This window comes from Phalacrocorax aristotelis, chromosome 11 (assembly GCF_949628215.1).
Source record: "Phalacrocorax aristotelis chromosome 11, bGulAri2.1, whole genome shotgun sequence".
Taxonomy (NCBI): Eukaryota; Metazoa; Chordata; class Aves; order Suliformes; family Phalacrocoracidae; genus Phalacrocorax; species Phalacrocorax aristotelis.
In genome coordinates this window covers 15905754-16393340 of record NC_134286.1, presented here as the reverse complement: position 1 = coordinate 16393340, position 487587 = coordinate 15905754, and the positions used below count along the sequence as shown (strand labels likewise).

The window sequence follows — 487587 nt, the reverse complement described above, 5'->3', positions numbered from 1 at the left end:
CTGCAAGGAGAGGGTTCCGCGTGCTCTCTGTGCAACGCACTGGGACACGCTTTCCTCGGGCAGGCTCATCTGTGGGCAACTGAAAAGAAAAAAAATTCTGCAGGGGTCCCAGTGAGCGGCATTCGGACTAATGCAAGTTTTGTGGGAGACCTATATTTTAAGCTTTACCCTGGGAAATGAGGTGGACATCCTGGCTGTGATTACAGGAGTGAGAGGCAGTTTTTCCAGCTTGCCTGTCTGCTCAGGAATCCTTTGGGAAGGAAGCTGTTTGGTCTCATTTTGGATATCCTGTGAAACTGAACTAGCACGGCTGCCAGGAACTGAAAAAAGTTATTTAATTTTTAAAGAGCTGAAAACTACTGTATGTGCTACTGAGTATTGTACAAGAAATGACTGTTTTGGTTTCTCTGTCTGGATTTCCCATATTCCCAGTCTACCCAAGGTGGTAACCCCGTCTCTCAATCCTAATGCAGCAGCCTCTGCAAAGTGCAAATCTGAAGAGAGATTTGGGTTTAAATATTACTTTCTGGCCCAGCCTTAATGTGTTTGGAATGAAGTGGAATTTTCTTTAGTTCAAATGGGAGAAAGCAAGAGAAATATTCAGAGCCTGATCCAACAATCCATTGAAAACAAAGACATCTTACTGTGATTTGCAAGCACTGCAGGGATGGGTCACAGAAATAGTGAAGTTATGAAGTGGATTGGGTTGGAGGAGGGTTTGGTGGTTCATCTCTTTTAACTAAATTGGAATGTAAGTAGCTGGGTGTCCGTGGCCTGAAACTTAAATCTTTCCCCTGCAACCCAAAGAATCTTTGCAGCAGCTGTGCTAAGTCGTACTGGTATTGTCCAAAGTGTGACCTGACGGAAGTCTTCTCTGCTTCTCTGTGTTCATCACATAGCACTCTTGGCATTGTGTGCCTGCCACCAAGCCAGCATGGAGCTGTACCCGGGCTGTATACAATCCTACCCAGTTTTAAATGTGTAATCGTGATCCTGACAGTCTAGCAAAGCCACCCGCAGTACTAAGCTACGCTGTAATTGGAAACGGAAGGGGACAACTTTAAAGTTAGTGGCTGGCCTAATAAATCAAGATTATTTTTTTTTGTACTCCAGGACTTCATAAAAACCATTAGTAACAATAAATCACTTCCAGAATGATGCTGTAAATGGTAATGAATTCAAGTGGCAGCCAAGAGACCCTACTCGTGGATGAATGTTGGGCTTAGTACCATGCTGGCCATTGCCGCCCATGGACTCTCCTGTAATCAGCATTTAACAGCTGGTAATCTTCTGGTTCTGGTACAACCAAATCAGGACAAAATGGTTTCTGAAGGCATTAGGCAAAAAGATCAGCCTTCCTTTTCGAGCCAGCTTCTGGATGTGGAGGGTGAAGTCTGTAGTTAGAAGCAGATTTCATGGGCTTTTGTGTCACTTGGCTGCCTCTCGGCTAAAGGCTGTGCCCTAAAGAACGAGAGAGATGTCTAAGATCTCTAGTTTTATGAAGAAAACAAAACTTATGGGGAATTTTGTAAAGGATTCTTATTCTGGGAGAAAGGTGCTGATGTCTAAGCATTACAGTCTGCATCAATTTGATCAGGCACCTCTGGCACTGGCAGAATGCTGTTTCCTTACAGAAGGTAAGAAAACTTCTAGCAAAATAAATCTCTTGGGAAATCTTTTGGTGCTAAGGAAAGCTGGTCTTTACAGCGATCCTGTGTGACTCTGGAGCAAGTGCTGGGGAGCCGTTGCCGAGAGGAGTCCTGGGGAAGGCCAGCACGCTGGGGCTGGGCTTTGGCGCTCTGCGGTGAAGCTGGGAGCGGGGGAGCCAAAAAGCTCGAAGCGGGGGTTTCACCTCCTACCTCTATAGCAGAGAGCCTAACTTGAGCTTTGGGGTTTCTGAGCTCCTCGTAGAGCTGGGATTTGGATCATCCTGAAAATGCTGGGAGTATATACAGAGGGTCGGCTCTGGAGCCACGGATGTGGCATGAGCTGCTGAGCCTGGCTGTTCCCCAGCCATGGAAGCGGCAGGGGTGTTGATTCCCTGAGCAGCATCAGGGGGTTTATTTCAAGGAGAAGGACCTTTGTGTCTGACTTTTTCTGAATGATAATTTCTCTGAATTTACAGTTCTGAAAAGAGTCAGTTTATCCAATTCAGACTGAAACCACATTTTAAGAAGCTGTTTATTTCCTGCAGACTGGAAATCCTGTTCTCTTATGAGTTATCTTTTGGGTTTTTTGTCTCTGCCAGCTTCACACCTGTAGCTGAGACCCCAGCGTAAAAATAAGCTAAAGGAAATAAGCTAGCATGTCAATTTGAGCCTCAATTTTAAACACTCTCTTCCTTCGCCGAGTGTCACATCTGGCAGGGGTAGTTCCTATTAGTAGTACTGTTATGGACCCATATCTGCGTTTGGGAGGGTGGGATGCAGACAGAGCTCAGAATTCGCCCATGCTTCTGGGGTACAATGGCATTTCCTTTGCTGAAACAAAGGAAGTTCTTCTCCCTTCGTGCTTGTACTTCCCTTTTAATACAAAACATCCTTTGCGTGCGCATAGACATTTGAGATGTTTTTATGTTCAGGTCTGTGGTTGCTGAATTTGACTGCAGGAGCTTGACTACGGCTGTTGGAGAGGAAAGCTGCACTCATAGCATTCAGTTGTCTCTTGTGTTTGTTGCATTTTGGGTTATGTTTTGGTTTGGTTTTGTTGTTGTTGGGTTTTTAAAATTTATTCTTAAGGGAACCTGCTCACTTTTTATTATTGTTAAGGTGAATGTGGGTTTCTAGTTTATTAACAGTCAGGTTGCACTAAGGCATTGAATTTCCTGATCCCTGGGAGTTATTCTGCTACGTAGCTTCGTGCAGAGCAGCAAGGGGTGACAGCCCACTTGCAAGTCAGCTGTAGCACAGCCGCCCTGTCTGTGTCGTGCTTTGGGGAGGGCTGGAGCAGGGGCAGGGCTCGAGGCCACGGGGGACACTTGGAGCGCAGTTTCTGTTTCGGCAGAACCAGCCGTCAGGGTGGTGGCAAAGAACTCTGGGCTTGTAAATCTGGCTCTGCTCTGAAAAGTACCCTTGTCCTGGTGGCATTTTCACCCTCAACAGATCTGCTGTGAATATCAGTGACAAAACCAGGTGTTGCTTCTGTTTGACATGCAGGGCCTTCATGGGGAAAAGATGCGCTGCCTTCTTCAGCAGCAAGGGAAGAAACGCTTACGAAGCTCTGCCCGCAACGGTGCAAGTGGGACTGGAGCATCCACAGAAACTGCCAGCAGCAGGGTTCAGTGGAGGGAAGACAGTGAAAGGTGGTCATAAAAGCATGTAGCAAAGAGATACTGAGAGATGCCTGCAGAAATACTACGAGCCATCTCATCCTTCTAAAACCAGATTTCGTATCATTTTTGGGTAAAGCTTTCTGTCACATGGAAATTAATGCTCAGGTTGGAGCACTCACCAGAGGCGAGCAAGGCAGGTAGAATTAATTTTGGCAAAGAATCTAAGGGATGGAGCAAGAGAGAGGGCGTTTGGTAGACAACAGCCGGGAGTTTCACACCAGTTCTCACCAGGGAAGCAGGAAGGAAGTGGAAAGTGGCAGGAGACAAAGGACAGCCCCGAAGGTTAGAGGAGAGATAAAGAGGGATTGTGAGAAATAACACAAGCAAAAAGGCTAATGATGGATTTATGTAAGGCAGGAAGGCTATAATGGGGAGCAAAACTGTGGCTTAGCTTTGTCAAAGGTGACGTGAGGGCCAGCATTTTCCAACTGTTGCCCAGGGGAGAGCGGGGAGCTGGGCTGGGCACAGAGAGGGGCTTGGGCTGGGCCATCACCATGTGCAGATTTCTGCCCGTCACACGTAGCTGCGTTGGGTACGTTTAGTTCTTCAACAAATTTACTCCTTAATGCAGCAATGGGCCTCAAAACCTCTTGGCAGCGCATCACTATGTTGGCCTACAGACGGACGGAGACCAAATAGCCAGGGTCGCTTTAGTTAATGTGCCCAGGGTGGGCTGTTTTGAAAGAATACTTTGAAGTTGAATGATGCATCAGCATTTCTTTCAAGGAAATTGCCAAATGCTTTTATTACAACACTGCCACGCCGCTGCTGGCATTGTGTCTGCCGTGGTGTGCTAATAGGCACCAAAGATGCTTTGACCACTTTGACTTGATTTCACGGCTGTGACTGTGAAAATACTGATTCAGAATTTCATCCCCTTTGCTTGCTTTCTGTGAGGGGACAATGTCCTGTCCCTGCGCACCGCTGAGGAATAGTTAAGGATGTTATCTCAGTAATGTGCATTTCCACTGGTTTTTCCGGGTTTTTTTTTTGGTTTTTTTTTTGTGGTGTTTTTTTTTGTCTTTAAGTGCGAGGCCCAAAAATATCCCCAAGTCCTTCCACCCCAGCACAATAGAGTTATACACTATGTTCTTTCTGCGGTCATAATTACAGGGTGAAAGAATCTGCAATGGGCAGCAGCGTTTATAGCAATGTGCCGCCTTCCGAAGCACGCCGCAGCGCTTCGGGACGGGCTGGCCAAGGGGGTTGCCATCCCGCTCCGCACCGTGACGGACTCACCCCTGCCGGTCGCCCCCTGTTGCGTACGGGACCGTGGGGTTGGGTTGAGCTGAGATCGTTGCCATCACCTCAGTATTTGCAGCACTTCTCGCCTCAGGGAGAGGGTCTAGAAGTGTTTGTGTGTATTCCTTTTTTTTTTTTTTTTCTTAAGTAGTTTGTTGGGGGTTTTGAGGTTTGGGTTGGTTTCTTGGTTTTTCTTTTATTATTACTTTTTTTTTTATGGCTGCTGTGATGTCCTTCAGCCCTGTGGCAGAGCCCACGTGCCCTGGGCCGGGTGGGAGCGCGGGGACCCGCAGGTTCTCCCACCGCCTGCCTCCTGCCGCCCCCTCAGCCCCGGCTGCAATTCCCGGCCGAGGGTTCGGGCAAGGGGACCCGATCCTCGCGTGGCCCCGCCGCCAGCTCCGGCACGGGAAGGGGGGGGGGGGGGAGGGACGGGACACACGAAGGACACGACACGGACACGCGAGCGCGTGCACGCGCTGGTGTAGCCGGGAGCGAGCGTAGGGTGAGGGGTGTTGGGGGGGGCAGAGCTTTGCAAATCCCGCCGCGCGTGGGGGGGGGTGGGTGGGGAAGCGCGCGTGGGGGCCGCCCCCGGCGGCGGCAGGTGGCCCCGACCCCCGCCGGCACGTCACGTCACTTCCTCGCAAACTTTTTCCCGAGGAACCCGCTGCGTGAAAGTTGCCGGTGGCGGCGGCGGCCCGGCCCCGGGGGCTGCCTCCGCGCCCGCCGAGCGGGGAGGGCTTTCCGGGCGGGCCGGGCCGGGCATGCCCGCCCTCCTGCGCTCGCCGGGGCACGGCCGGGCCGCCGCGGGCCGCCCGCGGGACCGTTAGCTCGGGGCGGCCGCGGTCCTGCGCGGCGTGGGGCGGTGCGGGGCGGCGGAGCGCAGCGCCATGGCCCGGGACTGCGCCGCCCGCAGCCTGGACGGCATCGACCTGGCGGCGCTGCGGGTAAGGAGGGGCGGCGGGGAGCGCGTCCCGCGTGGGGGATGGGGGGGGGGGGCACCCGGTGAGGCATCCACAGACGCACACCCCGGGCTTGGGGCCGCTCCTCGCCCCCGCAGCCTCCCCGCTGGGGTCTGCAAAGGCTTCACCCGGGTTTAATTTTTCTTCCCCCTTATCCCACTCTGCCGCGCGTGGGGAGCGGCGCCGGCGCCGCAGGGCGCCGTGGGACACCCGCGCCGCTGACACCGGCCGCGTCCCGCCGGCGTGGCCCGGGAGAGCGGGGCGGTGCCCGCGGGGCTCGGGCTCGGCCGGTGCGTCGGGCGCGGGGGGCCGTGGGGCGGCTCCGCGCAGGCTCCGGAGGTCGCGGTCCCCTCGCTGGCGAGACCGTCCCACGGGAGCGCGGCTCTGCCCTGCCGCGGGTGTCTCGCCGGGGAGGTTCGCTCCCCTCCCAAGATCACGGATGATTCCCACTGACATTCGCGGGGTGATGTGAATGCTGTGAGCTGTGGAGAGAAGAGAGAATTTAGGATGTTCTGGAAGAAAATATGGGTGTGGGTGTGTGCGTGTTGGCTTTTGTGGTTTTTTGTTGCGGTTTGGGCTTTTTTTTTTTATCCCCAAAGCTAAAAAAAGTCAGCATTCACCTAGTTTACTGCAAATTTTTATCATCATGCTCTTGTGTTTTTAGGTTTTTAACATAATCTAAACTTTGGCCACATTAAAAGCCTCACTGTTCGTGCTTCACACCCACAGTTAACAGGGCTGCGTGTGTTGCCCCTTAGTTCTACTTGGCTGTTTCACATAGAAGCTGACCATCTATCGACCCAGTCCAACCAAGGCAGGTTTCTTTCTGGGGCACTCTCGACTGGAGAAGGGGGAAGAGTTTAATTGCGGCAAAAAGCAGTCAGCCCCAGACGGTGAAACCAAAGCAAGCTACTCTAAAAATATCAGAGAGAAAAAAAAAAAAAAAGGAGGGCTGGGAGAAGCCTTTGCAATAATCACATGGCGAGGAGGGTGTTCCAGGCCAGAGGCAGAGAGAAGGAAGGCAGGAGAGACAGCGAAGTTTGTGAAGATGGCACAAGGCTGTTGGTGAGGCAAGCAGAAGTTTGACCTGGTTCTGCTCAGGGGTGTAAGACAAAATAATGGAGGCTCTTCTTCAGTGCCTTAGCAGATGAAGCTTATCTTCTTAAATAAATGATAAGAAACCAGTGTAAGTTTGAAAGAGAGTAGTGCTGCAAACCAGACAATGGGCTTTGTGGCAAAACCATCCAGTGCAGAAACCTCCCAGGGGCTGTAAGCATGGCAAGTTTCGGCCTTGACAGGGGAAGGGATGAATGTGTCCTTTCAGAGGAAACCTTTTCAGCACGTCAGGCGCCGTAGTTTGGGGTTTGTGCTTACCGGGAAATGAAAGGCGTGTGAGGCTGGGCTCTAGAAATTAGGTAAAGATGGGGGCTTTACCTTTGCCTCCTGTCAGGTGTTCCCAGGCCAGTGGGAACTGCCTGGTGCTGCACTCCTGCCAACCTCGTGGCGGTCAGGGTGGCCAGCGGGGAGGCACAGTAGTGATTGGGGTCATCTTCAAACTGCACGAGCTGGCCTTCCTCCCCTCTGAATGGGTGCTCGCCAAGGCTTTCCTCTTTTCCTGGAAAGAGGTGGTTTGGGCTGTAGTTTCTAAATGTTGTGGGAGCATCTTGTTGGGGTGCTTCTGCCCTGGGTTCATCGGGGCAGTTACATGCTGAAGAAGCTTCTGATCTCTGCATTACGTGCTGAGGTGCAGAGAACTTGAGCTTCAGACACCTGTATCTTGTTTAGCTGCAGAGACTGAGAGAAGCGTGTTTCAGCTGGGCTCTTGCCGTGTGCGTTGTTTTTCATTCTGCCTTGCAGAGGAGATGGATGTGGCCTGGGTGCCTCTGGGTCAGCAGCCTTGCTCTTGCCTTTTGAGTACTCTGCAGATGACTTGCAGAAAAGCAAGAAGGCCACCATATGGTACAGTGCATTACAGTAATTAACCTTAAAGTGATGAATGTTCAGGCCAGGATTTTGGCATCTGTCAAAGTGAACCTAGAAATTTGGCAGGGGCTGGCTGGTGAAGGGTTAGATGGACCACGGGGCTTAAATGGTAGCTGAGGGGAAGTGCTACATCAACGATGATACCTAACTCCAAGAAAATTGAGAAATTGGCCCATCATGAAGAATGCCAGCGAATGATGCAGTGCTGATGTCCAAGCAAACAAGGGCAATCCAAGGACCAAAGTCAGAGCCCAGATTAATATCCTTTATGACTCTTAACAAGGCTCGGTTCACTATGGTGTCCTGATTAGAAGAAGAGAGATGGCCAAGTAGTTTGGCTGCACTGAGCTGGGGAGGCTTGAGACGTTAATGCTCAATTGTCTAGCAAGGACAGGGTAGGATTTTTGCTATATTAAAGTTAATGCTAACATTTATTTAGATTCTTGTTTGGGTTTTTCCTAGAGTGTCTGAAACCTTTAGAAGCAAGCTATTAGGGTGCTAAATCAGAATGAAATTGATTAGAGGGAGAGAAGCTGATTTTGAGGCACATTAAACTGTTCTATGTGTGTAATAAATAAGCTTGGAGAAGAAGAGCGAGGACAGAGCACACATTTAAGTGAGAGGGACAGCTGGAAACTCTGAGTGGAAAATGCAGTTAAGGTTCCTCTAGGTTTCCACGCGCTCTAGACACCTCTGAATTCAGCAGCGCTACTTTCTGCAGGAGAGGTGGGGAAATGGAGTGCTGCTCGTGTCTCCTGCGGAGTACAGTAGGTGTTGTGCATGGAGACCCTTGTCTGGAAGAGTTCCCCAGAGAGTCGCCGTGTGTTTTACTGCACAGACTGCGTGGAGCCCAAGGCACAGCTCTCCGGGAAGGTTGCGCGTGAGGCAGAGGTTTGTAGCACCCACGTGTTCCTTTAGCAGTGGCGATGGATTGTTGGTGACTTCAGCTCTGCTGAAGCAGTGTGTATGGTTCGTATCCAGGACTATGGAAATGAAAAATGAAGAAATGAGAAGGAAGCAAAGTGCTTTGCTTGCAACATTGGCATCTTTGTATTCTTATGCCTGTGCTTAGCTCCATACACGAGTGGTCCCATTAATTTCCTTTTGTGTGAGGGCTTTTGGAATTGGGGTTGAAGTCTAGAAGGCCATGCCTTGACTACCTTGTCTTAAAAATAAGAGACAGAAAAGAAATGACATAGGCTGGCCTGTGCATAGGTCAAAAGTAAGTGATTTGATGGGGTTTATACATTGTTAATCAGGTTTTTGTTAAAAAAAAAAAAGAAAAAAAAAGTCTTGAGGTTGACAATCCAGAAAGTGTAAGATTAAAACTCCATTAACTTAAAGGCAGAGCTAAATTAACTCATTAGTGCTTTCAGTTGTGGAATTCTGTGCTGTGTTGCTCTGACAGTGAAAACTATTGCCATTTATCATGACAGTTGTGCCAGTAAAGGCAGAATGTGATCAGAAAAAAGCCTGTATGTTTCCAATGGGATTTTTGCCTAAGTAAACGTTTCCATATCAGATGTGCAGAAAGCATTATTTATGTTAAAAGACTAACATACGAGTGGAGATGTAGCTTTATACCTTAAAAAAAAGGATGTTTTGCAACCAGGGTCATAGAAATTGTACTTCTGAGATAATATTTTTCTGTATCGCATCCCTCAGCAGTACCAATAGACATCACTTGATGTGACAGATTGCTGAAACAGATGTGGTAAAACTGACACATGGTGTTAATAATATTTTATATAAATCTCTCAATGATATCATCCCAAGAAATGAGCTGACTGATAAATGGCTCAGCCAGAAACCAAGAAACTGGTCTCCTGAGTTCTTAATATTTTTTATATAGATCTCTCAAGTGAGTTTTAACTGAAGCAACAGATTTCTTAACATGCTCAGTCATGCAGGAGCGAACATTTACTTGCCCATGCCCTGCCACAAGATGGTCTTCCCATATCTGAAAGGCTGCAGCATCTCGTTACTGGAGGAGGACATCTGCAGCGGTTGCTTTTAGAGCAACTGTTGCTAAACCAGTAGGATGAAAGTTGGCTGATGCGGTATGGTACGCCGATCACCTGACACAGGAATCTTTTGTGTAAATTAACAGCAGTCTAGTTTGTGTTCAGAGCCAAGACATTGACTGGTACATCAGTCAAATTCACCTCTTTACGTCTGCAGAACAGGACAATTGAGCATTCTCAGCCTACCTGTAGTGTTAAGATTGCCTGGGATGACACATTTCCCTTTTGTAAGGTAATTGGGCTCAGGTGCTTTGTATAGTATTTTTCAATTCTATTATTTAGGTCCTTTCCTTTGTTACGTTGCTAGTGCTAAGTGTTTCATAGCAGAAAACGGCAACCTAGCCTCTAGGCTAGCTCAGTGTTTTAAGGCTTAGGAAGCCTGGAGTTTATTCCTTGTTCTACTGCTGAACTGAATCTGTTGAACTGAATCTCTTGTATTCTTCGCATCTCCATTTATTTGTTGTATCTGCCATGTTGCCATGCATGAATCTCTACCGAGTTGTTTTATGTATAGAGTTTTGAGCAACTTGACTGAAAACTTTAAAATTAATGTATTTCTTATACTGTTACTTGGCTATTTCCCCTTTAGCGTGCAATACAGATCATGAGGAGGCATGCCACAGACGTTTTCATTTTGATTTTGTACAGTTATGCTCCATTATAAAGTGGTTGCTTTGCTGCAAATAATGTTGTTATTTCTTCTGTTTTTTGCAGGACCCTGCGGGAATATTTGAACTGGTGCAGGTTGTTGGAAATGGGACATATGGACAAGTCTATAAGGTTTGGTTGCATCTTTAATCTATGATGCTGTTCTTCATAAAGCTGTTTTTCCTAAAGCAGAAATGAGCACCATTTAAGAAGGTGGATGATATTGTTCCAGTAATAGCCTGTTTTATCTTGCTGTCTTTTCTGTGCAATGCAAACTGGTGTCACCTGAAACTCTGTACCCCTTCCTTCTGCCCTGTTTTCACGTTTCTTTGCTGCCACAGGTCAGGTAAGTGTGTTGGCTTTCATACTGACTTCCCTCTGCCCTGTTTTTCTGTCCTGTGATTATTTTCTCTTCTTCAAAACTATTTAATAGGTGACTGGCTCAAATTAGCATCAATGGTGGCTAAATTTGGCCTGGCTTGAGTGACTCTTCAAGACGGAGGTGTCAATCCTGCTCTGCAGGCAGACCATGAAGTTTTTATTCCCATTATTACTTTTGTCGCTGTGATATCAAAGCAGAACTACTAGTCAGGAAACCACAGCAATTAAATGTTGTCTGCCATAACAAGCTGTGCACGCAATGCAGTGCACACCTATATTTAGTTAATAGAACTAGCCTAGAAAAGTGCTCTTTCACTGTGAAGCCTTTCCTCAGAATGATCTAAGAAGAGAAAATAGACATGATAAAATAGGGAACAGAGTCTGCGTTGTTCCAATTTGGAGAAAGAAGACAGAGGAAGGAAAAGGCCGTGCTGCTGAACCTTGGAGGTACACCAGAAGGGTAACGGCACTGGAGGAAGCTGTCTGGTCATGCTTCTCCCTCAGATCCCACTGCTGATGAGCTTCTGCATGACACATCTTTTTATCAGTGCAGGCTCTTTCTGCATTGATCCCCTGTTGCAGGAGGAATGCAGAAGTGGGCCCCCCATGTAGAAATGCAGGAGGACTGTTTGTTCTCTGAATCTGGTGCATTGAATGTGTGTTATGTTTCAGTGTCCATTCTCTGGCAGATCTCCTGTGATCACATTTTGGTTACCCTTTGAAGCTATAGATACTCTCTCAAAGATTCTGGAAAATCCTCTACAGAAGCAGTTCTGGGAAGTTCCTGCTTTCCCATACTACATTCTTTTAATTTATTTGTGTCAGAAGCAGGATCTTTCTCATATAACTCACTTGCTGTGACTAAGTGTGTTGTTTCTGAGATTGTCATTCAGATACTGAGGTCAGTACTACTAAATGAAAAATAGAGGCTCAGGGGTTCACATGGACAGATGAGAAACCGGGAGACATTCACGGGTGCTGTCAGTGTAATCACAGAGTTTTCTACCTGTAAAAAGATCCTAAAGCTCCCAAATGGCATCTGAAATAGTTGCCTTTCTTTTCATGCCTGGGTTTATTTTATATTGGGAGAGAAAAAATTTCAGTCTAGTCATCTTTTAAGGATGTTGAGAGTGAATCAGCTGCTTAATCATGGCAGAAACAGGAAGGAGCGACATAGTTTGCTTCTCTGCTGCAAAAGAAAATGTTTTGAGCTATCCTGTGGTTCACTAGAATGTTAGTTGCCAGAACGTGTAAGAAATACTAACAATGACCATTAAAAAGTGTACCCAAAGGCTGCTCTCCTCTGAGCACGCAAGAGACCATGGTCTGATAGCTCTGGATAATGGGCAATTCGAATCTCAGCTCATGCTGCACTTGGAGTAGCTGCAGCATCTAAGCAAGCACTGAGAGATGGGGTTTTTCAAGGCTGAGGGGAAGATTTGTTCGCACGCATCACACGATGGAGAGATGATGGACTGGGTGTAACCCTGGCTCTGGGCAAGCACACCCATAACAAAGGCTTTGTTCATATAAATACATGTGACTGCTGAACGTAGGGAGTTTTGCTGAGCCGTGGAGCTGAAGAAGATAGATGATGACAGCTGAGGTGGACAGATACAAAGTGTGTGTGCTCCAAACTGGCAGTCAGTTTGGTGTCTGTTGTGAACAGTTTTCACATAGCCCAAAGCTCCAGTGTGTTTGGTTCTACCTCTGCAGGAGATGCTGGGCACCAGCTGAATGCACTCAGGTGGTACCTCCCTCGTGCTGGCCTCGCAACCAGAGCATGTGTCTATTTTCTCTGAGGGAGGGCAGCTGCAATGAAAACAACTGCTTCTGAAGTGACCATAAAAAGTTAGGCTGTGGTATTCACTGTTCTTTCTCACTGCTGTGTAATATGTCCTTCGATCTATATAATGCTAGGACTGATGGAGTGAATTAGGGAATGCTGGAATGATTGTGCAGTTTGTCTAGTATAGGCTTGTGATCATAAATATTTAAGTTATAAAGTAATCTCAGTTATCCATATAACGTACTCATGCCATTAGAGCATGTTTTTATTCTCCAGAGGTGTCAGAATCTTCCATACATTCAGAAATAGATACACAGTAGTTTGCACATAATCAAAGCAAAGCTTATTTCAGGCTGAATAAACTATGTCCAAGATTACTAAATTGCTTGGTTGGCTGTGAAGATGATTCATAAGGCTATATGTTTTAATATATGCAGCTCCATAAAAATGAAAATAAAATTTAGAGGATTCATCATTAGATTTGGAAAACAATGTTTAACAGATTTATTGATGGAGAGTATTGTTCATACTGAATTATTGCAGACCAGTTCCAGTTCAGTGTCTATTTAAATGAAATGGAAGGGGTATAAATTGTACCCATGATAATGCTAGAGCTGTCTAGAAATGTTATAAAGTTGGGATTTGCATATAACAACTGACTAAAAGCTAGCAGATTTTTTTGACAACTTATGAAGTAGTGGGACATAAATATGTCAGTACTGGCAACTTCAGGCTTTTGGAAAATATGAATTAGATATTAAAAAATCAGATGGTACCGAGAAGTCATGAGACTTAGGCTTCATTATCTCTTGAAGCGACAGATGAGTTTTTCAGCTAATTGCTGGCTTCCGGGAGCTGAAATCTGAAGAACAGTACCACGTAAGAGGCGATTCTCAATAATGCCATGGAAGGTGGTAGCAGAGAGTCTTCCCCGAAGGCAGTTGGAAGCAGTGCATTTGCTGGTGGTTGCAGAAGTATGAGTGTTTACTCTTTTGTGCCTTTGTTTCCTGAACTTTGAAGTGCTGCAGGTCAGACTGTGTCCACTCCATGCACCATCTCCATCAAGTGCATATGGGACAGAGCAGTTTCTGAACTTCACATGCACTGCTTTTTGCAAGGGCTGCCCACCTTCCTGGGAACCCTCAAGTCCAGGGACATAAAGATTGTCCGGGGGGGTGGGGTTGCTCTCCAAAGTATGAGGGCCAGCAATTTTGGGTTTATATAGAGCTGCTGATCAGTAAGGACCTTCAGGCAGGGCAGAGCACTGTTTTTGCATTGCCTAACTGTTGGTGGCATCTGGGAGGAAGCAAGATTGCTGAAGGTGTCACCCACAAGTTCTTGGGTTTTGCTTCCACCCTGGGCTGCAGCCGTGGTGCCTTGGAACCCCCCTTTACAGGCTGCCTGGGGAAGCTTGAATCAGTGTGGTTTGGGATTGCAGAAAATGATCCAGGAGACTTATAAATACCATCTTTTTTTAATTTGCTAGTGGTTGCTATGCTATGGTCACGCGGTGTGCTGTTAGAGGTGGTACCTTTGAAAGCGTTGCGAAGCCAACGTCTGTGGCTATGTGGGTTGCTCTTAGTGAGATTGAGGCTGTATCTTGCAATGTAGGTATGGCTGTCGAGACCTGACAGTGTTGTGATTTGAATAATCCTTTGCCTGCTCCTGTTACCTCCAGAAGTTTAATTATATGGATGCCTTGCTTTCCTTCCACAGTTGGGCTCTATTGCTATGAAGAGCTGGAGAGTGATCGTGTGTCGCCCTTGATGTAGCACAGTTGTATCTGGGCGTGTGCGCGTGCGTTTAGTAATAACTAAAGTGTGAGTTTGGTGGGGTGAAATATTTTTTTGCAGAGACTTCAGCAGTTAGTTTCATATTATTTGATGAGTGGTGAGTCTTCAGTAGGAGCCTGCTAATGCATATTCTATCTTTTAATTTTCAGTGCAGGGTCATTTTTCTAATAGGTGAAAGGAAAAGGAAAGGGAGAGATGGGGCAATGGAAGCGGGTGCCATTTTTGAAGTGTTTGGGTCAGACAATTGCGCTTGAGCTCTGGGAGAGACTGTAGGACTCTCAGTTTATAGCTGCTTTGGTTTTTTAGCTATCAGGATGAAGAGGAATTGCTTCTAATCCTACTCATTCAGCTGTGCTCTGAGAGTCTTCATCCTCTAAAAAAGTTTTCATAGGCCAAATGAGGTCATCAGCGGCATCTCTGCAACCTGCTTGTTTTCTCATGTCAAGAGGCACCTGACCAGGGCTTTTGACTTCCTTTGTCTTAATAATGAGGGTTAGCCCCCTCCTGAGGTCGGCATTTTTGAGTGGCCTAGGGAGTGAGAGGTCAGTGTCTTTGGCGAGTTCCAGGGATTGATGTTTTCTGGAGTATGATCTTGCAGGCTGATGATAAACCATGACACATTTGCCAGCTGCTGTGTGTGCAGAATGGTCATACCTTTAATGGAGTCTAAAGGCACGAGGAACGGAAGAGCTCTGGTTTGGGACTGTGAGCATCAAAAGGGAAGAAGTGGCTTTCTGGTAATGCACCTGGTGAAGACAAAGCGGTGCTGCTGCTGAGGCTTAGCAGAGCGTGGAAGCAACCCTGCCTTCCTGTAGTGGCTCTGCACAGCTAATATTTTTATTTCTGTGTAGTAACGTAAGACTCTGGGTACAAAAAGGAAACACGTCTGAGTAAGGGAGTGTTTGGGGTTTTTTTGGGGGGGTTGTGCGGGTTTTGTTTTTTGTTTTATGATACTGCTGCTTCTTGGCACTGAATCATGCTTCATTTTTTGACGTGAGTTATGAGTTACTCCACTGTTGATGTACAGTGGCAGGAGCCTAGTGAAGCATAAATATGACTTTTCAGTTTATCTTAAAAAATTTGAAAGTCTGCTAAGTTCTTCATAATTAATTTCATTGAATGGATGGCTGCAGTAATTGAGACCAAGTAGGGAGGAGCAGGGAGACCCAACATGGTTTTGGGGTTTTGTGTTTTTTTTTTTTTTGAGACTTGTTACTGTGTGGAAAGAATCACAAGACCATGCAAAGTTATGAAGTGTTAAAATCTGTGGACTGTATTGAAACCCTTAATTGATGGTAGCACCTCAGGCAGTTACTGGAACATTAAATGTAAGAAACATTACAGTTATGTTCAGTGTAATCCAAAAGGTGAACTTCTGGAAGGTAAGCTGAAAAATTCAAAACCATCCCTCCTGGGTGTGGGTCAGAAGTGGCCACCTTCTGAAGAATGTGTCTTGGGGCTGAAAGACAATTTCAGAGTCTCCAGACTGTCGCAGAGACAGTAAATATGTTGTGTGGTCTTGGGGTATTTTGTTATCATTCGTGGTCAGTTACAGTCCTCAAGCCAATCGTAGCCTTCAAGGCACTGAGATTTTGATGAGTCAAGTGGGGAAATCAGTTGTTCTTTATGGAAATGACAAAAACCTATTTTCTGTTTCACTAGCAGTTGGTAGAAGTGCTTGCTTGTCTATTCATTTTCTTTATTTGGGTTTTTGGTAGCATAGCTGATTATCTTGTCTACATGAAAAACTAGTTAATTATTGTAGGCAGCAGTGTATAAAGAAGTATTGCTGCAGTGTACTGGATGGAGTCAACAACTCATTGCGTAGATCTTTGCTTCAATGGTGCAAACAAATAATGGAGATTGTCTGCTAATCCTGGCAACAGGGATCTCTTTCAGGAATAAGTCTGAGCTTAATATATGCTACTGCCATTGTAATAAGATCTGAAATGCTGTGGTGCTTATGAATGGCTTGCCTTGAAAGCTTAATGTATATGGCTGTAATATCATTGATACACTGGAAAGGCATGGTTTGGTGTTTCAGTATTTAGCTTCTTCGTGCCTTTGATTTTTTTAATAACACCTGTGAAGTCCACGTACTACTAGATGAGTTTCTTCCTCTTCTTTCAGTTGCCTGCAGCTCCTAAATACACTTTTATACATGCCTGCATGTTTCTCTTAAGATTCCACACCATCGTATCAGTCCTTTTCCTCCCTCATCAGAAAGGATGTGGAGGTGCAATGCATCTTTGCAGCAACGAGGGCAAACCGTGCCTTGGGCTGCATCAGCAAGAGCGTAGCAAGCAAATCAGGGGATGTGATTGCTTCCCCCTGCTCTTGCTAGGCCACACTTGGAATAGTGTGTCCCCTCTCTGCTCCCCCAGTTCCAGAGACATTGGGAAACTGGAGCGGATCCAGCAGAGGGCCACCAAAACATTTAGAGGGTTGGAGAACTTTATGCATGAAGAAGAAAAGGCTGAAGGAATTGGATTTTTTCAGCCTAGGAAAGAGAAGGCTGAGGGCAATGTAGTCACAGTCTTCAGGTGCTTCAACGATGGATTGTACAGAAGATGGAAGTACAGGGATGCACAGGACAAGAGGAACCAGGTGCAGGTTGCTCAGGTGAAATTCCATCTGTATGTAAGAAAAAAATTCTTCACCATGAGAACAAGTCAACATTGGAATAGGTTTCCCAGGGTGCTGGTGGAGTCACCCTGGCTGGAAATGTCCAACGCTGTTTGACATTGTCTTGGATAACCTAACTTAAGGCTCTGCTGTCAACAGAAGGTGGGACCATATATTCCCAGAGGTCTTTTCCAATCTTGATTTGCGTACAGGACTTTCCCTGAGTACAGGACGTGTGGATCTCAGTGGATAGAACATACCTACTATCAATCCAGCCTACTAGATTGTCAGTGACTGACTTGGAGAATACAAAAAAAAAAAGTAGGGGAATGACTTATTTTAAACATATATATATATAAAAAATTAGTACTGTATTGTGTATATTTAGTTGTCAGAGCCAGGAGCATTTTATCGATAGTGTGTGTGTGGTTTTTTGTTTGGTGGGTTTTTTCTTTTTTTGTGGGGGTGTGTGTGGTTTTTTATCTTGGCTTCCCTGCTCATTTGCATGGCAATGCCAAACTATATTCAGCACTGGAATTTAAAATAACGGATCATACATGCGAAACTAATTAGCAAATTGTGAAGTCCTGGTTCTAGTTAGTGAATATTTCAGAGGAATTCAATTAAGATTCTTAAGTGTCAGACTAGCTTATCAAAAATAGAAGAGTAAGGATGTGAAAAAAACTCTCAGCTGTGGAGTGCTTGTATACAATAAAGGCTCTTCGACTGAGCAGAGCAATGTACAATAACTAGATGTGCCATATCAACCATTAGAGAATAGTAAAATCCTTGAAAATAATTTGTTGGCAGGCCTGCTGCTCCCAGCTCCTCCATGTTTTGGACCTGAATGTCCATATGGGAGAGGGCAATGCATTTTCATCCCAAATGTGGCATTTTGAGCTCATGTTGCATAACACTTCAGATATTGGCACTGGGACATACTATTCTGAAGGTAAGAGAACGTGCTAAAAATGCACTGGTGATAATATGAGCGCGGTAGGAAATAGTTCAAGATCTTTAATTCCCGGCTCAAGCACTTTGCTACACTTCAAGCACCTCACTAGTGACGTCGATTTCAATGCTCTGAGTGCTCTGCAGCTCCCAGAATCGTGCCTACAAGGAGATATGCATCAGAGTGACCAGCGTTTTGCACGCCTGAGTTTTGCAATACCTGACATGCTGAGAATTATTTAATTGTGTGTGTTATCTCTTCTTCAAAATAGGTCAGTGGGTTTGGGGGAAAACTTGTGAGAAATTGTTGATTTGCAGTCCAGAAAACCTCCCAGACATGTAATGAGCTATTGGAGTCAATGAACAAATACCGGGGTATTACTTAATTTTAAACTGCAAAAGATTTTGCATGTTGTTTCTAGATGTTTGAGATGACTCCTGTTGCAGGTTAGCTTTAGTGACTGTACCTTTTTGTGAATGAATCGCAGAACTTCAGTGCCTTGCAAGCACACATCACCTTTTCTCCATGTCTGTGCTGCTTTCTTGCACCTCCAAGTGGATGGTACTTTCCAGGTCTGCTTTAATGACCTGAAGGATGCGTGTGCGGTTTTTGAAAGTCCCTCTTTTGTACTGCTGGACTATAGTTAGTAGAGCATAATAAAAGGAATGTATGAGTTGGTTTCTTAAAAATATTGATAGTCTGCCTGTCTTTTTTTATTATTACTATTGTTATGTGTATTTCATGGACTTATCCAGCATTTGTTGTTTTTTTTTTTTTCAGAAGAATGTGTTTGAATTTGCTTACGCATGAGGGACCCACATTTTTATACAATCATCCGTAATAGTGCTTTATAGTTTGCTCTTCAAGTATTCAACAAGTCCATTACATTAGGCCAAACAGTTAAGTCCTGCAGGATGAGATCTTGGGGACCAAAAGATAGTTTCTGGGATATGTTTGGGAAATCGAAATTGTGATCCTGTTCTGAAGGAGGCTTTTTACTTATGTGTTGAGTGGGATCTCCAGTGATCCTGCAGCAGTAGTGCTTTGCAGGTGTTGCTGGAAAATCCAGCAGCAGAAACGTCAGCCCACAAAGAGGCAAATTCTCCTGCCGAGGTCTGTAATGGATCGATATTTTCCATGGGTTGAGCATAGTGCAGCACTTCCAGCATGCACAGACCAGTGGTTGTGCGCAGTGGGACCGCTGCAAAGCTGTTCCCTTTAGCTCCTGTTTCATGTGAACTCTGAAATCTCCTGCTAGGGTGTCTGTTGCATTGGCACCGTGACCATGAGCTTGCGCCTCGCTGAGCTCTGTCCGATCTCTGATTTCCCCGCTTTCACTTTTTTCTATCTTCCCCAGTACCTGATCAGTCTCTGGTGGGTTTTTCTCCTCTGAGTAGAATGGATGTTGGTTTGCTTGAACTGCAGAATGCATCTATAGTTCATTTTGCCCTCAGTTAAATATCTTCACTAGAGAGGTGAGCTTGCATTAACTCCTCCTGGTCAGTGTGATTTGTGTGAGAGTAGGCACATGATGAAATAACACTCTAAGAAGCAACTGTATTAGCAGCTGCTGAGTTGTAGCTGTAGAGATGGGACTTTTGCCCTGTGAAGGCCATCCGGCAGCTAAAAGCACTACCATGCTTGTGCAGGTAAGGTTTCATATGTGCTCAGTACTTGAGCTTAGGGCACTGCTTGGGATAGGACTGGAGTGAACCTGTGGCAGTAGCAAGGCCTTTGTTGTGTTGCTTTTCTGGAGCAAGCAGAAGTAAATAGCATTAAAGAATTGTTTCTGTTTGTTATTCAGGTGAAGTCGTGGGCCTGATAATTTGCTGTCGTGAAAACCACGTGCTGATTTATATCTGTGTAAAGGTTGCACAGAAGTCTGCCAAGTCAGGCAGCGAGACTTTTAGCTCTGGGGATGGGAAGTGCTGAAACATGAGGGATGTTCCCACAGCTTTACCCTGGCATGGTCGGCTGCTGTGGATGATTGCCGCAGCTCCTCTTCCACGCTCTCTGAATCACCCTACAAATAACAGAGGCCAGCACTGTGCAGACCACCGGCTAAGTGAGGTGCAGGGCACAGGGCGAGAGGGGTGGTTAGGACAACCAGCCAACAGAGCTGGCAGCACAACTGGCGCCGCTAACAGCATGGTCTTTGTGCTTGCTGCTGGGAAGAGCTCCTCCAGGGAGCACATCTTGTGATGCCTCCCAGTGCCACGCAGGTTCACGAAGGGCTCTGTGACCATGCTCCTGTGAGTTTCTTGGGGGCATTGCAGTCCCGGTGCTCTGGAGGAAAACACCATTTGGCCCAGCCGTGATCCTCCTGCTGCCTTGAAAGCCAGGCACGGCTGGGTCTGGTGGTAGCACAGCTATTCGGACTGCAGCTGCCTGCTTGGACAGCAGCAAAATCTGGTGGGACAATTGTTGATCCCGCCCTCCCAAGGCATTTGTGGGGAAATCTGGGGTCAAACAGCTTGCTCGGCCAGTAGGCACAGGTGCGGGTCAGCCCCTTGTCCTGACATAATGAAATTTCCAGTAAGTAATTTTAAATTGTTATGTCCAATTTCAGTTGTAAAATCCATAAATGTGATTAAAATTGTGCTTCTCCTGTCTGGTATTCAGCTGTTCTCAGGCTGCTGGCCAGCAGTAGTTTTCCTGGCCTGTGCAGATCTGTGAATATGGATCTTGGGAATAAAAATAAAGAAGAAACTATTTTTCAGCTGTTTGTAGGATGCTTTTATTTTTTAAAGCCCTTGTGTGTTATAAGCCTGCCCTTGTAACCTACTGACTTAGTGGGATTCCTGAAAGCTTTTTACGATTTGCTTTAGAAGCACCTCTTCAAAGTTCATTTCTTCCCCATCCCCTTCTTTTTGCCTATGAAAATATAAAACTTCAGTAACTTCTGAGATCTTAGGGAGTGAACAATCTGGGAGACATACTTTGTAGCAAACTGTGGTCTTTTCAGTGCCCTGCGCAAGTAACACTGTTAGCCAATACGTAATAGCTAGCGTGTGATCTGTGGCAGTGCTTTTTAGGTGCTCCCATGGTGTAAGAAGTGTACTTTTTCATAAAGGTAAGAGAGGGGTTGATGTGGGCAGCTGCGGTTCAGATCTAGCTTTACGTTCTGCCTCTCATCGTTGCTTGAAAACACATGAATTTCCTGGAAGGGTAGCTCTCCCTATGACTGTTGCTATTAAAATGGAGGCAGTCCTTGTTTTTCTAAAGCATCTTGGGACTCTGGTTAAGAGGAATTAGTGTACTTACGGAGGTGATTTGTGAGAATTGGTTAGCAGCCACTTACTGAGCAACATGCTGTTTGAAAACAGTTTCACCCAAATCAAAACATGTTGAGTTCAACAGAAATGTTAGTGGGAGAATGTTAAGAAATGAGTTGACTTTTGTTTTCTAACTTTGTTTCAGAAACGTCAAAACATTGCATTTCATTTGCTTCATTTGAACATACGTTTTAATTTAGCAGGATGTTTAATATTTCATAGATTGTCATTAGTACTGCATGCCCGGGAAAAAGGTACCATCATACTGAAATAATTTGCCATTGCCAAGTAAGCATGCAAATATTAATGTGACTTCTTCTGACTTTCCATTCCGTGAGGAATGTTTGCAACTAAAAGCGAGACCGGTTGGCAAAATACTGACATTTTGTTGAGGTTTACTGAATACTGGAATTGACTAAATTCTATGTCCTGACTCTACAGTTGTGCAGTTGCTACATTTGATATGAGCACCTTTGATGCTCTTTTTCCTTCTATTTCTATTGTTAAAAGTGGAGACATTTTGGCATAAGAGAAGCGTGTGGTGGCCTTCTGAAAATATTTATTTTACTGAACTTGAGGAATTTTCTTTCTTCTTTATTATGCTACATTTTAGCATGGATTTTTCCTAGTGTTGAAAAATAACAAGACTAACCAATTTACTGATTCTTTCTGCTGTACTAGATTTGTCTACTCTTGTTTCACTCTTGGCTTTAAACCTATGAACAATTATACTAAAATATGCAACAAAACCAACATAAAATAAATATGCATATGGCTTAGATAATGGACTCTCAAATGTATTATTTACACAGATTGCCCATGATGTTCTCTTGTTATATGGAAAAAGGGAAGAGCCAGGAAAAAAATGTTTTTACTTTAATATTTGCTTTTTCTAGTCTAACATGAAATATTTATGGTAACAGACTTCTTGCAAACATTCTGCCTCCAGAAGCCAAGTTATAGCAGCAGATATCCAATTGCCTTTTATTAATATCAGATGGTACAGTTAGGTATTGTGGACCAGCGTATCCCTGCTGCTCTGAAAATCAAATTGCTGTGGTGAAGTCTTCCAGTTTTTCATCAGTTGCTCACAGTGGGAGCTGGTCCTGTGTGTGCATTCACCCTGCAGAAGAGGACAGGCAGTACCTATACATGATTCGGGCGCGCCAGACCATTCCTCCTGTGGGATTCCTTTTTGATGAAGGGTGATTTATTTCCAGACATTAGAATATGTTTTGTTGTCTCTCCCAGTGGAAGTTTGCCAGATTTTGCTGGGATTTTGCAGGCAGGCAAATTAACACTTGAGGCTCAGGGTATGCCCAGTGAACCCAGCAGTTGCGAAGCCCGGGATGGTTTGGACATCGTGGAGGTGGTACGTGCCAGTGCACGTGCTGCACTCAGGGTACATTGGGCTTTTTGTGCATGTGCAGATCAGCCTAAGTAGGTCTGACGTTTCCCACATGTAGTGAGCTGCCAGCTCACATGCTGTAGAGTAGGTGTGCACACGCATAGGGCATAGCAGATTGCAGAATGCCCAACTGGGACGGTTTCCTTGGCAGAAAAAGAGGTTGCATCTGGAGAAGCTACGTGTATTGTAGCCTGTTCTCCATAAATATGCCTGAAAAATGGAGAAGGGATGAAAGAAGAAAGAGTTGCACCAACTTTCCTTTCTTTTGGACACTTGAAAGATTTCAGTCAGAAATGTTTTGAATGGAGGAAGTAGCAAAACAAAGGCTGGAAACTCAGGTCTCTGATCCCCCAGGCTGGAGAATAAAGGTTAGAGAGGATTCAGGATTCACCCTTTCCTATGTTCCTCTCTTCCTTTCTTTGCATCGCATTAGTTTCTAGGTACCCGCTTGGTGGAAGACTTTGCCTGGCCTGTATCCTTGGCTTGCATGTTGGAGTTAGAGTATTTTCATGTTGGCACAGGAATCTGTACCTACCGACGTGCATGAGTGATCAGGTTTGTGCATATGTTTGCAAAGCACCTACTGCGTTCATGAGGCTGTTCAAATGGTCGCAACAAATTCCTGGTTAGGTTGTATAATGCCATTTGGCTTCTTGCTCCCCCCAAATACACAGTTCTCTGACCAGGAATCAAAGAAAATGGCCTTATCGGCCTGGGCGATGCTCGGAGCCTGTGTGGCGCTGTCATGCACGTGGGTTTCAGATGTCATAGTGAGTAGATTAAAGACAACTTGGCTTTCTGAGCTTTTGTGGTTGCTGTATCCTGCATTGTTTACATTACAGAGTTCTGGGAGACCTCTCCCTTTTTATGTTATTAATATTAAAATAGAGTAATTCTTTATATTACAGAGATGGGCTTCTAGTCCAGCTCTGACAGGCCCGACTGTGGGTCTCCAGGCAGCTCTGCTGCCCTCGCGACAGAGGCAGTGCTGAGCCTTCCCATGGGAGCTGGACCGGGACTGGATGGGGGTTGTAGGTGCCGGTGGAGCTCGGGATGGAGATGACACTGTGCTATATAAACTGTGATTATTAACAGAGGGCCTGGCTGGTTAAATCCTGTTGTGTGTAAACACTGCCTGAACATCCAGAGGGGTTGTTCCCTCAGCTTATGGGAGCATATGCCAACAGTGGGTTTCCCTTCCTTTATTGCCAAGCAAGTAGCATGAACGTCGTTATACAGTGCCCTGTTATCTCAGCTGTTCACTGTTGATAGTCATTGCGTGATACGAAAAGTCCCTGGAGATTGCATGATGCATTTCCATTCCCAGGGATCCCCTTATAAAATTGGGAGCATGATCAGAAAGAGAGACTGGGAAGCTGTTGCTTCTGCATTTTTCCCCACCCTGGGGCAGGCTGCTGACTGTGCACTTCTCTAGGTGTGTTTCCAGGAGTTGTGATCTGATAAGCCACGTCTGGCTTCTGTTCTGACTGCTGAGGAGGAGATCCATGTTTTGCATCAGCACTGGCTGAAGGAACCTTTATTAGCAAGCAGTGTCTGAAATGCATGAGACGACACAGAGGGCTTTACCTCTGGATTTAGTTTTTTTTCCTACCTGTATTGTGTTTGCCATATTCACGTCCGCCATCGGTGTAGCCATTCTCTTCTGCGGGTGTGCTTCTGAGGTGTAGCATTTCTAACCGGCGCGCTCTGGGCTGGGTTGCGGGGATGCTGGTGTCGTTGCGTAACGGGGTGTGTGCCTGGAGCTGGTGATGAAGCAGAACAGCAGCTCTCTTGAGGTTTGGCAGAAAATAGCTTCTTATATTATTTTTCTTGACTTTTTTTTTTTCCTTGGCAAAAACAAAAGGAAGTTTTAGCAGGTAGAAGGTTGTTGCCTTGCCACAGAAACATGTTCTCGCCTATGACTGCTGTGAGGGCAGAATCACTAGCTGGACCCGCCCCTGGCTGTGGCTAACGTTTGCTGTCCCAGTTAGCGATAAAACCCCTTTTTCATTCGATCATGAGATATATGAATATTAAGCGTACACCATTAGCTTTTTAATTGGTGTTAATTGCTGACTTTCCTAAACCAAACTCTTTTAAAAAGAAGAAAAAGCTGGTAACAGAAATTAATGGTGAGTTATTTGGAAATGCCCATTTATGTCCCTCTTCTTCTGTTAAAGCTACTGTGAAACTGCATAGACAGGGATGGAGTTATGCAAAAGATGAGCACTTTGGGAAATGATGTCCAGTGTGGCTGAATCAATGAAAAAGAAATGCCAAACAAAACCGATGCAGGCCAGTGAGGGTGTCCACACCTAAGAAAACTGAGCTGGAAATACATTTCTAATTAAACTGGGTCAAACCATGTGTGCAAACCAGGTCTTCAAAAATAATTATTTGGAACCTTTTTATTTTCCAGTCCTTTGCACATGATGTCATTTGTTTTATCTATTCAAAATGGATATAAAATGCTAACAGTGGCATGCTAGTGCTTTATGCTCACCTTGCACTCATTTGATTACAGAGTAAATGGCAAATAAGAGTCATTGTTGGGGAGCCAATCCCTAAAGATGGCTCGGTAGCTCAGTGACTCATTTCAGAACCCTTTTTTGTTAGGTATTTGGTTTTCTGTAACCCTTCTATTATTGAATATAGTTGTTTTCTTGAGTAAACATGTCAAAAATACACATTTTCTGTAAGCCTCGGTGGTGCAAACATGAAAACACTTTTGCAATGTTATTACTAAGACTAGAGGCAAGTAGCATACAAGCACTGATGAGAGATGAGTTTATATATCAAGGTAAATTATGAAGTTGTTTAAACTTCCTGGCTTTTGAGGAAAAACTAAATAGTAAAACTAACAAAACGCAGTTGCTTGCAAATTTGTCCTTTCTTATCCTGTCTTCCACCTCTGACCTCAGCAGTCCCAAATCCTGCGAGTCCTTTAGGATCTCTGCGAGCACGTACACCCGTGGCCCCCGCTCGCTCCGTAGGCACCCCCTGCAATCCGGCGCTTCAGCAGCTGCCGCCTGTGGCTATCGGCTGCCCTTTGGGCAAGAAGCAGCCTGTGCTACGGCTGGCTGCAGATCGCTACGTGCTGCCTGGCTGGCCAGCTGGCAGGCGGCGGCGGGTGGGAAACCGCAGAGCCCACTCGGGAGCCCTCCTCTCTGGAGGAAGGGAGTTTGTCTCCAATTTTCACAAAGCATGCGGGAATTGAATCATCTCTGAGACTTCTATCTGTCTGTCAGTTCTGGTTGAAAAGGGCTGACAGGTTAAAACACGGTTGGGTGCAAGGGCAGCACAATCATGTACGCCTTGTTTTCTTAAGAAACCTGGCTAAGCTTCTGCCTTTGATAGTGGAGGAAAGCTTGCAATTCCCTGTAACCCCATGTCCCTCCCTGAACCTAAAGGTTCAGAAACTACAAGGCAATACAAAGCACTTGGGAGGTAGGTTTTCTGGTATGGTGTTTTCATATGCTCTTTGGTTACTGTTTTTATTTTAAGACGCTTTTGTTGTAAATAGAGACCTAGTTATTTAAATTTCTGTTATTTAAATATGTGCATTGGCAATGCCGTGGAGTTTTAGCTGACCCTGCGAAATTTTTCTCCGATGCGTATTACCAGATTTATCCAAAGGAGCAATGAGCTGTTGGTGGTGTATTTTGGCATCTGGATGTGGATGACAGAATAAGCAAAGAAGCTGCAAAAGGAAGTTATTTTGAAACTTGTGGATGGTTAAAGTTTTAGAGTAAATTTTAAAGTGAATACAATTAGAAGATGTTAAAACAGAGATGCAAGTTTTTAAAGCTTTCAATTATGTGTGTAAAACAGATACTTGCTACTCCACATTTCTCCAGCAAGTTTCTACCATTAGCTGGCTGCCTTGTGGAACGTTTAGGTTGTTTTGCTGGTTTGTTTTGGTTTTTTGCGCTTGACAGCCGCTTTGTGATGCGAAGCAGCTGGTTGGAGCGGCTATTGCCATTACTAGGTAAAGGAAGCAGATAGAGTTCAGAGCTTGGAAGATGAGAACTGGGTTTGAGACTGAATCACGAGGGGTTCTGGTGCAGCTTCATTGACACCTAAGGTTTCGTGGGCTGGGCCAGTGGATTTCAGTTTTATGGTTTTGAATATTTACGTTTGTGTGCATGTGCATGCACTTTTTTTCATGGTACCTTGGGCCCCATTGTATTTGGTGTTGTGCAAGTTTACAGAGATGCTGTTGTTGCCTGGGAAAGGTTCCCATGATGTACCAACTGACCAACCGTGAAGGAGAGGAATCCAGTCAAATCTATATGGCTGTGAATGTAAATATATCTGTAATGAATCAGAATAGCAAGTGTTCTCGGTTTCCATCTGGCCTCCATCTGCAGCTTTATGAAGAGACTTATTTCCAATAGGCAGTGAGCTTTGGGTAGTAGTAGTGCAGCTGGTTGTCGGATACTTTTACACCAATGGACACCCTGCAGTAATGGCATAGGTTAATTTCTTCCGTCAGCTCTGGCTCAAACCTGTGATGGGATCAGTGTGAACACACCTTCTCCAACAGAGAAAGCATTGAATACGCTCACTTTTTCAGTGGAAAACTTGGTGCAAAGTGGGATTTGTATTGTTTGAGAAACTTGAGCTTTTACAGGGCAAATTCAGATCCAATAAATTCAACAGCAGAAATTCCTGTGGACATCAGTGGAGCCAGAATTGCATGCAAGAACCCAAGCGTTAGGAGGAACCATCAGTAGCTGTTGGTGGGAAGTCCTGCGGGGAACTGCTCGGAATCGTGGCCAGCAGTGCATCGGGGCAGGGGGCAAATGCATAGTTCACTCTGTAGTGCACTGCTTCATCTTACACTGTACGGCATGAACTTGGGTTGTTTAAACAAGGCAAGGCAGAGAGATGAGGGTTTCAAAATCTGGTAAAGCCCTTCAGTGGTTAATTGCAGGAAACTCTTGGTCCCATTTGTGACCAATTCTTCCAACGGTTAGCTGCTGCTTTTGCTTCGTACGTGCTGGTAATTATGCTAGCCTACGTTGCCTAAGGCTCTGTGGTTCTTCAGCTGTAATGTGTTTAGCCATTTTATTGAAATTATTCTGCAGGGGTGTTTTTTTTTTTCTTAAGAGTTCACTGTTCATTTCTCTCTCTGCTGCGATTGACTTCAATCCCTGCAAGTAGTACAGAAAATTGGAAGACAGAGCATTGAACAGTAAGTGCTTGTAGCTGTTCAGGAACTATTACTGCACACCTGACCTGTAGTTTGCTGGAGAGGAGAACCTTTGCCAGCCAGGCTTCTGCTGTACAAAGCTGATTCGATCAGTTTAGGAAAAAAAAAAAATAGCACCAAGGCTCATCTTGAATTCAGAATTTTTTTCTTTAGGAAAGTGAACTTGGAAGCACGGCTCTGCCTAAATTGAATTAGAAAAGCAAGGTATACTTTACTTTTAATAATAATTAGAAGGGTAGTCTGGTTTCATTTTGGAGACCAACTTAATACTGAAAGCCTTTCCAAATGTTTAAGTAATTTTCCCTTGAGTTTTGTGGACCATCTGGCCAGTAGGATTTTGGAAGGAAATGGGAATTGACTGCTGCTGCGAGATCGGTGCCATGTAGTTCATCTCTTACAGAGCTCATTCAGAAATCTGGAGACTGATATATTTTCTCACAGACTAATTGTGTCCATTAACTCCCTTTTTATTTTTGGTGAGGATGCGTCAAATAGAGCCAAATGAAAAGGCACTGAGAGTAGATGCTCTTTTTTTCCCTCAGTTAAATGCTCTGTGAAGACCTATTATGTGTGTGAAAACGATGACCTTTCCCTAGGCAAACCTCAGATCTTCTGAACTTGACAGCAGTACTCAGTAGAGTTTTTGACTTCAGGTCTCACCTCTTCGGGTGAAGAGAGTTGTAGGGAGGTTATTTGCCATGAAGTGCTGAAGGAAAGGCTCAGAGACCCCAAGGAAAACCCATTTAATGGCAGTTGTTAGTATTGGGCTGTCCTGTGTGGTGCCACATGTACTGTCTCACACAGTTATCAGCAGAGAGGTGCATACCCGCATGGTACTGCAATCTGTGTGAGAAAAACACCAGCAGAACTGGAATGAAAAAGTAAATCACATTTAAGGTGTTTGTAGCTCTCACCGTCTAGGGTGGAATTTGCAGTCCAAGCTGTGTACCCTGCCTTAAAGCCTTTTTAAAAAAACCCAGCTACACAATTTTAACCCATGCAGAACCTTGTCCATGTTCTTCATTATATGCAAGAGAAAATTCAACTACATTACACTTACTGTTCACAAGAATGCTGAAGGATTTTTAAAAGTTCAGTGATAAAATTGCTGAGAGCTTAATGTGCTCATGAAGTTACGTTGATGTGGGACAGAAACCTAATAAAGCCTTTCCTTATTAGCATGTACCTGGGAAGGCTGTATTACTTAAAAAGTTAAAACATGGCTGTCATAACCTGAGGTTTGTAATTGCTGTGTGCAGCCTGACCTTCAGAGCTTCATAGTGATGGTGAGCCAAAAAACCCTTCCTATGAGGGATTCCTGCTCCCAAAGTCTGGCCACCCATCAGCTGACCTCGTACAGTCCAGCCCTGACTTCCTTTCAGCAGGATGGGGGCTGGCAGGACACATTTAACTGCTTGTGACTTCATCCAGCAGAGATGTGCTGTGTATAGATTTTTCTCTAGCACCCTGTACTTCTGTAAACAGATGTACATAAGTCAGGCAGTGAAAATTCACTGGGGTGGAGGGGTTTGTACCTCTCCCTAGACTTAGCTTCTTGATGGCCCCTGGTCTGCTGAGTGAGACCCTTCCAAAGGCTGAGGCTTTTTCCTAAACTGTTTATTTTTCTGGATGAATAGACTTTCAGCGCGGTGGACCTTTTTTGTCATAAATCACTGTTGGGCTCCCCAGGTGCTGAGCGGGACTGGCCCCGTGCCAAGGCTGTTGCAACCCTCCTGCTCACAGCAAGAGCAGCCACGGGGGCTGCAAACGCCCCGCGTCCCTAGCACCCCTCATCCCCACCGTGCTGCATCCCCGCCACCCCACGCTGGGCAGCCGGGGTCCCTGCTGCTACTGGCTGCCTGCAGACCCGCCAGCCCAGGCACGCCCAAGGCACGGCACCCACTGGAAGAAGAGAACTGCCTGTGTCTGCGAAGCCTCCGCGCCGCTGGCAGGGGTAGCAAGCTGTGATGGGATGTCAGAGGCTGGAAGCCCAGCAGCGTATTTCGACAGACGTGTAGAGGCGTGACAAATGCCAAAGCCCAGGATGAACGGCAAGGCTGTTGAAACTGTTATTTGTGCAAATACTGAAATTTAGACTCAGAGAAATCAGGATTTATTCACAATAAATAGTGTGAGGAAAAGGGGATAACTGCACTGCCTGCTTTTCAGACCTCTCCTCCCATTCACTGTGCTGCTGTCTGAGTTGCTCCTTGACCCACGTATGGCCCCAAAACATCGCTTTTCTTTCCCTGCTGGTAGCAGCTCCCATGCAGGCCACTTGGCAAAGCGCATGCTTTGCTTTGGGTGCGTGATGAGAAGCCATGGGAGTTCAGGGACCTTGCAGTTATCTCTGAAGTGAAGCACCTGGATAACATTCCGAACAGAGGACAGCTAGAGCTTCAGTGTGTTTGTCTTCCCCTTAGACCCTCCTGAAGTATCTCCAGATACAAACCAGGTTGGGTGAGATCCAACTCTGTCACAGTCAATGGGAGTTTGGTCCTTCACCAGGAGCAGCTACGCCTTTGGTAACCCCTTGTATTGCCAGCCAGTGTCGACCCTGAGCATGGCAGCAGTGGCAGTCCAAAGTTAGCTTTCCAAGCTGCCTGCTGCGCTGTGTGCTGCAGCTCTCAATTTTCTGCTGTTACCCACCAAGGGCCACTGTGATTTTACCTGCCCCAGGAGGAATGCTCCTGCTCTTCCTTCTTGCACATTGTTCAGAAACTTCAAATAGCGGTAGGATATCTAAAGCATCATGTCTGCATGTTAGCTGAATAAGGAGAAGCTGCAGGAATGGGTACTTTCCAGATTCCTCCAAATGAGTTTGGAGCTGCAGAAGGTTATATGGGATGTTCTCCTGCAGACACCACCCATTTCAAATAAGTAGAGGACAAACCTCCTTTCTTCGTAGTATGACTTGCATGGTATTTTCAAAAGCGCGTAGTGCTCTGCTTGATCTTGCTAATCACAACGTGAATGACCTCTTTGGGAGCGGATTTCAAAAATCCCAAAAGAGCAATCTCTAGTCCAGTTGTATACAAATGCGCAGGAGCCCCGAGTGGTTCGTGTTTTGCATAGGGGTGGTAATCTGAACAACTGACCATACTGATATTGCAAAAATGTAGGTATTCAAATACGTGTTTGCGAAAGGGCTTGACTTTGTTCCTTTGTTTCATTTTCTTTTCCCACTGGTTTGCAGTCAGAGACAGACAAACATTAAGCAAAGCAAACAATCTGCGTTTCCACTTGTACAATGGGAGGAAATAGGAACTGAAAGGAAAAAAAAAATCTGGACAGAAAAGCTGCTTCTGGTGCCTCTTGGGTTTTACAGTTCACGAGGGCTGCGGTACAGACACTTGCAGTAGGGATGAAAAACTGTCATTTTCCTCCAGAGATCAAGGTTGTTTGATCCCGTACCATTGAAATGACCCCTATTCATCCCTCCCTTCTAGCCAGCATGGACTTGGGTAGAATTTTATGTGATTGATAGAAGTTATATGTTCTAATCTCTTTTCTTGGCTGATGTGTTGCTATTTTAGTGTAGGGGAAGTCGTCCTATACCATGGCCAACTTAGTTGTCTTCTACAGTGTTATGAGTTACAGTGATATTTTTGTTTGTTTGTTTAAGCATGTGACACGAATAGGGGCCCTGAGAGAAATTCCTGATTTTTTTTTAATGTCTTACCCCTGAGATGTCTAAAACTTAATTTTAAAAAACTTTATAAAACTAATATTTTCACTTTGAGCGAGGGCAAAATACTTACCCACTTCTGAGATGAGGTGGAGAGAGAGAAGCGATGGGAGGGATAGAGTGACCTGTTCTGCACAGAAATAGGGCAGTGGTGTTTGTGAGGAAAGGAGCTTGGTCTTCACTGAATATTCAAGTCATTTTTGCTATATAAATTTGCTAACCATTACAAAATTATCCTTTTTTGTTTGGAATGCAGTGTAACATTTTTATTTTTTTGAACAATTTTTCAGTTCTCTATACATAGCATATATCTCTAATTTCTTCATTACTGTAAGATGCTTTGTCTTAGAGTGCACTGAGTGTTATTAATGAACTTTTGTTCTTTATATATTTACGTGCAGACACTACTGTTAATATTTTACAACCCAAGTTGCATGCTAAGTAGCGTTCAACTTCATAGTGTGGTCTATACTGAACATTGTAAATCTTAGCTAACAGAACATATCTAATCGTAAAGTGGGAGTTAGCACATAGGGAAAAAAAAAAGAACCATAAACTTTGAAGAGCATGTCTTGATTATTTACAGTGTGTTAATATTTATGTTGTTCACTGCCACGACCAGCTGTGGGCAAGGGTGATCATATTTTGTAGTGTTTAGGTGACACATTGTCTTCCCTGGTAGGAAGATACCTATGGTCAGTTCTGAAAGCAACGCTAAGTCTAACTCAGTCAAGCAGTCCCTTTACAACCTAAGGGACTGACTGGCGGTGTCCGATGTTGGATAGTCTGAGAGCAACGGAGGACCTTTATGTTGCTGAAGCCGTAATCTCAGGAGCTCATTCTGATGCTACAGTCTGCTGCGTGCTCTTCCTCTCGATAGCACAGAATCAGTGGCAGAGAATGCTGTCCAGTGGCCGTTGTAAGAGGGTGTTTACGGAGCCTAGGGAAGGGGAAATGCAACATGTGGCTATGCTGGCCAGGTGGTCTTGAGTGAGACCTAGGGCTGTTTGGAAATTGGGTGCCAGATGTGGGGGTGAAAGTGCAAATGTGTTGCATCCACATGGTCAGCATTTAGGCAATGCAGCTGGGTTGTGGTTTTACAGAAGTCCCTGCATCCTGCACTGCTGGCACGAAAGCAGTCACTGACAAGGGAAGGAGGGCGTGCTCCAGCTGGGAGATGGAGCTGAGGGCTACCGTAGAGGTGACCTGGAACAAGGCCCAGGCTTCCAAATCTCAAGATCTCCCAGTATCTCAAAGAAGAGGTGCTCTAGGGGGATGCAATTCTTTGATTTAGAGCCCCAAAATACAACAGACATCCCGAGATGTTGTGACAGAAGTGCCATCAAAACTTTATAATGTCGATCAAAGCAGGCTATTGGCAGTCTGAGTTGCATGACTGAAAGGCTGAAGCTGTAATCAAAATTATAGCCACACTCCCACCTGGCTGGTGTCCTGGATGGGGGGTTTAGGAAAAAAAAAAAAAGACTTTCTGAAACTAGTAATTATCTGACCTGTTGTGGTGGGTTGGGGGTTTTGTGTTTTGTTGTGTTTATTTTTTTAAAACTAGCAGAATTGGTGTGGATTATATGTCATAGTTTACAATGAAATGGATAATTTCTGAAATCCAGTGCTAATATTCAGTTCATGACTGACCTGAGCTCTGCCTCAGACCATTAGCTAACAAAACAAGCTGTGAGCTTCCAAACGCTTAATAACTTCTTCCTTGGAATTTATTCCTGTCCCATTGCAAGTTTTGCGTTACTGCTGCATTTTTGGCTGAAGAGCCCCAAGCGTGACTACAGTGGGTCATCTCACGTGGTACCAGTTGCTGAGACAAGGATTACAGACCGGTCTTCCTCATAGAGCTCTCCTGTAAACTGGCTTCTCAGGTGACACTTGCCAGCACCAAAAGGCTACAGCCCCAGATGTGCAAACCCTGTCCACTGGTTTGCGTTAGTCAAGCTGCCAAGGGTCAGCAGGACGTCCGCTGTGAGGAGCCATATGCTGTAAAACAGCGGCTGTGTCTAAACTGCAGTGCAAGAGCAGCCTATCTGAGGTTTTATGTTCTCGGGGTCTTCCTCCCTGCCATGCTAACCCACCGGCGTGCTCTGGGGAACACACCGTGGCTGCATGGGAGGCTGCCCTTGCCCGCCTGCAGCGTGAGCAGGCAAAGCTGGTGTTGCCAGGCTGGTTCTGGGGCTGGTGATAGCAAATGTTGCTCATCTTTTCTGAAGAACTGGGTCTAAATGGGAAAGCCCTGTGTAGGTGGAAGGGGAAACAGAAGGATCATGACTTTGTTAAGGTTACGTGGCATAGGACATAGGATTTCCTGGATCCCTATGCAGAGCATTGTTCATTTGATGCATAGTCTCTTAGAGGCTTTCCTTGTGTTACCAGGATAGAAAGGGTAGAGAGGAGAGGGGCAAAAGGGTGGGGTTCCATCCTTCAGGGCACAGAAGGCTGAGCTGGCAGTCTACCAGCAACCACAAGGCCACACACTGATTTACCCAAGATGGGCTCAAAATTTGAAAATCATAAGTGGCTTTTGAACAGGAAACCTGCTTGCTGAAGCTCACTTTCAGTAAGAGCTTGCAGTGAATCAGCTGTACCTTCACCCCACTCCCGAAGGGTGGGTGGCTGCAACCTGCATCAGTTATCCTGTAATAAATGCTTCTGGGTGAGAAAGTCCTCTGGGCTCCGAAGTCCTCCACCTCCAACAGCCAGATCTTGCTTTCAAATACAAACCTTCAATAACCAGAGAAGGTCCCAAGAGTTAAGTCTGTGGTATCTGCCAGCTTTCTGGGTCACACTGGCAGGCAGTGCTGTGAGGGGTCACCTGGGGGTTCCGCAGCCTTGCGCAGATGATGTGAACTGTTTGTGCCAGCGCACAGCCGAAGCACAGCTGCGCGTGTGCGTGCCTGATGGCAGAGCGTGTTCGATGTGAAATTGCCCTCCGTGTGGGCACAAAGGTGCAAACTGGCAAGCATCTGAGGCGTCTGGGAGGTATCCCTGCACATACGCACCTCACAGCCTTGCCAAAAATGCTGCTTTTTAAGGGAGAGAAAAGTGAGGCTGTGCTTCTGGTTGCAGACAGCACAAGGACACAGATGGGGACTTTTGCACAGTCAAAACCACCAGCTTCGTGCTGCCTTGGTATCATGCAGCAGGCATCCCCTGCCCTTCACGTGTGCTTTTTCCTGCTGCGGTTAAATGGGGACAGCTACATCAGACTCAAACACGTGGACATTAATGAGCACCTGTTGCCAAAAAGGAAGCGAGTGATGGGACTGCCCTGGGCCGCCTTGGCATGGTGTGCAGCACTGGAACAGGGCGGCTGGGTTGTATCATCTGGACGTGCAATTGTCCACTTCAAATCTGTTGGATCACAAGTGGGGAGAGAAGCTGATGGGAGCTGTTTGCCACCCCTAGGAAGAGGGGGCTGTGCAGGATTTGGGAGGGAAACTGTGAAACCAAGCTCTCAGTAAGGCTGTGGGTCACATGCAATGTCAGGTGTGTGTCACTGGGGTCTTGGGTCTCTGGCTGAAATCGTGGCCCAAGCCAGGGACTGCGCCAAATTTTTATTTGGACCTAACAGGAAAAGGTGCTACACGTGACTGAATGTGTCTTTTTGTAAATATACTTAATTTATGTAAAGCCCCTTTATCAGCTAATAGCTTGCCCACTAATGCTGATACTCGTTTGATGTAAATAGAAAAGTACACGTCTTGACCCTAGTAGAGGGCGTAGATAAGCGGTTCCTTTATCTAACTGAGCTAAAAAGATAAATATATATCCAATAGAAATAACACTGAGCAATCTGTCCTATTCCACCTATGTGTCCCTGCAGAAATAATGCATGGTTGGAACTCATCAGAACCAGATCTTTGGCATTAAGCATCTTCCACAGATGTGGCTGCGATGAGCAGTATGCAGATTTGAAAAATGTGAATGCTGGCTCTGGCTTTGCTGACAGTTACTGTAGTGACTAACTGGCAACTGCAGCAGACTTTATGCAGAAATATTGTCTGGAGGAGACAAGGAATTTAGCTGGACTCAGTGCCAATGGGAGAATTTCTTCCAGGTTGGATACTTCATCAAAATGTAGGCAAGAACTTCAATTTTAGAAAGTCATTGAGCTTTGGAATTGTTCATGTCTAAGCTCTGTATGAGCTTGATAGCGTTTAATGCTAAATTCTTGGATGGGAATATGGATGACTTGCATTCGCCAGAGTTGAAACCTGCTCTCAAATTGAGCATTTGGGCAAAAGATGAAACCTTTTATTAGGGAAATGGGCCCACAGACCATTCCTGCCCTCTGTCTAGTTTCTGAGGAAATATGCAATGGAGGATCTTCAGTTACAACAGGCTGATTCCCTTTAATGATCTGGAGAGGATGGGCAGTGGCGGATTGCACTGAGGGCTGGGAGGGCAGTGCCTCTTGTTCCTCCCCTTGTTTTGGATTAAATGAGAAAGGATACACTTCTGTGTGTCTCGTCATTGGAAGTAAATGCATCTGTTGATCTCATTTGGTTGGGAAACATTTAAAACAGCCAGTTACTCCTAGGAGCAAAAAATCAAAACATCACCTTTCTCAAAACAGTTCAAACATGCTCAAGCCTGTGGCTTCAGCAAAAGCAGCAATGTGTGAGTTCCCATGAACTCTGACTAACCTCTGAGATTTATTGATAAACGAAAAAATAAGGGGCCAGGCCCTGAAACCTTTCCTGACTTAGGCACTAGTCTCAGTAAGTTAACAAGAAGCCCAGCGCTGGGTTCAGGACATTTACTGCTTTTGTAGATGTCAAGGAAAAATGAACTCGAAACACTTTGAAAAACCAGTGTAAAGGAGAGAAACCTGTGACTTTTGTTCTGACTGCCAGCACAGTCACAGTCTGTGCATTAAAGCAAGCGTAATGCGGAGCACGTTACCCTGCTCGGAGAACCTGCACAGTCACTGATGGTGCTTCTCCATATGAACACACATGTTCTCTGAAACCATCAGCCCTTCTAGCGTGGAGTCTTGCAAATAGCACACTCACTTTTTTTGGGTGGTGGTGCCAAGTTCCATAGGGTGCCAGTGTGCAGCCGCTGCTTACGGGGACTGCTGGTGTTCGGGTGGGCTGTGGGTGGCTTTGCTTCTGCCCCCTTTTTTTCATAGCTAACTGAGTAGATAGTGAAGCTGTGGGGAGGAGAAGGAGTAAAATTTAGAATGTCTCCAGTGTTCTCTGCTTGTTTTGTCTCCACTGACTGAACCTTTTCCATTGGCAGTATTTAAAGGAAAGGTTTTATTTGCATGTGTTGGGATGATGTCAGCGGTAAGGAGAAATGATGGTGCATGCTGTGTAATTTTGCCACGTTGTTTGTTGCATACATTAGCAGGTGCAGAGACTTCCGAGATGTATTGCTCTGTGATAACGACGAATCCTTTACTATGGGAAAATGTAAAACTGTGTAATCAAAAATAAATCTGCCAAGATAGCAGTAAAATTAGTACCTCATGATGAAAATGTTTTTATATAGCTGTAGATACATATTTAGCTAAACTTTCCAAGATACTTTTTAAAATACATACTTTTAAACTAATACATCCCCTTTAGATAGTTGATGAAAGGCAGATATAAATATATAGCTATGTTCACACCTTTTCATGAAGTTAACCTGCAGCCCTCTGCATTACCCTGTACAAACTTGTGGTGGTGGTGGGAGATGAGGTTCTCCAGCTTAATACAACCAAGAAACATGGAAGACCCTTTTCAAAAGGTGTGATAACAGTTGTTGACAATAAATGGTTGTGAGTTGAGGATTAGAGCAAACCAACAGGAAATGAGTTTTTACTGCTCCTTTCAGCCTCTTGAGAGGGGTTTGGATTCTCTAGTGGATTGAACCACTTCCTATTTTCTTCCAGGGTAAACAGGTCTAAGAAAAGGTAAGGGTGTGAAATGCATGTAGCAGAATTTAACTCCATGTGAAGCCTGTGTTACCCAGTGAGAGAGTATTTATCGCAGGTGAGCCTGTGCAGGGGGATGGTTGGATGTGAGCCTACGTATTTCCCTCCAGCTAGTAGCAACTTTGCACGGTGTGAGGAAGATAGGGCACTGAGACAAGCACGAGCCATGATCCTGCCCTCTCTGCACAGACTAAGCTCCTCTTGTCCAGCAGTCAGCCCAGTTGCAGGCATGGGAGCTTTTAGGAATGCGGGAGCAGGATCAATTTGTGCTTTTCAGTTAACGGGGACATGTTTGTTGTGCAAAGGTGAATCATGACCCACAAAACAAAAGAGCTCGCTGTTTTCTTTCCCACAAAGGCTAATTTTTCCAAACCTTTCTGGGGGGATTTAGTATTCTCATTTGGAACGGCAGAAGTGAGTGAGAGCAGTAGGTTTGCATCCAGTGGAAATAACTGTGGCTGCAAAATAACAGATGTCAGTTATACAGAGGGAGGTTTTGACCAGGTATCATGCTTTGAAATCAAAACTGAATGCCAAGCCTTTCTCCCTTCCTTATTCTTATGAAGATTCAGTAGCAAGTGCAGTGCTAGCCTAGTATCAATTGATTTATTTTTTCAGTAAAGAAGCTCCTCTCCATGACTTACTGTAATTATGAAAATCGGTGTTAGTTCTTGATGTCATCCCTTGCAGCATGTACGGCAGCCCAGGAGAGCCTTGTTGTTTGGATGGGTTAGTTGCCTGCTGTATGGGGTGGCTGGAGACGTGGAATTATCAGTGTACTTGACTCCAGACAAACTCTGGAGTTAAATTAGGGTGCCAGCGTGTCTAGCATGACTGTACTTTGTGGAAGGTCCTCTCTCGCTATATTGCCAAGACATTCAATGCCTGGAAACATTTGCAAACAATGGCCTCCAACAAAGGAGCTGTTGCTGTGTGGAGGAAGTTTGTTAACTGGGATTGACGTCAGCTGGGATGGATGCTGACCAAACACCGGCATCTGTTGGGCTAGCACTCATCGCTGCCCATCTGCACGCAGCCACGGTGGTGTGTGCGCTGTGGGCCGGGTGAGGGTGTGCCCTGTTTGTCGTCTTCCCGAGGTCTGGGATAGTATATAAATCCTATCATTCTAGTTTATGAGAAAAAGCTTTGCAATCCCGGGAGTGCTTCCACAGAAAGAGGACACTTACACAAAAACTCAGCAGGATTTAGTTTTCTGTAAAAGAAAACATGACTGTGACATATCGACTGAGAACGAGGAATCATTTTTCTTTGATGCAAAATTGCTTAGGCTTAGAAATAACACTTATATACAATTTTGTGCAGATAGGACATGGGTTTTAAAATTATATCAACCTAGCTTTTAATTTTGCAGGTGTAAATTGCACCTGCAAATCATTTTGTCTGCAAACTACAGTATTTTATATTTGATTTCCTGATTTCCTATGGCTGGCTTAACTGATGTCAGTTGGTTATTTTGATATACAGCTTTGCAGGCACTACTATTTCGGGAACAAAATTGCAGTTTTGAAGCTTCAAACCCACTTCCGAACATTTGATGGAAGTAAGGAGTAAGGATGTGTAGCCAATCCACTCTTCGTACAAATCTTTTGATACCATCCTCCAGTATGAGATTGGTGTTGGTTATCATGGCAAAACATTACATCTACAGCATCTGTTGAGCAACTTGATCTAACCAAGCCAAAAAACTGTGCAACTTACAGCAAGTTTCCTGGTTGTGTTTCTAATATACATTCTTGTGAACCACATTTTGTCAGTCTCAGAATCAAGTTTGCTCTTTTAATAGCTTTATTCCCTATTACCTCCCTTTTCCTAGCTTTGTTTTAAAAAACTAGCCACTTACCTAGTGTAAAATTACCAGTTATCTGTTGCTTAGTAATGATTGTGGGGTGTGGGCATTTCACTAGTGAAGCGTGTATACTTATGTGGACACACATGCTGTCAAAGCCCTGGGAGAGTTCCTCCCCGCTACCATAGATTACCTTTTAAATACAAAGCTTCCACATGCTTTTTTGGGGGTAGCTGAGATATAGTTAACTCAGCTGCAATAAGAATTTTTAAAACCAAGCATTTCACAGTAAAAGTCCTTTTTTTTAAAAAAAAAAAAACAAACCCCAAAACAAACGAACAAACAAGAAGGTACATACAGCTTTAGTTTCTTGGCAGCTCCGTACAGATTGCCAGATTGATATACTGAAACCCAGAGTTTTCTCTTACCCTGGGGTGAGCCAGAACATGTGGGGTGGGGAGGTGGGGACAGGGCCAGCTACCCAGCGCCTTGCTTCCCCAGTGCGCGCCAGCCCTGGATTGCAGGGCGAGAAGGTTTTTCTGGTTAGGTCACCCGGGGCCTGTGCTGAGATTTCCCACAAGAGGGGACTTGGGGGCGGTAACGCTTGGAGAACAGGAGTTGGATGGAGACCCATAAACTCATGCCACGTTGTACTCTGACAGCAGAGGTCTCCCAGCATTGCTGCTTGCTTTGTGCTAAAGGGGGAAATTCAACCCTGCAAAGGCAACTCGGGGAACTTCAGGTCATGGTAAGGGCGTGGGTCTGATAACAAATCACCAGACTTCACCTTGGTAGTTTTGTATCGCTGAAAGGGTGTTGATACATGATTGAAAGCGAGTACTCAAGCCTAGTTGTTATACGCCTAATTTGTTACTGTACACATAGTTTGCCTTCATGTTATACTTACAGTCTTTTGTTGTCTTAACAGGGTCGCCATGTTAAGACTGGGCAGCTAGCAGCAATCAAAGTGATGAATGTTACCGAGGTGAGTGCAGAACCAAAAATAAAAAAGTTGTTTTCAAGGTGCAAGGGAAAATAAACAGTCAGATTATGAGAATAACTTAACTTATGAATAACTTAAAAAGGCGATCCAGAAGTATAAATTATGGTTCCTGAGCACTGGCTTGTATTTTATAAAGAACTGAGAGGTGTTAATACAGTTAATTACAGTTAATACAGTTGGACCTGACCAATGGTGACAAAACAATACAGGAACGCATTGCCGTGTGTTTTGATGGTCTATAATAACAAAGAGGAGAGCCCTCTTCCTGCTTATTTCTAGTTGATTATTTGTTTCAAGAGATAGCAAGTAAAAGATTTCCTGTAGCTCTGCACTGCCCCTGCTGTGTTTCATCACAGTCTTCTCCCCTCTCATGCCAACCAGTCCTCAGAGTAGCTATCCTGACAGCCAGCGAGCAGGAACATGTTAGAAATGCCAACGTAGCACTTTTTCATTGTTGTTTGACAGATGAGAGAAGGAGACGGTTCAATTGGCACTGTCCCTGCTCACATTTATAGTGTTAGTGCTGGAAAAGGGTGTCGAAAAAGTTGCTAAGTATTATTTTTGTGTCTCCTTTTAAGAGCGCAGCCAGTAGTGAAGCAGGCTGCCTCCTTGAGACCGTGTTAGCCTGAGCCCCAGAACGGCTGGGGAGACTCCCTGCTTTCTCTTCTCGTTTACTGGGAGGATGTGGTTTGATAGGATGCACCTAGTCTTACTGAAGACCAGCTCCCCATTCTGTCACTCTGGCAGCGTAGATGTGGAGTACAAAACTCCAAAATCACAAGCTAGAGTCCTCTTGTGATATTGCGGAAGGGCTATTGCCTGAACTAAAAAACAGGGCCAAGTCCTCTGGGCCAAGCCTGCCAGTGGTACATCTATGCGTGGTGCTTTGGGCAAGCACAAGCAAGCCTCGTCTGCATCTTCATACGTCTTTTGATTGTGTTGGACGACAGCAGAACAAGTTGGTGTCTGCATGGGCCTTGTCACGTAGAGCAGGCCCAGGACAGTTCTCTCTGCTGATGGTGTAGGAACCCAGCCCTGAGCAGCAAGTGGTCTGATTTGCACATTGGTTTCTTGAACTTAGATGCTACTGTAATGCTTTTACAAAGCATGTCTAAGGGCTAGTTTGGCTATGACTGCTACCTTGTAAAATATGCGTGTGTAGTTGAATTGCCAGTTTCGCTTTTCTGTGTGCGCAGGGGAGGGTGTGTTTTTTAAATAAGTGCTACACTACATTGGTGAGATTTTTGCTTTTAGCTCTATAGGTACGTACATCATCAGGTGCTTTGCCTTTAAATATTGGCAGTCACCCTGAGGCTGCAGGATTTTGGAAGGGAGAGGGAGTAGGGTTTGGGTTGCAGACAGACTCCTGAGATAAGAGCACCTCCGTGCTTTGACAGAGAAGCTGACAGGACAAATCCTGGCAAGAACTCAGAAGTGATCCCGAGCTGCTGTATGGACTGCTTTTATGCTTTGCTGGGTTAGTCAACTGTGTGTGAGGGCTGGCCAGAGATGTCACTTTGGGCCATCATGTTAACACCAGTGACAGTCCCTTCCTTGATGAAACAATTGAAGCAAAAACTGCAGGAAGGGAACCTTGGAAAGATTTCCTTCCGTCTGCTATACATAACATGGTCTCCTTTGTATGTAAGCAACAAACTGTAGCATCCAGTAATGCCTGGAAACAAAATTTAAATGGAGGACAACCTTGTGGTCCAGCTTCAGGAATTCACATTGATAGACTTGCATGATTCTGGGAACAAAGGCTGTTTAGGTCTGATTTGCTGCTTCCTTGCAGGCTACAGAGCCAGTGTCATACTAGGGAACCTGTTCCATTGCTTGAGGGGCAATGATAACAGATCATGCTGTTTTCATGTTGAGTCACTTAATGCGAAAGCAGTCATGACAGTTTGACAGTTGACTAGTAGTGAGCATGTTGGTGCAGCCACCTGGAGGGGTTTTCCCTGGTCCTCTTCCCCAGTAAACCCTGAACAAATCTAGTTCAGCTGTACTTGAGTGTTTCTGCTTTCTGACCATGGTGCAGAGTGAGTGCAAGGCTTTCTGTTATTATTTCCACTCTCTTAACGTGGGGTTGGCTGTGTTCCCGCTGCTAGGGCAGAGGCTGGCAGACCTGGATGCAGTCCTCTGCTTTATCACTGGTTTCCTCCAGGCCCTCGGCAGTGCCTCTGTGAGATGTTGGGAGACCGCTGCAGGAGTGATTCAGGCGGCTGCTGCCAGTAGCTGCCGGTTCCTCCGGCAGCTGTCTCTTCTGCTCTGGGGTTGTCCTCCCCTCAGCCACCACATCTTGCAGCTCGGTGTGTTACGGTAAACCCCGATTGCTTTCAGCACAGCGGGCTGTGGACAGCTGTGTCAGCGGCAGGGTGGGGTTGGCAGCTGCGGTCCTGAGCTGTTGAGACACCTTCGTGCAAATTCCCAGAGTGCTTGGGGTAAGCCACGTGGCTGCTAGAAATGGGGTTGCTGCTGGCCTCCTGAGCGGATCTGTCTGGCCAGGGACCGTGCTGCTGGTCTCCTGTAGTGCAGTGTAGATGAGGTGGTTGAAGCCAATGCATTCCTGCTCTGCAGTTGCAGTAGGTAGGAGCATGCGTGCGGCTGAGGCTGATGCTGTACATGTCCAGGGCATCTCTGAGGCTCAGTTCTCCCATGAAATAGCAATAGATTTTCTCTGCTTCATACAATATGGTTACTGCAGCCTCTCACAGCAGTAGTGGGTCCTAACTGTGATGTAGAAATCCTTTCAATCTTCAGAATTTCAGGGTCATAAATTCAGAGCCTGTCAAGGATTCTGTATTTCTCTTGCATTGTTAGCCTGCTCAAGTTTAAGTTATTTTCTGATCCTTTGGTCTTGAAAAGCTAGCTCAAGGCATTAAATAAAGTTTTTAAAATATTGAAATCCTCATCTCTGATGTCCTATGTATAAATTGCACCTGGGAGCAACATCTCACATGGAGTTTGGCTTGTGAGAAATGGAAGCTGTCAAGGTAAACCTGCTTGAGTGAGGCAGGAGGCTCCTAGTCCCTGTGGCCATTTTCATCTTTGGGTGGTTATATGATCTGATTAGTGCTGCACAGGGAACAGTTCTTAGGGAGTGAAAATTTCACCTGGTAGAAGACAGGAAGGTTAAGAAAAAATCAAGACAAATGCAGCCTTTTTCTCTTCTTCTCTTTGCCCGTCGCCACAAAACATGGAGAAGAGCTGAATGCCTGGGTTGGCCTTGTGATTTGTGTACCTACTTAGAGGACTCCCTGGTTCAAGCCTCCAGTGATCTCTCTCATTCAAAGTGGGGAGCTCTCTCTCATTCCAGTGGCTGAGTTTGACAGAGCCCCGTGCCAGTGTAGGGTGGTGGTGGTTTGGTCACTAACCTGCTTAGGAACAGGTCAGTGTTGTCTGACTTGGGAGAGGATAGGATCGAACAAGGACATCTCGTATCCTAGGGGTCTGAGCTACTTCCTTGCTACTTGGATATTCTGCAGTGGGCTTTGCTACCCCAGCATCATGTTTTTGTCCCTAGAAAATCCAGCCTAAGAAGTAATTCATCTAATGCTTTATCATAACCAGTACATTTCTTCTAAAAGATTCTGTTTCACCAAATCTGTGGTTTTTTCCTCCAGCAAGAAATCATTTCATCAGAAATTCCCTGACCAGCTCCAGCTGTGATTGCCCCAGCTCTAAGATCTGGGGCACCCCAAGAGCTGAGCAAATCTGCCCTTTGCAGTCATGAGCTGCAGCCCCGGGCTTGTTTCTTAAGAGCGGTAGCAGGATGCTGTGGTCACTGCGGGATCCTCTGGACATCTGTCAGGAAGTGCCTCTGTGTCATGTTACGGGGGGAGCGGGGGGAGCCCTTTGAAATGGTTGACGGGGAGCTGATGGCAACGTGCACTCATGCGCCTCTTCACACAGGCTCTGCTTCCTGTTATCTGATGGTGCCAAACAAGCAGAGTCCTTGCAAAGAGATTGGATTCTTGCTGATTTTCTCTTCAGCGATTGGTACAGATGATCAAAGAGCTCTTGTGCAGCAGGTCATTCTCTGTCTGTCATTGCTTTCAGTCTTTCCAGATAGCAAAATAACATTTAAATGAGAAACTTGTCATTAGAACTGCCCCAATACTAAGGGGTCTCTTGGTGGAGTACTTATCAGCTGATGATCTTGTTTCCATTTGAGGTCAGAGGCGTGTGCTTTCTAGTTCTTTGCTTCCTAATGTCATTGCAGACAGGCCCACGCCTTCAAAAATAGCCTTTGATCATGAACCTGTCATCTTTATGCATGCAGCCATCTGTGCCCAGAAACGCATTGGTTTGTGAAAGCAAACCACTTTTTGCACCTGCACATCTGCGAGCTTGTTTCTTTTTCTTAAGCAGCATGATTTATGAGCAGGTTTCTAGACCCCTGGGAGATGTGGCTGATGGTAACACTGACAAGAGGGGTGGTGGAAAGTGGGAATCCTGAGTATGTGCATGCACTGGGAAGTTGAGGGTGCTTTTGTCCCCAGTCACACTGCTTGAAGGATGTATGTACCACTGAGACTTAGCAAGTCCAGGTTCAGTTCCTGGCTGGGCCTCAGACATGGCCTGTGGGACAGAATCACTCACATTTACCCTTCTGCCTTGGTTACTCCATGTGAAATAGAGTAATTTTTCCAAAACTCATTCCAACACTGGGAAGACAGTACTTTGTCTGTGAAATGCCCACCTGCTGTCTTTTAGTTGACAAACTGACTGATATTTGAAGTCACATCTCTCTTTGGAGGATGCAAGAGTTAGGCTCAGAGGGTTTCTGCTCAGCAGTGGTGGGGCTCAACAGGGAAGCCCACTGTCCGGTCTAAGCAGTGTCTTCCCAAGACACTCATTCTGCACCTGAACAGCGTACAGCAGTGTGCAAGGAGAGGTAATTGCCTCCATGGGCAAGGGAAGAAGAGGCAGGTGCAGGGAGGGAGCAGGTTCCAGCCTTCTGGGTAAATAGATGAGGACATGAGATAAAGCAGGAATTGGATCATCTTGCTGGTAATGGGAAAGGAGTGTTACACATGTGCAGCATGGCTCTTGCCAGTGGGTGTGGAAGAGCCTACCTGGTATTCCAGCTGTGTTCACAAACAGGCACATGCTTATCTCTGTTTTAAAAACGTGGAGGTGTGATTGCAGAGGAATAGAAAGTCGCTGGATGAGAGCTGTGCCAGCATGGTTCCAACATCCAGTAAATTAATTGGGCAAAGGAAGAGGAGCTGAAAAAGAGGCAATAGTTCTGAGGAAGTGGTTGAGACCAGCCAGCTCCCCGAGGGGAACGTTGTGAAAGCTGCAAGCTGGTGCTGAGGGCACAGCAGGGAAGCTTTTCAGGGCAAAGTTCGTGCAGATGGTCAGAGTTAAAAAACCCCAAAACCTTAAGTTCTGAAGAGATCTTAAGTAATTTGGGGAAGACCTTTACTAATGTTGCCTCTCCATATGTTTGGTTGCCCTAGCAGAAGGAGTGGGCAGGATGCAGGAGGGACAGCAGGGGGAGGAAGGGAGTCCTCCCTGTTTGTCCCACTTTCTGCCTTTCTTCCCTAAAGATCCATTACCAGAAAGTCCTATCAGTGACAGGACCCTCGTGGTCAGGTCTAGGATGGTGGTTCCCATCTTTTATTCTCTGACTCCTCACCTGCCTGTTTCCACCCTTTCACGTGCACTATTTGGAGTCCCAAAGGGAGCAGAGCCTTGTTTCCCCTCCCAGAAAGCATCAGCACAAGCTCTCAGATCCCTTTGATTGTGCCCTGGCCACGTGCAGAGAGATATAAGACATTGCTCATGGAGGATTTCCTGCATGCCTTCTGGGAGTTGGCTCTGATTTCTCTTGGAGACTCCAGATGCTGCACCGGGCTCCTCTTTACCCTTGCTAATTAAGTCATACAGCAGTCCAGGGCTGTATCAAGCTGAGGATTAAGTTTCCCGCTTTCTCCTTAATTGCAAACAAAAGATAAAAGAAATATCTAGTGTAACGCGTGCAGGTTGAGAGCCTGCCTTCTACAAAAGGGCTGTTCTGAAACCTGATATGGCTCATTTTGCTTCAAGTGGAGTTATTTTATGTTTCCTGTTTCCTAAAGCTTAAGGCATTTAGGCTTTGGTCTGGTAACATATCTCCTGTGGATTGATGTTATTGGGGAAAACTTACTGGTCCCTTCTCTTCTCTTGGGAATGATTTTTGTCTGGTTGGGTTTAATAAGACGCATGCATATGCATATGCTTGAGGGAATTTGGCTTCAACCTGTCAGGCTTTGATGTTTTGCTACAGGTAGAAAGAACAATGCAGCTGGTTTTGTAAGCAGTCAGTCGTAATGGTCAAAGGAATGCTTCGATGGCAACGCTTACTGGAAAATAGGGGGAACATGCAGAAAAACGTTCTGTGGGGCTGAACTGTTCTTGCTGCCACCTTTTTTTTCCCCTTCAGCTAGTAAGTGCTGACTGGGATGTTTTGCAGCAAGGTAAATTAATTTTCAGCTTTGTCATACTCCTTTTAACTGATGCAAGGATACCTTGCAGCACCACTTGTTTTCTATGAAAGCAAATGAGACAGCAAAATCTACATGCCTTTCACTGGGTATTGCACACCGTTTCTCTTGGTGGCAGCGTAGCAAGCAGGCTAGGTCTGAGAGGACCTCTTCAGATCAGACAGTTCTCTCTGAAAAAGGGCATTTATGTCTACTGTAATTATTAAAACTTGCATTTCCATTAGTTGTCTTAACGTGCACAGTGCTGCGCTGGGCAGAAGAAAACTTCTGCCCTGAAGAGACTGAAACAAAGACAGTGGGAAAACAGAGCTAGCTAGTGAGTGGAAGGAGATGCCTGGGGGCGTGCTAGCCCCCAGCGTGCCAGACACTTAACTGATGGCATGGTGTTAGGAAGGGGGAAAAAACTCCACGGTCCCGGTGGGGTAGCCTCACAACTGGAAGGAAGGAGCAGATCCTCACCCTGCACTGGCTCTGGAGTTTGATTTGTGGCGAGTTGCCTCCTCCTTGGCTTTGATTTCCTCTCAGCAAGACCCTCCACAGGACTGGGAAGACAAATTGGCTGATGTGTGCTCTAAGTGCTTTTCCAAGTATTTAAGTAATGGAGTGTTAGGAATATTTTTATTTTTGTTTGAATCTGGTTAATTTCGCCAAGACTAAATTACTGCATACAGAAACTGCAAATGGGGGAGTAATAGGTCCTGTCTAAGCCCCCTGAGGAGACGATATGATATTGTTACACCCAAATCAGGGCATTTTTGATTCTTTAGGTCAAACCGTAGCGATTCATTGTTCTAGGCTGATGGATCAGGACAATTCAGTCATCGGTTTAAGAGCCTGTCCTTCAGTTGCAGTCTCATAATCACAGGATACCTCAGGTTGGAGGGAGCCTCAGGAGGTCTCTGGTCCAACCTCCTGCTCAAAGCAGGGTCAGCCATGGGATCAAACCAGGTTGCTCAGGGCTGGTTCCAGCTGGGTGTGGAAAGTCTCCAAAGACCGAGGTTGCCCGGCAGCCCTGGAGCTCAGTGATCTCTGGTCACCTAAGGAGCCTTCTGTTCTCTTTTGCTACAGAATGAAGAGGAAGAAATCAAGCTGGAGATAAATATGCTAAAAAAGTACTCCCATCACCGGAATATTGCTACATATTATGGTGCATTTGTAAAGAAAAGTCCTGCAGGCCAAGATGATCAGCTCTGGGTAAGTGTTTAGTGTCACTTCTGTTCATCAGATTTACAGCTCCTTTCTTTAGAGCTACGGTATGCCTGACTTGGACTCTGTCTCAGTGAAACTCTGAAGTCATTGTTCTGGAGAATAACATATAAAAGAGAAAAATTGTTCCTCCCTACATGTCTTCCATCCTCTGTGATTTCCTTTGAGGATGGGTATAAAGTATGTTATGATGCTTGTGACTTGTGCTGTCATTCTGATTTGTTGTTCAAGCTTTTTTTTTTCCAATCTAAACATTTCTGTAATTTTTTTTAATAACAGAAGTGAAAGAGAGCTTGTTCTCTTCCCTTCTTCTCTCGTTGCTTTCCTCTCCTTTTGTCATTTGGAAAAATAAAAAAGGCAACAGAGGAATTGGCAATAAAACAACAAAGGAAAATGAATCCTCCAATTTTTTTGGCTGCAAGATTTTTGAAGCTCTGCAGCAAAATGAGACATTTCGAATTTTTTCAAAATTCCCATGTTTTTCCATGCTATTAGCACTTGTTTTTCTGATTTTGTAGTTTCTTAAAAACAAAAAAAAGGTACCCATACACTGCAGTAGGAGAGGAGCACTGCTGAGGTTTTTTTCTGAGGTTTTTTATTTATTCAGCAATGTGTGTGATTCAGGAAATAAGAGTTTATATCACTTGGCATCCAGGAAGAGCGCATGTAGTTTGCCACACCTTGACTGTGGTGGAGTGGGTGTTTGCACATGGTACCTCTGTGGCGCCCTGTCAGTGCTGTGGTAAAGGTGTATTGTGTTTGTCTTCCTGCAGCTGGTGATGGAGTACTGCGGTGCGGGCTCTGTCACTGACCTCGTGAAGAAGACGAAAGGGAACTGTTTCAAGGAAGATTGGATTGCGTACATCTGCAGAGAGGTTCTCAGGGTGAGTCCTGCCAACAGAGCTTTGTTGCTCATTTGCAACAAAAAGGCCTTTCCAAGCCTTTGGTCACTAACACAGGTCACTAATGAGCTACAAGGATGTTCGTTTGAAGGTTTTGACCCACGGGGCTCACGGGCTGTGGTCCTTGATTTCAGAAGAGCCCAAAGAGCCAGCATGGTGGCTGCTTGACATCACATATTACTGCAGTTAATCCCTTTTTTTTTTGCATGAAGAGCAGAAAATTCCTGTTTCCTATGGCAAATAGCCATCTTCTGAGAGTCCAGATTCTGAGCATTTAGAAAAGTAAATAAATTTTGTTCTTAGTAAGTCTGTGCTTCACATCAGGAGATCTTACTGCTCATTGCTCTTCATGCTGTGTAAGATCTTTCTGTTCATAATTCCTTTACCTGCACACACTCAGGGGCCTCTTTTCCGCACTATTAGAAGCAATGTTGACTAACCGGCATTCCAGAATCTTAAAGCTGGCCCTGCTGGGGCGATATTCCCCAAGACAGTTCTTGGGGCTATATTTAATTCTATGCAGGCTTAGGGCTTTTTTTTAAAATCTTTTTTCTTCTTCCTGGAAAGTACAGAGGATGAAACAATTCCCAAGGGTAATCTAGTGAACTAGCCTGGGGGGAAAAAAAAAATGTTGGAACCTGTCATTCTAAATTCAAAACCCATTACAGAGTTACTGATCCGTCCTCCTTGTAACGGAGTTTTACTGCTTTTCTAAATAATGGTAAGAAAAATGTGTATTCTGGGAGCTGGAATTTAAATGGCATGCCAAAGTAATGCTTGAATAGGGGTAAATCTTTGCTTCTGGAGCAGAGAAGTTGAGAAGTGTGCTCAGTAGAGAACATTGGCCATATTACAAGGATTTGGCATTAGGCTGCAGATTGTAATAACTACAGCTGGATAGTGTGGGGAGAGCTCTTCTGCAAAAAAAAATCTCAATGGTCTGCTCAAGTTGCCCTTCAGTTGTGTGGCTGTAATATCTCTATTCGAAAAATTTATGTTAAAAATCTGTTTTACGCTCATGCAACTGAAAACAATAGCATCATGCTGGTGTAAAACAAGAGATTGGATTTAATCATGCTTCTTTCAAAACAGAATGACCAAGTTGGACGTGGGTTTACTATGTTTCCTTCTGGAAAATGTAGAAGCTGGGTGGAAGCTCTATTTGAAGTCATTAATATTACAGAGTCTTTGAGTGAAGCATCCCCTGGCTTACTATAATGTTTTAGTTCAGTGTGTCCCTTCATGTCTATGCTCGTTTAACGACAGACAGTTCTGGAATGAAGGAGGAGGCAGGATATTGCAAATATTAGCTGAATGAAAACAACATTTGCTGCATTCAAAAAGAGGTCTGACGTGGTATTTTGAACTTTCTGTGGTCCACTTACCATTGGGTATGGTTTTGCTGAATGCAGAATTTAAGCCACTGTGGCCCGCCAGCTGCTGTCACTGGTCCTCATACAGAGCATTCTGCATCACTCTCTCCCTCTCCTGTTCGCTTTTAACACATAGTATAAGGGGGTATCCCTTGATTGGGAGGCAGAAGTTTAAAATATTGCTACCTCGTTCTCTTCACCCTTGACTTCAGAGACGCTCCACTACTGTCAGGCCTGTGGGTAAAGACGACAATCAAACTTGCAGTTGTTGTCCTCTCTCCTCCCTGAAACTGGGGTCTTCATGTTGCTAGTAACATCTAAAGGACTTTCCCTATGAATAAAGTCTGAGAAGGGTAAAAGTGTAAAAAGGCATCAATGCCACGCTCATGATAATGATAGGAAGAAAGAATAAGGGAAGTCTGGTTTTCTTTTAGGGCTTGGCACATCTTCATGCTCACCATGTTATCCATCGAGATATTAAAGGACAGAATGTCCTTCTCACAGAAAATGCAGAAGTAAAACTGGGTAAGTTTCCTTAAACGTGTGCTAGAAACCTGTGCATAAGAAGTGAAGATTTCCATCTTGTCTCAAAGGTAACCTTCAGTAACCTAAGAGCCACAAATATGTCAAGTAGCATTGATGCTTGTGTTTATAAGGTGTCTGACATGTAGAAAGAGCTGAAAACGTGACATGTTCTGCAAGGATGTCACTCACAGCCTGTGGGGAGTACAACTACTGGGCAGTTAAACACAGAACCTGTCTAGAAAGTCACAGCACCATCAGGCCTTCACAGCAGATCCTGGCGTGCGAAGACTTCCAACATAAAAAAGTTGGGGGAATAAATTATGCTAATCCATTTCTGTAAGGGAAGTGGTATTAGAGATTTTAATAAAAATGAGAATAGGTGAAATTACTCGTGCGTCGGGGCTGCCACTGAATGGTAGCTCTTGCCAATAGTCATCTGTCATAAATGCCGGAGAGTTTACTAATTTCCTTTTCTAGCTGTGACATATCAGTGTTGACAACTTCTGACTTCCTAAGACTAAACTCAAGTACGTATCTCCCTTGAGGAGGGGACATCTTTCATGTTTTGGGAAGACATCACAAAGAATGCATGGCAATGATTTAAAGGAGCAGTCTCAAGGAGAGCAATTCTCGTATTTGGGATGATCTTCGTGCTCCCTCTCTCTTTAACCGAAAGAATTCACTGTAGAGTTGGAGAACAAAAATAATAAACATGGCCTGTGGATGTGGGGTAGGATGTTTGGCTGGAGCAAGTAAAATTAAGTACTTTAAATCTCATTATGGTTTAACCTTATGTCGAAATCCTTGTTTCACTGAAGTCAAAGGGAGTTCTGCTGTTGTATTAATTGAAGGCAGGATTTTGCTTGTAGTCTCTAAAAGGTATGTACTAGTTTTCAATTATTCCCTCTTAAAACTGGCAAGATGGGGAATTTGTGTGTGTTTACGGTCTTGTATAGTTACTCTTCCCACCATTCTTCGCATGGTTGACAAGAAAGTTAAACCTTTCTAACTCAGGGTAAAATTAAAACAGATTTACTAAGTATAACAATTAAAAAAAAAAAAAAAGTTGTTTCCAGAGAGATTTAGCTCATGTGTCTTACAGTAAAAAAGCTAGAAACCCAAGAGGTCCTTAGTCCAGTTCTGTTCCACTTCAGCATAACTTCCCATCAGAAGCACAGAGCACATGACGATCCCAAAGGTCAGGTCCAACTTATTGTTGGAGAAGGTTTGCAGAACAGGCACATTAAATTTTAGTAGCACAAAGGATTGTAGTTTGCAGATGATCTGCAGTGAGGTAACATAAGTGAGAAAATGTGTTCCCCGATGGTAACCATAGGGCTGTCTCCTTTCAGTCCTTTCTTTTCCCTGATATTTTGTCTTCTCTGTAAACAGCACTCAAGTCTATGCCCAGTGGATCCAATTAGTTTATCTTAGAGGTTTGTTCAAAGAAAAATACAATCACATAATTATTGGTTGTGTGGGCCCTTCTCCATATCTGAGCAAAACCATTTTGCTATGCAATCCTGACGAAAGTAACACCCTTCTCAGCACAAAGAGCACCACAACATTCTGTCATTATAATGAGTCTAAGATCAGAATAAACTGGTATACTTTCCAGCTTGTTCTAAGGTAGTGTTTGAATGTAGGGAAGGAGTTATTCCAAACACCTCAAAATGAAGTGATGTGATAGTTCTTTCCAGCTTTCACGAATGGCCATACTGGATACATCCAAATTCGCCTTGTCTGTGGATACTATTTTTTCTTTTCAGATACTAGTTAAAGACCTCAAGTCCTACTCAATGTAGTGTTTAGATTAAGCATAGATTATTCTGTAATGTCTTCCTAGAGCAATTCCTGTGCTGTAACCTGCCAGATTTAGCATGCTGTTTATTTGATCCAAAAGGCAGTTAAATTTCAACTATTGGACAAGATGTACTGGAGGAACTCAGATTTGATATGCATTGTAGCCCAAAGGTTTGGTATTCTAAACAGTATGAATGTAACCAAGCAAGCACTCTGCCACGTGGATACAACACCTCATTAATTTCTTTACCTCTGCTTGGCTTTTCAGTGGATTTTGGTGTAAGCGCTCAACTGGATAGGACTATTGGGAGAAGAAACACATTTATTGGCACACCGTATTGGATGGCGCCTGAGGTCATTGCTTGTGAGGAGAACCCAGATTCTACATACGATTACAGAGTAAGCATTACAACTCTGCATAAGGTAGCAGAACGTGCAGGTTATTGTTGAAATCCTGCTCAAATACTGCATTTGAAAAGTTCAAACTTCCCTCCTTTTGAACAGTGATACTGTTGGAACTGTACTAATAAGAAGTATTTGTAATATGTGGGTGGTGGCTTTTTAAGAATGGAGTTTCATTATGAATATTTTTTTGTGAATTGTTAATACATGAAATACACTTTCATGAACTTCTATGCAAAAAAAAAAACCCTGATATATGGGTATTGCAGGTCAGGATAGAAAAGAAAGGAAGAGGTAAATTTGGAAGGAATACTTGAAGTAGTGTAATACTAATATGACATGTTACTGCTCTCCTCTGTGATAGGGCTGTTCTACTCTGTACTTAGCTGCTTAACCTGAGTTAATTGGCAAAAATTAGTATCACTTCACTCAGTTATGAGCATATGACTGCAAGAGGTTTCCCATCCCGTAATGATTTCTGGTCATTTGCAGGGTGGCTGAAGTGAGAAGGCCCATTGCTTCTTGTCCCATCACTGGCCATCACTTAGAAGTGTGGCTTGGTCTTCTTTACTCCCCTCTCATCAGGAGTTTTTATGCATGTATGAGATCCCTCTGAGCCTTCCGTTCTCCAGGCCGAACACTTCCATCTCTCTCAGCCCAGAGCCTGGCAACTCCAACCCCTTAAACATCTTTGTGGCCCTGCACTGCACCCACTCCGATATGTCCATGACTTCCTTGTGCTGGGGAGCCCAAGAACAGCTATCCAGCACTTTTTCTGGTTCTCGTCCTAACTCTTATAATATGCTGATGCTGTTCCACAGAGACTTATGAAGTTTATTCTTTGTCCTCTGGCCTGTTTCCAGTGGTGTTGTCACTTATAATGCAGGATGTTTTCCAGGGATGGCTTTCTGAGCAGCCATCTTCTGAGTGACCCTCCGGTCGCTCTCTTGTTCAGATGCTCTCTTGGTTGTCACTTTGCACCTCTCATTCTGATTGTGGCTTCAGAAATATTTCTTATCAGAACCTGTTATTGCTTCCATTTTCTAGTGATTCGGAGGCTGTGATTCTCCCTTGCTGAGACCTTCTGCGCTGCTCTGGCAGAGTGAGGTCACTTTGTGTGAGTGTCAGTCACGACCAAAGAATGTTCTTGGATTTTATTTTTCATACCATGGAAATCTTCTACTGAAACCTCAAGAAATTAATCTCTTGTCTTCATTCCCTGCTCCCAGTTTCTTTCCTTTTCAGGATGTGTACTTTTCAGTAGATATAAGCATAGGAACATACACTCCTAATTCTTGAGGTTTCTTTGCCTTCAGTAATAATCACAGTTCATCTGCGCGCATTTATCTCTGCTTCTGAATAGATTCTGCAGATGGTAGTTTAAAACGGATCAGTGGAGGGTTTTGGAAGCAGTTATGCAGGCAGGGCTATGAGTCAGAAGGTGGCATGGGGCCGGTCTTTTCTACAGAGATTTATAGCTGATATGATGAGCAAAGTAGCAGGAAGTCACTTTGTAACTTCTTGCTGATCCAGCTATGATTTAAAAAAAGAGAGAAAGATTATAACAAATTAGTAAAAATATCTACGTACACTGACCTGTAGAAACACTGCTGTTATCCTCCCTTTCACCTGTGTGCCTCTCACACTTTGAAACTCCAAACAAAAACTCTTTGTAGCCTGCTTGTTTCTCCCATTGTCCCCAAAACCTGCAGTACTACCCCTTGAAGACTTTTCTAATTTTCAGTCATTTGCTTAATAACAAGTCAGGATCGTGAATCTATTAAATTCCCACCAGTTTTGTTGTAAAATCCCTCCACGATCTGTGATGCAAACTGGTTTTCAGCTTGTGTAAGGCAGTTCAGGGCAGCTGGACTGAGAAGGCTGAGCTGATAAAGCCAGATTTAGTTCAAGTGCCAGGCTGCGTATGAGCTCCTGTTCAAGTAATGGTATATTGCTTCTAATCTTTGAGGGTTTGTCTTCTGCCGCTCCCTTTTTTTAAAGAATAGTTTTAGAGAAGCCCTGCAAGTTGGTTTGGTCACGTGCCTCTAATTTGGCTACATTTAGACATGAAAATAGTAAGATAATGCACATGATTAATCAGGTGGAAACCTGCGAAATTTTTGCAGTCGCTGGTAGTATTTCCGATTTACCTTCCATGATCAAAACCTGGCCCTTAGCATCCAGCTGAGCTGATAAAGGGAACTCCAGTGGAAGTTAACTGAGCTGAACATATACTGAGGCGTAAATCTGCCTGTGTGACACGCTCTCCTTTCATGTGCCCAAAAACATGTGACTGGAGACTTTGTAGGCAGAAAAAGTCAGACCCCAAGGCCTGACTATAATTCCTGTTCCATCAGCACAGAAATTCAGCAACGACCGCTCTGAAATAAGCGTTAAGACCAAGAGTGTTTTTGGCCAGGAGCCGGGGGGTGAGGCACTGCTGTGTCTCACTGCCTCATGAGAACAGATTAAAAGATTTAAAACATATGTTTAAACGGTGCCTGCTATATTCTGGCTCTTGTTTTCTGAATGCAGAAGGTCTGCATTTTGGGGCTGGCTGCTTAAATGATGAATCAGCTGTTCAGAGTTGTATGGGAAATGGGAAGCTCCTGGCTGTTAGTACATTTCCTAAAAGCTCAGTAGGGAATGGGAGGGAGCAGAATGTATGGCACTCCAACTGAAATGACCTGATCCAGGAGAAATCTAGGGAAACTGTAAAAACAAAACCCCCCCCCCCCCCAAACCAAAAACCCAAAAGAAAACAAAACCAGACAAAACAAAGCTTGAATGCTGCAAGTTGCAATGTGCAATGTTTCTTTTCCTGCAGAGTGACCTGTGGTCTCTGGGAATCACTGCTATTGAAATGGCCGAAGGAGCTCCTCGTAAGTGATTTGGTATAAAAGTGAAGGTGTCTATGCTTTGTGAAGATGTAATGTGTCAAAATAACTCATGCTTGGCTAATGTGCAGATGTACAGAATTCTGGTTCTGGCTATATCTTTAAAAATAATCTATGAATTTTCCTTATTTGGGCTCTTCTGCCTTCCTCTTCCTTTTAGACCCTTTAAGTCTATATTTTGATTCCTTGCTTTCATTTCCTAGGGAAACTAAAATTTTTTCTTCGAACTCTTGCTAGCATCACTTGTTGATCACTGCCTGAGGGTACAGCTAAGCAGAAGTGATTTACACCTTAGCGGAAAAAATTGACAAAGGTGGCTTTGGGTTTAGGTCACTGCAAAAATATGACTGTGGGAGAAGCTAGGCCTAAAGGTTAGATTTTTACTCTGGGACTGACTTGATTCTCACAGGTTTTGGGAAGGATACTGTATTTGCTCACATAATGGCTTCAGTCCATGACCACATTCTCAACGTGACAGCAGATTGCTGTAGCTTTACAGCCTGCCCTCGCCTGCCAGCTGTCCCCCTTCCTCATCCCGTTAGCCTCTCGCAGCCGTTGGGCAGAGATCCATGGCTGCAGCGTGGCTGCAAAGACCTTGTGCATTTTTGTTTCCACGGAGGACTGGTTGCTTTGCGCCAGTGCCCGCGAAGCAGATGTGAAGTGATGGAGTATCTGGTCACTGCTGAGAGCTCAGGAGATGAAATAAATTATACTCTGGCCTGAGCTTGAGAGTTTGTAGGCTGTGTTTTTAAAAGAAACACACTTGGCTGTTCTCCCATCAGGGTTCGTTTTCAGCAGTGCTCCGGAGCCAGCTGGAGTTCAGGAGCACTTTCAGACACTGTGCTTCAGCCTAGCTGAAGCTTAGTCCTGAGACATGAGTCCCTGGGGAGTCTTCTTTGTGAGAGACTTTGTAGCTTTGCATGCTAATTCCCTGTGCCACTTGTATTTCATGTTTTCACTAGTTTTGGCAGGGAAATGCTATGGGTTCTGTTCTGTTGTATTGTGTTTTATTTACTGTAGCACAACAGTGTCTGGGACCCAGAGCTAGAAAGCAGACTTATTCTATCCCCCATCGCCACTGTGTCACATGCTATTGAAAATACAAACGAAAAATTCAAACCCAGAACCCAGATGTGAGAAACGACGGCAGGTGGATGCAGGCAGAGGAATTAATAGAAGACAGTGAAGGCTTTACCAGACCACAGCCTTCTCACTTTTACTAGTTCTGTAATGCTGTAAGTCCATTCCTATTAAGAGAGTCACTGCTGAACACCTATATATCATAAGAAATCAGCCTCCGCAAAGTTCTTATCAGTTGTCATTCAGTAGCTCTGTTTTGTGAAGGAAGACCTCTGACACTCGATATTTCTCATGACCAATGGAGCACACTCATAATTCCATACAAAATGCCTGTGATAGATGAGATGTGATGGTATTTACCTTCTGCGGCGTTCTTTGTAGCTTCAACTTTCCACAACAGTAACGCTAAAGAGAAGTACATTGGCTGGAGAGAAACCAGTGTCTGAATGCATGAGTAGAATCTGTTGCAGATTGTCTAATAATGGGGCTCACACTCCTGAAACACAGAATAGATGAAATGTGTGCTTAGTTATTACGCTCTGCGCCAGTTACACAGTTCATGAGCTCTCCGCTTCGCATCAGGTTTCCTTCATCCTGCATTTTCTCTTATGCCATGAACGATGTAGCTAAGTTTGTTTAAAATTTAGCTTATCATTTATCTGAACCACAAGCCAGACATAATAACCTAGATAAGTATTTCAGTCCCAACTTTCTGTTATTTATGCGAAAACACCCTTTGGTGTATTAGAAAGGTGAGCTTTTTTTAATGTCCTTCTGAAGCCTTACATTAAAAAATACGGAGAAAGTTGTACTTGTCCCTGCCATGCAGCCTTTCTTTCAAATCTCTTTTAACTGGCAATAACAGCATATTGTCATGAAAGGTTTCTGTGTGCTCAGAGACTTTATTTCTTGGCTGCAGTATGAATTTTGTTGACTAACAGTGCGGTTCTGCGGCGGATGCTGTGCTGCTGGAAGTGGAGTGTTTGTGAAGGACTGCTCCTCTCTGTCGGGAGAACCAGGCTCCTGGCCCGGCTGTGTCAGCGTGGTTAGGCTGTGGGAGGGACACGGCGGGGACATGCACCCTTCAATAGCTTGTGGTTTCCTTTGCAGCCCTGTGTGACATGCACCCCATGAGAGCGCTCTTCCTCATCCCACGGAACCCGCCCCCAAAGTTGAAATCCAGAAAATGGTAAAAAGATGTGTAAAAACTGTATTTTTGCATTTGGCTTAGGAGAATTCTGAGCTCTCTTGTCTGGAGACAATGGTCTTGTTAAATCCTACAGTGATCTGTGAAGTCTTTCCTAGGATGTTTCTAGTGCTGCGTTAAGCCACAGGTGCAGATGTAGTTTACCTTTGAGAAGCAACACCTTTCTTTTCAACTCTGCCTGAACTGCGGCAGTCATTGCAGTTGCAAAAGTTCGGCACGGGTGGCTGAAATTGTGGGGCAGGCAAGGCTTAGATGGGCTAGTTGGGGTCAGTGCTTTGTCAGAAGGCTGCATGGACATTGTGGGGCTAATGGAAATCACTGTGGATTACAGAGACTTAGTGTGTCTTTTAAATGAAGTGTATAAAGAAAATCTTTACCATATCAAAAAGGTCAGGGCATTTTTGTAAAAGTTGCGTTGGCCAGATTGTGGTTTTTTGATCCAGATGTAAATTCAGGGTAACTCCACTTGGAGGGCGGTTGAGGTGGAGTTCCCCATCCTTCGGCCTCAGCACTGTGCTGGTCTCAGGCGGCACACCAGTGGCAAGACTCAAATTGTCTCGTGCAGTTCCAGCGCAAAAGGAAACCTTGCAAAGCTAGTGCTTTCCATCACTTGGGGGTAGCGCTTGGTGCACAAGGTGAAAAGGTTTATTGTTTTCCTCCACTTTTCTGTCTTTTTCAGGTCAAAGAAATTCCTAAACTTTGTCGAAAGCTGCCTTGTAAAAAATTATTTGCATCGTCCGTCCACTGAAACCTTGCTTAAGCATTCTTTCATCCGAGACATGCAGAATGAACGGCAAGTGCGCATCATGCTGAAAGACCACCTGGACAGGACCAGGAAGAAAAAAGGAGAAAAGGGTAACATGGCAAAGACAAAATAAAAGGCACTGCAGAGAGTAGGTCCTCTTCCAATTTTGGCAGCAGCTTACAAGGCGGATGCAACTGAAATACTAGAACAGGAAAACTGAGAAAGTGTTGTCCCTGATAGCAGTGGGGCCATTTTGAAGATCTCTGCCAAAGCCCAGGTCCTTAATGGTGGGTTTAAGTCTTTGGAGCCTCACTGACGCTGATTGACTGTAAGCAACCCTAATGCTAACGTGAGCGAGGAGTTCAAGTCTAGGACCCTAATTTCTTGAGTATCTAAGTAGTACTCAACAAGTGTTTCCTGATCTCTTAGTTAAACTCTCTGTCCCCAGTCCATTTAATTTACCTGTTGCATCTCCATGTAATTTTAGCTTGTGAGTTCTTTGGGGGCAGAAGCGTTTTGCAGTGGAGTGCACAAAAGAGACCTCAGGAAGGCCTCCAAGCTCCAGCAAAACACGAAAGGGGATAATGAATCATCTACTTACAGGGTGGCTGAAGAAAAAGAGAGAATCTGAGTTTTTTCCAAATGCCAGACTTACTCTTCAGAGCAAAAGCTGGAAGAGGCAGTGCTGGAGCGAGGATGATACTTGTATAAATGCCTGTGCGCAGCAGACTAAGGGCTGTGCAAAGTGGAGAGAGAGCCATAGCCTGTTGCCCACCAATTTTTCCCTGCCCCCTCTCTCCTCTTCCTTTTCCGTATATTTTATACTGGCAGGGGCACTGTGCAGATCAGTGACTATGAGGGCAAACTCGGAAAGCACTATACAGTCGGAAAGTGACTTATAAACTCCAGGTACTGATATGACAACAGGGATATTTGTGCCTAAAATGAAACTGCTGTTGCAACGTAGATTTACTGACTCCAATAGTAGTTGCAAATTCTGCCGCTTCTTTTCAGCTATGAATCTCAAAGCACATTCAAATGGAAAGATAGCAAGTAAGAGTTTCTCACAAATGCCCTTGGGCAGGGTCAGGAAGCGTAATGATAACAATCGCTTCTTGATAGATAGTTATATTTTTGCCTGAGAATTGTTATTTTTAATCAAAGCTCCCCTGAAAGGGAGTGAAATTGTCAGACTATACAGTTCAAGACAGGGACTTAAAAAAAAAATTAAGACCCACTTTAGCATCCCATATAGCCAGCAATGCAGAGTAGGGCCAGTTTGAAATTATCCCTTAAAGCTGCCTTTGTGTAAGTCTTGCAGAGAACTTTAAAAGCGTGGATCAGCTTCTTCTGAACCTCTGTGCTAAAACTAGCATCAATTTATTATCCCTGTTTCTTTTTTTTAATTAATTACTTTAATACAAAAGGAAACCTGGATTTACTGAACGCCTCAGCTTAGACATACAACAGGTATACAAGAGCAGAGAAGGGCAGTACAAGTCTTTTATGTCCTATCTAAATTTCTTTCTGAAGAACTGCTGGTGTTGTTATGGGGGTTGGATTTCTCTGTGGGTTTAGCCTAATTTATTTCAGATTATGGAAGTAGGTTAGTTTTGCAAAACCAATACAGTCAGTCAAGGGAAAAGGTGGGAGTGTGTAAAGGGGCTGCCCTGAAATATTATCTGAACTAGATTTTGAATTATATATGTGGATATCTTACCCCCCCCTCAGCCTCCCAGTGCGACCTGTGGCTTTTAAATTCCTGCTAAACTACATGTAGTTCAGGTTCAGTGCTCAGAAACAAAGTTCAAGATCGTATCTTAAATAACAGCATCCTCCACTGGGGTTTGTTTATTCTCTTTTTTAGAAGAAACGGACTATGATTACAGTGGAAGTGAGGAGGAAGATGATGAGCTGAATGAAGATGAAGGAGAACCAAGGTTAATTTTATTACTGGAATGGGAAATTCAACTGCCCCATCTGTTCTCATTGAAGGCAGCCCTCCTCAGCCAGAATGGCTTTCTTAACTTGCACTGAATCCCTTATCTCCTGTATCCCCTCTGGCAGCTTTAGTTGTTTTGTAGCTATCAAATATAGTGGCTGAGTATAAGATGTCTGTAATAAGCTGCTTCTTAGTTCCCCTGCAAGAGGGAGGGAACTCTCAAATGAAGGACCTAATAATCAGCTTCAGGCTGTTTTGTAGCACAGTAAGTGTGGATGCGTAGTCAACATGCTGGAGATTATCAGAACATCTTAATTTGCTAACACAGGACAGCAAGCAGTTCCCAGTGCACCTTGTGTTCTGTCTTTAATGTTACGTTTAGTCATGCAGAAACCTCCCCTCTGTTTCAGCTCCATAGTTAATCTACCGGGGGAGTCTACTCTCCGCCGTGAATTTCTGAGGCTGCAGCAGGAGAACAAAAACCGTTCTGACCCTCATCGCCAGCAGCAGCAGCTGAAGGACCAGGAAAAATACAAGAAGCAGCTGCTGACAGAGCGGCAGAAACGGATCGAGCAGCAGAAGGAGCAGAGGAGGCGGCTGGAGGATGTAGGGACTGGCTTGTATTGTTGTTCCATGTCTCATCACAAATAAAAAATGTGCCTGTAGAGAGTAGGCTTTGAAAGGCAAGAAGGCTGTGTTAAATTGTCAGCACGACCTAGATTGTAGTCTTTAGCCTTGGGAGAACTGTTGTCACTTTTGAACACAAGGATTTTAAATTATTTTAAATGGGCTCTGTCGGTTTCCTGCTGACAACCTGCCCTGAGCTTTGGGAGCAGAAGAGGAAGGGCATTTTGCTTGAGTTTGTTTGGCGGTGCAAGCCCAGGCAGATGGGATGAGAGATCCTGATTTCTTTCTCATGTGCATTGCCCAGCTCAGAGTCTGTCTGTCCGATCCAGGGTCCTGGCCCTGCTTCTGTTTAAGATGTTACAAGATAGCTTCTGCCTTTTCAGCTGTCTGACACACCATGGTGTTGGAGGCATTGCTAGATAACCAACATGCCTCTTCTCACGAGCATCTGATGAAATTCAAGCATTGTGCAAACACTCCGGAGCTGGCATTTGTGAAGCACAGTGCTGCTCCAGCAAAACGGGGGGGCTCTGGAAAAACCCTTCCGTCTCAAAATGACAGGAAGACATTTGTCATTAGATTAGCTGCCAGCCATCACAGAGATCTCACATGCCTGCTTAAATGAATGGCAAATCTGCCCTCGGCTGCCAAAAGGGCAAAGGTTTCACTTCAAGTCTGGCAGTCGTCGTGGTGGAGCTTGTGGCTGTCTGCTTTTGCTGTGCAGTGTATCAGGTATCCCCTATCGGTGACAGCATAGCAGGAAACAGGCCTTGTGATTAATGAACACTGGCATAAGTAATTGGTGGGTACAGAAGTAAAGTAAAATGTGCGATGTTATTCCCTGGCTCTCTTCCAGCATCAGAGGCGAGAGCAGGAGCTACAAAGGCAGCAGGAGTGTGAGCAGAGGTGGCCAGAGGCTAAGGCCATTCAGAGGAAAGAGGAGAGGTGTAAAGAAGACAAAAGGGCTGTGGAAGATGAACGGTTCATAGTAGAAGGACAGAAGAAATCAGAAAAGAAGCAGGTAAGAAAAGTGTTTACTGACAGCAATTCACAGCTCCCTGTTCCTGTAGCTGATGTCTTTCTCGGTTCCGAGGGTGTTCGCATCCTCTGAGTCACAGAACAGAGGGGGACTTTTTAAATGCATTTACTGCCTCTTGTTTTCAGATTCAGCCTTCTTTTGAGTTAACTTATGTGTTACTTATCGTCCTCCTTACCCTACTGCCTCTCCCACATCTGTCCCTGCCATTTCTCTGTGCTGAAATGGTTTTCAGTCACTTCAATCTGATTTAAAATGTCTTTACCCTGAAAACTTCCAGAAACAGCTCAACTTAAGCTTAAATCTCCAGTCTCCAGTTTCTGTTCAGGTTGTAGTCAGGACTGTTTATTTTTCACAAACAAAAACAGAGCAGAGGCTAATTTTAATGCTGAAGTCTCATTGACAAGTCTGGCACCTCGGCGACAATGTTTTTCTAATGTTTCAGCAACAGACTGATTTGTAATCAAACAGAAGCACGGGGTGTTTGATTAAAGCCCTCTGGTTTTAGGGAAAGTACAAAGGAAGAAATAGGATTTTCTGTTGTGCTGTCTCAAAAGCCAAACAGAGTGTTTGGGGTCACTTTATGCTTCCTGTTGCTCAGGGTTGTGGCTTTTCTGTCAGCCCTGCTGGAATTGTGCTCGCTTTGTTCTCTAAAAAGGCAGTATTTCCAGTGGTCAACTTGGTTGGTCCTCCAAGGCATTCTTCTCTCTGATGTTCATCACTCTTTGTTTTCAGAAGGTGGAAGATGTGCAGCATAACAGGAAGGTGCCTCGAACTCTCCCCAAAGATCAGACACAGCTGCTGTCTCTCCAGCATGACCACAAGCAGAAGAAGAAGGAGCCTTCTAAGAGTTCCCATTCAGCAGTGCATCCTCCATCAAGCAGCACAAGCAAAGAGGTACCACCTCAGCCAATGTAGCATTTTGGTGCTTTCCAGTTTATGATGCGGTGGTAATGCTGCAGCAGAGAACAGGCTGATCTTTAAACCTAAATCTGGAGCTCGACCTGTGTCTTACTACACACTTATGCTACACTAGCGTTTGGTTTCCAATAATGTAGAGGGTAAGGGAAAGGAGAGGTTGCTCTGTCACTTCTACTTGTGTTCAGAGAAGGGTTTGACTGGTGAATGGGGAAAAAAGGTCCTTCTGGTCAACCAGGTGTCTTTCGCTTGTCTTCCAAAGAGTAATGAATTAAGGTAGTATCATCAAGGCTTAACAGATGTCTTTGTCTGATTATAGGGTTCATAAAATTGACCCAGACACAGAATGGTGTCATGCCTCCCAAGCACAGATCTCTGTGCCCCAGTGTCAGGCTGTAATGCCTTTTCTTGTTGTCTCCCAGGATTTTAGGTAGGTAAGAGTCGATGGATCAGGGGTAGCCACACGTAGTCCTTGATAAAGACTGTAACCCATGTCACTCTCTTGCTAACCCTGAAAGTATTTCTGCCCACCAACTCATTCTGTTTACTGTTATCATATTGTGAAAAGCTATGGGTCCATTTCACGTATGTTATCTCATCATTCCTAGCACACTTATTTTCCTTTATGTTATAATCCCAACTTGTGAGCCCAGTTCTACAGCTGGTGTGATTTGTTGTGTTACTAAAGCCTGGGTTGATGTCAAAAATCTCAGCAGCTCACAGGTGCCTCCTCGGGTGGCTGTGTGTAAGTAGTGGATGTGATGGTCTCTGCATTCACGGCAAAGTATCTTCCCAAAATACCCAGGCAAAGGCGTGAGGAGAGCTCATGCACATGTATGTGGGAGGAATGCAGAGCACTGCTTCTTAACATCTTGCTGCAGTCTTTGAGCAAGTGCCCTCTTTGTCACCTCTGTGTGAGCGTGCATGTGTGCATGGATGCTGCAGCTGGTTCCCTTGGCTGCAATTTTCTATATTGATAAACAGTTAAAAGAAACTGCTAGGATTGTTGAAATGAAGAATTCTGGTAACTGAAGAGAGTCTGCAAACAGCTAAGCAGCCATTGTGAAATCAGAAAAACAAAAGATTGCTTCTGGTTAGGGTAGCAGTTTGTAAAAACGGGAGAATAATTCTGTTTGAAGTACAACTTAAGTGTCAAAGAACCAAATGCCCTAGCTTCAGAGGCTTTATTGCATTGACTGGTTAAACAAATCATTACTGAAATTTGAATGAACTCCTATTGAAATCAGTATTTGTTTGATGGTGGAGGGCTGGGTCTTATTTCAGCTGGGGAGTAAATTGGGTGTGGACAGAGGAGTAAGCTGCTTTTGCTAAATACACAACATCAAAGTCAATAGAAATGCTTTGCCTTTGCTAGGCTTTCGGTGGGTGGGGAGAAAATGCAACTCAGTTGAGTTAATTTAACTTTCTTTTCTACTTCATTGTAGTTAGAAGTCAAAAGAACTGCAAAATGTCAGCTTAAATACTCATCTGTGGTTTTGGCATGTGTTTTGTAAATGACCCCTTTGTAGCAGAGTGAAACGTATTACGGAATTTAGCGTGCAGTCATTTAACTTTTAATTTAGTGGTGAAATAAAATACCACTAGTTGCAGATAAAGTGCTGCCTGCCCTTTAGGTTCACAGCGCAAGGCTCTTGTTGTTACGGCTACCATAATATACTCTAGTTTTAAGGGCAAATGATTTTACAATATTACTTACTTAGTCTCAGAACATCTTGGAAGTCACAGATCCTTCCACTAAAATCATAATTAGTGGTACACGGGTGCATTTTTTTGGTTGACGTTTGAGACTTCATAATTATGTCAGCAGTCATAATTGTTCACAACAACTTAAAAATGCTTTAAAGTTTTGACTGTGTTTAACAGTGATAACTCAGTGAATTTGTTCTTGTTGGCATTGATCTCTCCCGGTTTACCAGGCAAAGAGATGATAGCTTCTGTGTTGGGAGAGCTCTACACAGGGATAGAAATAGCCGGCTCAGGAGCGAGTTTGCTCGCATACTTTTTAGGGCTCATTGGCATTTGCAGGACCTGTTACTGATACACAAAAACTCTCCGGAATTATCATTGCATTGAGGCATTAAGAACAAACAAACTGAAACCCCCCTAAAGCCCTCCAAAGCTTCACGTTCCACGTTTGGGGCCACAGAACCCTTTCTTGGGAGTTCCTAATCTTCGCCATTGCGCTGCTCCTGTCGTAGGCAGGTCAGGGCAGGTTTCCCCTGCTGTGTGCAGATGTGGGCTCACTCTGTGTTGTGTCTGGTCCCGCCAGCACTGGAGCTAATGAGCTGAGAGGCAAGGACTCCAAGCTCAGGCTTGATGCTGCACTAGTTCAGTGCCTGGATAGGGGCTGCTGGCATCAGTTCTGGGAGACAAGAGTGTTGGCTGCATGAGTTTTCACCTGGATCATAATATATTGCATGCAAGCACCCTTTGGGCACTGAGGTAGTAGGTAAATTATCATACCTAGTTTAGTGAAACCACTCTAATTTTTATATTTTCTTTCTTGCTTATGGTAAGATTTGCCTTTCGTTATTAGGAGTTGCAAGTAATGAAAATCTGGCCTCAAGAGTAATGTAACGATGGAGTTCACTGGGGCTAGAATTTCATGGTATTTGGTTGTGGTTGCTTGTTTTAATGTTTCTTTTGTGGAGGTTTTTTTGGTGTTCTTTTTTTCCCTAGTCAAGATCTATGAGACTAAGTGGAATCATTTTCCATCTCCTCAGCAGTTTCCTGGGCTGTGTTAAGAATATGCTTACCTTCCTGATGTAGGCACAAACATCCAGATATAGTGAGAGATGCCATTAAGAATGCCCACCCAGGCACAGATAACGGAGTGTATTTATGGCATTAAACTCTAGTTTAGTGTGTACAGCTGTTTCTAGGCTCCTGAACTGGAGGATATGCTAAAGATCTAACCTAGAGAATGGGAATTAGTCATGTTGAATGAAACTTGAAAGAGCAGTGGGGTCAAAACCCTAGGATAAAGATTTTTATAATGAGCAATTTTCTCAGGAATAAAAGGACCTTTATTCTTTCTAGATCGTGTTGCTTAGTCTGTTCCATAGTGCAAGTAACATACCAAAAGATAGTCTTAAAAGCGTTTTAAAGTAGAAAGCAACATGCAGCAATGTCAACGTTGTAGAAGGGGGTAATAAATGCACAGCAAAACAGGCTGCATGTTGTCAAAGATAAGTAAATACAGACAGATGATTCCTCCCAGCGAAAATCCCAGCCTGCAGCGAACGGGATGGCCTGGAATACAGCAGACGGCAACTCAGGCCCTTTTCCTTGTTGCGGTTGGGAAACTTGATGGAAAAGGAAGGGTTGCAAATGGAGAGGCAATACTGGTTCGTATTGTGCCAGGGCTGACCTCTCCCTGATGGGGAGGCCCATCAGAGTCAATGCACACCGTGCTGCTGTTGGAGAACATCCAGGCTGCGAAGCCTGAGGCTCAGTGTGCAACATGCTGCTGCTTTTCTCCTTCTCAGGCCAAGGACCAAAAAAAGAAAAGTGACAGCATCCAGCCTTCCCTCCAGTGGCCAGCGGTGCTGGGGCACGAAGCCACGCCACACACCAGGATGGGATCTGGCAGCAGTTCCAGCCCTTGCACCCCCGCGCCACAGAGAGCCGTGTTAGTACAGGTATGGTACTGCTGCCCCAGATGGGGAGGAGAAAGCATGGGTAGCTCCTAAGCAGAACAGTGCGTTGGAAACCTGATTCCCTTCGCTCCTGGCACAAAGGACTGAGGCCTGTGCAAACTGGCTCAGAGGTTTTTCGTGCCACCACACACTGCTAAGTACTATGTGGAATTATACTTAGGCACTGCAGATCAGGGTTAGATAACAGTTATTTTTATATACTTGATGCCAGATCGCTGATTCCGTGATATTACTCTTAGATTTTTCACTGAAAACCTGAATGGCTGTGCTGTTGCAGTCCCTGGATGATGTATTATTTATATGGTGCCATAAGTATATGTGGCACTTTACAGAACAAGTCCAAAGCCAGAATTTTTGTCCCTGAAGACCATATAAACAAGCAAGATTGTTAGTGATCTTATCAAATAATCTAGAAGTATATGGAAATGCAATAAGGACAGATGCAGAGGCAGATTTTGCCTGTGGATAGAGCTCAGAAGGTCTGTGACTTGAAAAATTTCAGTATTAGTTTTAGAAGCAGTACCTAAACAGTACCGGTACCGTGAAAGCACTCTGTTAAAGTTCTGCATTGGAACCCTTCTCGCAAAACATCTCAGTTCCTGCTGTACCTACCAGTCTGGGGAGAGGTGATTCAGGGGTCTCACAGTGTGCCCAAAATCTCATCTTCCTTTCAACATCCTACTCTTTCATAGTATATGAAATAAGGAGTTTAGACTGCAGTTACATTTTTTTCCTCCACTCTGTTTTGAAGGGACTGTAAGCATCTGTGAGCAGAAGAAAAATAAGACAGCAAGTTGAAATGGAATAAACTACTGGAAGTGTGAACACGGACCATTTAAGCTGGAAATCTCCACTTGCTTTGAAAACATGCAGTGGCAGGAATAATCTTACTGCCTTTACAGTTCCCCACAACACTTCCTTTGTGCATCCATTCATCCCCCCACAAGGATATAGTCATAGCACTTGTTTTATTCTTGGCAGCTCTCAGTTTGTGCTGGACTCATGGATGGATGGATATACAACTTTCGATCCATCTCTCCAGTTGCTCTGTGGAATTTAGCTGGTGCCACTCTGCTGTGGGTCCCACTCAGATCAGGCTTAGATATTGTTGGTGTCCTACTGTGGCATGTTGTGGCCTCTTCCTTGTGCATTGGATCTGGGAGTTAAAGGAGTAAGATCAGACTGCAGAGGAGGAGGAGTTGTTAGTTTCAGCTCAGCTGCTTTCAGAGTATGTTGTGCTGCCTCACTGCAAAGCCCTAGCAGCTGGGTGAGCCTGTGTACTTCTCTGAGGCTACCTCTGATTATGGGTTATTACTATGAGGTTAGGTTGTATTATTCCAAGCTTTTCTTAAGCTCGTTGCTGGCTACTGAAATCTTGCTTGGCATGCATGAGCTTCTGGCGAACATCCTGCATGGAAGATTGTAGAATCACAGAATGGCTTGGGTTGGAAGGGACCTTCCAACCCCCCTGAAGTGAGCAGGGACATCTTCAACTAGATCAGGTTGCTCAGAGCCCCGTCCAACCTGACCTGGAATGTTTCCAGCAATGGGGCATCTACCACCTCTCTGGGGAGCCCGGGCCAGTGTTTCACCTCACTGTAAAAAAGTTCTTCCTTATATCTAGTCTGAATCTACCCTCTTTTAGTTTAAAACCATTACCCCTTGTCCTGTTGCTACAGGCCCTACTAAAAAGTTTGACCCCATCTTTCTTAATAAGCCCCTTTTTACGGACTGAAAGGCCGCAATAAGGTCTCCCTGCAGCCCTCCCTTCTCCAGGCTAAACAACCCCAACTCTCTCAGCCTGTCCTCAGAGGAGGAGCTGCTCCATCCCTTGGATCATTTTTGTGACCCCCTCTGGACCCGCTCCAACAGGTCCATGTCCTTGTTGTGCTGAGGGCTCCAGAGCTGGAAGCAGCCCTGCAGGTGGGGTCTCACCAGAGCAGAGCAGAGGGGCAGAATCCCCTCCCTCGACCTGCTGGCCATGCTGCTGGGGATGCAGCCCAGGATACAGTTGGATTTCTGGACTGCGAGTGCACATTGTCAGCTCATGTCCAGCTTTTCATCCACCAGTACCCCAAGTCCTTCTCCACAGGACTGCTCTCAATCCCTTCATGCCCCAGCCTGTGTTGGTACCGGGGGTTGCCCCGACCCAGGTGCAGGACCCTGCACCTGAGCTTGTCCACGTCCCTCTGGATGGCATCCCATCCCTCAGGCATGTCAGCTGCACCACTCAGCTTGGTGTCATCTGCAAACTTGCTGAGGGTGCACTCAATCCCACTGTCTATGTCATTGATGAAGATATTAAACAGTACTGGTCCCAGTACAGACCCCTCACTTGTCACTGATCTCCATCTGGATATTGAGCCATCAACCAATACCCTCTGGGTGCAACCATCCAGCCAATTTGTCATCCACCGAACAGTCCACCCATCAAATCCATATCTATCCAATTTAGAGAGAAAGATGTTGTGGAGGACCATGTCCAGATAGATGACATCCATAGCTCTTCCCTTGTCCACTGATGTAGTCACTCCATTACAGAAGGCCACTAGGAAGAGCTGGAAGTTTGCTTTCCTAAAATCCAGGCTCCTGACTTTACTCTTTGCCTGACCCATATCCCTCAGGACTACGAACTCCACCAGTGCATGATCACTGCAGCCCATGCTGCCTCCAACCTTGACATCACCGATTAGCTTGCTTATGTTGGTGACCAACAGGTCCAATATCATATTCCTTCTGGTTGGGCTATTACTTGGCTTAAGAAGTTATCCTCCATGCATTCCAGGAGTCTCCTGGATTGCCTACAGCTCACGTGCTACTTTTCTAGCAGATGTCGGGGTGGTTGAAGTCCCCCAGCAGGATATGGATAGTGCCTTATAAAGAAAGATATGGAATTGCCTTAAAATCCATGCCCTCGTTAGCGGCTCCCTATACTGGCCGTGCCAAGCTCAGCATGTCCTGAGTCGGCCCTCTTCATAGCACCATTCTTCTGTTCTGCCTTTTTCTCAGGCTGTGCTTCACAGAGCACTCCGTAGCTCCTCCTTCCCCAAGAGCCAGGGTCCTCGCCAATCAGGCTCTCTGGCTCAGCTGTCCCCTATCCTTCTGCTTTTCTTCTCCGTGGAGCGAGTCTGTGGGAGGCAGGTAATAGCTGGCTGTTAGCATCTTTAAATCAAAGCTTCCCAGTGCCTTTTCTGTTCATGTTGCTGTTTGGTGATGGAATAATCACCATAGACAGCTGTTGGGTGAGGAAAGTCCCTGTTTCACCTGATAGCTCTTACCTGGGAAAATATTTGTGTATCTTCTCACATCCTTTTTTCCAGGGCCTGTTTGTCGTTTCAAGTCACGAGTATTTTAACCGGCTGAGTTGATGGCCTGGCTTGTAGCATCAAATCACTGGAGAGCTGTTGCAAGGTCTACAAGAAGGACATTTGTATCTTAGCCTTGGGCAGGGGGTGGCAGCTTCCTTGAGGCAAATATTTCAGCCCTGCAATAGAAGTGGGAGAGTCCACAGTTTATTGCAGGGCATTTGGGATTCTGCAGGAGCACAGTGGCTGTATAGAGGATAGTCCTGCCCTGTTAAAATGGTACTCCTGGCATGAAAGGAGCTATGTTCCAGGCTGGCAGTGTCACCTCGGACAAGTCACTTCATTCCTTTGCCCTGTCGGTGCTTCTCTGTTTGGTAGTACCTCTCCCAGCTGCTGAGGGGAGTGGTGAGGACTGAAGCGGTATTTACCAACCTCTTTCACATTCCATGATGGAAACTACACTATAAAAATTTTATGCTGTTTAAAGCGATGGTGTTACTTAAGCATAATAGCAGTAAGTGATACACAGTTGTTACCGTGTGATTTCACTCTCTGCTGGTAGCTGCCCTGTTCCCCACTCGCCAGTCACTGCTTCAGGTGATTAGAGGCTATGTGGACAGGGAGAAGCCAATCTGCACTCTTTACCTGCTGTGTTAGCATGGAGACCAGATGAACTTCAGTGGGTAATTTATAAATCCTCTGAAGGGTTGTGTTTCCTTTTGCTGGTTGGCAGCAGCTGTTGATGCTAATAGCGGCATGTTTGGATAAGCTGCCTGCATTAACTGTATGAAGCGTTAAGGCAACATGAGTGATGGGCCAGTTAGACACCTGGAGATTAAAAGACTCACAGCAATATACTTGTGAAGTTTGATACGTGGGTGCCTTGTTGATTTAAAATAAAAGTGAACTGAGGAATTAAAATGCAAGCTGAATTCATCACAGATGTCTATGCTGAAGAACTTCCAGCCAGGTTTGTCAGAGAGGGATCATCTGTCATCACTGCTCTGCTCAGACAAAAATGACTTCTTATTTTAAACTGTCATATTCTGTGAGATTTTTTGGCACATCCTGGTTGCCCAAATCTCTCTCAAAATTATTTCTCTAGAAATCTTAACACAGCCCCTGAGGTGCAGGGAGCATGATTTCTCAGTGTCTTGTGTCCTATCTGTCTGGAAAGGGAAGCGTGAGATATTACCAGATCAGAGTGTACCATTTCCACCTGTTTTGTTCCTGGTTTGTCTGCTGCAGTGCCACAGCACACCTAGCGCTCTGGTTGTGATGATGTGGGATGAGCCATTCTGGGACCCCCGCAGAATTTCACAGAGACTTCTTGAACGAAGCCACTGAGTCTGTTTCTCTGCCCAGCGTCTCCTGCTGCCTGACTAGCAGAGGAATTTAGCTCACATCTGAAATGAACTTGTGTTTTTTAATTGGCTCTGTGCTTTTCCTGTAGGATTTGCTAGCTAGATCTCCTCTATTGTCTGGAGGAATGTGGCTGAAACAGAACAAGAAAGCTAATAATATTAGAAGAACTAGCTGTGCATTAGGTCATGGATTGACCCAGTATCCCGGAGCAGATCTGCTCAGAAGTTTAAGAAAATCCTTCTACTTATGCCGTTTTGTAACGACAGTTGCGCTTATCTACCCCCTGTATGCAGATTCAGTTCAAATTCGTAACTTAGGCTTCCTCCGAAAAGCAGTGCGGCCTGACTTTTTAAAAATTCTTGCTCCTAAATCTTCTTAAACTAACTCTAGTAATCAGTCTTTTGTACCCTATCACCTTATGTTATAATTTCAGGAAGCAGAGAGTTCTTTTCCTGAGCTCTGTTAGGTGTGCCTTTCTGGTTTGAAGACAAGGAGTAGGTAACACTTGGTCTACCAGTGCTTTCCATGCATGAGAGGAGCTGCTGTTCTTTCAAATATTCTTTAAATTAAAACAATTTAAGACTCAAGTCTGAGTAGTTTAAAATCATTGTTAGGTGGTTGGTTTTTTTTAAATTTGGCCCCAATACAAATTATTTTGTCTCTAAAACTTAAGGGAAATATCAAACTATGACTTGGGGGATTATGTGAGACATTTTTGGCTTGCTGTGGAATTGCAAGGTCTTGTAGGTCCTATGGAAATCATCCCAAAAGCAGGCGTCACTTCTTGGCTTTACAAGGAACCGGTGTACTGGTCTCTCTCTTCCTAAGGAAAGTGTGTAGGTACCGTCTGCAGAGTTTGGATTCATCCAGTCACTTATGTCATGACTCAGCATAGCTCACCCGTGCTCTTAAGCACAAATAATTTGCTGATAGTCTGCAGGACTCAAAAGCTGGAATTTAGGAAGAAATGTAAGTATCTTGTTGAAAAAGTTGCAAGGAAAAAAAAATCTTCCTATATTCTGATAATAATACACTTGCTATAAAACCTATTCCTGTACCCACGCTGAATCATTCCAGGGGAACACTTTGCTGTTGAAATAATTCTGGTTAACTAAAAACTACTATTAGTGACAATCATGTTAGACAAAAAAATAATTTTGACAAAATGAAAGGACATGGATTATGAGTTGTTGTAACTGCTGAAAAAGCTATTTTTCTCTAAAGGGAATCAACAGAGCATATTGTCCCAAAAAGACAGAAAAAGCACCTGAATATTTAACTAGGTGAACTTCTCAGGACTGTTTTTCAACAGTTGACTTTGCCATGCTGGTCAGGGAGGTTGTGGTGAGTTGTTTGAATGGATGATTGGCATTTTTAACTATCTTTAGATTTACTACACGTCAATATTTAAGTGATTTTTGAACGTTGTTCCCATGGAATAATTAGTCTTGTAGAATTATAGGGAGTTTACGATCATACCATATTATTGAAAAGCTGTGTGCAGTTCTCAGTAACTGTGTTTTACTTTTTAAGACTGGAGAACTGGAGAATTTTATACACTTGGGCTGAAAAATCAATAAAATATTCATCTGAGTCATTCTTTGGGGAAACTGAGCTGCAGCTGCCTCTGATCTGAGTTGCAGTAACTCAGGACACAACAGTTTGAACTTTGACACAGGCAAAAATTGCCGGCCTCTTTCTTAGGCCTGCAAGTGGTGGGGATGTTGGCCTTGCTGTGCGTTTGAGGAAGAGGTGTGTTAGTGTGCCAGGGCACGGGCTCCCTCCCGATGCGGGAAGGACACCGGCCTGTGGTGTTCCTGCCAGCTGCGGGTGTATCTGGAGAGCCCCGGTGTTGCTTTGCATGGGAGGTCTGACAAGATAAAGCAGAAAGTGATATAGCTTCAGGCATTTCTCTAATATTTTTTTTCTATTTCTGTAACATCAGATTGGTTCAAGCATAGCAATCCCTCAAGATGGGCCCCACTCACACACTGTTTCTGTGTGTTCTGTCCCAGTCTCGTGTCCAAGAGGATCTCACATTTCAGGGAGGATCAGTGCCTTCGGTTGATATTTTTACATCTCTGCCTTTCTTCCCCTTTGGAAGATGCTGGTGTAATAGATCATTAGCATGTAGAAATTAAGGAACCTTACCTTCTTTTAGAATTTTTTTTTCTTTCTTCCTTTAAATACAGAAAGAATCAGAGGACCAAATTTTGAGTATCATAACTTGAGTTTTACACTGCTTGTTTGTTGTTCTCTTGGAATGAAGACTTTGTAAGGAAGTGATTTGATTTCTTCCCCTCCCTCTGCCCATGGCCATGATTAGGGCATTTGCTATCCTAATGTTCTAATTTGATACCCTAATTTGCAATGGGAGCACCTGGACGTGACTACCCATGAGGTGTAGTCTGAGTATAGTTTCTTATTTCTTTCTTACTGCATCCTCAAGTTTGATTTTTTTTTTCTTCTTTCAAGTAATTGAAATTCTGTTACAGAGGAGGGCCAGGGCACCCTCATAATCACTGGAGAGTTGAAAGTGCTTCCAGCTGGTGGTTTGTCTCCATTGACTCTAGGTTGGTGGTGGGCTTGCAAAGACTAGTTTGGAAGTCAATGTCTAACTTAGGGGAGGTGGGTTCCCCCAGGGATCATACTACCTAAATTCTGAAATGGAAGTGTTGCTCAGGTTTGAATGAAATATACTTACTCAACAGTAATTCCTGCATCATCCAGTTAACTAGCTTGCTGTGCATCACCAATGACCTGTTAGCTTCTCCCTAGATTTAAGAAGGGGAGATATATGTACAACATAGATGTATTTACTATTTCTGTTTATTGTACCTTTCACCTTGCAATATTTGTGCCTAATGTGCTAATATGCTGGAAGGGAATAACTTCACAGGGAATAAGATGAGTAGGGCTGTATCCAAATACAATCCTGCTTGTACGTTTACTAAAAATTTGATCTCCCAAACAGAACCATTGATATCTGTTGAGGTTGGGACCTGTTATAGAGGCAGGGAAGTACAATTCAACATGTATTTCATTTGTTTCAAGTGTGAAAATTTCCGGGCTAGTAAGGATGTGTACCACAGCAGTTCACTGTCAGATATGGTGACGGCACCACTCAGTCCTGTGCAGGATGATGTATTCTGGAGCATGAGTCCAAACGAAGAACCAGCCCCAAAGGTACGTGAAACTCAGGGTGTTTGGCACTGTTGGTGGTTAATAACACTCCACTCAGTTCCCCTGCACTGTGTAGTACCCATCCTCCGGGCTTCATGAAACCCAGTGGAAAATCTCATTGCTTGTACATTAACTGGGTCTCAGTAATCCAGAAAGAAGGTACGAATTTATAAGCAGGTTAGTGCTCTGAGTTTGTGCATATGTATGTAATATCTGCGGGATCAGTGAATGCCGATACACTGCTTTTATTAGACCAACAATTTGTAGCTGCCCTTTCTGTGAAAAATCTGGCTCGTTGCAGAAAAGCTCATTAGTTTGTGTACTTCAGGTGATGATGTATTTCTCTTTTAGAGAATTTCTCAGAACAAGTACAAGAATATTTGTGTGGGGATGTGTATGTATGTGCACGCGCGTGTATGTATTTGTTTTATTACTTTGCAGGTGGTGGTGGCGGGGTGTCTCTTCCCCCAGCCCTTTGGTAGCAACATAAGGTAATCCACCACCTAGGGAAAGCTGCATTAAGTGACTGCAGATGCTTTTCCCTGTCTGCTTTAAATATTGACCAAAAATAATGCTGACTCTAGGGAAAGGTGCAAACCACTTGCAGTCTGCACCCTGGTAGATTGCACAGGCTTGGAGCAAATTGGAAGCACGTGCTGCTGACTTGCAGCTTCCAGTACTGATATCATGGAAGGCCTCTCCACAGGTCCCACTGAAGTGTTATTCATTTATGTTGGCTAGTCTTATCTTTTGCATTGATACAGGGTAAGCATTAGGTTTATTAACTGAGTCTAAAATACCAGTAGCAACCTTAAAACATTTGATTAAATCCTTAAGGTTCCAGAAAGGACAACCTCTAAATTTTACAGCAGGGATCAGCCTGGCCATCAGAGGTGCCTTTCAAGGTAAGGTTTTAAGTGTTTTATGTTTATACTAATGCTGATTTATTGTCACTAGGAAAACTAAAGCCAATTTATTAAAAACAAAGCCATAACCTCAGTAACACCAACACTGACATGGGTTCATATCTCATTTAATAGCAGTTACAATTATTTTGTCTTTTGAGTCAGTTTGTCCACAAAAATAACTAACCAAACTTCCTGATCTTAAATGTGAAGGAAGTGTCTGAGCCAGCTTCCTTTTAATGATTGACATAAGCGATTTAAAGAGAAACAAGCCTCCTCCTTTTCACGCAAGCTAGTTCTGTCTTCTGGTGGAAAGCAGTATTTTTAATACATAAGCGCTGTTCCATCTGCAATGAGTTGTTTCATGTGGTTCAGCCCGTGTGGCATGCCCGAGTGGGTTGCATGCAAGCTGTGTGTCCATTTCCCAGTTAACGGGCAGCATGTTGTGAAGTCATTTAACTTCTTGTGATTTGGTGACGCTTTACTTCCCCGCCACATTGGAGTGGGTGGCTGCTGGAGGTGCAGGTTCCTTGAGATCCAAGCCTATTGGCACGGATGATGGCAGGTGGGAGTGGTGCTGGTCAGGGCTGCCTGGATGCTCTTGCAGATGCTCTACGTCAGCACCGGCTCCATTGGTTTCCAAGGGGAGTTAGATGCCCGGATACTTTGGCGAGCGAGGGTCTGGCCCTAACTCCCTGTATAGGCACTTATAGTTGTAGCTTGTGAAGCTTGTGCCTGTAGCTTTGTTTTGCCTGGTAGTAGCTTGAACAGGCAAATACGCTGTCTGTAGGTGTATCTTGACTGTTTTGGCAGTCTGCCCTTAAGGCTAGTGTACTTTTTTCATATCCCAGGAGAAAAGACCAAGGATGCAGAGAGCTCAGCGATAAAGGGTATCCCCCACAGGATGACTAATCAGGGACCATAATGCTGTGGGAAATGAGAGTTGGAGAGATTTGGAAGGGAAGTAGATTTAGCTGACATAACAAAATAATGTGCAGCACTTCTGATGAGCCAGAGTCAGAAACATCATCTGAAATAACTTTTGAGTGAAGTCAAGCCCTAACTGCTCTCTACTGAGGAATTATAGGAGGCAAAGTGGAAAAGAAACAGGTAAGTAAACCACAGTGTTACAAGTGAGTGGCCCCTGTGCCTGGTTTTCTGGGTGAGCTGCTGTTTTACTTCACAAGTTTGTTTCACTGTCCAAAGGAACTGTGTTCCTTTCTCCGTTGATAAGTGGGTGATGATATATCTCCTGGGAGGGTACTGGAGCAGGTTTCATTATTTGTAAAAGCCATGAGATTTTGGAATCAGGAGTGACACAGATCTGAAGAGGCCAAGGGAGAAGTACATATAGTAGGATATTTTGTAATATCAGGGAATCTCCGTAGTCTCCCAGAATGACTGCCCAGAGGAAGCTGTCCCCTCCATGTTCTTCTGTCACTACTAGGTGGCCCTGCTTGGAGCAGCAATGAATATGAAGTTTGTGTTTATCAGTATTACATCATGCAGTAACAGCAAGGAACTCAATTCAGTGGCCTAGGAGGTCTGTTCCAGTCTGTGTTCCTGTATACAAGATAGTCTGGTCTGCTTTTTGTCTTTCTATTTAGTAACACTCATCAGTCATCCCCTGGGGGACATGCTCTGAAGTTAAACAGCAGCAGCAGCGCTCCTGGCAGCAAGCAGTGGGAGATGGGATCTCATCAGAGCAGCCAGTCCACCTCAGGTGATTCCTAAGTCAAAGATTCATCAGTCAAAATGTGCAAAATTCCTGTCACATGAAACGAGCTTCTGCAGTGTGTCAAGTGCTGCATTGCAAATGGGATGGGTTTTGTTCAGTGATGTCTTCTAATGATAGGCTTTTGAAAGCCCTCTGGATTTTATGGTTCCATGCTCCTAAAATATAAACACTTCCTCTTTTGAGTGAAAAAGTGACGTGAACATATATCTGTATAGAAAATTTGAATTGCTTCAATTAAGAATTGAAAAAAATAACTTCTGTTACACTTACTGACACCATTGAAACTCAGCAGAGCCATTACAGACGTGCAGATGTAATTCAATACTAATGTGCACCCATTGGCATTTTTTTGCATAACCGTATGCTGCTTTTTTGCATTGCCTAGTGATAAGACGATACAGATGAGCAGTTGCTGTACACTAATATTTCTGCACTCTAATAATGTACTGGCTGAAGGAAGCGTAAGACTGTGCAGCCCCTTATGAAACATTCCTCCAATATTCTTTTATTTGCAGAAAGGTAGTGGAACTGAAAAAAAAAAAAGGCAAAAGAAGTTAAAAGGTAGAGATAGCCTCATCCACTTTAAGCAAAGTGCAACTTTGTAAGCTATCTTGGTTTCGCTGGTAGCGGTGTAGGAACGCAGCGGGCTTGCTCATGGTTGTGCAGGTTTTTTTGCAGTGCAGACTCTGGTTCCTGAGGAGGCATGACCTGAGATTCTGGCAGATGGGGACATGGAACAGAAGTGGACAGCTTTATTCCTCTATTATTCCTAAGGGCAATTTCTGCGGGTCAACTGTAGGGCAATTTCTTGTGTAGCTTCTTTCAAAGCAGTGGTGTGTTACAATGCTTTGCATCCAGGTTAGCTGCTAAAGATGGGGACGTGGGGAATCACACCCAATGCAAAGCAGGGTGGATGCTAAAATTGTTCTGAAACCACACCAATGAGCTGTTGAGGTCATTTATTTTTAAACTGAGGCTCACGTTGTTAATTTGCAAGCCCTTGATAAATTAAGAACAAATTGCTTATTTATTACACTTACACAATCAAGCCAGTTTTGCTTTCACTAACTGCACACAATAGGAAGCTTTGCTTCAAGAGAAATCCAAAGCACGCTTTAAACTGCTTGGGTTTTGTTTCTTTTTGCTCTTATGTCATTTTATGTTTGAATAACAGCATAGAGATGAACAATGTGCAACAGCCCAGCTCAACTTTGCAAGGTCTGCGTGATGTGTAACTCCTGTGCTATTTTGGCATGGGGAAATGAAAACCTCACCAGCAATGGAAAGAATAGAAAACCACCCTTGTGGTTTAAACTGTCTCCTTGGGTTCTTAAGTGTCATTAAATTACAGCTAGTCCTGGCATATGGTGTTCCAGAAAGAGTTTGTTGCTTTCTCAAACCCACAGGGATAATGAATTGGGCAGGAAAGGGCTATAAATACTTTGAAGCTAATACTTCTGCTGAGTTGCTTTGGTACTCATTGACCAATAAGGAATTTTGAATCTTAAAAGCTTTGCAAAATGCATGAATATATGAAGCCGTTGTGATAAAGCTATCTAAATTACCAAATAGAAATCCTGATTTGTGTGAGCTTGAATTCCCCTCACTTAACTTGCAAGGGGTCCTGTTGGTAGCAGTGGGATAATAATGGGAGAAATTGCTGAACGAGATAGACATTGAGCTGGCTACTGTGTCCCAGTGGTGGGGTGAGGGCACATCTGCTTTCCCTCCCTTCACTTGCATCAGGAATTATGTACAGAAGACAGCATCTCTCCAAGGCTGCTTTTGCTTTTCCCAGGTAGCTTTGTGGGCAGTGGGGGCATTGAAAGGGAAGATTCACTTATTTACTTGCAAGCATCCCTCCTAACAAGGTATCAGCACATGGACACGGACTCCAGCTCCTCCAGTCCTGTTTGCTTGGGTATTCAATAGCCGTGCAAGCGTGGTGGCAAGTGTAGGTCTCCAAGCCGCCTGGGAGGGAAGCAGAGTGCCACAGCTTCCTTGCTGACCTTGGGCTGAGTGTCATGAGGTGCCACCCGCCACTGAGTTGGCCCGCGGCAGAGGCCAGTTCTCTCCGCAAAAATGTGGTCTGTTATTACCTACTTCCCCACAGTGTGGAGTGGAAGTGGGAGCTGAGAAGTGATGCTCCATGTGCCCCAAGGGAAGTAGGAACTGGAAGATGGTTCTCCTTGTGCTGCCGTGGGAAGTGGTGAATCCTCTTCTGCTTTTAGCTTGACCCCCTGCTCATGAGTGAAGTTTAGTGCAGCTGTTTGCCCCCAGCCCAGTTGGGTTTAGAGAATCAGATCCTTCAGACTGTTTTTGTGCAACAGTTTTATGAAGGCCACATTTTGGGACCGTGACTTTTGCTTGTGAAAATGTGCATCAGGGGCCTAGGCTCTTGTTCCCTCTCCCTGACCTCTGTCTGCAGTCACAGGATTATAGTTGGGGGGTACCTTCAGTGCTGGAATATATCCAGCAGTTGCTGATATGATGAGCTGTCTCTCCTCAAGATGAGGATCAGAGGAAAGGATTAGCATGCCCTCATCCTTTTCCCTTGCAAGCTGCCTTCCAGTCCATGGATCTGTTGCTGGTGTGTAGTGGGAGTGTGCTGCCAAGGTTTTGGTCTGCTTGTCTCACTCTTGCAGCATTAAACTGCACCAGTATCTATTTATATACCTAATATTGTGGCATCCAGAACCACTGGGAAATGAGCGAAAAGATTTCCCTTTGCAACAAAGAGAAAAAAGAAGTTTGTCAGCAGAGGCTGGTGTCTGCTTTGAGTGGTAACTAAATGTGCTTGACTTTACTGGTCCCTTCTCTCACTCTGCTGCCCGTGCATTTAAAAAGGAAAATTTTCTTTTTGTTTTCAGGGAATCCAGGACCGGCCAAGGCAGAGAACCCTTTGTCCCAGAACCACTTGCAGCTGCATAAGAAGTCTGGCCTAGATGGGAAACTTTTTCAGATTGCAGTAGGTTCTTTTAAATCTGCTTATATTTTTTATTTGTTCATACTTTTCACTAAGGCATGTCTATGCAGACAGCTCCACTGTTGGTGCTTGAGTTTGCTAGCTAATGAGTCCATCTGAGAGGCCGTGTGGGGCTGGCTCAAGCTTACTGCCGCATTAATGTATCTCATCAGCTTTCGGCCCAGGTCTGACTTGTGTCCAGCTCAGGTTGTCAGCAGAGAGTTCAGTTTTCCTGAACCTGCCTGATGATAAATCTTTAGAAAGGAAGGGTATGTCTTTAATATTTCAAGAAGTCATCGATCACTTGTCATGCAACCCAGAAGTCCAGAATACGCGCTACCAGGCTGTGACACACTCAAGACTGTCCTGGCTCTCCGTTTGCTGACATGCTGCTGATGGAAAGGGTGATTGCTGCTCCTGTGTCTTATTTACTGAGGCATTTCTTTTCCTTAGTGGTGTTTTGGGGGGGGAGGAGAGGGATGCCTGTCAGGCAACTGGAGCTCACGGTGCCCTGTGCAGGAGCTCGTATGTGGGATGCTTGGCATTTTAAAACTTCTCAGGCAGGCCTGGGTGGCTCCAGGGGTTGCAGAGCAGGGCAGCAGGGGACATCCGCAGTTTGCCGGAGTCCCCAGCCCCCCGCGGCTTGTCAGGGACCAGAGGTTCGAAGAAAACTCTGCATTTAGGCCGTGGCCAATAATGTGGGAGGCCCGTATACAAGTTCCCGTAGGACTGGGATGTCCGACTGCCCTGTGGGTGTGAGCCATGGCTGTGTTGGTCTTGCCTTTCCAGCCCGAAGGTGCTTCGTACCCAGCCTGCACAGGCAGAGCCTGAGCTCAGGCACGGCCCCGCAAGCCTCAGGGTACTCCAGGGCTGGAAGGAAACTCAAGCCGGTGTAATCCTTTCGCCCTGGTGCAGAGCACTGCTGCTCTTATGCGAAAAAGGAAGTACTTCTGTGCTCCAGCAAAGTGCGAAGATTGACTCATAAACGTTTGAGATTCAAAATAATGTACTGACTAAAGTTAGTCGCCTTTCACTTTTAGGAAAATCAGGTGTTTTGGCTTAGGTCACTTTCCTGTGTGAAATACCCACTGGTGATGGACCAACAAAAGCATCAACTTCCTAATAAAACTTTTTTGGTGTGGAATTGACAATAACTGTATTTGCTGGGACAGTAAAATACTGCACATGCTGTTTAGCCCATGAGAGAAAAAAAAAAAATCAACTGAGTTTTCTTTACTCAGAGTCCAGGCTCCTTTGCCAGGGGAAAGGACAGCGCCAACTCATTATTAAAAGCAGCAGACTATTCCTCATCAAGCGATGAAGTCAGCAGCAGTGATGAAGATGATATGAACCACACAAGGTTGGCTTGATTTTTTAAAAAAATTATCATTATTTTCTTCCTTTGTATTACACACTTCTAAATATCTGGAAAAAGTTGGCATGCATAAATGCTAGCTTCCCTCTGAAGGTACTCTTAGTCATTTATGTCGGTTGTAATTAAGCAATTTAATCGCACTATAATGAAATCCCAGGGGTGAATGTTTGCTCCATCAGATGTATGCAGTGTAATAAGCTTTGATGACTTGCTGCCCTGGGACAATGAGGAAATGTCTCGTTTTAACTGAATATCAATAGGTAGTGCTTTTATAGAGATTACTTCACATTGATCTATGTTTAAATGGGATTTTTGAAAATAAAAAGGAGAGGGAAAGAAAACTGTACATGTTCATGCAAAATACAGGTTATGGTGGCAAAAAAGGCAAACACGACCCTTGTATTCAGATAGTCTGATCATTCGGGCAGAAATAATTACCACTGAAAAGCTGATTCCTTCACCAGGGCTGTTTATAAATCGGGGATAGTGTAAGCAGGATTTGGTTTTGTAAAATTTGCCCTATTTTTAATATTATTGTTTTGCATGACTGCAGTGGTTGCCAGATGATGCTGTGGCTTGTACCAAACTGATCTGACCTGAACTGTTTCTCTCTAGCTTTCCAGTTTCTCTTGTTGATTTTGGGACTGACATCTTGTGGTGTTTTACCTGTCGTGCAAAATGTGTATTCTGCTGAGAAATAATGGAGTGTGGATGCTAGTCCAAGTGAAAGAGAGCCAGGCGATCAGTTGGCCAGCCCTGCTGTTCAGAACAGCAAACAGAATTATTTTTTTGGTATTGATGAATGAAACTTCTAATTTGCTTGCAAAGAGACTTCAGCTTAATTCAAGTTCTAGGATTTACTTTGAAGTGCATGACAGGGCTACAGAGCTCTCTGGGATGGGGCTCTTGCTCTTCTGCCATAATTGCACATGCAGTTTTGTCAATCTTCAGGAAGAGATGCACAGATTTGTAGCACTGTTGGCAAACTATTTCGTTGGCCTGGTACCAGTCCTTTCCCTGTGCTGCTCTGAAGAAGGTAGAGTTTTTGCATCTGCATATGCTCCTGATTTGCATTTCTGAAGTTCATTTTCAGATTAACTGAGGGATGAGGAGGGAGAATGTTAAAAATCTTGTAGCTTATTCAGTGCACCTGAAACACCTGTCTTTTTACTGTAATGCCTTTCTTTTCTTACTGCTTCTCTTCCAAACGACCTTATTCTGATCTGTAAAAAGTTTTATTCGCTCTAGGTCATAGAATTCATCCTAGAGCTCAGAAAGTCTCTACATAAAAATACAGATTTGCCCTGTAGAAATTACTTTGCTGTGTAAGTGTTAGATTGCTGTGATATTTGCATGTGGTAACCATTTGAAGGAGTGGTATCACTGCCTTTGGAAATCTGCATGTGTTATTTGCATCTCCTCTGTGTGTGAGATCCACCGGCCCCTAGAGAAGTGGAATGAGCAAGATGATCCCTGTCAGGTTTGCCTTCCTGTGCACACAGCCACTGCAAGAACTCCTGTAAAATCAAAAGTATAATCTTGTCTATTAACAAAGTCCCTTCACCTCAACTGAACATCATTTATATTAAGAGATAGATACTCTGGGAAATACCTCCTGATTACTACCAAGTAAATAGCAAAAAAGACAGTGATCAAAGTGAAGGGAGCTGCCAGCATTGAAACTTTGCATATTCTGGATAAAGTGAAGGTTTTGCTTTTTCTTGCTGCCTAAAGCACGTGAATGCAGGACATGAAGCCCCTTGCAGTCCGTAGGAGTATTTCTGTGCGGGCTTTGGCTGAGACACCTTGGGCCAAGTCTTTGTTGGCTGTTGAAAACAGTCTGTGTTTTCTTGTTCTTGCCTGGGCTGTGGAACAGCTTTTGATGTCCACGCTCCAGCTTTCATGGAGGTGCCCAATAGGACTATACCTGGGTTATGCATATATGCAAGAGAAAGAGCTTCGTGTTCTCTTGGACGAACCCTGTTAACCACCCTGAGAAGGCTCATTTCTGAGGAAGCCAGTACTAAGGGCAGCTGTCTTTCACCAGTAAAACAACTTCTGCTCTTGTTTTTCTTTTCAGTGAGATGAGCCAGAATTCTTCCTCATGCACATCGAGTTTTTGTTTTAGGGATGTCAGCGTATGTGATCGAGCATCTTACCTGCTTGTATAGGCTTTCTATTCTATTGATGCTAATTTCTCCTGCTTTTCTGAGAGTGCTTCCTCCAATGCCTGCAGCATTCACAATCCCCCTAATACACTGAGTTTCCTGGGACTCATTTTGTGTAGTTCAGTTTCCTCTCCCTGCTCTTTGTATGCTGTTCCCTACCAAAATTTGAACAAGGTGGATGCAGGTGTGTGCTTGGCTAGGAATGACTTTCTCCCCCTAATAAGCAGGAGGTTGACATCATTTAAGATCAGCTGCTACTTGCTTTCCTGGTAAGAACAGGTCCTCACGCTCACCATTGTTCCTATTCCATATCTTGCCATTCCTTCTAAGTTTAGTATGCAAATATTTATCCCTCCCATAGAAGGGGGGGACAGACACACATGACTCAAAACCAAAAAATAAACAACAACAAAAAAAAAAACTCAAAAACTTGTGCTCCTTCACAGTCATCTTAAGTCAGTAGCTCTCTCACCAAACCTTATTTGTTATTGCAGTAGGCAACGTTTTAAAAAAAAAAATCAAACCAACCCTTTACACTGCCCCAGCCATTGTGGTGTTGCTTTTCACATCAGCATCCTGAATCCAGTTGGTTTTATAATTACTGGAAAGGAGGCAGAAACATAGTAGGCTTACAGTAATAAAAATAAATGAATATAAATAAATTACAGGAATAAATCAGTAATGTGGCGTGGAAATGCACAGAATTGGGGCCAGAGCCTTGCTGACAGAAGTGTGAGGCAGTTCCACTTGGGTGAAAAAGTTTAAAATGCAAAGATACCGCTGGTTGTGTAGGAAGCAATAGCACGCTGGGGTGTGTCACAGCAGATGCTTGCCTTGCTCTTACTGTTTCTTTAGGTATCTGCTTTTGGTCACTGTTGAAGACAGGATACTGGGCTAGGTGGGCTTTTGGCTCCAGCCAGTCCAGCAGCTCCTACATTCTCTTGTCTCTATGTGCACTGGGCAACATTTTCTTTGTTTCTTTGTACGTAAGGTGAGGATGTCCATGTTTCAGGGACTGATTCACAGTATGAAATTCCAGTGGAACAAGCCACAAATGTTGTTCCACAAATGTCCCAGCAGGCACTGGCAGAGAGGTCCCCGATACCAGCATGTAGGGGAGCAGGGGCTCTCCCTTGCACGTGCACCTGATGTTCTTTCTCTGGAGAGCAGGGTGGTCACAACTGTACCTTGGAGTGTAGTGTACAAGGGAAGACGGGAGAAGTTTTGAAGTAGGCGCTTCTGAAATGGCAGTTTGAAGGACCAGCTCTTGCTTGCCTGAGCTATGCAGTGTCTGAAAAATGATGGGTGAAATGCAGGGAGATGAAGGGATGCTCTCCATCGAGCTTCCTGCCGCGCGTGAGTGGTCTTTAGGCTCAAGTCCATTCAGGCACATCCACACACTAATCAGCTTGCTTTTGTACAAGAACCTTTAAGTGTAACTAGTGAATGTTAATTATGCTCACTTTTGAACATGTATACGTGGGGGTGTTTGCTTTTTGGGCTCTTGTTTTTTTTTTTCCTCCTGAAGTAGTTCTGTTCATTAATTGAAGTTTGTTACCAGGCAACTGCTAAGCAGCAGAGTGGCAGATTTCTCAAGGACAAGAGTACCAGATGGAATTGAACTGAAACCCCAAAGCACTGTCGCAGAACAGAAGGTAATTTGGCCGTTTGTAAGGGGGTGGGTACAGCGGGGGGCGTCAGATCGTTAATGTGCATGATAAACGCTGTATCCATTTCTTCTCGGCAGCATTTTCACTCTGAAGTCCTGCTCTATCATTGCAAATTATAGCTATAAGCCTTGAAAAAAACTGTGTAGTTTCAGGTTTTGTGCTTCCTATAAAAATGCTTACAATTAGGTATGAAATTGCGCTTCTTTGTCCTTGTTACTGACCTGATAGTAGTTTCTGACGGCAACATATTTCTTGAAGGCACTGGGCAGGTTGCAGAAAGCAATACTGTTGATTATTGTTGGTGTGCATTGTTGCTATTTTTAGAAATCTTGACCTTTTTTATTCCAATTTAAAGAGAACTACCTCCTACTATTTAAAATATTACCAGAAGAGGGGAAAACCACTTCATCTTTCCCTACTGGCTTAGCAAAAATACACGTCTTCTCGTATGTCGTGTTGTGGTTCCTCCCCAGCTGTAGTTTCTAGTAGAGACTTCGAGTCATGTGGATTTTCCCCTGTGATAAATATTAGTGCAGAAAAGACGAAGGCAGACAAAGCAGAACAATGTTCTTTGTGGTTGAAAACAACAAAAAAATTGCAATAATAAGACTTGCACTCAGCATCAGAGCACTTCTCACATATTACTGAGTGTACTCTCATTTCACAGATAGGGAAAATAAATTGCTGTGAAACTGGTGTTTTTCCCAGAGCTGCTAGCATGAGCTGTGGCAGGGCTAGGAAGAAAAAGGAGTTTTCCTTACCTCTGGTGTGATTTCTAAGCTTCAGACCAGAGTGGCATCCTTCCTGACTGGGGAGGGAGTCCTTCTTTGCCTTCCTCCCACCACCCTCAAGGAGAAATGACCCTGCTTCAGACAGGGAATTATAAATGGGGCAAACCCAGTATTTTTCTGTGGCAAAACCAGCCCGGTGCTTTCCCTTTCCCTTTGATAACCTGGCGTTGGAATTAGGCTGCTTGAGGAAAAGGAGAAGAATGGGGTCTTTGAGGCTCAGACTGAGGATGAAGGAGGATGGAAAAGAGTGGAGGTCATATTTTCTGGTGGGTTTGGGGAGGGCAGTGCGGGAGGGAGAACAGACAGACGACTGCCACCTCTCCTCACAAATCTCTCTGATGCCTTCCAGTCTTCTCCCTCCTTCTCCCGGAGAATTGTATCCATTCTTCCCACCTCTGTTTCACCAACCACAGCCATCATGAGTCACCACAACTTATTCCAACGTCCCTTTCCCTGGCCCAGCAGCATGAACTGGTTTGAAGTGGTTAGGGTATACCGAACTACCCAAATGATTCAAAAGGGGGTTTGGTTCAGTTCAACTGAGTCTGATTCAAAACTGAACAAAAAAGCCCTATACTGGCTTGATTCCCTGATCTCAAATACTGACGTGTGTGTTTTGGTTTGTTTTGGATTTCTAGTCAGTTACTTGGCTTTTAAAAGGCAAATGTCTTTTATTTAGAGTTATCTACTCTTTTTTTCTCCATATTTTGGCCAGTGCTCAGAAAAGCTGATCTGATTTCAGTAGGTTGTTTATCAAAGTCAGTACAATGTACAGACTTGCCTTGAATCCAACACACCAGAAGCTGCTTGAGTTTGGTGGTGCTTTTTGCTTCTGTGTAATTCAGGAGGCATTTTCTAGCATAGCACTTTGCTCCTGTCACCCTCTACGTTCCTGTGTCGATGGTGTTCAGGTACACTGACCGATCACGGCTAGAGGTAGACCATTCTGCAGTGCCCTCCTCATCTGGGACACCACTTGCTTTAGACATCCCATTTTTCTTCCTCTCAAAGCTTCTAGCCATGTATCCCAGAAACCGACCTCCGACTCCGGGTTTTGTGCTGTTGGGGAGAGAGCTGGTGTCACGCCTCACCCCTTACATAGTTTACAAGTATTTCGTGAAGCTGGTGGGATCCTGTAAGGAGGTCTGCAGTACCAAACATCATTGTACTGGAAATGCTGATACTGGATCCTACTGAATGCCATCATTCTAGAATAAGGTTTTCTAATTTAGTAAATGGAAAGTAGCAATGAAATGAATGGTAAGGGGCTTTGAAATAAATGCAGGTCCAGAACCAAGAAGTACCTGCTTCTGACTGTGGTAGGTAGAGGTCAGATCTGTAATGTCAGGACAAGTCATTTGATTCTGTCTCAAATGTCTCTGAGGATGAAGTTGCTTCTTTACCTGTGGTTGAGGTACTGTTGATGAGGAACATTTGTGGAGCACTTCAGGAGTGGAAACCAGTGTTGGTCTCAGGTGTTTGCCACACACTTTTTGTATTTAAGTTTTTATTTTAAATTTCCATAGCAATTGTCTTTACATGATGCATCATGCAGAGTACACCTCCCCATATGCTCATTATTTATTGTCCTAATTAACAAGAGTTGCATAGTGCATTGGAAGAACGCTAAATGTGGAGTTTAACTGTATGTTCTCACGTACAGGATCAGATTTTAGGGAAACAAATTTCTAGCACCCAAGAAGGCCTCTGGGGAATAAACAACCAGAACTATCTCCTGCCAGATCTCCTCCAGCAAAGCCAAATCTCAGACTCCTCTGTGAACCTGCCAAAAGTGCCACTGACTAGCCAAGAACCTCAGAACAAACCTCTGAATAAGGTAAGAGATAAATTACTGATTGAATGAATTGTACCATCATATTCCTCCAGCCCTTAGGAGCCTGAGATTGAGAGCCTTTTAACTTTTATCTACCTGCCTCTTTTTATGATGAGATTTTTCACCACATCCCTTCTTTTCTTTAAGAGTTTTATCTAGAGAAATCTTGAGGTCCCCAAAAGATTATATTGCTCCACTTGTTTGCCCCCATCTCTCTTTCTGCTCCCTTTTCTTTCCTTCCTTTTTTCCCCTCCCCTTTTACACAAGCTAGAAGGTCTTGTACCCTCTGCTCCTTTATCCGTCATGTCAGCGATGCAGGACTCTTGTTGGCCTCTGCTCATTGTCCCCGGCCTTCCGACATCCAAGTGTCAGGTGGGAGTGCACGGGGGCCGGGGCAGCGTGTCTCAGCAGCCCCAAAGGGACCCCAACACTGTGAGCATAGGGGTCTCCTGGGGAGAAGTGTGTCACTGGAGGCAGATAACAGCTCTGACAGGGGTCACCTCCTAAACTGCTTTGCTTGAGGCAACAGCATCCCTCTGGCTGCAAAGAGATTTGAGCAATGCCCCAGATGGGACAGCAGGGCGTGATGGGCGTGCTCTTCCTCTGGGGATTGGTTATTTCAGTGCAGTGCCTGGCTAAGCATCCCGACACGGCCCCCTGCTCGGGCCTTCTCTTCTGTCGCTGAGTTTGTACCGTGTATGTACTGCTTTGAGACTGTTCGTCATGTCTAACTATGCCACATGCACACTTCTTTCTCAGAGGCACTGCGTTGCTCTGTGCTGTCTGCTCCCCTAGCATCGTCTCCCTGAAGCAGCTCTTGTTTTTTCATTGTAGACCCCAAGCACTGAAAGCACACCTTCAAAGAGCAGTACGTCGTCTACAACATCATTTACTTCATTCATAGATCCTAGACTTCTGCCAATCACCCCTCCCACCAGTCCAGTAGGACCTTCCTGTAGTTCTCGTGAGTATGCTTTACCCTTCTCATAAAATGCCACTCCTGGTTTCTTCTTTTTTGGGGGGAGCAGGGAGAGCCTGTTGCTTGAAAATGGAAACTGTCAGTAACATCTCCAGAAACTGAAACTCCATGTTGCTATGAATTTCCATTGTACTGCTTCTGCCCTTCTTCCAGATGTGGCTTGCTCTACCCTGCTGCTGTGTTACCACAGTGCTTACTCAGGAATGCCTGAGAAATTTTCCAGATGTACGGTTTATTTTTTTCTCTGGCTATGTAATGTTCCTGAGGTGTTTTCACACCCCTCTGGGTTTCTTTCATTCTGCCATAAACAGGTCAAATGTGAGATGTAGCCAAACACTCACATTTTTCATGACTGCACATGTCTTTCATTCTAGCACCTAGTGCAAAACCTGAGCCTGTCAGGAGAGAAAATGCAAGGAAGGGCTCCGTTGTCAATGTCAACCCAACGAATATCCGCCCACAGAGTGACAGTCCAGAAATTCGTAAATACAAGAAGAAATTCAACTCGGAGGTCCTTTGTGCTGCTTTGTGGGGTAAGCTCAGAAGTACTTGGGCATGTGTATGGAGGGAAGGCAGCAGCAGGAGAGGCTGGCAGTATATGCCAGGCAGGTTTCACACTTGTATCACAGCTCTCCTGTCAGAATGTCCTGGAGTGGATCACTGAGCAGATACCTGCGCCACTCGTGTGACGCTTCCTGGTGGAAGATGGCAAACAGACGACTTAGGGTTGCAAAGGATTTTGTGCATCAGAATGAGAAAACGTTTTGATCTGGCACCACGTTGAAACTGCTCGTTGGAAGAGCCAAAAGTTACAAATGTTTTAGTAACTTACGCAGCTCCCGATGCTTACTCTTGTCTTAGCTGCATACGAGTACAGGTGATCGCACTAAGCCCTGACCCAGTGGAAATAATCCAAACCTGAAGCCTTTTGTAGTCACGAGTGTTAGGTATTCCAACAATCTGAAGCGGGTCAGGCATCAGTCTTTCCAAAAGCTTGGCTTCCTTAGGTGCTGCTGTCAGTGCTAACTCAGAACCTCGCTAGATCACCCTTTTTACAGGGTCAGCTTCACATGGTGTAAAACAAAGGTGAGTGTAGTCAGGCCAGTCTTCAAGGACTGTAGACCATGTCCCAGTCTCACTCTAGCTAAGCTTTTGAGTTGTCACAGTCTTTCTACTTCAGAATAGATGGATTCTGTGGGACTCACCCAGCCTTTTACTCCTCCTCCACTTTTTGAGTCTGGAATGGAAAATGAAGTATATTAAACGTTATCCAAAGGAAATGTAGATTTCCAGTTTACAGCTTCACAGATTTTTGTTTAATGTATGTTTGGAGGAGTCCAAGATTTTAAATTAAGAACAGAGCTGTGTGGCAAGGTCTGTAATTAAATGTGCGTTGAGGCTGAAGAGCACCAGGTACTCGTCAGAGCATTGCCGGTAGAGGAGGTTGCTTGTTACAGCAGGATACCTCATGTCATTTCTTTAGAACCTACTGATTAGGAAGCGTAGCTGTCATGCCAGCTGAACACAGTTTTTGACATCCTCTGATGTCAGCAATGCACTGGAGCCTTCGCTTCCCTGGGAGTAGTTGGATTTCAGGTGGATTCACTCCTTTACTTCAGCATTTGAATGCATTCTTGCAAAACGCAGACCATTTTCAAACAAACACTCCACTTCCTCGTAACAGAAGCCCTTCTTCCCACAAGTTTGTCCTTGCTGTGATTTGAGCTGTGTATGGGGAAATAGGGATTTTTTTTTTTTTTTTAATTTAGTAGAGACCCTTAGATGATTTAGTTAGACCTCCTGTGTTGCCAGTGGAGTGGTGCTGGACTGGGACTTTTGCAGTGCTCACAGACACTTTCCAAGGTCACCTGAGAAGTTCAAGTTTGCAAAACATTTTCCTTTTTGTTTAAATCAACATTGACTTCAGCAGAACTGCTCATCCTTCAAGTTACGTGGGTGTGTAAGTGTTCTGCTGGGTTAAAAACTGTAATGGTGAGGTCCTTTTTTTTCTATTCATTTTTCTGGGAGGTCATCCACAGAGCAACAGAGATATTATCAGGTACCATTAGGTGAGACTAAGTAAGAATCAGTTCTCAAAACAACGAACACTCAGCGGCTTCTGAATCTCTGGTGATTTATGCAGTATTTTTTCCCCGTGTATCAACAGGAGTAAATTTACTGGTGGGAACAGAGAATGGGTTGTGGCTGCTGGACAGAAGTGGGCAAGGAAGAGTTTATTCGCTGATTACAAGGAGACGATTCCAGCAAATGGATGTTCTGGAAGGACTCAATGTGCTAATTACTATATCAGGTTAGTTCAGTGTCTAAAAGTATCTGACCTGCATTGGGGTTGGAAGCAATTAAAAAGAATTAGGTTATAAACTAGGTTGAGGAATTTCCTCTTAAAGAAAATCACAGGACAGTTATTCTTGTTAATAGGAAAACTCTCTTGAATTTTTAAACATTTACATTCTCATTTCAGAGAGGCTTTGGGATATTTCATTACCTGGTTAATGTGTAAAATGGTTTGCAGGAAGTATGAAGTGTTTCATAGCCTTAAAATATTACAGTTGTCAGTCTGTTCGCTTGTTCCTGTGATGGGTGAGCCACTACCTAAGTGCATTTCTATTAAAATATCATTAAATAACCCCGTTCTGTGTTCAACAAGATGCACGAGCAGTAACATGAGAGTAATCTATACTGTGAAAGCATCAGTAACGTTAAATGGAGTAGCGTTTTCAACCTCTGCTGACGTTTGTCAGCAAACGTTTGGACTCTGCCCTGCAAGGTGCTGAGGCCCGATTCCCCATGGATGAGTGACCTCAAAGGATGCTTAGTACATAACAACGTGAAAGATGTAGGTCCAGCAAGTAACGGCAGCTCCTTGTGGTAGCTTGCCATGGTAGGTGATGGTGAGAGCTGTTTGTCCCTTATTGCCAGGTCCAGTTTCTTACGTGACGCAGTCCTTCCCTTTTAGACTAACCTGTGATCCCAGACTGTTGTTGGCCATATGTACTTACGAACTAAAGCAACAGAAAGACTGAGGTGAAAGATGACAAAGTAATTCTCACCTGGAAAGGCATTCAAAAGAGAATAGCTACTTGTAATGAAGATTAGCAGTTGATTAGCACTAAATGAGCCACTTATTCAAAATGGCCATTGTAGGCCATACCTGTGTTCCTGCCTTCGCATCAAAGAGTAAATGCCAGATAGTGTGATTATTTCTGATAATACATGCGTCTATAGAGACCTGTTCTTTGGCCTTAGGGAAGAATTTTCGTTGGGTGTGAAAATCTTGCATGAAGCTTGAGACAGAAGGTAAGTGCGCGTGTGCCAAATGCCGTAGGATTGCCCATGTTCCAGTTCCCTCCTGCGTGTCACCATCACACAGGGCTTTTCTTTTGTGCTGCTGAACTCTTCTCTCACCTTGATGAGGCCCAAAGACCCGCTGTACTCAAGGTCGCAAAACTCTGGCTTTTTGGAAGTGTGGGAGAGTTTGTATTTCAGTGAGTTGGAGTGATGTCTTTTTTTCCCCCCCCATCCCCAAATCCTAGGGAAGAAGAATAAGTTGAGGGTATATTACTTATCATGGCTGAGAAACAAAATTTTGCGCAATGATCCAGAAGTGGAGAAGCGGCAAGGCTGGGTGTCTGTGGGTGACCTGGAAGGCTGCGTACACTACAAAGTCGGTAAGGACTTTTGTTTATTCCTTGAAGAGCTGCTTAATCATCCTTTTGCATCTCGTGACACCAGCATTTTTCTTCAGCTCTGTTTCAGGACTGTATTAAGCTTGAATATCTCAGAGTTCTTTCAAACCTCCTTGTTTTACATGGCAGATGCTTTGCTCCCTGTCATTGCAGGTAGCATCTCTTCTTGCAGCGGTTACCACGTGATGTTATGGGTATTGCCTGTGATGGCTGGAAGAAGGGAGTGCCAGCCTTGCTCTGTTGCTCAGTCAGTGATTTAAAGCTCTGTAGTTACATAAGGTTTTAATTAGACTGATGTTTTCCATCTCCACGCTCTTCAGCTCTTCTCCTGGCCCTGAGTAACTGCTGAGAAACTGGACTAGTGGAGTGCTAGTAAATAATATTTGTAGGATGTCGTCCATAGCTGGATCAGATTGGATGTGCTGCAGCTCCTCCCTGTCTCTAGATCGTAAAAGACGTAAATATACCTTTGTTTAAACTTAGACACTGGAAATGCTACCATAGCAGTTGATAAACCATCTTGCTTTTATCTGGCTTTCAGGCAGTTCATTCTTGAAGATGAGCATCAGTATTGTGATAGTTTCTGTCATTTAACTGCGTGAGGGGGTGTGATGTATAGCACAAGTTTTGCTGTGGTGAAAGATGCAACATGAAAGTGGCACTTTTTTCAAAGTCAAATAGAGGAATGATACAGAGGAGAGCAGGAGGCGGCTGGCGCTCATAAATACCTTGCTTGCATTATTTTTGCTGTTTTATCTCATGGTTTTAAATGTGGCAAGGGTTAAATCCCAGAAAGAATGTGAAACAGATGTGGGTTGTTACTTTCTTTGTGATTATAGCTAAGCACCCACATATTCCACTTCAGTTGCTCATCTTTGGGTTTGGTGTGGTGGTGTTTCTTTTTTAAAAATAATTATCCTAAAATTAGGCAAACATTTGGTAGGAGCTTCTGTGTTTACATATGACAATCCACTCTTATGTCTTTGACAAAACAGCTGCTGGTTTTTTTTTCTCTTGGTGAATCTTGTATCTTGACCTTTGATTTTTACAGCCATTTGTCCAGGCAGAAGAGGAAACGGATGTGCTGTTCTGCATTTTGGTGGAGTTTGGGGTTTTTTTTTTTTCTTCATTTTATCTCACTGTGTGAGATTTTCCCGACCAGTGCCCGTCCCTATCCGCTCTTAAAGCCTCTGCTATATGTTTGGTCAGTGCAAACTGCTCCGTTTGTAAGCAGCAAGGGCCGATCAAGCCCTCCTCCCACAGAAAAGAAACCTTGCTTCAGCAGTGTAACTCCTGCATCTTTTAAAAATCCCTGCCAAGCAGACGCTGAATATAAAATGAAGGGTGAATGCATTGGGATGCAATACCATAGCCTTCTGTTTCCAAAGCACATGCTTGTCTCTGGCAGAGTGAAAACACAACGTGCAAAGAAGCCTGAATTTTCAGTGCTTGATTCTTCATTTATTCTTGATGGGCCCAACAGGACCTTATCAACTTAGACAAATTGCTTGTCTTTGAAATGCTTACTCATCTCAGAAACACGGGATTCCTTTGCCCACACTAGCACCTGGGGGTTTAACCCCACACAGGAACAGTGAAATGAAAATTCATCCTGCAGAGCGTAACTGAGTTGTTCAGCTGACAACCACCATTCCTCCAAAAGCACTTATTCACAACCAGCAACATTGCTGTGTGTTCACACTTAAAGCAGGCTGGCTTAGCTGCAGGGTCAAGACCTTTTTCCTGACTAATAAGATATGTATATTTTTTTTTAATAGATATATGAAAAGCAATATATAAATGTTGTTTACAGTCATCTAGCTTTACTGAGAATAAATGAACTATAGGGTTTCAGTCAAGGTATTGTCAATGGTGATACCAAACACTATGTCCAGAATCCATTAGTCTCCCTTGCTGGATAACATCTACCTCTACAACTAGTCCGTTGAAATTATTTAATGTGATGAGATGGTCTTTGACTTAAGTGTCTATTTGGTACCTAAGGAATTGTTCTTCTTGTATTACAGTAAAATATGAGAGAATCAAATTCCTTGTAATTGCTTTGAAAAACTCAGTGGAGGTTTATGCTTGGGCTCCAAAGCCTTATCACAAATTCATGGCTTTTAAGGTAAGTGAAACTTCGCTTTGGTTCAGATGGATCACTGTCTCTCGCTGCCTCTCATCTATGATTTGCTTTTGGTTTTTGTTGCTTTGTATAATGTTTATTTCTAGTTAAAGATAAAATGAGTATTCTTTTAAAGAAAGTGTAGCTCACTTGACATAGATTGGAGCTGGCAGGCATAAAACTGTCACAGTCCTGATTCTACTAGATGTGAATATCTTGTTTCAGTGCTGAGCCAACATTTGCGGAACAACATCTGTAGCTTGTGAACATTTGAGTTCACAAAGTTGATGCTGATTTCCCTCAAAAGAGGAGACAATTGAACATGAACGGTACTCAGCCTAATTTTTGCCCAGTCTGCTTCTAGAATCTGGAGTTTTTTCAAAACACAAGTGAATTGTCCGGCTCTCCTTGCAGCCCAGTGGATGGTGGATACTTAGCTCCTTAAATGTAACACACTATTTAACAAAAATAGCTGTCTAACTTTTGAGTTTTGAAAATTCTTAAGATCATATATGTAGATCTGTAAGCCAACAGCTTTATTGTGCTATATACGGTATTTCTCTTCTTCCAGTCCTTTACCTCGCTCCATCACAAACCACTGTCAGTTGACCTGACCGTTGAAAATGGACAAAGATTAAAAGTCATATATGGCTCAGTAGTCGGCTTTCACGCTATTGATGTGGATTCTGGATCTGTGTATGACCTGTACCTTCCAACGCACGTAAGACACTCCAAAAAATTATGTTAATGCCTCCGTTCTTTGGGCTGTATAATGTTGATGATCAGGTTAAGAGTTGTGCTGTATTTCAAAACATAATTATTGTGTGCCAGCTAATAGAAAACCACTTTTCACATACTTTTGTAACACTGAAGTTCTGTTAAAAGGCTTTTATCACGTTTAGAATATCAATTTTAATGGTTTAATGTCAGAAAGCCTGTTGTATGGACAGTACTATTTTTAACTGATGATGATTCTGGAAGTTTAGGACTACTTAAGCAATCAAAGACACAATAATATCTACATGAATTTAGGTGACTTTTACAATCTGCCACTGTGCTTTTCAATCTTACTAACAAGATTATCACTGAAATTTGGCTTGGATTACCAAGATTCTTGCAATATATTTTAATCTTGATCTGCTGCAAGCACGTTACTCTTGCACCGATAAGTACCTGGAGCTAGAGGAGCCAGGTATACATGTGCACCCATAAATAATCCTAATTTCTTCACCATGGAGTAAAGTTGCATTTGTTTCACGTGATTACAGATCCAGGATCTGTGTGCAAAATGTGAGTTCCTTTCAGTCATGACTTTGCAGAAACCCAACTTGCAGTCTAAATGAATTTGCTGATCTTTTTAACATTCAGATGCCTGTGAAATCAGTCCTTAAATTCAAAGGAATTTTTACATTTTCCTCAGGATTTTCTCATTAGATTGTCAAGAAGTTGGCATGAAGATGTTGATTTCAGGTTGATGTGTACCTATTGCATTGTGCATCTGTTCATTGAGGTGATGGTGATCACTAAGTTCCTGCTTGAACTCCGGTAACAGCAAAGTAATTCCCCTGCAGAAGTGAATGACTGGCATGGGGCTCTCCGACAGGAAGTCTATGTGCTATGGTTTTAATCTTTTTGTTTGTCTGCTTATTTTTTAGCTGTTCTAGACAGTTCTTTTCAAAGCTGTGAGTCCCAAATGCCAGAGAAACCTGGGGGCTTAGGTCCGGAAAACTAGCAGGTTCCCGTGCTCCACTCTGATGGGAGGCTCCTGGCAAGGAAACCTCTGTGCGCACTTGAAAACCTCCCTAAAGTCAACAGAGCTCCACAGGGGCAGAGGGTCAGCTCATCTGGGTGCCACGGCCGCCTCCTGTCCCAAGGCAATGTGTCCCAAAGTTACGCTCAGGAGGTCCAAAGAAATCTCGTCCCAGGTCTGCCTGTTGCAGCCTGTGCCTTGAACCCTTTTATTTTTTAACTTCTTTTTCCCCACGCTCAGCCCCATGTTTTCAAACCCACACCTCCCGTGCAAGCCACTTGATCACTCTGCCACCCTGACAAGCGGCAGCCTTCAAATTGTCAGACCTGTGTTTCTGATGGACGCGATGTTTGAGGATGGCTGCTTACAAACTTCTCTTAATTAAAGTAACTTTTCTAGCTGCTCAGAACAAACTGTCGAATCACCTGCTACAGCTTGTGCTGGTTTTCTCTGTTGGGTTTTTTTTAAGGGACTTAATATTTGGGTTTTTTAGAGGGTTTATTTAATCTGACAATGAGTAGCTTTGTTAACCATGCAACTATGAAAAAATTCACATCAGCGTATAAATCTAAGCGTGGTGCCTGTGTACCATCCCTGGAAGCTGGTTGCTAAGCAAGGTGAATAATGACCTCTCAAAAAGATCATTAGCATAATTGCCCAAGATGAGAAAGGCAAAGAAAAAAGTGAACCTTCGTAGAGGCTTTAGTTTTCCAACGGGCTGGAAATATAATTATGTACCTGATGTGAGAGATTTCCCAGGTGACTGTCCTGAATATGTGGGGCACCTTTAAGACTGACTCCATTTGGGTGTGTGCTCTTCAACCAAAAGTTAGCATGGGCTAAAAATATATTTTCCCTTTAGAGTCTTAGACCTGGAATAGATCTGCTGCTACGGTGGCTCTGTCGGTTTCAGTATTTTATTATTTTAAAGAGCATCTGCTAGAATTGGATAATTCTCTCAAGGAGCTTTGTGGTGGCAACAGACCAGACTTTAACAGGCTGACTTTAGATACTCTTGCTTTCTGGTAGCTTCTTTTCCTGGTTCCCCACCTCTTTCTTCATCTCTTACCTGCTTCGATCGCTCATGCGAGTACCAAGGCAACGCATTAAAATTGCTCTGCGACTCTGGATACCCGTTCTAGTGTTACGGATAGTTGTTGCGGAGGCACGGAGTCAAGTGGTTGGCCTGGGTGTATTCAGTTTGGCAAGTACAGCTTCAGTGCTTCTTTTACTGTTCATTGTGCCTTTACGGTGTGCATAAATGTATGTGCTTGAAAAAAAAAAAAAGATCTGTGTGTCGCTGGCTTGTGAAAATGGTGTAGCAACTCCAGTCATACGCTTCTATAAAAATATTAATTGTAGTGGTTTCATTTACTATTTAACACCCTGTTTTGAGTAGCGCTTTAAACAAGGAAATGCTTTGTTACTGTTTTTTTTAAGGCTGTCCTTTTTTTTTTCTTTCAAAAACGCTTTTATAAAACCCTACCTTCACGGTTGTGTACTTAGACTTTATCACTTGGGACATGTTGGCTTCTGGGAGAGATTCTAGTGCATTGAACAGCTGTTAAAATAATTTGTGTGAGTGAAATGCACTGTTCCTGTGGTGTGCAGAAAATGTACGCGGAACAGCATTTAAATGGGGAATATTTTTTAGTGAAGGATGTGGGAAGGGAAGGACAGAGAGTGGCTTTTATTTGAAAGGTCCAGGTAACTTTTCAACTTGTCGTAAATATTGTTAAATTTACAGGTTTTAGCTTGTGAGTGGGGACAGGGAAATATCATGGAAAGTGAAAGCACTGATTTCCTGGAACGTGGAAGCTTTTGTCCTTCCTCCATCTTCTGAAATAATTGTGAATTCAAATTTATTTCACCTTTCTTCTGTTTATATAATGCAAATGTTTTGTGAGTGAGAAAGTAAATATTATTGTGTCTCAGTGGCTCAATGGCTTCTTGAAAGCAATTAATAGTGGTAAATATTAAGTGAAATATTGAACGTTGATTTGTTTGCAAACCTACTGTCATACTCAAAGGGGGGAGGAGGGGAGAAAGCCTGTTTCAGGGGCTACCTAGCAAACTATACAGCCTTTCTGCAAACAGGCGTTTCTTTCACTTTCCATGAGCCAGTTCTCTTTATTGCTCTGCCAAGTGAGTTAGATCAATGTAGTCTTTAAAATTGCTGTCCATATTCTGATATAAATCTTAGTAAAATATGATTCTAGATCCAGGGGACTATTCGCCCACATGCCATTATCATCCTCCCGAATACCAGCGGAATGGAGCTCTTACTCGCCTATGAAGATGAAGGCATCTACATTGATATATACGGGCATTTCACAAAGGAGACTGTTTTACAGTGGGGAGAAATGCCAGCATCTGTAGGTATGTATGAAAAATGGCACTTTATTAAATATAAGATTCTGCTGCATGAAGCCTGACTTCTTTATGAGGTCTGTATCCATATGAAAGTGGTTTTACAGCACATAAAACAACTTCTGAGCAAACCAGATGTGTAAAGAGTAAACAGATTTATGTATGTTTGTGTTAAGACAGCCCATGATTGCAATAGGGTCTTCACGTTTGGACCATGGAGTTTGTATTCTTGGCACACTGTTTGTTGCATCATACCTGGACTATACAGCCAAGCTTCACTGAGGAGGCAGCTTACCACCAGTTGTCACAGAGAATGACGGAATTACAGAGGGCAGAAAAGGTGCTAGTTTCCTGCTTTGATTGTTCATAGCCTGTAGCATTTTATGTAAAAAAATCACAACTGTGGGGAGGTCAGTTGCTGAAGAGGTCTGTAAACGCTGTCAAATGGCCTCTTAATTTTATCACCTTAAATTCACAGTGCTGCCAGCCCAGTGTACTCCTAATAGATTCTCAATCTCCCCATGCTTGCAGTTGGCTTTGTAGGAAGAGATTCTGATCATATCGTAGCCAGAACAGCTGTTTGTTTCACCTTTCCCAAAGGGTTTGGAGTTAACAGTGTGGGGAAAACCAAGAACAACACAGTCAGATTTTTGGTTTTATTATTTGTTGCCTTTTCTGTCTCACTCCTGTTCTTCTGCATCTTACAACAAACATACCGACAAACAAAAAAAGCCCAAGACATTTAGATTGTACAAAGGCATGTTATTAGCTTGGCAGAAAGTGGATGCCACAGTGAAAAACCAAGGACGTTCACCTTTCTCTTTCCACTTCTAGCTGGGTAGTTTTAAGTCCATTAAAATCAGTAGAATAACACACTTGAGTAAATGCCAGGCTTAACATTTGTAGAGGGTGTTTAACAGTACTGAGGGCAAGAAGCCCACCTCTGGAGCACAAATCATTACAAGACAACTTATTTTAGCACTGTTTCAATAAAATTCAGCAACAAAACTGCTTTTGTTTCAAAAAACAGGTATGAGGTTATAAGGTAACTATGTAGTGTTTCCTGCCCTTCGCTGAATAGCCCTATCTCCAATTTTCAGCCCATATTCAGAGCTACAGGGCATAATTAAAATGTATCAATTCCCTATTTTTCATAGGAATATCTAATTGTCTTTGATATGTTGAAATTTTACATCCCCTCTAAATTAATGCTAGAAACACCATAAGAAATAATAATCAAAAAGCAATTACTCAGCCAGGGTAAGAGGAGTTCTAATGAGAAATATTGAACATAATTGGAAGCTGTACTGACGAGTGCTATCTGAAGGAGACAGAAGCTTTCAAGAAGCCTTTTGTTATGGGATGTGCTTCCTTAGGCCTTACTAAAAGTAGCAAGCTTACTTAACATGAACATTTTCTTCAAACTGTAATGTCTTACCTATCTTGTAGTGTACATGTATGATACATGATTTTCATAAATATTTAAACTCTCCTTTGTTTTCCCACATGTACTTCATTGGTTAGAACTCCTTTTTCCTGCCTTGGGAAGAAACAGTTTTAAAATCAGATCCATTTATGTGTGTCCTGCAGAGATTAACCCTAATCTCATGTTCAATACTTTTTAAACCGTGGATGTTATTTGTAACTGTTACAGGCTTTTCTAGTTGTATTATTCTCACTGTGTGCTATGTCCTAAAGAGTCACTGTTACTAGATAGTGTGTTTCAAAGACAGATGATATATAAGGAACAAAGAGCTTTCTTACATCCTGCTTTAGAGAAGGGGATGTTACAGGAAGGGTCACATCGATCTATGACTTCTGCTTGGAAGTTTGCAGTTTGTGTCACTGGGCACCGATTGCTCTCAAAGCTTTTTCACTTAATCTAGATAGAGTTCACAGGAATGCCTCAGAAGTGGACCAGAGAGAGCTTAAGTCTTTCTTCCTAATGTTGCTGGAAGCACTGAATCATCAAACCCACAGATATGAGAGATAGGTTTGTAAAGCATTCTTGTGGCCTGGAAATTACACTGCCTTGACTTCAGTAAAAATTTCCTTGTGCATACCCAGCTGGCACTGAAGTGAACAAAGCCTCACCACTTTGGACCAGCTGAACGTATGATCTTTTCTGCCAGTTAATTACTCTAATTTAAAACATCCTTTGGTACACCTCCGGCTAGGCATTATATTCCCAATTTCTCAAGGTTCATTACATCATAATAGAAGGAATGACATTTGGACACTCGCCTTTCCACGTGCTCGTGCAGCTATTTCTCCTGTTTTTCAGCACCCCACTATGATAATCACTTGCATGGAAAGCTATCAGTATGAAATTGCCTAACAGTCTTTTTACAGTATTTTAGGGCAGTTAAATAGGATGAGGATGGAGAAGATGCTTCTGAGGGTGGCATTCTGTCTGGTGAATTTTACTATAGAGAAGTTAGGAGTCTTGTCTGTGTGAATAGTTTAGATTTGCTCTGTAGTCAGTCTAGAGAACTGGGCACCACCAGACGGGAAGGTGGTGCCCAGCCAGGGACAGGTACAGTGAAACACCCTTCTGAGGAAGCAGAGGGTGAGTTAGATTGTATGTTTTGTATGGTAAGGTTAGGAGAGCTGAGTAAACAGCCAGCTCTTCGTAGAACTTCTCCCAGTGCTCAGAAAGCAAGACTGTAGGTTTTCTCTGGAAGGAAAGGTATCTGTCTCTTCTGTTGTCTCCACTACCATGGATTCCACAGCTGACAGGAGGGAGTCTCCAAACTGGCCCTCTCAGTTGTCATTTGAAAGTTTTCCAATATGTTAGCCTGAGCACCCTTGCCTTGCTGCTGCTGCTGCTGCAGCACTTCCAGTATCTCAGTTATGGATTTCTTTGGAACAGGAATTGTCAATCTTTGTGGTACAAGATTAATTTGACTTCTGATTGGAATCACATTTCCACTAAAAACAAATTAACCCAACCTGTAACTCAACACACAACTCAAACTTTAAACAAAGAGCTCTGTTAACTATTAGTTTAATAATTGTTTCCCACTGGCTCCTATTAATTTTCTTGATCCTTTGAAATTCTTGGGTCCAGACAAAACCATTAACTCTCATGAGAGAAGTGTGAATAACTGTGTTATTTGCATGGCCAGACTTTGGGGGAACTTGAAAAATTCATAAGAGATCCCGTTTTCCTGGAATTTCCAGACCCATTTCAGACCTCCTGAAGTGTGTATGAGCTTATCTCAAAATTTTCACCCTGTGTTTCAGAGGTAGAAGGGTCTTGTGTTTACCTTGTGGTGCTCTCTAGTCATCCTTTTCTCATTTCTTGATTTCTTTAAGCAATTATTTTGAAAGAAAACTTTTGTGGTTGGAGAAAATATCTTGACTACAAAAAAAATAGTTTGTATTATAATTGATGGATTTAGGGCAGGGAACCTAAATATAGCTTACTCTCACAGTCTTTTAGTTGGGACCTCTGTGACCAATCTGTTAACCAGAAATTGGAAAGGAAACTCAAATCCCATGGGAAATTAAAATTGTAGAAGTTATCTATGTTTAATCTGAAAGATATTTCGCACATGTAGTGCTAAATACAAACATAGCTGTAATACTTTCTTTCTATAAAACAGGATTAAAAAAGGGTTTAAGAAACATCAAGTTAATAAGATTTGGGAGCACTTTTGCCCTTTTGCGTGAGGAATGAATCATTTGCCGTACGTACTCTTGGAGGGTTAGCACAAAACTGGATATTCCCAGAGTGAGGAACCAATAAAGCCCTTATTTCCTTTGCTCTTTTTAGAAGCAAAAAGGATGTTATGTAGAGAAACAGACAGCATCACCAAAAGGTGGTTAAATTACTGCCTCAGTGCTCTGTCAACATACTCACTAGTTTTTCAAACGGTTGCTGTCCGGCTCATGCACAGAAAATGCCTGCTCGTATCTGAATGATTCCTGTTGGTCAGATCTCCTGTGTACTTTTTCTCCAGGAAACAGCAAAAAGCATTGGAACAAGCAAACTGTCACCCCAGACACACGTCTGGGTTGGGTGGTCAGTTCTACTGGAATAATTACAAAGGCGTGAGCAACAACTGGAATCAGAGCAGCTTTGGAACAGAGATGCCTTGAAACATACCTGTTCAGGAAAAAAAGAAAAGATTTAGTCAATCACGTATTCCTAGCTTGCTTGGGACGGTTAGGGAAGTATATGGGTGAGCCTTTTGTCCAGTGCAATCTAACCAAAACATACAGCAGAAAAACACTTGCCTTCCATGGCCAGTTTCTTAACTTGTCCATTTGTGACTTTATTCAGCCTTAGGATTTTTTTCCTTCCTGATTTTTGACTCTCTAGCCTTTTATTTAGTAGAAGTTCTCCACAGCTGTGACTGGAGGAAGAAAAATATACCCACTTCTATCCAGGTAACACAAATAACAGCAGTAAAACTCTTTAACAGAATTGTGTAAGTTACCGACTCCTTCATCAGTTTTCCTACCCAAAACTTTTTAACTTTGGGGGCAGTAAGTTTTAAAGCATGGGCAGCAGACAGAAGTACATGCAAGTAGCTAATCAGCCCCTAACCAGTGATCAGCAGCAGCAGCACTAGAGAGCTTGAGGCTGGATTTCAGTTGGAACAAGCTTTGCTACATCACAGGACGCTGTTGGTATCTCTGTGGGTTATTTCCATTCCCAATCCTCAACATGTACGCCTCCCTTCCCTTTGTCTAAAGATAAATGAATAAACACATGTTCCCCAAAGAGTGGGGAACCAATAAAAGTTGTGATTTCATAGAGCATACTGGGTTTGACTGAAGGGCCAAAGAAGGGTTTAAGTGTACTCAGTTTTAAGATCAATATGGTCTCTGATAGCTGGTATGTTTTACTGTCAACAAAGTTATCACTGGATATTCTCTTCCTAATGTTCGTGCCCAGCTGCATACCTGCCTGAAGCAATTTTCTCAAACATGCATACAAAAGCAAGAGTCAGTAGCTTTTTTGCATTGAATTTCACCCATGCACATGTCTCCAGAAAGGAATTCAGTAAAGCAGCATACCATCTCTTTTACCTTAAGAAATGGATTTTGATATCATGACTCAGGCACACAGAAGTGGGTTGGACTCTTCTAATTTCTGTTCAGTTTGTTCATTTTGTAATTCTTGGTTTATCTGAAATCAGTTGCCTGGGGAATTTTTGGAGTCTCCATCACTAGAGGTCTTTAAGGTCAGGTTAGACAAACAGCTGTCAGAAGTGATACTGATGTAGCACAGAGATGTGGATGGAAGAGAAGGTGCATTAAGGTCCTTTCCTGCCCTATTTCTGTAACACTAATCAGTAAAGCCTGATTTTATGATATTTTGCTAAAAACTGGCCTGATTCTGCTCTTACGCAGAGGTCAGATGGGAATAACTGCTTAGGGCAGTGAGCCAAATTCAGTACACGAGGTCAGAAAAGGGATTTTTGAAGGGAAGGGTTTAAAAAAGAGAAGAAGGGTTAAGAAGGGAAATGAGATTGCAGCAGTGCCTGCGTTCTGTGGCACCAAGTGCAGTTGGCTCGTTCAGACTGTGAGTATGCTACTGGTGTGAGACTGAGATCATTAGCTCATGTCAGTGGCACTTCATAGAAGTTAATGGATCCAATATGGCTCAGTAATTTCTTTCACCTTTCCCACCTCCCTCAGCTATTTCCCCTTGAAGCAGTCACTTCCCTGAATGGGGGCTCCACTCAACTTGATGTTAACGCACAGTGTAAACAGGAAATACCAAGTCCTACCCCAAGTTTAGAGCATTGCTAATGCTTTCATGATGTTAAGAAACTGATTTTGAGCTCACTTTGCTATTCTAATTTTATGGCATACATTCTTTGGTGTCCGGGGAGTAATTCTGGTGTAAATGGTGTAACAAGAGCCACAGCTCATGCACAGCTGTAGGTCTTTTAAGATATGTGGTAATCTGGGTGAAGCAGGGGAGCTTCAGGTAACTCCGAATAACTTTGTTCCAACACCTTAAGCAATATTGGCACGCCATCAGCCTGAGCCAGTATATGCCTTTTCTGCTGAGCTGCTGTCCAAAGGACCGGAGTGGCTGTCTAACTCTAGGGTTGCTAGAAACCAGTACAACTTTGCACTGGGTGTAATATAAACACCTTTATATGTTGCCAGCTGGAAGCAGAGGGTATTTTTGTCTAAAGCTTGTTGAGGTGGAAAGTGGACTCAAAATAACTATTCCTAAGTTGTTCATGGAATAGGAGCTTTTGTTCCTGAATAAGACAACTTTATTCTCAGTATTTAATCTGCTCTCAATTCATTTCACATGAAACACCTGTAACTGCTCCCACATGGAGGATTATCAAGACACAGTACTGACTTTTGAATTCACAGCCTGCTATCCTCCAAGTTAATTTCCAAGTATGGATAAATCCTTAAAACTGGACAAGCTCATAAATAGTATAATGGAGCCTTTTTGGTGGCAGGTTATTCCACAGGTGCAACCTGAGAAAGAGTGTTTTGATTCTGCTACAAGATTGAGTTTTTGTGCTACTTGTACTTCAACTAAAATTTGCCATTGTCAGCTGACAAGTTCTCAGTATATTGGCCCACCAGCCAGCATCAGTGCCTAAACTTGGTATATCTGTCTGATTACGTTCTTATTGTCATACTGCTTGGAGATCAGGGCTCTTCTGAACACAGCAGTAGCGGTCCAGTCATCCAGGGCTTTCTATCCCAGATGACCTAGAGATTGCAACAGAGCCTAATTAAGCTGTTACTGAGAGCTACAAGGATGCTATCACATTGAAATCAGCCAAAGGCATGGGTACAGCTGATACAGACACAGCATATTGACAACCTGAGTGCAGATTTCATGTGGTGGAAATGATAAGGAGACTTATTAGTGGATTAGGTCTTTGTTGCTGGACCTTTATGGCCTATACTTAACGGCATAGCCACAGAATGCTTTCATGCTGTTTATATATACGCACCTGTCTCGCTGTCCCATGCCCCCAGAACCATAGTGTGCCTCTGTCTCTGTTGTGTTTAAAAGTGAAGTCTGAAAAGGTTAACATGGCATCAGTTGTTACAAAAAATAGCAAATTTCTGAGTATTGTATGATTTTTGTCTTCTTCACCTTATGTGTGGTCTGGGCCTACCTTTTTAGATACTAACTGCACATTGCACGGGTGCTGCCCTGGTGCTCGTCATGCTGCTGCTGCAGTAATTCAGAAACGTTAATGACAGTCTTCCTCACAGCCTACAGCAGTGGTGCCCTGTTGTACAGCCTAGGAACTGAAGCATAAAGAAAAGATTCAAAAATGTATTTATTTCAGGTGTTTGCTTTTTAGAAAATACCCCTCTCCCGCTACTCTTCTCCCACATATCCTCAGTTGCTCACTGCTGTTTTGCTTTTCAAACAGGATGGTTTCTTCCCCTTTCCACAAGGCTGGGATACTGGGAAAGAATTTTCTTGCTCTCAGCTCTAGTGACAGGGAAGCCTTCAGTGTGCAGAAAGAATAACTGAAAGTATACTAAACAGATTTAGGGGAAATTTGTAGGCTTTGAGGGAACTAAAATTGCAATGTTGCAGCCAAACCACACACGTTTCCAAGGAGGTATAATTTTCATACACTTGTTCTGACAAGAATTATAAAGCAAGGATTCCAAGTTGATATTAAATCAACAGCTACTAGAAGGATCTACAGTCACTCAGGCATATTGCCTTTATTTTGTACTGTCCTTCGTAGGATCACGGGCTGCTGCTTCCTATATCAGTGTGTTCTGAATGTTTAATTTTTAGACAAAAATCTAAATCAACATGGAAGGTTTTAAGGAGCAGACATCGCTCGTGCTAATAATGTAGGGCAGGCAAGCGCTGTCTACTGAAGCTAAAAACCAGACAAATGCACACCTTCCCTCTACCTCATTTCAGAGCACCAGAATTCTCACACTAATGAAATAACAGTTCAAAGTTGAGCAAGAACAACAATTTCTGAGCACTGGCTATCAATAGAGCATAACTAATGTGTTTTTACCTTGGAGGCCCATACATGCACTAATCGGGGGCGTTCATTGAAACTGTGCCTAATTTGAAACCTGTGGTGGCAGCTCCTTCATTGCTATTCCAATTTCTCATCTAATGGCCAGATTTAAAGGGAGTAACAGAGTCAGCTTCCACAGTGCTGGAGATATTCTTTTGGTTTTGGAGATATTGCATGTAACCAGCGATGGGAAGAAAATAGCTAAGGGCACCAAATTAATCATGCCATAGTCTCAGATTCAAAAGTATTTAGGTTTCAGACTAAGCTGAACTCCATAGTAAATACAAACCCAACTTCCTAATGGGGTATAGAGAAGAGAGTCAAGACTTTCTCAGACATGTACAGTGAAAGGATGAGAGGCAAAATGGGCACGAGTTGCACCAAGAGAAGTTCCAACTAGGTATTAAGAAGAAATTTTTAACCTCGGAAGCAGTGAGGCATTGCAGCAGGGGCTCAGTGAGGTTGTGAAACATCCATCAAAACATGTCTGGGCAAGGCCCTGAGTAACTCTGTCTAATTTGGCGCTGCCCTGGGGACCGGGGTTAAACAAGATGCCCTTCAGAGGTTTCCTCCAACCTTTTGTGATTCTAAAAGGTACAACAGTAGCATTCTTAAGATTTATGCCTAGAGTCCAAAATAAGTTTGAGAGGATAAACTGAAATTTAGTTACTGTTCCCAAGGCTTTTTGTGTAAACTTAAAATACAAATAATTCAGAATACATTGTTATCAAGGAGAAATGTTTCAAATCCATACTGACATAAATGAGACAAGAATCAGTCTTTCAGCTGTTAAATAGCATCAAATTTTTTTTTTTTTCAGCTTACCTTCAATCTAATCAGGTCATGGGCTGGGGAGAGAAGGCGATTGAACTGCGCTCTGTGGAAACAGGAAATTTGGAAGGAGTATTTATGCACAAGAAAGCACAGAAGCTAAAATTTCTATGTGAAAGAAATGACAAGGTACAGAGATTATTACAGTGTGGTGATTTAACAAAAATAAGTAATAGTTGACTATGACACTAACACCATTTAATTTTTGTAACTTTGTTTTTACATTGGTTATTTCTTACCTGAGTAAAACTGCCCCATTCAAAGCAAATGTAGTCACTGACCCCACAAACCCCCACAGATCACTATGGATATTCTGCACTTTCACACCACCCTACCTCGGCCAGCTCTGTTAAAACTTCTATTCCACCCAGCCTTAACTGCTATCAGAGGTGGTAACAAATGCAAACATTGCTAACTGGCCAGACTCCAGCACAACAGGTGGGGTGGGGAGGGCTAGTGAGCCAGTCCCGACAATGCCTGACTACAGAACTGCCTCTCCTGGTCTCCTGAAATTACAGGCAATTCAGAGCAGCCATCATGGGGAAAAAAATCCCCAACGCTCTAATATTTGAGATAGTGCAGGCACTAGAGGATGGATAACCAAGTATGACTTCTTGCATATAGCAGTTCTTGATAAATGTTCTGTGAAACCTCCTTAGTCCCACTGACTTAGAAAACTGGGGCCCCAAAACTGCTTAGATTAATTATTTTAAAATGTCCTCTTGTGTCTTTCCAAATAGGAAAAGAAATATGCCAAAAAATATATCCCAATTGTACCACAAGCACAGTTTCACTTTAAAATTGATTTCTGATATAGCTATCTCCTTCTATTTGGGACTGTGGCATTCTCTCAGATTTCCTGTATGGGTAAAAATATTCTCATAAATGTAAACTGACAGTAGCATATCTTTTTTTTTTTTTTTTCCTCTTTTTTCCTTTTCCCTTTCAAGGTGTTCTTTGCATCTGTACAGTCAGGCGGCAGCAGTCAAATATACTTTATGACTCTTGGTCAAAATGTACTATTCAACTGGTAAATCACATCAAAATGAAGGATGCTTCAAAATTCCCTGTAGGTAGCAGTGTACAATTCTCTGAGGTAATATACATAAATTTGCACTTTTAACCTACAAAAATGTTGTCGTCATTAACAAAATTCATACTCCTTCAGTTTGGAAAGAATTCAATTTTCCTTTTGAAGTACTGCAAACGTGTTTAGTTTGTCTTCTAAAATATGTTGCAAACCAAGATTGTACTCACAGTGTTAGGAGAGAAGAACTTTAATGAAGAATGTAGCCAATATAAGAAGCTCCTGTACTCCAAAAAGTGTATGGTTTCATTTTCACAGATGATGTAAAGTTGTTATCTTGAACTGAAGACTCTTTCTTTTTCGGAGAGCAGCATCTGTAGGTAGAAATAAAAACCCCAGACAAGTTGGGTGACAAACCGGAACCTACCTGAGTTTGAACGGGGGTTGGCTCTTTTTGCATTTTAAGCAAGCTGTTCCTGGTTCACCTGTATCACTTGTCCAAGACTTAAAATCGGTGAAAGAGCAACTGTTCATGATGCAGCCTAATGCAGATTGGAACACTTGAGGGATCGTCTCCTGTGCTAGGCAGGCAGGTGCATTTCACTGCAGAGTTGTAAAAGCAGCTACTTTTAGACATGTGCCCCATCTGGTAGGGGACAGACTCTTGGGGCTGGATGCCTGAGCCCACAGACACAGTTACTGTAGAATGTATTTGTAAAAATAGTTTAAATAGTAGTTTGTCAAAATCATATTTGCATAAAGCATTATGGATCTGAACTCGTAACTTTTATTCAGACACGGGACTCACGCTCATATGAGTGGATTTAAAGGCACTACCCATGTATATAAGGGCACAGGATCAGGCACCTTCTTTTCTTCCCTTCTTGCTCTTTCAGCATCAAGTCTTCAAGTATTTGTGTGTAAATATAATCTTTTCACAACGGATGTTAAGATTAACAAATGTATTCTTAATATAGTTATGAAAATGTCCAAAGAGTTAATCTGTTATAAATAGAAAATATAATTAATTTCAGGTGCTTTCTATGCTAATTACATCTAAATAAAGCTGCATCCACTAGTGTTATTGGTGCCAGTGTTTCTGCATAAACTCTGTTCTCAGGGGCTTGTAACTTGGCCATAAAACTATACAGATATAATATATATACACTATATATAATCATATACTATGATTAAATTGTAGGGTTTAACGCAATCCTCATTTAGCTGATTTTTGGATGTGTTTTGAAAATGTAAAGCATCAAACGTAGTACAAAAAAGCTCATTCTAGACATGACACAGTATGGATGACGCTGTAGGCAAGTGAAGTTGCTACTTACAGCGTTTGAAAATAGATTTTTTTTTTTTTTTTTTTTTTACTTGAAATATGTGATACTGAAAGGTGCAGGGAAAGTGTGTTGGAATATCTGGTCGTCTACCTCAAGGCTGATGATTCAAAGTTGACTAAGAAGGGGACAAATCAAGTTGTTAAAACTGGTAGCTGTTTTGTGCAGTATGTCAGGTTAAGTTAGTGTTAGCAGTCATGCTGTGACTGACAGGTGCTCAGACTGCAACCATCAGCTCCAGAACTGGTGTCCTTGTATATATCAGCAGAGAATTAAACTAGGGGCTAATCACCCTCCTACCCCCTTCCCCGTGCTGGCACCTCAGCTGCTGCAGGCAGATCAGAGATGCCCACGCTCTTGCTGTCGATGTTCTTTGGCTGTGTGGAGGACTGACCTTTCCAAAGCCATTAACCTAGCACTTTCACAAGCACTAACTTATCTCAAAATGTATGTTTTGTTGTGGGTTTTTTTTGTTGTTTTGTTTTTTAAGTATTTTCCTTTTAATTTACAGAAAAATAAGCCTAAGGCCATACTAAAAAATGTCTGCAGTTAAAATATTCAAAGTGGTCCTTAATATATGCAAGTAATCAGCTTGTGTGCAGACTTAAAATCTGTATGGTATACTGTGCTGGGGCAGAGCTGTGTGAAAACAGGAGGTCTCTGTCTATTTGGAGCAACGTTCCTACCTGTTGCCAGTGCTAGGACTGGGGCAAATGAGCAAAATGTGGCTTGGCTCCCTACACTACCGAACAGTGGGCTTGTTTTGTTCAACTTTCACAAAAAAAAAAAAAAAAAAACCCACCAAAAAAAAAAAAAAAACCAAAACAAAACCAAAAAAAACCCCAAAACAAACCAACCCAAACCTGTAACAGAAACAGACAAAAGACAATTACAGGAAAAAAAAATCTGCAGACAATCAGAAATACAATTTACTGGCTTTTGACTTAAAGTCTAAGAGACTGTGAAGAAAGAACAGCTTTCATTTTGTACCTGGTAGGTGTGCAAACCTTGCTTGCCAAACTGCTCGTGCTATAAGCAATCAGTGATCCAGGCTGCCCTATAGTATTTTTTAAAGCGTGCTCATCTCTGCAGCCTCGGCATTACATGGGATGCATGTGAATTTATTCCCTTTCCCATTTTGGTGTCAACAAGTCAGAGGCAGACTCTTCCCCTGATGCTAGGCACTAGTTAAAAAGAATTCAGCAGAGAACAGTGGGAATTAAAAACAAACCTTATCAACAGATTAAAGAAGCAAATGTGATCAAACTTGTTTAATATTATTCTAACAGAAAAGTGTGACAGTAAGTTGACACGCTGCAAAGATGTTATCTCCATACCAAGAGGGAGGGGAAAAAAGCAACTTCAAGAGAGGGAATGTGCACTGTTGCATTGAGATTTTAATTTTTCATTCTGTTTCCTTCTATTAGCTCTCTTTTATTTCCAGCTGCGATTCAAGGCAGAGGGTTGGATTTTCATCTGACACTTGGCATGTAAAACCGTTGGAATTATTTGGGTTACATCCATGTGTAAATGTGGCCCTTAGAAGTGAATGCTTTTAAAAGATTTAAGTGATATTGCAAATAGGAATAGCAACTGGATGCAACAAGGACAACACTGTGTCATTTTTCTCTTTATCAAGAGAAAATCAGAATGGTTGAAGATGAGAAAGAGACTAGGGATGTTGAGAAGGCTAACAGAAGAGAGTGGAAGTGACTGAAGAGGAGGGAAAAGCTGAAGCAAATAAATACGAGTAGTCAAAGGGGAGGGAGTAGATGTCTGGAATAGTGTATTGCTGTAGGAGGAATAAAAAAAGAGATGTTTAGGAAAAGAAAGTAATCAAAGAAATTGAAAGGTATCTGGAATGACGGGGACCTGTGAGGGCATGAGAGAGTCTTCTGAACAACAGTTCAGCTCAAAGCAAAAGTTCAAAGGCTGGAAGAAAAAAAAATTCCATAGATCCAAGTTTTTCCTGACATAAATGTAACTATGCAAAATGTGTATCAGATTTGTAGTTTCATGTTGTGAGGTGTTTCTCTAGCTGTACCCTTTCATTAACTTTTAAAACCAAGGAGTGAACTGCTTAACAATGTGGATTTTGTAGTGATGTCACTTTGATGTGAACAAATGCTATTGGGCCAGAACGTTAAGGATCCATGTCCATAATCCTTTGGTACATGCAGTATCCTAATGGCAGGTGGTGCTCCTAATGTTGTATTTGCCAAACAAGATTGTGCCAATACTGCGGCAAGCTAGTATTGTATGTGCCTGCTTTCATTTTAGGAACGGTGAACTCTCTTTTGCAGCCTGAACCTTGAAATGACTTTAAAAGCTGGGAACAATGCAAGCTATGTACTGTACATTCTGTATTGTTCCCTAATGTTGGAATTTTACAGCTGAAACGGTAATAAAAAATACTCTGAAAGTCAAAACTAGTATTGTGCTTGTAAAATTCTGTTATATTGGCATACGCTCTTGTAAAAGCTTTGTTATTGTTTTCCAAATCACAGAATGGTGCGGGTTGGAAGGGGCCTCTGGAGATCATCACAACCCTGTGAGCTCTGCCCTTCAGCTAGTTCGCAATCTACCTCACTGCCCACCCATCTAATGCCATCATCATAAATCCAGTCAGTATCCCTAGGGGAACATCTACATCTGCCTATAGAGACAAAATGAATATATTTCCTTGCAGTGGATAAAGATGTTGAGGTGGCAGTGTGGGAGTTCAGCCTAGGCAGAGTGTGGGTAAGGGGGCCAGGCAGCACTGTGCTGTGCCTGCTGCTAACGAGCTTCCCAAGTGAATTGCTGAGCTTCTGCCTTTCTCTTTACAGAAATACCCAGTGGGATGAGGGCAGTGGAACTAGAGTGAAATGAGAGCTTGCAGTCATTCACACTGCAAGAGCTGGCTTTTATGCACAGGTATTGGCCTGAATGACAGGTTCTCATACTTTTTCTCAGGTATGCTCATGCAGTCTTTTTTGCCACATATAAAATTTATTGCTACACATAACAGGAGGTGTGATAGCACACTGTAGCTGTACCACTTACAAGTAAGAATTAGAAAATTTGCTGTTTATGCCAGTGTTGGGAGTTGGAAAGGGTGAGAGCATGAGGCAAGATTTCTCTTAATTTTTTTTTTAAATGAAGACTATCTCTCAATGTTACATCTCTTCTAAGCTAGCAGAGCATCTTGTTTCCAGCATTTCATGTATGGCGTGGGATCTGTATTTTAAGTTTAACGATATCATGGTTGCTTGGGTAGATAGTTTAGCTTTGCCAGTCATTATTGTTCTTTCCATCAAAAGTTATTTCTAAGCTTCAGTAATTCAGAACACCTGGATTATACCACCCCAATCACTTCAAATAAGTTTCACTCCCCAGCAAAAGAGGAAATATATCAGGCTTGAGTTCTAGTACAATTCTGTCTGTTAGACAGGACAGTTTCTCTCCTTTTTATTTCCTTACATCCTTTAAAAGCATGAATAATTGTAGTAACCAGAGAAGAGCAGGAGTTCTGGCTTCCTGCTTCACCTATGATTCAGGTCTGCGCCGATGTCTCTGCTATAAAAAAGTACAGTGAGTCATCAACGCCTTATTAGTGGATTGGGAGATGTCCTTAATCTTGATAAATTCTTTCTACAACAAATGAGAAGTATTGTTTTCTAGAACCAGCATGAAAAATTTTGTACCCAGCCCTATATATGTGAAAAGAGCTGCAGGTGAGGACCCAAGGGTTTTACTCTTTTGACGTGATCCTTTATTGTTTTCTGATTGTAGATGTGTGTTACCTTGCCAAAGGTTAGTAACATGTACAGTGAGAAGTGATCTTCTGAAGCGCCTGCTTTTCCCCTTGCTTCTAATATTATGTCAGATTTTTCAGAGCAGGCTACAGTTTCCATCTTCTGTATCAACTATTACCAGTTCATTCCCACCCACCCCCAACTTTAACCATCATGGTTCTGCAGTTTCCAGGAAAAACACTAGGGACAGTATTTATCTTGTCTGTTTTTTTACAAAGAGACAGAAACAAACTTCTCCCATCACAAAACAAACAAACAAACAAAACCCAAAACAACCCAAAACCAAAAAGATAAGCAGACTGGTAGGCTCTTCCATAAAAAAGAAAAGTTTCAGGCAGCAGAACATGAGAAACAGTGAATAAACTGGTCATTGCACCTTTTACTGTTCCTGTGAAAAGAGAAGTTGATTTGTCATCCCCATTAAGACTTCTCAGTTTTGGGCTGAATTAAAAAATGAATGTTCACATATGCTCAATATAACCTCTCACAAAGCCTGTCTCCCAGACTCGTAGCGGGCACGTTGCCCCAGCCTGAATGGCCGGGTCATAAAAAGACATTTTTCTGCAGTTGCAGTTCTGGGCTCGGGCCCAATAGCCCAGCCAAAAACCAGCACTGAAGGTAGTGTGGGAAAGGAAGCTACAGTTGTTGAAATTGGAACAAGTAATACCTGCTAGAAGTCTGCAGGCAAAGTAGAACTGGACAAAAAGCCCAGAGATGAGAGCAAATAAAGGCAATTCTAAGTCTAACCTGCAATTACTAGGTTTGGGGGTTGATTTACCATGTCTAGGCTCCTACTAAAACATTATTTGTATTTTTAGCTGATACATATACTAAGCTCGATCCCTGTGGCAGGTGCTGTTAAGGAATGTCAGAGGAAGCGTTACATGGGCTAGTAACTAAAATCTTCCAGCCCACCCCTTGCTCACTGGCCCTGACTGACATGCAGGTAGGCAGCATGCCCATGTAGTCAGGGGTGTGCCAGCAATCAAGAGCAGTCATCTCATCCTCCCCTTAGTAGAGGAATATTCTGTGGCAAATACTGACTAAACAAAAAGCAAACTGGGCCCAACTATGGCACTTATTTGTGTGACTATCATGCAAAATTCAACTTACAACAAAATAAAATTAGTCTTGCTCATGATCCTCTGCTGCTTTCCTATCCTGAGTTGTTCAATTAAAACACTATTAGGCTGCAAATTGCTAGAAACTGAACACACCTGGAGACACAGGAGCATCCATCCATACACTAATTCATCTGATACTGATACGGCTTCCAGCACACAAGCAAGTCACAGAAGAGGTGCACATGGGACTCTGGAACAACTTTTTCTGACATACAGGTTTCAACATACAAGACCAGGCTTTAACTTGCCCTTTCATAAGGCAGCAGCCATGATCAAGCTAATACATGACTGACTTCGTCCCCTCCTCCTCCTTCATGCACACACTTCGTTCCAGCCCAATACACTTCTAAGTCTGCATCTTTTTTGTGTTGTGCATTCTCTGAGGTGCTGCACAAAATCAGCCTATCAGTACTAAAAAGGCAATAGTGAGACGGCCACTAGATTTTATCCAACATAATAAAAAAAGCAACCATTTCTTTAGACTCTGCAAGGTAGCAAAAAAAAGCTAGGAAGGGGAGACGTGAATTAGCAGGCACTGATAAGGAACATGCAGAATTCCTCTCTCCCTGCCAGACACCTGGCTCACCTTAAGGACCCCTCAAAATTACTGTGACTTGACAGTAGAATTGCCCTGATGAAGTTGTATTATCCATGTTGCACCTAAAGCTGTAGATAAAAGTTTGTATCTCACCACCACAAAACACACTTTTGTAAACAAAACAATGCCAGTGCAAAGTGAAAAGCATTTGGGGCTTTCTCTCATAATAGGAAAAACTAAAGTATCTTCTTTATTTTACAACTATTTGCCAAACCATAGAGCTAGGCAGTAAGGTACAGCTACACACACGCATGCACACACAATGCAAGTTACATAATATACCAAATCAACTGTAAGCAGCTCTGTGTTATCTATTGCTATTGGAGCTCAAATGAAATGGCATTTTAATTTTAGCTTTGTTTTACATTTAAAAGTAGGGTTTTTTCATGGCACCAAATCACTCTGGAATGAAATTGCTTCTCCAAAGACCATCATAAAAGTTAGCTTACAAGTTCAGTTCCATGTTTAGACAGCTATATTTAAGTTAAATGAAACATGAGCAAACCTGCAACCTATATAAAAAGGCTTCTATAGGTTCCAAAACCTGTGCAGTAAATCAAGGTTCCACATAATAAAAGTGTAAGAGATCTTCCTGCTGATAGCCCACCACTTTCTTGAACTGCTTTTCAAAGTGCATGGAGCTGATTAAAGGGCAAAAGGAGGTCTGCTGGGCAATCACCTCAACTGTTATTTTAGCATTATTTAAGCACTTCCTGATATTTTCTAGGTTGATTTAACAAAAGCAACTAGGAGATAATGGTGAAATGTATTAGAAAGCCTTTGCCGTTTTTGTCCTCAAAACACTGTGTGGCAAGCAACTGTGCTTAACAGTAAGCTTTATGGTTTTGCACAATAGCTGTTTTTCTTTTAAATCTCCAGCATCACCTTTTACTCTTTTGTGCCTTTTATTTCTCTAACATATATTAAATGTAATGTTTAACAGAATGTAATAACATCCCCCTATGCAGCACAGCCCATTCCTCACCAGCATTGCTGTAGAGGCTAACTGCTGTTTTTCTTAAGGTGCTTGTAGAGAAAAACTGAGATACTTGGCTACTAATTATGTCTGAAAATTTGAGACTAGGTATTGATTTACCCAAGGTTGACACTGGTACAGCTCAGTGCATTTAGCTATAGGGGTATGAAAAATCATATTGTCTTCAGAGAGCTTCTTACGTGCCCTGATGGAACCACTCAACATAACACACTGAGCTCAGTTTTCGTGATTCCGATACAGCCATCTGCTGATGGCTTATCAGCAGTCCATACTGATTCTCCAGGTGTTTCTGAACTTCCCATTTTTGATACAATCACATCCATCCCACTGGTAAGGTACAGCAGGGAAACCACATCCACAGGAATTCACAGGCACAACCAGTCATTAAAACGTGCTGTCGACGTGTGGTCAGCAAGAGGTTCTACCCTGTTCCAGTTTCGAAACTGGTATGTTAGCCAGACCTCTGCTGGTGAGAAAGAAGGTAACAGGAGCAAGCTCCTAAGAAAGGGAACTATCTTGTATCTGAAACTGCAATGCATACAAATTTATCCAAAATTATAAAGTATTAACTCCATTATCAGTCCATTATCACTCCTCAAGAGCTACAGCTTGTTTTCACGACCGAAACCATCGTGACTTACAAGAATAAAAAAATTCTGGCAACAGATGTACATGTAACAATTTCCTTTGCTATAAATAAAATACTTCTCCAAGTCATATCACGAGCACAGACAGAAGCAGAGAGAAGCTGGGAACAGTCCTCAGATTTCTTCACTGTACCTACGAATCCACTTAACAGCTGAAAAAAGTCTACGCCACAGCTCCCTGTGTAAGGCTTGTGTGTGACGTGAAGCCACATCCTGTGCAATCTCAGCAAAAAGGTATTTGGGCCGCATTCATCTTTTGAATTGTAAATGCTGTTTTATCAGTCTACACAACAGATCATGTGTTTACTGGGAGAAAAAAAAAAGATGCCACACTGAAGTTTTACTCAGTACCTTGGCTTCAATATAAACGAAGAATGACTGAGGAGTTTTAAATTTTCTAAGGAGTGCACTGTTACATAAAATCCATAAACTCATAGCATTCCTAGGGCAGTCTAAAGGCCAGAAAAGGCTTGGATTTAAGGCCCTTGTGTAGTTTTTCAATCTGTTTTAAATGATTCCAGCAACAAGTTTTCCAATTTCCCTAAGGCAAATGCTCCACAGTGGCAAAGGCAGCAGACTAAGACTACAATCATTCCCAAGCCGTGAGCTTGGCAAACTGCTTCTGGCCCAGCGGGTGAAGCAGCTGTGCCTAAGCAACAGCCCCACTTTGGTCTTCTGCATTTCCAAAGGCTATCTGGACCAGTGACACTATAAATACTGGAAACTGCTTTTCTTCCTGCCCTTTTATCTTTATCCCTCTCTCCTCACTCTGTCCTGCTGCTTCATAGCCCAGTGTTTCCCCCGACAGAAAAAAACCCCATATATTAGCAAGTGCTAATGAAGTATTAAATACAAAGTTCTTAATCCTCAGAAGTTTCATTAATATCATGAGAGATCATGGTATCATAAAGACAAATAGGATGAGCTTGACAGCAGCAGTGGGATGAGAAGTAAGAAAATAAGGCTGCGTGCTTAGGGACCACTAGTAAGAATTTCCCCATATAGGTGGAAGCTCAAATATTGCTGTTGGAAACAACAAAGGAGAAACACCCAGGAGATTTTTCCAATGGCAGGATAATTAGGATTACTGACACACTACAACTATGAAAAAGGTAAATACAACTTTAGAGCTGGTGCAACATGCCTCCAACTGCAATTCCTAGGAATGCATTCATAGAGTCATAGAATCATTAAGGTTGGAAAAGACCTCTAGGATCATCAAGTCCAACTGCCAACCCAACACCCCCAGGCCTCCTAAACCATGTCCTGAAGTGCCACGTCTACGTATATTTTGAACACCTCCAGGGAGGGTGACTCCCCCACCTCTCTGGGCAGCCTGTTCCGATGCCTGACCACTCTTTCAGTAAAAAAATATTTTCCCCAATATCCAATCTAAACCTCCTGGAGCATCTTCAGGCCATTTCCTCTTGTCCCATTGTTAGTAACCTGGGAGAAGAGACCAACACCCACCTCACTACAGCCTCCTTTCAGGTAGTTGCAGAGAGCGATAAGGTCTCCCCTCAGCCTCCTCTTCTCCAGACTAAACAACCCCAGCTCCCTCAGCTGCTCCCCATCAGCCTTGCTCTCCAGACCCTCCACCAGCTTCGTTGCCCTTCTCTGGACACGCTCCAGCACCTCAAATGTCCTTCTTGTACTGAGGGGCCCAAGACTGAACCCAGCATTCGAGGTGCGGCCTCACCAGGGCCGAGCACAGGGGCACCATCCCTGCCCTGCTCCTGCTGCCCACACTATTCCCGACACAAGCCACGATGCTCCACGCCGACGTGGAAGGGATCATGAGTAGATCAGAACGGAATCAGGAGCAGGTGCAGCAAAGAGTCCCTCACGGGGGGAGAGAATAAAGCGCCTCCGCGTCGTTCGGAAGGCGGGCAGTGCCGGGGGCTCCCCGCGGGGAGGTCGGCCCCGGGGTGGACGTACCGACGGCCCTCCCGCGCCCGTTCCTCCCAGCCGAGCAGCGGCAGCCTACGGGAGGGACGCGCCCGGGGACGCCCCGAAGGGGGGCGGGTGCCCCAAACCTTTCAGAAACCCCTGCTATTTATGGCCGGCGGCCGCTCCTCCCACCACCCCCCCGCTTCCTCCCCGGCGCTCCCGCCGCGCCCGCTGTCCCCGCCGCCTCCGCCGCCTTCCTGTCACCGGCTTCCCGCCACCGGTCGTTGTCCCCCCCACCCGCCCCCCCGCAACGGTCCGCCGGCTCCACCCCTCCCCCTCCGCGACCGTTGGGAGCTTTGAATGGGACGCCGAGCGCGCGCGCGCAGCAGCCCCGCCCCCCCGCGCGCCATGGCGGCACCCTGGCTCAGCCCGTGACAGCAGCAGGAGGCCGAGGCCGCCGTCTCCCGCCGCCCTCCCCCTCCCCAGCAGCGGCCCCGGTTTTCGCCCTCGGCGGCGCGGCGTGGTGGGAGGGGCCGCCAGCGAGCTGTCATGCAGGACCCTACCCCGGAACGCGGCGGTAGCGCCTGCCCCGCCGAGGAGAGGCGGGGGGCGGCGGGGCCGGCGGCGAGCGGCGGTGCCTCCTGGCTCCAGAGGGTCTTTGAGGAAGTGCGGGGCTCCTCCCAGCTGAGCGTGGCCCCGGCGGAGCCGCCCGCCGTCACGGTGGTGGCGGTGGAGCGGTACCTGGCCGAGGCGCCGCCGCCGCCCGCCGCCGCTCCGCAGTACTGGTACGACGTGACGCTGGCGGACGGCGCCTGCCAGGAGCGCTGCTACCTGGCGCCGCGCCTCAACGGCCTGGTGCAGCGCGCGCACCTGCGGGCCGGCGCGCGCCTGCGCCTCACCCGCTGCTCCTACCTGTACGACGAGAAACGCCTCAACTACGGCTTCCTCTGCCTGGAGGAGCTGGAGCGGGTCGGGGGCGCCGGGAGCCCCGTCGAGCCGCCCCGCCGCCGCCCGCCGCCCCTCCGCGGCGGGGTGAAGAAGCACTACCTGCCTCTGTGGAACAACGAGGATCCCTACGGTGACATGTGGGTGGCGGACAAGCCCCAGGCGCAGGTGGACGTCGACGGTAAGCGGAGAAGGAGGCGGCTGTAGAGGAAAGGGGATGTAGGTGGAAGCCGGCCTCATGCAGCCGGAGCGCCCTGGGGAGGCCCGCGCTACCGAAGCCGCCCCAAGGCGCCCGCGAAGGGGACGAGGTGCGGTCACTTCACCTCGCCTGAGCAGCGGGGCCGAGCGCCCTGGTCAGAAACGACCCTCCGGTTGTGTTGGGTGCCATTGCAAACGCGCTGTTGCCTATCGCAGTTTGCGCCTTCGTGTCGCTTCGAGAGGGTTTTTTGGGCTTTACGAAAGGTTGACTGAAAATAAGGAGCTGTGGTGCTTGTAGCCAGTCTTCTGAGGTGTCAAAAGCATACGTTCCAGTAGCGGCCTGTTGGCTAGTCCGTGGGACTGGGAGCTGGCACCTGGAAGCTGCTGCCTAAAACACAGCTAGTGCTGGCATGCTTGGGCCAGTCCGCGAAGCCTGGTGAGGAGGGAGGAATGAGCAGGACTTGAGCAGGAGCCCTGTGGGATGACACCTGTGTCTTTTGTAGGAGCTCTTCTGTCCGTCTGACAACACTTCTGTGTCATTCTACATGTGTCATCGCTCTCTTTTTCAATTAGAAAAGGAAACCAAAACAAAACTATACTGTGTGTAGACAGCTCAGAACGGGATTTCATGGTGAATAGTATCATCAATTAAGCCTTTTTAAATGTGAGAAACATTTAAGAAAATGCATGTGATGTCTTGGTCTGTCCACTTCTGAAAACTTAAACGTTCAATCATGAATGCTATTTTTTGGTCTTTTTTTTTTTTTTTTTCCCCCCCCTTAGTCTCCAAGCTGACTTCTCTTGGTCAGCTGGAAATGACCTGGAGAAGCAGAGTTCACTTCCATCCACTTCTTGTGAGAGTCCTGCATAAATCTAGACTAAGGTACTACGGGAAACCAGACAAAAAACTGGATATGCCTTATCAGGTAAAGAGGGATAAATACATAGGTTAACACTTGAACAAATAGCTGTAGGATATTTGGAAATCATTATTCCCATATAGTAGACACATAAAGTTAAGATTTACGTTGTAGCTGCTTTATATTCAAAATGCTACCTTTACAAAAATGCTAAGCCCTTTCGAGCAGGAGATGGTGAATCTAGTGATCATATGTACAAACTTTGGTGGATGTCATTCTGTAACTATAGTTCAGCTGAGCTTTTTGTGGAGGGAAAAAAAACATTTGGAGTTTTTTAATAGCTTAACAGCCTGAATGTTTCTGGTCTCTGTGCTCTCACCTGGTGACTTCCAGATAGGTTGTTTTACTGTAAAAGTCTTAGTGATTTTCCTAATATGTCTTATTCATGGTATTTTTGTCTAGAGCTTCTTGGAAGTGGAGACAGGAGGTGTGGTGTTTTGGTCCCAGCCAGCAGCTAAGCACTCACCAGTTGGTCATTTGCTCTCCACTGCCCTCTCCAGAGGGGTGGGGGAGAGAATTGCAAAAGCAAAAGTGAGGGAAAACCCATGGGTTGAGATGATGACAGTTTTAATACAGTGAAGGGGTGGTGGGGAAAGGCAAACTAGTGATGCAAAGGCTCACCACCTCTCACCAGCAGACCAGTGCCCAGCCAGTCTCTGAACAGTAGGTACTTTGGGAAGACTAGCAGCCCATTTTGTATCTGAGCATGATGTTACGTGGCATGGGATATCCCCTTGGTCCGTTCAGGTCAGCTGTCTCAACTGTGTCCCCTCCCAGCCTCTTGTCCATCCCTAGCTTACTGGCTGGGGTGGTAGAGCGAGGAACAGGGAAAACCCTGACACTGTGCAAGCACTGTTCAGCAACAGCTAAAACATCGGTGTGCTATCAGTACTATTTTAGTCACAGATCTAAAACAGGGTACCATGCAGGCTGGTACAGAGTAAATAACCTCTATCCCAGCCAGACCCTGTACAGGAGGGCAACACTTTACAAAGAGCACCAATAACTCATAGGAATTCTTCTATGGGGAGAGAGGCGTGAAACTTCTTAATGAAAGGGGCTGTTGTGGGCTCTTATTCCAGGTTTCTGTTCCCTTTGCACATGAAGATAAATGAGGGTCTTTTTATTGGAGGTGCTTCTCAGTAGACAGTCTAGATGGTACTCCTCACTTTCATGGCAGTTCATCAGTCACATTTCCTGGTATTAGTTGTAGAATTAACACCCAGAGCTGAAGAAGTTAGGAGACAGATTTTACATGCTTTTTGCTTTATGCGTTCCTTCTTTAGATGGTGTTATGTATTGGGTATTGTTATTAGATAAAATCTGCTGGGATAACAAAAAAATCTTTTTTGTTTACTTTTGAGGAGGTACACTTCATGACTGATTAGGGATGTTAGAACGAACTAACAAGTGTTGACGTATAATTTCTGTATTGAACTTGGAATAAGGAAAACGTTTTTAGAAGCAGCAATGGGGAAAAACACATAAGGTGTTAAATATGTTCAAGAAAGAGTTTTAATGTTTCTTCAAGTGTAGAGTTCAATACAAGTTTTGGAACTGTGTTTTTCTGTATCTATTTGTAATCAGCAGAGAAATTGTTCATGGGTCAAGTAGCCGATGCATTATCCAAAATAAATACCAGAGTGATGATAAATAAAGATGAATGTATTTTGTCTTTTTTTTTCTTTAGGCTTACTTTGAAGTTGCTGATGGTTCAGGCATGATGTCAATGGTTTTGTGGAATTCATTATGTCCTGAATGGTATAACAGTATGAAGGTTGGCACGGTACTTCTTCTTGAGCAGTATGCTATCAAAACCAGTTACCCGTTTAAAACACAGCCAACCCCAGGGGATTCACAGATGAAGAGATTTGCTACAATTGGTTAAGTATTGCAGAAACCTGTTTTGATTCAATGAAATATAGCTGTAAAAAGGTAGCTCTTCAAAGAAATTAAATAGAAAGTGATCCATTGCTGAGACAAATTGATAAGGTATTTATCCTTAAATATTAGCTTTGAAAGGTGGATTACCATCCAAGTACTTACTGTTTCCTGTTTATATTAGGATCATGTCTACAGAGTTTATTGCCACAATTAGTTAAAACCTTTATTTAAGAAAAAAATAAATAAAAATCTAATCCCTGATTTAAGTATTGGGATCATAAAGACGGGCCTCTGGTACTGAATTTTAATCTGAATCTACTTTCTGATTAATAATACAGGTATCGTTTGTGCACTGCTTATGCCTTCTTCCATGTCATTGAAGCACACGGTCGCCTAATCTGACTTTAGATTTTAGTGTATCTGGTCAAGGCCCAAAGTATCTGCAAAGCTCCACTGAATAAAATGTTGCATTGATGACTGCTGCCTGTGCTGCAAGAGCAGCACCGTGGGAGGGCATATATGAAGATATTCCTTGGCTATAAAAGTATTTTCTTACTTGCAGCTGTTCGGTGTGACAGATATTCAAAGAAGCTATGCTACAGAAATACAAAGGCTGCAACGTAACAGTAATAGCCCTTCCAAACTGGATTTGATTTTTTTTTTTTCTCTCTCCTACTTTGCAGAATATTAATTCTTTCCCCTCTTATGCTTTTATACTCAGAACAAAAGGACAGCCAACATTCAGAAAATTCAAATAACCTTGAAACAAGCAAATATGTGTGTTAGTGAAGGATGATGTATGTATAATTTATCAACAGTGACAGTTTCCTAATGGGGTTGCTACAGTGCACAAAAATAAACAATATTTTCACTGCTATAAGCAGTGTATTCTTTGCCCTAAAACCAGATCATAATGTCTGAGGTGTTTGTGGTGAGTTGGCAAGAGGGAGAAGCATGTAGCCAGGAATGGAAGCTTGTGAGGGAAGCTGATGATGATTACAAGCCAGCCCTGAAAGCAATTATAATTGCCACTAAAACTTTCTATGGGAGAAGGACAGAACAAAATATGCCATCTGAGGTAACTTTCTCTGTGGGCAAATATCACTTCATTTTAATGACCTCATTCACACTGCACTACTGATTTCTGCAAGCATTATTGGGGTAGAAATGTTAATGAAGAAATCAAAATGGAAAACAAGGCCAGTGGGCTGTAAATGGTAGTAGATGTGTAAGGGAAGAATTAAAAGTCAGTCTATAGTAAAGTGCCATAGTGTATTTGCAGACTGCAGCTAAACTTCAGAAATTGCTGATCTTCAGTTCATATCAATGTGTGTACAATATCTTATTTCTTTTCTCAGCACAGAGCTCAGAATTTTGTCTTCATATGAACTTACAAAGCACATAATACCATGCACTGATGGATCTTATGCCCATATATCCTGTAGGAAGAGAGTCTAAAGAGAACAGAATAACCAGAAAAATTTCTAGATCAGTTATGAAATCGATTTTATGCAACTTCTGGTGCATGGTTTTGTTTGGTTTTGGGTTTTTTTTGTTCAGATGAAGTGAAATTTAATGCCTTGCTAATCACTCTGTCAACATAAATTTTTCTGTATACGCCCAATATGGGGCAATATTTCAATGTTTTTTTAAGCATGCACAATGAGTGCTCCAGAAGTTCTTCAGCTAGCTAGTTAAAGCAATCAGTTACACTGAATTGCTTAAGTAACAATTACTTTTTTCATCATCTATTTCCATTTTGTAACTCCATCAAATCCCAACTTCCCAGCGTTCCCTTACAGCCATCTGTAAATGTTGTAAAACATATCTGAAGGGTTAGCAAGGCCACAAGGGAAAGGGCTGTCCAAATTAAAAGTTCTTGCAAGACAGAATGCTTCTGGCATATTCCTAGATTTCTGCGAAGCGAGTTCTGCATTGCTTGCTTCTGTCTGCAGCTGCAGCATTGTATGGCATGCTGACAGGTGCTGTTTCAGGACCTAAAACCTTTGGAGCTTAGTACCACACCTTGAACTCCATTGCTAGGCAATGTGTGCATTTCACAGATCTCTGAATTTACGGGATACTGATGAAAACTGCTGTTTCGAATAGCCTGGACAGACCTTAGCTTCTGAATCACCCTAGGGTATAGTCCTGAGTTGAGTACATGACTTTCATCTAATCTCAAAGTGACAAAACAACTGGTAAATGGTTTTGATGTACGGGAAAGTTTTGTTCTCAGGAATTTTGCCTGAGATGCTGTCCTAAAACACGATATGCAAAACCATGATTGTCCTCCAAATACATTTCTAGAAAGCAGCACCCAAAAGAAAATTCTTCAGTAGAGGGTCTGATTTCAAGTACACCACCTTCCTAATGTTGCACCACTAGGGTGAGGGGCTGGACATAATTATATAAATGATGGTATAATTATTTATACCTCTTTAGTTACTTTTCTGGATGCATTATTTGAATAACCCCTTACCCAAACCCAAGCATCTTGTAGAAACTTCATCAGAATCTGTATTTTACCAGCAAGATTTGTCTTGTTATGAGAAAGACAATAGAGTACCACCTTGTGTATTTGAGATGCTGAAGCCATTCCTTCTGTACTTTTTATCTGGTTGCAAACCCCCTGCCTTCCCCAAATGCTCCACCTTGTTTGTTATTCAGCATCTAAATTTTCCAGGTGCTATAGAATAGACGTGAGAAGACCACCTGTTTTCCTCCACGACCATGGTGTACTTTTATCATATTAAGTACTACCTGAACTGGTATCAGATGTGGAAGTTCTCATCTGATAGTTCTGTTTTCTGTTCTACTCCAGTATGTGCAAGTCAGTTTTAGATCCTAGTGACATTCAAGAATGAAGCTAATGTAAAAAGTACTTCATACCTAATCAGTATTGTAGTATTAGTTTCTGTTGCTGGTTTTTAAAATAACTGTCTGGATCAGACTAATTGGCACATGTAGGAAATGGGAAAGTTTAACATTGCTTGGATTATAAAATTGCATTGTTGAATGCTTTACCTGAATTCGTTACATTATTTTGCCGAAAACATAAAGTCAGAGGAATTGATTAATAATTTCACAAGCAGTGAGACAAAGTTGGAACACTTTATTTACAAAACTTTACCTTTTTTTTTTTGTGTAGTTGGTTTTTTAAAGTTGTTTTTTTTTTAATTTGTATTTATACCTTAAATGTGACTTTTTTTTATTTTTCCCTTGTCAGAAATCAGCCTTAATGTTCGAGACCCTCCTACTAAAATAAGTATTATTCCAGAAGAAACAGTTAAGCCAGAGTGGGGATTACCTGAAGTTAAATATCGGTTTATCACAAGGTAAAATAGAATTTTGTTGGTTGTCAACCTGGAACTCAAATTTCACTACATTACACTGAATGTCAATTGGAAATGTATTTTGAAAAGTTTCTGAGAAAAACTTTATGTTTTGTTGTTAACAAATACCCACATTTTTGTTCTGGTTTGGTTTTAGGTCAGAACTGGATGGCTTGCCAAACAATCATTCCTGTGATGTTATTGGTCTTGTGACATTTGTAGGAAGGGCTGAACGAGCACGGAAGAGAGGTTTTTCTCTAAATATGACTTTCAGAATTTACCAGACACTTTTTAACTTTCTGAATAAATGTTTATACATTTTTCTTAACATTTGTTTATTTAGAACACGGTGAAGACTTCTGGCTCTATCGTTGGGCACATGCCATTGATGGGACCTCGGACCAACCATTCATACTGGAATTGTTTGCAACTTCTCAGCCAGATGTGTTCGAGCATATTCACCCAAGTATTCATCTCTTTATAATACTTTTCATAATTATTTATCGTGTTTTTCTAGTTGGTTGCTAATTTCAAATTCTGAGTATAATTGCTACTGAATAAAAAATTGCTATGGTTTATCTCCTCAAACAGAAAATAGCTGATCAGGAATTAAAATAATTTTAAAAAAAAAAATAGTTTAAGCATTTGAAACCCTTATCATACTGCAGTCTGCCAGTTAGTCTAAACAAATAGATGGGCAGCTGGGCCTGGGGCTTGTTTGATCTCATTAATTTCAACAGAAACTTAAGTGAAGCACCTAGGACAACGTCTCTTGCACCAAAGGCAAACAAAGAGGCAGCTGGTCAAATCTATTACTTCTTTTGTCCTGTAAATAAGCTGGTTTTTGGGTTTGGGTTTTTTTTTATAGACAGGAATAATTTAAGAGGACTGGAGGAAGGGAGAAGTGAAAGTGGAAAAGCTTCATTTCTTTGAATAAATATTTTTTGGCCAAACAGCGATCATCACCCAGCTGTGCTAGTTATTGCATGTGAGCTAAGAATGATAAACTTCAAACTGGAGAATCCTTAATTAAGAATTTTAAGAGCTTTAAATATTTCTTCTTGCTGCTTTTCTCTTCTCCAAGCACTCATCCTTCCATTAACACTGGTTGGTGTCACATGCATTTTTTTCTGTCATATGATGCAGGACCAGCTGTATAACCCAGTTACGATTACAGCTGCATCAATCTTGAGTGTTCTGGGGAAATGGCAAAGAATGACATTCCAGTGTTTAACTGAGATATTAACAAAAGAGTGACTTTGTACTCTATTTAGAAATTTTGCAGTGGCATGTCATGATTTTTTGTGCTTTCCACGATTTTATGCTTTTTATCCTTAAGAAACACAGCCATCTAATAGCCATGTTTTTACTCTTTCATTCATTGATATCCTACCTGATGAAGTATCTCATGTTTTAGTCCTAATATGTATGCTGAGATTCCCATGCACAGTTATTAAATTGAAAATTTAATTACATCTCCATATTGTAATTTATAATGGAGGCTCAGTATGTGCTGAAGCATTTGTAGGGCCAAGAACTAAAATGTCTTGTTTAGAGCACTTAATAAAATTAATTTAGTGTGCATCAGTCTTGACATTCTAAAATCAATGAATTATCAGGAAAAAAACTGAAGATCTTTTTTTCCCCTCTAGTGACATATTTGGTGTGTACACAGATGAGAGTGGTACGGGACCTCACTGAGAATCCTTCCAGCACAACTTACCTTACAACTTCAAATGAAAGTCAAATATTCATTACAGGTAATTTAAACTAGTTTCAGTTTTATCTAGTTCTCATTTGATTTCTTTGGCAAGGGTTTTTTCATTTTACAGCAAAATAATCAGTGCGTAGTATTAGTTCCCCTGTCAGAAATGACTTTGAATTAATAATGAAACACAGTTGCATTCTTGTGAGATGTTAATGGGTGTATCTTATGAAAAGTTTCTAAGTATTATTAGGTTAAGTCATATGTTTACTAATTTTTTCAGACTGTTTTAATCTATTGATAGTGTAGCAATGCAGATTACCACTTCCTTAAAAATGTTAAAAATAACTTGCAGCTCTTCTGGCTTACAGATTTCATTCTTACAAAAAAAAAGGAGGGGGGAGGTATAGTTGTCCTAAATTTACCTTAGCTAATATTTTTCACCAAATATTTGGAGAGCTATTATGTTTCATCTTTCCCAATGTGCAGGGTCTTATGCAGATGATGTGGTGTGGGAAGGGATGTGGTGCTGGGCTGCGCTGAAGGAGCAATCCTTCTAGATAGTCTTGTTTGAATACTCCCATCCGCAGTTACGGTATTCTTTATGGCCCTGTGATACTGTACACTGTATACCACCAGGCAGCACCAGGCACAGCTGTTCAGTGTATTTGCTCCTGAATCAGGAGGCAGACTATAGCAGTGTCGCATGCGAGTGATGTAGTGGCCAAACTGCAAGGGAGTATAAGATGCAATAGGTGTCTCTTTCCTGTGTTTATCTAGCTCATTTCTTCAGTGTTCCTAACATATCAGTCACCCGGTCTGAATCTTTCCACTGACAAGTAGGAATAGAGAAAAATATGTGCTGAAAGGTACCTGAACATGGTCAGTTCGATCCACATGGTCTTTCCTGACAAGCTGGGTAGGGTGTTTTGTGCTTAACTGGACTAGCAAAGCAAGCTAGTCTTTTTATTAATAGGTTTCTAATGATTTAATTTACTTCTAAATAAAGGGTTTGAGAGGTTGTTTTTTTCCCTTTGGTTTCTTTCAGTATGTTTTGTGCTTAATTTTCTATTCAAATACTTAAGCTTCCCTCCGCCCCGCTTTAGTTCATTTTATATCTGTCTATCTGTCTGGGTCCTAAATGAGAACTACAGCTGGAGATTGCAGACCATTGGATAAGATCCGTTTCAGTTCACAGCTTAGACATAGACCTGGTTGGAATACAATTTATTTGATAAAGCTGGTATTTAGTACATATCTTGGTTTTAAACCAGCCAACAGTGAATACATACCTGGCCAATTACCTGTCAGTAGCAATCTTTGCTGAACCCTATGAAGATGGTTTATTTGCTCTTTCCTGCTAATAAAACCATTTCTGATCATTTTATTGTTTTGTATGCTCCTGTGAGAAAGTATTCTAGTAGCAGTCCTGCTAGTTGTTTTACTTCTTTCTGTTACTTAACATCTGTTAAATTTCAGTGTCAAATGCAGTGTTAGGCAAGGAATTCAATATACTAATTTCATAAAACACTGTTGACTAGAGGAAAGATGTTTTTTGTATTCTCTAGCCCAGTTTTTCTTAATTCTTTTTTTCTATGTAGTGTTCAGGATAGTTTCAAGATGAGAACGGATGACAGTAACCTGCTTTGGTTTTGATACCTGGTTATTTTTGTTTTAAAAGGGTGGCACAAGGGCCAACCATACACCAAGGACACCAAAGTGAAAAACTTCATTCAGTGGACTAAAACACAAAATGAAGCCGATCAAATGAAGAAAACTGTCATTGGTGGCTATTATCCTTTTCCACGACCTCCAGATAACTTTTTGAAATATTGTAAAAACAATAAAGGTATCATACCATCAAATATCTTCAAGATTTACAGCCTTTTTCAGTTCAGTCTTTCTCCTAGCATTTCAAGCATCAGTTAAAAAGCAACACGGATACTGTTAGTGATTATGCGAGTTTGTAATGCCATTTAAGAAAAACTCCCTTTCATGACTGAATGTATGTAGGCCAAGTCCTCATCTTACAGAATGTATCGTGGCACCATGAGCTGCAGGAGAACTGTAGCAGCTCACACGCGCTACATATTGGTCAGAAGTTTTACTCTGAATATTCTGGTAAATCAGAATTAAAGACAGTTTATACCGAAGAATGCAGTGAATTAGAAATTTCACCTGAAACAGAAGTTGTGATATCTGATGGTGCAGATGCTTGTGAGCTGAAGAGGTCTACTGTTTAAATTTTTTTTCCATGTGACATAAACACCAAAAAGATGTAAAATTCTTCAAAAGTGTAATTTTAAATCAATTTAATATTTAGTAACAAATTATCTTTTCTTTCAAGTCCTGTGGTCAGACATTTTGGTATTGTCTTTCTTTAAAACTTGCTTATGGAAATTTCTGTTTTGCAGTTGAATCAGTTTTGAAAGCCATAGGTGAAACGGGGAAAGAGATTGAAGACTTGCACTACAGAGAACACAAGCGCATCGCTGTTCAGGGAATAATTAGTGCCATAAGATACATCAGCTGTAGCGATGCGGCTGAAGAAGCCTCAGGAGTGGAACTTGTTCAGGTACAGTGTTTGAGAATTAATGCTATAGCACTTAAGCAACTATGATTGTAATTAGAAGGGAGAATTTTGCACTTGAGTTCAGAACCTAGTTATGTCGTTTCTCAGTTAACTTCATTTGCTGTTTTGAGAGCCAAATTTTTGAAAGTCATAATTTAGAACATTTTCAAAAGCAATGATTTAGTGCTTTTCTGAAAGTGTTATGACAGTCCTCTGTGAAACTACATAACTGTTTAGAAGTTACTAGTTTGACTGACTGTATAACCTAATGTAAATTAGAATGTGGGAGAGGCAACTACTACAACATACTCACTGTCACTTTCTAGGCAAAATTTATCTTATTCATATGATTAGAAGATAATTTCTGCTACATGTAACATGACTTCCAGAAGGTAGGATAAATTGTTCTGTTCCTTTAAAAGTTACTTCAAAACTTGCAGGTTTTTGAGTTGGAAGCGGTAGCTTTAAGTGCTTTGAAACTCTTAAACAATTAAACTGTTGTTGCAGAAAGATACTGCTCAGTCTCCTGAAAGTTCTGCTATGTCCAGTGAAGACTGTGTTCACAAGGGAAAAAACACCAGCCTTCAAAATAAAAAAGTTAAGTCTTTTCTGGGGCCACATTGCACTCCTGGGGAACAGCATCAGCACCAAGCTCTACCGTCAAAAAAGAGGTCAGTCAAGAGAAAGATACGTGCAGATCAGATACAGATGCAGAACAGTAACCTCTCTTCATAAATATGTAGTGGATCTTCTAAAAAGTATTATGGAAATCAGTTTAGAGCCGAGGCCATAGAAAATACATAAGAAAGCTTTAAAAGCATATATAATTTCATCTTTGAAAGGTAGTTAGGTACTTTTCCTAGCATCAGATGATGACAGTTATACTGTTCAGGATTGAAGGATTGATTAAAGCATGTGTCTGGTATGCAATGCTCTCTTCTGATTAATATTTATGCTACTTCGTTTTTAATCTCATAGATGTGAAATAAAAGTAGTTAATACCCAAACCGTATATAGTCTAGTGATATAGCCGTGGAACAAGCAACGGTTACAGCGGTGTGAGGAAATAAGATTTCTTCAGCGAAAATGCAGAATCAGGATCTGGTATACCTGTTCCGTAATTTCAAACATACCTTATTTTTTCCTTTCTGGTTAATGGAATGTACTGCATGTAGCCAGAACTTGCCTTCAGAAAAGCGAATAGATGGTAATCTTGTGCCAACCTGAAGACTCAGAACAACTATGGCTCTGCTTCTGATGGGATTTCGTGAAATTGTATTGCATGTAGTCAGACATAGACACAGGGTATCACTCTGATACAAGGAAACGGAATAAGACAAAATAACTTGTCTGATACAACTGTATTAGGTTCAAGAGTAATCTTGTATAAGATTGCCCTTTCGCAATGTTTGTGCAAAATCTAATGTACCCATATGTAATATTAAAAGCTTGGTGTATACAGTGACAGATTTAATGTTGCAAAAATCTACCCAGTTGCGTCCTCTTTGTTTTGTTGTTGCTGTTGTGTAGTAGATTTCTCATGCTGTAAAGGGTGTATTTTTCCTCTCAACTTTTCACATCCAAAAGTCGTAATGTGGGGAGAGGGTGGGTATTTAGAATATTTTGACGGAAATGAGATTAAATATAATTAGGATTGAATGAAAACTTAAGACTAAGAAAACCCTGGTGAATAGAAGTTCTGTCTTGGCAGTGTTACAGCAGACTTATTAGTGGATTTCCATTCATTAAGGAAAATTCCTACGTTTGAGTGTTTTAGGTTTGTTCCACCTGAAAGAAAAACCATGCATGTTCTTTGCTTTGTGTATTTCCATTTAACAAAATAATGGTGAATTTTCTACTTTAAGGGGAAGTGCATCTGTTATTCCTTACCCCTATTTCACACGGTCTGCAAGAAGAAAATTTGGGTGAGTCATGTGAAGTTTCTTATGTTAAATAATTGCAGTGATGAAACGATGATATTTGAAGTGAAACTTTTAGAGGTCAAGAATCTGTATGGAAGTGAAATGAAAGAATAGATCAGGGTAAAGTTTAATATTTTCTATTCGCTTCCTTTGTGTTGATTCTAGTTGAAATATATTGGATTATTTTATTCTGAAAATGTAATTTTGAGTGTGTTACTAAAACGTATTTTTGTATTGTTACTAGTGCTACTTGGGGAATATATAGTAACAGGTCCATCACGGTAAGCGAAGTAATATATGTAGTCTTTGTTTTAGAGAGATGACAGTTTAAGTAGGAAAGTCAAAGGTAGGAGGGGGAGGGATGCTTGATTAGCAGAGTGAACAATGTAATAGCGTTAATGGATTTGCTAGTGGTGGTTGAGCTATGCATCATCCTTGGTGCTACATAGCAAGTATAGTTCTCCCTGAGAACCGCTTGGCTCCTTCCACTACCTAACACTCAGTCTTTACTGAACTCAGGCTGCATCCAGAGTAGGATTTTTTAAAAAAATCCAGGTAGGAGTTTCAAATCCAAGTCTGGAACCTCATACAATAACTACAAATGGGAAATTATTAAGAAAACTGAGTGAATGTTGTTATTTGCTAGTTTGGGGTAAAAAGCTACTTTCCTTCATGCATTTTGTTTAAGGGCCATGAATCCTTGTCACTTGTTCCAAACACAGCTCGGTAACTTGGCTATTTGAACTCTTTTGTCTCAGTAACTTCAGATATTTGGTATTTTCGGCAGCGGTGATTTGGGCTTGTCTCTTGAGTATGTATGCCCCTCAGTTGCCACCTTAGTTTACTTTTAGCACCTCTTCCTTCCCTGCTAAAACAAAGAATCATGGTACTAAGGATACAGCAACAGTAGTAACGGTGGAGTTGATCATAAGTTGTTGGCCATTCTGCCAGTATTACTGCCCTACAAGCATGCCTGTTTTCTTGAAAAACATTTATTGGAAGCTAATTTGCAAAACCTTTTTCAGTGGGATAAATGAGGCTCTCCTGAGGCCACATGTCTCTTTTTCCCTCTGGTCCTCTTGGTAGGTACTGCATTTTCTAGGGAAAATGGTTGCCTGGTTTTGCAGCTCATTAAGAGCATGACACGTGGCTTTAGGGTTGCATATCTGCAGGTGGTGCAGGAGCTTGTAGGGACTTGTGGCACAAATCCATAGGAGAATCAGGAGGTTTTTTGGAATATGAGGAATCCTGTTTTCTTTCGCTTACTGAGAAATGTTCCATTTCTTCTCGGGGGTGGAGGGTGGGAAGAATGTTTTCTCCCCATTTCTTAAAAATGAAGCAAAAAGTTAAGGCATGTTTACTTTGTTCTCTGCTTTTCTCAATCTGCTACTCTCCTCGCTACCTGTGTGTCCACTCTATGCCATTAGTGCTAGAACCCCAACTAAAGGAGGAGAAAGTCTGTGTTGGATTATGGAAAGCTGTTTCACTCTATATAATTAAAAGGTAACTTGTGTATTTCTGTAATTAACTATGAAGTTGTGCTGAATTCTCCCAACTGGAGAAGAAGAGAGCGTTAGCCTGACATACCTTAAAATTGCATTGTTTTTTTGTTCTGTTGCTTAGAAGTAGCAGAATGACAGCTCTCATTGAAATATTTTAGTACATTGATGAAATAATAACAGTAGAGATACATTTTGAAGTACATATTCTTAGATTATTTTGTGTCAAGTATTTTGTGCAGTTTTTCAGCATGTAGTTGCATTTTTTAAGGTTTTCTTGTTTTTGAACAGCAAAAGTTTATTTTAAGGTTCATTATTGCCAGCCTCAGTTCCTACGCTTCTGAGGTAACTTATTTATCTAATTACTAAGGGTTTCAGAAAGAACAAGGTAAGAGGAAACTGGTTAATTTAATGTTATTGTTGATCTGTATATCCTTGCTAGTAGAGACATTCAACATAAATGTACTTTTAAGCATTTAATATACCCCAAGTAGTTTAATTGCTAGTTTGTTGTGAATGGGGGAAGATCAGGAATTTCAGAAAGGCTTATTTTTATGTGGAAGTGAAAAGAAAAACCCATGGTGTTTTTCTTAGCATTTTCATCTTCAGAAGTTTAGCACTGCATGGAGTTGCTGCTACGCTACGTGCTCACACTCTACGCTGCTTGAAAGTAACTTGTTTGTATACTTCTATCCTTGCAGTTTCAGTTCTAAATGTTTGTATCACTCAGATGCTTTCCTCCTTTTTCCTTTCCCTCTGATGAGATCTAAGGGATGGGGATTCTACAATATGGGGAAATTCAGCTTGAGGTTTGCATGACTGAAAGTTTCCCAGAATCTGATGTTTCCTTCAGACCCCTTTTTCACATAAATCAGATTTTTTCAGGGAGAAATTGGTAGGAATCAACAATCCATTTGTATAGGCTTGTCAAATTTTTGTGGAAGGCTCTTTGGTTTCTCTGTTACGTGCTGTGGTAGATGGGTATACCATAATGGTGTCATGACAGTTAAGTTCATTTCAAACCAGTCTATAAAATAAGGCTTTTACCAGTTGTCTCAGTGAGTGGGGTGTTTTGTTTTGTTGTTTTGAGGCACTTTAATCCCTTGCATCATTTGAGCATTGCTACAAGTTGTAACTATTTCTTCCTTAGTTTTTTTCATCCCATATAGTCCCAGTGCTTAGGAAATAGGTGTGAAGCACAAGACATGCTTATTTTCTCAGTATTTTCTTTAAGTATTCACCTGCCATCTATTTTGATTAATGTTATTTTTGTTGACAATATTTTAAAGTAAAAAGACTGAAAAGGTGAATACCAGTGCATCTGGAAATACTGAATAAAGGCTTTTTTGCAAGTGGACATCTGTGAAAAGGGGAGTCTGCAGAATGCAGGCTGGGAATAGCAGATTTGGCATGGCACAAGTTCTCATAAAGCTGGCATGGGCAAAATAGGAATGCGGGTGTTTTGGTGTACAACAGCCACAGCACACTGTAGTAAACAGAAGGATTTGGGTTATATCGGGTGGCTTGCAGACATACTGGCTGGCAAAGTAGTAGATAAACTGTGTGTATGCACAAGTAGGTTTCCCTTAGGAACCTAGCTCAAGTTACGCTCGTACACACATCCAGCACAAAGCAGTCCTATAGGAATAACATGTCAGGCAGGTAGGAGAAATCATCCCAGCTATAGATCTGTGAAAGAAGTTGGGAAAAATTGTAACAAGTTATTTTCATATTTTTCAGAGGCTCTGCTAGCTCTAAATCAGAGCTTACTCACCTCCAAAACTAGACAATTTTAAAAGGAAAAGAAACTATTTCCATAATATCAACTTGTCAGCAGTATGACTTGGTTTAATCCTCTGCTTTAATGAAGAGGGAAGTTGGCATGTATCTAAGCTGACACAATGATTTCTGAGCAAGCCTTTCCTAACGTTGTGCTAGATTTTCATGTGTCTTGTTGAGAAGTCTGAGTCTCGAAAGTATGAATTAGTTTTGTGGGCATTAATTTTTAATTAGACTACTTTTGTTAATACTTTTGAAAACGTCTTCTAATGCTTGAAAAATGTATTAGTATAGCTGGTATGCGAATGTTTAATTTATTTTTATGTATACACAATAATTACTTTCCGTGATGGTTCTTGTAAAAGGAATTAATTCTTCATAAGATACTATTTTCATGGAAACATGCTTTTATCTAGAAATAATACCATAGGAAACACAATGTAATTACTGAATTATCATTTTTAGAAAGAGACAAACTTTCCTGCTACCTTTCATCAGAAAACATAAAAATACCACTGCATAAACTTAGATCTGACATCTTCCATGTATCTTTCTGTGGTTGCCCTGGGCCTCAAAATTTGAAGAATACTTTGGACTACAAAGTCACATAGAAACACATACAAATTTTCATTTAACAATATTTTCAACACAACTCTGCTCAGAAGCTTGGGTGGATGGTGGGAAGCAAGTAGGTCCAAGCTGTTTTAAAGTTCTCTTTGTGGCAGCTTTTTTTGTTTACAACAATTAGGGGGCTGAAACCTCAATTGCACAGTTTGTGCTGCTTAAGTGAAGACTCTTTTGTTGTTGGACATCACAAGAAGGGCACTCCAGTACTTAGCCCACACCATGGTGATAGTGCATTGCATAAAATGTACTTTCATTCTCAAAAACCACAATGTATTTCCTGTTATCTTTTCACTAGATTTCAGATATTTTCTGTTTGTTATGAAACATTGACATGACATTTTCAAGACATGTCCTAGTATGAAATGGGAAAAATTGAAAAAGAAACTGTAGATCCTTATGATTGAAATACATACGAGTGTCCCACTAAACAGCAGGATTGTCTTTTGATTCCTTTTTCACTCTCTATATATTGTCCCTGTGTATTTGTAGTTACAATATTTTATTGGTGACTGCTTTGGTAGTCTGCAATTTTAATGGTACCTTAACAGAGTGTTGCCTATGTCTCTGCTGCTTTTGATGCAAGATAATCAAGATAGTCTTTTTCCTAAGTTTATTCAGACATGATGGTGAGTTTATAATAAGAGGAATGGAGCAAAGAAGAAAGGAATAAATGGGCCTAAGAGCTTATTTTACCATGTTGTGGCTGCAAAGTATATGTTACATTTTTCTCCTGCTTATTATCCTAGGTAATTCATTAGAGATTGTTAGAGAATATTTGCTTACCATTAATTCAAAATTTTGTGGTTAAAAATGAAAGCATGACAAAAATCTAGTTTGCTTGATTGAAATTACTGTTAAAACAGGGTAGTATGTCCAAAGGAAAATAAATATTTGGAATTTATCATTTTGGATTCTGGAGTGATGATGCGGCTCCATTCATTTTTTGTTTTTGAATGCTGAAGGGTGCTGGTATGAAAGGGCAGCACACGCTGTGCAACCGTTTTTTAGAATGAAGTAATAAACCTGTTGGCCACCTGTGATGTTCAGCTTTTACTGTCGCACATGCTGTTTCCAGTAGGTGCCCAGTAGAGGGCAACAAACACTGATTTTTGAGTGTGAAATACTTTCCAATCTACTTCATAACGCAAAGAAACGCAGCAGTTCTTGTCCTAAGCTCTTCAACACTGAGTGTAGTGGGTCTCATTATGCCAAGTTGCTATATTACATGTCTTGTGATATGAAACTAGGTACTAGTGCTCACTCATTCAAGCTTGTATCATTTATCACTAGAAATGATCACCTGAGCTCTTGCTGCATAGTGTTTGAAGTTAAATAGGTTTTAAGTGTATATACACTATAAAACTTTCTTTTTATAGCTTGGATGAATTTCAACATGAAGAGTTTGTGCAAGACAAAATCAGACAAGCTGTATCAGACAGTTTACAGGACTGCACAGGTATGTTGCAAATAGTTGTTACATTAACCTTAGGAGCTTTTAGCCTACTTCTCTTCAGGTCCAAAACAGGCAGCCAAGATATCTTTATAACCCTTGTGGGTCAAGACAGCTCTTCTGTACCTCTGGCTGCATCAACCTCTCAGGAGCCACTGTAGCAACGTATTGTTAATGTCATTCTGCTCAGTCGTGTCCCTGACGTGTTCTGAAGGGTGGCTGTGAGGACAGTGTTGGGCCGTTTCCCAGTACGGGGCATAAATTCTCGGTGTTGCTTTATACAGCTGTTAAGTTAGTTTTGCACCTCAGAAGCACTTAGTAGCATAAGACCTCACATTTTCTGTTGGCAGTTTTCTTGCTATAGTGATCTGCATGTGATAAAATCGTCCCCTCGGGGAAGGTATCCCCAACACTATCTCAGCACCTAATTAAAAAAACCAAATACATGATGTGGGAGGAAATGGATGAAACATTCAAGCCAGTAACAAGAATGGTGTTTGGTTTAGGGATTTTTCTAAGTTAATGTTAATAATTTTTTCTTTCTTTGTCTGCAATTGAAAAATAAATTTGTGTTCCATGCACTTATGTTGTGGTTTAAGCGGGCAGTTTCTTGATATCTCTGTTTGGATGAAGGAAGGAGTCTAATTTGACTGTTGCCATTATGTGCAGCTTGGCCTGTTTTTGATTTCATGCAAATATTTTGACGTTTTCCTCTTTTCAAAGCTGACTGAATATACTGAGTCATGTAATTTTATCTAAAAGTTTGTCTGCTACTAGTATCTGTCCCAACATTAATATCTGCCAATTTACTTCTATGGGTCGCTATATTATGTATAACGTTGTCCATCATTTTATTTTTGCAAGGCAGCAGTTCATCTTAATGTAGTAATGACCTTGATAGGTTTTCTTTGTAGCCTATTGGTGACGATGTTCTCCGTTGTGCTGCTTTAAAGCAATAGAAATTGCATTGAATTTTCCCAAATGTTTAATGCATTAAGAGGCTGAAACTGAGGAAGCTTTCAAATTGGAGAAAAATTTGTACAGGGAACTGTTTAAGGTGAAGTTTTATTCCAGAGGAAGAGCAACCACTGTGTAGAGATCTGTTCTTCAAAAGTAGGAGAACCATATCCATGAGCAAGTTTGATAATTAATTACTTTATTAGTTGTTAGTCTTTGGAGAAATTTCTTGTTGCTTTTTAAAATGAGAAATAAGATTGAGTGTTCTCACCTGAAATTATTTCTGGTAACTGTAGTGTTTATTGTGCTGTTACTGTTACTCGCTCTAGAATTGTTGCGATATCGTGTAGATCTCATAAAATGAATGCATGTAGGTGGTTTCAGTGAGTTGGTTGTCAAAAAAAAAAAAAAAAAGTGAAGATGTACAGTGAAATACATGCCTCATCTTTTAACTGTAGTAAAGAAATCTTGCATTAGATACTTATGTTTTTATTTAGATATTTATATCTAAAATATAGATATGTTTAGATCCAGATAATGCAGATATATTTAGATACTCTCAAATTAAAATGTCATTTACACTGGTACTTCATCACTGCATGTGAAACCCTATTTAACTTCAGTTGGATGGTATTTTGGGTGTAGTCCAAAATAAATGAACAAATCTTTCATTTAATGTAAGTATGCAATAATTACATTAATATGTTAGTAAATGTAGCTACTAAACATATGCACATATTTTTTCTCACATTATGTCAGCCCTACTGGCAATATTGTTAGTCTTATGTAAAATACTAATTGTTTAGCTGATGCTAGTTTTATCTAAATAATAGCATGTTTATATTTTGCTTAACAAGCTTACTAATTATGGTGTATGTATCAAAGTGAACACTTTTCTATGTTGTGTTCCTTCAGATTTTGAAGATGATTTTTTTTTTTTTCAGTATTCTGAGATTGTATATCGATTACTTACCTAGCGTATACTTACTTTTCCATTTACTGATATGCAGGTCATAGGTACCATATAAAATGGAAGAGTGTTACTCTAAGCTTCATAGTATTGTTGCCATGGTCCCAGGCAGAGCTTTGGGGTTTTTTTTTAATACCAGCAAAGGGAACTGCCCTTAGCTGCCTTTAGAAACTATTTATGGGAACTTGATATTTCCCGCCCCTCCCTTTATAACTTTATGTATTAGTGGTGCTGACACTTCTGTCTCTTAGCAGCTCCATGTCGTAGCAGCCTGCATCAAAGTAACACTTTTTGAATAGTCATTGGGTAGATGTATAAAAAGAGCTGATAGAAATATCCAAAACAAAATAAATCATTAAGGAGTGTTTTTTAAATGTTGAAGTATCTCCGGGCGGGCAGTGTTGCGATGAGGTTCACTCACTGGAATTTCATTTACTCCAGGTGCTGTTTTTTGCAAGAGGTACAAAGGAGGAGTAAAAGATTGCAGACTCTGCTGTAAGAAACGTGAAATATAACTGTAAAGCAGAAATGCACTGACTCAGATTCACTAACAAAAGTGTTTGCAAGAAAGAAATTTTATAGTAACGGCGCAGGCTGGTGACGAAATTAACTTCTAATTCTTACAAGAAAAAATTCTGGTGTATACTGTATTATACAGTAGATTAAAAAAAATCCTTCAGTTCACTGAACTCTAAATAGGGTTCATCTCAGTTGCTTTTTGTGGGCAACCACGTGTTTAAATGTTCACGATAGCCATTTTTATATTTTTGATTGGTTTAAAGAAAGGTGTCTTTGCTGCCAAGAGGCTCCTGTAGCTAGAGGAGTTCAAACGTTTGCATTATTTTTCTTCTAAAGTGTGGTCAGATTGTTAAAGGTTTTAGCATCTTATTGCTTAAAAAACCAGTGGTGTCTGCTTCTGCTGTGCTGTCCTAACTACACGTCTGCTTATGCTAAGTTAGTAATGAGCGTACAAGTAGGACACACAAATTACAGCACCAATGATATATTGAGGGGGGGAAAGTAAAGTCATGATTGAAGTTTTAGAAAGAGAAAGGGATTTTTTTAATCCCATTACTTATATTCTGAAACTTTTTTGTACTTTATTTGCCTAATGTATAGTATTGCCTTCATGTGTGTAGAGAATACTGTAATTCTCCAAGTAAAATGGTGAGAAAAATGTTTCTTCATGTAGCAGCTTTCATGTGCCCCTTTACCTTATATGATGAATTCCAGTTCTGTGAGAAAAATACTGCAGACTGCTTTATGCAATCCAGAGCATGCTTTCCATTTCAGTATTAATGTCAATTTTCTTTAACTTTTTTTTGTTGTCTAATTCAGTGCAGCAAGACGCTTATTTCCCTTGTTGAATGTTCTTGCCTATGTTGTGTCAAGTTTGTCTGTGTAGATTCTGGTTTCTTCATTTTTTTTTAACATCCCGATACTCCATCGTAGCAATTATGACACTAAAAAGAAGTAAAGTAAAAAAAAAATGTTCACAGAGAAATGTTTGGGTGGATAATGTACTCAGTTCAGAAGACTACTTGATGAGAAGTTGTTTCACAGGAGATGGAGGAGATACAAGGCTATACTGGGAATATTTTGAAATGAGCTTTTAGATAAACTCAAAAGGTGGGGTTAAAACTTGCCTTCAAAATTGGAAGCGATGGTTATATAAGCTTTTACCATTAACAGTCCTCAAATCACATGTGACAGGAAGGACGAATGGAGCTATCATTGACAATATAGCAAGAAATTTTAAACGTAGTGTAGTCTTCAATGTAAGCATATCATTATTGTGCAAGGGATGGAGAAGTTTACCTTCACTTGTACCAATTTAAACTTGTTTTCATGATTTCTGGCTGTTCTTTAAACAAGTTACATGCTCTCCAAAACCAAACCATGATGAAGCTCTTCATGTGGTGAAATAAGTCTTTTCACTATAAGTCTAGTGTCTAAGGTTATCAGTTTACTCACATTTCAACCCTTGTTTAATTCATTGTGTTGTATGTTTTGACCATTCTGCCATGTCTTCCTAGTTGACAGGTTCTAAAGAAAATATTTCTCATCTGGCAGAGAAGTGATACAATTCTATTAGCACATAAGCAACTAAGTATTTTCTGTGTTTATAATAGACCGAGAAGGAACGAGTGACAGACCTGAAACTGAAGAGACTGGAAGAACTTGTGATTCATGGCAGAGTGACCTATGGGCACAAGTGAAAGACAAGTTAATGAAATATTTGCATCACAGCACAATTTTCCCAGAAAGCATCCCGCGTAAATTTGATTATGTGCACAAAGACTTACTTATGCAACAGTACAACCTTCATGCAGCGGTGCACCAGCCAAAAGAAACCAGAGCAGATAAAAATATCAATGAGTTCAAAAGTGCGAGTGGCCTTGGGTATTACGAAGTGACAGTTCTGGGTAAGTATTTGGTAGCTCGCCTTCTAAAAAAGGTTAAGCAAGGGCAGTATAAGATCTCTTTGCTGTATTAACTTGAGAATGACTTGAAGGTTCATCAGAAACTGAATGGATTTCTCTAAATGAGTCATTTAATTCTAAGTATTTCTTGAAGTTTAAAAAAATAATTGACGTGTTAGATTTTTGTTAATCATGATTTAGGATAATTTTTTACTGGAAAGCCATAATTCTCAAAAAATACCAATAAATGAGATTATTTAATATCTTATTTCTAGTATCATATTTCATATAATTGCAATTTTGTGATGGGTTTATGTGTATCATTTGAAGAATGTGTGTAGTCCTTAAGCTATTGATTATTACAATTAGAGGTAGGTCCTGTTCCCTAGTTCAGCCAGTCTGACATAATGAAGTAAACTATTCAATTGCACTTGATTGTCAGCTGACTTTCCTGCTGGAGAGGTATTAAACAGAAGCCAGTTGGTGTTCTTAAAGGGAAAAGGACAACTATAAATGCTTCTTTTGAGATTTATTCTCCTTGAGTTGTTTTTTGAGTACAGCTGCTCCTAAAGTGCCTTTCTTCCATGCCAGAAAATTAAGGGCTGTATTTCAGCCATGCTCATAAACTACTCTGCTGCTTCTGGTTAGCACAAAGTGTCAGTTGATTGGTCTTTATTTGTTAAAATATAAACATGCAAGATGATGTGTATCTGTTAGCATTCCTGTGGGATATTAATCTGTTTGATTTTGGTTTCCCATTAAAAGGAGAAGGAAATTGCCTAGCTTAACGATGCTCATGTTAAGTTCCTATAATTTAAAAGTTTCCATTATTTGTTAAGGGACATTTGCAGAGAAGGTGTTTGAATATTTATGGTCGTTAGAATCCTGGGACTTACAATATGATATTCAGGGCGAAAGTAGCACAAATACTGCACCGCATACTGCATAGGTACTCTGGTTGTAAAATTAATTTCTCTGCCCTTGTAGCAGCGATAAAGTTAAAAAGGGGCATGAAATGGCTTCCAATGTTGGTTTAATATTTTCTGAGCTGACAACATTGTTAGCCTAAATCATAGTATGTTATAACGTCATATCAATTTGAATGTATGTATAAATAGATATACAGATATATAGAGATATGTCTTTTTAGATGTCAGTTATTAATAATGGACAAAGAGCAAGTAAATGAAAAATCAGTGCTCAGCCTGCAATAGTTTGGTTTTTAAAAGAAAGAAGAAATGGCGTATGAATTTGCTAATAGGCTGAAGTTTTCTGCTAACTTAAATTTTTTTTCAACAGGTATAAATCACGATGTAGCAATAGATGTTGCATTTCTTCCACTGTTTTGTCCTGAAGACCCCCACTTATTTCAGCTAGAAGACATTCAAAATGACACATTATTGTCTTGTATGAGTTGCATCTCTGCATGTCAGCAGGCGGCCACTAACAATGGGAGGCTTCGTGACATGTTTCCGCTTTCAAGTGAGACTGGCTTTCACTGACGTTACTCATTTATCGTTCTTGTTTTATCTTTCAATGCAAGAGTTCATCCTCTATGGAAATCTCTGTTGTAGGTCAGACGTTGTTCACCTCTTCAGTGAAAGATGTGTGAATTCTGTGCAACCACATTCAGTAAATAGTCGTGATACTGAACTTTCAAGGCAGATTTTACTGGAGCTGTTCTCATACTCTGAAGATAGTATTTTAATATCCAAGCCACAAACTCCTAAGTGACCTAGATAGTATTCACAGTTATTTGTTGATGCAGAATTACACTGACATAGAAGTCAGCACGTGTGCCTGAGCATGTGAATATTTGGCTTGATCTGCTTTGCAGTAAGAGTGGAATCAATCCATTTCACTGATGTCACTTTGAACAGCCTCTTCAACGCAACCTGCAGCACCCATAAACTGGGGTGTTTGCTATTGAATTATTTTCCTTCAGATTATGCTTTGAATTCCTGGCACCTCACAACAACTATGGTGAACACTGTTGTTGTGTATCTCACTGCAAAGTACTAAAGCATTGTGTCTTCCTGCATGTTTATATAGACAGATCTGACTTTATTTAAATACATCTTTACTTCTACTTGAATAATACTATGAAATCTGAGAATCACTAGTGATTAAGTAATGCTTAATGCTTATTTCAGCTTTTCCATATCTAAATTCTGGTGCTGTCATTTCTAATGATTGAATTTACCAATAAAAATAAAAATCCCAGCAGGCCAGCACTCTGTTAAAATAATTAGAGTGAGTTTTTTTTCACTGAAAGAAGGTTGAACATATCCACATTACTGCATGGAAAACAATGTCAATTCAGTATACCTTTTCACTATATGTATATTAAAACACCTTTTCTTAACTTCTAGATGAAATTATAAAAGCAGCAATGGATCTAGACGGCAAACATGTTGTCTGCATCTTGGACATCTGTCACTTGGGTGATGATAAGGTGGAAGTGTTTCTGAGCAAAATCTACAAGACAGTGGAGCCTGGTGTGCTGGATCCAGTGTAATTTAATAATTTATTTTCCAAATTTATATTCTTCAAAAGGAGGGAAATAAAATTGCTGTAACTTGAATACACCCTCTACACATTGCACTTTCCTAGAAGTAGCAGACACAAACATAAAGTTATGATTCTTAGAGCAATTGTAATGGTCATCCAAGTAACCGAGAAGGACGATTGTTGTCCTTATTTTTCGGCAGTCTTGAAAAAGATTACACAATGTCTTGCTCACTTATGTTCAAGAAGGATGAATAGGCAATGCAGTGAGCTTATATTTTGGTAGGATACTGAGGAGTATGACTGTCATCTCTCTCTCTCTCTGCCTGCGCACATACATACACAGGAAATGTATGTATCAGGGTGAGAACTGAGAAGAGAGGCAGACTTTCCCAATGTTAAAGGCAATGTTTTCAAAAGAGTTAACTGGCTGGGATATAAATTTAGGATGGAAATTAGAAAAATGTTTAGGATTAGAGCTCTGATATGTTCTATAGTGATCTTTAAGTGGGAGGTGATAGGGGCAGCCTAACTGCTCCTTAGGCTTGAGGCTTAGCTGTGTTTGTGAAAGGGATTAAATACCACAGTGCCTTTAGCACCTGGGACTGGACTCAGTGATCCAAGAAGCCACTTTCAGTTCTTTTTACCTGAGCAAGGTCAACTGCTCTGTTGTTATGTCTGCTTTTGTATATATGGCATTGGGTAGTGAGTGTAGCATCCAAAGAGTTTTAATGTATTTAATTTATTAATTAAAAAATAATGAAATATTTTAAAAAAGAAACTTTGGTAGTTGAACTTGCTTCTAGCTTTGCAAAAGAACTGTCTTTAAGGAATGCTTAGCATGGCAGGATACACAGTTTGTCACACCATTAGGTTTTTTCCTGTTGATCTTCACTGTCCTCTTTTTAGTGTTCTGAGTACATGAAGGAGCTCAGCAGCTGCGAGAAGCTGCTACCTCCACGAGAGCAAGAGGCTGTGTAAAATTCTGCCACCTTTTTGCCTATATACTAAGTAGCAGTTGGCTCCTGCTGAGTTCAGGATCAAGTCCCACTTTTTCATCCCATGTCAGACAGCCTCAGATCATTTATACAACTGGATCCTTAGGAAATTTTTCTCAAGCAGGAGCTAGAACACATTGTCACCTTGTCCATGTGAAATGCTGGTCTCAGTTCAATTCTTCGAGAAGAAGTGATTGAATTATGGAAGCTTGCCAATTGAATTGTACCATTATTGACCAAAGCCCACAGAGTTAATTTATAGGGACAGAATTATTCTTTTGTGGAAAACTTCTAGGCACGTTTTAGCAGCCTGTTGGTAACTGGGGAGTCTCTCTTTCAACTAGTAGCTCATTCGTCTGCCCAAGAGACAGTGGACTTTGTCTTCAAGTACTTAAATTCTGTACCCAAACTTCCGTCGATGGTAACTGAAGGAGAAACTGTCTTTATTAGAGTTCATAGGCAACTTCAGATAAAAAGCCTTAACATTCTAAAGAAATTGATGAAATTATTCTGTCTCCCTAGTATGGTTTGCAGTTTTAAAATGTACTAATGAGGAAAGTTTAACTTAAATTGCACACAGACTGAAACTTAATTAAATGTGACTATGTATTTTATGTTTATATTTTGTATGCATCATAGAGTATTAGTTCTAGAGCAATGTTTGTCAACCCATGCCTTTCAGAGTACATTGTAACCTTGCCGCAGAAGGCAAAATGAAAACATACCAGCCAGAGAAGAGCTTGCAATACGTTATTTGTGTAATTTTGTTGCTTATGGGTATGTGAAGATTAGAGGCCATTGCTCTAGAGTGAGAAAGATAAGCACCAGCACTTCGTGTACCAAACTGAGCCATGCTGACTGTGTCAGCCAGTATTTTTTATTTAGATATACTTCAGATCGAAGTCTAATTTTAATGAAACCCTTATTTCTAGAAGCAATTTTTAAAGTTAATTATCTTTGTATGAAAGGACTGATGTGGCTGACAGTGTTGCAGAGCCACTCTATTCAGTTGTTTTCAGCCACTTCGTCCACCCCGTGCAACAGAAATGCAGCACAGACTGTTTGCTGCATTGCACTGCTTAGTACACTTTAAACATGTAGCATTAATCATTTCATCCTCCATGTTGGGACTTCCTAACTCTAAAAGACATTTCAAAATGGCGTCGAATGTAAGACTTTATATAATTTTATTTTAGAGAAGTGTTGTTTGAAATTTTTAATGGGGAAAGCGGGGAAGGAGAGATGTTTGCTTCTGCAGAACGAAGTGCCAACTCTAGAAGCACAAGCTTTCTGTGTGTAGCTAGAGAACATTCAATGCCCATAGTAGACTTGGAATTTCAATACTCTGGGTCATTCTGTAGAGGCACTTACGCCATCCCTGTAAGTTATGCTGAACTTAATATGACAACTTCAGTTTCTGAAGTGTTGCAGTGTTAATATACGGTTCCACCACCGTCCCCCTCCTCCCTGCCAAACCAGCACTGTAGGGCTGGTCGTCTCTGCAAAGAAACTACTTACTGTTTTATTTCACTTGGTGTTTATTGACACAAGTATAAAACCAATGTATTTTTGATCCTGAGTCTGTCAAAACATGTTAATTTTGCCATGTTAAACCAAGGTATAGAGTCTTTACTCCGGCAAAATGTCATAGGAATTGTCTTTCTGCTGTGTATTGCCACTGCCGAGGGTGAAATACTGTCAGAGCACATTCCCTAACCGAAGAACTGTACTCTAAATTCTTGCATTTGCATGTTTCTTGTATTTCCAGCATTAATTTCAAAGAAAGGCAGAAGAAGCTAAACTCTATGTAGCTAGCGGTACATCTGAGGATATAAAACTTGCTAAGTGAGAGATCTTAGTGGCAAGATCAGTTTTGAATTCATGTGAGGTAGAAAACTGGAGAAAGCAAATAAATGAATTGATACATGTAAATGTCTTGGATTATTTCTTTCAATTTCTTTCCATTTCCTTTTCACTTCTGAAAGCTATTTCAGTTTTCCAAGAGTCTTCTCTGCAGTCATGTTTACTCTTTTAAAGAATCTTTACAGGAGAACTAGGTCAAGCTTCTGACAAAATACATGCCACCAATGCCGCTTCCCTTGGCCTTCAGCACTGTGTGCAGCAAGGCTTTTGCAGAAAAACAGGGAAAAGGTCTTGATGACTTTACAATTTGTCCTTTATTTTCATTGTGGACTACAGACTTCTGACATTAGTAAGGTTTTCATTTTTCTGTTCTAATATAAGAAAACAAGAGTTGATAGTGGTTGTTACGGAATACAACACTGACTGAGTTCAGAGAAAGACTCTATGGACCCTACATCCAGAAATGGACAGTTGCGTGACAGTCATTCAGACATCTCAGCGTGAATCTTGAAAGTGAGCCAGAGCGTGAAAATGGGCTGAAAGAGGCTGTTTGCTTCTGTGATCAGTTCAGGTGATTCTCCATCTCTTGCTCTGGTATAAATCAATGTTGAAATCAGTTCATTAGAAACACCAGAACAAGCTGGACCTGACAGAGTATGTGACCGAAAGAATCCAGAAGGAGAAATGTGGGGAATGACTTGGTTATCTTAGTCTGTAAGATGAGCACATTTTTTTCAATGTCTCCCTCCCTCCGCTTTTGACCTTTTAACACGGTCATTATATCACAGACTGCGCTGTGACGTGAGAAGCCTGAGCTTACATCACTGAATGAAGGATGACCTGCTCCTCTGAAGTGACATTCAGGTTGAAATAGGAGCAGGGGGCTCGAGCAATCTCTTGGGAAGCATAATCAGAGCTAGAATTGCTGCAGTAGCGGGAGAGAAGGAGGGGGAGAACGATGCTTTGTGAAAAAGGAGCAGAGAGTTCGGGCCGAGGGTTGCTTGCAGGGCCCCCAGTCTGCATCTCTGCCTCACAAGAGGCAGGCGTGTCCTGCCCCGGCCCCCGCGCCAGAGAGCTCACTTGACACATCAGGGGCGTACCCGAGTGGTGTCAGGTTCCTGCTGGAACTGAAATTTCAAACTCCTCAGCAAGCGCTGAGCGAACAACAACCACTGGCCGAAAATACCTGTAGGCACCTACATTTTGCGCTTATACGAATAAGCGATGGGGCGAGTGGGGGGTATGTTCAGGTGTTTCTGTCTCCTGGTGGTTGTTAGTATTTTATTCAAGGCTACGGAGGCATTTGCTGTTAGAGCCTCCCTAAGTTTATTCTATTTCAACAGCACTAGCAACAGATCTGTGTCTGAGAAGTGCGAATGTGGCCTTTATGGATTAAATTCTCCCCTGCTGAGTGTTCAGGGCACTGTGGGCATTCCTAAACCTGCTAACCTTCAAGCCTGCGATGGAGACACCTGGTTCACGGTCACAAAGCCGCCATGGATAGCACTGATCGAAAGAGGCAATTGCAGTTTTGCTGAAAAAATTAAGGTGGCGGCCAGAAGGGGTGCAGCAGCAGCTGTGATCTACAACGCGCCCGAAGCGGGCAATGGCACCGTCCTGATGTCCCATCTGGGTGAGTAGCGTTGCGTGAAGCGCTGAAACCTGGTCATTTCTCTGAAGTTTGGTCCAGAGCAGCACAGCACGGCACTAAGGAAGCAGTTGTGTTTGTGGGTGTTGGTTGCTTTAATCAAGAAATTCAATGGGGGAAAGACTGTATTATGCAATTTGAGTCTTGACTTCAGGGCTTAGTTATAAGCGGTCTGCTGTTACGTTCTGAGCTTGGTACAGTGTAGCCAAACCAGTGAGTCTCTGAGGTTAGTACCATTTTTGACTTGTACAGCACACAAATTACTTTAGACAGTGATGTAGAGAAACCCATAGTGTCTGCTTTGAAGTCACTAGTCTATTTTTTGAGGTTAGAGGACACAAATGAACCTGCAAGTGCCTGCAGCACAGGTATATGCCTTGCAGACTGCAAGCTAGATCTCGCTTATTCCCCCCTGCCCCGCCCCGCAAATTGTTCTCATACTTTCTGAATAATGGCTGATCTCATCCTGTTCTGGGATTTACTAATTCCTTAATGAAAGGTTAGACAAAATGATTGTAATCACCCACTCTGGCCGTAATAGCTATGGATCTGTCATTAGGGAAGAACTGAAAAGCTAACTGTGATACCGTATCGCTTGGCTTTTATGTCTGTGCGTGTCCCTCCAGGTCAACCTGTCTAATCAGCATTTTAGTACACAGCACACGTACGCATAGCTATTCCGTGAAATGTAGCTGGTGGAGCTGCGCTAGGAATCCTTGGGCTTAAGTCTTGCTTCTCTGATTTTCTGAGCAAACTGAGCGATTTTTAATCCAGGGATGAGCCAGCGTTTTACTGATCGCATCCCCATGCGATCAGCCCCTCAGGAAGTTTCTAGCCGTGGCACCCGCCCCTGGGCACGTTGGAGGAGTCAGCCCACACCAGCTGTTGAGCAGGCTGGCTCAGAGCCTCAGTGATCCGCCCGCAGGCGCATCACAGGTGCTTTACAAACCTACTATCGCGTGAGGCTCAGGTCCCCCCTTCAAAAAAAGCATCCTCAACAGGGTATTGCACAACACTAAAAAAAAAGTGCTGTACGACAATGAAAGTGCGGTGGCTTGTTGCACTATGCAGACAGCTTGGTATCTCCTGATATCGTGACAGGGCTACTGTCTGCAAATGGAGCTTAAATGTTTTACTGGAAATGTGTAGCCAGTAAACCAAAGCTTTTGTTCTACCTCCAGAGAAAATGGTTTAGACTTCAGTGGCTGGCATGTCAAGCTTCAGATTAACTTGTCTTTTTTATTTGGTTTTGGAGTGTGCTGGCTCATTCTAACGTTGGATGAATAAAGAAAGAATTGTACTGGCTTTATTTAGTGCAGAATCAGTGCCAGCTGTGTTTCTTGTGAGGGTGGTGGCCCCAGCTGGCCCAAGGTGTGAGCGTGGCAGGAGCAGGGCGGCCTGTGCCCCGGTGGTCAGCGGAGGACAATGGGATGGAACCTTGTTTAGACACGCTGGGTAACAGCGATGTCACAAACCCGACAGACCAGACTCCAGAGATTACATAATTATTTAGGATGAGCTCTGAAAGCAGAGCCTAATTTTTCAGATTTTTTTTTTCAAACCTAAACAGATTTTTTTTTTAATCTTGAAAGCAACAGCTATATCACCTAAGAGTGGATTTCTTGAGACTTGAAGGCCCATCTTTCTTAATTTAATTCATTTAGTTTTCTCAAAGGCAAATTGTTGTTTTTATAGGTCTATTTCCTATAGTTGTCCTATACGACTAAAGTGGTTATTACAATCTATTTGGTGGCAAAGAGGGTTTATAAATCAGTGCAGTAGTCACATGTGTTAAACACAGTGAGGGCAGTGAGATGAGCGCTTCATCTAACCAGTATAAGAGAAGCATCTTCTCTCTGTTTCCCTCAGTGCAAAGTGTGGAGCCGTACAGTGTTTAGGTAAGACAGAAAGGCCTGGGAGAGGGGTGGTCTTTGCAGCACAGCACTTAGAGCAAGACACTACTTGGAAATGCTTCACTGTTTTGCAGTAGAGCTGTTCACAGGGCTGGGGAAGGAAATCTCTGGTTTGGCTGGAATCTGCCAATGGTGGCATCGCCCAGAGAGGCCTGAGGAGACCCTGCCATTTGGGTAGGGGACCTTTGGAGAGGAGGCGCCCTCTTGGCAGAGCAGCGAGAGAAAAACTTGCCCTGCTGCTGCTGCCAGCGATCTGCAAGCTCCTGGTTAAACAAGGAGTGGCAGCCTCCAGGGCTATTGGCCGGCCCTTGGTTGGGGCCAGCCCTGGCATCTTCAGCCATCCCTCTGTATTGCTCTGCTGCAGTTCAGGGCTGTAGGAATCCCATCACCTTGGTTATTTATTAGGCCCTGGGGCCTTGGCTGCAGTTTCCCGCCATCCTTCCCCCTTCCTGCTGACTTTAACATAAAATCAATAGAGCTTTCCAGCCAACCTTGTTTTCTGTTACAACAGTACAATATGTATGCATTTGCCACTGTAAAACACCCGCTCAGCCTTACAGCAATGAAATAATCTGTTCTGGACAAAGTCCAGGTGTGCAGGAGACGTTGGTAATTTAAAGGTGCTGGGAAGGAACAAAGGAAAAAACTCCCCTCTTGGGGACTCCTTCCTTATCCTGCACCGCAGTTCCTTTTGTCTGTCATTAGTTTTACCTGTTACTGGGTATGGGTTTGTTGTTACACACACACGTAAGATAAAACTGATAGATACATCAATAGCTTTTTACAATGGAAAATTTTAGAGGTCAAGGTATCAGTAACAACTTCCCCATTCCTCTCGGATTACAAAAATCATTGGTGGGAAATCTTCCACACGAAAGATTTTCTGCAGGTGTTTGTGTCTTATTTACATGAAGTTAGATTGATCCAATGGTACAGACACTCAGATTTTGCTAGAAGAAAACTGTCTCTTTTTAGTAGTTCCAGCACTTACTAGATTTTCTTTGGAAAGGAAATAGAATAAACATCTGTAACAACATTTTTCCAGCACCGCTCCTTGAAACTTATAAGGAAATTGAAGGACAGTCAAATTTAAACAAGGTATTTTGGGGCTCCTTTTTTTAATAGCAGATACCAGACCCCAGAGGGAGGCTGGGTAACGGCTCCGCAAGTCACGAAGCAGCTGGTCGGGGCCAGGCTGTGTAAGCAGTGCTGGCACGGGCCGGCAGAGGGCTGTATCCTCTTGTCACTGTGGCTTTTCTCTTTTTTCCCCATTTGTTAACAGGAAAAATTAGGAGACTGATGATAGGACTATAAAAACAAAATGAAACACTGCCATTGCAAAACAACATTGCTGCCGTTTGGATACTAGTCCAACATAGCAGCTAAGCTAAACCATCAAGTGTGGTCTGAAAGGTTTTATCCAAGGGATTTACTAAGACCCAGTGAAAGAGAACTGTCTTGCTGGTTAAAGCCTCCAAGACCCATGAAGACCAGCGCCCTGGCAGCACTGTTGTACAACAGGAGCAAGCAGATATCCCAGTTTGTCTGGACAATAGAAATAATGGACAGTCCTGGCAGTAATAGAAAAAAAAAGTTGTGGATTTGCATTTCCTTGCAACTTGTTTCCAGGACATTCTGTAGCCTCAAAGTCTAACTTTTGTTATCTCAGAAGTATTTTGAGATATGATCTTATTAGCTGTTGGTGCAACACCTATTATAAACTTGTGGGCTAAATGCCTGACAATGGAATTTGGTCTTATCTTTTGTTTTGAAGGCTGGTATAAAATCTTGCTCAGGTTCCCCAGCTTAACTCTCCAAAGTGTGATTGCTTATTCGATCTTCGGAGTCATTTTGGGTTTACAACATATTTTGAGTTATCTCCTCTATTTACTAAAGAAAAAGCCAGGGTCTCTCTCCTAGCTTTGAACAGCTTGTGGGACCCGCACGTGAAAACAAATTAACCTCTATGCAAAGCAGATGCCCTGAACTTCCCTTTTCATTTATTCCCTGTGAAGTAAGTGGCTCTGCTAACAGCCGCCCAGATGCCTCCATGAAGTCAATGTTCTCATAGCTTAGACTAAATTCCTCCATTTATTGTCTAAGTGGCTTCACGTCTTTGATGCAGTGAGAGGTGGGAGGGCAGCGGCAGGAAGGGTGAAACACACAGCCCATCACCAGTGGGAGCCGGCGCTGCAAGGAGAGGCTGGGAGACCTGGGGCAGGTCTGTCTGGAGAGGGCTTCAGTGGTTCTCATCCGTGTGTACAAATTCCTGATGGGGCCAAGGAGGGTAAACAAGATGGAGCCAGACTCCTCTCCATGGTGCCCGGTGAAAAAAACAGAGGCTTTGGGCACAAACAAGAAATTACATAAGAAAAAACTTCTTTGCTCTGAGGGTGGCAGTTTACCCAGAGAGGTTGTGCGGTCTCCATGTTTGGAGATGCTCAAAACCCAGCCGGACACTGTCTGCATCTGCCCTGCTCCGAGCCAGGCTGGACTGTCCGAGCTCCAGAGCAGACAGCCTTTTCCTTCCAGAAAGGCTCTCGAGCAGCCATAAAACCCCCTGCGGACTGTGCTCACCTCTGCAGAGCACAGGCTGCCAGAGGCCTGCCGTCAGGTCTGGGATTCTGCAGAGGCTCCAGAACACGGAGCCAGCAAAGCCCAGGACCTCACCATGCTGGCATGTTTGTTTAGCTTCCAAGGTAATCAATGTGACGATTACTGGGTTTATTGCAGGTGACTACATACTGTGACCCACTTGTTCATCCATAAACTTGGTGACAAACGTATACAGGGAGCCCAGATTCTGTTTCTGTGGAAAACCAGCAGAAGGCTTGTCCTGGGATCACATGAAAGAAAGATGGAAAACATCATGTCATGAAATTGCAGGTGTCTCTGATGGGAGGAAGAGCATATGCGAACTTTGGTCGGCGTATGAGCATCCGCCCCTTTTGTACCTCCCTTCTCTGCTGACAGTGTTTTACCCATATTCTCTGGGGCAGCAGAGGGCACAAGCAGCACCGTAGCAACAATTGGTCCCAGTGTGCCAGAAATATGGAGAAACAATGTTTGCTTCCCTGGCACCGGGGGACTCTTGCGCACATCTGCCTAGCCGAGGCAAAGCGTTCAGTGGCAGCGCACGGGGCGATCTGACGCACACTTTTTTCCACTTCCAGTGAGCAGAGAGCTGTGGACTGGAGTTTCCTAGTTGTGTTAGAGCCAAACAAGCTCCCAGATTCCTAGTGAAACTTAGCTGGAACTGGCAGCCTCCATGTGTCCTCTGCATCGAGTCACAGGGATCACCTCAGATTCTCCTGGAAGCTCCTAAGCCCCACAGGCAGGAGGTGCAGAGGTTTCCAGCCTCTGCGCTGCCTCCAGCCTGAGCCTGTCCTCTTTGCAAAGTGGCAAAGGACCACAAGCTCCATTCTCATACCTCAATTTTTTTTCAGCTAGCTTAAAAATTCAGGATGCTGTAGCCCACACTGTTGCCTGCTGGAGGAACTCGCCTGCCCAAGCCCCTTCTGTTGCTGGTCATGGACATGAGCTGGTTTTGGATAAGGAAATGCAACATCTGTTGTCTTTAACTTGTGATTCAGGGTAACGTTTGTTCATGGATTTTTTTTTGTCCCATGACTTTCAGTCCTGGGTTTCATTTTAGGGTGCTCTTTTTGATTGTTTTTTCCACTTTTGTAAGTGCTTCTCCTTTCCACTTTGTTGTTCAGTGGAGATGGCCCAGAGACAGTTCAGATCTATACGCAGCGCTTGGAGGGTTCAGTGCCGCTCCTGTGAGGCTTTGTTCTCGTGTCCTTGTGAGCTTTTCTCCAAGGACAGGGATCCAGAGCTGGGTGCTTGAATAAGAAACAAATGCAGTTTTGGAGGACAGAAATGTACAGGTCTCTCATCAGCAGGACACCCTGAGCCATCTGGCTTGACATTAAAAGGCAACATATAGCATATGCTTTTTTTTAATCTTGAAAAAAGCTGTTTAAATATTTACTCAAATAAGATAAAGCGCCAGATAATGATAGGGTCCATCCCTGTAGAAGGCAGTGACAGCGTTCCCAGGATTTCACTTTGTTTATCTGGAAGTTGTGCCCTACTTTCTGAACCCTAAGCCACCCACAGTAGTCATGGGGAAAAAAAAAAGAAAAGCAAAATTATACAGTATAAGTTTTTAAATAACAAAAATCTTTTAAGGTTAAAAAAAATCAGATCTGTGCCGGAAATGCCTTCATGCTGTAGCTATTTTAGATGTAATTCTGCTTCTGATTTTTGGGGCAGCCCATGAATGCTGCTTACCCTATCATTTTCACACCTGTGTTTAACATGGGCTCCGGTGCTTTTAATTTCAGAAACTTTTAGAAAGCTTTCGCAAATGTAGCAAAAGTAAGCTGTGCGGCTTGTTAATATGTTGTACTATGTGTCACAGCACCTACAATGTCTGGCCTCTTTCCCCAAAACATGCTTTCTCCAAACTATAATATCTCAGTTTTTAATGTAAAGGAAGGAAAAAAAAAAACCAAACCCAACCAGCAAAATACCCTGTCAGCCCTCCTCAGGCTTCCTGGTAGCAGTGACTGTTTTTAACTGCTACTCAATACACACCTTTTCTGTTGTGAATTACAGGTAACTGAGCTGGAAGCCATCAGACAAACCATATTTTCAAACACGAGAAAAGGATACACTTCAGTAAGGCTGCAGCTCTGTTTATTAATTATCATTCTGGAAGAAGATTTAATGAATGAGAGCCCAGAAAGTTCTCAATGTGAGATGTGCAGCTTAAAATAGTATAACTGGCGTGCTGGTTTTAAAACATATTGTTTTAACTCTGCTGCAGTGTCCCTCTGCGCTCCGACACTGTCCCAGCCTCCTCGCGCGGCTCCTCTCGGTGGTGCTGGCCTGCAGGAGCCGCTAGCCGTGCTGGGGTGCACCGCGACCGCTGGCCTCTTGCACGTGGCTTCCGTGCCAAGCCAAGCAAGGCTGGTGTCTTCCAGCATTTACTCGGAAGGACCGACCACCATCAGCACAAGCTGCCGCTTTTTTGCCTCAATACAAACTCCCGGCTTCCTTTGCTTTGCTAGCCCATGAAATTCCTCAATCACGGCGAACAAGCTTTCCGTTTGTGCCTGCCCTTTGCTTGCTCGGTTGTTTTCAAGCGTGTGGAAACACTGCCTGAGCAAGGAGTCAGAAACGCGCTACCAAAATAATGCCATGGCAGCGAAATGTCCGTAATTACACTTAGAGCAATTCTGTTTCTCGTTATCGCTCTCTGCGCTGCACGGTGAGAAGGTCAAGTTGAGGTTCCGTGTTCATTTTGGGGAGATTACTGTGTTGCGGACTTTTTGCCACCAGGGGATAGCCTGGACAGCGTGCGCATTTCCCAACAGTTGCCGGAGAGCAGTGAGGTTCGTTACTACCACCCAAAGCCAGGCTGGAGCCGTCGAGGAGCCGTGCCCCAACAGAGAGCAGCCTCGCCGCCCTGCAGGTCGGCTCCCCGGCAGCCTGCCTGCCGCAGAAATGCCTGTGCACCTGCAGCTGCACCAGCTGCACCCATCCCGGCGCTTTCTTATAATCATGTTGCACACTGTGATGCATGGAAGCGTAAGAGACGGCAGCTAAGCCTTAAACTCCAACTCCCCAGAACTATAGGAAGTTTTGTATCCCAAGGAGGTGCCAATCTTTGTCTTTGGTCCAGTTTTGTCTCAGTGGAAATGCCAGAGCTAAACATCCCTAAAGCTTTGGAGGCACTTGCAGCTGGGCGGTTTGGCTGCTGTCCATTGCATAAAGTTTGTTGATGTATTTTCAGATAAGTTTTTCCCTGCACCTACATGCAACAGGTTTCAAAACAAAACTACGTCACACTGATTGCTTACAGATATACTTCTTATTATAGCTAGAGATGCTACTGTAGAAATAAGTTCTCAGAGGTGGAGTGAGAAAATGAGAGGTTTGTTTAGATTAGGACAAAAGGGTTCACTTAGTAAGCTTTGTGTGCTTAGCAATATTGATCTTTAGTGAATCGCTTCATCTGCTCTCCATTACCCGCTCTGCATGCTGCTATTTCAGCAGCAAAACCAAATGCCGATCACCCTGTGCTACTGAGCAACAAAACCCGTAGCTGCTGTGCTGGCAGGGATGGACGCAGGTGGAGCGGGCTGGTCTCGAAGCCCCAGTCCTCAGGTAGTCATTCAAACCCACATTTGACTGCGTAACACCGTTGTCCTGCATTTAGCAGAGGTACAAGTGAAGGAAAATGTGCACCACAGACTGGCACCAAGTTACCGGTTATCAGCCGTACGGATTCAGAATCAGCCAAAATTAAAAACTAAGCCGTGCCAACTCGTATCAGAAAGGGTTTAACTCTGTGTTAACACTAATTTTGCTGGTGATTGCATAGGCAGCAGCTGATCTTGTGCCATGGAATCACTGCACTGGAATAATCCCTTCTAAATGATGGGCTCCCATCCAGAGACCCAGCCTGCACGCAGTGAGACGGGGCCCTTCGGGGGTGTGTTTGTGCAGCTCCCGGCGCTGGGGGCAATCCCTGCAGAGCAGCTGACGGGAGCCTCTCAATCCGCAGAGCGCTCTGTGGAGAAGAGGAGCTCAAAGTGTCCTTGTTTCTCCTGTTACCTTCCTTTCTTGCCCCCAACTCCCTGGTGGGGCTCTGCAGCGTGTCATGCTCATGCTTGCAGTGGTTCTGCGAGCGCCCCGACCATGCAGCCCGACATGGGGCAACCTTGCAAAAACATGCCTGTGCCGGAGCGAGGGACTTCTACGTGCAGACTGGCTGCCCAAAGAGTAACTGCAGAGCCCTGGAGAAACGTGACATTTCATTGCGAATTCCATAGATCAAATAATAATTAACTATGCAAACACAACTAATACATAAATAGAAAAGGACGGTTTTGGTTCAAGTGGAAGTTTTATAGCGTTTGTCTAGTGACACAGAGAACAACGGCCAGCGAGTTAACACGGCTAACCTAGTACTCCAGAAACTGATTTCAGGCAGGACCGATACCGTGTGTTGCTTGAGTGTTCAGCAAATATTAACTCACCGGCGCAAAGCGGGCTGGCAGGTGCTGGTGCTGGGGTGCTGCAGGGTGCTTCAGGGGGTTCCTGCCGCGACCGCTGATGCTGTGCCCGCTGCGGGCACTGGGGCAGACTGGGGGGGGGGGGGGCAGCCCGGAGGAGTGTCACCCCCTGTGCTGGAAGGTGATGGCGGGGGGTGATCCGCCCTTCCCGGGGCGATCCGGAGGGTCACCCATCACCCCAGAGAGGGGATGGCAGGAGGAGCCATGACTTCTGCGAGGTGACCGGGTAGGCGACCCACGCATCGTCCCCGGGAAGCGACCCGGGGGGGGAGACCCACTGCCCTGGGAGGCGATCGGGGGCGGGGGACCCCCCGCTACAGCCACCCCCCTCGCCGTCGGGGCTGCAGCGCTCGGTGCCCCCCCCATCCCGCGGGGTCCCCGCTCCGGCGCCGTTTGCGGGGGGAGGTTGCGGCGGGGCCGGGGCCTCCCCACAGGGGAAGGGGGGGGGGCGTGCCGTGCCGCGGCGGGGGCGGCCCCGCTCCTCCCCCGTGGGCGGTGGCGGCGGCGGCGATTTTAGGCGGCGACGGCAGCGGGGCCGAGCCGAGCCGGGATGTCGTTGGGGACCGCGCTGTTGGCGCTGGCCGCCCTGCTCTGCGCCGCCCCGCCGCCGGGTCCCCGGGGCGGCGGGGGCGTGGGGGCGGCGGCGGCGATGTGGAGCGCCTGGCTGAACGTGTCGTGGGAGGACGGCGCGGACCGCAACCGGAGCGGCTGGGAGGCGAGCGAGAGCGGCCTGTTTGGGCAGGACTCGCCGCTGCAGGCGGCCGCGGGGGTGCTGGTGCTGCCCGACGGCAGCGACTCCTTCAACGCCTGCAGCGCCCGCACCAACTTCAGCGGGGCCCCCCCGCCGGGCCCCGGCCCCGGCAGCTCCCCGGGCTGGCTCGCCCTCATCCAGCGCGGCGGCGGCTGCTCCTTCGCCGACAAGATCCGCCTGGCCGCAGAGCGCGGCGCCGCCGCCGCCGTTATCTACAACTACCGCGGCACCGGCAACGACGTGCTGCCCATGTCCCACCACGGTGAGCCCCGGCTGGTGGGGGGAGGGGGGCCCCGGGCGGGGGGGGTGTCCCTGCTCTCTCCGCCGGGGCCGCGGGAACAGGGCCCGCCGCGGGGTTAGCCCCCCCCCGCCCCGCTGGTTCCCCCTCGCTGAGCGTCCCCAGCTGTGGTGCTCGGGAACTGGTGGAATTTCTTTCTGACTCTCCTACACGAAAAGAGTTTCTGCCCGGACTAGCCGGGCCTGTTCAAGGCGCTGTGAATTTTTTTCTCTGATTAATGAGTAACGCTGTCTGATAGCTGAGGCTGCTATTGCGGGCTGAGGGCGAGCAGGCGGCTGCCTGAGCTTTCTGGCCTGGCTGGGCTGGGTGCAGGTGTGTGTGGGGCGAAGGTGAGAAGAGCGTCCTCGGGTTTGTTTGGGTTTCTAGTGTGATCAGGAAGCCGCCCAGAGTTGATGGATGCTGGGTTTTTTGAAGCCTGTGAAGTCTGCGGAGCAGATCTGGGCCCCAAAATAGGCTGGGTTTCCATACTCACAGACAGTTTTTCCCCACGTCCTGCGTACGAACCAGCTCAGAAACGGGCAGAATATGAGACTTTTCCACAGGTAACTTTTCACCAGCAAAATGCCACTTCTAACACAAGCGGCTGGAGCCCTTTAAAGGTTGTTTCTGTTTTGCAGAGGCTGGTGACAGAGTCCCTCTTCTCTCACTACAGAAAGCCTCCTATTTGCCAGCAGTAGTTTGGTTTGGGTTTTTTTTTCTCCCCCAAACTTTCAAATGAAGAATGAGACTTGGCTGTATTTCAGGCTACTGTTTCCCGAGAAGCAGCCCTGGGCTGAAAGCTGCGTAACTGCCCGCTGGTCAGAGCAGGAGCAGGTGCCCTGTCTGTGGTGGGACAGGGCTTTGGTGGCTCTGCCCAGCTGTTGGGTTGATGAGCACGTGCCTTGCGGCCTGTTGGTATTCTGTTAAGTGGCACTGCTTTGGGAAGCCGCGTCTTCCAGAGAGAAATACAACAGTGAAAATGAATAGTGAATCTTAAAGCTTTGACTGGTTCAAAAAAATAATTATATCCTTGCAGCACCCCTCTGACAAGGGTGATGAGGATTTTTGTCTGTCAGTGGTGGAGGTGGGTGTTCAGGTGAGACAAGGAAACAGTAGCTGCCTCTGGAGGTTCATTGAATGCAACCTTAATGAGCTGTGTGATGGTCTGTACTCCGCTTTAAGAATTTAAAACATACAATCTGAATGGGCTCTGGCCTTTCTGAGGCAGAGGTTTCTTGTGTAATCAGATCATCTGCTGAAAAATGCTTGCCAGATCTGGCTATCGCTGGGCAAGTTCCTCCTGCTGAACTGACAGTAGCATCCCTGCCCTGAGCCCTGTTCGCTGCATGCCTGCCTAACCCTGCAGCTCTCAGAGGAGCTTCTCGGGCACTGCTGACTTGGGTAGGTCCCTGCTGAACCTGTTCTTGAGAGGAAGGCATATGTGCTCCTGCCCCCTCCTCTACCCTGGCCACTGGGACACCTACAGCATCTTAATCTTGCTGGCAGCTGCCTCTAGAAATAAGCCATCTGCTCTGAGAGGAGCTCCCTCCTCTGCCAGGCTGCCTCTAATCTTTCTGCTGAGGGATTTATGTCAGAGCGGCTCTAGCTGTCCTGCTTATCCTGCATGATGGGTTATGGGCTCGAGGGCATGTTGAAACTTCCCAGCTGAACTGCAGACAAATGGGACAGCGACTTCTCAGAGAAGACAGCTTCTGTCAAACCGCTTATTTCATCTCCGTGACATTTCCTTGCCATGTCCTAGCACAATTACTGGGCTAAGCTGGTTGCTGCTCTTGCTTTTATTCCATGTCCTTGTTTTAGTTCCTCACTTTCTCTCCTGTTCCACCCTTCCTTTTGTTTCTCTCTGAGATGCAGTGCTGTAGACTGAGCTCAAACTTGAGGTAGGAGCTGGTTGGATTGCCCTTTGCTGAACTGTGCTTTGTGTGAACTGTGATGGGTCTCCTCTTCTGGCCTCCAGTGGTGGCACTGGATGCTCTTAACTGTTCTGGAGACAGTAGTGAATGTAGCCCCGCTCTCTAAAGAACGTTCTGTTGTGCAACCACAACTCCTGCTGTGGCTGTAACGGCCATAGCTGTGCTAACGGTGACTTCACAATCTGGGTTTCCTAATTGGCTTCATTTCTGCTGTAACTGGGCCATCATTTGCCATCAAGTGAAACCAAACAAGGCTGAGCACTTCCTCCAAGCTGAGGCAGTTGGAATTGGGAGGAGGTGGCTTTGCTGGGGTGAGGGGGAGGTAAGCCTTAGGGCTTTCTCATCTCAGAGGTGCCTGGGGTAGCACCTCCTACCTGCCCTGCAGTGGTGCCCAGGGCTCCTCTCACAGGAGCAGGGCATGGGAGCCCTCATCCGCCTGGCAGAGAAGGACAATCCCTGTGGGTGGGCTTTGATAAAACATATGGCACAACATGCTTTTCTTTGCAGAACTTTGGTAGCAAGAGAACACAGGTGTATTTAGAAGTACTGTGTGCCTTTTCCTGGGGCTGTCAAGCTTGGCTTCTGAAGCAGCTTTCTTGTTTAGAGACTTAACTGTACCTGTACTTGACAGCAGTGTTTGTCCTGGTGATCCTGCTTCCAGAGACTACTTTTCTTAGAATCATCATGTTTAGTTGGATGAATTCTTTATTGCTTATATCAGTGCTCTGTGCAGAAACTTTCTGGTGTGCCAACTTGTAACAAAAACAAACCCCCAAAAAACAACCACCAGAAACAAAACTACCCTGGCAATAAAACCAACAGAATGTGATAAATAGCCAAATCAGATATGATAAAATCCTGCCTAATCCTCCCTAACACACAGAATGATAAGGATTTAATGGAGCCCAAAGCAGTATTTACTTTGTACTTCTATAAGCACAAAACCATATCAGGTAGCAAACTTGAGTTTCAGTTGTGTTCCTTTTAAGAAGATGGTACCGCTCTGTGGCAGGCTGAGCAGGGTTTCAAAGTACAGTTCTGTGTGCTTATAATTGTACCTCTCTGTAATCTATATTGACCTTCTGAAACAGACATTTGATTGGAGAAAAACAGCAGCATGTGGGGAAAAAGTGCATGACAAGAGTTGGTTTGTTTTAAAGGTGGACCTTGACTTAAGATAGAACCAGGCTGGAAGGTGGCTTTGGCGTCAGGGTATGGTGGTAACCATGGAAAGTGTTCTTTGGTATTAAGTATTTCCCTGCAGCTGATAAAGAAGGATTCTTTGCAGGTCAGAAAGCTACTGTGATAATTTTCTTTGGTTTCCCTCTTGTCGTGTAACCTAGCCTTGAGAAACACATCACCTGATCTGCAGAGGGCTTATTCTGGGGGAACACAGCTAAATAATTCTGGCTAAAAGAGTAACGGCGTGTCTCAGGCTAACAAGATCTGGTCCAAGTGTAAACTTGCATCAGTGGGTGAAAGGGGAAGGAAAGGTTAAATATGTAGTACTGCCACTTAACTTGTTCTGCAGGAATTTCACTGAGGTGAAGGCTAATCCCCATATGCTTAGAGGAAGTAGTATATGGCAAAAGTGTGTAATTGTGCTCTGCTCCAGCTTTGTGTGAGGCGTGATCTTTAGAAACAAGCTAAAAACTTCGCTAGGATATTAAAAGACTGATGTGACCTGTAAAACTCTTCCCGTTGAAGACTGAGATAGAATAGTAATCCCAAGGCAGGCTGTGCTGATGCTTTGTAAATGTTATATAAACAAATAGCGCGCCTCGCCTCTGCAGTGAGTGAAGACTTGCCCTGAGCACACTCGAGGTGAGGAATGAAGATGCAAGGTCTAATTAGTGACACTTGCTCTCCCATGTTCCCTGGCCACATAAGGTGTGAGCCTCTGCAGATTGTTTAGCCCTTCCTATCAGCAGCTCCTTATTGAGATGGAACATGATCCGCTGTGCCTGGATTATACTAGCAGTCTGTAGTGCCTGGAGTTTGTACCTCTTTGGGAATAGCTGTTTGATGTGCGTGTGCTGCAACTTTGTCTTTATGTGCTCAGTTCAGTTCTCCTGGTTGCCTGGTTTAGAGTAAATTAATGTCACAGCTGTAGTGGCATTCAGGTAACTGACCATGGTACATGGAGTCTGGATGCTGACCCAGATCTCCCACCTGCAGGGTATGGTGGGGGGGAGCAACAGTGCGTTGGGGTTGCCCACACCACAGCTGTCTGTGAGCAAGCATGAGAGGCACTGAGAAGCAGGATAGACTAATTGATGTTACTGGCAACTTCTGATCCCTGCCCTTGCACTTTCTGGTCTAATTTAGGTACCTCTGTGCCATGGAAAACTGCAGGGTAGGCACCAATCCACAAATAGCGTGGAACAGCTCTGTGCAGTGCCCTTGCTCTTTGGGTTTACTGGGCTGCTGAAATGTGGAAGGATGAATTAAAATCCTAAGTGACAGCTGTGGTGGAAGAGGCTTCATTGTGTGGGACATACGGCCCTAAAACAATGATGGTGCTTGTTTGCCTCCAGTCTTGAATGTGCCAGTGAGCGAACAGCAGCCCTACTCAGCACTGTTTCCTGCTGTATCATATGTGACCTGCTGTCTTTCTGCAGACAGATGCCTTCTGGCTTACACCATGCTGACTTGCGTTATTTTATCATTAGCTTTCTCAAATTTACTTGTTTCCAGTAAGCACTTAACCGCTACCAGTATTTGAGAGCAAGGGATATTAGCTGTGAGCTCAATCTCATTTGAAGAGGGCAAGCAATGTATTTACTAAATCAAAACGGCTGAAAGCTGTTGAGTAAATTCACTGAAGAATTTTCATGAGGGAATGTTGATCACTGTTTCTCCAGAGAGTTTTAGATGCTGTTTGCAAGATTGAAAGATGATACTTTATACTTGCAAGTGCCACTGACTAAACAGCATGTGAAGAGAGCTGTCTTACAGAGCTCATTCATCTTGGTGCCCTTAAGTGTACTGTCTTGGCTGCTGTTTTAAAGGATGATTTCATGTTCTAAATGTTCTAAGATTTAGGGCCAGGCAGCACTTACATAAGCCTAAAGGCCCAGGGGGGAAAGGAGGGGGAAAAAAAGACTGATAATTGTTGGATTCACTTGGCAAATAATAACTTTTAAGACTATTTAAACTAAATAGTGCAGGTTGGTTTCCACCTCTAGTATTCCCTGGGGACCCATGGAAACTCCTGTCATGTAAAACTACATTTGGTCTTGATGTGCTCCTTTAGACACTCAGCCTGCTTTTTCAAAGCTTCCCCACACTTCCTAGTGTAGAAATCTTCCTTATCCACACAGTAACTGTTGGGTGACTGATCTGGAAGCCAACCTCACCGAAAAGCCTCCCTAGACAAACACGGGCGGTAGTTCCCAAGCAGTGTAGTCCTATTAATAAATGTAGTGTTGGTGAGGAGCACGTGGTGGTATGTGTTCCCCGGCAAAGACTGTGGTGGGCATGAATTCTTCAAAATAGGTGTCACTTTTGCACAACACAACCACCAGTTAGCACAGGGAATTTTGCTGCTTCCCTCTCTTTTGTCCTCAGCATGGTGAGGATCTTCTAAGGCTCGCTGTCGTCTTTAAATTTCTCTGTAATGCTCCTTCTTCCCTCTCCCTTTTTCTTTATTTTTTCCTTTAATTTTCTTTTTAAAGCTCTGGCTATTGCTTCCTGTTCCTGAGTACTCCTGCCAGTTTTTGCTACTTTTTCAAGTGTCTTGCTGTTGAATGTTTACCTCTGTAGTTTGAAAGACCTGTATGTTGAGGAGGAAGAGATCAGGCCTAGTGCCAGCTGCCAAGTAAAGCAAGCTGAAAGTAGGTTTCATCAAATTTAGTTGGTAGTGTGAGCAAGAAGACAGTTCAACCAAAAAGTTGGGATCATAAGGGACTGTTGCTTTAAATAACTGCAAAGTAGCCTGGAAGTGAGCAATTCTTTTATCTTGGTGCCAGGTAATGTTTGGGGTGGAGAGCATGCAGAGTGGGAGAAGAGGGAGGGACAAGCCTACCTACATGTCAGCTTTTCCAGGCTTAAATTGCTCCTGGAAGTTCAGTCACCCTCCCTTCTTGCAAAGGGGAGAGCTTATCGCAGGGCAATAAAGGCATGAGAATGACGTTTCCTCTGACAGTGTCTGTGATGGAGAATGAGCGCTGGGATAGGTGCTGCTCGGTCAGACTCTGTTCCTGATAAGGCTTGCCCTTGTGCACGTGGACAAGAGCAATTGTTACTTTTTTTTTTTGGTCAGCATTGTGCCATTGATGAGAGCAGAGCTAGCGTGCAGGCATCTGGTTTCATAGTACTTCTCTGACGCTGGGTATAGCCCTTGGGTCTGTAGCATGGTGCTGAGACACAATGGCTTTTGTGTGCAGCACTGGCTTTCATCTGCGGTGAATTACATCATGTCCGTAATAACTGGCTCAGGCTGTGTACACTGTTAGTTTATTTTCCATTCTACTGTAACAGATAACAGTAAACTTAAACTTGTGCCAAGCTGTTTGATAACCACCAGAAATCCTGTTTCTTACTATTTCAATACAGTGAGATAAAGTATATTCAAGATGTTGTGTCTTTCATTTTTGAACCTGAAAGATAGTGTAGTAAATATTATTCTTACATGCCTGAAGAGCCAGGTGTACTAATCTGGTAAGAAATCGTTGGAGAGTCAACTGACAGTGTCTTTCATGTCAGAGTACAGGAGCTGGCTTGATCTCCTGATGCCTTTTGCTGATGTTGGCAGTCGGAGGGATGCCAGGCAAATAGTCCTAGCTCCTCTGACTAAGGCTGAAGGCACAGCTAGTGCTGGTTGTCTGTGCTGCAAGCACCACATCATGTAGGTAACAGCAAAGATCCAGCCACCATCTGACCAAGGCCAGGGTTTGTATTTCATCTCTGTAAAGAGTCTTCAGATAGTGATTCTGCTGTGGTTAAGGAGAACCTATCGTTTCCTTCAGAATTCAAACTCTGAAGACTCTGAAGTATGCTTTTTGCTCTTCTTGTATGTGAAGCAATCAAAATAAAAAGTAATTTCTTCCATTTTGCATCTTCTGAGCATGTCAGCTGGGGCTTTCTATAGCTGCGGAAAGGGTGTGTGATGGGTTACTGCTGAGGTATTTTGAACAGTTCTTGTGTGACTGCATTATCTGAAGACTTCTCTGCAAGATCATGCAAGCTCTTTAAAAATAAAATTCTTCATCCTGTAGTAGTTCTCTGGCAGAACTTGCTCAGCTGTAGCAGAATGCCTGCAGCCTTTAATCTGTTAATGCGTCCTTCATTTCTCAGTCCTTTTAAAGCATTCAAAGAAAACAGTTCCTTGTTGTCTGCTGAATTGGTGTTTAATTCCTTCATAAAACAAAAAGGATATCATTTAAAAAAAAAAAAACAGATAAATTATGAATTTTATTCTGACTCATTCTGCCATGGTGATATTAAACAACTTCCAATCAGCTAGCCATGGCTAGACTGTCAGAAAACCCCTTCTACTCAGGGAAAGATAATGTTTAACTTTCAGATAGAATTACTGTACTGTTTCCTTTCCTTCCCTTCCCACTCCAGTGACTTCTGTGAAACTGTTTCTCTTTGATATTAAAAAACCAGTTGAATACTAAGGAAAATTTAGTGTTAGTTGGATAATAGGTTAAAATATATGGTGAAGTCACCAAGGTGAAGAGCTCCAGAGTGGAGGATCGTGCCAGGGGACCATTCTTAAAGTAGCAAAAGCACAGGGAGAGAGAGGCTACCCCAGCCCTCCCCAGGGCGGGGAGGCGTGAGCTCCTGGCGAGTGGCAGCTCTGACTTGGCATGGGCCTGGACACGGGTGACGGTGGCCAAAGCCCCTCGCATGCAGGAGCAGCCCCCAGGGAGCGTGAGGAGCAGGGTGTACCAACAGGGCGTGGTGCGGCTGTTCGCATGGCAGCTTGGCGGTTCGTGCAGGCAGGGCACAGTCCCCCTTCCTGGCTCTAAAGGGTGACTCAGCTAGTGGCCGTCGCGCTCCAGGACTTGCCCAAAAGCCATTGCCAGAAGGAATGTGATGACCCAGACAGAGCCCCACACAACCATGCAGCTGCCCAGGCCTCCAGCTGCAAGGGGTGCCTGAGCGTATGGGAGGGCAGCAGGGACAGCAGCTGCAGTGTGTCCAGGGGAATGATGTACTCAGCCTGGTGGCAGAGCTGAGGGGAGGGAGTGGAAAGGTTAAGGAGCATCAGGAAGTGTGAGAGGGAGATAAATTGGTGGAGCTGTACCCTGCCATCCCTGGGCCAAGGTGGCGGATGGAGGCTCCACAAGGAAAAAAGGGGCCCCTACCCTCTTGCCACTGAACAGAAGGAGGGGACCTAAGCGATGGGGGGAATGGAAACAGGTCCCTGCTTGAGGAGATGGGTGAATCCCCTCTGGGCCTCCCTCACCTTCCCAGCTGCCCTTACACAACTGATACGGGGCTCTGGAACTTGAGGGCCAGGCAAATGAGGATGTAGGTGAAGGTCCATCCAGGGGGGTGCCTAGGGAGGGTCAGTCAGCCCCACGCATTATCACCGCCTCTGTTAAGAAGAAAAGGATGGTAACTGTTGTAGGTGATTCCCTTCTGAGGGGGACAGAGGACCTAATATGCCAACCAGACCCACCCTACAGGGAAGCCTGCTGCCTCCCTGGGGCCCGGGGCAGACATGTCACTAGGAAACTCCTTGGTCTGGTGCAGACCTCTGATTACTGCCTGCTGGTGGTTGTGCAGGTGGGCAGCGATAAGGTTGCAGAGGGAAGCCCAAAAGCGATCAAAAGGGACTTTGGGACACTGGGGTGATGGGTTGAAGGATCAGGAGCACAGGCAGTGTTTTGCCTCAGTCCTTTCAGTGGCTGGGAAGAATAATACTGAAAGGAACAGGAAAACTCACCTGATTAACACATGGCTCAGAGGCTGGTGTCACTGGATTTTGATCATGGGGAGGTTTATATGGCACCAGGCATGCTGGCAGCAGATTGAGTTCAGCTGTCTCAAAGGGGGAAAAGGATTCTTGCTCATGTGTTGGTGGGGCTCATCAAGAGGGCTTTAAACTAGGTTCACAGAGGGGGAAGGGGATATAGCCAGGCCTGCTAGAGAGGAGCCTAGGGGTGCCATACCAAGGCTGGGTGTGAAATGGACAGCCCAACTCAAGTGCATCTGTGCCAATGCAGACAGCATGGGCAACAAATACAAGGACCTGGAAGCCATTGTGCAGCGGGATAGCTATGACTTAGCCGCCATCACAGAGACATGGTGGGATGACTCTTACGACTAGAGTGCTGCAATGGATGGCTATAAGCTCTTCAGAAGAGATGGGCAAGGAAGGTGAGGCAGTGGGGTGGCTCTGTATGTTAAGGGAGTGTTTGATTGCATAGAGCTCAGTGATTGTGATGATAAGGTTGAGTGCTTATAGGTAAGGATGAGGGGAAAGGCCAACAAGGCAGATATCCTGCTGGGGGTCTATTATAGACCACCCAACCACGATGAAGAGGTAGGTGAAGCATTCTACAAGCAGCTGGCAGAACTCTCACAATCGGTTGCCCTTGTACTTGTGGGGGACTTCAATTTACCAGATGTCTGCTGGAAATACAACATAGCAGAGAGGAAACAGTCCAGGAGGTTCCTGGAGTGTGTGGAAGATAGCATCCTGACGCAGCTGATAAGTGAGCCTACCAGGGGAAGTGCCTCGCTTGACCTCCTGTTCACAAACAGAGAAGGACTGGTGGGAGATGTGGCGGTTGGAGGCCATCTTGGGCTTAGCGACCATGAAATTAGAGTTCTCAATTCTTGGTGAAGTAAGGAGGCGGGTCAGCAAAACCACTGTCATGGACTGCCGAAGGGCACACTTTGGCCTGTTCAGGGCACTGGTTGGGAGAGTCCTTTGGGAGGCAGTCCTGAAGGGCAAAGGGGTCCAGGAAGGCTGGGCGTTCTTCAAGAAGGAAGTCTTGAAGGTGCAGGAGCAGGCTGTCCCTGTGTGGTATAAAATGAACCAGCGGGGAAGACAACTGGCCTAGGTGAACAGGGAGCTTTTGCTGAGACTCAGGGAAAAAAAGGAGAGTTTAACACTTCTGGAAGAGGCCTGCAACTCAAGGACAGTACAGGGATCTCGTTAGGTCTTGCAGAGAGAATCTGGTGATTTTGGTGACAGGCAAAAGCCCAGATAGAGCTCAATCTGGCCACTATTGTAAGGGCTAACAAATTTTTTTTACAAATATGTTAACAAAAAGTGAGCCAAGGAGAATATCCTCTATTGGATGCAGAGGGGAACAATGCCACTGAGGATGAGGAGAGGCCTGAGGTACTTAACGCCGTCTTTGCCTCAGACTTTAACAGGCAGACCAGTTATCCCCAGGGTATTCAGCTCCCTGAGCTGGAAGGCAGGGATGGATCACAGAATAAACCCCCCATACCCAGGAGGAAGCAGTTTACAACCTGCTGTGACACCTGGACGCTCACAAGTCTGTGGGGCCGGATGGGATCCACCTGAGAGTACTGAGGGAGCCAGTGGAGGAGCTCGCCAAGCCACTCTCCATCATTTATGAGCAGCCCTGGTTAACACAGGAGGTCCCAGATGACCGGAGGCTTGCTGATGTGATGCCCATCTACAAGAACGGCCGGAAGGAGGATCTGGGGAACTACAGGCCTGTCAGCTTGACCTCGGTACCAGGGAAGATTATGGAGTGGTTCATCCTTAGTGAGCTCACCAGGCAAGGGCAGGACAACCAGGGGATCAGGCTCAGCCAGCATGGCTTCATGAAAGGCAGGTCCTGCTTGACCAACCTGATCTCCTTCTATGACCAGGTGACCTGCCTAGTGGGATGAGGGAAAGGCTGTGGATGTTGTCTACCTGCACTTTAGCAAAGCCTTTGACACTGGCTCCCACAGCATCCTCTTAGACAAGTTGGAGGTCTATGGCTTAGACAGGTGTACACTTTGGGCAAAAAAAATGGCTGGATGACTGAGCCCAGAGAGCTGTGGTGAATGTAGCTAAATCCAGTTGGTGGCCGGTCATGAGAAGTGTTCACTGGGGCTCAGTTTTGGGGCCCATCTTGTTTAATATAATCTATATAATATATAGATGTTTAATATAATCAATAATCTACATGAGGAGACTTAGTGCACCCTCAGATAAGTTTGCAGATGACACCAGGTTGGGTGGGAGTGTTGATCTCCATGAGGGTAGGAAGGCTCTACAGATGGATCTGGACAGGCTGGATTGATGGGCTGAGGCCAATTGTATGAGGTTAACAAGGCCAAGTGCCGGGTCCTGCACTTGGGTCACAACAACCCCATGCAATGCTACAGGCTTGGGGAAGAGCGGCTGGAAAGCTGCATGGTGGAGAAGGCCCTGGGGGTGTTGGTTGACAGCTGTCTGAACATGAGGCAGCAGCATGCCCAGGTGGCCAAGGAGGCCAACAGCATCCTGGCTTGTATCAGGAATAGCATGACCAGCAGGAGCAGGGCAGGGATCGTGCCCCCATGCTCGGCCCTGGTGAGGCTGCACCTCAAATCATGTGTTGAGTTTTGGGCCCCTCAGTACAAGAAGGACATTGAGGTGCTGGAGCGTGTCCAGAGAAGGGCAACAAAGCTGGTGGAGGGTCTGGAGAGCAGGTCTGATGAGGAGCAGCTGAGGGAGCTGGGGTTGTTTAGTCTGGAGAAGAGGAGGCTGAGGGGAGACCTTACCGCTCTCTACAACTACCTCAAAGGAGGCTGTAGTGAGGTGGGTGTTGGTATCTTGTCCCAAGTCACTAGTGATAGTACAAGAGGAAATGGCCTGAAGATGCTCCAGGAGGTTTAGATTGGATACTGGGAAACTTTTTTTTACTGAAAGAGTGGTCGGGCATTGGAACAGGCTGCCCAGAGAGGTGGTGGAGTCACCCTCCCTGGAGGTTTTCAAAATATACGTAGACGTGGCACTTCAGGACATGGTTTAGGAGGCCTGGGGGTGTTGGGTTGGCAGTTGGACTTGATGATCCTAGAGGTCTTTTCCAACCTTAATGATTCTATGACTCTCTTCTGTGATTCTACATTGTTGAAATGGATTGCTGATGCCACTAAGACCAAAGACTGTTTATGGGTATGCCTGAGTGAAGTGTTTGGTAAGCCACGGGGTGTGCTGTGCTGGCTCTCGGGGAGAGAAAGCTGCGGCTGTGCCATGGCAGATGTGTGGGTTGCACAAGGCACTGTCTGTACAAAGTGAAATAATACTGGCAAAACTCTGGGTGCTTAATTTCACCCTGATTAATGATGATGCAGAGCTTTGGACATCAGAAGGGGGGGGGAATTATGGGATCTGAAATGTTAGAGCACATGTGTTGCATGCTAGCTTTTTCCTTGTTCTGAAATAACTTGCCTACTTATCATGTTTAATACCTTCTTTCTTAAAAATGCCTATAAAACTATTGACGACTTCAAGTGTTTTCACCTATGTTGTATCTGGGTCCGCTCCCAAAGGGGAAAGGGTCCCATCGTGGTGTTTTACTGTCTGTTCTTGGTAAAGGTGATAGAGACATCAGAGGAGTTTGGATTTTGCTATCTGAGGAAATAAAGATCTATAGAACTTTCCCCAGGTTACACTGAGGCCTTTAAGCTGAAATAAAAGGGTCTTTCATGACTTAAGTGAAGCTGAATTTGGTTGGTTTGAATCAAGTTTCAACAATGCAAGACAGTTCCAATGCCTGAATGAGCTGAGAAACCAATTTTAAGTGAGGCTGGAGGAGCTGACTTAGAGCTGGAGTTCCTGAGTTGGCTTCCATGACATGCAAAGCTGTCAAACAGCTGGGAGTTAATTATTCACTTTGCTATGGCCTCACAGGAGTTGGAAAAACATACACAGCATTTGTCAGTGTTGCCTCAGAGTATTGCGCAGAGAAAACGTTAAACATTTCTCTTAGACTGAATTAATGGACTCTCTGGTGTTAGGTGGGGTATCAAAGCCAGTGGTAGAGGAAGGGAAAGTGTGCAGAGATGGCAGGTTTCATAACTGAATTTTTTACTTAAGTTTTGAAGGCACATTTTCTGTCAGGTGCTGGGCTGCACCAGAGAAGAGCATACAGCTGGAAAGCTGGTGTTGTGTTTAGGGGTCTGAGCCAGTTCGGTTTTCTTGGTTTTGAAACTCAAGTGGTGAATAAGAAACATGGTATTACAATAAAGATTCCTTAAAATCAAACACTGAAAAACGTTTCCTTAAAACTAAACTTGTTTTCTGGCAGTTAATTAGCTGGGGAACTGAAATGTGGCCTTCATAACTTGAGGGGGTTTTGCTATCCCAACAGATTTAAATTACTGGAGGTGTTCTCTGTCCTCCCCTTTCCAGCTTGTGCTTCAGTTTTATTAAACGCACAATGCAAAAGCTACGTTAAGCTTAAGATAGGGGCAAAGTTTTTTGGTTGTTGTTGTTGGTTTGTGTGTTTTGTTGTTTTTTTTCTAAGATTTGGAAGAAAAGGCAAAGATCTGAAAGTGCAACAGCTTCAAACTGGTTGGAGCTCTGAGGAAGAGCAGCATGCACAAAGAGGACCCTTTTGTCCTCTGGAGTCAGCTGCTGTGTGTGGAGTGGTTTCAACTTGTAGGAACCTGCACTGGTGTCCAGGAAGCAGAATTTACCTTGAAAAACACACTGCTATAGCAACACCCTGCTCCCCTCAGGGGAAGATTTGCTTACCAAAGCTGTCTTGGAAGGGATAGTTGCTGAGAAAGCAGCAATGGGTGAAGCTTAGGCAGTGCCCTATTCTTGTTCTGATGTTCTCATGCAGTGAGTAGCTCAGCTGCAAGGCTGGAGATGCAGGACACTAGGGATAAATTGTAATTATGGTTAAGGTAGCATTTAAGTTTCATCCCAGGTGAAATCTGCCTGTTATGTTTACACATATAGCTAGCAGCTGTGCTCTTGGAGGGCTGATGGGCCCTGCTTGTGCTCCCCTGTAGTACAGGCTTCAAATCAAGACCACGAGCAACCTCGGTGTCACCCTTGCAGAGTCTCTTGTGGGCAGAACCTTCCTGTAAGTCTGCACGCTGTGGCTGTAGTCTCTGGGCTTTTAAGTCTTACTCTGCTGTATTTACTCCACCTGGAGCGCTAGTATAGTTCCCCTCCAATGTTTTATTTTCTCCTTCTCTATTATAGAAAGGCTTTAATAGTAGTGAGTTTTGGGGGCTGGGGAGGAAGCCTTCAGTCATGTAGCCTCTAATTACTGCAAAACCTGGTGCATTCCTTAATCTCTGAATCTCCTTGACACTTTGAACTCCAGACCACCTGGAAGCTGTACTGTAACTACCTGAAAGGTTGGACAACTTCAACAGGTCCCAAAAGAGGAGTGGGAAAGGAGTGCTCATTACTGGATATTAATAATCAGTATCTAAGGAAAACCAGCTCCCTTTTTATTAAAAAAAAATAATCCCTGTTACACCTAGAGAAACCTGATCATAGTGTTTCTGGAAGTTGTAATTGTACTTATAATATGCCTGGGAAGGAAGTAGTTCCTCTAAGCTGCTAAGGCTTCTCATTCCTTCACTTGCATGGGGGAAGAAGGACAAAAATTAGGCAAGTCTGAAAATCCCACCTCCTGTGGGAATCAGCTTGCAGCTTTGTTCACCCTGGACACGCTGTGACAGCTCTTCCAAGCTGCTTCTGTGAGGAGGGGGTTTATGATGATAGCTCTGTGAGATGTGGAGACCTCGGAGGCATCAACGCTGTGCTCCAGCATGGATCTGCAATGCAAGTGTTGCCTTGATGTATGCCATGGAGTCCCACCACACTTAGCAATGGCACACAGGGGCCTACTCCTCTGGCACATAGTCATATGTGATGGCTCAGAATGCTACAGTTCTGCTTATCCTGTACACCGTGTACACTTAATCTAAATCAGATAAGCAATGCTTTGGCATACCTTGTTTTTGAAGCAGGGGATTTGGTTGGCCTCAAGATCTAATCCTTGCCTAGATGTGCTTTAATGCATGAACAGATTGTGGGTTTTAGCTAAAAATGACTGCTTTGAAGGCACTGATTAGATTACATTGCAGTCTGCGAAATATTGTGGGGTGACAGTTCTCCAGGACCCACAACTTGCTTGGTTCAAAATAGACTTATCTGTAGCACACAAAGAGTAGCACTGGATTACAGTAATCCCCTTCATGAATGTGAAAAAGCAGGTGTTTACTGTGCAAAAGTTAATAGTCCCAGTTCTGTGAACCTCTTGCACATCGCGTTTCTCTGCTGGATTGCCAAACCTGTAACTTCATGTTTACAGGGAAGAGACGTGTAATGGCAGCACAAGTGAAGTTTTTGCAGGGCAGACTTTAATATAGGTATTTATATGGGTATGCATAGATGCAGCTCTATTCTGCATCTAAGTAAACCTGATACAGGAAGGTAAAACTTTAATCCCAGTCATGCACTCTCTCTGTGTGCCAACTGTGCTTGTGTCCCAGCTCTTCCTCCAGCCCAACAAACCATTGTAGTTCTTGTGCTTAGTCTGTGCCAACCTGTAGCTGCAAAACAGCGTCCTTCAGATTTTGACCGGTGTGCTGCCCTATGATTTGGGAGGTACCTTCTGCAAAACTCCACATCTACAGAGGCAGATTGTATTTGTCTAGACTGGAATAACTTTCCCTGTCCAATTTCACAGGAGATGAGAGAGGGGCTGGCAAATGTTTAAACAGGTCTTGCTTCTGTTTAGTAATGAGCCTATTATTAACTAAACAGGCAGCAGCTTAATCTCACCTTCTAATGTCCCTTAAAAACTGTTACAGGAAGCTTTACCTGAACCACAAAAGCTGATGCCTGGGCAAGGAACTTGGGTGTCTGTGAGTCTTTTGCCATGTACAACTAACTGACTTTCTTCCTGCTTTTCTGGAGTTTGGGGTGGGGGGAAGCTGACAGTTCAGGGCAGCTGCTATGCTTGAGACACCTCTGCAGATGTGCACTCAAATAGCTCATTTCCATTAAGATGCCCAAACACTGTCAAGAGCCCCTGTCTAGTTTGGTGGTTTCCATGCCACAGTAATATGTTTCAGTACCTGTCATGATGGGACTCATCTAGCAGCTCAGGGAGTGTTGGGTGGGGGTGATTCTAGCTGATTCTAGTCCAGAAGCACAGCAGTAGTCCTAAACATGGATTCTGGACTTCTGTCTTAACTTCAGGCTAATAAGACATCATTGAATCTCTTGGCAGGTGAAGGAGGCCTTGTTTCCTGCCAGGTTTCACCTGGTGAATGGTAGGTGATGCCCCCATGACAGGCCCCATGTGATGGTGCCAGAGCCTTGTTTAGTCCCTGTCCAAAAGGACATCCTGAAGTGACTAAACTCCTGTGCTAGTGATGGCCAGAAATTAGGGTGGTTTCTGGATTCTTTTCCCCTGTTGGCACAAGGCATTTAGTTAAATTCATGTGATGTCAAGTTAGCTCACCTGTACTTGCCTTTAGAAATTAATTGTTGGTCCTAAGAGCTTGCATTACAAAATACTGAAGATGGATGCTGATGTATGTCAGTGGCAGTTTGCTCCAAGGCTGGGGTGGGGTTGGGGGGTGGGGGGAAACAGTGCAGATTGCTGATGGAAATAACAGCGCTCTCACTTGTGTTCCAGTGTCAAAGCCACCAGCTGACCACTTGTGTGTTTATCTAAAGCAGAGCTGAAACTGTGAGAGAAATCTCTGGGGGGAAAAGTGTCAGGATAAACAATCTGTCATCTAATGACATCCTGGTGAACTGATTAGCCTGAAACTTAAATGGAACATTTTTTTCTTTAAGGGTAAAACTTGTTCACAGCTGGTGTCTTAGTAGCTGAAGTGGTTTTGCAGGCTGATGGTGACATTTCATTAACAGGAATCCCTACACTATGTCTCGCATTGCGCATAACCACAAGCTATATTTGACTAGTGAGACATGCAGAAGGCGAATAAGGCAGAATGAGCTTTTTTGCTTTTTTTGGCAGGCTTTTTATTTTCTTGTTGTCACAGCCTGTTCTTCCACATTTTCTTCCATGTTTATGAAAGTCTCGGCTTCTGACTTGACCCACGCTTAATTCTTTACTTGGTCCTAACACCTGATTCCAGCTCATTTTATAACTGAGGTATAAGCCCCAGTTCATCAGAAACAACAGTAGTTGCAGTGTGGCTGACTTCCCCACACCTTCTCTGTGTGATGTTCTTCTCATTACAGGAGGTTTCTGAATAAAAGATGAGTTTAGTCACACTGAGCAGAGTTGCTAGACATCATGCTTGGCCATCTTGGATCAAAGGCATTACTTGCACAAGCTGGAAAACTAATAAGCGCTTTCTCAAATGAGAGCCTTTGCGGTTTAACACCAATTCTAGGGTTTTTGATAGCTGAATGTTTGGTAAGGTTTCTTTTAATGGAGGGGAAAAAAAAATGGTCTTCCTGTTAAAAAGTGTTTGGCTGGGAGGTTAGCTAAAAATAGCACTTCTGTAATAGCCTTTTATTCCTTCATCATGCAATATCAATATTAATGTTGTGCAGCTGATGTTTCAATGCAGTGAGATTCCTGACTGGCTAGTCGTCTTTTGTATTTAGTTTAGAGGCCAGTGACAATTTACTCATCTCCCTCTCTCCTTTTTTTTTTTTTTCTTTTCCCCTCCTAAATGCCTCTATGTTTTATTGGGACTGCCTGACGTTCCTGCAAACAGTATCAAGTGTCCTCAAGCACTTGCTTGTCACCAAAATGAAAGCAGCTTTGTTCTGGTCTGTATTTGGTGACCAGAGTTGCTTGAAGTGTCATCTTACCATAAAACCATTGATTCCTCTGATGACTTGTCATGATGTGCAACTGAGTAAACAAAATCTGTTGTTAAAATCTGGATGGAGGGTGCCATCTGCCACCAACTGTTTAAAAGCCAAGCACACTTCAATATTTGCTTCCCTCTGAATTTGCATTAGAAACCCACAACAACATTTATAGTTCAACCGAATTTCACTCAAATGTTTCTTGATTGCTTCTGAAAATACAGAAGTAAAGGCTGATCTATGGCTTTGCTCAGTGTCTGGGGAAGTACTCAGCAGTACTGTCAATTAAGAAAAGAGGTGTTAAGAAGTAGCAGCAGAGCAGGGAGGGAGTCAGATCCCTTACAGGAAGGGTCCCTAAGCCACCTGCTGTGTACCTGGCATCCCTGAGCTCCTGGAGATACCGCAATCCTTAGTGACCTCACTCTGTATAGGATTTGTTTTTAACTTCATGTAGTTCAAAGGCATGTTAAAACATAAATTGCCAAAGTGTTGAGTCTAAAATAACGACAATGTGTGTCCTATATAGGAGTGAGGAGTGCGATGGAGAGGAGCGAAATCTAAATGTGGTTCACTTATGTAGCTCATAAGTAATCAGACATACCTTTCAGCTGAACAAGCACATGGAGATGACACTCTAGCAGCTCATGTTGAATCTGCAAATGCTAGTTAGAAATTCAGTCTGTTCTTTAGCACTTGAGTCGGAACATCTAAAACAATGATTTATATCACACCTGAGAACTGAGCATGGATTCCCCTTTCCTTTGCAGGTGCTGAAAGCATCGTTGCAATTATGATTAGCAACCTGAAAGGCATGGAGATCTTACACCGGATTGAGAGTGGCATGAAAGTGTCTATGGTTATTGAAGTGGGGAAAAAGCATGGTCCTTGGATGAATCAGTACTCCATCTTCTTCATCTCAGTCTCATTTTTCATTGTCACGGCAGCAACCATGGGCTACTTTATTTTTTATTCTGCTCGGAGACTCAGGATCACAAGGGCTCAGTCCAAGAATCAGGTGAGTTTGTGCATGCCCTTGGTTTTTTGTTTTGCTATATATATACACACACACACCCCTGAGCCTCCATGCTGTGGATCTTGTGGGCAAAATACTGGCTGGGAACCAAAATTACTGAATTTGTTCATTCCACAGGAAGGAGTGTGATCCTCAAAATGCTAAGAGATACCTTGAAACAGCTTTAAAACTTTCCAAAGAAACTGCAGAAGTAAACTGTCTGGAAAAAGCAAATGATCATGTTTAGCTAACTTTGTCACAAATTTTACTCCCTGAGCTGCAGTGCAGGTGTAACGCTGATGTATTGGAGGCGGTGAGAGCTAAACTGCTTATAGCTGACCCTCACACTTCCCACGTAGTACTGTCTATGTGCTAGCTGTGATGTGAGACATGACTGCAAATGTGTCTGCAAAATGGTGCATGCCTCTGGCCAGCTCTCTATAGACCACCAGTTGGGAAACTGCTGCTCACTGGAAGCTGCTTTCTGACTGAAAGCCTTCTGAGAATTGCAGTGAGAGGCTCAATTACAAGTTGGAAAAAACAGCAGTGTTAAAATGTGTTCTTTTTAAACCCCAGGCAGGGAGTTGCTCGAGAGTTAAGTTTCCAAGTAACTCTTTTCTCTGCAACAATCTGATGAGCTGATAGGACTAGTACTTACAGCTTTGTCTTCAGTGTGATCAGACCTGCTTTATACCTGCTACTTCAGGGCTTAAGCAAAAGCCTTAGAAGTGAGAAAGTCCTGGTATCCCATCTGTCAAAGGTGATGGGCAGGAACAGGATCTTGCAAAGGAGACCATTGGTATTTGCAGTGCTTCTTGCAGGAGCTCCCTGAACTCTGAAAGAGGTGGTGGTACAGAGCTCTCTCCTACAGATAGCAATAACACGAGCATCTTTTCTCTATCTGGGTTCAGAGTATGTGAATTATCTCTGGGTCAGTGGTTAGATAGTTAAAGAAGTGCCATTGCAGAAGACCTGCCCTACTGAGCTTCCCGGCTGCCTTGAAGATTTTGGGCCCCTTGAGCAAGGTCCTTCTGAAATAAGCTGATGAAGCCAGAAGTTGGACACAGGTGTTGAAATTCAGGCCAGTTTCAAGCTTCTGTAACATTTTAAGGCTGGCTTCTTTAAAACGTTAACATGAACCATTGTTGTTCTTGGCAGGCAGAAAGACTAGCTAGGGTGTCTGACAGCAATGTTCCCAGAGTTGAATGCTGGGTTCTCTCTAGTAATCAGAGTCTAGTGAAACCTAACTCAATCCAGTTTGTGTTCTGAAATCCTGTTGTTTAAGTGTAATCTTGTGGACGATGGCCAGCTGGCCATATCCGTACTGGGACTAGAGAGCTAACAGTGAGCTGAAACTGTATTTGTGCCTCACCTAAGCTGTATCTGCCTTAGCTTCTGGACTAGACCTCCTCTAAGTGCTTTGTTTCAGCCCATTTGCATGTTCTGTTGTTATGCCACACCTGGAAGTGGTGTGAGGACACAATAAGGGAATAGTTTGAAAGAACAGTATTGTAAGTTGTCAACTGCCTGTGAGATGTAGCACTGCCACTCCTGGATGTCCTCTGGAGTCTCTGTAGTAGCGATCATGAGGGATGACATGGAGCTCTGTAACTTGATGCTGACGTCTGTGGACAGAGATGCACACTGTCTCCTGCCAATGAATTCTCTTTCATTCCCTGCCATCTACCCTAGTATGAGAACTCTGTTCAATACTAAACAAACCTGGGCAGGAAAAACTGGGTGCCCTAGAAGCTGGTCTCCAAAAGACACTGTTTATCAAATCACATGAAAATTTTCCTTCCTTTGAAGGTATTTAACAGAGCAGTTGTGGCAGTCCAGCTCTATTCTGAGCTATCAGGCTTTCCACAAGCTACAAATGTTATTAATGCTTCAGTGGTAGACAGTACTGGGAAAATCCAGTCTGCTTAGCTAGCACCTTCACAGACTGTTTGTATCTTGGGCTCTGTGTGCATGAGGACTTTACTGTAGACTGAAGAAATAACATTGATAAATGACATGCCAGTTCTGTGTGGTTTCAGCTGAACTGAAATTAAGGAGCCTTAAAAAGTGCTTTATAAAGTATAAGACTAGAAGAAAGTTTCTCTGCTACTGGGGGTAAAAATGTACAGTTTCATAAAAGTGAAACTCAAGACAATCAAGAATTGTTTTCAATTGCTTTTATACCCTGGTATCAAAAACTGACCTCACAATGATTAGATAAGCAAAGAATAACAAGGAAGTTCTTGTTAGTGAAAGTGGACTATAAAAGGTGATGCTACAGTGTTCCCTGTTAGCTAGCTGAGTGGCTTTTCAGTGTACAGCTAAAGTTTGAGACTTGCAAGTGCTTTGGCTCCATGAAATACTGAATATTAGTCAAACAACTTACCAGCTTGCATGCTACATGAGGAGCTTTCCTCACATCGTTCAGCCCTTTGGAAACTTGGATTGCCTGGACATCAGTCTGGTGTTTGGTGGAGTAAAGGAGTGCGTTTGGTGTCCTTTATTGCATGGATGTCGAAGGGTTATACATTCTTTTGGGGGGGTGTCTTTAGGAAACAGTCCAGTGTGTTGATAGTTAAGTATTACTAATCTTCCCTCTTTTACAGTGAACTGCTGTTCTGAATGCATCCCTTTACCCAGTGTTACTACTTTTCAAAGTATCTGTCTGCTTTTTTACTTTCCCTGTGGGATTATATTGCTATTGTGAGGAGTCTTTTAAAGTGTCAGTCTACCGCTTGAACAAAAACAAACACTTTTGAATTGCTCTGAGTGCTATGATGAGCAATTGTGATATGTGATAATGATGCTATTCAGGTACATGAACATAAAAAAGACAAGCTGAAGATTTGGCTTGTTCTTGTGGACTGAGCCACAGCCCCAGGAGAGCCCTTGCCCTGGACTGAAAAGGGTGATGAAGATTGAGTCCCACTTGCTTACTAAGGGGTAGAACGGAAAGAGGGGAGACCATTTTCTAGATGCTTTCTCTTCTACAAAGGCTTCTTGAAAACAAGAGCCTGGCTAGATACGTGTTTCATTTGTGCATGGGACTAGTAGTAACCCCTGCTTGAACTGGATGGCTTCCAGGTATTATTATATTGGCAAGATGTTCTTCCTTTTCTTTTGGCTTGAGAAATATCTTCAGACTTCAGTGCTTTCTGAGGCAATCTCTTGTTTTATAGACAGTCAGGCTGTTGAGTACCTTTAACTTTGCTGTTTGCCAGTACAGTTTCTGCACTTGGTATGACTGCTTGCTTCTTCTGGTGAAGGCCCTTTTTCTGGATGGTTTGATCACATAACCCAGGTTTTAAACATGTTCTCCTCCACAGACTTTTCCTGAAGGCAGCAGCTGTCTCTCACTCAGCTTGAGCAGGAATTGCATACAAGTCTGTAATGTAAAACTGTGCAAAGGGTTTCTCTAAAAAGTTGAGTGACTATTGAGAAGAGCCCGTCATGTTGTCTTGTGGTCCAAGCGAAAACATAAGTTTAGTAGAACATCTGTCCTAACTGTGAATTAAAATAGAGTAGCTTTTTCCTCATGAGCCAGCTAGCTAAACTGTTTACAAGCTGCTAGTTTTTATCTGAATGCATATTTTCTTCTGGGCTTGAAATTGAAGTCCTGACCTCTGTGATCTCTTACTGCATCGTGAGGCCTGTGAGCAAGAAGGTGGAAAAACAAGGTAAGTGTGGTAGGTGGCTTGTGACCTTTCTAGTCAGTGGAGAACTGGCAAATTCAGTTCCTCAGCATCTTAACCTTTCTTAATAATGCAAAAGAGCCAGTGATGTTATCTGTGGCTTGGTTTCTAATTTAAGCTCAAGTCTTCACCACTGTTGATTTCATAAAGATTAGATGTTGCAGCTGAGAAATTACCTAATTAATGGCTTTGGAGGAGGTGAGTTGCTCAACTTGCCACGAAAACAGTTTTGAATTGTGGAAAGTAGCTACCTGTGGGGAAGAACTTCCTTAGCTTACAGGGGAAAAGCCGGAGTTCCTAACAGCCATATAGCTTGCCAGTCTGCATTGCCATGACCGTGCTCGCAGGGTGCCAGGAAGGCATCCATAGAGAGAAAGGGTTGGAGATTGGCAGCATTGGACTAGGGAGAACTGAGGAGCTGGGACCTGACCTGTTTTGTAGTATCCTGATTCTTTTTTTTTTCTTGCCTCAACTTAGCTATTTTTTCTAGACTTGCTGGCTTGCGGCTTTTAGACTTTTAACATTATTAACATTTAATGTTTTGCTTGAAAAACTTGGCTTCACAAAATGCTTTGACATTCCAAGCTCGAGTATCCTGGATCTCCTGGTAGGCTATTCAGTAAAAAGCTTCCGCTTGCAACTTTTCTCCATCCCCCCGGAGGGGTGTTCTGCTGTACTTATCAAAAATCAATGTTAAAGGTGACTTTGCCATTGGTGCATTTAATGAAGAGCAATTAAACTTGTGCCCAGGCAAAACTTAAAATACTGTTTCAGTAAATTATTAACAATACAGCCAGTTGGGTCCTGTCTGATATGCTTGGCCTGACATTAGGTGTGTAGATTAGATACTGTGTGAGGGAGTATATTCCTAGAAAGTTTAGTTTTCAATTAATACTAAGTAGTGGTGACAGATAGTTCTGGCTACATATGAGAAATGCTACTTTTGCTGCATTTCTGCTCTGTTGATGTTACCACATTTGCTGCTAAAACTTTGGGGGGCCTCAGTGTTTCCCGAGATGAGTATGTGGCTGCTTCTTTGTGGCTTCAGTCTGAAACATTGACAAGGGGAACATCATTCTAAAGTTAGCCTTAAGTGACATACAGAAACATATTGATATCTTCAGCAGAAGAACTTTACAAGCTTCAAAGAAAACTTGACTAGTTCTTGTTCCTAAAAAGTATACCTGAAAGCTTGTTTGCATCCTTTACCTTTGGATTGTATGTGTCTCTTTGGCTGTTAATAGCTATCAACTATTAAATTCATAAGTGTGCACTTTGCTATATCTTAGGACCCCAAAACTATGCTGCCATACAAATAGGTCATTTTGCACCAAAACTGTTTGACAGGGTTCCAGAGGACCACATAAAATCAACTTGTTTGCTATTAACTGCTTCAGCACTGGGAGTCTTATGCAGACTTGAATTACCAAGTCTCACTGAGTTTGTTAGGTGTCAGCAGCAGCCCTCAACCCACTTGTTCCTTCTGTACGTGTGCCACCAGCAACGCACCTTCATCCCAGGAAAGGTTCTTGTAACTGAGCTAAAATGTATAAGGGGAAGTAATGGTGGGAAGCTAACAGCACAGGGTTAGTGAGTGTCCTGAGCAGCTGAATTGGGAAGAGGATTTTTGCTTAGCTGCAAAACTTGACTCTAGTTTGTCCCCAAGGTAAGTGCTGTGTTGGGACAGCACTGCCAGAGCTGCCTGATATTGCCTCAGGACATAAGTGCCCTGGGAATGGAGAGGACAGTCATTCTTTGTGCTAGTGGAACAGCACCAACCTGCAGCCTTTAAACAGAGATGTTGGCTTCTGTGCTAGTTAAACGCTTTGCAGTGACAGCCTGACAGCAACAGTTGCCAGGCAAGCTGGGCTTCTGCTGTGTGCTCATCTCTGCCCTGCTATCCTGGGAGCAGCAAGCAAATTATTTCACGAAGGGGAATGCTTCCTCCTCTTCTTTCATTAAAGCTGCCCTGTAATCCACCTGGGGCTGGTCATTTGATTTGTGTCACAGGGAGGGGGAGCAATAGCTCTGAGTCCCCCTTTTTTCTTTTTTTTTTATTTTGTTTTGATTCCTTTGTGCATGCTACTTTGAACCAATATTGAGATAAAACTGCATTCCCCCACTTGACAGGAGCAGTCAGTGCTAGGAGGCTCCTGAGCCGTTTGCACATGCTGTAAAGCAGTTGTGGCAGAGGACTGGTTCAGGGTGTGTTGGTGGTAGCTGAGCTGACTGGTAAAGAATCTCACCTTTCATCAGGATGTGAGTTTCTGGCAGGAAGTTGTCATAAAGTGAATAGTTAAAACTATGGACTGTTGGATTCAACGTTCCATGTTAGTCTTCTGCACCAAGTCAATTTGAAGGCTTCTGTTTGTTTTGGCTAGGTCTAATCTGATCAAGGTATTATCTTACATATTCTCAAAGAAACTCTTTAAGTTCCTGTGCTTTGTGAAAAGGTTAGGTAAAAACAAAGCATATGCAAATGTCTTGTCTGGATGTAATCCAGAGTCAATAACCACATCAGTATGTCCCGAAACTGTTGTCTCTAAATAGCATGGTCATGCTTACTTGCCTTGTTTTGGTAACATCTGGGTTATAAAACTGATGCCTGCGTGCAGTAGGCACCTTGGTAGGTATTAGTAACTACCACTTAAGAGAAAAATGACTGTGACTAACCAGGACGGCTTTCTGTTACAGCGACAACTGAAGGCCAGGGCTAAGAAGGCCATTGAACAGTTACAGCTGCGCACCCTGAAGCAAGGGGACAAGGTATGACTGATCCTATAATTCCCTGAGCGTTATGGCACACCCTTCGCACAGAACCCTGAGAGTGGTCCTTAGTACTGGAGTGGGGCTGCAGAAGTCTCTCTGAGCCTGTAACTGTCTGTTGCAGGGATGGTTCATCTTTCAGACCAAGCCCTTCTCTGGGGTGCAAGACTTTCCAATTTGCACATTCTCATAAATCAGATTATTTTTTTAGCTGCTGGCTTGTAGTCTTGATGAGGTGAGAGGTCCTAATTTGCTGGCATAGATGCTTAAAGGTAAACTAGTATATCTAATCATCTGCCCTGGCTGCTATTTTTGTAACTAAAACTGGAGGTAGCAGTTTCTAAACCTCTACAGTAGTGCCTCAAATAAACCAGTGATGGTTTGCAACTGGACTTCTAAACCATGGGATTAAACTTCTAATGCTTCTGTTAAAGTGTCAGTTTGACTGAGTAATCCACACAATGTGTTTTATATAAAAGATTATGTACTGGAGCTATCCTAGATTACTTTACCTTAGATGCCTTTGTCTGCAGGAAATCTGTCTGTAGTTCAAAGGAAGCTTGTAAAAGTCTGTTAACACTGTAAATTCATTTCACTGCTTTAGGAAACTGGTCCTGATGGAGATAGCTGTGTTGTGTGCATTGAGCCGTACAAGCCAAACGAAGTAGTGCGTGTTCTGACTTGCAAGTAAGTTGTCTTCCAAACTGCCCCTTAATCCACAATCTGGAAGCATGCCTCTTACTGGTTGTTCCTTCTGCTGTGTTAACAAAGCTGATCAAATTTTAATGAAGCCATTACACAGCAAGAATTCTCGAGTCTCTGTGAAACAATGCTTTTAACAACAGGAACTGTGTAAATACACATTCATAGTGTGCCCCAACGGCTTGTGTTCATAACTTCCCCTGTTGACAGATACAACTTGGCAAATGACAGTACCTCTAGCGGGGATGCCGGTGCTTTTTAAAGACTTCCTCCTTTGCTGGTGTATAAGAATGTTACCTCTAAATTGCAGATAACTGGCAAAACTATGCCCATTTCTTGTTACTCAGTGTACTGATTACTGGTTGGCTGATAGGAGACTGGACTTCTCATTACTTCACTATAAACCCTGCTAATCTTCATATGAACTTGCCAAAAAAAAAAAAGCATGATTTACTCGGTTGAGGGGAGTAACTTCTGAACGTATTCTTTGTATGCAAATTTGCTGCATTATGCTTTGCTCTGAGACTATTTTCACATACATTTGTGATGTTGCATTCCTCTTTGGCCCAAGTGTAGCTCTAAGAGGCACTAGCTTAAGATGACTGCGTGTACTTGATAATCTTCACCAGTGGTGATCTCTGCCAGTATGAACAATATTAAACTCTCTCTCACATGAGTTAAACTGATGTTTACTGCGAGAACATACTTGATGTTGGAGGTTGACCTCAGTGTTGCACTGAGACCCTACTTGCTGAAAGCATTTAACTATATCCATGAAAGAAACAAGCCATCAAATGCTGCTGTGAGTCACATCAGTGGTAGCTAAGTATCTGGGATGTGTGTATTTGCAGAAGGCATTCTTGTCCAGATAGTTAAACTGAAGGCATTTATAGTAGCAGAGGTACACAAGACCAGTATTAAGTCCAAGGACTTAAAATAGTCATGCATCAAGGAAGTTTCAGGTTGTGCTCTAGACATTATGTTGGTGCAGCTGGAAGGCGGTGCTGGTTACGTGGACTGAATTGGAGAATCCTGGTGTCATACTGGGGCATAGAATACTGAGCACTAGATGCAGTGATCTCTGCACTTGTTTCATAATAGAGTTCTGATTAATATTGAGCAGTGCCTGTCTGCCTTGCTATTTCTATTCAGGCTGAGGGAACAGGCAGATTACACGATTTCAAGTCATCCTCCTAAAACTGTGGCCTAATTCAGACCCATTGTGGAACTGTCTTCATAGAAGCACACATTTGCATCTGTAATGGCTGAAATATTTACTTTCTTGAGTACACAGCCTGCCAGATATCCCCTTGGAATACACAGTGACTGCATAGACAAAGTAAATGTGTGGGAGTATAGTTTATCTTTAGGGCACAACTCCATGAGTTTATCTTTCTATGTAGTTTTAACAGAAACAAGTGCTGTTTAGTCCTCTGCATCTGCGTGACAGAAGTTAACCTTAAAGCTAAGGTTGAGAGGTCAATATTTGTATTAATTATCAGCTGGGTATGTATTGTACGCAGGTTGGTTTGGTTTTTTCTAAAAGCTTAAGGCTGATGTAGCAAAGATGATAATGCTGAGTTCTAGAAAGTTGTATAAAGATACTAATGAACATAAGCCAGCTGCAGGTTGAAAGATTGACTATCCATAACTTTTAACTGAAACTTGTGGCAAAATAAGGTAATCCATTCTAGAATGAATAAATTCTCAGTGTTCCTAAATAAGCCTTCATGGCTGTCACATAAACAGTTTTCCAGGTGTGAAGCCTAACTATTGGTTATCTTCTTCCACCAGCCATCTCTTCCACAAGAACTGTATTGACCCCTGGCTTCTGGAACACAGGACATGCCCGATGTGCAAATGTAACATACTCAAAGCTTTGGGTTTTGAGGTAAGCCAGTAGTCTGTCTTAGTCCCAGGTGCCGTTATCAGTATTACACTAGTGTAGTAATCACACATTGGGTTATTTCATGCTACCTCTAGAGTGCAGGTGATAAGCACAGGCGTAGCCATGTCGGTGGTGAGATGCTGCAGGGCTAATTGCTGTGTCTCCTTTAGCAAAGCCTGCAGCTGACCTGATCTGACTTGGTGTCATCTAAAGCCTTGGGCAGGATGTCAACCAAAACTGATTGTAATGCGTGACTGAAGAATTGCTCTTAGCTCTTGCACTTGCAGCTAAGGGTGTTTCTCAAAGCTTTAGGCAGACTTTGACAACTCATACTGTCCCCGAAACCAGCCTCTATTCAGTTACTAAGTACCCAGTGTTCTTGAAAAGTGACTGTGTTAGCATGAATGGCTTTCCTGGAGCCACATGACTTCCTAGGATACATAAAGAATTCCTGATGTGTTCTGCAACTGCTCATAGTGGCAGGTGTCAGGGGAAGATGCTGTTGCCAATGCCTGACACTGCCTGGACCAGCTAAAATGTATACCAGAGTTTGCCTGGGGGGAGGGAGATCTGCACTGAGTAGAAGGAAGAATCTGTTTTCCTGGTACTGGGCAGTACCAGGGAAGAGCTGGCCAAAGAATGCAGAAGCTGCATCTGAACTTCCTGCTCAGTTAGGCAGTAACTGCTTTTCACCTATGATGCTGGAGGTTAACAGCAGCTTTTTTTAATGTCAATTTTTTTTTCTTGGTAAAAGTTCACTAGTGCCTGCAAGGACTGGAGTCTAGTGTCCTGGAAAGATGCAGCCTCCTACAAACCATTTCCTCTTTTTTTAAATGAAGGTGGATACAGAAGAAGGGGTCGAGTCTGTGCAAGCCGCAGTATCCAGTGGGACACCAAATGTCTCTACAGTTAATGAAGAGGATAATCGTAGTGAAACAGCATCATCTGGATATGCTTCTGTACAAGGAGGAGACGAATCTGTTCTGGAGGAACATGCACAATCAGAAAGTATGTCTGCTGTTTCATCTGTCTTTCTAGATTGCATTGCACTTTGTTGCTTATGCTGTGAATTATGGGGGTTTGCCTTAACGTCTCACAGCACCTGAATACCTTGTTTTTCAGGGTAAATTTAATCTTCCCTTTTGTTTTGGTATTTGGCTCTGATACTTGGTCTTTGTGTTCAAACGAAACACAACTTCAATGTGAATTAAATTGAAGTCTATGAAAAGAGTAGTTGAAAATCAGAGGCTTACTACATAAAGGCCAAAATGATTTTTCTGATGTCCCTCATCTTGCTGTCTCTTTGGAGATTTCATTTGGATGGATGAGTATCTGCCACCAAATCTGTCTGCATTAAGTAGTTAATTACTTACAGAGAACTTTTGGGAGTCAGTCCTCCTCTAGCTTAGATGATGCAAAACAGAAATGACAAATACTTCAATTGAATTTCAGACTTTGCCAGGGCTGAGTCATCCTTGAACACTCTCAGAATTTTAATTCAAAAAGATAATCAGCTTTTCCAAATACCTTATATTTTTGAACAAGAGTAGACTAATTGAAAATGTCTTTTTAGTGCTCAACTTTGCCACACATGCTGAGTGTTCCCGTTGATTTTTAAAAATTGAAAGGTTCCAGGTAAACAAACAAAAGTAACTGTCCCCTGGATTGTGGAATGGCCTTGGGAAGAAGACTAAGTGGGGAAGTGTTTAGAGGTGAAAGGGATGCTCTGGCTGTGTCTGCTTAGATTTCTTGGGGGAAGCCTAGCTGTTAGGAAAGTGTGGGATTTGCTGCCTGCCACTTGTCGACCATGACGCTCCAGTGAGTGACATGTATGGGAGTGCCCTGTTTGGCCACTCCAGTAGAGCAAGAGGACACTTGCTATAAGCTAAACAGCAGAAGTTGGAGTTGCATCTCTATAAGCAACTGAAGTGATGCTAGATTAGTTATATGGCTCAGGCCCTCATGTATTTTCATTTTGAGTGGCAAGGACGCACACTAAAGTCAGCCTAACAAGGTTAGTCTGCAGGGAGAAGGCCTTCCTCTCAGAATGAGCCTATGTCCCACAGTTTATCCTGAACCTAGTCTCTGGAGGTTTCTCCTGATGCCTGTCTGCAGCAGCCCTAAAGTTATGAGAATTGCCATTTGCCTTGTAGTTGGATTTTGAAGCCTCACTGCCTTCTGCCGCTTGAGCACACAACCTAGGCTTGCTCAGCACTAGTAAGAAGCGAACTCCAGAGCTGAGTGGATACCTCTAGAAACAACAGGTAGCATCAAGAATGGGCTTGCAAACTAACGAGTGGTAGTTGGAGCATGGCCTTGGATTTCCCACTCTGCAAGAAAAGTGCTGGAAAAAGACTACTGCAGTGGGCTTGTGGAAATAAAGCAAGCATGGTTTGCTTTAAAGTAAAGCTTGCCTATGACACTTCTTAATGTCTCCTCTCGGTTTTGTTCTGGACAGATGATGACATGCATCTTGTATACAATGAATCCCAACCCTCAGCTGTGAATGTCCTTCCACACGTTGACAACCCAAGTTTTGAGGCAGACGAAGCGCAAGTTCACGAAGTCAGGTCATAAGAATGTGCCCAGCAACATGGAGTAAGCGTACAGCCATCGTGTGTGTACCAAACATTGCAAGACTGTAGCAGAAAAATATTGCCTTGGCAATGCTGAGATCAAAGACTTGTTCAAATCATAATTGTATGGTTTGCCATTCTTAAAACTGCATCTTCCATGTGGAATTTAGTTTTAGCACTCTTCAGATAAAGCTGTCTTAAATAAAAGCATCAATTCTAACACTATACCAGAAGTTCCATCTTCAGCAAAGCTTCTCTTCAGTGTTTGAACCATTTAAATACGGAGAAGATTCTTTGTTGTAGTTCTCTTTACTGGGAATTGTTTTGACTTGGGTTTTCTTGTTTATTGTTTTAATTCAAGTGGATTTTCATTGTAAACACAGATTATGATCTGGTCTAAAACTTCTTTACCAGACAGAGTTTAGTTTAAAGAAAGACTGTATTGAATATTTCAGTGCACTAATTTGATAGGAGAAAGTACAAACTAATGCCTGTCAAACTGGAGTTTGCCCGCAGTGTCTTTGGTTCTCTAGTAAACTGATTTATTCTCTACCTCTCAACTCCAACCTGCCAACCACACATTCCTAAAGGGGAGAAAGAGAGCTTCAAGTTGACAGGCCAAATCTGACTTGCACAATACTGTAAAGGGAACAATTGCATGAGCTTTTCAAAACTGTTAATAATTAGACAGTCTGAAATATCCTCCATGATTTTTGGAGTTATAACCATCTCTAGCACCAGCAATACGTATGCCAGGGTCCTGGCTTTGTGAGAGTCTGTGGTGACTTCAGGAAGACTGAACTAAAGATGACAAGATAGATTCTTCGTGTTTTGTTCAGAAAATGACCCAGCCTCTGAAAAATGTTGGGACTATAGCTGTGCATTGTCTTGCCTGTGTGCTAAACCTGCAGGGAGAGTTGATGTCCTGTAAACAGAACAGATGACTGGAGAAGTTGTCTGCCGTCTGTGTGGAGTTGAACTGGGGTCGAGGAGGAACACTGGGTGCCTCCACAGGAAGGGTAGGGCCTTGTCCAGCGAAGGTAACTACAGACATCTTACAGATGCACTTTATTTTGTTTTTATCTCTGTATCTATAGCTTGTTTCTAATGTTAGCAGAGCTTTGTCTTAAAGCCCACAATAAAGTCCTATTGAATCTGGAGGGGAAAAGCGATGCATTTTCTTATCTATAGTACAATTAAAATTGTTGTAAATATTTCATGATTTGTATTGAATTTGAATATGAAAATGTAAATAAAACTATATTTTCATGACCCTGACTTGACATTAAATGTTGATTACCAGCTCTTACTTGGAAACAGATGCTGAATCTGCCTCATTCAGTTTTGGGAGGCCAAGAAGCCAGCAGTACTCGCTCAAACTAATACGAATAAGGAATGCTAATTATGTGCAGGGTGCAATTGTTACATGGATTGAAATTGCATTGAGGCTTAAGCCTAGTAGCTGTACTCTGTATAAAAGAAAAAACCAAGCACCTTCGGGTGTGCTCACTGAGCTGCTTGATATACCTCTGAACTGTTCTTCTAGGCATGTTTGGCACAAAGCGGTCTTACGTGAACTCTTCAGATCAGACAGGTTGCATCTCACTTCCCTCTGTCAGGTTGCTCGCCATCCCTCCCTTACTCAAAAGCTTATGCCTGCTTTGTAAGTCAAAGCATTTTTAGAAACAATTAAATGCCCTTTGTTATCTACTAAACTATTAGATGTAGTAAAAAAGTTGCTCCCCAGGCCTATTTGGTAGGAGTGAGGCTTGTGCTTCTTAGCTCAGTTCCAAGTCTAGTCTAGGAAGCATTGGTTGGTTATGGGCTCCAGTTGCAAAGCTGAGTCTAATCAGACTTCACTCTGAAGCTGTAATTTGCTGTGATCACCTTTCTAGTCTACATCTAAAATCAGAGCAGAGAAAGGAACAGCCAAGCATGTAAATAGACAATCCCTGAACTCTGCCATGAAGCCATCTGCCTGTCTTCTGTGTTTAACAGGAACAAGACTTGACCTTCAGGAAAAAGGGGGGATTCAGATCAATTCAATCCCTTGAAAGGTGCTTTGGCTTTTTTTTTTTTGTTGTTGTTCCAATCTATACAGTTGGGTTGCTTTGTTTGTAGGATCCAAGCCTTTCGATTTACTGCCTTAAGAGCAACAAACCTGCCTTTCTTCTAGTACTGCTATTTCTAAGGGTAAGGTGGGTGCGCAGCATTTTCTCAAGGAATGCACTAGTGGAGTGCTGCAGGATGCAGGAGTTTATGTCAGTGAACTCGGTGCTGTAGGATCAGATGATGTGTATGTGTTCTGTCACAATGTGGACATGGCTGGTGCTCAAGGCACTTACACTAATTTTAAGGAAGATTTTTAAGGTTCTTGTATCAAATGTGAAGTACTGCTAAAGGAATAAATGCAACATTTGTACCTGTACCAGTATTTGAGCTACTGTTAGGCAGAAGAATTTAATGCTCCTCTGGTTTTGCAGCTTAACCTGCGAGTCTGCCATGTTCTTGTGTGTGCAGATTTATTTGTAAGTATTAGCTATGCAAGGGTTTCTGTTTAAAAATGAAAGTGTGCAAAGTTCACAGACAGAGTCTTTGATACTGAACTCGGGTCTGTTGCTGTCTGACTGTGAAAAAACCATTTTCTTATTTCACTGAACTCTGCAGAAGTTTCTCCCTTTTGAGAACATTGCTACAGTTCTACGTGCTTAAAAGAAAATTCAAAGCTCTGGTCTCACTTTGTATTTTCAAGTTTCCATGGATAGCAGCTCTCTTTAGCTCACCCTGCTTAGATCACTGTGCAGCAGATTTTTCTTTTTTTCTGGTGATTCTGCGGGCTGGAATGGCTTTGTGGTGTGGTGTGTATGTGCGCTATGACACGACAGGCTCTTGCCTCTAAGCAAGAGGCAAACTGGAATGTGCCTGGGGATGGGGTTGTTCCTGAAATGCAGTGTAAGCTTGCTGTTAGTTTGCAATAGTTTTGGATTTTACTCTATTTATGCTAATGTTTGCATGTAAGATGCTGGAGATTCTGTGCCCACAAGTGGTAACAGTTGCTAAAATGCATGCCTCTTGACTCTTAATATTCCCATTGACTCTCACAGACATGTCAATTATTCTGCGCCCAAAGAGAGACCACAACAGGTCCCAGCATCGTCTCCAAGTGTTTACTCACTGCTGTCATTTCTCTCTCCCCCAGGAAAGCTCTGATCTAGGCACTTCACTCAAAAGCTTGCATGCTCTCGAAGGGGGACTGGGAAACACTTTTTTTATCCCTGCAGGAGAGGAAGCCTTGTCACCTGGTGCTGGATCACTGTGCTTTCTTGTAAACCAGGCCTTTCAGCAGCGGGGTTTTGTTTGAAATCCCAAATCAAAAGAACACAATTTTCTCATATTGAGGAAAATCTTTGGGTATCCCTATAGAAATGTAATTATAGCTGAGACTTTTGCTTGCAAAAACCAGGACTTTTGATGAGGGGCTGTAAATATAAAAGCAGTTTGAATCAAAAGGGCAGTTGGATTCTTCCCATAAAATGGAGAGACTTAGTCCATCTCAGTCTTTAGATGGAAAGGTCTGCACTTGTCAAACGACCTGACAGTCAGACAGAATAAATATACACATTTATCTTGGCTGTGTGATTTAATGTAACTCAATTCCGTGTTTAACATACACCAGCGCAGCAGGTAGCCCTGCCTTTTCAGCCAGGTTTAGACTGGTGCTTTTCCTGTGGAGATATGAACAGAGTTCCACTCCCGCAGGGGTGTAATGGCTGGTCTTTTGGAATAGATGAAAGAAAATCTACTGGTTTTGACGATTTACTTTTGGTTCTAGGGGAAACCTTGAAACCAAATTGCAATATTCACCCACCGTGAATTAACAACTATGTAATTCTCTGCTCTGTTCAACTGTTGGTTATACAGAGTGAAGCCAACATTTATTTATATAGTTATTTATCTGTTCATCTAATCTTGGCTATGGTTAGTCGAGGGAAGTAATTTAACATTTCTAGGAGGTCTTTAATAGGGTGAAAGAAAAATTCTGCAGCGCTAAAGGGATCTCTGTTGCTGTAGAATGCATTGATCAGGCTGTAGGATGATAGTGCACTGATTAAGAAAGAATTTCAGTGCCTGTAAATAAATTCCTCCAGGCTGACAGAGGAGCGCTCTGCATCTTAACAGTATTTGGTTAAGAATCCAGTGCCCAAGGGAACTGGAAAAAAGAAAGATGTTCAAGACCTTGTACCAAGGGAGAGGAAAACAAAAGAGACATTTTCCAAGCAGCAGCATTTTACTGTTAAATTTTTATCCAATTAACAAAGTTTGAATCTTACTTAAGAAAGCAACGCATGTCCTAACATGTCCAGTGTGTGTGAGATGCAGAAAGCCAAGCTCTGGATTGGAAATGGCAAGGGCATCTCTCCTTACAATTAGCATCGGAATTAGAAGACCTGTGTTAGATCCTTAATAGGTATTTCCCATCCAAGGGCTTGGCTAATTGGGGGAAATTAAATGGTAAGCACTCTCTCTGGGAATGCTTAGAGAAGCGGCATCCATGCAGGAATCACTCTATCAGTTCAGCTGGTAAATCTCCAGGAACCCACTAACATCTGTTACTCGCAGTCATGTCAAGTGGGGGATGGAAGAAACTGCCTCACGAGGAGCGATGTGCTAGTGTGTCTAGTTGTTTGCCTTGTCTCATTAATGTTTTATCTGTGTTAGCGCGTGCTGGCTAATGACTTTTAATTCATTCTTCCTTTCTAGAAAAGGTAGAGCACCAGAAACTTGTTGCTTCCTACTCCATTATGAAAACAGGTAAAAACAACACTAGTGTTAGTTAAGTCTGTATTTAGTCCCAAAGGTAAAACTTTTTAATACTACAGCTTCTCTTGGTGTGGTGCAGTGAGTGATTAGAAGAAAAGGAAAAGGAAAAAGTCTCATATCAGTGCAATTCACCCAGTTTTGAAGCCTTCCAGTGAGTTAAATGTGATTGCATGCTCGGTTCTTTCACGCTGGTGCCTTTGGGTAGACAGTTCCTTACACAGCTGGAACTGGACGGGCATTGCCAAACATCTTCCTGTGAGTGCTTGGCAAAATCTCGCTGTGCCTCTGTTTGCAAATAGACCAGTGCTGGCAGAAGCATTTTTGGTAGTGAAGTACATTTGGGACTCGGAAAGGATGAAAAGAAGACAGGATAAAGCAATAGTGCCATGTTTGCAACCTAGTGTTAGCGCATGATGTGCATAATTACTTTTTTTTTTTTAGAAAGATCTCAAAGTAGAGGCTGAGTCTAAACAACTCTCTGCTGAATTTTTTGTATGGTACACAATCAATAAAGCATTATTCTTGAAAAATCTTAGCTCAATTATGCAGGAAAGAGTGTGCTAAGGGAAGGATTTGACAGGACAGCAAACTGGAGAGAAGCTCCTGGGAAATGGGAACGTCCTGCTAGCTTCATTTGTACCGAATGACAGATTGTGTCAGGACCGGGAGTGAATCGTGCATGGAGGTGGGAAAAGACAGTAACTCTGAGAAGTCCCCAGCACCAACAACCTGGAGCAGAGGAGGCAGTAGGGCTTCCTCTCCTGGAAGGTTTTTGTTTGTGTTTTCGGTCAGCACCAGAAGATACCATTTAGGAAGCAAAGCGCTCTCAAGTGGGAGGCATCAAGGAGAGATTTGGAGCTCCTTGGGATGTAGTGAAGAGATTGGAGAAGAAACAGCAAGAGAAGGGGCCTCAATAATGGGTGGATTGAGTGGTTGGGTGGCTGTGATCATGACTTTGTGGGGAGCTGGGAGTTAAGCTCTGCTGACCAGTGCTCATGGAAAGCAATTCCCGAGGTCGTCCCACAGCCTTGGGAAACCCTCGGCTGCCATGTAGCGCAATAGTTCCAGCACCTGATTTTTTTTGAAACCTGGCTGTGAGAGAACTGCTCTTTAAATCAGGAGACAGCAACAGAAGACAGTAATAAGAGCAGATACTCAAGTGCAGTCCCTACGAGTATGAAAGCCGCTGTCTTGTTCCTTAACAGGCTAGATTAATTTATTCTAGCACAGAACAGCTGGTGAAGTCAGTCTGCAAATAATCTGAAGAGCTAGTCACTGAGGACAAATGCTGAAGCTCTTGCAGACAAAGCATGAAAATACTGAGACCATGAGTCGAGCAAGTTGAAGCAACTAAAATATCTGTTCCAAATTAGCGCTGAATCGCGTTGGGTGATAGAAGCAATGAGGCAGATTGTCTTTTTGTAACGTGAAATGTAAACAGGCAACGCTGACCATATGTCTGCTTCTGCAGCTGGCGGGGCTGCCTCTCCGCTCCCGGCGTGGCCTGCGACCCGGGAGGGGACACACACACGGGCGCTGGGACTGGGGGGCTGCAGTCGGCGGAGGCGGCGGTCACGGCTCCCTTCCTTGTGTGGCAGGTTTCTCGTGTGCTGTTTTGCTGCGCCCCAGCCTCCTGCTGCAGCCTCCGGCTCCGGGCCGCCAGGAAAACACATGTAAAAGCCAACCCAAGCCTCTGGTGACGTCCTTCTGTCTTCTGGGCTGAAAATGGAAAAACATTTGGCCAAAATTGAAAATGGGACTTCTCTCGTTAGCAGAGAGGACAAAAAAAGTCCCCGAGCCACTTTCTGAAGGGGTTTTAGGGGCACCTGGAGGCCCGCCGGGGGGTCCCGGCCTGCCGCGGCCCCGCCTGACAGGAGCGAGGCTGGGGCCGGGAGTCAGCGCCTCGCCCCGCGCCGGTGGGACAGAGGGAGTCTCCTCGCGCGGGGCGAGCCCCAGGGCGCTGAACCCGCACGTTCCCTTCCCGCTGCAGCCGCCCCTGGGGGCCGGGCAGGCCGCGGCCTCATAGCGCGGGAGGCGGGCGGGCGCGCAAGGCCCGACGGGAGATGTAGTCCTGAGGCAGCGGCGCTGGGCGGCCAGCTGGCCGCGACGACTACAGTTCCCAGCATGCCTCAGGCCCCCCCGCCCCCACCCCGCCCCGCCGGCGGCGCTTGGCAGCGGGGCTGTGTACGTGGGAGCGGGAGGCCCGGCGGCGCGGCGGGTATGGGCGGCGGCGGGGAGGAGGAGTGAGGGGGCTGCCGCGATGTGGCTGAAGCCTGAGGAGGTGCTGCTGAAAAATGCCCTCAAGCTGTGGGTGCAGGAGCGCTCCAACCAGTACTTCGTGCTGCAGAGGCGGCGGGGCTACGGCGAGGAGGGCGGAGGCGGGCTGGCAGGTACGGCCCCCCCCCCCCCCTCCCCGGGGGGCCGGGGCAGGGTGTCCCCGCGGTTCGGCCGCCTCAGGGCGGGTCCCTCAGGGGCCGGGGGAAGTGCTGGAGGGTGTAGTATGGCCCTTTGGCTGTCCTGGGACCCCCTGCTTCAGAGGGGCAGGGAGGAGGGGGGGCCTGGGGGAGCTTTGGAGCCATTGACCTTCATGGGGTTTCTCATGTGGTTCTCTTTCCTCCTTACCCCCCTCCTTTTCCCTTGCACGAGGCAGGCGTTTCAGACGGCATCCATCCCACCGGGAAGAGGCGGGTTTGCCGAAGTTTCCGGCAGGCTCGGTGTGGGAAGGGGCCCGCAGGCACTCGGGCAGCAGGGCACCCGCGTGCGGGGATGTGCCCGCTGGCAGGGCCGGGGGCTGCTCGGGGCCAGCTGCCGGCGTTCGTAGGGCTGAGGTCGGCGTAGGCCAGCACTTGGTACTCGCTGGACAGCCTTTTGCTCCGGCGGACACCCTGCCAGAGTCAGATTTGCAGCTTGTTGGAAGAGGAGACGTCAGAAGAAGCGAACGATGTGTCTTGCTTTGGCAAGATGCTCATTTCCAAATCCGTTTTCTTGCATGCAGCTGCGGCTGCTTGACATAAGCTCCTGCTTAGGGATTTCTGATCACTTATTTTAAAAACAAGGGTGTGATTTCTTGGAGCTTGTCAGGAGGGGTGGCTCAGGAAAGTAACAGGGCATTGACCATCATATAATAAACTTTATTTCATGAGAACTTTAAGGTATGGAGCCGAGTTTCAATTTTTAATCCTTGCCTGTTTATATCCTTACATGCTGCAGGGACCCCGGTTACCACTGAGACCTCTGTTGTGGTGGTAGCTGTTCAGACTAGAACTGACTCCTTCATAGTCTGGTGGTGTCTGTCATTGACACTGTCAAGGAGAAATGCTTGCGTGGGATATGGGTGGGTCCAGAGGAGGGCCACAACAATGATCCGACAGCTAGAGCACCTCTCCTACGAGGACAGGCTGAGAGAGTTGGGGTTGTTCATCCTGGAGAAGGTAAGGCTCCAGAGGGACCTTATTGTGGCCTTTCAGTGCTTAAAGGGGGACTATAGGAAGGATGGGGGCAACCTCTTTAGCAAGGCCTGTTGTGACAGGATGAGGGGTAATGGTTTTAAACTAAAGGAGGGTAGATTTAGACTGGATATAAGGAAAAATATTTTTACGATGAGGGTGGTGAAACCCTGGCACAGGCAGGTTGTAGAGGCCCCATCCCTGGAAATGTTCATGGTCAGGTTGGATTGGGCTCTGAGCAACCTGATCTAGTTGAAGGTGTCCCTGCTCACCCCGGGGGGGTTGGACTAGATGGCCTCTGAAGGTCCTTTCTGACCCAAAACATTCTGTGATTCCATTATATGGTTCTTGGGTGTTTTGCATGAATTGCATTTCTCTGGGTTTTCTAGGCTCTCTCTAATTGTGTCGTCACAAAGCGTAATTGTCTTGTTGAAACATCTATTCATTCTACTGGACAAAAACACAAAGTCCAAACTTTTGGCTGATGAATTTCAGATATAGAAATAGCGCTCTCGGAGGTGGGGCACTCTTCATTGGCATCTGAGCCACTTGCAGGGCATGAGGAAAGTGTAAAAAGAAAGCATCACAAAATCCCACATTCTCTTGTAGGGATACCATAGTTTTATAGGTAGATAGATAACGTTAGGCTTCGGCTTAGAACCAAGGGTGTTATTTTGCAACCTTAGAAATCTTGTCGTCATCAGGCTAGGTGGGCCTTTCTCTACCCTGGTATCTTTTGAAACCAAGGAAGCTAAGCTGGTGTGAAGGTTGTCTTTCTGCGTGACAAAATTCATTTAAGAACTGTGACTAAAGCGAAACAATAAGAACTAGAATTAGGTGTTCATGTGAAAATATCCTCATAGGCTTACGGTTGGACAGACAGCGGGGGCCTCTGAGTGCCCTTTGGTTTTTGTTGAAGGTGAGGCTTCTATCACTAGTTTTATGTCCTTGATGTCATTTGACAGCATGGAAAAACACTTGAATGGGATAGTTCCTGTAGAATGCTTTTTTTTATGTGGCATTGCACATTTTATTTCTGTAGCTTTTCTCATAATGTTGGATTCATACAGATTTCATCTGTGCAAGTGATGCTTTTCACTGGACAGAAACAAAAAGAGTGAGATCTTATTGATTTAAAATTGTGATTAAGAAAGATTACAAGAAAATTGGAAAAAATGCAGTTACATTTGTGCTTGCAGGTATAAGCTGGCATAATTTGCGTGACTTAGATTTTATATTGCTATGTGTCACTCGAGAAAGTTAGCGCTTACTGTAGTAAAAAATGGTGAACAGCTATTGTCTTACGAGGTCATCACAAATGTACCAAGTAAAATCTTGTTCTCCTGAACATAATTTTTCTGCTGGTGAGACAAGGCTACCGGTGATTGGCAGCACTGGGGGCCTGGGGAGTTGCAAGTGAGAGGAGCAGGCAGCAGTGCAAGACTAAGCCGTGAGGGACGAGAAGGGCAGTGCCTCAAGACAGGAGTGGGAAGAAAGATGAACAGTGCTATGGGATTGGAATAGCAGTAGTGGGGACTAGCTGAGGAGGCAGTAGCAAAGGATTCCCAAGAATATAGGAGTACACTTGGTGAGACAGGCTTTAAGGAGGGGAGATGTGAGTTGTGAGGACACAGCCAATAGCTAGAGAAGGTACAGACCAAGGAGGAAAAAAAAGACAGGTGACGGCAGAGACACTTACCTGAAAGGAAGGGTGGGAATTCTGCGTGCGGCCCTAGGTCTAGGAAGAAGGCTGCAGTTGGATTTGTTTGTGTGACCTTTCTGGACTGACTGTTAGAGCAGGACCAATCTGTAGTCTGTAGATGATATAGTGAGCTCTTAAAGCTTGTGTCCACATGCAGCGTAGTTCCAAGTTGACTAGTGTGGATATAAATGGACAGAAATATCTAGTGCTGGTTTTGCTTAGCCTTGGACCTCTTCCTGCAGGTATTTGCCTGCTTACCTTTACATTTCATTTTCTTTTGTTTCTTAGGCCTCACCTAAAGACATAGATGCTGTAACCTGTTTGACTGGTTCTAAATCTGATTGTTCAGCATGCAATAGACTGTCCCAAAGTATGTCTGGCCATGCAACTGTGTGACCACTGGTTGTTCTGTCTTCTGCAGAGCTGCAGTGGGAGAGCTACGCAGGTTTCCAAGACTGTATTGTTAAGGGCGTAGTTAGGCTGAAGCACAGTTAGGATGACACAAAACCTGTGTTGTGAATGCGTGTGCCATAACCAAGGTCTAGTGAGATAAAGCATGTTGGCGACAAAGATGTTGCGTTGGTTATAGTTTAGACAGGACCTTAATTAAGAGATGGGTATTCCAGGAGTAGTTATATGAGTGAGTGTTTGGTGTCATAAAATACCAGTCTATCACTGAAATGTCAGAAAACAAATTGTTTTCTGCTTCCATTATTTCAATTTGCCTCTTTCCGCTTGAGAAACTTAAGTAAAGTGCAACTGTGAGAGGAGAAAAACTTATCAATGAAATACATGGTTGGAACTAGTCTTCCCTGCATGTTCTATGTGCCGTGCTTGGAAAGGTAGGGAAAACCCCTGACTCTTCAAGTCCTTAATTTCCTGCAGCAGTTATTGCCATCCTGAATCTGTTGAAGGCCCCTGCTGGTATTCCTGCTCTTTAAAAGACGTAGCTTGTTGTCTGTGCCGTTGCTAGCTAGCTCACAGGCACAGGAGTTTTGGAGAAAGGGGAGACAGCGGTAGGCTTGTATGTGTGTTCTGGGGAAATTTTGCTTATCTGGTATCTGTTAAAAGGAATACTGTTAAAGTGTTACCAAGTAGTGGATGTCAATGGCAAGGACCTTGTCTCTAACAGAATTTCCTGGTGGACCAATTTAAAAAGTACTTGATGATCTTTGTACAAACTTAAATTTATTTTGATAGGAACTGCAGGAGAGGAGAGGAAACTTGTGCTGTAGCTAGACTTGATATGCAGCAAAGGTGATGCTTCCTTTTCAAAACTCAAAGGTCTGTGCTGTGACATCACTAAATACACAGTAGTAGAATAAATGGCAGAAATAATTTATACCTGCTGGCGTTTTAGCACCCTGATCTTTTGGCATGGCTTGCCTTGCTGCAGGTCCTCAGCTGTGATAGGAATCAAAAGGAAAACTCGCTAGATTAATAAAGATCTGAAATGATCTCTGCTGCATGTTATTTTCAGCAGCTATAGCAAAGATTATTTTGCAGTGCATAGAATTGTGACACAAAGAACACTGCTCTGTTAGGAAGCGTATTTACATTTGGGGATGACAGGTGTGAAAATGGCCAGCACATGCTTCCCAGTTCATGCTATGCAGCTTTTCAGCTGTACAGGTGCAAAGTTAAGGATGAGCTGTGATATTTGCAATACTTTTATTTGTACCTACCAAGAAGATCAGTACTTACCAAGGAGACTAATACTTACCTTTTTTCAGAGTTGTGCTTCTAATTTTCCCTTCTTTTAAGGATATCTTTATTGCCATGGATAGGCAAGATAGATTGCCACACAAGGGTTTGGATACACATCTTAGTTTAACGAGTTACCGTTGTCTTACCTGAGTCATAACCACTGACCATAATGCACTTGACTTATGGTAAATGGAGACGAAATCTTTTTTCATTGAAGCCTTAAACTAACCTGTTTTACGTCTCAGTTGACTAAGAATATTTGCATCTCAGCCCATGCTCAGTATTTCATTAAGCTGAGGTTTCTTAGTCATGATATCAAGTGATTGGGAAATAAAATTAAGCAAAAAAAAAAAAAGATCTGTGCTTAATTTAAGGAAATAGAGAAAAGGGTCTTATTCACAAGTTGGCATTCATGTATTTTAAATCAGATACACAGAGATGATTGCTTTTCATGGTTTATATGGTATGTATTTGTATTGTAGTTTACTGAAAACTGGGCCTTCAGTCTTTTTTTTTTTTTTTTAACTGAACCAAAATGCTGTGTAGAACTATTTGCTGTAACAGAATCAAGCTTTATCCTGTCTCTGTAAAGAAATATTTACTGTAGTAGGGATTTACAGTTTGGGTCTCCAGCACTGTAATTTGGCAACAGTTCACTCTGGATATGTGTTTCTCCCCTGAGATTATATCCTGCCCCAGAGAAGCCTTCGCGGAAGTTACATAGCGTCTGCTATGTTACTCTGGTAGTTTTGGTTTCAATGGACCTGCATCTTCTGATATTTTTTTAAAGGTTTTGCTGAAAAATACAGTCCATTTGAAGTGTAGTTAGGATACTTGAATTTGTCTTTGCTTCCTTATGCTTTCAGTTTTGTAGTAAATCTGTATGTTTCACATACTATTCGTATTGATTTTATTCCTTGCAGTTGTATCTAGATATTACATTGCCTTCTAGATTTCTTCTTTTTAGTTCACCATTTATTAACGGGTTGACTTTATGGTACAAAAACAACTAAAAAAATAATTTTAGGTTCATTATTTTTATTCTTCACGTTTATACTTCTTCAAACCTGGAAATTTTAGTTGTTAGGACATGGCTATTTAAAACCTCTCTTAAGGTTGCTCTAAGCTTTCTTGCTGCGAGGTATCCTCTGTAGGGTTATATGGACTCTGTGTACCTAAGAATCATATGTGTAAAGCTTAGAATGCCTGTAAATGGTTTTGGCTCTTGAAGTCTGGCAGATATCTGATCAAAATGAGGGATGTTTGCTATTGTATTGGGGTTGTGTGTCAAAATTTTGGTAGTCGAGGGGGGCTGCAAGAGTGGCTTCTGTGAGAAGATGCCAGAAGCTTCCCCCATGTCTGACAGAGCTGATGCCAGCTGGCTCCAAGACGGACCCGCCGCTGGCCAAGGCCAAGCCCATCAGTGATGGTGGTATCGGCTCTGGGATAACGTATTTAAGAAGGTGTGGGGGGGGACCTGTGGTGGAACAGCAGCAGAGGTAGGAGTGAGAATATGTGAGAGGAACAGCCCTGCAGACACCAAGGTCAGTGAGGAACGAGGGGGAGCAGCAGAGATTCCCCTGCGGCCCGTGGTGAAGGCCATGGTGAGGCAGGCTGTACCCTGCAGCCCATGGAGGTTAGCAGTGGAGCAGATACCCACCTGCAGCTGTGGAGAACACCACACCAGAGCAGGTGGATGCCCAAAGGAGGCTCTGGCCCTGTGGGAAGCCCATGCTGGAGCCGGCTCCTGGCAGGACCTGTGGCCCTGTGGGGGACCCACGCAGGAGCAGTCTATTCCTGAAGGGCTGCACCCTGTGGAAGGGACCCACAGCTGGAGCAATTCCTGAAGAACTGCAGCCTGTGGGCAGGCCTCATGTTGGAGTAGTTCATGGAGGACTGTCTCCCATGGGAGGGCCCCCACACTGGAGCAGGGGAAGAGCGTGAGGAGTCCTTCCCCTGAGGAGGAGGGAGCAGCAGAGACAATGTGTGATGACCACAACCCCCATTCCCCGTCCTCCTGCACTGCTTGGGTGGGAGGAGGCAGAGAAATCGGGAGTGAAGTTGGGCCTGGGAAGAAGGAAGGGAGGAGTGAAGGTGTTTTAAGATTTGGCTTTATTGTCTCATTACCCTACCCTGCTTGACTGGCAATAAATTAAACTGATTTCCCCAAGTCAGGTCTGGTTTGCCTGTGACAGTAACTGCTGGGTGATCTCCCTGTCCTTATCTCGACCTATTAGCCTTTCATCATATTTTTTTTTCCCCTGTCCAGCTGAGGAGGGGGAGCGATAGAGAAGCTTTGGTGGGCACCTGGTGTCCAGCCAGCGCCAACCCACCACAGCTGTCTATCACAAACTTACTTGTTTTACAGTATTTTTTTTCCTCCTTTGGTTCTGCTCTGATTAGCCTTTGAATTCTTCAGATTGTAGAAGTGAGCAGTTATTGCTGAAATGAAGCTGACTGCAGCTGCAGAATATCACTTCCTGCAGTTGCCACTCAGGGAAGGCTTTTACAGTATTTTCAGACAGCTCCGTTTTATGATGATGTAAATAAAATAAGAGTGAGAACTCAATTGTACATCAAAGTGTCTACTTCTCAAAATCCTTAGTGCAACAGGTCTGACCAGTGCTGTGCTAATAGAACATTTCTGTTTGTAAGAAACTCTTACAGTCTTATATATATTTTATGTCCCATAACACTTCTAATGTAGCAAATCAGGAGGCTCTCTGAGCCAGTTTTAATATAATTAATTATTGACCTCAAAGGTTCTGTTATGCATTAGAGGAGAGAACAGGCTTGTGGTAACTTTGCTTCAGAACAATAGTGCTCTTTCAAAAAGAGACAACAGCATGTTTTCTTTGCTTCCAATTCTTCATCGGGAAAATGGAACTTATATTACTCTGTCTACATTACACTAATCCCACAAAGGATGGGAAGTAGTCAGATTGCTGGGTATGAAATACGTATTTAAATTAAAGATGATTGTCAGTAGTAAAAAAGATGTAACTGACAGCTATTTCAGGAAAAAAAATCTTTGAGATTGTGGGTTGAGAAGGACAAAAAAAAAAAGGCAAATATTAGTACTCTCTTGATGTACTCGGTGAAATAAATATAGAAGAACAAAGCAACGCCCCCAAATGACAAAATGCTGGGCGGTTATTTTCATGTAACATATTGGCTTTATTGCCATAAATTGGTACAACTGATAGCAAAATTCCTTGTTGATATGTTCTGGTGCATGCCTCTGCAGCTAATGTTGATATTTTGTTAAGCAAATGTTTTAGAGGCTCTTGGGAAGAACGCATCCTTATTTCAAAGCTGTTCTGGATTCCTTGACCTTTATTTTATTTTTTGGGGATATTTTACCCTATTTATTTAAGTATCTAGGATATTTCCCAGTAGTTTTACTCAAGTAGCTGTGAAATTGCAAATGTTTTCTAAAAGCAGAGCCCTTTCTCCATGTAAATGTGCATCACCTTTCTATCTACAGCTGAAGTCATTCCCTGAGTAAGGCAAGAGAATGGTTTAGATGGAATCCCCAGTAGAAACTGTGGGGTCTGGCTCTGAGCAGAGATGAGAGTATATAACCTTCTGTAGTTTGTCCCTAAAATTGGTTCTTTGAGAGCTACACGTGCTGCATTTCATTAGCGAGGGATTGCAAGTATGGCCTGACCTGCTCTTTCCCCTTGCCTCTGTTGTGGAGATAATGCTAGTGTCTGGGCTGAGCAGTTCCTGATTTCTTTTGTTACCTACTCCTTTATTTTACAGTTAATATCTTTGTAATTATACAGGTGAATTTTACATCTCTGCAACCCTGGAAGTGAATCATTTTTCAGTAGGCTTGTGCGAATGGAGTTAGCAGAGTGCCAGCAAACTGTTCCGCAGCGGTCTTACTTGCCTGGGTGAACAGGATTCTTGATTTCCCGTTGAGAAATAGCAATAAAAGGGAGTGCTTGCTGAGGAGCACCCAACAACTGGTACTTATGGAACCCCTCACTGATAATACAGTATGCAAAAAATTCACAGCTCCTAGAGTACTTTCAGGACTAGGGTAAGAAGGTGAGACTGCTGATTCCTCACAATTATGCCAGTGGCCATAGCTGTGGAATTATTTCATAATGTGCTGGGTATTTATCAGCTTAAGCACAAACCTGTAGTCTATGTCACATTTGTGGACAAAGCAGTATTGACTAGCGGGACTGCTAGTGACTGCTAGTAATGTGATGCAGTTTATCGTGTCTAAATTCTAATGACCTTCCGAGTAGATGGAAACTGTTGGGGCATTTTGAGGAGTGCCGCTTTCTAGTGCGCTGTTGTAATCATTCTCTCAAGCAGAGCAGTTGCATTAGCCTTATAAATGGTGCCTAATGTCCTTGTCCTATATATCATACCAGAAAATGATTTTAGGAGAATTGTGAATGAAATAATAAAATGTTTGCTGAAGGGAAGCCCACTGTGAGATCAGCTCAGTGTTATGACTCATTCAGTAAGACAAAGCTCTTTAAACAGACATAAACGTTATCTGTTCAATGTCTGACTTCAGTTAGAAACTACAGAAGAATTCAACTTTCCAACAGTACCTTACAACCTATGAATAGCAGACAAGACAAGATGGTATTTTTGATGTAATGTACTGGTCTTTGGGGTTGGTGTTTTTTTGTGTTTTTTCACTATTATTCACTTCAAATTTTTTTAAGATAAACAAAAGCATTCTGAAACTTGAATAGCCACAGTAAGGTAGTCACACAGGCTCTATGCTGAAAGCGTATCCTTAGGAAAACCATGTTCTGAGGATGATTGTCTAGACTTCTCGATTTTGTCTTACTTTGCTTTTTTGTATTCTCTCACAGTTGTTATTTTTCAGAATTTGGGAGGGGTAATGGAGAGAAAGTGGAACAAAAAGTACCAGAAAGCAACCTAAAAATTCTAAAATAATTTTTGAGGGATGCATTTGAAATTATCTAAATCTAATGCTTCTATGGAATGTTAAAAACCTGAATCAAAAGATCATTGTCCATTGAACATGGAAGGACACTTAGAGGTACTGTAAGGGATCTATTGACCTTGCATACAAGCTCTCTACCCTAATAGCATCTTTCTGGGAATGCCTTGCATCCGTGATTTCAGCAGGTTTGTGGAACAGACATTATAGCATCTCTATGGGTAATTGCATCTCTCATATTTTTTTTGGTAATCTCATCTCTTATTTTGCATTTCTTATGTAGGAGAATAAAACCTCTGTGTGATTGCTTTGGTAGCTTTGCATTAGTTGAATTTTGCATTTTTGTGGCTATGTTAAAAGGATGACAAACATAGGAAAGACAGGAGGGAACCATAAGATATTGTTGCTTGTATTTTTGTTTGTGTTGTAAAAAGAAGAAAGTTTTACTTGTGCGTCAGGATCCAAAAGCTTGTATTTTCTGTGTATGCATTTTTCCTCTTTTAGAATTCCCTGCATCTTAGATTTGAAAGGAACTTTTAAGATATCTTGTCTAATATTTTTATTATCAGAAAGAATGGTTTTGGCAGCCAAGATAAAATGCATACTCATTTTCTCAGGAAACATTTTGCCCCCAGTTATGGAGAGATGAAGTGTGTCTCATCAGTGAAATTAGTGTATTTCGATCTGAACTCTGTTTAATAGGAGCTAATTCAATATTTAGTGGCAGGGAGGTGACATGGCTGTTGTATCCTGGATGTATAATCTATATGGAAATAATGCAATTTATGTAATATATTTAGGCATGTGATGGTAGGATGAAATATTAGTGTTCCATACTTTAAATAGGAGTCATCTCATAGACTGTTTATGAAGAACGGCAGGCATTTTCTAGCTGTAGTGTGGTATGATCAGCAAAACTTTCGTATGTACAGAAAGTACGGTATGGTATGCTCATGTAAAAGCAGTGGGATTTTCATAAAAATCAGACATAAAGGAATTGCAGTCTCCTAAGAGCTGTTTCCTGTGACTGGAAAACAGAACAACAGTAAATGACTAATTACGAGGTAGTTCGATTAATGCTTGTGCTCACTGAAGGCTGGGAACTATCATGTTGCTTTTCAGGTTGTCCTCTCGTTTACCATCCTACATGGCTATTGCTTCCAAGGGGGTTATCTCAAAAACCGTCTTCACCCTCATTTTGTGTTTGTAATGCCTTTTACTGGATCAAAAGATCATCACCTCCCAAAGAGGTTCCTCTGGGATCATGTTTTGCCCTACTCATTTGTGCTTCTCATTTTCTCAGAGTTCATTAGTCCTTACTTGGGTAGCGTTCCTATTCGCTAAGTAAGGAATCAGAAGTGAGCATACATTTCAAAACCTTAGTTTCACTGTGCTGTATACATTTTCTTGAACGCAACAGGTCTTCTCGTGGGAACATTAGATGCGGTGTTGGATTCTACATCGAAAGTCGCCCCATTTCGCATCCTGCATCAGACACCAGACTCTCAAGTCTACTGGTCCATTGCATGCGGTATGTACTATGATTTAGAGGCTAACTGAGTTTGTAAAGTGAAAAATGAGGGTACAAAGTATGTGATCCATTTTTTGGTTGATCCTCTCACATCTCTGTTCATTCCCATGACCTCTGAATGGTTTCAAATGATTTGCAAATCTGTGAGTGACAGTCGTATGTGGTTTTGGTTTTTCAGAATATGTCTATGGATATATTACAACTTCGATTGCCTGCTTTCTGCAGTAGTCCATCAGGTACTAAAGCCTTGTTGTTCTCTTAGAATAACAGAGGCACAATCTTTTGTTCTCCTGGTGTAACTTGGCACAGTTTAGGATGATAGTTGACCCTTGGGAGTACTAAGTGTGCTGTAGGTAGGAATAACAGGAGTTGCTTATCCTAATATTTTCTTCTGTTTTATCTTTGCTTGTTAAAATGAGCCAGGTTCCCAGGCGTGGTCACAGCTGATTTTTTTCCTCATATCTGTTGCTCTCGTAGCATAAGAAGGTCTTTCTCTTTCTTATGTTGTATTATTAATCAGTAGGAAATGAAAACGAAAATTGACCTTGAGAGCAGAGTATGTGATTTTTTCCTAGTGCTTGCTTTTTGATAGCATGCATGGGTTTACTTTGTTGTGGTGGTTTTTTTTTATTTTAAGTTTTGCAGCTTCTGCTGGAAATAAAGTCTTAATTCCTTTCTACAGGCTGCTTAACTACTGGGTGTCCAAAGAGACCTCCATTCCAAAACTTGAGAGGAGTTTTTTATTCTTTACATGTATCATTGGTTTTTCTTCTGAGGCATGGTCTTGTCTTTATATTGAAATTAATTAATATTGTCATGTGGTCTAATGCTAAAAAGTCACTGTTGTGGAATTAATCTATTTTTTAGGCTTATTGAAAACTCTGAAAACATCTATAATTACAGTGAAAAAGAACCATATATTTTAGTTCATTTTTCCATGCTTTAATTTTTTTTTAATTAGTAGCGTTCTGTAAAGAAACAAGACTCAATCTAGATTTCTCCAGGCTCTAGGCCTTCCTTTTAGTTGCCTGTGGCAAAAATGAGCTTTGCAGGAAATCTGCCATACTGCAAACACATGTGTGAGTAATGCCACTAATAAGTGCTACGCTGTTGTTACATTGGATTTTGCTGTTATTGCTTTATTATGAATCTTCATTGCTTCACCTTAAATGAAAAATTGTGCCTCTTGCTGTGTTTTCTATATAGTTAGCTACTTTCAAAATACAGATTTGTACTTTTAGATGTTTGGTTAACAGTTTAAACATTTCGTGCAGTAATGCTGATCTGTTCCTGTTCACAATCTGCAAGGACTTCTCTGAAGGGCGGTAGTCAGTCAGAGAACTGTTTAGTAACAATGTAATGTAATTCATTACATGTCACTTTAAAAGGGCAGCCTTATAAAGCTGATAGAATTTGAACAGTTTGTGAATTGGCAGTAAATAAAATTTTAGAACTGCTGCTGAAGAAGTCAGAACTGATGGTGGCAGGCTACCAGAAAGTTACTTTGATAAGTATGTTGGAAATACACTCTGGGGAATTTGAATGCCGTCAGGTCAGCCCTTGGGAAAATACGAAGGGTAATCTTCACCTTAGGACTGAATTTCTATCAATTCTGTGCTGTGCAAGTATACTTTAAAACAAAAGGCTTCATAATGTAGTTGTACTTTGTGCTAGAAAATACATTGTTCCTTCTGTGAAGAAGTTGAAGAGACTACATTTTGTTCCTTCTATTACATATTAAGGATCTGAAACAGTGCTCCGAAATAATTTAAATATTTATTAAAAAGTTTCATCTTTATTGTGTCACATCTGTGCCTCTGATTCACACTATGACTCAAATAATTGGTCTACATGTGTAGTCTGAGAAAAATAATTAGTTTGCAATTTAATTGCTATGTTAATTACTCTTCATGTAATCTTTTAAAGTGTTGTTGCAAATCCACCTTGTGTAGTGCAGTCTAGCTATTTGACCATATTTGGAACAACTGCTATTTATTCCCAAGGCAACTTTAATTCTGTGGAGTCCATTGAAAGTTGTTTAATTAGTCTTTAACAATTTCTTTTTTCTCAATTTACTTCGTAAAGGTGTCTTGCTTAGGGGTATTGGTAGTATGTGATTATACTGATTTTATTTGTGAGCATTCCTGTGGAGGATGAAACTGCCAATTATTTTATTTTCTAGAATCCCTTTATGCAAACCTATGTAAATTCTTTCCCTCTCCCTGTCTCCCACCCTCTGATGGGGAGCCACCTGGCTTGAAAGAACTGACTCAATATTGAATTTGCTGGACCTTTTCTAGTAGTTTCACTAGGATCATCTCTGCTTATTACCTGTTACCTCTCGCATCATTTATAATTGAGTATGTGGAAAGAATCAGATGAATTATCATAAGTGTTTTGAAGCTGGCCTACCGCATTTCTCTAATTATAAAAGTAGCCAGTGGGTGAGAGTATTCCTTTGTATTTAAAGTAGACCAGTAATCTAAATGTATTTCTGGAAAGTTCAGGTGAGGTAGGTTTTTCTTTGCTATAAAGTTGCAGTGACATTCACCATATAGTAGGTGATAGCTCTCTAAAACCTAGATCAAAAAGCAGTGTAAAGTAAATAAAGTAACATGGTTGGCTTCTCTCTAAGGTGTTTGAAAATGCAGTATTTATATTCTTGGAACATTGAATTTTATCTTAGTTCTATGGTTTCTACATTCGTTATGGTTATTGATAACAGGTTTTTTAAGTTACTCCTCCTCTTGCACATATCTAATGAAGGAAAACAGTCCTTATTCCCATTAATTTGGGTCCCAGAGGGTCCAGAAGAAAAAAAAAAACTAATTCTGGTGGTGCCAAACACTATTTCAAGGATCGTTCAGCTTGTATCAATCAGTGAGCCTTTTTTCCTGCATCAGGAGTTAGTTCTGGTGTACGTTTTCCATATGGGGTGTGCTTCTTTCCTCTTGTAGAAGCCTGCAACTGCATGAAAGCAACGTATTGTTTGGAATTACAGCATAAGCAGAACTTTATTATAGGTAGGATGACATTGGTTCCTGAACAGTGGTTGCCTAAGCTTTAGCGTGGTTAGAAATATAGTTAAAATGTGACTCGATGGAGATTGAGATAAAATCATGACCTATTCTGAGCACAAGTAAGTAGCAATTGATTGTTGTAAGCAGCATAAATGGTTGTTTCAAGTATCCAAAGGCAAATTTTCATTACCTTCCTGGTTACGTTGATGTATTCTTTACATCCTTACCCATGTTAGAAGGGATTTTGCACAGCAGGTCTAAGCCTTGGAGTCCTACTCTGGAAACTGTTGTGGACCAGTGATCACAGCTGAGGATATCAAAGGCCCAGCTTTCATTTTCTTCTTAGTCTCATGAATTTGATCTCACATTTCGGACCTTCTAGACTACTAGACTGGAAGTGTTCTAGCGATGCTCTGCCATCCGTGCTGGGGAGCTACCGCTGAGCTGAAGGAGCTGTCAGTCCAAGTCAGGCTTCAGCACTAAGCCACACAATGTTGACAAAGCTGAGATATTCCTGGATGTAAAGGCTAGACATATAGCTGCGTAAAGGGCTTGAAAGATAAAAACACAGCAGTATACATTTTTAACGTACACCAAATCATTTTTAGTGTGCAGAAGAGCTGGACTATAAATTTGAGATTTGTGGTTTGGACTTGTGCATCTAAATTACTTTGTGAATTGGGAATTTGCGAAGTATTCTCTTGATTAATATTTGTAGTGAAATGATTGAAGTGTGTTCTAATTTTAAGTAATACTAACTTTCTCTTTCAATCAGGGTCCAGCAGAGAAGAAATAACAGAACACTGGGACTGGTTAGAACACAATGTTATGAAGACATTGTCAGTGTTTGATTCAAATGAAGATATTACGAGCTTTGTCCAGGGAAAGATAAGAGTAAGTAACAATCACATGACATAATTGGGAAAGGCTAAGCATTTTTTTCTCTAAATGTACACGAATAACATGTTCTCTTCAGAATATCAAAGGACAGCATCATAATGCAACAGTTCACTTTATATACGCTAAATGTTTAGCCCAGGAATTCTTGTGACTAAGTGAATAAAATGTCTGTTTCAGAAGAGGAGGTCTGGGAATGTGTGTCTTGCCTATGTTGTGTGCGAAACTTGGTGGATGAGTCTGAAACCAGCACATTTGATTTGTGACCTGTGTTTTGATCCTCAGACTACCTGTTCTAAAACTTACGTTCTCCTAACAGGATAGTATGTATGCAGTACATACAAGACACCCACCCACATGGATGCATATATAAAGTAACTGGTTCTTTTGTTTTAGGGTTTGATTGCTGAAGAGGGAAAAGGTTCTTTCACAAAAGAAGAAGATCCTGAGAAGTTTCGTGAAGGTCTTATGAAATTTGAAAAGTGTTTTGGATTACCAGAGCAGGAGAAGTTGGTTACCTATTACTCATGCAGTTACTGGAAGGGCAGAGTGCCCTGTCAAGGATGGCTTTATCTTAGTACCAACTTCCTTAGCTTTTACTCGTTTTTGCTGGGAGCAGAAAGTAAGTAAGCCTCGATACTAAGCCTAGTCCCTTCACATTTTACTGTTTATCTTTCAGATTTGGAAGAATTCTTCCTATGTCCTAAGGGAGCTATTTTGCCGCGTGAGCAGATGTCAACACAGAATAGAAAAAACTGCGAACATAAAATACTTTATGGAAATGAATACATTTGTGTAACTTATTATGCAATGGCCATTAGTTTTCTTCCTCTCTATGAGCTTCAGAGAGAAGGCAGACCTGTTGCAGTTGACTGTAAATAAAAGTTTTCTGTCATCTTTAGTTCATGCTGCATATTAATTCAGTCTGTGAGGATTAGAGTTATTTCTTCACACACAGACTTAATATTTCACACGGGTGCACTATGCGCTGATGACATTTGCACGTATCTTTTTTCCCCTGTGTAACATTAGTTTGCAATTTGCAAACTAATGCCTCTAATAGTGTGAGCTATAACTGTATTTAGGTGAAAACTAGAAAGTATAAGGTAGGTGGGATCCTTTCTAAGCTAATTTTCATTTGTATTGGGAAATGTCATAGCTAATGGGCACAGTTCCTCTAAATGCCCACACACGATTGATGTACTTTAAGAGTGCCTACTGGTAAACTGTTAAGTGGGGTAGCTTATATGATGGTGTTTGTTTACAATTTGCAGTTTTACATGAGAGCAAAGAAGAGGTGATGTAAGCTTGTGTTTTCATACATGGTGTGTCTTAAATGGTTTTCTATAAAATTATTTCTAATGGAATTATTTTATAGGGGTTGTGAAGAGGGCGTTTTTTTTGCTTGTGAGTTTGTAGCCCTTTATAAGTGTGTAATCATTTAACTATATTGCTTAATTATATTTCACTAGTGCTCTTGACTGCTACTTTTCTTTTTTAATAGGAGGGTAGCAGCTAACAAGAAGTTACTCACGTCTGCTTATATTTGTATTTTCAGTAAAACTTATTATCTCCTGGGATGAAATATCAAAACTTGAGAAGACTTCCAATGTGATTCTGACAGAGAGCATTCACGTGTGCTCCCGTGGGGAAGATCACTATTTTTCCATGTTTTTGCACATCAGTGAAACGTTCCTTCTCATGGAGCAGCTGGCAAACTATGCTGTTAGGAGACTTTTTGACAAGGAGACATTTGAAAATGACCCAGTCCTTCATGACCCCCTGCAGATCACCAAGAGGTAACGTTACTTATAGTCTGTCTGCTCTAGGCCCAGTACTTTTTTAGGCAAAGGGGAAGAGAATCCTTGTCTCAGTGAGGTACATGCCATGTCACACCAGCAGCAAAGCTGGTGCTCTCTTAAAGAAGTGTGTCATTAAAATTTGGAATGAAAGCAATGTAAGCATTGTAATTTATTGTTACTTTGCAGTATCAAAAGGCTATATGAAGGCAGGAAGTGATCAAACCTTCAGAGCTGGGCTTCAGAATGAGTTTTTTAGTAGTTTTTGTTTTTAAAAGGTGTTCTAGCAGCATTTACAATTAGAAAATCAAGAATGAAGCTGCAGTGTCTCCGAAGAGACCTGATGAGGAAGGAGGAGGTAGAGAATAAATCATTTAATAGGCATGTGTAAATAATAACTGCATGGCTTTTCTGCCACTGGAGATGGGAGATAAAATCAATGAGTTGCAGGTGGGTGCATGGCTTTCCTTATTTACGACAGTAGTTTAGGCAGTGGGAAAGATGTGTATGTAAGTAACCTGACAGTTAAGGTCCTTCCTTCTCAGGAAGGTGTGTGGTGGTTCCTTGTAGTAATTTTATTGTTTCTCTTCAGTTCTGGTTTCTATTGAAGCAAATGTTGCCTTTTCCTCAGAGAGCTGTCCAAATTCTCACTCAAACGTGGACCACAGCTATTTACTGTGAAAAGTAACCAGGAAAAGCAAGTCTGTTGTAGGTAATTTAAATTCACGTAAAGGGACTAAATCTTTGGAAAACGTTACCTATCTGCAACTCAGAAATTATGATAAAGCATTCTTCTAATAATTGTTTCTACTTAAAGCTCCATGCACCTATGATTTAAGAAAATAAAGCTATTTAAGTTTATAATACACTGATAATAAAACCTGGTTTCGATTGTATTTCCTGGGTAATTGACACCTCAGTTGAGTAGCAATACTAGAGAGGGATATTGCTCTACAACCAAAATATTGTTTCTGGCGGCAGTCACCTGAGAAGAACTAGCCCATGGTAGGTGTTTACAACGTGTGCTACATTTCTAGCTAACTCACCCTCTGTCAAGCCAAAACTTGCTTTAGGTTTAAATGGACTATTCTGATGGGTGGGGAAACAGCGCAGATTAGGCTATTAGTATGTTTTTCTGCACTACCTATAGGCCCTGATTCAGCTAAGTGCTTTACTGTGTAAGAACATGCTTGGATCTGTTCCTGCTTAGTGAAGTATTTACATTTTGTTAAGTGGGTGTGTATAGATAGGTGTGGTCCTGCCCTTTGTTGCCTCCTCAAGCAAAGCATTGAACACTCCAGATGAACCCCATGGATTACAGGAGAGCATGATGTTTTACTGTCGTTTCCCAAGGTATTTTTAACTTTTGTATTTGTAAAGACATTTTAAACTAATTTACTTTTTCTTTTTACTCTTCCCCTCTGTTTTTTGTTTTGTTTTGAATCTAGAGGCCTAGAGAGCCGCGCCCACAGTGAGCAGTTCAGTGCGTTCTTCAGGCTGCCCAAAGAAGAGACCTTGAAGGAAGTTCATGAGTGCTTTTTATGGGTTCCTTTCAGTCATTACAACACCCATGGCAAAATGTGCATTTCAGAAAACTACATCTGTTTTGCTAGCCAGGATGGCAGCCTGTGCAGTGTAATAATTCCATTAAGAGAGGTAATGCAAACTACAAGTCAGAACCAGTTATACCAGAAGTTTTGCACTTGCATAGCTGAATGCCAGTTTAGCAGATTTTCATTAGAATCTGCTTACTTTACATGATGTCGTACGTTTCCCCCTACCTTCGATAATGCATGTAGGAGTTCTATTTGTAGTTTTATAGAACTGCTTTCGTGTTTCACCTTTCTTCCCTGTATCCTCTTTCCCTTTTCTATTTACTCTGATTTCTGTAGCTGGGTATAGAATCCAAATTTTTTAACATCTTTTTTTTTAATGCAAAAGCTTATGCTTAATTCTTGAAGTTGTGTTAATGAGAGATTCTCAAGATCAAAAGTAAGCTATTGGAGAAAGCAGAGGATCTTGAAGGTTAGTAATCGCTCTGCCGTGTTTCTTTCCTAGCTCAGTAGTGCAATTCTTTTTGCAGCAGTTGAGCAGTGCTGTCTGTTCAAAAGTCTATACGAAAATCCATTGACAGTGATCAGAGAACAAGTATTAATGCCATTACAGCTGATATTCTCAACAGACTGAATAAGGACCATGTTGTAAAGGACACAGTGTTCATATTTCTAGAGTATTATAGCTAGACTGTGGAATAACTTCTGGGGAAAAAACCCTCCTCTGTCTGTCTCTTGACTTCATGTGATCTGGGACTTTGCTACATTTCGGTTTTCCAGTGTTAAAGGTTTTAATCAGCACCCAGACATACTTTACAATAGCCTAAAAATTAACCAAGTTCTGTAATTGCTCTACATACTCTGTACATTCTGCCTGACATAAGACACCTGACATAGGGGTGTGAGATGAGCTCATTTCAGCAATACATTTGGTGTTCCCCACCCAGATAAAGCAATTTATTTGATCGTCTATAAATAGGTGGGCAAACAATAGAGATTTCCAAAACCTGTGAAAAACAAGAACAGGCTGTGTTGAAGGAGCTGACTCTGAATTTATTCCTGTGGTTTGTCAGGCCCTCACTATTTGTTCTACAGTCCTGCAGAGTTACTTTATTTCAGTGGTCTTTCATTCTTTACCTATATAATGTAAAACCATCAGCAATGGCAGTCAGTCCAGCTATTCATGATTGTCTCACTTGTACTTGCATTATTAAAGTGTCGTAACTGCTTTAATCTGTAACTGTTCCATCATGGCAATTAAAATCAGCTCCAGCTGTCATGTGTTATGACAGCTGTCTTTGAGAGGGTATTCTCAGTGGAAATTCATTCTTTTGAAACTTGTTTCATGTGATTACTTGCGAAAGCCATGTTTTGTCTGCTTTTGGATGGTGAGAAAAAAGGTAACAGCTTCAGCAGATAGAAGGAGGCAAGATTTTCAAATAAGCTCAGCACTCAGAACTGGGAAAAACTTTTCAAAGGTTTTTGGCACTCTCTCAGAAATCTATCGCATAGTACTTATTACCTTGTGCTAAAATAGCTGCAGACCACTGAGCTTTAAAAGTAGTGAGTTTGTTGCTTGGGTTACTAATTCTGCTTGTGTGGTGCTTCATATCACTCTTTTACGTACACATGTATTTTTAACAGGCTTTTCTCCTTTAGAAGCAAGCTGGTAAAATTTCTTGCCTAATTTATGTATCATTGCTTCCGTAGGTCACAGGGGTGGATAAGGCAGATCCAGCCAACAGAGGAGTCAGCATTAGTACCAAAGGAAAAACAGCTTTTCGTTTCACGGAGGTTAGAGATTTCGAACAGCTTGTAGCAAAGCTCAGAATGAAATGCAATGCAACTTCAAGTCCACAACACATCATAAATACAGAGGTAATTGCTTTGCTGATTCTAATTTCTTAGTACCTGCTCCTAGGAATAAGGCCGTGTAGTCTTACTAAGAGTTTACCTGTCATGGTCAATGTTTTGCTGTGTAATGCAGTACATTTATATTTAAGCCTGAATCTAGACACAAGATAGGTAACAATGTCAGCTGTACCTCTAGATTTCAAGTTGTCTAAATATTGTTTTTTTTCCTCTTTAAAAACTCATATTCCCATCTGTTGCCTTCAGACGCTTCTTGTTAAAACAAAAGTCTACCGGACTGATATAAAATTACGTATAGTTGTGTCAGTTTTTGCCAGCTGGCTGTTTGACCAAGGAAGTTGATGAAATGGTTGTAAGGTTATTTCTAGATGTGAAGAAACCTGTATGTGTAGTTTCATGCATGCGAAATAAGAAAGCAATGACAAAACATCCCTAACATTACTTATTATAGTTGCTGTACCTCTTCCCTGAAGATTTTCCTCTGAAAAAAAAAAAAAATTAAATAGAATCAGCTGGAGTAGCCTCTAAAGTGACAGTTGTTAGGAGTGGAGAAGCATACAAATAAATGCCTTTTCATAGAAAATAATCAGTGTATCAGGAAAATCTCTACCTTGAGATTTTGATTCTTAGGGGTTAAAAGGCAAAAATGAATAATAAAAGCAAGATAGTTTGATATCAGCAGAAATGTTCAGCACAGCTCTGAGAGACCTGAGTTGTAAGGTCTGCTGCTCAGGGGCATTCCCTGTTTGATTCCCTTATTTTGGGTTTTATCTGCATTATATTGACATACCACGGTAAGTCACGTACCTCTGGTTTTAAGCTGTGGAAAAATAAATAACTCTGTGCCCATATGCCAGAGAATGTGTTAAACAATGGTGCTACTGTGAATGCATTCTGGTTTGGGTTCTGTTACTTTGTTTTCCATCAGGTTTTGAAAAACAATCCAGGTTCTAATGCTGGTTTTTAAATGCTCTCAGTATTTCTGCATGGTTCAATATATGGGTCCATTTAAATTAATGGTGGTGTTTTTTTCTTTTGTGCTTCAGTGGTGATGGATGGTCAGGCCTCCCTGTCTATTACAGTTCTCATTATGAATATTTGTCCCTTCCTAATTAAGTTTTTGGCTGTAGAGATGGATTTTTTTTTTTTTTTCAAGTGCTGCCTCCTGAAAGTCCAGCTGTGCAGAGCAAGAATTGCTGGTTTTCATTTGTTTTACAAGTCTGTATCTGGTACCTGTAGCGTACTATGATAAACAATGATGGTCTAGAAGCAAAACCATTTCTGCTATCAGTGTGCTTCTTGAAGGATTGTTTGCCATTTATAACTACCACTGTTAAATTTTTTTCAAGGTTGCAGCTAGTTCTGCCTCTGACACTTCAAAGGATTTTGATGTGGGACCATCAAAGACAGGACAGAGAGATAACAGCAAAACTGTCGGTACAGAAGCTCTAATGACTGTCTACCATCCTCAGGATGCTGAGAATCTAGACTCTAAAATGGTAAGGGATAAAATGGCCAACAGTTTTTGGAATCTAATTGGAAAGGACTGAAGTATATTCAAAATGTATTCCTGTAAGGCTGGTGATTTCCTCTGGGGCTTTGCCAATCTTCTTTCATCTGCATTTGGAGCCCATAGGGTGCTTCTTCATGGCTCCATTCAATTTTCTGCTCATCTTGTTTAATAACAATATGCCTTATCTTCATGGAGCTAATTCCTCCTGTTCTTCCACCCCTCAGGGAAGAGTTGGCTCTTTGTTTTATGATAGTGAACATGTTTCATATCTATCTGAATTGTCAAGATACAAAGTCGCTACAAACTCTTTGGGAGCAAGGAGAATGTTATCAAGACGTTGACTTAATTTCTTCTGTGCTTCATTCTTTTGCACTTCTGTCTAACAAAGTTATGCTCCAGAGAACGTTTCTTCAATTGTTTCTGCAGTAGAACATCCTATTTAGCTTCTCCATAGTGTGTGCAAGAAGACAGAAAGGTTTTATTTTAAAACTAATTCTCTAAGCAGAACTGCATAAATTAAGATATGGAATTTTTGATATTAGAAATATCAGACAATAAACAACCTTTGGGCAGGAGAAAAGGGAATCCAGATTTTTTAAGTTCTGCTTTTTATAGTATGTTGAACAAAAGTGGACAAAATCTGCTTTTCCTTTCAGCCCCTTTAATTGCTTTAACAATGTTAAATCTTACTGCTGTGCACAGAAGATGCAGTGGCAAAGTTCACCCTGTCTCAGCCCTGGAGCCTTGCATCAGTTGGAGCACCTGAGCATCAGTTGCTTTGCTTCAGAGAACTTGAATTGTGGTTTAGGTGCATAATCAATAGTTTATTAGTAATCTTGTACTTTACATAGGATCTATTTTAATGTTTCTACTATCTGTGCCACCTCCTACTCTGCAGGTAAAATGTCGGCAATTTCAATTTTGTCTGAATGGGAAATTTTTGCCAGTTTTCATTCTGGTTTTACTTACATGGCTGGTCCTACTGAATGAAGCGCAGAAGCATACAATGCTGATTTCTATGTTGATAGAAATTGCTAGTTTGTAAAAACATTCTATCTGATAGATAAATATTTGGTTAAATGTAAAACCTATATGAGCATAAATGTTTTTAGCTATTAGTTCTCCTCCTTAATCGAACTAGACTTCATTCCTCTGCAAATTTGCCTGATGATTGATTCTCTCCTAGTGCTATTTGAAGCTCATGTAAATAAACTGAGGAAAGATAGAGAAAATGTGGGAGAATGACACTGATGTCATGTCATCCATCTGTGTGCTTTCCACCATTTATAGCCATTCTGTTCCAAATCTGTCAACTAATATAATGTAAGAAAGCATGATGAATCAAAAAAAGGAAGCAACCTGCTCTGCCTGTTGAGTTTCTGTGGGATATTATTTCATCTGTTACAGAATTAGTACATTTTTATTGTTGTTAGCGAAGAACAGTTCATAGACACATTGAAATTGAAGTATGTTAATTTATCAGAATAATTAAGCAGGTATCTGTGATGGTGAGTTGACTTTGCAAATAATCACTTGCTTGATTTCATTGCACCATCATGGCCAAATACTTCTTTTTTAGTTTGTTTGTTAGAGCTCTCAAATTAGTACAGAGGACACCTGCCACCACACATAAGCAGTCTGAACCTTCTCTTCACCCTTCTTTTCCTGCTTGTCTTTTCTACTGCTTTATTAAATTTCATCTTTTTTCCTCCTTCTATTGATTTACCCTTTACCAAGAAAATGTTACACTGTTTATGGAATCATAGAATCGTTAAGATTGGAAAAGAACCTAAGATCATTGAGTCCAACCGCTAACCTATCCCGGCTGATTCCACCACTAAACCATATCCTCAAGCACCATGTCTACCCTTCTTTTAAATACCTCCAGGGATGGAGACTCAACCACCTCCCTGGGCAGCCTGTTCCAATGTTTGACAACCCTTTCGGTGAAGAAGCTTTTTCTAATGTCCAACCTAAACTTCCCTTGGCGCAGCTTGAGGCCATTTCCTCTCATCCGATTGCTTGTTACTAGGGAGAAGAGACTGACCCCCACCTCGCTACAACCTCCTTTCAGGTAGCTGTAGAGAGCAGTAAGGCTCCCCTCAGCCTCCTCTTCTCCAGGATAAACAACCCCAGCTCCCTCAGCTGCTCCTCATAAGACTTGCTCTCCAGACCCTTCACCAACTTTGTTGCCCTTCTCTGGACACGCTCCAGGACCTCAATGTCCTTCTTGTACTGAGGGGCCCAAAACTCAACACGTGATTCGAGGTGCGGCCTCACCAGTGCTTAGTACAGGGGCACCATCCCTGGCCTGCTCTTGCTGGCCACGCTATTCCTGACACAAGCCAGGATGCTGTTGGCCTCCTTGGCCACCTGGGCGCTGCTGGCTCATGTTCAGACAGCTGTCAGCCAGCACCCCCAGGTCCTTTTCCTCCAGGCAGCTTTCCAGCCACTCCTCCCCAAGCCTGTAGTGTTGCATGGGGTTGTGACCCAAGTGCAGGACTTGGCATTTGACCTTGTTGAATCTCATACCGTTGGCTCCAGCCCAATGATCCAGCCTGTCCAGGTCCCTCTGTAGGGCCTTCCTGCCCTCCAGCAGATCAACACTCCCACCCAGCTTGGTGTCATCTGCAAACTTACTGAGGGTGCACTCGATCCCCTCATCCAGATCATCAATGAAGATATTGAACAGGACCAGCCCCAACACTGAGCCCTGAGGAACCCCACTCATGACCGGCCACCAACTGGATTTGACTCCATTCACCACCACTCTCTGGGCTCGGCCGTCCAGCCGGTTTTTAATCCAGCGCAGAGAGCACTTGTCCAAGCCGTGAGCAGTCAGCTTCTCCAGGAGAATGCTGTGGGAGGCAGTGTCAAAGGCCTTACTAAAGTCCAAGTTGACAATGTCCACAACCTTCTCCTCATCCACTAAGCGGGTCACCTTATCATAGAAGGAGACCAGGTTAGTGAGGCAGGACCTCCCTTTTGTAAACCCATGCTGGCTGAGCCCGACCCCCTGGTTGTCCTGCACATGCCACATAATGGTATTCAAGATGATCTGCTCCATGAAACAAAGCAGTGACAAAAAATGGGATATGTTAAAATTGGCCCAAGTTATAATGAGCAGATTTGTTTGCATGTATCATACAAACATGGAAATAGCTGAAAAAGAATCTTAAAACAGGAAGTTTTAATGTACGTTTAATTTTTTGCCGTAGGAATTGCATCAAATGTTGAATTTTCTTATCCGTTTTGCTGGCAATGCATTTTTTGGAATGCCTCAGGAGAATTTGCACAGTTGCACCTTGCACTGGTTAGCTATTTTACTGCTTCATTCACTCCCTTTAAGTCCCTAGTACTTCATGGTCCTTTGATAATAATGTAGTTTTTGCTGATGTGGTGTCAAAGTTGCAAATGGATCAATCTAGAGGTAAAAAATATGGCTGCCTATCTATTGATAAAAAAAAAAAAGTTTGCCAGAATAGTGAAAAATAAACATAAATAGATGGTGATGACTTAATTTAAAATGAAAATCCAGCTTCCATACAGTCATTGCTGTTCACCTGTAACTTAAGTGGGAAGTAAGGAGAAAGTTGAACTTCATAGTGGCTTGATAAAGGTGAAAGGGAGTGATTGTTTGCTGTCTTAATACAGTAACAGGGGGGCTTCAAGTGAAGTTCGGAGGCGGCAGGTTTGTCTGGGTTCAGAGAGCAATTTGCTAACAGAGAGCAAAATTTGATTCTGTTCTCTGAGGCAGGAGGAAAATCTTCCAGTATACTTAATGCTTGTTGTCTTCTGCTTTTCATAGTTGAAAGAAAAAATGAAAGAACAGTCCTGGAACATCCTCTTTGTTGAACGTGGACATGGTGTCAGTATGTTTCGAACAAAGAAGACTCGAGACCTTGTTGTAAGAGGGATCCCAGAGGCATTAAGAGGAGAGCTCTGGCTGCTCTTCTCAGGTATTGCATAGCAAGTATAATTCATTCATTATGTGGACTCCACTGTGTCAATGTTCTAGTTACTGACTGAACGTAGTCTGGCAAAAATGCTCTTACCTCTGGCAATTTATCCAAATCTTTCTGAAGGAAGATGCTTCAAAGTGATGAACGGGATAATTTTGGCTATTATTTTGTTTTGCAGTGGTTCAAACTAAACCTGCATCTGCTTCTTTTAGAACAAACTCAATTGAAAAATAACAATAAGAATACATGCTGTTCCAGGGGACAGTCAGTTTCAGCAAAGCCTCTTTACTTGCTAAAAAGAAAAGCATGTTTGTGGGACTGTGTTTCAATTGTTTTTGTTTAAGCTTTCTGAGAGAATAGTGTTACCAGACACCAAAAAAAAAAAGTTTTCCTGGCAGAGCATTTGGCCCCAGTTATCGGCAGCTCTTTGCTATACGCTGTTGCTTGGTTTAAAGAGTTGATGTACAGGAATTGTTTTGACACATATGGGATCTTTTGCCAAAGCTCTGAATGTGCTTTTTTGGCTTTCTTCTATAGACTACACCTGTGTCAGAGCGCTTAACTTGAGGAAATGGAGGCCCGGGGAATTAAGACACTGCTTTACAACACATCTGTGTGCTTTCTATTCCTATTCCCTGAAACACTTAGAGAAGCAGCGGCCACTGACTTGATCAGGGTCATGCAGGAAGCCTGTGTCAGATTCAGAAAATGAGCTGCAGATTTTGAGGAGCCACCCAGGACTTTATCTGCTATCTGTACTTACTGTGTTCCCCCCAGCAGAGCTTCCTGCTGTTCTGGAAGATCTGTTTATCATAACAAATATATTTTATACTCTTCATTCAGCCTACTTATGGTCATTCCTTTTGAGGACATGTGACATGAATTTGTCTTTGCTAGTGTCCTTTGAGCGTTTACACAGGCATTTGTGCTTCTGTTACCAGACCGATATCTTTGTCTTGGCAGGTGTTGACGTAGAAGTTATTGAATTAGTTAGGTAAATATCAGTCCTTTGCCTAGTTTTTCTAATCTGTTGCCAGCTCTACAAATGGAAAGGTATTGTGTTTGCCAGAAAACTTGGTCAAAATTGTAGGTGAAAGGAAGCTTTTTCCCCTCCCTCTGCAATGAAACAAAAAAGTAAGTAAAAATCAACTTTGTTATGGAAAGTGACTTAGATTTCCTCCAACCCTTATTTTATTTTGCTTTTCTGTTTTCATTTCAGAGTAGTTCCATTAATATCAGTAGAATTACTCTGATACATTACTGCAGTAACATCTGGAGATTCGTGAGGTACTTCAGTAGTCACCAAAAATTTTTGTACAAATTGCAGACAATCATGTAGATATTTATTGTTGTCCTCTAATACGGTGCAATACAATGTATTGGCAGGTGCTGTAAACGATATGGCATCCAACCCTGGTTATTACACTGAGTTGGTGGAAAAGTCCTTAGGAACGTGCACTTTAGCTACTGATGAAATTGAACGAGATTTACGTCGCTCCTTACCTGAGCATCCCGCTTTTCAAAGCGACACAGGAATTTCTGCACTCAGGAGAGTTCTTACAGCTTATGCATACAGGAATCCCCAAATTGGATATTGTCAGGTACAGCAGTTTTGAGACTCTTAGTGTTGGTTGTCTACATACTAGCTCATGATGGCTGTATAGTGGCGCCTCATAAATTCAATCACATAAATATGTAATGGTTCCTTGCTCGGTGGTTCACTTACTTTGTTTTCATCCCACTGTGTAACGTGAGTTTTTACATTGTACTTGAATTTGTTGATAAATGCTGTCATGTCCACTTCATATATGCCTTTGCATTCTTACTAGACTTTCGACACTTAAAAATATGTTTATGTAGTTTAAATACTATGCTCTGTATTTAGTAATACAGAGGAAAAGGTCTTATACTAGATACAGCTGTAGGTTATCCTAGCATTCTAAAATGTGCTGTAAAGTGCTTTCAGAAATACAAATTTTAGCAAATGACAACAGTTGTGTTTTCACAGTCTTTCCTCATAAATGCTTCCTTTCCTATTTAAATGTTACAGGCAATGAATATTTTGACATCAGTACTTCTGCTGTATGCTAAAGAGGAGGAAGCATTCTGGCTTTTGGTTGCTGTGTGTGAAAGGATGCTACCCGATTATTTCAATCGTCGAATCATTGGTAACATCCGTCTGTCTTTTTATCTATCTAGAATTGAGTGTAAATGACCATTCATTAAGAACAAATGTAAAGAATGAGCTGAAGGCTGAACAGCGAAGAGAAACCATTGCATTTGGTTCAGTATTGTGAAGTAGAAAATGGAAGTTACAGAGAAGGTCCCAAGACTCCTCCTTAAGCCGGAGTGGATATGATTTGCAGATGTTGTCATTACCCTAGGCGTAACTACTCAGGAGGTAGCCAATTAGACTGTTATACCATTTTTTTTGGAATTATAACTGCAATTCATACTATTTGTTTGAAACTTAGTGAGCTTAAATGAGGGAAAAACAGTTACTCCAGGTCCAAACTTACTCTTTGATCTCATACTCAGTACTTGCAGAGGTATATGCTGGAAGAAAATTGGACGTGAAGTTTCTAATTGCAGAGAGTGTGTATTGGCTGTCAGGAGAATCACTGGAAGTAGCCACACACCCACAGAAGTGCTAACATGCTTTACAACATGCAGCAAGGCTCTGGACCTATGCGCAGCATGCATAGCTTCCGGTGTAGGGAGCGAAGCTGGTGGTTCCGCGCAGCTAGGCCTGTGCTTGCTTTTACCACAAAGTTGCATTAGGACAGGGGCTTGATTTCTGGCCGGTGCTCTGAGAAAAGTGTGCTTCTCTGTATTAAGATTTGGGTGGTGGTTTTGTTATCCTTTCCCTGCAGGTGCCTTGGTAGATCAGGCAGTGTTTGAGGACCTCATCAAGGTTCATCTGCCTCAGTTGACAGACCACATGACGGACATGACTTTTTTCTCCTCGGTCTCTCTCTCCTGGTTCCTTACCCTTTTTATCAGCGTGCTGCCTATTGAAAGTGCAGTCAACGTGGTGGACTGTTTCTTCTATGATGGAATAAAGGCAATCTTGCAGCTGGGTCTGGCAGTGTTGGAATACAACATGGAGAAGTTGCTGACTTGCAAGGATGATGCCGAAGCAGTCACCGTTCTCAACAGGTATCAGTGGAACTGTTATTCTTACAGGCTGTGTAGCAGCTGCTATAACTGCAAATAGATAAGCCATTCTGGGGCAGCTGAGAAGACATCTGGCCAAGACTTCCAAAGGCTTCAGATGAATTAAGTGTTGATCTGGGGCCAAAATTCTGGAAGGGGTGGCTGGAAAGTGTGCCTGGATCCTCTGAAAATCCCATCCTCCACTGAAGTTCTTCTAAAACCATTGCCATTTGGTGTATTTTAGAGTAAAAACAATGCTTTTTTTTTTTTTTTTTGCCTGGGATGTGTATCACTTATAGAAGGTGGCTTTCCTTAATGATGAGGTAATCTAGAGCATACTAAGACTGTTCCAAACAGTTCATCAACTTACACCATATTCTACAGCTCCGTTCTTGTAGTTTAGGCTACAGGTTCCTCTGCTGCTAATGGCTTAAAATAGAAATAAGACAATAAAAAATGCAATGAGGACAATCATGACCAGATGTTTGTTCTATATCAGCATTTGAAGAATAAATTCCAGTGTGCAACATAAAGTGCATTTTAAACTGATGTATTGCAAGCAGTTGCAGGTTTTGCTTCACTACCTACCCAAGTTCTGCTGTTGCTGCTGTAATTGTGTATCACAGCAAAATGTATTAAAAACTTAAAATTAAAAATTAAAATTAAAAAATGTATTAAAAATTAAAAAAGTATTAAAACAGCAAAATGACTGTGCTGTAGGAGTCACCAAGTTATGACTGTTAAGAACTGATAATAAGCATTTCCTTTTAGTGAGACTTTTAAATGTTTGAATAGGGTTGGAGCTACAGAATTAATGAGGAAAATGTAATTTTTGTTATAAGAGACCATGCAGCCTGGTATTTATTGTAGAACCTAGCTGTACTCATTTAAACATTTAACACTTAAAAAATTAACAGTAAGAGCACATTCACCTGGTTTTAATATATTAAAATTTAAAGTCTGGAATTGTGGTGCAATTTTAATTTTCACTTGAACCGAGCAAGCTGCTGTTTCCATTTGACACCCAAGATTCTGAAGATTATTGCGAACTCCTTTTGAACTCTTGCTTTCAGCATTTTCTCTGGCTGTAACACTTCTATTGCACAGTTAATCCAGCCTGCAGCATGCTGGTATATTTAAAAAATTATTACAGTAGTTTGCTTCTCCTCAAGAAACAGGAAGCTATTAGTCCGTAGAAACATGTCCCTGGTGTTGGCAAGGGGATTGGCCAGCCTCCATAATGGATCTGCTTAGGCTGGTTAAGTAGGTGTGATGAATAGGTGCAGATCAGGCATGTCTTGGCTTATGCATCAAGGGAATTAAGATTGCCTCAGTCACAGTTCAGGACAAGCCTCTCTTCCTCTCTCCCAGTTATGTGTTACAACCTTGCTAGATGGATTAGAGAACAGGGGAAATGCTGAGTGGAAGGGACCTTGGCAAGTCTCTAGTCTAACTTCCCACTCAAAAGAGGATTACTGCTAGCACTAGATCACATCAGCCATGTTACTGTCTAGCTGGGTCTTAAGAACTCCAGGGTTGGAAGCTCTACAGCCTTCTCTGGGTAGCTGGTTCCCATGTTTGTATATCTTTGTTACTATTAGGGCGTATTTGTTCTAGTCATGCTGATATTCTTGGCTATTCCCATACTCTATGCACTTTTTCTTCACGAGATGCTGATGTTATAGTTTTGTTGTGATAAACTGGTTCCTGATAACTTCTCGTGTGTTTGCTTTGTGCAGATTTTTTGACAGTGTCACTAACAAAGACAGTCCTTTGCCTCCAGCTGTGCAGCAGGGCTCCAACCTCAGCAATGCAAAGAGTGACCACCCAAAAGTGGACATTACTGATTTGATCCGAGAGTCAAATGAAGTATGTGTTCTTGTGGGTATGTTTTTGCATCCCATGTGGTCTTTATGTTGCATGGGCTACCTTAAAATAGTGCAGCTGCATTGTACAAACGAGAGTAGAAAATCTGTCTAGATTGGTAGAAATTGGGCTCTATATTTTGTGAAGCCTCCCTGAAAATCTTACAGGTTATGGGGTAGGTTTGGTTTTGTATTGTTTTGGCTTTTTATCTGCCAGCAATGTGCTTGTGAGGCTGTCCTGAGTGGCGTTCCCTAGGTTCATCATAGGTCATGTATTCCATCCCTCATTCACTTTATTAGAAGTCAATTAAATGACAAAGTAGAGCAGAAACAGCCCTTGCATTTACTAATTTCAGACTGATTACTACATGTTGCAGATAGTGGTAACATTCGATGTAACAACCCGTGCAGGTAACTGTGTACTTGAGTAGTTTATTGTAGGGGTTAAATGACTGTTCAGAGATGTGTTGGGTGAGGAAGACCAGTTATGAATTTTTAACTCTTTCAATTTGTGAGTTTTTCTGCAGCGCCTAGCTTTGCAGCTCTGCATTGGGGAGGAAATAGGTCTAGCTTCTCCTCCTTTTGTCCTTAGATTTTCATGAGGTGTTTCCTTCCTTAGCATGATTTATATCAGGGTATTAATGCGTTTGTAGATGGGGTTCTGCTCAGTCCACCTGAAGCGAAGGGCAACCTGAGAGAAAAGATTTGTTCGCATTTTGTTTTTTCTATTAGCTTGTTTCTTTTATCTGTATTATACTTTTTTTCTTTTCTGATTCTCAGTTATATGTTTCTAGTGAAAGATCTACAATACATCTCTCTTGGAAAAATGTCCTGGCCTTGACTCAGAAAAGAACAACTAACTGTAATTTGTAGGATTTAGGAACTGTCTTTTGATTTTTACTGAGAAGAGGGCTTCTACTTTAGTAGGATGAACAAAGACAAGAATCAGAAATTCAAGTTCCCTTGAAGTGTCTTTATAGAATTGGGCTAATCACATAAAAAGTCTGTCCTGCTATCAGTATTGTTTCACAAGAATGTTATACTGAAGTATCATGTTTGTAAAACACTTCAAGTTCTTGCAAGAAGAGTTGCAAACTATTATGGGTCTTCCTTGTCATGGTGAGGTCTCATAGTGAGGATGACTACTTGCAGAATAAAGAACAGAGATGGTGAATAATGAAGTGCTGTATATTGTATTCTGAAGTGTAAACTGATGCTTTCACAGAGGTGGAATCATTACTGAAAGACAAAGCAAAAGAAACTTCCTTTCTTCATTGAGTTGCTGGAGCGTGTCCAGAGAAGGGCAGCGAAGGTAGTGAAGGGTTTGGAGAACAAGTCTGATGGGGAGCAGCTGAGGGAGCTGGAGTTGTTTAGTCTGGAGAAGAGGAGGCTGAGGGGAGACCTTATCGCTCTCTACAACTACCTGAAAGGAAGTTGTAGTGAGGTGGGGGTTGGTCTCTTCTCCCAGGTGACTAGCGATAGGACAAGAGGAAACAGCTTCAAGTTGCACCAGGGGAGGTTTAGATTGGATACTAGGGAAAATGTCTTGACTGAAAGAGTGGTCAGGCACTGAAACAGGCTGCCCAGGGAGGTGGTGGAGTCACCATCCCTGGAGGTGTTCAAAAAACATGTAGACGTGGCAGTTCGGGACGTGGTTTAGGAGGCCTGGGGATGTTGGGTTGACGGTTGGACTTAAGGCCTCAAGGATCATCTTCCAACCTTAATGATTCTATGATTCCATGATTTTTCCCGTGCCTTTGCAGGCAGGTGACTGGACCAAAGCAATAGCCTCTGATTTGGTATGGCTTTTGAACATTGATTTGGGCAGATCCTTGAACCTGAATCTCCCACCTGCAAGTTGACAGCCCTATTCCTAGGCCTGTACCCCCATTTCTATCTCATAGCCCTTTCTTTTTGGATGCCAATTTTTATCTTCAGTTGAAACTGAATTTCTTCAGTGCTGGTGAGTGTCACAACCCCTTGTTTGAGAACTGCTGATACAAAGTGAGAGTCAATTTTCTGCTTCCCATTTTGACCAGACAGTTAATTTCAACACAGTTCTGTTCTGGTAAAGGGTTTTATTTTCATATTGCTGTAGATATAAAATAAAACAAGTTTTGAAATGGGAAGATTGCTGCAATGGAGAGTTGTCATTCTGCAGATAGGTCTAGTTACAAATAATGAATAAGTGAACAGAGACGTCTCTGTGATACTGTTGCTTCGCATGAGCGTTCACAAGATAAACGAAATTATGTGAAAAGATATGGAGTTGAATTTTAAAATTATGTTCAATTTCATGCCTTTATGACTCAGGCACAAACACAAGTCTTATTCTTTAGCAGTCTAATCAGGTATGAAGAAGTCATGTTTAACAAGGGAATGGAAGAACGTGTAACATTTTATCACATCACACTAATTCAGAGTGAGATTATACAGCTTCTTTATATTCTTACTGAGGCCATTGCACAATATCAGTGACCAGAAACCAGACCAGTGAATGAGCTATGATTCAGAGATGCAAGTTCTTTCTGCTTCCTCTTTGTTCCAAGTGATCTTCAGAGGAACATTAGAAATACTGTTCTGGAAGAGAACTCAACAGGTCATCCAGTTCAGCTCCCTGTCCAGCATACACCCAGATCATCCTTGAAATAAGTCTAATGTTGTTAAAACTCTTCAACAAAAGAGAATCTGCAAAAAGTTTAGCCCATTGTAGGGTTTCTCTCTCCTTGTCAGAAAATATCTTATTTTCAGTATAGTTCCCCCTGGATGCTTATAAAGTGCTATTGAGGATAGTAGATTGCAGTTTTCTCTGCAGTTCCTTGTTGCTATTAGGTGGTTGTTGTTCATCACTTACCCTTTCAACTCTGATCTTTCCTTTTTATAGATTCAGCACAACCCTTTCCTCTAAACTTTCTTCAAAGCTTATGTGCTCAGACTCTTTATGACTGTGTTGCAGTTTGTCACATCTTGTTTAAAGTGCATTGCCGAAAACGGGAACAAAACACACTGCTGAAGAAACTTCTGAAAATCCTGCCTAGTTTGGTTGTTTATCACTCGTTTGTTCTCAAAGTTTGGTATTAGAAGCAGTTGTGCACATTGTGCATGGTGACCAAGGGTAGGCCATGTCTTCTTGGTTCCATGTGTTGCTGAAGAGTGTCAAAAACCTTACAGAAGTAAAAATGTATCCTATCTGCTGTTCAGTTCTACACAGTAGACTGAATTGCCTGATATGAGGAAATTGAATTAATTTCACATGACCTTGATAAAGAATGTTGGCCTGTTTTGATTTATCTTATCTGTTTCGATTTAGATTTTAATTGTTTAATAATTTGTTCCATGATTTCTCTTCTTTGTTTCTAGTTTTTGCCTACTATCCCACTTTTCTTTAAAGGTAAATGTATTTATTCTACTCCAGTGCTCAGATGCCTTCCCTGTCCTCCAGAAATTCCAGAGGTAGCTAGGAATGGTTCAGGAATTACTTCACTAATTTCTAGAGTTAACTACAGTGAACTTCAAGCCCTGACAACATACACATCTTAGACTTTGCTGCCTTAAAGTAGTAGCCACCATGCAATAGCAGAGATGGATATATTGCCGGCACGCAGTAAAATCCCTTCCTTTGTCTTCCTACACAGTGAATCACAGAATCACAGAATGGCGGGGGCTGGAAGGGAGCTCTGGAGATCATCTCATCCAACCCCCTGCTTGAGCAGGCACACCCAGAGCAGGGGCACAGGACCGCGTCCAGGCGGGGGCTGAATGTCTCCAGGGAAGGGACTCCACAGCCTCTTGGGCAGCCTGTGCCCCTGCTCTGGCACCCGCACAGGGAAGGGGTTTTTTCTCATATTGAGGTGGAACATCCTGTGTTCCAGCTTGTGCCCATTGACCCTTGGCCTGTCATTGGCCACCACTGCAAAGAGCCTGGCCCCATTCCCTTGACAGCCACCCTTTAGATATTTATAAGCATTGATGAGATCCCCCTCAGCCTTCTCTTCTCCAGGCTGAACAAACCAGGGTCTCTCAGCCTTTCCTCATAAGGGAGATGCCCCAGTCCCCTGATCATCTCGGTAGCTCTCCGCTGGACTTGCTCAAGCAGTTCCCAGTCCTTCTTGAACTGGAGAGCCCAGACCTGGACACAGCACTCCAGATATGGCCTCACAAGGGTGGGGTAGAGGGGGAGGATAACCTCCCTCGACCTGCTGGCCACACTCCTTTTAATGCACCCCAGGATACTGTTGGCCTTCTTGGCCCCAAGGGCACAGTGCTGGCTCAGGGTCACCTCGCTGCCCACCAGCACTCCCAGGGCCTTCTCAGTGGAGCTGCTTTCCAGTAGTTCAGCCCCCAAGTTGTCCTGGTGCATGGGGTTGTTCCTCCCCAGGTGCAGGACCTTGCACTTGCTCTTGTTGAATTCCATGAGGTTCCCCTCAGCCCAGCTCTCCAGCCTGTCCAGGTCTCGCTGGATGGCAGCACAGCCTTCTGGTGCATCAGCCACCTCTCCCAGCTTGGTATCATGAGCAAACTTGCTAGGGTGTGCTCTGTCCCTTCATCCAGGTCAGTGATGAATATGTTGAACAGGACTGGACCCAGCACAGACCCCTGGGGAACACAGCTGGTGACAGGCCTCCATCCAGACTTTGCTCCATTGATCATGACCCTCTGAATTCTGTTGCTGAGCCAGTTCTCTGTCCACCTCACTGTCCACTCATCCAACCCACACCTCATTAGCTCGCCTGTGAGGATGCTGTGGGAGACAGTGTCGAACGAACTACTTCAGTTTCTTCTCTCCATCACTCTTTGAAACACCTGCCCTTTTAAAAGTTACGCTGTTAAGGGAGAATGTTAGTACTCTAATGAATGATTTTTTGCTCAAAGTTTCTGGGGTTTTCCTTTGTCCCCGTATCCTGTGTTGTACTTAAATGCAAGAAAGAAAAATACCTGCTTCGATCTGTCTAGCAAGTTGATTTCACGGAACAATGCTTTTTTTCTTAGCGGTACGGCAATATTCGATATGAGGATGTCGAGAGCATGCGCTGCAGTAACAGGCTGTATGTGATCCAGACATTAGAAGCTACGACCAAGCAGAATGTGGTGAGTGACTTGGAAGAGCTAGACCCTTCCCTCTGACAAAATTCATTCCCTTTTGGGAAATTCTGAGAAGAGCTACATTTTCCAGGGCCAAATATATAATTTTATATGCTGAAATTCCTCGTCTGCAGGGTGTCTGTTAACTGAGGTTTGGCCTATGACATTTTCAGTCTGTGAATCACAGGACGACCTTCTGGTCTTGTTACAAGTAACACCATCACAGACAACTTCTAAAGGCTGGCCAATATCTGATGCTGTGCATTGATTGGAACAGGCTGACCTATATTTCTCTCTGCTGTAGTTAAATTGTTAAAGCGTTTCTCTCAGAGACATAGAGCACTGTAAAATGTCCACAGTGCTACAGTAAAACAATCACCTGCATTTTACTCTGGAAAGCAATCCCAAATGCCACTGAAGAGATCATTGTACTGCACTCAACAAGGGTTGCTTTTTGTCTGTGGTGTGTGTGGGTGTCTGGTAATGCGTGCGTGGAGTGGTAGCTCTTCAGCTGCCAATATTGTCCTTTAAGCTCAGAATCCTAAATGAAGATGGAGGTTGCAAGGTGCTGGTGATAACACTAGTCTATTTAAGAAGCAGTGCTGCTTTCTGTAGTAAACGTGGCTTGTAGCAACTGATACTAAATGCTGATGGTTGTGCTAAGATGGTAACTGTTGTATTTCATTTTACAAAACATACATATTGTGAAGATAGAACCTGGTTTTGCAGCTAACGTTGTTTTAAAAACCTGTGAACAATTTTTTTTTAATTGAAAAAATTAGGGTTCAGCTGAACATGCATTTGCCCTTTATAAAGAAAGGTATATGTTTATAAGGTATATAATGTTATATATAATATATTCTAGTAATATAAATATAATAGGTTCTATTAATAATTATTACAATATAATATAGAATATAATGTATATACTGTATATCATTATAAGTAATTGAGTTTTATCTCCTGGCTTTCATAGTGTAGGCTTTATGTATGCAAGTAATGTGACTAGCTTTAAGTTCTCTTTTTTGGGAGAAATAATTTCTTTCAGTCTATAATATTCTGACTGCTTTTAAAAAAGAAATTCTATTCTTACTCCTAATTGTAACATGCCAGTACCAGTGTCTTTTAATGTAAGGTTAAGTCTCCCATAACTTTATTCTACGGGCTTGTTCCAAAGAGGGAAGACTCATTAATTAATTTTCTCTTGATTTTGTTTCAGTTACGTGTTGTGTCTCAGGATGTAAAATTCAGTCCTAGTGATCTTGAAGAACTTTATGAATTATTCAAGGTAATGAGCCGTTTTCCTTACTTACCAAACATCCATCTTAATGGTGGACTGTGTTATGGGTATGAAATAGCTTTAAGAAATTGAGGTAAAAGCTAGATTCAACATATGTTTTACATATCAGCTTTAAATCAAATTACGTAGTTAGCTGCCCACACTTTAACCCAGAGAGAGTCGTTGTTTCAGAAAAACCTAACATTTTATCTTTCCTTTGCAGAAGGAGCACTTTCTTTCCTGTTATTGGAATGTAAATAGTCCTGTCTTGCAACATCACGACGCCAGTCTGCCATATCTTGACCAATACCGGATTGATTGCCAGCAATTCAGGGTTCTGTGTCATCTCCTGAGCCCCTGGTCACACTGTGCAAACAGAGACTCGCTTGCATTGTGGACATTCAGACTGATGGATGAGAGCTCCGATTGCCTTATAAACTTCAAACAATTTGCCTGTGTTCTTGGTATGAGAACAGCACATATATGTAGCACGTTCACATGGGAACTCCATCATGGGAGTAGTCCTGGAGTGTATCACCTTTCTTACGCTATATGAAGAGCTGAAGGAGACTAGCCTCTTAACTGAGGGTCACATAGTCTGGTTTTTATCATGTGACATTAAATGCAAAGGCTGTTGGAATGGCAAGCCAAATGCTCCAAGTATATTTATAAGTTTGAGAGTGGGAGCTACACTACTTAGGTGAATGATAAAGGCTTTACATTACAGAACAGTGCTCTCATTTTCTTGTCTGTATTTCACCATGGAACAGCTAGCACAAAACTTTACAAACTAGTAACTTTTCTGAGACTTTAACCCTCTGGAGAGTCTCCTGGCTTTACCATCAAAATATCAGAAAATTAGGAAATAGTATGATCTCATTGCCCAGCCTGTTCGGCTGATGATAAATGCTTCCTCATACTAAGCCATCTCATGCAGAGATCGTGCAAGATGACCAATGCCTTATATCTCTGGGGAACTGAAAGTTTTCTTCACTTACTATTCTGTTCCCTTCATCTTGTTTTCAAAGTGATATTGTTCAGGAAACAAAAATTTGAGGGAAAATTCTGAGAACACATTAGTGCTGTATTTCTTTGGTGCTGTGCAGGACTTACTGTTTTAGTAAGTCATAGGCATTATTAGTGTTCTTTCCTCAGCGTTGGCAAACCCCAGGCTCAGCTGCAGGTGGTACTGCCTTCCTTAAGCTTCATCTTGAATTATATTCCATGTTAGATAGGAGGCATGGCCAGTTCCAACTTCCCTAGGTTGTATTTGTTTAAGGGGGTGTTTTAAAGTTCGGTCCGGTTGAACAGACTGTCTTGCCTCTTCCCTCTAACAGATACCATGTATAATGGAAGTTTCACTGACAAACTCAAGCTTCTTTTTAAGTTGCACATACCTCCAGGTAAGTGAGAGGCAGTGGCATTTGGGGAGGGATGTTCCTGGCTTTTATCATCTTTGCATGTTTTTTTTCTTAGCTTTACTTTTCCTCCTGTTGTCACCAGTCCTGGCTACGGTACAGTCCGATAGCTGTAATATAGATGTGTGTTTCTTCCAGAGTGATGTATTCTTTGGGAAGGACTCTGCTCCAACACCATTTCTCTTCATAGGGACCATTTGTCTGTACAAAGCTTTTGCTTTTTATCACTGCTTTGGTAATGCTTGGGAGCCCCCAAACCACTTCATTAATTTATTTATTGCAGCTTTTACTGAAGTAGAATCTCTGAGCCCTTCCAAAGGTGGTGATCTTTCAAAAGAAGAACTGATCCACTTCAGCCAGCTCAGTGGTAAGCTCCAGAGTGTCTCCAGGTTTTGCCTGCAGAATATTATAAGGAATCTATTAATTATCTTATGGTAAAAAATGGGGAGCTCTTTCTGAGGACTAGTAAATCCAGGAAATCGTATCACTGTTAACAAGAATCCTCGGCGAAGATGTACTGTAGAATAAAGTAAATAAAGTAGAATTTGTGGATAGTTAGTCTGATGATTGAATTCAAAGGCCAAGGGTGTTTACGTGGAAACAGGGGAGTGTATCTGGTCAGCATTTTTCAGCATAGCGGGCAGCCTGTTGCGGTGGTTGTTGAAGTGACGTCCATTTCATTTTTGCATTCAAGGCATAAAGGGATGGTATTTCCCACCTCAAGAAATAAAATAGCCAAATCTGTAATTATTTTGAGACCCATAAGTAAGTGTTTCAAAATCCTTTGCTTCCATTTTAAACGAAGTAAGCTGAAAAAAGTTTTGCAGGGTCTAAGTTTACAGAGTTGATAAAATATTTGGTTTCGAAAGCTGTGCTGTTTTACTTCTTTGGAAGACAGATCCTTTTCGGAACTATACAAAAGTACCTTATCTGTAGTATATGGGTGCTGTTCTCACCACTGTTCAAGACGTGAGCCATGAATGTTTTGAAGATTATTTATTTGATATAACTGATTGCATTTTCTTGTGTGATCTCCAGCCTCATGGTGGCTTCTGTTTTTATAGAAAGTATGCAAATCTTATCATGTTTCTTCTTGGCCTAATTTGTGTTGAGAACATAGGGGTCGGTGAGGTTCTTGCTCCTTAAGGAAGGAGTTTTTGATAAAAGGAAACAAACCGTTGGTCCTCCTTTCTCAAATAAATAACCCTTTCTTCTTTTTCTCCTCCTAAACTTTTAAAGTTTCATCTGTTGGGGATAGTCTTGAAAGTGATTCTTTGAAGAGCAGCCCTGAAAAAGGTAACAAATCCTGGAGACATTTGGTAACTGTCTTTTGGGGAAGCAGAGCTGGGGAAGTGTGTGGTGACAAAGTATACTGAGTAACATCATCTCTAGCATACTGCTAGCATTATATACACTTTTATAAGTACAGTCCTGGGGGGGTGAGAGGGTAATGTAAACTCTGATCCTGTTTAGTCCTTGGCCCCACCACCCTGTTGAGAAGGAATGACATTGAGGATGCCAGTTCTTTTGCTCATCGCCCCTCATGGGAAGCTCTTAGTTCTTGCTTGTTCACTTTGGTTTTTTTTCCCTTTTCTTTTTTTGTCAAGTAGGGAAGGGGAGAGTTGATATTCAGGCATATCTGAAGCAATGGCAAGATGAACTTCTTAAAAAAGAAGAAAACATTAAGGATTTGCCAAGAATGAATCAGGTAAACTGTCTGCCTGGGTCTTACTTAAGTCTATTTTTGACTGCTGTTTATCCTTTAAGTTCTATTAGTAGTTTTCTAAAGGATTTGTAGGATCCCTTAAATTTCAGACCTTCACATTAATCATTAGACTGTGGGGTTTTTTTGAACTGCTGTAACTGTAAGCTTACGAAGAGAGGGACTTTCAGACACACTTAGGTTTATCAGGGCTGGTCCGTGCCCATGTTGTCATTAGAGCAGTTGTACCACGTGCAGCAGCAGGCACTGGATTAAGGTCACAGTGTATAGTGAAAAGAACAGTTGTGTTGCTGTTCTCTGAATAGTCTCCTCTATATCTCTCTGTAGTCTCAGTTCATCCAGTTCTCAAAAACTCTGTACAATCTGTTCCATGGGGATCCTGAGGAGGAACTGTTATATCGGGCTATAGCGGTGGTTACCAGCCTCCTGCTGAAAATGGAAGAAGTTGGGAGAAGACTGCAGAGTCCCACATCACCAGTCGAAAGTCCAGCTGCCGTTATGGAGGTGCCTGCTGAAATCCCCAGAAAAGGGCAGGAGGAAAGCAGCTCTGAGCAGACTGACAGCAGCAGAGCACAGAGTTTGAGTGGAAACCATGAATGGTCATTTGCCTTTGAACAGATTCTGGCATCCTTATTAAATGAGCCAGCCTTTGTGAGATTTTTTGAGAAATCTCATGACATAAAAGTTAAAATAGAGTGTGCTAAAAATTTGCAACTTAAAGCAAGAACCACAGTGTGATTGTCTTTACCATTGACTCTGAATTAACCATATAAAGCGCTTACAAATGAAGGTTGTTGCTATGGAGATTGAGTCTGGTGTTTACATAGGGAATGGAGTTTGGGGAGTTAGCTTTAAATATCAGATTACTGGTATGTAATGTAAATAAAAATAGTTTGAAGCACAATCATTTTCTTGCATTGTTCATAAGTTTCAGTCCAAAAAAGACTGAATAATAAACTGTCTTTACCATGTTATTAAAATATGCAACATTGCTTGGAAATACTGAATGTGACCTGTTGCAAACCTATCTGAATGCCAACTGTTACGGTGTGTGCTCTCCAAGTTCATTTCTATTACTGTGATAAAAGGAATGACTTCCAGCCATTTTCACTTAAAAGGAATATTGACAGCTTCCAGGTTAGTTTAATTATTTCCAAACTTGCATGTGAACTGGGCTCAAAGCAGGTTGAAGACTAAGAATAGAGGCTGTGGTAGGTAGAGCACGAGGTTGGAGAAAAAAGTTGCCCTGCTCTCAGTTCCTCTGCTTTGGTGTTACCGACGGTCCTCGACTCCTGCAGATTCCAGCCCCCTGTCGGCAGTTTGCAGGCTGCCTTCTCCCAGCCCATGTCTCATTTTTTGCAACAAACAACTGGTTTCCTGCTTTCCTGGCTCTGCCTATATATGAGTTCTCTTTCCCATTTTCATACCAATCCTCCTAAAATACAGGTGAAAAGGCTGGAAGCTTGTCATGCAGGCTGCACAGGGATGCAAAAGCTGGTGTAGAGTGTAGAAAGCAAAGGAAAGCAGTGGCTAAACCTGTCTGACCACGTGGTGGTTGTCACTCATCGTGCAAGAGGGAGCCATTGTTGGCTCCTTAGGAGCATGTTGATGAAATGTATAGTTTTGCTTGTGTTTGGAAAGCCCCAGCGCATACCATCTTTAGCTGCTTCCAAGTTAGCTGAATGCTGACACTTGAACCGCTAGGGACAGATGGCAGTTGTTACTCCTTTGCCTACTCTGAGTCCACACCTCAACCTAGTGGTTCTTTCGTTTCCACAGCTCTCTGGAATATTGATGCTGTAATATTTTCTATCTGCCAGGATTTATGGCAACAAGAAAACCCTCTGGAATCTGACTTGAAATTTTTAATATATAAAAGACGATATAGTAAAGATCCTGTGGAGGCAAGCTCTGCCAGCGTTAATGCTGATAAATGTTGACCTTGAACCTTTGGTAGCTGGTGCTAGAATGAGTTTAGAGAAAGAGGGGAAGAGCTTGTATTTTAACAACAAAAAAAAAAGCAAACTGGGAGTCTCTGCCAAACTAATGGCTGTTTCTAAAGCCTGTATGACAATCTTTCTCCGCAGAGCAGCATTATTTTTATACTGTGCACGTTTTTTGTAAAGAAGCAGAACGGGGATGGTGTCATTCACTGAGGCTTTTCTTGCAATACTAATATGAATGAAGAACAAAATTAAATTCTGACTTGTGTTACAAGCACTTGGTGAAATACCATCATTGCAATTGATGGAAAATTGATGCTGCTTCTAGAGAATACAGTTTTGGTCAGGAGCAATGAATTTATGAATTATTTCTTATACTGTCGCCCATACTCTCAGGTATTAATATAAAATAAAGTTTTACAGAATGAACAGTAACTCCAAAACTATGTCATATATGTGAGAAATGAGGAAGCTTTTTTCAGAAGCCTTGACAAAGTAATTACACTTGATATAATATAATACTGATCTGTATTTTTATGCCTAAAATATAAAAACTAATTTATGCACTCATATGGATATGTTTCTGAGGCAAAGTAGGGCAACACTGTTATTTTTAAAATGTATTTACTCACTGTTTTCCTAATGTTGTTTTAGAAATAAAAAGCAGATACTGTTGTTCTAGTCCAGGATGTACTCAGATAAGGTTTGCTCGGTGAGTAATTCTTCTGCAAATAGCTGTGCTGAAATTAATGGAGCCCCATGAAAATAGATGCAGCTGCCCATCCGAAAAGCTTTTGTAGGTTTATGATGGATATTGCTAATTTCAGGAAGTAGTCAAAGCCATGTAGCGCAGGTACAAAGCAAGGTAGCGCAGAGATATGAAATTCTTAAAAAACTCAATGACATTTTTTGGTTGAGAGCCAAGGTGTAAGTACGGAAGACTCTAATGAAGGAACCTGCAAAATACAACAGCCTTGTGACATTACTTGGTTTGGTTATGCAAAACCGAGCGCCTTTTTAAAGTGCCATTTTCTATTAGTATCAATCCAAGAGACTGTAGAGCCATTATCAGTTATGTAGTAGCTCTTGTCAGCTATTGTATCTATGTATAAAGAGAGATTACCAGCATATATATATATATATATCTAAAAGTAGATTTAAGGTGAGAAGTTAGGGTACGTAGGGGAACACTAACTTTTATTAACTGCACAGATTCTTTTGTTCAATTTGTTTCTATTTTTTCCCCAAAAGGGTAGTGTCTTTAAATCATCCCTGCAGGTTGATCCAGCAAGACTAGTCAGAGCGACCAAGCAGGCACCCTCAGCAGGATGGAGGGTGGAGCAAGGCCGCTTCCACCAGGCCAGCAGCACTCGGGCAACTGCCTAAGTGGCAGGTTCTTCCTTTTGGAGCATGTGGATCACGGGCTGGTCCTTTGGGGACATCTAGATGTAGCAAATGCGGGCTGTTTCCAAGGGGCATGACCCAGAGGGGTGTTTGCTGGGCTGCTTCCAGTGTGCCATAACACTGAGGGACACTTGTGTGTTGCTTGTGACAGAGTAGCTCTGGAGTTAGTGTCTAGCTCCTTTCCTTCCCTTGCCCATTGTGGGGATAGGCTGGCTAGCAAATCTTTCCTCCTCTTCGGTCCCAAAGGGTGATGCCTTGACTTTCTGTCCCTGACTATGCAGGGCTTTAGATCTGCATGCGGTACAGCTTTTTGGCCATCTGAAGTTCTTGGTGATGTAAAGATGAACCCAGATTCACATCACGTTGCCGTAGGACGCTGCGGGTGTGCACACTTCTGTTGCAGGAGGTCAGCTGCCACATGTAGCTGGGGACTAAGCAGAAGTGCTAGCAACGAGTTTGGCGGTTGCAGAATCTGACCCAGAATTACTCAGCTGCTTCCCAAGGGGGGGACTTTCCATTCACATTGTAACTGGCAAGTGTTTAGAAGTGTTTCTGAACCCTGAGCAGTTCATTCACCACCAGGAAGCAGCGCGGTTAAGTGAGTACTGATGTGTCATTTCACGTATCTATGGTTTCTCTGTTTTTCCTGTACAGTTTTCATTGTTATCTGTGCTTTTCATTTTTTTGGTTCATTCATAGGAAATTGATGAATGTTCATCATTCAGTACAACATAGTTGTAGGTAGGGTAGAGATTGCTAAACCTAGCGAAGCTGTTCATACAGTTTTAAAATTGCACTACTTGCTGCAGTGTCACCGGTGTGACCTGGCAGCTATGCCATGGCTGGTAACCCGGAAACCTCCTCAGTGGCTGTCAGCGAGCCCTGCGCAGCCCTTGCTCGTCGCCCGGCCATTAGCGTTGCTATGCACATAAGATGCGGTTTGTCACACCTGCTCATTAGCCGGGGGATGGCCAGCAGAGCTGCGATGTTCCCGCAGTCGCGCTCCGGGAGCCTGGCGCCGGTCCCTGCGCTCCAGGTGAATGGTGGCAGCGCTGACCGCCGCGAGGCGCTGGCCGCTTGACCCCTTGTGCACCCAGGTCAGCGCTTGAACACGCAAGGTGAGGAAATAGCGCAACTCCTAGTGATAAAACCACGAGCCCTTTCCACCATGGGGGAGAACTGCGTGCAGGTCAGCTGGTAGCATTTCCCGGGACATGGAAATTGGCCCTGTGACATGAGTCAAAAAAAACACTCTGTGTTTCTGTCCGTTCCTAAAACAAACCACTTGTTCATCACTAATGGCTAGATAATAAGGTATTTTTAGAAGCGTTTACTACCATAGTGACTAAGACCTAGCTGTGTGTTGATCTTATTAGAAATTTCTCATCCAGTTGTACCGTACAAGGGTCTTGATTGCAACTGCAGTTGTTATCTGGACTAAACCAGAAAGAGCTATTCCAATTTGTTTTCAAAAAACCGGGCTATTTTGTCTTTTTTTGCTATAGCTGTGTCACTTTACCAAGAAGGTAACACATGTTTGTGTTGGCAGGTTGGCTTTTTATACAATGTATAATATGCAGAAGTACTGTAAGACAAATGGGGTGTTAAATAAAAAAAATAGTTTCACTTAAAAAAAAAAAGAAAATGCCTGTGTTTGAGGCACTTTTATGTCCCGTGATGGCCTGTTTCAGAAGTTCTTTCAAGAGCATTGGTCATGTTAAAGCCACATTGAGTCAGTGCCTTCCAAAGCAAGGACCAAGCCAAAAACCATGCTGGGACACCAGCCTCCCCAGAAGTGGAAGCAAACCGGAGAGACCCAGATTTTGAAGCCTAGGACTAGTTTAGACTGTGTACGGCCTAAGCGTGCGTCAGTGCTGAGCCAGCAAGTGAGCGAGCCCAGGAAAAGTACTGTTACTTGGGTTTTGCATCCAAATTAAAACATTTACTTGAAAGCTGGAGTAGACCTTTTTACAAAGTCATGTAGCGCTAGGACAAAGGGTAATGGCTTTAAACTGAAAGAGGGTAGAGTTAGGTGTACCGTAAGGAATAAATTCTTTGCTATGATGGTGGTGAGGCACTGGAGGGGGTTGCCCAGAGAGGTTGTAGATGCCCCACCGTCCCTGGAAATATTCAAGGCCAGGCTGGATAGGGCTTTGAGCAACCTGGTCTAGTGGAAGGTGTCCCTGCCCATGGCAGGGTGAAACTAGATTATCTTCAAGGCCCTTTCCAACCCAAACCATGCTATGAGGCTATGATTTGCAGTGTGCAGACATGTCTACACTGACTCTGTTGCACTGTTGGTTCTAATTTATGTGTTGCCCCATTGCCTCTGGCATTGGTTCCGGAACTCCCAGTCACTCCTGAGCCCCAGCCTGGCAGCTGTTTATACACATGGATAGGCGATGGCTGATGCTCTTGTGCTTCCTGGAGAGCAAGGCACAGCTGCTGATCCCCAACAGGCCCACACCACCCCAGGAATAACAACAGCACATACTGTGAAAGAGGTCTTACAAGTAGTATTTTATTTCTTTTAAAATACTATGTACAATCTCTTTAAAGCTCATCAAAATGTACGGGCTCCCAGTCAATGGAGCTGTGCAGGGACATAGATTCAAGACAAGAATAAAATCTTTACTGTTCATCTTCATAAGACACTTCCTTTTTCCCATTACAAAATACTTTTAAGAATAATAACATTTATAAATGTATCTATAGTCAACATCATATAAAATAAACCAAGATTTATACTCAATTCTAAGATTTTTTCTTAGTTTCTTATTTTTTTTTTTACATGGAGTATATACAATATATACAGTAACTTTTCACTGTGTTTTTCAAACCAGCCTGATTATACCCACCAGGCTTTAGCTTATACATACAAATATGCTAAAAGTGCAAGACTTAATTAATTAAAGCTGCCTGTGTTTTCAGAGGTCTGGAATTGTGTGGCCTATATTTTTATATATAGATATACACATACATATATATATGTATATTGAAAGTATATATATCTGCATATCTATATATCTGGAAAGAGAGAGCGAGATAGTATATAGGTGCTTGTGTACTAGAAGACCTCAGAACATTAACAGGTTGACACCGACACTGGAGCCCAGTCCCAACGCAGGCGGCATCTGTCACGTTCCTACCCTCTGCTTGTCACCACCGAGTTGTGCTTGTGGTTTCCTGTAAGCACCTGGGGGGGGGTGTGTGTGACCCAAACCCGCCAGCAACCCTCAGCTCCAAATGGGTCCCAAAAACACAGGTCATAGCTAACACCGAGGTAAACAAATACAAATCAACCTGAATAAAGAGATTTATTTATTTGTCTTTTTTTTTTTGAGAGTGAGCAACAATGTAAGGCAAAAATCCCATGGCCTGGCTCAGCTTTCCTCCAGCCTGGAGGCAGACGGAGCAGGGACCGAGCAAGCCCCAAAAAGGGACTGTGGGATTTTGTCCTTTGGAGCATGTCTGGAAAACAGCGCCTGGGACCACGCAGCCACCCACCGCCCGCCCGCAGCTAGGCAAGCGGCTGGGGTGGACACTGGGAATAAGGAGCACATGATAAAGTGCATTTTTAGATCTCTTGTTTCAGCAAGGCCAATCTAACATGTAAACACCCTTGCAAACCTCCTGTGCTCCTGCCAGAGAGGCTGCAAGCAGGGGCAGCGGTGCCAGCACCTCCCCACCAACCCCCCCCCCCCGCCCTCCCTGTGCAGCCCAGCGCTGCCATCAGAAGGGCTGTGTCCATGGCACAGCCCCATCCGGCACGCCCGCTGCCCCCAACCCCCTTCTCAACCCTCTTTGCTGGACTTCCTTTCGAAGCCACAACAATGCCAGAAAACTACTCTGCCTCGGCTCCCTTTCTACCAAGGCCTGTTCAAAAAAAAACCACCCCCCAAGCCCCTGACCCCAGCCACCACCTCCTCCGAGATACATTTGATTGATACCTGCCACAGCTGGGCTCGTGCACGGTGATGGGGCACTGCAGAACAGCTGTGGTGGTGCACTGCGGAGATGCAGGTTTAATGGGCAAAACAGGGAGATGCACGGACTTTCCCTCCTGCCAGCCACAGCAGGCCACAGACTGCGTACAACAGTGGAGCCCTAACAGAAACGTGTGTGCTTGCCTCCCCCTAACGTTATGTACCAAGGTTGGGGGGGGAAACCAAACCACAAACCAAACCAACCACCCCACCCGAAAATACAGCAACCCCTCCTGCTCAACCCTACTGTCTTGGGATGGGGAAGGGGAGACCCTAAAAGTAATAGTGCTTTCTAAAAAATAATATCCTACCTCAAAGGCTCAGTGCTGGCCCTTGCCGCAGCCCCTCACGTGATGCTGCAGCACAAACTGCCTGGGGCAGGAAAGACACCCCCTCCCCGTGCTCTCCCCAGGACCTGGGCTCTAAGAGCTAAGGGTTGAGGCTGTTATTTCCACTCCACATCATACAGCAAAGGCCGGTGCTCCATGTCCCACTGCCAGCAGTGAGGGGGGCCTGGCCCATGGCTCTGCTGTAGCCACAGTTACTTGTAGGGGTCTGAAATGGGGAGGGGCAGTTCAGGCTGTGCCCACGGCAGCTGCTCAGCCCCCCCGGTGCCCAGGGGTTGTGTGTGCCGGCTGGGCCGGGCCCCAGCCAGGGACTGCACTCGCAAGGCACTAGCCCCGATATTGTAACCCCAAGGGTAAGGGCTGCCGGGCACCTCCTTGCATCTCTGCTACGGCCCACTGTGCTCCCCAAAACACTGCTCGTGGCCAGGAGGCTGCACCTCCCCTCTGCCTGCTCTGTAAGCCGCAATCCGTCACCGCTGGCATCCCTGGGAGGTGTGCGCCCAAACACCCCAGCCAAAGCCAACCCGTGCTGATGCTTTTGCCAAGGGAGGGGCCCTGGGGAAAGCTGGGGGCTTGCACAGCTTTTATTCTCATGCCCACCCCTGCCCCAGCCAAAACCCCAAAGCAGCCCCGTGCCTCGCACCAGCCCCGAGAAAGCTGCTGGCCGCCGCGGGTGCCGCGCTGCTCCGTCAGCCTGGCCTCCCACCACCACCCCGTGCAACCCGGCACATCAGAACCCCGTCCCCTTCCTCAGGAAAAACCCGGTGGGTGGGAAACAGCCCCTTGCGCAAGGGGGCCGGGGCACAGCCGGGGCAGGCGTGAGTCACGCCAGGCAGCAGGGAGGCTGCAGCCAAAACAAAACCCGTGTTTGGGGCAGATCTGGTGCACTCCCGGTTCGTTCCTGACCGCTCTGGCCAACTCGGGCTGCAGGAACCTGTTTCAGTCAGGCTGGAACAGTCAGGCTTTTCTGCCCCTGTGCCACTGAGCCCATGAGCTCACGCCTGGCCCCAAAGCTAGTGAAATCCTCCTGGTGCTGCCGTGCAGAAAGTGTGCGTGGCTGGTGGGGGAAAGCGAGCTAACTATAGCTATAGTGATAGCTAGAGACATCTAATGCTGTAGCTATAGATATATGTACCATTAGATATACCTATTTTTTTGCATGTTACCTTTCCCACTTTTCTTGAAACACAGGGCTGCTTGGGGTCGCTCGTGCCAAAGGCTGCACCATCAGTAAGCAAGCACCAGTGTCGAGCTGCTGCAGTGGTGCAAAGAGCCAAGAAAGCGGCTTGCACAAGACAAAAAGCAAAAAAATGCAAAAAAAAAACCAAACCAAAACAAAACAAAAACCCACACGCTTTGCTTGGATTCAACAGAGTTTATGAACTAACCCGTCCCTACACCTTGCTCTGACTGCCAGAGGGAGGTTTGCTGCTAGATGGACCTAGCCCTAACTAATCATTTTCTTGCAAACTTAGAGTAATGGCCTAACCCATCTCCTTCATTCGGGCTCTAACAGTGCCCAAAGTTAGTCCTCAGCTACTAATGCCTCAAAAATGTACATTTTCATTTTTCCTTTGGAAAGACACAAACAGCAGGGACACTTAATTATACACCCACTGAGGAATAAACTGTTTTCTCAATTCATAAATATAAACTTAGAGTTAAAAAGTGACAATTTACAAAAATACAATTTATTGCTGACCCTATGGGCTTGTAACAACACTTGTGTCATTGTGACCATACGTATCAGGTTCACCAAATTGAAACATGACCCAGCAAAACCACAAAGTTTGCCGTCATATGCTGTTCTATGCTTGTTTGTTTGTCTTCATGTATAGGAACATATACAACTACATCACTTGAAACAAAACAATCAAAAAAAGAATGAGTAACGATTCTTTGTAACCTAAAAAATATTTGGTTACAGGGAGTAAAAATCATATAAATTTATCTGCACTTGTTAACCAAAATAAAATATGACAAATATCTTAGCTGCGATGTGAGCTGGTATAACAACAGTAAGAAATTCAGGCAAAAGTGGTGTTATGTAAATTAGCAGCATTATCCGATCTCCTGGAAAACAAAAAGTTGCGGGACTGAGGTATAGAAAAAAGGAAAAAAAAATCCACAAGGGACCTACTACAGTGAAAGAAGTTATGTACATGGTAATGCAACGGCGCCCTGCGGACCGGTACAGTCTCTGTATGTGCTCCAAACGCTCGGCTAAATTCACAGTGACTTTCAGCATTGAAGTCCTGAATGGAAAAGGGTTTTCTCCATTGCAAAGCAATGTTCGTGGCGACCTGATAAATAACCGCCCTGCAGCCAGAAAGCCATCGCCTCCCAGTTGCACTGCTGTGCTGGGCAAGAGCACGCACGGCTGCTGGAGCAGCATCACGGACCGGCCGCGTGGAAATCCCAACCAACAAGGTGCCCCGGAGCCGTCTGTCCCCAGCGGGGACCGTCCCTCCAGCCACCACCTCCCCCGTGGGGCCCGACCTCACCCGTCCCGTGCTCTGACGGCGTCGTCCTCCCCTCCGCATGCGCCCAGGGCGCCGAGCAGCTGCAGCCATGGTGGTCCCTGCCTCCCGGACCCGGCGTTCAGGGCAGCTGCATCTCGGGCAGGTCTGGCAGGTTGCAGGCCTGGCCCTGTGCATGGCGGCTCTGCTGCTGCGGGTGGAGGAAGTAGCTCAGGGGGTTCTGCTGCGAGGTGTTGGGGGGCTGGAAAATGCGCTGTGTCGGACCCCCAGGCACCGGCTCAGGACCTTGCATCTGTTGGGAGACACAAATCCAACAAGTCAGACCTGCCCTAACACCCATCAGCTCCCTCTCTTGATGCAGGGCTGGTGCTGAGGCTCATACCCAGGAGCGTGAGCACCAAGTCCTACAGGTAACCTCCACCCATTGAGGATACAAGTTGTGGCCAAGTGGCTTGGGATGCTGGTGCTACCATCATCACAACTAGCAATGCCTGGCGAGTATGGAGGGGAAGCAGGCCCCATCTGTCCTATCAGTCCCACAGGGAGCCCAGCAGGAATGGAGACCTTCAAAAGCTCCTTGGATGTGATGTAAAATCTGCAGGACATGCAACTTCCATTTTCCATGGGAAGGACCTTCAGGCAACCAATTAAGAGGCCATAGAGTGACCATGTCCATGTACCACCCCATGGCTGGTATCCCAAAGGCCTGGACTTGCTGGTTCACCCCCAGTTAAAGGCACTGTGGCACCAAAGCCTGGTTTTCTGTTGCTCTGGAGCTATTAATCTCCCCCAGCATCATCATTTTGCTGTCCATATGGCTAGTCCTCAGGACTTCAGTGCAGTCCATGAGCACACGTACCCAAAGTGGGGTACTGTGCTCGTGTACTGTCAGCTCACGCCCACATTTGCTGACAACAACAATGCATTCCTTGCTCTAAATCCAGTCCTGCTGCATGGCTACTTTCAGCTGTACCTACTCCTCCTGCTTTGTTTTCGACCATCGTTGCCTGGAGGACCGTAACTCACTCCTGCCAAGGAGGCAAGCCTTGGAGAGTGCATTACTAAACAATTATTAGTTTCAACAACCCCTCTCCTTGGCAGTGTCACTGGTTTGGCATGCACTAATATAGCTGTGCTTTGAAAAACCAAAATGACCTTCTCCAGAGATTTGTGTTGTGAAACACAATCTTTTATTAAAAGAAAGCAGTGACGGCAGCTGACAAAAAACCTTGCTGTGCTGAGATATAACAGCAGGAGGCATGTTTTCAAAAGAGCTTATCCCTTATCATGTTTCACATCAACAGCAAGATTTGTACCAGAGTTCCTCTGGACAACAAGCTGCGTTTGAAGACTGGGTATATCTTCTGGACACTAAGTGATAACTGAGTTTGTTAGAAAATATGGCCTTGAACCGGTGCAGAGCCAGCCTAGAAAGGCTGAGCACTTGGGTACGTGCAGATACAATGGGCATGGAGGACATGCGTGTGCACTGACCAGGTTTGATTAGCCAAAAAACCCAACACAACCCCAAAGCCATCTTTGTGCATCCTCGCAAACCTGTTCTAGCTCCATTACCTGAAGGTAGAGACGGTGCTGCTGAACCTGTTGCTGTGGCCACTGGTGGAGATGAACCGGTGTGTTCGCCTGGTGGGATGGGAAGCTGGTGTGTGGGATCATCAGAGATGGGGAGAAAACGGGCGATGGGGCTGGAGGTCGGATGGTGCTACAGGTAACCGGTTGCATCTGTATTGGGGGAGGCAAGATCTGCTGCTCTGCAACGAATCTGTCACGAGGAGGAAAATAAGATGTGAGAACCCAAACCCAGACCCACCACAGGAGCAGGCCCTGGGGAGCCCAAGCGCTGCAGGAATCGGACAGGAGCAGGGTCTGTCAAACCACGCAGAGCCTGCTGAAGGCAGGCCCCAGGCTTATGCCTCCCCATCAAGCATGGACTGGAACTGCAGCTGACTAAGGTTTTAAGGCTGTACATCTCCTCCATGACTTGATTAGGGATTTTAAGCTTTACAAATCCAGGAAACGGTTAAAACAATTTTTTTCCAAAGCATTTTAGGTATCACACAGTTCTTTGTAATTAAAAAATATTCTCATTACTTTTTCTCCTAACCACCTGAGCTTTTGTTTCTTTTAAGACTGAGACTGACTGAGTTTGCATGATCATATACAAGTTTTTCAAAGTAATTTTCAGCACCATAAAGTGCCCTGATAAAACACTGCATGAAAACAAGGGCCAGCCAAGACTCACTTTCCTTGCTGCCTGCTGGCACTGCTCTGCGTGGACTGGCCACTGCCGTTGGTGGCGGGCATCATGGCTTGGATAGACTGATCCAACAGCATCCTGCGGTGGAGAAAAACAGAGGGTGGTCAGGGAAGGGAGAGGCCCGGACTCCTGACTGGCAGTCTCTAAAAGCATATCGCTGAAAATCCTCCCTGAAAGCACGCAGACCATCACCCTGAAAAAAGCTAATGAAATAGGATGCTTATTATCACCTTGTCTCATGCACTTGCAGAGGTGAGCTGAAACTTGGAAATGCTTTTATATAAGAAATATGTTTTATAGATGGTAAGATCTCTAGGGTTTATCTTGTTTCCTTACACAGTATTTCAAAACAGCTGAAGATACCTCCCTGAAAGGTGGTTGAATAATTTGGGGCAGTTATAGATGTTTTATACGTTTCCAGTGTTGTATAAAAGAAAAATGGTTTTGCCAGGGCACTTGTCCTATCTGGAGAAAGACACTCGGGAGCTCCAGAGCAAGCAGACACAGTTTTGGGAAAGGCTGTCCCTGCCAGTTTTTCCTGTTCAGTCCCTCTGACAGCAGCAGATGTTCAAAGGTTACTGAACTATATGGACAATTTATGGAAATATGGAGAGAAAAGTATTTCAGGTCCCTGAGGGGCATGGTGTGCACAGCACCCTGCTTGCACGCACACCGGGCTCTCCACTAACCCAGCTCTCTGCAGGAGGGAACATCCCTAGCCCTTGCTCTGGCACCCAGAGACCATCACCCCGCCGAGCCCTGCTGTGCCTGCCTTCCCCGCCACCCAGGTATTGCTATTTTCTACCACCGCCATCAGGCCGGTCCCAGCAGGGCTGCGTTTGTACCGGAGGCTCCTGTCCTGGCTGTAGTCGGACTGCGGTTGCCTTTCGCTGCTGTCAGCTGGCACCTGTGCAGCCACTGTGATGGGATGTGTTTGCGAAAACACCACGGGGTTGTTGTAGAGGGGCACTGAAATGCTCATCTGCCCCGGCACACACGTTTGCTGGGCTTGGTTTCCTCTCATTAGGTGCTGCTGCTGCTGCTGTACCTGAAATGAAGACAGAGATACCCGCATAAGTTTTTAAAGCTCCCTAATAGAGGGCTAAAATAATTGCTTCCAGTATGCAGATGGGAAAAGGAGAAGGAACAGCGGGCTATTCTCCCTGGACACAGCAGTAGGAACAGTATATCTACTCAGGATGACCGTCTTGTTTGCATTTATTGCCCCTGCATGGCAGGTGCTGGGATCCCCAGCGGTGGGAGCAGATGGTCTCTGAGAAATCAGAGTACAAGGGTAAGAGCACGCAAGGCTCAAGAGAGAAGAGACCAGCTTACAAGAGGAGGAGGAGTGTAAAAATGAAGTCCCCAAGGAAAGAATCTCAGCTGTCCTTTAAAGCAGTAGTTTTGGTGGTTTTTGCTTTTGGACACCTCAATTCTTTCCCAAGGAGATGTGAACATCTACATAGTGGATTTAGGTGTCGTGATGATGAACTTGTTTTTCAAAGCTGCCTTCCAAGACTTCTCAGGCAGAAGACAATTAATCTTTTAAAATTATGCCTACCTCCCCACGTTACAAAGTCACAACTCTTGCTGGCTATGAGCAAACATCATGTTCCCGTCGCAAACAGAAGCGAACGAGAGCCCAGACCTCCCACTCAGTTCCTCCCCGGTCACCAGGGTGGCTCCAGTGGTCTCCAGGGTTTGGTGCTTTTAGCCTACCTGGCTTTTAGTTTTTATAGTTGGATGACAGCATTTGCAACTGACTCTCGATACTGATTTTGTAATGCCAGCTATGGAGTAAAACCAGCAGAGGAGATGTGCAGGACCACGGGGTGGGGAGATACGGCAGACAAGTATTTAAAAAGCTGGGAAAGGGGATGATGAAGACAAAGAAGCAGCCAGCAACCTGTGCGGCCGTGCCGCAGGGGTCCCTGAGGAATGGGCGCGGTGAGGGTAGGTGGGTGCCGCAGTAGTGCTTCATCCCCGTAAGGCCTTGCTGTTGTGACTTCTTGGCTGTGGTCTGCCTGGGCGTTCCCGGTGCCGGCGGCCTCCTGGGGCTCAGGTGCTGCACATTGTTAAAGACGACAGGGATCGGCTGCTGCATCAGCATCTTTGAATAAAGGAGACACATGAGTTGTCGCAGCTCATACCGTGGTTGTACTGCCTGGGTGATACTGTCTCCAGCTCCCAGGCTGCCTCTATCAGCATATGTAACACTATAGTGGCAACATCTCTAAATCCAGGGGCAAAGTGAACCATGAATAATAGAAAACCAAATGTTAGCCTGTGCCCAAATATTTATTCAGAGCCGCGACCATTCCAGCTCCATTACGCTTGTTGCATTTTGCAGGGATGGCACTGGGGATCCAGCAGCACTAACCAGCCACTGAACCACCAAGCTTTATGTGCAGGGGGACTTCGGATTGGCTTGGGATTGTTTTTTTCTAAATAATGCAAATTACTGATTCAATACTTAAGCAGATACTGACACCACTCATGTCTCAGGAGACACTACTCCCACATCTGAGACCAATCTACCAATTTATCCACAACTCGCTTCTAAATGCTTTTGCCACTGACAATTTCATTACTGATCTACGTGCTCAAAGGAAAAGCAAATGTTTTGTGGGTTTGGGAACACTGGTGCAGTGGGTACCTGCAGGTTGGAGTCCTGCACTAGCTGGAGCTGCTCCTTGATGACATGGAGCTCTTCTTGCTGCGTCTTGATGTCAGCTTGCAGTATGCGTGTCCTCTCCTCCAGCTGCTCTTTCAGCTGATGCATCATCCCCAGCTGGGTCGGGAAATGGTACACCGGCTGTGGGGAATAGAGAACAAGATCACTGGGTAGGACCAGTCCTGCTACTCACATTCATAGTGAATGAGTATGGAGCTGCCTTCAGAAAAATGACTGCTTTTCAGCTTTTGCCATAGAAAATGTGATGCTGACAAAAAATGGCAATTGCATATTTAACCAAAGTACGACTGTACTTCCAGAGCAGCAGCACAACTGGCCCATACTCAATGCTTCACTCCAGATCTTCGTCTGTTCAATTTCTGTGCAGGTGTAGTGTCTGGGCATGGGACTCCCCTGTCCCTTTAGTGTGACACCCTGCTGATTTCGGACCACTTGTGCTTTGTGGCAGACACTGTGTGCTAACCCTTGCCACACCTCCAGGCTGGGTTTTCAGTTGTGCTGCTGATCATATTTGCCAAATGCCAGGCCTGAGCTGGGTTGCAATCCCACCCTGGGAACATCCTTCACACCTACGTTTGCCACCTCCAATCCTCGTATGATAGTCTGAACGTTTACTACACAGGCCTCATGGTTATGGTTTATGACTCCCACATTTTTCTTGCCTTTTTTTTTTCTTTTTCTGGCCTAACTCAAACCCTCCATGACATCCACTTCTACCAGGCGAATAAAACTCTTCAGCACCGTATCAGCCTGCCATTAGCTGCCAGCAATTCAGAGATGAGCCTTCAGCAGCCCCCAATGGTTTTGACAAACGTAAACCTTCTTCTATTAAGCTGTTTCCTTGGGTGTCCTACATGCTCTGTCTCCTCGCTGAAATAAGTGGTTGCAGTAATTTGGTTGCAGGTAAATCTCAGTAACAGCAACAAAAAAGGCACTGAAACTTTGCTGCCACACTGGGACCAGCCAGGAAGGAGGTGAGAGCAGTGAACCGGAGCCACCGAGTCTGCCCTGCTGACTGGCCATACCAGTGCGTTTAACAGAAATAAACCACGTACCATCACAGCGTGCTGAGAGGGGACTGCCGGCTGAGCCGCGGGATGCTGAGGGAGGTGTTCACCAGGGGCGTGAGGAGTTGCTATGGCCTAGAAATTAAAACTTTGCCTTACTGTAGGTCCATAGCACCTCTAGTGCCGAGTTGGTGAGATACCAGCTCATACTGGTGATGAATAAGTACACGGCAACTCCACGTGGAGATCTGAGGATGAGTCTGAAGGGAGAATTTGAGCTCCTGCATGCCCCTGGCTAACTGCAAATCCTTGATGCCAGTATCCATTTTTGGATAAAGGTCATTTCATGTGTACAAACCCCAAGAAAACCAGGCTTGTGGTGTGAGAAGGTGTTTGGCCTGGAAGAGCAAACTGAACCCCAAAAGAAGGCAGCCTCTAGCAGCTCTCCACCGGCTCAGCTGGCCAGCAGCATTCCCCACAGCCCCAGGAAATCCCATGCTCAGGCTCAGCACACTCAGCAGTGGGGATCCAGCCTTGCTGAGGGTGTGATCAAGGTTTGCCGAGCTCATTTCTTTACGGCATCAGAAAGGCTTTTGCTCGCAGGAACCACTGACCTGAGTGCTTCCAGCTGATGCCAGCCGTAGGGCTGCCTTCTCTGCCTGCCCCCCCGGCACCGACGGCCGGGTGGGTGTGCTGGTGTCCGTGTGCCGCGTGGATGACGTAGCTGGAAAAGAGACAGTTTACTGTGAAATGGCAGACCTGTGCTTGGGTACCCTGGGCAAACCTGAACTCCGTGTACACAGATGAGCAGTGACCCAAACGCTGCAAACTGGGTCCCCAAACTGCCCCCCTGTGGTCTCTCTGGCTCTCTGCCTGACTCGCGGGTTCCCTTCTGATGCTAATGCCCCCGATGTTTCAGCCTTCCCTCCATGGGTGTCTCCAGATGAGCTTTCCCACTCTCCCCTGGCAAGTATTTCAAGAAAAGCCCCGAGTCAGCTCCTACCCAAGGCCCCACATAGGCACCGCGGTCACCTCACTACTGCCCCCGGGGCAGGGGGGACACTCGTGGGAGATGCATGAAACTGCCAGCAAGGCAGGCAGCCTTCTGCCCTCCTTCTGCAGCGGTTTATCATCAGGGACCAAACTACCCCATCATAAAAGTTTTGTCCGTGAGGTTCGGGGCTCGGTCACATTGCTTCAGCTTAGCGAGTCACCTCCTGTCCCCTGAGCCACAGCAAACAACCACAACCCTTAGGTGGTAGCAAACGGAGGGAAAGCTGCTCTCACCTTGGCAGTGGGCTAAGAGGGAGGAGGCAGCCCATGGCTGTGGCTCTGTTGCCATACCATAACTTGTTACAGCACAGCACGTCAGTCCCAGTGCTGAGCACCCGTTTCCCACCCTGACTCGGTCACTCCCAGCCGAACCCGGGTATTCCGGAGGCCGCTCTGCCCTCCAGCCCCTTCCTCGTCCCGCGCTGGGCTGCCCCGGCCGCGCTGGCACCTACATGCAGAGTCGGAGAGGGCAGTGTGCGAGGAGCGACGGGAGCTGTGGGACGACAGTGACACTCCCTCCCGGCTGGCATCCTGGCTGCTGCCGCACTGCCCCACGTCCAGGTAGCTGCTGTGGCTCTGCGGGGAGCAAAGCACAAGCGGCAAGACCATCAGCAGGAGAGGAGAGCGCTAGAGGGGGCCTCCACCTCACTGACTCCTTGTTTGCAGAGAAAAAATAATAGACTAGGTGTGTAGAAGGCCAGCACTGCAGCACCACACCACCAAAGCCAGTGCAGTATTTGGGCAGCCCCTCAATGTTCAGCCTAATGCCTTCAGGTATCTCCATGCAGACAGGACCCTCAGTATCACACCCCAGGCACCCCCGGATTTTGCGTGATTTCTGTCCCAGGACACCCATCTGATAGCAGCAAGTGGCAGTGAAAAGGGTGCCCTGCACATCAGGCAAACGCTGTGGGGATTGCTGCCTCTGCCCCGCGCTCTGGCGTGCCACCCTCCTGCCCGCGGAGCTGTGTGCAAGTGGAAATATGCTTTTATAATTGGCTTCCTTCTGCCTGATTTCTTCAGGGATGTCACAGTTCGTTGGCCGAGGCACACTGGGGAGTGGTAGAGTGGCAGAGGTAGGGAACGAAGGTGGCAGGAGGGGCTGGCTGGGGAATGGTTCATTGCAGCGATGGAGAGATGGCTGGGAAGGGGCAGGGACCAGTGGCACAGGGGCATCAGCTGCAGCTCTAGGAGAACCTACAGCAAATGGCTCCTGCTGGGGACAGGTACCGGCAGTGCTGAGAGCTGCAACCCTGCTCGCCGCTCGCTCCCTGGGGAGCTGTCGCTCCTGGCAGGCTGCTTTAGGCAGGAGCCTGGCTGCACATCTGCAGAGGGGAACAGCCTACGCTGGGGAACATTAACGGCTTTGGATCTGTCACACCAAAATGACAGATGCCACCTGGCACATGGTTTGTGGCAAACAGCCCATAACTGTTGGGCAGTAGGAGACTGTTTCACCTACAAGACGTGGGTGACCACACTGGCTGTGGCACCACCATCCCCATGCTTCCCAGGGGGCTCCCCAGCTTCCCGCTCCCCTCCAGGAGATCAAGCAATGGGAGTGATTGCTCTGCCTCTCCTCCAGCTGCCTTACATCTACAGAGGCAGCTTAAAGTCTGCAGAAAAATATCTCAGCTTTCACATGGAGAGGGGAAAAAGACACAGAGTGTGCTGTGGTGACAGAGAAGCAGCTGTTTGCAAGAACAGTCCTTGCTCAAGTGCAAAAGGTCTCTGGGACAGCTTCCTCTATACACCCCATAAACGGCTTGTATAAAATAATGTCTGAAGAGCAATGAGGCTAATGGAATGATAATTACACACAATCCACTTGAAATTACTTTGATTACTGATCTTATCTGTAAACTACTGAGAGGAAGAACTTAAAAGTAATTAAAATGACCTTGTTAATTGGGCAGGTGTGTTGGAATGCCAGACTGATTCAAGCCATGGAAATTATTGCTCTGGTCACAATCTGACACTTGATGCAATCCTGCCCAATGGTGTAAACAGAGCTGAAATCCGGAATAAGTGTTTTCCCTTCACTTCCAATCTTTGTCTGAGTATCAGTGACGAGTTGGCATTAACAAAAGAGGTACCATATGGCACTGCCCTGTGCTCAGATCCTCTGCGCCTTACAAACGGTGACAGGTACAGTAATCTAGCCTCCAGCTCCAGCTCTGCTTTTCTGCTTCTGAACTGAGGTGGTTTAACCTATTGTTTGTGTAACAGTCTCAGAAAGATAATGAATAGCAGAACAGCAATGCAGCTGCTGAATTCACAGTTACATGCCTGAACCAAGATGGGTGGTTTAGAGCCATGCAGTGGAAGGCTTCTTGTCTGCCTGAGTCATAACCCAAATGAAGGTTTTGAAGGAGATGGGAGTAAAGGAAAAGGAGAAGAAAGAACAGATATTTTCCTAAGATCAGTAAGCAATCACACAGTTTGGCTTAAGCACCTACTCATTCAGCTGTGAAGGGACATGGTACCTTTAGAGAAGAGGAAGCCAGTTCAATTGACGACTCTTCAAGGCCAAGATCTCGCCTTCTTTCAGCTCGAACTTCCGCATAACTGAAAAAAAAAAATCCAGGTTTTCAGTCTGGATATTGTTTACTCTATGATAACTATCCTACCATACAGGTCACTACGGACTTTTCCTGTTGAGTCACAAGCTTTGCACAGCGTGCGCGCATACACACACACACACACTCTCTCGTATACAAGGTTCTTAGAGGAACATCATCATACAGCCTTGAAATCTGTGAATAACTGCATATGCTGAATATCCACAGATTAGAAACAACCGGGCAGTGTCCCATTCCCACTGCAGCCAGGACTGCAGAGCCTATATGATTAATTGCACTAATCATTCCAAGCAAAAACGAAGATACTCCTTTGAAAATTTTGGCCCTGGATACCTTCAAGCAAAACTAATCTAAAAGCAAAGTACACTTGGTTATTGAAGACACAATGGGTGCCTTTGTCCTCAGTACAATTTTCCGAAGAAAGGAGATTCCCATTTTCCATAATCAGGCAGAAGAATGCTCCTACAGCTTCTGTGCAGGTAAACTGCCAGAGCAAATGTACATTCCTTTTCTAGCCTGCTGATGATCAAGAGTCAATTTTTTGCATGTTGTATGGCAGCTCAGTGAGACCTAAGCCAGTGCCCTGAGGAGCAGGAGGTCGGGTCCCCTCTTTTGCGGGTGCGCGGCGCCGTGCAGCGTGCTACATCAGCGCTAACGTCCCTCACTCCGGCGGATGCTCTGAATACAAACCGACGGCTGCCCAGGCGTCGGCTGCGGGGTGCGGGAATCCCCAGGAATGTGCCTCTAAAAGTGTGTATTTGCTTTCCTTACTATTTTTTCTCTTAAATAATAAAATATTTACAGTAAACAATGCCACATGATTTACCATTGGGATAAATTGGAGAGGATGTTTTAAAGACTCTCTGAGTGCTTGTGGATCGTGGGCACTGAAAGGTGCCAGAATTGAGGGTGCTGAAATGTTAACGGGCCATAACCTTTGTGGGAGGCAAGAGAAGTTGCTGAACTGAACTCACACCATTGCAGGCAATGAATTTTCCTGAAATCATGTTTTAACTTGTGTGTTTCAATAATATATTATAAACCTTAACTATATGAGACAGAACTGAATTTCAAAATCTATTTAGGACTGTATCACTATATTTAAGAGGCACTGGAAGCAGAAAGAAGAAATAAATTCATGCACAACAAAGTCAGAGCTTAAAGTGAAGCTGAATTCCCTGAAGGATGGCAGAAGCAACACAACTCAGAAGCAATCCCTCTGTCTAGCATTTGCTTACAGTAACACTTGGCATGTACTTTATATCAGCACACACCGCTCTAACCACTTACACCTGTTTAGAGGTGTAAGGGATTCTCAGTCTGTATTTCAGAATACCCCAGTTTACTAGTGTTTGTTCTTCCAGATGTCTGACATGGAAAAGGGGGACCAGAAAAAAACTCAAATTGATTCCTGGCAGTAAAGAAATCCGCAGTGAGCAATATGTTTACTCAAGTTAATAGAGCAAACCAGTATGTCACTATTTTTCCAGCCCTTCAGTAAATATATTCTCAGTCTTAACACAGTCTTTTCTGAGACGACAGTGGTGATCAAGCAGATTCCCTTCCAGAAGGTGCCTATCACAGAGCGTCCCACACGCGCACTGCCTTGCAGCATGGGTTTGCAACCAAGCACAAGCAGCTTCCCACTAGGGGGGGATCCTGGGCTGGATTTCAGGTGAGGAATACGGCTAGCAGGACAGCAGCTAACTTCAAGTCATACATATTTAAAGCTCTGACCAAAAGGTTTTGTAGGAGGTGTATGATCCCATTCATGCCCGTAAAGCTGTCGGATTCCTAACAGCTTTAATTCTTCCTATGGCCATGCCATCGCTAGGGATAAAAGGGGAATGTAACACACGGATAGACTTGGCCCACGGTGGCTTCCAGGCCTTTGGCCCGGTTGCAAAAAAAAAAAAAGAGTAATGAAAACATTATGCTTTTCCCCATGTTCCCTGTTGTAATGGTTTTATGGAATTACATACCATCTTAGAATGTCAGTATGCAAAGCAAATATTTGGCTAACACAAAACAGAGCTAGAAAAAAATAAGGGATAAGCACATGGGACATACGTTGTAAAGTGTCTGGGGCTTGCTCCTACCTGACTACCAGGTGCGTGCAAACGATGAACTCGGGTTTGGAATTCCACTGGTGGTAGGTGATGTAGTAGTGTGTCTGCAGCCATATCCACTGCTGGCCTTTGGTCAGGAACCGATAGTAACAGGACTTCCCTTTTCCAAACTGCATCACTGTTAAACAAAAGAGAAGGCAATTTATAGCAAACAGAAACTTCATGGTGCAAAAGCAATTAGAAGAAACACTTGGTCCCGTACTCCTCTTGCAGTCTGCTACTGCACTGAAGTGGCTCTTGCGGCTTTATAAACACGACAGATGATACCCAGCCACGTACTGAGCTTTTAGTTGTGTTCTTTTCTGCTACTGATTTCTGAAAGCACACTTCGCTATTCCGAGATTCTTCTTAGAACTAATAATTGGCATAACTATATAACTAGCTGTTTTCTTATAACTATTTGTGGATTCCTCTGAAATAAGCATAAATAACATTAAACAAAGTATTGGCCTTTCACAAATATATGAGAATGCATTTCAAAGACTGGGGGCTTGAAGTCAGGGTCCTAATAATGGCACAAAACAATAAGATAGTGGAGCTTCAGCAATTTAACTGAGAGTTTTCTTGCAAGAGATGTCCTAAATACACCAGACCCGGTATGTATTATCAGGGTATGTCCAGAAAAATCTCAAGTGGTGTAATACAACTGTAACATAATGAGGGGAACTACATTAAATAACCACATTAATTGTTCCTGGACTGCTGGGAGTGCAAAATGAAACATGCTCACTTAAAATACCCATAATTATACAAAGGAAAATACAAACGTGGTTTAAGCGAACCCATTTCACTTCACAGCAGGCAAGACGCCTGCCCAGAGCGGTCAACCTGACAAACAGGAACTTACCAAGCCACACTAACCCAAGTATTTTTACTCACCTGCAAACCTCTATTTTGTTAAATATCAGGACTAACTTCTTTAGCGATCCCATTAACAGTGATGGGCTTTAGATGAAGCACGTAGCGAAGGTCTTCTGGCTAACATGCTATGCTGGGGATCACTCAGCTCCTAGTCCTGGCAGAGATTTGCTGAAGCAACTTACTTTGTCCCCCTGCACAGTAAGATTAAAAGATCCTTTCCTTCGGGTGTGTTGTGCAAACACTCTTTTAATATGTTCGAGGGGATCCATGGCTAGCAGAGATGTAGAACATCACTAAATAGATTCTCTGCAGAATGAACAGACCCCACTCTCAATACAGTTAGCGTCTACGTCAAACCGCACACACGTATTACCAAAAGAAAATAATTTGGTTAAGTAGCTCATTTCTGTCTGGTCTTTTAAGCGACAGCACTAAAAAGTACTGTACTTGAAAGCAATTAAAATATTCCTTTAATAGTCCCATCTACACCCTTGCTGCACTTGACACAACTTGTGTCTGGCCCCTTTCACAGCTTCCTTCGGTGCTCAGCCGGGCGACTCGCTTCCCTGCTGCCTGTTTCGTACCAGCGCTTTGCCTTGAGCAGGACAGAAAAGCCAGCGGGAGAGTGTAGTGGGGAAACTTGACATTCAGAGAAGAAGCCATTTTCTCCATTCTCTCCTAGGTCCTTCAATGTCCTATACGTCTACGTGGTAGAAGGTAGGTGGTAGAGATGGGGGTGGTTTGCAACTCAGAGACGAAGCAGCTTGTCTAGCTCCAGTGCGCTGTGGGGCTCTGGAGCTTCTTGGTGTCCCTGCATTGCGCTGCTCTGCATCTCAGAGCAGCTACAGCATCCCCCTTTCTCCACTCTTTGTGGTGTCCTTGTTTCCTTTTGACAAAACACCCTCAAACAGAGATAGCAGAGACACAAACAGGTAGAGAGCTTGCCCGACAGGAAACATATAAGTAGGTTTTCTTGGCAAAATATCTGATTACCTAGATGCTTATTATAAAGTGTGCAGTTCCTTTTCATTACAGTGCTTGGCAAGGCAAGCCAGCTGGAGGACAGACCTAATTCTAGCTCAGTATCTCAGTCTGAAGTGCATGTAAAAAAATGGAAAGATACAGTCTCAGGGATAAAACATCTCACATGCCCATCTGGTAGGAAAAGCACATTGATTAATAGTAGACCAATGCCTGCTGCCACCTTTTGCCCTTCAACAGGACATGGTGCTTCAGCAGCGGGCTGCACTGCTGCCGTACTCGGGCTAAGTGCTCCTTCTGACCTGGATCCTCCTGCGCTCTTGCAGGTCACAGTATTTCACCTTGCATGAAGATGAACTTCATGGACATTCTCTGGTGTTCATACATCAACCTGATCTGGACTTTTCTGCTTTTTTGCTTTACTTTCTGGTTGACCAAAAATGAGCCATCTTCACCCACAGGGAATATGTATTCAATACTTTTATATTAAAAAAAAGTCTGAATCTCCAGAAGCATTTGACTAATAGTTAAGTGACCTTCACAAAATCTGATTGCACAGGCAGGCAATCCAAATGTTGCTTTCAGAAGGCATTTTGGTGAGCTGAGCCTCCTGGCTGACTCCGGAGCTCAGGGAACAGCAAGACCCCGTGAACCGTGACAATCAACAAAACACCCAGGGTTTGGGGCTGCCCTCACAAACTGGGGGCAGGGGGTATAAAGTTCTGACTTCCCATCTATTAATCTCATTTGACTCTCAGCCAACCTGTGCTCAAACAGGGTATCTGCCAATGTGGGAAACCTGCACAGAGTTCCTGAGCTGAGTGAATTCTGCAGGGATTGAACCTCCCAGGTAAGCATCCGCTATGACAGTCTGTCATGGGAAGAGAGAATTCCCTTGTGCTCCAGATAAAGATGCCTTTTGTGACGACAGCAAAAGGTTTTGCATGAATGACAAATGAGCTCAGACAGGCACGCGCTGCAGAGGGAGAGGAACTTACAGTGTTCATGGCACCTAGCAAGGAGCTCCAGGTCATCTGCGTGGTAGTAATCATACCCTGACGTTCCCAGAACCTCAAAGGGTAAATATCCTATAATAGGCGGAGCCCTAGGAGGGAAGCAAAGGGCAGAGAGTGAGCACAAAACCTGACACTTCGGCATCCTGGCAGATACACTACGATATAAGCAACCAAAACCATCTCGTATGTTCATTTGGCAGGGAAATGAGGAGTGGATTTTCATATGCACAACAATGTATTTTCATATACAAGCAAAAAAAAAAAAAGCGAGGGAGAGGTAAAAATTGAGAAAATGAAAAGGTGTGTGTTTACTGTTTCATAGCCTATTCATTATGTGGGTGTAGAGAAAGGCATGTACGTATGCAGGTGACTCAATTCATTAAGCACGCTTGTGAGACACATAGCTTGAGAAACGCTACGGCTGTTTGTGTGCATAATAACTTGGAGCTCGAGTAAAATTATCCAGAAGGTTGGATGTAAGTGTCATCTGGGTAGTAACTGCAGAAGACAGAGTAAGTGGGAAGCTGCAACGAGTGTCAGGACCAGCTTGGGTAAAAGAAAAAGTAATTGTTCCCAAATACTTTGGGAAAGGAAAAGCTTAGGAAATTATAACCAGCAAAAAAAATATTTCTACGCTGGTAGTAAAGATAAGAATAGGCATGGGGCTGATTTTAAGGACTGTTATTTCTATGGCAGGTAGAGAGGGAATTGAAGTATTTAGATGGGCACACTGCAATGACTTACCTGACTATTCTGCTGCTAATTCTAGATTTTACATTTTCTGGGCAAAATATGAGATTTTTTTTTAAGCAGGTGTTCTAGCAACACTGAGGTTATGCACAGCCTTCACCAGAGCCTGCTACCTTCTGATTAGGAAACAATATTGAAATGTGAGGAGAAAAAACACTATTTTTGCCTCTGCTCCCTGGATCAGCAGGCCACCTTCTGTCCCCTAGCACTCAAGTACACTCCTGCTTGCACCAATTCAAGCACTGCACATACTTTGTGAGGTTGGACTTGTGCTAATTTGGCTCCACCTATTTGTTTTGGCTGCTGGATGTGCTGACAGCATGAGGCTCAGCTGCCAAGTTCAGCGTGTTCCTCAGGAATAAAGCAGCGGTGTGTTAGCAAAACGGTTAACGTTTCAAAACCGGGGCGGTCTGAAGGTGTCACTGCCTATCAACTCTGCCTCTCCCACTGCCTTTCTCTTGGTGTGCGGAGTGACCCTCTTAAGGAAGGTGAATGCCATAAAGTGGCCAAGTGTATGAGCAAAAATTATTTAAGTGCAAGTACATTTGGCTTTGGATGAATCGATCCTAAGTCTTCTGGATATTAATATGGGAAGTTCCCGTGTCCTGGCTGAGCTACCCAGCTCCACATTCGTACTCTTGAGAGACATGGTGGGAATAGAATATTCAACTAAAGAGAGCCCAGACAGATCTATAACCTCTGCCCCACAACCACGAGCAGTTTGGCACCAAATGGGAAACAGGGGAAGAGGAAGGACAGCCAGGGATCTGCTCAACAGCAGCCCCAGGAGGATCAAGGTCTCAGCAGGAGCTCCTGAGTCCCAGCACAAGGGGTTGGCTGGAAGAGCCAGTCCTCCACGCTCCCTGATGGCAAGTGTCTTGAAACAGAGTGCACTTAGTACACAGTGGTCTCCACCACAATACAGCCTTATTTATTCAAATAACTTTACATAGAGCACTGTGTTGCTTTTCCTCATGTGACCCAGATTTCTATTAATGGTAATAATATGTGTATTTATTAAAGTGTACTTCTTGCTGTCTTTTTGGCAGAACACACGAGTGTCTCTCCTATCTTTAATGACATGCTTATATTCAAAACAATAATGTCTTTCAGATGCACATCAGATAAACATTTAAGCTGATCGGGAAAGTATTGTGCATTCCTGACTTTCACCAGAATGCTTTAAATGAGAAAGCAACCACAAAATCCTCCTCATCTGCCATTTGACAAGAAGCTGCCTTGCTTGTGGAACAATTTAAAAGAGTCTTGTTAGCTTAAGTTGCAGCCTTGAGGCCTGCAACTCGCGGTGCATATAGAAATGGACAGTCTTCAGAGACCCTTTTGAGTCCAGTCTTTTAACAAATGAAGGGAAATAAGGAGAGGACCACAGTGCAGAAGAGAAATAGATCATTATCAAAGTTGTCAGGTTTTCTTCCTCTACACATACATGTAGACCCAGAATACAGATCTTTTTTTCCTAGTTTTCTAATGTTTATCCAGAGCTATGGAGTGCTTTCTGCATTATCTATCTTTACTCCAATTTATATTGTCATCATAATAGCAAAGGTCCTGATTCCAACTCATTCTGGGTACCCTCTGCCCCTGCTGATGGCACACCTCAGTGCCAGGTGGTGTGAGTTGACACAAATAAGCAAGAAACAGCGAAACACCCACCAACATTTCACAGCGTCCTGCAGACTCTGCTGGAGAGAGGTTTGAATTGGTGATTAAATGAGATGACCCCTACGATCCTGCACTCCTTCCTGGGTCTGGGCTCACTGCTCGCATCCAGGGCTGTCACAAATTCTGCCTCAGCATCTGCATCAGCTTAATTTACTCTCAGTAACAATGGGTTCCTCACTAGGGATATCAGTGGGACTGGACCGGCTGCAAGCACCCAGCGCTGAAAGATTCCTCTCTGAGTCATAACCCAGATTCATCAAAAGACTCTTTGACAGATTTCAAAGCAGCTCCTGCTCGCCTTATTCACAGGAGCTGCTGAGACACAGCCTTTTGGAAAACTAGCTCACTTCGTCAGACAGGGAAATAAGGGGCTATGGGCTCTTTTACAGATCTTAACATTGATCACTCGATTCTGAAAATGTGCATTGCTGGGCAGGTCAATTGAAGTCTACGAAAGTCACTCAAGCAAGACCTCGACAACCTGAATAATAAGCCGAGTGTCCCAAACCACACAGCATCAACCTGGGGCTGTTACAGGGTCAGTTCCTCCATGCTTCAAGGTATCATGTGTGAGGTACACTCTTGATAATTATGTGAATGCAAGTTATTATTCCTTTATATTTGCTCTCTCTCTTTCTTGCTCTAAATGTGCAGGTGATATTTAGGGTTTTTTCCTCCCAAATATTATTCTCCTACAGCCTTATTTACTAGTCTTCTATTCCCAGTAATGACTACCTTTGTACAGCTTGGTGCAATGGAAAGGGTAGGATTTTGCTATGTGCTCATGCGTACATGTCAAATACAGAGAAGCAAAAGAGCGAACAAAAACCTCCAGCTTCTTTTGAAGAAAATGAATCCTATATTAATCAGCTTAGTAAAGTGGTTCCAGTCTGTTTCATTCACCAGGCTGAATCCTAGCCCACCGTATGGCATCGTCAAAAAGAAATCTGCAATTAAATAAATGAATCCACTGCTTTTTCTTTTCTTTTTATAAATGCCATGGTTTCTCAAGGTGAAAATCAAAAGTTTATTGACAGAGTAAAATATTTAGAAAGATTCCTGGAAGCTGTAGCTGGAAAAGAGAAGGGCTAAACCAATACAGGGAACAGGACCCACACTGCTGTTTTAATGACCTAATATCTTGGTGAACTTAGACATTTTTCTAGCCTTTTCCCGCTGTTTTATATGGTTCCTTACCTGCTTAAAATAGAGAAAAGAGCAAAGCATTTAACGGTGCCTTATAAATAAATTCAGAGTTTTATTACTTACTCAGTTGCATTTAACTATAGCTATTCTACTTGGGATCTCAGGCAATACCTACACAAAGTTTTCCATTTTTAAACTACAGTTTATTTATTTTTCAGTGACAAAACCCAAATCTTACCTGTGGTCCAAGAATAAAAACTTCCATTCCAAACTATGCCTCGATGTAAATTCTTCACATGGCTCTTCAACATTGCAGAGTTCCTGCAAAATAGTTGGCACATTCAGATGTTTAAGTCTATGAAATGCCAAAAGGAGCCCTCTAACAAGACCAAGGATGCATTTTCTTGGTATAAGAAACACTAGCAAAATACATGGCTTTTAAAGCACTTGACCTATTTTCCTCCAAGGAACATATAAGCCTTGTTTTGTAGATGCCTAAACTGATGAAAAGTGGATGAATAATTTACCCTGAGCTGAACTTCAGAGCTAGGACAAATAGTCCAAGGGCTTCATCTTGCAGTCTTTAGGCAAAATTCCCCAGCTTTTTGTAAATATTGCTATCTGAAGATGGATGCCAGCACCACGTCCAGCCTCAAACCGAGCTGGCTAATGGTCTCCCAAGCGAGAAGCGCCTACGGTTGTTGCCCCTGTCATCACTGCACTGCACCACGGGGCACTTACAGACCAGCAGAAAGAGCCCATGAAGCACGGTGCTCACAGTGTTTCAAGATGCAGGTGGCCTTCTTACACATAGGATAGGTGGGATGTATTTCTTTAAAGGCTGCAACTTTTCAAGTGGTTTAGCTGGTCACCTTGTATTGGCGCTTCCTGGGCTGACTGCTCTGAGACACCCCACCACACAACCGCCTCTTCTCAAAAGCAGCTCCCGCTTTATATCTCGTCATTCCTGAATACATACTTACATCATCTCCCACTCACAAACACAGCCGTGTCCTCTCTCATTTACCAACCCTTTACACAAAGAATCTGTGCTGCCAAACATCCTCTTTGAGAGGCTGCTGCAACGTGGCTCCCCTTGCAACAGCCGAGCACACAGCTCGTCATACTAGTGCAGCTCTGCCACTGAGCACCAGCTGATCCCCACACAGAAGGGAAGTCACAGAGCTCTCACCTTTAAGAACTGCGGTGTGACAAGACGAACAGTTGCTACGAGGCAAATCTGCTCCTCCGTGGCTGACCTGAAAGCTCGTGCAATAGCTGACTCAAAGCCATTACAGGAGGGTGTAGGCACTAGACACAACCAGACAATTTATTTAAGAAGGGGAAGGAGAGCTTTCTTTTCATGTTAAGACAGGTACAATGACTGATGAAACCCAAGCAACAAACTCCTCCTACCCACAAGGCGATGCCACACTGATACACGCTGGTGTCATTTAAAGTACGACCCTTTAGGCTCTGAGTTACACAGTTGTAACCACCTACCCCTGGCTTGCAGGGAAGCTTCACAAGGCAGCTTTGAGCAGCTCGCAGTGTGCAATCTCATTGTCAGCCTTTCTCCAACCTAACGTTTGCAAGATTCAAGATTTTATAGGTTTCTCAAACTATTTAATCTTTAAAAAGTGTAATTTGATTGCCACAAGTGAAACAGAACATCATATTTTATAGCACATTTTACTGGTTATTTATATATATGGAGACTTTTACAATTGGCAGTGGGTCAAATGGAAGTAGGATCAGTCTGGTATCACTTCTTGAAGCACGGCACGCAGAAGAGTGCACTCTTCTGACTAACAGAAGAGGCCCCCCCCCCCCCCCTTCTATATGAAAAATATATCCAATATATCCACAGCTCATTCCATCCCTGCCAACTACAGGGCACTTTCAGCTGAAACAAGGCCTTTAGGAGGCTACAGATCAACACACAATTTAAAGGAAAGAGGTAGAGAGGTAAAGATAGGCTGGAGCAGTAACTTACCGTGAGTAAAATATTTAAAATCCACTACAAATTTCACATATTCATACATCAGGGGTTCATTCGGATCTAAGCTGCCTCTTGCTAAATGGCAGCAAAACTCTATTTGTTTTTCTGCTGGAATAAGAGAAAGAGAGGGAGACATACACAATGTTACTAGAAGTCTGCACTTCATATATCAAATCTATTTAGGTGTTTATACCAACCCTGCTGCTGAGGTATCTGAGTACACCCTGCTGGGATGCTCCTGATACCTGTAAGTAAATATATAACTACTAGGAGCAATGATCAGCTGGTTCTGCTTAAGGAAATGTATTCTTACCCTTCCTCCCATGGCTTTACAGCCACCCCACTACGCTGGGCGTGAAGCCCTGGCAACGCCCGTCGGCAGTATTTTCCCCTAACTTTGTGCATGAGTGATTTCTTGCAAAGCTGTTAAGTGATATTGCAGTACTCTGCTCTGGCACTGCTCAGTGGCACCCAGATCCAAAGGGCACTGAAGTCACCCTAAGCCATTCCATTAGCAGTGGAGGGCACTGTGCCAAGCTCTTATTCAGTTTTCAGCCCAAGGTCTGAACTCCATGGATTAGGCTATGTGGTCTTCAGTGAGAAGGAAACCAACCCCAGGGCAGAGCATGAGCACGAGGGCTGCCCACTTCCCACTGATGCTTACAGGGCAGTGGAGAGGGGAGGCTAGCACTGCCTGGCCACGGTGAACCCACCGGGGAAGGGGGGCCTTCAACACAGGATTGGTGAAACGTGGCTGCTAGGAAGACACTGCTGCCTGCTCTGGTGCTGGAGATATTTTCTGGGGCAAAGGGACATTTTGAGAGTGGGACAGCAGCCAGCAGTAGAGATCCGGGTGGACTGTTCAGATAGGAATGCTGTTGCTTAAGTTACATATTGGGTTTCTCAGGTGTCCCGAGACATGCAAGCTTCCAAAGGAACACAGACTGCCAAAACCCTTTGATATTTCTCCTACCCTTTTCTTTCCCCCAAGCCCCTCACTCCTTTCACAGGCTCAGTCCAGCAACCTGCGCTGGGAAAAATATCTAATGAGGGCAACTTCACTGTCCTATGATACAAAGCAGACAGTAAAACACTGGCAGTCTGTATCAAAGACCAAGTATTGGGAGCATGTAGGAACATTAGATGATGTGCTGCATTAAAACCCAGAAATATTAACTGCAGCAAAACAGAAGTGGCAGGCAGGAGAGTTAAATAGCTGGAGAGCCCTGTGCAGGCTCCCCTGGGAGCTGTTTGCCTCTGGCAAATTTCCCTGAGTGACAGACAAGAGCAGAGCTTACCGTTTAGGAAATCAGCTGCAACAGGATCTGTCATGAGCACATGTGGAGAAAGGAGCTTGTACACCTCGCTCTGCTCCCGCTCAGGCAGAAAGTTTAATATATTTTGGTCCACCAAATCTGACTGATACAAAAGAATGCTTTGTCATGTTCAGCAGTACAGCCTGACACAACCACACGGCTTTTCAACCCACAGCAGAGCACAGACACTGCCGGTCTAGCGCGGATGCGTAAGACAAGGAAGCCCAGTCAATCTGCAGACGGATCTAGGGCAGAATATAACCCTTAGGTTATTTTACCCCAGGGTTGCTATCTATTTGCAAAAGGTTGAACGGATCCCAGAGGCTGCCCCTCAATTCAGCAGGTGCAAGCTAGGAAAGAACCCCTGGTACCACAGGAATACAACATGATGAGAAATATCATAAAAACTAAAATTGTAAACGTTTCCCTTTAGAAACACAAGACAGAAGTGGGAGAGCTCCTCCTCACATCCTCCATTTGTCTTCTAGGCTGAACATCTGGCCAAATCAGCTCAACCTGCAAGCGTTTCGGTGCTGATAAACCCACGCATCCTGACTAAAGGAGTTCTACCAAAATGTCAGCACGTATTTGTTTCTTTGCACACTAGGACATTCAGCCAGGTTAACTGTGTGCTCAAATTTGCCCTCACATAGAGTTACTGTTTCCGAGGGCCCAGAAGAAATTTCTATACCCAACAGCTAACTGATGCCTAGAGATTCTCCCAGAAAACTGAGGCCACATATTTGTTGCTAAAGACTGTGGGCTCAAAGTAGAAAAAACCCCAATGACATTAGAAGAGCATACACTCAGTCCTGAAATAATCTTTAAATTATCTGAGAAGAGCTTCAGCATGCACAGATTTCACAAGCACGAGATTTTCCATATACCTGGTGGGATAAGCACTACCCTGACCCTCCTTCAGATGCGCTACGAAGCGGTGAGCTACGAGTACAGTGATTTTGCATAGGTTCTTTTTAGCTAACTTGCAGACCCTGACAGGGAATCTGTTATTCACAGGAGCTTGAAAAGCTCCCTAAGATTTTGTTGGTTTTTCTCCCACCCACAGTCAGTTGCCTTTTTGGTTGGACAAAACCAGCCCTGCAGTGCCGGGGCTGTGTTGAGGCAGGGGAATGATTCTTCAACACATTGCGTTGTCAGAACTTACCGGTAAGTGTCCGAGCAGAGACGAAACACTATCAGATACATAAATAATAATCCCATCGGTGGTAAGAGCAATGAGAAAGCCATCTAGTGCCTAATGACAAAAGGCAGGCAAAAAGAAAAAAAAAATAAAAAGAATTAGGCAAGGGAACAACTTAAAATATAATAGGCTAATTTATTCTATGGTGATACTTCTAATGGCCTAAAACAAACATTAAACAATTACAGAAATGATAGTTCAATGCAAAAAAAAAAAAAGAATTACACATGCTGTCTAATTCAACATTCTTCTTATATTCTTCTTTGCTCATTAATATCAAATTGACTTGTATTTTTCACCCAGTGCGTATTTATTTAACATGAAGCAAGACAGTGGTGGTTAAAATTTCTACACCCACACAATCCTGGTGACTTTAGTCACTTCATTATGTGTTCTGACTTACACAATAGTTAACCAATTTGGTGCGTAAGGAGATGTTAGATATCATCATGGCAAACCCAGCATTGTGGATAGATGGATCGGCAGATGGATGGATAAGCACAGACAGAAAAATTATACAATGCATTTTATAGACAATACGGACAAGATCTAAAGGCTTATTTATTTTGCTTATAGCACTCATTTGTCAGGCTAGTGACACAACAATTTTGAAGTTTCTTTTGTTTTCTCTTCTTATTCACAACAGTTTCTGTACCACAGTCAAAGTTCTCTGTCCCTTTTAAGTCACAGCACGTGCTTTTTTCTTTGGGTGTTCTCCCTATTCTTCACAGCATCTTTTTGTACCATTGACCCAGTGTCTGTCCCTGTTCTCTAACACTTACCAAGGTCTGGGAGGTTTAACCTCTTAATCTCTGGTCAGCACCATGCACAAAGCCAACTCTTCTAAAGATACTGTTAGGCTGCTCTGCAGCTTAGCTACGGGGAGCCAAAGTTGCAGCATTCACCATCTTCCCACACAGCCAGTTATTCCCCACCTCACCATCATACTCCGCCTTTGCTGAAAATAAGCCCTCTCTGGAAGAAAACACTGATTTTAAGTGAACTGGTCAATAGTCTAACATGGTCCATCAAGCCAATGGTTATTAAAGGGCGCGCTCTCTCTCTCTGCTCCCACCTCTAAGGGGGGAATTTATTTTGACTCAGCCAGAACAAACTAGCCTGTTTGGTGAGAAAAATTCCCAGAAAGAACGAACAGACTTTTCCAGGGAGGTGAGTCATGACGTCCTGATGAAAAAGAATAACTAAGGCACTGCAGCACCTCCCAGCTCAGCCCAGCATACACCCTTATTTTGGTGGGGCAAAGAGCAACAGCTGCCCACGCAGGGTAGGAGATGTCCTTGCCAGATCAGCACGCAGCACAAACCCAAAGCAGCATCCTTAAGAAAGGCAAAAGGGTAGGCTCATGGGTTGTTTCTAGATCAGCTAAGCATTTTGCAGGTGAGAGTATCAGAACTGTTCTCCCGAATGCACTTAAAGGCAATCCAAGCAAAAGATACATCACAAGTACAGCACCGCAGAGCTAGCAGCAGCACAGGCAGCAAAGTAAATGCTGCCTGGCTAATGGGATGTGGGAGGAAGAGAGCTGCTCTGTTTTTTCCAGGTCCTTTCAAGTTTTTGCTAAAACTGCTAGCTCTAGCAGCTCTTCTGCGAAGGGAAATTCTCTTTCTCCTCTCTCTCACCAGGCCAAATTGGTCTTCATTCCTAAATGAAAAGCTGTTTATCTTTAAGAGGATGCAATCATATTTTTAATTCTGTGTCTGCAAAGCATTTATCACAACATTGGTTCCTGTCAGGTTTGGATTATGTGTGCCAGCAGAGTAGAAATCATTAACATTATGGGGACCTACAGGTGAAAAGGAACTATATCCCTGTACTACTACACTGAACTGATTACTCCTCACTAATCTATGCAGCTTTAATGTCTTCTTACCTCTAACATCAACTGGGTGAACTCCTCGTTGCTAAGAAATGAAGGCTTCCAGTCTTGTCTAATCTCACAGGCTTCTGTCTGTGCTGTGATTTCTTAAAGAGAAAACATCAAAAAAGCAACATGACTCATGCTAGTTGAAATTTTTTTTTTTTCATTTTCAAGTAACACTAGATTTCTGTTAAGAGGCTTTCTGAGGAAACATCCTCAGATCATTCTCCACACAAAGCCTTCTTGTACGCGACAGTCATTTTCCATGCCATCACAATACAAATGCATTAGAAATCAAGAAAAGGAAGAGGAGACATTTTGGAAGGTCTGAAGAAATCCTTCAAAAATTAAGGTCAATGGGCTAATTTCAGAGTGGCTGAGCATCACCGTGAGCAGAGGCTCTGGAGCTGTTTCAGGAAGGCTCAGGGGAGTGCCCAGGCAGCAGAACAGGCTGCACCCAGCCATGTCCTACCCCAGGAGACCTGGGAACAGGGCAGAGAAACACCTTTCCCCTGGCTTTTGTAGTGCGTGCTGTTCCTCAGCTCTTCCTCCCTCGTGCTCTGTTTGAGAGCGTACAAAGTGTGCCAGGGGGTGTGGAGGCCAGCGAGGGAAATGGAGCTGTGTCGCTACATTAAAAAGCATACAGCACTGCATCTTTTCAAGTATATCTGTGTTTAACTGGTCATCACTGTATTCAAGCCTAGTCCATTTCCTGAGGCCAACTGCTATGCCTTATTCTGCCCCCTGCTTAGGTTCATATCCTCTCTGGAGGTCTTAGTTGCATGGAAAAAACAGTTTTCATCTTCTGAGTGGAAACTGGCTGCTGGAGAGATGCAGAGCTAGTGCCTTCAATGGGAGCAGGCCAGCACCCCCCAGTACCTTTCTGTTTCTGTAAGAAGTCGATGGTCCTCTGCAATATTGTGGACTTGTCCATCTTGAGAGGGTGGCCGTGGCCCTGCAGCATCGTGCAAAGCTCTTTAATGAGGACATTGAACTGGTCTCTCCTCTTCTTTTCAGATTTGTTGCGTGATGCCCTGGGTGACAGAAACATAAATACCATTAAGCAAAATGAAGGACCTACAGCTCGACCCAGGGAGAGGTAAATGGCCCTGCCTCAGTAAAACACTTTAAATACAAGAATCTAAACTCTGCTGGGCCTGCTCATTTTTTAAAATTGAGACTCAGGTGTAAGTGCCTTGCTGGGGCTTAGAGCCTTGCAGCAGAACAGAGCTTACCATCAACAAGGAACACCTGGAGGAAACAAATACTATTTACGATCATTTGAGCAAGAGTGTATCCTTACATACATTTCAGCGGCAGGTCCCATTGTTTCAAAAATAGTGATAATGAGATGAAAGTGTAACGGGCAAAATTTCTCTATTAAGAGAAGTCCTGGCATCTACGTGCTCATGTTTTGCCCACCTCATTTTTATGAACTTCTGTTTTGCAGTTAGTACACACACATATAAAGTTCAAAATGCAAAGGATTCCCTATTACCTGACTTGTACTTGCAAAAATAACTTATAGAGATACAATACTATGCAGAGACATCTTAACTGCAGAATGAAGTCAAGCACCTGCTCTTGTATCTGGTTTTGAAAATCTGCTGCTGTGATATATGAAACTGGGAATGTTAAGAGTCTGGCTGCAGAAACCACAGGCAAGTTTCCAGCTTGCATTAATACAATTTAACAATGTTTTATTAGGGTTTTCCCCTCCATTAAAAACAGTTTCTTCCAAAATGTTCTCTCCAACGCTCATATTTGAGATAACTCTATTTCCATACAACCTCTTCCAGTAGTAATTAATTTTCTTTACAAGTGTATTCATGATGATACTTGCTTCCTGTGATCTAGACCAAGTGTGGTATCCAGAAAGCATTTCCATTCATATTCAGGTTGGCATTTGGAGGTTCTCAGATCCAGCATTTATAGTCACAGCCGTCTCTGTTTTGGCAGTCATGTGTGATGACTAATTAGAACTGAGCCAAATGCTTCTCTGAAGGGAGGCTAACTCATACCTGTGCTAAAGCAGGACTGCTCTCTAAGTTTCACGGGGAACTCTACCCCAGGTGGGCAGCACTGCATGATGTCATTAAAATCAGAGGTCAGGAGTCCTGCATCAAGATAATAAATAGCCATGGGATAACACAAGACTGAGGGCACAACAAAATAATTTAAGGACTGCTTATCTGATTAACCCGTTGTAGGGGTGGTCAAACACACTATGAAAAGCTTGAAAATGGTGACATAATTATGCTGTTTGTGGTCTGCTATACAGAGCCTGTAAACTGCATGGGGGTTTTGCCTCTGACATCAGTGGTCCCGAGTACTTTTTCAAGCATCGGACAACACAGCATTTACAGTTCTCCCCCGAGAGTGTTTCCACTCTCGGTGCTCTGTGCATCCCTTCATACCTCTTTGCCCTGTCCTTCTCATCTTCATCCATCAGTTCGTTTAAACAACACAGGGCTCTGGAAGGAAAAGACAGACATACTTACTGAGACATATTCCTTGATCTTGTTGAGTATATCAGAATATGGAGCTTGCTAGTTTGTATTTTATGACCTCCTGAATGCTTCAATCTTCCCTTTCCCAAACTCCACTCTTGGTATGTAGTTTCTTGCTTGTTCTGTCAGCTACTGAGGCTTCAGAAGTGAAACTATTGCTATATGCCCAAACATACAGCTACAATAAGCATGACTTAAGGGAAACCATTAAGAAGCAGCAGCCCCTCAGCCTGCCTTTGCACTCCCCTCTGCCATAGGATGGGGAACCCTGCTGAAGTACTGAACTCTGCACAGGAATCAGCATCTCCCCTGCAAATGTGAAAGCCGATTTGACTCTGATGTCTGTATCAGGCAGCACTGCACCTGGTCCTGTTTTGGGAAATCAAACAGGCTGCTGGTTGATTTCAAGCATTGCAATGCCTGAAAAGCACCTGAGATTTCTTTCCCAGTGGAAGGGCACAGGGGGAAGAAGGAAACTGTGCTAATCCCCCAAAGGATTAGTATTAGGCAACAGCAGGGTACTATCAGGACACCTAGGAGATGATGAGATAGCCAGGTTCATGCAAAGCACCCTGCAGCTAATGACTGCTGCTTGCACTGGTGGGCTTCCACCACACCACCTGAGCTGTGTCCTGCCATCGGGATTCAAGACTTGAAGTTAAAACTTCCTCTCCCAGCACTAACCAGAGAAAAGAAGGGAATGTGACCTGGGTTCCCTGGGTTCTATATGTCCCTGCACCACAACAGTCGTTGTGGGCTGCTGTCTTTGCTTTATCTTGACCTCCTGCAGCACAGCTAAGGAGAACAGTTGGCAACAACTCCCAGTAAGGACATGGTACTTTCAAGCCCTGTGAAATGATGGAGAATTCAACATGAGGGTAACTTCTTCACTGGTGACCTGCCTTCTGAGACTCAGATGGGCTAAATCTAAGGGACGGGGAGCCAGGCAGATGGAGGCAAGCTGGCTGCCATCACCCCACACAGCGTCACCTGGGTCAGCTCTGCTGGGGTGCCTCTCCTTCAGACACCTCCAATGAGGACATCTCACCCATCCCCGGCATCAGCGCCAATCTACCTCCAGCTCTAGAGAGCATTTTCACTGGCAAAACCCTCCACCCTGCCCACCACCCAAGGGGCATTTTTCAGTGGGTACATCCAAATGTTTTTCCCTGCTTTGAGACTACTCCAAGCAAAAAAAACTTGGTGGCTCTAAAAGTAACATGAAATAAAACCACCCACAACTGAGAGGAAGTCAAAGACGCTGCTCACAGTAAAAGCTGCAAAAATTTACCCCCCTTTCCTGCTCTGGGGAAGGATCTCTTTCCCTGCTTATGACCTGGGCAGAAGAAACTGTATGAATAATTTTGTCCCAGAATAGGAATGTACTCCATGGGGAGGGTTCTCACTCAGCAGTGAGCTGGTTCTCACTGCTTCAGCCACTGAAAGCTACGAGTCAAATTAAAAATTACCTGTTCTATTCCTCAGATTCATCAGTCCAGACTGATGGGGTGGGATTAGCACTTCTTATCACCATGTAAATAGAGATGGAGAAAAACTAATCCTGGAAAGAAAAGCAAACCCAGTCAAAACACAGTTTCAGACAAGACAGCCTAGAGAGCAGCAGTCACTTCAAGCTGAAAATGTCTACCACCATAAATTAGAAACATGCTCAGGTGTAACTGGTGAAAGCTCAGCAAAGCCTCCAGGAATGGGAGCTGGCCCATGTTCTCAAGCTCCTGGCTCTCTGTGCACCACCTGCTGCTGCAGAAGGCTGGGAAGGCCAGCTTGACCTCCCGTGTCCAAAAAGCTCCGTGGCCCAGCAGAGTGGAGAAGTGACCCTACTAGCGTGGGGCCACTGAGGATTGATCAGAGTCCTTCCAAAGTATGACAATTTACCTGGCATGCATGCTATGAAAACCAGCAAGTATGATCCATACTTCATCTATCCAATCTTGCAACTAAAAACCTCCTTTGAGATGAACATGATCACCTAAAGTCAGTGCAAGCCACAGTCACCCACCTGTGGATGGATTTAAGGCCTCCCACTAAGGTATGCGACTGACGGGACACACACGTCTCCTTTGTTTTTTTTCCAATTTAAACGGTTACTAATGAACACCCTGAACTCTTGACTATACCCATACCACAGTGCCCACCTCTCTGAAACCATCGCTGTTGAAATTAGTTTGGCTTCAGAGGAGCCTCATTCTCAGGAAGGATACGGATGCAACCAGACTGTCCACGACAGACAGTGATATCAACAGCAGTCAAATGCTGGGCTTCCAAATTTAACAAGCTTTTAATGCCCTTGAAGTGACCTCCCTGCTTTGAGCCAGTTCATGGCTGTTTCTCCTGTTACCATTAGTTCCCATGTCAGCTCAAGATACTCCAAAAAACTTGTTGCCACTACCAAGGATTACATATTTGCAAACTCTGGTGAACAACACAGATCCTGACCACTGATATGGTCAGAGTACTTTGAGAGGAGGTTTAGGTGAGTGACGTGATGACAACAGGCCACATTCCTGCTCACTGCAGCTAAATGAAATTACGTCAGTCCATTTGGTAAAAAAAATTGGCTCAGATAAAGTGTGATAGGGTGGTAAATGTAATATGGACGATACCTGCAAGAGGCTTGAACCTTCTGACAAAGTACAGGATTAACATATAAAATACGTAATGTGTTTCAGCGGTAAGTGATTCAGTAAAAATTGCAGTTGGGATGAAGTGGTCATTTTCAGTTTGGGACATGAATTTCCAGGGAAAATCTTACGCAACCCCCGATATCCCCAGTGCAGCTGCAGCTGCCAACAACACCTGCGTAACAAGTTTAAACAGAGTCAATCTCACTAGGCTTCTGTCATCGTATGCTGGTCAAGTTACACGCTTTTATTCTAGTTCAAAAGGAGTGTGTGATGTTATTTGTTACCCTGTTGAGCTTTCATAGAACTGAGGTGCTTATCTTAGTCACTGCTGCTCATTGGTCAGTGCTGTTCTATCAAGATCATGCAGTTGTTTCTCCTCTAGAGGAATGACCCATACAGAAATTTTGCTAACTAGTAATAATTGCAGAGATACAATGGTACAAAGAAAATTCTTTTTAAAGCAATGGGTTAAATTATAAAAAATGCTTGTGAATACACAGATTTATCAACATTTTTCAGGAAATGTTTTTTCTATAGGGGCTTAAGTATGCAAAAATTCAGCCAAACAAAAGGATTCTTCCCAAGCTTTTAGTGCAAAGCTTTCTGCAGAAACCTTCACACTGCCTTGTCCATAGGTCGTATGAAAACTGAAAACTCCCGGGAAGCCTGACAGGTTTTCTACCTTGTACACGTGGCCGCCCTCCCAGACAGCTTGAATAGCAGGAAGCTGAGGGAAGCTGTGGTCACTGAGAGAGACAACAGTCCAGTTATTGCTCACTGAGTCTAAACTGGGAAACAAAGCCCAGATTCTCCAGTCTCTAGCTGCCGCTACCACATCCCGCTGCCATACGGCTGATGTGAGCTGTAAGGGGCAGAGGAATGAGACTTCCCAGGTCAGGCCCAGTGGGACACCCCCAATGAATGTGAGAGGTGTCCTCAGTCAACACCAGACTTCAAGGCTGTAGCAGAATAAACGGCCGTAAGAGAACTCACAGGCTCAAACACACATGCTTCTTGCATGATGCAGCAGGATGGTGAGCTACAAAAAGTCTTAGTAGAAGACACCTAAGGACAAAATATTCTTAACTGGATTAAGCACTTCAGGACCACATTTAGCTAAGTGCTTTTTGTCTTGTTATGAGCCAGAGCTAAATATAGTAACCAGAATACTTAAGAATAGTTTCGTAAGGGTTGTATACACTCCTCAGCAAGATAAGGCACTTAGCACTACTGACAGCAGTATGTCTGTATGTTAAGAGTATTTAAAATAGCTCCAGACAGAATCGCTTTGACCTTAACTGTATTAACCAGAGGGATCAAAATTTATTTATTGCCTCCTGAAAATCCTCTCCTGCAACACTTGGAGAGAAGGATTCCTGAACTATATGGGCAGGTAAAGAGAGAGGACACTTGTCATGTTGCTAGCTAGCATCATTAGCATGCTGCTAGCACTATTTTTCACCCCCACCTGCAATAGGTGAGGATCAGCTTTCTTACAAAGAATTGCACATCCATCATTGCTTAATGCCCTCTGTGAAGTGAAAAGATTTTTTTCTTCCCTTGTACAGGGAGTCTGAAAAAACACTCATAGCATTTTATATTTTAGACATTTCAAATATCACAGTATTTGAAGTTGTTTCCAGGGTTACAGAAAGGGTAATGTAGTATGACAGCCTTAACAAGACAAATGGACTTCTCAGATACACAGCCAATAGTTAAAGCACTATTTCATGCTATCTGCAATACTCTGGCACTTTTTCAATTACTGAAGAGAGAATGGGAGAGGGTATTTTTAAAAAATTCTTTGTTTTGCAGAACTGTACGACTTCACGAGCTATCTAAAACTACAAACTTTTGACTAAAGAAAACATTTATTTATTGGCTTGCTGCAAATCATCAAAATATTAACATTACCTTAGGATAATTCTTAATGGAACATCACATTAGTAAGAATTATCCCCTGAAACCAACAGTTCCTATAAATGCTTCGTTATAGCTTTAATTTTAATTATTTGGTTATGTCACTGATGGCAAGGCAAAGATCACTCTACCAGTGTAATGCTGCACATTTCTTTGTGATTAGCAACAAATAAATGATCACTGGTCACCTAGAAATGGTCCCTGAACCCAGATAATTCGATTGCTTTTCCCAACTATATCAACTGCTCTAATTTAAAATATTCTCTACCCATAAAAACTTTGTTGTGCTTGTATTTAAATTTTAATAAAATTTTGCATTTGAGTAATGTACGGCAGTTAGAGAGTCTTCAAATCTATACTGTAGAAATTATTTTAATTATGGAAATGTGCTGTGCTAATAATTTCCACAGATTTTACATGCAACTAATTCAGCAGAGAGTCCTCAATTACAAGATGCATCACTTTGTGGCACAATGCAGTCATAAATAAGAGAGTTAATGCATTCTCCAGCAATACGATTTATATGTCAATATGCCAATGTTTCATTCTTCTTGAGGCAACAGGAGGGCATGACTGTAGTTGGCAGCTGAACAGCTGATTTAATTTTTAAAAGGCAGAATTTAACCTTTTCAGTGAAGTGCTACTATTCAATTATAAGATGCTAATGTAAATGACATTTGAAAAACCAAACAATGCCACTGAATCTTTATGGCAGTTTAGCAGAGAAGTGATCACTGCCTTTGTTCACGCACCAGACCACCGAAGCCCTGCCACCAGTCCCACACCACCCACCGCTGAGTACCCGGACACTCGCCCGCCACACAGAGCACGGAGGAAAGCCATGCGGCTCTCACTGCCCTCCGCTGCAAAGGTCTTTCTCTTACACTGAGCTGGCTCGATGACAAACTTACCCACCTTTGGGACAAATGCTTCTGGGCAGGCTTTGTCCCAGCGCCAGAGCAAGCAGGCAACAGCAGCGGTAGCTGCTCAGTATGGCCTCAGCATTACCCTCTGCCGGAGCACCCCATATGGCAGTCCCTCGCCACCACCGCATCACAGCCCAGCGTGAAATCATGACGCAGAAATGCGAAGTCTAAAACAGATGTGGCAAAGGAGTTGCATCTCTGCATTATTTGACCTACTAGCTCATTTTTTCCTGCTTGCATTGTACCCTCTCCTTTCCTTGCCATGCCTTGCCTTCTGTTGTTCTTCACTCTTTCCTGCTCTTCTTTCACTTATCCCCCTTACTTAACATCCACTGGTTTGCAATTCAGAGAATTGGATCTTTCTTGAATGTGGTTTCTCTCCATCCTGTTGTTTCTCATGTCATCTGCCTTCATCTTTCCATTGCTTTTTCTTCTCCACGTTCTTCACTTTCCTCTTCTCAGAAGAGAAAAAACTGTTATCATGATCTCAGTATTGACAATCAGTCAGCCATTTAACTGTGGGAACTCTCGGCTTGCCCAGGTCTGAGGCATGTGCGACTGCCAAATTCTGTTTAGGGACACGCTGCCTTAGGGATCATGCTGGTGGGGATCAGACGGGTGTCTTCCGCACAGTTGTCTCCCACACCACCCTTGTCCAGGTCCAGGAGCACTGGGTCCTGTCCTGCCTGAAAGCTCCTAATTCCAGTTTCAGACCCTTTGGAGGAACTGGGATCCCCCTCAGTTGAGCGGTAGAGCCGTGCAGCTCCATCCTTCACAGGAGCACCACCCTACATCTCCACTGCGGGATGGCTGAGGGAAATGGTCCAGTACAGCACACTCATCTGTGGCAGCTAACACACACCTTCACTCTTTGGGGGTGTCAAGGCAAGGTGATGTGCCATGACTGCACCTATATTTTCACACGGCATCTTTGTTTACTGGAATGTAGGTAATGGTGGTGAATCGGTGAGGGAACCAAATATTCTGTCGTCTTTTGTTAATCTGTCAGAAGTGGACTTTTTGTACTGCTATTGTACCTACTGCATCTCAATGCACTCACTTATCTACAGCATACCCTTCCCTGGTTTATTGAGCTCTAAATTCAGCTTGTTACCTGTGACAGATTTATGACTACATTCATTATAACAGCAACAGCTTCAGACAGAAGCTAAGAGGTGCCCAAAGAAAATGGATTATACAAAACAATTACACCATAAAAAAGGCTGTATCAGAACACTGTGATTCAGCATAGAAATGAAATGAAAGATACAGGGAGGAACAATGGTGGTCTGTCGGGTTTTTGTTTGTTTTTTTGGATGGTTTTGTTTTTTTTTTTAAACCAGGATATGCCATTTTCTGACAAAAGAAAGGGGGAAAAGGATTAAAAACTAACAGGCACTTGAAAATAAAAGACCATTACTGGAACATTTTGTTCTCTAGGATTTTTGTCAGATACTGGAGAAAATAGCTGGCCAGGTTTGTTCTGTTCCAGCAAATTACTGAACCTTGTAGGTACAAGATACAACATTGTAGCATATTATTTAAAATGTCTCCAGAGTTTCTGTAACAAGAAGGGCATGCATTTAATTAATTCCATCAATTTGTCTAATAGCCCCTTAAAACTCTCAAAACATGGCAAAAGGCAGAACTGCTGATTCACAACCTTAAGTAGTACAAAACTACACTTCAACTGGCACAAGTAGCATACGACAAAAATGCATATATGCATAAATGCAAATAATACTTCTTCTGCAGTCTTGGATGAATACCTGTGTTCATTTGTAGCCCTTCAGTTACTACAGGAAAGGTAAATAGTGTTGCAGTATGAAATGATGACATCTAACCTATTGCCCTGGCTTCAGCTGGGATAGAGTTAAATTTCTTCATAGTAGCTAGTACGGGGCTATGTTTTGGAGTTTTGCTGGAAACAGCAGTGATAATGTGGAGATGTTTTAGTTGTTGCTAAGTAGCACTTACACTGCTCAAGGACTTTTTCAGCTCCCCGTGCTCTGCCGGGTGCACAAGGAGCTGGGAGGGGACACAGCCGGGACAGCTGACCCCAACTGACCAACGGGATATTCCATACCATATGGCGCCATGCTCAGTATATAGAGCTGGGGGAAGAAGAAGGAAGGGGGGGACATGTTTGGAGAGATGGCATTTGTCTTCCCAAGTCACCATTATGTGTGATGGAGCCCTGCTTTTCTGGAGACGGCTGAGCACCTGCCTGCCCAGGGGAAGGAGTGAATTAATTCCTTATTTTGCTTTGCTTCTGCGCACAGTTTCTGCTTTACCTATTCAACTGTCTTTATCTCAAACCATGAGTTACCTCACTTTTACTCTTCTGATTCTCTCCCCCGTCCCACCAGGGGGGAGTGAGCGAGCGGCTACGTGGTCCTTGGTTGCTGACGGGGTCTAAACCACGACACCTATAAACAGTTCTTTAACACACCTGACTCAGTCATACATAGAGCCAAATAATCCTCAAATAATAACATAGTTTTCCCTCGTGTAGGCTGGGAGCAAAGGTAGTTGTCCATAGTTAATCCTTCAGCAGAAATTGAGATGCGTGTTTTCATGGGACTATTTCCAGGAAAGGCACATAGAGCCAAAGAGAAGGCAGCAGTATTGAAATCTAACAGTCAGAAGCCTTTTAAACAGAATGTTCTCCAAAATTTCCAGCAAATATGAATGCTCTTAAAGCTCTGCTTCTGCTTATGGCTGATCCTGACGGTGCGAATGTGTGTGTGTGGGTGGGTGGGCGCACAGACACACATATATAAACACATGTTTCACTTCAGAGCAATTTGCAAAAAAATACTGAGAGCTATTTCTACCAAGAAAAGCAGTGGTGACATCCTGCACCGCTCACCTCCTGATGTTGGAAGTTAAGTAACCATTCCTGCCGGGTACATGCAATGGGAAGGTGAGCGGAGCTCCCTCTCTCATGCCTCAGGCCACTTTCTATCATATTGACTTTTCTGGCAAATCACGAAGGATGGGAGTGTGTGTGGGAAGGTTAACACAATATGTTTCAGCAATGAAAAGAGTGGCTCAACAAGCTAAAAAAACCCAATGACATTAATTCTGCAGCTTAAACAATACGGACAACACCTGACCCTAAATCTACTGCTGAAATTCTGGCTAATTTCAGGGTTTTCTTCGGAGTAGTTTCAACACTATCTGAACAAACCTGCTAGGAACATTTTTAAAAGAAACCAACACCCTCTGCTAACTCGACAGTGTTGGCTTCTGCACCTACTGCGGAACTGCCTATAAAGCGGGTGCTGAGCACCCTGACGCCTTGTGCTCCGTTTTCAGGGATCACCAGCTGGAGCTTCTCCCTGGGAGGTGCTGTGTGTTACTCCCACCAGGAGGACATAGCTTGCATCAACTGTATTTATGGCATTAAGTGAGGTCATTGGGTTCTTTTTCGGTTTCAGATTTTGTTTTGGCAACTGTGTAGATACTAGGACAAACACGTCAAAGCTGTCTTTTTGGATGTGTTACCCTGAAATCCCTCTTGTAATTCCTATTCTCTTCTATTTACTACAAGTGAAACTCATCCCAGGCAGACAGCTACACAAAGGCTTTGTGTCATTAAACTACCTACTTTTATGCCTTGTGCTCACCCTGTGCACAAATAAGTGTAATCATCAGACAACAAAGAAAATCAGCTAATTAAGCTAAATACCTTCTCCTCTACTTTTCTCAGCCAGATACCACTCCCAGCAACTACCAGTTCATTGAAAGAGGCAATAGTAGCATTCATGTCCGTAGCTGTTCTCTTTTTCTCCTTTTTCTCCTCAAACAATGCATTTTTTGCTTTGTTTCTTCTTTGTCTTTCTCAGTCTTGTACATTTGAGATGCTTGAGGATGGTACAGATGAGGAGACGAGCACTTGTGCTTTGTGTTTCCTTATGCTGGAGGTTGAATTCATAAGGCCTGAGGGCTGCTTGCCTTGCACACTAAAAGCAGGGGCCTTGAAATGGGCGAGGAGTGGGCCCTAGGTGGTTCCAGGACGACGTTTCCAAAGTGCTCAGCTCTGGTGAGAAGAAGAATGCTGTGTGTGACTTGGCTTCAAAGTCCACCTGCTCACAGGTTGCAGGACCAGCAGATGGTGGGAGCTATTTGTGGACTGGAGGATTTTCTTTCAAACTCAAACATCTTCCGTCTATGGACAGTACTCCCTGGCCATTGCCCTAAAAATATGTCTCAACTCACTTCAAAGCCCAAGAGCAACCACAGTCGATCTTGCAGTCAGGATGTGCCTGTGAAAGTGATGTACGCTCCTATCACCCGTGAAAGCAAGAGGAGCCTGCCAACTCCCTAGCCCATTTAATGAAAGGGGCCTGATAGTATCAGGACTCTTCCACTCCATGACCAGATGTTTAGCATAGTTGATTCACACCCGCACAGATAGGTCTGCCCCTTTCTGGCACGCACAGCCTGACTGTATGCGGCACAGATCAGAGCCTCCTGGAAGCACACGGCTTGCTACACCTGCGCTGCCCTGCCCACACTCAGTGCTACGCCCCTGGATCCCCCCTCCAAGAAAGGGCAACTCAGCTGCTCCTCCGCTGCTGTTGGGCAACACACGGAAGGCAGCTGGGTGCTGTACAGAGCGTTCGCAGATAGCCGGCTATCCTTGGCTCTGTCATTTCTGCACTTCCTTAGATCTGCTTGGTCCTCTACATGATCTGGGGAGCCCTTTGGCTGGTAAAGTGGGAGGTCTGGGAAATCTGGTTCTTGTTCAGTGTCCTTTGATTTCTGCTGAACAATGTGTACTTTCTGATGCTCTGCAAGCAGTTTGCTGCCATCCTTGCTCTCCTCTAATGTTTTTTACATCAAGAAGCCTCAACGCACTCCATAAACACAGTTGTATCCTAGTTGTACAAGTGAGGAAACAGGGGCACACATTTTACTTCTCTCTTTTTATGAGTGGCCCAGTTTTGGGAAGCTGAATTTTAAACAGTTACAGCCTAATTTTCAGTAATGTTGAAACCCAGCATAAGCACCTACAAATAATGCACATTTTGGAAAAGCTCGACCTAAATCATTGACCCAAGGTCACACAGCAGAGTTAAGAAGTGAATCCAGATGTCCTGATGATTAGCTCTGTCTACTGGCACTCAGTCAAGTCTTCCATCCTAAAATAAGCTTCCTGAAGCATCAGACTATAGTCTTAGAACTCCCTTAAATACGCAGCACTGGTAAGAACAGATTTTCAAATGAAGGAGGGGGCAAAAAACCCAGTTCATTATTTTTTCCTCAGGTGATCACTGACTGACCAATGAAAGGGCAGCTCAGCGTCATTTGATCTCGAACTTCTTCCTGTAAATAAAAAAAAGGAAGACTCTTCTCCCTTTTCAAACAACACGAAGAAAAAATGTTCTGCATCAGTAATCCTAGACCTGAGTAATTTAATCTGCTCTCTGTTGCAATCTGTTTCCCATGTGTATCACCAGCCTGGAATTTCTGGAACTCAATACATAAGGAAGCTATTCAAAAAAAGGAAATACTACGACAAAAGGATTAGAGATAGTTCTGAACCAGACTGAAAGCCTCCCTATACCAGAGGAGAATTCAGCTCCTGATTCAGAGTTCAACTTCTTGACTTCAGCCCAAATCTCAAACCCAAAGGCTGCCAAAATGGTGGAATTTCCCAGAACCAGCCCGCCTCTCACTTCTCACACAGAGACAGAAGAAATGAGAAAACAGGTTGAGGAGACCTGCAGTGGTATTACAGCAGAAGTGGAACAGCACTAGATGTCTGAACAGTAAAACTGCCCTATAGAATAGACTCTTTAGTTGGAAGGGACCTACAACGATCATCTAGTCCAACTGCCAGACCACTTCAGGGATGATCAAAAGTTAAAGCATGTTATTAAAGGCATTGTCCCAATGCCTCTTAAACACTGACAGGCTCGGGGCATTGACCACCTCTCCAGGAAGCCTGTTCCAGTGTTTGACCACCCTCTCAGTAAAGAACTGCTTCCTAATGTCCAGTCTATGTAAAAGACCTGTGAGAAAATTATAGAGAGCTTTAGTAGTTAAAATTCAAAGTCTCCCATGCACGCTTACTTAGAGTTTTAGCTACTTATACATTGAATGAATATCAAAGGATTCACTGCAGCTGAGGTAACTGACCTCATTCAATCTTTGGCTTCATGCATCCAAGTTCAAGCATAAGAAATTTCTTTACCCTCTTGGTGTGTTTAATTTTGGAGCATTCCAGGTACAATGTGCACATAAGTCAAAAGGAATTTAAACAAAGCCCTTACATTTCAAAATTTGTCTTATCCTCATTTGGCTCTGAGAATTTCAGCTGCTTTCCTTAAATGATCTGCTCACATCTGCTCTCCAGCTGAGCCGTGTTCATGCCCCACTGACCTTACCGCTGCCATCTCTGTAATCTTGCAGCTGAGAATAACCAGCAATGCACCCAGTCCCTGTAAGCATCAAGAGCCTTTCAAGAAAGAGGAGGTAGAAAAGAACCAGCCTTTATATAACAGGGAAAAGAAGGATTTCAGAGAAAAACCATTGTTTGACTAAGCTGAGTAATGGGAGCCGGGCGCCTGAAGTGCCCCGGCCCAGCTCCCTCGGGCAATAGGAACCAGAGGCGTCAGCATCTTGCAGGATTATAGTCTACAACGGCAGCTGGCAGATATTTTTCTAATAGAGAGCACAGCAGCATCGTTCACACTCATTTGATTCTATTTGCTGCTGTTCCTATTCAAACCCGGCTAATCCGATCAAGTTATTTCTTGGCCTGTGCCTTAAAGCTGAATAAGTAAACACCTTTCATAAGGCCTGAGCCCACTTGTTTCAAGTGTATGATTAAGGGCTGGACTTGAGCATTATTGTGAGAAAACTCATCTCATTACTCAGAATTTCCAAAATCACTCACAGTTGTCTTGAAGTGCACTTTTCCATTCAGTGTTTTACTTCCTGCATTACAAATCTAGAATACGGTTGCAAAGGATCCCAAAACCAAATATACATTTGTGTCTCAGCTGCCCTAAAGAACAGCTCTTTGAGCTGAGAATAGCTCATAACGGCACCAGTTAGACACTACGATGCAAAGTATTTTCTACGGCTACCAAATCTTCTCTGCAGATGTCTCTTCTTGTTTACTGTGAAGAAGACAGATAATAAATATAGTCAGCAAACGTATTTTGGACAAAGTCATGCTCATTTGTAGTATTTGCGTTAAGTAACACTAGAAGACTTATGCACCAGAAAAGACGTTGATCCAAGTGTAATTCCATTGCTGTTACACCAAGGCTGGATTCGAACTACTGAAGCTTACAAATTTTTTTTTAGGAAGAACTGCTGCCACTTATGTTACTGGTATTGTTAATAATTCAACCAGTTTTCTTTCCTTCTTTAAAACACACCCCCCCACCCACTTCTCTTTCTCTTCTCTGAGGCACTTTTAACTTCACATCCAATGTTCTCCTTTGCACTATCTTGCCCACCTCACTTCTCAACTAGCTCCCCAGAAGATGGTTATTTGTTTTGAAAGCTTCAGGTATAAAAGAATATTTAAACAATTAATTGCAATCATGTTCATCATTCTGCATGATACCACTGATATGCACTAGAAAAATGAGAAATCAAAACTCTCCTTCAGAAAGAAGAACAGAGAAGATAAACATCCACAGATATCTCTCTCTCATTACTTTGTTATCTTTTTTAGACTGCAAATATGTCAGTCACTGGAACGCTTTCATACTAGGTCATTATTGTTACACATATTATGCACAAAGACCCAAGGCCTCATTCTGTCGTAGATAAGATATTCACGCACATCCTTTTTTTCCCTTGCAGTTTATTTGCATGGCTGGATGGATAATCAGCCATAATAACAAAATATGACTCAGCACAACTGAATGTCTACTTCGCTTTGGGGATTCTCTTGGAGGTTTTTTTTTCTTAACTATTTAAGACCTGAAAATATGTGTCCCTTCCAGATAATGTTCATATGAAAAAGATCTGAGTAAACACAGAGACTCAGGGGAAAGGGAACGGCTCAAACAGCAACGTTTCTGCTATCATGCCCTCACAGAGGCTCTGTCCATCTCTCTTGAAGGATAATTATCCTCTACGAAGTAGTTAATGGCAGCAATGAAGGATCATGCCATCCTGCCGAGCAATCCTGGATGTATGGATGTGGCTGACAAGGACAGCAGATCTGTACCTAGAGGTATCTGTGGTCGCTGGTTTTTGAGTAAGAGACTGGGCCAGCTGAAAACGCTGCAGTGTGAGATCGCATCTCACCTGGGACAGAGTGGAAAGAGCATTGAGAAGCTTGGGCCTTGATTTAGCCAGATCCATTGGCACATGCCTCATTTCTCAAACATCTGTGTAATTCTTGGGTGAAAACAACGGGATTTATTTGTGCTTTCCAGAATTAGGATAAACATTAATTTATTACCTAGAGCTTTCCTGACCAAAGCACCTCAAACAGTAATCCATATACCAAAAATGTCCATACTGTATTTAAAACAAAAAAATTATGCTGGCCGAGAAAATACACATTAAAACCAGCTGATGGAAAGAATCATACTGTAATGTGCATGCATAAAAACCACACGGGTAAAAAGGGAGCTTGTTTCTGTGATAATCTGACTACGTAATACCGCCGAGGCCAGCAATATCCCTGACAAACATCTACGCAGTAGCATGAAGCCAGCAGCAGAAGTTAAAAATGTCCATGACCTTTAGCTGGCAGTCCCACTTTCCTCAGAATTTCACACCGTGTTCGAGAGGCAAATATCATCTGTTCTCCCAACCTCCTTCCTTCACGCACTGCTTTTGTGCATGTCTCCTAAAAATTACAAGCAAACTATACAATAGTTTAGCCAAAACTGAAGCAGGGAGAACATTCAGTTAGGCAGACAGAAAAGCTAACTTCCTGCTTCCTTTTCTTCCTCCCATCAGCCCTTCTGCAAAAGATGAGTAGTAAAATTCCTATCCCCTGAAATTACTATTACACCCATCCTGATTTAACATTAAAGTTTCTTCCAATTTAATTCAATTTTGTTTTCAACAAGTGAGAAGTGCAAAACAAACAAGAAATTAAAGCCTTGTTCTTAATTATTGCTTATGTATAGCCAGTGCTTCAAAGAGCCAGTGGAGTTATTGCATAGCAATTGCACGACAGGGGCACAGGGCACCTAGTCCTGGCTCAACTCCCAGCCAAGGACTACGCTCACCACCAAAGCTTGGCATTGGATGGGCAGGTGCAAAACCGAGGCAGAGGATGGTCATTTTGGTGCTCAGGCTGTTGTCATCCTACTGAACCCAAAATTAATTCCTGTGCCATGATCACGTTGCAGTGGCAAAATCTGCAGCTTTGTGCTCATCCTGTGGACAAATGCTGCATGTTGCAAACCAGGATGAAGCTGGCCGTGCTTATTAGCGTTAAGCATGTTTCGCTCCCTTCAGAGTGAGCCCCTGGTTATGATCATTGCTGTCACAAAAAGTAATCCAAAGTACCTAAGCTGCTTTCTTCTATGCTAAAGTTTAAATGAATAAGAAATCAAGTACAGTACCACAAAATGCTTCTCTTCAGCCTCAGAAGCTTGTTTACCATTGCCACAGTAGCTGAATTGCTGAATGAAATATTTACATCTATTCATGCAATCAAACTCATTTTCCTTAGGAAATAACTGATTAGGTATCTCACATCTGTTCCTGACAATGATTTAAGCCTGTGCTGATCCATATCTAGATCTGACATGAATGTTAATGTTTCAGAAACAGTCGTCCTTAATAGGAGGGTGACAACAGGCTGTCCGGGTCTGGTGGCAATTGACTGCAATTGGGAAGTTCTGTATCTACAGGTGAAGGATGACATAATCAGCCCACAATTTTCTTTAACCTTATGACCCAGGGCTTAGGAAGCCTGGCAGGAGACAGAAGTTAGAGTAGAGCTTGACGTGGAATTATCTTGAGAATTATATTCCTATCCCTGTCAAAAGTTTTTAATATCTCGCAGATGTTTGCTTCCTCTATGCAGAACAGCAATCCTGCTCTACCAGACTCCAGCACTGCATGTCATCCTTTCAGCAACATTTCCCCATCAGGGTGCTTTGATTGAAGATGCTGCAAGTGTTGCAAGGCTGGGAGGAAAATCAGCTGCTAGTAAAGCTGATTGAGATGATTCCCTGATGAAACACTATGTTCATGTCAGGAAAGACACAAAAATAAATTCCACATTTTTGCTCAAAAACCAGCTGTTTTATGGGTAAACAGTCAATGCCAATCTACTGTTAGAAACAGAGAGAGAAATCTAATGTTTAGTTAATCTGATTTAATTCATCCAGCAATCCTCTTTTCCACAGGAAACAAGAACTTACAAAAAAGGAGGAAAAAACATGTATTTATTGCAATGGCTCCAAACTCTGTACTCTTCTTTACTGCACAGAGCAAGGGAGAAATCTTTGTCCCCCTCGGGTCAACTGCAAAGCTCTTCAAAGTTGCAACGTTGTGTTAAAGATGCCAGTGACAAAGGAGATGATCCATATTACTGCTCCTTCTGGTATGGTGCATCTGTCGAGATAACAGTGCTTTTTAAATTCTGACAAGAGCAACTGAGAAGAAAACTTTGGCAACACCTGTAATCACTACAAATTTTACTTGAAGGTCAAAGAACCAAATAAAAACAACTGAAGAAAATGAACATTTGCCTGCAAATGACCTTGTAGAGCTGGAAATAAAACATAAATGAAGTCTATATAAGTTATAAGTGTCTGAAGAGTAATCTCTGGAACAGTCAGGAATGCCTCATAAAAGTAGATTTCAAACACAATCCAAAGAAGATTAAACTGACAATTCATCTCTCTTAGGACTTCTATACATCATAAATAGGCATTATGCCTTCTATGTAAAGCAGCTCATTATCTGATTTATGCACTGATATCTCTTCTTATTCAAACAATTCAAACCGGACTATATTAGAAAATCCCAGAATAGTTTCCTTGGCACTGCAGCTTTTGAAATAAGATGATGATTTATATTTATAAAATCTTACTTACCGTGCAATCAAATTCATGTTAATATAATACACTCTCTCTAAGGACAATTTTAAAGAAAGATGCTATTCCAGCTGGATCACTTATTAATATTCATATGCTTTCCTTAAAAAAAAAAAAATCAAAACACAGAGTTATTCTTTGCGTTAGTCTTCTTTCCATCCCTCAAGAAAAACCAGATATTCTGCTCTAGTCACAACAGCCTACTACCAACAAACTAATCAGTCTAACATTCTACATCTTGATAGCTCTACTAGCTGCCTTTTTATATGCCCAAGATAAGGACATCAGCTCAAGATTCAAAACGTGTGCCCTCACAAGACAAAGTTCTGATTCAGCCTCATTTCTTGTTTCCAAAAGATTTAGTGGCAATTTGAGTCCATTGCATTTATTCTTCTCCCATTTTAGGCAACGGGTCTTTGCCCTTTCCAGGCAGTATACTGGGACTACTACAGAATCATATACACTCTTCTACCCTAACAACCTTCTTCTCAGACTCTTTACTTCCAAATTCTGAATTATTTCCAGAAAGTAAAAAACCAGAGTTGTAGACAATTTCCCACGTACTAAAATTTTCAGCAAGGGTTCCTGAGTTGTGCAAACTTCCCTAAATAACGGACTTCTTTTCCAGGCCCGACGAGACACAGATACCAGGAGGTCTTGTGGTTGAAGAGCCAAGTCCCAAGAGATGTGAAGATGCCCCAGATAAGAAAGTGATTTAGCTTCACAGAAGTCCATGCTCCAGCAGAATGAACAATGAGAACCGCCGGTCCCAGGACAGGCACCCAAGGGCCAATGTATACTCCCTCTGCAATTACACAGCTCCACATCACCACTGCTATGTGGGAGGCTAACCCCAGAGCTTATGATGGAAAGAAAATAAAGTAACTCACTTTTTCTGTGTTGACACATTGTCTCCACTAATGACAAGCCTCAGCCCTCTGCAATACGCAAGATTAAACAGCAAATGTAGGTGTTAAGATTAGCACAAAGAGTTTGTTTTATTAATACTTCCTACTATGCCCCTTCCATTAAAAGCCTGCCCCAAAGTGAAGCCATTCCAATTATTCTATTTGAGAGAAAAAGCAAACTGTTGATATTAATCTTTAATATATACATCAGTAGCGGAGTCAACCAAAGTCCCACATTTTTACTGCACATGACTCACTCAACACACACACTTAATAAAATGTGATTGGAAACAGCTTGATCAGAGTGAATATTTTTAGTTTACTGTAAATCATGCCAGTGTACATTGCACTCAGAGACAGGACAAACAGGTTTATGGCCAAACTTCCTCAGCAAGGGGTGTAACCCTCCCCAGCTATTACAGCCTCTCTAATTGCTGTGTTTGCTGTGACAAGCCAACAGTGGACCAAACACACAGCACCCTCCTCTGTACATAAAAATATATTTGCAGTTTGTACCATTGAGCCTGAAACAGCCTAAACCCAAGGGCTGACTCCCATGGACATTTATTTTTCTCTTTGGGTGATACTCTGGGAGAGGTCCTCGCTGCACAGAAGTTGATGGAAGTTCAACCTTTGCCTTGATTACGGTCAGGGGTTCATTTCACCCCCTTCAGACAAAGCCTGTGCATTTACTTGAAAATCTTCCTATAATGCTGCCGTGTCTACGCAGAAGAATGGCAATGGGAGCTATTATCAGCTCATCTATTGTTCATTTATTTCTCAGAAAAATTGTTTATTTGATATGTTGCTGATGGTCAAAACTTTATTGTCCTGAAGCAATGAGCCACGCTGTGCTGTGAGTTAAAACAAGATTAAAGTAGGCTGAGCCCAGAAGAGAACAAACAAACCTTATTAATTTCATTTAAGCATGTGTATATGCGTGTGTTTGTGGGCTGAACAGATGAAGCAAGAGAGGAGATTAGCATTTTTATGGATATGATTCCTGACATTGCTACATACTTGAAAATCCTTTCTAAGCTTGGGCAGTTTGTAAACAAGAATAAACACACCTACAAATATCTTTGCTTTTATCTATTAGTCAATCAATTAATCAACCTGCCTATAGCTGCCATTCAACAAAGCACCTCACATTGACTTATAGACCACCTATGGGTGAGGGGAACAAAAACCATGGGGAGACAGAGGTCCAGCGTAAGGGACTGCTGAGCTGTGACACTGCCATTGGGAACAGAGGGGCTGGCCCAAATCCCTGCCCAGAGCCAGGGCGCAGAGAGCAGCGCAGGTGACAACTGCAGGTCCAACACGGGCACTGGCCAAGCCCAGGGTACTCAGTGCAAAACCCCACACATTTCTATTTCATGCAACAGGTCCCTGAGAAGCAGCCCCGGAGGACTGAGGTCCCCGAAGCTGATGGAGGGTGACATGCAGGGTGGCATAGTCCTCCACGCCATGTGAGCAGTGGTGTGGGGAAGACGAAGCCCTTTGCTCTCCCTGTCTGCTCAGGACCCCTGGCTGTTAGAGACCCAGCGGGAGGGTGGCATAGCTGTCCCCAGTCCATCTGCTCCGCAAAAGGCAGGCAGCACTAGTGTTCAAGGCAGTTAGCCAGTGTCACCTCTTCAATCATACCCAGAGCGTGTACATCACAAGCAAACCATCCTATGCTCATCTTCCACCACCACCAACAAGAGGCTGTTTCCAACTCTCCTGGGTGTGCTTGTGTGTGCTTGTGTGTGTGCGCCAGCCCTCCAAGTTAGAGCTCCAATGTCCTCCTCTGCCTCCCTCTCCTCCTCCTAAGGAAAGATATATTTTAGTGTTCTCTGTGACAATGTTTAGTGAGCCTTTTGGTTACCATAGTTTTATGCACTAAAGAAATGTCGACAAATTAATCAATTATACAATTGCGTTTGCCTAAGAATACAAGTCAGTCAGATGATTCAATGCATTTCAACAGCTCCATGGAGTTTGGTTAACACACTTCCTCTTCTACCATCTCAGTATTATCCTCATCTGCACTGTCATCTTTCCATATTTCAATTTCTCTTTACAGGCAGCTTATCAGGTACGTGATCTCTGCTTCAGGCTAAGTCAAGCTGTTTTTCTTCTTGCTTGCCTGCTTGTTCTCTGTCATTCTTTTTCTTTCCTCCTCTCTTTCTTGTAATAAAATGTATATTATACATTCAACTTTCCTATAACAACCTCTTACTACTTCACAACCTCTCTTCAACTGTCCAAGATGCACCAGGAACCCCAAACACGTCCTCACATCCTACAATAAACTTATGATACACATCAGAAGCACAGAAGATTTAACTGTGTTGTGACACAGAGAAGAGCAGGTGAAGATCACTGCCAGTACCACATGTCCTTGTATCCACACAAAGTTCATTAAACAGTGCTAGCAACAGAACCCAGAAAACATACCATGAAGTACAATATGGTTACTGGCAACACAACCCGAAGGAAAAATGCCTCTCTGGCCCAAAATCTGATGAACGGGTTAAACCAGGGTGCACGCCAGAAAAAAACGCAGGCAATTGTGCCCGTCTAATGCTACAAGAAACCTCTGCACTGCACACTTTCAGTGTCTAGTGCTTGAGAGGAAGGCAAGCATGGGGAAAAAGAAGATTCAAATCTGCAGCAATAGGAAAAATTCATTCTTGCCTTGGCTCCCATTCTTGGGAGAAGCCTTGATGCATGGGATTAATAGTGCAAAAAAAACCAGGTGCATTCTCCTTTCAACGCTATGTTAAAAATACGACTGTACTGAAGGCCAAAGGACTAACTCTGCAAACTTAATTTCCTATCTCCAGGAACTCTCTAATTTAATTGTATAATCTCTTTCATAAGATTATCAAGATCTATCTCAAAACTACCCTAATTGAAAGACTATTACACAACTTCAATCCTTAGGTAGCTAGAAGCTTTCTTCTTATTTCCCATCCAAATTGATTCATGACCAACTTAGACAATCTGATCTTGTGCGGATGCTGTTTTTTGACTTAGTTTCTGCCTTCTTGCTGTTTAGCCCCAACGCTGTGTAAAAAGACCTACTGTAGCCTGTCCCTTCATTTGTTCAACTGTCCAGAGCTAAACAAATTATGCTCTTTAACCTCACTTCATAAAATAGACAGTCCATTTGCATAAACACTTCTCTAGCCCTCCTACTGTTGTAATTTAACATTTTCCTGACTGGGGTGTCTGGAGCTATGCGAAATCCCAATGGGCTACTCCATGAGCAACAGAAAGCTCTTGTACCAATGCTCTGCATGATCATTTTTACAGTGGTAATATCACAGTTCCTTGATTTTCTGATACTATTTTCCTCGGATATCCAAGGATGTCATCAGTCTCCTTCACAGCTGTATCTCACTGCTTGCTTGCAGGTATCTCCTGATCAGCCAGTGCATCCACATCTCTCCCTTCTGTCACAGACAGCTGACGAGGTCCTGTTTCACACTGGAAATTCTTGTTACTGGTCTCCATGCTTAAAACTTTGCATGACTTTGCACTCAGCACTATTAAATGTCATTTTATTTCTATCACTCAAATCAACAGAGTCATCTGAATTCCTTTCATATGATAATATGCTCCCCCTCCATATTGACCATACCTCCCAACTCTGTGTCATCCCGCACAGCTCCTGGGCACACACCCAAATCCTACCCACAGGTCAGAGCAGCTCCATTCAACAGGCGCAAGCCTCATCCCAAGGGAGCAACGGCACTAATCTCTCTCCATCCTGATGACTTTCTTTGAGTACCTCTCTCCATTCAGACAACTTTACTTGCACGCAACTGTTGTATCTTTTCCTTAGCCTGCTCCTTTTCCACCTTTCAATTCTTGTATCGAACTACCATCTTCATTTTAAGCAATAATGTCCTGTGGGGCATGGTGTGAAGTGCTTGGCTTTAGATAAATTACATTCCTGCCTTACCCCACCTAAATAATCTGTTATACAAAAAAAGATGTTAGATTAGTCCAGCACAATCCATCTTCGATAAAATCTTGTTGTAATTTAGCCTGCTTCCTCATTATTTCCATGTCTAATTATGCTTTCCTACAAAATACGTCATGAGACACTGCGTAACTGCATTCAAATCAGCAGGCCTATAGTTCCCTGCATCGCTTTTTTATTTTTTGACTGTATAGGGACTTCGTGTACAGGACACAAATGCTTCCCCTCTTCTGCAGCTGAAGAGCCATGGGACAGCCTTGCTGCAAGCCGTGCAGGCCTTGTGCCACTGCTTTCAGTACTCCAGCAGTGGGGTTAGGGGCACTTCTCTGTTTGTCTCACTAAGATATTTAAATTTTGCTTGTTTTCTTTCCTTTTTTCTAACTTTGCTATGAATTGCTTTCAGTCCTCTGCAGATTTGTTAGTAATGACACTCTGTTCCAGATTCTGCAGAAGGTTCTGCTTTCATGAGAAAGTTGTGTCATTATTTAGAGACATCAGTTCTCCTTTCAGTTTAGGCACAGCCAATTTCAGTTCTGTGTAAATTGACTAAGTGTGGGTTTTGGTTGAGCCCAAATAAGTTCATTTGAACCCAAATAAGTTCATTCAAACCAAAATAAGTTCATTCAAACCCAAGTAAGAATGTCCTTACAGCAGGTCACATCAGGTTAATCAAATCACTTTAAAAACAGACTTAAACTAAATTGGTGTAATCTCCCCATGTAGACACAGCCAAAGCCAATAATGGAATATGAAGTAGGTCAAAGTCTGTCATTAATGGAACACACCTCTGCGGTTTGACTGAATCTGCTGCTTCTGGGGCTGAGCAGATGTGCAGCCAGCAAGCCCAGCTGTGTACGGAGCACTTGTCAAGGCCTCGCCACCACCTTGGCCTCATGTGGTACTGGGGCTCAAGTGGGACTGGAGTAATAATAAAGAGCCTTTCAGAGGGCTTCTGCACAGCGGCACTGCTCGTTCGGCACATGGGCTCGTGCGTGCACCAAAAGCAGGGGAGAAATACAGAAAAAAGAGAAATGGCCTCAGCCTGGGCAGCAGAATGGAACAGCCATGGCAGGGCTGCCGCCAGGCGAGCCCCACCGCTGCAGCTGTGCCGACGGGCAGAGTCGCTATTGCAGTGGGACGACGTGGGGCACATCAAGCAAAGCGTGACTTTTGGTGAGCAAAGGTTGCCATGAAAGAAGGGTGTCATCCATATGGTAACAAATACAGTTTTTGTACCTGCCTGACTGACTTAACTGAAGTTTGGAACTAAAATGATACAGAGGTGTATAATTTTAACAATACAAGCAAAGACTGGTCCATACTATTTTGGTTTTTATAGGTTATTATTTTGGTTAAAGCCATATTATTCCACTAGAATCCATAACTGTTCCAGCACAAGCCTGGATTCAGTTGCTCTGGTACAGGCGTGTAGCTTATTCCCCCAGCCTTGAAGGGATGAGCTATGTTGGCATCGAAACTGTTATATCATTACATGTGAATCTTGGGAGGTTGTGTAATTTAAGGCAAAACAATGCAACTTCTGTGCATAGACAAGCCCTAGCTCCAAAATGTAAAGACATCCTACCATTTTTTTGATACTAATAATGAGCAGAAATTGGATTCGATACCAGTACCTCTGAATGTAATGCTGCTTCCAACACCATGAGACTTTAATTATGAACTACTCATTTGCTAATTTTAATCTTTAACCCTGAGCTATTTTTGAGCACTTCATATATGTCTTAAACCAGCAAAATCATTTAATACAGACATAGTCTGAGTGCCTAAAAACCAGGAACCATCACATACCTTACTGCCAAATTTCACTGAAGTTTGTAGTTTATAAAAAAAAAATTCAAACCAATTTTACTTTTTCCTCTAGCTCAAATAACCCTAATCCACAGCTCTAATGCACAGAATAAATGCGCAGTAAGCAACTGCTCCTAAAGCCATTTGCATTTTTCCTGTCACATCTTCCAGCAAAATTCTAAAGATTCAGTAGCAAACTTGTTTAGCCCAAGAGATACAGATGTCCCCCTTCCACACAAACTTCCAGGTTTGGCTTAGCTCCTGAGCCTCCTCTCCTCATTAGCGCTCGCTGCGTTTGTCAGGACTCCGTCGGCGACAGAGCCCCGAGTGCTGTCCTTATGGCGCTCAGTGCCTCTGCGACGCATCGCTGACACTCACGTTTACTCTGATTAGCACATTACAGGAAAATTAGCTTTTTTTAGACACAGTTTCTAGACAACCAAAAATCCAAATGTATTCTCCTGACCGGGTAATTACAGAGAGGTGTTGCAGCCTAGGAAGTTTATAAAAATTACGCTTCCCAAGCAAAACAGCACATGCTGTAGGTTGTTCAGTACCGGGGGTTCGCACTGCATGCTGCTGAAACGATCTGCTGCTTCGGGCAACGTTCTTGGGACCTATGAGGACCTTAAAGCCTATCTATCAAAACCACGAAGAGCTAGCTGTCTCTTTAAGGCAAATTTCCATTTCCAGAGCTAGGGATTAGCAAGCAGCGATCCAGCAAAGTAAGGACAGGGGACCACCGTCATTCTTCCGAAAAATGAAGCTGCTCCTGACATTTTCCTGCCTACACACCAAAACGTCTCATCCCATTAGTTAAATCGGCATTGCCGCTTTCACTGCACGTGACAAAATAAACTCAGGCTAATAAATAACCCTGCCCTCCCAGGTTATACTGCACCCTCGCAGGCGGGGAGAGCACGGGACATTTTAACAGCTCTGATTTCAGGTACTTTATCTCCAGGGCTACTCCCCTGCTGAGGAAGACAACTTCACCCAAGCTAGTTGGCGCTTAGGTGCCGGTTCTGCCCTCAAAAAGAGAGACCGCAGTGCACAACTTCTCCAAAACCCACTCAGGAGGGACCTGCTCTGCGGATGGCTCGGGAGCCGCCTGCCTTTTGGGGACTGTGGCATCGTACAAAGGACAAGTGCTCTCTAAAGTACATATGACACCTCATTTATGAATCATGCCAGGCTCAGCTTTGAAGTGCGCTTCCAGCGCAAGCTACCCAGAGCAATCAGTTTGCAGTTTCTGCCATTAAGGAGCAAGGCTTGGAGTTATCGTTTCACAGCTGAAACATGTGGGGGACTTTAAAGCCTTCATAGTTCCCCGCTTATAACATAAACAGTCCGTAAAATCAAATTACACGATAACCCTGGTGGGAGGAGTAACTTTTCAACCTGAATTTTAGATGCTATATTTAGGTGCAGGACTCGGTTTCAGAGGTTTTTTCCCACCGTGTTTTCAGACAAACGCATTCCCAGAACGACAGAACTTCAAGACAGAAGGAGAAAACTGCGATCGGGCCCGCGTCAACCTCCACAAGATGGGTCTCCGCCCACCCGAACACCCCTCAGCTCTCGGCTCTGCTCAGTCCCCGCGGCTGTTCCCGAGCCGGGGGGGGGGAAGGTGCTCCCTGGCCGTCAGGATGCAGCCGCGCTCCCGTATCGCGCATCCCGCATCCCCCCCGGCACGCATCACCGGGGGACCCCCCCCGCCCCGCCGCGCCCCTGCAACGGAAACCCACCGACACGTCCCGTCCCCGTCCTGCCCATGCACGGATTTTTTTGGAGGGATGGGAATCAGACGACTTAAGTTGCGGCTCTAAATTTTCCTTTCCGAAACTTAGGTGGGACCGTCCTGGAAGTGCGAGACCAGGGCAGGGGGAAGCCGCGGCTGCCCCGCAGCGGGGGCTCCTCCGGGGCGCACGGCAGCCCTCCCCGCGTGGGCTCCGAGCGGGGCGCCCCCTCCCGCCCCCCCGCGCCCCGCGGCCCCGCCGCCGGGCGGTACGTACCGTCCAGGAGGATGCGCGTCCCGGCGCGGCTCTCAGTGCCATGCCCAGCCCCGGCGCGCTGCTCCCCCGGCGCCAGGGGTTACCGCCCGCCGCGGGGTCCCGGGGCCCGGAGCAGGCATGGCATGAGGGCGGGCAGGGCCAGGGGCAGGGCAGGCGGCGGAGGGCTGGGCGCGGACGGGGGTGCGGGCTGCCGGCGGGCTGCGGCGGGACTTGGGAAACTCGCCTATTGCGGCGGCCGGTTGTGTAACGCGGCGGCAGCGGCGGCGGGGGGCTGTCCCCGTCCTCCCGGCACTGCACAGGCGCGCTCCTCCTCCTCCTCCTCCTCCTCCTCCCCTCCTCCCTCCCTCCGTCCCTCCCTCCCTGCGCGCCCCGCCGCCGCCACCGCCACCGGCAGCTCGCCCGCATCGCTCCCCGCCCGCATCCCCCCCCGCCGGCGCGGGAAGCCCGCGGGCGCGCAGAAGGGGCGCAAGAGGGGCGCAGAAGTCAGGCGCGCCCGGAGCCCGGGCAGGGCAGGTGGCGGCGGGGAGCGGCGGTGCCGTTCGCTGGGAGGAGCCGGAGGAAAGCAGGTCACCGCCGTCGCTCCCCACGGCACCGGGCTGAGCGGGGGGCCCGGCCGGGCACCGGCCCTCCCCTCCGGGGTGTTTGCCGGGCGCCCTGCGGCGGGAGCGAGGCGCGGCCCGGGCTGCCCCTGCCGGCTCCCACCACCTTCCTGCTTTCCCCACGAGGCGCTCGGCACCAACTCCATGCCCGACACGAGCTGTCCTTTGACGGGATTAGTCATCCCATACCATGAGTCACTGATTTAAGATTTGCTGCTTCCTTCCTCGTACGACTTTTTTTCTTTTTTTTTTTCTTTTTCTTCCCTTTCTCTACCGTAACTATTTTCCCTCCTCTCCAGGAGCGGTGGGTTGCTCCTGCCCCCCTGCCCGGCACAAGAGCCGTGCCCAGCCCCGGGAGAGGGGCAAGCCGGAGGCAGGAGCAGCGGGCCCCGCCGGCCGGGCCACGGTAGCTCCGGCGGGCCGGAGGTGCGGCCGCTTTTCACTTGTTCCATTAGGTAATGCTGGTTGCGGGGATTTGATTTATCCTTCTCTTGTTTCTGGAAGCAGTAGATACCAAAAGCTGTGACATCCAGACTGGTGTATAGCCTCCTCCTTTCTCTTCTCAAGGTACTACGAGGAGGGGATTAGCGCTCACTAGGGCGCTGCTGTGGGAAACGTTTGTTTTATGCCGTAGTTGGCGTGACCTGGGGGAAAGTGGGGCTGGGGCACCACTTGGGTCCCTGACCCAGGCCGCAGGCTGCTGCAAGCAGCTGCATCATGTAATCCCCTTCCAAAACTAAGTGCACACCCTCTTACTAACAAGTTAGATGTTTTTTGTGGGTATTTTTTTTTGGCGGGGTTGAGGGTTCTTTTCCCCCCACTTCAACTCCTCTTGGAAAGCTGCTCCTCAACCTGTGTAATGCTGGGAGAGCTGCTCCTGGAAGCACACTCCTGTCCAGCAGCCATTTCCCACAGCCAGCATACCTGACCACTGGCTTTTTTTGCTCAGCCAAAATTCGTGTTCCTCTTGTAGCCCTTCCTCTGCCGGGAGAAGGCAGGTAGCCTGCCTGCATGGCCCCGTCCCCTGCACTTGCCAGTGCCCCAAAGCACAGCACAGGGGACAAAAGCAGAACCAAAAAGGGGACAGTGGACAAAAGGCTTTTTAATATAAACCTGGTGCCACTGAGGAAAGGGAAGTGACATTGTTACAGCAATAACCCTGAGGAACATCGGCTATTATTGATGAAGACAAGAGAAAGGGCAACTCTGCATGCAGTTACTATTTCTTATTTTCTTTCTTGTCGGAGGCAAAGCAAACAGCGTGGTTGTGCTGACTGCCACAAGTGGCCAATCTTATTTTCCTGCTGAGAGCAGGTTTTTGAGGCACGCAGCCTCATCACACGAAACACAGCAACTCTTCCCTCGTTCATGTGGGAAAAATGCTTCTTGCTTGTCCTCTTTCAGGCAAGGTACAAACACATATCGAAAGCAGCGTTTCTCTCCTTTTTTAACTTGAGTTAAGGTGTGTCTCTGCAGCTGGCAGTGCAGCCCCGTCACCTGAGTGACGGTCACTCAGAGGATGCCATTGCCTGTGCACGTAGGCATGGAGATACATATTTGGGGAATCAGCTCAAGAATAAGAGAATACTGCATTCTGCAGCGGAGGCACTTACAATTAAGCACCTGTGGATGGATGCTGTGGGCAGCGCAGGTAGGATGTTGCCCCAGAGGGGCAGGGCTGGGGCAGGTTTCCCCTGGAGGAACCAAGTGCCACAGCCGTTGCCCCAGGTTGTGCTGGCAGCTGGCTGGGTGTGCTGGCACTGCCTGGCCACGTCTGCACCTGGGACACTTCCATGGCCACCCCCCGTCCCGCAAGCCTGGCAGGCACAGCAAACAGCACCAACATTCTCTTCTAATAAAGCAACACACTCAGAAATACCACTTTACACATTAATTGCAGTAACATGGTTTTCTACCCAGCAATCATGTTTTATTTGAAGTATTTAAACCAACTGTCCTGCAGCCCCTGGCAGGTAGAGACAGCAGGCTGGGCAAACGCAGGGGCCACTCTTCCTATAGCAATATTGAAAGAGTTTTCGTGTTGATGACTTTAATTATCTTGTTTAGAAGAACACACTCTCCACTAAGATCCTTCCAAAAGTTAAAAAAGAATGGGGAAAGACATTTCTGACGCCACAAAATTCACTCACTGCTCAGAAAGCTGCAGCACTGAGCAGCTTTGGCTGTGCTCTGCAACAGTTGGCATAGCCTCAGATTTATTTATATTATTAGTTTTTAACAATGCTGTGTTGCAAAGACATGCCAGCAGCAATAAAGCCAAGAGAAACATGGTTTTGCCCAGAAAATATGAACAACAAAGAAGATATATACATATATATATAAACCAGCCTGTCCCTGCTGTACTCACCCAGCGCACCAGAGATTCCTGCAGCCTGGCAGGCACTATGAAGGAGTAACAATTACACAAAGAAACAGAGGGATAGCTTGGGCTGTATTTTGCAAGATCACACTCCCATGCACAATCTTTCATCCAGAGCAAAAGGTTGTCCAAGCTAGCATTTAAATTACGTACTGCAAGAATTCATAGCCAGGAAGTGTTCGTGTTGCGCAGTGCTAAGTCGAGAACCAGCTCCAGTACAGGATGAGGCACCTCAGCTTCATCTCATGCCGGAGTGTGCCCAGAAATTCAACATGATGTTCTCGCTTTTCACGCAGCAGTAATGGCGAGGCTTTGGATAATGCCAACCAAAGGGATAAAGAAGAACAGAGACAGCAAAGTGGAGAAAATACCCTTGCCTCGATCCAAAGAGGCTGGTTCTGTGTAGGTTCCCCAGCGACTCCGGAATGGGGCAGCGAGCGGAGAGCTGAAGCGGTGGAGCCCACCCAGCACCTGCCATGAGAGTGTGGGGGTGAGGCTGCGGGGAACCCCGTTCCAGGCACTGTCCAAGGCAGGGACATGGTGTTAATTGTGTCAGTGCTATTGCACAATGCTGTTGTCATGCAAAGATTTTAAACTGCCTCTTTATTAGTCATCCTCTATTGATTTTAATTGTGCCTGATAAACAGGGCCGTTTCACCTTTGTGTTCTAGTGTGTGCGCTTATCTTGCGTATTTATATCACCCAAGAGACTTTCAGTCTTTTACTGTAGCACTGGGAGATGCAGAGGAGCGAGCTGGCATTGCCAGCAAACCTGCTGGTGTTCTCCTGCATTTGCTTGCTATGTTTTCAGACCTCTGCTCTCCCAGTGTGGAGATCTCCTTGATCCTGGCACTGAAAATGTTCAGGCAGAGGCTTAGGTTAATGCATGGGAACCAGTAAGAAGGAATAGGCTGACCGAAACGTGCACTTAATTTTTTTTCAGCATCAAGTGCTGTAGGTGTGTGCTTAACACCACAGGGCTCACTTTGATCTTCTCTGAGGGCAGAATTTTCTGTGGATTAAATTCTTTCCTCTGAATTATAGTATTGGTTATTTAACAAAATCAAAGTTGGGAGATTAATAAATAATTATTGGATTTAATGTAAAGAATATTGTTGAAGTTTCTGGAATATTTTAGTCACGCTTACTTGCAACGTCAGAATATACTGCCCAAGAGTTTGTCTATGTGAAACTCTGTCCCTGCAATTCCTTTATCTACCCTTATGTTTGTGAATTCTAATGCTTCACTGAAAAGTCCTGGAAAGAGCAGTGCATTTTCCTTTCTGTGGTGTTATGACCTCCTCCTCATCCCAAACATCCCCTACACTTGCGGTGCGGAGGAGGAAGTGCATTTTGGCCAGGCACAACTCTGCCACCTGTAAGAGAACTGCAGGCAGGCTTCGCAGCAGCTTCCGGAGCACTGCTGGCATCGCTGCTGCACTGCCGGGCCTGTTTGCTTAGAGCTCGCCTCTCTGCTTCAGGCAACACCCTACAGTTATTAGAGTCCTTTATCTGGAGATACATCTGTTCTCTGGGCTTGTACAGTTTCACCTTCATTTCCCCCCTTTAAAAAGACTCAGAAATAAAATTCAGGTTTGCACCACAATCATGTGGGAAGATGGGTAAAATCCCATTCTCGTTTAAGTTAAGAAAAAGGAACGGAAACTCCATTAAAGGCAGAGCAAAAACCACATTTACTCCAGTGTGAACAGGATTTCCCCCTTAGCATAAAATCTTGCATCCCTGTGGGCTGGAAGGAGCTACTTGCTGTCCTACCCAGCATCTCTGGCTGCGACTTTGAATCTTTATGCAACTGCTTAAAAGGATTAGGAACATAAATGAGTTAATCACCATTTAGGACAAAATTTCACCTAAGCTTTTGAGAGCCAACTGGAATGGTTTCATTTCCATCATCCAGTACCTTATTTTTGTAGAAAATGGTTTAATATGGTTCTTGTAGAGTCAAGATTGGTATCCAAATTTTGTGTTTATCTAAGGCCCTGTATTTCCTTGTGCTGGAGTAATAGCATGGCCAGATAAATGTGTTCATCTGAAAAGCTGAGAAGTGCCCAAGTCAGAGGTCTGGCCAGGAAAAAGCATAAAAGGATACTTTTAATGTGGCTGATCATACTTTCAACAATAATCAGTATTTTTATAAAGGAAAATTGTTCTCTCTTAGCTGCAGTAAAATATTTTCTGATAAGTATTCTTCTGATCTGTTATTCTGCCTAACTCAAAGAAGGGGGGAGAAAAACCTTGCACACACAAGAACATGGCTACCTTCTTCTGCCTGTATCCTTCCATGAGAGTATACACTGACTCTAAAGCTCTTTGACCACAGTTTTGCTTGATCCCATAGGATAATGTACCTATTAATTAATTTTCTTTGATGCTGTGTTTGTATCTTCTGGAGACTGTGCTGAAGACAAATTCAGGCTGCTGCATTTAAATATGGGTTAAGTGGGCAAAGGCAATAATCACCTCTGATTAGTATAATCAGCTACTGAGGGGCCTCATGAAGAGAGACATAAAATAGAAACTTAATAATAATTATGTTAAAGGCCCAAATCCCCTGAATTCAGCAGTCAGAGGACAAATGGGCAGAGGGAGCAGCAGGCAATGGCAACAGCTGGAGTATCACCCACGGGTGACGCACAGAGGAAGAATGGGCAAGTCATTGGAGAATTACTGTCCGTCATCTGTGAGTGCATCCTCCCTAATAAATCACAGTTGTTACTAATTAGCACAGTAAATCCACATTGATAAACATGGATATTTCCTATTAATACTTCTGCTATTGCTAAGCTTTATTTATACAAGGTGGTAACACTTTAAAGCTTCTCCCTGCTCCTTGCCTGTTCTTAGTTACTTGACCCCATACATAGTAGCTGGGAATTCTGCAGGTCAGCTATTCCTTGCACTGAAAAATTTCCACTTCTCCTCTCTGGCCTTTACTCAGAGCATATGTGATGTTAATGCTGTCATCGATGGAATTTTCAACATCATGGGTTAGAGCAGCAATGTCTCCAAGAGAAGAAGCAGTGGTCCTGGACAAATACGGCAGAGGGAAAGCTGTCCTTGTCACCTGATCTTCCTACTATAACCCAGGGTCTGAGCAGACCCCCGCGTTGCCCATGCAGGTGAGAAAGGACACGTGCTGGGAGGGCCTAGCAGGCTGGGCTGGGACAGGACCTCTCTCCATCCATACCTTCCCACCTGTCTTCCAGGTACTGACATTCACCTCCTTTGCTCTGCCTGGTCTGGTCTGCAGCCAGAGGGCTCCCAACTACATCCTAATCTCCTTCGGAAACTGGGTAACTGGGACGGAGAGTGGCATTAGGATGGCTGTGACCTGCAGGCACAAAGTCCTGCAGTTCCTGTGGCCCCGCTCGCCCCCTGCGCAGCCTTGCTGGTGGAGAGACCTCCCTCTGCAAAACCACGTGCAACAGGGTGCTGGGAGAAGCTATTGCCTGATTTTACTTTGTAAGGAAAGTAAAATCTTCCTTTCCAAGGCAAAGTGACCAGTGCAGTCCTTTCCCAGCTCTGCAGCTTGTACAAGACGACATTAAAATCAAGGCTGTTGAAGCCTCAGTAGGCAGCAGACAGGGTGTTCGCATTTAGAACACCACGGGGTTGACAGTCCTTCCACCACACCCTGATTGGCAAAGACTGAAAAAACAATACATATATATCTGTGTATGTATCTGAAACCGTGCAAACTCACTCACCACAAACAGTTGTACGTACTTAACCACCAAGGAAAGACCGGGCATAGTTTGACAGGCAGCCAGATTATAAAAGTCAAGCGGTGGTTTCCTAAGTACAAGCTGTGCCAGTGGTTCTTTAGAAGAATTGAGCAGCCTGAGTGTCTCGAGGGACCACTGTCAACACAACCCAGATGCTCAAAAGGACAGGAGCCCGGAGCACAGGCCTCAGGGCACAGCTCTCCAAACACATCTTTTAGGACACACAGGAAAGAAAACGTGTGTCCTTGATCCCAAGTGCACAAAAGTCAACAGGCTTCTTGGGTAACTTCCACTGTTTTCCTTCTGCCTTTTTTAAAAACAGAGAAGCCTTCTAAAGAAATGCATGAATGCATAAAACAAGCGGCCTGATCTTAAACAGAGATTTTACCCTCAGAGAAGGATAGACCCAAAGCATCCTGTGCTGCTGATACTGTGCTGCTGTGCTCACACCTAAACAGAAGAACACTAAAATGCAAGTCTGCGAGACTTTATCACTGTGTTTTACCACTAAATGATACTGAAATGTATCAAAAAATATTCAGAACTGCGTGGGATGTTACTGCACTCTCTACTCACTGAAATGCACATGGTTTATATGGGCACAGGGGAGGTGCTGAACACATCAGTGAATTGACTATGATGCTAGAAACTAGAATTATGTGACTGGTTTTGTCTACAAGCGGTGAGTGTTGCAAAAAGTCAGTCCTAATAAGTGGAAACAAACCCCTGACCGACCTGGTGAAATCAGTTTCTATTATGCAGCTGTAAGTGACTGATCACATTTCTGTGTGTCTATGCGAAATGAATATGCAAGACAGTTGGAATTTCCTTGTCTAAACAGGAATATCAAGATCAGTTTTGGTCAGGGCTTGTGAATGAGGGGCTGGGACCAGAGAGAGGACCTGTGTAGTGAATGTGCTTGTCATGAAGCTTGGGACATACTTTGCAGAAGCAAGACCTCTGGGAAATGGATTGGATGTTTTTTCTTCAGACAGCTGTCTCTTTTCTTGGCCCCAATATGGCAGTGACCGTGCAGGCACTTAAGTACTGCCACCCCTATCCTGACCCCAAGACCCTCCATTGCACCCCTGACTGCCTTAGCAACAGATCCCGCCGGTCCTCTCCACATCAAAAAACCCCTCTCTGTGATCCTACTCCAGGGGAGCATCCATCTTCCGTGGCAAGCCAAGCAGCACCTTCCCAGCACATTTGTGGGCAGCCAGATGCGCACGAGGAGGTTTTAGGTTTGGGTGTTTTTCTGTCTTTCTTCCCCCCCCCCCACCCCCTCCCCGAAAATGGTTCCTAGCTGTTCTGCACTAACCAACTTCTGTCACGTTGCAGTGTTTCTCATGGTTGTCATCCACCTTTGTACCCCATTTTGCATTCAGCAGAGAATATGAACAACATGGCTCTGCAGAGCAGAGGCCAGGGCTTCTCAGAGCACTGCAAACCACTGTTTAGGAAAATGCTGGCTTACAACAAATTTCATTAAAATGAAAGATTGTCCTGCTTTGGAGCATCACTGCTGTGATAGTGCCATCTCCTAGTTCCCCCAGTTTTCATCCTCCACTTGCCCATTTAATACATCTGCCTGTTTAACATTAAATCCCTTAACACTGGTGGTGGTGCTAGTTTGCAGGATAACGAGTAATTTCAACTGAGGAAAAACAAGAGAGAGAGACTCCAAAAATAAATTAAAAAAAAAAGTGCATTGTTTCCTGTAGAGCTTCAGTCCTTTCACTTGCAGAACTTCGGTTGACCTGCATTAGACAGCACTTGCATGAAGTGCTACAAAAACAGCACTCGCTGCGGGTTTGCTGCCCTGTCATCATCTCCTTCAGTTAATTCAGACACCATGCAGTAGTACGCACACGGTGCAGATAGTGTCACTAGCGTAGCAACCGGTGGGTGAATCATAATGAAACTATGAAGAGGAAACATGTCACAAAGCGAAGGAAAAGCTTGCTTTTCAGTGGAGTCTTTCATCTATAGAAGAGTGCTCAAGTTAAGGATGCCGATGAGAGAATTAACTTGTGCCCTGGTCACCTAATGCAGCTTTTTATGCAGTTATTTACTGGTTCTGTTGCTATGGGAAATATGAATACTCGCCATGACAACTGCAGCAGAGCGTGGCACACAATCCACTTCACACAGAGCATCTGCTTAAGGAACAGCTCCCATTCATACATACTACAAAATTCTGTGTCCTTGAGGGCAATTCAGCGTGGGGTTTTCAGGCACAGTGATTACTTCTTCTGCATTTTACAGTGGGATATTGCCCGGTGTCCAATACTATTTATGACTTGGTTCTTACACAGCCCTTTCAGTTTTACATCTGAAAGTACTTTGCAAAGGTAATCCTTACAAAAAAAAAAATAATACTCTGCTTATTTTACAGATGAGCAATTCAGGGAAAAAGTTTCCTGTAAGGCCCCACAGCACACCAGTATCAGGACTAGCATTTGCACCCACGTCACTTGGGCCGGTACGTGAGGGTAACAGGAGCCCAGCTCTAATAGCAACAGGGTAGGATGGCCCTGTGAACTCTGCAGCCAAAATCTGCACCGTCAGGGCAGAGCAGCTGCTGGGGAAAACTTCAGTAAGCTCAGTGCATCCATATCTCTGATTAAACAGGAGCGACACACCACAGTGCTCTCACTTGAACCCTGGTTTGTGGTGTAGCTGGTGACTGGAGGCTCATGACTGCTGGATGCTGTAGGCAGGCTTGGGGACGGAGGCAGTCCCCGTGCCAGCCAGCACACTGCAGGAAAGGATTACATGCCCTGTAACATTTTGTTCCAGAAGATGCTTCTGGAAACATTCTTCCCCATTTGCACGGAGGGGATATGCGTGCTGCTGCTGATCTGAGTTGTGCACACGGAAATAAAGCACACGCTGTCCTTGGTTTGTTCACCCTGGTCAACCCACAGCTCCAAATACCCTGCAAGCTTCTGCTTCGCTTTGGCAGACGGGCTGCCTCGTGCCAAACTGCGTGCTGCTCGCTAGGGCAGAGACCCGCCACTCCCCAGCAGGCACGGACTGCGAGCACAGTGCTGATGAATGCCACAAAGTTAGGTGGCTGGGATGCGCTTAACTTAATGATATGAACTCATTGAAGCTCTGTCCTGCCTTGGCCACTAGTGGAGCATGGAGTTTTCTAAAGTTATTTGCCCTAAAATGATTTCTGGAGGGAAAAAAACCACGGCAAATTGTGATCAAGAATTATGACTAACCTGGGACACGAAGAATGCGCTCACAGTAAATATGTGGCTGGGAAAACCATTACCAACCCAGATGATAATCATTCTGGCTATTTACCTCTTAACCTTGCCAGGCATGTTCAAGAGTGCACAAATAAGTGGCATCGCTCCTTTATCACAAGGTTTAGCCTAGAGGGAAACACTCTTTTTTAGTTACCGACATTAACTATGTTGCTTTTGGCATTGGATCTATTTCTCTACTTTAAAAAACGGCATTGACAATTTTTTCCACTGTTTAATTTGTGCAGTCACAGTAATTAAATATGAATCTTCAAATATTGCTTGACATATTGCCGATTTATCATCAGTGAAACAGTCTTCTGCACATTTCCATAATTGCTGCTGTTCAGAACAAAATGGTTATGCACTGAAAGACTGGCAATTTTCTCCTTTTGGTTAAGTTCTCATTTGTTTGCCCTCTTGGCAGTGCTGTACAGCCATTTCATTTCATAATTAAATTATTTTCCATGCGTATATGGAGGCAATAATCTACTTTCCAAATTTTTCTTTTTTTTTTTTGTTTTGCATTTTACATTGTTTCTGAAGATGTGGAATCCAATACATACTGCAAGGAGCCAACGTATCCTTTAACAGCATCTTATGAAACGCTGTTCATGTGCTGCCCCAGCTGAGTAACAGACAAATTTAAATCACATAGATGCTTCATTTGAATATAGTGGCCAAGAAAGCGTTTTGTCTGATTGGTGGCTTTAACCCTTCGTGTTTCTGTAGGTGGTAAATTTTGCAAAGAATTAACAGTGACTTCAGGCCTTAGTTCAGATTGAAGGGCTGGGTTTTTTCCATCCCCATGGTGTGCACTTTTGCATCATGATTGCCCACCATCTCTGCGTGTTTTCTTAGAAAGGGCAAAGACTTACATTCCCTGAACAGATCAGTTTTGCAGTAAAGAGGAAAGAGGAAAAGAAGAGTAATTTGGGGGACTCTTAAACCCTGGCAGGGGCAGCCTGTGCGATTTTCATGTCTCAGAAAGTGCCGAGGCAAATCACTCCCCATCCCAACTCCCCAAGCAGGCAGCTGACTAAATGTTACCTGTCCGTCAATCATGCTGTTACACAAGCTGTCGTAATAGTCTCTGCTTAGCTGTTCACACGCTTGTATCTGCTCAGAAATCCTTCTGGCTGTCTTCAATTCAGTAAATAAATATGTAGCTTCTTGTGAACAAAGCGTTATCAGATTGAACAAACCTCTTGGGAATGTCTGAGGTAGAAGAACTAGTACAAAAAGCTGCAGACAGATTAAAGTGCTTAAAGCGATAAGAAGCCCCAACTATTTTTTTCACTAAAAATCAGAATTTCATTCTAGAGCCAGGTTACCTCCACTCCTTATTAAAGATGAGAAAGGAACAGGCTGTTCCTGTTGCACGTGCCTTTTGTAAATCCTCAGCAAGCATAGCTGTGTGTGTCTCACCACCCCGCTATTTCTGGGTCCTGTCAGGTGAACCCCGGCATAGATGCTGCAGTCACTCAGCACATCTGGTGGATGGTGCTGAGAGCCTAGTTGCCCCTGGGGAGAGTGATGGGACCAAAGGAGAAGAGGGGTTGAAAACAAGACCATTATGTTAGGAGGAAGCAAGGAGTATTGCCCAGCCATGATTAAGCACACGCTTTCAGCTGCCTGCCCGTGTACGCCCAAGACCTGCTGCTGGTGCCTGGGCTGGAGCGAGAGACCTCCTGATTCAACCAGACCTGCAACTCCTGCCCTTCTGGTGGGATGATGCAGCACGTGGTCTCATGTTGCTCCTGCCCATCTCATCACACATCTCAGGGTTTCATCACAGCCCCTGAGAGCAGGGAGAGTATATCTTAATTTCACAGAAGTCGGATCAGTCCTCTTCTTTGAAAAGCAGCTTTCGTGACAGATTAGTGATTGTGAGACTACAGTTTTGGGTTGTGTTTTTTTTTAAATCTTCAGACTTTGGTACATAAGGTTAGAGTAACAGCCACTGGTAGGGATGGGCAAGCCTCTACATTTCAGCAGGTTTTCTCTAAAAGGAGGACCTACAGCTTGAGGGGCTGAACTGACTGACTTAGTAATTGCCTACTTGCCACAGACAAAACCCACATGTGGACATCAGGCACTTTTTCTATCACTGACCAAAACATACTGGGGCCAGAGAGCAATGAAATGATCTCTGGGCAAGATGTCCTCCTCCTCCCTCCACGAGGACACTGGAGATCTTCCCGTGCATGATCAACATTCAGCTGCACGGTTCTATTTCAGGTCTCGGCTGCTGGAGCTGGCTGGAGCAGTTCATCAGCTTACCTACTCTCTTGCCAGGATCAGGGCTTGAATGAGGGCAAGCTGGCTGTGACCCAACCCAGATAAGTCTCAGGTGGTGCTGACAGCCTGGGGAGGGGAGGGAGCTGGGAGAATTGCTATTCTCTGTGAAGTTAGTTTGCTTTTGACTGTTCAGATTTTCAGTCCAAGGGTCTTCAGGGACCAGCTTCTGCCCATCAATTGTAAGAAGAACCAAGGATGTTTTGTTTGCTCTTTTTGGGGCTGCTTTTCTGGATCAGAAGGTGGAGCCCACTCTTTTCAACATGGGTCTTTCCCATACCAAGTTATCTTGAGAGTGGACTTCAAATATCCAGGACACCCTCAGAACCATGTCTGCACCAGGAGTAATGCAAGCTTTCCTTTGACCAGGGTGGCGCAGTGGTTTGAACGCACAGCTTCCCCTGTTCACAAAGGTGGCAGCATTGAGAGACTGCACAATAAATGGAAAAAAGAGGTAAAAGCATTTGAATCCTGCATACTGGGTGCTGGAAATGTGGATATCCACAGGACAGACTCTTCATCCTGACACTGACTGGAAGAGCGAAGGCATCCGAGATATTGCCTTATTTGCCACCCCTGGAAGAATCATTTCCTCCTTTACATAGCCTTTCTGCTGCTCACAAATACAAATGGCTCTGTATCACGACCTTTCCTCATTCAGATGACTGTAAGCAAATGAACATTTTGATTGATCTAAGAGACAAGAGCCCAAATGCAATGCTAGAAACAAATACTGCATTTTTGACAGAGCAAAACTGCCTGGGTGGGACTCACTGCCTCCTCGTGATGGCTAATTTGAGCATGACGTCTAAGACTGAAAAGATTTGCCTTGGAGAGCTTTTTGGAATAATATGCACTGTTGACCTGTAAAGGTGAGATATTAAACTTTGCATAAGTCTGACACTAGTAGAAATGAAGCTGAACAACCAGGTGGTATTTTTTGATTAAAAAATTGGTATTGCTTATGCTTCCCAGAGAGAGTGGAAAGGCGTCCCTTCCTTCATGAAGTCTGGCAGTGAAAGAACTTACATTTTCTAGAAACCCTCTCAGAATGCTAATAGAAGGGACCTTTGCTCCTGTGTCCTCATAAAACACATAATGGGCAAAATTTTAAAGCCTTTATGAATATCAATTCTCTTCTGTAACGAGTGCAGGGGCGATATCTGTGTGCTATGAAGAAGCACACCCTTTTAGGCTACCTTGCATGTGGGAGCACTAGATTTAATTTTTTGGGACTGCAAGGCCTGAGTCGTATTTTTAGAATAGCTTAGAAGGTATAACCAAGATTTCCATCCAGGCGTAATGCTGTGTTTTGTGTGCAATTTACAAATGGGAGAAATTAGAGCTATATCCTTTGACTGAACGAAAAGACAACAGAAATCTTCAGGCAGAATTCTCTTCTCAGGTCTACCCACGCTGCATACAGTGATGGCAAAGAAAGGCATCGTCTGTGCCGCTTGCAGAGAGAATGCAGCATGAAAACAGATGCCCGAAGCATATATCTTAGAAGAATATATTTAGCCTAGAAGTGTTTTAGACTGAGAAGTGATAGTGCAAAATACGGTTTTCTTGCCAGCATTATTTTAGTAAATAAGGAGGAAAATTTTATCCTACTTACTATTATAGATAATCTGGTTAAAGTGGGGATGAAGGAGTAGCTTTGGGTGTGCATTGATAAGAAGTACCATAACTTTTAGTATACTCAGGCTCTTAGATCTTCATTTTGTATTTGAAGGCTGGTAAATACAGCAGAGCTTTCTGTTTTCAGTCTTTTCAGGGAAAAGGAACAGGTAAAGCCCAGGAGCTTGAAACTTGTTCAGTCAGTTCGTCAGGTGGAAATCTCCCGATTTGCAGTGAAAGGGGATACGTACCACTTCAAGGGGTTGATTGTTTCATTTGAGGGAACTGCAGAAGTGTGTGAAACGTTGCATGCAATAGAGAGAGCTCTGGAGATTTTAGAATACCCATCCTAAGGAGAGAGGGGAGACACCCCTGAGGCTCGTGCCAGCAGGTACGCTGGGCGCAGCACATTGCCTCCAGTGCTGCCAGGATTTGGTGCATGCCCATCAATGTCTTACATCGTTTCCCACGTACCACACTATTATCACCTGTTGTTACCAGCATGCTAAACGGAGTTTTGTTCTCACTCTTTATCCTTAAAGAATGGACTTCTAGGTGTTGCTACAGTACCACGAGTTTGCCAAGTATGTAGTTCATTTCTAATGCAGGAATATATTTCAGGAACTGTCAAAATTAATCAATATCCTTCAATTTGGGACACAATCAGCCAAGACTGAGAAGTCTAATGTAGGCAGTCTTGAGCAGCCTGACATTATCCTTCTCTAAAAGGATGAGCTGAGACCTAAATGCATCAGATGAACAGTGACAAAGTACAGAGGATACTAAAGCAGAATAGATTTCGTACATTCAGAACAGAGCATGCATTTTCCAGTTATTTGATCCACTTCATTCCAGAATAAAACTAATAGACCCAATCCTGAAATTGGTATGTAGAAAATACCTCCACAATATAACTATAACACTGAACGCAGCGCTTTCATTGCAAAAGTATTCAGAATTCAACACACCATTAAAACTGATATCATAATAGCTATTTAGCTATTCTTGTATGGGGAAGCCCTTACTAACACTGATAAAGCATTGTGAAGATGGGAGTTACTATTTCTAAGAGCCATCATTGTCCTCTATAAAACTCTTCTTTTGAAGTTCACTGGAAATAAGAACTCTCTCGCTAGTCTATAATTATTAGAAATTACATTACCTCTTCTGCCATAGCTGCAGGACAAGGTTCTGCAGGACAGAAAAGGCTTTTAGGGTGAATTGTGGTAAAACCTAGCAGGCCTATGACACTTATCAAGGTTGCTATTATTATTATTGTTATTATTGCTGTCATATGCCAGTTGCAGATGGATAAAAAACAGGTTAAGTTTAGTTAAAAAAACCAACTCCACCCAGAGTTGGATGCCCCACCACATGTAGGCTTCCATCATTAATGCACTTAACTAATTGAGCTAAATGACTGCTTATTGTTTAAACAGTTCAGACTTTGCAGGCAATGCATAGTTACCTTCATTTATTTTATTAGTTGCTTTTCAGGTAGAAATTCAGTAACTTAAATGTTCTTCAATCTGAAGTTCAACCCAGTATCCTCAATTCATACCTGCAGCCCTTTGATGTAAGTGCAATCTTAAATCCCTACTTCACACAAGCATAAAGCTAAAAAGATAATGGCAGTGCTACTGCCCTATGTGTTTCAAGCCCTTCCCATTTTATATAACCCAGCAGCACAAGTAGGCTTTTCTTCTATTGATAATAACTCCAGATGTGGCACAGCCATACCTATGACTAACACACTCAACGATAACATTCACAAAATATATTGGTCAGGAGGGCAATCAAGCACACAGCACTAGCCTACATCACCTCTGGATTTCAGCATCTATGGAACACAGTCATCCACTTGCAATAAAGGCTCAAAAATAAAGGAAGATGCAGCCTCCACTACCACAGCTATTACAGCGAACAAGAGAAAGCTACCTTTGCATTCCGGGCTTGGAAGAAAGTAGTCTCTGAATAAAAAAACTTGAGCTGCTGGAATAGTTTGGATTTTGATCTGTACTTGTTTGGGTCAGCCTCATAGCGACTATGAGTGTGCCTTTGCTCTTCAATTTCCTCATATTATTCGCTATGTTCCACACCCATTTGCTTCTGGTTTTCTTATTGAATGCATTTTCATCACCAACAGAGTGCAGTTTTAGATAAAGACATGTGAAGAAGAATGATACTGGTTCTCCATGGCAATAACTTGTGTGTGTGACCATACATGGGGTCTCAGTTCCCTTCTTTGGGCCCTAACAGCCCAAATACGCAATGGAGGAGGCAGCGCTATGGCACACCAGAACTGTGGGCACTGGCAGAGAAGAAGTATCACTGGACATTAAAAACTCAACTGGATCAGAGGAACGTCCTTTCCTCTGGTAACAGAAGAATAGAGTGAGGTTTGGCCTGATAAAATGGGCTGGTTTGGTTTGGCTGGCTCTTTCTCTAAATATACTATATTGCTCAAATGAGCTGATAATTGTATTTTCATCACTCATTACACATGTTGCTCAAAAGCTGCTCCCTTCAGTCACTGGGCACCGTCCTAGGGGATACTCCACCAGAGACAGCTCAGGAACTTCTGCTGCTTAACGTCTCTTCTCCAAAAACCAAGAGCCCACCTGCTCTGCAAAACTGGATCACTGTCATGCCAAGATGATGGGAGCCACATCTTCTTTCTCTTTGCCAGGTGTCTGGGAACCTCCATGTCCACGTGCCTGATGAATCAAGCCTGCTCCCCAGCTCCACTGGGGAAAATTATTACACTAGGTGGGGAAATCCTGCCTCCCTGAGCTGCCCTGCTCAGGCACTGACTGCCACAGGCAGGTGTCCCATGCCAGGGGTGGAACTTCCCTTGCTCCATCCTCAGCTGGGTCCCAAATCCAGCATGCTGCAGCTGACACCTAAAGCTGTCACAGACTATGGCACGGCATCTGCTGTACACAGAGTGGCAGGGAAACAACTGGTTTGTTTCATGTCAGAAAGCCACCTGACTTTGCAGGCATTTAAAGCATGGTGCTCAGGCACTGCACAGCACGCTCTGCAGCCCTCTGGCCTGCCCGCTGGTCAGGGCTGCAGCCAGAGGAGAGTTTTCATCCAGTGACTGAGTGTGGGCATAGTGGGGTTTGCACAGTTTCTTCACCTGTGCCAAAAGGCAGTCATAGAATTTGTGTTTGGACAGATCCGAATCTGCACAAAAGACATCACAGTGAAACATCAGGGTGGGGGACTCTGGACAAACCACCATGTGAGCCATGAGACATAAGCAAGTGACTGCCAGCTTTGCATATTACAATATATAACTTGCTGACAGGCAGAACTTCCCTTCGAGGACCACTTGGTCTCTAGGATGAACTCCTCCTCCATGAGGATGCTGCAAACATTTACTTCCCTGGGTAGGAAAGCGGATGTCATGAAGACAATGATGATGCATATGATTAAAGCAATCTATGGATTGTTTACTATACAGTGAAGGACACAAGTACCCATAGGAAGTCCATAAACACTGCGGTACTAGTGAAGAACCCCAGTCAGAGGAGTCTTTTCCTTGTGGCATCACTGCAAAGAACTCCCTGTCTATCAGATGGCTCCGTTAAAGTGAGCTTTGCTCTAGGAATGGCCAGGAGGTCAGCCTGCGCTGGCATGTCACCGGCAGGATGACAGCCTGCACTTCGCTTCTTAATCTTCTTGGCACATTTAGTTGGCCAGAGTTTAATTAAAATTAATACTATATTGATTCATCGCTTCAATCATGAAGGATGAGAAAGTTGTAAGAAGGACACGCAAAATAAGGACAACTCCTAGACCCATGAGATTTCCTCTCAGTTTTGCTGTCCAAAATTTCCTTCAAAGCCTCCCAACATCTCTGACTTCTCTGGGTTGGCATTTGGAAGTAAGATGGCTTCATAAATGCATTGGGAGATAAGACTTAGTAATGGACAAACCTGAATCAATGAGTCCCCTGAGCTCCTTTGAGATGTGGGTTAGCCAGCAGAGCCACAAGTTGGGCAATCCCCTGGCAGAGCGGTGGAATGTGCCCCACTGCCACACTGCCCGAGCCCAGCATAAAGGGAGGTGACCGTTTGTGCCTGTGCGACGTGGAGAAGTGTCCATTCTGAATCAAACAGAAAACCTCCCTCTCAACACTCCAGGGGCGCGTGTGGGTAATGACTGTGCGTGATAGCTTCTGCACGGCTCAGGGAGAGGGTGGGACAAGCCTGGGAACTGCACTGCAAGTGGCCCTGCACCATGAGTAGTGCAAGTCAAACCCAGATGACACCACCACCCTCTCTGTTCCACATCTATAAGTGATAATACCACAAATGGACAGCACAGGTACAGGCCTAAAACATTATTGCTCTCTTCCCACCTGCTTTTCTAACTGTGCAACTCAAAGTCTGATGGCTGTTTATCAATATTAAAGCACATACAAATCCCTCGTTCAAGATGGATGAGATGGGTGGGTGCCTGAGTACACCACCCCGATGCACACAAAAACCCCAGAAGCTGGTTCTACCAACCAGCAGAGGTTATGGTCTGAATAATTCATTTAACTACAGTGACATGGATTTCAAGCCAAAAGTGAGTACTGTTTTGAAGGGCCTCTGTGACACGGAAACCTGGGTTCCTCCCACTCTGTGAATCACAAGGGGCTGCATTCATCAGAGGGCAAGGACACTTCTGAGGAAAGAAAATAGGTGCTTTTTGGAAATGTCACACATTAATCTTGCTTTTCCAAAGCACACTGAGATACAGCCAGAGAAAGTACTAGCTACGAGGAAAATTATGACTGTGTTGAATAACTGTCTAGCCAATAGGATGTCCATAAACAGTTACTCAGATATGCCGTGTTCACACCTAGCACCAACTAATTGCAACATGACTATAAGATCACCAGGACCGTATTGACATGTGAGGAAGTGATTATGAACACAGAGCTTCCTAAGAAGCCAGGGCTGTCCCACTTTTCACAATGATGTTGGAGAACAGAAATCTCTGCGGAGCTCTAATGGGCTACAGGGGTGAGCTGACAATAAGCACTCTTTAATTAAGCTCTTTGAGAAAGTCAGGCTCCCACTGGGCTTGTTGTGAGAGCAGCAAAGCTCTTGATTTATAGCAATTCAACACCCAAGCTTCCTAATACTGATGTAGGACACCAAATCACCAAGACCTCTTCAGTGTAATTAAAGGCAGGATGTGCTCCTGGCTGGCTTATCACAGCTCTGAACGGGAATGCGGTTGGGTGTGTTCTTGGGGTTTGTTCCTGTAGCTCGTATGGTCTACATTCTATAATAGGTTGCATTGGTGATAGTAAAAGCTGAGTTAATTAGAAAGAGGGAAGAAGTAGTGATGGGGAGATTATTCAGGATCTTCCGAGTTCTGATGATGTCACAAACTTATTGCAAAGTTCTGTGAAGCCTAAAGTTTCTCTTTTCCTCTCTTAAATGAAGTGGTAAAAAAAATTAAGCATGTAGGAGTGCAGGGGTTAATTAGTTATGGCTTGATTTTCAGAAATGCTAAGCAAATTTCAACTCATTCCTGGTGTACTTTATCTTAGAAAAATCAGGCCAAACAGTGTTATATTTCTTTGCAGCATTTATAAAGGCTAATATTGCTCCTATAACCTAAATCTATCTTGGCCATCTCATTAGGGGTCTGGGAATTAATGCAGGACATATGATGCCTGGATTAATTCCTGCCCGAACTAAGCTCAAGCACACAAAGAGTGTTAGACCAGTGATATGCCACCAATTAGTGTGGCACACGACTGCTGGCTACTCCATGCTGTCTTTGCATGGAGGTACAAGAGGTGGTGCTGCCAGTGTCCATGGCTTGGAGCACCTCCGAGCTAGCCACTGGCATTTCGGAAAGTCAGTCTGTCTGGGCTTGGAACTGCCCTGCATGCAAGGATCTGCGATTCTGTGATCTGTTCTGATCCCTGATGAACCACGATGATCTGTGCAAATTGAAATGATCTGGGAATTCTCCTAACTTCACCTTTTAGCCATTGACTCTCATTATGCCTTTATCTGCTAAACAGGACAACTCCCTACTAATACTGTTCCTCCCTGGGAATATTAACAACTTCTAGGCTGCAGTTGAGTCAGCCCTAAACCGTTTCTTTGTTAAGCCAACCTGGTGGAAGTCTTGCGGTCCTTCACCAACATATGCATTTTCCAGTCTCTCTGTCACTCTTAGTCCTTTGCAGCTTCTCATCATCCTTCTTGAATTAAAGGAAGGCTTGCATCAGCATTGCCGTGAGCACCAAATAATAGAAGTAATATAACTTAATATCTCTGGTTGTATTTCTTCTAACTACAGCACTGTGGCTATTTAACTGTGACCCTTAAAGTCTTGTTCAGAGTCATTGCTTTCAATCCTGTGAGCCTACCTTCCCATCTTTGTCCTCTGAAGCATGACCCTGTATCAGTCCATACTGAAACAAATGCTATGTGCTTGCCACAGGTAGCTAGTCCCTTTGTATTACCTTACAGGTCTAAATAAAACCAGGAAAAAAATAACTGCACAATTTGAATCATCATTATTCTTACTTTTTCATCAGAAAAACTATGTCAATACTTGAAAAGAACAGAATTTTAGTATCCTGCTTTTGTGCAAAAATATGATAGGAAAGAAAATCCCTACAAAAATATCTAGATACAGTTACAACCCTAGAGGTCACAACTGTGCTGTGGCCAGTGGGACTCTTTTGTGGGTGAAGTTAATTCCTCTGTGGAGGCCAATCTAAGGCCTTTGTCCCAAAAATTCTTCAAAAATAGGTTCCCTGCAGCAGGTAGGTCGCTTTTACTCAGGATTGAATTTCAGTCTGTGTGCATATCAGATGAATAGGATTTGGTTCAATGAAAGACTCTGAAGGGAAAATTTTTTCAAGCTCTGTGATGTGCAAAACCACCCAACCTATCAAGAAGAAAGGCATGAAAAAAACAATAGAGAAACCAAAAGTATAAAGGAGGAATAAAGATCTCCTTTGGGATAAGCCAATGGAACATGTGTGGGTGGAAAAGCACAGAGGAGAGATATGGAAAGTATTCAAAGAGAAATTACTGTATGCCCAATGGTTACGTGTGCCATTGAGCTATAAATACTTCAGGACTGGAGACAAGGGTAAAATTTATACAAGGAAGTGGAAAAAGTCATCTGATGCAGGGAAAAGCTCTCTAAAAGCATAGGAAAATTGAAAAAATTGAGATGGAGAATGGGAAAAAAAAAGTCCAGTTAATGACATGAAGAGAGCAGGTCCAAAGACACATTTACTTCTTCCACGTATGGCCTTCTAAGCGTGCATGTTTATCAAAATCTTACTGTTAGCAATCTTGTTAGCACTTGACTGGTGTCAAGTGTGAAAGACTTTTTCAGAAGTGCACAGGCTTCTGAACCACCTGTACCACAAAGGCTTAGCATGGCCCTTTGGAGCCACCCTGGCTAAACTGCCTGGTTATCCTGCGTTTCTCCCATCGCCCTCTGGATCCACCCACTGCCTCCCACGTCGTCTTATGCTTGACACTCCTGCGGGTCCTGACTGCTTTTCTATTCTGCATTTGTTCAGCATCAAAGAGGCCCAGTGCCTCCATGTGCCCTGAGACCAAGCAGGGCTACAAATTACACCAAGGGTGCCGAGGCTGGCTGTTTATAGCTCCATAGCTGATGCACATTCACTTCTGTTTGCCCAGCAGCATACCTGGCTATTGACACTTATAGGCAGGAATTTCACCTCCCCAGGTGACGGATGTGAGTATACAAATAAAATATTGAAAATCCTGTAACTACCACTACACATTGAGAAACATTACAAGGCCTATGTCCAAAGGTGTGAACAACTTCCAGCAAGGGTAATTATGCATTACCTTAAGGAATTAAGGTTCCCCAGGGCAGGATTCATCTCACCCGACTTCAGTTATTTAAGAGCTCACTGCTTACTCCCAGCTAATTGTGTAGGCTCGTTTCTAGAAATAGTGGAGGGAGAGAGGCTCCTTCAAAGACTCCAGGTCTGACTCTCCAATGAAGATGGCATGGAAGGGCCCATCTCTTGCCATGGACAAGCAGCTTGTTGGGCAAGGCATGGGTGGCTGCCAGGTGACTTCAGCCGCATTGTAGGCAATTCTGTTTTCCATAACAGAAATGGTTGCACTGTTGTAGTATTTTGGGGATGTGTATCAAGAGAAAAGAAGGAATATTTCAAAGAAGGGGATGAAATGTACCTTCAAAACCCCCTTTGACACAAGCAGCTGTACACTGAAGCCCTGTGAAAGCTCATCCCAGCGGGAGACACTTTGCCACCGCTGTCTTTTCATGACGGGCAAGCGCATTTGCTCTCTTTTTAACCATAAAGCCTCTGCTGAGTGAAATCAGCCCCCCATACAGAAGGAACACGAATCACACATGCAGTCATACTTTGCCCTGAGAAATGGGCACGCAAAAGCCGAGCACGACTGCCTGGTCCCCCCCGTCCTACTTGCTTTGCAGTAATTACATAAGCAGCATTTGCCTGGCTCCTACTTTCTTGTTTCCTTCGCTTGTTTTCTGATTTTTAGGACAGCGTTTACTCAAGTTACACTGACCTCTTTTGCAAGAGAGGGCAATATATTTTCTGACTAAAGCCTCTTATCTTTAATAACCCGGCACATTTACTGCCCAAGTCAATAGTTAGACTTGGGAATTCTTTTAATTAGAAAAACGACCACTCTAATCAATAGTGAAACCTGAAAGCCCCGTGTAACAGAGAAGCAGCTATGCAGAAATCTAGACCATCCGCAAGCAAGGCAGACACCTACAGCAAGTATCATACTCATTTTCTCCTTTTCATTCAGCAGTGGAAAACATGTGAACATATTGCAGGGCATCCAAACAACCCTAAACACAGTCATCTGCGACAAGTTCTGCTTTAGTTATAGTGGAATAAAAAATGGCAGCACCACTGATATTCAGGCCTGCTAAATATCACCCTCTTCATAAAAAAAAATGGGTACTGGTTAATATATTCCACAATGGTCCCTCCACTCCTGCCATTGTGGTTTAACCACGCAGCTGTGGGAGGCCATCAGCAGCACGGTGGCTTATCTGCCTTCGCTAGGAACTTACCAGACGTGAGCTGAGGGTTTCCTTCTCAGAGCTGCAGCTGCACAGCATGGGTAGCAGCTAATCCAATGGCACAGATAGCAAAAATCCCACTAAAGCCAGCTGGCATGGTGATGGCATTTCTCTGTAACCCATGACAGAGCCAGGGTAATATAGAAACTATTTTATTCAGGATATAAAAATTGTGTCATGTGGAGGAAAGGGGTGAACAAGGGAGCAGAAGACACTTGATGAGGGGGAGAGGAGACAAATGGGTTAAACCAGAAGGTAACAAAGTACAGAAGGTCCAGCTCGGTCCAGAGGTCCCATCCTCACCCTGCTGCCCGCTGGACAGTGCTGCGATGGCCAGCACGGGGACACGGTGCGTGCAGGGTGCGCAGGCTGCACTGTGTGCATCCTAGACATGCGTTAGAATGCCGGATGGTTGCTTTAAAATCTACTTGTCACAGGCTCCTATGGAGAAAAATCTAGTCCCCCAACTTTTAGCTAAGCAGTTGCCAACCTCCTGACTGGCAAGGCTGAAAACGGACACAAGGGATTTTGCTTGAAAGCCTTTGCAGAGGGTGACTGCTGGTTAGTGAGTACTGAGCACCTTTTGTACCCAGCCCAGCATGATGGTGCTTCTCTACTCAAACAGAATGGAAGATTAATCAGATGTTTAAAATTACTATTCAAAAGATATTCTGTGTCATAAATATCCAGACTCAGAGCAGTGCATTCAGCAGCACATCCGAACCTCCTTCCTCTTCGCGAGAGGAACAGAAACTGCTTCTTAAACAAATGAGAACAAGATTTTTGTTTTGTTTTGTTACAAAGAAAAATCAACTGATGATAGCAGACATTAAAAAAACCAACCCCGCTTAATTATAATCTTTCTGGAGCAACCAGGATGGCTTCAGATTATTTTACATAACTGTGTTAAATCCCCCCTGAGAATTATTCGCCTCCTACACTACAGGGTGCCTGAGCTTAAAAGATGGCCAGTTATTTAACAGGCTTCTGAGTAGCTTAAAAATGTACCAGCACTTGCTGCAAAAGAACAATTGCGAGTGGGTTTACTTCGTTACCTTCACAGCCCCTCTACAATTGGCAGGAGATTGTTCTTTGATGGTGCATTTTATTTTGAAATGTGTATTGCACCTGTCCTTCTGTGTATTCAAATTGTAATGAACTTAAAATATATATATATATATATATGGCCAAGGCTTGGAGTCTCTTTTCAAGCAGTATTTGCAGTAGCAGTCTTGCAAAACTTTACTTGTCAGCTTGCACAAATACACCATTTTTTGCTTCTATAATTTGGAAAAGGAAGGAACATCTTGCTTTCCTGCATCAGCTTCCTAGAAAAGGAGAAGCAATCTGACTAATGAATAGCCCAATATTTTTGCGGGGACTTAGAAATGTGACTGGGAAAGGAAAAGATGGCAAGATTCAGCCCCAGCTGTGCTGTGATCTTTCCTTCTTGAGTTACATTTATTTCTTTTGATTTTTGGTGTTTACGGTATGTTTCTAACCACAGTTCTCTATGTTTACCTGACATAAATTATGAAGATAAACAACAAAGTGGGGAGAGAACTGAATATTTGTTCATGGACTTTTAAGCCCAGTAACTTTCAAAAGAGTTTGCCTGCAGACTACTGGAAGCAATGCCTTTGTACCACCTGAGTATCCCTCACCGGACGGCGAGCCTCTTGCCTGGGCTTCAGCAGGCAGAAGGACAATTTGTGTCTTCTCTCCCTCCGCTGTCTTTTCTGCGTAGAGGTAGATCTTGAAGCAGGTAAAAGGAGTAGGCAGTTTGTGGGCTTTAGCATGGCCCAGGTATTATCTTCACTGCCATAGAGACAACAAACAACAATGCTGGTAATATCTTCATTTTCCTCTTGCTCTGATGGCCTGGCAGCAAAATATGTCATCTGTTAATCAAATTCTCAGTGAGCTGTACAGGGACAGGAGTGGCTATTATCTGCAACCATGAAGACTGAAGAAGTGCAAAGCCAGATGCAGCAGCTCTTTCTCAGTTGTTGATGGTAAAAACCAATCCATATATCCCAGAGAGCTGTAAAAGGCAGCTGAAGGCATTCCTGAGCATCACCGTGCCACCACCAGCACCCTTGGGACTGCACCTAATGAGGCTGTGGAAGACTTTTCTGTTATTATTTTTGGTGGTTAATCCAGCTGAGGGCTGGAGGAGCAGCACCGTGCTCACGGTGGGCAGCCAGCTGCGAGAGCAGCCTTTGGAGGTACACCTGAACTCTCTGCCACCATCAACTCCCAACCCACCCACAGGAACCTTTTACTTATATCCATGACCTTGTCTTCTTCCAGCAGCAGGAGAGCTGTAAGGACTGGAGTTATTGCTGCTGGGCTCAGGTTAAATCTCATGCTGGGAGGTTCAGGGGAAGGTCCCCTTGTGCCTGATGGCTCTGGTCCCTTCTGCCAGCCCCTTCCACCCAGTAACCCTAATCCTGCTTTTGCACAGAGGGGCTGGTGCAGGTCAGGGAATGGGAGGAGGAGGCACTTTGTGGACTCAGTGTCACCCCTTCTTCATAACCTGGTGCTGGATTTCATGTGTTTGTGGCAGGCCAGAAGGGAAAATATGGCCATGAGCATGATGACTGTCATTCTTGTAACCAGGGACGATGTGAACCCTTCAGCACTGAAATCAAAGCCGACGAAGAGGACCCATAGGCTGGTTGCTATGTGAAAAAAACAATCTCCTGCAAACTGGCCAGAAAGGAGTATAGACCTCAGTCAGCAGTTACAAACCAGTTGAGAAGGACAGAAGTTCATCATGTCCCAGGCAAGACTAGGTTACATGCATCCCCGAGCTGCAGACTGATCCTAACGCTTAACAAAAGGGTAAGTTGAACCTCGATGCAAACGCAGCTGTATGGGAACCTGCAGGGTCACGTCTGCTGCCAGGAATCCCTCGGCACTGCAGCACTGCGGATCAGCACCGGGCCTCCCTTCACACTTGGTTGAAGCTGTTCAAAAGGATGTGCCAAAACACGGATCTCTGAGCCCAGAAGGGAAAGGATACAAGCAGAGTTCAAGCTGACAAAGAGACTGTGCCACAACAGCTGAAATGAGCTCCAGAGCTAATAGAAGAAGGAACCGAGCCTGAGCAGCCCTGTGGTGACCAGGCAGTGGCTAAAACACAGACGGTTTCTCATGAAAACTCTTTGCAGAGCTGGAGATGGCAGCAGTGGGTAGCACGTTGTGCTGGCTTGGATGAATGGATGAGCGGCACGGAGGACTGATCAGTCCTGCACCGGGACCTGCATCATGACCTTGGACCATGCCAGGGTTCAGTCCCCACATCTCTGCATCCTGACCCATCCCATATACTGTGGGCTGCGGCCAGCTCTGGGCCCCCATCTCGCCCAGCCTCTTGAGGCTGTGAGGTAGGAAAGAGGAACTCTCCTTCCCTCTCTTTCTTTCTCTGTATATGTAAAATTTTTCATCTGAAATAATGCAAGCAAACTCATCTAGAAACAAGAAACTTGAGTCAGCTTTCCGAGAACACTCTGGAGGGAGATTGATTTTGTGTTTGTGAGGGTGTAAATCTGGGCTTCGCAACTTCAGCTGAACTATTTTGAATTTGTCCTATATAACAAAACTGGCCATTTTTGAATACAAATAGAAAATACAATAATTGATATTAAATACCTTCAACCCCATTTTCATGGGCTCTGTATGTTGGAGCTAGGATAAGTGTCTTCGCGCTCTGCGATTAGTATAAAAGCTACATGACTACCTGGTATTATTATATGGCAGAACTGACAGGGAGGTACAAACCTCATTTTAAATGCTGGAAAGAAAGTTAAGAGTACCTAGCTGACGAGCTTATCTTATTCACCCTCTGGGTTTGCCACTTACTCATTTCAGGGGAATAAACATACATCATTTACACTTGTAAGTACATTATGTCCCTTCTTCCCCTTAAATAAATCCCAGCAGGGAGCACTGCAATTGAGCTGCCAAAAAGGAAACCTTGGAAAAAGTCAAAACACACTATTTTAAAGCCTGAGCACATTAAAAATCTACATTGTCCGTGTGACAGATCTGTATTTTATAAATCAGACCTCTAACCAGCTTTCTAAAATATAATGAGGTGTCCCAATTACTACTGGCAGCTCAGCGAGCAGGGAGCGGGGGCACACAGGAGGAGCACTGCAAAGAGCAGCCCCAGGCACCCGCCCCATGCAAGAACAACGTCACTGCCACAGCGCCTCAGTCTACCAGGCGCAGGGAGAAACCTGCAACTGGCGAAGCAATGAAGCATGTGGGAAAATTTTTGCTCTATTCTGTAACTTTTTACAAGGAATTCTAGCAGCATTCGAAACCCTGGGTCCGCCTCCGAAGCACGCTGCCCTGGCTGGCAAGCAGCGCGTGGCTGAGCTAAGATTTGGCTTTGAAATGGAGGACACTGCCCATCCCTCTGCAGGCCGGTACAAGCAGCCAGGTTGCCTCCCCTCTTGTCTGCGGTCCCCTTGCAGGGATGGCCCGGGGAAGCCTGCGCAGGGACCCTAACTGGGGCACTGGCCCAGATCCAGAGTGGTGCTGCCCTGGGCATCTGCTGTCCTGAGCCCAAGAGGATCATCATAACCCAGGGCTGCATCCTCTTAAGTCCCTGTTGGCAACAAAGAGAAGGGATACACTCAACGCCCATGCTCCCTATGCTAATTTAGGTGTTCACCTACAGTACCTAGGTACCCAAAGTATCTCCATTGACTGGACGTTAAAAGTCTGAAACACAGACTCCGTAGCAGGTGCTGAAGTCGATCGCTGCTGGCATACACGCTGATTAAAGAAGTGCCAAGGAGAAGAGACTTCCAAAGGATGTCCTAAAATTATCCCCAGGGGAACAAAATAATCTTCCCTTTTCCAACCAGCCTGAGATTATTTCCTAGCATGGACGGAGTGCTGCCCCTTCCTCAGCACAACCAAATGCTACATGGGAAAATAAAGTTGAAATGTTCTCGAGCACAAGGTGATTAGTGGAGGGTTAGGCTAAGCAAGTGCGATTTCCATTGAAAATAAAAGATATTTAAGGTTTATGTAACTTAAACATTGCTGCTGTTCAATGAACTGTAGAAATTAAAGAGGGAAAAAAAAAAAAACCTGCATCAAGCCATCTGTGCCTCCTGTCTGTTCAGCGTGGGGTAGAGTCTTAACCAAGAAAGATTAGTGTGTGGAATGGAAAGAACCATGTACAGAAAAATGCAAATAGGCATCAGGACTGCAGAGCCAGAGCAGGGGCTGAATTGTTACCTTGAGACAAATGGGTAGGGCAGCATTTCCACAGTTCATCAGGAATCAACCTGTGTCTCAGCTAAACCTTTCCAGCTGCGAGCAGAGAATTAAGGAGGGCCAGAGAGGAAGGGAGCATTCTTCTGCACAGAAGACTTGCACCTCACAGGCTGCAGACACCTCGGGGCTGGGTTACTGCAAACGTTATGAAGGATGCAGAGGGAAGTGTCAGAAAAACAAGAGGGAGAGGAAGAACTTCCCCTGCTTATGGCCTGAGCCTCACAGAAAGGTAAAAGTGGCAGATGACCCACAGGTAGCACCTACATACCGCAGGGCAGAAGGATGCTCAGGACAGCCCCTTACCAGTGTGAGCTGAAGGGTCTGTGCGAATCACACCTGCTGTGGGTCTGGAACTCTCTATGTTGTCTAGGCATGATTATTCGTATTAATCATGCAAGGCAAACCTCGTTATCCAGCCTCAAAAAAACTTGTCTTTAGTTTTTCATGGGCCACATGTAGAAATAACAAAAGAACATTTTTACTTGAAACCAAAACTCCACAAGATCTTTTGGTCACATTTCTCACAGAAAAGTAACAAAACGATCTGCAAATGGCACTGCTGCTGAGTCTCATTTGTCCCCTTTCCCAGGGGAGTTCTGACCTCAAAAATCCCCGAGGGTTTCATAATCGATCAGGATCTGTATTTTCCAGGAGAATGCCTTATTTAAAAAGCATCTGAAAGCTGGCTCTCAGCTAATCCCTTCACAACAAAAAGGCACCTTTCCCTGCTTTCTTTTCTCTGCTGTTTTTCTTCTTTCTCTCTGCCATTTCCTACACTTTCGAGCATATCCAAATTCCTGATTTCTGATTCTTCCCTGTCCCCTTCTCTGTGATCAGTTCTTAGTAAAAGGGTAAGTAAAAGACGTGGCCCACTTCATGCTTTCGTGCTCCTCGGGGAAGAGCAGGCCACAGGAAAGAAAGAAATGGGTATGTGAGCCACACACCCCTTCTCCACCACCAAGCCTGTGAGCAGGATGGCAGCTTTGATCTCAGAGTACAGAAATACCAACAGCCCCTGTTTAGAAAAAGTGAATTTTCCTAAACGCTTAGGCAAACCAAAGGCTTTGGAGCTGTTATTAATAGACTGGGCTAGCTGGGAGAAAACTTACTGTATACAGTAGCTAAAATGTGTCTAAGTATTTTGGAGCCATGGATTTCTATTTTTAGAGAGATGTGGGTAGTTAAGTAACCCCTGGCTGCTTGTGTCAGAGAAGCAGTAGCAAGTGTCCTGCCTACGGAAAACCCCAAGCCACAGAGGATGGAGGAATGAAATAATTTCCTATAAAACTGAAATAGAGCCTTTCAGCTGAGGGACACCAAAAGTGCAATACAAAATCCAGATGGACAGACAGCCACATATCGCTGGGTGAAGCCCAGCCAAGTCTAGGGTAAAAGGCAGCAGTGCAATAGCAAGAGAGGGGCATGACCCACCAGCCTAGGACAGGAGGTGTGGGAAAGCAGCTCTACCATCAAAATCACAGGGGGCATTTCAGGTAGGGACCGTACCATTTTTCCTATGGGCACTCAGCCACGGAGCCGGAATTAACAGCCCTTCCTCAGCCAACAAATCCCACAAGTGGTCAGGGCCCCTCAGGCCAGGAGGAGGATGGCTCCAGCAGCCCTGAGGTGCTGCACATTGGCTTGACCGCGGGTCCAAAAGCAAAGCACCTGTGTGCAGCATCCAAGGCTGCAGCCCCCCAAAGCTGCACAGTCTCCCTGAATATCTCCCCTGTAACAGCAACCGCATTTCAAACCTTGTTATCAGGTAACACCAAATTGAAAGGGGTGAGAGGCAGGAGCAGAAAAGAGAAAGATTTCTGTAGTTTCAGATGAAATATAAATAAAACTGGTTTTCATTGGTGCACAGTCTAGGGAAGAGGCTGTTCAGGGCTTGCTGTGCCCACTCATCTGCAGAAAGCACAGGGTTCACCACTCCATCGCTACAGGCTTTGGCAAATCTGGGATCGAGGTGACTAAATGCCCCAACCATGTTCAAACAGTCCCTGAGAATGGCCGATTTGCCCAATTTCCAGCTAACCTTCTTAACTTGGTGCTTCATGGGGGACCATTAAATAGTTATAAGCAACAAGCGTGGAGACAGCCTCCTGTGGGCTTTCAAGACTTTTCTACGAGTCTAGTATTTAAAAGGTTAATCACTCCCTGTGGTGGCCAAAAAAGCCTACTCTAAAATTCATTTGCCTTGATCACTTCCTATTCATAAGAACAAAAAAACCCCCATATTTTGGTGCAATTAAGAGAACATGGCTTTGTCCACTTAATTCATCTGGAGTAGTACTGCCAAGCACCTGGGGAGCTGCAGAGAGGTAAGCAGGCCAAAAGCTGGTGAGGATCTGATGATTTGATCTGTGTCACAGTCCTCTTCCTTCTTTAAGAAGAGCTGAAAATTTTGTTAGGGGCATCCAGGAGGATGCTTGTGATCCTTCTATGTATAGGTCAGGTGCTTATCTTAATGGCATCTCCACCCATCATCAGCTCAGACTATTAAATGCAAAAGTGGAAAACCACAAGAGCAGTCTTAGAGGTGTCTGTATGGATAGGTGGATAGTGAACCCAGAAGGGAATAAAGTTAAATTCTCCAGTTCATTCAAAGTGGAGATTGTCAATCTCTTCTCCTTTGTCACATTCCAAAATCTGAAACAAAAATATTCTGTGAAGAATTCTCCCTGCAGGTATATTCATTATATTCTGATGTAAACTCTGCAAACCACCTCCTATGCCATGGCCAGTTATTCCAGGTGTTAGCTGACTCTCACTTAAAACACCAGAGAGGAAATGGATGTAGTGGGACCACAGACACCTGTGGGCTCTGAGCAGTGAGGATCACCAGCACTGTTACTGTCTCCAGGAGCATCACTCAGCAGCATCATCTCAGGTACCTGCAGGCAGTCAGTCTGGGTTTGGGATTAGCCACGCCGTGGTGATGGAGGCAACAGAGCTGATGGCTGCTTGGGATCTTTGGATCAGGCTCAACTTGGTTTCTTGAAAGGGTTTAACTACTTCAAGTGCAGAGACCTGGGGAGCAGATGGCAGAGGTGGACAGGACCAGGTACAGAGGCAATGAAGGTGCTGGTGTAGAAGCAGCACAGATTCAGTGTGGCTGCTGTTGAGCTACTAAGCAAGGCTGGAACCAAGCTGGATTCCTGCAAATGTGCCTGAGAGGCTCCATGGTTCCTCCTGGGACCCTAAGGTAGGGCAGGATTTGTTCACATGAGAACAGCTCATGTAGCTCCAGCAGTCATTGTGCTGCACGTGAGCTGGTCTTTCTCCCTGCCCCTGGGAGCTCAGGGCAGGTACACCAGGGCAGTGCTTACATAAAGAGATGACCCAAAGGAATTTGTTAGAAACTGCCCTCTGCAAACTCAGGGAGGCTGTATTACCTATTGCCTTCCCTTGTTATCACAGGGGTCCTCCTTACAAACACAGAAAAAAAAACACTTGCCAATTTTTGGAACATCACAACGTATTATATATGCCCTGGAAAGGGAGAAATCCCCAGCTCACATCCAGACTGGCTGTCATGAAGCCAAAGGCTCTGGGCGAAAATTTTAGATCCTGAGGTCACAAAAAGGTAACATGTTAGTAATTGTGGAGCTCCAGTAAGGAGCACTGCGGGGACTGCCATGCCATGCTTTTAATTGGTGTGAAGCACTGGGAGCAGACCAACAATGATACACATCAGTCAGTGATCTGGCTCGCTGATTCTGCTTTGCATTTCCTTCTCACTAGATAAAGGCTGTGCTGATGGATATGCTGTTGTTGTCTAAGAGGGGATATAAATGCTGATGAAATAATTCAAAACTCCCAAAGATACTGAGCAAAAGGAAGTGGGAGATTCCCAGCCCTGGTGTTCTGGCACTCCATTTGGCAAATTTTCCTTAGGACCTACGACAGGGAGTAGGTGCATCTTTCAAAACAGATGAAAGAGGAGCAATGTCCTGCCAGTGCAGTAATTCCACTGGGAAGGAATCTCCCAAGACTGAGATCTTCGCTGTGGATGACATTGCTCAAGAGCTGCTTGAAAGTGGCAGTTTTTGCTACCATATTCCAGGCAATTGGGGTTCAGTTGGGTCCTCTCCTTCTCTTTCCATTTTCCTCCAAACCCAGTGACGTTTCACAAAAGCCTGGAAGCGTTGGAGATAGGACCTTCTTTGGAGCTGGGTGAGGACCATGGCAGGAGGCTGGCTCTCATGTGGCCATGGTCTGGGGAGGTCAGTGCTGGGCTCCCAGTCCTACAAGAAAGGGCAGCCATGAATCCTCCTTGATGTTCCCAGCGAGGCAGACATGGGTGGCAGAGGAACCAGACAGATTCACTCGGTGGCGCGTGACTACGAAGATGGGGCTGCAGGGCCCTGATAAGCCATGCTTCCCCTCTGCTCAGAGGGGGACTGCTCAAACCACAGCTGCAAGTCACAGACCTGGGTTCAGCTCACAGGGAATTTGAATTCGGTGCTTGACCAGCCATTGGTAACAATGGTCTTTGCTACTATAAAACTCTCTAAAACACAAACATCTGTGTGTGAACATTACTGTGGCCTTGCCTTGATGACAGAAAAATAAATACCTCCTTTGACACAGCCGTTGTCATGGTACATGGTAACTATGGAACCTTTCACACTCATCAGGTGTTTTCAGATGGGGGGGAAAAAAGATCTTACCAGGTATAAACAAATGTGAAAGATATATATAATATAAAGCAGCACCATAATTAATGGAATACAAACATGTCTGTGTCTGAATGAAACCAAAGTAACTATAGGTTTTCTCCGTTCTCTCCCATTTTTCAAATAATTCTTGAAAATAAATATCTGGGGTATTTTTCATGCGAGAGACAGAAAGAGAGGAAAGACATGCATCATTCTTTACAAGCTATTATTTTTATATTCCTAAATAGCTGCTGTATTAAGAAGCCAAGAGAACATGACTGTGTATTTAGTCCCAAAACAAACTCAGTATGAGTAGAGCCAGTACTGGCTGCTCTCCCAAGGGCTTTGCTCTAACATACTTCCGCTTTGATTTGGAAAACCATCTTTAGGGAAAGAAAAAACCACAGGCCCATGCCTGCCTGGCCACTTGTCTGCCCACAAACAGCTGGTCATGGTGCTAATGAAGGCAGGATCGGGATTGCAAAAGACGCTTCCCCCCCTCAAAAGAAAAAAAGAAAAGAGAAAAAAAACCCCAACCACCTGAAACCCCCAAAGTTTATGCACTGATGCACTGGTTGCTGTCCTGAGCCTCATTTTGCACAGGCCATTGGACAGACTTCAGAGGGTAAGACGTTTTAATTGCTAATGGCCTGGTCTGGATTTCAACACGCGACACGGAGATAAAGGACTCTATATCCTATTATCAGGCCCCTGAGCAACTGTTACATCTTATTAAGTGTAACTAGATTCATAGGTCAGAATCCCATACACAGAGAGTATATGTATTTTCTTTGACTGGAAGCAGAGTATTATTAGGGCATTCCTTTGCCATAATAATGGTTTGCGAGTTCCTAAGCAGAGCCCTTATATCAGGCTTTGATATTTTTACTTTCATGCTACAGCTGTTGAAGTGACAAAGCTGGGTTGGAGAGCTATTTGTGCAGCAGGGATGAAGAACAGACACAGATTGCTGCTCTTTCATGTCGCTTTCCACCCAAAAAAGGTCTAGGTAAAAGCACTCAGATAGCGCTGTTGTCATCGTTCTGCAGAGAGAGGAATCAAGGCCAAGCACAGCTACGGGCTTTGCATAAGATCACACAACAAAGCAGAGCAAGGGCACAGGCAGAAGTGAGCACGTGTGATGTGGCAGTGCTCTCTAACCAACAGACCGTCACTTCCTTCGCTAACCCTGCAACGGGAAGGGGGAAGGCAGAACTGAGCTGCTCAATGACTGCACACTCACCAGTGACTTTGTGCCCAAGAGAAAGACAGGGATTTTCATACAGGTCAACTTCCAGGCCAAGTTAGCATCAATACAATCCCCTAAGAAACAAGGCCATCAAGAACAAATGCTGGATATATTGCATTTTAAATGCATGCCTCTCCTTAAAGCTTTAGAGCTTTTGCTTCTAAATAGACGCCTGGCCAGATTCTGTTCCATAGTACACCCGCCTAGCTCCTCTGAAGGCGACAGAGCTGCGTCTACTTTTATCAGCTAAGAATCTGATCCAGCCCTCTAAGAAAGAAGGGAGCATGCAGCGTTCACCTCCTCGCTGCCTCATGTAGCGCTGCTTCCCACGCCAAACACTCAGCACCTTGCAGGACTGGGGTCTTCAGGGTGAGGCTTAACATACATTCTCTGGTAGTCACTGAACTGATTGCCAGCAGAGAGGGAACTGTAAGTCAGCGGTGATAACCGAGGCCCTGCTGAGCTGTCACCAGTGGGGAACCTTTGCAGCTCTGAGAGGTTGATATTCTCTCATAAATAACACATCTTCTAAGAGATGCTGGAGTTTGACTTGCGTTTCATTAAATGGTAAGAAAATGAGCTGATCCCTACTTTGAGATATGGAGACGTCTGGGTTTATTAGCTGCGTTACCCACCTCGCCCTTCTTTGAGCAACATATTTTTCTTCCAGTTGCAGAAAGTCAGATATTTTCAAGTTGAGGGCAAGAAACATGAAGAGGCATGTGAAAACCATAGTGCTGAGGGTGGCCTTTGCAGGCTGCATGAACCATTTTCTGGGTGCGCTGCTGATGCGTTGTGATTAGATGCCATTTTAGCTCAGCGAGGAGCATTAAGTGATGCTGTTCTTTCTCTGTCCTGCTACATCTGGTCTGGCAGCAGAAAGTGCTCTGTGATTGAAGAGAGACATTTTGCAAGGTGCAATCTTTCTTCAAATCCTGTTTTTTTTTTTTCTTTAATTTCTTTTAGATGAGTTTTCAGAAGCACTGAAAACTCAATGAATCACTTGGCTGAATGGCCTACATAGTTTCCTCTTAAGTCAGCTTTGGCAGTGAGCCACTGAACATATTCTGAGAATTTGCTTCGAGTAATACTTTTAATGGTGAGATTATTCAAATATTTGAAGCCAGGCCACCCATCCCTTTTGTACTCCACTCTTTGCACTTAACCAGAGGGCTGCAGAATCAGGCTGTAGAAACCTGGGCACAGAGGCACTGATCAAGGCGAAAGCTTGCCTCCAACACTGAAGGAATTTCCCTTTGGATGTAACATCATACACCCAACTGCAAGGCTGGGGCAGTCCTGCTGTGTGCTGCTGGTGTTAATGGCAGCTGGATGCAACCTCCAGAGCGATCAGGCCCAGAAAGGGCTCGTGCCAGCCCTGCTGATGAAGCAGCTGCTGCTGCTGCCTTCGTGCTCCCCTCATTGGGCGATGAAGACTATGGCAGCACCACGACAAGCAGCCTGCTCCCAGGCTGCCACCATGCAGCACACGAGGCACTGCGGGGCCTGATGCTCGGGGCAGGTACAAACCCACATGCAGTGTGAGTCAGCTTCACCTCTGCAATCATAGAATCATAGAATCCTAGAAGCATTTAGGTTGGAAAAGAACTTTAAGATCATTGAGTCCAACCAAAATCCTTCTGCCCCTTTGCTCTTGCTGGGAAGGTGGCTGTAATTGCCTTCTTTGTATTCCCCATCAGGCTTCCCACACCTTGCTCTCCTTTGGGGATCCAACCCCGTCGGCAGCTGCCCTCCGTCCGCATGCCCGGCAGCACGATCAGGAGATCTGGCTTTGCGGAAGCTTAAAAGGACAGAATGCCTGCGGGTGGAGGAACCAGTTTTGGACAAAGCAGTGCAAACAGCTGGGGGGTGTTTCAAACAGATCAGAGCCTGAATCAAAACTTCTTTATTCCAAAATTCACTCATCTCAGTTAGATTCAAATTTTGCAGGTGTCCCAGGGGATCCTCTTTAACCTGTTGCCGGATCTGGCAGCAAATTCTTCCAGTACTGAATTCTGAGTGACCCCACATCTCTGCACTCTCCAGTGAGTTTAGAAAGTTTTTTGACTTCAAGGTAATAATTTAAGAAGAAGGACGGTCTTTTTTTCTAGCAACTGGATTCCAATTAGGTTTCCTTTTCATTTCTAAAAAGGAAGCCACCATAATGCAAGCATCCTGCAAATGGATAATCTGATGCATGTACAGGAGGACAAGTTCAAACACATCTTACTGTTTTAAAGCACTGCTTGCATTCATTTTAGACTCATTTTAGCATGGCAGGTCACAGCAGTATAAACATTGTGGGGGAAAAAAAAAAGGCCGAGCTGGCAAACAGTCAGAACTTGCTGCTCCTGACCCAGTAACCTACTTTTTGAGCACCACCTAACATGAAAGCCACCCCTAGCTCAGACTGCAACGTCACCTCTTACTTAACTTCTTAGAGCAAATAGTGGGTCTGGCTGGGAAGAGTTAGACAAGATGTGGTCATTATTTACTTCATTCCAGCCACAAAAATCATTTAGGTTAGACAGGAATGCAGAGAGCGGTTTCTAACCTCAAGTCATTGAAAGCCACTGTCTGAACATGCATGCTTCACGCAGCAGAGTTTGGACGTAGGAGTCCATCATGCTGACATATAGAGCAACCTCAGATTTTGTCTACAGCATGAGTGCCACCATCAGCATCACAGCCACAGGTAAAGAAATTGTCCGAGCGAACACTGTATGAAGGAGACCTGTTTTATCTCTGTAAGTGCTGCTTTAGCTATTTTCACTCCAACTCTCTCATCCTGACCTGACGTGGTATTCAGAGACCACATAGCTCAGTCAGACAGGGAAGACTTGAGGACCCCTGTGACCAGCAAAAGCTGCTCTCTTGCGATAGCTCTCCATGCCTGTTCTCGCTTCAACAGGGCAATAGCCATCAACACCCACCAGCTCTGGGATGGCATCCGCCGTCCTCTTCCCCTCTTTGCTCCCCCAGATCCCTCCCCCATCTCAGGCTTCTCTTCAATCCGAGGAGCAGCCAAGTTGATCCCGTTCTCATGCACTTTGCCACCTCTGTTCAGGTTAGTGAAGGATCTTGGGGAACTGCTAAATACGGCAGGAAAAGATGTATTCTCAAGGATATGCAGCATCCCTTTTCTCCGGGCACCTCCTGGGGTACTGGGAATTTTCTCCTGCATCTTAGAGTTTCTCTTCATTTTTTAATGACAAAAGTGGCATCACTGGTTGAAATGCACCTGGATACAGTGTTGGTAGCGTGCAGACAAGAAAAGGGGCAACCCGTGGCACTTATCATCCAGAGACAGTCCACGCGTAACACCTGCTGTCCCCAAATGGGTCAGGAAACAAACACCAGCCACAAAGTTAGTATTTGTCTCACAGCACGGTGGATCATCTATTTTCATGTTGTATTCCTGGGACTTCCAGGGGAAAAAAAAAAAAAGCCAGTTATATTACTGCTACTCTCCTGACAGAGCAAAGGAAGAGAGCTGGATCATCGGATCAATGCTAACGCAGAAAGGAGCAAGAAGACTTGCTGGGTGTTTTGGTAGCCTACATTTCACTTGAGCTAGTGGAGAGATATTGAGCGGCCTTTGCAGAGTATGGCAGAAGTCACGAGTGGAAAACTATCCAGAAGCCTAGCAAAAAGAAATCAGAGTTGCAAGACTTCCATGAGTGCCAGGGTGTCTCAGCACAGCCCTGGCATTGAGGGACCACAGAGAGCTTAATGGGGCCCCAATTCAGCAAAACACTGTCTACATCCTCAAAAGAATTTTGTTTGCCTAAAGCCATCATGAGTTTTCCCATCAAAACACAAATGGAGATGGACTAGGAGTAAAGTTTCCAGGCAGTTTTCTGCTAGAAATAAAAGCAGCACAGAAACAGAAAATTATATCCATCCAGTGTTGCTTGAAACTATATCAGCCTCTGTGAACATCTTTAGAAATCAGTGTTCAATACTAGCCATGAGGAAGTAAAAGATAAACGGAAACACTAAATTCAGACTTAACATTTGAAAGGATTAATATTTTACTGGACATCAGGGAAAACAAGAGTAGTAAGGCAGAGTGAGAGAAATTAGAGGGAGCTCTTTAGGGAAACAATGGGAAGTGATTCTTTACTGGAATATGCCCATTTTTGCAGGTGATTTCTTCCATTGCACCTCTCAGCTGAAACACACACACAAAAAAAAAAATAGGAAGAGGCGGAAATGAAATAATTTTTGGTCGAACATTCCAGATACATGCAAAAAGAAGTAGTTGAAATAATCAGAATGAAATGTCTTGAAGTTATTCCACCTTCCAGCTGGCTCAGACTGACTAAGATTTTATTTCTGTTGACACTTTGACCTCCCTATTGCAGAGCAGGAGGGGACAGGGCACTGCAGTATCTTAAAAATTCTAGTTACATTTTCTTGCATCATCACAAACTGTTTTTCCACCATCTCTTTTACCAGCAGTTTTAACTTAACCTAAGACTAAAAACATATGGAAGTATTTCACTCTAGCTGGCATAAGCACAACACGAAAGTAAATGTTCTGATACACATAAAAAGTCATTTTTCTTTACTACAATGTCTAATTTAGATCTCTGAAATTGTAAAATTAAAATCTATTCTAATCCATACTTGCACAGAAAATGCATTTCTAGCAGATGATAATATCTAACTGCTTATTACACAAAAATCCTCGAATGACTGTATTGTAAAAAAATAATTGCCTAATTACGAAATCCTGATGATAAAGACACCATTGTCATGAAAACATCTGGGCAACCAGCCCCCCCAGAATGCATGAAATTTCAATAGGCAGAGAAAAATCAGGAGGCAGATGTAAGAAGAGTTATAAAGAGGTCCAGAGAAAAAACATCACCCACTGCAATTTCTTTATCGAAGCGCGGGTGATGACTACAAACAAGCCTGTAATAACCTATTCACAGTAGCAGAGCAGTAAAAATGTATGGGGATATGAGGGACAATTAACAAATATTATGCTTATTCTTGCATAACCTTGGAAAAAAATATACATCTACTCTACCTCTCTCGAATGACAACCTGGAAAACTATTAATGGTATCAGGGTGTTAGACGACTGTTTAGCAATCCGATGCCTTAGAATTACGGAGTTGTCAAATCTGAACAGAGCAACACTTAGTAGCATTTCTATAGCATTTAACTCACATTAAGCGTCATTTAAATGATATTCAAAGAACAAACCAGGAACAGGAATAGGAACAAAGGAGGGGGAAAGGTCAGTTACACACAAACAGGAGAAGCACTGAGAAAAGTAAGAGAAGTTTGACTCTTGTGTTCAGTTCAGCCCAACAGGGCGAGTCACCAACAAGAAATCTGGTCTTTGTTGTAAATGTTATGTTAATAGCGAAGTTGGTGGCTATGCCTATTTTAGCCGCTTACGAAACAATTACAGCTTTTCTTGGAAAGCAGGGAGTACAATGACATTGTTATCCCAGAGGTGAGATGCTAAGCCAAAAGGATCAGAGGAAGCACAAGAATGTCTACAGCAGGCTGGGGGATGCTGTCTAGGGCAAACAGACCTTGCCTGTGAGCCAGGATATGATGATGTGGAAGGAACTCTCCCAAAGCAGGGCTTTTCTCCTTTTCCACCCGAGCCCAAGGCCTGAAGATGCATACACCTATAACTGGCCCTGAGCACGTTGGTGATTCCAGGGAAGCTAATGAGGACCCATTGTTCAGATGGTTAAAAGTTAAATGTCAGAAAGCATTCCCAGGTCTGACAGCTCCAGTAGGTCTTGATTTCTTATCTCTAACTAGAGCTCATCACCGGCAGTGACTTTTCACCACAGATCAGCCTGAACCTTGGACTCCACAATGGAAACCTCATGTGTAAATAATCTGCAAGGCCCCAGAACCAGACCTTAGGGATGAGATATCAGAGGATGATGTATCAGTCATAGGATATGACACTTTTTATGGGGGTGATTACAAGGCAGATGCCATTAAGAGCACAGTAGCCTTCTCACATGGTTGCCATCTGTGATTCTCTGCTAAAGGTTATATCAGGACTTCTGTTATAAAATGCTGCTGGCCAAGATTTATAATTCAGTGGACAGACAAGTTCTCAGCCAAGAAGTCTTTCCAAATGAAAATTGTTTAGTTTTGGGTATTCTGCTCATGTTGGATAATTTTGATCACTAACATGATAAAATCCACAAAGCAGCATCAGCCTGTGCATCTGAACTGTTTCCCATAAATGGCTCTGCAAAAGAGCCAAACTGATGGAGTCGATCATCTCCTTTGGTCTTGGGTCTGCCTGCTTGGTGTTCAGATGGTAGGATGAAACTCATCCCCCATGCAAAGGCTCACCGTAAGATTTGTACAGCACTTAAGTCTCCCCTCAGCCTGATATTTGGGCTTACAGGGAATTCTAGAAGTGTGCGCGCTGCAGAATGGCCTGCAGGGTACTGGTGAATAGAGTCGTACGCACTAGGAAAAGCTTTCATATCTTCTAAAGAAGTGTTATTCTTCTGCCAAGTAAATAAAGATGCGCCTGCTATTTACTTTCCAGCACATATTGCAAAGCTCATGTTAATTAAACTTCTAAAACACACAACAGAACAAATCTGTATTGACATAATGCCAACAAATTGTATACGAACTCTCCCCCATGCACTTAGTAAATATTTGCTTGGGAAAAAAATAACATGCGCTGTCCTGGACAAAGGACAACCCGCTTAGGGCACTGGAGCCAAGAGCCTCCTTTCTGTTCTCCAGGGCTCCAGAGCTGAAAATCTAGGATCCCCTGAGCCAACCTGCAAAGAGTTCAAACATCAGGCAAACACATCAGTAAGGAGACAGCCAGGATAAACCTCACAGGCCTGATGCCAGGCTCCCTGTTATGGTGGCCACTAGTAGCTCTGTGGCACCCGAGGATCTTGGTACAACATCAAAGACCTCAGGTTTTTCTCTGGGAGGTTTAAAGTTTGTAGCATAGGGTTATGTCAGTGGCTGAAACGATGGCCCAAATCCAAAACCATCTGCAAAGCTCATCATACATTACATTAAAAAGTCCCCTTTTCTTCAGAGAAGCTCTCAACATTCCAGCACTAGAAACCTAGGAATATTGGGTCTGTTACTCATTTACCTTTAGGTGAATTTCCAAAGTACTCCACGTATGGATAGATTTCTAAAAAATATTTTATCTTGTCCAAAACATAGTTACTCTCAATAAAATGCACAAGGAACCCCAGTCGAACCTTGATGGACATTTACAGAATGCCCTTTTAGGTAACTCTAGTCCATTAAGGCAGTTGCACTCTGTTACACTACACAGTCACTAAATACCCTTGTTAATGGCAAAGCTGCCTCTGACGTCAGCAGACAGAGGTTCATCCTTAAAACCTCATGAAATTTCAATCTGTTAGTATCCTTCTCAATATTAATACATTGTTTTTTTCACGTTGACTTCCTGCTGAAGCACATGCAGAGACACATAAAAGTGACAAAAAAAAAAAAAAAAGGAAGATTATTTTAAACTGAATTGTTACTCAGACTCTCATACCTGTCTTTCAAAAACAGGTTAGATAGCATTACCATCCTGGATTAGAGGGTCTGGGATTTTGTCTAAGTTTCCAAGTAATGGTCATGGGGAATTGCTTTTGGACACACGTAATGCTACTTATCAAAATACTATACTCCACACCTACACCACTGCTGCTCAGGAAAGACAGAAGCCTTTCTGTTGATTCCTCTATATGAATAAGATAAATACAGTTTATAAGAAGGCATATTTACATAAGTTTTGATGACTTGTGCAACAGATAGAGAAGCCTTAATGCACTTTTTTTCTTCTCCTACACACTGCTGTGTGCCCAGTGCTTTTTCAGGAGCTATTTCACAAAAGAATGTCTTAACAGCTTTTTTTTTTTCTCCCATATGTGAGCTGTTTCCAAACACCAATGCTATCTTCTGTTTCAACAGCACTGTCACCCAGTGTATTGTTACTGAGCTGTTTGCAATGCAAATCTATTGTAACCACCAAATTTCAGCACTGGTGAATGCAAAGTGAATTTTTCATTTTGGCATTGCAATGCAATGGGACTGTATGTGTGAGAAGTCCCTACACAGCCGAAGCCCCTTATTCAGCAAATGCTGTAGTGAAACTTGAGCTCGTGCTCAGGTTCATCCCTATTCAACAAAGTACTGCTGTGCAAGATGAAAATTCAGTCTACTTTTCACAGCTTTTGTGTTTCAATAGTTTTAATTCAGCAGGGGGCAAGATTGTATATGTTACCCATGTTATTTCTAACGTGGATCAACTTCCTTAGTTTAGCATCTTTACAAAGAAGCCTTAACCACAGCATCTAGCTCAAAAGGATCAAAACCACCCCAGACTTCCCTCCCAAAACAACCAACCAAAACCACCCCAAACAAAATTATCAGCTTTAGCCTGCATTTATGGGTAGCTGGACGATGTTAGACTGACAGAACTGCTGCAGAAATACCTTCTGGTGGAGCCCAATTGGAACTTACCGTGAAGCGAGCAAGACGAGCCCAGGCTGCAGAGCTGTCCCCCTGCGCGCTGGCGGAAGCAGAGTGCCTACCTTCCCACTTTCCAGGAACAAACCCTAGCTTGTGTAAACACAGCCGGCTTGTGAGAGCCAGCAGTAGCTCACATGCAATCAGTGGCCCCTTCAGAGTAAGTTCTCTTCTAACAATGATAAAGATCTAGACAGTGGAAATGTTATTTACAACTAAATTCCTCCAATAAACCCCCGGTCCAGGGCAGGCCAAGCAATCAGTGACCAGCTGGATTTCCAGAACACACTCTGCATGTGTGCATTGTACACCGTGGCCAGATTCACTTGAGACAAATAGTGTTAAACTTCTGAAAAGTGGCTTAGGACATCCAAACCGAAACACCTGGAAAGGGCCCAGTTTCCAAGAAATGTTCAATGTCTGGAACAACCAGACCTACATACACTAAGACTCACTCTTGCCCAAAATGGTCATTAGGGCCTCTTTTCTTTTATGTGCCACTGATTTTAAATTACGCCACCTTCCTGCAAGATGAGCTATTTTTAGGGATGTAATGGCAGCTTTCTAACCCTGGTAATTTAATTTACTAATGTTCTTTGATGTCTGCACATTTTTTTAATTAATTTATTCTGGATGGCAGCAGAGTCCCAGATTACTGGGGAACTGAATCTCACCTGCAAAGTAAAACTTTTGGATGAGGTTCCTTTAAAGACTTCAGTAGAACAGCAGTATTTAGTAAAGATTTTCTAATACCTGCATAGCAAAGATTTGAGAATACGAAAACTCAAAACTTTGTTTTATTCATCTTCATAGACAAAAAGATGAATTCTGCACTGATGGCTGATCCACTGGCACAGACATGAACAGAATGACACCTCTTGATGAATTCTACTGTATGCTTTAAACAAAAATCTATAGGAAAGAATTTAGTCTACCTAATGTCATAAGTTTTTTTAAGCACTTTTTAGAGCTGGTCACAATCTGTATGCAACACTTAAAAAAAAATAAAATCCACAGCATTAAGGAAGAGAAAACCTTTCTGCCTAAAAATATCTCTGTCTTACATTGCTTTGGAGGATTTATCCTCATACCTTCCCACCAAGTACTTTTAACTCACAGTATTGTTTGTGATTGACCTTCTGGGAACATGGGTTTAGGGCCAGGGCAGCAAACAGGTGCCAGTCTTCTCTGAGACTAGACCATGAAGGGGTTTTTATGGACTACATCTCTGATGCCTAACTTTAAACACAGGTTGTAGCCTCTAAATCAGTTGGACAATGAAAGTTTAACCATCACGGTAGGCAAGTACCAGTCTGAATGTGCATGCCCTAAAATGCTTTCAGGAATCATTTTTTTGGGGTGGTCTCCAGCATTGTCCATGGGTTCCTCAGCAAGGCCTTCAAGCCCTCAGTACGTGGATCTCCCATCTGGTAGGTGGGCTAATTTGGAGAGTGCTTTTTAGGCATAAATACCTCACTGGATCTCTCCAGTGGCAATGCAGCATGTTCATCCTCATAGGCCTTGTACTAGAGAGTCATCTAAAGAGCATTCAAAACCCTAGACTGTCCATCACCTCCTAAATAATTGCTAAAGCCATCCAAGAAAACCCCTACCCAACTGCTGAAGACTGCAGAGAACACACAAACCAAATGTTTAAGCCTACCAGTAAACATTTTTCTACCTTAAAAAAAGTTACAAGTACTCATAGGTACCATTCCAACTAGAAATGTCTTCACTTTTTGGGAACTAAAAGGTAATTTCAACAAAAATTTCCTCCTGAAGATAAAAATAAAAGTGCTGTGATGGTAGCAGAGCCGTGTTTTTCAACAGCCTCTATATTACAGTTTACTTATTACAGTAAGACACAACAAACTGTTTGAAATTCAGAAGAGTGATAATGCACCTTCAGCTTTGCTATGTTTAGCAGTCAGTAACCAAAACATATCCCAAGGTAAACACCAGAGGAGCAGGTCGTGTGCTTCCCCAGGGCTTTGCTCCATGACCCCGCTTCACTGATGCTATCGCTTTATCCTCATTATAACACTTCAAGAAAGGACATAAACAACTCGTACATTAAAATGCTCTTGACTTTTATGAGCAGTCTGATTCAGCAGCCCTCAGGGTGCAGTTTCATGACCAGCTCAAGCAAGTTTTGCCCTTGAAAAAGCACTTCCGCCGCTCCCAGCCTCCCTTGCGTGGAAAATCATGCTTGCATCGTTGAAAGCTAATGTTAAAAGAGTTTTAAAAAGATCAGCTTTCAACTACTTTGCCACTGCGGTGGTGATACAGTGGAAATGTCAGGAAGCTGAAGACAGAACTGCCTTCTTTGGTCTTAAACCAGCTACTTGTGAATTGGTATCCTTGATCACACAACCCATCATCTATGATGGCCACGAAGGAGTCTCACGCACTCCCTGGTGACTGAAGAAAATCGAGGGGACCTCAGCTCTGGATCTCAGAAGCACGTGATTGTTGTTGGTGTCAGTGGGCTGACAGCTAGGAATTCCCCACTGGACCTACAGCCCTGCCACTAACTGACTTTAATAAGGCATTTAATCTATCTCCCATCTCCTTTTCCTGATAGCATTTAAAACCACTTTCCTGTCTTGCTTTCTTAAGCTTTAACTCTAGAAGTCACAGAGGCACATCTCTGCCTTTGACTGTGGTGGATCACCCAGCAACAAAACTGAAGGCCTCCTGAAGCTCCTTCCAGGTATATTTTGTACAGTCCCATAATTTCAAAATGTATATTGTAATGGACAGCCTTCAAACTCTATGTGTGATCTTCTGTCCCTGCTTAACACAGCACTCCAACCTCATGTGGAGCTTCTCATTCAACCACAGGAAAGACAATAGTATCAGCAAGCACCTTCTACACGTGAAACACTGCACAGGTGACAGGACAATTTAAGAGCAGTGAAGATATTCTTAAACAATACTAAATACCACCGAGGAACAGTTGTTAAGAGTGGATATAAAGACCTGCAAAAAGGAAACTATTCACAGTGCTCAGCACTGGGTTTTATTGTCCCATAAATCTCAGCACTGTGCCCATATGTCTCAGTGTCATCTGAAGAAACTGCATCTATAATCTAATGTTTACATCTATAAACACTTCTGTAGCACAAAAGTTGCCAAAGATCAAGAAGCTGATTCAGCAACAGACTTCGTTTAATGTTAAGTAGTACCTCCATCAATGGGATTATTTATCTACTCAGATTCAAGGATCTGCTATGCAGTTTGGCTGAATGAGGGCCAAAATGAGGGATCATTTCTGAAAGACGTGTTGTGTCTTGTGATGCATGGGTGAAGTCTCACCGGTAAAAAGAGAGGAAGAAACATGGGAGATATCCACCATTTTCCTATCACGGAAGCATGAAGGCACAGTCATGCCCAATGTAGCAACGGGGAAGAATGGTCCAGGGCTGAACGCCAGTGGGAGGTGGTGTAGGAAGGTACCAGCAGCAGCAGGTGCCCCACACCTTCCTCCCTCCCCCAGAACTATCACACAGCCATTGCAGAGCACATGGGCTGCACTCGCACTGGTGCAGGTGAGGTCCCAGCAGGGTCTCTGGGTTAGGGATTGGCATCTTGCTACACAGGGAGCAGAAAGAGATAGCCAAGAGCCTCTTTGTGTGCCACTTGCCACAGCTCCCACCCATGAAAGCTTTGCTGAGTGTCCTATGCTGCTGACTGGGTCTCACAACATTCCCCTTTTCTATATATAAGGCTCTCTTTCAGCTCCTCAGGTTGCTTGCAAATCTGTGCTGCCATTGCTAAGCAGTGTACAAAGATATGTTTTCTGACAAATTCCATGTCACTTCTGTTCCTCAGAAGTCCTATTTTACCATTGCTTGGGGATGAGGGTCTACAAGACCTTGAGCAGACACACAGATGGAGTTTATTCAGCAAAGCTGGTGACTCTTCTGCTCCTTAGTTTTCTTTGTGCCTCTGAGACAATGATTTCCAAGGAACAACTGTGTTCTTGAGAAACGCAGACTACAAATTTGACTTTGGGTAGAACCCTAAGGTGGATTAGACTGTCATTCTGCCCACCTCAACTGCATGCCGTAAGCAGCTTGCTTGCAATATGACAGATTTAGCAAAAGTGACAGTTGCTCGCTGTCCAATATCATTAGCTAGCCCTGCCGCAAGAGCTCAGACATGGTGCTCCATCTCCTTACAAAATCAGCTTATTAATAAACATACAGCCTGGCACAATGTTTTCACACAGCTAAAGCAGTTCTTTGAGCAGGGGCCTGCCCGATCCACCCACCTATGGAGACTCAAAATCGAATTCTAGCCAAGATGAGGTCAGAACAGCAAACAAGTTCCATGGACTAGCTTGTCAGAGGGACTGGGATGGTTAAGCATCTGTGCTTACCTGTTACTCATCCTTCATTACCTTTATTGCTCTGGTCCTCGAGTCTATGGAGGGAATGGCAATCTATTCAAAAGGCTACTGAAGTCAATGAAAACACTGCAGTTTATCGGTCTGCCTTAGGCTCAACGCCCCAAGATATCAGACAGCAGCAACACTCCTTTCCTGAGCCAGCAGGGCTCAGCACCTTCCCCAAGGTGCTCTGTGTAAGCAGTTAAGAGCCGCACTGCTCTTCCAGGTAGACAGAGGAAGACCTCTGCTTCCTATGTACACATATTTGTGCTGCAACGTTAAAACAAGTCGAGTGGTAATTAGATATCTGTTAATTCCTGCAACAAAACACTTCAACCAGAAGAAAAATTGGCTGAGTCGATCAGATTGTGGCAAACGCCACCATTTGTACTAAAGCCTCACATTTATTTTAAAAACTTTAACATAAAGAACAGAACCTGTTTCACTGCTGATGAGGTAAAGGTTTACACATAACCCCAGTCAAACCTATGATTTCCCCTTTACAGCCAAGCAGGCAAGACTGTGTGCTGAACTATTCCCTCCCCTGCTATATGAGACCTGCGCAGCCATAGCACATCTCACGTAATGCAGCCCAGGAGAATGATTTCCCAAAGGTCTTCATGGTAATCCCAAGACCAGGTAATTCTATAGTAATTTCAAGTGGACAAAATGAAATGTTTTTATTTTAACATATACCTATGGGGAAAGAACATCCCACTATTTTACAATGAGGTCTTTAAAGACATCCTGGGAAATTTTCCAAGAGCTACACTGAAATGGAAGAACACTTAGTTATTTACTTTAGGGTTTTTATTAGCATGCTGGAAATCATTCTTGTCCTCTCCCCTCTTTCCCCCAAAATAAAAGCCTTTATTTTATGAAGCTGGGGCACTTCTGTTGAACCTGGCTCTGACCCCACCACTGAGATTTGTGTGCTGAGAGCCTCACTGGCTGCAGCTTGGAGCTAAACTCCTGGGGCTCACTCTGCCCCAAAGGTGGCGGGGTGAACGGGGGCTGGGGAAGGCAGGGATTCCTCATCCCATCCCAAAGAATTTAAACTGCAAGCAGTGGCTGAGCTGCCAGTCAAACCCAGCTCTGAGCCACCTCCAAGCTAAAGCAAGAAACACAGTAGATTTTAAGCCCATTTTAATACCCTGAAGGATTTGTAAGCAACTTGAGAGTTATTTTATTCAAAGTACTTCAAATGGCTTTACCTTGGTGAAACGGGTGCTCACGGCTTCAGCAGCTACCACGAGGTGGCACTTTTTAATGTGACAAGGGAGGCCTGGGGATGGGTGAGGTGGGTTGGTTGTTGGGGGTGTCTCCTATGGAGCCGGGGGACCCTTGCTGATGCTCCTTTTGCCATTTCAGATCTCTGCTCCTACTAGTCCTGTTGCTGTACCCCAGGCATGCACACAGCAGTCTGCCTGAAGACGACCTTCTCCTGGCTGGGCACTGTCCGAAAAGCAAAATGAGGAGCGTGGGTGGGAGCAGCGGGGAGGTGGGTGCTGCTCCCATCCCTGGACCATGCAGCTGGGGCAGGGTTGCGTGGGGATCCCATGGCCCCTGTTCCAGGGCAGGCTCCTGCCCAGCCCCATGGAGCTCCAGCCCTGGCTCCTGCTGGCCCTGGCTGCTGCCCTGGACCTTGCCACAGAGCGCTGTTCCAAGGATGTTAACAAAAGGGGAAAATAAAGCAAAACATATCTACCATTTAAAGGCCAAAATCATTCCAGGGCAGACAGACGGCAACAGGAACCCACTCACCAGCCCACTCAGCTCAGATTCTCCAAATTATTCTCTCCATTATGTGACATAATGCTTCAACACTGCTTGGCCCTTCTCAAGGGCTTTTTTTTTTGCCTACGACTGCAGCAATGAACGTGCACAAACATTTACAGTTCTCAAATTCAACGAATGGGCAAGGAGATTTAAGACTCCAGTATAAAGAGCACACTATTAAAACTTCAAGGTTTCAATGGGAAACATCCAGATACCTCCCATTATCTGAAAACCTCTTCTCTGTACAGTCAGTACCCATCCCTTCCCCCTGCTTTTATCACTGATGCCTTCACCTAAGTCTTTACGGTTATTTATAACCTTAGGGGTTAACACTGCAAGTTTTTAGGGTTATCTGAGTGTTCACCACATGCATTTTAACATTCTGCTAATCTGGATGCTAGGCAGCATTTTGATTTATTGTAGAAACATATAACATAAACACAAGTCCAGGAACTTTCCTCCACAGCAGACTTGCTGAAACAACTTCAGGCAGGTGGTGACATTGCAAAAAATCACGCTCCTGTTGCTTTCTCAGGACCACCAAGGGATGCGTCCAGCTTTATCATCTGAGTGCTGGAAAGAGAACTACAACCACTCACTCCAAGTTCTGGTCCAGCTCATTCCAGACTGACCACATGGTGTTGCCATCTGATGATTACACATGTGGATCTCTTAATTTCCTCTTTGGTTTTTGTTCTTTTAACAGATCCCTGCCCCTCACACAATCACCGATAAGGAGCTGAAGGAGACTCTCCAGCAGCAGTTAGCAGGATGAGGCCTGATGTCCAAACATGCAGTAGACTGTTGTCACCACCATGAGAGGTAAGAGGCATCAGAGCACTGAACACATGGGTTCTAATGCAGCAAGGCTGCTTCAAACATTCAGTTTAAAACTTTATAAATGTCTGGGAACAAATCTACACTTTAGAGTCGCTGGCAAAGCTCTCAGACTGTTTTATCTGGTTTCCTAAGCAGAAATGCTTGAGCAATCTTGTGCCCTATCCCCTTTTCTTGGTCACCTTTTGATTAGTTTGCCAGCTTCACGTCAGCCTTGTCAGAGGTTTCAAGGAGAACCGGGCTCGTACAGTTGTGCAAAAGCAGGCATGTGACCTCAGTACCTTGGCCGAGCAGTCATTGCACGGATCTTCCAAGTGCTCTGACTGCAGCTGAACTTTGCAGGCTGCTCCTGTTAGAGCCACCCCAACACAAATTAAGGGCCAAACCACTCAGTCTATAAGGACTGACAACTGGTGGGCACCACCTGTTGAGGGCTGAAACAGCTGCCAGCAAACACCAGCACCATCCCAGGGCTGGGCTGGTTTCCTGCTGCAGACTTGCTGGGCTGGTTTATCCTTGGGCACAGGAAGGCAAATGCCAAAGTCACTCCATCAGGCATCTCTCTGCCTGGTGTTTTAAAGAAAGCAAAGGAAACTACCTGCAGGTACCTTTGGTGGGACGGCTGTCAACTAATAGACGCTAAGACGCACTCAGCCCCGCAATGTAACGCAGCACCATGCCTCTGCTCTCTCAGAGGTAGCACTGCTCTTGCAGCTGCATCAGAGAGAGAGGAGTTCAGTGGCATTAAGTTATCTCCATGGGATTTTCTCAGAACACATACCAATGTCAGGAAGTCAAATCAGTCCTAATGACCCTTGTCTACATCAAAATAACTCTCCTTCAGGAAGGAAGTTATTCCTTGGGCAAGGCATGCCTAGCACTGCTCTTGCTGAGGCATCTGGCTGCTAGGAGTTTTAACCAGACTAAACTTCCACCACAGGAATGACTCACGAAAGGTGCTGACACAGCCATATCCAGGCAAGTCAGTGACAAACAACGCGAGCAATGTCAGCCTGCTCAGAGAGTGGTTCATAGAGGGGAACAACCATCCAACGGCAGAGTTCAGATAAACTCGGAGCAGCTTCGCCAACAGGAGACTTGTAACTGGATTGCAAATCCCAGCTCCGCACCATGTTGTAATGACATTTTGAATTTTTTATTACCATTTCATAACAGTAATTAAACACAGGCATGCGCACAGAAAGACATCTCCTTGATATATAGGGCAAGGCTCACCACCTGCAGGCAGCAAGCAGGACCCTGCAGGCTCAGCTAATGGGGCTGCAAAAGTTACAAAGCCACCAATACCACGGAGATCACATATGAAAAGCTAGGCAGCTATGTGATATTTCTATGCCTGTGGTCACTTACAGCCTTCTACCTGTGCTCAACAATGCACCTGGTGCCTGGGGGCTTGCAGCATCAGAAGGCGTATCTCCATTGCTGTCTTTGCAGTTCTGGAGGAACTGTTGCATCAAGACTAACTCACCTCTCCCTCCTGGAAAGGGAAAGCAGAGGTTTCTGCCCTTCCTCCTGCCCAGCAAGACAGAAATTACCTCAAGGAGATAGTGGAGCATAGCCTTTGAGGTGTGGTTAACTCTTGGCATCTATGTTTCAGTTCCCAGCAAGGTTGCCCATCGCTTTCAATTATTGTAATGATTTTTATGACTAATTATGTGCATTTAGCAGTCTGTGTTTCCTGGCCAGTCCTGTGCTGCTTCTATTCAATTGCACCCTACCCCAGAAGTAGGGAGCCTGGTAGCCTGAAGCTGAGCTTTTCAGCCCTAGTGTGACTGAAGCTGTTCTGGTTCAGTTTTAAGCCCAGGATGAAAGCTCATTATCTTCCAACCAGCTGAAACCAGCTCACATGGAGACCACTAAAGTGGGTAAAACAGAGACAGTCTATGCCCAGGTATCCCCCTTCCCCTTGCCAGAGCACAGCACCACTTGGAATCTCCATGTTGTCCATTGCTTCTGATTCCTGTATCTGGCATGAATGATGGGTGATGCAGCACAGGAGAGGCAGGGAGAGGATGGACATGAGAGCGCAGTACGGCACTACGCTTCGGGTCCCAGGAGTCCTGCTGGGGAACGGGTCTAACAGATACCAGTTTTCAGCTGGACCACTATCCTGGACCAGAACCAGACTCTGGTTTGGTTTGGTTCTGGTTTGGATTAAAAAATTTAAAAACCAAACCAAGCCAAAACCCCATCCAAATCAGGCTTGGTTCCTGCCTGTGGGGAAAAATAAAAGCAACAATCCCAGCTAACTTGCAGTTCAGTGCCATGCTGTAAGCTCTCACCAGGCAACAGTATGTGCCTGCTCAGGGCTCTGTTCCTCTGAACTGTCCCTTCCATTTTGTCCAGTTCTGTCCACAGGCAGCTGTTACTGGGATACAGACCTGCTCCATTAAACCAGACAACCTGCAAGTCAAACCATCTTCTGTTGCCTCTGGCGGGCATCAGCTGGGATGACCAGCAAAAGAGAGATTTCTATACCTAAATACTAACTGTATTTTCAGATCTGTGATCCATTTCTGGCCCAGGGAATGAGCCCAGTGGGATCCAGAAGGGAACTCCAAGCCAGACCTATTACACCGCGTGCGTGCTCCCTCCTTGTCCTTCTCCCATGCTTCTTGGAGCACCACAGAAACCCACAGCTGTGATCTCAGGAGCACATTCAGAGTAATGAAAGTGTGAATTATACCTTGCCATCTGATACTGTAACTACCACTAGCCCACTGTCCTCCCCAGGGCATAACCTGGAGTGAGTGCAGACCCCAGACAGGGTCATGCTTGCAGGCCAGCTGTGGAGTGATCTTTACCACACCACATGGATTATAGTAAGAAACAGCTCCTGCCTCAACCTGCCTGAGGTCTTCATGGATATTGTTTCTTATTAGTTGCACCCACTTACAGCAGGCAACTGATGATCTTTCCTGAAGTGACGAGGTGTTTCTGCAGCACAGAGAAGCCACCTCCCCTGGCGCAAAGGTGGTTATATATATTGCCACCAAGGTGGGGTTTCATTAGCTCATTTCCCTTCCTGAGGTCCGAGCCCTGGACACTGTGGCTGCCAGCCTCAGCCGGCCCTGCTGCACCCTCCTGGGTTGGGGATATAAAACGTCAGGGAGCTGCTTCCTGCAAAACTTCTGCAACAAACCAGAAGCATACTTGCAATGGTGCGATGTGAAAGAAGTGGCCACCACCCATGCAAATGCCCATGACCCCAGAGATTCAGCATAAAAACTGTTTGGCCACCAGTCGTCATGCAGCTCACTTGGGTCTGGATTAAGACACTGCCCTCGGATTAAGTCTGCTCTGCTTACACGCATCTCCTCACACAAGGGCCACCCAACTGGACAGGGACCAGCCAGACCTATGGAACCACCAGACCCAAGCGCAGTGAGAGAAGGAGAACAAAGATGAAATACGATGTGGGCCCTGGCAGTCTGCTATTCCAGCTGAACATTGCAGGGAACAATCACAAAAGCCAAAGTGACAGGAATTGTGACATCAAGTACCTTTTAGGTGTTAACAAAAAAACCAGAAGAGCCTAAAAATTGAGCACAAGAGATTCACAGTCCCAGGGGAAAATGAGCTTGTAGTTAATACCAAGCCATTTTGCTGTTGCACAGTTCATTTTAGGCCAGCGCTCACCCTTGCAATGCCAGTCCCACAGCCTGAGGCTGCTCCGGATTTAGGCACCTGCCCATTCAGGAACAAACATTTCTGTTTGTGAATAATTCAGATCCCCTTGCTTATTTAGCTTCATTTGGGCTCTGTTTCTCGCTGTTCAAATCTTATGAGCTCACTGGGCTGTGGATGTTCAGCCCGTCTCTGCAGCCCTTCTGTTTCTGCAAGGGCATCATCACCAGTAACTCCCGTGTACTTTAAGCACATACAGCCTTTATGGAGCAAGCATAACCCCGTAACATAACCCCCAAAAGCTCAGGCATTCTCTTTGTTGTTCCTCTTGCTGCAAACCATGATTGCCTTCTGCTGTGAGATGCGCATTTGACAGTAGCTCCAGGAGAGTGCTAAGCATACAAGTAGCTCTTTGGTGACAGTGGTAATCACATCCAGACCTATAGCTCCAGTCTTAAATCAGAACAGACATGGACATCCGGCACCCACGGACACAGTCATCCAGCAGGCACTCACCAGTCAACATGAATGTTTTCACTCGGACAAACAAACGTACCAGCTGAGCTGCAAACAGGCACAACTCTGCAAGTGCAAGAAACAGCAGCAAAGCCCCAGCAAGTTACAGTCTGATTAATGTCAGCATCTTGCGATCGTTAGATGTGAAGCATTTCACTGCCTGAGCACAGCCTTCTCTCAGAAAGTGTTATTAACACTGTTAAAGGAAAGCCATTGTGGCTCAAGCACAGCATATTCTTAACTGTGTTTCAAACATATTAGAGGAAACAAGAAAAACAGTACAAAGAAGTTACAGAGCTGTTTCACAAAGCAGCAATATCCTAGAATGATCTGTTTCAGGCAACACGCTAACTGTGCAGAGTGGCCATGCTTGGTTGACATTCCATCACCTGCACCCTCATCTCAGCCTGAAATTTTGGAGCCCCTTTTCAGCACCGTACACAGTCACACACACATGTGCGCCCCCCCCCACCGAGAAACCCATTCCTGACTTACCCTTTAGCCAGCCAGCAGCCCCAAACCCTCTGAAACCTCCTGCAGAAGAGTTGGCAGAGTTTCACCCCGTTACCCAGCGAGGGCGTTATATAACCGGCACTGTTTCCGCAGGCAGCGAGGATGCACCAGCCGCGCTTCCCCGCGCACATCCCTCTCCTTCCCATCCCACACGGACACATCTCCTAACAACAGCTGCGCCGCGGCGAGCGAGGGAGGGGCAAGGTGGGCTTTGGGGTCCTCGTGAAAAGCAAAGCTAGCAGTATCAAAGAAAGTTCAGAAGGTGCCTGACGTTTATTAAGAGGCATTGCTACTATAAAAGGACGCGGTGCAATAGTATAATGTTCCTTAGCCCGCTGAAAGCAGCTTGGCCTAGATTTTCCTGTACCATTTGATGTGACCATTCATGCAAACAAGAGTAAAACTTTCTCTTTGCTTTTAATTAAGCAAAAGAAAAAAAAAGTAGTGACCCTTACAAAAGAGCTTTTTCTGCTGCCTTCTGGGCTACCGTCAGACGGAGAAGATGCAGGAAACAGCCCCATTGATTAAACTATTATTAGCGGCAAAGAAACAGATGTGCTCAGTAAAAGAGAAGACAAACCCCATGCCCTGTACTTCTGGACTAGATTACAGGAAAAAACATTATTTTACCAAAGGCTCACCTGGTATTTTAACAAAGGCAAGTGGAAACATTCTCTAGCACACGGGGCAGAAGTGAAGTACACAGCATTTTAATCTGCAGAAATAAACAAAACAACATTATTCCCTTCACTCCATTCCCATAGACAAAACCCACCAGCTTTCATAAGATAGGGACCATGTCCTGTATTTGAAATCTCATCTTAAACAGAACATGGCTTGTAGTCACTCAGGAGGTCCTGGTGTCCATGAGTCACTGGTGGACACAGTACACAGCCCAAAAACACATAGGGGCTGTAGCTTTAGGACAGTCATAAAACTCTTATGTAAGCGATAATCCTCTCAGACTCCTTATTCAGTGATTTTAAGATCTGCACTGTAGGATCCTGCTGGCATCCCAGTGGCTTTTAACTGGTTTGGAAATGGGGAGACTCCAGTTACAGCGCAATCCCCTTGCTGACACCGGCGTTATTGTCGGCACGCAGCAGTACCTCGTGGGGTTTTGGAGCACAGAGCATTTCTGTACATGAATATTTTGGTCCTCTGCAGAACTGGCGCTGTTGCTTTCTGTGCTGAGTGAATCACCAGGATTAATCTCCTGCCGAGTTCACTGAGGCTAACAATAATCAAGTTAAATTTACACTATATGATCAGATCAGAGTTTAATTAGGTACTGTTATACAACTCCTATTAATTACAGTGATAATACCCTTATGAAATGCAGATGGGAGGGTGGGGCTGTTGTCAGAGGGGGCTCGGCTGCTCAGATAATTTCAGGAAGAAGCCACATTAAAATGCTCAGTGTATACCCTTAGTTACCTACTTGCCTCTACCAGCGCTTGAGATGAAACAAAATGCTTAAAAAAAATTATAATCCTACAAAATGTAAATCTAGAAGACAAGATTAAAGACCTCCCACATGCTACGCTATCACTTTCTGTTTACACCAAGAAGAATGCTCTTTAAAATCCCAATGAGCCAGAATCATTATTAGCTTGCTCTACTCAAAATCCTACCCAGAAAAGCCCAAGGTGATACAAGTAATTTATTTTGCACTGAGATATTAACTCACTTGAAACTAAGGCAGGTCTTCATATATTATTAAAGTTTCTCTTTTCCCCCCTCAGTTTACCCTTCCAGGTGACCTGTCGGGTCAGGGCAGATGCCAGCTCGTGCTCAGCCTTTACTTTGTACAGGCGTAAATTCCCTGGGACACAGACCCCACGTACGCCCCGGTGACTCCTCTCCATGCCCCATGGGGAGAGGCAGCTGACCTGAAACCCTCGGCGAGATAGTTCTGCTAGAAGCTGGGGTGTCTCTGCTGATGAGGTGCAGCCGGAGGGACGCCAGATCACGAGCGCAGGCGCAGACTCCAGCTTTCAGCATTCAGTAGCGGCTGTATTAGGAGACAGATTGCACAGCATGGCATTTCAAGCCCAAGACTTGGTCTTTGCTTTACGTAAATCTTGCCTAAGGTGTCCTAGAGAAAGAGCAAAGCTTGTGCCATGTGGCTTCCATTTAGCATCTGCTACATGTGCTGTTGGATGGCTTTAGTGAAACCTGCAAGAGACCACGTGCTGTTGCTGCTATTCACGTGGTAACACCAAAACTCTGGCCTTGTACCCATATGGTCAAAGGCTTAGGTAAAGGTCTCTTCTTCACTAAATAAATAGGCAAGACAAAAAGTGACGCTGTTCTTGAACACAGACACCTGTATGAGCCTCCTGCATCCAGGCTCCCTCTCCTCTGCAAATCACTTGCTCAGTAAGCGTGTCCCAGGAGGAGCCCTGGCACTTTGCTATTGCTGCCACTGCTGATTATTTAATTAAAACCCCAAAAGACAGGAAACGCATTTTCTTCTTCCTGTAGGTTTCTTCATTCTCTTCACGAGACGGCAGCAAACTAGCAAAACTAGCACACCTCGGCACTCCCACTTTGCACAAAACACATGTGGAAGTGGTATGTGACAGTATGTTGTACTAGATACTAATTACCTGGCCCTGCCAGCTATATAATTATCTTGTTAAGTTTTGGCTGTATACACTAAACCGGCCCTTTACAAAAAAAATCGCTGGAGGACACCGTTGTATGGGATCCAGGAGGAGAGCCCTGTTCATGAATGCTCTCTAGCTCCCACCCCACCATTACAGACACCTGAATTGTGCATGAAGGAGTTGTTTTGCCCACATGGCAATTCCAGGGCAGCCTGCATGGTCCTGTGTGCATGTACTGAAATCCCCCTCTCTGACCCTTGATGGACAGCTCTTCTGCAGATACACAGGAACTGTGGCAGGAGAGGGAGGTGATGGTTTCTTGACAGCTCCTCGCTCTGTAGGCAGACTGAGATGGGCTCCAGGCCCGTGTGTTTTTGTCATGGTTCACAGACATGAGATGTGTATGCTTTAGAAGACCCTTAGTCTCTCCCACCCTTGGGAGTTCCTAGCCAAGACTAGGAAGGGACCCTTGCTTTTCTGGAAGTACAGGGCTAGCAGAACGCCTCAGTTCCCTTGCTGGGATTTGTGCTTGATTTAGGCACAAAGGACTCGCTATTCCTCCTCATCCCTAACTTATACAGGGGCTGGCTACAAAGCATAGCTGGGACCAGGATATTCCTCCTAAAGGGGTGTCTTGAGCACCTCCACATCCTCATCTGGGAACCAGAGGCACCAGGCTTTGGCCAAGACCTTCAGCCCTTTATCTGCTGTTGTGACACTTTCTGGCCCATCATTGCTGAGAATGGCCCTTGTGACACGCTAATGGGAGCGCAGCAGCGCTCCTGCAGCAAGGCTTTGATTTAGGAAGCAGAGCTGCTCAGCCCGCTTTGCTCTTGCTGATGTAGTGACCTGGTTTTGTCAAGACTGTTTTTCTCATTTTGTCTTTGATGTCATTTTGGAAGGCAAGTCATGAGATTTTCATGGAGGCACTGACTCAAAGTTGGACTAAAACAAAGCCAACTACAATACCGTTCTAATTGAATGAGGGTGCAATTTCCCTTTAGAGGATTATTATACTATTTAGGGTTATAGCACATTTATTTCTGCAGTTTAGTAATCACTTTCATGCTTCTCGTCAGACTATACTTTAATCCATTTATATTTTAATGTAACAAGTTACAAGGATTATCACCTCATAATAAATATGCTCATCGCCTAAAGCATTTAAACAGCACCTACACTTTGTAAAGAAGATCTTGCTCAATGAGCAGACATCTACAAAAGAATGAGGAAACTAATACCATGGAACACCACCAAACTGCAAAACATGCACTGCATAAGTTACTTTTCTGTGAAATGTGGTATTTTTCAGCACACAGATACTATCTTCATTATAGTACACTTTTAAATTACTTTTAGCATAAGGGAGGGTTTGGAAGGCACAGAGATTGCCTTTTCCATTGGGAATTCGTTTACCTTGTGCTATTAAGTTTGGAATGATATATTGCATCCAGGACAAGCACAGGATTACATCAAACCAATAGATCACTCATGAAATTCAAATTAAAGAAAGCTGTTAATACCAGCTAAGGGGAATCCACCCAAAAAACACCCACCTGACTTGCACTTAGGTCAGTTCTGGTGCTGAACAGTCCCTGAAGCCAGCTGAAAGCCACTCCCTCTGTCAGAGAAAGTTAAAAATCTCTCTTGGCCCACTGGCCTGTAGTCAATCACAATATTTTTCCTCTTGCAGTTGTCTTGAGAAGGGATGGGAGAAACTAAATATTACTTGTCAAACTATAAAGACATTACTTGCCTATTCATAGAGCTACTCAATGTATTTTTCAGCAGAATTGTCTCACCTAGGCTTCTGGTGTTCGCTTTAATTTTGGCCAAAATCCTACCTGAGTTTGTAAGCCAGGAGCATGAATTACCCTCCAGAGGGTAATTACCCTCTTTGAACCTCAACACACAGGTCAACTTCCTGTTTCTGCCATGGTGGAATCTCTTCTTCCCCCCACATGCTGTGTCTGCCCAAAGTGTTTTTCTCCATTGGAAAATGTGGAGTTGATGGTCTTGGTTGCTTTCATCCTTTATTCTTGCAGGTGCACATTCTGTTTAGCATCCTGTGGGATATTATGCTTAACCCTTTGCTATACATGACCCAGTCAATCACTTGCACTTCTGCGGGTTCATCTATCAAGAACTCTGTTCACAGCAGCACACTTCTTGTGGAGGCTTCCAGGAAAATAGAAGTACTGCAAAAATCTCCAAGGAGCTTTTAACGGGAATCCATAGATAGTCTGGCCTTCGCTGGAGTCATACAGAAAGAGGCTTGTAGCTCTGGCTGATGGCGAGTACGGACATGTCTATTCTGCCACCTCTGTAATTAGAGCCAGTCCCTCCCTCCCTAGGAAATGGTGAAGAGAGGAGATAGTTACTTGTGGAGTTTTTATTGTTTTGGGAAAATCAATCTCAACAAGTCTTTTCTTAGTTAAGTACCAGTCATCCCAATATCTGCAAGGCAGTATTAAGTATGCAGTGATCAAACAGGAAAAAAATTGATGTTCAAAGTGTGGGTTTCTTTCTGCAAAGCTGCTTCTTTTGCTTTACCTCTCCAGATTTCACCAATAAAGGATTATTTGGAAAAACAGGGCTTGCTCTTGTGAAGCTGCTGAAAAATTAACAGTAAGGAAGAGAGGGCAAAACAGCTGTCCAGACTGAGAATTCACACCCATGTCACTCTTTTGGCTTCATGCACTGTCTACAGCCAGACACGGGTCAGCGTCTAGGCAAAACCAATTCAGGAGCTCAGCTCTGTTCTAGGTTATGCAGTATTTACATCATAAAAGGATCAAATCTTATAAATGAATGTAAACAGAATTAGGCTCAGCTATGTAACAGAAGTCAAGTATCTCTTTGCCCAAGAGTTTGAGGTTAAATGGACAACTCAAACATACACCTGTAAGGCAGCTTTCAGGGCCAGCTCTCCAAAGTAACCAATTTGTACTACACCTGGTTCCTCACACTCTCTCCCTAATCCCAGCTGACAGAGGCCTCGGTACTGCCCCATGTCATGTCACCTGGTTTATTAGCCCCTTCAGAGGGAAGAGCAGAGTCAGAGAAGCCAGATCCTATGTGTGAATCACTTTTACCAGATGTGGGCTGGGAGGCACCAGTATCTCCTCTTATTCCTGTGCACCCCTCTCAGGGACCCCCCATGGGAGGCTTTAAACCAGGATCTAACTGCAAGGATGCTCAGAAGATCTTTGCTCAGTTAAAAAAGCCCAATGCAAAACCCACAACTTCACAGAGAAATCAGCTGCCTTTTATACAGTGAACTGTACTGATTGAGCTCTCCTTTCCTCTCAGCTAAAACTCATGGTGCATCCACACTGCAGAGCTGCAAGGCCAGACCTCATTTTAGCTTTAAACAAGCCTGGCTGTGTTAACGTGGGAGTCAGCTCCTGCTAAGGGTACCTTCTCACAGCACAGGGCTTCAGCAGCAACACTGACTTGAAGTACCTCCACCCATCTCCATCCTCCATGATGCCTTCTTAGTTACACCAGCACAACCATTTGCAGGATTGTTTCAGTCAGAATGAAAATAGAGGGCGTTTTTATCCTAGATCAGTGCGGCATCTTGTACATCCTGATACTCTCCATCTGCAGGATTAACAGGCCCAAGGACAAAATATTACAGGTCTCAGCCTTCCGCTGTCTATTCATGTATCAGAGCCACCGTGAAGAGTTGCAAGCACATCAGACTAGGATCACTGTAAATGCGAGCAATGAATTCACTATAATGCTGTTTTCTTCACTTAGGGAGCAAACTTTGCAAAACTCCTTTAATGCCCAGAGATGTGGTTTTACTGTGGCAAAGAATTTTCCCCTTGCAAACTCGGTGTTCGAACAAGCTCCGTGGTGAGGTAAGCGTAAGCTGCCTTTTAATACAAACACAAACCTCACATTTAACTTATTAGCTGGGGGAGGAATACAGATGAGGGTTGGATGAATCTCATGAGTCATCGTTTCTGTAGAATAAAAAGCCAGCTTTTCTCAAAAAAAATCAATTCATTTGCCTCTATTGTGTATTGCAGATAGAAGTGCTTAAATAATAAAAAGATTAATAAAAACACTTCAACCAATTGTTCTAGAAAAAATGAAAAATAGCTTTTGGATTATGAAAGAATATTCTTTTAATACAGAAAAATAAAACATTTCAAATGGAACAATGTTTTGGAGAGGGAGACGAATGCAGATTAGTCATGCTTGAATGTACTTCCCTGAACAATATGCTGCTTAGTGCTAAGACTAAGATGTGTACATACCCCAAGGCGTACACGCAAAATTAGGGTCTGTATATTAGTTTAATTCCTTTATCATTTACTCACTGCCGTGTCTCGTGCCAACCCTTCCCCCAGGCAGCACCACATGCATATTCTGCACCCTATGCATATACTGCACCCTGACCACTGAACTCGCCCCCAGCTCAATCTTGTGGGCAAATGAAGGGATGTGCTCTCCTAGCGTGAAGCAGGGTGAAAGCACAGCGCTAACACTATTGAATGGATAATGGAACCACACCGTTCAAGTGCAGCACCATCCTCCAGTGGCGCGCAAATTTCAACTAGCCTTTTTTATTTAAGATTTTAGAAGGAGGTGGAAGGAAAGGATCAGACAGAGAAAAGGTATGCTTGAAAGAAGCCCAGAGAAGCCTAAAGCCGGCTGAACAATGGCAAAGATCTGCTGAAACAGGGATTTCATGGAATACTCAGAAGTGACAAAGAAGGAAAGCATGCGCTACTGTGTGAGCTGCACAGACTTTGAAGAGAATGTCAAGCTAGGCAAAATTAGGTAACATTCCAGGTATCCACTGATTCAAGATCTTGCCAGAAACAATCCCTAATGAATCACTGTGGATGGGTGGTGGTAAATGGCAGACATTGCTGACAGAGCAGCGGGTCAAGAGGTTCAGGTTCTAGTCCCTTCCCCCACCCGCCCTCCACTTGTAAGCCTGTGATCTGCCATGGCACACCAAGCAAATCCCTTTACCTCTCTGAGCGTATCTACACACAGTAAAGATGTGTTATTTTTTCTTCTATGGGGCATAGGTCAGAGGCCAGGCCCAACAACCCCGGGACTTACCATGTACTAACTGCACTGAACACCTCTCTACTTCCACCTCAAAAGGTTTGCTTCCCAAAACCCCTTTAGGCCGGCCTGTCTAGTTAGTATGGTGACTTCAGGATAGTGATCAACTCTCACCATGCGTTCACGAAGACCCAGTGCAGCAGGATCCTATCTTGTTCTTTGGGTATTGCCGCAACGAAGAGCAGACAGTACACGAAAAGGAGAGCACTACGGAGGGTGGTATCTGGACACTCAGTAGTACAATCTCTAGGAAGGTTAAATACTCCATTGCAACACAAGAAACCCGTGGATGCTGCCACACATACCATTCTGCAGTGTTTACCTTTTTTGCACAAAAGGAATATGCAGGGTATTCTGGGGAGGAAAATCCATCAACACCAACACCAGACTTTTATCCAAAAGCTCTTTTTCCGGCTAAAGAATAAGTAGCTTAAATTTGTAGTGAGTCTCAAAAGCCTAGTTTAAGTAGAATTTTCCCTGGGGAAATATTAAGAACAGATTGTGGTTTTCAAAGACTGTTAGAGTACATGATGGCTCTGTACTGATTTCCCAGTCCTAGGAACGCTCGCTTGTGAGAAAAAGAAGAATCAGTTGACGTCCTGTAACTGATGGATAACTCTTCTTATCCATCCGTATCACAGTACTCCTGGCACAGATTACCTCCAATACCTCATTTTCTGCATTTCATAATGGTATCAGATTTGGGACCAGCCCTTGTTAATTCTGCAAAGCCAGGATCACAGGCAAGGGGAATTCCCTAACAGTGCAAAGCCTCCCCTGTTCATCACAGGAGTCTGGAGCACATTGGCTTCCACAAACACAGCAATTCATCTTACTGATCCATCAATCTGTACAGTCATCTTTGGGGCTGAGCAAACTGCTGAGTCTGAACAGAAAGGAAACTGCCTTGGCAGAATTCAAGGAGATAAGACAAAATAAATGACTCTGCTTTACTAGTCAATCAGTTCATATATTACATCCACACACAGATGTGATCAACCAAATTTGTGCTTATGCAATGAGCCATGTTATTGCATTGCTCCATCTTTAACAGAATAAAACTGTAGCAAATTAGCTCTGGTGCTGTACAGAATTACCTGTTCACTCTTTGAACTAAGTCCATAAAAAGCACACAAAAGTTTATCATCCCACCAAATTGCAATTTGGACCATGCAGCTAGAGCACAACTGACCTGAGGTAGGAAGTTCACAAGCCATTCAGCTCTGCTTCCAAATTACTCCCTTGCATAAGCTTCATATAATGCAAACATGGCTTTTTGGCATGGGCGGGATTCTTGCAGAGATGTGTCACACATTCCCAGGTGCTCTCTAAGATTTCCTTACCAAAAGGCTCAATGTAGTTTTATTTCAGAGCTGGAAAAGTGAAAGCAGCCTGGATCACACTGACAATGCTACTCAGCATAATTAAAGGTTCTTAAGTTTTATAATATGCTAAAATAAAACTACATTTGAATGCAGAGTTGGACCGTTTTGAATCTAATAAGCATATAACACTATAAAACATGCTATTATTTTTGGGCTGTCAACTACTCCTCCCAAGGTCCATAACAAATAGCTGTCTGATTAAGAATTATTTATAAAATTGGAAACATCTTCCCCCAGCATTATTATTTTCATGCCTCAAATATCAGAGCTGATCCCACTAAGAGTTCCAAAAATTCATGGGCACGAAAGCACAACCCCCAGCAAGTAGTATAAAAGCCTCATCTCTTCCTAAAAAGCTTGATGTAATCTTAACTATCGCAACAGAAGTCATGCTATAGAAAATATTTGCTCGCATTGAAAGCACTTGACAAATAGATAGGAGAGGTAAAGAGGGAGAAGCGCTATAAAGAGTGAGGAACTTGCTGCTGCTTGCAAAAGTGTAATGAGTTAGAAATAAATGCTAGCTAGAAATAAAGGAACTGGCTTAATGTAACAGAACAGTCATTACCATGGAGAGAGGTGCCATTATACTTTTATTTCAAATATAAAAACCAAGCAAAGATCCAGTTTTCACTTAGGAAAACTGGGATCTGTGAATCAACTGCTATTCAGGATTGTTTCTAATAGCCCTGTTGAAGCCACTAAGCATCAAGGCAAACAGAGGGCCCTCACATTAAACACATGGCACCCAGAATTTGATATCCACCTAGCAAGTCTGGGTGCAGACGATGAGCTACAGCCACTCCACATTTAAACACAGCTGGCTGCATCTAATGCACAAACAGCCATCAGAACAGTTCAAACACCCAAATCATCGGAGTCACCTGTGGTTTGGATTTTTTGGTGAGGGAATAATTTACACCCGGAGGAAAATAAAATGCTATATTGAAGACATAACACAAGCTTCTAAAGGAAAGCGCTCTATCATAATGCTTCAAATTAAGAATGATCCAACGCTTGCTAATTCTATAGGAATTGTTCTAGGAAAGGGCTCCAGCTGAGGTAAGGGAGCAAAGTTGGTTCTTCTGTCTTCTTGGGTTCTTCTGTCTTCTCTGTCAGACACACAACCACCTACACGTCAAAGACTCCTTCCCTTGAAATGAGCTTTATGACGCATTCCAGCTGTGGAGCTAAACTTCGGTACTCCCAGTGGATCTCCAACATCAGCAGAGCCGTATTAATGAGTCAAGCGAGTTAAGAGAAACATCTTCAACATCTTGAGGATGCAAAACTGCAAAGGTATTAAACGGCTCCTCAGTGGTGTCTGCAGCATGGGCTGATGCCCACGGCAGACTTTGTTCTTTGGCTGTTGTTACTCTCACTCATAAATCATCCTTCAATTAAAAACAGTTTTAATTAATAATACGCCCCCTGTGCCTATGCCCCTGGGCCATTTACACTAAAATGATTAAACCACGCTGTGTCACGTGCCAACTACAAGCATCAACAGCTTTTTTCTGGGCCTATGAGTAGTTTACACTATTGTAAAGGCACAATTGCAAGTAAGCACCCCATCGCTCCTAGAAACACTGGGCACCCACAGGGAATCATCTCAGCAAGAACGCGCCATCTGAAGACAGTAGGCCAAAGAAGGTTATGAACTGTGACAGCAAACCAGCACCAAGAAAACTCAGTCCCAGGCATTCAGCTGGAGTCACCAAGTTAACTACTAAACTTTCCAAGCTCTTCTCCCCGGTCACCCTTCACCACAAAACCTCCCAGTCAGTATCCCTGCCTTCAGAAACAGGACCACCACTGGCTTTGCCTCTTAGTTTCAGAACGCAAACTGGAAGACCAGCACCTAAAAAAGCTGCTTTCCACAGAAATTCTCGTTCACTTCCCCAAACTTTTTTACTATTTTAGGTTCAAACAGCACTCAAGTCCCAGGAGTTTATGTCCATTTCTTGTCTTAAGCTATACCTCAGCATTGTTACACAACACTGACTCAGTCCTCCTAACAAAGAGACTCAAGCTGTATCCCACCACCTCAGAAACTCCGACATTAGCATGTCTTCAGATAAGAGGATGACTGCAGGGGCCCCAAACTACACAGCATTTCCTTGTTGCAAACCCCATGCAAGCACAAGAGAGCCTCCCCTTGCAGGGAAACAGCCAGCACTGTTCCCTGTGAACTTGAAACAAGCAGCTGTGTGTCTCCCTTAAACTAAGAGTAGATTAAAGCTAATGAAACGTGAGAGTGGCAGTTGCTCTTTGGTATTTTTAAAGAAATACTTACAGTCCAAGGGCTTGACCCTGCCCTAAGAGACGACTCGGAGCCAGTAACAATGCTAGTTTGTATAAGACAAAGCTGAATAAATGTGCCCCGTATCACACACTACAAAGCTATCAACCTATGAACAACTTTAATTGGAAGTTAAAAATGGAATTGGCTCACTAGTTTGTATGATTTACATTTAATATTTCAGATCAATGGCTCTGCATAATCCCCTGGAGAACAGTGGAATAAACATTTCTGAACAAAAACGTATGGTGCCTCAGCCACCCTACACCAGGCTGTGCCACCGCATTCCAGTTCTCCCCGTACCCCCAGGTCACTCCTGTGATTCACAGGACCCCTTTTTCCCCTTCTCCCATGGGCTGCACCTGACCAACATTTCAGTCATACCCACATTATGTTATTTTGTAATAATACATGCGTGGCTTAGTTTGCTATTTTCAGGGCCCTCTCCTTTCCCATCTCTTACTCATCTGAACTATCACCAACAATACCTGTCCGGAGGGTTTGAGCACACCCTGTCCAGCAGCGTGGGCTGTCAGAACCTTACACACTGTTTATTTAACTACAATTAACTGGGCAGCAGTCTACAAAACCATCACAACTGCACTAACATCAAACATTTTACTGTTCTCCAATGTGCTAAGTGAGAATATAATTTTTAGCCAGCGCCACAACTTCCCCTCTCCCATCACGGGAATCAGGTAGAAAAGCCTGCCCTCTAGTTTGTCGTGCTGCAGTAGCAGCATGGCAAAGGTACATCACAGAACGGCAGGGGCTGGAAGGGACCTCTGGAGACCATCCTGTCCAACCCCCTGCTTGAGCAGGCACACCCAGAGCAGGGGCACAGGACCGCGTCCAGGCGGGGGCTGAATGTCCCCAGGGAAGGGACCCCACAGCCTCTCTGGGCAGCCTGTGCCCCTGCTCTGGCACCCGCACAGGGAAGGGGTTTTTTCTCATGTTCAGGTGGGACTTCCTCTGTTCCAGTTTGTGCCCATTGAGCCTTGGCTTGTCGTTGGGCACCACTGAAAAGAGTCTGGCCCCATCGTCCTGACACCCATCCTCTAGATATTTATAAGCATTGATGAGATCCCCCTCAGCCTTCTCCAGGCTGAACAAACCAGGGTCTCTCAGCCTTTCCTCATAAGGGAGATGCCCCAGTCCCCTGATCATCTCAGTAGCTCTCCGCTGGACTTGCTCAAGCAGTTCCCAGTCCTTCTTGAACTGGAGAGCCCAGACCTGGACACACTCTTTAACTTCATATCAGTTTGGCAGTGTCCAATAACCACCACTATGGAAATTATACAGGAGGTTGGGGATTTGGGGGGGTGGTTTGTCTGCTTTTTTGTGGTTTGTGGTTTGTTTTTTTTTTTAATATATTGAGAGTTATTACTAGGCCCTCTTTTACACAGCAAAAACCAGGTAGGCAGTATTTAATTTTGTTTCAAAGATGCTGGAAAGACTGTTAAAAGTTCATTTACATTAATCAATGTTAGGGTATGACAAAAAATTCCCGTTAACAACACGGTCACCAACATCACCATTTTCTCTGGAGACTTCCTACTGGGTGCTAGCAGTTAATAGATTAACTAAGTCAGGCATCCCTAATGGCAAACCAAAGCTGATACTTTAGTAAGTGGGTACCAACCACAACGCTCTGCAGGCATTTAAAAAACCCAGAGATAAGCACAGAAGGAGAAAGCTAAACTCATTTTGAGAAGTCACTGAAATCCCACCTCTCAAGTCCCGCTACTGCCTTTACTATTTATAGGCTTGGAAAACATTCCAGAAAGTTTCTGCTATGATCTCGGTCTCAAGGTATCTGCTCACTGCTAGATACATTTGTTTGCCTTAGCTTAACTGCCTAACTGTGAGCCTGTGCAAACACATGATGAACCAGTGAGAGGCAATTTTGAAGTTTTGCATAGCTTATGCAGACCCAAGTTTTCTCAATTTTGTCTTTTTAAACAGTTCTCAAATCCATTCCTAGTAATAAAATGAACAAACTTACAGTACCACTTTGAAGGACTACATTAAAAATTTTACATCACCTTTTCATAGAAAATAAAAACTAAAGCAACAAGAATATTGATGTCTCCACGATGTTTATCAGTTTCCATATTTGTACATGTGGTGGGTTGACACTGGCTGGATGCCATGTGCTCAAAGCCTCAGCAGGACAGGGGAGAGAAAATATCACAAAAGGCTCCTGGGTCGAGATAAGGACAGGGAGAACACCCAGCAGTTACTGTCACAGGCAAACCAGACCTGACTTGGGGAAATCAGTTTAACTTATTGCCAATCAAGCAGAGTCAGGTAATGAGACAATAAAACCAGATCTTAAAAACACCTTCCCCCCCCACCCCCCCACTTCTTCCCAGGCCCAACTTCACTCCCGATTTCTCTGCCTCCTCCCACCCAAGCAGTGCAGGAGGACGGGGAATGGGGGTTGTGGTCATCACACATTGTCTCTGCTGCTCCCTCCTCCTCAGGGGAAGGACTCCTCACGCTCTTCCCCTGCTCCAGTGTGGGGGCCCTCCCACGGGAGACAGTCCTCCATGAACTACTCCAACATGAGCCCTTCCCACAGGCTGCAGTTCTTCAGGAACTGCTCCAGCTGTGGGTCCCTTCCACGGGGTCCCTTCAGGAACAGACTGCTCCACCACTAACCTCCATGGGCTGCAGGGTACAGCCTGCCTCACCCTGGTCTTCACCATGGGCTGCAGGGGAATCTCTGCTCCTCTCCCTCCTTCACTGACCTTCGTATCTGCAGAGTTCTTCCTCTCGCATATTCTCACTCCTCTCTCTTGGCTGCTGTTCCACCACATTTTTCCCCTTCTTAAATATGTTATCCCAGCAATGCTGGCACCGTCACTGATGGGCTCAGCCTTGGCCAGCGGCAGGTCTGTCTTAGAGCCATCTGGCACTGGCTTTACTGGACATAGGGGAAGCTTCTGGCATCCTCTCTCAGAAGCCACCCCAGTAGTCTCCCCTGCTACCAAAACCTTGCCAAACAAAGCCACACAAACCACGGTATTATTTAAACTCTGAAACAATTACAATGGGCATTAAACAATTAAAGAATTTACACGCAAATTAGTTTTGACATTAACAGGAACATCAGATACATGAAAGGAAATACCCTACCTAAAGAGACCACAATAAAGCTCTTGAAAGATAATAAATCTTAGCACTAGTAAGGCACAACAGGAGTCCCAGCAGGGTATCCAGCCCACGTACATGGCTGCAGTTTCTGTTCTTTGAGCTCCCTAGCCATGCTGTAATTCCACCGCTTGACTGTTTTCACTGCACCATTTACCTGAGCAGTTTTCCCAACTCCGAAGCAGAGGCAACGTAAAACCCCGTCCATGGCTGTTAAATGCAGACACTCCTGCGTTGCGTCTGCTCTCAGGAAGAACACTGTGGATCAAAGTATTACCTTCAAAGAAGATCTTCCAGTGGATGGGTTAATGCTCAGCTCGTTATCGCCAGCTGCTGAGACATCACAGTGCCTATACTTACAGCACAGGTCAAACTTTTCAGATTTTCATAACTAAACAATTATAATACGCAATTTTTCCCCTGTTATTCCTAGTAAATTAATGATCGTAAGTAGAGAAGATAAGGGGCTTGGAATCACGACACATCATCTATCCTGCCAAAGACATTAATCACAGGTCTTTACCTAGGTGCACAGGCCTCTTATACTTAATCCGGAAAAAGAACATGTAGAATTGTATATGTTCAATAAATAGCATCTAGGGATTCTGGTACATGAAACATAAAATAGATATAGCACAAGACCCAGCTAGTAACGCCTGACAGCTAAGTTCCCATTTATTCTCCACCAGAAATGGAGTTTAAAAAACCAAAAACCTACTGAACAGTGCTATAGCTGATCTATTTGTTGTAAGCTGCGCTATACATGAGCAATATTAAAGAGATTATTCAAAACCTGTTCAGCGCAACTGCTTGTTTAATGGATCTTGTATTGCAGGTTAGTTCTTTATTAAAAGGCAGTATTTGTTCTATAAGGTTCAATTAATATACTGGAGAATAGGAAGCCAATATGCCAACATACAAAGTAAATTTGTATTTCAAGTACTGTGAGACTGTTCTCCACTTTACTGGCAGAAACCTGACAAGGGACTTCTGGATGAGAAATGTTAGTGTTTCAAAAAACAAAATGTAAAAACTGATTTGCATTAGAGTGACACGGTGCACATGCTTGCACACACCTGGGTAGAGATGAGAAGAATGAGACCTGGGAACACATTCCTCAGGCCACTGGGCATGGGTAACAGGTTTTTGTCTCATTTATGGATGAGTTGTACCACGGACAAATGTAGCATCAAAACCACTAAGCAAAACACTTCCCAAAAATGCTCAACTAATACAACAAACTGGGAAACTCAGATTAACAGAACTACCTCAAGCACAACATCTTAACAGCAATCATGAGCATTAGGGAAGTTCTACACATTGTTGGAACCTTAGGAACAACTTTTTATCTATAGGCTAAAAAGCTTGCTAGCAACAGCACAACAGGGAAATGAAATTCAGGATATCCTGTAATACAAAACACTCACTATGGTTTGACTACAGAAAGTTTCTGGCCACAACCAAGGAAAAAAGAAAACAATCAACATATATCATTTCACAGTGAACAAGGTAATATTTACGAAAAGCTGCAAATTCTCCATGTGATCACTCTTGTGTGCTGCTTCATAAAAGACAACATCTGCAGATGGCTACAGCTTGTTTTCTCTTGCTTGTTCCTCTACTAGCCATTAAAGCGGCTCATAGCTGCTGCTGCTGATGTTACTTTACTGCAGGAAATCCAACTACATCCTTTAGCAATTATCAAGGAGATACATAAATGTAAAAATGTGCTACGCCATTCCCTTTGCATCATCAAGATTAACTGCAGAACAGTGGGAAGATCAGCAATGCAGTAATACAATCCCCCTAAAAGGAAATTAAAGTATGAATTTTACACTATAATGAAAAGTTACATTTGAAAACAAAACCCCCTTTATTTCACATTAGAAAAACACCACCTGAGTTACTAACCAATTCTATTTTTGCAATTACTTCTAAACTCAGAAATACATTATTTATATCTGTCCCACTGCGCTGGTTTTGGCTGGGACAGAATTAATTTTCTTCGCAGTAGCTATTATGGGGCTGCGTTTTGCATTTGTGCTGCAAACAGTGTTGATAACACAGGGATGTTTTCATTCCTGCTGAGCAGGGCTTGCACAGAGCCAAGGCCTTTTCTGCCTCTCACCCCACCCCAACAGCGAGGGGCTGGGAGGGCACAAGGAGATGGGAGGGGACACGGCCAGGACAGCTGACCCCAACTGACCCCAGGGATGTCCCATACCATACAGTGTCATGCTCAGCATATCAAGCTGGGGGAAGAAGACAGAAGGGTAGGATGTTCAAGAATGATGGTGTTTTGTCTTTCCAAGTCACGATTATGCGTGATGGAGCCCTGCTTTCCTGGGGATGGCTGAGCACCTGCCTGCCCATGGGAAGCAGTGAGTGAATTCCTTGGTTTGCTTTGCTGGCGCATGCAGCTTTTGCTTTCCCAATTGAACTGTCTTCATCTCAACCCACGAGTTTTCTCACTTTTAGCCTTCTGGTTTCCTCCCCAACCCCACTGAGGGAGCGAGTGAGCAGCTGGGTGGGGCTTAGCTGCCAGCTGGGGTTAAACCACAACACCCACAAATTGGTAAACTATCCACAGTGATGTCAAATCCCATCTTTGCCACTGTAGTTGGACAATGTGTAACGTTAACTTTTTTAACTAGCAAGTTAATTACTCGAAAATATAATGCTTGCTTCATGCCAATATTATTTTCAGAGCAAGCCAGAAAAATACTAGGAATGGCAAAAATAGCTACAGTTTTTTTTCAAAAATATGTAATTATTTAACTCTAATTCCAGGTGAAGATCCCCTCAGCTCAACCTAATAGAGGCTGGCTAAAGAACAACTTCCGTCAGCATTAGAGAAAACACTGGTACACATTCAAGATGAGCACAAGTCTTATTCTAACCAGAGCTGAGGCATTAGCCTCATCTTTGTACATGTGTATCATACATTTTGAAGAATGCTTTTCCTTCAGCTCACAGAAACTTGGTTTACAGTCTGTAGGTATCAGATGAGAATCATCTTCGTTCTAGTCCTGTTTGCCTTCCCGCCACTGTCGAGAACCTTCGTTCCACGCTACATATACAAAGAGAGCAAGTACCACATGAACAGTAACTACAGCAACTATGGCAGCATAAAAATAGCTGTCTCTGTCGGACATTCCTAAGGTACCTGAGAAAATAAAGAAAGTAAAGAATATTAGTTATTAGGAACACTGAAACGGGAAATCACAATTCTTCCTAAAGACCAAAGTTATATTTACTCCTGTATCCAAAGACTGAGCTCAGAAAGATTAATAGGAAAGAATTCACCATGATAATTACAGACCATGAAACTATTTCTGGAATAAAGCAACACCGCGGTTACTCAATACTTAAGATAAAATACCCGGGTTTTGAAGTCAACAGCTGAGTGTTCTATAACATTCACTTTTTCAGTTACTATCTTCCAGCACCAAATAAACCTCAACATCCTCTTCTCATAAGTGTAATGGTCTTTGTGGGGCAGGAAAATGGGGGGGGTTTGATAAGTATGTAATTTATTTGCCACTATAACAGGATAAAACAATAGAACAACAATTAAATTTAGAGGGCTTCTACCTTCTATATTTAGACCGTAAACTAGTAATTCCTCACCAGTTAAGATACATGAGTACACCTCATGTGAAATAAGCCTTCAAATATCAGAAGACCAAATACCAAAATATCATTTCCCTTCATTCACTAAAAAAAGGCAAAAAACCCCAACCAAACACTAAAGCACATATCACAATACACCAAAAATACGACCCTCCAAACACAAACCCAATCCTATCAGTGCTGACAGATCTTGCTATTAACTGACACAGCAAAGTTAAGGCTCAGCTTGCTAGACCTCAAGTTAAAAAAAAATAAAATAAAAAAGCTTCAGCCTTCAGAACTCCATTGTCGTGGTTTCAGCTCGGATAGAGTTAATTTTCTTCACTGCAGCTGGCACAGTGCTGTGCTTTGGACTTAGTATGAAAACAATTTTGATAACACACCAATGTTGTAGTTGTTGCTGGGTAGTGTTTATACTAGTCAAGGACTCTTCTAGCTTCCCATGCTCTGTCAGGTGCACAAGAAGCCAGGAGGGGAAGGGGCACAGCTAAGAGAGCGGATTCAAACTGGCCAAAGGGATATTCCATATCATGTAACGTCATGCCCAGTATGTTAACTGGGAGGAGCTGGCTGGGGGAGGGAAGCAGCAATCGCGGCTCAGGGACCGGCAGCATCAGTCGACGGGTTGTGAGCAGTTGTATCGTGTTTCTGGTTTTTTTCCCTTTTTCCCTTTTCCTTTTTATTATATTATCATTATTGTTATTATCCTCATAATCAATATTATCATCATTATTTTATTCTAATTATTAAACTGTTCTTATCTCAACCCACAAGTTTTTTGGTTTTTTTTGCTTTTGCTCTTCTGATCCTCTCCCCCATCCCACAGGGGTGGGGGGAGTGAGCGAGTGGCTGTGTGGTGTTTAGCTGCTGACTGGGGCTGAACCACGACATCCATACAGCAGTGCGCACCAAAGGAGAATCATCTTGGAACAATCAGTTATACATTCACAAACTACTCTTAAAAGCAGCTGTTTTCTCCCTCCCTCCTCCCTGCTTTTGAAGGAGATACTTTTCTCCTGCAGTATTAGGAAGTTATTAAAGCCTTGCAGAATCAAGGCTAGATGTGGCTGGTTGTTAGCAGTTTGATAGGATTGCTCCAAACAACCAGCTAAATTTTTTTTTTTTAATTAAAAGAAAGCTCTACAAACAACCATATTCAGTATCTGGAACTGAGTATATGACTTCACTGGTTTCCACTTACGACTGCAGGTATGTTTCAAGAAGCAAAAACCAAACGCAGTAAACATTATTCTGTCTTGAACATACAATTAGTTTGCAACACCTATAGGAAACCTATCCCTGATGATTCTGATAAAAGCCTGCTGCAGGGTGGTGTTAGATACCCTTTAGGTGAGGGGAACAATGCATGTGTATGTTATGTAAATCATTGTATAACAAACAGCAAATATTAGACTACAGACCACAATGCAGGGAAGGATGCATCACCATTTGTATAATTTTCTGTTCTAATTAGGCATTACAAGGCCTTTAGTCTGCATAAAGAAACAAATATTCAACACAGGAAGGAGAACAAAGATGCTGTTAGCAGACTGTGCTTTTCCTCCTTTTTGTAATAGTAACACTAAGTGGCAGAAACAAAATTACCTTCAAATATATAAGCCTTTGATGAAAAATATAGCCCCACAGGTAATGTAATCATTAGAGCTGTGAAGAATAGAAGTGTTCTTAAAGTTGATGTTAATGAACCCTCATTTCTGAAATAAATAAGAAAAGTTACACACAGAAGAGTCACAATATATATGCCTGAAACAGGACAAGAGCTTGTCCCACACAGAAGCTTTTCAAGATTTGGGTACATGTATCATTTGGAAGTGATAAAGACTTGGAGTATGCATTTGAAAAAATCACAGTATTCAAAACTCTGTAATAATTCTGCCAGTCAAATCTCACAAACAAGATTAAAAGCGGTCTTTAGATTTTTCCATGTTATTGCTCTGCAAGCATTAACAACACAGGGGTTTTACATTAATACGGTTGAAAGTGTATTATTACATAATTATTAAATATCTAATATTAGATACACATGCACTTGTCATATGACAGCATTCTGCATGAAAACTTGCCAAGTTCCCTCTTTTCTTAAAAAAATAACTACAAGTCTAGGAAAATGACAAATCCTACAGGCCCGGATACAGAGGGAAGTACGCAGAATGACTAACAGATCACCATTGGAAGTGAAGTTCCTTTTTGATAGGTATCGTTCCTCTATTTAAAAAAATTTCTCAGCTTCCACTGAGAGAGTTGGAATAACTGTAGCAACAATCAGAACACGGAGCCAATGCACCAGAACATTAGTAACTTTTTTTTCCCTTCACAGGCCTAAACCTAGAAGACCTTGAGCAAGAGAATCACAATGAAGGATTATGTACTTGGCAAGGTCTCCCTGAACTTGGTCTGCTAGAACAGGTTTTGTATGTACAAAACACCACATACAGCTTGTTTTTGTGTGCGCTTCCACCACTCTTCACTCTCTCTGCTTGGCTGACTATGTTATTTTATGCTGAAGTAAACAAGTAAGCCCAGCAATGCCCTTCTGATTTCCAGAGACTATCAGATTAAATGGCATGCGTCCTTAAGGCTTTGTAACGCAAATATGCATAAAAACCAATTCCAGTCAGGGATGCATAATTCTTAAAACCCCTAGGCACCTCCACAGCAATTTTTGTATAAAGAGTTTCAAAGAGTTTTATGAAGACATATTTGTGCTGTAATATATTGCTTGAAATCACATTTTATCCTTGACATTTCTTTGGAAAAAAAAAAAATCTCATCTCCTGCCAGCCATCAAAAGACACTGACATGCAGCCACACACAGCTTTTGCACTAAAGCCAACAGGACTTTTTGTTGATCACATGCCATACATTCGGGTAACACGTTAAATCGGTTAAAAAAAAAAAAGACATCTGGAATCTTTTCTTTCACTAGAGTTTGTCTCAAGATCTGCAGGGTGGAAAGCATAACCCTATTCAAAGTTTTCCTATGGAAATTAGAAACTATTCTCTATTTAACACCCACCCGTAGAAGAATAAGATGACCTCCAGCTTACTAACACAGTTAAAAACTCCACCGCTGACAAATACTTTGCTTATACTGACATACTTTCATCACTTCCCTACGCAGCAAAAGCAAATATTCGTGTATAGCCTCAGCCCTAACAGGGGGCTCCTAACTGCAGGCCAGCCTCCCCGCTCGGGTTTCGGGGTTGCCCGGGGTTGCCCAGGGTTGCGCAGCAGGGCCCAGCAGGTTACGCTGCCGCTGCCTCCGCCTCGCCAACGGCGCGGGAAGGACACTCTTCCCCGGCTACCCGCCGGGGCCTAGCCCGCCCCCCGCCGCCGCCACCCCGGGCTGGCGGTACCGGGAGCGACCCCCGCCCGCCGCGGCCTAGCAGGCAGACACCCCTTCCCCAGACCCTGCCACCCCGCAGAGGCGCCTGTCCCTCCCGCCCTGCACCGTCGCCAGGCCCTCCCCCTCCCCGGGACTTACGGCCTGATGTCAGACACGGGAACCGCCTTCAACACCGCCTCGTCGTAGCGCTCCATTGCCACCGCCACCGTCCCCTCAGCGCCCCGCGTTACTGAAGCTTCCGGTCTGCCGGAAGTCCGCCGGCGAGCGAGGCGCATGCGCAGGGCGGCGGCGCCGCCGTCTCCATAGCAACCGCGGGGCCGCCGCGGCCTAGCAGCGCGTGGCGGGCGTCCCGCAGCCCAGGGCCTGGCCGCAGCCGTCCTTTCCCTTGTGCTTGGGGGGTGCTGAACTGTCCCCCTGCACAAGGAAAGCTCTCAGGCTCGCCGCGGCTTGAAACGGCAGAGACGGAAAGTGTCTGTGCGTGGCAAAACCACAGCCGAGCGCACCAACGCTCAGTCTATTGGGTGAAGGTCAAGGCTTTCCAGCAAATGCCAGTGGTCTTGGTGCCAAGAAAAAAGCCGTTATTGAGATGTTTTTATAAACTTACCAGTACAAAACACTGTAAATGAAAAAAGGCAAGGGAAGACCTTCTGTAAAGGGAAACCGCGAAGTTCCTCTATATTGTCCCGTTAGGAGGGAGGTTGATTCTCTTACAGGTTTCCTGCTCTCCTGGTACTAAAGTTAATCAAAATTCCTTCTCCAGTCAAAGATGAAATTTCTGTTCAAAATCTGAGCAAACCAGTCCCCAGCATAACTAATAGGTGCTGCAAAGGAGAGACCAAGTACTCAGGCAGATTTCACTCTCCTGTTGCCTGGCTGAGCACTAAGCATTTCCAGGATGACGCTCTGTTTAAGCTATTAATTCACGTTCCTGTTGAAGCTACTCTACTCTGCTTAAATACTCACCAGGGACTTGAACCCAGCTTTTCAACAGAAGACCATAGTGTTACAATCTCTGTGCTATGCAGTCAGCCTCATTTGCAGGGGAATTAATTGTTTATACTCAATGAACAGCTCTAGCAGGAACGCAAAGCATTGCAAGCTTCCAAGCAATAGCTCTGGAAGCCATTTAATTGAACGTTGCCATTTAATTGAATCCCATATGCTACAGCAACAACATATTTGCCCCTTTTATGGTAAAACCATGCTGCTATTTTACCACTCAGCCATGCCAAATCTTAATTGTGTGAGTCACTAACTCCACACATGACTCTTTCCTTGTGTTTTCCCGCAGCGTGCAGACACCCAGCGTTTCTGCAGTCCAGCATTCTGCCCTGCTCCCTGTTGCAGTGCCACATAGCGCTTGGCACAGTGGCCTCTTCTTTCTGTCATGGGCCAGCATGGCATCCTGCTACCTATGACCCTGGAAGAGAAGAAATATTAGAATGGTTGTTTTCCTTGCAAGCAGTAAGATCAGGAAAGAAGCACTTTCTTCTTGGTAATCCTTGCTGTGAGCTTGCCTCTCAGAGCTTACTCACAGTGAATTTCTGTCATCTGGGCAAGAGGCAATGGACACAACATTGCCCCAGCACATACAGTGTGTAAATGTGGGAGGGAAGGAGCAATACTGTCTGCAGCACTGATTTTCTCTCCTCTGATTGAGAATAGTGGGGCCTTTTATTATGTTTTCTCCAGTATATGTGAGAAAGAAGGTGATTTTTGTTAGAAGCACTTTATTTCCAGCAATTAATGTAGCTCAGCTGGCGGCTCTCTCCTGTCTGTTAAGATGCAGCACAGTTCAGGCTGTTCAGTGCTAATGGAGGAAGGACTGGCTCTTGTGGTCACACTTTCACTATAAACCAACTGATCTTACACTCTTTTAAAACATGACAGCCCTCCTCTCATTTGATTCCACTGCTGCCTGAGCCACAAAGAGAGACAATTTGCATGAGGGGGGCAGAAGGGGGCTGGTGTGGACCAAGGCGGGTGCCTTGTAGCCCATACCTGGTTGGATGGGGATGGAAGGAGGGTTTGCTGTGTAACATGAGCTTAAACTTCAAAGTAGTTCTTAAAAACATCTAATTAAACTCTAGCTAGCCACTCACAAAATCCAACCCAAATATGTGAGCGGGTTTTATTTATGGATTACTTAGGTAACAAAAAATAATTTGGAAAAAAAAATCAGTGCATAGTTAAGATATAAGTCAGATGACTGAAAAAGACAAATGTAGGTGTGGCGAACGTTTAATCGCTAGATACATGGTGTTCTTTTCACTTCTGGTTTGACTTTCCTGTTTGTTTCCCCAGTAGGAAAAGCAATGACATAGGACAGTTTAATAACAAAACAACAAACCAAGGAACCATAAAAGTGGAATAAGTCTCACACCATATAAACTTACCATAAAGATGCATATCAATCATTAGAAAGTAGCAAATCGCTCAAGGCTTAACAGCCCAAGTAATTAATTTTTAATATAAAATTACTTCATATCTCATCACACTGATGCTTTCATCTACTAGACTAATAGCAATTTTGCTAAGTGATCTCCAGCATGTTTAACTGCCTTTCTTTCATGAGCACATAAGGGAAATACAAAACTATTAGAAAAATTTTGCAACTGGGTGAAAAAAAAAGCACTTTATTTGCATTTTTGTGTCAGTTATTTTAAAAGATCGGGAGCATACAAAGTCTTGTCAGTTTGCTTCAGGTTTTATACATTGAGTATTCTGAAATTTCAGGCAGACCACAGACCTGTCTTACCTTTTGGATTATAGAGCAAATATAAAATTTGCCCTTAAGCAGAAACTGTGCTGCAAGCACAGGAAGCTGCCAATTTAGCTGAGACCAAAGATCTACTACTCTAAGATGTTGTCCTCAACAACAATCACCAAGGGATGCTTGAAGAACATAAAAAATAAGGCCCATACAGAGCAATTCCTTCCCTCAGACACTGTCCCGGCTCCCAGCAGTGAGCTCTATAGAGAGGTCTGCCTGCCGGTGAAGGGGGGGTTCCTGTTTGTCCAGCAAAGGCAGTGAGAAGGCCTGTTAGTCTGGTAACTCTGGCCACACACCTCCAAGTGCTTGGAGCATTTTCTTTTCCTCCTCAGCTTCATTTGTGCTGCAGCCTTGTGCTGGTCCCTGTGAATTGCCTTGCAGCCTGCCTGTAAAAGGTTAAAAGAAACATGAAAATGCAACCCATTGTGTAACGGATGAACTCGGTTCACTTGGGCTCATTTGGCACAGTGATCACATTTCGAAATTCAGACTGAGAACAGAGCCTGTGCGGCAGGGTGCTCTGCAACGCAGGAGCACCGCGGCCCCTGCCTTTCTGTGGGTCTGCATCTTGGCAAGGGTGCAGAGCAGCCAGGAAGGTGCCTGCTGAAGCAATACCATCTAGTGGCAGATGAAGAAAAGGAATCCCCCTAACACAGAATCATAGAATCATTTAGGTTGGAAAAGACCTTTAAGATCGAGTCCAACCATCAACCTAACACTGCCAAGTCCATCACTAAACCATGTCGCTAAGCACCACATCTACATGTCTTTTAAATACCTCCAGGGATGGTGACTCAACCACTTCCCTGGGCAGCCTGTTCCAGTGCTTGACAACCCTTTCAGTGGAGAAATGTTCCCTAATATCCAATCTAAACCTCCCTTGACACAACTTGAGGCCATTTCCTCTCGTCCTATCACTGGTAACTTGGGAGAAGAGACTGACCCCCACCTCGCTACAATCTCCTTTCAGGTAGTTGCAGAGAGCAATAGGGTCTCACCTCAGCCTCCTCTTCTCCAGACTAAACAACCCCAGCTCCCTCAGCTGCTCCCCATCAGACTCGTTCTCCAAACCCTTCACCAGCTTCGTGGCCCTTCTCTGGACACGCTCCAGCACCTCAGTGTCCCTGTCCCGAGGGGCCCAAAACTGAACCCAGGATTCAAGTTGCAGCCTCACCAGTGCCGAGCACAGGGCGACAAGCTGGAAAGGTGAAAACTGAAAAGATAATATTGAAAAGCAAAACTAACTGCTTGTGAATGTATTTTTTAAAAGGGTTTGTTTCCATGATAATGTATCAAAAAGGAAGATATGAAACAGATGATCAGAAAAGGAGCTGGAGAAGGGCAGGGCCAGTAGCAGGCTCAGGTTACAAGGCCTGATCTTGCAGAAGTGCCAAGTGACCCCAAGGGTCTGGCTTTTGAAATGAGATTTCCCAGCAGCAAACAAGCAGTGCTGTGCAGCATCAGCTTTGAAGCTGTTAACCACTAGTTTAGAATTAATAAATGTTTTTACGTGGTTAGAGCTTAGCCCCAGAGGAGATGGTGTAGAAGAAAAAGCAGCTGGGAGGCAGGGCTTTATTTCAAGTCACTGTTTGCTATGGCTGGGGGAAGGATGTATAACTTTTGTGACTGGATTCACAGCATGGAGGGACAATTCCTATGTAAGAAAGCTGGCATTTGTAGGGAGTTAATGTCTTTTATTATACCATCTGACTGAGCTTGAGCAAACAAACAGACAATTCTAGGGGGTCTCAATCTCGTTTGCTGAATAATAAGGACTTCTGTGCTGAAAAACAGCACAGTTCTTTTTCCAGTAATGTCAGTTGATCTAATTAAAGATGCTAGCTCTTCCTACCAAACCCTTCCTCTTTCAGTTTCTGGCATTCTTGGCTCCAGCAGTACTACAAATACTCTCTATTTATCTGTTCTGTGAACCTCTACACCCCAGAAAGAGAGAGGTACATATCACAAAGTGTGAAATGAATGGATTGACTAACTCTTCATGATACTCCAGGCCAAAACCCCAACTTTTCAATACAAAGCATAGAGCATGTTGCACAGTTGGCCACCAGCTTCTGTGGAAATAGAACCAGTGTAACGTTAATGCTTTGGGTTAGTGAAGAAATAATTTATATGGGCATTAAAGGGGTATATTCCCTCTTATGATCCTGTTGCTGTTATTGCACATCCCAGGATAAGTTAGACCAAAGAGCTAGTGCACCCCTCTTAGCTAATGGAGCTTTTAAGTCTCACTCTAATTTCACCTCCCACTATTATTGCTGTCATTTTGCAAAGAAAACATAGGGCTACTGATGGAAGTGGCTGCCTTCCACAAGTGTTGTGAAATACCTGAGGCACCTACATTAATAGAGTGGGAAAGGCTTCACTCCCACAGCTGATGTAAGTCAATCCATACTTAACAGTTACAGGTAGAGACTCCAGATACTGAAGGGAAGAGAAATCCCCTTTTTCTGTAGAGGCAAATGTAATCAAAGTCCTACATGTTACGTGCAGTTAAACCAGTATGTGACATTTTATACCTCTGTGCAGACAGACAGTGCTGACTGTAGAGTGGATGTTGTGGATTTATTTTGCAGGTTTGGGGGGTGCTTTTTCTGAAAAATAGTGTGTCAGCACAAATGCACAGGAAACACCGCACCTTCCTGCTGCTATTTGAGTTATAGTTAGTTTTAGGAAACACAACAGGTTTTTGTGAAGATGGAGAGTTATAGGGGTGATGTTTCTCTTCTACAGAATATAAAAAAAAGCCAGATAGTCCGATCCAGTGCATCAGGCAGCATGGGACAGATCCCACACTGGGAGCAGCAGCCTCACAGCACTGGTTCGCTGTGATGGACAATGTGTATAAAAAGTGCTTGGAATTTGAAAACTCTCAGAGAGTTCATTAAAATCCCAGTTTTGAGTTACTGTAGCAGTAAGCTGCAAAGGGACGGGCTTACCCCTCAGGCAGGCACGCTGCTGTAATGCCTGGCACCTGCATTCAACTGCAGGAGCTTGTAGGGCTTGTTTTATTTCACAGCATCAGTGCATCCCGTGTTTACCTCTGAGCTCAAGACCAGATGAAAATCTGTTCCTTGACTGTAACTTGATCACGCATGCAAAAAAAGTCACATCTAACTAATTTCACACTAGATTTTTAGATAAAATTTCACAGTATTGTTTAGCCGAGACAGACCACAAACCGTTTTCCACTTTTGCCAAAAGGGTTTTGTCATAAAGGGGAGATGATTTTTCTAGTTAATACTAGAAATTTTCCAAGAAAAAAATCTTCAGCAGAGGCAGAACAAGCGAGCTGCTCTAAGTGCCCAGGAAAACCATCAAAACCAGGAAATGTTTCTACCTTTATATCCAAACACAGAGGCACTAAACCATTCATTAAGGGTTACGTGGTGTCTTCTGCATCTATTCTGTGTTAGGTGTTTATCTTCCCTAGCTGATTCTCTAAGGAATTTACCTGCACCTACACTAGAAAACCACGTTTTACCTTCATCTTGCAGGGTCGGAAACAAAACAAAAACCCCAAAGCCCCACATACTTGAAAAGGATACCTGAAAAGACTGATGGTTATAAAAGTGACATGGGGAACAACAAATTACTTTTCAGTTCTATGACTGTGGTCCATCATAAATGACTGAGAATAAGAGTGAAAATATTCATATGCACAAGCGCACACTGACTGTAAACTCTTCCTCTCCCTGTGAATGTCTCTCTTGAAGGCTACTGTTCCTGACAACCTGTAATAATACACCTACATTGCCTACTACAAATGTTAAGCCCTTGAAAGGACAGTACAGGGGTAAAAGTACTTCCAAAGCCCATTCAGGGACGTGAATGCAAATTCTCTGGTCTGAAAAAAATTCAATTTATGAAATACAGTCCTCATTTTGGTTAGGTCTCAAAGTCCCAAACTCCTTCAAAATTAATTAGAAATCAAAGGTTTCTGGTGCTAACCAGGTCCTGGCAGACCTCTCACCATCTTTTTATAAACAGAACTGGGGAGATCTTTGTCCAGGGACTGTGAGCAACTGGTAACAGAGACTAAAGACTTTTAAGAAGGTCTTAGCGGAGCAGTCAAACACCAAGAGATTCAGCTAAATACTTCTAGGACTCCCATTCCCATATCTGATCTTAAAGAACCTGCTCAAGTCATAGACACTTGTCCAGGTGATGGCAAAGGAGGGACTTAAACTTGCATTTCTCATGTCATGGTTATGTGCATGTAACAGACTTTTTTTCCTTTAATGAGAGGGAATCTTCTGAGGACTTTTTACCTAAAACTACTCTGTTGATGACAGGTAAGTCAAAATAAAACAACTGGAAGAAATGCATGTGTTTAATTGTTGTTTGCCCCTGCATTTCATGGCTATCATTGAAGATCATTGTGAAAATGTGAGACAAAATTGGGCTTTTGCATATTTCTCTGCAGGTATGAAACTTAGATGATAAGGTGGAAAGAACAGCTGCTGTATTCGCAAGTCCCCCCCTGAAGTAGTCACCGCTACATTTAAGTAGTCACCAGAATTCAAACAAATAGTATTACCAGGTGAGATCTACAAGCCAGCTATGTCCATGCTGTGTAGCAGGCAAACTGGGAATAAAAATGAAATAGGCAAAACACTCTGGCTGACCAGGTAAAGAGCATGCTTTGGGGGGCAGTGTTTAATGGATCACTGTACAGAAGAAAGAATTAAAACTGCCTCTGTGCTCCAGGAAAAAAAAGTCAGAAATACAGGTGTCATCTTCTCCTAGGCAACTCAGAACTGCAACTCTCCATGTCCAAAAACATTTGGCTTTGTGGTAACAGCACCCACTCCCAAAGGAAGAGAAAGAGCATCTTCAGCTGTAGCTCAATGTTCCCCTCGGTGCTGTGACACAGGCTGGCTTCAGGTGAACCACAGGTCTCTCAAGCTAAGTAGAAAGATTTGGTTTAGACAGATAGGTCAATAGATACAAACACATACATACACATGTACTTTAAACCAGAAATAAGAAAGACAGTGCTTAGGAGTAAATAATACTATATCACAATAATTAGTGATACTACTATATGACTGCATTGTGTGGGAGGATTTTAAAACCTGTCATTTCTTTGTTGAAACAGTCGTACAAGTGAAGGATTTCTGATGAGCTTCACAACATCGGTTATGTGAAAATTGCTTTCCCTTCTCCCCGCTCCCAAGAATCTCTATTTTATTTTCACTGCAACTGACACAAAAAATGGTCCCTGTTCATCCTGTGTCCTGGGAAGCATTACAGAGATCCAGCATGCTGGGCTAACCGCACCACAAAATTTATTAAATTTTATAAAATTACCAGCTTTTCCCTCATCCTGCTACACGCTCAACCATCCATCAGAATGACAGTGATGTTATTTGCATTCTCCGGTAAAACGAATGGTAATATTCTTATAACCACACAGGATGCCATCAGCTTAGGATATAAGCCAGACTTCCTCAACTCAGTTAATACAGTAGTTAAATTTTAACTGAGACTGTGGTTTCAGTTCTGTCCTTTGCTTGTGGCATCTTAATTACCTAATAAAAATCTCCAAGGTTAGCTACACTGACAGGAGTTCTTTGTCTGGATCCAGCACTCACTCAAAAGATACTTGAGTCCATCCAGGGCCTCAGTTGGGCTTTCAGGTAAATGAACACTGCTGAAAGGAGACCACGAATGTCTGTATTTCACTTACCAAGTAGCACAGTTCATAGTTTCTCCATCAAGAAGGATGGAGAGGTGCAAGCCAGGCTTCTCTCTTCTGTCCAGTTTTCCTGCTAGGCACAAGGAGCAAGTCACTATGATACTTCAGACTAAATCAACAGCGTGCCCTCACTCCCATCCCAGGGTTCTCCAGCAGAATGCTTTGCCTTATCCAAAGCACAGATGTTCACTTGGCTCCTGGAAAAAGGCAAATTCAGCATGTGTCACTCAGCAGCAGCCACTGCACAGCTCTGTAGTCAAATATCTACAAATACCTTCATTTCTACACTTTTAAAACATAAATATCTGTCTATTTGGTTTTTAACCACAGGAAGGGTATAGAATATGAAAATCTGGAGCTCTGGAGATTTTCATATCTGGAGATATGAAAAAGATGAGAAAAAGTCCCCACTTTCCCTGCACACCAGAACCAGTGATACTCTCCCTGGACACGCGGAAGCCCTGCCCGCAAATCCTCTGAGACCTCACCAGGGACATGAGTTACAGCCCTTAAATCTCACTTGGGAAAACAGCTGAAGTTCTCAGAGGAGTTCAGCATTGAGACTTCATTTTTTCTGATCTTCTACATAAACTAGCAAAGAAAGGCCAAAACACTCCAAGCCTGCTGGTGGAGACTCCTCAGTAGTCACAGGGACAGACAGGGATCCTTGGGAGCAGCTCTCTAGCAGGCAGTGGAGGACCCTGCTCCACAGACCCCGGGCGGATGGGATGCAGTCACAGGGAGACATGGTGGGGGAAAAGCACTGTCTGTTGCAGAGGCTGGTGTTTCTCAACCTTTCCCTTTGACATGATGACCCCTCCTTCCAAGTGGAGACTTCTTATCACCGCTAGTCAGCATACAGGCAAACTCATCAGTGCTGCTTCTGTAAGTGGTTTGCGTGTAGGGACTTGTGTGTTTTGAGAAGCTGATGAACAGGAGGACTGTGAGATGCAGAAGTCTGGGCAAGATTCTCTTTGGTTTCCACTGTCATAACTTTCCATTACCTCATGTCTCTGCCCCATTACTTCCCTCCCCATACAGGCACACTCCTGTTACCTGTGTGAAAATTAGAAAACACCCCTTTCCCTCTGTCAGGTATTTCACCAGGACACCGAAAGATTGCTACCCCTTCTCCTCCCTCATCCACCACTGAACTGACTTCTTCAGTAGTGGAAGTAGCCCCACAGTAGTTACCCTCTTGGTGCTGCATGAAAGGTCTCTGCTCATCATCATGGTAAAAATTACAGACAATAAATAAAGTTAGTAATTAAACTTGTTAGAAAATATAAAATACAAAAAGCTTTGCTACGTGCTAGTTATGCTTTGAGGCTGCAGCGAATGGCACACATCTGAGAATGCTGCGTAGAGGACATGGATAAGTGAGCGTTGGCTCTGCTGTAGCCCCAGGGTTAGATGACGGATGCTTCTGTTTCACTGATGCCTGCCAATGATATGGCAATCATTTCCTAAATAAATAATATTCACATTTCATTCAATTTCCTTGCCTCTTTCTTGCAGGGAGATGTTTCTCTTGCTGGTCTTTCATTTGCTTGTTACTATTTCTGCTGGGGTTAGTAGAAATTTGGCCTTTAACAAAATCTGATGTTAAGGCACGGTAACTGTTGCATGCAGAGGTAAAAAGGTCTGTCTTTCTGGCCAACTCTTCTTCAGTTTAGAAGACCCCATTTAAAGTTCATCTGATATATTGAAAAATGGATAAGTATGATGTAACTGTGGTTATCAGTAAACTCAATTAAAGATTAGGGTGTTCCTTTCACTGCTAAGGTAAAACCACGATCTTTCCTCTGGGAACATTAACTAGCAAACCCTTAACGCTGAGTCTTAATTTTACTGCATGGACTCTCACTGCTGCTGCTCTGTTCCTGAACACGCATGAGACAGGGCCAGCAGATACCCTGCCAGCTGCACCTGCCCTGGAGCTGGTTTTCCACTTATTTGAAGATAATCGGTGCTTGATCCTATTACCACTCAGCAGCCTCTCCAGCAAGCCTGGAGCGGAGGGACTTGGCTTGCAGTTTGGCTTCCCCAGCCCTTCCCCTACGTTAGACATTCAGATACCGCACACTTTTAGAGTTTACTTTTTCTATAAAGGCAAATGCATAATGCCGCAGGGGATTTTATTTTTCCTTCAGGCCACCAGTGAGGCCCACGATGTCCCACTCCTCCCCAGAGCCCAACATTGCTCCTCTGTTTTCCTCCCCCCAGAGCAGCTTCGTGGGACATGAGCAACACCAGGCTTCATGAGGAGCTGAAGAACAAGGTCCTCCTCAGAGGACTTCAGCCCTGGTCCCCAGCAAAGTCCTTTTTAAGTAGACCACGAAGAAAACCATACCAGAAACTTCCCCTCCTCTTTGCCAGCATCTCTGAGCCTCACTCTGTTTAACGGTAGGTCACTACCATCTGCAAAAGAAGTGGCCCTGAAAAACAGCGAAGTTTCACTTTAGCCGGAGCTCAGAGAGACACGGTGGTGCCTGACTGCTGTGCTTCCAGAGCCCTGCTGTGACTGTCCTGCTCCTTGCGTTAAGCAATACCTCCACTGAGGGAGCTGTGCAAATGCTCTTGAACCCGCTTCCCAGCTCCCGGATTTCCCAGTGCCTCCAGGAGCAGGGTACCCGGGTGAATGGCACCAAACGAGGCTTAACTCCGGTGACCGGGCCTGCTGGAAAGAGGGGATGCTTCAAAGAGCATCAAAGACGATGCGTTCGGCGCCGGGGATCTCTTCCAGCCTCCACCTGTGCAGGGCGCCTTGCAAATAGAGGAGTCACCCGTGCCCGGCCAAAACACCGCACCCCGTTTGCGCTTCCCAGGTGCGATTCCTGCTGACGCTAGGGCTGCAGCAGATTAAATAACGCCATCCTTCGGCTCCCCCTGCCACCGAGCAGGGCCGGAGGCAGCCCCAGAGCCCGCACCCGCTGGAGCTCCCACAGCCGTGGCACCTCCCTGCCGGGAGCGGCCGCAGGGCAGAGCCCCGGCCCCGCAGGCGGGCAGGGCCGGCTGCCCCGGGAAGGCAGCAGCCTCTAGATGGTGCTGCTCAGCAGGGAATGAGCCCCGGCTGCCTCGGAGCCCCCCCGGCAGCCGCCCACCCGTGTCCGCGGCCGCCCGGGGCGGGCTGAGGGGTCCTCTTCAGCATCACTGTGCGGCCGCCCTAAATCAGGCTTGGGGTGCTGTGAAAGTCCTGCCATTCCGGCAGCCCTGGGCAGGAAGGAGGGTTTATTTAACTGTGTTTCATTAAAAGCGCTGTTCTAAAGCCTGTTCCAGAAGCAGGCTGCAATTTTCTGAAATTATTTCTGTAGAAAAGGAAACGTAACTAGGCCCTAATCAAAGAAGTTTATTTCCAGCTGTTAAAGGGGAAAAAGTTGTTAGTTTAATTGCATAATATTTTATACTCCAGCACTCACTTCTCATTTACAGGCTCTGTAGTTCCATAGCCCTTACCTGCTTTGCTCACTAGTGACCTGTCAGATACCAAAACAGAGGCTCCAACCACCCGGGTGCCAGTGAGGACCCAACTGCGAGCAGAACCCCCAGCGTGCGGCACACGGCTGTCCGCGCACGGGGCACCGCGGGTGCTTGGCACAGCCATGTCTGCAGCAGACCTGGGGCATGCCGCGGGACGCTAACGCGAGGCTGCACACGAGCTGAGGAAGAGCAGGAGCTGCTGATGCTCACATCCAACCGAGACTTCAGTACAGGCAATTACCCTGTATCTAAATTATCTCTGTGTTTTGCTGGGATACTAATACTTTTTTTTTTTTTTTTTTTTAAGTTAATGCTATATAATGGAAATCACGGGCTGAGCTCTGAAGAATCTGTCCCATTAGCATTAGCACTATTTGACAGGTCAGAGTCTGACCAAAAGACCCAAAGTGGAAAAGACTGCAGTTGCCTTGAGTGAATATTGGCAGGTTGCTAAAACCACACCACAGGGAAAATTTGTGCTCTGCAATAGCTGTGTGAGAGCAGCCAGCCTGAAGGTGACAATTTCCCAAGACAGAACATCTCATCTCCCCAGAGAGCAGGTCAGGTGTAAACACACTTCTCCTTTGATACACAAAAGCATAATTACAGTTCCTGGAATTGCTCTGGGGAGAGTGCTGATAGCTTTCCCCTGCAAAGAAAATGAAACTCACAGGAATGCCTTTTTCTTCTCCCTTTCTTTCATCAAATTATGTCCAGGAACTCCCTCAGATATGTATTTTTTCACTCAGCACATGCCACTTCAGATCAGTTGGGCTGGATCCATCCACAAAAGATGCTGAACAGTTGGTGCTTAGCCCACACAAAATCCCATCCACATCCACAAATAAGGTGTTCCTCTACTTTTCTCACCTACAGGACTTGATTCAGCCAGTATTTTCAGAGCACACAGAAGCCAGAGAAGCAACTATTCTCCCCAGAACATTTACCCAGTTTCAGAGGTTGGGTGGTCATCCCAGACTGAGGAGATATGGGCTTCTCTTCTGGAATACACAGGGAAAGTTCAAATTCACACCTGCCTCCCAGGGGGCTGCCCCGAAATATCCAGCGATAGGTGAGTCCGGGATGGCTACTCAATTAGGCACTTCACCACTCTGTTGACTTTATGTAAGGAAAGGTCCTTAATGCTTTTAAACTTCTAGCATATCACATAACCCCCAAAACAAAACTCCAACCCACTGAAAGATTTTTCACAGAACCAAGATTTGTCTTACAAGTGTGAAGGTCTAAACATCACTTGGGATGCAGTGAGATCCTCCCAGGCATATCCAAGCATCCCTGCCAGGTGCCACATGCACTCCAGCCCTCCTCTGTAGCCACCTCTGGGGAGAGCAAGGAGTAGCAATGTTTGAGGGAAGATTGCACAGCTGGATGGCATGCACTGGAAACCGCTCCTGAAAACACAAGAAGCAGGATGTTTTTGCCCCATTTGTAATCTGAACAGAGCAGTGAGATAAATGAACCTTTACTTCTTTCCCCCTTTATATGGTGGTTGTGAATTTTTTCATAACCACAAGTAATCAAGGTAGTGTCATGCCTCATTCAGCACACCGTGCCCCAAAATACCTCAGCTTGCTCCTCTCTCAATAGCCAAAGAAACATCATGTTCTGCAGCTCAGGTTTTAATTTTGCAGCCTTGTATCCCAGTATGAGCCTGGGCTGGTCTTATGAATTCTGATTAGGTTGCAGCCTAATGTGGCAGTCTGAAGGGAAGGGGGGGATTTACTAGCCCTGGCCTGAGCACTGAGCTAGTAATGAGGAAGGGTTGTTATTAGTTATTTGCATAACATAGAAAGAAGATACAGATCTAGGCTTAATAAGTTCTTCCTCATGTGAAATAACACAGTTCTAGCTGCTTCTATAAAAATGTCAAAGCCTTTATGAAAAGTAAGTGTTTCTTCAGAGCATAAAGTACAGTCCTACAACTTAATAAAAATCACTGTGTCACTACATGGACTTCTTTGAAGTGCCACTTTGCAAGGGGAGGGCTGTGAACTTAAGCAGCATGCTCATTTTCATACGGGGTGTGAGACAGCACGATGAGGAGAAGAAGAGCTAAAGTTTCAGTGCAAGAACTAAACCAGGGACGCTGGGGAGCAGGCACAAAGCAGCAATGCCCTGGGGGTGGATCTAGTAAAAAAGCATGCTGCTTATTCTGGTTTGGTGATGTTTAGGCCCTATTCTCCCTTGAGAAACTGTAGGCTGGCACGCAAGATCCAGAGATAACAGTGAGCTCAGAGACGGTCAAACCCCCAGCTGATGGGGTGGGTGGGTTAGGTGACTGGGCGCAAACAGCAAACCCAGCACTGTGCAAATAGTTTGGGCACCGGGCAGAACTTAGGGAAGGCAGATTCAGGTTCTCAAAGACAACTGGTGATGCTATGTGTGGAAAAGTCACTGCAGTGGTGGGGACAGTGCAGCTGGGAGCAGCCTGACTGCAGGGAGATGGAGGTGGTGTTGCAGGAGCCTCAGCCAGCTGCTCCGTGCAGTTTCCTCTCTGGCGTTTCTCCCTTGGGAGGGCTGCAAATGCCCCATACCTGGGCCAGTGCCTGGCCTGGTTGGTATGCAGTGCTCTGATCCCTCCAAGCATAGCTCAGCCACAGTTCCTGCAGAGTAATGGGAGGTTGGTGGAGCCCAGGAAGCCTGGCCATGCCCTCCAGGGAGCCCCAGGGTGGCTGTGAGCGCTAGTGTAAAGGTCCATGACTTTCATTCTTCCCCTTGAGCAGCCTAAGGAGCTGAAAGCTGTCTGGCTCACAAATAGCAGTTAGTTTCACTTGAAGACAGATACGCTTTTCATGCTTTGAGAAGTTGAGACTCGACACCATGGTCACCCTGGAAGAGCCATCGCACCACAGGAGTGTGAGTGCTATTTCTCAATGAACTAGCTGAGATGCCAGAAGCCGTGTAAGTGCAAATTCAATGCTGCTTCTGGATTAAAATAAACTCTGAAAGGGTATGAACCGCTGTGGAGCTCAGCAAGCAGTTTGAGGAAGTCACATTTCTTCCCACAGCACCCCGTCGTGCCTTGTCAACATTTCTCTGAAGGGACAGAGAACAGCAAGAGCCCAGACCTTGCCTGCCCTGACGTGGGCAGGTACTAGCACAGACCCTTTACAATGGCTACCATCATGCATCAGAGCTTGGAGAAGATGAACCCTGAAAGAACATTACTTAAAAAGTAGCATTACAAAGAGGTACCCATGGAAACATACCAATGGCTTCACCATCCACCCCAGCAGGTCTGGGAGCAGCAGGAAGGAGGGGATCAGAGGGCCAAAGCAGCAGGTAGAAGCCTGCTGGCATAGCCAACCTGCGTCTCACTCACAGCCTGAGCCCTGCACAGTCAGCACCTCCAGTTCTGCAGGTTTTTGGTTCACAAAATCCCCATGATGTAACAGAAGGTGCATGCATGGCTGCTTTTCTCATGGTCTTGCACATAGGGGTGACAGGCTGGAGCCTATGTGATACTTCTCTGTTGGGTGACTGAGAGCTCTTCAGCATAGCTCCAGTGCAGAAGCACAGCTATGTCCGCAGCAACAGCCACCTACTCAGCTTGACTTCTACAAGCCAGTGCCTCCAGGAGAGCCCCTAAACTGGATTTCTGAAATAACTCACCTCCACAGCAGCATTATGGCATTGCACAGGTGACAGGGAACTCATTGAAAGAAGCACCCACAGCCAGACCCTGGGAACTCGCACTTTGCAGGGCTTTTGGGACTTGCTTGAGGGAGCCAGTTAGCCCAGGGGACCTTTAACATCTGATGCCATTCTGCAGGGCTTGCCTACAGAGGGGACAGTGTCATCAGTTACCTAGCTATTTTTACTCCTGCTGCCTGCTCTGGTTCCCAAAGTTTCTGTAGGGAACAGCTCTCCCACACCTGGTTAACCATATCCTCATCCAGCTTTCTTCTGTCTGTGACTGTCGGAGGGGAGTAAACTCTACCTTTCATCAGACTTCAGTTCACGCTACAAAAATGAAATTGGATCTAAGCTTCTACCAAATCCCTCAGCCTTTGGAGCAGCCTGGGCAGAGAGCACAGGAGCTGAAACAGATCTGTGTTCATCCTTTGCTGTCAGGATGTGTTTCTAACGAGCAGACTATTGCACAGTTGATGGCAGATGGCAGGGTACTCCATCCTAAAGGAAGGATCTGAAAGGCAGAGAAAAGCAGCTTTGAAATCAAGGCTTACCTAGCAAAAGATTCTTTTTTATTAAAACAAAGCCAAAACCACTTTCAGCCATCAGATTAAAACTCAGGAAGATAAAATAATTCTCATGTTGCAGCCAGAGAGCACAAGAGCTGAAAGACTCACCACTGTGAGCAACAAATCACTAGAATCCAACGTTGACCTGTACTCCGGCTTTAAATGCGTTTTAATTAAAGAAAACATAGAAATAGTATTTGATATTTCTGCAATGCCAGTATGGAACATCATTTATGGATGTGCAGGGACATGCAGTAAAATATATTTGGAGATTAAATTTACTGCTGATATATAGTCCTGGGTGCAGAACAAGCCTTGCATCCTTCTTGTGCAGCCACCCCTTAAAGCATTGATCCTGCCACAGAGAAGTGCCTCAGGGCCAGCTCCTTATAAGGCTTAAACTTAGACTGGTCTAAGAAAGGTAGGCTTATTGAAAAGGAGCTGGCTAGTAAAATCCTTTTAGAAATTGTGTGCATTAAATTAGTATTTCAGGCAGCTTAGAAAGCATCTATGCTCACTCATTTTAAAAATGAAAATGCTGGTATAGGAACACGCATCCTTTCCATCACAGGTGGAAGGGCTAACTCCCAGCTCTGCACATACTGACACTGGAAGAGGGAAATTCCCCATAGTGGATGAACCCATCCTTTCCCAGGGAGCCATGACCTTGCACTTGGACTCTGAAAGGATGGTGAAGCCCCTGGCCTGAGACCCATTGTTTGGAGAGGCTGTTTTCTTACCCCTTCCTATGCAGAGGTCCCAGGTCAGAGAGCTGGCCATGGCCATGGTCCCTGCCTCTCACATGTGCACAAGGTGCAGCCTGCTGCATCTCTGCCAAATACCTGCATGTGGTGAAAGAGGAACCGAGCAAAGTGAAGCAAGCCTCCTCCTCATGGCAAAGGTCAAGGCTGAGGTCGAAGGCAGAAGAGCAGGTTGCCAGATGGGAGAGAAGAGGGAGGGATGCTCCTGCCCATGGACCAGATTTGCAGCGTTAAAGCATCCACTGGGACTTCCACCAAACCCAGGCCCCTGACCTTTCTGTGGATAAGTGGATTTTCCTTGCCCTGGACCTGTCACTGCACAGCGTTAAACACCTCTGGGCAAAGGGGAAGGAGCTCAGCTGTCGCTGAGCTTGTATCTGAGATCGCTAAAGGGATTGGCACAGATGAAAACTCAGATTAAGCACAGGAGTTTACCCAGCCTCACGCCAAACATGCTGCATTTCTACAGCCTGGAAGCACTCTCTGCTTAACATGTCTGGAGAGAAACATTTCAGAGATGTCAGCTTTGCGGTGTCTGCTTTTCCAGTTAGCGTTTTCCCCTGAAGATATCTTCTTCTACAGACCATGGGGTTTCTGGGCAGTACGACAAAAGCATCCATATTCATTACAGCAATATTTTATTAACTTTGTTAGAAAAAAACTTTTACCAAGGGGAAAAATAGACCACCTGTAATTTTAAAAGCCATTTTCTCTAGTCCCTTAAGTTACACTCAGATGTAATAATATTCCAATAACAACAAGGTCATGCTGCACTGATACAGAGCCTTTCCTCCCAAAGCACTTTAAAAGCCACTTCACCCTCCTCTTCCCACCAGAATTTTGGCAGAATTTCAGACTGCACAGGAACATGGTTATCTCATCCGGCCCACGGCTGAGACCCATGGCTGGGAACTGGCCAACTGGAAAGCAAGTTGTGACTTTGTTTGGAAATGGGCAGGCTGCGTCCAGCACCCTGTCGTGCACACAGGCCTGTTATTACCTTCACAAATATTCGGAAGTCGTGGGGGATTTGGGCAGGCTGTGGTTCTGCAAGATGCGAGAAATCCGTTTTTAGGCTGGGAGAACTCAACCAAAACCACCACAGCCACAAGACACAAAACAGTGGCCTGGTACCAACCCAGCCAACTGACTCAGATCTGCTGAAGGCTCTCCAAGGAGTGACTTTGTGGCAGAAGATGTGGCCAGATCAAATACCGGCTGTGCTCCTGTAGCCAGCATAAAGCACAAAAGCTAATACACGCTCACGTGGCTATGCTTGCATGCAGACACTGGACTATGGAAAGATTCATACAGCCTGGAGATCTGTTATCATGTGGATCCAATACTTGATTAACTGAAATTTTCCAATATTTTAAGTTCTGCCCCTATGCACCACACAGAGTGTCATGTATGTCTGTGTGCTTATTTGGCTGAGTTTGGGCAACCTGAGGAGTAACAATCTGGAATTTGACACAATTTCCCCAAATAATCCCATGCTACAAAAAGCTTTGAGTTGAAGTGAAGATTTTCAGGCCCTCCAGGAGCTTGGAAAAGCTTCTTGGCTAAACTGCATAGCCCCAGCAGGACGCGAGCTCTGGATTTGGCTGCAGGATGCTGAACCAGCAATTCTGTCTCCTGCATTTTTTTTAAATATATATATGAAACTGCACACACATGTAAGCATAAAGCTGGATCTCTGCGATCCCACTGCAATGATTAGCAGCATATACTTTAAAAGAAAAGAGAAGACAGCCGCTGTTACATACACACCAACTTCCACATGCGTATAAGCCATTCTCCTTGAAGGGAGACTTATGGTGCGTGGGGAGAATAAATCATCCCAGGCATATTTGGGGATGTCCCACACTCCCGCACCATTCCCTCAGGAAACAGAATGTGGAGAAGCTAAAATAAATTGGAGAGATGAGCAGTAATTTATTTTCCTGTCTGGAAAAGATAATTTAACTACTCAATTAAATATTGCCTAAAGCTATACTATTAGAGTTGCACATCCCATCTGTAATACAGACGGATCTTGCTCTTTTATTACTGGTCTTCATGCTGTCTGGTACTTAAAAATTCTGGTTTAATTAGATGACACCTTCCACAAATGCTGAGCTATTGGCACATGATAATTCAAGTAGTATCTAGGAAATTTTGCCATCAAGGAACCTTCTGTAGGAATCATATGTTCCCTTATCTCTGATGCATGATAGCAGGTTGCAGGCAACACTGAATAAACTGATGACATATTATTTATTACCTTGTGTCATTTTGAAGCACAAGGCTTCAGTCTGGGAAGTTTTCTTTCATTTTTTCAATAGTTTTCACTTAAGACCGTCCACACATCAGATAGGTTTACAATGTATTTTTCATTGATTTCTCTACAGTGCTGATTCAATATTGAAATAGACCATTTTAATACTGAATTAAGAAGCAAATATCCCCATTATGAGGAGCTTTAATTATGATTGCCATTATTACACCTAATTATAGCTACCTTGAAACAATCCAGTTAGTTGGAGAGGTTTGTGAGTGATGCCTGGATGGGCAGTCAACTCTTCGATAGGCTGCAATACGTTCAGTCATTTCCCCATCAAGCGTGGTGCTGAGGAACGCTGCTGGAGCATTAAAAGGGCACATCAAACACGTACCTTAAAGTCTTGTTGCAACACCTCCGCAGAGGAGGTGGGCTTGGCGGCCTGCCTCGCCAAGGTCTGGCAGCGGGCATGGAGCAGAAACGCACTTTTGCCCCTGGGTACCACCAGCTTTTCACCTGCTTGTAGGCATGAGCAAGTAACCCTGTCTTCCTACCACTGCTTCCCTCTGGGTGGGGACTTGTATGTGCGGAGGGGGGATATTCCCTAAGGGGCTGTTTTCAAGAGTTCCTGGCAATGCCTCCAATCTCCTTGGCCCCCCTCACCCTGCCTGAACCCACAGGGCAGCAGGCAATTCCCTGCAGCAAGCTCAAAACCCATGAGTTTAAGGGGTTCAAACACACAAAGCCCCTCAGTGGTCCCACCTGAGAGCTGAAAGCAACCAAGTTCCACAGACTTTTGCCTGGGATTTGAAGCATCACCTCCAGCACATATGTGCTCCTGGCTCTCTGTGCTTCCCCAGCTGTGCCCGGGGAAGGCTGCACTGCTGCTCCACCCTGGGGCATGCATCCAGCTCAGTGGCCGTCCCACAGGTGCTCGAGAAATGCAAGCCTAGTGAGGGGCTTGTCAATCCTTCTGGCCAGCCCACAGCCAGCATTGCTGCTTGGCAAGATTTAGCAAGACTATTTTAAAGAGTATTTTAAAGCAGCTATGCAACAACAGTAACAAAGAGCTCAAAATGAAAGAGGGTTAAGGTTGCAGTTAGCAGTAATACTTCACCCACCTCAGATGATCAGCTAAGCCCATTGCAAGGCTGTGACCTACCTCAGGACTGATGTGCCCTTCCCATCTACCGTAGTGGAGCCAGTGCCCCGCTCCTGGTTTGCTCCCGGGTGACTCCCTCCCATTCTGCCTACACACCTGCACCGCATTCCTAAGATGCTGGGACAACACCTAGCAAAAAGGCAGGACAGAGTCATCTCCTCATACCTCCTTGTTAAGCCTCCTTATTTAATAGGCCTCTCATTTGGTCTGCCCATGCCCAGCTTTCTAAAGCTCAGTCTTGCAAATCATGAGGAAATTGGGTCATGGGGGCTCTGTCAGTTTAAGTAAAAGGTATCATTGCAATTCTCAGAGAGCCTAGAGGTGTTACGGACACTCAAAGCTTGATCAGACCAAGCCTTTTCTCTCCCCTCCCTTCTCCCTTCCAGGTAACACCACACTTTAGACTCTCCTGCAGTGCCGGGAATAGTAAGTTGCAGGGTGTAGGACCCACCGGCTGTGCTGCTGGGGTGTGTCCTGGCTGTGGTCCCAGGGTGCCTGAAATACAAACAAAATGCACCAACATTAAATATGAAATGTGAGAAGATCATCTGCTATGTGATAGCTTCCTATTTGCAATGGTAACACAAATTATATATTCCAGTAAGGCCTTTACACATACTACACAAATAGAAAGGGCGGAAAACCCCAGCCGTGGTCAGAGCATGAGAACATTGCTTGCTCTGATCTGCTAGTCGTGATGCTGCCATACAGCAGCTCCTCAGCACCTGCAGCCTGAAAGCACCCTGTAAACACCGACCTTTAGATGTTCCTATTAGACCCATGTGCATTATTATCCCCCTTTCTTGCACATGAGAGACAGGAGAATGCAGGTGACGAATTCTTCCATCAGGGAGCGAGCAACACAAATCATGAACAAAACCCAGATGACTCGCTTTCCCCCACTTCCCATCTGTTTTAACCCATCAGTAGTCCTCCCTTCGTAGGATGATGAAAAGAGGCACACAGAATGCTTTGGGAATACATTTATATTTATGGACTAGTTCAATCAGTTCCTTCGTTTGTTTTGTCAGATGATCTTCCATCTCTTCACCCCTTATCCACCCCCACCATATGCCTAAAAAAACCCATCTGCTTAAAAGTTTGGAGGAATTTACATGTGATTGAGAATTTAGCACCAAAGTACAACTGAACAAGGTGGATCTTTTTGCATTCACATGTGGCTAGGAGAAGCACTTCGTGCTTCAGATCCCCATGACAGGGCTCCTCAGGAGCTCCATCCCCCTAGCTCAGTGGGGAACTAGACAAACATCACTTTATTCACTGATTTGTGGTACTTTCCCTAACTCTTTTTGTCTAACAACTTATTCAAGGATGGGAGATTCCCCTTGTACTAGGTGCTGTATGAATCAGTGTTATATAAACTCCTTCTTGAAGACACTGTAGCTTTGGGGAAAACAGAAGGATTTCCATGTATGATAACAGATGTCCTGTGGCCACTACTTCTGGATATCTTGGATTAACCAGGCAGCTGGGCTATCAGTGAACATCTTTAAGCACGAGGAGCAGTATTCGATGGCTACAGATTTTTTTTTGTTGTTCAGCTAATTTTTGCAACCCTATTAAATTCTTTACCCTAACAACATCACCACTGGATGCACAGTACATTGTGATTTCTTTATATTGTACTACATTTACAAGTCATAGGAACCAGCCAGGGACAAAAAGGATGATGGAAGATGCAAAAATATCTGTTTAGATTGTTTGAATAATTTTAGTTTGAATATGTTTTGCTCCTCTGCTGCTTGCTTGGGAGCAGCGGTTTATGGAAGAGCTTTGGACAACTCATTCAGCCTTTAGACATCCCCAGGGATGGCTGGAGTGTTGGTAGCTCCTAGATGAACAACTGTCAGTACATTCTACATGCACCGGTCCCCGAAGGTTTCATGAAATCTCATTAAGAGAAATCCAGGGTGCTGGCTTCCCTCAAAGAGCCTTAGAGATAAAAAAAAAAAAAAAATCCAAAAGATAATTCCTTCACTGTTAGATTTGTAACAGAAGCTCATCACATATATCAGATCCCTGGGTACATATACAGATGTTTCAGCCATATGCAACAACATATGGCATGCTTCTCACAATAACTAGTCTTTTTTCGTGTGTGAGGCTACAAAACCACAAAAACATAAACATGGAGTGTCCCAGCCTGCTTAGGACAGAGCGGGTGCTTCTGCTGCCTTCAGCTCCCCCTGCCAGACTAACTGCCCACCAGCCAAACACTGGTTCAGCTTCCTCTCTCTCTCCAGCCCACTTCCCAGTTATCCTGCTACAGTTCAAGCTCTGCAGAAAATGCCTTTCTCCCAGACCAGGGTGCAAGCTGAGGCATGTCCGGCCACCTGGGCAAGTCCCTGAAACCCAAAAGCTTCTCCCTGCCTTCCTCCCGCATAGTGTTGCTCCGCCACAACCAGCCTCAAGACAGCCACATTATTAGCAAATTAAATTAGAAGTAGGCACCTTTTATCATGGTTGAACAGCCAGGTTTTTGATCATGGTGTCTGGTGCCTCTGCTGGAAGATCAATACCAACAAATTAAGCACTGCTCAACCTCTACTGATTAGATCACCTCCCTGCCCCGGACATCCCTGTGGTGGAAGAGGCTGGTTGCAAATACCAGCTGCCTTCCTTCCCGGGCATCCTTTAGCAGCAGCGCATGTGTTGAAAGCCACCGCCTTAGTGAGTCTCACCAAATGCCAGACATTTCTCCCATCGGATTAGTGACCAGCTTTTGCATTTATGAAAGTTATTTGTAGGGCACAGAGTTTCTTCTGGATGCTGGAGGAAAAGTTGCTAGATTAAATTAGTTACTCAGATGAAATTCAGTATAAGCACTTGAGATTTAAAAGGTCACAGCTGTTAGACTGGGCAAAATTTAATTTTTTTTGTTGTTATAACAGCCACAAAGAGGGGAAAAGAAGCTTGGGGATTCCAGCCTGACTTGCAAGGAAATATGAAAACAGACCTACAGGATATTTTAAGCTTATAAACTGAAAAGCAGAGCAGTGCGCTTGATGCTGTAGGACTATGGAGAGATGTTTCAAGTTGTTACAAAACTCCCAAACCAGAGAAGATCAGAATAGCTGCTGGAGTTAGGGTGGGCTTTGTCCAAAATAATTCAAGCGGCTACACACATCATGTGTGCTGGAGAGGACCGAAAACCTTACAGCCAAAAGCCTGCGTCAGGAGGGCTCCAGCTCACTACAACAAAAACCTTGTGGTGGCTTCGTGAAGCTGTAATTGAAGCACGTAGCTTCGGTCAGGTAAAAGTGGGTGGCTGTGACAGATGTTCCAATCAAGATGTGGACCTCTTTTAAACTGAAACCTTTCTGGATATTTTGATTTGCAAAACAGTTACAATTCTTTTTTTTTTTTTTTTTTTTTTTTAAACACTCTTCCCACTCCACAACAGATATTCAAACTTTGCCAACTTCCCTGGGGCTTAGAGCTTCATTTCCTACTTGCTCTACACAACTTGCAACATCACTGCTTCACTCGACACAAATACAGTCTGCCAACTCCTTAAACATAAAATTGTAATTTTCAGTAGAAATATGAACTGGAACATAAGTACAGCAATAAAAAAAACATGATTTTTTGAGATTTTTGTTCTTCAAAGTACTGCTTTATTCACTGCAAAAAGGGAGGGTACTCTACTCACAGACAACTTTGTTTCCTAAATGCCTGTCAGAAGCAGGAATTATTCAAACAATATGACTTTCTGGAGACTCACAGCTATTTCAGGCCTCTGCTGGAAGTTTATTGAAGGAAATATCAGTGTTTACATGAAAGAGAGAATGTTTGTTTGGGAGGGAAAAAAAAAAAGGAAAAAAATCAGAGCTACAAAAATATGAAAGGATAAAACCTGTTTATTTTTGGGTTCTCCTGCTCAGTCTCTTGTCTAAATAAGACTCTGCAGCTCTAAAGGAATGTGACTGTAAAGCCCTGAACCTATGCCCACTTTCTCTCTCTGATCCCAGCATGAGAAGTAGCTCTGGGGCATATGGAGCTGTGAATCAGTGCTCTGCTCATTTGGGAGCAAAGGAGGAGCAGGTCTGGTTATGGAAATCAGAGGATGTCTCCAGCTGGTCCCCAAGCCATCCTGCCCCATTTGCCTGCCAAGGTCCAGCCTCGAAGGAGTCCGTCCCGCTCGGTGGAACCTGCCAGCCCCCTGGCACAGGACAGAGCAATGAGCCACAGCTCACACTAAGTACATTCAACAACATTTAGAGAAAGACTTTGGTTCAAATGCTGCTTTGATACAATTTAAGAAGCCTCTCTTGGCCTTGCTTTCCCCAACTCTTCAAAGGCCTACACCTGCTTTGAGCCCTCACCAGGAATAACAGAGCTCTGTGAGCACCAGCTCCAGGGCACACACTGAGTCTTGGGGGAAGCAGGGCTGTGATGCTGACGCTGCGCCTGGTTTGAAACAATCATTTTATTATTTAATCTATGTTTTTGTTTATGATCTAGAGTCTTAGCAATTTATTGTGCTAGATGAAGAATGCCTCTATCTATTAGAAACCAGAAAAAAAACCCAAACCCACACATTTTACTTTTCTCCTGGATTTCTGTTGGCTGCTCTATAGCTGCTGTTTTACTGAACATATGTACTAGGGAAAGTCAAGTTTGTCTCCTTTTGTTCCTCAGGAGCAAGACCCAGTCCCAGGCCCAAGGTCCAGCCACCCTCTGGGTACCTAACTTGAGGCAGGCCATAAAACTGCTACCACCCTTTAGCCTGGGAGCCAGCATGCCACAGGACATGAAGGGCAGAGGAGGCTGACTGGCATCCGGGGGAAATGTCCAACCCTTCGGAAAAGGATAATGACAAATAGAGCAACAGCTGGCATGAACAGTCCAATCAAAATGTGGTGTTGACGGAGAGAGGTGCAAAGATGCTATAAGAATCTGTTTTTACAAGTCTGACAGCTGAACTGCATATTCTGGAAAAGATAAAACCACAACCATTCTTAAGATGTCTCCAGGGGAATGTTATACCTGCTGGAGGAAAAGCAAAGAAAATGGAGCCAGACTCTCCTCCATGGACTTGCCTGGGCAGAATGGCAGCACAAAATATGAAATACAGGAAGTTTTGTTTTTTAAACTATGAGGGTGGTTAAAAACATGAACATGTTGCCCAGAGAGGTTGTACCATCCTTGGAGGTACTCAAAACCCCAGTGGGGATGGCCCTGGGCAGCCTGCTCTAGCTGATTCTGCTCTGAGCAGGGCTGGGCTGGCCCATCTCGAGAGATGCCTGCTCACCACAACCGTCCTGTGATGCTAAATTAGACAAGGCCCGTAGCCAGCCTAAGAACAACCTCTTGCCTGGTGTAGATGTGTTGTACCACCTCCCATCTTGTGGGAGCATGGAAGGCACCCTTAACTTCTACTTAGGCAAAGAATAAACTTAGTGAAGGACATTGTTTGCATATGGAAAAAAAAAGTCTCCACATCTTCTGGGCATACTTTGTTCTTCTCTGTGAGAGAAAGGCTTCAGAATAACCAGTGTAATCAGGGACCTGATTTCTTCAAACAAGACAGCTCCAATGAGTCATCCCGTATTCCTGGCACAAACTGCTGCTAGCTCTTGGATGCTAAGTGAGATGGGCAGGATATACTAGGCAACAGCCTGACTGTACATGAATTGAGAGCTGGATTTGATCATGCCAATTACTTTCAGAGATTAGCCTTTACAAACACACTTTGTACAACCAAATCAATTGCAGGCCCTGTTCAGGGCCCCCTGTTCACTCACCTCCTCTGTCACCTATCATCCTGCAGCAAAGCAACCAGCTTCCTCACACGCTGAGCTAGCTCAGCAATTCTCACACCTAGACTTCTGTTTCCACCCATGTCTCTTCGTGTGGTGAGGGCACACCTAGCACAGAGCTCTATTTGCTTTTCATTCTGCCTGCTGCTTTTTAATAAACTGAATCCAGAGCACGCAAGGGTGAAGTCTTCATTCCAGGCAGGACAGAGACATGGCACGTTTCTGTGCTTACTGACAACCTTGACACACTGTTGGTGTAATCATTTATATTTTGTCATTCTAAAACAAGAATAAAGCAAGTCAATGACCTCTGTTTGTCTCTAAATTGTTTTCTACATTTTCCAAACACACAGATTTAGAAAGATAATTACCCCATTACTTCTGGATGACAATCTCAAATTAAACTACAAGACCTCCATAATTTATCTCTTTGCAGCTGAACTCACTCCAGATGCACACAAACCAGGAAGGAAGACAACCAGGAAGGCTTCACAGGGCTTGTGCCTCTACCTCTCACTACAGAGAGAAAGGACCAAGCAGTGTCTCTGTCCTCAGTGGGCAGGGCAGGTGTGAAAGGCCACACAGCCTGGATGGGCCCTGGAGCAGGTCTGGAGCTGCAAGGAACCCACCCACAGTAATCAGCCTGGCTGCCCTAGGAAGAAGCATAAAGAGCAAAGCTGAAAAGCAACCACCTGCTGAGGCTATCTCCCCTAGAAAACTGCTGGATAGCCACAGGCTTGTACACCCCAAGGACAATGATGGGGCACTGGGCCCTCCATATCACAGCCCACCCTCAGCTACCTGAATTTACTGGGGGAAATCCTGCCTTCTCTCCATCTCCCTTGGCTCCAGGTGCTGGGTGCTGCTGCTGGCTGAGCTGGTCCAGAAGAACTGTGCTACTGGGCAAGCATGACAGCTTGCAGGGTCAAATGATGTCAGGGGAGCCAGGAGTCCCTAAAGTGCCACTAGAAAATGGCAGGACAGAGTATCCTAAACAAGCAACACACCCTGGCAAGAGCAACTGCAGCCCAGCAAGCAGAGCTCAACAGCCACAAAGCCACAAACCTCCAGCTGCCCCTGCTTGAGTGGAGCTAATTTAACAATGAGCAACTGGGGAACTGGCTGGGTCCAAGTTAGGATAAATTGGGTAATGGTGTGAGTCACACAGCTAGTGATGAAAAGGCTGGCACTTGGATTCATTTGGGAACCTGGCAGAGATAGACATCAATGTGGTACATGAGCATTTGCTTGAGAATCTCTGTGTCTCACAAGATCTCTGTTGTTCCCACAGGGATTTGGGCTGCCCAGCAAACCCAGCCCTTCCTCTGCAGATACAACATAGCACCTCGTGCCATGCCTTTTGCGATACTTGCTTATTTGATCTTGCACTTCCATTCTATCAAGTAATCCCTCTTCCTTGTGGTTTCCACAGTAGGTCATCACCAAGGACTGTTTGTTTAACCAGTCTTTTATCAGTGAGAAAACATCATGTGCTTTTGCATGTTTCTCAAGTGTACAACCCAACCTACACATGCTCTTTCACAATAAGAGTGCTGCTGGGAGCCTCTACACAGGTCACTGCAAGCCCTGGATCCAGCTCAATGCACATGTATCATGCACAAAACCATGCCCAGGCTCCCACCTTCATGCTTCATACATGGCCGTGCATCTCACCCTCTGTCAAAGCCTCCACCTGACATGACCTCTGCCAAAAACTGCTGAAATAGGAGATGATAACCCACTCATGGAATAACTATCAGCCCCAAAATCTGCACTCCTAGCCTCAAAAGATGGTCAACCTCCAGCTGTAACCTTGGAGTTCACAGGTGTCAGTCTAATGGTTTCAGTGTAGATACACATCCCTCATCATTTTTTCCATCGTAGTTATAGGGTAGTTAGAAAATAATCCAGGCATGTTTTATTCTAGGTAAAAGCCAGCAGTTCTTATTAATATAAACAGCTGTTACATGTCTTTCAAGACAAAGCTGGTCTCAATTCAGGCTTTTTCCCAATCAGAAAATGTATTATTTCACTTCTGGATCTGTGTGGAAGCCAACGTGAGGTAGTCTTCTATATTTATGTTCCCTGATTTAGCTTATTTAGCTATTATATATTAATGTAGGCTGCCACTTAGCCGAGGCCAAGATTTAAGGTGTTATTGTGCTCTCCTTAGGATGCTAATTCTTCCCTGAGTGCTCTTGCTAGTGCTGCACAAATCAGGTGGTTAATCACACCTCGGGTAATGGGTCTCAGGGCTCCCAGGGACGTAGCCACAATATTTTTGTTGTTGTTCCTGTGTTTTTTTGATGTTTTAAGGTAATGTAGCAGGGTCGGGCTGTGGGATACAGCAGAGATTAACCAGGCAATTCACTGCTGGACATGCAGCTAGAGGGTGAGCTATTGAAAACCAACACGATTAACCAGTGGAAATCTCTGCCGTAAGATCTGAGACCAAGAGCTGATTTAGGATTTCAGTGTAGGAAGAAATATTTCTCTGACTGGTGGGGACAACGTTGTTCTGGGCTCTGAAAACATATGAAGCCCTGTAAGCTTTATGTTCCAAAAGAAATATCTGCTTCTGATTTCTGGTGCTGGAAAGGCCAAAAGGCAAGTCCATCCCATTTGGTGAGTTGCCCAGGGCAGGGACAGACAGTGGGGCAGGGAGGTGGCTCCAGGTGCTGCTCCTGGCCAGCAGCCTGCTGCTCCATCATGCACTGCACCACGTTTTGCAGTGGAATAATCAGGGACATCAGTATTTACCTGCTGCCCTGAGATAGATAAATAACGCTGTACCCAGCATTAATTTCTTTTGCATCCCTTCATCTCCATTTTTTTTGCTGCTGTACCATGAAATTTTCTGCTTTCTTCCAATGGCCTTAAAAATGTGTTTGTTTAAAACATGTTAATGTTTTTACTGTTCTGTTAGATAATCAGCTTGCTTTGAACTGTAGGGCAATGCAGAAATTTCCTGTGGGGAAAACCAAGAAAGGATGGGTCAGATGAATGCTACTGGATTTAGCTTTGGGATCTTTTCCTGGGACTTGCCCACTGCCCTTAACTAATGAGGGATTCGGGATAGAGGGACCCTAATGTCAATAAGAAATGGGCTCCTCTTGCTCCTCTAGTAGCACCTACTGTAAATGCTTTTGGTTTGTTATAAGCTTTAATTATCTGCTCTGGTTTCACCAGTTGCATTGCTGATGAGTGAAACAAATGCACGATCATCATGTTCCATTACACTGTCAGCAATTTAGCCCTGATTAAAATATGTATGTGTTGCAAAACTGGGCTTGCACTGAACCAGTCACTCCTTTAGCTCTCAGAAACACAACCAAAAAGTGTCCAAACACAGCTGCCCATAGACAGCACCTCACCGATCTAGTAAGGATGAGCATCACTCTCTTGCCCTAAAGCCATCCATTTAAGCAGTTACTGATCTGCAAATATAATCCATAATGGCTTTTAAAATGTTGCTGAAATTAGTGCTTAATTATCTGCCCTCCTTTGGGAGGTCAGATCGTGTGTTTATGTAAATCGTTCCTTTTGCGAGGCTTTAAATGGCCCAGCAGTCTGGGCCACTGAGGTTAGGGGAAATTTTGATTTGAAAAGAATGAGAGCTGGAGGCAAAACCAGGGGTCAGGAGCTCCTGGAAGGGGGTGTCCCTCCCTGGCCACTGATCCCCTGGAGGGACTTGGTCTCCTCACTTGGTGAAGCCCTGGCTGGGTCTGCTGGGGAAGTGCTCCAGTCCTGGCCGCCGCATCCAGGCACTGCGGGAAGGCTGGGGTGAGGGAAAACATCCTCTCACCTTCACGTCCTTGGGCTGCCTTTTCTTAAGGTGCCCAGAGGATCCTCTCCCTCAGTCAGGGTGCTGGCCATGTTCCCTTCCCAAGGGTGCAGGGAGAGGGTCCTCGCAGTTTGTACTCACATTTGCTTTTCTCATGCCTCTCTAATCCTCAGCTCTTCCTGCCCTGGCTGAACTGGGGCTGCTGTGTTTCACAGCAAAAGGGATCAGCTGCATCTGCTAGGGTGTCAGTGGAGCAATGTGTGCCTGGGGGAGGCTTATTTTGAAGAGGAACATACCTGACTTCCCAACAGATGTGAAGGAGCTAAATGCAGTGTTAAGCTGCTTGCCTGTACCATCAATTCATATTAGATGTAGCCAAGCTATTGACTTAAAACCTCAATTCCCTTTCTTAAGAAAAGAATGAAGCTGGATTTGGAAAAGGAAAAAGAAATATGCATTTTCATGAGCCAGCGCCTGTGATTTTTCTGTGTGCTGATGAAAATTGAGAGGAAAGCAGTGCAATAAGCCAGGAAACAGCCATGAAGTTGTCATCAGGAAAACCCCAAGCAAAGATTGTACAGGCTCTGCAAATCTTGTGTTACCTCTCCAGTGAGAGGCAATGAGGTTCAAACAACCCATGAAAAGCCTTCAAGGTGATTACTCAGAATTAAAATAAATCTGGAAGACTCAGCGTGCTGAGGAGAGACCTCAGATGTTCCCGCTGCCAGTGTCTAGCCGGGACCCTGCTCTTGGCAATGAGGCTGCCTCTCCTTGCCTGACTTGGTTCTGTTGGGACCTACAAAGCCCTGAGATGATGAAGTTTCCATGGATGTCTGTAACTGAATCCTTATTCTTCTCTCCTCCAGCGTGTGGGAGGGAAGTTTTAATAGTTGTGACAGCATTTGGGGTATTAATCCTTGGGAAATGATCACGCCAGAGCATTTGCAAAGTCCACCCAGAGCTACTCATTCAAGAGTATGTTATCCCTTTAAAAAATGTACAACTTGTATTCCTGTTTTATGTTACACCTGTATCAATGTATCTAAAATATCTGTGTAATAACTGCTATGATTATTCTGCATACTGGTTATAGAGCCTTTACTCTGTATTTATTTAATATAAAATTTAAAAAGGTTCCAAGAAGACCCAGTAGATATGTTACTCCTAGCAAAATGAGATTTTTACTAAGATTTATCCAAATTAAATACAGAAATAAAGTCAAGAAAGTAATCAAAAGCATATTTAATGGACTCTCAAATGATTAACCAACATGTTCACAGAGCCGAACCTCTGTATCAGTCTTTTAACTGGTTCATTAGTTTCTCATGGCATGAACTAATTTACAAACCTCTAGCTGACCTTGACGTTTGAGAAAAGTGGATTCTGACAATATTATATATTGATTTATATCAGGAAAAACTTATTTGTCAGAGACTAGTTTGAAATAGGGATTCAAATATTGTTGTTATTTTCCCCCTTTGAACTGGAATGACAGAATAAAAGCACTGCTGTCCTCACACAGTGCATTCAGTACTATGAAAATGAAATTGCTGTGAATTAAAGGAACATCTAATGCAGAGGATTCAAATGGATTTCTTTACTTGCAATGACTGCTTAATTCTGAACGACTTCATTATGAAACTGCACAGTCAGACACAGCACTGAGTGAGGAGCTCTGAAGGTGCATGAGTAACTTCTGTCCCCTTACAAGCAGGCTCAGAACTTCTCACATGTATTAATAAAAGTGTCAACTGTGCCCTGTGCTCATAACTTACAGAAGTGGTGTAATACCGGTTGTTTTCCTTGTCTGGACGACACTTGCTGATATTCAGGGTAGTCTGTGACTATTATGACAAGACTCACTCCTTGAGCTTTATTTTCACCCACAGCGGTAGAAAAATCCCCAGAAACTATGAAGTCAAATTAAACCAGTTTAATCCAGCCTTGTTCACACTCTTCTCACAGATCTTCTGCAAATCATCAGCAGTTAAAGCTTCACGAGAATGAATGCAAGCAAAACTTGGGCTTGAATCTATCCCATATTCAATTTTGCCCTAGATCAAAGCTTATTTTACAGAATATTAGGTAGCCTTGAGCAATGCTCAGTAACTTTCTTCAGACTTAGGACTTAATGCAGGACAGCCTCCCCACCCACAAAATTAAGTGAGTATTAAAATGTTTTGCAAAATTAGGACCTAAATCCTACAGCTGTTCAGTTTCTGCTCACATCATTCATATCTGACCTATCCAACTATCATTCTTTTAATCATCTTGTATTAGTTATATTACTTTGATAATATAAAATGATCTTATATTAGTTTCTCATAAATATAAATTGCATTAAAAAGCCAAACCCTTCATTTCAGTTAAGGATTCTAAGTGACCGCATTAAACTTCCCTATCTCATAATTTACAAAAATCCAGGCACTTACGAGCAAGAAAATCAATAATTAAGAACATAATAAATCATATACTGCCAACTTAATAAACACATTAAAAAGTAGAAAGCATAGCGTAACAACCCAATTACAATTTCAAGGACAGCTTATGGGTGGAGATGACATTTTTTCTACCTCGATGTCAGGACTCCCACGTCTGCGCTACCTGCTGCCAGGCAGCCGATTGCCCCGTCACAGCCTGGAGGTGGGGGAGGCTTTTTCCCTCCTGACTCAAGGGGCTATTGAGAAAATGTAGGTAAAGTGTAGGAAGCGGGAGAGGAGAGCGGGGCTTGCTTTCTTTTCCTGCCACAGCATCTCCCGCCGTGACCCGTGGCAGTGTCCTCACATGCCAACTCCCTGACCTGGCTGTAGGAGGGCAGTCTTTGAATATCTCTGAATACTTAGGGCGAAGTGAGGACAGAGAAGAGCAGGCTGGTTTAGGGCACAGAGCTCCTTCCCCCTTTTTCAGGGGAAACATACCAGCTTTCCCTAACAGTGTGAGATAAAGGGCAGCCTGTCAAACATGCAAAGGATTTAGGACATTGTGAAGAGATGGAGGAATATTGCATTGGAAAGGCTACCAGGAACTGTTTTGAATGCACTGCAGTCCTTCATAAAGCTCATTGCTCTAAAAAATACATTTCAGACCCTTAGACATAAAAACAGTGGCTAAAGAAGCTTAATTTTTTTGAACCATTCCTGTAATTGAAGATATATACATTTACCAGGACGAAGCTAATGTGCTTATTGAGTTTAGCTGAGTTACCCTTTAATTAAATCAGATGACTGGTAATTCGCTGAGAGCAGTGGAGCAGGAATACGTGAAAAACCTTTCTGTTTTGAACATGCTGTACAAGTTCAAGGATTGCAACAACACACTCATCCCTATGGGCAAACAAAAACATCACTGTGAACTGTGATGTGAACTCTCCTGCAACAAACTGCAACAGTCACACTAGCCTATCTGGGCAGAGATTTATACTTTAACAAGCTACTCAAGGCAGAAAGAGGCTCTCTAGAGGCCAGTTTTGAATCCCCAACTGGGATTCACCCTTACTAGTGAGCACTTATGGACACTGCTAGAGCCAGCTGCCATAAATATGGGCAAAAATAAGCTGGTTTTGTTGTTTTTTCTTTCTCTGAGCCAAAAACATAGTTCTTTTTGATGATTGTGGGAGCTAAGTCTGGCAGGGTACTGCCAATATCTCTGGGCCAGGGTGATTTCCTGCAAGAAGGAAGACAACAGAAGCTGTAGGAAATCTCTCCTGGCGCCAAGAGTTAGGCGTATGCAATAGGTTTCTTTGACACTGCCATAATAAATTATAAAGACTACATTCTCATTGCACTGATTAAGAGGATTTCTTTTTTAATTTATTACTGTTGGACAGTTTCATTTTGTTGTAATAAATCATACCAAGGCAGACATGGTAAGGACTATCTGCTGGGTAATTTCTATCTTTTACAGGACTGTTTGGAATAGCTTTGAACAAGAGTTTCCAGTTCAGCATGATGAAGCATTTGGTCTGAATTTAAAGATGAATAATTTTTATATCACACAAACCTTTTGAAGAAAACTTGCTAAAAAGATTGACTGATGTGATCACACGTAGGCAGTAGGACTGTGTTCCCACTTAGCAATACAGGTACAGTTCCAGTAGACACAAGAAAAGATAGCAAATTCAATGTATGGGTCAAAACTTGCTTTGCTTCCTCAGTTCTCACCCAGACAACCCTCCTGCCCCTGCCCCAAGCCCCCTTTGGAAAGGAGAAGGAGCCTGGGCCATACACATGTGCCAAGGTGTGCTCAGCAATATTATTTTGGAAAACTAGACCAAAAAAAACAGAGAAAGCCAGACGGGAACCCTGACTGCTTGTGCAGGGCAGCCATCTTCAACAGAATTTCCTCTTAATCATTCATATCTTGTAAGCCCTTTTCATAAGCAGATGGAAAATGAGAAATATATAGCCAAGTGCGGCTTTGACAGCACAAGAGCTTATTAAAAATGATGGGAAGGTTATGAAGTAAAACACCTTATTAAAAAGAAGGGACAAGTCCTTTTGGAAGCCTGCCACTGCTCCTGATTCATCAGCACATTTCCTCTTTCTAAAGCTAAGCTGTCCCAGCACTCCTCAATAGGACGCAATGAGCAGTAATGGCAAAGTGTTGCTGGATTCATTGCCTGAAGGTGGGAAATCATAGAATCATAGAATGATTTGGGTCGGAAGGGACCTTAAAGATCGTCTAGTTCCAGCCCCCCTGCCATGGGCAGGGACACCTTTCACTAGACCAGGTTGCTCGAAGACTCAGGCAGCCTGGCTTTGAACACTTCCAGGGGTGGGGCATCCCTGGAAATGAGTTCCTCATACTCAGCTTGGCACTGCATGGGCCATTAACTGAATGAATCCTCAGTAAATTACAGCCTGACCTAGAAAACACCTGCTCGAGGGACAACAACAGCAGCAAGTAGGTGGCAGGAGGAATGAGAAGGCCAGAGTCCTGTCCTCACTGTGCATGTTCAGTGCAGCACCGAGCCAGTGCTGTTTAACATTTTCATCAATGGCTTAGCGGGATCACGTCTACCTTCAGCAGGTTTGCAGATGACACCAAGCTGAGCAGTGCAGTTGACACACCAGAAGGATGGGATGTCATCCAAGGAGACCTGGACAAGCTGGAGCCATGGGCCTTGTGAGAACCTCATGAGGCTCAACAAGACCAAGCACAAGGTCCTGCACCCGGGCTGGGGCAACTCCCGGTACCAACACAGGCTGGGGGATGAAGGGATTGAGAGCAGTCCTGTGGAGAAGGAGTTGGGGTACTGGTGAAGGAAAAGCAGGGCATGAGCCATCAATGTGCATTTGCAGCCCAGAAGGCCAACCGTATCCTGGGCTGCATCCCCAGCAGCATGGCCAGCAGGTCGAGGGAGGGGATTCTGCCCCTCTGCTCTGCTCTGGTGAGACCCCACCTGCAGGGCTGCTTCCAGCTCTGGAGCCCTCAGCACAACAAGGACATGGAGCTGTTGGAGCGGGTCCAGAGGAGGCCAGAAAAGTAATCTGAGGGCTAGAGCAGCTCTCCTCCAAGGACAGGCTGAGAGAGCTGGCGTTGTTCATCCTGGAGAAGAGGAGGCTGTGAGGAGACCTTATTGCGGCCTTTCAGTACTTAAAGGGGGACTATAGGAAGGATGGGGGCAACCTCTTTAGCAAGGCCTGTTGTGACAGGATGAGGGGTAATAATTTTAAACTAAAGGAGGGTAGATTTATATTGGGTATAAGGGAAACATTTTTTACAGCAAGGGTAGTGAAACACTGGCCCAGGTTGCCCAGAGAGGTGGGGGATGCCCCATCCCTAGAAACATTCAAGGCCAGGCTGGACGGGGCTCTGAGTGACCTGATCTGGTTGAAGATGTCCCTGTTCACTGCAGCGGGGTTGGACTGGATGGCCTCTGAAGGTCCCTTCCAACCCAAACCATTCTATGATTCCATGAGTCTATGAGCTGAACCCCTCCATGCTGTGCTATGGCCCCAGCAGCAGAAATGGGAACATAAATAAAATTGTGGTAGGTTAGGAGGAAAATTGCATAAACTATTTAATGCTTCTCCACAGGCAGGCTATGAGCAGCTTGGGTTACTAATACAATCTCCAACATATTTTTGAAAAGAGTCAAAGCAACCTTGTATGGTTGCTGAGTGGGGTGGGAAAGACAGTAATTTCTTAGCACCCAAAACCAAGCCTATCTATGGCTGGCTGCTGATGCAACACGTCTACCTCATGCCTCCATGCCTGGGATGCTGATGGCAATCCTCAGACTTTCCAAAACAAGTCTCAGCCAAGCACATTTCCTCTCTCTGGCCCAGCAGCAAGAGCTGGCTCTTCAGCCTTCACTGCGCCAAAATCCAACAATCCTGCCAAGCAATTTCTTGCTTCCCAGAAATTTAAAAGTGCATTACTAATTCTGCAAAAAAAATCTGCCTTGGAAATCCCTTCTGGTACCCTTGAACAGCATCAGTTTTGATAGGCTGCTATTTTATTCCTTCATTTGCCTGAATTTCTGCTAGCCCAAGTCAGACAACACCATTTCATATCTGCTCCTAACCAAGGTTGCACAGCCTGCCAGTTTAGCAGGGCTGTTGATTACTGTTACTACTGTAATGCCTCAACTGTTTCACCAGCTGCCTTTCAATAACTTTTATTTCATCTTTTCCCTTAAGTCTACACTGGGTTTTATTATTTCTTTCTAGTCTCATAAGCTGCTGCAGGTTAAATACCTTCCCCTCAGAGTCAGGCTATAGATCATGCAGCAGATGTTACTAGCAGTTATCAGATAATGTACTTGATCAGCCGAACACTGCTCTAACATATGCTTTCCAACAGATTAGCCGCCATAAATTTTAATCACTCAGAATTTCAGTCTTGCTAAGTTGGCCTTGAGCTGGGGCTGCGCCCTGGGAGGGGGATATTTAAAAGCAGTGTTTGAATGGTGTATGTGTTTCAGAAGGGACCTTTGAAAACAGGTGAATTACAACCCCTACCTAAACCTGAAGATGGTGTTTCCCACATAGAAAGGGGAGCATCGGGGAGGGGGCTTGCCATATAAAATGCAGATTAAAACTATATGATGCAAGCAAGCTCAGCAACAAGTCCCGTGGTGCCCAATGGTACACACCAGCAAAGGGATTAAACAAAGTTTGGTCCCTTCTGCTGGAGACCATCCAGCCACAAGACTCAATCCTCTTCCAAAACTAATTTACAGCTTTTAGTCAGATGAAGCAGCTCCATTGCATTCAGTCCTTGCCTCAACTATTGCTACAATTTAATATGTGGGTTTTTTAAAAAAAAACCCAAATCATAAGTTTCAATTCGAGAGTATTTGGGGCTGTTCCAGGGGCTTTTATGGGCGTTACTAGGATGATCAGTCTCTGCCAGCACCAGAACAACATCAGTTCTTTAAGCTCCAGAGCCCAGCGGTTAGGTACCCACCCCAGGTGCCAGGACCTGACCTTTCTGTAGGAGTGTTGCCAACAGGATCCTGAGAAGATCCTTAGGTGTAGGTTGTGCAAATATTTCCAGCCCCTGTGCAGCTGCCAGGAGCGGTATTACTCACCCTCTGGTTAAACTATAGTATTGTTTTACCTCACAGTATTGAGAGTTCACAGGAACCTTTGACAGATGGCCATTTCATGCTCCTTCTGCATCCTAAACATGAAATCTGTCTGTTTTCCAATGAGTACTCTTGCTTCAGGCACAACCCCAGCAATTTTAATCTCCGTTCTTCTCTCTGGTATTCATATACACTCACTTTCAAAAGCATCAGAGTTTAGTCTCAGGATACTATATTCAGAGCTTTCAACTCAGTAGAAACAACTGTTATCTCAAGAATATAGAGTCTAGTAAACCTGTAGGAAGCATATACTGCATTATTAGCTGCTACATAAACCTCAGATTGCCCTCAAGTTAACTGAAAGCATCCTAAAACCTGGTGTCCTTTCTGAAGTTTGCTTCATTTTTTTCTAACTATGCCACAGTCAACTGGATTATCGGGCCTTTCCCAGCCCTCTCCCTGGGCAGCTCCTCCTTGCAAGGGGAAAACAAAGCAATGGGGGTGTTTGGTAGCATGGGCAGGTGAGATCCAGGAGCAGTCCCGGGACCAGCGGTCTCCCATCACACCTCCTGAGACAACTTGAACACAGCCCTCAGCCTCACATCATCTGTGAGCTGAGACTAATCTTTCCAAACATCCTCTGAGCTGCAGAGAGGCATGTTTCCAGGCTGGAGAGTGATCTATAGGTGAGTCATTAGTCAAGTCCATAGAATGTCAGATTCCCCCAAGTCATCTTCACAAAAAAAAGTGCAAAAGTAAGCTCATTTCTACAGAACAGTTGTGAGTGATTTGTAACTTGCTTTTCTCTGCATGTACTTGGTCCAAAGGAAAAGGTTCACTATGTGGCAATCCTACATCTATAACAAATTTCTAGTGCAGATGGGGCTTAAACTGTAATAAAGAAGATTCAAGGAGTCATGAGAAAAACATGCTCAGAAGGCAGGGAAGGGAAGAAAGAGGAGCAGACCACCATGGGAGGCTGTGCTCAATGTCCTGAGACACCTGAATGAGAGGGCTCCCCAGGAAGGGCTCTGACCTGGTGCCGTGATGTTGCCCGTGGTTGTGCCCACGTGGGCACTGGCAGGACTCCTGCCATGCCAGGGTGGTCCTGGACCAAGAACAGTGCAGCTCCCAAAGGGGTTATATCATTTATATCACCTCTTGCTGGGGTTGGAAGCTCATTTTCAGAGATTATTTGTGGGATTTGTTGTGCATAGCTTCTGCTCGCACACTGCAGCTACTGCATAACCAACTGAACAGTGACTGCTTACAAAAACATCCTATCAGTCACAAACCTATGGACCTGCATGTGTTATGGGGTAAGAGGGTGCTGTGTCAGAGAAATGACAGGCTGCTTGGGTTTTTGCAGGATTTCTGTTCAGTTCTGGCAAGCATCAGGCACCAAACCGAGGTAGTTGCAGCCCTACAGCCATGCTGGGGACTGATTCCCCAGCCTTTTATGTGGATTTACAGTAAATACAAAAATGTGGCCCTATATGGATGACTTGTTACTTGCCATATTTAACTTTTATTATGAAAACATAAGATGACAAAACAAGGGCTTGTCCAATGTAAAACTGTGGCTTTCCTCATCCTGGCTTGTTCTTTACTTCTTGCCTTGTCCCTGCCTGGGTTGGTTCCTGATATGGCTCGTTCTCAGCCTCTCCCTTTCCCCACAGCTCACCCACACCCTGCCCATCACTCACCTGGTGTCAGTCTCCTTCCTGCAAGGCTTAAATCATTAATAAAGTCAACTTCTCCTGAGAGTCTGCCTGCAAGCGATGACTGGAGAGGGCCTGGGAAGTGGCAGTGCTCTCAGGGAAAGGCAGAAGCTTTCAGGAGCTGCTTGTACTTCATGTGGAGCAGATCCAAACTGGAGAAAGACTAAAACTCAGATCTTCTGGGCCCCAGAAGCACCACAGGACCACCAGCTAACATGGGACAGTGTTGCTGAGTCTCCTGTTCTTCCCGGCATCCCCTCCAGTATTCAGCTTTGAGGAAAAAGCATTTTCTAATAGAAGGAGTATGGTGATGCTGTTTTAGTTGGGCTTCTCTGCGCTGGCAGGGAGCCTGCCTCTGTACCCCCTTCTCAGGAAGCTTTCTCCAGTGCATCCCCTGTTCACCGCGAGGGCACAACCTCAGCTATCCCTGTTTGTGCTGCTCTTCCTGCAACTCAAGGGAGCAGCTCTGGGATTGCCTGGGTCTCTGCGGCTCCTGCTCGCCACTCTGTTTCTCAGAGAGTAGGGGTGAAGCAGCTGTGCCAGTCATGTCCCTGCAGTCACTAGGGCCAGGGACGCCAGCTCAGCAAAACACCACTGCTCTCCCACAGCCCAAAAGACTCTCCCAGGGGCAGCTTTCAGCCTCAGGCTCACCATCTGCCAACAAACCTTGCTGCACCAGTGCACAGATGTGCTAACACTGTTCTAAAATAAATAAAAATAAAATCCCATTTGTTTTCTAACTGACGAACTAACTCATTTTCAGAATTGGCTCCTGGGTTCCATAAAATCCAACCTGTGTAGGGGCCAATGATAGAAAAAATTCAGCTGAAACCATCTTCAAGGTTATCACGAGGCTGAGAAGTCACTGCCCTCAGCTAAAGCACCACCTGGCTGTTGTAACAGCCCCACCATTCTGCCAAAGATGGTCAATTAAAGCACCAGGGTTGAGTGGGAAAAGGTTTTCCAATCATATTGTGTTTGAGACTTTGAAGATTTTCCATATTCTGGGTCCGAAGACAGTCAAAAACGTCTGTGAACTGAAAATGCCAGAAAGCCTCTCACAGCCTGGGACTGATTTATTCAAACTGAAACCCCAAAAAACTATTGAACATTTTGATTTTGACCTTGAAAATATTCTACTACACAGATATACTGTCAGGGAAACATTTTTCTTACTTCAAAAGTCAAAATACAATTATTTCCATTATTTCAAAACAATTTTTTTTAATTTAAAAAGCTGTCATTTTTCCCACACACACTGTCTTGTCATTTCCTAAATTTCTTTATCATTCAAATGTTAATAATCCAAATAGCTCACAAGCTTTATTTTTAGTTTGCAGAGATTAAACATCCTTCACATTAATGGATCTTCTAATGTTTTACTTCAGTTCATTCATTTTCCTCCCTTAGTGAATAGCAGACTACTCAGAAATCAACACAGCTTGTTAGAAAAAAGACAAAATGCCTATTAAATTATCAAGTGCATTTCTCATCAGAGTGCAGCTATCATTCTCTGCAAAGAAAAACTATAGCTTAATTGACTTCCTAGCAAAAGCAATGTTTAGACAGATGGTACTGAGAATCATCTGACTGTTATTCCTTAAATTGCCATGTTTAAGTGACAGGGACATTCGGGAAACACGAGTAGGCAAGAGCAGGCGCTGCCTCCCTTGGAGACTGGCTGCAGCAGGGGACAGCCGTCCCCCTCCAGCCACCGCCTGCCGTGGGAGGCTGTTGGCATCACCCTGCTGCCCCCAGAAAAAACTTTAAAAGCAGCTTGCTGGCATGTCACCGGACTCCTGCAAGTTTCACGGAGGCTTTGTGCCTGGTGTCACAGGGATCAGTGCCCCGCAGTGCAGCACACAGCTGGGCAAAGAGCGGGGACTGCTGGTTGAGCTGTGGGTGCAGCCAGGTCTTTGCTTAAAAATGGATAGTGAACTTTTTTTGGGGAAAAAACAAAACAAAACAAAACAAAAACCCGACCTGAAATAATGAGTCTTCTGCCCAGCTGTATGAGAAAAATATTTCTAAGGGCGTGAGGTGGTGCAGAGCTGTCAGGCTGGAGCTGAGCCAGCTGAGCATCCCTGAGCACCTACATGTGCATGGCCAGTTCAGAGCAGGACACTCAGTGGTTTGCATATGAGCACAGGGACCCCAAAGCGTTCCTTTGAGGAGCCTGTGTCCCCCTCTGCCACCATGCAGAAACAGCCTGAAGAATTTCCCGACAAAGGACAACTGCTTTACTGCTTGTTCATTTGAAAACTCATCTGAATACTAAAGATGCTGCAGAGGTAAATTAAGCTTTAAGGCCTTTAAGGCAAGTTAAAAAAATCCTATTAACAAGATTTCCACGTTAAAAAGCCCCATTTGTAAAGCAAATATCAATACTCTGCTCATTAACAGGCTTTTGTGGAAACAAAGCCCATTTGCTTCAATTCTTTTACATTTCATTTCTATTACTTTGGTATTTGAGTTTTATATATAAACAAGGATTTGATTGTGCATTCAAATTAGATAAAAATATAAATAAAAATAAATCCTGAACAATTTTAGGCTTGTGACTGTTGGATAAGTGACGATATTGGTGATCACATCCAGAACATTTTTTCTATGATGAAAAAATGGAAGTTGTTCCTTCAAGTTACATTTCTTTTAAGAAGCTTTTCAGGGCAGGAAAGAACCCTGCCTATAAATTATTTAGACTTAGACTTGCTGGGAAATTGAGTGGCAGAATTGATGCCAACCACAGAGGAACAAGACCATTTTAGGATCACAGGCTACCCTGCCCTTTTCCCGCAGCGTTTCACTGCAGAATCTGCCAGAAAAGCCTGTCGAAGCACATTGCTTAGGACTGCTACCCTGCAAAGCAGGGAGGAAATCCTGTAAATGGGATTTTAAGAGCAGTTGGAGTCAGACTGAGGCTGCTGAAACATGAGTTTGGCAATGTAACCACTTTAGTGAGCATCAGAACATGCACCCAGCCAGCAAAGGAGCTGAAGCTAGGAGTTGGTAATGGGAGGCAGGGTAATTAGGACAAGACAATCGGTTGCTCCTCTGGTTGCCAAACCACCCAAGGGCTCTTATGATGTGCCAAGACAAAGCTTTTGGAATGGCCCAAGGGAGCAAGATGGAACGGACACTGGAAATTACTTCAAAAATCTCCCTGCCTGACCCATTTCGCAGCAGCTATGGCTACTTCAGTAAAAGTCTGCTCTGATAAAAGCCACATGTGATTTTACACTACAAAAGGTTGGCTTACCTGGGTTTGCAAGATAAGGGCCCGGGCCCAGGTTCTTCTTCAGGGTGGATGTGATCAACAGCGCAGAGTCTGGATGGAGGCCTGTCACTAGTGGTGTTCCCCAGGGGTCTGTGCTGGGTCCAGTCCTGTTCAACATATTCATCACTGACCTGGACGAAGGGACAGAGCACACCCTAGCAAGTTTACTCATGATACCAAGCTGGGAGGGGTGGCTGAGGCACCAGAAGGCCGTGCTGCATCCAGCGAGACTTGGACAGGCTGGTCAACAGAATTCAACAAGAGCAAGTGCAAGGTCCTGCACCTGGGGAGGAACAACCCCATGCACCAGGACAACTTGGGGGCTGAACTAGTGGAAAGCAGCTCCGCTGAGAAGGACCTGGGAGTTCTGGTGGCCAGCAAGGTGACCCTGAGCCAGCACCGTGCCCTTGGGCCAAGAAGGCCAACAGTATCCTGGGATGCATTAAAAGGAGTGTGGCCAGCAGGTCGAGGGAGGTTATTCCCCCCCACTCCACCCTAATGAGGCCAAATCTGGAGTGCTGTGTCCAGTTTTGGGCCCCCCAGTTCAAGACAGACAAGGAACTACTGGAGAGTGTCCAGCGGAGAGCTACCGAGATGATCAGGGGACTGGAGCATCTCCCTTATGAGGAAAGGCTGAGAGACCCTGGTTTGTTCAGCCTGGAGAAGAGAAGGCTGAGGGGGGATCTCATCAATACCTATAAATATCTGAAGGGCGGGTGTCAGGAGGATGGGGCCGGGCTCTTTTCAGTGGTGCCCAGTGACAGGCCAAGGGTCAATGGGCACAAGTTGGGACACAGGAAGTTCCACTTAAATATGAGGAAAAACTCCTTCCCTGTGTGGGTGCCAGGGCAAATCTGGGCAAAGGCTGCCCAGAGAGGCTGTGGAGTCTCGTTTCCTGGAGACATTCAGCCTCCGCCTGGACACGGTCCTGTGCCCCCTGCTCTGGGTGTGCCTGCTCAAGCAGGGGGGCTGGACGAGATGATCTCCAGAGGTCCCTTCCAGCCCCTGCCGTTCTGTGATTCTGTGATTCCGTGATGTGCTCTAAGTGTTAGTATCAGGGCAAACCCAAGGCATTGAAGCCAGGTCTCATGGGAGGGTGCTGAGCTCTGCTGGATGGAGGTTGAGAAATAGCAGGGGCAATGCGAGGCTGCCCTTGGAGCAGCAGTCAGCTGGGTCCCACCAGACTCTGCTGTGATGGAGCCAACAAGAGTGATTCCACGTGCTCTGCTCCATGGCCAGGAGGCAACGCAGTAGCTGCCACCCTTTAAGAAACCTACCTCCCTCTGTAAATCTGCCCAGGTTGTAGTCAAACTCCAGAGGAGGCTAAAAGACTTGCACAGAAGGCTTGTGACACCCTTTCCTAGCTTTACTCTGTCTACCAGTGACACTTCCAGAGGGCCCATTCACATCAGCAGTCACGGGCTCTTGGATAGAGATTGCAGGGACCTGATATCGAGGCTGCTTTCCTTATCCTGAGCCCCAGCAGATAACACTTGCCAAACAGTGCTTTCCTTAAACAGGAGCTCTCCCTGACTGTGACAGTGGTAACAAAACACAGGAGAAGGACCATCTGTTCATCTAGACAGTACCAGTGGTGCCAATCCTCACCACAGCAGTTGCAGCCTTTAATACATACATACCACTCAGTTTTTCTTAATACCGGGAACAGGCCTAACCACATAACTGCTATTCCAGCAGGATTTATTGTTATTTATCTTTCACAAACAGCCTGCCTTTGGCGACAAGCATTGTAGGTTCGTATGACAGTGTTAAGTGAGTCCTGTAACGAACCCTTAGCTCTCAGCTTCCCAATCCTTGCTCGTACTCAGGGCAAGTGGGAGTGTGAGATGTGGCAGAGGTGCTCCTGCTCCGAGCATCACCAGCAGCAGCCCAGAGAGGAGAAAGTCCTTTCCAGCAGCTTTCCCCTATGGTGTTACTGGTACAGGCTGGGTCTCTCACAGGCACCTCGTGTATCCTCAGCCCTGCATCCTTCTCCAGCACCACTTCTTTCTTTGAATCTTGCATTCCCACTGCAGTGAAGTTGGATTGTTTTCTAGTTTTGCAAGTGTCAGCAAATGCCATATGAACTGTAGTTATTTTGGAGTAGAGAAAAATGAAGGCCCATCCTAAAGTGGCAGGAATGCTCTCTGCATTCAGCCTCACTGGCCAGCCAGCAAGTAGAGCTGAGTCTGTCCCGGGGCCTTGTTACACCCTGGGGTTTCTGCTCGCTGATTTTGCATGCCCTGGAGTTGGCTGTAGGACAAAAGCTGTTTTAATGGGACTTTTCAGGGCAACAGCAGTTGCCCTGAATAGGAATGTGGGCTTATTAATCTTGCTAAAACCTTGCTTTTTTTCCCAGCTCCTGTCTAGAAACCACACTGGAGCTGGCTGCTGGTGGCACCGAGAGCATCAGGTAGGTTGAAGGTGTCACCCCCCACCACTCTGTAATCTGGGGCAACTGTGGAGCATCATGGAAAGGAAATTTGGGTCCCAGCACCCAAAGCCAGGAGACATGGGGCCAGCTGTTCCTCAGGAACTGCTGTTTTCCTTGCTTTGCTAACAAATGCTACCTCAGGCTCTTGAAATAAATAACAGTTTGTTGCCTGAGCTGAGAATACTGGCATGAGCTCTTCAGATAAGAAGAAAATACCCACACAGGGGGCTGTGTTTGAGTATGTTTTTAAAGATGCAGTAGATTACCAAGGAAAGGGAGGGCTTTACGTGGAACCATTTCATTGACAGTAGCAGGGATTGCTGAATGGGGCTCTCTTTCATCTGACAGATGCTGAGCAAGGATAGTTACTGAAGCACACAGCAGCTGAGAGGGGGTGTATCCACCTCCTGCTCCCTAATGACAGACCCACCAGATCAGCATGTGGGCACTGCCTCATTGCTGTTTTAGTCAATAAACCCCACTGGGTGAAGCTACCAGGATGTTTATTACAAATAACAATTGACAGGATTAAATTAGCACATAGATGCTCTTACATTGGTTAATGAGGTCTGAAATACAATCCTATAAATCATCAACAACAGCCATCTGGTGACAGACACATGAAAAGAAGAGCTGGTGATTATAACACATCCACATCACTGCAGTGACAAGGGTTTAAAATAGCAGCATACCTTTACACAAGGCACTGCTGGGGTAGATTAGGAAACAATCATTTATGTACCCTGCTTGCACAGTTTCCTTTGCAAGCAGACATGCAACTCAGAGCTGCTGAAGCGATCAAGCCTTCCACCACATCCAGGTGCAGCTCGATGGGTCCTTGAATCACACTGTTGGATAAGAAAGATCTGGTTATGTTGCCCATTCCTCCAACAAAGGAGAATAAAGTTGCTCCTGCTAAGTTAGCACGGTCTAGATCTGGGTTTACAGAATGAAATAGAAAGGAAAGCCTCCAGGTGCTTTCTAACCCTGGCTGGGCAAGCACCAAGATAATAGTTCTATAGAGAGTGCCCTACTTTGGTACCAATGAAAATAAAGGAAAATTATGACCGGCCTGAAACTGTTGAACAATTATTTAAAAAGCTACATTAATTTGCAATATTTATTATCCAACAGAATTCCTCATTTTCATTATTTAAGAGGAAGTCAGGCTTTCCAAATGTACACCTATTTTTATCCAAGGTCTATCGTAAAACACAGCAGGAGTGGGTAAATGACTTTATTACAGCAATTTACAGTTACTGCCCAGTATTTTTTATTTAGGAAGTAAATCGACTTGGAAAAAGACCAGAGGTAGCAGGAGAGCAGGAGGTGGGAGTGTGGGGGAGGCATCACAAGATCTCTCTGCGTACAGCAGGATCATGGCTGCAAGTACATCTCTGCAAACAGTTCTCTTAGAGTTGCTGGGCTTGTTTTACAGGCACACAGATCTGCTTTAGTACCCAGTTCACAGCCCATTTCAGTGTTGGGAACAAGTGCCAGGACTCTACCTATTTATCGATTTTATTTAGGACTCCCAGTCATCACCTGGGGTCATATCTGGCTGCCCTAGACAGCCCCCTTCCACCTGCCCCTCCTAGCAAGCATCGCAGTCTTTTGATAGAGGGTAAATAAGTGTCTCCTGACATGTTTTCTCACCTACGCAAGTACTTTCCAGAGGAGCAGAATATTCTTCCCTGTAGGCCGGGTTCTGGGAAAGCAGTATGTTGCAAACCGTTAATATATGACTAAAAGCTGTGTAAAAATGATAGCCCTAAGTCCTTTCTCCACTGCTGCTTGGCCTGTGCTTTAAATTATTATATGATGAAGTTTTAAAGTATACATACACATTTAAGCTTTCTCCTATTTTGTATCCCACTACAGTCTGCTGTATAGCTGTGGTTTTTACTTCAGTTTTAACAGTGCTCATTTCATTTTCCCACCTATGCAAATGCACTGCTAACACTTCACCTCGCCTCTCTATCATTTCAGTATTTAAGATCATCCTGTGACAGTAAGAATGTCAGTGTAAGATTTGCTGTGGTGACATTTTTCACAATAACAACAGTTACATTTACGTATTTCTTATATTTTCCCCAGTCCTTTGGTATTTTAAGTCACGTCAGCCTCCCATTTGGGGCCGAACTCTCTAGGTTGGATGCTGCAAGTATTCCTATTTGAATTAGTCAGGAAACTAAGCAGAATGTGTGTGAGTTACAAATATTCACCAAGGAGGAAACTGTGCTCTGGAAATTTGGGATGAAGGAATATCTCATCTAGCAAATACTAATTTCTGCAAAAAAGAATAGCCCACTGACGCATTGCTTGATCTTAGTGTAAGGTTATATTTTGCTGTCCCCACATTATGAGAATGAAACAACATTTCAGGTCTCCAAGAACCAGCACATTATAGTGACGCCTGTGAATATTATTCCTTCTCAGCGAACTGGGAGTTAGTTCAGAAGGAAAGCAAATGTAACCAGGTGCGTAAGAGGCTTTGTCTGTACTCTGGGTATATACTGAGGAGAAAAAGAGGTTCACAAAGAACCAGTATGAGAACACGGAAATAGTCAATGAGGCAAAGCAGGAGGCTGCCTTGATTAACACTAATAAGTAGAAAGAAACTAATAAGCATTGCCAGCAGTTACAGTAATCCTCAGACATTGACTCTGTAGCTGATCTTAAGTGTACAACTGCTTATCATACACCAACAAACAAGGGAAAGCTGGTCAGGCTTCTCAGAGGAACTAGCACAAAAGAACAAGAAACCCAAGAAGAAAAAAATTTGTGACGTGTAAAGCCCCTGCTGAAGAGCAGAACTTCAGGTGGGGACAGAGCCACAGAAGACCAGGTGTATCAGTCTTGGCTGATGTAACTCTACTTTTGGAACCCCCTGGCTGCAGCAAGGGAAGGAATTGGCATGGAAATGTTTGACAGAAAGTCTGTTTTCTCATTAATTCATTTTGAGAAGACATGGCAGTCAGACTTTTGAGACATAGGAAGGACCTAACTTACAATACCAGGACATGTTTGGGCTCCTTGTGGTAAATGCACTGTCAGAAATGGCAGGAAACGTCTTTGAAAAAGCTGGGCAATAATTCTAAATATGAGACACAGAATGAAGAACATGATCTAAAGTTACATTTCTTTTATGTCTAGATATGAAACTGCCTTCCAACCCACAAACAATGATAGATTTTTCTCAGTTGCTTGCTCTGCTGTTATAACCTCATCATTTCCAGGATATAAAGTGCAGTGATCGTTTTGCTACTGCAGTCTCTATCCTTTATAGTGGTAGTAATATGCTATAAGATTAACCTGCAAGCATTCACTGCAAGTCTTTTAACACAAACAACCTGCACCTTGTAGTCATCCCATGGAAAAGATTACATTTGCAAAAAGATTCAGGCTTTAAAACATTGCCACATGTCGCAGTCTACAAATACAATGTGTTTCTAAATCAGCCTTGCCACAGAAAGCAGACATACCATTCGGAGAAACAGCAGCCTGCCCCATTTATTTCTAGAGGTAACTGAAAAAGGAAAACTTTCCTTGATGTAAGACTGGGGAGGAGAAGAATTCTACTCAAACCACTGTTATTGTGCAGGCAGTAAGTCTGCTGAATGACAACTCCACTTCTAACGAAAGTATACTCTGACTTCCTAACAGAGCGCTGTGGCAATCACCCAACAGGACCTGGAGACAGCCCTTGCCTGGCATGTGGGAGGTGGGAGAGCGCCTGCTTCCCACTCTGCAGAGGCACAGGAAGGCCCAGCCTCAGTTCTCACACCTGGGGTGCCACTACTGCAAAAGGCATCGTGTCTGCCAGCGATCCCCTATCTGTCGACAGGAGTTTGGGATGTGCTCTGACATCCCTGGTTCTTACAGTTCAGTTCTTTCTTCTGGCCTTCTCAGGACTTTCTGTGGGCTCCATTCCCCAGAACTACTGCTGTTTTACAAAAACCATATCTTTAAGTATTTGATCACCCAACACCAAAAGGGCCTTAAGACCGTGGCAATTCTTGAAGCGACATTGACTGCACCTGCTAAAGGTAAAAAAGCAATTACTCAAAGCACACTGATGGCAGAATATTTAAGGAGTTTTAAAAGCTTAGAGATCTCAATTTTGTGACTTGTTTTCAAATTTTCTCTGTAAGTCATGCATCAGAAAAAAAGAATGCAAATAAACAATGAAAAAGATACTAAAAATATTACTTCAGACAGCGGTAAATTGAAATGATACCATGGATCATTTTTTACCTCATGGATCAATTTTACCTCAGAGCATGCTAAGTGATGACATGAATACTCATTTCAAAAGATGCAAAAGGTATTGTGCCCCAAAAGATGGAGTGTGATTATGAGCTTAATGGCTTGTTTAACTTGATAAAATGCCAGTTGCTAAATAGAAACCATGCTTTAAATATTTAATCAATTTTTGAACAATCTCCCATTTCTTGCTTGGCTAAAAACAGACACCAAAAAAATCGCATTTTTCTTTAAGCATCCAAAAAATCTTGGTACAGAAATTAAGCAGGAGGAGGAGGAGGATTTCGTTAAATTTGAACCTATTTGGGTGCCTTCTAGTCAAAGCAGTGAAGTTTCAGTGCAGACCCAACGCCTTGTAAAACAGTCTCCAACCACCGATGAGATTGACCCGTGCCTTTTCACTTTCCAATGGCTTACACCTGCGAATGGACCACAGGGCAGGGGGGTCTTTCCCATGCAGCCCCATTGCTCCAATGCCTTGCACCAAGCATCAGGATGGTACCACCTCCACAGCCTGGTGTCCCCTCACCAGCTCGCAGCCCTTCCCCAGAGGAACAGTCTGCCCTCCAGAAGGGAGGACTTCTGAAGGATCATCTTGGTGCCAGCCTTAGTGCAAAGCTGGCAAAAGGACACGCCAAACGCACTGCATCCCACTGTCTGCACTAACCCCACCGAGCAGGGACGCTTTGCTGCCCATCACACCTTGTGCATTGCTGTCCTCTCTCATCTGCTTTAGTCTCCATTGGTATAGTGCTCCCTTCTCATCTTCAGTCCTTCAGCAGTTCAGAGCACCCACTGGTTTTCCTGGGGACCAGCCACCCCCAGCCCAGGAGCCTTGCAGTTTACTGTGCCATGAACAGCAGTGAGGTGGCTTCCCTTCTGCCCACACGCAGATGGAAAAAACCTACATGCTATCATCAAAAGATGTTGCAAACACTTAAAAAAGAACTAGAAATGAGATGACAGACAGTCCTGTTTGAACCCAGGCCAAGGCCATTATCTGCTATTTTGCTGCCCTGAAAAAGGACAAGGTGAAGCTCAGAGGGGTGGCAAGATGGTCTGAGGGCCCCATCTCAGGGCCCTGGTGTGACAGGGTCACTTCCACCCAAAGAGCTCTCCCAGGGCAGAGGGATCCACAATCGGCCTCTGAAGGACCCAGTGCCCAGGTGCTGTGGGAGCAGCAGGCTGACAGCACAAGAAAGCTCCTGGTGCTTTAGCTTTGATCCCACAATGGCTGGATCCCCCACATTGACCTGCCCACACTCACGGTGCCACTCAGCTATCCCCCAGCAGGCTCCATACAAGGACCAGGGTGCTTCTGAAAACCCAAGAGGCTTCTTCCTTTCCAAATATTCCCCCATGCCTCTTCCAGCTGTCACCTCCCACAGGAGAGAAAAGCTGCTGTCCTTTCTTTGCCAAGACCACAGCATTGAACTTTGAAAGAAAGAAATGCCTTTGTGGCTGGACCTTTTGTATCCCAATGACGGATTGTTCCCTGACTGCAGCAAGCCAGTGCTCCTGGTGTGTGCCTCCAGCCCCAGCCCGGCAGAGCAGGGATGGAAGCAGCTCCTTTAGCAGGCATGGGGCTTGGTTGCATTCGGCTTTTTGCAGATTGGATTCTTGGCAGCCGGGAACAAATTAACATTCAAGTGAGTCTGTTTGGATAACAGAGAATGCAAAAACCCCGCACGGCAAGTGATCCCTTTTAAAGCAGCATTACAAGCTTGGCAGATGTCCAACTGGCACAGTAGCTCTGAGCAGCAAATACACACCACTTAGCTGGTGATGTGTAAAGGGCATTTCTTAACAATTTCCGCCTTGAAAACTGTCTTGTGAAATCTTCCAACTTGGGTTGTATTCGTACATCACCCGAATCAGCTGCATATCATTCAGTGTAGCTATTAGTCCCAGACTTGAAATAAATCTAGCATCTGTGTCACCCATCAGCAGTAACAGCGTGACACTTTTTTTTTAGTTTGCCTGTTTTCCTTTCTGTTTGGCACATACAGTTGATGAAAAGTCATGGATACTTCCTAGAGTGAGTGTTTTTGCACCCTTCATTGTTTTAGTCTTCAGAAGCTGCCTGTGTTTGCAGCTAAAAATCTCACTGCATCCCCATCTACAGCTTAAACATCCCTAGAAGCTTCCTTTTCCAAGCCCACTTTCACTAGTGCCCTCACTGGATCAGACTCCACAGTTGACTCTCAGAGGTGTGCTGCTCCTCTATTTTATCATGGAGTATTTGAGCCAAGCAATAGGTACCTCACAGCCTAGTCTGACTTTTCTTGAACGGACCTGGTGGGACCATGTCTTTCCTCCACTGAGCTTCATGGGCACAAAGGGAAGAGTCCAGACAGCAATTCCTCCCCAGAGCATCTGCCTTGGAGCCCACATCTCCTTTCTCAGGTGCCAGAGCACTAACTATACCTCCTTATGGAGAGAGTAAACAACCATGCTTGGAGTCCTGTGCAGAATTTACTTGCCCCTTGCTAAAGGTTACCACTTTTAATTTGTAGGCTTAGACCTTCTGGCAGTTCTGCAGAGGGGTGTACTTGCACACGGAGCATGGCAAACATACTTTTCCTGTCAGGAAGATGCAATGGGAAAGCATCAAGCATGGCGTGGCTCCTTCTCTGCCTCCCCATGGTGACCCCAGCCTCAGCTCTCCCTCTAACACCCTTCAAACACACAGACTTTGCAGCCTGCCCTGGAGAGTAACACATTTGAATTATTTTGTTGCTGCTGTTGCAGGAACAAAGGCAGCAGGAGATGGGTTGCACTGGATGCCCCACATCAGGGTGTCGGGGCAAAACAGCCGCGAGGCATGGAGGGGACAGTCTGCAGCAGTGTGCAGCAACCCACCCTGGGGCAGCAGCACCGCCTGGAGCAGAGCAGGGCAGTTTCAGACTGGGGTGCTCTACAGCCCGTCCCCTTTGCTACGAGCTGAGTCTTGCCCTTTTCCCAGTACGTTTTGTTTTGCTTTGCACTCCCCCTGCTTTTTAGACTTCTTTGGAATTTCACAGATCAAATACAATCGAAAACCAAGCAACTAACCCAACCTCCAAAAATAGCTTATTTTCTCTGCAAAGAGTAAAATTCATCGCTGTCAAAGGGGTGTGGAACCCCATATGAGCACCCTGCCATTTACAGAGGAATGAGAAAGACAGAGATGTCACTCACCTGTGCAGACATAAGTATGACACAGTCACAGAGAGTATCTCCGGAGCCTCCAGCCGCTGGATCATACTAACAGAGGGCACCAGCATTGTTCACAAAGGCCATTAGCAGCCAAGGAACTTGAAACAATAAAACTCATAGCATGTTCCTCTGTAGGTCAGGTTGCATTCCCATACTCACCCCATTGGTATCAGCAGGGTTTCTTGCAGGATAAATTCCAGATAGGTGTGAGCTAAAGGGGCAAAATCTGCCACTGGTCGTCTTGCTGGGAGATTTTCACTTTTAATCTCATTACTTCTGTACTGAAACCCATTATGTTTTCTTGGCTTGCGGGTATCCTAACAACAGCCAATTTACAAGATAAAAAATGCAATGTAAATTAAAAACTTCAGAACTAACAACCAGCAACCTGAACAAAGAAAAAGTGTAATGAAGTAACTATATGCAAATAAGCAGTTTGCACAGGTAGTAGAAATGGAGAGAGATGATAAGAAGCAGTAAGAGGAAAAGATACTTTGTTAACTTACACAAGAAAACAGAAAACATTTTGCCCTGACAAGTATTTAGAGGCCAGTTGAACAGGACAGGTTTTGAAACATGAGGGCCTTACTCCTGGCACGAGTGACGCCCATAAGAAAAACACACTTCGAGATTTGACATCATGAACACAATTTCTACAGGACACTTTCATGTCTGCTTTAAATCACCAAAAGCCAAGAGGGGTGAGGCTACCCCTGGCACTGTGTGGAAGAGCATCCAGCCAGCCCAGGACATGCACCCTCTGGGCAGCCTCGCAGCGCACCAGGAGGTTTTTGATGCTTGCCCCTGCCCAAAGAGTTTTTTTAAGTGCTTGCTCCTGCCCAGAGCCACCCACAGGGACAGGCTGAGCGTAGCTCAGCTCAAGGCTGACTTATAGACCGTTTTCCCTCATGACCTGGAGAAATCAATTATGTTTGAATTTTATGAAAAGCATGCAGTTCTGCATGGCCCTTTGTGGGATCAATCCTCTTAAGCCATTCTGGCTATCTTAGACATCTGGCTATCTTAGGGTTGTGGTTTTTCACACCATATTATCACTGCATGTCGTGTTCATCCCATAAGCAATTGCGTTTGCAGAGCTCAGATCCCCATAGGACACAAACCCCGCTAACGTTGCGGCTTCTTCTGCATACCACACACAGGCTACATCCACCAGGCAGACTGGCAGCAGCTAATCAGTTCTGTGTGGAGCAGCAGGACTCTGCTAATCTATTACTCCTTCCCTCTGCAAACCCATCTGCAGCAGCCTCCATCTGAGAGGCTTCCTTCCCAGATCAAAACGAACAGAGCCTGTGCCAATGCTATCAGTGTGTGAGTATTTCACTTGCAGAACTCTCTTTGCTTTACTTAAAAAATAGACAAGATAAAATACCAAACAACCTGACTGTGGTGGCCTAATCTGCTCGAATGAGAACGTGTTGATAATGATCAGAATAACCTGGTTTTGCATACATTCAAGCTCATGAAGAAAGTTTGTTGCAAGAACTCTTTTAGCAGTGGATTTAGAGCACAGAGGAGAGGGGTAACCCAGGTGGTGGCACTGAGGGGACACCCAAATCTGCTGGCACACACAACAAATGCAGAACCCAGCTCTGCTGGGCTGGGGGAAGACTGGGCTCCTGGGAAAGGCTACCTTCACAGCCTGGTCCCAAGCTGCACCACCTCCTGGAGCTGGATTTTCTCCTGGGAGTATATTTGAGCTTGTTTAACTAAGTGCATCAAAAGTTAAAAAGAAAAACAAAACCCACAAAACCATCAAGAAGTGGAAGCCAAAATTAGCTGGGATAAAACCACTCTGATGGGGTGCATTATAAGTGCCTAAGAATAATCATAGCCTGCCCAAAGACTATTTTCAAAGGAAAGTAGCTCAGCTTTGATGCCTTTGCAGTCCAAGGATTTTGGCTTTTTGCTTAAACTCCTTCCATTGTGTTTCATGTTTTCTCAGGGGAAAACACAGGCATCAGAAAAACACCCTTTTTCTTAAGTAGGCTGCAGCTAAAGAGATGGCTTCATCTCCTATGCAGAGATAAGAGGTTCTTTGCTTTTCAAGAGGTTGAGGTAAATAAAAATCAGCAATCAAGGGAATCAAAATGTCCAAAGACTCTGTGCTCACTGTTTGTCAGTGCTGAACAAGTTCTATTAAACCTCAAAAACCCAAACCAACCCACAACCCCAGAATCACAACAGATTTTCAGGCACGCATGCTGCCCTGTCTGGCTACAAGAGGAAGAAGAGGCAAAGAGAAGAGATATTGAAGTGTACTTTTCCCCAGGAAAACAAAAATAAAAGCTCTGTGAGAGACGCATGCGAAACCTGTACCCTGCGGAGCGCAGTGGGAACATTGCTGGTGCTCCCCACTGCATTTCTGTTACCCACGGTCCTGGTGGAGCCTCAGGGCTTTGCTTCCTTCTGCGAGGGCTGATGTTTATGTCTATCCCAATGAAGCCCTGCTCTGGTCACATCTTGCAGCCCTGTTGTGAACTGTGACCATTGCTCACCCCTTCTGTCCTACTGTCCATGTGGTGGTGGAGGTCTGCTCCTGGCCCTCCAGAATCACTGCTTGCTACCACACCCCCTGGCTGCCCCCATCCCTGCAGCCCAGCCAGGGGGGCTGCAGAGCCACAGGTGCCGTCCTGCCCATAAAAGCCTCCAGCCTCTGAGCCCCATGGAACGCCATGCATTGGTATGGACAATGCCCCACAGCCCTCCCATGAAGCACCAGTGTGAGGCTGGAGGCCACATAGGTGAGATAGCAGGGTGATGGCACAGAAGAGCCAATGAGCAGCACTCAAATGTTCAAGCAAGGAGCAGACAGTATCTCAGGAAGCACTGCACGTACCTGGCTGGAGGCCAGAAACACGCTGGCCGCAGCACTAACTTAGCAGCAGTGGACAACTTTGCAAACAAGCTCCTACGTAAATCAAAGGCCACAGAAAAGAGCATCAGACAGGGTGAGAAACCCCATCCAACAAAGTTCATGGCAGTGAGATGCCATTCCCTAAACAAGGCAGGGACGCAGAGAGCAGTAACAAGCAGTGGGGTGCAGCACAGCCCCTGGAGCAGTGCACCAGGAGGAGGGTGCCTCAGAGACCTGCCTGCTGCCCCCTCGGCTCCCGGCAGTGACAGACTCTGTCTGCTGGAGTCCAGCGTTCATATTTTAGCTTCGTATTTTCCTTAGGCTGGCCATATTCCTATTTCCCTCATGGGAACACAGCTCCCAGGTTTGTCCCATTCCACACAGTGCCTCAGCATCCCTACTAACTTCAGATCCCACCAGCAAACCTCAGCCACGGCTGAAGTCTATAAGGCACTGTGTCCGGCCGGTCCTGGGATGGTGACAGATGGGTACAACTGTCCCACTGCTATAGCAGAAAGGCTACGGAATAAGCAGAGCCCTTCTTTATCATTCGCCACGGGATCTAGCTCTGCATCTTCAGACAACTCAGTTTCCAAGTTTCTGCAACAGTAGACCGATATTTTTTGTGATCAAATGGTCCTTTAAAAGGATGCGTCATGCAGGGCCCTTTTAGATAAAGGGACTTTCAATAAAAAGACTGTTTCTTGTCCCATAACAGGTAATATTATTTGAAATAACTCAGCAAAGTGTTTAGCAAAACATTCTCAATCAGTGTTTAATGAACAAGAACACAGAAAGCTACTGCCATAATTATCTGCTGTGGTAATTTCACACTTTCTTTCACTAAGTGAATAAAAAATAAAGTGACTATAATTATCTGAGATTTTAAGTGGAGTCTTGCAGCCCTCCCACAATTACTCGACTAGATGACACTACAGTTTCCTCTGACTGCCCAGATGACAAGAGGAGGTGGCCCCAGGGTGCAGCACCATGTGCATTTCATAGGTAAACAGAAAAGAGAGGTGGTTTCACCTGCCACAGGACGTGGATACTGTTATTTTGGAGGCAGGCCATGGGACCACATCTTGTCTTCACCAGCATGAATGAGCTCCAATGAAGTGCCATCAAAGTCAAACCTGGTGTCATCCAGATCAAAAGTCATTTACACTGCAGCCAGAAGAGCAGTTTCATGAGTAATATCCAACCAGTGCGGTCCCCACACTGGCCTGGGAACACCGCAAAGCTCCCGAAAACACCTGGAGGAGCAAGGTCATCCCCTTCCAGGAGTGTGGGTTGCTGTTTAGCTGGGAAAGAGACAGTAAAGGGAGTCTCCTGTTCAGTTGTGGTACCTGTGACATGATCCAACCCAGGGGTGAATCTCTGTACAACAAATATATTTTCAATGATGGGATGCTGGTCCTGACCCCTGGACAAAGCAGACACAGAGCTTTCCTTCGACTAGAGCTGCCTCAGCAAAAACACCTCCCTGTAGGCCCCTGTCTGAGAATGTACAGCACAGAGAAAAATAGCTGTGTCTTGTTTAATCTGTAGGATATCACTCAGATTTATAGGCCATCCCTAAACAGCTCCCTCTATGTTTTAACTGGTGGCTTTTCAGAGAGCAATCTGCGCCTAGACCCTCATTTCTGCATTCTGCCCTTGCCCTTCTTTCACCAGTCCCATAAAATTCAAACAAAACTCCAACCACCATCATCTTCTGCAAATCATCAGAAAGATGTACTTACGCCAACTAGAAAACTGGGCACAGCAGCCTGGAGTCAGGTCCTGCATGGTGAGTCCCTGCCTCCATTGCCCTTGCCATTAAACGTGACCCAGGAGCATCACCATGAATATCAAGACTGTGCTGCTGCAGTGAGGAGGGTATTAAAACACTCCAGACTTCTGCTCAGTGGTGAAGGCTATAAACCCAGTGACCTGGCACTGTTTGACAGACAGAAGATTAGACATATAGCATATTGCGGCTATTAGCAAGAATCAAGCAACAACAAACAGCATCGTGCAATAAAAATCCCAAACGGGAAAATATGCAGATCACGCTGAACTATGTCACTTTGCTGAATTACAGCATGTTTAGTGACAAGGATTGCTTTTCAACTGGAAAGTAACAGATACGTCTGTCTGATGTTGCTGAGATCTGGACATAAAAAGCAGTTTTCTTGGGAAATGACAGTGGAAATGCAATAGATCTTCTAGAGGACGTTGCTTCTTTTCTTTCAAAGGGATATCTGTTTTAAGGAGAATTGAAGTTTTAATCAAAGTTCTTTCTTATGTTTGTCAAAAGCAGGGGGAAAGTGACAACTGCTTGTTGGTTGTTGGCTCAGCATGAGCCAACCATTTGAACATTATTCTGGTTGATTAAATTTGCATTGCTAATAGGGGAGAAGCCATATGCCTCGCACACCTGTAGAATATAGCTCCTGGTTTTGAAAGGTTATTAGCACACTTAGGTTCTGGCAAGAAAGGATTTTTTTGGAGCAGGATGAAGAGCTCCTGGGGGTGCAGAGGAATGCAATGGGTCGTCTACTGCTGCTCCCCTTCCCACGCTGCACAGGTCCTCCCTGCACAGCTTGCCCCGCAGCTGGCCATACAAATGGTAGCAGGAGGGGAAGAGAGAATCCTGCCTCTTACTGGGCAAAAACCCTTCAGCTTTAGCAGGGTAGTGTCTACCAGGGCATCATGAAGTCTCATTTTAAAAAATGGAGCATGCAGGAGGTTTAAATCTTATGGAATGGCTTATAAAGGTAATGGAATTGCTGCTCTCTGTCTGGCTTCAGCTGAATTTTAAATGGTTTGGGTAAAAATGAGGTGTTTGTTTTTCCTGTTGTCCAATTAAGAACTTTGTCGTCACTAGAGATTGCTGAAATTATTGCTTTCTCCTTCAGGTTATATTCCAAAAATTAAACAGACTTCTTCTACTCCCCTTAAGACTTTGTAGAGGGATTTTATCCTGATTAAAGCATTAAAAATTAATGCCACTCAGACAAGTCCCTTTGGATTCTACACACTACAGCTACTGCCTGTCTCCTTCAGGTATTTCAGTCGATGTTATCTGTAATTAACATTACGTGTCTTAGCCACTGGCTTTTTCTCAGGCAATTTTCAGCAGTGCTAAATGGGGGCCAGCGCTGCCTGCTGTGAAAACCAGGCTCAAATGCCAGCCAGATCTGGTCTTGTCCTCTTTCTGGCATGCAGCTTTATTAGCAGTGAAGTGAACACTATATGGAGAAAATTCAGTGTGTATTTAACTTACCAGGCTGAGGATCCTGCTTAGGGATCACCTCTCAATACTCACTTCCAGCCCTGCGATATCCAGGCTCATAGACACTGTTTGCTTTTTTCATTTAAAAGCTGTTGCCTGGTAAGAGGACAAAACATTTCAGGAAACCCAGATAAGCTAACAGGGTATGCGATACAGGTGGGAAAGTATTTGGTCTCAGGGTGGAAAACCTTTGCAAGGAGATCCCGTAAAAGCTGAGATGCACCATCAGGAGAGCCCTGGGCAAGCGTTACTTTCACCAGTTACCGAGCCCACCACCCTAGCCTCAGCATTTGAGAATTACAAGCTTCACTCTCCCATGAATTTCCAAAACTTTAGTAGGCTAACTGATAACCCTTTAAGGACAGCCAGGCAGAGAAGTTCTTCACAGCAATGCCATAGAAATCTCAATGAAGAGACAGAAACATGAGCTGGTAAGTATTTGTTCACAGGCACACATGTGCGTTCTCCTTACTCTACAGGTAGTTATGGGCAGGTAGGACAGATAAGCCTGACTACGTTTCTCCCCAAAGCATGCTGACAATCCCGACCCAGCAAGGAGGATCCCAGGGGACAAACACCTCTTTCTGTGCAAAAACATTAAGGAAATACCTGGTGTAATGAGCTCAGGGATGGGCCCAGGCAGCAGCATCTGGAGCAGAGCCAAGCAGTGCTGGGGAGAAAGAGCCGGGCTGGCTCTCACTGCCGGGACCAGGAAGGAGTCCCAGGGGACAAAGGGACACAGGAGGGGGGTCTGGTGGCTGCAAGTGACACCAGCATTTGTGAAAATTGATGCTTCACTGCAAATTCCTAATGAAAAACTTTGCACCTGGGACCTTTAAAGACTCAGAAAAAGAGCTGCTCCATTTCCTAGTTTATATTAATACATATGTCAAACTTTCACTGCCTCAGTATCCCATGCGCTGGCTGGAGAGAGGCAGCATTGTGTGACATACTGCACCGGTCCCTTTTCACCTGCATCCCTCTCTTGGTTTTAAAAATACACCTGCATCAGGACAGTGACTTCCTATTGTGAACTCTGGAATCACAGGTCATCTTAAATAAAGGACATTTTTTGGAGCCTGTTACACTGTTACTGCAGTCAGTTTGCCAGAAAGTTTTGTTGGGGTTCAATAGCAATCACCTTTTTAAATTGCAAAGTCATTTAGATTTTGATAAAACTTGCTGTCGAGTTCCCATAAATGTCTGAGGTGATAATTGTAATTTTAAAAATATTCTTCAGGGAAAGGTTTATTTCAACTAATTTATCAAATTATGAGGTGTTTTTAAAACTGACAAAACATTTTATTTGGCACATTTCCAAAACAAAAATACCTGGGATGACAGACAGGATGGGGGAGGCAGTGTTGGGCTGAAATCACTTTAAAAATTCCAAGTTTTTGACCTAATGCAAGACAGAAATGTCAAACCCTCAAAAATATTGGTATGACAAGAAATCAAACCACCCAAAGGAACCTTCCTCGCTTGGAATGGAGGGTTTGCTAAAGCATCAGCCACTGTCAGTATGATGATTTTAGCTCCTAGATTTCAAATGACTTGGCTACCCAAGCACAGGCGAGCTGCCTCCTCCTGTGGCAGCCCATCCTGCAGCCGGTGTGGCTCAGGACCCTGGCATGGATGCACAGGCTATTCCTCTTGCTTTTCCCAGAACTGTAAAGGTGGTGGTGTGGTTGGAAAAGGCTTGTTACAGAGAAGGGCAGCTCTGCTCAGTGCAAGGAAGGCACAGAGCACAGGTTCCTACATCAGGCTTTTTCTAAGCTTCCCCAGAACATAATCCTTCCCAGGCAAGAAAACAGCCACCAAGGGAAGCAAAAATTGCCTCGTAATTACGATATTCTGAAAATAATAAACTTCCTTTGGTAAAGGAGCTTGTTACTAATATAAATGTACATGGCTAAGATTGAAATAAGGCTCCAAGGTAATGAAAAACGTGCAAGGACTCTAAAGTAATTCCCTGCAGAACAATAGAGCCTCTCCCAGCCTCAGCACTGACATCCCACATCTGGGATAGCTCATGAAAAACCACCTATGCTACTGAGCAATGCCTGAGCTTGGGACAGCAGCAAAAAGCTCAGTGGAAGAGAAGAGGTTGGAACACTCTTCAAGGTGAACCAAGACAACAGAAGTAGTGTGAGATGGAGAAGCCATTGGTGCAGCCAACCTTAAGAGACAGCTGTCAAGGCACAAACCCATGCCTTTAGGAAACAAGGCAACCCCTCCTCAGACATACTGTACTGTAAGCTCAAGGACATGCAAAGTTTCATCACACAGATCTCTGCTCTCTAGTCTCTAAATTGGCAAGGACCTTGAATGCTCTGTTTAAATTTAATTTACAGACACGAAACCCAAAGTTTCTTAAAAGAGCACATCAATAAATTAGCATCAAATTCTGCTGCCTTGTCAAGGATTAGCAGTTTTAATCCATTTCAAGCATGAACTGGGAATTAGAAAATAGTGCTGAGATAATAACAAGTAGTTCAGTGTGTGCCCTTAATTTGCTTAAATTTAAAGAGCCAGTAGGAATTTTTATGCCAAGTGGAGAAGCAGCTGAGCAGATGAACAAAAATGTCTTAATGGCGTAACATACCTAGAGCTTTCAGGCTAAATCTCTCTTTTCCTATTGGTTTCTGCATCAGACATTTGCTGGCTGAGCCTGTTAGTAGCCGAGGTGTATATCAGAAGTAATTAATTTTCAATCATTTAAATGAGCAGGACTAACTGCTGCGGACAGAAGTACACAACTGGGCTTCAGCAGCAGACAGCACGTTCTACTTTTACCTTTAAACACAAGCATCCTCGCTGTTAGGTTATCTTGCTCCACTGAATTTACCAGCAGGCTTCCCAGCTTGACTACAAGGACATTCTTTCTCTAACTAGATCCTTTAGCTGCAAAGGCTACAAAGCCCAGTTTTCCAGAAGAGGCTGGATACAGTCTCTCTCCGGCATGAATACTGCAAAAGGATCTACATTTTGAATTGGAGGGTGGATCTTAAATGGACATCCTCATACAACATGAAAATAATTGTTTGCATCCATGCAATGGATCCTGTTTTGTGGAAATGTGCATTTAAACCTGGATTGTAGGCACCCATATATTCTGTACCTGTTAATGCCAATAATGCAGAATGTGTCTGCATGACTTATGGTATACACTGTAATGAAGAAGTGAAATCCTACACATAAGGCAACTTAAAGGCAGGGAGATTGGTCCAGGGTTCAGGGACTAGCCTTGGGTTTTGAACACCAAGGCTCACATCTCTCCCCTGTAGTTCACAGATGAGTCCTGCAGGCTCCCTGCAATCTACTTCTCTCACAGTAAAATGGGGTTGTAGACATGCTGTAGCCCAGTCCATGGATTGTTGCAAGGGCAAGAACTTCCCAGATTGGGAAAAAAAATCAGCTACGAGTATTGAAGAAAGTGATGAAAAAGTCTTCATTTTATACATAAATTATTTTTTATTGAAACGTTGCCATGGGGCAATATACACCCAGGTTCAGGTGATGAATTTTCTAACTTCAGCAGACTTTGGCCTCAGCAGCTTGACTGCTGTGTCTACAGCTCACAGATTAGACAGCGGTACTCCCCACTTGGGATCTCCACAGCAGCCTTTGGGGAAATTTTAAAGACATGGTTTTTTCTCAGCCATGTCAAAGGAGTAATTTTTTCCAACCCTTTAAAATCCACATAAAATTTCCAGTTAAATTTCAATCCAGTGCTAAAAACACCCAGTGTGAAAGAGGAACCATGCTATATGTGCAAGTAACAAAGCTGCTAGGAGACTCCCTAAACCTAATTCTCCCATGAGCTCCAGCAAGCCAGCCCTGCACTCCCAGCCGCCGTAGACTCCGTCTCCCTCCCACTTCCACCTGCCCAGCTGGCTCCTGCCCTCCCACACCCGGGTGCTACATCAGTCCATGCTGAGATCTGTGTAGCAAATGCAGCATTGTGGGTCCTCAGAATAATTAAACAACAAACCCAGAGATTTTCATGCTGATGGGCCACACAAGGATGAAGCATGTGCTCACACATTGCTCCCAGATCCTTTACAAGCCTGGAATCATTTGCAAAATCACTCTCCTCGTGCAATATCATACAGTACTCCTCATATACCACCTTAAATGTACCCATCTACACACACACTGGCTGGGGATAAGCTTCTGAGTCTGTATTAATTCTGTGGGTGAAAAACAAACAATGCAGGGCCAAGACCCAGATGTCTATCTATCTTCTGCTAAATCCCTCTGTCACTGATGGTTGCTGTCTGCAACTGTTCACTTCATCTTTCCTTCAGCAACTGGGAAGGCAACTGAAGAGGTACCTGAATAATCAGAAGCTGCCTGTTAGAATCTCAGGGTCACCCCACATAAAGGGTATGTGAACACCCCCTTGAGATGTGGTACCTGTGCACGTAGGAGTCTTCAAGCCAAGGTGCTGTGCTTCTGAAAGCAGAACAGGTGGGGATAAAGGAGGCCGGATGCACCAAAGGGCTTTTAAACTGATTGCCAGCACTTCAGGGAGAAAATTAACATACCTCAAGTTGTTTGGAGAACGCCCACAAAGCCTGCTCCCTAGCACAGTCCCATATATCATCGATTTAATGGGTGTTAATGGGCTGATGCCTTCAAAGCTTTTCAGTCAGCACAGATGTTTGCCCTTTGATAAACCACTTTGATCATTTACTCTACTAATTATTTTTAATTCAGAAAATGTCATATGAATTGTTTGAAATGTGCTGTAGAACAGGGCATGGGATTGTTGATTACGTCCCCTAAACTTCTACAAAACAACTAGGAAAATCTTGGTCTGGGCATGTAAAAAGGAAATGCAATTAATATAAATTAAGCTGTAAGTTAAGGTCCCCTTTATCCTCCCAGATAACATTAGATGACATTAGGCTAAATTGTGCAAATAAGTTGAGACAAGACTGCAACATTATGGTCATAAATCACAGTGTCTTGACACAGCCTCACTTACAACATGCACCTCATTCCCATGGCCCTTGCCTTTACACAGGAAAATGCAGAGATACTCCAACACCAAGAACAGATTGCAGAACCAAAGTGAAAAGAGCAGAGACCATGCTAATCCATAGTTGCTTTCCAGTGGCAGAAAACAGTCCTCCTTTTTTCTAGGCAGAATGACAACAGTAGAAATCTCATCATCTCACACAGTCACTATACGTTACATCTATAATGCAATCTGTCCAACTTTTTCAACAGTTCAGTACATTTTCCCTTTAAAAAAAACCTGCTCTAGTTTACATGGTGCAAAACTAGTAGGGTGACAAAAAACAAAGCCAAACCCAACAGTTTTGGATCAACCAAAACTACTGGCACTGGTGCTAAGAGCACTTAATTTGATGCAAAGTTCATTTTTGAGGTTTTTCATTTCAGCAAGAACAGAAAAAATATCAGTGTTTGTAGCTCCAGGCAGTTCAGGGACCCATCAGCAAAAATAATAACTGGTTATTTACACAACCCTACTCATAACCTTTGTCATAGAATGAGGCAGGGCAGAGCGCCTCTGGACTCCTCCTTGCTTGTGACTTTTCCTGACCTGCATTTACAGCCAGCAGAGTGTCTGAGTTCACAGCTAGAAGTGTAGCATGAAGGACACACAGGATGAGCTCTCAAGTAATAACATTTTACCTGAGGCTCCTGAAGACATGCCTCTCAGAGCACAGCAGGAGATATGGGTCATGCTGGGCTTGCTAGAGCCACCATGAAGAGATGCAGCTGACCAGAGAAGCAGCTAAGGAAGGATGCTAATGCTTCCTCCAAGAAGCAAAAGCTTGTTCTGTACATGCCCTTCCACGGGCAAGGAATCCTGGACAAAGTCCATGCCTCCACAGTGCTGGAAAGCAGAGTGGGAGCAGTGTCTTGTCTCATATCTTAGGGCAGACAGAATCACCTAGCACAGCATGGTGAAGTTGCCTCTTACCAGGCTTGTAGGAAGGCTCCTTTGACACATCATCTCCTTGCAAAGTGAGACAGATGACTGCCTCAGGTGCTCCATCAGTAGCTATTGATGTTGGTCAGGAGATGAGCTCCCACCATGGGATGTGCAGGACTGCTGACTGGTCCCAGAGACCACCAATTCTTTAGGGAAGTGCTTTTAAAAGGATGAGGAGACATTTTCTTCCCTAGTCAGACCAGGTTCCAACTCTTTTTCCAGATAACAAATTATCCTTAAGTAATTTTTTTCTGATAATTTAAGATTTTATTTTCTGCTAAAATTAAAGCTATTTAGAAGTATTTCCTATCAACCACTCCATACCAATTTTTCTAGGATATCTTAGGCTAAGACAAAGGAAATCACAAAAACAGTAGGAAATACAGAAAGAAAATGGTTAGGATGATATTTCTCCCCAGTTTGACCTTATTTTGGAATAGGCCATAACAAAGTGAAAGTAACTCTTTCAAAATAGAGATATGGGTTTTAATCACTCCTAGTTAAAAAATAGCTGTAAACAATCTATTTAAATGACACACAGCTTGAATGAATGAGGGAGGAAGTGCATCCCACCTCTTTTCCTCCTTTGTAACAGGCCAGATCAGCTTTCTGCACTTCCAAGTTGTTGACATTATCCCAGAAGTAATCATGTTGCTGTCTAGCCAGGGAAGATTGATGCCTATCTGTGCTGACAGACATGCTGATGCCTTTTTTCCTTAGGTTTCCAAGGTTATTGTTTGACAGTCAATTAAAAAGTTCTCTCTTCCCTGACAAAGTGTTGGGCAACACTGACTTCCCCCATGCCCCATCTTCCCTTCTCATAAATCACCTTGTTTTCCCCTCGATCATGGGGATTTGATTAGCACCCTGTTGCAGCACCCTTTTCTGGATGGCTTTCTTAATGCTCTTCTGTAACAAGGAGGGGCACCACAGCACCCACAATTTGGTGTCCCCCAAGTCTCCTGCAGAGGTGACAGAGGAACACAAATTTCACAGCTGCTCTTGTTTACACAGTCGCAGCCATATACCACAAACTCTCCGATTCCCTGCTGCCTATACCAACCCTGCCAGAAACGGACTGATGGGGTCCATACCCGGAGTGCTGCCCTCACCCCTCCCTGCCAGTTGCTGCTGTGCATGGCAGAGCTGATTGCTACCATAGCAGGATCCGAGAGAGCAAACCTGGGCAGTGTGGGAGATGTCACAGTTGCACATTCCCAGCTTCATTCTTCTACCTGTAGATGGCATGGATATACCTTGCTATCTCAAACAGCTCTCCACCTCTGCTCTCTTGCTAAGCAGCGTTCTAGGGATCAGCATTTTTAAATATGAAGTACTATCCAGTGGGTGAAATTAACTCCCATCAGATGATACAAAGCACCTATACAAAATATCTACTTGAAACACCAATGCCTTTAAGGGCATTGAAAGTAATACTCAAGAGAGAAACAACTGTAGGAATGATTGCACTTTTCTTTGCAATGAAGTCTTTATGCTGTGAAGAGTGGGGTTGCCCACAGAAGGAAAAACAAAACCCCAAAAACCTCCAAAGAAACAAACAATTAGGAGGAAACTGTCTGAGTGACGTTCAAGTTATGTGAGGTGTAGGCCTGTGAACTCCACTCACTGAGACATCTCAGCAAGTACTGCCACTGAGACAAGATGTAGGAGGCTGTTCTTAGGAGAAGCAGCCTATCTGGCTAAATTTGCAACCATGCTTGTGTATCTTTGGGCTGGTTATGCAAAAAGTATTTAATTGCCTCAAGGTACAGAGCAGCAGTTAGTGACAATGACAGGAAAAGACAAAAAATGTAGCAAGTGTGACTGCAAGGAGAATGAGGTACCTTAGCATTTCAGTAACTCCCAGTAAACATCCCTCCATAATTCTAACCAGCCAAATACCTTTGTAAATCAGATCCACAGCATCTTTGTTTAGGCACTCCTGAAAAGTTTATCTTTAATCTTAGCTACAAAACACTAAGAATTTTTCCAAAACTCTGCATTTGATTAAAATGAGAGATTTACTCTATGCAGAAAGCAGATCTCCATACAGAACTTCGTTAATACCTTCAGATGGGAACCACAATGACTCTGTGTCTGCAGGAAGCTGGAGGTTATCTGTAAAACCCTGCTTGCCGCAATGCCTCCCCTCTACAGAAAAATAATGAAATTAATTTTGGTCACTCCATTAAGCTGCAGTGTTCAGAAGCCATTCCTGCAAAGACTTCTCACATGGTACCATTAGGACCTACTTGCAATGCACCAAATTAAGTGTGTAGGCAGGCCTGTGGAGAAGTAAAGTCAAAATAATTCATATGTGCACCTACCTAGGACACTGCTTAAAAGACACAACAGAACTCCTGAACATGTCTTAATAATTCTCACAGCTGTTTCATTAAGATACCAAAATTTTCCACTATACTTAGTGGAAAAGCAGCTTCAGGTCCCCTCAACCTATTACTTGAACAAGTAACCTCACCTTAGAGCAGCGACTATTTGCTGAGAGTGTATCCTTATTTTACCTCTCCCTCTAGCTGAGGGCAGCTCTGCTAATCTTACAGAACATATAAATCACACACTTTTTTCAAAATGAAAAAGATCTTGAAATCTGGGCAGACTTCATATTGTGGACATGCAAAAAATTTGAAGAATTAAGTTGGAGAAGAAAGAATAAGCATTAAGCCATGCATACATTGGGGACGAGGGTTCACTGAGCTCTGTTATTTTATTTTCTGCTTCTAGTTGAGGAAAGGGTCAAAAAATGACAGATTACAACAATGACACAGAGGATGATATTTTAATAGTGGCTTCTGTATTTTGAGTTTTGAAAACATGCCCATACTCTTCAATGAGTTTGAGAGACACTAACCTCTGGTCTTAAGTGACTGAGAAGATATCTTGTTCATGTTCGTAAAAATCCTGATTTACTCTAGGGCATGAACCATAATGAACTATGTTCATCCTTTAAGAAAGATGAAATGAAGCAACTGGAAATGTAATTAACTTCTTCATAATGCATACAAACTTATATAAGCGATTTCCCTAGCTGTGCAGAGATACTACATGTATTTAGTACCTTGCACCAAAATTCAACCTTGTTTAAGATAGAAAACCACAGTGGGAAATGCAACTGGAAACACCACTGTCTTACAGACCTGTGAAACATTCAGGGCTGTGTTTCAGCCAACTAAGATGTTTCAGCTCAAATCAGGACAGTGCCAGAGCAGTGAGTTGTTTCCCTTCAGTCTTGTGTACCTGGAATTTATCTGAATTTAATCAAGACAAATTGGCATTGCCTTATAATGTACTATATTTGAGGGTTTTATAAATACCTCTAGTTTATGCTATGCAAATTATTAAATGAATATAGAAATGGAGACAAGCCTCTCCAAGATGTTCTAAGTACTGCAAATAATAATCACATTTAATCTTGGCTCTATTTAGATGCTTGATTTCTAACTTTTAATATAAAAATAATTTTTCTTCCCCTACATTTATAAATCATTCTCATTCTCCTGTTCTGTCCCTCATTAAGATAAGTAATTGCACAAAGTCTTGTTCTCCGTATTCATTTAGCTGAGAACTGGTTTCTGGCTTTATTTTTCTCTCTCTCCACAACAAAATACCTATCCTAATCTGTCTATCCAAAAGGGTCATCTTTTTGCTCCCTCACCTTTATCTTCTTACAACCATTCAAGCTCTACCGGACTGAATTTTGTGAAATAAATCTGCTTTTCTAGAGGACACACTGTGATTCAGCTGAAAACATCCAGTGAAAATAGCTGCAGGTTTACGTGGGAGAGTTGAGCCAAAGTCCTCCAGGTACCTTCACTAGGAATATTGCCAACGGCCTTTGGATCTAAGAGTTTTTTCTCCATGGCCCTGTGCATTTCTCAGCACTGCTGCCAAGTTTCATGCACATCTTGCAGCACACTGGCAAGGTGCTATTATAAGAAAGCCAACAATCATTGTTAATTATTCTGAAGGTTGAACATGCACTTGAGATGCAGAAGCATCTCACGTTACTTACACCAAGTGTTCATTTTGATACCGATCTACTGTAGCTGGAAACAACATCTCTTCTGTCCTTCCAGTGCCATCCCAAAGCTCACATTTTAAATAAATTTGGGCAAGTTGTCCTATCATTCCCCAAGCAAAACTGCAAAAGTTGGTTTTTTGTTTTAAAATCACACTATTTTCAGTAAGGTACAGAGAGTCCTTCAGGTTCAGCCTTTCCCCATCGCTGCACATTCTCCACCCTCAATGCAGCTGTATCAAAACAACACAAGTGTTAAGGGCATAGAAGGTCTTTACAGCTTGGGATGAGCCAAGCTATCAGTCATTTGCCTCTTAAGCACATCCAGTTCTCATGCTTTGTGATGTTTATTGCTGAATATGCAGGGCTCTCCCAGGGGTTTTGAAGATCTTGACCAGCATGGCCAAGGCAGCTATTTACCAGAGGCCTAACACAAGGGAGGTAGTTCACTCCTGGTGTCTCTTCTACTGTGCCCTGGGCTCTTAAAGCCACAGAGGCACCTCTTGTTGTGGTCAAATCTTATGCCAGTATCTCAGCCTAAGAAAAGTTGTGGGCAACCAAATGGAAGCTATTATCTCCTCAACCATCAGCTGAGGCAAGGTATTCCCTGAAATTAATGGCCTACAAGTCTCCCAAACTCAGCTACAGGTTGCTGGGCAGAAATACCATTGCTCTTCAGGAAGTCTTTAATGGAGAATAAGTGTTAAACTTGGAACACAAGCACCCTTATAGTGTTGTTAAGCTAGAGTTGCCAGAAAAATAAAAGCTTAGAAAGACTGCCTAGAGAAAGCTGATACTGGCATTGATCACTAATGCCTGAAATCAAAGGACAGCTGTGAAGTCCATGAGCCTCAGAGGATTTCTTTTGCACAAGGGTTTGTGGAATAAGACTTTCTAACAGTGCTTTTCACTGTGCCTGATCATTTGTCTTACAGCAAAACAATTTGGCTGAAGAGAGTTATCTGCAGGCATCAGTCATTATTCCATTTCCCTGACACACATCAACATCCATTAGTGTTGACTTCTGACAAAACTTGGAATGCCATGGGTGTTCCAGAGGGCTGGAAAGAAATAAATAGATAGCCACAATAAGCAGATGGCCAAGAAGCCATAATCTTACATGAAACCCAAGCAAAATCACAGAAAGGCTAATACAATACACAAACATGAAAGAATTAAAAGAAGAGAGCATAACTGAATGCCCAGCAAGATAACTTTCTTTGTTGTGAAATTATCAGGTCTGGCTCATGAAGATCACCACGTTGGTCCAACATGCTTCTGTAAGGTTTTTCACTTCAGTGAGTGACTTTATGACTCCTGTTTTTGCAGGACATTATGGTCTAAAGTCAGCACTATAGATAAATCAATGTAGATAAAAGTTAATTGAAAGACCATTAACTGATAAATCACAAGAAGCAATTGTAACATCGTCCATCATAAACCCTCTCACATGCAAGCTAAGTTCAGGCAAGTCACTCCTGATTTCCTATAGAGATAAGGACACTGCACAGGAATGGATACCACCAGTCAGCCAGCAGGTAGTCCTAGCCTTGTTAGGTCTGTGAGCCCCAGGCCAAAGCTTCAATTTCACATTGGATCTGAAATGAAGACAACATGTCTACATAGATTGGTACTTCATCCAATCCTCCTGCAGAGCAATGGACACTCATCTGTCTCTCCTGGCTGTGTGGCCAATGGAGGAACTTTCACAGATAGCATTACCTGCCTGGCTTCTCTTCCTAGAGATGTATTGGACAATCAGCTGTATAGAGTCTCTCCTTGCCAAGCCTGCTTAGATAGCTCTTTTCCTTTTATGTGAAGATATAAAGGCCCACTGGAACCATCACCTCCTTAAATGGTCACAACCTGTCATTTTATGCTCTTCCTGGTTTCTCATAGTCAAACTGTACCTGAATCCTGCAAACTCTTTCAGCATAATCACACTTAATGCACAGACTCCCCTGTATCTCCACCTAACCAAAATTGCCATCCAGGTGGTTGTTTCATGTCTGGCATTGACTTCCTTCTTGCCCTACACGTTTCTACAGAATATGGCTCCATTACAATGATCTGCTCTAATGATTGCAGTTACCCCTTCTCCCCTACTATTTCTTGTGTTTGGGAGAAGCTGCTCCTACACTTCCACAAAACAAACACATTGCCTTCCTTCAGCCCCTTTTTGCAAAAAGCCTTTTCTGCAGGACAACCAAATTTACAAATTGCAATGTTCCCTATTTTCATCTCCTTCTGTATTTCCTGTTCTGCTCCACCTGCGTCCAATTCTTTCACTTGGACTAGAAAGTTTTTGGGGGTGAAGGCCATCTCTTACATGTGCATTACTGCACTAAATGCAGTAACATCGCAGTTCCTGACACAGGGTGTTTAGTCCTACACATACATATTCCTACTACAGTCCCATTTCCAAGTTTATAAACTAGAAAAAAAAATCGGCAAGCAATTTCCCAGCCATACCCAGATGTCTGAACTGCAACAGTAATTTCTTGATCCACTGTGATTGCATTTGTTACTCACATGAGTGTCAACACAGCAGGAATAATGAGCCTGTCCTAACCAACACTGCTGCTTCTCATTTGCACAAGGGCAGATGGACAGAACCGAACATGCCTCCAGACTGCCAGAGCTGCACGGCACACCACCTTTCAGAAGAACCCTCATTAAAGATTTTTTTCACCCAGCAGAAGTTGTGACAAATCAAAATTGCCCAACGCTGGAGCATCAACACCACAGGTTTTACTGACTTTCATGTTCAAGCTAACCGCATCCCTCTTGAAGCAACGGGCACTTTTCATCCTTGTATCCCAGGTCATACAGATGCAAGCTACCGAGCGAAAAAGCCTGTCTCCTGCCTACAGACTCCGCTGCTAGTCAGTGAAATGCTGTATTGAACTGTCCCTGCAGCTGCTTTGTGTGGAACCAACGAGGAGCAAATCCAGATTTTAGACTATACACAATACAAGAGCTTATCTGTCCGGGAGGTTTTAAAGCACAGGTCAGACCTGCTCCTCACACACAAGTGTGTCCACACACCAAATGTGATGGGCAGGACAAGGCACAGTGGCTGCCTGCAGAGCTGGCTCTGATACCCTCAGGAAGAGGCACTGTGCAGATTGCAGGACCAGACCTGTCAAGAATAGATTCAAGATTTACAGGCACACAGTTTTACGGGGGAAAAACATGTGGGGCCGGTAGAGGCTCTGATGATATCTCACTGCTGTCCTCCTTTCCTTGTGTAAGTCTTGCCCACATTAAAATCACTGGAAGCTGAGAGTAAATTCAAGGAGCCCTTGAGGAAGAACCAATTTTACAAAAAAAAAAAAAAAAGAAGGTGACCTGTTAAGTCTAGTTAAAATTAAAAAAACAAGGACCAATTTTATTCCTGGCCTGAAGGCTCACATCCTTAATCACAGCAGGATAGCACAATGGTAGGTTTTTTTGAAAACACATGGAAACATGTAATCCTGCCTCAGCAGGGAACGAAGATGAGCCGTGTAAATACAGTCCCTTGGGCACTGACTGATGATATACACACAACTGTCCAGATGCAGCCTGGCACCTCCTTTATGGCAGCACCCCTCTGTCCCCGCCTTCATCAGGCTTTTCCAAGAGGCCTGGTGGCTCTGCAGCTGCAGACTGCCCTGCCTTCAAATCTGGGAGACGACTTTTTTTTTCTGCACAGTCCTGGTAGAAATAAAACCCGTTTTATTTACCAAAAGCAACCAAAGAGGCAGGATGCAGAGCTACTACCATGGAAGAGAGCAAAGTCAGCACACAGTTTTGATTGCTTGGGTTAGACAACCAATTTCCATTACTGCTAATGGGATTTATGCATCTGTTCTGCTGAGCACATTACAAAAATCTGTGCTTCATTCTGACCCCAGAATTTTTCTTCTCCTGTATAGCTTTAAAAAAATAGAATAAAATGCAAATAAAGTGAATGTTGCATTAATTGCTGCTTTAGCTTTGGGCCCTTTGCAATGCCTCTGCCTCTCTGGAGTTACGCAATTTATTTCAATAGAATTCTCTCCCCACTCCAACGGTGAAGCAGTTGTCTGAGGTAGTCTGTCCATTCTGGGTTTATATGTTGCCTGTACTAGCAAGTTCCCCTTCCATACCTCTTCCTAGATAACTGCTTCGAACTCCGTGGCTTTGCCAGGCGTCTTCAGGACCTTGGTCTTTCATTCCTGTTCTTGAATTAATACTGCATGGGGAGTGTCTTCCCTCAGCTGTTTCCCACGTGGAAGGCACAGGCCTGGAGGAGCACTCACCCCAAGAGGTGCTAGGAAAGGAAGTCTGCTTAATAGCACTGTGCTGTCACTGATGTTCAAAAAGCTCAGGGTTGTATTTTACAGAGCTAAGAAACAGTTAAAACTTTAAATGCAACAATGAAAATGAGAATGTCAACACCTTTTTGTCTCTTGGATGATGTCCAGACTAGCTCTTTTTATTAAATAAGAAACTATGGCATGGCCACCTGTTTAACAAAGTCTATGCAAGCCTCTTGCTAACCTTTGCATTTCATTTTCCTTGAACTGTTTATATACACAGGAGGGCTCAATCCTAAGTGGAGCCTCAGGGCTTCCTGGTAATTTTAATAAAAAGGTCAAACTAAGAGAATAGTGATTGTGTGTTGAAGGAGGTGACATAGCTTACAAGAACGGTGCTCCTGCACGGGCTGCAGCATGGAGGGAAGCCATCAAGGAAATTCTAGAACTTTTGTTCTTGTTACTCAGTTTGGTCATGTTTTAACACCAATGAGGGGCATAGAGAGACTTTTCCAGTTAATTTCAAATACTAAGTTAAAATAACCTGACCTTAGTGTAACAATTACAACAGATCAGTGCTTAAATTGATGCTTTAAGGTAGCTGAAAGTTACACCCCAAACCTGGAATAGCTATAGGCAAAGTTGCAACATCTTAAATACCAGTTTAGCAAGTGTGGGAAAATAGAACAGTTTGTGCTCAAGCTTATACTCCAGGTAAAATTCCATTTCCAGCGTAGCCAAAAAAGCAGAAACCACATCTTTGGCCTGGCATTGAGAAGAGAGGCCTCTTACCCATATCCTTATGTAAATGTGGACTGGGCTCCTTGGGGAATCAATTCAGCAGCAGACAATGCAGGGCCTAAGGAACCCTTTAGCATTCAGGTTGAGCAGCTGAGCTCCCTCTGTGAAATACAGGGAATAATTAAGGCTAAAGCTGGACAAGGATTCACCATAGGTGGCTGAAGCAAATGCTAAGGTTCAGTTTCAAACCCTTGCTCCCCTTTGGAAACTCCCACTAGTAGTTTTGCTGTAGCAGTGCAGACCCCTCCATGCAACAAGGGTAGGACAGCTGACATGAGACTTGCTTTGCTCAGTTATCTTCCATTGGCCCTCTAGACACAGTCTGTGGCTCCTGGTATATCTATGACCAAGAAACAAAGAAAAAGAAAAAAAAAATGAAAAAAAAAGGGAGCTGGAAGGCTGAAGCAGGTGACTGAAACCAGGGTGGGGAACCAGCTAATGGAGAGTTTGGTTTGGGAATGGCAGAGGCGACTGTGAGAACAAGGTATAATAGACAGAGGAGATCAAAACAGAAGGGAAGTTCATGCAGAGGGACCAGAAGACCCAATTCTTAGCCCCGCTTTCCCTGTACCTGCTGTATGACCTCGAGCATGTAGTTTTACTTCTGCACTTCCATTTCCTGTGTGCTCAGACATGAACTACCTTAAGGCAGAGACAATTTCTTCCTATAGCTCAATATAGATCTTAGCACAATGACCATAGCTGAGACCTATGGCCTCTATGTAATACAGTTGCTAACATGCTAACAAGGAATAGGATGTACTCAAAACATGTGCTCAAGTGCTCAGTGCTGTAAAAAGGTAAGTATTCATCCTGGAACTGCATTAACAGCTGGCATAATAACAGCCAAGGTGAGGAAAGTGTGGCTGGGGAGAGTAAGAGAAAGTGAAGCCTCCTTTCTCTGGGATCTGCCTGAGTACACAGCCTGTGCCAACCAGGGACACATCTGAGGCCCTGTATGGTGTGTCCCCCATGCATCCCACTGCAGAGCGACTCTGTGTGGGGAACAGCTAGGCAAAAGGAAGGAGAGGGCAGGAACCTGCCCCTCGAAATTATCTACACTGTCATCATGTGCAAGGAAGAAACAAGCCCTGGCATCCTGGATTCACAACCAAGCCTGCAAAATTGGCAGTGAAAAGGATGGGAGTAGGGTCTGTGTACTCACAGCATGAACATTTCTTTGGTAAAAGTCTGAGAAATACCTAATCCACTTTTTAAAAAGAAAGAAAAGGCTTACTGGTAGTCTGGTCATGTCTGAGAAGAGAACCACACTTTCAGACAGATCATTCATAGCTATTCCCGGCCTCCTGCCACCAGCTATCAGTCTACCTGAGCATAAAGACACCATACAGACAAGGTGAACACCACAGTCTGTCATGGCAGTCTGCAGGACCCCCTGCTTCATTTACAGGCCTCACTGAAAGAGAAACACTACTGCATCACAGCCTTGTGCAGAGTTTGCTTCTAAGTTACAGTTTGTGCCTTGTTCAGAAAATTTTAGTGATGTTATAAAGCCAGGAGAGTAACTGAAGTCTCTTCATTTGCTTCATTCATACTCCCTGTGAAGAAGCATTGCAAATTCAGAGGTGTGATTTCGGCAGGCAGCCTGTCATTCTAGACTAGGAAAGAGCAACCACTACTGATCTCTTAAGGACAGAGGATAATCAGCATCTGTCTGCTGCCCTCCTTCCAAGACACACGGTGCCTGGCAAGAATGCTGTGGGATTGCTGATGGCCCTCTCTCTAGGACAGGGAAAGAAACCACAAAGCAAAGACTCTGGCTATCACACAACCAGTTGTTAACTCTCTTCTGGTAAGATGTACAAATTAAATAAATTAAGAGCATTCCATTTCTTGTCCAGTGTCCATGCATGGCAGTTTAGCACCTTCAGAAAGCTACAGCCGTACTCTGCAGAGCCCGGGACACTTGGCATGACTCTGCAGACTTCCCGGGCCCTCCACCGACAGCATCACCTTCGGATTCAGGGCTTTCATTTGGAGACCTGGTTTCAGGGAGTTCACACACCGTATCAAACCCCAGTTCCTCCCTGCATTCCGACAGCCCCCATGAGAGCATAACAAGTGCAGGTGCCTATTGCAATTTAGGATTAGTTTGGGAGGCATGAAGGACTGTTGGGCTTTTGTTGTTATTAGTTTCATACAGTTGTTAGAGATTTCTTCTCACTCCAAAATAGGTGCTCTGACAATCGGCTTCAAAAGCCCTTAGTTCTCCTCACACTCATGTCCTTTAGGTCACAGAAATCACTTTAAAGTCAGCAAGGAAAAAAAACCCCGCTGTCTTTCGACAACTAAATGGGGCATACCCTTGTGCTGACAGCAAGATTGAATGTAGCCTCCATGTACTGTGAAATGATAAATCCCTTTATTGGCACAGATTACCAACCTGATTGCTTGCATACAGATTAATGCAACAGCATGAGTCCTCTGTGTGACTGCAGAGTAGGGAAGTCGGGAGGGGTGAATTTATTTGCTCAGATGCTTGTGATATTTATCTATCAATCACCAAAGGAAAAGACCTTTCATGAGCTTAATTCCAAAAATATCTTTGTATACAGAGAACAGAGAGCTGTGAAAATTACCCAAATTAAAAAAGGAAAGGAAGCAGCCCCAAGGTTGCATACGAAAAAGCCCAAAGTTGGTGCCAGCTGCCCAGGGTAAGTGTGCCCTGACACCACACCTGAGGTCTCTCCAGCTGCGGGATTTCCTAACGTGCCTCACTCGAGCACGTAGCAATAACGTGAAGAGGATGACTGAAAGAGGAGACGTAACACATGAAGCGAATCATTCATCTTCTCGAGAGCCTCATCAAATTCTTTCCATTTCCATTTTTAATTCACCACCAAATATGGTGAACTAAAGAGGCTGCAAAATCTTTCTTATGGCAGGGGAGATGAAGGAACAGTCCCTTCACAGTTTTAATTAACTCTGCATTGAATGATGACAACTGATAGTCTATGACCCCTATTTCATGCTCCTTATGCAGTCCCTGCCTCGCTGGGTGTGACTGGCCACAGGTGGCATGGTGCGAGTCGCAGTCCCTCGCCCCAGGGAGTGGTCCATCCTCCATAGCCCACCACCCACCAAAACCCCGGGATGCTGCTGCCATTGACAATGGACTGCTCGAGCACAGCCATCGCACTGCCAGGTCCCAGCCCTGTGACATGCTGCACCCGTAACAAAGGGCCACCACTGGAAAGGCTCCAGCTGCTTCCAGGGACCCAGTGAGGAGCCAGCCCTGGTGCTCGGGAGGTTTCTCCTCCTCCAAGAGGCTGCCAGGAACCAGGGACCTATTGCTCAACCAACGCAGTTTAAAGACCTCTTTAATTAGTGAGATATTGCTCTGATGCTCAAAAGCAGGTAAGTGCCTGGCTAGCACCCAAGTTATTTGGGGGTACTGGTCCTGGCCTGCCTAATGCCAACATTTTTTTGGCAGCTGGATGTACTACCTTGGCACCCCTGGGAAACTCGGTCCCCACACTCTAAAACTGGCCTCAGACATGAAAATATGACTTAGAAAATAAACACAAACTGTGCTAAACTAAGATGGCAGCACATTCTCATTTTTTTCTTTTTTAATTTTCCTGAGCTTGGCTATTCCTGAAATCTTTTACTAATGAAATTACTTGAGAAAATTTCTCAGGAGACAATAAACATCACAGCCTCATTTGGCATAAGGGAATTCTTCTAAGCTGAATTGACTCTCCTACATTAAAATTGAGATCTGCTGCTAAATACTCTATCTCCCCCAAAGAGCAGACTATAAATCCTATAATAAACACAATGATATATTTACCAAGGAACTAGAGGGCAAAAATAATTTAAATGCTCTGTTCCTAAATATATTCCAGTGTTGGGAAAGTAGAGTCTGCTTCCATTTCTGGTGTAAATACTTTTCCCAGTCCTATTATCCTTTAGAGACCACTTTAGCATATGGTGGGAAAAACAAGTACCACCCTACAAATGCCAAACCCATGGGTGCTCCTCAACAGCTCTCTGCATGCTCGGGGAGAGGCAGCTCCAGACCAGAGCACCCACAGCCACCGGGAAAGCTGGCACCAGGTGCTGGGCAGGCTCATCCCAGGGGCTGGGATGCCTTACATGTGGGTGCCGGAGCACTTCCCAGCTGCCTCCCCACTTCTCCCCTGCTTGCATTTGCTATATACTGGCCTAGCTGCTCTCATCTTTATTATCCTTCTATGCTTGGAGACCAGCAAATGAAGTGAATTAAACTGGATGTTCATCAGCTCTGGTGGGGTCAGTGGGCACCTCCAAGCCTCTGTGAAGCTGGAGTTATGCTGCTGCTTGCACAACCTGTGTTTTGCCCAGTTTGATGCAGATAACTCATTGTTTCAGTTTTCTGAACACAATGAGAGCAATAACAATTTAAAAAATCACAGCAATCAGCACAAAAACATTCCAGCCGTCCACTTGATTAATTTTTGTTAATTATACATGGGACTACAGGCAGTATTTATTTTCTGTCTTGCTACAGATACTTTGTGTGGGCCATAAAACTGACTTGACTTGGAGGAAAATAAAATATTATCTATGTGAAGTGTTGCTGCCAAAAGCAAAAAAAGTCTTCCGAAGTAACTTCAAAAGATTTGGGTTCAGGCAACAGGGCAATATTTTTAAGTAACTTAATTTAAACTGAAAAAGTAACAACACCGTAACAACACTATCTGGACACAATCCAGTCAAATGGATTTCATTCAGGACTTGAAAATAAAATTGGGTGGAAAACTTGAAAGGGAAGGTCAGTATTGACTTGCAGTATTTGCAATTATTTTACTGATTAATTTTTTAAAAGTTACCTGCTGGGGATGGGTTAGCACAACCTAGTGGGGCTGTACCAGTGCCTCCACACTAATTTACAGCAAAAGCTGGGGGTCCACATCCTTCTGAGAGCACCCAGACCATCCCTACGGATCCCTGCCAGGGAAACAGGTTAGGAGATTGGTACCGAATGAAAATAGGAGAGAAAGTAGGAGCAGTAACAGGGCTGTACCTGAGCATTTGGGCAAAATAAATGGACTGGCCCCTTCCCTATCTCCCCTCCTCTCCTAGGAGCAGAGAGGAAGGAATAGCATGTCTGAGGGTGGCATTGCAGCTCCTCCAGTCCTGCTTAGCTAGAGAAGACAGCGAGGGAGCTGCCAAGGGCAGGGTTAAGAGGGCAAAACAGAGCTTCAGCTGGAAGCCAAATGCAGAGCCCTGTGCAGGCATTCAGGCTTTTTTCAACACCTGCACAGCCCTCAGGATACCTTTTCCTGGCTGTTGCCCCCAGAGAGCTGACGCTTGGTAGTGGTGTAACAGGGAGAGCTGGACCTCTGCTAAGGAGGGCTCAGGGAAGACAGAAGGGAGGAAGACAGTGAATGCTGCAGGCACACAGTGCGTCTCCTCTAACTCAAAGATAAAACTGCAGCTGGTTTGAGTCTGAGATAACAATTAATAAGCAATTTTAAAATAAAGTGTTTTAAAGGCAGAAAAGTGGAGTGTAATGCTGCTTCTGCCCCATGGTTCATGCTGGATGCAGTGATTCTGCTCAGGTGTGCTCAGGCAAGGCTGCTGGGATACTGCACAGACCTTCACTAGAGCCAGAGCACGCAAGACCAGGACAATAAAAGGGGAGAATCTGTTTGGAAGGACTTGCATGGACCTGCCATGCTCCTGAGCACTGCCCCTGCTACTGCACGCAGCCAGGTCATGTACTTTCATGAGAGCAGAAAAGCTCTTTGATTTCCCAGAAAGTAACAGATTATTCCACGCTAAGAGCAAGCTGGTGTCTAACGAGGCATTAGTGTACCACTGCAAAGCACGCTGTGGGTGGGAAGAGAGTCCTCTCATGGAAGGATGACAACCCCGTGACCTATGCATTTATGATCTGCGCTCTAATCATACTCCCCAAATGATACATAACAAAAAACAAACAGAAGTCAGGATGCATTAAAAGCAAACCAGGTTCTCTGGCAGCTTTCTTGAGTTCAGGGAATATAACCTTTTCTTTCTCTTGTTTTGCGTCTTGCTTAAAATATAAACATGACCCTTAGAAATACTTGTACCTAGTTTAACATGTGTGTCATTAACAGCTGTGTTCATTTTTGCAGATAATATATTGATATAACTAGGAATATGAATTTCCTCTTAATTTTTGTGTTTCGAGCCATAAATGAGTGTCACCACAGCTCTCTGTCCAACCATGGGGTCAAACCATGACACTCTCCCTGGATCCTCCCTGTGGCTCCAGGCAGAGGTCAGCCCTTGAGTTCTCCAGCAACCATGTGCTGCTGTCTGCCAGTGTCATGAGCAAGTGGGGCACTTGGAGATTTCACAAGCAGCAAGTGAATCCGTTAATACTAGATCAAAGGTTGCATTTTCAGTCCTTGCACACACTGGAGCACCAGAAGCACACTGTGAAGAAAGCCACAGGCCTCTCTAATCCTCTCAAAGATGACATTTCTTGCAAATTTACTTGGTCCATATCCTGTGCTGGCAGCAGACAGGGCAGCTCCCACACACAGCCACATTTATTTGCTGACACTGTAATTTCAAGAGTGGCTTAAGCTGACTTACAGCACCACGTAAAGGAAAGAACTGGCTCCTCTCTGTTTCCATCCTCCCCTCCTTCACTCAGAGAAAAGCAGTATCAAAGGACTGATTTGGATCAAAACTGGCTTTTTACTGCAGGCTTGTTTTGATGTAGACTTTTAGCCCAGTCCTGCCCCCTGCACAGCCTCACCAACGCCACTGCCAGTGCATAGAAGAGTCTGGGGCTCACCGGGCAGGAATGAGGAAAGCAGGCAGTAGAGGAGGCACTCTGCCTCATCCCTGCATTGGGTTTTGACATTGGTTTCAGCAGACCTTGGCTGACCTCACTGCTGGAACCGGATACCCCAGTGGTTTGCCCCCACATCCCAGCCCATGTTTCTATCACTGTCTTTGGGCCAGCACTAGCCTGGCTGAAAAATAGACTTATGAACAAAATGCTTTTCTCTCTTTGTCTTTAGTCGAGCTAAGAGACAGGTGTTTACCCCAAACTAAAGTAGTAATTAAAGCATGTTAGGCTCAAATATTGAGCACATACTTCCGCTGAGATGCTGCAAGTCTAAAGGCTTGAGGCACCCCAGGATACAGCTTCAGGATGAAGTTTGTATCCTGGCACTAATTTGAGCATAATACACCATCGGGGTGGAGCATCCCATGTGTCCCCCCCATGTTCTCTGCTTGCTGGGAACTCCCATTTGAGCTGCTTTATTTAATCTGAGCATATAATAGATTCATGAATCCTTCATTTCATTTGCTCTTCTTTCTCATGCAAAGCCTTGGCCACCAGCACCCTGCAAGCAGGGAGCATGTCAGGCTTTGGGTCTGAAGCAAGCCAGCAGCCCGGGGTGTCAGCAAGAGATGTGTTGTTCTTACCAGAGCTCACACAGTTCAGGGCCTTTCAGCATTGCATAGGTCTTATCTCTGCTCTCAGAGAAAACAAAAAAGTGCTAGCCTTGGCCGACAACTTCACAAAGAAACATTAATAAGATCTTACAAAAAAAGCCTTCTAATTCATGCTAGCTGGATGGACACCACAACGTTACCAGCAGAGCTTCCCTCCAGGCACACTGCCAGCAGATGTACTTGTGTGGCGTAGACGTGTCCTGGTAGCACACGCTGCACCCAAAATGGATGAGAACAACCATCACAGGCTTGTCATGACACAAGAGCCCAGAGACTGTGTAACAGCAAACAAAGAGCAGTCTGAAGGTAATCTCTTTGGAAGAACACCGAGGCAGACATGGTTAATTAGCCAGAAGGAAAGCAAATTGATTAAGAAAACCGAAACAAGAAGTAACAAAGCTGTGACAGCTCACACATCACAGCTAACAACAGGGGACAGGAAAACAGTGTAAAAAGGAGGAGTTGTTTAGATTTGTCCCCCAAGTCATGTACTTCACTAAGTAGTTCAAGACATCCTCCTCCAGTTTTTGCATAGTAAAAACAATGTAGAGGGGGATGATGTGTGCAAATACCTATGTAATTATCTGTTCTGTCTCACAGGCCTGATCACAGTGGCACCCCTAAGTGGGAAAGTGAGCTCCGCTATGAAGGTAGAGGGAGAGGAACTGCCTCTGCCCAGCCCTAGCCTGAGAGGAACAGTCACAGGGGAAGGGATGAAAATACAGAAGAATTAATGAAGAGTAAAATACTGTTTTAATGTAGTTTCATTTTTTTCCTATTGGCAGAAAAATTTTTGCACATTTTTGGGGGGTTTGTTCCCAAGTAGATCATTCCTGCTTTGAGATATTGTCCTATAAAATTGACCTTTAGGGTCTGTCTAGACTCAGAAACACTTCTAACTTGTTTTACATCTAGTTCTGCCTAAATTATTTCTAAATTGTTAAAGTCGTCATATAGATTTCAGATAGTCTAAAGCAAACAGGCAATTTTTTTTCCTGCACTAAATTCAAGGTAACCTTGAAAAGTCCATTAAAGCTAATGCAATAAAAATGTTCAGGTCACCAATAGTCCTGTACACACAGGTTAGTGCTATGGCTTTAGCAGGAATTTAGACTACAGTTTTGAGCCTTGTAGAGGATATCCCCAGTCAGGGGAAATCCAGGTAGGTCAGATGTCAAATAAGCGGGTGATTTCCTTTCATGTTTTACCTACAGCCTCACATACATCATGTTTTCAAAATGTAAAGCAAGAAATCAACATAAAGCAGCTTCTATTTTCATGTTATTTACTAAAACTTTAACAACTATAGCAAAAATTACTAAAATTCTCAGGTAATTCTCACCACTGGAAGGCAGAGACATATGACTGACTCTTGCTGATTATTTTTCCGTTAAGTGACCTAAGACCAGGTTGTACGTCAACCTTCAAAAATTTACTCCAGGTTTATTCAAACATAGAAAGACTGAAGAGGTCTCTACCCACCCAACTTTGAAATAATTGTAAATAAAACAATTGGGAAAACCTTTGGATTGCCAAATGAGACCCAAAGTATTGAGTTAACTGGTGAGGAATCACCTTGTTCCTTCTTTTAAAGTAAACTGCACGAGGTAACAGCTAGTACCAGGAAAGACGGGGCCAGCTGGGAACTGACTATTGCTTGAAAGAGGAACTGAGAACAGGCTATCAAAATCAGGGTTTTTAATTTTTAAACCAGCCTTGATCAAATAAAGAGCTGTCCAAATCATCAGTCTCTTGAGTGAACACATATCTGTCCTCTCCAGATGGTGAGTATCTGTCAGTGATGGAGGGACTCACCCATATCAGGAAAGATCTGACTCTCCAGAGGTCATTCCTGCTACCCAGTCTTAGTATTGCCACTGTTCAAAGGCTAAGCTGACCCATCCAGTCCCCCTGACAATTTCTTCCCCAGCACAACCACACACATTTCTATCCCAAGTTACAGCTCAGTCTCCCACAACTGATCTGAGATGGGTGGGCTGCAGGACTGCTCACCTGGCCCATGCCCATGGACCTTCTTGGTTCATCATGGATCAGGTCTTAGTGTGCCTCTTTACTACATTTGCAGCTACCTCAGGGCAGGAGCAAAGGTGTGTTGAAACTCTTCTCTTCCCCTCTCAGCCGCTCTCAACTGATGATGCATCTCATCCCTAGAGTACTTTGTTGCTTCATTAATTGGTCCCAAGGTGTAGCCTAAGAGGCAAAAATGACAAGTACCCATTCACCCCATCTCTTCATCAAAATCCCAGGCTTATGACGTTGGACATAAAATAATTCCTGATCAATGAAATTGCAAGAGTACATGCACCTTAAAATGCAAGCTCAGACTGGTCTGATTTCACATAACCTGCTTTTTACTTATTAATCGCTGTCTGATTCCTTGCCTTAGAGTGAGTTTGTCTTTCTTGACTCCAGATTTCTTAGCCTTTACCAGTTTATTTGAGTGTGAAAGAGGAGGGGACACAAGTCTGCTCCACTAACAAATACAATATAAAATTAATATTTACTTTCCTCTAGCTGAACTTAAGTGTTTGTTATTTTTAAGCATTCTACACTTTCCCAGAGCCCCTGTTGTTTTTGCAATTCTAAATCTCAATCCTGGTTCACAAAGCTAGGAAAGCATTTGCTTTTCTTTTGCCTAAATGGATGTAGAGGTCATTGAAATAAACAAGATAAGCAATAGCCAGTCAGTAAGTAATGAAGGTCTTCATGCTGGTTCCAAGAGTCTCACAAAATAATCCTTCATAATTTCACAGAAAATCAGAAAAAAACTTCACATTAAGTTTGAGAGTTAAAGCTTAGAAGTCTGATGTCACTGAGAAAGGCACAGAAATCTCATAGGCCATAAAAGTATTGAAAACTGGGAAATTACTTGACAGTAAGTCATTACTCCCTGTTTTTTAAACCATCCACAAAACAAGTCACAGCTAAAGCATTGTTCATGATTAATATCTCCAGCTGTAGAAAGCATTTATGGATCTGCTTTGCACACAGTCTCACAGAGCCCAGGATGACCTCAGCGTTTTCATAAACACTTCCCAGCTTGCTCACAGTTAACGTGTTTGTGTTTTGCTAAATCTGAGCATCGAGAGCCATGTTCTGGGACACCAGGTTTGGTTACTGTCCACACAGTTACAGTGCCCTGTTACAGCACCGGTCCCTGGTGCTAGGCAGAAACACAGATGCACACCACTCTGCAAGGTGCTGCCTCTGCTCTGTAATTAGCCAACATCTGAGAGCACCAGGGCTAACTGCAACCTCGAGCTAAAAGGTCCCATGGAAGATGGAGATACAATGGGACATGAAATCGTCCAAATTCTCCAGGTGTTGGATATGGGGTGTGAAACTACTGGTGCCCAGACTTCCCATGAACACTCAAGCATGCACAAGCTATCCTTTGCAGAGTAAAGATCTAGGTAGAGATCTACCAAATGGCTTCAGAGTTTAGCAGGGCTACTCAAGTCACAGCAAAACCCTGTTATACAGACTTGGCTGACCCACCCCCTTCATTTCCGCACCTTGCTTTAACTCCACTAAGCCTAAAAGAGCATTTCACTGATCTTATCTGATCTTATCAGAAATACTAGCTCATCCTAATGCTCTGATACCCTCTGGCCACACATCACTGAAGATATTTTCAGTACAGGCCTGACTGCCTATTGTTCAAAACAAAGAGATTAATTTGCTGGAAAGCAAAGACACAAAAAGTGAACTGAAAGCAAATGTCATCTGCTCAACTACACAGTTCAGCCTCTTTGTAAACTGTGCACCGCATAAACCCTATTTATTAGGCATCAGAGAATCTGCAAGAACATTCATCCTCAGGACTTACATTCACATGAAAACATGTGAGTCCCCAAACACAGTAAGTAAAATTATATTTGTTTTTGAACACTGACTTGAGGGCATTTAGGGAGTTACAATCTCCAGCAATCAGAAGAGACAGAAACCATATTGTTATTACACAATGTGGAAACACATTCAATGCTTTACCTGAGCTTCACACAAGGCCTGAATTCGGCTTGATTGATGCCACTCAGGCTCATACAGAGTGCCTTCATATCAAGCTCTTGCCCTACAGTGTAGCAGCCTGCTTACAAGTACAGATCACTGCTTGTGAACTGATGGCACTTTTTAAGTTCCTTCTCACACAACCCTGCAAGATGCTCAGATTTATGGAGCTCAAGGATGTAATGAAGCCAGAGACGTTTTGTTAAATTAGCTATACTAACTTAGGATACAGCGCAGAAAGCCACATGTACTTATGCTAGGCTGTAAGCTCTCAGTCCCAAAGATATCATCTGAAGCCACAGACAACTTTGGCACTTGCAATTAAGCGCGAGTTCCTGGAACAACACTTCCTGCGGCTCAGAGCTCAGTGGGCTGAAGCTCTGGGGGAGACAGACTACACACAGGCTTTTGTTCCCACAGCCTGTGATCAAGACTCCCACGACTCCTACAAGCTAAACGCTTAGGGTGCTTAAATAACTGTATAAATAACAGGGCCCTTTGATAAAGCCCTGGAAGCCCTGCTAAGCATACAGCTACAAGAAATCTGAGGATGCTGCAAGTTTCTTTTAAGCCTACTGAGATATAGGACATCACAAAGAAGCATCACAGCCTGAGTTTGATCCCCAAATTCTCTAGCAAACATTGTGCAGATGTCAGTTAAATACCAGACTTCTCTGGTGACATCAAAGCTCTTACCAAAGACACCCCCATACCCTACTCACCATCTGGGCACTGGCGGAAAACAGACAAAGGAGAGCAATACTCCGCATCCAAAAAGAAAAAGAGGTAGTATGATCTTGAAGAAGATCCTCTCTCTTTCGAAGGCAATAACTAAGTCACTAGGAGGCGACAGAACAGATAAAACCAGGTATTGCTGTCATCAGGGAGACCCAGGGAACAGCTGCCAACACTGTGTGTTCTCACCTCCACTTGATAATCCCCCTCAGAAGAGACCCAGCCCTCACCAAACCTTGTCCTTCCAATCAACTTGTGGAGCAGTACTCACCATCAGGACAAAACTTGTTCTTGTACTGGATGACACTGATTGATTCAACTTAACTAAGATCTTTTGTCTGAATTTCTTCCATTTTCTTCTTTCTTCTGGGATTTATTGGTACCGCATTCACTTGCAAGTGATAACAAACAATTTTCCATTAACGCGTAGAGAGGAGGCCCTGCTGTCTTGTTTTCTACACAGTTTGAGGTTTTTTTCTCTTTTTTAAAGAAAATTGTATAGCTGATGAGACTCATTTCAGATTCAGTTCCTATTTCACACAAGCCTGCTTTTCTCCCTCCGATAAAATCAAGCATAATACATATTGCATATTAAGTCCCAGGAGGTTTCATTCCTCTACCACCTAGGGTCCTGCACTGGCTCCCGTGCCCTTTGTCTGATAGCTGGTCATATTTTAGGCTGAGTTCATAATTCTGAGTGAAACACCTCAGCTCAGATAGGACTGAGGTACTTAAAGCCTCCTCACCCAGGATTAGGGGAGGGAGCCTGTTGTGGGGAAGAAGATGGCCCAGGAGGACATTTAACACTATTCAAATGCATGAGTAAGGTCTTCAAAGCTGTTCATCTCAGACATCCCCTCTCCACTGCAATCATGCAGAACTGTGCATTGCAAGGGGTCTTGCCTAACAAATCTTGACATTCATGAAATAGACCTTTTCTTAGGTAATTCAAGATCATTCCTCAAGCCACCTGATAAGTTCCACTTTTACAATGTTTAAATGTCACAAGCATCTTCAGAAGCACATCAAATGAACTGCTTTGCTATACTACACAGGCTATTAAAGCTCTCTTCTCAAAACAGTGTGTTTTAGTAGCATTACAATATGTTTTATTACCATATAAATCCCTCTGATAAGTTTTTTTCTTTAACAAAGCAGCTTCAACCTTCTGTTCCAGAACCAGCTCATGCAGCCACTTGCATTAATTCATCACACCATACAAACAGGGGTGCTGGCTGCAGGGCACATAAAAGAGAGCCTCTCTCCACACTTCAGCTCTTCCCTGTGTTTTACAGGAGTGTGAAATGGGGTGAACTGCATTGGAAGATGGAGGGAAAGCCAGATGAGGCTATTTTCGGTTACAAAACTCACCTAAATATCAGTCTTCCCTTTTCTACATTCCCGAACCAAGGCAAAAACTTTACCAGGTTCTCATCCATGGCATGAATGTAGGTACTGGGCACCAGATTAAGCAAAGGCAGAGCAGATATACATAAAGTCTGGGTATGCAGGAGACTGATTTTCTAGAGATAAGCATGGTCTTTATGCTGTTCTCAAATCTCCATTCTCTTGTTCATTGGTGACTCCATTTGTGGTCTGTGCTGGATTTAGCTTCTCATGAGCTGCATCAAATGCTTCCCTACTGACTTCAGCAGATGCAGAAACAGCTGCTGGGCTAGCCAAAGACTCCATCTTTGAGTTAAGGAGTAGCCTCTAGTCCTAATGAAATTGTAGATGCTCCAAAATTTGCAGTCTCAAGTCTTAACAGTCTTGTTAATGTTACAGCACTCACTGTAGTTACAGACCAGCTGATATCACTCCCTCCAGCTTCTGGATTTTAACTAGAAATTTAAATATAATCAATGGAGTAGATTCAAACATCTGAGCTTTCCAAACCCATAGCCTAAAACTGAGTTAATTTCTAACCAGTGTGCTTGCAGTTTCATGTATCTTCAGCATCAATTCTGCACACCAGAACTTAAGATCTCAACTTTAAGTAAATGTTATTCTGCATAATTGAAACCATTTCAGAAACCCACTTTGTTTATTCCTCCCAAAACATCCATTTTCTACTATGCTTCAATAAAATGGAGCTGCAAACCTGATGGGGAAGATACAGATATACCCAGCTCTGCCAGGAAAATCTGTAATGTTTTATGCCTTGGCAAGATATATCTGTGTCTAGGGCACCCACTACACCCATGGTATGTCTTTTAATTGTTACAGGCCACTTCAAGCTGGTATCTAAAGAGTCTTTAAACGTTCTGGATTAAAAGAGAACTAAATGTTTTCTGAAGACCCAAAGTGCCATAGAATATTTTAGTTCAAATAAAAACAGATTGTGGTGGTTCAATCCAATGTGTCAAAACTACTTACCATCTTACCTCCCTATTAGCTGGTGGAATTCATGAATATTCAATGTTATTAGCTATTATGTTCTCAGGGCAGACATATCCAGTCCTTTATAAATTATACATGGCCTCTTTGCAGACAGCTGAGAAAGCCAATTAGCCAAGTGGAATTTGCATATCAATCGAGGACAAAGCGTCCCATGTTCAGGCACTATACAAGAAGCATATTAGATTCACATTCTACATCTGTAGGTTGGTTTTGATTTTTTGTAAACCTTCCCCCACAGTTATTAATGTCTCTAACTAGAGCTTTAACTGGTAGCACATTTGGGAGGCAACAGAGATGCCCAGCACCCATCCAGGCAGCACAAAGCCCAGGCAGTCCACAGGCACAGGCTGGACCTGCTTTTGGAGCCGAGGAACTTGGCTGCAGCAGGAAGAGTTTGGGGCTGCCCTGCCTGAAGCTCCCAGCTGCCTGTCCTCACACACCTGCTGGAAGCACTGTAGGTGCACAGGGGTTCCCTAGACCCAGCTGTCCAGGCGGACTCTGCAGGGTGAGCATGCAGAGGAGACACAGAGAGACCCAGCAACTCCCAAGTTACCAAAGGGGTAACTTCACCTTCACAGCAGAGGTGGAAGAACATCTGTGGAAAACACAACAGCCTGAAAGCTGGGTCAGGAGGTTTAGCAGGGAGCCTTAAAAACATGTGGAACATCCCAATGGGTCAGCAGAGCTGAACCAGTGGTCTCTCTGGGACCAGGCCAGGACTGCCACAGCTGCTTCGCAAAAGTGTGTGTGAAGCAGGACCCTTCTCTGCCCATTTCATTCCATAGTCACTACGTTCTTTTTCAGCCCACATTCATCTGCACTTGTGATTTAACTCACCATGTTGTGATCTCAGGTCTTGTGGTCCCAGCCTACGCACACTGACTCTTTTCCTGCTCTGTAACCCCCGTTTCCCTCTCTGCAAACCCCATCAGTCAGGAGGAGCTGGGACCAGCTCTGAGTTGTATTTACTAGCTCAACAACCAGCTCCTGTGATTGCTCCATGTGGGATGACATGAAGCTATATTTAGGACATGAAATCCCTGTCTTACCTCTATAAATGCTTTCAGTGACTCATCATGGGGAAATTAGCAGACCTACACAGCCATGAAAACAGAGAGAAGGATACTTTTGGGAAAACCGCCAACACCCTTTCTGTCCAATGGGAGTTTTAATTGGCATCAGCATTCATATTCATATTGATCCATGCTCCTTTACACTCAACACCAGTATTTAAGCATGAGAAGGCGTAGAAACAGTATAGATGAGGCATGTGACTCTGAAAGCCACATGGGAAAGTGCTGATCCCTTCTCTCTCTGGTATCAGCCTGTATTTACTGCAGTGCCTCTGTTTACAATTCAAGGTTTATAAAAACTCAGCAAAGAGGGTATTTACAGTCAGCTAGGAGCACACAGATGGTCACCTGCTACAGCTCAGCTGATGGACAGTAACACCCACTCACGCTCCAGTGCTGTAATTTGGAATATGGTTGGGAAGTTCCAGTTCAGAATGCCACACCCAGGACTGCAGGCAGATGCCTACTCAACCACTGATGCCAACAGGAGACAGTAATCCTCTACAAGAGACCAAAAAGTCTGGTCCTTGCCCCCTCACTGGGCAAGGATGGATCTGGGGCACAGCATCGCCCACAGCCTCAGGATCTGTCAGCCACACCAAAAGAAGCAACTTGCTGGAACATGCAAACCCTTTTTCTGCAGCTCTTAATGGAGCAGAAGCTGTAAGCACCATCAGCCTCTGCTATTTCAAAGTTTTAGCAATCTTGGTTCTTCTCAAAGAAGAGAATATGTAACAGAATATAGAAATACAAAAAAACCAAGCTTGTCAATAGTGGTGGGCGATTGTATTGATGATTGGAATCAGTTTTGATAGCAAAAAGACATTTTGCAAGCAAATAGCCCATTTTGCAGTCCAGCATGTTTTGTTGTTTTCCAAAAGAACAAAATGCACTGAAACATAAAGCTGCAGTGTGAAAGCCGTCTCTCCTGCTCACCCACTAAACAACAAAGAAGAAATTTCACATGCAGTTTGAGTAAACACATATTTAAGGGTTACAACTATTACAATCTGCTGGATGTATAAAAGTGAGATTTTGGCTGTTGTTAAGTGGGCTTGTGCTCTGCTTCTGCATCACCCCGCCTCGTCAGGCTGGGTGCAAGGAGAGGGCACCAGGAGCTGGTTCTTTCACCTACTCTGTAAGCTTGGTTGTGCCCCCTCTAGGCTGCATTTGCCATCCTCCCTGCCCTCTCCTAGCTATGGTACATGTCCTCCAAGAAGGGCTGCTAGCCTGGTGCTCTGGCCAGGCCATGCCCTGCCTGTGGATCCACAGGGTCACCACATACAGTCCCAGCCATATGGTGTTCCCTCAAAGCCGCACATTGACTGGGTTCAGGCCCTACAAAAAGAAGACAAAAGGCTAATCACATTGAGTAGTTTCTCCTCCACATCCCAGCAAGACAAAGCAGGACCTAGGTGACCATACCCAGAAAAGGGTTATTAAGGTCAACCAACCCTCCTGAGGCCCTTGGGGCCCACCAGAGAGTCAAATACACACCACCTCATCACAGACGAGGGGCACAACAGTCCCATCACAACCAGTGGGACAGATGACCAGTGTTCCAGGGACTCCCTCTCCCCTGCAGCTCTGGCAAGGTCTCAGCTTTCCTGTAGGAGCACAGGCAGGAGGTTCACCTTCCTCCAAACACCTTTCACACAAGCATTTTCTCTTCTCCACAGCCTCCTAGGAGTCTGAGAACTCTTGCAGCTCAAGCAGGAGCTGACACAACATTGCCATGTTTAAGCAATGCTAATAACAGCATATAAAAAATCATGGGGAAAAAACCAGTTGGGTGGAAACTACAGATTACCACAATTTAGTTTTTGTAAGGTGGGAATTTAATTGGCATTTCAGAGTGAAACTTGGGTTTGTCATGGTTAACTCTTTTCCTGTTGTAAAAATCAACTTAAACCAATCTGACTAGTCACTGTCCATGGCTGATCAATTAAAGCAGGAATCAGAAGTCCAAAAGGGCAAAAGTAAATTCAGTATAATTCATCTTTCTGCATAAAGAAATATTACAGAGATGACAATTTGGTTGGAATGGATGTTTCTGTGTTTTCTGTTCACTTTTCCCTATGTAGGTCATCGTAAGCACCAGGGCTCTCTGAACCTGCCATGATAGGTAACACAATCCAGCTTAACACTGTGAGCATTAGGAGCTTAGTATAGAAGATTCCCAAAGTCACCTGTATTTCTACCTAGCAGGGTTGAAAGAGAAGAAGCTGGCTGGCCATGGTTAACTTGCATGCAAAGGGCAAAGGCACCAAGCACAAAATACAGATGCTGCAATTGTAGCTTCCAGTGGCCTGCCATGCCCCACTGCTGAGCCAAGGCAGCTCCAGACCACCAAAATCCCACCAATGCCCATGTGAGCCCAGGCAAGGGCAGGAGCTGCAGCTCCTCCAGTCACTGCCAAGCTGTCCTGCAAGTAGCAGCCCTGCCAAGGCAATCAAAATGTTTCCTCCAAAACAGAAGCCCCCCCAGACGGGCTGACATCAGGGAGTTAAGGCAGGAGCCCGAGCTGCTGGTCCCAAACACTATCATATGCTCCTGAAGCAAATGGGGCTGGATGTAATCAGTGCATGGCATGAACCCCTGACTCTGCAGAAGAGCAATCCCAGACTGTGCCAGGAGTACTGTGCAGAGGCTACGGCACCTCCAGGCACTCCCAGTTTGGGTGGCCTCAAGGGCAATCCCAAGCAGATGGTTGGTGAAGGCAGACAGAGGTGGGAAGGCAGATGATGGCGCCCGCTGAAATGGGAGACTGCACCTCTGCAGGCAGAGCAGACCATCAGTTAGTCCTGAATACAGGCTTGCACTAAACTTAATTTTGTCACCAAAATTAGAAAGGCAAAAGCCCAGCTACAACTCAGTCTGACCACTGTTGTAAGGGATAACAAAAAACTTTTTACAAATATGTTAACAACAAAAAAGAAGCGAAGGAGAATCTCCATCCTCTGTTGAATGCAGAGGGGAACAGTGCCACTGAGAATGAGGAGACTGAGGTACTTAATGCCTTCTTTGCCTCAGTCTTTAACAGGCAGACCAGTTATCCCCAGAGTATTCAGCTCCCTGAGCTAGAAGGCAGGGATGGATCACAGAATAAACCCCCCATATCCAGGAGGAAGCAGTTTACGACCTGCTGTGCCACCTGGACGCTCACAAGTCTGTGGGGCTGGATGGGATCCACCCAAGAGTACTGAGGGAGCTGGTGGAGGAGCTCGCCAAGCCACTCTCCATCATTTGTTAGCAGACCTGGTTAACACAGGAGGTCCCAGATGACCAGAGGCTTGCTGATGTGATGCCCATCTACAAGAACGGCCGGAAGGAGGATCCTGGGAACTACAGGCCTGTCAGCTTGACCTCGGTACCAGGGAAGATTATGGAGTGGTTCATCCTTAGTGAGCTCACCAGGCAAGGGCAGGACAACCAGGGGATCAGGCTCAGCCAGCATGGCTTCATGAAAGGCAGGTCCTGCCTGACCAACTTGATCTCCTTCTATGACCAGGTGACCTGCCTAGTGGATGAGGGAAAGGCTGTGGATGTTGTCTGCCTGCACTTTAACAAAGCCTTTAACAGTGGCTCCCACAGCATCCTCTTAGACAAGCTGGAGGCCTATGGCTTAGACAGGTGTACACTTCACTGGGCAAAAAAGTGGCTGGATGGTCGAGCACAGAGACTTGTGGTGAATGTAGCTAAATCCAGTTGGTGGCCAGTCACAAGTGGGGTTCACCAGAGCTCAGTTTTGGTGCCAGTCTTGTTTAATATCTTTATCAATGATCTAGATGAGGGGATTGAGTGCGCCCTCAGTAAGTTTGCAGGTGACACCACGTTGGGTGGGAGTGTTGACCTGTTCAAGGGTAGGAAGGCTCTGCAGAGGGATCTGGACAGGCTGGATCGATGGACCGAGGTCAAATGTATGAGGTTTAACAAGGCCAAGTGTCAGGTCCTGCACTTGGGTCACAACAACCCCATGCAATGCTACAGGCTTGGGGAAAAGTGGCTGGAAAGCTGCATGGTGGAGAAGGCCCTGGGGGTGTTGGTTGACAGCCATCTGAACATGAGGCAGCAGTGTGCCCAGGTGGCCAAGGAGGCCAACAGCATCCTGGCTTGGGTCAGCAATGGTGTGGCCAGCAGGAGCAGGGCAGGGATGGTGCCCCTGCGCTCAGCCCTGGTGAGGCCCCACCTTGAATCCTGGGTTCAGTTTTGGGCCTCTCAGTACAAGAAGGACATTGAGGTGCTGGAGCATGTCCAGAGAAGGGCCACGAAGCTGGTGAAGGGTCTGGAGAGCAAGTCTGATGAGGAGCAGCTGAGGGAACTGGGGTTATTTAATCTGGAGAAGAGGAGGCTGAGGGGAGACCCTATTGCTCTCTACAGTTACCTGAAAGGAGCTTGTAGTGAGGTGGGGGTTGGTCTCTTATTCCATGTTACTAGTGATAGGACGAGAATAAATGGCCTCAAGCTGCATCAGGGGACATTTAGATTGCATACTAGGGAAAATTTCTTTACTGAAAGAGTGGTCAGGCATTGGAACAGGCTGCCTAGAGAGGTGGGGGAGTCACCATCCCTGGAAGCGTTCAAAAAATGTGTATACGTGGCACTCAGGGACATGGTTTAGGAGGCCTGGGGGTGCTGGGTTTACAGTTGGATTTGATGATCTTAGAGGTCTTTTCCAACCTTAATGTTTCTATGATTCTATGACCAACAAGGATAATTTATTGCATAAAGTGTGCAAAGTAGGTATTTAGGAGTTCAAGATGAAAGTCTAGCAAGATCTATTCTACTTTCCACCACAGACTTAGTGAGGATTTGCTTTTGTCAAAGAGCACCTCATTTATCTGGGGGTGGCTAACAAAGCACTCCTGCCCCAGTGCAGCAGGGCACAGGCTGCCCCAGCAGGCTGGCAGATGAGCTACTGCAGTTGGTATTGTGCATGGTGCAGGACTGCTGGCAGCAGCATGGTCACACCCGCATATGAGCAGCACAGCTTGTACTGCATGCAGATCCCCTTCTCACCCCAGAATATTAGATGATTATGCTCCTCACACCCCTGTACAATTAATCTTGTTATCCTATTTTGTAAGATTAGACTATAATTCAGCAGCTTTACTGCAAGACTGATGCCACACCAGGGCTGCTCCTGCCACAGGGCCTGTTAGGAGGAAGCTGTGTTACCTCTTGCAGATCTATGCCCCAGCCCCAGATGGATTAAACTGCACAAAACAATGCAGCAGCCCTGCACCATGAAAGCTGATGCTCTGCCGAGCCAGAGGTGCATGGCTGCTGTGGTTCACAGGCACCACGAGCACAGGACACGCTGGCTAACATGGGGGAAGTAGTCAGCATTGATAAAGAGGAGAGAAAGTATTTCTTCCCAAAAATCTTCATTTTCCCATTCGGGTGCTCAAATCTAACTGCAAGGGACTGGATAAGTCCCATACAACCATCCTAAAACCTCAGTGATAAAAGCTTTAGTATCCTTGAGCATCTAAGTGCTCCAGAGATACCTGAGTTCAGAGCATGCTTTGCTCTCCCATCACATTTCCAGCTCTAACAGCTGCAATAACACACAACAGGGGACCCACTCTCGTGGGCTATGATCCATGACGAAGCCTGGGCTGAGACCCTGGAAAGCAGCAGCTCAGGAGACAGGGACTGATTCAGCCCGTGACAATTACCTCACTAATACTGCTGATAATAATAAGTGGACACAGACAATTAGCAGCTGGGGAAAAGCTCTGTGGTTTCATTCAGTCCTTGTGAAGTAAGAACCCTACAGTGGGAAAGGCTCTCAACAACAGCTGAGGCTATTTCTGTTTGGGTATTTTTTCCCGTGTGCAGAAATTACAAATGAAATACTGCTGTAAATCAGGCTGTTACAAGAGCTCCCACAGCTCTTTGGTCATGTCAATCATCTGATTGCCTTCAGTGAGAGTGTTTCCATGAGTGTGGACTTTTGGCAGGAGTAAAGTTTGAAAGATGAAGCACTTGCACATAATGACAGATTCATGGAATAATATGAATATTTATACATGCTGGCATGGAAGCACTAAGCTTCCCATACAATTACTTATGCACTGTGTTCAGGCATGCCATTCATCTTGGCTGCTTGCAACGAGCAGCTCTGCGGCTCGCAGAGGCAGTCAACACACACTTGACCACGCTTTGCTCTATTTTGTATCAGCACTGATTCAATGCCATAGCTTCTGCAGAACGATGCCAAGGCAGCAAAGGCAGATTTCACCCCAGCATTATTGCAAGGACTGCAGCAGTACGCTGCCTTCACTGTGAGCTCTACTGGCTGTACCCACAGCTCTGCTTCCTCTTTGCTTTTGCCTGAAGCCAGATGGTTTTTCCTCCCTGCCACTGATATTCCTAAAGGACTCACCGAGGCTGCGGTGCCAGAGATGGAGCTTGAGAACACTGCACTGTCTCTACAGGTTTGTCCGTGTGGCAACACCCCCTTTTTTGGTGCCAAAGCAGTATTTCCAAGAGTGTGGGCTCAGCTGCAGAGAGGGGAGCGGTTAAGCACAGGCACGGTAGACCTGGTCTGGTGTGCCCGCTTACTACAACATGATGCAGGAAAAGAAAATATTTTGCTATTGTTGCTTCCCTTAATCAACAGTGGCAGTGGGAGTGAATCCACAAAATCCAGCATGAAACAGTGAAACACAAATGTTGCAGGGAAAAACTACGAGACATCTCAGGGTGTAAGGGATGTGAGCAGGCACAGCATGGAAAAGGTGTGGATCTCCTACCCAAGCAAACCAAACTGGGAGAGGCAGTCGCCATGGTGAGGTAAGAAACCTTGCAGATGTACTTATGGTATTTACTGAGGGTTTTTTCCTACCTGGAGTATTTTGCTTCATAGAGCAGAAATCAGCAGAGGAGAAATACTCCTAAACCTGTGGCATAAGTGGCAGCCCAGAGACTCCCATCTTGCCAGAGCTGAGCTGTGAACTCCTAAGCCCGGAGTGCTAGGAAAAGTTATTCCCAGGGAAGACTTCTTTCTAGCAGCATTTACCTTTTCTTTTTTTTCTTCATCAACACAAATAGTACTGCACCCACAGACTGCCAGTAGCAATAGCGTAAGAGACTTGGGCAGGGAATTCACAGCCTGCCCCCCTCATATAACACCTTTCTGATTACTCCTGCTGATTACTACTGCTGTCTTGCACAATCAATACTAACCATACCCACATTGTCACTCTGCTAGCAAGGAGTAAGATGGTGATGATGATGATGGTGTAATAGAAACGTTCATCATATGCACGTTGGTAATCTGAACTCATTCATGTGCTCTGAAGGCACTAGGATGGATGCGCTCTGAATCCAGAGAGTCAGACCAGAATATGGGATAGCTGTGTAAACCATTCTGACCATAACCCCTAAAAGTTAATTAAAACATCAAGTACTTCCAAACCAGTGCCCCATAAAAACGTATTTCACAGGCATTCTCATCCATGAAGACTTGCAAGACTGGCTGCATCAGTAACAAGGAGACATCTGTACAGGGCAATAGAGATGTGTTAAACAAGGCAATGTTATAAACTCCCATGGATCAGGGGTTTCAAACAAGAATTTCTGGACATTTCCCAGCACCATTTTGGCTGGGCTCAGTGCAACAGCTCAGGAACTGACCAATTTGCCATTCCTTGGGGGGAAAAAAAGCCCAGGCTCAGCCTCCTTCGGTGCCAAATGTTAAACATTGCTTTGCGAGCACCAGACTCAACACAAACAGTTCTGCAGTGGGACTGACCACTAGAAGCTCCTTCTGTGTAACCTTGCACTCAACGTCATCCAAGAAGCCAACTGTAGTGGGCAGAGCCGTTTTTCCTACCAGAGGGTGATCTGAACTCCATCACCATGCCCAGAGAGTCACTGATGTCCCAAGAGCACAGTTTATCACTGACTCTCACAGAACCTTCATGGCCATGATACAGCATCATACCCTGAGCCCTGCAAATCACATGCACACACACATAGTTGTCCATCTCTTAATTACACATTCCCAAAACCAAACCACAAGCTTTCATGAGCATTTGTCAGACTTCACTGTGCAAAGTTCATTTAAGTCACACAACTCAGACACCTTGGGATTGCTTTTTTTTCCTCAGTGCTACACGTACCAAACTCAGATGCTAAACCAGAAGCAATTAGCAGCATGCTCAGCAGTATCCTCTGCTGACAGATCAAGTGTGTCAGTGCAAAGGTACCTATGGACACTGCACAATTTGGTGAAATACACAGTGAAACCTGGTCTGTGTGGCCGGCTAGGTCTGGCTCTCAAAACATAGCATTTAACCAAGAAAAGCAGACAGACAAAAGCTGAAAGCAGGCTAAAAAGCCATCAACAAAATTTGTGTTGCGTGGTACAGTCTGGAATAGAGCCCCAGTGTCCCCCAGATCTATTGCTTTCTGCTCCATACCAAAACTCAATTTATTTCCTTCCTGTCTCACCAGGGGAGAAGATTTATGCAAGACCCAAGCAGGCCTGTGTCAAATCCAAAGGCATTAAACATACAGAAGGGTGCTTTACCTATCACAATGCAAATTATATCAGCCGTAAGCCATAAAAAAGCTCATTTCAAACAACAGTAATTTAACAGAGTTATTCCGAGGAGAACTAGTGGCTATATTTGTTTTCTTTCTGATATTGCAATAGCAAACCATGCATGAAGTTTATTAAACCATGCTAATTGTCTTTCTGTTCTAGTACATTTTAGCCATATGGAAAATCTGGCTGGTGCTCAAAAGACAAAATTGTTATTTGGGGAAAAATATCCTGAAAAGCTTCGACTGCTTGAAATGTTAATTTCTTCAACAACGTGAATAATACATAATCAAAATGTCAGCCTGGATGTGGTACAACATGTTGGAATCCATCAGAGAAAGGTAATTTACAAACCCCGAGGAGATACACATAGGAAAACAGCTGAGTTCATGTAAAACATTTGCCACTAACCTGAAGAGTTCATGCTCACTGGAGAGAGCAGAGGATTGTGCTGGGTACAGTGCCCATCCAGAAGCACGTGCTAGTATGTGCTACTGAGCAGTCAGGCTGCTGAGTTGAAGGCTGGAGATACCAAATCCATGGGAAAAAATTGGGGTCATGCTCAGATCCCCAAGTCTACTTTTCACCACGATCATGCAAGAAGCCCCAGAAAGCACATAGCCCATCCCAGGAGACAACACCTGCCCAGGGTGCTGGGCACTGTACGGGAGAGAGAGAGTCAAAGGGAAGAAGTTTGATGCTGGCGTTGCTGACACCATTTCTGTGAATCATCTATTCAAAAAGTTTACATGCGGAAACAAAAGCCTGGAAGAAGCCTTCTGGCCCCCTAAATGTTACATGCAAGTGATTTTTTAGGTGGAAAATCTATTTCAGGTGGTAAATTCTCATTCAGCTACTACTCACAAAGGAAATCTCAGCAAAGGCTGAGACTTTAATAAAGCTTATCACTATAAACTACCTTTGTTAAACTTTCCAGACCCTTTCAGCTGTATAACAAATCACAGAAACACAGAATGGTGGGGGTTGGAAGGGTCCTCTCAAGATCATCTTGTCCAACCCCCCTGCTTGAGCAGGGACACCTAGAACTGGGGGCACAGGACCGTGTCCAGGCGGGGTTTGAATGTCTCCAGGACATGAGACTCCACAGCCTCTCTGGGCAGCCTGTGCCCCTGCTCTGGCACCCGCACAGGGAAGGAGTTTTTCCTCATATTTAAGTGGAACTTCCTGTGTCCCAACTTGTGCCCATTGCACTTGGCCTGTCATTGGGCACCACTGAAAAGAGTCTGGCCCCATTCCCTTGACACCCACCCTTTAGATATTTATAAGCATTGATGAGATCCCCCTCAGCCTTCTCTTCTCCAGGCTGAACAAACCAGGGTCTCTCAGCCTTTCCTCATAAGGGAGATGCTCCAGTCCCCTGATCGTCTTCGTAGCTTTCCGCTGGGCTTGCTCAAGCAGTTCCCAGTCCTTCTTGAACTGGGGGGCCCAAAACTGGACACAGTACTCCAAATGAGGTCTCACTAGAGCAGAGCAGAGGGGGAAGATAACCTCCCTCGACCTGCTGGCCACATTCCTTTTAATGCACCCCAGGATACTGTTGGCCTTCTTGGCCCCAAGGGCACGGTGCTGCTTTGTTCTTGTGCTGCTGTAATTCATGCCACCATTTGAAACAACAACTTTTAGTAAGGTTAGCCATAAAACAAGCCACTGATGATAGTCTTATGATGCAATCCAGTTATTTATGAAAAAAGGTATATTATTTTATTATTCCTTTCTATCCTAAACAGTAAAATGTAACGACTTGCTGCTGAGAAGGAAGATACAGAAGCACCAAATCATGACATATAGGATACAGTTAATATGGTATGCTTTTATTTTAAAATATTTAAAATAATACTGATTGTGTATTAACAGAATTTATGGTTGCATGATTCTCAGCTTTTTCATTACATGGCTCTGAACCCCCATAACGGCAGAATAATTGTTGTATTGTATTTCTTCGTAAGTGATGGATTACATAAAGTGAATATGTACAAAACACCCTAAAGAAGATTGTCATCTATGGGGCTTGAGGAACATCCACATGCAGACACAATGCCATTACCAACTGTTATACCTGTTACTTTGAGAAAGATAATAAAATATCTCAGAAAGAGAGGGTGAGCTGTATCATTCAGGTTACCCAAGGGGATGCCTCTGGACGAGCACCACAGCCTTGCCTGGAAGCCCAGCCATTCTCCACCAGAGCTCATCAGAGTCTGGAGGAAAAGTGGGTGCTTTCCTACAAACACAACGTGTTGCAAGCCAGAAAGGATGAGCAGGCAAGGCTGGTCTCCCATGCCTCCGCACAGACAGCTTATGCCAGCTCCTCCTCAAACAAATCTCTCTCTGCAACCTCTGTCCTCCTGCCCAGCTGCTGGAAACCCACTGCCCTGAGAGATGGGGCTGGAATGCCTTGAAAAGTGCTGCAACTTCATCTGTGTGAGCTAAAGCAAACCAGGCCTGTTTTACACCAAGAGTTACCACCAGATCTACCATAAATTGCAATAAACTACTTAAAGAATACAAATGGACTAGGGTAATTGGGGTTACACAATACTCTGGCATCAATAGTTGGGTTTTTTTGTTTACATAAGCGGTCATTTCGGATAGGAGAAAGCAAGATCAAATATTTTGTTGTTTCTTATTGTTTACATGCCTTGTTGTATGACAGAATAAGGGTTTCAGCTGACTTTTAACACAAAAAAATTCATGCGCTGCTGCTGGACTGAGCACAGTCGGCCCTGAATATAATTACACTCCAAAGAAGTTCAGAAACCCACGTTTCTACTGCCTGATCAAGCTGCCTTCCAAATGGAAACTGCTCAAGGCAATTCTCCTTCTATGTAGCTCCAGTGATTCTCACGAAAAAAAACAGATGGCATGAACCATCTCCCAGGAAAAGATGGAATTTGCTATGCAGTGAGAAATGTTAGAGGGCAAACAAGCCCCCCCCGTCTGTGCCTGACACATCTTCCCCACATCAAAACAAACCCTTCATTTCGCCTGCTGAAAACCAACACCAGAAAAAAGTTGGAAAAAAACCCAAAACAGATGTCATCACATAGGCTCTCCTGCTTAAGCTACATGGGAAGCTCCCATGACTCACTTCTTCAGTCACGCAGCAGAGGAATGAGTGAAGCTGCAATGAGGAAGAGTAACTTTAATGACAACTTTTATTCCAGTAAAGTTCCATTTTCAGCATTGAAAGGAAGTTACTCTTTCCACAGTACTTGCTCGCAGGCAGGCAGGCACTGCAGCCCAGATGGAGACAAGCCCCACACCATTTCAACACCTTTATAAATGCATGGGAGCGATTTACTCATTCAGGACCTTGATGGGGGCTTGCTAAACAAGGGGGACAGCTTCAGATGGTTCTCATCCCCATCTGGCAGTTTTGGAAAGCCAGACACAAAGATGAATTTTTACGGGGCCTCAGGAAGAGCTGGCTTCAGAGCTGACCTTGGTGGAGGTCTCCAGCAGTCAGCTCTCCCTGCACTGTGCTAATTCATCAATGAAGTATCTCAGCATCTGCAGGGGGAAAGGACTTCCAGCCCAAACCACCAAACATGTGCAGGAGATGCCTGGGCAGCCTCCTGCTTTCTTGCCTATTTTCAGCTCATTGCAGTCATTTTGCTGCTTTTCCTCGATTTTGCCGCTCACTGAGCCCACCCACACCCTCTGGGTGCTTGTTGCAGTGCCCTGGGCACTGCACTCCACCTCGTGCCTGCATGTGCCCACCAAGGTGAGGAGCTGCCCTGGGCCACTCTTATCCCCTCTCTGCCCTTCCATTTATTCCACAAATAACATGCTCAAGTGAGAGGTGGGTTTACAGCCCTGTGTTTTTGCAAATGGGAAAGGTAAGCTCTAATGAGGGAGAAGCAGGAATATTTTTCCATCAAACAGCAATTACTGAACATGCTGCTTTTTGAAGATTAAAAGGGTTTTTAAAAAATAATGAATACACCTGGGCTTGTGCATTCAGTTGAGTCTTAAAACTTAAAGAATCTGAATTAGCCTCATTTCCTCAGGGAAGATAATTTTTTGTAAGTGTAGTTTATACATTCTAGAAACTTAATCTGTCACCTGCAGTGCTGTGAACCAATTCCAGGGACTTGCATGTGAAAGGGTGAAAAAAAAACCCCAACCCCACACCTAAATGAAACCTTCTTTCAGTACCTCATTTCCTCATTTCTGGTTGATTGCCCTGGGAAATATAGAAAGTAAAGAAGAGCAAAAAGGAAAGAAAAGCAAGAAAATCTTCATATGTCCACTCTTATTAGTGGAACACATGAACATTTCCTCACCTGTACCATTGCTATTTGCATTTTAATTAGTTTTGCGTGGTTAATTGCACGGTGAGGCACAGAACTCCATAGCATCCTGATCATCAGACATTAACCCTGGGTTTATCTGAGAGTATAGGTACTGAAAAATAAATTAATCTACTAGCACTGCCATAAAACCTGCAGAGAGGCTTTATCTCATGAAGAATCAAGTGTGAAAGAACAAACTCCCCTTACAACTAGAGGGACACCCTGTGCCGCACACATGGAGTGGTCCCACACATCCCCCCTTAGGCTTGAATGGTCATTTCTTCAAGAGATGTGCATGCTGCAAGTCACCCTGCGCCACCGACTCCCTGGCCTCCCTGCCTGTCCTCTGCTCCTGTGCCAGCTAGCCTAGTATTTAGGGTGCCACAAATTCCGAGGTAAGGACACTGCTATTTGCTGTTATATGCTTTCTGCACTTCGGTTCCCCTTTGCAAACTGCTGACCCCCTGATGTGGTAGCCCTGAGCCACCCACACACATCCAGCAGGGTTCCCTTCCTTACTACAGCACAACTGGACTTCCCCACACTCCACCTGTGGGACTCAGCTCTGCCTCTGCCCCATCCCTGCAAGCAGCACATTTTTTGAAAGATCAAGTTTTCCTCCAGGACACTTTTCTGTATCAGAAACGCTATCTGCATGTTGAGCTTCAAGTAGTCGTAAGTCTGGTGGGGTCAGGTCAAAAAGTTCCTAGAATACAGAAGCCACAGGCCCTAGGAGGTTCCCTCAACCATGCAAAGTCCAGTCCCACACCCAAGCCTGTTTGTAAGCCTCCCGTCAGGACACTCTTTATAGCTCAAACTTGAAAACTGGTGGAGAAAAATAAGTCATTGCTTTTCTGTCTAAACTCCCCCAAAAACCTTCTCTGCTCCAGACCCCACCACAGCTGAACTTTCCCAACTTTTCCCCAAGTTACTGGTTCACTTCCCAAAGCAGGTCCCACAACCTAGGGGTAAGGCACCAGCTTGCTGAGGGACACCCCAACCCCTCAGCTCAAGCTTGCTGTTGCAGGGCAGGCTGGTGGAGGGAGCAGAGCACACTCACAATAGCCTGTGTTCCTGACAAAGCCCATGGCATTTTAGCAGGATGTGCTGCTGTGACCTTGCAGGGAGCAGAGAACAGCATGAAGGGCAGAGCCAAGCCACTGCTTGCCAAGAGGTGTCTGTGTCTGGCAGGCGGCAGTGGTGGGGAGCAGCTTTTGGCTTGATTTTGGGCTGCTACAAGTCACACGTACTGAAATTCCCCAAACACCTAACTCAAAAGGAAAGCAGATGGAACAGAAAAGGAACCTAAACCATTCAATAGCCACAGCTTAAAGTGCATTTTCCTTTGATGGGTTTAATAAAGCTCTATCATTTGGTTGTTTGGGTGGATGAAAAAACATCAGAAAAGGCAGCATCACCTGGCTTGCCACAATATACAGCTCCTGTAATTACTGTGGAATAAGAAGACAGAGGACTCCAGGTTCAAAAGAGGCCTTGGAAGTGCTGCAAAACACCACCACCAGATTTACAAAACCTACTTGCAGTCAGTGATCTGATGTGGCCATTTCCCTAAGGTGCAGGCACCTCTAAAAGCTGAGAAATGTTCACTTCTATGATGATGCAGAGGTAGGTGGGTTTGTGCTTCTAGCACAGCTTTCCCCAGTGAAACAGTGTTTTAATTTAAGGACCTTGTTTCTTCATCCCATACACCCATATATTGTGCTATAGGCAATTAATGTTGGGAGCCTCAGCTAGTAAAGGAACACTTCTCTAGGTTACAGCACAGGAGTGCTGTGCAGCCACCACAGCTGTGTCGACAGGACTGGGTGTACGCACACGGATTCCTTGCTCTCCCTTATTGCTAAGTACAACAAGCAAGGAAGCCCTCTTTTGAGGGGGCCCACCATCTGCTTTGTGGTTATGCTACATCATCTTTGTGCTTTGCTTTGGTCCAAACAGAGCTGAGTGACTCCACACAAGCTGAGCTGTGGTAACTGCATGTGCTCCTCTCCAAAAGAAATGTGAAAAGAATAGTGTTTTAAGTCACTGCGTTGGGGAGAATTTCTCACAGAGCCATGCCAGGATGAGATAGAGAAGCTATTGCAAAGCTACAAGCTAATGCCAGATCTCCTTCCTCCCACTCTGATACTTTTAGATATAAGGCCATCTGGTAAGAAGGGTATAAAGAGAATTTTAACTTGCACTCACAACACAAGCATGGTTGAAAACTAGATTAACTACAGTCCATTTGAGATCACTGGAGATGTACCAACCACTAAATTAGATTGATTACCATTAATCTCCATCTCCATCACTGCTGGTCTCTGGTTGAGCTCAGGGAAAGAACAGGTAGAGCCAAATGGGAGAAAATTGAATCAAGTTTTGATTGTATTTCTTCAATAATTTTTAAGGAACAGACTGGGAGACCAGGCCACTTTCTGAGTTTCCAACCCCTTGTGGTGGAGAAGCTGCAGAGAATTAATTTGCATAAAGTTTGTCCAAAATTTTGAACCATGATTCAAACAAGATGAGGATAGCCTCATTAACCCAGCCAACCAATTCCTACCAAGTCTGACCCTTAACTGCATTTCAGTAGAACACAAGGATCTTTTATTTAATCAGTCTCAAAACAAGACGGCCTGTACATTTCAGAAAACAGCCCATATATATTCCACAAGTGCAGGCCCAGAGGATTTCCTTTATACTCTTCCATCTGCACATTTTTCATTGTTCCCATGGCCAAGTTTTCCTGTGAGCAAGGCGAGGGTTCAGATTCCAGGTCTTGAAAACAGCAACAGGACCTTTACCCAAGACCTAGACAGGATTTGCTGGAGTCATGGGTGTTGCTGGCCAACAGCAGGCACAGGCACCATGAGCAGTTAGAAGCCTTCAGTAGGGGTCCATCTCTGCTCCTATGCTTGTTCCTGGCTATTCTGGGCTGAGATCAGGGCAAACTCCACAGACAAGTTGCTCAGGAAAAAAACGGCGCACCATGACTGTCCCTCCTTCCATGTATGCAGTCAGTAGCTGCCTTTGCTCTCTCAGCTGGGTCCCTCCACCACCACCGCAAAGCCAGGACCACACCTGGGAGCAAAGGCATTTGCCAGCCTCAGAGCACCCAGAAAAGGGTCTCCTCAAGGCTTCCCTGAGGATTAAACCTTGCAAATCAGAAACATAACTATCACTGAAGGGAAGAAAGGGAGAAATGAAAAGACTTCTCACTCGGACCATGTCATACTCCCCACTGCACCAAAAACTGCTCAGGGACATCTCAAGCCAAGAAGCCCACACCTTGTTCAGAAGTATCTGGGGAAAAACCTTCATGCAGATTTCCTGAACCAGACTTAATTAGCTCAGACACCTGATGTGCAAGCCCACGGTGTGGGTCAGGTCAGAGCCTGCAGCAGTTTGGGAGGGTGGTGCCCTCTACATCAAGAAATGAATAGAGTGTGAAGAGCTGTCTCTGAAGAATAGCCACAAGTAGGTTGAAAGCTTATGGGTAAGAACCAGAGACTGAGGCAACAAAGGCAGCCTTGTGGTTGGTGTCTGCTACAGGCTGCCGGATCAAGGGAAGCCTATTGATGAAGCTTTCTTACTCCAGCTATGCAGGACGCATTGCGCTTGCAGGCTCTCCTCCTGCTGGGGGACTTCAACCACACCAACGTCTGCTAGAAAAGTAGCACGGTGAGCTGTAGGCAATCCAGGAGACTCCTGGAATGCATGGAGGATAACTTCTTAAGCCAGGTAATAGACAACCCAACCAGAGGGAGAATGATACTGCACCTGTTGGTTAGTATTAGCTCACCAACACAAGTGAGCTAATCGGTGACATCAAGACTGGAGGCAGCCTGGGCTGCAGTGATCATGCACTGGTGGAGTTCACGGTCCTGAGAGAAAAGGGGTAGGAAAAGAGTAAAGTCAGAACCCTGGATTTTAGGAAAGCAAAATTCCAGCTGTTCAAGGAGTTAGTCAAGACCCCCTGGGAAACTGGAAACTGCCCTCAGAGCTGGCAGGTCTTTAAGGACACTTTCCATAGAGCACAAGAGCTCTCGAACACCAGGTGTAAGAAATCAGGAAAGGAAGGCAAGAGACCAGCATGGCTGAGTCAAGACCTGCTGGTCAAACTAAAGGGCAAAAGGGAACTGCACAGGCAGCAGAAGCAGGGAAGGTAACATGGGAAGAGTATAAGGATGGTGCCCAGTTGTGTAGGGATGGGGTCAGGAAGGCCAAGGAGCAGCTGGAGCTGAACTTGGCAAGGGATGCAAAGGATCCCTTTCTTCTAGAAGAAGGGATTATGCAGGTATGCCAGCCAGGAAAGGAAGGACAAGGAAATCATATCCCTCCTCACCCCCATGAACAAGGCTGCCAAAGTGGTAACAATGGACAAGGAGAAGGCTGAGGTACTCAACAACTTCTTTAGCTCAGTCTTCACTGGAAACCTCTCTTTCCACACCTCTTGAGTGAATGGGCCACACGACAGGTCCTGGGGGAACAAAGTCTCTCCCACTGTAAGGGAAGATCAGTTTCGTGACCACCTAAGGAACCTGAACATGCATAAGTCTATGGGACCTGACGAGATGCATCCCAGAATCCTGAGAGAATTGGCTGATGCTGTTGCCAAGCCACTCTCAATGACATTGCAAAAGTCATGGCAGTCAGGTGAAGTCCCTGGTAGCTGGAAAAAGGGAAACATTGCACCCGTTTTCAAAAAGGATAGAAAGGAGGACCCTGGAAACTACCAACCTGCCAGCCTCTCCTCTGTGCCTGGGGAAGATCATGGAACAGATCATCCTAGAAGCTATGCTAAGGAACATGGAGGACAGGGAGGTAATTTGAGACAGCCAGAGTGGCTTCACCAAGGGCAAGTCCTGCCTGACCGACCTCATGGCCGTCTGTGAAGAAGTCACTATTTCAGCGGACAAGGGAAGAGCTATGGATGTCATCTATCTGGACTTCTGCAAGGCCTTTGACGTGGTCCCCCCACAACATCCTTCTCTCTGAATTGGAGAGATATGGATTTGATGGGTAGACTGTTCAGTGGATGACAAATTGGCTGGATGGTTGCATCCAGAGGGTAGTGGTCAACAGCTCAATATCCAGATGGAGATCAGTGACAAGTGGTGTCCCTCAGGGGTCCATACTGCGACCAGTACTGTTTAATACCTTCATCAATGACATAGACAGTGGGATCAAGTGCACCCTCAGCAAGTTTGCAGATGACACCAAGCTGAGTGGTGCAGTTGACACGCCAGAAAGATGAGATGCCATCCAGAGGGACTTGGACAAGCTCAAGAAGTGGGCCCGTGTGAGCTTCATAGGGTGCAACAAGGCCAAGTGCAGGGTCCTGCACCTGGGTTGGGGCAACCCCTGGTATCAGTATAGGCTGGGTGATGAAGGGATTGAAAGCAGTCCTGTGGAGAAGGGCTTGGGGTACTAGTAGATGAAAAGCTGGACATGTGACAATAAGTGCTCACAGCCCAGAAGGCCAACTATACCCTGGGCTGCATCAAAAAAGCATGGGCAGCAGGTCGAGGGAGGTGATTCTGCCCCTCTGCTCCGCTCTGGTGAGACCCCACCTGAGCCCTTACGTCCAGCTCTGGAGCCCTCAGCACAGGAAAGACATGGACCTCTTGGAGTAGGTCCAGAGAAGGACCACAAAAATGTTCTGAGGGATGGAACACTTCTAAGAGGAAAGACTGAGAGAGTTGAGGTTGTTCATCCTGGAGTAGGGAAGGCTGCAGCAAGACCTTATTGCGAGGCCCTACAAGACATTCACTCTGCAAGTTCTGCTCCTGTTATTCTTATGAGTTGTTTAGTCTATACACACTCTCTCTACCACACAAATCATATATATTCTGCAGAAAGAGATCCTGCAAAATTCCAGGGAATGGAGAAAAGTATTGCATGTTTGCAACATTCAAATGCAGAGCTGGCTGAAATAACATTTGTCTCCCTTGCGACAGAAATTTCTGTCTGTGCTGAAAATTTCCATACGAAAACCCAAGCCATTGCCTAATGTTTAACTTCCTTGTAGAAGAACTAAGGGAAAAAATAATAGAACAACAAAATATGTCACTGTTGATTTACACTAACTTCATTTTTGAAGCACTCCTTCTCTGCTGAGCCCAACTGGAGCACAAGGCAGCCTTTAAACCACTACTTCTAATTCAAATATCCATGAATTAGCTGTGCAGCATGCAAGTGAACATGAAGTGTCCTCCTTTCCTGCGTGATTCAGGGGTTAGCTATGATGGGTCAATGTAGCTTTCATTTAGACACAACTTTCTAGCATTAATAGCATTTCTCAAAAATGTTATGTTGACTATTTCTATGTCTCACTAACACTCAGCCATATCTTTATTTTTCAACTGTCTTCCCCCTTGCTACTGCTCCATTTCCTTCCTACGTTTTCAACTAAATCCAAGCCATTGACGTAATTCAGGCATTTGGAGGGCAAAACAAAACCCACCCTTGATCTTGATCCAGAAGCCTTTAAAACTAAATTGAGGTCAAGCTGTTAGGATTGCTAGACTGGCCAGAGGACCATGTGGAAGGAACACCTGGGTGCCGAACTGTTCTGGAGAGAAGTACTGTTTCTTTGACTACAACAGCTTCTGCTGTAGTACTAAGGGCTTCAGCAGGTGCCAACACCAGTTGCTAAAGAGGCTTTCTCAATCTAACATAGCAAAGTGGAATTTCACTTGTGTAGCACTTGTAGAGATAAGCAAAAATAAGATCTTAAATGCCTCTCACTTCAAAAACCTATGATCTTAAAGGTTTAAACTTTTCCTTTCCAGACAATTCTGTCCCTTCTTTCATCTAAAGCAAAAGAAAAACTACCCTCAGAGACTCCACATTTTATATTTGTGAGAGATTATCAACAGTAAAGCCATAATCTAAACTACTGCCAGATTACAGGTTCAAATATTGCTGGTCTCTGGTTGTGTCTTCTAGTTTTGTACTTTCAATATCTGCCTTCAGAATGACATATCCCTGGTGCTATTACTAACAAAACCCTACTTTGAACATGATTTGAGCTGTTATGGAATGAAAGCTTGAGATATCTGCCAGGAAAAACACCAGAGAGCAAGAAAAGTAGTAGCTAGTATTAAGAGAGAATCAGAACATTTGTAATTGAACAGTAGGTAGAAAATACAGCATCCAACCCACACTATAACTACACACCCCCACCTCTAGAAGACATCACTATACAAAATTTTTAGTATGTTGGCTGTTAACAGGGTTATGTGTGCAAAGCTGTTTATAAAACAATGATTTAAACCAGCAGCATTTCAGTAGTCTCAGATATGCAGTATTGCTTGCAGATTATCTAATACTGCAATATTTCCTGTTTTAATAATCCATCCATCTTTGCTTCACTACCTTTAGTAATGAAATGCAACACCAGCAGAAATATTAACCTTGAAAATTGCATGAAGTGCAAAACTGGGCATGTATTTTGGCAATTTAACTGTGCTTTACTCAATGCAGTTAAATAAGCTACGTGATTTCCATCTGCTTTCTGTGACTGGCATGCTGGACAGATCTTTTCTGCATCTGGTAGATGGATTCCGTGCTTCACGCAGACATGGACCAAGGCCTTAACCAAGGTGTTAGTACTACTTTGGGAAAAAAAGAGAGCTGATAGTAGGTGGACTGAGCTCCTCTCAGCAGAAGGTAGATCTTCAGGAGTTGTATGCAGTTTTCAAGAATGACAATAATTCAGAATTTCATAGATTAGGAAATGAGCCAAGGAGTAATCCTCTTATCTGCAATTCCATGGAGAAAGGACAGTTTCTCCTATGTGTGTCTTAGGAGCATCTTCCAGTTACTTTTACTGAGGCTGCTTAAACTAGCAAGCTAAATACACATTGAGCATGCTGTTAGCTGGCCATGTTACAGCCCACGGGATGCTTGCCAGTACTCATTCAGAATAAAGCAGTCAGCAAATGCAGCTTCAGACATATCTATCTGCATCCTAGTGTGACTTGTCAACTGGATTGTCCTACCATGAAGGGGTAAGAGACTAGAAAAAAATTGTCTTAGGACAACAACAGCAGTTCCACCAAGCCCAGACACTAGCTCTCAGGGAGCTAAAAGGCATCCAGACCCCTTAGCACCCTATGCTGCCCTGAGCTATGAAGCCCTCTTTGAATTAGAGCTGCCCTCTCGCTGCTGAGCGATGTTATTCAGTTATTCTCCAGAAATGCACTGCAACCCTAGGAAGAGCTGCATATTCGCAGCCACCTGCAGCTGGCAAGCCATTATGGTGATTAATGTCCAGATCTTACATTACTATGGTTTTGGTACAGAAGCGTTCAGCTCCCCACAGGTCACAGTTGTGCTGGAGGCAGTCAGCAGGGACAAGCAACTTGTGGGAAAACCAGCCAGACCCTGCAGGAGTCTGGCCCCAGCCTGCTCTGCCTCTGACTCAGCAGCATCTCCCTCTGTCAACCCCACCAACTGTCCTTCCCAATAGCTCCACTCATCATTTGCTTGCTCAGGCCAGATAGAGCCCAACCTCGGTCATGTGTGGGAAACCCGTCCCTACTGTGTCCCTTACCCCAGCTCAAACCCAGATGATACTGAAAGGACAGAATTTTTGTCACAATAACTTTCGTGGTATAATATAGCCCATTGGGAGGGTCCTTACAAAGCCATCAATCTGCTAATGGATGTTACAGAGCTCAGAGCCATTTGCTCTTCCTTCTGCTCCCCAGTGCCTCTTACCAAAGTCTCTTACCCCATGAGGCTCAGTTGTAGCATCGTGGCTATGCTCTAAGAGGTGTCTTATTAAGCACCCAGCCACCTCTTTCTGAATTTTACTGCTGCATCTAAAGAGGCAAGATGCAGTTTCATGCTGGTTGACTTCAGATACTTCAGTTCTGTTTTTTCACAGCCCTGACAGTGCCCCACAGAGGTTAGGGTGGCACACAGTGTCACCACCATAGCTTAGGTGGTGGCAACAGCAGCAACCCACCACCACAGCCTAGATGACATCCAGCTCAGACAACTCATCTGCTCTGGGTGGCAGCTATGGTGCCTGCTGCACAACTAGACAGGCCTCATGTCCTGGGCAGAGAGCTCCTCCTGCGACTCCAGAGTGGGGAGTTGACTTCTACAGAGATAGAGAGAGGTCTGCAGATCGCTCTGTCCCTGGTGCCTCCCACAGTCTCACTTTAGTCAGCTTCCTGATCACCCCTTCAAGATATCTCATTTTCCACATGCCTCATTGCAGCACATTTCACTGTTCCAGAACTAAACTTTAGAATCTGCAACTGGCACCAGACCAGCCCTGCATCTGGCCTTCATTCCTCATTTGTAAAACGCACATAATCTGTTCACACTGCAGAAGCCCAGACACTAAAAAAAAATGGGAGCCATTACTTGCCTTCAGCAGATTGCCACAGTAATGCCCTCTGAGTCTCATCCATCAAAACGGATTATACCAGCCTACTACCCTGCAGCATCATGGAGATTCTCTCAAGTGCTTTGTGCTCTGAAAGGCTTGTTTACAAGCTCTTTACTTTTAGTCAACAAGTATGAATTCTGTTAAAAATATTATTCAGATATTTGTCTGAAGCTCATTCTCAAGCTACAGAGAGCCAACACATTTCAGTCACCACAATAAGCTACAAGGGTTCAGGAAGAAAGAAGGATTTTTATTTTAAAATTTTTTTTAAAGCCACAA

General features: G+C 44.2%; 6 protein-coding genes and 1 long non-coding RNA gene across 18 annotated transcripts; 4 read left to right on the top strand and 3 right to left on the bottom strand.

Annotated features, from left to right (window-relative positions):
• The first annotated feature begins 5370 nt into the window (after positions 1–5370).
• NRK (Nik related kinase) lies at positions 5371–110078 on the top strand. 2 transcript variants are annotated; one of them, XM_075107074.1, is made up of 31 exons: positions 5371–5517; positions 10254–10319; positions 39996–40052; positions 47633–47758; positions 48544–48654; positions 50480–50570; positions 52642–52772; positions 55603–55657; positions 57863–57941; positions 58639–58814; positions 60572–60644; positions 61057–61252; positions 62130–62294; positions 63045–63206; positions 66737–66889; positions 74632–74763; positions 75598–75665; positions 77273–77388; positions 80274–80371; positions 81610–81728; positions 85473–85566; positions 88036–88209; positions 89041–89170; positions 89560–89718; positions 91353–91496; positions 92740–92874; positions 94920–95020; positions 95589–95738; positions 98987–99146; positions 107961–108100; positions 108922–110078. In XM_075107074.1, exons 1-31 carry the CDS (start codon positions 5461–5463, stop codon positions 109003–109005), a joined length of 3702 nt encoding a protein of 1233 aa, XP_074963175.1. In that variant the 5' UTR covers positions 5371–5460; the 3' UTR covers positions 109006–110078. The 2 variants fall into 2 exon arrangements, with proteins under 2 accessions (XP_074963175.1, XP_074963176.1); XM_075107075.1 differs by lacking the exon at positions 66737–66889.
• LOC142063385 (uncharacterized) lies at positions 102119–120049 on the bottom strand. 3 transcript variants are annotated; one of them, XR_012662745.1, is made up of 7 exons: positions 119958–120049; positions 109229–109372; positions 107966–108017; positions 106256–106391; positions 106088–106155; positions 103380–103498; positions 102119–103248 (listed from the first exon to the last, which is right to left on the bottom strand). It is a non-coding gene; the product is annotated as an uncharacterized LOC142063385 (long non-coding RNA). The 3 variants fall into 3 exon arrangements; XR_012662746.1 differs by lacking the exon at positions 103380–103498 and having other exon boundaries at positions 102130–103248; XR_012662744.1 differs by lacking the exon at positions 106088–106155 and having other exon boundaries at positions 102642–103248.
• Positions 119836–145206, top strand: RADX (RPA1 related single stranded DNA binding protein, X-linked). Of its 2 annotated transcripts, XM_075107076.1 has the most exons (15): positions 119836–120520; positions 121321–121463; positions 123148–123340; positions 126571–126679; positions 126834–126925; positions 127020–127142; positions 128329–128436; positions 130063–130230; positions 130796–130956; positions 131461–131624; positions 132819–132878; positions 138157–138236; positions 142290–142583; positions 143880–144062; positions 144953–145206. In XM_075107076.1, the coding sequence occupies exons 1-15, from the start codon at positions 119944–119946 to the stop codon at positions 145096–145098; spliced, it is 2601 nt and encodes an 866-aa protein (XP_074963177.1). In that variant the 5' UTR covers positions 119836–119943; the 3' UTR covers positions 145099–145206. The 2 variants fall into 2 exon arrangements, with proteins under 2 accessions (XP_074963177.1, XP_074963178.1); XM_075107077.1 differs by lacking the exon at positions 130063–130230.
• Positions 145207–149114: 3908 nt separating this feature from the next.
• On the top strand, positions 149115–191213 carry RNF128 (ring finger protein 128). 2 transcript variants are annotated; one of them, XM_075107072.1, is made up of 7 exons: positions 149115–149582; positions 178073–178320; positions 184704–184775; positions 185380–185462; positions 187272–187368; positions 188205–188373; positions 189824–191213. In XM_075107072.1, exons 1-7 carry the CDS (start codon positions 149174–149176, stop codon positions 189940–189942), a joined length of 1197 nt encoding a protein of 398 aa, XP_074963173.1. In that variant the 5' UTR covers positions 149115–149173; the 3' UTR covers positions 189943–191213. The 2 variants fall into 2 exon arrangements, with proteins under 2 accessions (XP_074963173.1, XP_074963172.1); XM_075107071.1 differs by lacking the exon at positions 149115–149582 and adding an exon at positions 159096–159611.
• Positions 191214–196925: 5712 nt separating this feature from the next.
• TBC1D8B (TBC1 domain family member 8B) lies at positions 196926–239446 on the top strand. Of its 5 annotated transcripts, none has more exons than XM_075107066.1 (22): positions 196946–196980; positions 207977–208087; positions 208266–208323; positions 211883–212001; positions 212401–212626; positions 213563–213803; positions 215252–215459; positions 217067–217234; positions 218578–218727; positions 222550–222700; positions 224090–224304; positions 224754–224871; positions 225577–225862; positions 227599–227728; positions 232714–232812; positions 234026–234094; positions 234309–234549; positions 235423–235488; positions 235787–235870; positions 236743–236799; positions 237111–237211; positions 237554–239446. In XM_075107066.1, the coding sequence occupies exons 2-22, from the start codon at positions 207998–208000 to the stop codon at positions 237962–237964; spliced, it is 3288 nt and encodes a 1095-aa protein (XP_074963167.1). In that variant the 5' UTR covers positions 196946–196980; positions 207977–207997; the 3' UTR covers positions 237965–239446. The 5 variants fall into 5 exon arrangements, with proteins under 5 accessions (XP_074963165.1, XP_074963163.1, XP_074963167.1 ...); XM_075107065.1 differs by lacking the exon at positions 196946–196980 and adding an exon at positions 197019–197152; XM_075107064.1 differs by lacking the exon at positions 208266–208323 and having other exon boundaries at positions 196926–197152; positions 237114–237211.
• A 7129-nt stretch (positions 239447–246575) lies between these two features.
• On the bottom strand, positions 246576–299825 carry PASD1 (PAS domain containing repressor 1). Of its 3 annotated transcripts, none has more exons than XM_075107068.1 (22): positions 299720–299825; positions 275945–276036; positions 274383–274439; positions 272845–272999; positions 271978–272069; positions 270051–270140; positions 268868–268988; positions 267564–267677; positions 266760–266878; positions 265806–265888; positions 261971–262077; positions 259101–259248; positions 256906–256987; positions 254872–254995; positions 253981–254090; positions 253415–253501; positions 252321–252479; positions 251571–251774; positions 250510–250712; positions 249650–249742; positions 248962–249169; positions 246576–247678 (listed from the first exon to the last, which is right to left on the bottom strand). In XM_075107068.1, exons 3-22 carry the CDS (start codon positions 274412–274414, stop codon positions 247508–247510), a joined length of 2502 nt encoding a protein of 833 aa, XP_074963169.1. In that variant the 5' UTR covers positions 274415–274439; positions 275945–276036; positions 299720–299825; the 3' UTR covers positions 246576–247507. The 3 variants fall into 3 exon arrangements, with proteins under 3 accessions (XP_074963169.1, XP_074963170.1, XP_074963171.1); XM_075107069.1 differs by having other exon boundaries at positions 267564–267674; XM_075107070.1 differs by lacking the exon at positions 253415–253501.
• A 68729-nt stretch (positions 299826–368554) lies between these two features.
• Positions 368555–375988, bottom strand: VMA21 (vacuolar ATPase assembly factor VMA21). Its single transcript, XM_075107061.1, has 3 exons — positions 375837–375988; positions 373937–374046; positions 368555–371864 (listed from the first exon to the last, which is right to left on the bottom strand). The coding sequence occupies exons 1-3, from the start codon at positions 375971–375973 to the stop codon at positions 371722–371724; spliced, it is 390 nt and encodes a 129-aa protein (XP_074963162.1). The 5' UTR covers positions 375974–375988; the 3' UTR covers positions 368555–371721.
• Positions 375989–487587: the final 111599 nt, after the last annotated feature.

Excerpts from the sequence above, each read along its gene's own strand:
- NRK (XM_075107074.1), top strand. The coding sequence starts at position 5,461 with ATGGCCCGGGACTGCGCCGCCCGCAGCCTGGACGGCATCGACCTGGCG. Across the intron at positions 52,773-55,602 it reads ATTCTACATACGATTACAGA|AGTGACCTGTGGTCTCTGGG; the intron begins GTAAGCATTACA and ends CTTTTCCTGCAG. Across the intron at positions 55,658-57,862 it reads AATGGCCGAAGGAGCTCCTC|CCCTGTGTGACATGCACCCC; the intron begins GTAAGTGATTTG and ends TTTCCTTTGCAG.
- RADX (XM_075107076.1), top strand. The coding sequence starts at position 119,944 with ATGCAGGACCCTACCCCGGAACGCGGCGGTAGCGCCTGCCCCGCCGAG. Across the intron at positions 123,341-126,570 it reads GAAGAGATTTGCTACAATTG|AAATCAGCCTTAATGTTCGA; the intron begins GTTAAGTATTGC and ends TTCCCTTGTCAG. Across the intron at positions 144,063-144,952 it reads TGACATGTTTCCGCTTTCAA|ATGAAATTATAAAAGCAGCA; the intron begins GTGAGACTGGCT and ends CTTAACTTCTAG.
- RNF128 (XM_075107071.1), top strand. The coding sequence starts at position 159,149 with ATGTCGTTGGGGACCGCGCTGTTGGCGCTGGCCGCCCTGCTCTGCGCC. Across the intron at positions 185,463-187,271 it reads GTGCGTGTTCTGACTTGCAA|CCATCTCTTCCACAAGAACT; the intron begins GTAAGTTGTCTT and ends TTCTTCCACCAG. Across the intron at positions 188,374-189,823 it reads GGAACATGCACAATCAGAAA|ATGATGACATGCATCTTGTA; the intron begins GTATGTCTGCTG and ends TGTTCTGGACAG.
- TBC1D8B (XM_075107062.1), top strand. The coding sequence starts at position 197,023 with ATGTGGCTGAAGCCTGAGGAGGTGCTGCTGAAAAATGCCCTCAAGCTG. Across the intron at positions 232,813-234,025 it reads CTACGACCAAGCAGAATGTG|TTACGTGTTGTGTCTCAGGA; the intron begins GTGAGTGACTTG and ends ATTTTGTTTCAG. Across the intron at positions 235,489-235,786 it reads TAAGTTGCACATACCTCCAG|CTTTTACTGAAGTAGAATCT; the intron begins GTAAGTGAGAGG and ends TATTTATTGCAG.
- PASD1 (XM_075107068.1), bottom strand. The coding sequence starts at position 274,414 with ATGGATGAAGATGAGAAGGACAGGGCAAAGAG. Across the intron at positions 252,480-253,414 it reads CCTCTCAGCACGCTGTGATG|CCGGTGTACCATTTCCCGAC; the intron begins GTACGTGGTTTA and ends TATTCCCCACAG. Across the intron at positions 251,775-252,320 it reads TGCAGGACTCCAACCTGCAG|ATGCTGATGCAGCAGCCGAT; the intron begins GTACCCACTGCA and ends CTTTATTCAAAG.
- VMA21 (XM_075107061.1), bottom strand. The coding sequence starts at position 375,973 with ATGCGCCTCGCTCGCCGGCGGACTTCCGGCAGACCGGAAGCTTCAGTA. Across the intron at positions 374,047-375,836 it reads CCCGTGTCTGACATCAGGCC|AAATGAGGGTTCATTAACAT; the intron begins GTAAGTCCCGGG and ends TATTTATTTCAG. Across the intron at positions 371,865-373,936 it reads AAAGGCTTATATATTTGAAG|GTACCTTAGGAATGTCCGAC; the intron begins GTAATTTTGTTT and ends TTATTTTCTCAG.